Raw genomic sequence first — 576,716 nt, forward strand, 5'->3', positions numbered from 1 at the left:
TCATGGCAGACTCAATACGGGGTGGTTTGCCAGTGCGTTCCCCAGTCATGACCGTTTACCCCCCAGCAGCAAGCTGGGTACTCATTTTACCGACCTCGGAAGGATGGAAGGCTGAGTCAACCTTGAGCCGGCTGCTGGGATCGAACTCCCAACCTTATGGGCAAAGCTTTCAGGCAGCTGCCTTACCACTCTGCACCACAAGAGGCTCTTCCTAGGCACATAGGAAACTATATTATAGTTGAAATAGCCCTCGGAACATTTGCACCATGGGATGATGCATTTCCAGCAGGCCTGCTGCAGGTCCCTTCCCTGAAGTGTGAAAGTACAGGGAATGGAAAAGAAATGATGTCATTCTTGTTTCTATGTACAACTAACGCAGGAAGACTCTGAGCCACTATCACTGCTTCAACCTGTTTTGATGTCCAAGTACATAGGTGATGTTTATGCTGTTTGAACCAAGTGTTCTTGATGTGAAACCAATTTTCATCACCAAATTGTGCCAGAGAATCACCTGCATCATTCTTTTCTCCAAGTTCAAAGTTGTCAGTAATGCCTCTATTTGCTTGTGTGCCAAGTTTTGCGTTACAGTCACCCATTATGTAAATGACATCCTTCTTGGGGACTTGTTTTAAAGTGTCTTGAATGGAGGTATAGAAGTGTATCCTTGGACAGCTGTGATAAGTTGCTGTACTTATGCTTGTTTTAATTGTACCTGGGATTTTAACTGCATTTTGGGGTTTAAATCTGTAACGGCTGCGAGTCAACATTGCCATGAAGCGAAATTAATTCAAATATATATATATATATATATATATTTAAAAATCTCCTTTGGGAGCTCATTCCACCAGGTGTGTGCCAAGACATAGAACGACCTGGTTCTGGATGTAACCAACCTTGTTTCTTTGTAGCCAGGGATCACCACCCAGCTAGATTTGTCTGAGCACAATGCTTTTGGGGGGGCATAGGTAGAAAGGCCATTTCTCATGTACGCTGGGCCCAAACCACTTGTGGCCGTAAGGCAATTAACTACCGGAACCTTAAGCTTGATCTGGGATTCAACTGGAAGGGTGGCATCAAAACTCGCAAACAGTAGTAATTTATTTCACTGTTTGAAACTAACAGATCTTTCTCCCTTCAGGGCAGTAATATTAATGAAAATGTAGGTCTAGCACAAGTAGTAAGTACTTAACTCATGTATCCGGGTTGCCAGGACTCCTGCCAGTTGGAAAGTTGGTTGCCTGCCTGAAGCTCTGGTGGGATAACAGGGGGGGAGGGGAATCTATGAAGATGGAGAAGTGACATCACTTCGGGTTAAAACCAGAAGTGACATCATGGGATTATGTAGGATCTGGCAAACTGTGCTTGGCATTATGCCAGCATGCCAGTCACTGTCTCCCAAATACTCCTGGGGATTGCTGGCCTGGTAAACCTTTGCCATGTTTTGTTTCCTGGGCCATTGTGTCCAGTTGATTCTTTGGATCTCCTTGTCCTTTCTGACTGCATATTCATTCATTCAATACCGAATGGAAACTTCTTATCCTTCTCTTCTTTTCCCAGATAGGTCAACAACTAGCATAATAGCAAGAATAGAGGAAAGAAGCTGTTGCTATCACCCCAGAATATTGACCCCATAATGGCTCTGATAGGACCAAGAGGGGGGCCATCCTTTTTTTGCTGAACCCAGTAGCCGTAAGATCCAGCATGCACTAAAAATGGCAGGATCGCATTTGTTAAACGAGAGCTGTAGTTTGCAGGGGAATTCAGCAGTGTTGTTGGGATTTTGTTTCTTTGTTTGCTAGTTATTAAAACATAAACTCTTTCCATAATGTTGCATTAAATTCTGATGTTAAAGAAAATGGTATGCAGTTTTAAAAACCCTCTGAAGCCATCACAGGGTACACAGAGAAGAAAAATTCACCCAAATCAGCATTTAAGCCTTCCAGTTTCTCAGAGTTTTGAAAAGAGCCTAGTTCTCTCCTGAGTGTCTCTAATGAGCACTTTGACACTGTGCAGGTTTCCATACTTGCACTATCTGAAAGATATATCAACACAGCCTTGCCTTTTAGGGCAACGGTGGCCAAATGCATTTAGGATTACTGGAGTCATTGCCACTAGATTAGAGGAATCAGGGCAAGTGGGGGGGATTTCCACAACACAAATCAAAATAGAAACCATGATTTACTTCTGTGGGTTTTTTAAAGCTGCAATTTCCCCACTGCCAAGAGGCAACTTCTTTGTTCTCTAAACTTTTTGATTTTATCTCTAAATTGTACAAATCAGCTGCAATCTAAATATGAGACTCAACTGGGAAGCAGCTGGACTGGCAAATAAATAATAAGGGTGGGGTTTAATCCGCAGGCAAAGAAAGGCTATAGCTTCAGTGAACAGCTGGTAACTTTATTCTTATGTCTAGATGTGCAGAACACGTCTGGCAATCAGATGTTAAAAATCAGAATAAGATCAGGCCTGCCGTATTTTTTTCCTTGTGCAAATCCAAGTTATGTCATTACATCAGTCCAAGTGTTCCAGTCGGCAATAGTTTGCAGGTACAGTTGTAGGTTACAAAGCCTTGCACAAGTCAGAGGTGAGCAGCGAGGGAGCAAAGTGTGAGCAAGACAAAAAATCAGGGGCAGGTTACACCGAACGCCACCTCAGACCAGAAGCATCTTTGGCGCCCTCTCTCCATCTGTTCAACTTTTGAAGCTTTCTCTTTTATTGCATTTCACAACCATAATGCACAATTTGCGTGCATGATTTATCCATGTCGTATAGGATGATAAATGTGCATGCTAGGACCAGTGAATCTGAATCTTTTTTTCATGCCCTGTAGAAGCAAATAAAAACAAATGTGTTTGAATTTGGTGTTTGCCAACCTCATGATGTTCCATTACTTTATATCATCAATGAAATCACAGTCCTTCTCCCAAATATGCACTATTTGTTGAATTACTAATGTAATATGTCCACAAATAATTTTCTAAAACCTACCATACTACTCAAGCAGGTCAGTGGTGCCAGTTTTATATGAAGATGAATGAACCGTTGGCATTATTTGTTTCTCCTACTGAGCCCATAGCAGGAGCCACACACAAACACACACACACACACAAAGCTGCCAGTACTGTCTGCCTCTAAATCCCATGGTCCCATGAAGGCAGATCCATCCCCATAAAAAAATGTGGTTGATTCGCTGTAACAATCACTCCCAGAGGATATAGTAATGGCCACCAGCACAGATAGCTTTAAAAGAGAATGGACAAATTCATGGAGGAGAGGTCCATCAGTGGCTACAAGCCCTAGTGACTAAAGGGCATCTCCACATACAGAGTCAATACATTTCTGAAACTCAATGCTAGGATGCCACACTGAAGAATGACTTTGGTCTGTATCCGGGCTATCTTAACAGCATTATATGCCCCTGGGCAAAGCAATGCACCAGGGTCCTACTTTCTTACATTATTCTTCAGTATTTATACTTAATCCAAACTCTCCACTGCATATGGATTCACAACATGGTGAGGTCTAGAGACATTTATGTCTAGGTTTACATTCTACAGTTTTCATATCTTATATAAATTTGTTGTTCCTCTATATATTTGTGAAACAGCCTAGGGGGTGGGACGTGTCTAGCTGCCCAAGTTGGAATATGGCCAATCAGAGTGCAGCCAGCTTTGCCCTGATTGGCTCTGCCCCTGCAGTTCCTGCCCTCCATCCCTGGGCTCTAGCCTCTTTGATCTCAATGCATCAGTGCCAGGAGCCAGTAGCAGGTAAGGGGACAGGCCCTGGGCAAAGAGTTGTGGTGGAGGGCCTCCTAACGAGGGCCTCTTGGCCTGCTAGGCTGGGCCTACTGACGAGGGCCTGCCAGCCTGCTGACTGCTTGCTAAGGAGCTCTGTCTCCCCTGCTAATGAGCTGCCCAGCCCCTGCCTGCCCCACTTGATTTGGCTGTGAGCTACGGCCCAAAGCCACCTTAAGCTGCCTGGCCAGGGGCCAGGGGAGGGGAGCTTTTCAAGGCCCATTCTTAGGAATGGGCTTTGAACCTAGTCTTATATAAACAGCTTGTCCATTCACATAGCAATACACATATTGATACAATACAATACACATATAGATTAACATAAGGCTTCTATGCTTGTAGGGCTTCTGGGCAACTGCCCTATTTGCTGGCCCTGTGTATTAACTGGTTGGACATTGTATGAGACAGGATGCTGGTTCTTATATGCCACTTTTCTCTACCCGAAGGAGGCTCAAAGCGGCTTACAGTTACATTCCCTTTCCTCTCCTCACAACAGACACCCTGTGAGGTGGGTGAGGCTGAGAGAGCCCTGATATCACTGCTTGGTCAGAACAGCTTTATCAGTACCATGGCGAGCCCAAGGTCACCCAGCTGGCTGCATGTGGGGAACTGCAGAATCGAACCTGGCATGCCAGATTAGAAGTCCGCACTCCTAACCATTACACCAAACCACTACACCAAACATACAATTCATTTCTCTGTCTGTCTTGTACCCATACAATATCCTTCTAAAGAATTAAGATGTTACTGTTCCAAAGCTCAGTAGCCCAAATATGGGATACCACATAGTAATCAATACCAAATAACTAGCATCTGTGCAATACTTACAGCAGCACACCCATGGTATCCTTGGCCAGGACATTTCAGCTCTAACTGTCTGAATCAAACTTCCATAAAGATTCAAAACTACCTAAGCTCAAATAGTCTCTGCTGAGAAGTGGGTCTAATTGCCCTTCAGAATTAATGAGTTATTGTTTGGGAAGCTCTGAAACTCTGCAAATTAGTGGCATTAAGTAGTGCAATTATTCTCAAGTAATTATTGATGAAGTTATAATGGAACAGATTGATTCCTGGCGCAATGAAAAGGGAGATGCCTGTTATTAGGCAAGGGTGTCTCTTGAAAAAGAGTTGCATTCATCAAAGCAGGCCTTTCACCAACTTGGCGAGGCCTTCCAATTTAGATGCAACTGTCCAAAAGACCCACAGAAAGTCCAGGATGTAATGGCTCACTTTAAGCCTCTGTGGCTTTTGTAGTCTCTTTTTTTTCTTTTTGCATACTCAATTATCGCAATGTCTTTTAAAGCCCCATATGGGTAATTCCTGCTGATTACAACACTGCCTACTGCTGAGAGCAAAGCTGACTCGGTGTTCTTAATCTTTGCTTGCATGCTAGCTCCCAACGTTTTTGTGCTTTCAGGTGAAAAGGGAAATAAGACATTCATGAAGGACTTTTATTAAGTCCTGTTGGTGAATCTCTTGGAAATGATGAATGAGGGATTCAGGAGGAGATTTTGTTTATTCGTTTGTTCGTTTGTTCGCTTTTGCTGTTCATTAGCTGTAAATGACTGTTGTTCTATGCCTGTAATCAGATTATCTGAAAAGGAACTCATAGAAATGGTTTCCAATTAAATAAAATTAAATAGCTCCACATTTGTATAATAATCAACTCACTAAGTAAAATGCCACAGGAGGAAGAAACTTTTTTTTTTCCTCGTGCACTGTACCTGCATCCAAAAATTCAGGTTTCGGGGGAAGTCGTTGGAAGGGTAATAAGCATGGTTTATAATAATAGCTGGAAGGGTAATAAGATGGCTCAAGCAGAGTCATTTGAAACTCAACCCTTCAAAGATGGAGGCACTGTGGATGGGTAAAATGGTACCTGGTGAAGAAGTGCACTTCTTGCCTGGATTGGGGACAGCTGTCAGTTTACAGTGGCCACCCAACCTTTTTCAGGCCAGGGATGGGGGAGAGAGGGAGAGCGGAGCACCTGTGCATTTCTGCCTGCACCTCCCCCTGGTTTGAGCAACTCAGACGCCGGAGTAGCCGATTGCTCCTGGCGCACTGAGCGGTGGACTGTGAGGGGGAGGGAGGTGTGCCCATTGGAGTGCTGGCGCCAGCGCCTCCCTCCCCCTCTGCTGCAGCCCAGTACCACGGGCTCCAAAGCCCTATAACGGGCTGTGGCCCAGGGGTTGGGGAACACTTGAGTTACACTATCAGTCAGGACTCTGGGCATGATTTTTGATGCCTCCTAATCTATGCAGGCACAAGTCACAAAGGTAGGCCAGCTGGCATTTTTCCATCTTCACCAAGCCAAGCTACTCATGCTCTCAGGACAGCTAGCGACAGTTATTAGAGCAATGATCACCTCTAGACTGGACTTCTGTAACTCACTCTATATAGGCCTACCCTCATTCTTGCTCTGGATACAGCAACTGGTCCAGAATGCTGTGGCCAGAGTCTTCACGGGACCATCTTGGATGTCTCATATTTAGCTATGCTCTGGCAGTTGCACTGGTTCTTGATTGAATCCCGGATCAAGTTTATAAATTTTTGTTACTTTCCTATAAAGCCATTCACAATCTGGGTCCTGTGTACCTGAGAGACCATCTTTCTATCTATAACCCCCAAAAGGCACTTTGGTCTTCACCTTATAACCAGTTTGAGATCCCTAGCCCAAGGAAGTATATTTGGCCTCAACCAGGGCATTCTACATCATGACCCCCACCTGGTGAAATGAGCTCTTAGAGCTTCACAGGGTGTGCAAGAAAGAGCTTTTCCTCCAGGCTTTTGGTTGAGGCCAGTGAAATTCCAAATAACTACTGCTCACTGCCTCAAAGTCATCCCATTGGGGTCTAGCAACAGGTAATCAGAGTACAGCACACTACCCATTGTAAGGTAAAGGTAAAGGTATCCCCTGTGCAAGCACCGAGTCATGTCTGACCCTTGGGGTGACGCCCTCTAGCGTTTTCATGGCAGACTCAATACGGGGTGGTTTGCCAGTGCCTTCCCCAGTCATTACCATTTACCCCCCAGCAAGCTGGGTACTCATTTTACCGACCTCGGAAAGATGGAAGGCTGAGTCAACCTTGAGCCGGCTGCTGGGATTGAACTCCCAGCCTCATGATCAGAGCTTCAGACAGCATGTCGGCTGCCTTACCACTCTGTGCCACAAGAGGCTCCTCTATCCATTGTAGATGCTGACATTGTTTTTGATGCTGTTCCATGCTGCTTAATATTATTTAACATATGCTTAGTTGTAACGTTGATTTGTTTGAATTTGATTGTTTTTTTAAAAAACTTTTACTGTTGTATTTATTATTGTACACTGCCCTGAGTTGGTCTTCTGGATTTGATCGTATATAAAGTTTATTATTATTATTATTATTATTATTATTATTATTATTATTATTATTTAAAAGTTCCATTACTCATTTCTTTTGAAAGCTGTTTATGGAGTCACCCTGGTTTCTATAAGTTCCTCCCAGTTTTCTTTCTCAAGGGAATTGTCTGTGATTGTGCCTTTCCCAACCTTCTTAGCCTTTTATCTCAAGTTTTTCTGACCATGGGATTCTACCCAACATAACCTTAAGTTTGTTAAAATTTGCTCTCCTGGTGTCCAGCTTATATGTGTGACTACGTACAGGTTTTCTCTTTCCCAGGATCAAAATCACATGGTAACTACTATGAAGTTTTCCCACAACATTTACTTAATCTACCAGTTCTTCTCTCCTGGCGAGAATCATGTCTAAAATAGGGGTCCCCCTCGTTGCCCATCCCACTTATTGGTAAATGCAATTGTCAGTTAGACAGGTCAGGAATTTATTGGACTTTTCATTTTTAGAAGACTGGGTCTTCCTATAGATTAGGTAATTAAAATCTCCCATGACCACAAGGTCCTGTCTCTCTAAGAACTTTGTAATCTGGTCAAGGAACATCTCATCCAATCCTCTGCCTGGCCTGGTGGTATATAACAGATCACCACCATAATACCACTATTATTTCCGACTTCTTTTTTTTTGCCCAAGCTGAACTTTTGTGCTGAGACATGTTCTTCATCACAAGTATATATTTTCTTAACATATGATGCAACTCTTCCCCCTTCTTTATTTGTCTGTCCCTTTTCATAGAATCATAGAATAGAGTTGGAAGGGACCTCATGGGTCATCAAGTCCAACCCCCTGCATTATGCAGGACACTCACAACCCTATCACTCATCCACTGTAACCTGCCACCCCCTTAAGCCTTCACAGAATCAGCCTCTCTGTCAGATGGTTATCCAGCCTCTGTTTAAAAATTTCCATAGATGGAGAACCCACCATCTCCCAAGGAAGCCTGTTCCACTGAGAAACCGCTCAAACTTTCATGACCTTCTTCCAGATGTTTACATGGAGTTTGTTTTGAATTACTTTCATCTCATTGGTTCTGGTTCATCCCTCCAGGTCAAGAGAGAACAACTCTGCTCCATCCTCTATCTGGCTGCCTTTTAAATACTTGGATGGTTGTCAGATCCCCTCTCAGTCGTCTCTTCTCTTCCAGGCTCCCCTAACCTTTCTTCATGTGTCTTGTTCACCAAAACCCTCACCATCTTTGTTGCCCTCCTCTAGACATGCTCCAGTTTGTCTACATCCCTCTTCCACTGGGGTGCACAAAACTGAACACAGTACTCCAAGTGAGGCTGGACCAGAGCAGAGTAAAGTGGTACCATCACTTAAATAAATTGTACCCTTCAATGCTATTATACCAATTGTGAGAGTTATCCCACCAGGTTTCTATAATGCCTATTAGATCATAGCCCCCTTTCTTTATTATTCTTCCTGATTGTTTTCCTGCAAATTAGTGCAGAGATATCAAAATCTTTCATATGAGTATACCAGGCATTTAGTTTTTGACTAAGCACCTGGCCCTTTTGCCCTTTAAGGACCCCCTTTGTGCTGGATAGATTGTATGCTTTTCTTGCTCCCAAATTAACTCCTCCATCTTGGATGTTACAATCTTTATTTTTTTCGAATGCTAGTGTGTTGTCATGGAACTAAGAGACTGCCCTCCTCCCCGAATATTCAGAGGTGGCATGGCCTCAGGAGAGAGGAGAGGAGGTAAGAAGGTGAGAAAAGGGGCCTTGGGCTTATCCAGAGGGGGAGACCAGGAGCTCTAGCAGGAAGCCCTAGGATGGCTTGACCCAGAATGGGATGACATTGGAAAAAGCAGCTGGTAAGGGATCTAGGCAGGCCTAACCAGGAGGATGGGGAAGCACCATTGTCCTACTGTTCTATTATATTGTTCTATTTGTCACTTTAAATATAAATCTTTATACAGCTGCTGCTCTATAAACATAAAAGGCTAAGGCCTAAGTGGGCAGAGAGTGGGCAGGGCCAGTCCAGGTGAGGGTTCAATCGGAAGGTGCGAAGGTGTAGATCTCTGTCTGCCTCAAGTCCTGGACTGATACTAATTACACATCCCTCTCCCTTATGACAATTCAGTTACATTCTGCCCTCCCCTGAATAGGGAAGCAATGGCCAAGTACTACACAAGGCCACAAAGACATAATTTGGAACAAGCGTGCACAACAGGGCTATTGGGGGATGGCTTTTGTTGTCAGTGATAGCATTACAGCAACACAACCATGGCAATGCACAAGAGCTTTGGTGGCAGAAGTACTGGGAGAAGAAGCTGCATTTCACTTCAGTATGTGATTTGAGCATCTGGTTCTCATCAAACAGCAGTGCAACCTGGAGGGAAGAAAGTCAAACAGTTATGTAATGCCATATAAGAAGATGACATATTAAAAATGTATAAGAGCACCTGTTAATGTTGGATGTTAAGGAAAACAGCAATTTCACACACATCATTTCCATCTCATGAGCAGCTAAAGACTGTGAAGTTGTTCAGTACATTCCCTCTCTGCCCACATGGAGGCACAGGTGGCTCCTTCTGTAAACATATCACATGCCTTCAGGGCATGTTTCCAACCATCCTTTGTAAGTTATTATCCATCTAAAAGGTAGACCAGCTATAAAATGAGTTTAAGAGTGCTGTGGAAGCTTTGAGAACTAACTTTTGAAACTGCAGAAGGGTCAGCTTCTATTAAATCCACGGGATCTACTGCTTAGCCTTCTGCTGACTCATTTCTCATTTAACAATGCAGGAAATACACCCATTCCTTAACTGCTTTTTCTTCTGCAGATGCTGCCAGTGCTTATTGTCAGTTAGATCATACATTTACTACTTTTGGTTGCTACTCAGTTGTGAGAAATACAAAAGCAGTCCTAACTGAATGTGTATTTGGCTAGAACATACAAAGAGCCCTTGTGGATCAAACCTGTGATCTATTTGGTTAAGCATCTTGTCTCATACAGTAGCTAACAGTTGCCCTGGAGGGCTAACACAGAGAATATAGAGAGGCCAAGGCTCCTCCTCTGATGTTGCCTCCTAGCACTAGGATTCTGAGGTTTACTGTCGCTGTACATAGAAGTTTCCTGTAGTCCCCATGACTAGTAGCCATTGATGGACCAGTTCTCCATAAATCTGCCCAACTCCCTTTTATAGCGATCTATGCTCTTGGCCATCGCAATCTCCACAACTTAATTCTTCATTGAGTAAAGTACTTCCTTCTGCCTGTCAACTTCATTGGGTGCCTCAAGTTCTATTTTTATGAGGGAGAGAGAAAATGGTCCCTCTGTCTACTTTTTCCACTCAAGCATAATTGTATAAACTTGTCTCAAGATCGTGATATGTGAGAAAAAAATGTAAAGACAATTTTGAATATAGTGGAATTTTTGAATTGATTGATGGCAAGGCAGGGAGGCTGCTTTACAATCATGTTTCACATTCCCTGCACTCTACGGTGCACATGTGATTTCCTTAATGTGAAATCACATCAGTCACTTCTGTAGCTTACCCCGATTCTCAAGGTGAGCAATTACACCATGGCCTTTGATTTTACATAGCCAGACTCATCCATATTTAAATAAACAATGGTTATATGCATTTAAGGAAAGTGTGTGAAATAGTTATGTGGGTGAGCACCATTACTGCTTGGCAGCTCGCTCATTACTAACTCTAGGTATCAAGACTTCCCCCTCGAAGAAACCCTTTCTTGACAGTGGGAGCTAATTAATTTGTTATATATTTTTAAAAATTTGTTAAACATTTATCAGGTGATATGACCATGTATGGTAATGTCATCCCCCCTCCCCAAAAGGTCAATGATTGGCCTGGAGGGGATGGAAAGGGGTCATCTACACCAGGGGTAGTCAACCAGTGGTCCTCCAGATGTCCATGGACTACAATTCCCATGAGCCCCTGCCAGCAAATGCTGGCAGGGGCTCATGGGAATTGTAGTCCATGGACATCTGGAGGACCACAGGTTGACTACCCCTGATCTACACAGCTATGTTTCCCAACTATATTTTGCACCCCTTCTGGAGTTTCTCAAAGCTTTAAGAATGTTTCAGGGGGTTCTCAATGGTAAAAAAGTTGAGAAAGGCTGGTCTAAGATTTTGAGTTTGTGGACATTAAGAGACCAGGAGCTTTGGAGTTGAGCCTGAGGTCCAAGACTCTTGCCAAGCAGTCACCAGTTCCTGGTTCACAGCCAATCAGAGAACAGACTTAAGGCCAATCACGGGCCAGTCACGCATCTTGGCAGGAGTCATGAATGCATGTATAAGTTCCACACTTCTGATTCTTGTTGTTAATATTTCTGATTCCTAGGCCTGTCCTCAGTGACCACATCTTCTCTCCTTCTTCCTGTTCAACTGCTAGCAGCTATAATTACATGCATCTTCCAGATCTTCATGAATAGGGGTCAAAATGTTCAAAACATAATTAAATAAAAAATAAAAATAAAGACATGTTTTCTAACTATGCCAAACAACTTACAATTCCCTGGAAGAAGTCAGTGTAGTATACAAAGCAAGCCAATATTTTATTAGTGATATTTCTGCAGCCCAGATGCTTAAAAAAAAAAACAACCCAAACCTTACTTTTCTGAATTCTTGGGCCAAAAAGCATTAGAAGAGTAGGGACACAGAGTGTCATTGCATTCATCATTTATGAGGCTAATTCATCACCAATGCAGGAACAAAACCAGGCAATGTGGGAATCTTCTGATTGCCCCTATGTCAATATGATTGACATATCATCAGCTCAGAAAAAGGCTGTTTTCTCCTGCATTGTTCTAATGAATGATGGGGCAAGATGTTAAGAAGTTACCAATGAGGATGCAAATGAAGATGGGTTACATTATGGATTAAGGTACATGATAGAAATCTAGCAGCAACTGTTCTTGGAATGCATAATTATCAGCAACATGGCTGCAGGCCCAGATTTGCCATACAAACAGGAAGTCTGAGACAGCTAAAACCATGATAGCTAACACATCATGGGTTTATGTTGTTGGGGAAGACTTGCAAAACAGTGCGTTGTTTGCAAAAGCAAGAAGAGTATGCATGCTTGAGCTGCAGACATGTGTCAATGTGGATGTGAGTGTGTTGGTAGTTCAGGGGAACTTCAGCCTGGGACGAAACCCACTGTGTTGTCCTAGATTGCAGGCACAAGAGTAGAGCTACCCCTAGAATACATGTGCTCAGACAATTTGGACACTGCTTCAGACATAGAGAAACGGGTAGCATCACCTCTTTTGACTGGCAGGCAGTATGAAATCTCTGCATTGAACAAGATATAAACTGGGTTGCACTTACCTGCAACCATTGTTCATTGATGTCTTGTGTTAGTTAGTTTATAACTAATACTAGAGCCTCTTGTGGTGCAGAGTGGTAAGGCAGCAGAAATGCTGTCTGAAGCTGTCTGCCCATGAGGCTAAGAGTTCAATCCCAGCAGCCGGCTCAAGGTTGACTCAGCCTTCCATCCTTCCAAGGTCGGTAAAATGAGTACCCAGCTTGCTGGGGGGTAAACGGTAATGACTGGGGAAGGCACTGGCAAACCACCCCGTATTGAGTCTGCCATGAAAACGCTAGAGTGCGTCACCCCAAGGGTCAGACATGACCCGGTGCTTGCACAGGGGATACCTTTACCTTTACCTTTAACTAATACCAGGAGCCACACTGATTCTTGTGTGTCTTTCCTATGGGTTCTGTAGGTTACAGTTCCTTTTTCCTGAAGAAAAAAAATACTAAGGGACCTCATAAGCAATTGGAAGTGTTGCTTTCATTCCTGCAGATGTGAGATATCTATGCCATGAATCTTCTCTAAGAGATAAGGGCTGGTTTCACATGTGGAACATTCCCCATTGTGCATTGAGTGCTGTTCTGATGTAGAGATACAGTGGAACTTCCATACAGGGGTATACTCCATCTTTTCCTCAGTGCACCCTCACACTGGTCATCCCCTCTCCCATGGTTGAGGACTGGTAGAACCTATTTTGGCATGGGGTTATAGCAATATAGCAACTCCTTTTGTAGAGGCCTCTTGGTGTGATGAATAACAGACGAGGGGGATAAGGAGGGTATATAGTGCCATTATAGGCTGGGAAATTCCATCCAAACAAAAGTGCACATTGGTTGTGATACTCCATGAAGTATCATGATAAAGTAAATTTGGAAAAAATCATACTGAAGAAGAAGAGTTGGGTTTTATATGCTACTTTTCTCTACCAGAAGGAATCTCAAAGCTGCTTACAATCACCTTCCCAGCCTCTGCCCACAACAGACACCCTGTGAAGTAGGTGGAACTGAGAGAGCTCTGAGAGAACTGATCTGTGATCACAGCCCTAAGAGAACTGTGACTAGCCCAAGGTCACCCAGATGGTTGCATGTGACAGAGTGGAGAATCAAACCTGGTTCTCCAGATTAGAGTCCACCACTCTTAACCTCTACACCATCTGGCAGTCAATATTAGTCATGTTTGGGCCATGTTTGGGCACAGTATGCTACTAAATAACAGTTTTAGGGGTGTCACTGGACCTTTGTTTCATTTTTCTATAACAGCAACTCATTTCTGACAGTGTTAGTCCCATTGGCTTCCTTCCCCACCTGTGAGCTTTTGGGAGGCACCTGGTTAACCATGGTGGACTAAAGCTGGACTAGAAGAAGAAGAAGAAGAAGAAGAAGAAGAAGAAGAAGAAGAAGAAGAAGAAGAAGAAGAAGAAGAAGAAGAAGAAGAAGAAGAGTTGGTTCTTATATGCCGCTTTTCTCTACCCAAAGGAGTCTCAAAGTAGCTTACAGTCGCCTTCCCTTTCCTCTCCCCACAACAGACACCCTGTGAGGTGGGTGAGGCTGAGGGAGCCCTGATATCACTGCTCAGTCAGAACAGCTTTATCAGTGCCGTGGCAAGCCCAAGGTCACCCAGCTGGTTATATGTGGGGGAGTGCAGAATCGAACCCGGCATCCCAGATTAGAAATCCGCACTCCTAGCCACTACACCAAACTGGTTAGAGGATCCTTTGCCAAGATTACTTTACCTTCTTAATGCAGATCTTTGTGACATCCATGATATGGATAAGCTAGAAGATGATGTCACTGTCTCTGAGCAGCTGTGTAATATGCAGCTGTGTGCCAAAGCCAAAAGAAGTCATCTGTCTTTACCTGTGAACTCCCTCTCCTGCTTTATAAACCACTTATATTCAAGAACATGTTAATTAATGCTAGGATAAAAGCCCCTGTCGCTTCTTTTCTTCCCCCCACCCCTCTTGTCAGCAGCTGTGAGCTATTTTTTTTCTGCTGAAGCCCTAATAAGTTTAATTAAAAACTAAGACTAAGATCAAATTAAAATTACTTTCCTTATTATCAAGCATCCTCCTATCCAGCTGTTCACAGGATTAGCATTAATCTGATTCATATCTGAAGAAAACCATCATGTTATTCGTAGGTCGTCTCTGTCCCCTTGTTAATCGCTCGTGTCATGGCGTCATGTCAGTTACGCTTCCTATTTGCTGCTGTTCCTTCCACTTTCAGAAAGCCTGGGGTAAAGAAATCACCCACAAACCCACAAATCATAATTGGTTCTCATGTCTCCTCCAGTTTGGTGTAGTGGTTAGGAATGCGGACTTCTAATCTGGCATGCCGGGTTTGATTCTGCACTCCCCCACATGCAGCCAGCTGGGTGACCTTGGGCTCACCACGGCACTGATAAAGCTGTTCTGACTGAGCAGTGATATCAGGGCTCTTTCAGCTTCGCTCACCTCACAGGGTGTCCGTGGTGGGGAGAGGAAAGGGAAGGCGACTGTAAACTGCTTTGAGACTCCTTCGGGTGAGAAAAGCAGCATATAAGAACCAACTCTTCTTCTTCTTCTTCTTCTTCTTCTTCTTCTTCTTCTTCTTCTTCTTCTTCTTCTCCCACCCTTGCTGGTCACTTTTCTCAGGAAATGCTGCTGTGATTCCAAGCAGCTGTTCTCAAAAGAAGCAGAGGCATACACAAGCTGGCAGAACAACCAGGATAGTTTCACAATTTTTTTTTACACCTCTCAGCCTTGCATCCCACTGATCATCAAAAAGTTTTGATACTGATTATAGGAGTTTGAGAGATCTGCACACCATTAGCCCATGCTCAAGATACCTTCTGTGTGTGTGTAAGGGGGAAGGGAGATACCCACTAGTTTCTGTATTATGTTAAAAAAGTGTATTCACCAGTATATAGAGCTATGGAAAGCTGGTCTAGGAAGGTGGGTGGGCTATCAATAGATGGAAGTGAGGCTGTGGCTCAATGGCAGAGTATCTGCCTGGCACAGAGAAATTTCCTGGCATCTCCCCTTAAAAGGATCAGGTGATATGTGATGCTGAAGAAAGCTCCAAGAAGACAATACTAACCAATACAATACATGATACCTTCATTGGCATAAAGCAGATTAGCAAGATAAGCAGAGATAGTCAGGATACATCAGTCAGTTTGAATTTAAAAACTGAATACAGGAATTCAGCCATAATAACGGTGACATGGGCATCCTTATCACTCAATAAAAACTGGCAGATCAGGTCTTTTGAATGGTTTTTCCATTTTGGTATAAAAGGTATAATAAGCCTTCACTGGACAATAAACAAGGGACAATCCAGTAAGATATGTTGAATAGTGTCAGGAGAATTTGATTCACAAGGGCATAGTCTATTTTCGAAAGGAATCTTGGAACATCTCCCTTGTAATACTTTGGATGGAAAGGCGTTGAGCTGAACAAGCGAAAACGCTCTGCGATGAAGGGGATTTGGCAAGTTGTAGAAATACTAACCTTGATCAGCATGCACTACATAATGTTTATACCAGATGGGGAAATGGATTTATTAATAATTCTACCAAGCAATGAAATGCTATGATTCTCCCCCCTCCCCCGCATATAGAGGTATAGTTCATGAAGGAGTCCACGAGTTGTCTTGTGCTTCATTTGGTCAGAGGTCTCAAAGAGATTGTAAAAGGTTTCTACAGTTGCCTACAAAGGGGCTCACCTCTCAATACCAATATCCAATGATTTCTCTTCCAGAAGTACTTGATTTCTCTGTTTGCAATAGCTGAAACTGGCAAGCTGCAGGGAAAAGAATACCTGCAGTGACTTTCTTGTTCTTTTGGCTGCTGCCAAGAAAGCCAGGTACTGTCAGAAAGTATAAAGATGACCGGTGGTGATGCTAGCTAACATTATGACAGGGCTGGAATGAAGCTATTCTCAGATGCAAGAAATGTTCTTATCAGAGGCATTCATGGGATCCTGTTGAACGCTCCCCATAAAAGTCAGAACAGTGGAATTGTTCTCTTAGTTTTTAAAGTTAACAGTGGGATTTTGGAGTGTGCTCTGTAAGTGGGTGGTACGGCTGTTCTGCAAACCAGAGCCAATTCCAACTCATTTCACGCAGACCATGATTAAACGTGGTCCATCAAAACTGGATATAGGGTTAGTTCTGCTAGCTCTGGTTGAGGAAAAACCTGGAGATTTTGAAGGTTGAGCCTGCAGAGGGTTTGTGGAGGGGAAGGACTTGAATGGGGGTATAAAACCATGCTGTACACATTCTAAGTGGCCATTCCCACAGGGGAACTGATCTCTGTTGCCTGGAGATTAATTCCACAGGATTCCCAGGTGCCCCATACATACCCTTCTTCCCTACTCCTTTCCTCCATGTCTCGTACCTGCCTGTGTATCCTTCCCCTGCCTACTTCTGAGCCTTCCCACTGCCCATGTTCATCACTGCCTGCAACTCTTTCCCCAGTGGCGCCGGGCAGTGAATGAAGCTGAGAGCATGGTAGAGTGCTAGGAAAGGAGTGGGGTCCTAGCAGGAGTCCTGTAACCCCACCACAAGTTACGCTGACACTGGCCATGTTGCCGGCAGTCTTACATATACCTTTGATGTAATAAGCCTGTGTTCTTTGTTGTACTCCCAGTAGGGAGGTACAGTGGTCATTAGTCAATGCACAAGCCCCCAGCAGGGCAAGTAGTTCTCCTGGAAGACATTCCTCTCCCTTTTCTAACAAAGACTGGGTGACACTCTGATCCTTCTGTCCCCAGATCTTAGTGATGGAGCATGTTCTGTTGGATTTGGCCTAAATATTCTCTTAACAGATTGTTTTAAATGTATTTTACATGTTTCTAAACTGCCGCAAGCCAGTTCATTGAGAGTGGCAGTCTTATAAATCCAAAGAATGAATGAATGAATGAATGAATGAATGAATGAATGAATGAATTATATGGTTTTATCTTGGATGAAGTTTTAACAGTTGCGAACTGCTCTGAGATTTTCACTAGAGAGGGGTAGCCTAGAAATAAAAAACATCATTATTATGGGCTGGGAGAGAAGCACAGAGAAAGATCCCACTGGTTTCTCACCTGGGTTCAATGTCCTGATATGGATCAGGACCCTGTGTGCTTGGAAATTGAATTCCCCAACAACTGACATGTCTGAGTCAAAGACAGTATGTGGTTCTCACATATATATGTTTAAAATGGCAACATGTTATTTGGGGCCCATTTCCATTTCAGGTTGGCATCTCTATCTCATGTTAGTTTCCAATCTGGGCTTTAGAATATGGCTGGGGAAGAACAATAAAAACCAGCAATTGGGGTTGGGGAATGGTTAAAGTATTTACTGTTTCCCCTCCTCTATATTCATACAGGAAATAAACAACCTGAATGTCGCTGACAGCTTCACACCCATTAACAAAGCACAGCCACAGTGGATAACAATGAAAACCCAGCCAGTGAAAACCCATGCAAACTCAGAGTTATCAATGGCCAGGAAGCAATCATTGTGTGGGTCGAAGGGCAAATTACTACTCTTGCCAGATGGTCCACTCAGCTGTGCCAGCAATAGAATTGGAGGAAGAAGCTTTATGAGGCAGTGGTGGCTTGCCAAAAATCCCAGTCATTCAAAGGAAGCAAGCTATTCAACAATTGAGGAGGAAAAGGCAAGAATGGTGCAAGCTAAGCTAAAAGCTCAAGACTTCTGGGTGAGAGGAATGAAAAAGCATAGAGGGGGCTGCAAATTCCACTCCAGCCAATGCTTAGTCACTGGAACACCTGTATCTACAAGTAATAGGAAACTTTTTTTTTCAGATTTCTCACTCCCATAGAGAATGTACACCGGTGTATTTGCAGGAATTGTATTTGTATTCCAATGACCAGGGTCAGATTAAGACATGCTGAGGACCTAAACTATATCCTCATAGCATCACTTTGCTGCAGTGATTTTGATAAGCGGTTTGTGGATCGAATTGCTTGCATCTGTTCTGACTTGGACACTACATTAGCAGCTCCGGGACTGGAAGGTCCCAGGTATTTGTGCAATGCAGATGGTATTTATGCAACAGGAGACATATGAGAATGCACTCAAACTAAGAGAATGTAAGAATAAGGGTGGAACTTTGGAAAATAAATATTGTGCTCAGGCAGCTCCTAGAGAGAGATAACTTGAGACATTTTATACCAGCAGGAGCCACTTCCTTGAATTCCTTTTACCGTCTTACAGTCCCTAGTGCAGGGGTAGTCAAAGTGCGGCCCTCCAGATGGGCTACAATTCCCAGGAAAATCTACTTCTATTTCTAATGCATTGACAGTGCATTATCTATTGTGTGCAGAATAGGCCCAGAAAGCAGCCACTGCACTGTCAATTCTAATGCATTGACAGTGCATTATCTATTGTGTGCAGAATAGGCCCAGGAAGGAGCCAAAAGTTAGGCCTGCTGATTCAGCCCTATTTATGCTATATGTCTTATAGAAACTGAATGGCTAAAAGGGACATATTGGTGGCCAGCTCCATCACTGGCATCTGAGCATTCCATTGAAGGTGTGCAATGGCCCAGGCTAGCCCGATCTCATCAGATCTCAGAAGCTAAGCCTGGTTGGCCCTGGTTAGGATGTGGATGGGAGATGACATGCAAACTACTGCTGAATGTCTCTTGTCTTTAAAGCCTTATTGGGTCACCATAAGTCAGCTTAACAGCACTTTCTACCCCCAAAGAAGAAGAAGAAGAAGAGTTGGTTATTATATGCCGCTTTTCCCTACCTGAAGGAGGCTCAAAGCGGCTTACAGTCGCCTTCCCTTTCCTCTCCCCACAACAGACACCCTGTGGTGTGGGTGAGGCTGAGAGAGCCCTGATATCACTGCCCGGTCAGAACAGTTTTATCAGTGCTGTGGCAAGCCCAAGGTCACCCAGCTGGTTGCATGTGGGGGAGCGCAGAATCGAACCTGGCATGCCAGATTAGAAGTCCACGCTCCTAACCACTACACCAAACTGGCTCTCTGATCCTATGCATTTACAAGTGTATGAACATGATTCTCACCTTCTGATCAGGAACCCAGTTTTTCTTTGCCTTACCACGCAGAACCTATATAAACTTTTGAACCAGCCTTATACCGAATCAGATATTACATTCCCCGCCAGGCCCAAAGACACCTCTGAAATTGTTCCCAAATATTCAAGTAGAGTTAACGGTATCATCCACTGCTATTCTTTCCTACTTCACAGGAATGTTGGGAAAGTAAAATGAGAAGAGTAAAGAATATTTTGTGTATAAAGTACTATACAAATGGTGGGGAAGCATTTTAATCGTTTGTTCTATGTGCTCATGCTAGGGAATAAAAAAATGATAGGTTGGAGTTCTAGTTCTTTTTAGTGCCAAATGATCATAATTGGATCATAATTGCTTAGAAATGTATTTTCCTAAACTGTGGTTGTTTCTCAACACTCCCACCACTCTGGAGTTTCATTTTAAAGTGTTACTTCACTGCAACTTAGCCAGATGGAGACCTGACACTAACTTTTGGTTCAACACCTCCGTGGTTTTTAAAATAGGCTTCGTAGCATCTTCCATAACCTTGTGAACCCCCTATGTGCTGAGGTGCTGGTGCTGGTGGTGGAAACATTACAGTTAGATGAAAACAATTTAACATAAACAGCAAAATACTATGTAAGAAGCTGGTCTAGTGCGAAATTTGAATTTCTGCTAGGATATAAAACTTTACATAGGAGGGATTTTGAGATAACAGTTATGAGTTACTTAAAAGGTAATTGATTGCTCTCTGCTTTGGGACTGCTTTTTTCATGCACAAGGTTCAGCATTTGCATGTCCATATGGCAAAAACAATATGTTTAGGGGGAAACGGCAGGGCCCAGGACAAGGCTTAAGCAATCCAAATCATAAATTCACTGTACGTAAGTACAGGTTGGGAAGCACATAAATTTAAGCAGATAGTATTGTGCCTGATGGGATAAAATGCCATGATTTTTATGGCTTGAAGGCTCTGCCTCTTCACTTTCACCATTGGCTTGTTCTCCCGCCCCACAGCTGCTCTCAAGCTGCTGCCTTCAAGTACCTGTGTCTCGAGGGTATCAGCACTAACTCTGATTTAAATATATGGAGCCAGGCAGTGAGTGCCACCAATCACTTAAGCCAACATCATATTTTTATCTGCTTTCTGTCAATGATAATGGCTCATGCTTGAGAATACTCCATTGAAAACGTCACCTTGTTTGTTGTCACCTCCCCCCCCCCAAAAAAAAACTCTCCTAAGAGGCTCCCTCTGACAAAGTCATATTAATCACTGTTTGCTCCATGCAAGACACTCACAATAACTTGATTAGCTCAGTTATTTGATGTGCAAAACTGGAAAGCAGCTAATAAATGAAGCATCACCTCTCAGCATCTGTGCTACCAGATAGGTTTGTGATTGGATTAATTGTCAAGATGCATACCATTTCTCAGCAATGATATTTGTCAAAGCAGAGAAAATGGCCTAATAGAATAATGGCTCTTGCAAATAAACTGTGGCACACTCTACATCAATAGTCAGTCCACTGATGTTGTGCAGTTTATGAAGATCACTTTTTGGGGGAGGGAGGGGGGTATTAGCTCTTTGGTCTATATTTGGTAGGGGTAAGGTGTCCAAATCTACACCCAGAAAGTGTGTTTTCCAGCTCAGGGTCCCTAAGGTCTGGAACTGATGACTGGAGTTTGTAGTACAGAATTCAGAAGATGCTGTTTGGTTGTCCAGACAATGAAAAAGTTTCAGACCCAGTATGTTAATTCAGCCACATGTGTTCAAAAAATGTGCATTAAATAGCAGCCAGTGTTTTAGGGCTGGCTCACATCTCTGCAGCTCAACCTCAGCCATTAAGGGGAGATTCTGAGGAGCCAAGCCAAAGTTAGTAGTTGTATAAGGTCTAATGAAACCCTGTTGGCACATCAGTCCAACTGATCCCCATTCCAATGTTTTCTTTTTGTTTCAAAAGGGACACAAGGGTTGACCATGTAGAAGAAGAAGAAGAAGTTGTCCTGTCATTTCTGGTGACCCCAACTATGGGCTCAAGGGAGGCATGAGGCAGAGGAGGTCTGCTATTGTCTTCTGCAGCAGAGTCTTCCTTGCTGGTGTCCCATCCAAGTATGGACTCTGCTTAGTTTCAAATATCGAAAGAGATTGGACTAAACCATGCAAGTCCTTTCAAACTGCAGGATACAGTTATTGGGATGCCATTCAGACTCTAGGGCAGTGTTTGTCAATCCTTTTACCATGGAGGACCCCTGAAATATTCTTCAGGCTTTGAAGACCCCCGGAAGTGATGTCAGCTGGCTGCACCCCAAAAACCATGTGCCACCAGAAGTGACATAGAACATAGAACAATCAACAACAACAACAACAAGCCTTTAATAGTATATAAAATACAATATAAGAAGGGAAAGTGAAAAAGGATCCATTGCTAGTGAAAACAAAGGCAAAGATCATGCTTTAGAGTAAGACATAATACATTCACGATTTTTCATGGCAAGATATAAAAACTTTGCAGCTGGTTCAATTATATCAGGATTCTGGGATGTCAAAAGAAACTGCATCTTACGTTCATCTGAATGCAGTTCTCTTTTACACAGCAGTGTGTTAAGAAATTTAGCTCGGATCGAGGAATAAAATGGACAATGGAAGAAAACGTGTGTAATTGATTCTATACAGCATTGTCCACAGGGGCACAACCTAGCTGAATGTGGGATCTGTTGAAATCTCCCATATAGAACAACAGAAGGTAGAGCATTAGTTCTAGCTAACATGAATGCTATATGCTGCAATATAACAGATAACAATCATGACATAACATGCCAACCAGAACAGTATTTTAACAGAACATAACATTGACAATCCCTGGGTAGGTTCAGTTTTTTAGTCTAAGGGGAGGGGACCTGTAGATGTTTTAAGTTGGTCGACCTCAAGTAAATGACAGGCCCTGTGGAATTGTGGAAGTTCGGGCAGGGCCCTGATCTCTTCAGGGAGCTCCTTCCACCAGGTGGGGGTCAGGACCGAGAAGGCTCTGGCTCTTGTTGAGGTCTAATGTGCTTCTTTGGGGCCAGGGATCCGCAGCCAGTTGGACATGGAAAAGAGTCTTTGGATGATGCAGCAGTCCTCTGATTGGCTCTTATTGGGGGGATGGGAGGGGAAGGCCCGGAGGGCCCACCCAGTGAGAGCCAGTCAGAGGTGCATCCTGATGGTGCACCAGCTCCATATCATCAAAAGAACTCTGCACATTTTATTAGATATGATGAACGGTAACTGATAAGTATTTTGATATATATTTGTTATCATTAAAACCAGAAGCCTTTTCTTGCTACGTCCTTTCTTTTCTCTTTTTCTCTCCTCCTTTATTATCTTGTATTATCTATTACCTATTCTTAGTAGTTCAGTTTTATATTGTTATGTTTTGCTTTAAAATCTTTAACAAAAGTTATTGGTGGGGTGTTGCTAACTTCTGACAAAGAATCAAAAACAAAAATCCACTATATATGTAAGGCCAATAATGTATTCACAGATGCTAACAGATGCCAATGGAAAATTTATATATCAAAAGAAATCAGTTCATATTCAACATACAAATTCCGTGAATTCTGTGTAAGATTAAAAACTTATGTAGCTTTGTGTCTAAACAAATCTATTCATTCTAAATGTCCACTGTTCTTTTAAGAATCTGTAAAGTTCATGTAAATGAGTTGAAATATGGAGAGGCTTTAACTAGATAGAATGTAATTCTTTGGTCTAGCTGGAGCATGCAGCAAACAAGGATGGTTTGCTGGCCATCGAATTATTACTATGTTTATCAAGCTATTGTGATATATAGTTGTATATAGTTCTTATGATTTTATATCATTTTTTTTACATTGGGCAAAGTATTTTTGGACATTTTGGACTTGTCAGTGAAATAGGAAATATCCAGAATGCCTGGCATGTCCTTCAAGTATTTGCAAGACTAAGAATGTTTGTCAAGGATTTGCAAATCTAATATCTAGCATTTGCAAGTTTGTAAAAGCCAGTGAAGCTATGTCTTATAAGTTGGGCATGTAACATATACACTGTGCCAGAAAAAGCTGCTTGAATTGTTATTTGAACCTCTCATTTTGATCAGTGATATAATTTGTATGTTGAATATGAATTGATAGCTTTTGATATATAAATTTGCACTGATATTGGCTTTACATACATAGTAGATTTTTGTCTTAAGTTCTGACAAAGGCCTGGAGTGATGCAAGGACTAACTTCATAGTGAGCCTGTTGCTAGGACCTGAACTCTGAAATATAAGGCTTACAAATACCATATGCTCAAAAGTTGTTCCCATGCTGGGATTACAGTGATTAACATCATGGGCAAAAAACATGCAGTATCCATGATTATTACCTCCCAATACCTGTATTTCCTTATGAGGCAAATAGTGGTTTGGGGAGATATTTTATATGAGAAACTGGTATGTGGGGAATTTCACCTCTTCACTGTCACTGCTGTTTCCCTCGACTGCTTTGCTGTGTAAAAAAGCTAATGGGGTAGATTCTGATTGTGGATGCATCACAGCACACATAGACAGTTTATGCACTGGAGGTTTCATGCTGGGCTGCAGGCTGGACTTTTAGTCATGGCAGGTTGCCCCACCTCTTCCTGCTCCCACACGGGGGAGCATTTGGCCTGGTGTGCCCCATCCGCCCCCAATTTGTGCTCCTGCATGGGAGCTGGGGCAGTGAACTTCCCAGTGCATAAACGGTCTTAGTGTAGCCCCAAGAAGGAGAAAGTTCCCTGGATCATTTTATTATTTGGTGAGGTTTTTAATCACCATATTGGATCAGTAATACTTGTTGCAAGCAAAGGACTTTTCAAACCTGTACTTGTGGCACTAAGGACAAAGGCTAAGATTTATAGCAAGGTGTTGCATGCATTTGTGTGTATATGTACAATAAGGATATGCACTGGAGTTTCATTTTCATATTCGGCTTCATTTCAAAGCCTTCCTTTGTTATATCCATTATTTCATGTGTTTGTTTTTGTTAATACTTTAGTTTCCATGGTGAACATCTCTGGCTGTAGCTTCTTTGTTTCTAATCCAAATTAAATGTTTAGGGATCGTATTGCACAGCCAACACATTTTCAGACTGAGAAGTAAGAGTGGCCCATATTTATTTGCCATTAAAGGCAAAAAACATTTCAGTTAAAGTCAAGATATACATACAAAAAATAAATAGCATTCATTTTTTTCATTTGTTGTTATTCTTTTCTTTTAGCTTATCAGAGTGCTTCTGCAATGGACAACACTTTGAGAATCAGCTTCCAGTTGCTGAACTAACAATAGCAATAAGTGAAGTGGTAAAAACCTTCACTAGGCAGAGGAAGCCAGAGTGATAGGCTACTCTGAGCACTCTGATAGGTCATCAGCAGCTGAGAGGGAGTTGATATTCTAGCTGTGTGCAGAGAGTCACTGTATTATGAGTCTGATTTTGACAGAACAAGCATGTCTGTGCTTCGCTGACCATGCACTCTGAGGAGACACTTCAGAGAACTGAGCTTTCTACTGACAGCTAATCCACACAGTGTCTGGACAACTAAGTCAGATATTTCACAGTGGGAATCGAGACAATTGGGTGTTAACTCCAATTCAGGCCAAGTTGGAAGGAGAATTCATCTAAGGAGTGAAGGAGGATCCCTGTCAAGTTAGAAAGGGGAGATCGGGAGTGTGTATTTCCTCAGTTTCGTGTGTGTGAGAAAATGCTTCAGACTTCTCAGTAGGCAATAGGATACCAGTACTTTTAGGAAATGGTAGTAATAGGAAAGGGTTCCAGTTTCTAGGAGCCAGGGGAGTCCAGGGGAATATAACAGATAAAATCTAAAAGAAGAAAAACAGATGTCTTTTAGGATAAACTTCTGTTTAAAAAAAATCTCAACATCTGAAAGAAAAGCCTATGAATCTCAAAGTCTGTACCTAAAAACGTCTAAATCATAAAATATCTGATTTTTATAGAAAAAGCTTAATCTCCTCATTCTAACTTATCTATTCCTCTTTGTAAAATAAAGTATTTTGTTTGTTGTTAAAAACGTATCAGTACAGCTTTTTATTGGGACAGATTCTTTATACAAAGGGAATTTGCAATCCAACTCTCTCCTTTGCCACCCAGTTACATAGTTCTCCCAAATCTTTTCTGTTGATAGTGTAATTAACACAGCAAAGGTGCACAGTCTGATTAAAGTGTTGATAAAGTGTTATTCAAGAACTAAACTACTTGATAGTAAAGAAGAGAGACAGGGTCCTATCTAATAGAAGTGTACATTCAGCTAATCTGAACTGAAAAAATACCACTCCACCTCTATCTCTGCCAAATCAGTTGAAATAACATTGCTTGATGCTGATGGTTGCTGTTGTACTGCTCACCTGGAGAGGAAGCCGAGTACGAACTTTCATACTTCTTTCCAAGCTCCAACTCAGTTTCCCCAGCTTGGAAAAAAGAGAATCTCAGCCTAGTTTACAGTCTGCTGTGGGTTAATTTAAGGAACCAGGCCCTCCCTGCGAAGATGCAGGGGTGGTGATGTTAGAACTTATTGTTAACTTTAAGTTTATTGGAACTTATTGTTAACTTATTGTTATCTTATGGTTTTTAGGGGATGGGGTTATGTAAGCCGCCTCGAGCTTTCGGGGGGAGGGGGGATGTAAATACAATAATAATAATAAATAATAATAATATAGAATCCTGTGGTTTCTGCCATCATTTAGGACTGGGGTAGTCAAACTGCGGCCCTCCAGATGTCCATGGACTACAATTCCCAGGAGCCCTGGGAATTGTAGTCCATGGACATCCGAAGGGCCGCAGTTTGACTACCCCTGATTTAGGATGTTTATGTAAGTAGGATATGTAGAGTTTCATCCCTGTGTAGGAGATGGGGGCAGCATATCTCCTTGAGTTTATGAACTTGATGTTCTTTCTTGCATCTCTGTCTCCCCTCCCTTCTCACCTCTAAGCAACCCATTTGCTCTGTTCCTTTTCCCTTTCAATCAGTTCAGCTAACGGTTGCCATCTTGAGAAATTCCTTTAGATTTTGTGGTGGAAACCCCGATGGGCAGGCTTTGGGAAGGCGAAAGGAGGGTATAATGCCATAAATTCTACCATCCCAAACAGTCATTTTCCTCAGGGAATGAGGGAAACGCAGTCTGGGGATCAGCAGCAATTCTGGCAGTTTAACTGAGAGCCAGAACCCAGTACATTGACTTGTGAGGAAGCTTTCAGAATGTTGCTATTCACTCCTGCCTCTCCACCCAATTCTAAGCTTCTGTTCTCCCTTCTCAGCCTTTTTATTCCCAATCTCTCCTGTCCTGCTACAACCTTGTCAGCAAATGTTAAATCCCTCCAACCCCAGTCTCTTGCGCTCTACTTACCAACCACCTTCCTCTATTCTGAAGATGCAGGCTCTGTAAAGACCTATGCTCTAGCCAGCCTTCACCTTCCCATGTCCTCTTTCAGGTTCTGAACTCATAAACCAAAGTCAGTAAGAATGGCACCTTTATATAATTTTGAGGGGACTGCAATATCAGTTTTGCTTGCACTTGATTGTAGCACTCTACCAGCTTCATGGGCTCTTAAGCTTACTTTTGCCTACATTTTTGTCTCCACAGTCCTCCTCTTGGTAGCCATGCAGAGTTGATATACAGAAATTAGCAGCTGCTACCATTTCAAGTGATTGCATTTAATCAATAAACCATACAAAAGCCATAAAAGAAGCCATCTTTACACATTGTTTGCTAGATATTGACTCTGTTTGTTTGTGTCAAGTTCTGGTCACTAATATTTCTATTCCAGTGCATATCTAATTAGATTTTGTTTTAGCAATGCATTTTTTGATATAAAAATATGAAATAGGTTATTGGACTAGGAAGCATAAAACTGTATTTTTTTAATGACATTGAACGTTGTGATTAGCATTCGGGGTCCATGTTTTGCTCTTCTCTGGTCATGAATAATTGAAGATTAATTCAGTGAAAACTCAGAAAATCTGATGAGTATGAAATATACAACTACTTCAGGAGGTAAGAAATGGGCATGGATTTATCATTTATTTAGGTGATCATAAAGGTCTTTCAAAACCCATCGTGGAAAATGCCAGACCAAAGGGCTTTAGATCTGCATTTATTCTGAATTAAAGGGACCAGTGCATTGAGGACTGAACATTATGTTTACATTTTCATAAGCAAAATGAACGTCCATATAATGGTTTTAAAAGTTATCCTTTGTCTCCTTTCCATCTCCAAATACTGTGCTGGATCCCACTAACACATTTTCTGTGGACCAAATGGCATTTCGGCCAGCAAAGAAAGAGTGGAATCTTTGACCAGTTTCCATTCCCATTGCAAATATCCACACTGCACTGTTTCTTTTGCTGTCTTGGATAAAATCACCACCTCCTGCTTGGGGAATTCCAGGATATTTGGAGATTGAAGTGGGGAGGATTTGAATAGGATTACCAGATCCCCTCGGGCTTTGATGGGGGTGGGGGTAGGGTTGCCAGATTCATAATGGGGAAACCCTGGAGATTTGGGGATGGAGCCTGGGGAGAAAAGAAACCTCAGTAGGTGGATTGCCAGATTCCACAGTCCAAAGTATCCATTTTCTCCAGGAGAATAGAACAGAACTGTCTAGTATGGATATGAAGTATAATTATCGGGCATCTCCTGATACCACTTAGAGGCGAGCATTTGTAGGTTTGGGAAGAGAAGGTATTTCAGTGTCACACAATGCTGCTGAATCTACCTTCCAAAGCAGCCATTTTCTCCAGGGGAACTGATCTCTGTGGTGTGGGAGATCTTCAGGCTTCACATGGTGCATAGGGCATAGAAGACTATAGTGGGAAGAGGTTTTGGGATAAAATTCCATTTGTTAGTGGCCAGACTCGCAAACACCCTTCTCCAAGATTGCCTTCATGTTGTCCTGCTTTCATTTTGCCTGGATGAAAAGTACAAATAGATGTTAGTTACCTCCAAATTGACCAAATTGTGCTGTCTGCTCCCCCTCAAAATTAATATTGTTCACAACCACCTGATACTTTCAGGGGCTGCATGGAATATTCAGATAAGTCGACTGTGAGTCCACAGGGAGCTGTGAACTGCTGACTCTTTCTTTCCCATTCAAAATTGCAATGAATATCTGCAAGACAATGGGAATCCTATTAATGTTATTGTGTGTGAATCTTCTATTCTAAATAAGCAAAGCTTCATGAATAAAAGATTCTTTATTAGAAAAGCAAGCTGCTACACCAGAAACGTAGTTAGGACTGACATACAGAATACAGGACAAGAGTTATAGGGTCAAGGAGGATGCCCCTGTTCCTGAGAACACAAACCAAATACATCATAAAGGAGTCTCAACATGGTGATAACAAACCTAGGTGAGAATGGGATGGGAAGGATGAGAACAGTGGAACTGAAATGGGACAGGAGGGGAGGAAGGGAGAGATGTGGCATGTTCAGAACACAACAAAGCCAAATGACCTTGGGCGACAGAACAGAATGCTTCTGGGTTACATCAAGGCATGACAGCAAAAGCATGAAGGGAATACTAATGCATGGTAGAAAGACATTGGTGGTTCTGACATAATGTCATCAGTTCTAAAAGACCCTTCCCTTTCACCTTTCAAAATTCAGTTAGGGAGATCACTAACTGCCACACCTAGTCAACATCCTGTCCCATAATCTCAGGATTGTCAAGGAATGAGTTTTCATCTCATAGGCCCATTATGCACGGCTGCCGAAACGGCGATTTCGGGTCACATGGAAAACGCGGAGGGGGAAGACGCGATGCATACCGGTTATGCACGGGGCGAGGCGCGACGGCGGCAAAACCCAGAGTAACCGATTATGCACGCGCCGATCCGGGCGCCGCTTCTGGTTGCGCCCCGCTCACCCGGAAGCTGCGCTTTCTTCCGCGTTTCACTGACGCGGCTTTTTCGGCGGCATGCACCGAAGCTGCAGCCGGTTGCAGCCGGCTCCGTGCATTATCCGTGATTTTAGTCGCCGCCATTCCACCCCGAATGTGCGCTAAAACCCCCGTGCATAATGGGTCATACAGGTAATGCAATAACGATTCTGTTTCCTTTCCTGAAAAATTAATTAAGGATCCATCCAAGACAATCATAGGTATTGTTCCCACTCTGGGAAAGATCTGGAATTCCACCCAAGTTTTTGTCTCAAACTGGACAAGACCATCATCTGCTTTCTAGTTTCTATATCGTACACACATAATCACTTCAAGTTAATCGTTTAAGGGTCTAGAACACCTGTTCTTAGCCTGAAGATGCAAATCATGCTACTTAAGGTGCCCATCAGAACCCCTCTATATGTGTGTGTTCTTCGATCCAACATACAAATCCCTACATGCTTGTAGGCTTCACCTTTTTCTGGAGATGCTTGTTATTTCTACTGGAGATTTCATGTCAGGACGGTAGCTATATTTTATATTTTCCCCATTATATACCCCTATTGCACCCTCAGTCCTGTTTTTCTCATCTTGTATGTATGTTTACTTTAACCTCATGTGAAAGTTTGTTCATTACCTTGAAAGTCTTCTTGTAATAAAAATCACTTTTGCTTATTTTGGGTCTGGTTCATTGAGGGTTTCTAAGGGAACAACTCTGGTCTAGACAGATACCTTTGTTACCCCTCTTGAGAGGTAGCGAGAGAGTTATTGACCCATGCTGAACGGGGGAATGGCTGGTATTTTATTGTTTGCCATCTTGTTATGCTATTACTTTGCTATGCTACTTTGTATTAAGGGGTATTATAGAGGATTTTATTGTATTTAATTGACCTGTAAACTGCTGTGAGATATTCGGGAGTGGCGGTATATACATTTAAACACAAATGAGTGAGTGAGTGAGTGAGTGAATTAATTAATTGCCCCAACTCAATCTAATTTGAATAACAAATCCCATAAACTTGTGGTAATACTTTGGATCTAACTACCTGCAACGTACCAAGTTAAGCTTCCTATAATGTATGCCAGGGGTAGTAAAACTGCAGCCCTCCAGATGTCCATGGACTACAATTCCCATGAGCCCTGCCAGCATTCACTAGCAGGGGCTCATGGGAATTGTAGTTTAGGGACATCTGGAGAGCCGTAGTTTGACTGATGTATGTGTTTACCTTGGAGAAAGTCCTATTGAATACAGTGTGTTGAATTTCCAGTCATAGGACCTTACATTAACTTCTTATAAGAAGTTGCTACTATGATTTTTTAAAAATTCTATATAGAGGATATCAACCTGGCTTCTAAGTTACAAAGAAAAATTATCTGTAGAAATCAATAAGATTCACAGAATTTGCTTTGGATTGTTTGCTTTTTAAAGTTTCCTGTTAAGTTTTTTTTTCCCCTTTTAACTTTATCAGAAATTACCTGGGGCAAGAATCTTTTGAAATTTTAAGTGTGACAGAAAAGGAGAAAAACAGGCTGAGGGGGGGCATGGTTTGGGGAGAGGAGGTACCTCAGCAGGGTCTAATGCTATACAGTCCACCCTCCAAAAACAGCCACTTTCAACAGGGGAACTGATCTTGGTTGCCTGAAGAACAGTTGTAATTCTGGGAGATCTCCAGGTCATACCTTGAGGCTGGCAACCACAGTACCAAAACATACACCAATAACAGGATAACAAAATATGTACTATCTCACCATCATGGAGATAGAGAAATCAGAGGTGTGTGAAAGTGCCACCAGGTTAGGTCTGTTGTGACAAAGAGGGAATAAATTTAATTTGGCAAAGAAATACAGTAATAATGAATGTGGTGAAAATCTGTATGCTCATCCCATTCAAATGGTACAATATAATACCCTCCTCCCTTGAACAATTTTTCTTTGCTGAAAGAAACAAAACAAAACATCCCACATTAGATCAGACTCGACTCTATCTGTCATTGGTAAAGTATGTAAGAGTGCTTTTTCATTTTCCAAAGTATTGAATGGTATGTAAAACTTGTGAAGTGATCTACAAAGAATGTGATCGCATTTCTTAACAATTTAGTAGCTAACAACAAAGGCTGTTACTGGCACCAATAAGTTAATGCTCCAGAAGAAATTCCACACATCTTTTGTGAATGGATTTCCTCTAGAATAACTGGGGGACTTTTGAGTTTGCTTTGTGAAAACAGCATTGCTACTAGGATGAAAGCAGCAGCAGTGGCTGGGGGGGGGGGAGAAGTGGGGGCAGAGGGCCCCCACTGCAGGATGGTAGGGAGCAGCATGCTGCTCTCCTACCATGGCAGGGAGTCGCCCTGTTAGCTCTGTGGAGCCGCAGAGCCGCAGAGGCTAGAGGCATCCTGCAGGGACAACGTAGGCCGGGGAGGAGCTGGAACGAAACCCCGGCTCCTCCAATTATGCACAGGGTTTGGGAAGCCTGGCCCTCGCCTGTGCCCTCAGGAGTCCTGGGACTCTGTAAGAACCGTGTTTCATTAATGCAGGTCTTCCAAGGGCCTGGGCCGGGACATGCCCATGCCCATGCTGGCGGTGGCATGCATTATTGGTGGATTTTCCCCTGGCCCATGCATAATGGGTCATAGAGAGTTGGATGCAATAGACAAGGTCATATTTTGGAAGAAATAAGAATACATAAGGGAGTGAGACAAGGGTGCCTACTGGCCCCCCTGTTGTCCATCTACTATATACAACATAATAAGCGACCTGCACAAAGCTGAACAGCATCCACCAAAGCTAGTCAATCATCATTATTCTGTCCTTAGGATGACAAAGCCCCTGAAATGTTTAGCTCAGTATTGTGATAATGAACACATCGAAGCCCCATAATGGTAACTATACACAGGCTGAGGTCGGGGGGTGGCAGTAGAAAGATACACATTAGGACCTCAACCATTTGACAGAACCAACCAGTTAGCCTGATTCACCCTTAATGGGGCCTTATGATTGGTCAGTAACTAAGGTCCATGACTGGATCCAGCAGACAACAATATAGGCATCTTATTGGTTATTCTACAACCCCTGAATTTGAGTTTATATTGTCTACAGACACTACAGTATCCTACAGGGGTCATCAGAAGAGATGTGCAGTTAGCATATTTAGATCAAGAATTTGAGCAAATTTCTTCCCTCCAGATGAAGGATGAAGAACAGTTAATTAGACTGCTAGGATTCCCTTCCCCTCTCTCTTTACAAAGTTGTTTCAATTCACAATAAAGCTGTATATTCTTTAAGCAGCCAACCTTTGCATATGTAAACTCTGCCAACAAAAAGATCCTACCATTACGGGCCTTGCTGTGGTTTTACAACTGAAAACCAAGGCATCTTCCACCATCTTCCTCTTTTCTTGTTGCCTTCAACTTTTTCTAGTATCGTTGACTTGTTCAATGAGTCTTGTCTTTTCAAGATGCGACAAATGTTCAATAGCTTCAGCTTATTCATTTTATTTTTTATTCCCTATCCCTTTTCTCAACAGTATTTTTGTTGTTGAATTTTTTTGCGTACAAAATGCTTAATGGCTAATAAACAAGAAATAGATTTTACTGTTTGGAATGCTGTTGGTAAATAGGCTGCATTAACCGTTTTTATTGTAAACATTTTTAAAAGTGTTTCATGGCAGCAATTTTAATATAATTTGAGTTTGAGTACTTAAACACAAAAGTGCTGTGACTAGGAGAGTGAGAAGGCTGCTTGGTCCCCTTTCCAAAATGTCAAGGAGATGGTGTTCAGCCCACTGCATTTGTTTTAAGTGAGCCAATTAAATTCCAAATTTAATTATTAGAAGCAGCTGTACATTCCCACTTAGCCTTGCATGTTTGCACAAATGGTAAAGTTTGTTTGGAGTCTAAAATTTCAACTAATTCATAAGCAGCTGAATAAACACAAACCCCTCCTCCCAATAAACACGTTTAATTTAATTGGGAACAGAGATGCTGCACCAGCTGTTTCCCAAAACTGGGAAGTGTGTGTGATTGTTTGTTTACACACACACACACACACACACACTCCATGGATTAACCCCTTAGCTATTTATGTATTGGTGTGGTATAGTCCTCTCAGCTGTACGTTGATTTAGTGAGTATTAACATTTGAAGTGAACTATGAATCCAGGCAAAAAAATTAGCCCAAGGATTTTGATGTAGGGCTTATATGGTATGTTTGTAGAAAATGGCTGCGAGAGGGGGAAAATTACTTCTCTCTAGAATCAGAGACAAAGTAAACACGTGTCCATTGTATATTTAAGCTGACAGGCAAACAAGGTACTTATTTTGTATGCATTGTAACACATTCTTCACTTCCCCAGGGGTAGAAGTAAAAAGGGCAAAATTACCTCTGTGTGGATTTCTCCACTGATAGAGGATAGAAGACTTAGAGCATCTTGTAAAATCTGATTTATTTACAATCGTTCAAGTCTCAGAGAGGTAAAGAGTGGGGGCAGTGGGGGGGAGCGATCTTTCTTTCTCTAAAGTTATTTGCCTTTCTCCCATTTACAGATGCTCTCTTTCTCTCTCTTCCAAGCTCAGACTTTGCACCTGTCTGTCTCTCTCTCATACAAACACCTTCATCATCTGTGTGGGGTTACCTTTTCCAAGTTCTCATGAATACTTATGCAGACTGCAGCACACTCAGGACAAAGTTAGCACACATAGTAGAAATATTTGCTTATAGGTCCATCTAGTTCAGCATGACCTGGGGTCTCAGACTCTAAGGGACTGAAGAAGAAGAGTTGGTTCTTATGTGCTGGTTCTTATATGCTGCTTTTTCATACCCAAAGGAGGCTCAAAGCGGCTTACAGTCACCTGCCCATTCCTCTCCCCACAACAGCCACCCTGTGGGGTGGGTGAGGCCGAGAGAGCCCTGATATCACTGCTTGGTCAGAACAGTTTTATCAGTGCTATGGCGAGCCCAAGGTCACCCAGCTGGCTGCATGTGGGGGAGTGCAGAATCAAACCTAGATCGTCAGATTAGAAGTCTGCACTCCTAACCACTGCATCAAGTTGAGCCAGCCAGCCAGCCAGCCAGAAAACTGGGCCAAGAGGACAAATTTAAAAAAAATAGTTTCCAGTGTTCAGAGGCAGAAGACATAACCATTGGCAAAGAATCAAGTCCACAGCAGCAGAAGGGTCAAGTCAAGTCTTTTATTATTACGGTACTAGACCAGTAGTCAAATTACAAGGTACATAAAAACATCTGGCATTAACAAGATAAAATAATAATTGATAACTTAAATATTATAAAAGATAAAAACATTCCAGCTATAAGAATCATTCTGGTTTTAAAACTCACAAGCATTATCTCAAGCAATTGAGACTATCTCTACCTACATTGCTCCAAATCCAACCAGCTCTTCCTTGTTTTGATTGCTCTCCAAGCAAATCTGGCCACAACAGAAGTTATTTCTGTGCTTTTGTCTGACAACATGTCTGTGATTGCCTCTGAGTTGGGCGTATTCTGTAGGGAAGATATAAGTTCTCCCCTGAATTGATCGTATAGCCTACATTGGAGTAATACATGTTCAGATGTCTCAATGCAGAAGGGTCAAAAATGTTGGTAAAGGATCAAAGCACCAGCCTACCTGAAATAATAAAATAATTTTATTAAGAGGAGAAACAAACTTTGTAAAGAAAGAGAAGACAGATTTCTATCTAACTGTTCTGTTGTCTTCAGCCAGTGTGTACTGGAGGTAAACGGGGGAAGTGAGCTCAAAGGAGCAAGAAGTCTCCAGATAAGTCAAACAGGATACTAAAAGAAATTATTTGAAAAATAGCAGGACGTTCCTTATCTAATTATGCTAAGTACATATCTCCTCCAATGCCCCCTGTAGGACAGTCTTCATATGCTTTGGAATCATGCAACACTACAGATCTTGCGTGTTCTAATACCTCTCCATCTCTCTTCATCCCAAATTTGATGATGTAAATCGCTGAAAGACCTATCGGGGAGTGGTGGTATACAAATCTAAAAATAAATAAATAAATAAATAAATAAATTATGCATGGCGGTGGCTGCACCGGGCCACTGCCTGTTTCTTTTGGCGGGGTAGCATGCCCCACCACTTCCCAAGAACGCATGGAGGAAGGAATCCCCTAGTGCACGTGGACTGCCCCGATGTTGTGTGTGTGCATGCACAATGCCGGAGCTGGAAAAGCCCATCGTGCTGTGCAGTGTCAGTGGGAGCAGGGGGCCCCAAAGCACAATGGCAGGAGAGTGGTGTGCCAGTAACACACCATCATGGGGGGTGGGACAATGCTCATTTCAGCTCCACAGTGCCACGTAGCTAACTGGGGCATTTGGTGTCCCTGGAGGGGCACCATAGGTTGCATGGGGCTGGACTGGCAGGGTTTGCGGCCATGGCAGCATGGGGAACATGAAAGTATCCGCATTCCCTTACCATGGGCCATTCAAGGCTCTGAGTCGGGCAAGAGCTGGGAGGTGGCCAGGATGGCGGCAACATCATGCAGAATTGTCGCTGCCAGCCCGGCCTTTCCACCCCGTGCATAATCAGTCCATATGATTATTTTGAATCACACATACAAAAAGTGTTTCTTCCAGGCAAGCAACCACTGAGGGCTATGCAAGGTTTGCTATCAAACATCCACTTTGAAACGATCTGAAATCCAGGGTTCTGAAAATGCATTTAAAAATTGTACTGACATTTCCTGTGTATTGCCAAACTTCTGTACAGAGTTGTATTCTCTCCTCTGAAATGACACAAAGGTATATAAACAGAGAGGTATTACTCTAACCTTGCATTTTTATTTTATTTTTTGCAAGAAGCTGGTGCTGGCTTTGTCCCTTTCAAAGCTCAACAGACTTTCATTTCAGAGTCCCTCTAGCAGAGAGCGTGTTCGCTTCCATTTGTGCTTTATATTCTTCTGTTCTTTTGGATAAGTTTCATGTCAAGTATCTGTATGGCTGTCAATAGACACCCAAAGTGAAAAGGCCTGAAATGACTTTGAACCATCTCTGGGGAAAGATCTTTAAAACAGAAAGATAAATAAGCTGTCAATGGCTTATTTCAACGTGGTTAATAGCCTCGTTTCTGTTAAGTACATCAATGCTGAATGCAGTCTTCTTGAAGTAAGGGATACAGGTTTGTTCATGATCCCTTGTGGCTCTGAATGCTTAAGAATATATATATATATATATTTGCTTCTAGAAATCAGGTAGTCTAATACAACAAAAGAAATGCAACTGATGAAAGAGAATGCTAAATAAAATTTTAATGAATCTACTGGTAGTGCCTTTATAGACTGTAATTGGAGCTCCTAGCCTACAATCTGTATTAGTATTAAATTCTCCTCCACTCAATCTTCCCCATGTTCAAAGCTTTATCTAGGCAGATTACAATCCAAACAACTGATTGGAATATTACTGAGGACTGGGAGAAGGAACATGACTGTAGAAGCCAACCAATAGACAAACTATAGACAAACTATAGTGTTAATCCTGATCTGGGTGGCCCACACTTAACCTGATCTGAGCTGTCACATCTCAGAAGCTAAACTGGAATGACCATGCAGTATTGGACAGAAGACTACCAAGGAAGTCTGGAGTTGTGAGGAAGAAAATAGCAAACCATCTCTGAATGTCCCTTGCCTTGAAAACCCTACAACAGGGGTGGGCAAACTGTGGCCCTCCAGATGTCCATGGACTACAACAGGGGTAGTCAACCTGTGGTCCTCCAGATGTTCATGGATTACAATTCCCATGAGCCCCTGCCAGCAAATGCTGGTAGGAGCTCATGGAAATTGTAGTCCATGGCCATCTGGAGGGCTACAGTTTGCCCACCTCTGCCCTACAAGTTTGCTGTAAGCCACCTATGACTTGATATAATTTCTCCCCACCACTACCATGACTTTAATGTACCACATCACAAATTCTTCATAATAGAGATCCTCCACAAGATCAATCTTCTTTTTTATTAGTCGTTGACTCATTTAGGTCTCAGAAAAGGCAATTGTCATTTAGATTTAATATAAATCCCACCCAGACTGTTTCCACACTAGGGATAACGTTCAGATTTCCATTTTTAAAGGGTCGATGATTTTGTTCATCTTCACATTGAAATTCGCCTCTTTGGGCGCAGACCCGAATTGCTCCCTCACTTGCCCCACAGTAAAGGAATCCCCAGAAAAATGGTTTTCATTTTTTAAATTGGGGACTAATGGGATCTAATTTGGGGCTGCCAAATAAAGAAATAATTGCAATTTGGGTTTGTCCCATGCCCCGCCATATTGACTTGTTTGGGAATGCCCCTTTCCTTGTTGCTGTCTTCCCTCCCCCCTCCCTTCCCCTCCCCCATTCTGAAAAATGAGTGATCACATTTCAATGCTGTTTCTAAGTTTAAAAAGAAGTCTTGTAGACTTACACAGCAGTGTTATGATGTTATAACATTATAATGTTATAACTCAGAGTCCTTTAAAAAGTACATATGAGATACTTTGGGGCAAGATTTTGAATCTAACCATAATTTCTTGGAAAACTCCAAACAAGTACTTTATTTAATCCTGAGCTTGTTAAACTGTAATCTAAAATCCAGGTCTGTGGGTAAGAAACAAACCCCAGTGTGTTTAAGAGCCCAGTTTGGATGTCACAACAAAGAGGGATTCCATGTTCCTGCTGGGGACAAGGTATTTCCTGCCTCAGCTCCTGTTTCTTGCTACCATGGTTGTAGCCAGTGGAAGAAAAACAATGTTTAAAAATTGCTGTCTGTGATAGGGTGATGTTGCTCCCAGGTAAAACCAGGGTTTGACATTAGTCTTCTCTAGAGAAGCTTGATGTCATTTCTTGATTTCCACCCCAAGTGATAATATGTCATCATTGATGTCCCCCCTAAAAGCAGTCTTCCTAGACCAGGATGCTGGTAGAGCATATGAGGAGAGGAGGGAAGGGAAGGAGAAATGGAATATATGAATTTTATTCATGTCACAAACAAATTGGAATCTACTTGTGATGTCTGAATTCAGCTGGAGAAATAATTGGCATAACAAAATGGCTCATTTGCTATAAACCACTGCCATATGTACAAGGGATTTTTGCGGCTTTGGTGGAGGGGATATTTAATATTCATGTACTGATAAGAAATTTATTTATAAATAAATGATCTTACAAGGCACTTGATTTTTGAACTGCTACTATAAAATGGAAATTGCCTTCATGGCTGCTAGAGACTGCACCATTAATAACTACATACATATCTGGTCCAAACTCCAGATTACTGGCTAAATTCACTTACGTTATGCATGACCTACTGCTCTATATGGAAATTAATTTCACAATCCATTTAAGAGGTTTGTTGCTAATTGAGCATCATAGTTTTCATTTCATCTTATGAAGCTTTGAGAAATTTACACACTTTAAAAATATATATATTTAAGAACCCATCTTCTAGGCCATGAAACAAATCACACAAGCGCACAAAACGTTGTTAGGACACAAACACAGCTTTTGTTCCCAGAAATAATTTTGCACTTTGTCATCAAAATTCCCATTGCTTAAACAAGCGGAGTCCCAGGCCAGCCGAGATGACTCATAAGCAGCTTGCTAGCTCTATTTAGCAATAGAAAAGCCTGTCCATTAGCTCAGCTTTAGCAATAACCTGTTGGCCTTGCCTTGTAAAGTGACAGGGGACCGGCCCAATTATAAAGGTCAGGTTCAAACAAGCATTTGCCAAATTCTGCCCAGCTCACTTTCAGAATAAGACTGTTTGCTACTTTTCCAAAGGCAAACCCACAGCTGACATTAATTGACTGGGTTATCATCTTGTTTATAATGCTAGCTAATCTCACCTAGAGATAATAATCCACCAAGTTAAGAGCAGGGATTTATTTAGAAAATTACTCATCAAACAGAGTTGCCACTTGCTATTTCATTAATTCCTTCACGCTCAGCTGTTTAATTCTCTGCTTTATGAATAAAATACTCTAATGTAGCAATAGATAATCACTCAGTGGCTTTTCCATGACTTGAGGGTTTATTCCCTAAACCAGGTACTAAAGTATGCATCTCTGCAGGGGGTGGGAGGCGGGGGGGGGCAGAATTCCATCTCAGTAGAATTCTTATCACAGGATTATTTTTTAAATCATCAAACCACAATTTAGGGGCTCCCCTCCCCGTATACCAATTCCATATATATACACTATTTAAATCATGGTTTAGGCAGACAGTTTACACCTAATCTCCAATCCATGTTTACAAAGCAGTATTTGAAAGTTAGTTCTGTGCATAAATGGGTTAATTCGGACAGTTAGAGCAACCCGGAAATGGGGAAGGACCTTGGCACATACAGATGCTAGTCTCTAGGTGGGGCCGAGGAATCCCCTGGAATTATAGCTCATCTCCAGGCAACAGAGAACAGTTCCCCTAGAACAAGGGTAGTCAACCTGTGGTCCTCCAGATGTCTATGGACTACAATTCCCATGAGCCTCTGCCAGTGTTTGCTGGCAGGGGCTCATTGGAGTTGTAGTCCATGCACATCTGGAGGATCACAGGTTGACTACCCCTGCCCTAGAGAAAATGGCCACTTAACAGGTGGACGTTATAGCATTAAAGTCCACTGAAGTCCCCCCTCCCCATTCTCAAACCCTGCCTCCTGCAGGATCCATGCCCTAAAGTCAGGTTTCCCCCAACTTGGTGCTGGCATACCTATTGGCACATGACAGGAAGCAGGAAAAGAAGAGAGTACACAATCCCACAGGACATTCTTTAACATGATCATTCAGATTGTGCTAGTATGTGGCAGTAACCCATGATAAAGCAGTGTTAGGGTAAAGGTAAAGGTATCCCCTGTGTAAGCACCAGGTCATGTCGGACCCTTGGGGTGACGCCCTCCAGCGTTTTCATGGCAGACTCAATACAGGGTGGTTTGCCAGTGCCTTCCCCAGTCATTACCGTTTATCCCCCAGCAAGCTGGGTAGCCAGCCTCAAAGATAGGCTCTATCTGGAAGATAGGCTCTATGGCATTATATCCCATCAATATATTTGTTGTTGTTGTTGTTAGGTGCAAAGTCATCTCCCTCCCATCGTGACAACGATCCTCCAGGCCTTCCTGCCCTCTACCATTCCCCGGAGTCCATTTAAGTTTGCACCGACTGCTTCAGTGACTCCATCCAGCCACCTCATTCTCTGTCGTCCCCTTCTTCTTTTGCCCTCAATTGCTCCCAGCATTGGGCTCTTCTCCAGGGAGTCCTTCCTTCTCATGAGGTGGCCAATGTATACCCTTCCCCAAATCCCTTCAGGCTCCACCCCCAAAATCTCTTGGTATTTCCCAACCCATCTGCTCAGGATTGGCCCAATTTTCATCAAGCATCCACCAGAATATGGTTCTTGGATTTTTAAAATTTCTGTTTCTGTCACTTCTTTATGTTTCCACCCTTACAAGCCTGTTTATGCCTTGGGCAGCTGATAGAGATCAGAAGATTCTGGCCTTAGCTCTTTCTGTGTACCTCCCTCCTCCAAACAGGCACACAACTGTTTCCTTTACAAGACATGTATATTGACAGGGGCGGATTTACCATTAGGCTAACTAGGCTGAAGCCTAGGGCCTCCAGCCAAGGTGTATAATATTTTTGACACTGTCATAGGCTTTGCTTACACATGCTGTCATAATGCACTGCTTTAAACAACCTGTTAAGTCTGCAGGTTTGGTGAATACCGACTCAGATATTCTTCAAAAACAGCACTCTTTTATGAGCAGCGCAGGTTCTTGCTTATGTTGGAATATGCAAGATCTGCAGTGGTGCATAACTAAGCTGCCCATCCATCCCGACTCCCGCGGGACACACACGCTTTCCTAGTCTTCATCCCGGGTTCCACTCGGGTCCTCAAAAGTCCCGCCAGCTGGAGCCCCCTCCCTTTTTAAAAATTAATTAATTAATTAATTAAAATTGTATTTATATACAGCCTTCCCCGATTTATATCCCTGCCTCCCTCCCTCCCTACCCCCCAGCTAGCATGATGGCCGGCAGCAGTACTCTGTCCTGGCTGGCCTGCACAGGCGTGCCAGGCAGAGGCCCGCCCTCGGCCCCCACCTGACCTGCACCGATGCCGCACAGGCGCACAAGACAGGCTCGCAGGAGAGGCGCGCGGGAGACGAGGTGAGCCCAGTCGAAGGGAGGAAGGCCGCCGCCACGCTGCTGCCTCACTGTCGCCGTTGCAGCACGTCCAGCCTTACGGTCCCTTAATTCTGGTCACCTTGTGCATAACTGAGCAGAATATAAAGGGTGTCCTGCAGGGAGCATCAGAGGAGATGTATATTTCCAAACTTCCTGATGATTTTCGGATTATCTCCTCCAGTGTCCTGATTGGTTCAACAGGAGATATAATTTTGAGCATACTTCCTCTTTCTTTGCCTCCAGAATAGTTGTTGAACAGAAGAATGATTGCAGCTAGTCAGGTCTCTAGCTTTCTTTTTCTATATACAGCAGTTTGTCTTCTGAGTAGAATTATTCTTTAATCAGCCTGGTGCTCTGTCAACAGTTTAATAGTAGGGTTCTGTAGTAAGATTTGCCCTCTACAAGTTCAAAACTCAAAGATAATACTACGTATGTTACTGGGCTGGGCCTGACACTGAATGTAGGTGATGAGACCAGAATCAGATTAAATCTTGCTGCTTTGATATCCCTTCAGCGACAGGCACCTAGCACCGCCCAACAAGCCCCAATTAGATTAGCCCCATTACAGCTCCATGTTTGAAGATTCACTTTGCTGCAGGTCTGACTGCTTTGAACATAGTGCAGGGGGCTGGATTAAATCAGGGGTAGTCAACCTGTGGTCCTCCAGATGTTCATGGACTACAACTCCCATGAGCCCCTGCCAGAAAACGCTGGCAGGGACTCATAGGAATTGTAGTCCATGGATATCTGGAGGATCACAGGTTGACTACCCCTGGACTAGATGACCCATGAGGTCCCTTCCAACTCTATTATTCTATGATTCTAACAATAAGAAAAGAAGAAAAAAACGGGGTAATAAGACTCTGCTGAGTTTATAGGCAAGGTGAGCCTTAAATACCTGCCCTGCCCTTACCCTTCTGTGCAGGCACTGTGCCAGTACTGTGCCAGATGAACTGGCTTAGCTCCTGGACACGAAGTCACTGTGAGCTCTTGGCTGGATTTAGCTAAAGTATTTCAAGGGTTTATAGGATCAGCAAAAGTGCTCGGCCCATAACAGGGCTCTGTGTATAAGCATTGCTGTAATTAATAATAATAGCATTTCAATAGCTCATTCAGTGAGTACAGTGCTGGGTACACATTATCTTGTAACCTTTACAACAGCCCTAGCAAATAAATTGAGATGTACAACTTTCAGAAATGTTGATTTGTTTAAAAAAATAATTTCATTAATTATAAAACAAAATATATCCTCCACCTCCCCCCCCCCTCAAAATTTCTCAATTTGGTCATGGGAAAAACCTGAAAAGGTATTGGAAAAAAATTGAGAGGAACATCTCTCTTCTCCCCTCACTCCCCAATGAAATCTTGTTCTTTCTTGGGCTTTTGCATCTGTGAATGCAGTGTTATTATCTCTATTGAAGATGGAAGGGTTTGTGTGTATGCGTGTGTGTATAAAACCTCTTACTTAAGATCACTTTTTCTACTTAGAGAAATACAGTGAATTTAGTGTGTGGATATTTTTAAACAAATCATACAGTAAGAGGCAGGTACCACAGCAAACACAAGGATATGTTTTTTTTGGGGGGGTAGAGATTTCCTAGTAATACTCTAGGGCCGATTCTGCATGAGTGGAAAAGGCCAGGATGGCGACCATATGGAAGCAGGGCTATTCCCTCCTTCCAGAGGATGTTGCTGCCGGGGTGGGCTTCTCCTGGGCCTGGCACACATTAGGCCCCCATTGCCCTGTTTTAAGGGAACAGGGATATCTTCTTCTGTGTTCCCTTAGGTGCTTCGGGGGCCAACAGGACCTAGCCCCGGGGGAGAACCAGAGGGGACTGATAATACCTCATTTGGCACTGTGGGGCTGAATGGAGCATTTTTTTTGCAGGAAGATGGGATTGTGTGATAATGTCCTGCAACCCACCACACACTGCCCCCCTGGCACAGTGGATCCATTCCACCCCTGCTTTGTCCATCGGGATGCCGTAATCTGGGGTGGATCAGGTCCACTCGCAAAATGTGTCCCACACAGGAAGTGGTGAACCATGCTGCTCTGCCGCAATATAAAAGCTGTGGCCTGGTGTGGCTGCCGCCATGTGGAATGGGCCTAGGTTACATATTCTCTATGGTTTTTACCACAGAGACTAGGGGAAATACTTAGAGTGCCACTTGTGTGGAGGTCATTTTCCTCCTGGTCCTCAGTTCTTGAGGAGTAGGAAAACAAAAAAAGTGTTCAGATACAATGAAAGACAAGGATAGGGGGAGACAGATGCATCTCTTGGAGGAGAGTTCCCAAATATCATTGCCACAACCTAGAAGGCCCTTTCTTGGGTTGCTACTTGTTTAGTCTCAGATTGTGAAAGCATCTGAAACAGGGCCTCTGAAGACAACTGGAATGGTTGAGCAGGTCCTATGGAAATAGGCAGTTCTTAATGTATACTGGCCTCGATGTATAGGCTTTTGTATATGGTTTTGTTCAGAATATATGGACACAAATAAAATATAGCAAGGCCTGCATGAGTCTGACCCAATATCTTGTTTAGAGACAGTCCGTGGTGCTTTTGGGAAAGCATGGTTTGGACTTGCTCCAGATTGTGTTATCCTGAAACTGTAATAAAGCATAGAATACATGGAGGAACTGGACTAGTATCATTCAGGAAAACACTCATCCACTTTTCTCTGTACTTCTGTAATGCTCGTTCAACTTGTACATTGATTGCTGAACAAAATATTAGGAACACATTTCTCCCATAGAAAATCAACATTATAGAGATTGCTACTGCCTTGAACTTTGGAAGGGGACTATGAAAAATGTATTGCTTTGTATTGCACCACCTATTCATACATTTAATACATGATGTTTTAGGTTCACGGTCTCACAGGCATACATGGGCCAACTCTGCCTGTAACCATGGCAGGTAGGGAGAGTGTTCAGCTTTTCCCATCATGCCATGGGAAAAACAGCAGTTCTCTAAGGGCATTTCAGGTCAGGAAAATGGCACAGAGGGTGAAGGCTGAAGTGCTATGTATTGCAGACCTGATTTAAATCAAGCCCATACATGCTAAACAGAACATTTCTCTGTAAAGTTTGGTTTGTGGAGGGATATCACTATAATGTTTAGTTTCCATGGATTAAGGTGCTTTTTGGCGTGTGCTTGCGGCCTGAATCCCAACAAGTTTTTGAGGGCCAAACTTGAATTTTATGTTGCCTAGACAGCGGTCCCCAACCTTTTTATCACCAGGGACCACTCAACGCTGGGGACCACTTACCAGGGACCACTCAACGCCTTTTACTGAGGCCCGATGGGGGGGGTAGTTTACTCCTCTACTCTCAACCACTGCCCTAGCGCTCTCTGATCGCTATGGTAATGTTTAAACATCCCTTCAAAATAAGATATAAACACGCCACAACAATGAACATAAGGAACATTTTATTTTCATGGAAATTTTAACTCATGACAATGATAAATCAATGGGAACCCTGAGCTTGTTTCTCTGCAACAAGATAGTCCCATCTGGGAGTGATGGGAGACAATGACACCCGAAGTGTGTTGTAAATGGCCGGGGGGGATGAAGTAAAGGGCCGGGGGGGGAGAAGGTGTCCTTCGGGGCCCACCTCCAATTAGTTGAAGGACCACATGTGGTCTGCAACCCACAGGTTGGGGATCGCTAGCCTAGAGGAACAATCAGCAACCGGTTACAGCAGGGCCAATCCATTTCACTGAAGGATACTTTCTGGGAAGGGTTACCAACCTCCAAGTGTGGCCTTGAGATCTCCTGCTTTTAGATCCAAAATTCAGACTATAGATATCAGTCCCTTTGCAGAAAATGGCTGGCTCGGAGATTGGGCTCCATGTCATGGCATCATGCTGATATCCTTGCCCTCCACAAATTTTGCTCTCTGCAAACTCCACCTCCAAAAATCTGCAGGTATTCCCCAAGAGTTGGCAACCCTATTTTCTGGCCTACTAACTGCCAAGTCAATGTCAAAAGGCATGTGTGGATGATGTGACAATGAAATTCATGAGAACATCATTCCAACCTCTCTCACCTCAACATGGCAAAAATAGTTCCAGGTGAAAGCTCTAAAACAGCAATTCTCAAGCTTGATTTGACCGTGGCCCTTTTAGGAGCTGCTCTCCGGTTCCAGGGCCTCCTGTTAAACAAGGCAAACAGAAAATTTATTATTGAACACCAAGAAAACTTGAACGTTCTGACATACTGGATAAACTTCTTAAAAGACTGTATGAAATTAAAGTTCAGACATCTATTAGGCCTAATGCTTGGTGCTTTTCTGCAAGTTTCATGATATCAGGCTCCAAATTAGACAATGACAGAGTCAGAGGTTGTGATATCAATTATCTCCCTTGTCAAACAGCTTTGCTAAATCTGCACTCAACCAAATATGTTGAGGGAAAGCCACTAAAAAAATCTTTGGACTTTCCCTCCCGTGTTGGAAATTTATTCAGCAGATCACTTTTGATCCACGTCTAAAAAAAGACCTAAGCTCAGAATGAACTAACAATACACAATATACCTGACCTTATATATGCACAAGATAAATTTCTAGAACATTTGACCAAAACAAGCATGTGTGTTTATTTTTTTTTCTTGAATGCATTAATTCAAGCACACACAAAGGATTGGGTTACATGATTTATTTTTCTTTCCCTTGATGAGTGTGGAACTTTCTATCAATTAATGATGTCATGCATGGCAAAAAGGGTATGTCATTGGATCATTTACCAGGGCCCCCTATACACAATTTGGGCTCCCATCACATTCTTTGAATATGGTGGGCGTCCTAGGAAGTCATATGGCCCCTGCTGAGAATGGAAGCTCTAGAACAGTGGTTCTCAACCTTGGGGTCACAACCCCATTTGGGGTCGCGTTGCCCCTTCTGTGGGGTCCCCAAGTTGCTTACCGCCACTGCGCCAGATCTAGGGATGCCAGCATCCAGCTGGAATGTGTGGATCCCCCAGAATTGTACCCATCTCCAGACTAGAGAGATCAGTTCCTCTGGAGAAAATGGAGTCTTTGGATGGTTAACTCTATGGCCTTGTACTCTGCTGAGGTCCATGTCTTCCCCAGGCTCCATCGCTAAATCTTCAGGAATTCCCCAGCCTGGATACGGCAACCTGTACCTCCCCATCACTTGCTGGTGGCAAAGGGGAACCTGGCAACCCTAACCAGTTCTCTTCAGCCAACTTTCCCCCCCCCCCCCCCTTATCTGACAACATTTGGGTCCCATTCTTTGGCTAGGTAAAGCAGATGAGCAAACTCAACTTTATTGGTTAAATCTTTCCTTCAAACTGTTAGAGATCAAGCCTTGTCAGCCCCCCCTCCCCACGTTGTGACAATCCGATCCAACAAAATATACATGCCTTGTGTTTGGAATCTTAGTTATGATGAGATTATTTGGAGGACAATCAAGGGCTGTGGGCTTGGCTTGGCTTTGTTTCATACACGGAACGAGTATCTTTGGAGAAAACTTAACATCATGGTTGTACCTGGGGACAATCTAACTGCATAAGAATTGAGGGGCGGCAGCTTAAAATATTATGCCACAGATACTTGAGGTGTGCATAACTGTCAGCTCAGAGAAGCGTTAAGACAGAAATTGGTGGCAGAGTTGTTTGCTGTCCCTGCAAAAACTCAAGGGGACTCTGTTAATCAACAGAATTAGCTGGCAACCTTTTAGTAGATTGCTGCAGTAAAAAAGAGGGGGGAAAGACCCTTCATTTTATGCACTGCATAGTTAATAAAAATGAACATTAAGTACTACAGCTTTATGACTGTTGTAACAAGACTGGTATGTTGCCAGTCCCATTACCTAGTATTAAAATTAGGAGTGTTAGCAACCACAGTTTACAGCTATAAATAGCAGTGGTAGTAGCTATTGTTGCACACAGTAGAACTCTTAAGTTTGCTATACATCTGGCTGGCCGAACTCTCTGAGCAAAGAAGTTGAGGTTCAAACTAGTGATAAATGAGGGGAAGTGAACAGTAAAATAAGGCTAAAACATTAGCCAGCTGCCTGGAAGCAGTGACGAGATGGCTCAAGCAGAGTCATCTGAAGCTCAATCCTTCAAAGATGGAGAACCTGTGGCTGGGTAGGAAGGGTCCATGTGAGGAAACACGCCTACCCATCCTGGATGGTGTGCAGCTCTCAACACGCACTCCACCAGGATTCTGGGTGTGATCCTGGATGCTTCCCTCACAATGGAAGCCCATGTCACGAAGGCGTTTTACTATCTCCACCAAGCTGAACTACTAGTGCCCTACCTGGCCCTGGAACACCTATCTACAGTGATCCACGTGACAGTCACCTCTAGACTGGACTTCTGTAACTCGCTATACACAGGCTTGCCCTTAGCCTTGATCTGGAAACTACAGCTGGTCCAAAATGCAGTGGCCAGGGTCCTCACAGAAACACCATGGATGTCCCACATTTGGCCCATTCTCCATCAACTACAGTGGCTGCCAGATGAATTCTGGAGCAGGCTAAAGGTTCTGGTAATTACCTTTAAGGCAATTAACCTGCTGAAATTATTTTTTCCCACCTTTAAAGTCTATGGGGAATGGTGTTAGCCTCTTTGGGAGCCATCCCCTTGATCCAATCTTCTTGAAACTTGCAGGGGAGCTCAGGGAGGGCCATCCTTGAGTCCCCTGAAAGTTTCAGGAAGATTGCACCAGGGGGTCCTGCTCCCAAAGAGGGTCCCACAATTCCCTCTTTGGGAGCCCCTAGTATGGGATCCCTTGGTCCAATACTCTTGAAACTTGCAGGGAAACTCAGGGAGGGTCATGCCTGAGTCCCCAGCAAGTTTCAGGAAGATTGCAGCAGGGGGTCCCATCCTAGAGGCTCCCAAAGACCTTTTCCCATAGATTTCCGAACCTCCATTCTATCCAAAGGAGCGGATGGGGTGCCCTCTTTGGGAGCCCCTAGGATTGGACCCCTTGGTCCAATCTTCTTGAAACTTGCAGGGGAGTCAGGGAAGACCCTCCCTGAGCTCCCAAGATGTTTCAGGGGTGCAACTTACACCCCCTCCCCCCGGTGGCCATTTTAGACGCCGAAAAAAAAGAAAAAAAAAGCCAGCTAGGACGCTGCAGCTGCCACGAGGCTGCAAACTGCTGGCTAATCGATCCAAATCAAATCTATTCTGAATTGATTTGGCCGAATCTCATGGATTCGGCCTTTTAATGATGGAGGACGGTCCGTTTTGGACCGTTTTAGGCTCAGAAACGCCCAAAATGGCCCCGATTCGGCCGATTCGGGTGTTTCCGAGCCGAATATGCACATGCCTATGGAACCTCCACATTCAGAGGCAATACAATATCTCAAACAACATCAGGGGAGGGCCTCAGCCTCTATGCCCTTCCGTTAGTGCTCCAAAGCCATGGTTGGTTACCGTGTGATACAGGATGCTGAAAAAGATAAACCACTTTTCTGATCCTAACCAACACCCACATATTTCAGTTATTCTTACACTAAATTAGGAGTCCAAGGGCATCTTAAAACAACAAACAAAAGTTAGTAATCCATATATTTTTATTGAGAGCTCACTTCATGAGATAAATGAGGATCCATCAGACTAATTTGACATAAACGGGTGTGGGAGTGGGGAATATTACAAAAGAAGTCTGCTTAAATCACGATCTGGCCCAAGATGAATCAGTTCATGCAGAGTGCATGGGAGATACTCCACTTGTTCTTAGATGTTGAAAAGGTAAAAATATACCCTGAATGAAATTAAATATGCAAATACAATAGGGAATTACAGAGATTTAGCTGAAACAATTAACCTCTATAACTAATGAGAAACACTGGATTAAAATGGTACTAAATGTGAGGGACTCAACAACAATTATAAAAGTAGCAAAGTTTTTGCTGGCAATTTTAAATGAAAATCTTTTTACGATGGATTTTACATCTGGAACTGTTTGAAATTTTCATTTTATGCTTTGAAATTTTATGCCAATAAAGGTACCCTGAAAACCTCTATAAATGGTGCTATATGCAAGGTATTAGCACCTATAATAAGAAAATGACAGTTCCACCCTTAAAGATGTTAATTATTTTAGCTGTACCTGTATGACTTCCTGTTGCATTGTTTCATCCTTCACTGAGTTTAATGTCTTGCCCATCTAAGAACTGTTGACAGTTTTGCACACCCATGCTGAGAGAACTGATGAGTGTTTTATTTGGGTTTTGTTTTGAACCAGAGTTTCTGTAACATCCCCACTAACATGGCCATGTAACTGGTGAAGGAGTTTCTCTCTCCTACAATTGCCCACTCTCACTCTGGCAGAAAGAGAATCCTGGCACCGGAATGGCATCATCGTGATGTGCCTTATGAATCTACCCAATAGCAATAATAACTTTCTAAGACCCTGCTTCTAAGGTCCTCCTAAAATCCTTCTGAAATAAGGCAAGTTGAAGTCTACAAGAGGGCCTTCTTGGTCATGGCTCCAAAATCTTCTATCTCCAGAGAAACTTATTGGTCTTGTTTTGTTACTATCTTCTGAAGACTTTTGAGGTTTGATTGGCATTTCCTCAGTGATCCTGCATTTCTGCCCATTTCTGTTTTAATTGTTTTTCTGTTTTTGTATGAATATTTTAGCTTGGTATTAATGGTTTTTATTGTGTTTTTGTTTGGGTTTAATAGTCTTGATATGTTTTTTAATTTGCTAGTTGTTTCAGTGGCCCTGATTTAAATAACTAATACATTTATGGCCACATAACCAGACGCTGTATCACTGCATTACAGGATGCATTAGCATGGAAGTCTGAGAATGCTATCGCTACAGCAGTCATTTCTGGCCTATATGTCTTCGGAAAAAGAGATCTTGACTACAAGCAGGGACTTTACACGCATCTGCAGGACTCCCAGGAGTACATTAGCATTGAGGTTTCTGCACACGTTTTCCAGTTGCTCTCAGATCTCATTTCCTGTTGCTACTCTTGTAAAGAAAAATCATCATCAGGTGCCAGTGTGATGGCACTTCCAGGGAAAACCTAGAAGTTACATCAGTCCACTCTGAAAATTACTAGCTGCATTAAATGGGAGAGCAAGCTTGATGTAGTGGTTAGGAACAGCAGCTTCTAGTCTGGCAAGATGGGTTTGATTCCTTACTCCTCCATATGGGTGAACTTGGGCTCATCACAGCACTGATAGAGCTGTTCCGAACAAGCAGTAAACTCAGGGCTCTCTCATCCTCACCTACCTCACAGGGTGTCTGTTGTGGGGAGAGGAAAGGGAAGGCGAATGTAAGCTGCTTTGAGACTCCTTCAGATTGAGAAAAACGGCATATAGAACCAACTCTTCTTAGCATTGCCTCTCACAAGTTGACAACTGTGGGGTGTGCCATTTGAGTGATGGTGGTTGGTGGCAGGACATCATTGCACAACTGGTAGATGTTGGTGGGATTGCTTTGGGCCCTGATGTGATAAATTGATTCTGTGTGCTTGGGTGTGGGTTATTTCTGTCATTAGTTATCCTCCTGGGAAGCAGCAAAGGGATGTTGACTAGACATACAAGCATGAAGTGTTCAGTGTAGTGTAGGTTATATTTTAATCGTTCAGCAATATTTTATATTCATGTTTGTTTAGGAGATCAATTTATACATACATGCATACATATATCCCTGGGTGATTTGAATTCTGTTGAAATCCAGGGAGTTGCTTCTGAACCTCGAGGTTTTAATCCAAACATTTTTAGATGTTATCTGGTTCACTTCCCAAGACTTGCTGCTGATTTCCCCATTCCAATTATCTGCCACATGCTGTCCCTCCTCTAGGCTGTAAATTTCTCTGGAGAATCATTGTTTTTCCCCACTAACAATCACAAGTCTTTCTCTTGAAGCACAAACTGCATGGTTTGTGAGACCTTTACAGCTCATCAAAGCATTGCCCTCTGGAATCTATTCTCACTGCTGCACCTCTCCTTGTAAGATGCATGAGGCATGTGCAGAATGCCTTTTTCTCATCCATGAGTAACCACAGCCAGATAGCATATTAGTTAGAATGAGGCTAGCCTGATCTCACCAGATCTCAGAGGCTAAGCATTGGTTAGCTGTGACTAGTATTTGGATGGGAGACCAGCACGGAATACCAAGGTTGTGATGTGGAGGTAGGTAATGGCAAACCACCTCTGAACCTCTCTTGCCTTGAAAACCCCTTAGGTTGACATAATTTGGCTGTGACTTAGCACTTTCCACCACCAGAGGAAACAGATTGCAGCAAAGTGCTTGATTTGCAGATATTAGTGGGTACTTGCAATGTTAATATTTATTTAGATTTTTATACTGCCCTTCCCTACGGCTCTGGGCAGTTTACAGAAAACATTTTGGAACATTTACATGGAACAGTATAAGTATCAATATAACAATATAACAACAATAACATACCAACTAGAACTACAATAGTATTTCGACAACAATAACTTTGACACTCCCTTGTTATGAGTCAGTTGGCCTCAAGCAAATGCCTGGTGGAAGAGCTCCTTTTTGCAGGCCCTGCAGAATTGTGGAAGTTCCGGCAGGGCCCTGATCTCTTTGGGGAGCTCATTCCACCAGGTGGGGGCCAGGACTGAAAAGGCCCTGGCCCTTGTTGAGGTCCGACATGCCTCTTTAGGGCCAGGGATCCACAGCCAGTTGGAGGTGGTGGAGCGTAGAGCTCTTCTGGGGGCATAGATATATTAATATATTAATAGATGTATTCTAAATTATATTCCGATGATTGAAGAACAGTTAGGATTTTACATAGCTCAAACTTCTGGGCAAGATGCATATATGCTCCTGTAGATCATTATGGACCACCCATACTGAATAGAGCTGTGAAAATCCCACAGTCAAGTTCCTACACAAAGTACATTAAAACAATCAGAAGTCTTGTGGTGCCTTAAAAATTAACTGACCTACAGTCCTAAGCAGATGTCCTAAGCAGAGTTACACCTTTCTAAAAACATGGTTGGCTAAAATAGCCTGATCTTATCAGACATTGGGAGCTAATTAGGGTTGGCACTAGGTTGGATGGGAAACCACCAAGAAAGTTCATGGTTACTTAGAGGGCAAAGGTAAGCCACTTCTCTTGCCTTGAAAACTCAATGAGGTCACCATAAATGAACTGTGACTTGATCATAGTTTTCAACACCAAAAACACTGAAGTCAAGTTGGCTTAGATGAGTGTAATTCTGTTTAGAAGAAGAGTTGGTTCTTACATGCCACTTTTATCTACTAGAAGGAATCTCATAGTGGCTTACAATCACCTTCCTTTTCCTCTCCTCACAACAGACACCCTTTGAGGTTAAGTGAGGGTGAGAGAGCCTTGATATTACTGCTCGGTCAGAACAGCTCTATCAAGAGTCTCAAAGCAGCTTACAATCGCCTTTCCTTTCTTCTCCCCACAACAGATGCCCCATGAGGTAGGTGAGGCTGAGAGAGCCCTGATATTACTGCTCAGTCAGAACAACTCTATCAGTGCTGTGATGAGCCCAAGGTCACCTAGCTGGCTGCATGGGGGGGGGGAGTGGAGAGTCAAACCCAGCTCACCAGATTAGAAGTTGGCGCTCCTAAGCACTTCACCAAGTTGGCTCCCAAGCGAAATGCAGTCGTGAGCAGTTAACCCTTTTAAACCCATTGGCTTCAGGGAACTTAGAAAGGTATAACTCCGATTCAAATTGGACAAATACACACAGGGTGAACTAGCAAATCAAAACCCTGAAAGCAAACGGGGCAAAAAGATCATGTAATGCAGAAGGAGCAGTCTGTCACAATTATATACAACCGTGCTATCCATGAGAGCATTCAAGGAAGAACAGGAAGCGGGTCAGCCGGTTGTGCCTAGATCCTCTAGGCTAAGAATTAAATCCCCAAAGAACACGTACATGAAATATTGTTTAAATTTATTGTAAGTCAATTTGGAAACTAGTTTGGGCTGAAAAAAAATTAAAATATAATAATTATATAAATAAAGGTAGTGTGGCTTAGTTACCTTCTTTTTCTTTTGCAGGGCCTTTGGTGACGGGTAGTAATTTAACTGGTAGAACTCCCTACTTCCAGGAAAGGCACTGATGAGATGTTCTGCTTATTGAATTTCAGCCTGGAGTTAAAAGCATAAGGCACAGGCTACCAGAGGAATGTGGTGTATATAACTTTCAAAATACATAATAAAATTTCAAAAAAACACTCCCAATTTGTACCCCATTGTCTGTTGTTGGATGTGTTCTTAAAGTTAGTCAAAAATAATTTCAAAAGGATAGAAAAATGCTTATTTGCACACTGAATACTTTCATGTTGTGTAGAGGAGAGGCAGGTTGATGAGGGAATTAGACTGAACATTTCGATCTTACTTGGTCCTTGGCTGACAGATGGCATTTGCTAGATGCGGCACATGTCAAAAAGAAAAAGTTGTGAAAACAATAACAGCAGCCCATACTAACAAATAAAGACAGCAGGTAATAATATGCATATTTATTCAAAGTATTTTGTACATATTCTCTGTTAGGACAGTTGACTTAACTCAGCATTGCCTGTCACTTGAGGATATGCATCCCTGCTTGGGTAGAGTTGGATGGGGCTAGTCAGTTTCAGTTGCTCTGCTCTACACCTGGGAATACATTTGCACTTGCCCTTAATCACAAGTCCTGACGTTTCCATCCCTTCTACTACGTCTTTTGAACTGGAGCTGAACCGATAACCTTATAAACTCAGCTTGTTATTCCAGCGAGTCTCTTGCATCTGCCAAACATCTTCATAGTGCTTACAGTGCATAATATCTGTTGGATATTTTCATGATGCTGTTTACAGCTAATTTCCTGTTTCCTTATATTGGTAATCTGGTGATTTCCATTTCATCGTCCGAAGAAGCACACTTGCACACGAAAGCTTAGACCTTGAACAACACTTTGCTGGTCTTAGAGGTGCCCTTGGACTCAAACTTTTTTTTTTCTGTATCTGTATCTGTATCTGGTTGTGACACAGATGTAACAGAACTGATTTTTGCTATATATTCCCTGTCATGTAAGAAGATCATAGTCTGATGAAGAGCGCTTGCACTCGAAAGCTCACACCTTGAATAAATCTTTGTTGGTCTTAAAGGTGCCAATGGACTCTGATTTTTTTTTCATGCCTGCTTCCTCCACAGCGCCGTTTGGCAGATGCTCTCCCCTTCCTTCCCTTGTCGCCTCTTCTTCCTCATCAGTTCCTTCTATCCCTTCTTAGTAATCCATGCATCCGGGCCACTGCCTTCCTACAGGCTTTTCTTCTATTGAAACAAAAAAACAAAAAAAAGAAAGAAAAAAATTGCAGCTTGTCCTAATTATTGTCCCATTTGGCCTCTTCCGGGCTTTCCCAACTAGTAAGGACAACATCACGCTCTTGCGGCTTCAGCGTGCGAAGCTAGTTCTCCCCCCTCCTCCTCCTTCCCTTTCGCTGACGCACGCGCAGAAGCTCTTCCGTGCCCCCCCACCCCGCCCTTTCCCCTATTTCCATCGCGGAAGCAAGAGGGGGGGGGGAGAAGAACATGCGCAGACGGGCAAGCTCACGCGCCGACTGTACCTGTCAGGAGAGGCGGTGACCAAAACAAAAAGAAAAAGAAGGGAAGGAAGGGAGGGAGGCGACCGAGGCGCTTTGCCGGCTCGCTCCTGCCGGGCACCCTTCGCGGGGCGGGGCCCGACCGGGCCACCCCTTGACCGACCCGCCCTTCGCCTTAATCGGCGCGGCGCCTATGGGGGCCTGAGAGGCATGGAGAACCAGGGAGCCGGTGGCGGCGAGGAAGAGCTGGCCAAGATGAACCCCAAGCGGGCCGGCAGCGCGCGCCTCCCCGACGAGGAGAATAAGAACAAGCCCAAGCTGGTGAGAGGAGGCGCGGAGGGGAGGCGGCCAGGGTGGGGAGCCTGGCTTTCTCCTGGGGATTGCTGGGCCGGGGAAGAGCCTGCCTTCCGCCGGGGGTCGGAGGCCTGCGCGGGGTTGCCAGCTGCTGCTGCTGCTGCTGGCTCCTGCTCGTGTGCAATTCATGCCTGAGCCCTGCAGCACTTGGAGCCGCTTAAGGCAGATGGGCAGCTCTCCCTGGGCCCGCCCGCTTCTTTGGCCGCCCCCGTGCCCTGCAACTGACACGCATTCAGTGGCTATGCTCAGGATCGGCTTGTTAGTTTCTCCTCTCGGGCTGTCAAACTCTCCCCAAACTCTGCAGGCTGCAGCATGCGGTGGTCGAAGCGAAAGAGATCTTATTGTGGCTGGGAAGTGGGTGGGCGGAAGGGAAGGTGTCTGAGCTTGGCTCTTGGAGCCCTTCCTTGCGTGCCCAGGGAAATGCCAATGGGCACTTTGTGACCAGGGACTCTTTTTTTTGGGGGGGGGGGGCATCATCTGGACTTGATATTAAGGTCACTGGGGGTGGGCAGGTAGTTGTGAATTTCCTGCATTATGCAGGGGGTGGACTGTCAGGGGTAGTCAACCTGTGGACCTCCAGATGTCCATGGACTACAATTCCCGTGAGCCCCTGCCAGCAAATGCTTGACAGGCCACTCCTCACGGGAATTGTAGTCCATGGACATCTGGAGGACCACAGGTTGACTACCCCTGGACTAGATGACCCTGGAGAACCCCTTCAACTCTGATTCTATGATTGCCTGGTTCTGTCTCAGGTTGGCGTCTTGGCTAGTAGTTCAGGAAGACGTTGGAAGTGAGCAGCACTTGTTTTGTTGTTGTGATACCTTTAAGATTTGTCAGATTCTTTGTTTTCTTGTCTTTTGTTTATTATTGCCCCAGCTCCTGTTTGCAGAGCACATGCAAACTTGGCAGCAGTGTGAGTTATTATCTCTTTAATCTGCCAAATCTTATTGTGGCTGCCAGTTTCTTTCACTTGATCCTGTGTTTTGCACATTAGCCTACAGAAAGGAGCCCATAGCAGCAGCATGATTTGCTCATCTTTTTCTAAAGATGCTCCATCCGAGGACACTTATTGTGGTTGCCAGCTTTGCATTGACCCTGCTCCTGTGATTTGAACAGGCCTCTGAACAGGGACTGAAGTAAAGAACAGTCATCTTGCAATGCTTGGTTCTTCAGGTGCTTTTGGAATAGACGATCTTGTAGATTGTACAGGAAAATAGCAAAGTTATTGCACACCTTTGAAAAGGATGACAAATCTTTCCCGTAGGTAAGAATCTACTTTGTAACAATGAACAGGTTGGTCTGCTTAAAGTGACCTGCCAAGCTTCTTTTTACAGTTGGTGACCTTCCCTGCAATAGGCACTTCTCTGGAAATTGAGTTTGTTTGTTTATATTAATTCTCATCCATTCCAGAAAAACCAAACAAAACCTTAAACAAAACTGTTCTGCATGTTCGGTTACTGGGGGTAAAAGTGGGAATGATATGATTTTACATTGAATTAATGATTTTAGTATAGAAACAAAAAAAATCACCATTATATGAGACCATATCTTAGTCTATAGCTGCCTTCTGTGCTTTTTTTATTGTTGAGAAACACCTGAAACATTCCTGAGTTTTTAAGAAATCTCCAAAGTGGTGCAGTTGTGCAGAATATGGTTGGGAAGCATCGCTATGGCCCATTATGCACGGAGTGGAAGGTCCGCATTCCGGGTGGAATGGCGGTGGCTAAAATCACCAATTATGCATGCTGCAGGTGGCAACCGGGTACAGAGTCAACATATGCTGTCAAAAAAGCCACATTAGCGAGATGCGGAAGGAAGTGGAGCTTCCCAGGATCAGGGCGCAACCAGAAGCTGGTCCGGAGTAGCTGCGTGCATAATTGGATACTCTGGGTTTTGCCACCATTGCGTTCCATCCCGTGCGTAAGCGGTTTGCTTCGCTTCTTCCTCCTCTGCGTTCTCCATGCCGCCGTTTCAGTGGCTGTGCATAATAGGCCATTGTAGATGCCCACACCTCCGGGCCTGTCACTGGCCATTCTGGGAAGGGAAAATGTATTTATGTATTTTATAAATATATAAAACACCCACCCATTCATGATACCCTTCTAGGGCCATTAAGAACCTCCAGGGTTTCATGAAACCCTGGTTGAGAAAGCCTGGTCTATAGTCATCATTACCATAATCATGCATCCACTACATCATGGGACTACAATGGCACAAAAATGTAATTGAAATACATGCTTCCTCATAGATCCTCAAGATTTTTACGAAGGGCATCCCAGTGTCACTTTCAGATAAGATCAGATCATCTATAACAGGGGTAGTCAAACTGCGGCCCTCCAGATGTCCATGGACTACAATTCCCAGGAGCCCCTGCCAGCGTTTGCTGGCAGGGGCTCCTGGGAAATGTAGTCCATGGATATCTGGGGGGCCGCAGTTTGACTACCCCTGATCTATAATGTCAATAGCCACAGATTGCATAGCAATCACAGATCTGCTTCTTCATGTAAGGATCATAGTACAAATAAATAGTGTGATTCCAGTGCATGGATCCTCATAGTTTTGGCATTGGGTCACCTAAACACACCATCAAATCACATATCCTGTCGTTGGCCACAGCTTGCACCACAAAAATCATGGATCTACATCTTCATGGTGATACCATGGAGCAAAAACATGTTTCTGAAGTATGGATTCTGATGATGGATCAGGGGTTTTGCATTGTGTCACCCCCAACTCACCATGAAATCACATATCATTACCTTAACCATAAGCTGAATTACGCCAGGTTAGTTTGCAAGGCAGGAAGTAGACCTTGCATGCCTAACCAAAACCTGGGCGCGAGAGGGCGAAACACTCACCCTGAAAAGTCTTGCGCCACCTAGGTTTTCTGTCCTTCACCACATGCTGTTTGTGTGGGAGGGTGGTGATCCTTATTCAGGAGACTTTCTCCTACAGGGCTCTCCCAGTACCCTATATCTTGGGAGTGGAGTGTGTCGGCATAGAGTTGGGAACAGTGGAGAGCCTGGCTATCTGGGTGGTGTACTGACTGCCTAGCACTCCTCTTGCTGTCCTGTCGAGCCTCTTGGAGGCAGCGATGACCAGAGAATTGCAGTACCCAACATTTATAATCTTGGGGGACTTCAACATCCCCAGCGGTTCACTGACCTCCAGATCGGGTTCAGACCTGGTGGCACCATGGTGACATGGGGCTCTCCCACTTTGTTATTGGCCCTACCCACGAGGCTGGCTGCACTGTTGATTTGATCTTGGGTGCCAGAGTTGAAGTAGATCTGATGGCAACAGATGTCCTGTGGTCAGACCGCTATGCCATGAAGGCCTGGCTTAGGGTATCACCCCATGCCTGCTTGTGTGACGGGTGCATTTTTGCCTGCCTGCAGAGACTTATGGATCTGACTGGATTCCTGAAAGCTCTGCGGAAACTGATGCCTCCTGTTGGTGGAGGACTGGCAGTTCTGCCTGGTGGCAGCCATTGACCAAATTGCTCCTCAACGCCCTCTCTGCCCCTGCCTCAGTCTTGTTCTGTGGGAGAGGAAGAGGGATGTGACGCAGCTACAGCGAGTGTGGAGGAAGACTTGTGACAAAGTGACAAGAGCCTCTTATCACATGCTTATGAAGGCATATGAAATGCCATAAAGGCAGCTAAATGGGAGTTTAAGATGCCTCTATTGTGGCCACAAGCTGTCACCTGGCACAATTATTTCGGGTAGTTTGGTCGCTTATCACCCTCAAGGAAAGGTGCCAAGATTTTTGTTAATTGGACTTAGGCTGTGAGGCACTAACAAGCTATTTTTGTGAATTAAGTTGTGTCACTCTGCTTGGACCTACCTGCCACACTTAATGCAGAAATGGAACTGGAGGCTTCTTGGCTATCTTGGGGAAAACATTTGATGGATTCAGGCAGCTTTCGGAAAACAAAGTGGACAAGTTGCTGGGATCAGTGAGGGTGACCACTTGCTCCCTGTCCATCTCAGCCGCTACAGACAAGCAGCCAGTGAATAGGAGGCCCTTTGCGGGATATTGTCAGAGGGCCTGAAGGAGGCAGTGGTTTGCCCTCTACTGAAGAAACTGTCGATGAACCCATGGACCTTGCCAGCCACCACCCAGTCTCGTATCTTGTGCTTCTGGATAAGGTGATTGAAAGGATTGCTGCAGATCAGATCCTGGCATTCTTGGAGGAAATGTTAGTGCTTGATCCATATCAGTTGGGCTTCAGTCCTGGCCATGGAGTGGAGACAGTGCTGGTCGCTTTGACAGATAATCTCTGGCGCCAGCTGGATAAGAGCAGTTCATCTATCCTCATGATGTTATCCCTGTTGGATGTGTTTGACATGGTCGACCACAATTTATTAGCCCACCGCCTCGCCAGGGCTGGGATTTTGAGGACAGCCTTACAGTGGTTGAGCTACTTTCTCTGTAAGCGAACACAAAGGGTGGTTGTGGGAGGGAGGGGGAGATGTTGCATCCCTATCAACTCCCTTGTGGAGTTTTGCAGGGAGCAGTTCTCTCCTGCATCCTGTTCAACATCTTTATGTGACCTCTGGCACAGCTGGTCTGCAGTTAATGGCTGAGTTATCACTAGTATATGGATGCCATCTGGTTCTATGATTTGATGGACAGCTGCCTGGACTTCCCTTGGTTTCATTTGCCAGATGTCTGGAAGCTGCAGATGGATAATTACAGCAGATTAGCCTGAAACTCAACCCCTCCAAGACCGAGGACCTGTGGCTGGGCAGGAAGGCAACAGATCAGGAAGCACACCTACCCACACTGGCTGAGGTGCAGTTTAACCTCTAGCCCTTGGCCAGAAATCTGGGTGTGATCCTGGATGCATCCCTTTCAGTGAAGGCCCAGGTCACACAAGTAGCCCACATGGCATTTTCCATCTCCACCAGGCAAGGCTACTAGCGCCCTATCTGTCCTCAGATTGCTTGGCTACAGTCATCCATGCAACGGTTACCTCCAGATTGGACTTCTGTCTCGCTCTACATGGCTTACCCTTGTCCCTGACCTAGAAATCACAGCTGGTACAGAATACAGCTTCTAGGATCATCAGGAACATCTTGGAGGACCCATATCTGGCCTGTGCTGAGGTAGCTGCATTTGCTGCCAATTTTGGTGTTAATCTTTAAGGCCATCTGTGGTCTGGGTTTACCATATTTCCAGGACCGCCTGTGTCCTTATGCCCCCCACAGGGTGCAAATCTGTTGGGGGGTTCCTGGCCAGAGGGAAGTGTGCCTGACCTCAACACGGAAAAGGGCCTTTTTTGGTCCTGGCCCCAGCCTGGCGGAATGGGCTCCCGGGATAGCTGAAGGCCCTGACAAAACTTTCTCAGTTTCACAAGGCCTGTAAAACAGAGCTCTTCCACCAGGTCTTTGGTTGAGGCAAATGCAGTTAAGATCTGGGCCATCCGTGAGCCAGCCAGGTCATTGGGCTACCTACTAATACACCTTCTTGAAGCCAGAAGAGTTTTATTTATTGCTGCCAAGAGTGGGTTTTATTGTTTTAGGGGGATTTTTTGGTGAGCTATTGTTGTTACCTGCCATGAGCCACAGTGTGGGAGTGGAGGACCATAAATAGAATAATAAATAAAATTCACATATCTGTAGCTTTGTGGTATCCCCACAGAGCAAAAACATGGTTTTGAAGCATGGATCCTCATGGAACCCTAGGACTCTTGTGTTGTCTTCCCAGTGTTACCATTGAGTCCCATATCATGTCTGTGGGAACAGCTTGCACTAAAAAAATCGTGAACATCTATCTTGGTGGCAACAACTTGGTACAAAAACATAGTTCTCTAGTACAGATCATCATAAATTCTCAGGGTCACCATACAATCATATATTATCTTGATGGATACAGCTTGCACCAATCACAGAATGAACCACAAAAACCACAGAGCACTAGCAAGGTACAAACACTGTATTAATACTTTTATCCTGATGAATCCTTGTGATTGTTATATGGGTTCCACCAAAATACATTGTAAGGTCACAGCAATATCCATGGAATGACAGTTGTGAAACGGTTCTACATTAGTATGAACAGTGTATTAAAATGAGAAATCGCATTCATGTCCACAGCTTACACTATAAAGAATTGTGCCTGGAACTTCCTGGTGTCAACAAACTGCAAAAATATTGAAGGCAGAGATTGTCAGCATCTTCTGTGCATGTAAAATATCAAACCCACTAGAAGGAGATCACCAAATTAATCATGAAAAGCTATCTCACATTGATTTAGATCTACCTCACGTTGATTCAACTATAAATGGAAAAAAGTTGGTAGAGGAGAGGGGGTAATTATGAATGGAGATTTAACTCCAAGTGGTTTGGGTCAATGGATTTTGACACTACAAACTTCTAAATCAGGAGCCTCCAGTATGGTGCTCACGGTCACCATGGTACCTGCTGATGCTTGCCTTCCAAGTGTTTTTAGAACATGGGCAGGATCAGGTGGTAAACTGTATTGTTTATGTGGATCTGCTGAGGATTGTGTTTGAGGTCTGAGGCAAGATCTAAGCAGATCTGCAGTTGACCAATGCACAGCAAGGACCCTGTCTGTTGGAGTTTAAATCAGTCTAATCTGAGCTAACCAATTGTGCACACTGGTGGGGAGAACTATTGTCTGCTATGTATATATATGCTGGGGTTTTCTGGGGGGGGGGGTTCTTTGGTCTTGTTTTTACTTGCTAGGACTTGCACTCAAGCTGAGATCACAATAAAAGAGGTAAAACTCTATGCTGGGTACTGTATAAAGTGTGATTATCCACATGGATAGAGTTCAGAATGCTGCTGTCATGTTTACATGCACCTTGCACTAAGGAGTGCAGAAAGGAGAATCCATTCACATAGCCTTTCATTTATATGTAGAGCTAGAATTAAAGCCCGTTGTAGCTGATACAATGGACACTAGAATGGGGGGAGGGGGAAAAAACCACCAAGAGAGAGGGAGGTAGAAAGGAAGAGAGTGATGAAGGTAGAGAGATACAAAGAGAGAGGGGAAGAGATTAGGGAAAGAGAAGATAAGAGAGAGGGAAAAGAGAGTATTAGCCAGAAACATAGCTGGAAGGGAAGAAATTAAGGAGGAGAGATATATAGAAGAGACAGAGAGAAATATAGAAAGAAAGAGAGCGAGAAGAAGAGAGAGCCACACCCCCTCCCTGTCAGGCCACCTGTTGGGTCGGGAAGGAAAGGCATTCCCCTCCCCCTGGGATCCTGTTGGGCTGGAGGGCTTCCCGGCAGGCACCTCTCCCCCTCCCCTCCAACCAGCAAGGGCTGCACCATGCAGGCCCTTCACCCCCCTTCCCTCCGACCAGCAAGGGCCTGCTGCAGCCCACCAAAGCACAAGCGGCCCTCGGAGGCCTGGGCAGGCTGCACCAGGCATTCCCCTCCCCCGGGAGCCCCACTTGGTCATCTCCGTTTCCCCGTCAGTGGCCAGGGGCAAACTGTGCCTATGAACAGTATATATGATTTGATTTGATGGTGAATTTGGAGTGGCCCAGAACAAAAAACCTGAGAAGCCATGAGGGTCCATGCTCTGGAACGACATTTTTGTGTCATTTTGTTACCATGAAAGTGTGGATATATGATTTTTGTGATGCAGTCTGTTGTTATGGCCATGGTATGTGATCTGATGCTGAGTGTGAAGCAATGTAATACAAAACTCCTTATGATTCATATGGATCCATGCTTCAGAACAGCATTTTCACGACATGGCTATGTCATGTCATTGTGCATCCATGCATTTTTTTTGTCAAAATTTGTGGTTACTGACATGTTTTGATATTTAATAGTGAATCTGGGGTGGGGCGCGTTGATACTTTTTATATTAACAGTAAAGAAACAGGATTAGGGCTGTTAGAAAAAAAGTTGCCAAAAACAGATAAATACAGGAAGTTACTTTTAGGAGTGAGACTGAAACTTAACTAGGAATAGTTGCTACCTGTTTTTCTTCCATGGCTTGGCTCCTGTGTTTTTGACAGGTGCTTGCTAAGTATATATTTAAAAGTTGTTTCTTTCTGGAGGTGTAAAAACTTTGCCGTGCTTTCCATGCAGAGTTCATATGTCTCAGCATGTCTAAAGCAAAATATGATGACAACTTTGTCCAGATAACCATTTTCCTTCTAGCTTATTACCTAGATCTGATAGTAGTTTAGCGATTGCAGAATTTGCAGAATTTATTGCCAAAAAACACGTTATCTGTCAGCTGTCTGTTAAAATCTAGGCATGCAACTGTTAAAGGCACATGAGCCTTGTCTGGGAAAAAAGTGGCAGTCTTGTTTTCAGTATCACATAAGGAAACGTATTAGGAGAAGAAAGTTTTGTCATCCAAAGTAGGTGGTTTTTGGGTGGCATTAGGATGAATTGTGTGATGTCAGATAAGTTGGTTTGGAGGTATTAATTTTCTAAAAATATTTCTAAATCACCTTTCTCCTCAAACACATGGCTCAAGATGGTGCACATCCTTACCATTGGTAGCTCTTATATTTTAGAAGCAGCCATGTAGGCAGCCTGTCCAGGTCACAAAGAGCCACCCTGTCCGGGTGGTGTCTGGGTCAGCAAAGCTGGGCACGTCCAGATTGGGACGGCCCCTGGAGCGGCCGCCTGCAGCGCACGTTCCTCCTCGCCGAGGCCCTTCCCCACCGTGCTTCCCTCCCCTACCATCCCAAGAATGCCCTCCAAGGCCTCTTTGGGCCTCAGCTGGGCTCCCTGGGGCTGGGGGGGGGGCTCTAGTGCCTGTTGTATTTTGAAATACAACGGGCTTTTTTGCTATTTGTTCTATGTGGACCTACCCATACAGTCTGAGAGGCCCTGCTTCGGTTACCCCCATTATCTGAAGCTAGGCAGGTGGCTACCCAAGAAATGTCCATGTCAGTAATGGCCCCCAAAACTTTGAAACTTCCTCTCCAGGGAAATTCATCTGTCTCCCTCTATCTGTGTCTTTTGCCAGCAGGTGAAGGCATTTTATGTTTTGTTTGGCATACGCTCAATAATTGTTACTTGCCCTCCTTCTGGTGTTGTTTGTTTATATGTTTTTAATTATTTTAATTGTTTGCTTAATTTTTTAAAAATGTTCTCCGCCTTAGGTGAAAAGGTAGTATAAAATGTTTGAAATAAATCCGCACAGGTTTTTATGAGGATAAAATGGAAGGGAAGAAAATGCTGTAAGTTGCTTTGGGTCCCTAGTGGGTACAAGGGGAGTCTATAATAAGTCATTAAATAAAAGGGTATTATTGAGTACCCCAAGGACATGTGGTGGCTGAACCTGGCACCACACATGCACTTTCCTTCTTGCTTATCTCTTAGATGCACTTTGAACTTGACTTAAGGGTAGTTTCATGTATTGCATTGCGAGTAGTACCGTCAATATTTATTTATTTATTTATTTATTTATTAGTATCAAAGCAGGAGGGTGTGAGAGGGTGGCCACGGTTCCCTTTGGCACAGCAAGCACTCTTGCTGCAGCGAGAGCAGTTCCTGGGTTAAAGGGAGTAGAAACCCCCCCCCCCACTGGTGGTGACAGGGTTTTGCGGGCTGCAAAGCCCTATTGCTGCCTCTGTCCTCGTGGGCAACAATGGAGGCCGCAGCCACAAGGCTTCTAGCAGGCAAAGAGGGAGGGTGGGAGCTGGAGGGGGAGGGCCAATCAGGGTGGACCTGGACAGACGGGGCCCTGGACAGTCTCCTCCCAAGGGGCTGTTTCCCAAATATATAAGGGAGTGAAATAGTGTTAAGGATATACAGCCCTCCCCGAAGGCTCAGGGCAGTTCACAGGGAATAGGAAAGATGATACAGATAACATATGACAACAACAGGAGATAATAACAATAACATTATAACAACAACATTAACAAGATAATAACATGAGAGAATCCCAGGGGGTTGTGCAGGTTTGTAGCAGAAAACCTGTCTTGCAATCTAAAATTTGAAACCAAGAAGACAGCAGTGAGGAGAGAGTGAATTAGAGGTAACACTCTATGCTGGGTATTGCATAAAGTGCGATTACCCATGTGGATAGTGTTCAGGATGCTGTCGTGTTTACATGTGCCTTGCAGTCGGGAGTCTAAGGCTTAATACCAAATATTATGATTGAAATTTTTTTTTGAAAGATGCAAGGTGAGAAGCCCAAATAATGTGCTTCCTGCAGGGAAGGGAATACAGGGTGTAAACTGCATGGAGCTTTTATTCCAACCCCAGATCGATTCAGTCCCTGGCCTCTACACAGAATGCGATTTCCGTTTGGATTTTGGGCGATTTAAATTTTCCTTCTGCAGCAAGAAGGATTGATCCGGAGTGACCCTACCTTTATTGTGCAATATCTTGGAGTGCTTTTAATGCTCAATATATTTTCAAATCCGGATTGGGAAACCAAGCTCTGTGGTAGAGAACCTCTGATAGGCCACACCTGGTCATGTGACAAACTGGCCTTAAAGGAGAAGCCCCTAATTTCTCTCAACTTCTGTCGGTCCTGGATTTTTCCTCCCTTCCCTGCCTTTTTCGATCTTCTCCCCCTCCCCTCCAAGAAAAGAAAGAGGCTCCCTGCCTGACTCCTCTCCCCCCACCCCTTCAAGAAAAGAAAGAAAGAGGCTTGGCTCCCCCCCCCCTTCTGAACTACCCTAACCACGTGCAGAAGACTTTCCTGTTTCAATGGGGAGGAGGGGGGGAGAGGAAGACCCGAGTTCAAAGTGATATGAATTCAACAGGATTGACAATGGAATAAAGAAAGTAAGTGCAGACTCTGCTCTGAATAGGTTTCTCAAAGTCTGAAACCAATAAAATCAGAGTCCAGTCGCACCTTTAAGACCAACACCTTTAAAACGCCTTGAATAAATATTTGTTGGTCTTAAAGGTGCGACTGGACTCTGATTTTATTGTGCTACTCCAGACCAACACGGCTACCCATTTGAATCCACTGAAACCAATGAGCTTAACACACCTTGTTCTGAAGAGGCCATCACTGCCCAGAGAAAAAGTGGGGCAGACTGAGATGGCAACCCTAAATTGTAATCGGTCCAAGAGAGATGCACTAAGAGTGTCTTAGGATAGTCTTCCGTGTTTCGATACTATTGCCAAATGACTTGAGACGATTAAGAGCTTTTAAAAAATACCCTGTTGTTTACTTCCAAAAGGAAATCCAAAACAAACACCTTCCCCTTCCCCTCCTCACAACAGACCCCCTCAAGGGAGGTGGGGCCGAGAGAGCTCTAAAATAACCGCTCTGTGATAGATTCAAATGGGTAGTCGTGTTGGTCCGAAATAGCACAATGAACTCGGAGTCCAGTAGCATCTTTAAGACCAACAAAGATTTATTCAGGGCGTGAGCTTTCGAGTGCAAGCACTCTTCCTCAGACTATGAACTCCTTACATGACAGGGAATATATAGCAAAAATCAATTCTGCTACATCAGTAGATTGTGTCACACAACAGGAATTTGTAGTCTGGGGAAGAGTGTTTGCACTCGAAAGCTCACGCCCTGAATAAATCTTTGTTGGTCTTAAGGTGCTAGTGGACTCTGAGTTTATTGTGCTCTGTGATAACATCTCTAAGAGAACTGTGACTGTCCCAATGTCACACAGGTGGCTGCATGTGGAGGAGTAGGGAATCAAACCCAGTTTTCCAAATTAGAGACTGTCGCTGGTTAACCACTACAACTCGCAGGGCACCCTAGCTTAGCCTTGTAATAGCTTAGTGTGTTTAATCACAACATCTTGTGCTCCAGAATACTTGCATAGGACAACAAGTAGAAAACAGTCTCAGCAAACTCTCAGTGTGGCAGTATTAAGGGGAAGGAATGATACACGAGGTTTGGGGCTGGTGCAATTTAAGTTTTTAACTTTGTTGCATTTGCAATGCTCTGGTTTCCTGCCTGTGACTCTCTGTGAGAGGCTGCCTTTTCAAGCAGTTGCTTAAAGCTAAAAGTAACCACCCGTGGGTCACCATTTACTACAGGAAATCTTATATACATTTTAAACAATGTAACCCTATTTGGAAAGAGATATACAGCTGCTTTGAATACCCAGGTGTTTACTAAGCTAGTTCTTCTGGAATTGAGTGGCCATCATGGTGCTGCCGACCAAGATGAGTCATAGTTTCCTTTCTCCTAGACACTGCAGCACAACACCACATACTTGAATAAAGGGTGGGGCTGCATTTTGTTAGTTGCCAGTCTCTCTCTTGTTGATACCCATTTTGTGGAAGCATGTTCTAGAAGTGTGAGTGACTGTTAGTTTCCTCTTCCTGTTCTTAAATGTCTGTTGTTCTTCCAAGGCTAGAATCAAGGTGTCTTGTGCAAAGCTGCCAAAGCTATTTACTATGCGCGCTGCCTATTGAACATAGCAGTTGTGGGCCAAGTACTGTTTGTTGTTCACATAGAACCACTTCTGTAACAGTTCTGCTGGGCTTGCAAAAAAGGAGCTCTTCCACCAGGAATTTGGCCAAGGCCAGGCACAATCAACATTTGCAGGGCCCCTGCCCCCCCTCCCCTGCTAGAAATCCACCAAGACTCCTGGACCTGTTTGTATTACTATTGTTTAATGTTATACTGTTACCTTGTTATTATCAGTTAATAATATTAATATGAGTTATTATATTTATGATTTTATGTATAGTTTTTAGTTCTATGTAAACCACCCTGAAGGATGGTATAAATGAATGAATGAATGAATGAATGAATGAATTAATTAATTAATTCAAAGGCTTACCTTTTCCTCTGTTAACTATGTAGTATTTGAACTAGTTTTATAAACCTCTTGGATAGGGACCTAGTTATAGTTAACCATCCATATAAAGCTAAAATAGTATATCTTTCTTTACTCTTGGGATGCTTAAACCCAGCAAACCAATATGAACTTGCTCTGATTTTGAAATATGCTATATTTCAGGTCAAGGTTGACTCAGCCTTCCATCCTTCCGAGGTCGGTAAAATGAGTACCCAGCTTGCTGGGGGGTAAACACTAATGACTGGGGAAGGCACTGGCAAACCACCCCGTATTGAGTCTGCCAAGAAAACGCTAGAGGGTGTCACCCCAAGGGTCAGACATGACCCGGTGCTTGCACAGGGGATACCTTTACCTTTACCTATATTTCAGGTAATAGAAAATTTGATAGGTGACATCTTGTCGTATGAACACTGTCTGACTTGGTCTTTTTCATCTTACAACAGAATAGTTATTAATTTGGCAGTGGTATGGTTCAGTGCTGCTCCATATTTTTTGGGGGGTAGAGTTTAGAATTAAAACAATATTAGGCAAAGTCAAAATGTGAACTACTTTAAAGACATCTCCATGAACCATTCTTAAGATCTAAAGTTCAGGTCCATTTGTAGGTGTTCAAGGACTGTGTTTCTGAAGAGAAAGTTTATTTTTGGCCCTTAAAGAAGTTGTCTTGGCAATCGTCTAGCACAGAACTTATCAAATTCAGACCACTTAATAGCCACATCTTGACTTAGAAGTGTGACTACCCAGTTGCAATTTGGAAATGAGCACTTTCACATCTCCTGCTTCTGCATCAGTCCTCGTAAAAGGAAGTGAATTTATAAATTTAGTAAGAATGGTGATCTCTTCTAGTTTTTTAAAATGTTGCTAAATAAATGGAGCTTGTCAGTGTGTTTAGGTTAGTCTAATGCAGGGGTAGTCAAACTGCGGCCCTCCAGATGTCTATGGACTACAATTCCCAGAAGCCAGCGAATGCTGGCAGGAGCTCATGGGAATTGTAGTCCATGGACATCTGGAGGGCCGCAGTTTGACTACCCCTGGTCTAATGCATATTAAAGTTTCAAAAAGTGGAGTCCTTAGAATTGTACCCTTTTAAATCCTTTGACACTTAGAAGAGTGTAAATCTGTTTAGGACAGCACTGTACTTCTAGTTTACAGCAGTTTAGGACTGTACTTCTAGAGTTTACAGCAGTTTGCCTTTATATCTGTATTACGCTATATTAGCCATATGCGGTAAGTTCTCATTTAATGTTTCTTTCAGTATTAGGTGTAAAAGTTTAACTTTTCTGTTCAAATTTCAGAAAAATGGAAACAAGAATAAACCAAGAAAAAGAAAACTTTGGGGATTCATTATTTTTGTTTACTGTATGTTACCATAATCTTAAATCATTCACAGAACCCTAGGGGGTCATGATAAGAGTGATCCTTATCATCCTCATTGTGTATTCTAATAGTCAAACGGATCATATCTGAGAATACTTAAATCCAGTGATTGGAGCTATGAATAAGCAAGACATTTCTACAAACCTGATTTAAAAATAACCATAACAACCAAATGATGAAAGGAGTTCCTATAGCTTAAGAAATTGCCTCCTTCGATGGTCATTTCTAGGCAGCCACATCATTCTAGGGTTGTTTTCTCTCAATAAAAGCCCTTTTAAAGGGCTTTTTTGGCCTTTGAGGGAGGAGACACCAGAGCCAGGCATGGATCTGGCAGCAGTGATGGAATGACTCAATACTACTTGAATTGCATGACTCACCTCAGCCTTGCTTCTTGCTACTGGTCAACGGCAACCACCTTAGGAAAGCCAGAGGGGTGTAGCAGTTAGAACTTCAGAGCACAGTTTGGGAGACCCAGCTTCGAATCTCCATCTTTTTGTGGAAGCTCACAGGGTGATTGTGGAGCAGTAACATACTTTAAGCCTAATCAACCTCACATTGCTTTTAGAAGGATAAAAGAGGATAGAGTAAGCGGCTTTAGTCCCACTGTGGAGAAAAGTAGGGGTATAAATTAAGTAAATAAATCAATATAGCTAAGGGGGGAAGGCAGAGAAAAGGTAGTTTGGTGAATGGCTGAGAAGGAGAGAGGCAGGAAAAGTGGGAAGGATATGGTGGTTTTGAGGAGGAGGGAAAGAGGAAATAGTGAGGAGAGGGGAATACAGGAGAAAGTGAGATACCCCCCATAAATTCTTGAGGGTTCCCCATCATGCATGTGTGCCTGGCCCAATGGTCAGCACTGCACTAATGTGTTATAGTTTTTGTGGGTAGAGACAATGAGGAAGGGGTATCTGAAGATACACATAAACGTAGGTTTGCTGTTGGGTTGGAAAGTGAGAATGAAGCAGGAAAAGGGGACAGGCTGTGGAGTCTTTCAAGGAGGAAAACAGGAAATAGCCCCAAGATGCCTAGCACAGGAATCAGAGCCAAATACTAAAATTACTGCCTCAGGAGAAAGAGAAAAAATGCAATACTTCCCTCTTCATTTTGCAGCCATGGGAGCAATTTCCTTTGAATGGGGGGAGCCAACTAGAAGTTGTGTATTACATGGGCTCCACCCACATTTCTGGAAACCTTGATGTGCATAATGCAGCTCATGGACATCATGTTGGGGAACTTTGATCTAAACAGTATCAAGCTTGCAATCTGTTTAATAATCTTTTGGCCGTTTATTTTGTTACTGTACTGTACTGTATTGACATGTTACTGTACTCTATACTAATTAAGACCAGGATTAGCAAACAGTGGACTTGTAATGCATAGGTAGCCTTTGATCAGTTCCCCAAGCTTTTGAAAGAGCCAAGGAGGGAATACAGCAGAGAAGGAGCTGTTTGAAAGAAGGCTGGGGAACTGTGGGGAAGACAGGCATGGAGCACAAATATCACCTGAAGGTTGAGGACTTTCAGGCTAGGCACCTTGGCATCCTTCTCCAGAATCTTCAGCAAACAGTACTGAGAAGTGGGGAATTGCTAGTTTCATGCATATTTCAGTACTTTTAAGATACAGGATAAGCCAAAGAAGGGCCTGACTATAAGGAAGCCTTCAGAGCAGTGCAAACAAATTTTTGTGAATGCTAGCTTGGAGTAGAGGTTAAAGAAAATGGTTGAACAACCATTTTCCATATTGGGTAAAGAACTAGCAAAGCAATTGCCACATCTACCGTATTTGCCGGCGTATAAGACGACTGGGCGTATAAGACGGCCCCCTCAACATTTCCACTCAAAATATAGAGTTTGTTACATTACATTACAGTACTATGGGCCACTATGGGCAACTATGTCTATCCCAACTGAAGTGCACCTGGCATATAGGACGACCCCCCCACTTGGAGGCATGTTTTTCAGGGGGAAAAAGTAGTCTTATACCAGCAAATACTGTAGTTATGGTAGAAAACTGTGGAAAACAAGAATATGGACCTATATAATGATTACTGGTTTAAATATTCATACGTTCTTTTAAAGTACTTAATTTCTTAATAGATGCAGGTGAATAGCTGTAAAACAAAGTTTGAGTCCAGTGGAATCTTTAAGACCAATGTAGATGTTGTACTATTGTGGGTGAGGTGTTGTTTGAGATTGGGAAATTGTCTGTATACTAATTCAGGATCCACCCTCTGCCTGTGTGTGTAGACATGCAATTCCTCTTTCATTGTGTCTGAGGAAATGTGCTGTGAACATGAAAAGTTATACCCTGAATAAAATGTTGTTTGTCTTAAAGGTGCCACTGGACTCAAACTTTGTTTTAATTTCTTAATGTATACCTTTAGATTTGTCTTACTGTTACCCTCGGTCTCTATGTCTGCCTATCTTCTGCCAATTATAAATAAAAAGTGGATTACCTTTTATGATAAATGTTGGCGATAGAAAACAAAGTAATTCTTCAGAACACACAAAGTCCCATTTTCTGCTTCGTTGTAGTGTGATTGAGGGGTGGGGTAAAGAAAACTTAAAAAGAAAAATACCTCTCTGTGTCTCTCCACCTTCCCCATCTCCACAGTGCAGTAGTAAAATCAGGTCTAGCGTGCAGAAGCACTGAGAGTCCAAATAGGAGGGAGGGAAATGCGTGGGCTTTGTTTAAACTTTTCATTAGAAATCTAGTTTGTTCTGAATTGTATTGTTTTGTCAATTGGTATATCAGTTTCAAATGTAAAATAGAAGAGGGCAAAAGACCTATGTTTGAGTTTGAGATTTCAAATAATCCTGTTTAATCATAGGAAAGCTGAATTGTGTGCAGAGGCTTTCTCCAATGGAAATGTTTAAGGGAGATTTGACCATGGTCTGTTTGGAAGGTGTGCAAATGATTTGGTTTAAAATGTTTTAAATGCAATTATATACTGGCATTTTGTCAGGACACTTGGAATAGTCTGTAATTAAAAACATGAAGAAGAGTTGGTTTTTCTTGACCAAAAGGTGTCTCAAAGCACCTTACAATCACCTTCCCTTTTATCTCCCCACAACAGACACCCTGTGAGGTAGGTGGGGCTGAGAGAGACCTGACATCACTGCTCAGTCAGAACAGCTCTATCAGGAGTCTCAAAGTGGCTTACAATTGCCTTCCTCTCCCCACCACAGACACCCTGTGAGGTGGGTGAGGCTGACAGAGCCCTGATATCACTGCTTGGTCAGAACAGCTTTATCAGTGCTGTGGTGAGCCCAAGGTTACACAGCTGACTGCATAAGGGGGAGTGCAGAATCAAACCCGGCATGCCAGATTAGAAGTCCGCACTCCGCACAGTACACCAAGAGCAAAAATCAACAGCAGAGATTCTCAGATTGTTGGTGATCCTGTCTGGAGCTAATTATCTGAACTCCCTGACTTGAATTCTTCTTTTCCTCATCACTCTCAAAAGCCTATATTTCTTTGGTTTAATGCCCCCTCCCTATGGACTTCATGTGTGCTGACGGGACAGTTCTCCAACAGTGGGGCTGATGTAATTTGGAATGTGATTGGAATGTTTCTTCATCCAACATCACCCAATGGGTTCAAACACTGCATTATCAAGGCCTATGAAGTCCAGAGCAAGATTGCTTCAGTGAAGATAACGGCACACTCCACATGCCCCACAGCGTCATCTGTGGCCTTCTCCATCAGTGCACTTGTGGTGGACATCTGCCATGTGGCTACATGGTCCTTTTGTCCACCTTCATGAGACACTACCACTTAGACCAACTGGTCTCTCTTTGGCCGTTATGTCCTGCAACAAATAACTCTAGAGTGAATGCAACATGTAGTCTCCCACCCTCAGCACAGTTTGGTTTCTGCTAACCACTCTGGATGACTTTGGCCCCACTGTAGGAGAACAAAACATTGGACTCACCTGAAGGTTTCTTCTCTCCAGTGGGGCGAAGTCATCCACAACCCACCCAAGGGATAGAGTGTGCATTCACACAAGCAAATAAATTACATTAAAATAAAATATTGGCAAAGGAAGTATAAACAGCAAAGAACGAACAGCCTGACATTATATGAGAATGCAGTAGGGCTTGGGAACCAACTAGGTGGCCACAAGAAATTAGCATTACAATTGCCCTACCTAGGCGAACAAAGGCATGATTTAACCACTCTGGATGACTTCGCCCTACTGGAGAGAAGAAACCTCCAGGTGAATCTGATGTTTCATTCCATACTGTCCTGTCAAAAGGAACCTTCAGAGTTTCAGTTAATTGTGTATTATAGCAAACTAGTATTATCAAAGCTCATTTAAAAAATGGAATTTGAAAGGGGAGGCAGGCAGGAGGGGGTGAGAGGGTGGCCGTGGCTCCCTTTGGCCCGCAAAGCGGGCTAAAGGGAGTGTAAAGCCCCCCCCCCCACCGACAGCGACAGGGCTTTGTGGCCCACAGGGAGGTTCCAAACTCCTCCACAGGCTCCCTCCCAGCAGGAGTCTGCGGGCAAAGTCCTGTCGCTGCCTCTTTCCTATTGGGTGACAATGGAGGCCAGAGCTCATAAGGTGCTGCTGGGTGTATGGAGTGGTAAGTGGCCTAAATTATTTCTGATTCCTTCTGGTTCTAATTCTATATAGCAGTGGTCCTCAACCTTTTTATCACCGGGGACCGGTCAACGCTTGACAATTTTACTGAGGCCCGGGGCAGTAGTGTTTTGCCGAGGGATGTCGCCACCGCCACCTGAGCCCCTGCTCCACTTGCTTTCCCGCCGGCGCCCCTGACATCCCGCCACTCACTGGGGAGTGCTGCCAGCAGCAGCTGCGCAGTGCCACGCCGAGATGGAGCCCCAGCCATGGCAGCTGCTGGAGAGCACCAAAGTGGCAGGGCAGCCCCCAAGGCAGCAGCTGGGGAGGAGGACGAGGAGGAGCCGCAGCCCGGTACCGACTGATCCACGGACCGGTCCCCGGACCGGGGTTGGGGACCACTGCTATATAGTATAGCAGACAATCCCTATCCAATTTGGTGTCTTAACAATATATGTTGACACCATTATCTTAGCAACATATCCCATTGCTACAGAGAGTAGAATGTAGAACACTGATGCATAAATATTTTCTACCTTGCAAGAATCAGTGGAGAAGGATCAGACAATGTCAGTTGGCTAACTTTAAATGAATATGGCATGCTAATCACTATGGCAGTTGTTGTGTGGTATATGAGTTGACTGGAACATGCCAGTGTCTTTAGGTTTTCCATGGAAGTATTTCACCCAGTAACTGAAAACTGGAGAAATTGCTGTAAGAGTGTTTCAGCTCTACATGGAATACAAATGTCTGAACTCTCTCTTCAGTTTTAGGAAATGAAGCTAAGGTGGTATGAATATCTCATGCTGTGAACACAGATGGTTGAAGCTCAATAATCTCATAGCACTGAAACTAATTATGCTGCCCTAACCAGATTTGGGAGGATGACGGCAAACACCTGTAAGATTAGTAAAGTTCTAGGAATACAGATTCATTATATGGCACCTTATTTCATGGTTGCTATGTGATTCGTGACTTTAGGTATTTGGTTGTAGTTTTATGCTCTGTTTGGATGACTGAACTGGTCATTCTTTTTCCAGTCCAGGAACAAGGTTTATAAGTCTTTGTGCTTGCCGATTCATTCCCCATACAAAGATCAGCCACTTTCTATTTTTGAAAAAGATTAAAACAGACAGTTTTCTATTCTTGCCTGTTCGGCCTGTTGGTTGTTTAGTCCAGTTTGGAGGACTGGACAAACTGTAGTTTATTCCAAATCGGGGGGAAAGGGGGAGGAATCAATTTCTGCTCTGGGTATATGGTAGAAAAGTGTATACCACCGAGATGGTTGCCTAAACTTCTTTTAAGCTTAAAGAAAAAATGGTTTGTTTAATCGTCTGAATGTAATCCAGCTCATCGATGTTCTGATTTTGATGCTGCCACACCTTGACTTTAATACAAGTGCCACTAAACGTAAAAAAGCAAAGAAAATAAAGCTGGCATCTGTTTATAGTAAAAATTAGCTTGGTAAATTAGGCAAGAAAATGGCGCAGAATAATTTTGTTTCAGGTCATTTAGTGATGTTGATTTTTAGTGCACTGCCTTTAATGAATAATTTTATTTTTAAAACAAGCAGATTTCTCTAATTTTGCCTTTTGAAAAACAATTTGTGGAGGTTACCTGCATTTGTTCTGTAATGCTCTTAAAGGAGTTTGTATTTAATTCCTCAGATGTTTACACTGACATCTGTGAGTCTGAATCCTATAAGCCTGGATCTGGTCTCCACAGCCATGTGGGGGAAAATACTGTATAGAAGACACATCTTATTTTTGTATTCTCTTCATTACTAGAAGTGTTGAAAGTTGTAAACCTAGACAAAATAGTATATATTCTTGAAGCTGGCTATTTTAGTTCCGAGATTTTTAAACTGATCTTCAGCTACAATCACTGGTGGAGCCTTGGAACACCTTGGTGTAGCTGCTGTTGAATGTCTCAGAGTCATATTCATAAAAACTAGTAGAGGAAATTGGAAGCTTGGTGGCTGCATCCAAAGGCCTTGTTGTTTGCATTTGAGACAATACAAATAATCTGTGGTCAACGGTAGATTTCAAAGATGCAGTCCTTGTTGTCTTGCCTGGAATAAATAATGTTGAACTTGAGACTTATAAGTGAACAAGTGTATGTGATGCATCAGCTGACATCTTTACTTGATGTATGCTTAATACTCATATTTGTTTCTCATCAAATGATATTAATGTCCTCTAGAACTCCACCTGTATGTGAATTTCAGAAAGAAAATATAACTCAACCAAAGTGCCACTGGTACACATTGAAGGACACGTGGTTGAAAGGCTTATTTTGGTTTTTTTATTTATGCCCTACTTTTCCTACAATAGAAACCGAATGGATTTACTGCACCATTCTCCGAGTCAGGAGGACATCTTGATTGTGTGCCTCCCACCACTTTTTATGGAAGGCAGGAATAAAATTCTTCCTCTTCCTGTCTCCTTGGTGGACGTAACGTATCTTTCAGTTCTTTTCCCGCCTTGACAGGAAATGTCTTCTGCTTATCTTTTGCTTATCTGTCTTCTGCTTATCTGTTCCTTAGTTCCTCGTTCCCTTCTGCCTTATACCTTCTATACTACATCCTTTTCCTACACTTTCTTTTCCCATGCCTTGCTCTGTGCTAGTTTTAGGCTCGGGGAAGAGAGTAAAAGACTCCTTTCCCATAGCAGCCATTTTCTCTACCCCAACTATTCAGTCATTTGGGATGGCTGCGAAGGAGCATGATAATGATGGTTCTTTTTGTGAGACCAATACTGCAGGCTCTTTTAATCCCTGGGAATGCACTCTCAGAACTACCCCGACTGAGGATCAATCTGCATGGAGCAGACAATGCTGGTGGCCGTGCCCTCTGGGCCATCTTAACCTAGGAACAGGCTGCTGAGACCTTGTTGGTCGTAGTGCCCAATAGGGTCACCCTGATCAAAACCACATGGACCAAACTTCAGAGCTTAACAACAGCACATCAAAAAACACACGGCAACTACCCTGGACAACCAGCAGAACAACACACAGTCCTTTTATGTTGCCTTTCAGCTCTGGTATTCAGCTCAGCTTCGGTATGTGACTTCAGTCACAATGGGTAGTAGCCATTGATAGATTTATCCACCATAATCTGTCTAATTCTCTCTTAAAGCCATCTGTAGTTATAGCCATCACTATATCCACTAGCTGTGAATTCTATAATTTGATTACTCATTGAGTAACGAAATATTTATTTTTTTCTGTCCCATATTCCACATTTACCTCATTGGTTAACTCTTGAGTTCTAGGAGAAAACACTGTATCTACTTTTTCCACTTCATGTATAATTGTATAAACTTCTGTTATGCCATTTTTTCCCATTTTTTCTTCACTAAAAATTCCAAGATGCTTTAAACTTTCTTAATGGAAAATGTGTTTCTTGATAATTTTGGTTAATAAATTAATAGCAATTATAAATTGCATAAATCTTTTTATAGTCTTTCCCCTCCTGAAAAGGTAGTCATATCCTTAGGACCAATTTTAGGCTTTAATCACATAATGAAGAAAGACGTAGTATAATAGATTATTAATCTACTTCAGATTACAGGTAGAACATTACATGCTGGAATACCTTCCTCCCCATCCCTCACATACGGAGTTAGTTTGACAGAGGAAAGGAGTCTAGCCTAGTTTCCATGTTAAAACTTTTATATGTGGAGGAGTGCGCAAACCTATGACTCAGACGCCTCATACCCCAGCCAGAAAAAGGCAACATAGTCTAGATCAGTGGTCCCCAACCTTTCTGAGGTTGGGGACCGGCAAGGCATTGGGGCCCGGCCTGTGGCCGCGCGGGCCACGCCCACGCATCGCCCGCGCCCGCGCCCGCGGGCTGTGCCCGCGCATCGGGCCGCACCCGCGGTCCGCGCCCATGCATCGGGCCGTATCTGTGGGCAATGCCCGCGCATCGAGCTGCGCCCGCATGGGCGCGGCCCGGCCCTGATTCCCTCTCCCCGCCCTCCTGCAGTAAGAAGCTTCCCGGGCCACAAGCTTGCGGCCTGGGAAGTTTTTTACTGCAGGGGGGCGGGGAGAGGGAGCCGCGGCCCAGCGCCATGGCCTTCGCGGCCCGCAGGTTGGGGACCACTGGTCTAGATCAGTAGTTCTCAACCTTGCTAATACCTCGACCCTTTAATACATTTCCTCATGTTATGGTGACCCCCAACTATAAAATTATGTAAGTGTTCTTTCACAGAAATTAAACTGAAACTGACCAAGGGCATGAAGATCCATTGTTCATGATTGTATATAAATTGTTTTTTTTTCCCGGGGTTCCTCAGTTCAGTTCTGTCACTTGTTCCACCATGTTGATCTCGCTCTTTTGTGCTGCTCCAGATAATGTTCTACCCCACAAGGCTGTTGTGTAGATGGCGCCTCCTGGCCAAGCTGCTTGCCCTGCCGCGACCCCTGTGAAAGGGTTGTTCAACCCCCAAAGGCGTCCCGACCCCCAGATTGAGAACCACTGGTCTAAAGAGAAGGGAACAGCAGAGTTCTTCTGACTCTGACTCCAACAGAAAAGCTGAGACTGAGTTAAGAATTGGATGTTAACTGAGACTGATTAAGAATTAGAAGTTGACATTGAATAACCTGAACCCTTTAAAATCGGAGTCCAGTAGCACCTTTAAGACCAACAAAGATTTATTCAAGGCGTGAGCTTTCGAGTGAAAGCACTCTTCGTCAGACTATGAACTACCATCGTGACAGTGGGAATATATAAGCAAAAGTTAATCCTCTTACATTCGTAAACTATGTCACAGCATCCAAATACAGCCATATCATTTAATCATTTAGTGCATTTATATCCCACTTTTCTCCCCAGAGGAGATTCAAAGTGGCTTACAATATAACTCCCCCACACACATATTTTATATGATAATTCTTTGCTAAACCAGCTGATCAGACCCCTGGAATTCATTTGTAGTCCACAAGAACATATGAGAATTAAAACTGTCAATGCCAGTGATCAGCGGCTTCCACCCCACCATTTATTGCTGCCCCATCTGTCTCCATACTAGTGTGAAACATTCCTGTAAGTAGAAGCTGAGCTGGCAGCTAACTTGTCCTGGGACCAGAGTTTTGAATTCAAAATTACGTTACATATTACTAATAGTCACATAATCCCAATTAAAATAAATTGTGAAGAATGTGGATACACAAGTTAAACAAGGTTAGCATGCATAGTGAGATAAAAAACCTTTGTCCTTGTTGAGTCCAGGGTATGACATAGTATAGAGTTTTGTAATAACTTTCATTTCTGCAATCTCCCTTTCTAGCCCGTTCTTGAAGTTCCTTTGCAATAAAACAGCTGTAATTTTGAATTCAACTGTTTCAAGCTAATGTCCAGTTGGCTATTATTAATCGGACTAACCTGAATAATTGTGCTGGGCGTGAGTTCGCAGACGCGATGCTAGTTGAGTAAAAATTACATTTCACTGACTTCACCGCCATCTCATAGGCTGTTAACTGCATTCTATAAGATGTTCTTGATTCTTCATTGCGAGTCTTCCTCCAAACTCACTCTAGTCGTCTCAGTTCCTGTTTCTTCCTGCGGAGCTCTTCAGTATACCAGGGAGCCCACTTGAGATGGAACGTTTGGGCAGTCAAATTTATTTATTTGTTTGTTTGCTTGTTTATATATATACTGCCCTCCCCGAGGGCTCAGCGCAGTTTACAGGAAACAGGAAAAGATACAAATAACATATAGTAACAGGTGATAACAGTAATAACATGATCATAACAATAACATTAGAAAATAGTAATTGCAAGAGCCTCAGCTCAACTCTTACTGGGACCCAGTGGAGCTCCTTTTTGCAGGCCTTGTGGAACTGTTTAGGTTCTGTCACGGCCCTGATCTCCTCACCAGGTGGGGGCCAGAATGGAGAAAGCTCTGGCCCTGGTTGAGGTTAAGTGGGCTTCCTTGGGGCCAGGGACCACCAGGAGGTGGGAAGTAGTAGAGCGCAACTAGTAGAGCGCAAGGCTCTTTGGGGAGTGTAGGTGGAGAGGCGGTCCCTCAGGTATACTGGGCCCAGACCGGTTTCAGCTCAGCCCAGCTAAGGAGGGGGTGGCAGCCTTAGCCGGGCCTTCAGGACATAGTGGTCTGACCATGGCACGGCCATGGCTGAAATCAGATCCACATTCAGCCCTGCACCGAAAATAAGGTTCAGGTGTGGCCTGCTTGATGGCTGGGGCCAACAACAAACTGCAAGAGCCCTAGACCGTTTATGCACTGGAGGTTTCATGCCAGGCTGCAGGGTGGAGTTTTAGTCTTGGCAGGTTGCTCTATCTCTTCCTGCACCCACACGGGAGAGCATTTGGCCTGGTGCACCTTATCCAGCCCCGATTTGTGCTCCTGCACGGGAGCTGGGGCAGTAAAGTTCCCAGTGCATAATCGGTCCTAGTGTTGCCATGGCTGACACTAGATCCAGCCCATTCCAAGAGGGTGGCAGGTCAGCATGGACGTTAAAGTCGACCAGAATTAAGAGTCTGGGGAACTGTAGCGCCCAGGCCACTGCCTCCTTCAGTAGGGCTGGCAGGGCACCTGGAGGTGCATTGGGTATGCTGTACACCAACCAGACAACCACACTCTCAGTTGAGTCCTATCCAAGGCCAACACATTCAAATAATAACAAAAGGTCAAAAACTGAGGCAGCGAGGGTGAAAATCAAAATGCCCCATATTGATCCGATAAAATGCATGTTAAATGTGTTGCTGCAGGCATGACCAGTGACAGAAATCAAAGCCTAGAAATACACAGAAGAGCAATATTTATTTAGATTTAGATTTACACAATAACATAATGGCATATACCATGGATATCTGGAGGGTCACAGTTTGACTACCCCTGTACCATGGCATAAGTAACATGGTGAAAACATGATGTAGCATAACATGAGAATAGCACCAGTATTACATGGGAAAAACAAAATGATTTTGACACCAGCATCATCTTGCCCAAGTTACAAACCTGTGTAGTATTTTGAAAGTATAATTGGACAATTTGAGGTCTTACCCATTACATGGGTAGTGGCTATACTAAATATGATGTTTGGTGCTGTGTATACAGTTGTTTCCTCCCACAAACAGATTCTTGTGGCTTGGTGTGAGTGAATTCTTAAAAGTTGTGGGTGTGGTTGGCTTAGAAATACTGCCCTGCTTTTAGCATTGCCCTATTTTTCAAGGTGCATTACACAGTTGTTAGTCCTTTGGAGACTCCTAGTGGGCAGTTGGAGTTAATTCCACATGTCAGAATCCACTGCCACCAATTTTAAAATGATTAAAGCGTTTTTAAAAAGGCTCTTGTGTGTGCATGTGAGTCGATATTCAACAGTTTATTGGTTAGTGATGCAGCATTGTCCGTTTTTAATATATTTGTTACAGGCTAATTTTGTGCGTACAAGAAACGTTAGAATAATGCCTTTCAAAACTGAAACAGAAAATCTAGTTGGAAAAATGAGAATTTCTACATGGCTGTGCTCTTCTCTCCTCTACACTTTTATTTCAAAATGGGGTGGAGGGGATTCCGGGAAATGTGCAAGTTTCTATTGGTAAGATTTTTCCCCACAAGACCGACCACTGCTGAAATTGTTATTCCTTTCAATTGCAATTTTAAGATTTCGTGGTATGTGTGCTCCACAGAGAAATGGACTATGTCTTGCATATTAATATCTTAAGTATCCTGAAGTCTTGAGTTTAAACGGTAGCATAGTATGTTTTCTTTCAGTCTTTTAAAAGTGAATTTGAGACAAAGATCTGCATCAGTATTACAATTAGAGCAAGATTAGAGTTCAGGCTGTTAATGGAGCTCCACTTCAGTAAAAGTCATACTTCAGGGATACTAGCTACAATAATTGACTGGTTACAGCTTGAATTATGTATGCTTTCACATGGCAACATTGATTGAACACTAAAGACTTTGTGTTCTCTGGTTACTTGAGAAGTTAATCAGTCATAGTTGAAAGAAAGGAAATGCAAGTTGTATTGTAACAGCTTTTTCTCTTGTTTGCTATGGGCTTAAAAGTAAAATATCAGTTTACTTATACTTTAAAGCAGTATGAAAAACATACTGTTTGTTTAGGTGGCTCGGGCAATCCTAAATCTGTATACTCAAAGGTAAATCTGACTTCAGCGGATGTGACCTCCTGGTAAAAGTGCCCAAAACTGTAGCTTTAGTATCAGTAGTGCAATTAAGTAGATTTCTAGTTCAAATGCAGAGCTACAGTTTTTGATTTATTTATTTATTTGGATTTTTATACCGCCCATTCTTTACAGCTCTGGGCGGTTTACATGGAACATTATGTAATTTTTCATGGAACATTATAATAATCTATAACATACAAGTTTCAATACAACATCACAACAACCAAGTAACAATTTATAACACAACATAAATAGCAACAACACTGGGGAGATCAAATATGTTCAGTCATGGAAGGACGTCTGAGGGTGGGCCCAGCAGATGTTCTCAGTCTGCAGATCCCCATGTTGAACAGCTAGAGTTGCAACTCTAGTCTTCTGTCCAAAGTCTGGCTGTCAGACACAACTGCTTAGAATAAACCAACCATTTCCGCACTGGTGACTTAGTTGTCCAGGATCCCGTGAAGGAGTACAGATCCAGGGTCGATGAGGTGCACTGGGGCAAATGCTCCCCCTTGGGGAAGTAGGAAGAGGTGAGGCAACCTGCCCCAACTCAAACTGTAGCTTGCAGCCTGGCATGAAGCCTCCAGTGCAGAAATGAGGTTTCATTCAGAAAGTAACTGACATAGGGATGTGGGAAAATTGGATATGGAAGTCCTTGATATCTTTTGGAGGGCTAGGATTCAAGAATTTGTTCCTTTGTGGATTTTATTTTTCGCCTTGATTTTTCTTAACAGTAACTCTTTATGCTTTATGACAAATTACTTTTGGAATTGAAGGTTTTATTTTTTTTTAAAGAAAGACACATTTGTCCTATGGCATAGAGGTACTACAGACATCAGCTATTCTCAATGAGTTCTTTGGTGATTAAGTACATCCGATGTGTTAAATTTAAAATACTTAACCTCTCAGTCCACAGTGGCATTTCAAGGTAAATGTTTCCACTAGCAATATAATGTGACAGTTACTTAAGCAACAATTGCCCATTTATGCATAAATGCCTGGGATGTATGCATAAATACAGTATTGCATCATGTTGTAAAGGGATTAAATGTATCAAGTATCAGGTAAGTAGTAATAGGAATCAGGTGCTAATATTCCTTATCTTGTAAAGTCAACTGGTCATCCAGAACACTTCTGTGGCATTTTGAGCTGGACCAGCTGTCAAATTATAAAATACGGTTCTAGCAATAAGGGGTGAAGACTAAGAGTGAGAAGAGAATGAAAGCTAACCCTCTTCTTCAATCGTCTTTCTCTGCTAAGCCAAACAATCAGGAAGTTCCTTTGTTGAAGCTTTTAAGGTCCAATAATGGTAGAACACGTTCTGTTCCTTTAAAAAATGCTGGTAATGATGGTGAAGGAAGGGACCCAATTTTGGATCAAGCTGCCGTGTGGGAGTACACTTAAAAGAACAACAAACTCTTATCCCGTGTATAGGTTTTCTACTGTGATTGACTCACATTGATAGTGCTGTTTGCTCCATTGGCAAGTACACAAGTGCACACCTGGGAACTATTTCCTCCTGGGGCAAATTGCTGCTCTGAGGGGCACTATGAGTATTGGGAAGCCCCCTTGGTTGTGATGCAAATCAGTGCCCCCCTCTAGCACCTCCTTATTTTTTAAAATGTGGGATTATGTCTCTTTTGGTCCGGTCAAAATGAATTTTGACTACCTACCTACCTACCTACCTACCTAGCTACCTACCTATCACACCCTCCCATGAGGTATAGGGCGGTTTACATAAACTGTAGGGATAATACAGCACAATTCAACAACAGCAATAATAGTGGGTTCCATAACTGAAGACATTTTGGTTTTGAAATTTTCTTCATTGTTTAGGCTACAAAGCAACAGAAATTGTTTATTTTCTCAAAGCCTGTTTCTTTGTCAGAATCATTTTGGAATGATTTTACATTACAGCCTATTTAATATATTCTTTGTTCTCTGATTGGTTTGTATTCTTTCTCCCATATGCCCAAGCTCTTACCTTCTTTGTTTTTTTTCTGTGCAAGCCACTATTGATTGATAATGGCAATATGAAGGATGGTGAAATATCCTGGCAAAAGGTGGTCAGGAAGCAAATGTGGAAATATTACATGTATGATGTCTAACGAGACTGGTGGTTATTTCATCATTGAGAAAAGAATTGTAAAAAGCCTTAAAATTGTGTGAGAAAAGCACTTTGTTTTCTTCAAGTGCTGAGTAACATGCTTTTTCTTTTCTTGATTTGAATAGAACCTTCAGATAAAAACCTTGGCAGATGATGTGGTAAGATTCTCATGTGCTTGGGTTTGTATTTATCTCTAGTGCATGCTGCTTGTATTGTCTGTAAAGAAACTGGGCAGTGAAACATGGCGAGCATGAAATACGCCACTCACTGATTCTTAGCTTTCAAGTATTAAAAACACTGATTCCCTTTTTGTTCTCCCCCCCTCTCCCCCCCCGGGCTCCACTTAAAAGACCTCTTTCCCCTATTTCTCACTCTTCTTCAGTGTAGCCAAACAGTTAAAGACAGAAATTTGGGATACATAAAAAAAGTCTTTTTTAAAATGTAATATTAGCTGTAGCCCTAAATGGTAGGAAGCAGAGGTAGACCTTTTTTGCAAGTCTATGACCGTTTATGCACTGGAGGTTTCATGCCAGGCTGCAGGCTGGAGTTTTAGTCATGGCAGGTTGCCCCACCTCTTCCTTCATTCACATGGGGAAGCATTTGGCCCGGTGCACCTCATCCGACCCCGATTTGTGTTCCTGCATGGAAGCTGGGGCAGTGAAGTTCCCAGTGTATAAACGGTCTATCACAGGCCAAGTCCAAACTAAAGAAGAATATGAGCCTTCCATGCTTTGATGATATATTACTTCTGGACTTCTAGGCTGGAAGAAAGGGAGGCAAGAGTACACTGTGATTTCTGTGCTACATTTTGGCCATGAGCGTTCTAGTTCCCTTCAAGGTCTGTCACTGGACTCTGTATGCCAAAAACTGGATACCTGTACTCTAAAGTCACTGGAAGTACATTTCGTCTCTAAGCACAACTTTTAAAGATGCAGACAGGTTTTTGGATTTGGTTTAATGGCTGTTAAGATTTTTCATTTTAAGAAGCTAGACATACTTCCAATTCTGTACTCTCAGTGGGTGGGCTGTAGTGGATGGAACAATTCTTGTGGAACTCCTGCATAAGCTCCCGTAACTGGTTATGTTACTGTTACACCAGATGATAGGCAGTTCATGTTCCCTCTGGCCCTTCTGTACAGAATCTAGTAGCAGTGGACTGTTCTTTTCTACTAATATGCAAGCATGCATGCATTACTGGGAGATACAGAACTGACTAGATAATGCTACTTACAGTACTGACCTTAATATTATCTTCAACTAATGCCTGTTAATCTTGCAAGAGGGTTGTTTGGATGCCATATAATGCTAATTGTGTATGAAAATAACAACTAATTAAGAGACTGTACTTAATTGTAGGTTTGAATTTTTTTAGTTCTGTGATCCAAGCCACTCCTAAAGAATGTCATCTAATCCATGGCTCTGCCACTTTGCATATAACTAGCTGACATCTAGTTGAACAGTCTGTAGCCCAGAGGAGAATCAACTGATGCCTCTAATTTATGAAGTATATATAGTCAGGACTATGTGCACATTTAAAGTTTGTGAACATACATGGTATTTTGTACCAAGAGCAAACTGAGCATCCATCTATAATCCCAATTTTTATTTTATTTGTTAAAAATAAGGTATTCTTGAAAGAATACAGACAGCAATCTATGAAATCTGTAGTGTTCTTTTTAATGACACTGCAAAAAGTAAATACAAAGTAAGCATACTTTCTGTAATTCATACAAGATTGCAGAACTTTGCTTTTCTTGGTTTAAGACATAATTTAGTACATATGGAGTACACAAAGTCCCAGTCACAGGTAATGTTTGTTAATTGGGCATCTAACTTAGGGTATGGTTTGTAAAATGTATTTTTGTGTTTTACGCTTACTGTATTAATTGGGTCAAATACCATGCCTGGGCCAAATGAAGAACTTGCAGTACAGTCTCAGAATTGTAGTGGAATGGCTTATTTACCTTTATGGCATGATTAATATGTCATTGCCACGTGGTGTATGAGCATGTGTGTTCCCTTCAATGCTAACTCATAAAATATTCTGTCTTCTTTTCCACAGCGTGATAGAATAACCAGTTTTAGGAAATCAGGTGTCAAAAAGGAGAAACTTCTCATTCAGCATCCCATTGACACACCAGTCTCTATCAACGAATTGCCAGTGGTTCAGCCAGTGTTTGATGAGCGTTGCATGAATTTATCGGAGAAAGAAGTTATGGATTTGTTTGAAAAGATGATGGTAAGTTTTTTTTGGGGGGGGGGGTATCTAAAGTATTTTACTGACATTTTTGCATTAGTTTATCACCCTCTAGAACTGTGGTTCTCAACCTGGGGGTCAAACAACCCTTTCACAGGGGACGTGACAGGGTGAGCAGTTTGGCCGGGAGGGGGGGCACTGTTGACACTCCTCCTGAAGGCACCTGCCAATTTATAACCAATTTATAACCAATTTATATACGATCATGAACAATAGATCTTCACGCCATTGGTCAGTTTCGGTTTAATTTCTGTGAAAGAAAAGCTGCATAATGTTATGGTTGGGGGTCACCACAACATGAGGAACTACTCTTGCTATTGAGTCATGGGTTATAGGGTAGGTGGGAAATGTCCTGACTGAATAAAACCTTTTGTACATTAAAAGGCATCCCTGTAAATTAATGGCTTAATCTAATGAATTAAAATAACTTTCTGGAGTAAACAATTCATCTTCCTTTCTCTTAAATGTCGAGGAATTCTTCTCATTTTTAGCTATGGACATTATCTAAAACAATGGTGATAATTCAATCATGGAAACGTTGGGCCTATCTATTTATAGGAAGACATGAACCTGAATGAAGAACGGAAAGCTCCTTTGCGAAATAAGGACTTGACTACAAAGCGTGAGATGGTTGTCCAATACATTTCTGCAACTGCCAAATCTGTAAGTAGAAAACCTTCCTGCCCCCTAAGTCGGGTCAGCTAATATGCTCAGCATCATCTGCAGTTTTCAACTCGAATTTTCAGGCTACTACTTCAATTTGCCCTTCCTGGAGTGCTTACAAAGCTTCCTTCATAAAATCCTTTAAAATGCCTTCAAAGATGGCTAAAAACCTTAATTAGCATGTATTACATACCTCACAACTGCTTGGTAATCTGAAACATGATGCTGTCTTTACTGTAAACCAATAAGTATCTTAAATCCTCTGCTCTAGAATAATCATCAGAGCTTTTCAGTGTCTCTTGCACAGTTAATAGCGCAAGCGTGGAGGGGCTGATGCCACTCTTAAACAAGGCGTAAAAATATTCCAATTCTTCGTATTATTCCATCTGATACCCTAGGCTCAGTAGGGTTGCAAATAAAGGCTAGGGAGGGGGGGGGGAGTGCAGAAAAACCCTGTCTCCTAAAAGCCACCCTATGACTTCATAAATAATTTCATCTCCATTCTGCCTGACAAGGTGTTCCTAGAATTTAAGATTACTTCACAAAATCCTTTGTTGCAGTAATCAGTTGCTATGTAAGCAGAAGCTATGTTGCCCTTCCACAGGTTGAAAAGGCCCTTTGAATCCTGGGCAATGAATCTGAGCTGCAGAGATAATTGCAAGTGACAAATACCTTAAGTTCTAGACTTTAACAGCTTAAAACAAGTGATGTGGCTGCCTGGAGTTATGGCATTGTCTTCTACTTCACAAACTCACAAAGTAATGGGGCCTTGCAGCAACTTAGATAGTACCTGGATTATATAATCTGGGTACCTAAATTCAAGACTTTAGAATAAATAAGCAATCCTAGACAGTTATTCAGATGTCCCTGCACACCCAAGCATACTGACTCTTCTACCTTTTAAATACCATTACTTAAAAGTGAGTGATATAAATGCTAGTACTGCCCAATGCTTAGAAAACAGATTTCAGCTTTACCCTTGTTTGCTTTTTAAAAGAAGCAACAAGGGGAGTTTTATAAATTATCCTTTTTAATAATGGAAAATATAAACTGTTTGGAGTTATTTTAGTGATGGGTGGGAAAAAATATCCCATGCAGTTTACTTTCAATACCTTTGCACTTTTGGCAATTACAGCGGCCACGTACAAACTACCGTTGAATGTCAAAATAAGCTGTATATAGTATCACGCTCAGAAAAGTTGCGGTATATTTCGAACTTGTCTTAGTGTCCAAGGGCAGAAGTATGTTCCAAGAGATAAGTCAAATTTGTCACCAACTCAGTTTTAGTAGAATTACATGAAGCACAATGTTTTACTTTGAAATTCTAACAAACCTTTACTCAGTTCTTGTACCCAAGTTATTGTTCATAACAAAATACTTTGGGAAACACAAGATAATACATTGAGAACAATTTTTCAGAGTACTTAATGGCAGAAACATCATCATCATCATCATCATCATCATCGTCATCATCATTCTGCATATAATAAAATCTGGGTCGAAAAAATAAAATCTGAGTGGAAAAGGCAGATAACAGTACTTGAATAGTAAATAAGATTGTTAGCAGTTTTTGAGTTTGTTTATAAATGTGGAGTGGAGGAGAGATCACAGAGAATAAAAACTAAATTATATAGAATAAATCCTAAATGCATACAGTAGTTCAGAACACGAAAACAGTGCAGATTGTCATTCTTAAAAGGCATATGACTACTTGTATGTGTTTCATTTGTTGAGCATTGTCACATTAGCAAGAGTGCTGACTGTGCTTTATTAAATAGACACCAATATCTTTTAAAAAGAGATGAAGCATTGTATCCTGATCACTGTAATGCAATACAGGTGTTCATAAAGTTAACTGATTTATTACTTTGCTGGGTTCAGCAGTATTGATTAATGTAAAGCTTTCCTCTTTCATTGTTTTTAGAAAGCTATTGTTTTGGGGGAAAATAAACTTTTAATTAAAATGGTGCAATATGCTTTGAAGTTTATAGGACAGCTGTGTTGAAAAGGAAGTTTGTTATTTTAAACTGATTTACAAATCATAACTATAGCTGTAGGAATAAATATCAGTAATGTACAGCCTTGCTTTATTACACTCAATACAATAGAGCTTTGCCATTCACAGTGCTTCTGTTCTTGGGATGACCATGAATGGCAAAATGGTCATCTACCTCCCAGAAACAAAACAGCAACATTTCATGAAAATAATGTAATTATTGTCATGTAGGCATGGGGAAGTAAAAAGAGGCTGGAGACCTCATCATGATATCTGACTGTGAATGTGTGAAATCACAATTCACACATGGGTGTATGGTACTCTAATGTAGCCATGCATATTTTGATGCAATAGTCAATAATAAGGGGGACCCACAAGAAACATACAGGGCAGCTATTTCATTTCCCTCACCTTTATCGGCACATGAATCTTGTGAGGTAGGTTAGGTTGAAAGTATGGAACTAGTTCGAAATTACCCAGTCAGCATCCACAGCAAGATGGGGATCTAAATCTGGGACTTGCAATCTCTACTTTGAAGCTCCTTCTGCTGCATCACACTGGCTTTCATAGGATGGCTGCTTTTGAACAGTAGCAGCCAGGCCTAGTTGAGTCATGCAAGTCAGGTGTTATCAAGTTAACCAGAGGATGTGGGCAGGCTCCTCCAGATGGAACTTGTAGATTCTCAGAATTACAACTCTAGACAGCAAAAACCTGTTTCCTTGAAGGAAATGGGTGCTTTTGAGGGTGGAGTCTGGAGTGATATCCTGCTGAGATTTCTCAATTCCCCAAACCCAGCCCTTCTTGGATTCCACCACACAATCTCTATTAATTCCACAACCTGGCATTGGCAAACCTTATCAAGCTGGTCTCCAAAATCATTCCCTAATAGGCCCAGTAAGTGCCCTAATCCATTCACCTTGCCTTTAACTGATAGAACCAAGTTTGGAATACAATGGCTGCCTAACAACAGCTACTTGGGTACCTTTTAAATCTATAGTGTGCCACTTATCATTTTCAGCCTTTTAAAGCTTCCCAGTTCCTTATTTTTCCAGGTTTGTAGGAAGATCTTTCTTTCCTATTCACAGGTTGGGTCACTGGATTTAAATTTATATCTCTGTTAGGATATAAAATATCTGTTCCAAATCTGGGCATTCCAGGCTAGCCTAATCTCATTAGATCTTGGAAGCTCAGCAGGATAAGCCCTAGCTAATATCTGATTGGGAGACCACCAAAGAAGACCTGGGTCATGATGTGGAGGCAGTGGCAAACCGTTTCTGAACAACTCTTGCCTTGAAAACCCTATAGGGTTGCCATGTGTCAGCTGCCACAGCACATTCCACCACCAATTAAAATGCAAGCAGATGTGACAACAACACATTGAGTTAATGGATGCACTGGTTTGAATTACTGGTCAAGACGCCTTCTCAGTGGCCTTTGCCAAATAACAATTCACTAACAGTTTTATTGTAGAGAATCATCATCTGTTCCAATTAATATTTCTGGTAAGGCCTAGGAGGAGGAACGTGTCTTATGGCTTAAGTGCCACTCAGCGCTGTCCCGCCCCAGAGAGCCTCCTCCTCCAATTGGCTTGCCTGTCTGTCCAGCAGCCAGCTAATCGCCTTCCATCCCCCACCCCTGACCACCCCCTCCTCCTTCTCTCTGAGGCTCAGAGGCTGCAGATCCCTTCTGTTAGAGTACCCTGTCCAGGGGCCTGCAGCCTTTGCAGGTTGGGGGGCAGGGAGAGGCCATCTGCAGAGTTCTTCCACCCCCCCCCCCCCAATCTAGCGCTCGTTGTATTCCTGAATGCAGTGGGCTTTGTCTATAGTCATTAGTATAAAACACGATAAAGACTTCAGAGGAAGTCTAGGATATAGCTGTGATAAATACACTTGGGTAAGTTAATCACATGTTGTAATGTTCATGTGGTATATTGTTAACCAAAAGCTTCTGCTTAGTGTTTTGTGTAGGTAGATTTGACCTGATATAACGACTAAATGTACTAATTTTAACATAAAGTTTACCCGGAGACCTCAATATTTTCTTTCCCTTTAGCTGTGAAAGTGTTCCTTGTTACTTAAAAGGCTGCATGTAAATAAAACAATAACCTGCCGAACTTACCACGGAATGCTCCTTGCTCTGCAGTAATTCTTAGATAGGGAGAAAAGGAAGCTGGGAAGAATCTGCACCAACAGCAGAAATATATCCGATCATGTGTCAAGACAAATCAGAGCTGTTTCTTGAACTACCGTGCCTTGTGCAAGGATTTCAGCGGTCATGTAGCTATAGTAGGGAGAAAAGAATAGTTTAATTGGCACACAGCAAAAGCATTTGTATACTAGGCATGCATTAACAAGAAAATGAGTTGTAGAAGGTCTTAACAAGAAAATGAAATGTAGAAGACATTTGCGTGTCTTCTAGCTAACTAATGTTAGAATGTAGGTAGGTGTCCAGTTGGTTGGGGAGGATGAAACCTCGGTGTTCCAAGGTGAAAAATAAAGTTTTCCAAGAAGCAGCGTGCTGTGAGTTAAGCTGTTAAAGACCTCAAACATCAAATGCTGAAGTTTTCGAAGTCTCCTAGTGCTGTTGGTTGCTGTTGTAAGCCTGAGAATAACAAGAGGATGAAATCGCCATGACTAACAGGCCAATAAATATCTGTTGTCTCTGTTGCCACAGCTTTGTGCTTGAATGCTCATCTTGATACCTAATTCCAAGGCTTCTAGTGCTGCTCTGCTTGCATGATCGTATTAATTACTTAATTGACTTATATTCCTCTCTTCCCAGCCAGCCGACTAGGGGCGGGTCACAGCAACAGTCAAGTCTACACTTGATCTTAGCCAAAAGGCTGAGAAATGATGGGTCACAGCAATTAAAAATACATCTAAAACCGACCCAAAAGAACAAACAACCCCAACCAACTGCCCCCCTCTTCTGCCATGCAGTGGCTTGAAATGCCATCTCCTACCAAATATGCAGTGGTTTGAGGGGGGAACCCAATCAATGTTCTGCCACTCAGCCCCAAGAAAAACCCATGGAAGCAGAAAATCCCCATGGAAGTCCCAGATTTTTTTTTAATGAAAAGAATACGGAGTCCCCCTTTGAGCAATATCCATCTGCATGTTTCATGCTCTCTTCACCTCCCTTTTTTCTTACTTTGTAAGTCTGCATTTTTTTGTAGGTACATGGATCATCTTTGCCTTTTCCTGTTATACATTGACATGGCTCCATTTCATGTATTTTAGAATTGCCTTCGGGTATTGGCTCTATTGCCACAGCTTTGTGGGGGAAATAGTGTACTAATAGCTGGGTTGCTTTTCTTGGTGCCAGTTTGCAAATTGTCCTGCTTATATGATTTTTCTCCCTTAAAAAGAGAAATTGCATTAGCAGGGCTTTGAGGGGATTAGTCATCAGTGTGGACACACTGGCTTGTATGTTAATTCCCTGCCTGGTTTGGCGACAGGGCTGCTTCATATGGGAGATTTTAAATCCCGAGATAGGCTAAACCTATGCAAGAGCTCAGTGTAATTATTAAGGTGATTTTTGTTTAGTGGGCAAAAGGTCTGGAATTAAAGCTACCAGTGCTGATGCAGTGTTATATTTCTATGCCGGAGCATCAGAGCCAATATATGGCATTGTATTATGTAGTGAAGTGCTGGGGGATGTGGCGAGCATGAAGGATCTTGTTATACATGGACATGGCTCCATTTCATTATATTTTAGAATTACCTTCGGGTATTGGATGGGTGGGTGGAAGGACAGAAGGAAGGAAGAAAGACAGACAGAGGCAGAAGATCTACAGATCTTTTTTTTGTATGTGTGTTGTCTTACCTGTTGCCAGTGTTTCAAATGCATATTAGCAATGCTGATTAGGAGCATGAAAACTGGCAAGGCTTATTCACCCAGTGTGCTGCTAAAGGTGTTCTGGCATCAACAGATGGTTCTTTCATTAGAGACCCATTATGCACGGGGGAATAACGCACATTCGGGGTGGAATGGCGGCGACTAAAATCACCGATAACTAATGGTGCCGGCTGCAACCGACCGCAGCTTCGGTGCATTCCGCCAAAAAAGCCGCGTTAGCGAAACACGGAAGAAAGCGCAGCTTCCAGGTGACCGGGGCACAACCAGAAGCGGCGCCGGGATCGCTGCATGCATAATCAGTTACTCTGGGTTTTGCCGCCGTTGCGCCCCGTCCCGTGCATAACCGGTGTGCTTCGCGTCTTCCCACTCCGCGTTTTCCATGTGACCCGAAATCGCCATTTCGGCGGCCGTGCATAGTGGGCCATAGGCACGCCCTGAACAATTTTAAGCTGCCTATCTCTGGTTGCTCTCCAGTTCCCCACCCATTTCCTATTGTAATTTTTTTTTCTGTATGGTGCCCTGGATTTAAGATGCTTTAAATAAATTATTATTATTTAATTTTATTCTATACAGCTTCTCTTATCAGTTGCTGTCTCAGGGCAATAAACATGACCAGCATTAAATACACTAAAATTCATAAACAGTTAACAATAAAATTAATAGTTAAATTAACAGTTACAGCAACAGGACTGTTTCAAGAGCCAGCAGCCAGCAACTACATAGTGTCAGCGCCCCTCCATGAATACCGAGTTTAAGGGGGCGGGGGAAGAAGAGGTCTTTGGTTGCCGATGTAAAGGAGAACAATGAGGAGATATACCCCCTTTTCAGTATTGTTATTGGATTAAAAACAGATTCCTAGTTTGAAAGGATATGGGATTATTAGAGGGTGAGAGAACTAGAACTGGACCGTGTTACTTTTATAGTCACATTTAATTCAGCATTCAGATTTATTTCATCCATCTAAATTTTAAGGCAGAACTTTAAAATATAGTTCCAAATCTTTGCTTCTAAAGCTTACTGAGGTGCTTGCATTTATGGACATTTTATATGTCTTTAATACAAAAGATCCTTAATAGTTACTAACTACTAAGCACTTAGCTGGATGTGTGAAATGCTTCAATTTAACTAATTCTTGCTTCTTCTTCTCTCTTTTTTTGTAATCTCACTACTCTCCATTGATCACTGCATGCAGATTGTTGGAAGTAAAGTTCAGGTGAGTATACATGTAGCCTGCACTTGTAGATGCATGTTATAACAATATAAGGGGAAAATCTGTAGGTTGCATGTGATTGCAGTGCCTCTTGCATGTCCCTATTTAATCTGATAAAATTGGTTCTTTTACTGTAATTTAGGGCAATGGAGTAGCTTTAAGAAACCAAGGAGGGAAGAAAAATGGCCAGTAGTTCTGTTCTGCAAGCTCTTTTCATGTAAAATTTAGTGTATCAACTTCTGTAGTAATTCTCATAATGCTGCCCGTTCATGTGAAAGAATGTCTGGTTTTTCTTATATTTCTCCAGTAGCAGGTGTTTTAGCCTTTCTATGAACCAAAGTGGTGTTTTTTTAATATAGAAGGATATTGCAGGATTTCAGCCACGTAAAATAAAGGAAAAACTCAAGTTTTTATTCCAAACTTTAGAAAAGAAAACCAACCAATTAGATTTAGATAAAATCTTTGACAAAAATGCTGGTTCAATAGTGATGTCAATAGGGTAAGCATAATAGTTTGAAGCTAATATGCATGTTATTAAGCACTACTGAATTGTAAGTCATTGTCATAGGTATGTTGTTATGGTGGAGTGTAGAGATCCAAAGGTCACCAATTTTTAGGCTGAACTTTGTAGCCATTAGAGCCTCTTGTGGCGCAGAGTGGTAAGGCAGCCGTCTGAAAGCTTTGCCCATGAGGCTGGGAGTTCAATCACAGCAGCCGGCTCAAGGTTGACTCAGCCTTCCATCCTTCCGAGGTTGGTAAAATGAGTACCCAGCTTGTGTGCTGGGGGGTAAAACAGTAATGACTGGGGAAGGCACTGGCAAACCACCCCGTATTGAGTCTGCCATGAAAACGCTAGAGGGCGTCACCCCAAGGGTCAGACATGACCCGGTGCTTGCACAGGGGATATCTTTCCCTTTACCTTGTAGCCATTTGGCTTTTTTTTTTTAAGCCAGTGAGGTTCATCTTTCTTGCATCTTGATCCACATACTGAAAATAAGCGCATCCTTTTTGTACAGGCAACAAAAAATGAGACTATGTTTGGATGAGTACGTGGAACAAAAGCATCTGTAATATAACTAAAAGTTATTTAAATCTTTTCTAACCCAGTGTTTCCCTTCTAACCCATGACAGTGTAGCTTTATCCCAAGACAAACATCCTAGCAGTGCATGAGGCACTCTGTCTCCTTTTGTTGATGCTGGCTTTAAAAGAAGAAAAAAAAAAGTTTGGTGATTGAGATGCTAAAAGCTTTGTGTTGTGATTGCCAGAAATAAACTTGATGTGGTGACCATATTAGATGACCCTGAGGGATTTCAAGGGATGCAATAGGCTCAGACTATTAGCATAATTGGATGGTGTTTTTTTGTTTGTTCTTGTCGTTATGTTGAGTTGCTTCAGATGTTGACCCTGACAGTGCAGTGCCTCTGCTAAGATTTCTCGTATTAAGTCCTTAAAAAGGAAAGCAAAGAGTCCTGCAATTCCAGGAAGAAGTATGCCATTTCAGCTATCCCTGCAGGATTGTCAGAACCAGGGATTTCCTCCATAGTGTGTCAGGATAAGAGCAAATTCTAAAAGTACTTTTGACTGTGATTTCAGTTCTCTACAGGGTGTCAGTGCTTTTACAGCTTAGAAGGTAAATCTTCCATGGTATAGTTATTAGTTAGGTAATAAAATGTATTGAAAACAGTTGGCTCTGATGCTTATTCAAAGAGGAAAATGGGAATTGATTGTGTGACTGAGGGATTTTGATGAAAAGTGAGCATATACAAAAGTTTACTGCACAAAAATCAAGCTTCAGGTAGGCTGGGGCAGTTATTTAGTAGATCAACCTTTTTTTACTGTTGAGAGACCCCTGAAATATTCTTTAGGCTTTGTGAAGCCCCAGAAGCTGTGTTTTGTGCTGAAAATGGTTGGGAAGCATAGCTGTGCACACTCCCTATCCCACCTTATCTATGAGCTCCCCGAAGACCTAAGGGCCCTGTTGGAAATGACTCATTTCTGCAGGGATTTGTAAGATGGAGCTCTTCTGCCAGGCTTTTGGTTGAGGCTGGGTGAACAGAAGATCTTGCTCTCCTTTGGAATAGTCTGTCATCTGTAACATCACCCCCAGGTGGATCTGACAGACTGGAGTGAGAAGGGGAGGGTGAGAGTTTGAAGACGTTATGGGATTACAGTGTATGGCAGGTCTGGGAGTGATAGCATACAAATTAAACAGACAAACATGCAGGCAAGCCAACAAAGAAACAGATGATCACATCACTCAATAAATGCTTATCAATTTAAAAGAATAATTATCCACCTATTTGGGAAACCTTCCAGGGTTCTCAAGAACCCCCAGCATTTCATGACACCCTGGTTGAGAAAGCCTGCAGTAGATAAATGTAGCTGCAACCTTCCTCTAGCAAGAAAGCCTGGCCTCACCTCCAGCAGATCGGCTATATCACTTATTTGGTGTCAGGCTTATTGTTTCCTGCATTTATATTTCTGCATATTTCTTCCTGGCACTGCAAGATGCCTATTTAAACACAGTAGTAAATTGAACCCTTCATTGAGGGCTTCAGCACACCACAAAGTAGAATACCAATGACTTCATGCCAGCTCTTTTGTATCATTTAAAACAGCCAGGTACTTGGTTCAGAAAATCAACTATATTTCCTGATCTAGATGAAAAGGAAGAGTGGAGCCGGGTGCTATGATTCTTTTTAGAGGGGTGTGGGAGGAACTGGTTATATGCCGTGTTTGTTGTACCCGAGAGATACTGTTTACATGGATGTCGTGTCCCTGACACGTTGTACCATATACTTCTGGTGTGTCCGAACTTTTATGTATATCATCACCCGTTTGCTAATTATCTGAAGAAATTGAAATTCAGCTGTGTTAATGAGAAACACTGGATTAAAATGATAGTAAATGTGGGGGACTCAGCAACTATTATAAAAGTAGCAAAGTTTTTACTGGCAATTTTAAATGAAAATCTTTTACAATAGATTTTACATCAGGAACTGTTTGAAATTTTCGCTTGATACTTTGCAATTTTATGCCAATAAAGGTACTCTGAATCTGAATCTACCTGAAAAGGTACTTGTCGGGTTCACCTGCTTGCTTCAAAATAAATGCAACCTTTTGCACCAAGTCAATGGCTATGTTTTATGAACAGGTGAAGAAATTTGACAGATTGTTGGAACACACACTACTTGGGGTCATATTCCTCACTTGGCCAACATGCCTTTGGAAAGTGACTCAAGTTTCAATTTCAAACCTGAACTCTGCCTTGACATCAGCCCCGAGTAGGGTATGGTAGAGGCCTCCCTCTGGGTCAATGAAGTGAGCTCAAAGACTCACTGCATTGTCAGCACCCCAAACTGGAAGCATGGGGGTGTTGTGGCTGAGGTGGAGATGTACATGACTGATTGTCAGGGACTCCGGATGTCCATGTTCTACAATTGCAACCTCACTGACTGGAAGGAGCATGTGGGTTGCAACCAGCTGAGAATGATTGGGGAGCGAGAGGTAGCTGTGCGATGGGAGATGGTAGAGATGCGAGCCAAATTCAGCACACAGCTAGGCAAGATCATGGGTGCACTGGCAGGGCTTTTCTGTGACAACAAGAATTTGGCCTTGGTGTTTGCTGAGCTATTTCACAGCTATTTCCACAAAACCGAGGACAACCATTTTCATGGCTGCAGGGTGCACCATGGAGACTTTGACCACCATCACTGTGGCAGTCACTTTGATGGCGACCACTTTGTCCTAGCAGGCTCTGTTAGGTGACACGGGTGCACCCCCCATTTCGGTACCTGGTATTCTAGCAAAGGCATGGAAACCACAAACCTATTTTGACAGGATGTCTAGGAAGCTGTCGTTTTTCCTGGTGCAGGTTCAGGTCTACATGTATGATTGTGGGGCCGCTTTCCCACATGGGGCCTCCCAAATACACTTCCTAGAGAAAGATGTGTCTGATTGGTATGTGAGCCTCTGTGACTTCGATGTTCCAGAGCTACAGGACTGTGACCTGTTGTTGCAAACTCTGTGGAGGCACTTTGATTACCCATTCCATACCAAACTGGTCCGGGAGCAGCTGCATTGCCTTCATTGGAGAACAAAGATGGTCTTCCAGTACCTTCTGGAATACCGTCGCCTGGCAATGAGGTGACTAAGATCCAGTTCTTCTGGGAAGGTTTGCATCTTGATGTCCTCTGCCAGTGCATGGAACAGCTGAATCCCACGATCCTCATGGTCTGGGTACGCCTAGCTGGAGACATGGAGACCTGCTTCTGAGTGGTCAAGATGGTGGAGCTGCCATGCCAGCAAGATGGCCAAGAAGAGCACCAGGGCAGCCCAAATTGAACCTGAAGTAAGCATCTTATAGAGTGAAAGTCAAAAACGGTCAAGAGTAACTTAAGCATTTAACATTCCCTATCTATGTAGATGAACACACTCACGATGAAGTCAACAAGATCTTGGGACTCTGGAATGCATTGGAGAAAGCTCCAGTACCTAGTTGACTGGAATGAATTCCCTGTGGGTGACCAGGAGTCAATGGACACTTCTCATGTGTGGGCCCCCAAGTTGGTTCATAGAGTTTCTCTATGCATACCCTCTAAAACTCCATGACTTGGTGGGGGGAGGATAAATTTAGAGGTGTAGGATATCAGAATGCTATGCTTCTGCCATTTGTTTTGATTCTGTTTGATGTGTAGGTCTAGTTTGATGTGTATTCGCAGAGGGTTATTGCGCCCAACTTTCTTCACACCTTCCCCACCCCCAATCCATCCTCCCTATCTCCAGAATGCTACAACACAACCTCAAACACCTCATTATCAGCCTGGTCGGTTCCCTTTGAAGAACTCCCACGTTTTTTGGGTTCGCACGGGACAGGGTGTGGGGAAAGTGTTTATATGCTGTGCTTCTTCTATTATACCCCAGTATTGACTAGATACTTTTTGGAGTCACTTGTTTGCTTCAAAATAAATACAATCTTTTGCACTAAGCCTTAGCAACTGAAAAAAAACTTGACAGAAAGCTTATACCTTGAATAAAACTTTGTTGGATTTAAGGGTGCAAATGGACTCAGAAAACTGCTTATAGCCTTGTATTTATAACATTGGGAGGTATTTGGGGGTTTGATATTTTTCATTTTAACTGAAAAGGTTGTTCACTGTTTTTGGAAGCTGCCTTGAGCCATCATGAGAAGCAGATATAAATGTTTAATAGGTAAATAACATAATAAATACTTGCATTTGTTCACTGGAGCCCTTTATAGTATTATAAATAGTGCATGTATAGAGAGAGCTGGAGTGGGAAGGAGGGAGAATTGACTGTTTCATAATGTTTAACTTCAAGTTTTCTCTCTTATATTAGCATTGCACAGGTCTACTAGTCAAAAGATAACTTTTAGTTCTCAGCTCCCAAACTCAAAGGAAGTTTTCCAGGACTGAGAAAACTGAGTGCTTTAATCTGCCACCTCACAATTTTGATTAATTTAGGTAATATAACTATTTTCCAGACTTTACCAAGTCAAAATTTGACATTCAAATACTCATTATTTTTCCAGCTTCATGTAATCAACATTTTGGCAGCAGAGATGAAGTCGAGTATCATGGACAGGTGTTCTTATTAACCCAAGTAATAGACCTTTTGATGTTAGTGGCCACATCCCTTCTTACTTTGAGGGGAGGTTTGCTCACAAACACCCATCTCTGCCATTGCTATGCAAGCATTTTCCTTGACTGAAATGTAAAAATTGTTGTCAGTTTTGCCCAGTCTGTTGTGTGTTTTACAAATCCCAAGGAGAAATGGGAAGTGGACCCTTCACTTGGATGCCATGCTTCTAGGAGCTGACAGGACTTTTGGGGTGAGGTTATGGTGAACCCGCAGTTTGCTGTTAACTGCTGACTCTTTCTTCCCATTCAAAATACCAATGTATATCTGCAACACAATGGATCTCCTAATGGTGTAATTAATTACTTCAGTGCTACAACCTTATTCCATCCCTTTACCTGGCAGAATTCAATTAGAGAAATCATTGATGGCCTGCCATACCTAGTCCTCATCTTGTCCTACAATTTAGGAGTCGTCAAGAAACCGATTATGCTTTCAGTCTCACTCCAGTAATGCAATCATAGATTTGTGTCTTTCATGGGAAATCCCATGGGGCAATCCTCTCAAGGCAATCACAGTTATTGTTCCCACTTTGGGAAACCTCTGGAGTTCCACTGAACTTTTTGTCTCTGAACAGATAAGACCATCACCTGCCTTCTAGTTCTTTATCCTACATGCATAATCACTTCAAGTGCATTGTTTTATGGGCTGCAATGCTCAACTTTAGCTTCAAGATGTAAATCTTGCTATCTAAGGCTCATTGTATGAGTGTGTTCTCTGCATACCCCCATTATGAGTGGGCCCACCACCATCCTTGACATGTGTCTTTGGATCTGGCATGCACAGACATATATATTTGCAGGCTTTACCTTTATTCAAAGACATTAGTAGTTTCTCATGCAGACTTCTTCACATCGAGATGGTAGCTATGCTTATACTTTCCCCCATATATTTCATTGTTGAACTATCTCAGCTCTGCTTTTCTGATCTTATGTCTCTGTGTTAGTTTTAATTTTGAGTGCTGGTTTGATTGCTTAGATTATGTTCTTAAATAAAAACCTATTTCAGTTTCAATTTTGTCTGGTTCATTTTCAGAGTTTCTAAGGGGAGAACTCTGTTATATGCTGGTGGATATCCTGTTGTTACCCCTCTTGCTTGTTAAATCCCCCAACTTAATAATTAATGTGGGTACCATTGAAGCTACTAGAAGTCTAATTAAATCATCATACAAATTTCCAAAACCTTGATTACATAAACAAAACATACAATGTAACAAAGAGTCAACAAAGTGGATCTTTGTCCTGTCAAAGACCACCTATTAATGTTCAGCCAGGATACTGTTCCAACATAATCTAAGGAGGGAGTAATAGAATCCTCCTTCTAGTAGAAGTTTTTATGTGAGTTGGGGTCTTTAGAAGCCTGTGACAACATCTTGAAGTGGGCTCAGAAATTTATTACTGGTTGGCATATCAGTTTCTGCATTGTATTGATTTAGCATGTGCTTTTTGAACCATTTTTGTGGGCAGCACCATATAGCATAGCCAATAATAAATAGTACTTAAATATAGAGGTGGCCAAGAGTAAGTTCAACAGTTGCTAGCTTTCTACTCTTCTAGAAGATGCAGCCTATGATTTGGCCAAAACTAGAGCTTGGAATCATAGGTCAGAACCAACACTTGAGATTCATGCTGAATCCCGCATTAACATCAAGTTGAAAATGTAATCATTCAGAGAGCATAATGCCATCCAAGACATGTCAGTCCACAGAGTCTTTCTATTTTGTCTGGGATGCATATGAATTTATTCACCTATTACAGAGCTTTAATAACTCGTATTGCAAGTTTTTCATTTTAATAGTTTTCCGCAGACTTACGTATTTGTATTCCAAATGCAGTGATTGGATTGCTAGTTACTTTAACCAGCCTTCTAAATCTAAGAACTTAAATATTGGTATGTAACACATTAAAAAATGAGATTATTTTACTCTGGTATAAATATTCTCCTTATATGAAATGAGTACTAGTATATGCATTTTTGTACAGTTCATTACAGATAAGCAACGAGATAATAAAATGGGGAATATGAATGGTGATTCAGCTGTCAAGTCCTGTCTGAATTTTGTGTTAAAAGAAACAGGACCAAACTTTAGCACTTCAAATTAGCATGTCTACAGCAAAGGAAGATGAGCAGAGCAATGCTGATAGTTTGCTGCAAGCAGAAAGAAAATTGGGAGACAGTAATCCTGTTAAGAATTATCCACTATGAACTAGAGCTAGGAATTGGAATATGCAGGTAAAAGCTTTAAAAATGGATTTTGAAAGCCATAATTCAAGAATCAGTTTAAAAATAATTGAAATGGAAGATCTGCTTGAATTACTACTGCACATTTACAAATAAAGAATGTACAGGTATAGCTGTTATTGGAAAAAAGTGATAGAGTTTTTGGTGGAGGCTGTTTGTTTTTTGAATATAGCTTTCCAGGGCTCCTTCACACAGTTGCACATACATGCATGACTGGAGAAAGTGTTTTTTCAGACAGTGCTATATGCCACTGTCTCAATTAATCTGCATATTTCACATGACTGTGTTTAAATGCCTTGTGGGAGGAAAAACAATTCTTGCTCTGAAATGAAATCCTCTCTTAGCTTTTGGCAATATATGATAATGCTACCGGGAGGATTTAGATGCTGAATATCTATAGCGATAAGTCCAAAACAAACTCCAGAAATCATTGGATAGTGAACACGTTTTATTCAAATATATGCCCTCCCTTTTTTTGGGGGGGGGGAGGGTTGCTTTCCAAGGGGATGCAATGCAGAGTAAAATGCGGATACCCTGAAAATTACATCTGGACCTGACATCACGATGTTGCCCTCTTGTTTAACAGTTTTCGTTTACAAATCATTAGGCTACACTATATAATTTTCAGTTTTAGTATTCAGCTTCCTACGTTAATTATGTGGGATGGTGGATCTGTGTTGTGGAGGGTACCACAAGTCAGATTCTTAAACTACACATGTACAGTGGAGAGGTAAACGGTGTGGGTTGCTTCTCCCAGCTCTTCTTTTCTGCAGTTGCTGTTAGGAAGTGGCATATTTGCACCTGCTGTGGCCTAGTCTGGCAGTGGCAATGCTGAGTCTCCCAAATCCAAGTTAGTAGAGGAAGCAGACTGCAAGGGAGTTGTTCTGCTGCCTAACTCAGAAACTTCTCCCTGTTGGTCTAAATCAGGGTTAGTCAAACTGGGGTAGTAAAACTAAAGCCCTCCAGATGTCCATGGACTACAGAGAATGCTGGCAGGGGCTCATGGGAATTGTAGTCCATGGACATCTGGAGAGCCGCAGTTTGACTACCCGTGGTCTAAATCCATGTGCAACACTGCAGTGACTGCTTTTAGACTGGGAGTGGGACTAAATCATGGGGAAGAAAATCACTTGTAGCTTAGAATAACTTCAAGGTGAAGGGAAGTCACACTGGGCAGCTTCCCGCCCTCTGTTTGTTCCAAAGCACTAACACAGGCTTGGAATTAGAACGTGCAGAATTAGCAACTGTGCTGCTCACTTAGAATCATAGAATCATAGAGTTGGAAGGGCCCATAGAGGCCATCTAGTCCAACCCCCTGCTCAATGCAGGATCAGCCCTAAGCATCCTAAAGCATCCAAGAAAAGTGTGTATCCAACCTTTGCTTGAAGACTGCCAGTGAGGGGGAGTTCACCACCTCCTTAGGCAGCCTATTCCACTGCTGAACTACTCTGACTGTGAAAATTTTTTCTTGATATCTATATCTATATCTATACACACACACACACTCTTGGTGCAGTTAGATAACTTTCTCAAAGCTGGGTTTCCATTTGGTGAAATGCGGTGGACTCAAAATCAGTATATTCCAAGTCTTTAAAATTGAATTTCAGAAGTGTCTGACTTAATTTGACTGTTTTGTAAATTATCACTGTCTTGGTGATGGAGGCAGACTATCTTGCCCAAGCATGTCTAACTGCTTGGAGATGCACAAAAAGGATTAAAGAGCCTGGTGTGATCCCTGATATAATTAATTACCAAACACATCTAAATCCTGTTAGAGATGCTACGGGTGAAAAGAGACACGAAGAATTCCTGACCTATCTTCATTGAATGCAGTCATACAAAGCTAAGGAGCTGCCTATTAATAACCAGGGGCATTTCCCACGGCTTAAAAATAGCACAATGGTTGCTGATTGAAAACGCTACTAATTTGCCATAACGCACGACGTCGTAAACAATCTGCAACAATCCTGAAACCGACCCGCAAAAAGCGCTTCGTTGTAGCGCTTCTAGGGGAATCCAGAAAACTGGATTCACCCTCCGGATAGCGATACACTCCTGCAACCAATCTGCAACAGTAGCGCTAAAGACCTGTGCGTTACCATTGTTGCGGGTTCTTCAAAGTCCCTCCTCCCGAGCCTGTCCTCCAAACTTCCGGCGAACTGTTCGCCATTTTTTTTTTCTCCGAGCGAGCGGGGATCTACGAGGCAACGGGACAGCGACTGGCTTTCAAGCACGATCACTTTCGGAAATTCTGCCCGGACACCACAAGAGTTTTTCACAAGCACAGTGGCACACACCGTCACGTTCCCAAAATTTGCCCAAAGCTTAAAACCCCGTCTACCATCGGCCAGTCCTAGCGGAGTCAACGTACAGGGAGCATTTTAAAAAATTTTCCTCTGAGCGTGCCAACGAACATTCGCCGTTCGCAGTCTCCTGCTTAGCTTAGAGGGGTTCAATAGACATGATTCGTGGTGATTTCATGAGGGGCGGCTTATGTGTAGTGGGTCTTTGTGTGGTTCCCAGTGCGTGCTTGTGCTTGGGTGCGGACAACCCCTTCCATTGGCGGCTAGACCTCCGGCAAGCGGAGTTGCCGTCCCCCGTTCATTTTAAAAAATTTTCCTCTGAGCGTGCCAACGAACGGTCGCCGCTCGCAGTCTCCTGCTTAGCTTACAGGGGTTCAATAGACATGATTCGAGGTGATATCATGAGGGGCGGCTTATGTGTAGTGGGTCTTTGTGTGGTTCCCGGTGCGTGCTTGTGCTTGGGTGCGGACAACCCCTTCCATTGGCGGCTAGACATCCGGCAAGCGGAGTCGCCGTCCCCCGTTCATTTTAAAAAACATTCCTCTGAGCGTGCCAACGAACGTACGCCAGTTACATGTCATGTTTGGTTGATTTATGCTGTGGCTGGTGAATATTATTGGGGAACTGCCGAGTACTGCCGCACTTGCTCTCGGTTGAACACCGGCATGCGTTTGTGTAATGGCGGACATTTTCCTAAAATGGCTCCCGCTGCATGTTCAAACTGCTCTTCTCGCGTGTAAACGAATACGCGCATGCGTTAAGTCAAACAACAAGGGCGCCAATCTGGCCATTAGGAGCAGATCCTGTTCCCGCGCGAGGAGTTTTGAACGTGACATGTGACCTGATGTGGCCAATGTGCGTGTCCCCTGCTGCCCTCCACCAATCAGGAGCCGGCTAGTCCCTTTGTCTTTGTGTGCGGGAAGGTATATGATCCGTTGCACCCTGCACCTCCCACCACCATTTTGCTCAGCTACTAGCAAAAGCAACATGGAATCGTCTTCTCAAGCCTCGTCCGTCCCTGCAACCGGCCGTGGCCCAACTTGGAGGGACGCGGAGATCAGGGACCTGATCGGGATTTTCTCGGAGGAGAAAATCCAGGACGCGTTCCAGTCCTCCCACAGGAATAGGGAGGTTTTTGAACAAGTGGCTATTAAGATGCGCGCCCTGGGCCACAACAGGACCGGCCTTGAATGCCGGTCGAAGACGAAGACAATGAGGGCAGAGTACATGAGAGCCGTGAACCATAACAAGGGTTCCGGCAACGAAAAGGTGACCTGCCCCTACTTCGAGGAGCAGCGCCAGCTGTACGGGGACGGGGAAGGATCCGGCAGGCCGAAGCGCGTCGGCCGGAGCCTTAAGGTGGTTCGGAAGCCGGCTGCCCCGGTCGAGGAACCACCCGCTGAGGAGGATCCCGGCGAGGGAACCTCCTCCAGCTTTCGCCCTCCACCCCCCGTCCAGCAACGAGCCGCGGAATCGGTAACGCTGGACCTGATCGCCATCGTTCCTGGGGAGCCAGAGGAGGCTCCTGAGCAAACGCCCCTTGCCTCCGGTAAGTGATTTTCTTTTTATTTTATATTTCCTTTTAAGCAAATGTGTGTTCTGACGTTTGGGCATCGTTTTCTCGTGTGTTCGTTGCAACGCATAATACGGTAGGCTGTGGAGAGCTTGCTGTGGTTACTATTTGAAACGGTTTTAATTTTATAATTTTATAATTTAATTTTTAAAAGATTTTAAAAGAAGGTAGGCTGTGGAGTGCTTGCTGTGGTTACTATTTGAAACGGTTTTAATTTTATAATTTTATAATTTAATTTTTAAAAGATTTTAAAAGAAGGTAGGCTGTGGAGTGCTTGCTGTGGTTACTATTTGAAACGGTTTTAATTTTATAATTTAATTTTAATTTTTAAAAGATTTATTAAGATGGTTGGCTGTGGAGTGCTTGATGTGGTTAGTATTTGAAACGGTCATGTTTAACCAACAGCCCCAAAATATTTGCAGCATGCCTCGCCCATAGGCCTTCTGCAGTACTTTGGCTCACAACTTTGGGAGCTTGCTTTGTGGTTCATGGTGTATGCTTGCTCGTTTTTCACTATTTTCTGCTCTTGTCCACAGAGACACAGTTGCCAGGGACGGGGCCCCTAGAGTCTCCAGCAGCACCTGACGTGGATAGTGATTCGGGGGCATCAACTAACATTGGTAGGTATTAGTAAAAATAGGGGGGGGGGCTGTTTTAACTGCTTTGTGCTTTTCTGTTTGTGCAGGGCAGCAGCACTGCTAAGAGAAAGAAGAGAGTCCCTCTGCGTTGCTGGTGTAGGCTTTGAAGCTGGCTTTGCCACCCTTTGGTCCTAGATCTGTTTTTTTTCCTTTTTTTGCAGATTTCATACCCGGAACACAGGAGGAGGAACAGCCTAGGGTGCTTGGACCTCCTGCCCGGCGCAGGCGGATACAGATTCAAGATGGTGAGCGTGCATGACCTGTTCCTTTCGAGCCATAGCTGCAGGACAATGTCGCTAGGCACTAACCATGTGCTCCCTTTTAATTGTTGAGAGTCCTGCTGTGCAAGTAGGCAAAAGTAAAAGCACACCATGGGCAAACAAACAATAGCCATGTGCTCGCCGGGGATTGTTTAAATTCTTGGCAGGAAAACACGGGGACAAAAAAGAACACCATGTCCACCATGGTGTGTTTTGACTTTTTGGATGTTACTAACAGTTTTGTTTCTCATTTTTTGCCAACAGAGGTTCTTTCAGATGAGGAGGAGGAACCACCCCTGGCTCCAGGCAGCCCACCACCTAGAGGTGCGCTCCCAGCAGAGGAGAGGCTTACGAGGGAACGCGGCAGGCTGAGGCGCGTCTCCGTCTTGACAAGCGTGGGAGAGAGGCTCCTTGAGCACTGCTATGAGGAGTCACGGCGTGCCGCGGCCGCTGACCAAGCCATGCTCACACTCATTGCCCAGGAGGGGAGAAAATTGAGGGCAGTCCTTAGAGAGACAAACCAAATCCTACGCGAAGGCGTGGAGGAGGTGCGTCTGATAAGGAGACTCATGGAGAGGGCTGTAGCGGTCATGGAAAGGGCCTACCCTCCACAAATCGCCCCCCCACCACCACCCACACCAACACCACCACTTCCAGCACCCACCCCACCGACTCCCTCTCAGAATGCCTCCACCCAAACAAGAAGGAGGACTATTCTCGGAAAGAGAAAAATAAAACCAGCAGACAAGTACTCCCCCTCCTAGTTTTGCCCACTTTTTCTATTTCATGTTATCTGTGTTTTGTTGTTTGTTGAATAAAGTTTATATTTTTGACTCTGTCTCTGTGTACCCTACTGTAGAATCTGCAAGGCTGAAAGCGGCCTCTCTAGTGATTGTGTATATTGTGGTTCTGCTGTGTGGGTTGGAGGTTGGAGGGGTGTTAGTTCAAGGAGTTTTAGGAGTGTGGTGTGGGGTTAAATATGTGCGAGTTTAAGAAGTCACACTGGAGTCTTGTTATAAAATTTGCAATAACATTTTATTTTAAAAAACATTTTAACAGGGGAAAAACATTAGGGAATGAAACTTGGAGCCCCACCAGCACCACCACCCCCCACCCCCCTGGAAAACCAATTTTTTTTAACAAAAGTATACATTTAACAGGGGAAAAACATTAGGGAATGAAACTTGGAGCCCCACCAGCACCACCACCCCCCACCCCCCTGGAAAACCAATTTTTTTTAACAAAAGTATACATTTAACAGGGGAAAAACATTGGGGAATGAAACTTGGAGCCCCCCCCCCCCAACCCCTACCCCAAAACACAAACAGGAAACAAAACTCAGGTCCCACCGCTCCCCTCCCCAGCCCCTTCCATCGCCCTAACTCTCCTGCACAGCCGTCCCACGGTCCCCCTAACTTTGCGCCGGAAGAGCTCTTCGTCCTCCTTCTTCTTAACTGTGGGGAGGGAGAAAAAGTACACATTAGTACCACACATATTTTCAAATTTCTTTAGTTTACATGCATACACTTTTAAGTGGCCTTAGCCACAGTGTGAGAAGAGTTGGGCAGTGGGGAACATAACCTACGCTCTTCCGCCTCCCTCTGTTGCCTGTGCTGCTCAATCTCCCCTTTCAGCTCCGCCACTTGAGCCTCCAGGGAAGTAACTCTGGCCTCCATGGCACGCAGCCTTGCCTCCACAGTTTCAGCTATAGAAATCAAACAAAGAATTTGATCACACTCCAAAAGGAAGCATCACATCAGGCTCCCATATGGCTCCGTGTGGGTACACACACATGGGTCTCCCTCACAGACATAAAACTCTCACCTGCAGCCTGTCCCGAGGTGGAAGGTCCCTCTTCCTCCCCCTCCTCACGCTCAGGTGCTGTTGCCAGCTTGGATGGTGATTGTGTGGCTGGGCAAAGAAAAAGACAAATCATAATTAAAAGCACACAAAACAGAGATGAAACACAGCTGGTGGACACACCACAGTTAGAGTCTAAGCGCATAACCAAAGTGGTTCTACAGTACTGGCTGGCTAAGTCTGAGGGGGTTGACAGCATCTAAATACTTTCTCGAATTTCATTGGGGACAGTAGGGGAAAGAGGCAGCTAGTCATTCCATGCATGTTTAAGGGCAAAACACAACGAGGGCAGCACTCACCCATATGCCTCCTCATGTCCAGGGGGGGCTTCCCAGCCTTCTCCCATATTTTCACCATCTGGTCGTGGAAGACCGTCCTCCCACTTGGCTGCGGGATCCCCCCCCACTGTTCCAGACTGTTTAGGAAGTCCAGCTTAAGGCGCTTGAATTTTGTCCGGACCTGCTCCCAGGTCCGGACATAGCCCCTCTCCCTCAGCTTTGAAGCCAACACCAGGTAGGCACCCTTGGTGTGGCAATGGGTGCTGGCCATTAGGCGGCCAACACTTTTTGATTGTAGCACCAGCTCCAGAAGTGCCTCAGCCTCGGCGCGCTGCCAGAAGGAGCCCTTCCGTGGCTTCGGCATCTTCGGAATGACGGTTAGGGAACGAACGTGCGTTGCTCCGATCGACCACCCCGTTTTTTAAATGTATCAAAGCTGCCCACCAATAAAATTATTCCTTGGAACATGAGTGGATTGATCCTCCGGTTTGACAGGGGTCGCCAATACTTCCTGGCTACCCGCCTCCCCGAACTTTCCCCATTCAGCGCTTCCGTATTGTGTTTGTCAATTTCAGTGGGGAGTTAGCATTTAGGGCTGTCAAAGTGCTTTTGGACCAGAGAATCCCCGTTTTTTTGCTGGCAAAGTACACAAACCGCACAAGACAAGGTTAAACAAAGAACACAAAACTTTATTCAACAACAGAGTAGGAAAAACAATTAAACACGCCTCCTGTTTCTGTAGATGTGGGTGGCTATGGCGTCCCGAACCTTGCACCCCTCAGCATATATCCTTTTTCTCCTTGCTTCAGGGATGTCCTGTGTATCCTGAAGGACTACAGGTTCAGGTTCGTCCTCAGGGAAGGGGATGTTATGTCCCTTGTCCTCGCATATGTTGTGCAAAATCACACATGCGATTATCAGCGGAGTCACATTGTCAATATGTACATGGAGTCGTGACATTAAACAACGGAACCGTGACTTCAAACGTCCAAAGGCACGCTCCACTACATTCCTTGCCCGGGAGTGACTGAGGTTGTAGTGGCTCTGCACGTCCGTCCTTGGCCGCTTGTAGGGAGTCATGAGCCAGCGTCGTAATGGGTAGGCTCCGTCCCCGAGGACCAACGCCGGCACACGCACGCCCTCAATGGTGGCGGTGGGGTTTCCTGGAACAAAGACCCCTTCGTCCATGGCTTTCCTGAGGTTGGATTCCCTGAAAACAAGGGCATCATGCCTCCTGCCACTCCACCCCACCTCGGCATCGATAAACCGGCCGGAGAAGTCCACTGTTCCTTGCAGGAGAACAGAGCAAAAGTCCTTCCTGTTCCCGTACTCTTTTATGCTTCCCCCGGGGGCACGGATAGGGATGTGGCTTCCATCGACGGCCGCAAAACAATGCGGGAATCCAAGCCTGGCAAACCCGTCCATACTCTGGAATAAGGGAAAGAAAAGAATATAAGCCATGGCATGTCAGCGTGGGGTGTATCGCGTCTTCGTTGCTGACCTGTCAAACAAGAAAAAAAATTTAAAGGGCAAAGGGGATGGAATGACACTCACCGCTCCAAGCCGGTCTCCGAGGCACACGACTTTGCTGAACAATTCCGCCTCCATGGCGAGGCAGAACTCCTTAAGGATATCGCCAACCGTAGTGACTCCGAGTCCGAATTGCTGGGCTACTGTCCGGAAGTACTGAGGGGTGGCCAAGTACCACAATGCGGCAGCCACCCTTTTTTCAACTGGAACGGGGCGCCGCATGCCAGTGACTTGCCTCTCCATGCGTCCACGTAGAGCCTCCACGAGTTCAAAAAATGTCCCCCTCGACATCCTGAAGTTGGCAATCCAGTGGTCATCATCCCAGCGAGTCCACACAAAATTCTCCCACCAGTCAGAGGATCGTTCGTCCACCCAGAACCGGGGGGGGAACCGGACCTCTGCCAGAGCTTGCCAGCGTTTCTTGGCCGCCATGGTTACCCTTACAGAACGTCTTCTGCTGCTGGTCAGCGTTCCGGCCACCCGTTCTCGGTACTCCGCGATAGCATACGTCCGACGCGACAAGGCGGTATTCATGCGCTGGACCACCGCGAGCATGTAAGCCAGCAATTGAAAAATAAGCCTCTCCATTGCAACGTTGACCTGTGCTGCGGGCAGTAGGCTACGCAAACAAAAGAGTGAGGCCGACCGCGTGTCTGCCCAGGTGCATATAAGCAGGTAACCTGTGGGCGTGTACTGTGGGCGGGGATTAACCAATCAAACATGTCAATGCATCTGGTTCCTAGAAAACAATAGAAAACACGTTCCAAGGGCGCCAATGATCGGACGATAACGCGTTGCTACGGGGTTTCCTGGGTTTTTTAAAAAAAAAGGGAACCCCGACAAGTTCGGCTTCAGGGTCGAGGTCAAAGGTGTGCCTGCAGTTTGATTGACGGGCACGGGAGGCCAGAAGCGCTAAAAAGGGACCTCCTTTGTAGCGATAAGACGGAGAACCGGAAGCCTGTGGGTTACGAAAGTGGCGAGAAGTGAAAGTGCCAAATTCCGCAAAAACCGCAGCTGTGCGTTACGGGCACGGCTAGTTACATTTCGCTACTTGAAGTAGCGCTTTCACAAACGGCAACCAAATAGCAACTTTGAGCTCTGTGCGAAATGGCCCCCAGTCTTCCAAGATAAACCAGCTTCTTGCCACTTACCAAACTACAGAGATAATTCATTCTCTTTGGAAAAGATGTTTTCTTATTCTTCGCAGTCTTAAGACTTACAGGCTAATTTGCTGATGCTTCAACACCATGCTGACTCCTTGAATTATATAGCTCGGCTGCGATTTTTCTGCAATGCCACCTCCTCAACAGGAAGATGAAATCTATCTCATGGTTCCATTGCACCGGGAACAGGATGTTAGGAACTTGACAAAAGAACCGTAAAGCAGCAGACAATTATTAAATCATACAGTAGTATTTTAAATTTCTTCTTTGACGGCTGCAAATGCAACTTTCTTCAATTGGTGTCCTTTGTTTTGGAGAAGGAAGATTAATTATTTTAGGGCCAGAGTTCATCATAATGATGTATTGTGGTATTCTAATGAAGGTCTACAGTTATAAATTGAAAATTAATTTTGTATATTCTATGCCAAGGCATGCTAGTATTTCTTCAAGTAAGTCATACCACCGTATGCATCCAATACTGTGTAGCCTCCAGGGGAGGAAGATCATTCACTCTTGATTGTTCTTGTGGCCCCAATGGCTCCTTGACATTCTCCATAGGGAGGGGGTGAGAATGCTGTCTACAAGACAAAGAGGACTAAACACAATGCTGCCAACTGGACAAAAAGGAAGATGAGCAGAGTAATGAACAGCTGTAGCCCAACTGTAGAATAAACATGCTTGTTTGTTCACTAGGGTGTAAGCCTGCTTTAAAAGCAGGCTAGGAGTTGGAAGGAATGCCCCTCCATGCCAGCAGTGGTGGCTACCACTGCCACCCTCTCCCTGAGCCCCGCCGGGGGGGGGCAGGCTGGCAGTTCATAGTCTACTTTAAAACTGGGCATGGTTGTGGGGGCTCCTGCTCCTCCTCCTGGATGCCAGGGATGGAAAGCTGGGGGCTGGCAGCAACCCCTCACCATCTGATTGTAGCAGGGGAGGCTTCAAGCCAGGTGGGAGTGAGTGGCAGCCTTCTTGCATGACAGCTATAAGAGTGCAGAACTGGGAGGCAGCAGCGTGTCTGCTGCCATGGCAGCACAGTTCCTTGCCCACTGGGAAAGCAAGTGGGCTGGCAGTGCAGAGGGTTGTGGCAGGCCAGGCCCCATGCAGAAGCAGGAGGGGGCATGGCAGCCGCCACTGACCTGTGTGGCAGCTGTGAGAATGCAGGGATGGGTGGTGACAGCATCCTGTCAGGAATGCCAGGCCCACACCTGGCCTCATGTGGAGGCAGGGGGCCAGTGGCCATGGAGGGTGTTGCCGGGCATGGCCCCAAATATGCACTTGGGCCCCTTGAACTTGGGCCAAGGTCTTGAGGGCCACATGAGGGGGTAAAGTGTAAAGAGAGGGGGTAGACTTCCGGGGACCACCTTAGAAGTAAGGCAGGTCGGGAGCGTGTCGGGGCTGTTGTGGAACATGGGGGTGGCCACCCGCTGGCTGACCCAGAAGGGCAGAAGTCCTTGGGGTTGCTGGAATGGCAGGGAGGAGATGGGTTATGCTGTAGGTTGGGCCCCAGTAGGCATGAGAGTGCAGATGGTGGAGGCAGGTGAGTGGCTGGGGCCCTGGTAGCACTGAGGGGGATAGGTGGAGGAAGGAGGTGGGATTCCAGGAATCCAGTAGCAGCAAGGGGGTTGGAAGCAGGGTACAGCCTCAGCAGGGAAGGCAGGTAGGTTTTTGAATCTGTAGCCACTGCAAGGAAGCGGGCATGGTATTGTCAGTGTGCCCTATGCTGATTTTCTTAACGTTTACTAATTACCTGGGAAAAGAAATGTTAATAAATAATAAATAATAATAATAAATACATGTTAATAAATATTAATAAGCATCTGTTGGTATATTGTCTAAACTGTATTATAATAATTATTATTATTCCAATTGATCTTATAGCCAAGAAAGGGGAATATAATTTGCAAATATTGTCTCGTATGTTGCAGTATGTATTTGTTGCTGTGTGCATTATTATCCTACTATTTAATACTATATAATTTCTTCATGCTTCACCCTTTTGAGACTCCACCTCCTAACCACAGGGGTAGCCAACTTCCAGGTGGGGCTTGGAGATCTAATGGAATTACATATCTGCAGACTACAAAGATCAGTAGTAGACTGCTTTTTTTCCTGCTCTCTTGCACTTTTTCAACCATTTCCAGAGAACATCCCTCCTGTTTGATGGGTGGCCAAGAGGCCCAGCTGTTCCCACCCAGCCTCTCTCTCCTAACTGTGCGGCCATCTCAGAACTATGCCTGAAAAATGCAGGAAGGTGGCTTGGGCTGGCGAGTCTTTGAGCTGAGGCTGACAGTGTCTCCAAGGGATCAGATGGCTGGCTTGATCTGGTTGAGAATGCATGTGGGGAAGGCTATTGGGTGTGACCTGCCTCACTGCAGTACATAGAAGCATTGGGGCTGAAGGTGAGCAGACAGCCCTGTGAGTTCACAGGTGTATGGTTTAGGCAGGGCTGGGCCATGGGAGTCTTCTCCACTAGTGATCTTCTTTGTTCTGCTCTGCGGGAAGAGGCCAGGGTTCATGGGCGACGTTTGCCCTTGAATATTTTGTGCAGAGACCATAGGAGGGCCTGAGCTCGAAACTCAAAGAAAGTCAAGCTGTGTGGGAGGAGGGGGGCACTTGTTGGGTTAATGAATGGCTCATTGTGCCATGCCTGACTTGCAGGTGGTACACATTTGCTCCCATCTTCTTGTTTCTCCCAACCTGCATCCTCTAGCCTCGTTCTACAGATAGGGAAATGGCAATTGGTGGGCAGATTACTTGAATCACCTTCTCCCTATTGGTTGAATATTCCCCAATCAGGGCCAATCACTTCCTATTTTAAGAAGTGTGTCTTTGGCCACCATGGTACATGTCTTATTATATTAAAAATTGATGTCCCACCATATTAATAACATTGACATGTGCTGTGCAATCACCTTGAGTGTGAGTGGGAAAAGAAGAATATAAATAATGCAGAAATAAAGTATGTGAATTAGGAATGTTGAAGGAGGAAAGAGTTGCCTGATCTTGATCTAATGTGGTATATATTTGGCAACTGTCCCCTTTCTTGTCAGAGGTTGACATGTGTCTAGTAAATTCACTGCCTGTTTTTGGGCTGTGGTCAAATACTGTCAAATATTGCATGATTCCAAGATTATATCTTCATAGCTGGCAGCTTAATTTTTGTAAAGAAAAAGTCAGAATAGGCAGCTATGTGGTGACTCTTCTCATTTACCCCTTCAGTGTTCTGAAGGAGAATTACTGGCATAGCAAATCTCTTCCTACAGGCTAAGAATTACTGGCATAGCAAATCTCTTCCTACAGGCTAAATTCCAGCGATTTCCGAATAGTAAATGGAGTTCAGGTAGTCTTCAGGGGTAAAGGACACAAAAGAGGTTTGCTCTTTGGTTTCTTCACTGTTTTACTATTGTAAGCTAAATGTGTTTTGTTTTTAGTATAAGCAAATATCAGACTTGTTGATGGTTAACGTTTTGTTCTTGTGTGTCATGAAAATTGATATTTTACAAATACATAATCATACTTTGACAAATATTTGACCCATCAGTTGACCAACCCATTCATCAAACATTCAAGTATGAATTAAAAACAAAAACTGAAGCCTGTCTTGTAGTACAATCCTACATGGAATGTCAGACTGGGATCTGAGAGACCCAGGTTTGAATTTTGACTCTTCCATGAATGCTTGTTGGGTGAATGTGGCAAGGCTACCTCACAAGTTTGTTGCGAGTTTAAAACAGGAAAGAAGAATAATGTAAGATGCTTGAGTTCCCCTTGGGGAGAAATATGAGATATAAATGTACTAATGTACAAAAAACAAACCCCCCAGAAAAACAAAACTTGAAATTAACTTCAGTGGATTTAGGTGAAACTTTGCTTAGAATTTCATTATATCATTGATTATTTTAAATTAGTTTCCTTATAAGATACCAGGATTCCTAAATCCTTGGAATTTTTTCAAAGGCTTGGAATGAATTGATTTGCAGCTGATATCCATTTTGGTTTACTAATGTAACTGTGCATGTACAATATGTGACAAACTCCAAGGCATTAAAAATCCATTATCATAAATTTTGGTGTACTGAAAAACACAATTTGGAGGAAATAAGTGATCCATAACGTATGACATTTTAAAACCTTATATGTTTAAGTGACCAGCACAGAAGCAAAACAAGGTGAATTAAAGTTCTGTGTTTGCCAGAGCATAAAGCAGTTAACAGTAATCCAAACAGAATAGAGCAACTGATTTTCATTGGAAAGGAGTTATAATAAGCTGTATTGACTGCATAGTTTGTATGTGTCATGGAATAACTTTTATTGTTATAGCTACTGTTTGGCAAGATTAAATTTCAAGGTACTTGAATATTTCAGTATAGTTATTGCTTGCTGCTATCAGCAAAGCTGTCTAGCGGTGGGTTACATGCGATTAAATTCTACAATATAAGATTAAAAAATTAAATAACAATCAGGCAGCAAGGTTCCAACTCTAACCTCCCCAAATCCAATAGCTCCCCTCTGTGCCTGACCAGAGAACTAAGGAGATGCCAACAATCCAGATATATAGGTGAATAAGCTTGCTTGGCCTGGAAGGGGCCCTTTTGATCTTCCTTGCGGAAGAGTTCCGTTTTGCAGGCCCTGTGGGAGTTCCTGCACATCCCTCAGTTCTGGGAGCCCATTCCATCAGGTCAGGGCAAGGATAAAAACGGCCCTGGCCCATGTCAAGGCATTCTAATCTATGGCAGCCAGTAGGCAGTACTGCCATTCTTCAACCAGCACTATCAACGAGTTGACAGGAAGAATTGTGTCTTGCGGAACATTTCGGAATTCAAGTGCATTGATAAGTCTCCACAGGTGGGCTAAAAGGCGCCTGTTGCCCAAACGGGGGGGGGGGGCAATATCTGAAGCCAGGACTGCAGGGCATGGTGTTCTGACCATGGGATGATTGAAGTCACCATCACATACCCATCTATCCCAGTGCCGAAGATCAGATCAAGTATTTCTGCCATGATTTTCTTCTGTTCTATGCTGTTGACTGTGATGGTATTTAACTAGCTTAGCCTTTTGGCCTAATGTAACACAGATGCTTGTGCTTGACATCCCAAGGTCAATTTGCTAGCACTATGTTTTATGCCTCTTTACCTCCCATCCACTTTCCTTCCTTCTCTTTCCTTTGTACTCTGTAGTTCCCACACTTTCCTGTTCCTTGATGGCCAAATGGTTATCTCTACATTTTGACTCCTTTGAATTGTGCCTGATTCGAGTTCCTAAGGGCAGGGGGGGGGGAGAATCCCTATATTGATCACCCTATGATTTGTTGTATCAGTTCTGACTATGCCTTTAAAGTAGATGTGTACATTTTCTTAAATTAAGAAACTGTAGTTCCAAGATGTTATGTATTTAGAAACTGAAGTCTTTCACAGCACATGGCAGGCTCGCACTTGCCCAGGCTGCGTAGCCTGCCAAGTATGTGGCTTGGAGGTGGGCTACAGCCATGAGCGGGTGGGTATGTGGCATGGATGGCTGGCTTTGCTGCCTCCCCAGGTCTCCCTCCTCATTGCATGCAGGCCGCCATGCAGAGCCGAGGCCAGGTCTCACCTCCCCCCCCCCCATCCATAATATTGCCAGATGTCTAACCTCCATGCTGCAGGGCAGCACCCTTGGCTAGGAGGGGGGTTTGGCAGGCAGGGTGCAGGGAAGGTTGGTACTGTGGCCCCCTGCAAGTCCCCCCACCTCCGCCATCATCCGGCTGCCCCCTTGCACAGTCCCCATCTGGCAGCTGTCTACTGTCTTGGTTGCAGGCCAGTACCCATATGAGCTGTGCAGACACTGAGTGTGTAGCTGGGGCCTCGGGCAGGCACATGTTGGGGATGGCTGGCTTTGCAGTCACCCCTGACCCCCCTCCTCGCTACCCATGGAACCTGATCTGCATCCCTATCCTGAGGTCAGGGCTCACCTCTTCTGGTGAAGGCCCAGTACCAGCCTATCAGCTGGCCAATGTCCGCACAGAAGGCCTGCACCTTCCTGCACTGCGCAGCTAGCCATACATCCCACTCAGAGGCAACCTGGGCATACAGGTGGGGAGGCAGCAGTGAGGGCTGTCATCACAGTTCCCCCATCCTCTCTTGCTTTCGCTGGCAGCCACCCCCCCCCCCCCACACACACACACATCAAGGCCAGGCCCGACAGTTTGCCAGACGATGTGACACCTTGGTTGATGTTGATCCTTTCCCCTTCCAGGGCTAGTCCCTTCTCTTTCCCAGGCCCCTGCCACTGTGCAGCTGCCCTCTCCCTGCACATTGTCCCAGGCCCCCCACCTCTTCCTTCCAGTTCGTTCATCTGCTGGCTCACTCTGTGTCAGCACAGTAGAGACTGATACTTTTTCAATATTGAAGAAGTTTGAGCAGGATACGGCTAGGGGCAGGCAGCCTACCTGATTGGCCAATCAGGTACATGATGAGTCCGAACTCCCACCATCCGTCTCTGGCTTTATGGTACAGATTTTACTATTAAAATCGTCAAATGTATGCCAGTTCAGCAGTTCTGCTGACTGTGCTTTATTCCCAGGACAGTCAAATAAAATGTGATTTTGCATTATTTTAACGAGAATTTCCATTCATGAATTCTTGGAGCAAAATCCATTTTTTAATTCTATGTGATTAATTCAGTCTGTGAGTGACTCTATTCATTTCCCCGGCTTTGAACATTTTTTTTTGGGGGGGGGGGGAGGGATATAAGCTGAAAATATTCTCCGATGGAATTCAGACCCATGCGTCCGGCATTTCTTCCTCGGGCCCTGATACAAACTCATAATATGGACTTTCTTCCTTAAACACTATTTTATACACTTAATAATCTTATATGAGGAAAAAAAGTATGTTTTATTTTCAAAATGGTATTTCTAGATATTGTCATGTTAGAGTTTGTGGATTAGGATGAGTCTCTGGTAAAGAGGGAGGGCTAAACTGCTGTTTTTGTCCTTTTCAAAACCATAATGTTTATTTATGTATTTTCAGGTTTGTATGTTGCCCTTCCCTGAAGGTTCAGTGTGGCTCACAGTATTCCATATATACTATAGTAATACATATAAAACACATTAAAATAACTTTAAAACCAGTCCAATTAATTTGTTAATAACTATATCAAAAGGATATATTTTAAAAATCCTGATGCTAAAATTGGTGTTTGTTTCATAATTTGAAGTTGTCAGATGTTTTTGGTAGACAAGAAATTGTCAGATTCAATTTTAGGTCTCAACAATAGGCCTGGTGGAATAGCTCTGTTTTATGTTCTCTGCAGAACTGTTTAAGATCCTGGAGGACCCTAATCTTATTTGGAAGAGTGTTTTATTATGCTGGGCCCAGGGATGAGAAATCCATGGCTCTGGTTGAGGCCAATTTGACATCTCTGGGGCTGGGTATCTTGAGCAAATTTTGTGTTTCTGATCTTAAAGTAGTGGAGGTCCTTCAGGTATTAAGGTCCCAGATTGTTTGGTGCTTTAAAGGTGAGAACCAAAAACTTGAACCTGATTTGGTCCTCAATCTGGAGCCAGCGCAGTCGGGAAAACACTGATGAAATGTGTGCTCTCCATCAGGTCCCTATAGGGACCTGGACAATCAAATTCTGAACTGGTTGAAGCTTTTGGATCAGATTCAAGATCAGCCTCATGAAGAGCAAGTTACAGTAGTCTAGTCTGGAGGTAACCGTTTCATGGATCACAGTGGCAATATAAGATGATGACTGGTAAGGTGTAAGCTGCTGCACCTGGCAAAGATAGTAGAAAGCCTGGCGGGCAGTGTTTGTGACTTCAGCCTACATCAATGAGCAGGATTCCAGGGTCACACCCAGGCTCCTGACGGTGGCCAAAGTTGTTAATTGAACTCCATCAAGAGCTGGAAGATGTGCTGTCTCACATGGCCTGCTGACCAAACCAGAAGCCCTTCACCTTAGTTGGATTTAACTTCAGCCAACTCTACTTGAGCCAGTCCACCACAGTGAATTTGGGGATGTAGATGGATGGATGGGTGTCATCAGCATATAGATGACACCCCAGCTGGATGAGGGGGTGCTTATAGATGCTAAACTGCATGATAAGCCTGTAGAATTAATAAACTGCAATATGTAAGACTAGTAAGGCTTGCAACTATTCCTGGAGAAGATTAACTTGGTTTTTACTTCTGGATGTTGGACTCAAGACATAGAACTATTGCCTCTCAAGTCTTCTGTTTTTTGTTTGTTTCTTTTGTTATCGCTTAGACTGAGTATTGGAAATGCCTTGTGTGTCCCCGTCCCCCCAGTGTTTTGACGCTTGCTCTTACATTCCTTTTCTGGCTCTGAGTTTAAAAAAATTGTTTGTCGAATCCTTCAGCCATAATTTCAACTTGTTTTCTGATGTTTTCTATCGCTGTGTGCCATTTTGTGCAGGTTTTATTTGTTGTGCCTTCTCTTCTCAGGCCCTGGAAGCCTGAATGTTTTTTTAGTGTACTTATTTTCTTTTTTTAAAACCTCCTTGTGTTAGATTTTCACTTTGACCTTGCCTCTTAAACTGCTCTCTGAGATGATATGATGCTACTTCAGCAGTGCAAAGCAGGGAGGAAGAGAGGAATTTTGGTATAGATATAATATAGGGATAAAAATGACAGTAAAGTAGTATGGAAAGATAACAGTACTTGGAGATTAGAGGCAAAAATTAGAGGCCAATCCAAGTCTCCTGTTGCTGTTGCTGTTAAGATGTTTTCACTGAACATACATTTTAAGTTTATTGCACTAGGTGTTGGGGAAATGAATACCGGAAAGTATACCCATAAAATCATTTCTGAGAGGTCCTTTATTCGGTGTACCCGTTCTATCATACGCAGTGGGTGAGTTTCTTTGGACAAGACCTTGTTTGCAGTAGTAATGAAAAAGCATACCTCTTTGCTGAAGGTCTTTCCTGATCCCTTGCCAATGTAGCTATGCTTTGGTGAGTGTGGTAGGATGTTGTGAATACTTTGAAGAGCTGCTCTTTTTTTTTTGGTTCTGGTTTGCATGACCTCTGCTACTTTTTTAAATTGCTTTTTGCGATGTTAGTATGTACTTTGCTTCTCTATGGGCTGTTTGTTGACCGTTTGGAAGAGTGGAAAGGGAAGGACTACATATTTGAGATATGCAAAGAATTATGTGGTAATTTAGTAATGGGTTTAAACTACAAGTACAACGATATAGGCTAGATATCAGGAAAACGTTTTTCACAGTCAGAGTAGTTCAGCAGTCGAATAGGCTGCCTAAGGAGGTGGTGAGCTCCCCCTCACTGGCAGTCTTCAAGCAAAGGTTGGATACACACTTTTCTTGGATGCTTTAGGATGCTCTGGGCTGATCCTGCGTTGAGTAGGGGGTTGGACTAGATGGCCTCTATGGCCCCTTCCAACTCTATGATTCTATGATTCTATGTATTTAGAAGACGATTCATAACCCTTTATTATTTTTTCAGTGTTCCGGTCCTGTGATCGTAGCCAGAAAGGCAGTCATTGTAGTATAGCTTATTCTCCCACTTACGCTGATAATAGACACATTTTTAAACTGCAATGTTCCCTTTCTGTTCCAGTAGTCAAGAAGATACAATTGTTAAGAGATAGGCATGAAAACAATAATTTATACACACACACACACACACACACACACACACACACAGATTACATTTGTCTATTGACAAATTTTAGGTATTAGATACTTTTTCAAGGTATTTTTTCCACATAGAGTTAAGCATATTTTAATAATTGTGCATTTTTTATAAGCCCATCACTGCACTAACTGTGTTTGGCTAGACATCTGCCAGTAGTACTTTTCTCAGATACAATTTGGAATTGAGTAGCTGTTAAAATATTACATGTCCTATGTGCTGCTGCATGTAGTATAGAAACTAACACGGTAAGATGTTAAACTTCATTGGTCTTAAAAGAAACTTGTATATCGATTTGTGGGCAAGCACATGACTACCTTGTATTGATTACATTAATAGATCTTAGAAGATAGATACTAATTATTCCAAGAGATACAATAAAAGAAAACAGTGGTCATTTATATTGGCATTAGGGGTGAAGTCCACTATAAAAGCAGGCCAAGAACCAGCAGCAAGCTGCCCACCAGCTCTCTGTGTGGGAGGCTGGGAGCTGACAGCAGGCACCTACCCATCTCACCAGCTCTTGCTGTGGGAGGCCAGAAGCCAGTGACAAGCCCCCCTGCCAGTTGGGTGATGGCAGAAGCTGTCCCCCCCCCTCCCGAGCAGCTCTGGAGGCATGCACCCATGCAAAAGCTGGTGGCAGTCCTTGCCCCATGTGGAGGCTGACTAGAATGGCAGGTGTCTGTGGCAGGGGTTGGTGTTCATCCTTGCCCCCACATGGAGGCGGGGAGGCCAGCCAGAACAGTGGGTGGCCATTATGGGGGCTGGTAGTGCTCACCCAACACAGAGGTGGGGAAGAGACTCTGATTGTCACCCAGTGGAGGAGGATCCTCCCAGTGAGGGCCAATCAGAGTGGTTCCCAATGGCATGCCAGCTCCTCTAAGTGTCCCTGAGGGGGAGGGCAAATCACCAGCACATAATTGGAAGGACCCTGCATATATCATGTGCTATGATGAAAAACATGTTACTCCTTCAGCCCTAATTTGTGCAGCTTGCTGATTTTTGTGTCTTATAGTATATTTGCAGCATTTTTACCCTTTTGATCAATAAAGGTAAAATATATTAAGAGAGGTTGAATGTGTACATGAGACTGCACATGAAACAAGTACTTTTGAGGTTTTCTTGTTTTTTTGTTGTAATAGAGAACCAGTATTGTAGAGGATGCTTTTACTGTATGATGTATCTCACAATGAAAGAAGCAGAAGGAGCAAGTGCTTGCATTTATGTGCAGGTAGGTCATAACAGTGTTGCAACTAATCCTGGTTGCTCATTGTTATGTCCCATTCAGTGCCCATTCACATTTCATTCTCTTTTCCCTTCTGTCCTTTTCATTGTAAGCTGTATCAGTGGGGGGTGAAGCAGTACTTCTTGCTCTTGTATTTACACCCCGCATTTTCATGGGACCACTGTTAACTAATTTGAAAAAATGTACATGGCATCAATGGTGGCTTTCCTTGTTTTCATAGTAATCTGGGTTTCTAAATTAACATACATCTCTTACTGTTTCTGAAGATTCTGGCTCTCCTGATACATTATATGTGGCTTAAGAAGAAAATCAGTATTTCAAAACTCATTAGTTTCTCCCCCCAACATTTTAACTTGTCTAACAATTGATGTGTGCTATTGAACAAATTGATACTCATTTAACATTTGTGACAGTTTCATGAGCTTAAACCTCCCTTATCATGTTATAAAATTCTAAATTGTGACTTTCCGTTTCATTCATACTCATCCAAATTATAATTGGTCTGAGATTACAGAAGGGGCCATAAAGGAAGCCAATATCTTCCGAGTAAATTTGAGAGATGTATATTGATCGAAGTAGGTAAACATGATTCGAAGCATTTATAGGATAAATTAGAAACAAAACAAAAATCACACTTTCCAATTGATTTATGATTGCAACTCGAAGTGGAAAATTTATTATTACAGCAGATAGTGGTAGGCATTTGTAGTTGCTGATAGATCGAACAGCTTTGATTATGAATTTAAGCATGTCACAGCTTGCAGTTTTCTTACATGCAAATACAGATTCTAAGTATGCTCCTGTTATTTCCAGTTAATTATGTGTAAACATAATGAAAGCTTAGAAATGAAATTCTGCTGTTTTGGTAAATGGATTCAAGACACTGAGATAGTGGACCAAAATCCATTATAAAGTTAAGTTCACTCACTGACGTTGGCATGCTTAACTGTTGGATTTTGGCCTCTGTTCTTCTGAATAATTACGTTCTATGTAAACGTTCTAAAATGTTTTATGTAAACCGCCTAGAGCAGTGGTCCCCAACCTGCGGGCCGCGGCCCGGTGCCGAAATCGCGCATGCACAGCGCCTTTGCGCATGAGCGCATGCGCGAAAGTGCAGCGCATGTGCGATTTCAGCCGTGCATGCGCGATGCACGGGCGGGGCAGTTACCCTGCCGGTCCCCAGCCTCAGAAAGGTTGGGGACCACTGGCCTAGAGTTCTAGGGAAGGGCGGTATAAAAATATAAATAAATTAATAAATAACAAATAACAAATAAATACACAGGGAAGATGTACAATTATAGTGGTTTTATCTTTAATGGACATGCATGTACCATCTGATACGAGGGGCACATTGGATATGAAAGGGGAAAAGTCTAGCCTTTATTTTAATGTGTTAATCAAATGAGTGACTTGTGGTTTTGTTCTTGAATTTCAAGAAGTAAGATATTCCTTTTTTTTCCCCCTGTTAAGGGAGGACTGAAAAACAGTAAACATGAGTGTACTCTGTCATCCCAAGAATACGTCCATGAATTACGCTCAGGTATCTCAGAGGAAAAGCTTCTCAATTGCTTAGAGTCCTTGAGAGTGTCTCTAACAAGCAACCCAGTCAGGTGAGTTGGAAATCGTTATTCAAAGAAATTTTATCTGATGATTTGTGGCAATACAGAATTATCATATCCAAGTCAAAAGACCATACTCATAACAAAAAATGGCCTCCCTCTCTTATCTTGGACTATTAATGACATGGAATACTGTAAGTTAATATGTCTTTAAAAACAAAGGTTCATCATCCGTCTTGTTGTGCATCCCCATGTTGAGATTGTACATGCTCGGGCTTCCTGCTCAGAACATTCCCTAGCTAAAAGGCCTGAAAGTGGGCACCTGTCCTCCCGACAGCAAAAAAGTTTTTCCTGCTGGTTGAGTCACCTGACTAGGTGGTAGAGTGCCCCCCCCTCCTCAGTTTTATGTTTGCTGGCGTGATTAGTTTAAGTTCTAGTTTGTGCTTCATCGTTTGATTTTTTTCTCAACAGTGATTTTTCTATCTTTGCGTCAGCAATGTTGTCTTAAGGCAAGCTTTAAGAAGTGCAGTAGTGTAATACTAAGATGACTATGACCAATGAGCCTGACTGATGCCTATTTTGTCTTGGCAAAGCCCATGCAGTGGGCATATGCAGAGGAACTAGTGATCAAATTGCCAACATACGCTGGATCATGGGCTGATCGTGCATTGAGCAGGGGGTTGGACTAGATGGCCTGTATGGTCAAGAAGCAACAGTGAGAACCGGGCATGGAATCACTGATTGGTTCAAAGTTGAGAAAGGAGTTCGGCAAGGCTGTATACTGTCGCCTTGCCTATTTAACTTGTATGCGGAGCACACCATGAGAAAGGCAGGGTTAGATGAGTCACAAATTGGGATCAGGGAGAAATATCAACAACCTCAGATATGCAGATGATACCACTCTAATGGCAGAAAGTGAAGAGGAACTAAAGAGCCTGTTGATGCGGGTGAAGGAGGAGAGTGCAAAAGTTGGCTTGAAACTCAACATCAAGAAAACGAAGATAGTGGCATCCGGCCCTCTCAATTCCTGACAGATTTTATTTTCCTTGCCTCCAAGATCACTGCAGATGGGGACTGCAGCAAAGACATTAAAAGACACATGATCCTGGGGAGGAAAGCTATGGCAAATCTAGACAGCATCCTAAAAATCAGAGACATCACCCTGCCAACAAAAGTGCGTTTAGTCAAAGCTATGGTCTTCCCAGTTGCAATGTATGCCTGTGAAAGTTGGACCATAAGGAAGGTTGAACGTCAAATAACTGAGGCTTTTGAACTCTGGTGCTGGAGAAGACTCTTGCGAGTCCCTTGGACTGCAAGGCGAACAAACCGGTCAGTCCTAGAGGAGATCAGCCCTGACTGCTCCTTAGAAGGCCAGATCCTGAAGATGAAACTCAAATACTTTGGCCACCTCATGAGAAGGAAGGACTCCTTGGAGAAGAGCCTAATGCTGGGAGTGGTTGAGGGCAAAAGAAGAAGGGGACGACAGAGAATGAGGTGGCTGGATGGAGTCACTGAAGCAGTCAATACAAACTTAAATGGACTTCGAGAAATGGTAGAGGACCAGAAGGCCTGGAGGATCATTGTCCATAGGGTCATGATGGGTTGGACATGACTTTGCACCTAACAATAACAACAATAATAATCACATTAAGTCTGATTCTGCAGAGTACCTATTGGTGTACCCTTCGTTTGACTTGTCTATCATTGAGGATATGCAGCTCAAAAGGAAGCCTGGACAGCATTCTTCTCCTGGACAGCAGGAGACTTGGCACTCTGGACAGGAAAGTCTACTTGTCAGTCTACAAGTCTACTTGTCAGAATAGCTAAGTATCAAGTTGTTATTGGGGCATTTCAGCTTCGTCTTTTGGAAAGCTTATAGAAATATATTGACCTTTTGCCAGAGGAACCAAGTGGACTGGTACTTATGGTTCAGAATGAGTCCGTTCAGATCTCAAAATGGTATTAATATGGGCAGACATGCTGTGGATGTGGCAGCTAGATCAGTGGCTTTTGCAGTGGTTCTTCAATGACATACTTGGTCGAGGAACACATTTTTTTTTCTTTTGGTGGATATTCTTGTGACTAGAGCAATTGTGTAAAAAAATCTCCTATTGTTAAAGGTCTGGATGGATGTTTTTGACCTCTGAGGAGAAACGATTGACCAAATTACTTATCTTGATGCTTTGTAAGATATAGAATTGAAAAACTGAGAACTGCTGATGAGTAAACTGTGAGAAGGTTTCTATACATACACTTATTATCTTGGTCCTGCAAATGAGTTTAGGTGAATTGCAAACATTTCTTCTTCCTACTTGTAACTTCTGAGTTGGAATGCATTGAGGATTACCAAATACGTTTTTCTGGTACCTTCTGTTATAGATGAATGAATATGATATTAGAATGTCATGGTCTTTCTTATCTGTCCAAATTTGGCATTAAGATGGCAATCTACATTCCAAGAAGGAGTGTTGACATTTTAACTGGATGGGCAGAGAAGCCAGGAGAATCAACATACCAATTTTGTCCATTTGTCCGTCCTACCCTTTCTTTATAAAGTATTCCTGAACTTCATTCAGTACTTCAGTTGTACATAGGAGTAATTTTGGTAGAGAGTTTTAACCTCTTCTGTTGAAGTGATTGGACAAAAAACTTGCCTTGTGGGGAAATTTTGAAGTTGTACCTATGTTCTGATTAGCTTATGTTCTTATTAGGGAAGTTTGGCACATATTTATTTATTATATTTATATACCACCCTCCCCTGAGGCTCTGTGTTATGTCTCCAACAACTTAGTAGGCTTTCCATTGTGTTGGGGAGTTGCCTTGAACTTATTCCTAGCGAGAGAGATGTTCTGACATTGTAAGTATATCTACTTAACCTTCTTAACCTCTGCATTTTCTTTTGTTTTACTAGTCTTCAGCATTCTTCTACCTGACTATCGATTATTCTCAAGTAACTGTTTTCTAGAATATATGTCCCGTCAGTAAAGCTTTTAAAAACCTGATCTCTGGATATTGAAACTAGACCTTTTGGACTGCAATCTACCTGTTAGCCTCCTGCTTGAGTTTCATACCTATGCAAGTGCCATGGTGCTGAACTGGACAGATCTGTCAAAGAGAAAGGTGGCTTCTGTATGCAGGAATATTACAGTAAGTCAGTAGAAGGGCTGGCCATGGACAGCAAGAATTCGTAGTGGGATCAGTCTAAGGGGACATTTGGTTCAGAAGTGAAACTGTCCTAATATTGATCAGCCTCAAGGAAGATTCGAGGGTGGCAGACTAGCTAATTTTATGTTGAGGGAAGCGATATGTTTTTGAAAATAAAACTTGCTGCAGGCAGCCCCAGTGTGCAGTGCTTGGAACCCAGCGGTCAGTCGGTACCAGGCTGCGGCTCCTCCTTGTCCTCCTCCCCAGCTGCTGCCTTGGGGGCTGCCCTGCCACTCTGCCGCCGGCTCACCTTTGGTGCTGTCCAGCGGCTGCCATGGCTGGGGATCCCCCTTGGCGCCGGTGGGAAAGCAAGTGGAGCAGGGGCTCAGGCGGCGGCGATGTCCCTCAGCAAAAGACTACCCCCCCGGGCCTCAGTAAAATTGTCAAGCGTTGACTGGCCCCCGGTGATAAAAAGTTTGGGGACCACTTCCCTAGAACATCTAGGGAATCCAGGAATATGAGTATGCTCACACATTTCCTCTCTGACAGTTATTTAAACAAAAGGCAGGCTGTGCTTTCTTGATATAAGGATAAGGAGATGCAAGTTGACACCTCTCTTAAACTTTCTCTGGCAATATAATACAGTATGATGCCAAATGGTTGTGGGGCATTATCTTTCTGCCCTTTTTGGCCAATCAGTTCCTTAATACATGCTTAGTAAAAATAGCTTTATGTTGTCAACCTGAAAAGGCAATTCTTGCAAATATTCAAAAATTGGGATTTCTTCATGCCAATTTCCTATAGCTCTTAACATATGGTTAGCATGAGCTTTCTCGACCAGGGTTTTATGAAACTCTGGGGTTTCTTGATGGCCCTGGAAGGGTTTCCTTAATGTTTTTAAAACTACCTAAAAATTTATTGGGTGATATGACCATATATGGTCATATTAAACTGCCCCGCCCTCCAAAAATGGCCAGTGATGGGCCTGGAAGGGGGTGGGAAGGGAAGAGGCCCTAGATGGGCATGTACTCAGCTATGCTTCTCAACAATATTCTGCACAATCACACTACTTTGGGGGTTTCTCAAAGCCTAAAGAATGTTTCAGGAGTTTCTCAACAGTAAAATAGTTGACAAAGGCTTGGTTAGCATTATCTGAATATGGTCATGCTGTGTATGGGAAACATCTTTATATACTTAGTTGATATTGACCTGAGCTCTTTCCGTGACTAAGCATCTTTTTTGGCTGCTCTGTAGATAAGAACCTCCCATTTATCTCAGCTTTTCATAAAATTGTGAAATTTGTATTCAATGCAGGGTTTCTTGGGGCTGGCTTTGTGTTGAATGCTATTAATCCCTCAATGACACTGGCATGAAAAAGGTATTTCTAGCCTATACTGCTGATAACAGGCCCGATCATATGGAGTATAGGTAGAGAAAATACTTTAAATCCTGCACACTTTGTGGTCATCTGGTGGAAAATAGAACAATACTTCCTTCTGCAGAAGGTTCAGTAACTTGCCAGTAAAAAGGCAAAGGAATATGAACAGAGTTCTCCGAAACAGGGTTTTGGGAAATCCAAATTGTCCAAGTGGTTCAGACTGCACCATTACTTCTTTGTCTTTTATGCATTCTTCATTAACTGTTCTTGCATTCTCTTCATGAATAAACGTTATCTATTCTGTAGCTCGTTTTGTCTAAAAGTTTCCCCACAGTTTCATTTTTTGTTGTCATCCAAGTCTTAATTGTCTTCTGAGTGAAATGGCTATGCTTGGGCTTATCTTTCTCTTCTTGTACTCACATTTGCTGTTACAGTTTCAGCTGCTGTCTTTGTTCAGATGACTTTCAAATCTTCCTTTTAACCGGTATTTGAATTCTGCATTGTTGAGCTCTATCAGGGAAGTATCATTGCTACTACATTTTGTGTCCTCAGATTGTTGGGTTCAGACAGACAAGGAGAAATTAGCCAGACCAGTCATCTGCTTTGATTGTGACTAGAATTGTGTTATCCTTTAATGCAGGAGAATAAGGACAGAATCTTAGTCATATTTTTTTTTCTTGGTCATATTTTTCTATGGTCTATTTGGGCTATTTCTTAAGTTTTTCATAAGGCAGGAAAACTTCCTGTTGTTTAACTCTGCATCACAAAGTATTATCTCACTGTTTTTGTCTATTTTAAATTAATCAATCTGTCAGTGGGTATGATGCAAAGCAAAAAAAGGGGAAGGGAAAGTTAGGTGTTTTGTAGAAATGTTTACTCATTGATGTAATTCTAACCAGTGTTAAGTTTAGAGTTGGCAGGTGGGGAAAGTAGGTATGACTAAGAGAATGTTAAATTTCTGCTCATTTTAGGAACTTGAACTAGTGTTGCACAGTTTAGGCTAGCATGTTTGTAGGCCAGTTTGTACGGGCCCCTTGGGCTCCTCACTGGCTGGACTAACCAGAAAGTATTGATCATTCTCATTGGGCTTTCCAGCTTTTGCTTCCAGAGTGTATATTCTGCGAACTAGAGCATCTCAAAAAACCATTCTGGATCTTGATGGCTCTGCAGAGCCATCTAGTGATAGAGTGTTGTATACACCCAGCCAGAACCAGTATATAGAATCATTCCCTTCCCCCCACTCCCATTAGCAGCCACGGTATACTGCTGATTTTGTATCCTGGCAGATTTGAATTGGGTATGTCTGGCCCACAGCTCATTATTCTGGATCACTGGCCCAGCCTGTGACTCACCTGGCTATTTCCTGGCATTACTCATGTCGTAGTCTTCTCACTGCTTGCCTGCACCCAGTGGAATAGCGGTTTTGGATCCCTGAGTGTATTATTCTAGGTCTAGGATTTGTTTATTGTAAGGATTAAATTGTCCTTATTTCTTTCTGTAACAGAGCATTAAACATTACTAACAAACTAGAATATAATGTGCAAGCTGAAAGAAAACATATACACATTCTGTACAGTCACGCATGGCTCTGCGTCTTTGCAGGCCCGCCATGGAGAAGAGCTAGCAAATTTAAAACAAGTTTCTGGAAGCTCCCAAGAATGCTTACCACTCCTCTCTCAGAGGGTGACTTTCCTGCCCAAAGTCACGTTATGTGGGACAGATAAGCACCATTAGACTGGGGGTCATCAACCCCTGGTCCATGGCCCGGTACTGGGCCACAAAGGGCTTGGTACCAGGCCGTGAAGGCCTCAGTACCGGGCCACTGGCCTGCCTCTCCCCCCTTCCCACAGTGAGAAGCTCACCAGGCCATGAGCAAAGCGGCCACCAAAGCGGATCTGCTGCACATGCACATTTGCGTCCTCTGCTGGCGAAAACGCGCATGCACGGCGGTTCTGTGCATGCACATTTGCACCCCCTGCTGGCAAAAATGTGCATGTGCAGCAACTGCGCATGCTCAACCTCTGGGCTGCCGGCTCTCCCCCACCCTCCGGAGGCGGTCCTCAACTGCAAAATGGTTGGGGACCACTGCATTAGACCATAGCTTTTGTATTATGCTTTTGGTACATTGGTACAGGCTTGCAGTTTCAAAGCAGCTGCAAAGATCTTTTTTACTGTGAAACTATGTGCTTCCAATTATCAGCGACTGGGCCTTTAGTTATTACACTTGCGACCTTGGACACTAGTAGCAGAGAGTCTCTAATGAGATAAGGTAATGAGCTACAAATGTGTGCAGTTAAGTGTTTTGAGAAAGAAGCCTTTTTGCTAGTTGAACCTTATGATGTCAACATTCCAATTTATGCCTTTTGATTGGTTCTCCCTCAGGTCTTCTGCCCTAGTGTTAGGGACCCTATTGCTTTATTAATTAATTGGCAAATTAATATTATTGACCTGTGTTGGGAATCTCACGTGGGATTCATCCATTAAATGAATTCAGGGTGGAATATGTTTTTGTCACACTATCTTGTTATACTTGTATTTGCACCGTGTCTGCTGGGACTGGTTTGACTATTCTGAAACGTTGGATTCTGAACTTTGAATACTATACGAGTGAACTTTGCATTTCATCCGTGCTTAAGGGAATATAAAAGTGTTAGTAATATTTTACAATGTTGTTATTTTCTGCACTGCTGAAATGCTAAAAAACCTTTGTGCGCCTTAAATAAAACATTTTTTTTAATGTTGTCTATTTCTTGAACAAGTTTAGTAGTAACCCTGTGACATTCTTTTGCCAACCTACCATTTAATCTCTGGTGACGTCATAGCTCTGGACTGAGTTAAGATGCCTGTTTAAGACCCTGATAGACCCCAAAATGACCTTTGGGTTTTGAATACCTAGGGAACCATTTAGAAGTGGCAGTAGCCAGGGAGGTTGGAATATCCATTTCCCTGGGTTTCATCACTGGACTCTCCCCCAGCTAGGGTTTATAGATTTAACCTGCCTGGGTGGAGTGTGACCACAAGCACTCTCCCCCTCAGTTTCATAATTTTAAAAGTTACCACCTAAAGTTAATAATTCATAATATTGTGTCTTGGCAGTAATTTTCTACCCAAGATAGATCTGTCTGCAGGGAGGCACATGTTTTCCAGGTTATCGGAAAGTATTCCTCAGGTTGTCAGAGGGGTCCATAGCTTTTAAAATAAGTTTTAAAAATGCTTCCCTGGATCAGTACTTTTGATCAATAATCCATGAGATTATTTTGTATTTCAATTCGTTATATGAGCTGTGGTTAAAAATAAAGAAGAAAAAAAAAGCATCCCAGAAGTTAAAAACAATCAGATTTGGGGGTTGTTTTGACTCCAAGGTGACTCTTTTTTATGGAAAGAAAACTATAAATTTGTAGCCTTACACTGCTGACGTTATTTACTAAGGTGCAGGTGATAATGTCCTACAAAGAAAGGTTGTAGACACACTTCTTTCTGCATTCTGCCAAAAAACGTGCAGAAAATTCACCCTGAGGTTGTCTCTAGCTAATCTGTTTTTATATTTTTCCTCATTTCCCTAATGATCTACTTAATAACTTGTCTGATGTGAAATTGATGCTCTTGAGTATGGCTGAGTTTTACTTATTTGGTTGTGTGTGTTGAATATTATCACTTGGAAGGGGAAAGTGGTGTGGAAGATGATATCCATATAAAACTGTTAATGGTTGTATTGCATGTATTTTTGCTTTCTGAATGATAATTCCTATAATCATATGATACTAACATGACACAGTTCCTGGTAAATGTCTTTTCTCTCATATCAATAACATCACTTTGGGTCTTTCTGAGTAGTCTTTACTCAGATTACAATTGATTAAGCTCTTTGATGATAGAGATACCAGAGAGTACTGCGTTGGGATTGTGTGTCATGCTTTCTTTGGTTTGTGCCTAACATAAGCAGAAGTCCTTGGCCTCAGGTTATCTCCTTTCCTCCTCCCTTTATGTGCAATGCCGAAATTTCAAACAAGTATTCTGAAAACATCCAACTCTGGCACTTGAATGAACTGTTATTGGTTTCTTTGTTTATAGATCAGAATCCTAAACCAGAATTATACTGTATTTTATAGTGTCTGATGCACATGACAAATGGAGGAAAAAACAGTCTTGCATTTTCCATGCTGTACAGAGGAGAGGAGAGGATATGATCCCTAGATTTTTGGTTCATCTTCATGGCTCCTGCACATTCCCCCATGGGATCTGGAGTTCACAGAGCCTGCCACGGAAAGGAGCTAGCGAACTTATTCAAGAGTTTAACATTTCCAGTAGTGCTGCCTCCTCCGAAAAGTCACATGACTTGGGGTTAGCACTCCTCCCTCAGTTCTCTTCTTGCTACTCTAAGGAGCAGACATCTTTGTGAGTTCAGTCATTACCTTCTTGCTACTCTAAGGAGCAGACATCTTTGTGAGTTCAGTCATCACCTCAGGCTGTCTGAGGTAAAATATTTTTTTTTAAAGAAATTAGAAGAAGATGAACCTTTTCCACCCTGATTCATTATCACCAAGTGGCATTATTTATAAAATGCCTAGAGTGCAGGGCCAAGATGGCCCAAAATGATGGACGTGAGTACTGTTTACTCTGCCTGGGCGAAGGTCAAGTTACTGGCTCATGCTCAGCTTGTTGTAAAATGACCCAAAACCAAGAGAAAGCAGAGTGGCTGCTCTTTCAGCTGCTAGAGTCGAGCTTGTAGGTGAAGGATTGAGCACAAAATTACTTAAAACGCCATCAAGCTATGCCACCTCATAGGGTGGAGGAGAAGGAGAATGCCCAGCAGGAAAAAAGGGCTACCTCGGAGCCTCTGGAGAAAAAGGCAAAGAAATGTCAAAAAATCACTGCAAGAGCCACACCAGAGTTTCTCCCGATACCTTGGAAACTGGTTGGCACCGTACATCTCCATCCCAAATGCCCACCACATGATCATCACCAACAGCTCATTCAGTCTGCTTGACTCAGACCCATAGATGACGACAATAGATTTTGCTGGTATGCCGTCGTTGCCAAAGCCCTTGGCACTGAACTCCACTGATGTACAGAAAAGAGGACGAGCTCCTTATTGTGTTGGCACCATTGTCGACCGCTACAGTACACTGCTGTCACTGAAGGAGACTGCTCGACTATCCAGGTCCCCATTGATACAAGGACCTGGTGGGTTCTTGGAATTAGAGGATGACCTGGTTGTGGCGCCAAGGCAGTTGTCATGCAGAGCCCATTCATTTGATTCATCTGACTTAAGATCTATGTCCTTGGTAGATGTGCCTCTCATGATGCCAATGTCACATCATTCATCTCACTCTTGAAGATGAGCACCAGAGAAAGGTTATTGTCATTGATAAGTTTCTGACCACAGTAGAGACAGCTCCCGATCTCGACTCGATGCTGAGGATGATACTAATTTTTCTGAGGTCGACCAGCGTAAAGGTCAAGAATTGTTCAGGACTTGGAATCCTTCTCTCAGTACGTACTATCAGATATGGTTGAGGATCTGGCATCTGCTTCCAAACATATTATTTAAGACTGTTCTTTGAACAGCTTATCAGAATTGCAAAGTATCTGAAATTGGCCTACTTATTTATAGATCCTGACTCTGATGACCTGATTGTGGATGTGTAAAATAACCCAAATTTGATTCTAGTAGCTCAGCCCTTTATTAAGGGGATATATATATGTTCTAATCCAGCCTCAGCACCAGCTTCATCCAGGAAGCTAGAGTGTCTGCATGACTCAGGATACTGATTGTGAATTTCTCTCTAAGAATCCTTGCTTCTAATTTACCGGGTAGAGAACAAACTGGATTTATGCCACGTTATTCCACTCTGGTTCACTGCTCAATTTTGGCCTTTCTAGCTGAAAAATGCACCCATCAGGGACGGGGGAAATTATATACAGCTTTTATTGACTTACATAAGGCCTTTGATTCTGTCAAGTGCCCATTATTAAGGGAGAAATTAAAGAAGTTAGGAATAGATTACCGCCTCCTTTTTTTTTTACTTCAAAAAGTATACTCTTTTAATTCTTGCCAAATTAGATTAGACAGCTCGGGCCCTTTATCTCATAAAATCCCTATGTCAAAAGGGGTTATGCAGGGTTGTGTACTATCCCTGAGCCTGTTCAATTTGTTCTTTGCTGACCTCCCTCTATATCTGGCTCCAGTTGATAGACATTCTCTTAAATTAAAGTCATCTGCGGTTCCTATATTATTATATCCTGATGCTGTAGCGGGTCTCTCAGTCACAGAGATTGGTCTTAAACACTCTCTATGCAAATTTATCGCCTTTTGTGACCTGAATTCTCTTTATATCAATTTTGACAAGATCAAAATATTAGTCTTTTCTAAATCCTGGAAGTACTCCACTTGGAGAATTACAGACAGAGAAACTGAACAGGTTAAGTCCTTAAGATATTTGGGGCTTCTTTTTCATTACAACTTAAAATGATCTACTCATTGTAATATTAGCCTTAGCCTGGCCAAGAAAAATCACAGGCCATCAGTCATTTATAATTCCAGAAGGTCAATCAATATATGCCATTGGCTCTTTGGGTTTTTCAAGCATCCATGATACCTTGAGTGCTCTATGGAATCCCTTTATGGATCCAGTCTTTTAGTAAGGAGGCTGACTGTATTTGGCTTAGGGTCAGCCCCAAGAGTATTTACCCAGTGTGCAGCACTCATTGTAGCACTCTTGCAAACAAGAGGCTGCATGATTTACCCCTAACTTGATGACTGGTTGCTGGTAGAAGGCACTCCACATAAATTACAAGAGGATATATCCAACCTCTCTCAACACTGCAATCCTTGATCATCATTGTTAATACTGATAAATCAATTTTGACACGTTCAATCTATTGAATTTATCGTAGTTTCTCTAGACTCTCAATTGGAATTAGCTTCTTTGGCTCATCCCAGAGTGGGAAAACTAAGGACTATGACATTGACCTTTTAATCCAAACACTTCCAAACTGCACAGTACATTGAGAGGTTGCTGGGTCACATAGCCTCTACAATGATAGTCACCCCATTTGGTTGGTTACATTTGCAAGGTTACATATGACCACTTCAGATTTTGTTTTTACAGTATTTTGATCACCATAGGAGGTCCTGTTGGACTAAACTTTCTATTCCAGGGTAGCTTTTTGGTCCTTAGAGAGGTGGATTTCCTTTCTACGTTTGGTTTATGATGTACACTTTGGCCAGAGTCATACAGAGGTCCAAGTGCTCACTGGCACTTCAATGTTGTGATGGAGGGCACACTGCCATAATAGACTAGTTCCTGTTACCCCCCATTTATACAGTTTTATAAAGATAAGGTGATGCTTAGACCATCTCTTGGAATTCTACCTAAAGTTGTATCTCGATTCCATCTTGTGCAATCAATTATGCTTCTAACTTTCTTCCTGATGCCTACCTCAGAGGTAGGCAGATATATACGTTATATTTTGATTCTTGAGTTACAGTTTCAGCATTTAACATTTAACCATGATTTAGAGCTTCATTTGCATATACTGAATATTTATATATTCTGCACTGTCTATGGACAAGAGTGAATATACATTTAATATGCACTTCATTTTTCCACAGTTGGGTTAACAATTTTGGACATGAAGGTCTTGGGCTTCTGTTGGATGTTCTTGAGAAACTCCTGGACAAAAGACAGTAAGTTCTGAAATTACAAGGAAGAGAAGGGATTAAGTTTAGCATGTTATTAAATGCCTTTGTTTAACATATGTTTTCTCCTTGAAGGCAAGAAACTATTGACAAGAAGAATCAGTATAAACTTATACAGTGCCTCAAAGCATTTATGAATAATAAGGTAAGATTTTCAGTTCCTTCTGGTTTTTACATGGGTCGAGCTCAGTGTATTCATTCATGACTGGCTTGGTCTTTAAAATAATTTCAACAAGGAAATGGAAATTGGATCTACTTACCCTATTCTGTGTGGTTTATTGCTCTGCTAAAAGAGACAAATTAAAAATAATGAACAATTACTTTGGCGGTTAGTTCACTGAACAGAGGAGTATAACAGTCAGAAGAATTATTTTGTATGTTTTGAGTTTTCAGTATTCCACAAGTTATGAAAGGTTATAGTTCCTTACTGAAAACTATATTTTGCCTACAAAAAAATCAGTATTTAAAACAAAATTGAAAGTAGTTGCTCTGTGTTCAACAAAAAGCTTAACAACAAAAGTATCATTCTGCTAATTTGAATTTGAAATAGGGAGTATCAATATCAACCAAAGTGAGTTGTAGACCAAGGCACTTGTTTGAAGTGTTGATAGAAAAAGGGCCTTTTAGAATAATAAATCTCTAAACTAATATTACTGGAAATACTTTTGCAACAAGAACAGCATCCATAATGGAATTTGAGCTTGAGTTCTGTAGACTATATCAAGCAAACAAGGTTTCTGATGAACAATTCCCAAAATAAAGGGCTTTGATCCACGGGAGCATTGTTACAGACAGAATAGCCTATTATGCACGGCTGCTGAAACGGCGGCATGGAGAACGCGGAGGAGGAAGAAGCGAAGCAAACTGCTTACGCACTGGATGGAACGCAATGGCGGCAAAACCCAGAGTATCCAATTATGCACGCGGCTACTCTGGAGCCGCTTCTGGATGCACACTGGTCCCGGGAAGCTCCACTTTCTTCCGCATCTTGCTAACGCGGCTTTTTCGGCGGGATAGGTTGACATTGCGCCCGGTTGCCGCCTGCAGCGTGCATAATGGGTGATTTTAGCTGCCGCCATTCCACCCTGAATGCGGACCTTCCACTCCGTGCATAATGGGCCAATGACTTTTCTTCTGTGAAAATGCTGCGATGGATCCAGGCCTGTGTATGTGAATATGAAAGTACTTTGTTGTCTAAAATATTAAGGATAAGTAAATATAGTGAGATTCCAACTATCACAGGGGATGTGGAACACATACCTTTTCTGAGACTACTTGGTCCTGGACCTCTTCATTTCTGTCACAGACACACACACACACACACACACACACATGCAAAAACACACAGACTCCTTCCCCCAATCCCATATTTAATTACTATGTCACTGACTTTTTCAGTATATTAGTTATTTTGAAAAAGTTTCCTGTTTGGTAACAGAAAGTATTTTGTTTTTGTTGTCGCACAGATCAATTATTTGATTTGAGTATTGCCTGAAAGTTGCTTTTAGTACAAATCTGTGAAGCTACTAAATCATTTTGAACTTTTTACATGTCTAAAACTAGCTTGTGCCAAGGTCTTCTTACTTGCTTTTAAAATAGTAATGATTTAAGATTGCCATACTAAATTCACTTTCTCCAGTCTTGAATACTTTCATGGGAAGTGTCCTTTGGCAAGTTAACCATATTTGTTTGTTTGTTTTAAAGTATGGACTGCAAAGGATTCTAGGAGATGAAAGAAGCCTTTTGTTATTAGCCAGAGCAATTGACCCAAAGCAACCAAACATGATGATTGAAACTGTAAAAATACTTTCTGCCATTTGTATCATTGGAGAAGAAAATATGTAAGTAAAACAGCATCTTAGATGATGAGATGGTCAGGCTGAAGAACACACGGAAATGAATTATTTTTTCCATCTGGATGTGTGTTTTGTCTCCTTTTTCTTCTTATTGTATTTCATCGTTAGGGTAACGTCAGGTGCTTTTCTGTGATGATTCATCATCCCTATTCCTTTTCTTGTTTGTTTGTTTGTTTGTCCATCCCTCCCTCCCTCCCTCCCCTGTGGCTCATCTGTCTCTTGTGTTTCATTGAGGAGGTTATCATTGTCTCAGTGCATATGATGAAAGGGTGGAGAATGAGCAGAGTTGTCATAGGATAGGCATAAATTGCACCCCAAGACAGAAGCTTGTTGGGGAAGATGAACTGTGAAAAGGAGTTGTGCATATGGAGATATGAAGCAGAAGATTCAGCAGTGAGTCATATGCTGGAGTTACTTATATAATTGGCCTGTTGAATATATGTTTTCAATCTGTGTTGTGTCTTTGTCACCTGTTTACATCCTTCCTCTTGACCTCTGAACAGGCAAAATATCAAATAGAAAAGGACAAAATTGTAGTTCCTAGTACAACTGTGAATCATCTCATAGATTGTGAACCTTAAGTTATTAAACATTCAAAATTTCTGTTTCAGCCTAGATAAAATTTTAGGAGCCATAACTATCGCAGCAGAGAGAAACAATGGAGAACGTTTCGCTAATATTGTGGAGGGGCTTGAAAATCATGAAGCTTTGCAGTTACAGGTGAGGTTCTTCAGGTTTTTCACTTGAAATTGTGGCTCTTTGCTTTTTAATTCACAATATTCTTCATATTGTATAATAATTGTGTTGTATAATAAATAATTGCAGACAGTTATTTGGTGTTTATAGTAGTGGTGTGTATGTGTTAATTAAGTTGCAGGACATGCTAAAGGACTAGAGCCTTAGCATTCTTTTTTGCAGAACAGTATATCTTCCTGGACATTTAAGTTATTTTATTTGAAAATAATATAAATGCAAAAAAGAAATTATGAATGTTTTTTTTCTGTCCTATCCAGAAAAAAAATTTGGGAGAATAATTTGATGTTCAGTGACATGATTGTTGGTTCACCATAAAAATAGGGATTTTTAGCTTTGTAGTACCCTTAATGAGGCTCTTGTGGCGCAGAGTGGTAAGGCAGCGACATGCTATCTGAAGCTCTGTCCATGAGGCTGGGAGTTTGATCCCAGCAGCCGGCTCAAGGTTGACTCAGCCTTCCATCCTTCCGAGGTCGATAAAATGAGTACCCAGCTTGCTGGGGGGTAAACGGTAATGACTGGGGAAGGCACTGGCAAACCACCCCGTATTGAGTCTGCCATGAAAACGCTGGAGGGCGTCACCTCAAGGGTCAGACATGACCCGGTGCTTGCACAGGGGATACCTTTACCTTTACCTTTAGTACCCTTAATCATGGAAAACATAAATCCTTTCATTTTGTCGTACATGACAATGTACTTAGGAATACGTTTTTTCCCTTCAGTGGTGATTATTTCATTGCAGCAATTGTACCACATGTGAATCAGCTTTCAGTGTCTCTGAAATCTGTATTGTATGTATACAACTGTCAGTTCCCAAATATATATATGGCACTCCCACACAAATTTTGTGTGCATTGCAACCCCTAGGTCTGTATGATCCAAATTGCATCTGCTGAAGTTCACTAAAGAAGTGTTTTGTCAGTGGTATAGTTTACTTCAAGATTTTGTTGTGCCAAAAGTTTATTTTTCAGCTGAATAACCTACATTTGGAGCCTCGTGGAGTGCAAACAAGAATCCTCTGATAGTTAGCACATCTATCTACTGTGTGAGGTCGCTCCCCCCATTGTGTATTTGCTCTGAATCATGACAGGGATCAAAACACCTTGGAATAACACCTTGTGGATGAGATAATGATTGAGTTCATGACTTCTGCTCTGTAAGGTTAAGGCCATAAATCAGGAATCGTTTCTGTAATCTGGACATGACAAAATGAAAACTTTGCACTATAAAAGAGCCAAAAGAAAAGAACAAAGTTATGCTGCAGTGATATACCTCGCTGGATGAATGCAAGCAATGTTCTGGACATTGTAATTGCCAGGTCTGTTTTCTATCGACCATGAGGATCTAAAACAAAACTTACTTCTATCACAGCCTGATGCTAAATGATCTAGGTAAATAGAAGTGATGAATGAAAAACATGGATAGATCAGAAATAAATTTAAGAAATTTCCTGAGAAATAAATACAGTAAAATGGTATTCTAATATTTGGTGATTTGATCTATAGTAGAAACTACACATTACAACATTGGATCTCCCAGTACCTGAAAACAGTCATTAGTCAGTCTGAATTGGATTCGTGTGATGATTCTGGGGAAAGAGCATATATGATCCATTCCCCTGTCACATTTTTCTCAACTAAATTTTGCCACTCTTTACCCTTTCTTCACCCTTCTCCAGCAATGCTATTTCTCCTATTATGAAAAAAAAGGTAAAATTGACACATTTGTGTACAACTCTTGGGCTGAGTTGCTAAATTTCTAATTGTTATTTGGAGGATACAGGAAGATGTTTCCTGTATCATCCTGGTTCTTTTCTGCACTGGTGGTTTTCTCTTTGAATTCCCCATACGACCTCACTTTCTGAATGGATGTCTGTTTACTGATATCGGCTAGCTATCAGGAGAAAAAATTTAATAGTCAGTGGAATCAACTGCCAATGGAAGTGGTGAGCTCCCCCTCCCCCTCACTGACAGACTTCATGCAGCAGGACAGATACTTAATGCTGAATGCTTTAGACTGATCCTGCATTGAGCAGGGGGTTGAACTAGATGGCCCGGATGTTCCCTTCCAACTCTATGATTCTGTGATTCTATTTTTCTTACATCTGTATTGTTTCTCCCACTTTACAATCCAGTCCACTCCCAGTGTGATTGTGTAGGGTATCTGCCTTCGGAAGGGGGTGGGGTGGGGGGAACTTGGAGGCCATAATAAAATTTCTACACCGCCCTTCCAAGACCGGCTCAGGGCAGTGTACGTAATAATAATAATACATAGAATTAAAACAAAACACTATAGCATTAAATATAAAAACATCATTAATTAAACCAGTTAACAAATTAGAGCATCAATAAGTATTGATGTATCTAGTTAGCTAGGAGGTTCATCCCTGTTGAAGGTTTATCCCAGCCAGGATATTACTAAAGGGGTGTTTTTTGTTGGGGGTGGGGCATAGATGTTACTCCATGTTACAGGCCTTGCGGAACTGTGCTAGCTCCGATAAGGCCCTGATCTCCCCTGAGAACTCATTTATTTATTTATTTATTTATTTATTTATTTATTTATTTATTTATTTATTTATTTATTTATTTATTTATTTATGTTTATATTTTTATACCGCCCTTCCCTACAGCTCTGGGCGGTTTACATAAAACATTTTTGAACATTCACATAGAACACTATCAAAAATCAATATAACAATATATCAATATCAAAAATCAATATAACAATATAACAATAACAACAAAATATCAACTGGAACAATTAGAACGGCACTTCAACAATAACTTGACAATCCCTCAGTCGGTTCATTCCCTCAGTCTGGGGGGCACCTGTAGGTGTTATGGCTCAGTCGGCCCCACCAAATGCCTGGTGGAAGAGCTCCTTTTTGCAGGCCCTGTGGAATTGTGGAAGTTCAGGCAGGGCCCTGATCTCTTCGGGGAGCTCGTTCCACCAGGTGGGGGCCAGGACTGAAAAGGCCCTGGCCCTTGTTGAGGCCCGACATGCCTCATTCCACTGAAAACTTCCTGGCCCTGGTTGAAGCCAAACTTACTTTGTAGTTAGTAACACCATCATAAATCTTTTCTTCACTGTTCAAGCAGCAACAAATGTTCCTTCTTTAAATCTTTTGCTTCATAGAAGTTGGACCTAGTTGGGACTACGTTTATGGTTATATAGACTTTTGATAAGTACCCCATTGCCTTCTGGAAAATAATTAAGTTGGATTATGTATTTTCTTGTTTAATAAGAATTTTTTTTGCAGTGTTTATTGCTTCTGTGCATTGAGAATGCTGATTCTAATAAGCTTCTTTTACCATAATTTCTAATTACAGGCAGCCTGCATGCAATTCATAAATGCCCTTGTCACGTCTCCTGAAGATCTTGATTTTAGGATACACTTGAGAAATGAATTCTTGCGCTGTGGGCTAAAGAAAATATTGCCAGTAAGTTATATACAGAACCTGCTAATGTGCTGAGTGCCCTGATCGATTGCCTTTTTGATTATAAAATTTCAGCAAGTTGTGCATGTTGTGACCAAGTTTAACTTAGTTTTTAAAAATAATCTTTAATAACTGTAAAATGAGATCAAAACGTGCAAGAGTTTTAGATATACATAACGGAATTCTGTATTTCTTTACTAATTGTTAGTTAAAGTCATTAGTGTTTAGCATTTAGAACATTTATTTTTATGAGCCAGCAATGTTTGTAGGGTTCTGGACTTGTGACATGAATGAATTGCAAAGGCCCATTATGCACGGAGTGGAAAGTCTGCATTCGGGGTGGAATGGCGGCGGCTAAAATCACCAATTATGCACGCTGCAGGCGGCAACCGGGTGCAGAGTCAACTTATGCCGCCGAAAAAGCCTCATTAGCGAGATGTGGAAGAAAGTGGAGCTTCCTGGGACCAGGGCGCAACCAGAAGCGGATCCGGAGTAGCCCTGTGCATAATCGGATACTCTGGGTTTTGCTGCCGTTGTGTTCCGTCCCGTGCATAATCGGTTTGCTTCGCTTCTTCCTCCTCCTCGTTCTCCATGCCACCGTTTCAGCAGCCGTGCATAATAGGCCTAAGAAGCCCCATGAATTTGCTGCTCAAAGTCATTGTCTTTCAGTCTGAACTCCCCACGTTAAAATGAACTACCGGGTATGATAAAGTACCCCAGCATTTTACAAAAATTATAAATACATTTCTTTTGTTACTCAGCAACTTTTTATCCAGAATGCTCAGTTAACTAGGGGATGAGTTCCTCCCTATCACCCACCATAGTCTTTTGTCTTCAGTCATGGCTACACCCCACAGCTGCCTCTCCACATGGCCAGCTTGATGTGCTTGGCTATTTCTGGGCTTCTGACCTCTCTAATAACTGTAGCTTGGTTATTGAGGAACATTTGATGCTGTATAACACAGGAGCAAAACTGACTTATCACATGAAAGTGCTTATTGCAGCATGCACCTTTTGCATTTTTACATGTGACTATAATTTTCGACAGCAGACTCCCACAACTCTAAGCGTTCGTCATTTGATCAAGCAAACGCAGTAACCATAATATGTTGCAGTTGGGAGTTCTGAAACTTTATCACCCTTTTTCTTAGAAGCTCTAGTGTGTTAAAATATTATGGCCACAATTCCGTGGTGAATTATTTCACTCTCAAGCTAAGAAATACATTATTTCTTGATTTAAATGGCATGCTCCTCTTGAAGAGTTATTTGTTCAGATATAATGCTACACATGAACGTGGAAGTAAAATAATTCTGCAAGGCGACAGTATTATTATTTCTGAAAACAGAGCTGCTGTGGCTTATTTTTGTGGGCCATCGGTGGTTAGCCTCACCAGTCATCAATTAGCCTCATAAAACAGGCCACTGTACCCTTGAAAACGTTGTAGGTACAGTCCCATGAGGGGTATGATCTGTCTGCTTCATATTTTTTCCTTAGTTTTTTATGTATATAGTTGCCATATTTCCATCAAATCTATGCTTTGATCTTTAGCTTCTCTAATTATACTGGTCAGACAGTGTTATATGTACTAAAATGTTTAGCACACGATTGTGTGATGTGAAAATATTTCATTCTTTGCAGACTTTTTTTTTTGTCTCTCTCAATGTGTTTGGCTGTTGTCTCGGTATATAACTTTGTGTTCCCAAAAAGACATCCTGCCCTGTTGCCCTAAGAGATTTGTGATGCTTCAGGCAATAAGAAGAATTTTCTTTTTAGTTCATTATAGTCACAGCAAATCAGAATTGAGAACTAAACCTGTCGTTTTTAGACAAAAAAAAAATCATTTGCTCACTTTTCCAGCTTATACTTTTCCAGCTGTGCCACATATTTATATGAATGACAGTGTAGGGGGAAAAGGAATCACCTGAAAATGTAGCACTAAAATTTGACTAAAATATGACACATTAAACCAGGGATGGTCAAACTGTGGCCCTCCAGATGTCCGTGGACAACAATTCCCATGAGCCCCTGCCAGCAAATGCTGGCAGGGGCTCATGGGAATTGTAGTCCACGGACATCTGGAGGGCCACAGTTTGACCACAGCTGCATTAAACTCCCAGTTTCTCCCCAGAAATTATGATTGAAAAGTGGGAATTATATTGTCCAGGACAGAATAAGCTGCCTTCCTTCCATTCAGGAAAAAAAATAAAAAACTTATGTTGAATATGTGGTACAATTCCTTCCACTTAGCGTTCAGTTGCATGCCTTTATTGGTTAATATGAAATCCAATCAGGATAACAAATTAATAGTCAAGATTACTTCCTAACCTTTGGCATAATTTAGTTTTTAATTTGAATGTTCAGCTAAGGATTCCCACTTTAATAAAGGAATATAGAAGTGTAAAGGGGAGGGTGGTAGGTGAGTGTGGATAATCACTGGCTTACTCATTTAATAAAGCAGGGAATGAGTAGGTCTGATCAATTACACAGTGATAGCTGGGGACAATTATTGCACAGCAAGCCTTATAGTGAAGTGTCATGACCAAGAGAGGTTCACCCTTAATTAAATCTTTTATTAAACCACTGTAGAAGGGCCCTTTTATTTTGTATACTTCAGATAACTTCAAATGAGTATCACTAGGTTTTCTGTAAAAGTGTAAGAGATGTTGAAGTAAACCCTTTTATAATAAAGTCATAATGCATACTGCATATGCATAATGCATAATGCATTACTAAACATACTCAGCTTTTCTCAACATAAAACTAAATCCAGTTCATAGAGTTATCATTGGATTAACGTATGTTTTTGTGGAAGTGGCAGAATGATGCTCTTGTCTTCTAAAGTGAGGCCCAGTCAACGTATCTTGCCAAACCATGTTTAATTCAACTAGATTTGAGAATTGCCCCCTTAGACACTAGCAAGACTCATGATTGCAGAAATCAGGTTCTTTATTAGGTAGCATGAAGTGGCAACAAATGCACGCTTTGCTTGAATTGAGAAGGGATTTTTGGATCATCAACCTTCACTCCCCCCACAGGGTAACACTTTGCCTTGAGATGCAGATGATCAGCATGGCAACAGTGGGGGCTGGTAACTTAGCCAAAGGTGGTCGGGATGGCCCAGGTGCCACACTTTGAATTACAAAGGTGTGGAATGTAGGGGGCCCAGGACAGAGGCTAGGTAACAGACTGGGGGATATGAAAATGGGCTGAATGTGGGACCTCCGAGATGAGGATCCTGGCAGCTGCACTCTGGACCAGGTGTAGTTTCCTGATCAAGAATAAGAGCAGGCCAGTGTAGATCGAGTTGCAGAAGTCCAGTCTAGAGGTAACCATTGCGTGGATCACTGTGGCTAGTAGGGCACTAGTAGTTTGGCTTGGCAAAAGTGGTAAAATGCCAGCCATGCTACCATTATGATCTGAGCCCCCATTGAGAGGGAGGCATCAAGAATTACCCCCAGCTTCCTGGTGGAGTGGGGCACTGATAGCTGCACTCCATCCAGGTTGGGTAGGCATGCTTCCTCGTTTAGACCTTTCCTGCCCAGCCACAGGACCTCTGTCTTTGAAGGGTTGACAATTTCAGACAACTCTGCTTGAGCCACCTTGCCACTGGTTTCAGGCAGCTGGGTAATGTTTCTGGGGGAGAGTCAGAGCGGCCAGGAGGAAGAGCTGAGTGTCATTGGGATATTGGTGTCAATCCAGCCCAGACCCCCACATCAGTTGAGCAAGGGGGTTGATAAAGATATGGAATAGGATTGGAGAGAGTCTGCTTGGTGTCCAACTGAGGGGTGGTGGTGGCAACCTTAGCTGGGCTCTCAGGGCATACTGGTCTAACCATGTTTTTTAATTTTTAATGCTGATTTGCATAGAGGGTATAAAACTAGTTTTACTCCATAAACTAACATATTCATCTCACTTAAAATTTGTTTCCTAAAACAACAGGATCTCAAAGAAAAGGAAAATGAAGAGCTTGATATTCAGTTAAAAGTGTTTGATGAAAACAAAGAAGAAGACTTAATTGAATTGGCCCATCGGCTCAGTGATATCAAAGTTGAAATGGAATATCCTTTTGAAAAATGACACTCTCCAGGAAATACTGGCATTAACAGAAAATTGGATATTTTGGAGCTCAAGATATGTTTATGGAAAATGAGTTAGATGAGGTGTGTTAAAATGGCAAGAAAGATAAGATTTTTTAAAGAATACTTGAAAGGCTAAAACCAAACTATGAAATGTGCATGAATGTCAGGATAGACAGCTAATTTAGTATTTTTGACAGTATTTTTAAAACTTGATATAGATCAATTTGGATTTTTTTAAAAAAATTGTATGCTTTTCTTTGACAACAGTACACAACAAAATTATATAATACTTGTGAAAAAGCCCACTGCATGGCTAAATGCAGTGGGTGCTAGCTGGGCATTATTTGGAGGAGGAGAGGCGGAGGGAGGTACTGTACCTGCGTAATGCGGGGTGGGGAGGTGGCTCTCGTGTGGGCTGGCAGCGGTGGTGTCACTGCGGGGAGGTGACAGGTGGCTTGGGGCTGCCGGCAGCTCATAGGTGTGGGAGGCTGCTTGTTTACGGAGCTGGTGGCACCCCATAGGGGCTGCTGGCTCCTCTTGGCCTCCGCCAGCTCCCTGGTTTACCTCATCTTCCTCATGGCAAGTGCCGGGAAGCAGCATGGAGGAGGGATATCGGGGCAGGGAAGAGCTTCTGATTGGCTCTCATTGGACAAGTGGCCTGACACTGTTAGTGGCATATCCCCCAGTGGGGGCTAATCAGAGGCTCAGCACATAAGCAGAAATCTTATGCACTATGATACTTTGCATAGTCATGGCTGGGCAACCTTTATTTCACGATGGTTAACCACTTGAAGGCATTAGAAACAGGTGTTGAAATTAGAAGTTTTAAGAGTGTTTCTCTTTTAAGGTGATTTTTTTAAAGATGGAAAGCATAGGGAGGCTTAGAAAACTTGAGTAGTTCAAATGAGTATGTGATGTTCAGTCCCATTCTTCTAACAATTTCTCCTTGTGTACTTTGGCTAGTCACAATACTTCAGTGACTGATGAAACCACAACTGGCAAATTTTACTTGTAATTTGAAATAATTAAAATTTGTCACTATAATTACTATAAGTAGATATGAAATCTTTCCATTATGTAATTTTTGTATTGCTGATGTTCACATTATTTTGCCTTGTTGAAATATTTCATGACCGTAACATTGTTACCTTTGGGAGAGTCCAATAAAATTCTGACAACCAATTGCATCAAGAATTACTAAATTCCATCTTTACTAACTTAAGGGCTGCTTCAAGACAAGCCACATTAAAGGAACTCCTTTCGGATAAAAATAAGAATTTATCCTATATTATTGCCAAATATGCAAGACTAGAAAATAAGCCCGCTGTAGAAGAAATACAGCGGGCCCTAGCAGAGGAGGAAGAACAGACGGTGGGGAAGGAAGGAAGAAGAGGAAAGGAGGAAGGGGAGGGAGAAAAAAGGGCAAGGGGTGGTTGAAGGGATGGGTAGAAGGGAGAAAAAGAAAGTAAAAAAGAGAGACAGGAAGCAAGTGAGAGGGAAATACAGAGAGACAGGAAGGAGATGGAGAAATAAAGGAAGTCAGGAAGTAAGAAGGAAGAAAGGAAGGCAGGCAGAGAGGTAGGTGAAAGGGGAGGGGACAGGGGGGATGAAAGTTGTGGGGAATTGCGGGGGGGGGGTGAATCAGGAGGGGGAGGTGGGGAAGAAAGAGGGGGTAGAGAGGAGTGTGTGCCTGGATGTGTGGGGTGGGGAAATAAGAAGGAAGAAAGGAAGGCAGGCAGAGAGGTAGGTGAAAGGAGAGGGGCCAGGGGGTGTGTGAAGGTAGGGGGGATTGCGGGGAAGAATGGGGGGTGAACCGGGAGTACTCACCGTCGGGGAAGGCTGCTTCTCCTTGTGTGCGGTGAGTCTCCGGCCGGGCAAGGCAAGGCTGGGCCAAGCAGCCAATGGGGAGCTGTGCCTCATTGGCTGCTTGGCCCTGGAGTGACACTCGCGGCTCCTGATTGGGCCTTCTGAGTTTTTATCCCGGACAGAGCCCGCTCTTTCTCCTCCCCCTTAGGGCGGGGAGTAACCTTTATTTATTCCGCTTCGCAATTAAATGTAGAAGTGCCTGGCTAAATATATACAAGGGTCAGGACGGATCTATCGATCGCATTAATTATTTTGGAATTTTTAGTCTATCTTATATAGTGTTTTACTGTTTTGTATTTTGTACTGGTCATTGATCAAAATAAATGTGTCTGTCTGTCTGACAACATAGGAAGTGATGTGTGTATATGGGGTGGGGGATCAGTGTAACCTTGATTTCAAAGAGAGGTTTCTAGCTGTCTTGGATAAAGATACGTTGCTAATTTTGTTTATTCTTCAGTAATGAGTACATTTATTTTTCAGAATAAAATATTATTTCAATAGCACCTTTTAGATCAACAATGCTTTATTCAAGGTATAAGCTTTTGTGTGTATGTACACTTCTTCAGGAGAAACAGTAATATCATATATCCAAATTTAAACCTGATCACATGTGAATGTACTGCTTTTTGCTCTGATGCTATAGCTGCTTTCTCATGAGCCAACTGGCAGAATGAACAGGAAAGGGAGGATGGCACCCCCAAGCAAATCATGTGCGCCTTCTACTTGTCACATACCCAGTTCTGCAATTTGTTCTACCATGCAGATGAAAAAAAAATGCACAATGGGATCTCCTGTGGGTAAAGAAGACTTTCCCGTAAATCCAAGGGAACTTGCATATTTACCAAAATATTTATTTATTTTTAAATAAAGCATATGGAGTTAACATACCCACCCAGGTAAATGGTGACATCTATGCATCTGCAGAAGATCATGTCAAAAAGCTGTGGAAATATGATGAAAATAAATAAAAAAATGGGTGAGGAGAGAGGAAAACTTGTGAGAAGAGAACTACTTGTAAGGAAGGATGGAGGTAGGGCATTTGGACAGTGAGGGTGGAGGGTTATTTCTCCTCCATATTAGGTCCCTTGTTTGTTTTCATTGAGTAAACTTTGAATCCAAAAACTCTATGCAATGCAGATTCAGTGTGGTATTCTGATATTTAAGTCTAAATTGGCCTGTTACATTGAATGTATTCTTTAGACTCTGACCCTCAAAAATCTATTCCTGTGAATACTTGTTGATATTTTTGTCATTTCCTTGACAATCCTTGAACTGATGTGAATGAGGTCTACCACCTACTATATAACATGTTGAAAGACACAGCATCTGAAAATTATTTCTTATCCATTTTGCAACACTTTCTACTGATCAGGAATGATTATTATGTCCGGTAAGTCAGTTATGCGTTCAGAGGCAAACAAAATATGCTTATATTTCCTTGAATACAAAGATTTCTTTGTTCTGGCCCCCACCTGGTGGAATGAGCTCCCCGAAGAGATCAGGGCCCTGCCTGAACTTCCGCAGATCCCGCAAAAGGCAGCTCTTCCATCAGGTATTTGGTTGAGGCCAACTGATCAAACAACATTTGTTGAGCCCCCAAGAAAACCCTCCCCACAATCAGAACCCCAAACCAATCAACTTAGGGGATCATGGATAGCAAGTTAAGGTTGTCAGGGGAAATCCTGTAGTGCTTGTTGTCTTCACTTACGTAATCCAGTGTTGTTGTTTTCCTGACGTTATGAATTGTACTGTACTATCCCTACATTTTGTGTAAACCGCCCTGAGCCACAAGTGAAGGTGGTGTAGAAATAAAATCAATAAATAACATGGAATTATAATATTTCAAGGAAAAGATTTGTAGCTGTTTCTGAAGTGGTAGTAGTCTGTGAAGATTGTGTGCTGCTTCTGAATATTCAACTATTTCAATGTAAAATAATTAACATTTTTAAATGGCATCTCCGCAACCCAAGAAATGATATAGCAGCATAGGACTCAATATAATTCTAATTTTTAGCACATCTTCTCATACATTTACCAATGCAAGCCCCCTCCCCTCCCCCAGTCTTTTAAATTAAGGCATTAATCTTTTTAAAATGGTTTTTGCAGTCATCTTTTAGCATGAGAACTTTTGGTGCTCTTGCTGGATTTTTATTGTTAATTACTTGTGTTTTTATATATTTATGTTCTATGTGAGCTGCTTAAAGCAGGTTCTTGGGAAAAGTATCATAGAAATGCTCTAGAAGTGACATAGAAATTTTCTAAACCAATTTAATATTTAATTCTGTTTTTAGAATTTTTCAATCATTGGGAAAGCTTCTAATATAATCAAAGATGAAATTAACAATTTGTAAACTACTTAATTGTAGCATTTGCACTTGATTTATAGCCTTAGAACTTGGTCTTATGGATTTGTAAAGCCTCAGTAACAGAAATCTTTTTTGTACCCTATTCAGAATTATGCTGAACTTGGGTTCTGTGCTTCCCCCTCTAGCTTTCTCTTTCTGCATTCTGCAAGTTTAAAAAAATATATTCTGGTGTGTGAATAATGTGTATTGCATAAAAGAGCAGGTTGGGTGGAGCTCTAGGAAGCGTGCATATAATTCTTGTCCATATGATTAAGCTGTCAGAGCATATGTATTCAAAGACAAAGATGGGGGATTCTCTGTGTACCAAAAACACCAATTCTGAATGTCCTGGATAAGCATATTAAAACATATTTAATCTTAAATGGAATTCCTTATTTATTATTAATTAAAATTAAATAACTGGGAATTGTGTGTCCGTGTGTGTGTTTACCTTCAGCCCCCAGTACTACAAGATAGTAGAAGAATGTGTTTCTCAGATAGTATTGCACTGTAGTGGTATGGATCCCGATTTCAAGTGCAGAGGAAGGTTGGATGTGGATTTCACTCACCTTGTTGGTATGTGCATTTTATTACTACACAGCTATGAACTAGATGATTCTCATTCATTAAATGTTTGCATTCTTGTTTAAATTATGTCATTCTATATTCCACTGATTTCACAAAAACAGTGAAGCATGTCCCTCTTGTATTTAAATAAATGGATTTTGGCAATGGGCATAATGAAGGAGAAAACAAACCTGTATACTTATTTTATAAGTATACTTATACTTATTTTATACTTACTGTATACTTAAGAGCCTCTTGTGGCGCAGAGTGCTAAGGCAGCCGTCTGAAAGCTCTGCCCATGAGGCTGGGAGTTCAATCCCAGCAGCCGGCTCAAGGTTGACTCAGCCTTCCATCCTTCCGAGGTCGGTAAAATGAGTACCCAGCTTGCTGGGGGGTAAACGGTAATGACTGGGGAAGGCACTGGCAAACCACCCCGTATTGAGTCTGCCATGAAAACGCTGGAGGGCGTCACCCCAAGGGTCAGACATGACTCGGTGCTTGCACAGGGGATACCTTTACCTTTACCTTTATAGTTATTTTGCACCCAACTGTTATTGAGATCCATTATGGTATAATGCTTAGAGGGTTGGATTAGGAACTGGAAGCCCCATGCTTGAATTCAGCTCCCCCTCGGATATTTGGGCTAGCCATTTTCAGCCCAGTCCCTCAGTTCGTTAAGAGTATAAAATAAAGGACATCACAGTGATGTTCTAAGATGTATTCTATCCTCATTAGGGAGAAAAGTGGAGTATACATATCTGAATAAATATGCATACTCCATATACTGAATAAATAAAATACTTAAATCTCTGCTAAGATCAGTATGGTTTCACTAGGAAATATCAGGCTTAATTATGAGTTGTAAATATTCGGGGAAAGAAGGATTCCTCCTTGAGTGAGGCTTTAATACGGTAAAGACATGTTTCTAACCCAGAAAGAATCTAGCTGGAATTCAAACTACAAAGTTGTTGTAGAAGCTTAGTTGAACATTGAAATATAGAACATTTTAAAATGTTTGTTTTAGTAAAGAGGAGTGTTTGCTTCGTATAACTCTGTATAACATATGTATTACATATTAGTATTTTAATGTGGATTTCAAATTTGTTCTTAATCCTTTAGATAGCTGTGTGGACAAAGCAAAACTCGAGGAAAGTGAGCAAAAAGCATCTGAATTTTCCAAAAAGGTAGGCTCAGAGTTATCTTTGGATTGAATTTTTTTTCACTTCCTATTCAGACATTAGTCATAGATTCTCTTTTATATTTAAGAATGGTGAGTGTGTTGTGCCCCATTCCTTTGTCTAAGACCCCAATAAAGACAGATGAGGCAGAGGTTGAAAAGTGAAAACAATTTATTTGGTCAAACAAAAAGTCAGGCTAAGTCTTTTGAAGGAGAAATTTCAGAGGGTAGCAATACATCTGAAGCTTTGCCCATTTTCATTGACTTCATTCCATCATTTCATGGACATATGTCTTTTGATTTAATATATAATGGTGTTCAATCAAAATTTTTGTAAGGGGATCTCTTTTAAATATTTAAATAAAAATAATTGTTATTCTTTTCTGATTGATACAGATTTTGAAAAAAGTTTTAAAAAACACTTGAATCTCCTCAGTATGACATTCCACTCCATTAATCTTCATACACAAAAAGTTTTTTTTCCACATTCTTTTCATAGTCTATAAGCCAACCATTTCCTTGGTTTATCTGCAAACTCAACATACTTTCAAATTTCTCATCTGCTGAGTTTCTTAATCCCTTCAGGTCTGCAAGATTCTGTTGATTTTTTTGCACCTTCACATGAGTTTCTTCTATGCAGTTGGAATTTGAGTCTTCTGATTTTGTTGTCTATTCTGGTAGACAGCTCTTTCTTCAAATCCACTACCTCTTCTTTGACATCAGCTATTTTTTTTTCTTACACCTTCTATTTCTTTTTTTCATACCTTCAGTTAGAGCTCAGATTTTTTTGGTGTGCTTGTCAAAACCACATATAATCTGTGTAGTATCAGTTTGTTCCTCTTTTTCTGTTTCTTCTTTGCCAAGCTTTTTAAAAATTGTTTTATTGCAAGCCATATCATTCCTTCCCCTTCCGTGAGAAGCTCAGTCTGCCAGCCTTTTCTTTTTTGGAGATTTAGCAACATGCCTGAGTTTAACTGAAATACCATCATGTCATAATATAAATATAGATAAACACTCAGCCTAGTAGCTGAATAAATTATCAATATACCATTTAGAATTTCATTAGAGAATCAATTATTTAATTTCATTCAGATAATGACTTAAAGAGTAAATGCATATATTAAATATTCTATGAATTATGAATTAATAAGGGTAAGAATTAGAAGGGATGACAATACTAAAGATGCAAAGTGGAATATACTTAGGTCCAAATACAATAGAAACAGAATACTGCTGGATATTAACTTTTAAAATAATCTCATGGCAGGTTACTATTAAAAAGTAAAAACCTCAATACATAAACATTAACACTTAAAAACATAGTTAACAACATGCTCTGGCAGGGAAAAAGTAAAAATCCACCCTCTCAGATTTCCTCCCCTCCTCTCAGTCCAGTGCCTCAGTGCTCTGATTCCCAGGGTTGCCAACTGACCATAATATAGTTCTTGATGTAGTTCTTAGTTGTTAGTTTTGGAGGAGCCCCCTCAATCCTCCGTGGCCTGGCCTCACCCAAAGATCTTGCAGAAGAGCTCTGTTTTATAGGCCCTCATCCCAGTGCTGTTCAAATCCACCTCCAGTTTCCTAAGGACCACTTCTTCTTTCCTTCGTCTAAGCTAAGATTCTCAATAGGTCACCGGGGAGGGCCCATATCCAGTCTGTGCTGAGTCAGCTGCATTGGTTACTGATTAGCTTCCAGATCAAGTTTAAGATTCTGGTTCTTGCCTTCAAGACCATCTGTGACCTGGACCTTGCATATCTGAGGGACCACTTGTCTCCTTATGCTCCCTGTAGAGCTCTTTGCTCTGTGGGTTTGAATCTGTTGATTGTTCCCAGCCCCCAGGAGGTATGCCTGGCCTCGACCAGAGCCCAGGCCTTCTCAATCCTGGCCCCAACCTGGTGGAATATGCTCCCAGAAGAGCTAAAGACCCTGACAGAAGTATCACAGTTCTTCAGGGCCTGTAAGATGGAACTCTTCTGCCAGGCATTTGGTTGAGGCCAGACCAGGAAGATCAGGATCCCTCCCTTTATAGGCCCTATGTGCCGGACATATAAGCAGTAGTTACCTCTCCGGGACGCTGGGCATGGGAGTGGTGACAGAGGTGATGTAAATGGGTCTTTGCTACCAGTATCTATATTGTTTTTCTATGTATTTTCAGGTTTTTATGATTGAATGCAAACTGCCACTAGTCTGATACGACTGGGAGTGGCAGTGAATAAAAGCTAATATAAACAAACAAACAAATAACACCATCCAGATCCACAAATAATAAACACAAGGTGGAAAAAGCTGAGGGTGGAGTAAGGAGTCTCCACACCTCAGAACAAGAGGGATTGTGGCAAACAACAATCACTTCTTCACCATTCACTCACCACAAACACTCACCCCCCACCCTTTCCTTTCATTTCTAAGGGTTCTTACCAAGACAGTCTTGATACGAATCCCTTGTCATATTCTGCCTCCCGGTTTGGTCAGCAGAGTTGTTCTCTGAACTTAGGCCATTTGCCTAAATCACAGGATTCTTGGGCTCTCTTTCATTTTGTGGTTATAACCGGCCATCTGGTAGTTTCGTTCCCCCCCCCTCCCACACACACACACTGGGAATTATGTGGGCATTCTGCACTTCTAAAAAAATTGCCTGAAGCTAGAGCAATTGCATAATGCTGTTAAAAATCATGCCCCCACCATTTCTCACCTCCTTGCTCTCTCACATTCTTCTCCCGCTTTCCCACATTTCCAGGCACTCCGCACAGCTAAAATGGCTGCGGAGAGGGACTCGCAATACCAGCGAGTCTCACCCTGCCTGTCAATCATGGCAACTAGGCAACCAGCCAATCAGCTTTCTCCTGGCGTTAAATGGAAAGATATCTTTTTTTTTAAAGTAGAAATTCTCTGTTGCTATGCCTATGCATCTAATCATAAATACATAGTGCATAGTTTAATGCCACCCAAAATGTCATTTTGGAATTATGAGGTTCGAAGATCCACATAAGTAATTTTTTCCCGATTTTGTGGGGAGGGGTTTGAGAGGCATGCCTTATGTGGCATCTGGTAGGTGGAATTTTTTTTTACTCTGTCTGGCTTAAAAACGTGTATTTGTTGCTCCAGGCAGCTTGCTACAAAAACAAAAACAAAAGCCCCATTCCAGGGAGAAGGGAGAAGGAGGCGGCATGAGTTTGGACACTGGAGACTTATGGCCACTTTGGTTACTCACAACCATTTAGCTTGTAGTTGCTCTCCTCCCGCTTGTGCTACAAGGCTTGGGAATCCAGTTTCATGGATTTTAAAATAGCTCATTAAAATGGAGGATATAGCTGCCAGTTTGCTGCTGGAACATCGGATGCTGATGACATCATGTAAAATGTTTTTAAAAAGTGTCTGCACGAGGTAACCTTCTCACTACATTTTCTGGGTGCAGAATAGCCCTGTCTTATCTACTACTGTCCTTGATTCACAAGAGAGTGTCTAACACCCAGCTGCAAGTGAAGTCTGCACCTGGAAGTAAGACAGGATGTCACCTATGTTTTGCACCTAAGATCAAAGGCCCCTCTCTGTGAACTAGTATTATTCCCGCTGAAGCCCCTAACCTATAAAAGATTAGGGAGATCATGGTTCTTTGTCTCTGTCATTGATTCCTGTTCATATTGTTCTATGTTCTGTACTGCTTAGTGGGCCTTATCAATAAAGACTGAAAGCTTTTTTCTACTCTACGGACTTGTTTGGATTTTTCATCTCACGCGCACCAGAGACCTGATACGTGACATCCCTCCCCTGCAATCTCCATAATGGGTGTTTGGGTTGGCACAATCAGAAACCTCCAGCACAGTAGCCTCAACATTTCCCTGGTCCAAAACAGCTGGGACAATGAAGTTCCTGCACCAGTTTTCTCTGGGGCTACCTACCGAAAGCTGGAAGGACCTTAACTGGAAAACATCACTATGTTCTGATTTCATCCCATCAATACTTGATTTCTTTTGAGTTTTGCCATCATTCTCCTAGCCTTATCCTGTATTAGCCCACATAGCCCTGTGAAAGGTGTAGCTGCAAATCTGGTGTTATTTTCTGGGGATCCATATATTTGACTAGTAAGTTACAGTTGATACAAGCCTAGACACTAAATTGAAATGTGGGTGGGTAAATCTGTCATTCTCCAGAAAATTTTACCTGTTAGAACACTCACAGATTTGAAAGTAATTCTGACAGAGTGAGCTGCCCTCTGTGTTAATTCAGCTTTATCTTGAGTACACTGTCTCCACATTTGACACAAATTCTACTGAGTAAATGAACATGCTGATGGATTTCTTACTGTAAATAGTGCTGCAAAATACAGTACATGTATTAGCTATAACCTATCACATGTTTGCTTAAGTCCATTGAAATCTGCTTAAATTTATCGGATGTCATGATTGGAGATATGTCTTTCTTCTTTAGGATTCCTTTAACATTGCACAAGCTACAAGGCTGTTAATTTATCCTGGAATTGCTCTTCTTACTTCAGGCATGCTAGTATGCTAGAGGCTGTTGTTGCTGTCATGCTAGGCAACTTTGAATGGAAGTATAACATCTTTAAAGGCAATGCAATCTATAGAAACAACTCCTGTTAGGAATGGAATATTTATACACTCGGGAGAGTGCTGTGCTATTATTGCATAAGAGTCACCAAACTCATTTCACCATTATGAAATTTAATACTTGCTATACCCGTCTATAATGGCAACAATATATTTATTTATTCATTGAGCTTTCAATTTTTATAGGCATTTCTATAATGCTTTAAGACTGAGTGGGTGGAAGTACAGGTTTTCTTTTTAAAAAGTGTGGAAAGAATAGTTATGTTATTGAGAAGGTTGGATAAAGGGGGACAATAGATCTCTATGGAATTATTTGGAATAAACTGGGGAAGGCATGGGGAAATTTGAAACACATAGAACTTGGTTGAAAATGGGTTAAAATCTATATAAATTATATTGTGGGTTTACAGTTTACATTTGAATTACATGGAAGTAATATTTGTAAGTAGAAATTCAAATTCAAAATTTTATTTTGTTCCTTTATTTGGATGAATGCATATATTGCCTTTCTACTTTTGTTTAAAAAAATTACAAAAGACAAAAACCCAAGACAATGAGAGGAAACACGAATCACAGCAATTTAAACCTGTACTCGTATAGAACATTGAAACAAGCCATTAAGAACAGTCAAATGTATTGCAAGCACAAAAAACCCCAACCAACCAATCCAAACTGTGTTGCCTGGGATTTATAGCCCATACTGAAATCCCAGAATAAAAATAAATAAATGGGTATCTCCAGCAATAGTAGGGTTGGGCACTTTGGTGCCTGAAGCGGCCGTTCGCTCCCAGCGCCAGCCGCGGGGAGGAGGGGAAGTGCGGGCATCAGCATAGTGGACTGTCCTGGTACCTGAGGTTTGGAAAATTACAACCAGATACTTGCAAATTTGCACCCAGCTTATGTGTAATTTAGAGCAACCCATATTTCCCTGGCCCAGTGTCCTCAACATCTAAGGATACAGGAATTCCTTCTTTATAAATGCATCCTTTAGGTTCGAAGGTGGTCCATGATGTTAGCCTTCCTGTAGCAGGTTTCACTAACCAACATGAGCAAGGTTTGAACAAATAGGCTGTGGGCCTTAACACATCTGTTTTCATTCTGTGGTTGAACTATTAAAATATGAGTGTCACAAACAGTAGATGCAAGAATGGTTAAGTTTCTTGGGTTAAAAATTCCAGCAGATAGACAGCAAAAGTTTATTTTATCTGTATATATAAATAAGACATATGTATACAGAATTTCCCACATTATTTAAAGATACAAACACAATCCCAAACTTTGTGGAAAGCTCAGCACCAATTATTTACCTTCAAACAGTTGCATCTTTGGATAAGATTGTAGCACAGATAACGGTGAAGTCTTCTATGATGGAAGGCTTTTTAACTGGAAACTTTTTTTAAGCACATAGTCTTCTGCATTGTTTCCCAAATGTTTCTGAGCTAAGCATGAGCTAATATACCCTCTGTACAATTTTAAAATGTTAGATGTTGAATGTACATTTTATCTATGAAAAAGATCCTTAAAACAGTGGTCCCCAACCTTTTTGAGTCTGGGGACCGGCAGGGCAACTGCCCGCCTGCGCATGCCGCTCATGCACTGGCCCGCGAATGTGCACATGCGCCATGCACAGCCGGAATCGTGCATGCGTGGCACTTTTGTGCATGCGCGCATGCACAAAAGTGCCGCACATGCGCAATTTCGGCCGTGCATGCGCAATGTGCGGGCATGGCCCTGATTCCCTCTCCCCCCCTCCTGCAGTAAGAAGCTCCCCGGGCCGCAAGCTTGCGGCCTGGGAAGTTTTTTACTGCGGGGGGACGGGGAGAGGAAGCCGCGGCCCGGCGCCATGGCCTTCGCGGCCCGACACCGGGCTGCGGCCCGCAGGTTGGGGACCACTGCCTTTCAAAGGCTTTAGCATAGTCAATGAAGCAGAAGTAGACGTTCTTCTGGTACTCCCTAGCTTTCTCCATGATCCAGCGTATGTTGGCAATTTGATCTCTAGTTCCTCTGCCTCTTCGAAATCCTGCCTGTACTTCTGGAAGTTCTCGGTCCACATATTGCTGGAGCCTAGCTTGTAGGATTTTGAGCATAACTTTGCTAGCATGAGAAATTAGTGCGATGGTGCGGTAGTTTGAACATTCTTTGGCATTGCCCTTCTTTGGGACTGGAATGTAAACTGACCTTTTCCAATCCTGTGGCCATTGTTGAGTTTTCCAAATTTGCTGGCATATTGAGTGTAGCACTTTTACTGCATCGTCCTTTAAGATTTTGAATAGTTCAACTGGAATGCTGTCACTACCACTAGCTTTATTGTTGCTCAGACTTCCTAAGGCCCATTTGACTTCACATTCCAGGATGTCTGGCTCCAGGTCAGTAACTACCCCATTGTGGTCATCAGGGATGTTAAGCTCGCTCTTGTATAGTTCTTCTGTATAATTTTGCCACCTTTGTTTGATCTCTTCTGCTTCTGTGAGGTCCCTACCATTTTGGTCCCTTATCATACCCATCTTTGCATGAAACGTTCTCTTCATATCTCCAATTTTCTTGAAAAGATCTCTGGTCCTCCCCATTCTATTGTTTTCTTCTATTTGTTTGCACTGTTCATTTAAGAAGGCATTCTTATCTCTTCTAGCTTTTCTCTGGAATTCTGCATTCAATTGGGTGTATCTTTCTCTTTCTCCCTTGCCTTTCACTTCCCTTCTCTCCTTAGCTATTTGTAAAGCTTCCTCAGACAGCCATTTTGATTTCTTGCATTTCTTTTTCTTTGGGATGGTTTTAGTTGCTACCTCTTGTACAATGTTGCGAACCTCCGTCCATAGTTCTTCAGGCACTCTGTCTATCAGATCTAATTCCTTAAATCTATTTGTCACCTCCACTGTGTATTCGTCAGGGATATGATTTAGTTCATACCTGAGTGGCCTAGTGCTTTTCCCTACTTTCTTCAATTTAAGCCTAAATTTTGCAACAAGAAGCTCATGATCTGAACCACAATCAGCTCCTGGTCTTGTTTTTATTGACTGGATAGAACTTTTCCATCTTTGGCTGCAGAGCACATAGTCAATCTGATTTCTGTGTTGACCGTCTGGTGATGTCCATGTGTAGAGTCGTCTCTTGGGTTGCTGGAAAAGAGTGTTTGCTATGACCATTGTATTCTCTTGACAAAATTCTACCAGCCTGTGCCCTGCTTCATTTTGTACTCCAAGGCCAAACTTGCCTGTTATCCCAGTTATCTTTTGGCTTCCTACTTTAGCATTCCAATCCCCCATGATGATAAGCACATCATTTTTGGGTGTTGCTTCTAGAAGGTGTTGTAGGGCTTCATAGAACTGATCAACTTCATCCTCTTCAGCAGCAGTGGTTGGGGCGTAGACCTGGATCACTGTGATGTTGAATGGTTTGCCTTGGATTCGAACTGAGATCATTCTGTCACTTTGGGGATTGTATCCCAAGACTGCTTTTCCTACTCTCTTATTGATTATGAATGCTACTCCATTTCTTCTGCGAGATTCTTGTCCACAGTAGTATACCTGATGGTCATCTGAATTAAATTCACCCATTCCTGTCCATTTTAGTTCACTGATTCCTAAAATGTCAATGTTCAGTCTTCTCATTTCTTGTTTAACCACGTCCAGCTTGCCTTGATTCATGGATCTGACGTTCCAGGTTCCTATGGAATAAAAATCTTTACAGCATCGGACTGTCTTTTCGCCACCAGTTACTTCCACAACTGAGCGTCCTTTCGGCTTTGGCCCAGCCCCTTCATTCATTCTGGCGCTACTCGTACTAGCCGTCTGCTCATCTCCAGTAGCATATTGGACACCTTCCGACCTGAGGGGCTCATCTTCCAGCGTCATATCGTTATGCCTATTGGAACTGTCCATAGAGTTTTCATGGCAAAGATACTGGAGTGGTTTGCCATTGCCTTCTCCAGTGGATCACCTTTTGTCAGAGCTCTCAGCTATGACCTGTCCGTCTTGGGTGGCCCTGCACGGCATAGCTCATAGCTTCACTGAACTACGCAAGCCCCCTTGCCACAACAAGGCAGCGATCCTTGAAGGGGGAACCACTGCCTTAAAAGACTGCAATTCTGAAAAAAAGTTGTACACCAGCATGTTTACAGGAATGTGACAGTAACTGATTCTAGGCGGTTGTAAATGTTCATAGTTCAGGAAAAAAATGAAGAAAAAACATTATTTGATTAGTCTAGGAAGTGTAACAGGTTTCTATTACTTTATTCAATCTCTGTACCACCCCTGTGAAAGTTGGTTTGCAGTCTGGACAAAGATGGATGAATGTTTCTATGTTGGTGATCATTGCAGTTTGATGAAGAGTTCACAGCTCGACAGGAGGCACAAGTTGAGCTCCAAAAACGAGAAGAGAAAATTAAAGAGCTTGAAACTGTAATCCAACAGCTACGAAGCCAGGTAAAGTTAACAAAATGGACTTTTTGCCTTCTCAAAATTAGTTCTGTTTGCTTGGTGGGTGACTGGCCGGTGGGGATTAAGGCATTTTGTTGGAATGAAAAGGGAACGTGCCAACCCTGCATGAGGGATGTGTGGCAGGAGAGATATTATTTTAGTGTTTCATGAGGCATGCTGCTTCTCTCTCACACACTCGCTGTTGCACAACATGCTAAGCTAAAGGCTTATCACTGCCATCTTTTTTTGCATAGTATACACCAGGATTGGCAAAAATATATAGTCAGACTTTGCATTAAAACATAACCCTAGCTTCACAGTAAAGGTACAGAAGTAATGAAGTGCACATGGATCTTGTTCTGTAAGAGGTGACAGTTTCAATAGAGGTAGAAGATTTTTTGATAATGGATTCCTGAGCACATGTATAAAGAGTTCAGATTCTTGAGCACTTGGTCATCTGTCTTTTCTGTGTAAATCAAATGGGGCAAGATGTGTAGGGGGGCATGCTCTTCAGGAGTATTAAGGGCCTCTGATTCAGAGTGATTACTGGAAAGGGAAAAATTCATGCAGATCTGTTTATTTGGGTTTATGGGTTTGAGCTGCTTTCCAGTGCCTTGGCACACCGAATTACCACGTCTGTGTTAGTTTAGTGCCCAAACTGATGATTTGGGTAATATGGCACCCAGATAAAACTGAAGCATAAAATTACACTGCTACTTTGAAGATATTCCGTTAGCAGCTGTCAAAAACACTATATATATACACTTAATCTGAAAACATTCATGTTTGTACTGCATATACTTTTAATATGCATGTTAGATTGCTTAGTTTGAAAGGGGCACTGCTTGAAAGAATATTGTATTGTATTAACTATAAATTATCAGTCTGCATATGGTTCAATATCTCTAAAAGGCTCCCGTAAGAATTCTATGATCCCGGATTATATTAGTTTCACTATTAGCTAGCATTTATTTGCACTGTGCAGAGAGTTGGACTAGATGACCCTGCTAAGTCCCTTCCAGCTCTGTGATTTTGGTGACAATAAAAAGTTACTTATTGTACAGGATTTAGAAGAGAGACTGCCACCTGGCCATAATTCTGTGTTGGGTTGGTGGTGGTAAAGTTAGTTATTAGGGATGGGCTTGAGCTGGCTCACAATCCAAAATTCAGACTGAACTTAGCCTGGTTCAGAGTTTAGAAACTGATGTTCAGGAAGGCACATTCTTCAAACATTTACTGGATATTTTGCCAATACAATTTGGTTGTTTGGAGACAGCCATTTAAACCTAGCAGCTGAGCTGAGTTAGCAGTCTGCTGCTCATCTGTTTAATGGCAGCCATTTAACCCTTAACTTTTGCTCCCTCCTTTTAAATAAAGCCCCTTCTTGGGTAATCCCATCTCCTTTCTCACAGCTGCAGCAAGTCATGGCCAGGAGAAAGTGAGAAAAGAAGTCATTTCCCAGGCAATCCACCCTTTCTCCCAGCCGTGGCAAGCTAAGGTCAGAAGAAAGGTGGGAATCCTTTCCAAGCTGATTCCCACACCTTGACCACAGCCATGAGAGAGTGAGAACTGATCTTACTGGAATGATTCAGTTTAGGTGTGACCCATTAGGTTTATTGTTTGGTTTGAGGGCCACCTTGAGCTGAACTGCCTTTTTTAGGTTTGTGCCCATCCCTATTAGTCATAACAACAGCAAAATAACAAAAAAAGAGTCTTCATGCATTAAAGATTAATCTATTATGGTGCATTGAACTGATGAAAAAAATGAAAGTCTATGCCACAATAAATTGGCCATGGTTAAGAATGCTATGCTATAAACTGGATGGGGTTCTCTGTTAAAAAGAAGAAAACAGTAGAGTGAACTTTTTCTGTTTTGTTGTTTAAAATTAACTTCTTTGAAATTAAATCTTAAAAGTTTAGGCAAGCTCTTTTCATTCTGGAATGTATGAGTTTTATGCCAGTGTTGACACATTTTAATGTATGAAATATATGCTGATACTTTGTCCAGAGCTCTAAAAGTTTTTGTATGGTTCTTCCAAAACTTTCCTAGTGTTCTCTTGTTAACAGGAGCGAGCCTTATTAAGAAATACAGCCAAGATCCCAGTCTTCATCCTAATTTCCTAGCCCGTACAGTTAACGTCATTTAGAAGATGGATTTTGTGCAGTAGTTAATTTTTAAATATAGCAAACTTATATGGTGATAATTTTGTTTCAGCCAGTTGGGTTCCTTTTTAAAAGTTCTATGAATATCACATAGATAAAAATATCTTAAACCCCTGGAATGTATTTTGTTAATGGACCTCTTTTCTTGTTTTCAAATGTCACTTCATTAATTGTCCTGGTCTATTTTAATGTGAAGAAATTTGTATGGAAGCTACATAGGGTACTAGCTGAGTCTCACTGTAATGCAGTGCCAAAAATATAACCCATTCCTGTTAAATGACCCATACTAATTTGAAAATGGATTTTTACCCATGGTATGAGGCCATATTCTCTCATTATGGATTATATCTTGGTGAAATCCTTCTGTGATGTGTAATAGAACGCTGTTCAATGATTTTGCTTCCTTGGATGAATAGGGAGATATCTGAAATGCGTAGCCTACCATTTTTCTTTGGATCTTTGTTTTTAAAATATAGCTTTCTTTTTCAGGCTCCTGTGTCTTCAAGTGGCCCATTGCCTGCAGGGATACCACCTCCCCCACCTCCTCCACCTCCACTTCCAGGTGGTGCATGCCCAGTTCCACCTCCACCTCCTCCACCTCCTTTGCCTGGAGGAGGTTCAGATCCTCCTCCTCCACCACCACCTCCACCACCTATATTTGGACATCTACCACCACCACCTCCTTTTGGTGGCATTCCTCCTCCACCAGCAGCTGCACCAGCATTGCCTTTTGGAATGAAGCAGAAGAAAAAGTACACTCCTGAAGTGTCGATGAAGAGAATTAACTGGGCAAAGGTATAAACATGTTAAGCACATTTTTATTCGATTCCGAACAGAGCGGGAGTAAGGATTTTGATCTGATTATGAAAATGTCAAAATTAAATATGTGCTGTTTTATTAAGGCTTACAACTTGGATAACTTAGATCACTTGAGCCTTTTGTGGCGCAGGGTCATAAGGGAGCCAACATGCAGTCTGAAGCTCTGCCCATGAGGCTGGGAGTTCGATCCCAGCAGCCGGCTCAAGTTTGACTCAGCCTTCCATCTTTCCGAGGTCGGTAAAATGAGTACCCAGCTTGCTGGTGGGTAAAATGGCAATGTCTGGGGAAGGCACTGGCAAACCACCCCCTATTGAGTCTGCCAACACCCCAAGGGTCAGACATGACTCGGTAATTGCACAGAGGATACCTTTATCTTTACCTTTTTAACTTAGATAATCTAGTTTTGTGTGTGTGTGTGTGTGTATGTATGTATGTGTATATATATGCACACACACATTCATACTATCTGGATTTATTACAATACAAAGTGATGTAAATGTAAACTGGGATCAACCATGTGACGGAATCATTACAATAAGAGACTACTTACAAAATGAAATGAACATGTCTAGTAAGCCAGCTGTCTTCTTGGCACATCACAGTGTGTGTGTTTGAACAGTGGTGTGTGTTCTTGGTTTTACTAACTTTGATTTCATCTAAGAACCCGTTTCACACACATTTTGTCTCTGAAATATGCTATGCAGAAATTTTCCTCTTTGGGTATTATAAAGCACCTGTTCTTGCGAGTTTTGTATGAATAAGTTTGCTGTTCTGAGCTTCACTTCACTGATTTAGATTCCCATTTATGAATAGGTTTATTACTATTCATTCTACTTTGGTAGCTGAGCGGTGGGAAACTCATTTTATGTGCATGATTTTATATAAGTTCAGGATAGGAATTTCATCTAATGAAAGTTTTGAAGATAATCTTTTCTGAGGTTGAGGCACATTACAGATGCACAGCATAATATAGTACACTTAACATTTTGTCAGAATTACAATTCTGATGTATAAACACCATTTATTATTACCTTATTGGACATGACCGGAGGAAGTACATCTGAATAGATCTTCATTTTATCTACACATGTTATTATTGTACAATATTGCAGCACGAATTCAGTGTGCTGAACTAGATTCCGAAGTGCAAACAAGGCAAATAAGTGCTTTAGGATGCTTAGGGCTAATCCTGCATTGAGCAGGGGGTTGGACTAGATGGCCTGTATAGCCCCTTCCAACTCTATGATTCTATGATTCAAAGAATAGTAATGAGGATGTTTTGGACAGGTTTTCTCCCAGTTTAGTGTACTTTGGTGGAAAAAAGTAATTCTTTTTAGAAGAAGACGAAGAAGAAAAGCTGTTTTTGTACCCTTCTTTTTAGTACACAAAGGAGTCTCAAAGTAGCTAACATTTGCCTTTCCTTCCTCTCCTCACAATAAGCACCCTGTTAGTAGGGCTGAGAGGGCCCTGATATTACCGCTCAGTCAGAACAGCTCTACCAGGAATCTCAAAGCAGCTGACAATCGCTTTCCCTTCCTCTCCCCACAACACACACCCTGTGAGGTAGGTGAGGTTGAGAGACCCCTGATATTACAGCTTAGTCAGAACAGCTCTATCAGGAGTATCAAAGCAGCTTACATTTGCCTTTCCTTCCTCTCCTCACAATAGACATCTTGTTAGGTAGGTAGGGCTGAGAGCTCTGAGAGAACTGTGATTGACTCAAGATCACCCAACTGACTAGATGTGGAGAACTGGGGAATCAAATCTGGTTCTCCAGATTAGAGGCTGCTGCACGTTACCACTACACCAATCTGACTCTCATGCCAAACTGCCTTTTTAACATAGTCTTTATTTCCCTTTCCCTTTAAATTGAAAACAGGAAATATTTGCTTTGTGTTCCTAATGTGAAAATTCCTTGACATAATTAGGGGATACCGATTTAATAATCCCTACTCTGTTCACTTATTGAAATCCATCAATTGACCCATCACTGCATGTCTAGTTTGCTGGCACAGCATAAGGTGAGGTACTTCAGATATAATTAACTTTCATTTTCATTTCAGATTGAGCCACTGGATATATCAGAAAACTGTTTTTGGCTGAAAGCTAAGGAAGAAAAATTTGAAAATCCAGATCTGTTTGCAAAACTGGCACTCACTTTTGCCACTCAGATGAAGGGTAATTATTATTATTTTTTGTTTTTTTAACCACCTATCTGATGGATGTGTGAGTTGTTTACAGTATGCCACTATCAGTGTGTACAATACTTAAGGCAGGGGTAGTCAAACTGCGGCCCTCCAGATGTCCATGGACTACAATTCCCAGGAGCCCCTGCCAGCATTTGCTGGCAGGGGCTCCTGGGAATTGTAGTCCATGGACATCTGGAGGGCCGCAGTTTTGACTACCCCTGACTTAAGGGGTTAGTGCCTTAAGGACCTTGCAATGTAACATTTGACAGAGGGCAAGATAGCAGAGAGAATAGTAGCTCTTGTGTTCCCCAGTGTAGGAAGAGATGGGTGCTGGTAATTGAGGATTCCTTACTGAGTGCGGTGGAGTCCAAACTATGTCAGCTGAACATGTTGTCTCAAGAGGAATGCTGTCTACCTGATGCACTCATCAAGGATGTCGCAGAAAGATTAGAAAGGCTTGGAAAACCCACAGATCATTATCCCTTCCTCCTCATTCACATGGGAACAAATGATACTGCAAATTATGCTGATTAGAATCCAATGGTTGGAAAAACTTAAGGAGATGGCAGTTAAAAAGGGATGGTAGTTCCTTAAAAGTTAAATACTAGAACATATTAAAAGAGACTTTGTGGCTCTGAGATAAAAGGTGATGGACCTGGGAGCGCAGGTTGTGTTTTTGTCAGTTCTCCCTGTCAATAGCCATGGCTTAGGAAAGGAAAGAAAAATAATGCTAATAAATGACTGGCTAGGTCATTGGCGTTGTCATGAAAGGTGTGGATTTTGGGGCTGTGACATGCCAATTTTTCCCCAGGGGTCCATGGACATATTGGTAAGGGGTCCCTGGCATTTTCCCCCGCTGCCTTAGCTAGGCTTAGGAATTAACCATTTCCCTTGATTCCGTTTCATCTCAACCATCACTGATGGTTTTCCCAGCTGGGAGGAGGTGGAGCCTACATACTTATTCCCACACCATAATCCTCTCCCAGTAGCAATGAAGAAGGCAGAGAGATAGTTGGGGGTTGGGTTGTGTGCGGTGGCATCCGGATTGGCCATTCCAGGCCGACGCAGCCAGTGCCACGCCGTTGTGGGAGGGAGGGGAGGCACAGAAACCAGTGCGTAACTCGGTGCACACACGCAGGCTTCAGAAGTGCAAATTTTAACAAACTTAAAATTGTGCTGATTAGAATCTAATGATTGGAAAAACTTAAGGAGATGGCAGTTCAAAAGGAATGGTAGTTCCTTAAAAGTTAAGTACTGTAGGCACAAGAACAAACAATTTCCTTGAGAAGGAAAAAAGGGAGGATGAACTTGGCAATGCCAAGGTTCCTCTATAAACAGCTTTCAAAATATTTGAGTAATAAAGAAGTTTCATTTAGGAAATGGAAGTAGGACCTTATTATGAAGGATCAATATAAACAAATAGCCAATGCTTGTAGGGAGAGTGTTAGAAAATCACGCTGTAGGACCATTGCTGGGATAATAAAGTTAAATAATAGCAGGTGATGAAGAGAGAGCTGAACTGCTCAATTCTTACTTCTCAATTTTCTCTTGCTGATTGCTGCAAAATCATATCACATGATGAGATTGGAAATTACAGCCTGGAATCAGTCCATAAACATTTAGTTTCTTTAAATGAAATTAAATACTCTTGGCCAAATGAATTATATCTGAGGGTAATAAAAGAACTTGCAGATGCAATTTCTGAACCTCTGTCCATTATTTTTGATGATTGTTGGAGAACAGATGAAGCACCAGAAGAGTAGAATTGGGCAAATGTTATCCCCATCTTCAAGAAGTGGTAATAAGTGGATCCGGATAACTATTGACCTATCATTTTGACATCTAATGCTGGAAATTTTTTAGAAAAAATATTAAACAGTTGGTCCTTGAGTAGCTAGAGCAGTTGACTGTGATTACTAAAAGTTAGCATGGATTTCTGAAGAAGAAGACATGTTAGACTTACTTTTTGTTTTTTTTAGAAAGTCACTACTTTGCTGGATCAGGGGAATGCTGTGGATATAGTTTATCTCCATTTCAATAAGCCTTTTGATAAGGTGCCACATGATATTCTTGTTCACAAATTGGTAAAATATGGTATGGATTCTGTTTCTGTTAGTTGGATTGATAACTTGTTGGCGTATCACACCGAAAGGATGATTGCAAATCGTTAATCATCCTCTTGGGGAGGAATAACAAGTGGAATGCCTCAGGGATCTGTACTGGGCCCTGTGTTGTTCAACATATTCATAAACAATTTGGATAAAGAAATAGAGGGTCTGCAGAAGACACTAAACTGGGAGAGGTATCAAAAACAGCAGAAGACAGAATCCAGATATAGGATGATCTTGACAGGCTGGTAAACTAGTCTAAAATGAATTAAATTGAATTCCAGTAGTGAGAAATGTACATTTCTGCATTTGGGTAGCAAAAATCAAAAGCATTATTATACAATGGGGGAGACCTGTCTTGGCAGTAGTATGTGCAAAAGGATGTAGGGGTCTTAGATGACTACACTGAACATGAATCAGCAGTGTGACTCGGTGGCTAAAAAGGCAAGTGGGATTTGGGGCTGTATTAAAGGAAGTAAAGTGTCCAGATCATACAAGGTGATGTTACCGTTTTATTCCACACTGGTGAGACCTCACTCAGAAGACTGTGTTTAGTTTTGGGCACCAAATTTGAAGAAGGATGCGTACAAACTGGAGCGAGTCCAGAAGTGAGCAAGAAAAATGGTGAGGAGTTTGGAGACCAAGACCAAGGTCTATATTGAGGACCAAGTTGCTGCTTTACACATCTTTTTGACAGTGGCATGTCTTGAGAAAACTGCATTTGTCACTTGGTTCCTCAATGAATGTACAGTGATGTCTGCAGCATCTGCGCTTTGTAGGTCTCTATAATGTATGCTTTCTAACATTTGCTGATGGATGACTTGAACAATTTATGGATCATGTTGGAAGGAAAAACTGCTATAAAAAGATTATCTGTCTTTCCAATGCTTTCTGTTCTAATTATGAAGGTCTTTAAGGTTCTCCTGACATCTAGAGTGTGCCATAGTTTGTCCTTAGGGTGTCTAGGATTAGGACAAAACGATGGCAGATTGATTTCCTATGAATTATGAAGAAAGAATTCACATTGGCATGAGAGGATAAGTTCTGAGTACCTCCTTGTCCTTATGTAAGGTGCAAAGTTCAAAATTAATAGAGAATGCCTCAGTCTCTGACATTCTCCGAGCAGATGTGATCGCCACAAGGAACATCTTAATTCTCAGGAATTTTAGAGAAATGTCCTTTATTAGAGGCAAAGTTCCTTGAGAGCTGTAATCCTTCCAGTGGCTGGTGGTAGAGATAGAATAGCTAAGTTTTCAGGTGGTGGGAATGGAGAGATTTTTGGGGAGGTGTAGGGAGGGAAAGCAAGGACTAATTTTGAAGGAAAGGAGCAAACATAGCCTGACCTACCACATAGCATATCTCTTTGGGGAGAGGATGGGAAGTTTACTGTAAGCCACTTTGAGACTCCTTCGGGCAGGGAAAAGCAGACTATAAAAACAATTCTTCTATAATATTACATGCAGTTTACTAGCAGATACATATTCTTGGAAAAGATGCCTTTCAGACAGTTTTGTACCATCCTAGTAGGCTTAATAAGAGCCTCTTGTGGCACAGAGTGGTAAGGCAGCTGTCTGAAAGCTTTGCCCATGAGGCTGGGAGTTCAATCCCAGCAGCCGGCTCAAGGTTGACTCAGCCTTCCATCCTTCCGAGGTCGGTAAAATGAGTACCCAGCTTGCTGGGGGGTAAACGGTAATGACTGGGGAAGGCACTGGCAAACCACCCCTTATTGAGTCTGCCATGAAAACGCTGGGGGGCGTCACCCCAAGGGTCAGACATGACCCGGTGCTTGCACAGGGGATACCTTTACCTTTAGTAGGCTTAAATTGGAGCAAATCTGTATAGGATTGAACTGTAAGTTTCTTCATTTTAGTTTAAAATTGGATTTCCCAGATATTAATCTGATACCAGAAAATGGTTTTAATAGGCTTTGCTAAGTGCCATATGATACAAAGTTCAACACTTTCAAATTTGCTTATTCTAGCCTTTGGACATGAGACACATTTTTTTTGTGTAAATTGAATGACAGCATAATAATTGATCTCGTGGAGTATACTAGGCATGAATTTTCTCTATTTTGCTAAGGCAAACAATTGTCAAATGTTGTTAGGTCTGCCACAGCATTGCCTTTTCAGTCAAATTCATTTTCACAATCTGAAAAATGTAACAGGAATATAACAGGCTCGAATATAGACCTAGATGTTGCTTCAGCCTCCCTTCTTTTAATTGTTTATGATGCTTTTCTCTCTCTTTGAACCTTTTACATTATGTATGTAACATTCCATTGCAAGTAGTAAGGTAAAGGTATCCCCTGTGCAAGCACTGGGTCATGTCTGACCCTTGGGGTGACGCCCTCTAGCGTTTTCATGGCAGACTCAATACGGGGTGGTTTGCCAGTACCTTCCCCAGTCATGACCGTTTACCCCCCAGCAAGCTGGGTACTCATTTGACCGACCTCGGAAGGATGGAAGGCTGAGTCAACCTTGAGCCGGCTGCTGGGATTGAACTCCCAGCCTCATGGGCAAAGCTTTCAGACAGCTGCCTTACCACTCTGCGCCACAAGAGGCTCTTGCAAGTAGACACCTCACTTAATCAAAATTTGGAAGTTCTGATTTATTGGCTGAGTTGTGAAGGAACAAACAATGATCATAAATTAGAGGTAATCTTGAACAAATAAATTCAGTTTGGCAATAAGAAATTATGAAGATTTAAGTTTTAGGCGGTCGAATAAACTGATGCCAACAAAGAGAATTAGCTTAATTAATAAAACATCAGTGAAGGGTAAAGAAAAAAAAATGTATGAGAGCAAAAGTGTTACCTTATATTATTAGTGGTACAATGTTAATTATGGCAGATTATCTGTAGATGGCTGGTGAAGTTCATGCTAGGGAACTTACATGGATTTCCCTTGGTGTTCACATCTGCCTTTACTACTGGTATAACCTTGTTTTAACTTTTCTTAATTGGGGTACATAACTAGTTCATCATTATTCATTGACTGTTAATTATTTGTGGATTACGTTTAGGGGAATGAGAAATGTATATAAAACAGAAACCTGCTTATCTGCAAGCTTAATTTTTGTTGTTGTTTACATTACTAGAGAATCAAAGATTATGAATATTCATATTCCGGTAATATTTCCATCGGAATAGTCATATTCATTTGTTGCAACAAAAATAAATAGGAGGCTTACTGGCATTTTAAAGACTAGGAAGTTGTATTCTAACATGTTTTTGAGCACTAGAGCTCACTTAATCAGATGCATTCTCACTAGGCATGTGTATATATGTGTGTATGCATGTATCTATGTATCTTTTTATCTATCTCTATCTGAATTTAAGATGAAGAACAATATAAATGTAGGATCAAAGTCATGACAGAGTATTAAATCCATGAGAGTTAGATTTAGAAGGAGATTGAGATATGGACATGCTCAGTCCCCTTCTTATCTCCTTCCCATTCCAAATAATGTGCAGACCCAGACTTCTTTGCCCTCTTCTTTAAGCTTGTGTTATTCAATGTTCAGATTGATTATGAATAAGACTGCCTCCCTTGAAGAATTTATTAGGAAAGGCAGTTTCTATCTGGCTTGCCTGGCTGGGAGATGGGTTGATGGGAATTAAGTGGTGTCTCTCACTCAGCTGACTCCCCCAGGATACTCAGTCCCTCATTATCCGGAAGGAAGCAGGAAGACAGAGTTGGGAGTGGCAATTCTTTTTTCTTCTTGGAATGGCATCCTGCTCTAAATGTTGCTGGCATTGAATGTGTAGGCCTGGCATGGAGTCCATTGTGTGCATAATTGAACCCTTTTTTTGGAGTCTTCAGTTCACTGACCCAGGTGCTATCAGCTGTGCAACCTACTACCTGCTTCTTGGATCCCTGCTATTCCTGGTTAGTGAAAGTCTCTAGAAAAGTGATAGGCGGAGCCTTGGGAGCCATTTTAAATGTGTCACTCTCCTAGCGCTCTTCCTCATGTCACCTCAAGGAGGCAGTGGTGAAACCCTTACAAAAAAAGTCATTAGATGAAAGGGATCTAGCCAATTACAGCTCAGGGTCCTGACGGAGCTAAAACAGTTCCACAGGGCCTGCAAAAGGGAGCTCTTCCACCAGGCATTTGGTTGAGACTGAGCGAAACCAGCAACATCTACAGGGCCCCTGCTCCCTCCTTTCCAGAAATCCATTCATACAGTCTGCCCTCAGACCAGCTTGGAGTGATATTCCGTTCCATTTCCGAGAAAGGTGATATAGTAAGCTGTGGCCAAATAGCTCCAAGAATTCCTGCATAATACATCTGCCCTTGATCTCTTCCAATCTGGCTTCCACACAGATTTCATTACTGAGACTGCTCCTGTTACAATTTGACACAGGCAGGATGGCACTGCTGATCCTGTTGGCTCTGTCTGCTGCTTTTGACACAGTACAGGATTTGGTCCTGGTCAACCACCTAGTCTCCCTAGTTGTGAGCGGTGCAGCCTTGAGCTGGTTCTCCTCATTCCTCCATGGCTGGTCCCAAAGGGTAATCAAGGCTAGAGTGAGGTTGTCACCACAGGCTTTATCTAATTTGTGTAATTACACAGGGGTTCTCTCCTCAATATTATTTAACATATCTGTGTACCCTCTTGCAGAGACTGTCAGGAGGTTTAGAGTGGGGTGCAGTTGATACTCAGTTGTACTTCTAATTTAAGGAGTGATTGGTAGCCAAAATTTTAGTTTTGACCTCTTACCTGAATTCAGTGGTGGAATGGCTAGATGAGAGTTGGTTGAAGCTAAATCATCTAAAATAGAGATAATGTGGCTATGGAAGCTCAGACTGGGATGTCCATTTTTTACTGCCCCTTGATGGGGATCTGCCTTTCTATAGTTGACTCAGTTGACTCAGTCAGGAATTTGGGAGCATAGCTTGACTCTTCACTCTCTGTGGACAAACATGTGTCCTTGCTGACAAAAACTGGATTTTATCATCTACATTGGGCCTGCTGCATGACTTTATATCTGTTTTGGGAGGAGCTTGCCGTAGCAATTCACTAAAGAGCCACCTTGAGACTGGGCTACTGTAACACAGTTTTTGAAGACACTTACTAAACTACAAGTGATCCAGAACACAATTGCCAGATTACTGATAGGAGTGCCCTGGTCAATGCATGTAACACATATCCTCTGGCTTCCAATTATTTTATTTTATTTATATTTATATACCGCCCTCCCCGGAGGCTCAGGGCAGTTTACAGGAAACAGGAAAAAGATACAGATAACATATGGTAACAACAGGTGATAACAACAATAACCTTAACATGATAACAACAATAACATTCAAGAATGGTGGAACTGTAAAAGAGCTTCAGCTCAACTTTTATTGGGACCCAGTGGGTTAGATAGATTGGTAGATTAATTTCTAGTACCAATTCAACATTTTGGTGCTTACATTTAAACTTTAAAGGGCGTGAGACTTTCATAACATTGGGACCACCTCTCCTGACATCTTCAAATGTATTTATTTATCATGGTTCATGAACTGCCTACCTTGTGTCAACAAGGGCAAGGACCTTCTCAGCAGTGGCCCTGTCTTGTGGAACCCACTTCCCAAACAGGTGAGTGCCTCGTGGGACCGTTCTGGGTTTCACAGGGCAATCAAGATGGGTCATTTCCAGGTGGACTTTGAGTGGTTGTGACCCATCAGCCAGCAGGTATACATCAGAGGTGTCTTCAACATGCATGCATCTTACCCTATTAGTCAGTGAATAGTTTTTAATGGGGAAAGATCTTAAATGTTTTATATTTTAAAAGCTATTTCTCATATTTTTGTATTGTTTTTATTGGTGGGCTTTAAATGCTGTTAGCTGGCCCAGGTACTGTTCGGGGAGAGGGAGCAGGATAAAAAGGTAAAGGTATCCCCTGTACAAGCACCGGGTCATGTCTGATCCTTGGGGTGAGGCCCTCTAGTGTTTTCATGGCAGACTCAATACGGGGTGGTTTGCCAGTGCCTTCCCCAGTCATTACCGTTTACCCCCCAGCAAGCTGGGTACTCATCTTACCAACCTCGGAAGGATGGAAGGCTGAGTCAACCCTGAGCCGGCTGCTGGGATCGAACTCCCAGCCTCATGGGCAGAACTTTCAGACTGCATGTCTGCTGCCTTACCACTCTGCGCCGCAAGAGGCTCGTGGGAGCAGGATATCAGTGTGATAAACAAATAAATAAATGGCATGCATGGAGTACAGGATGAGATGTTAAATGTAATTCAGCTGTAATGAAGGAATGCACACAGACTTCACAAAACAATAATGGGTGATGTGTCTGTGTTTCTTGTTTGAAGTACTGTGTATATCCCCAAGAGTTATGTGCGTCTTAAAGGAAATCAGTACTGTCACCATATCAGGCAGAGTTTTATGTTGCTTTCAGCTGACTTATTTGAAGGTGCTACTCTATGAATATAGAGGCCCATTTATAGCTTGGTGAATGAGGGAGGGGGGAAAGGAACTAAATTATGTCAAAAGACTCGCCTTTCACCCCTAAGGCAGTCAGCATGTTTGAGAACTAGATCTAGCTTCCATTGCTGCCTCAGTTATTTTGAAGGTTCATGTGTAGTTCCATGGAGCTGAGATAATGATTGATGGGCACCATTAGTTGTAACATTGCCTCTTGAAAACTCTGAAATCTAGTAGAAAAAAATGCTCCTGTAGACTTTTTTGTTTTGTTTTGTTATATGCAGTAGGGCAAAAATCATGCCCTTAAGAGGGAATGTAAGCTTCCTCAGTTTTCTTTATGATACTGCTTCATGTGGCATCCAAATGAATGTTGTATTATCAAGATAATTGCAGGGCAAACCCATTAAAATTTCAGTTACTTGATCTGAACTCTGTAGTTGGATGATAGGAATAGGAGTTAAAAGGTGAAGGCCATACTTGATATTTTTAGTTCATTAACATTTCCTGAAACTTTATTTTTGGTTAAAACCAGTACAGAGGAACATATATGTTTGTGTGAAATAAACATATCAGTGTGAATTACTGTTTGGTCTCATTTCTGAAACTTGAGATACACTATTTGAGTGCTCGTTTATCTTTCTATTGGCCAGCCTTAAGCTTTCTGAACTGCCTACTACAGGGGTAGTCAAACTGCGGCCCTCCAGATTCGTTCGCTGGCAGGGGGCTCCTGGGAATTGTAGTCCATGGACATCTGGAGGGCCGCAGTTTGACTACCCCTGGCTTACTACATGCATAAAATGGATGTAAATGTTAATCTTCAGATCCAGTGAAAATTTGAACAGCAAATGTCTAGTCTTTTTTTTTTAATGGAGCTGTCCAAGTGGGGACACAGTTGTGTGGTGGCTTGTTAAGTCTGCTGTTTATTTATATTTAAGAACCATCAACTGCCACTGGTTATGAATGAATATGCAAAATAATAAGAAATGAGACACTTCTTTTCTCCTTACCATTTTACTCCTTCCTGTGCACATATTAGATAGCATTCTGCCCAAACATTTATTAATTCTACAATGATTGTCATATAAATGTCCTCTGAACTCAAAGTTTTATGGAGAACCAAATTCAAAATGCTCTTAAAGACAGAGATTTACTTAGTAGTGACTACTGATCTTGACTTTTCTGGACGATCAATACAAAGGACTATTTTGAATCTGCCCAAGGTCTAACATACCATGGCATTTCTGTTTTGTTTCTATGGCAGACTCCTTCCATTCCATACATGGCTATAAAAGTGCTGTGGTCTTTGGCATAGAAAACAATATGTTTGTTCAAAACTATATAGCCAGTCATCAAATATTGTTGTTGCATGAAGTTTAAGTAATGCTTAACAATTTATTGAATATGTCTAGGATCTTTAATGTAATTTATATCTGCCATGAGTCATCAGACTCAGGAATTTTCTGTTTTGAAAATCTCATTAGAAAACTTGATACTGTTAAAGCTTTCTCTGCTCCCCCAAATATATTAAGTCTTTAATTGTCACCTTAGATGTCATTTAATTGTCACCTTAATTGTTATTTGGGGGGATTCATTGTTACTTTTGGATCAGTCAAAATGTATGAATAAGGCTGGAGGCTAAATGACAGTAATTGTTATAACAACACCTTCTTTGATGCATGGAAAGATATTTTATGATCCAAACATGCTCTTTATTATCTGCTGAGAAATCAGGAACATTACATATGTAATTACCACCCTAATGTATGACAGTGGTACTGATTAGTATGGATGGTCATGAACTGGAAAATTCTGGTTTGATTCAGGTTATTCTCAAATGGAATACCAGAACCAAACCTAACCCCAAATCCTGAAATGTTTGAACCGGTCCATTTCATTAACCCATTCTAAGACGGATTATGCACTGGAGGTTTCATGCCGGGCTGCAGGCTGGAGTTTTAGTCATGGCAGGTTGCCCCACCTCTTCCTGCACCCATGTGGGGGAGCATTTGATCCGGTGCACCTCATCCACCCCCGATCTGTGCTCCTGCACGGGAGGTGGGGCAGTGAAGTTCCCAGTGCATAAACGGTCTAAGTGAAGGAAAATGGAGGGGATTGCCAGAGTGGCTGCTAGCTGTTTCAGGCTGACAGCAGATGGATACACCTCCCCTGCTGTCAGGCTAGAATGGCTGCAATCCCTTTCAGTGAACTATTTCACTCCCTTCTGTTTAGAAGCCGGGGGAAGCGACGTAGATTACTAAAATGACTGTCAGCCATTTTAGGCTGACAGTAGAAGGACGTGCCTGTCAGCTGTTTGGTTTAAATGATTGGCAGCCATTTAAACACTCCATTTTTGCTTCCCCTCTTTGATCGCTGAAATGGTAATTCTGGATTTGTTTCAGCACATAGGCAACACGGCAACCAATGAAAGAAAGATACCTTTCAAAAAAGCATATAGTAAGAAGACACTTGGGAGCCGCTGTTAAACTTCCTAATCTTGTATATATACTTTTTTTCAGACATGTCTCTCCTCAACCTTGTCATTAAACTTCTTGTTGAGAAATGGGGAGGGGCCTGTAGCTCAGTGGTAGGGCATGTGCTTTGCATGCCATAGGTCCAAGTTGTAATCCCAGGAATCATTAGTTAAAAGAATCAGGAAATAGCTACTGTTAAAAATCTCTGTATGAGACTCTTGATGCCTGCTACCCAGTTAGAGTAGATAATTACTGACCCTGACAAACAGCATGATTCATTGTAAGTTAGCGTTACGTAATTGTGAACTGATCAGATGGGATTTCATCTATTCCATAACCTATGAAATGACATTTTAACAACCCAAGCTTATCAAATTTAGATACTTGGCGGGAGGGGGGGAGCTTTTAAATATGTATTACTTATATATAAAAACAGGCTGTTTTCGATAGTTCTTGAGGGAAAAGGGGGACCAGAATTATATTTGACCTTATTAGTTTTAATTATGAAGAATTTAATAAAATCAACATTATGACTTTACAGGCTAAAATAGTCTTTATCCTTTTTAGTAATGACCTTGTGAAATGTCACACTCTAGTATTCTGCTGTGTTGAAAGAGTTCTTGATGTATTTAAACTCTTATTTGAAGGTCAGTAGCTTTATTAGACCTTTTTTGTTATGAACGTGTTGATAAGACATTAGCTGTGCAGCCAGATTTTAGCAGACATTGTCACTCGTCTTTTGAAGACTTGTCTAGCAGTTTTGTTACCTTAATTGAATCCCTCAAAGGGAATTGTGGGGAATCATGAATATAGCAAGAAGCTGGGTAACACAAGATCTTTTCTACCAGTTTTTACGGGGTCCATTCCCTGGGAGAAGCCCTTCTTAAAGATGACAACCTTATATTCAAGGGGATTTATTTGGAGAAAGTATTGGGGTACATTCAAAACACGCACAAGCAAAAACATACATACACTAACTTCTACAGGGGAAAGGTTAGAGAATGCTGCACCTATCTTGGATCCAAGCAGTGCAGATATGGGGATGATGATGACATGGGTAGATAGGTCTCTGTGGGTGGGTATGTAGTTGTGAGTTCCTGCATTGTACAGGGGGTTGGACTAGATGACCCTGGAAGTTTTTTTTCAACTCTTTTTATAGCTACCTATTTAGTAAAGTACTCTGTTATTTAAGTCAAATTGTTCATGTCTGTTATCTTTTTATTCTGGGATGGAGATGCTGAATCCCGCAGTTAAACTTCGGGTTAATTAATAAAATGTAATCAATAAAACGATATTCCAGTGTTGAACTATACCAGTAGTCCTTAGGTGATGGCTTGTGATCACAGCAGGCCTGAAGCTGAACTGATGATAATGTATGCCAATGATATTCCATAGGTTTCTTTTTGTGAGTGTATTTCAGATATGGTAAAAGAGAAAGGGCAGATGCATGTAGGGAAGAGTGTCCAGAGACAGTCTGATATTGGGGATATTTATGAGAGAGATAAGAAATAATATGAGAGAGATCATTTTTGTTCCAGATTGTGTTTTAAGGGCTGATGGACTATTATGGCATGGAATGTAGAGAAACGTTTATGTGATATGTATGAGCAAAATAAATAATATAACTTGATTGCAATGATAATGAACCTAGGGTCCTCTCCAGGTTAAATTAGAGGGCCCATATCTAACCTGTGCTGCGGAAGCTGCATTGGTTGACAGTTGTATTCCAGATCAAGGTCAAAGTTTTGGTGTTAACCTTTAAGGCCGTCCATGGTCTGGACCCTGCATGTCTTAGGAACTGCCTCTTTCTTTATGTACCCCGCAGGGCTTTTCACATTGTGGGTCTGAATCTGCTGGTAGTTCCCAGACTGGCTGGCAATGGGTGCTGGGCTGGTGAGGGGGGGGGGGAGTAAGATGGGATTATGCTGCCTGGGAATTTTGTAGTTTTCTCAATGTTTTTATCGGGGTTTTTACTGTAAACCACCACGAGCTGGCTTGGTCCAGGAGTGGCTGTCTATATTTCTTTAAAAATAAATAAATATGAAAATAGTCAAGGTTTTACCCCCCACCCTGTGATTTATCACTTCCCTTTGCCGGCCAGCATCAAGGACCAGCACAGCTTGACATAACATGGCTCATCAGAGGTTTGGGCTATATAAACTGATGTATGGGGTACCTGGAGGATTGATCTATATGTCTATTTAGGGCTCCAAACCATAATTTAATAACATTAAGGTATTTTATTTTGTTTATTTTACTTATACCCCCACCTTCCTTCCTGATAGGGTCCTAAAACAGCTGACATTATTCTCCTTTCTTCCATTTTTTCCTCACAATATCCCTGTGATTGTGTCCTTCAGATGTTTGCAAATAGCTTCCTTTAAAATCTGCTCCATGATCTTCCCTGCAACTGTGGTGAGACTCACTGGCCTGGCCATCTGTCCTCTCCTTCCTGAAGATTGGGATAACATTCACTCTCCTCCAGTCTTCTGTCACCTTTCCAGTCCTCCAATAGGTCCTAAAAATGAGGTACAAAGATTTTGCAAGCTTTCCAAAAAGTTATTTGATCACTCTCAGGTGCACGCCATTCAGCCTAGGGGATTTGAACTCATCTAGTGCAGCCAGGTGCCTCTCAGTCACCATTCTGTCCTTGTCAGCCCACCAACCAGACACTGCACCTTGCCTACTGCCATCCCTAGATGTTTCCATAGTCTTCTTGGAAAACACAGAGGCAAAATAGGTACTGAGCCTTTCTGTTTTCTCTCTGTCCTCTCTCAGTGTCTCTCCATCTTCCCTGAACAGTGGACCCGTTGCCTCTTTCACTTTACGTTTGTTCCTCACGTATCTGATAAAGCCTTTCTTATTATAATCTGGATATTATTATGATCTAGATCAGGGGTAGTCAAACTGTGGCCCTCCAGATGTCCATGGACTACAATTCCCAGGAGCCCCTGCCAGCAAATGCTGGCAGGGGCTTCTGGGAATTGTAGTCCATGGACATCTGGAGGGCCGCAGCTTGACTACCCCTGATCTAGATACTCCTTAAGGATCCAGTGGACTTGCTGCCTTGATAAGCAATACATTTTGTGCTTGTGAACTGGCTGAATTTTTTTTTTATTAGCAAAATTAAAAATGATGCCGTCTGCTCACAATAAATGTCTTTTTTATGATGGTGGTGATTTGCATCTCTAAAGAAATATGTCAAAATGTGTCACACAGGGTTCTTAGAAACTTATTTATATTTCTGTTATGAGTAGGGTGTTTAGGATTCATATTTAGTAGGTTTGGGACTAAGTCTTTACACACAGGACATTTTATAACGTTCACATGCTATTCTGGCTGACAAGAAGGACATCTGTGTTCTCATTTCTGTGGTGCAAATGATGGGTATAATAACTGATTTATAATTTGCAGTCTGGTTGCTGGAGGTTCTTGATCGCTAAATAGAAACATCTATATTGGAAAATCTTGAGCCACTTTGTACAAAGTAACTTTGTAGCACATATTTCTTAGGAAGTAGAATTTGGAACCACCTGTGATTTCTTAGCAAACTAGACTTTCTTTCTTTGGAGTTTTTACGGTTATTCTTACAATCCAATTACCAAGGTTGATAAAGCAACTTAAATCCTTCTCCCTAAAGGATTGTGTTAATTTCTGGCTCTTGTAATTTAGATTGTGTATTTTGCCAGTGAAGAATGATAGTGGCACTTTGAAGAAATTAATTGTGTGTACTGTAGATCAGTAAAGGTAGTAATTGGTTCATAATAGCCTTTAATAACTGTGATTCTACAAACTCAGTTTCTTTGCCACTTCTTAAAGGAGCAAAGACACTATTTCATTAAACCTTTATGTTTTTTATTGTTGTAGAGAAGTTGAGCTTTCATCTGTTTTCAAAATCTGGAAAATAACATACAATTATTTTAATGTACTGTGTATGATGCACATTACATTCATTTATTTCATGTAATCCTAATAAACTCTGAAACACATTGCAGAACAATTTTTTTCACATTTAAACTGCTAATATTTGCTTAAGTTTTTTTTAAAAAATTATTATTAGATTTTATTCGATTTTGGTCTTGTAGGACCTTGGGAATACATGACCTTGGGAGTATACCTTCCACAAAAATATGCAACACAACCTTTAAAGGGGATGGGTAGCTTGAGATTTAGTTTGTTGCGATTAGAATTTGGATTTGGTTCAAGGAACCCATCTTCAAATTCTCTTTAGCCTTAACGTTCACTGGGTGACAGTGGGGCAGTCACACATTCTTAGTCTGACCTACCTTTAATAAGTATTTTAGGAATTAAAAAAGACATATATACTGCTTACATTCCTTAGCGGAATGTCATAACTTGGCAGAGTAACCATTCCCTGTTTTGGTGGAGGTAACTAGAAAGAAGCTTACCTACTTGATGTCCATTCATAGTTGAGAACAGCCAATGAAAATGAATCGGTGAGTTTCTATTATTTTTCAGAGACGTGCAAATAACAATAAACTAATTCCATTAACTTTTAAGCTTGCCTTTAGAAACTTTTGTGCGCAGGATCTTTTGTTTAAAATTTCTGGAGATTTCAGAGTGAATTGCTGACATTTAATGCTAGAAACCTTTCTACAGAAAGAAAGTATCTGAGTATCTTGATCTGACAAAAAACACAGCAGTGGAAAACATGGGTGGGGGTTATTCTGCCCTTTCCTGTTCATATAACATGCCTTCTTTTTTTAAACAAAAGCCACAAGAGGGCACAGCTGAGAGCAAGGCTTGCTCTAAAGATGCAAGTAGATATTAATCGCAAGGACGATGCACTTGCTGTGATCAAGTAAAGAGTGTGGGGATCACCAGTCTCTAAACATGATTAATAGGGATGAAAGAACAAATAACCCTCCTTTGACGTCTTCTGGGTTTCAAACTGCAGGTGGCTCTCTTGATCTTCGGGTATATCCAGCCTGGATTCCCCCCCCCCCATCCCTCCCCACACCCCATTAAGAGTTTGATTGCCAGGCAGAGGATAGTGGATAATAGAAAAGTGAAGAACTAATTTTCAACTGGGGAATAGGGGGCTACAGCAAAACAGATCGGCATCCCAGGAGATGCAGCTGTAACTAGATGTATATCCTAGATTGTCAGTGTCAGTCGAGAAGCTGAAAGATGATCAAGTTGCCTGTTCTCGTGAGTTCAGCTCTGTTGTTCATTTTCCAGGAGGAATCTGAAGATCGCTGTAGTTTGGTGGGCACAATTAAAAACGGAAAGACTTGGCTTGCCACGATAGACTGTTCCCCACCCCTATCCCAAATTGTTGTGGATGTGACATGCTCATTCTTATTGAGCTTTCAAAATTAGTTTTGCTGTAGAGCGCTGTGGATTGCCAATTAACCTTAAGGATGATACATGTGGCTTTGCTGCAGCTGGACCATTGTTTAAAAGAGTCACTCTGTGGGTCCTTCTGGAATTGCCTATGCGTCCCCCCTTTTGTGTGAACTTTCTGTCTGAGAACACTAGCCGTTCGATAGCACCTGCTTCTGTTTGTAGGGCACGCAAGTCCTCTTTTATTGAGAGCGCATCAGTAGCCATTTCATTCACCACTATACAAAAGGTCTCCATAAGGAGCAGCATTCCAGTGACGCCAGGACACACCAGTGCTTCCAGCAACAGTGACGCTTGTAAACATTGAGCTCGCTCCGGTCCATCTTTTGTTCATCAGACAATTGCACTTGGACCTGTTTTCAAAGCAAAACGGATACCTTAGGAGAGTAGATTTATTCTCAGGGAAGACCAAGAACTAATATATTTGCTTTGTACGGCACATGTGCAGCCTTTGAGTCAAACTGACTTTTAAAAAAAATGTTTTTTTTTCCCCCTTTTAAATTTAATACCTATGAAACTTTAGGTTTTTAAGAGAAGCTTTTAAAGACATTTGCTTGGAAGGCTTGAGTGAAAGGACTGTGCAGAATCCTGTTAATTCTACAAGAACATTAAGTTAACATTAAAAGAGTTCAGTAACCTTTGCAGAATTCTAGGAATTCAGGACAAATGCTATTCTTGTCAATTTGATTGCAGGGAGAAAGGCACAGGAAAAAAAAAAGTTTAACATTTCCTATATTATGTGGTAGGAAGGACTATTTTTTAGCACAACAACTGCCCAGTGCAGGTTAGATTTAGACTTGTCTTTGTTATTTCCTATTTATGTCTAGATTACATTACTGCAATGCTTTCTAATAGAGCTGCTCTGGAGAAGAGGATGGAAACTTCAATTGCTGTCGAATGCTGACAGTGTTTCAGTAGCTGATCTCCTTCCTCCAGGGTTTTCCTTGGGGTGGAGGGCCATCCTGACTCACCCCCAGACTCATTAGCCAGATGTTTGGAAGTAGCAATGTGCTGGCTCAAGCAGAGCCATCAGAAGCGAAATCCTTCAAAGGTGGAGGTCCTGTGGTGTGATAGGAAAGGTCAAGGCAAGGAAGTGCGATTACCCTACCTGGATGGGGTGCAGCTGTCAGTTGCACACTCGGCCAGGAACCTGAACATGAACTTTGGAACCTCCCTTTCCATGGAGGAGCAGATCACAAGAGTAGCTCGGCTAGCATTCTTCCACCTGCATCAAGCCAAGCTACTAGGGCCCTATCTGGCCCCAGAACACCTTGCCATAGTGATCTAAGTGACAATCACTTTGAGGCTAGAATTCTGTAACTCGCTTTACACAGGGCTACCCTTAACCCTGATCTGGGATCTTCAACTGGTGAAAAATCGAGCAGCCAGGGTTTTTACAGGAACACCTTGGAGGGCCCACATCCGGCCTGTACTCCAACAGCTGCACTGGCTATCAGTTGACTATCAAATCAGTCTTGTTTCTGGTAATCACCTTCCACATGCGGTCTGGGCCCTGAGTACCTAAGAAATCTCTCCAACTACTACTACTACTACTACTACTACTACTACTACTACTGTTGTTGTTGTTGTTGTTGTTGTTGTTGTTGTTGTTATTAACCCTTCACTCTACTCCCAAGCAGGCTCCCACCAAGAGTACTATGTTCCAGTAACATCAACCTCTTGTGCCTCTTGTGGCGCAGAGTGGTTAAGGCAGCAGACCTGCAGTCTGAAAGCTCTGCCCATGAGGGTGGGAGTTCAATCCCAGCAGCCGGCTCAAGGCTGACTCAGCCTTCCATCCTTCCGAGGTCGGTAAAATGAGTACCCAGCTTGCTGGAGGGTCAACGGTAATGACTGGGGAAGGGAATGGCAAACCACCCCGTATTGAGTCTGCCATGAAAACGCTAGAGGGCGTCACCCCAAGGGTCAGACATGACCCGGTGCTTGCACCGGGGATACCTTTACCTTTAACATCAACAAATTGGTGATCCCTGGCCCCAAGGTAGCTAGTCTATCATCAATCAGAGCCAGGGCTTTCTTAGTCCTGGCCCCCACCTGGTAGAATGAGCTCCCAGATGACATCAGGGCCCTGCTGGATCTAAAACAATTCTTGGGCTTGTAAACTGGAGCTCTTCCACCAGGCCTTCAGTCTAGGCAAGTAAGCAAATACACCAACTAGAGCCCAGAGGTTCCTCCCATGAGCAATCTGTACTCATAGAAAAGAACAGAAACCACAGTGCAGAAAAATGGAGAACTGTCCTATTGTTAAATATTGAGTTTGGAAATAATTTCTATTATTCTTCTATTTGACACAAGTTCCTATTATCAAATTGTTATATATGTTCAAAGTAATACTTATTTACAATGTACTGTTTCATGAAAGTTCCATGTAAACCGCCCTGAGCCATAACGACGGGTGTCATATAAAATAGAGAGATAGATAGGAGGTTGAATGGCTTATAGGAACGATGTCACTTCAGCCTTTGTCTACACTGCCCCCCCTCCCCAGGAACATCTACATTGGCTCCCAATTTGTATATGACCTTTCTGTTCATATAATGGTTTAGAAAACACAAGATATAGATGGCCTCACGGTGCAGACCTTGTTTTGGGAGTAACCTTGTTGACAGAAATGTGCCTATATTCCTAGATTGGCATGGTATCAACTGCAAAGGAAGTGTCTGTCATACCACAATGAAACATGTAAAGCTTGATCCATAAGCCTAACTAAAACTTAACTAAAAATAGAACAAACAAGGAACACGTTTGTGTTGATACTATTAATAATGTATAGTGGACCAGCTCCTGGCATTTTGGGAGGAAATCTCGGTGCTTGACCCATACCAGTTGAGTTTCTGTCTTGGCCACGGGGTGGAGATGGTGCTGATTGCCTTAATGTATGATTTCTGGCTCCTGCTGGAAAGGGGCAGTTTGTTTATTCTTGTTAGCTCTGTTGGTGTTTGGCTGGCTCAAGTAGCGTCACCTGAAACTCAATCCTTCCAAGACAGAGGTCCTGTGGCTGTAAAGGAAGGGAATAGGCCAGGAAGCCCAACCCAGCTAGGGTGCAACTTAACATCACACCCTGTGCCGGGAATCTGGGGGTGATCCTTGATGCCTCCATTTCTATGGAGGTGCAGGTCATCAGAATAGCCTGTTAGGCATTTTCCATCTACTAGTGCACTGCCTATCCCTGGAACACCTGGCCATAGTGATCCATGTGACGGTGACCTCCAGAATTGAGTTCTGTAAGTCGCTCTATCTGGGCCTTCCCTTGTCCTTGTCCCGGAAATTGCAGCTGGTACAGAATGCAGCTGCTAGGGTCCTCACTGGAATACCTTGGAGGGTCCACATTCGGCTTGTGCTGAGGCGGTTGCATTAGTTGCCGGACTGACTGACTGACTGACTGACTGACTGAGTGGTTGCATGTCAGTATCATTATTGTTGTTGTTTTTTAACTGTATTTTTAGACTTAATTGTAAAAAATACTGTGCATTGGTCTTTGAAGGTCAGTCATCCAGATCTGGCACAGGGGGGGGGGGGAGGCAAAAGGGATTAGAAGAAAAGCACAACTATTAAATGAATTCATCTAACGCCCTTGAGATTTCACTGCCCAGCGTCCATTCTTCTTAACCACCTTTTGATAACCAGTAAAAAATTAATTTGCTAGTGATCCAGGCCACATGGGAATGTTAGCATAGCAACTAAGGAACACCCTCTGTTTAATATTCTCCATGTTAAAATTAAGTAGTTTCTGAGGTGAGGGGGAATGAGTGATTTTGGGATTTATAATCATTGAAGAAGAGTCTCAGCATAACAGCGAGCTCTGTATCTTTCTCAACATTGTTGGTCTCCAAGGCCCCCATTAAACAGAATAAGGATTGCTGCATCTCAGAACTTGTCAGATTCGGAGCATACAACCTGCATGCACAATTGAAGTGCTAAGGACAGTGGTCTACCTTTGTGATAACCTTGTTTATACATTTAGAGAGCACATTGACTACTATATGCATTATTTCTACAGCAGCACGAGAACTTGTAAAATTTTTGTAAGAAATACACAGGAGAAGGAAAGCAAGAGCCTTCTGATTCTAAAAGTCTGATTCAGTCACAATGATACAGTGCTCAAATGAACTGTGGCAAATTTAATGAGCAATCGAGGACAGAGACACATGTACTGGACACACTAGGGAAAGAGATTACGTGTACAGGGACTAATTAGCATGAAATATGAATACATTTGTATAAGTAGTCTTGATCTATGGGTCTCCTATATTATAGAGAATGATTTTTGCATGAGTCTAATGAAGGAAAATTCAGAACTTGGACTGCTCAAGAAATTGCCTTTCATATTCCAGGAAACTTATCTTTTTGGATACAGTTATGCTAGTGGTGATCCAAAGAAAGATCAAATATAAAGAACTCTTTTCTTTCCCCTTAAATCCAAATCAAGAAAATATATTTATGAAATTTTAATCAGTTGTGATTACAGCAGCGTGACATTCTGGTTTACATACATTTAATTATATAGTTCAGGAAGAGAGAGAGAATATAGTATTTAGACTAGAGCATTATCTTTCTGTCTAGGAGCAGGCTCTCTATCACTGTGTTGGGTAACTGGCAGTCCCACCCATCTGTCACCTTTGATGAGATCGCCTCCCCAATGTCCTCTTGCCCTTGCCTCATACTAGCTCCCTGGTATACCAGGGAGTTTCAAGGGAGGAAGAACAAAGTGAGACAGCTAGAGTGATTGTGGAGGAAGATTTGCAATCATGCTTCAAGAACATCTTATTGCAAGCTCATGAAGGCATATGAGATGGCGGTGAAGGTGGTGAAACAGGAGTTTTATGCCACCTCCATCACATCTAGAAGTTTTTGCCTGGAACGTTCGTTTGTTCGTTCGTTCGTTCGTTCGTTCGTTCGTTCCTTCCTTCCTTCCTTCCTTCCTTCCTTCCTTCCTTCCTTCCTTCCTTCCTTCCTTCCTTCCTTCCTTCCTTCCTTCCTTCCTTCCTTCTATATACCACCCTCCCCCATGGCTCAGATCGGTTTACATGGAGCATGGGGGAAAAGGAAGTCCAATAGCACCTTTGAAGTCCAATAGCACCTTTAAGACTAACAAAGATTTATTCAAGGCATGAGCTTTCATGTGCATGCGCTATTCTTCAGGCTAATGAACAACCATCATAACAGTGGAAATATAAGACAAAAGCTAATTATCGTAAATTAGCAAACTCTGCCACAACATCCAAATTCAGCCATATGATGCCATATGATAATTCTTTGCTAAAACAGACAATCAGTCCCCTTAAGTTCAGTTGTAGTTCACAAAAACATTGGAGAAATAAAGTTACATTAGTAATTAATGGCTGTCACTTACCATGTGTTGCTGCTCCATCTATCTCCATCCAAGTGTGACACCATCCCTACAATGGATAAGGCAGTATAGAAAGAGTTAATTTTTGTACCCCACTTTTTACTACCCAAAGGAGTCACAAAGACCGTTTATGCACTGGGAACTTCACTGCCCCAGTTTCCATGCAGGACCAAAAATCGGGGGCGGATGAGGTACACTGGGCCAAATGCTCCCCCATGTGAGTGCAGGAAGAGGTGGGGCAACCTGCCATGACTACAACTTCAGCCTGCAGCCAGGTATGAAACCTCCAGTGCATAAACAGTCAAAGTGGCTTACAATCTCCTAGTCTTCTCCTTGTAACAGACAACCTGTTAGGTACGTGAGTCTGACACAGCTCTGAGAGAAATGTGACTGGCTCCAGTTGATTGTATTGGAAGAGTGGGAAATCAACCTTGGCTAAAGAAGATGGCAGAAATGGATGTTCTTTTCATACCTCTTGGAGGTGACTACCACCAAAGTGCATAGTGCTGGTCTGAACTAGTGGAACAAATAACTGATCAAGTATGCATGCACATGGAAACCTATGCCCAGAATAAAACTGGACTCAAAATGCATTTACATGGATAGGGTTATCAATATGGGTGGGGTAGAAGGGGGATTAGGTTGGGAGTTATAGTTGTAGGATGCTTTAAATCTTGATTGTGAATATTTTAATTATTTTGTAAACTTTCCAAGCCTGTTCGCGGAGAGGGGTGCTCTATAAATCTAATAATCATAATAATATTTGATTCTACCTTCAAACTGGTTATGATCCAGCAATTTTTACCTATGAAAATTATCTGAATTTATATTGCTAAGAATGAGCCTATTTATTGAACAACTGGAAACAGTTATTAGAACTGAGGCTTTTTGATTGGGCAATAGTATGTAAGATCATATGAGGGATTAAAGTAAATAATCACAGTCCATTTATACTGTAAACGTGGGGAGCAAATAAAAGATTCTGGGATTTGAAAGAATTAATAATGTTGAGACATTGTGGAAAGCTGATAATCCTGGTAGAATAGATGTTCTTATGTTTATTATTATTAATGATAACCTTTGTCCATATTCATATATGTGGAATGGTCTTTTGTTACTGTTTTCTCCCACATTTATAGACAATAACGGAAACTTCTGGCAAACTATAATGCCACTAATCAGCCTAACATTATGTTCCCATTTCTGCCTGCATATGAGTGAACATTCACCTTCAGAATCCTAATTTTAGAATCATTGGCCAAAGCTGAATAAAATACAGTTAGCAGACATTTTCCAGAGCCTAAAAATATGTTGATTAGACAATTTGGGATAATGCTATGATGTTCGTGGCTTGGAAAAATACTCTCGCTCCGCGTATAAATGATTAAGCATAAGACAACCATTCATAAAATATGCTTTATCCTCTGCAGTCATAATTGTATGTAGTTGTCAGGTTCCCCCCCCCCCAGCCATTAAACTAAAGCTGGTTTTAATCATCATTTGTGAAGTATGGAATGCTTGATTAATCATTTAGTGAATTATTGTTCCATTGCCAAATTTATATGTATCTATAACAGTGACTCCTCTGTGCTTGCATTAACGTAGTCACTGGGTATTCTTGCCTCCAAATCACTCTTTAAATAAAGTGGCAGTTGTTAATGAAGATCACAGTTAGCATATTGAATCTATATCAAAATGAAATGCTGTTCTGATCTTGTTCAGATAAAGTTATCAAAATGGAAGTTGGTGAAATGAACTTTTTCTTATTGAGCGATATCTGTAGATGCAATGATTTATTCTTTACACCACCCTCATCTCTGAGTTGTTTTCTTCTTCAGTATGGTAGAAAGAAACAGAAGATAAGAATTCCTACAAGGATTTATTAGAAGAATTTCTGTGCAATAGCTGTCAATGGCAAAATATGTATATCCTAGGGGGTAAAGCCTGCTTTTAAAGCGGGCTAGAAGCAAGCATGTCCCCCCACCAGCAGTCATGACAGGAGGCCAGGGTGAAGGGCAGGGGAGCCAAAACTGGCAACCAGTACAGCTGCCTCAGCACTGGCTGGGTATGTGTCCTCCAGTTTAAACCAGTGAGGACCCTAGCAGCTACATACTGCACCAGCTGGAATTTCCAGGACTATGATTCTAAAAACAAGACTGGGCCATGATGAAATACCATCCACGCTACCCCTGTGACCTTTGCCTCCATTGTAAAGGAGGCATCCACAATCATTCCCAAGTTCCTTGCTGTGGGTGAAATGTTAAGTTGTGTCCCTGCAACTTTTATTATCTTTAAACAGCCCGTGGCGCCACGGACTAAATAATTCGTTAAGCCCCCTAGAGGTGGGCTTTGTCCGTGATGAGGAAGGGTCCGGGTTGGACCCTTCCTCACGACAATCGGAGGGACCAATCGGAAGGCGCGAAGCGCCTGCCGATTGGTCCCTCCGATTCCCAGCCTGAGCAACTACGAGCCGCGCGCAGCGCGGCTCGCAGTTGCTCCCGGACTGACCCGGCGAGAGGCGCGAAGCGCCTCTCGCAGCGTCAGACCGCCGCCCGAGGGAACCCCCAGCAGTCGCGCGAAGCACGGCTGCTGGGGGTTCCCTCCCTGCTGGACTCACGCGCCTTCTCCCCTTTCAAAACCCCTTTTTATAAAGGGGCTTTGAAACTAGTATATTATATAACATTTAGTGCATCCCTTGTTAAATGACTGTGGGAGGTAGGAGGGACATGGCGATCTTGGTACCTTGGGAGTTATACAGGTTAAGGATTTCTATGGGATTTTCTGGAATTTATATTTTATGTAACCCGCCTTGAGTCTTCGGAGGCAGGCTAGAAATTAAACTACTAATAATAATTGTGTGTGTGTGTGTGTGTACACACACATATATATACACACACATATATATATATTAAACATTAGTGGCTCTGATATTTTGGTAAAGCCACTAAGGTTGGAGCAGTGTGTCAGGGACACATCTGGGTGTCCGGACACTGCTTCTGGTTGTATGGGCCAATCTGGGTGCATCTGGATTGGGCCGGCCCGTGGAGAGCCCGCCCCCAGGAGCCAGCCACAAGACATGCGGATGGCAACATTAATTAAGAATGCAACATTAATTAAAATTATGATCATTGCCAGAACTCAGCAGCAGTAGAACACAAGAATGTAGACTGGGTGTCATTTGAAGGTGAGAGCCAATGTGGTTCTGGTGGTTAGAAAGGCCTTTGGGGGACCAGGTGCAGTGAAAGTAGATTTGTGGTACAACAGCACAGATTTCTCAGCTTTGTTTACACATAATTATGGAGAAAAGTTCCATTAGTTGCTATTAGCTGCAAGCTACAGATGGAACACTATTTCAGGGGCAATGATTCTCTGTACTCATGGTGCTGCAGGAACAACACCGGGAGGGCTTCTGGAGTTCTGGATGATGGATCTCCTGATAGCACCTGTGTTTTGGCCACAGAACAAAATAGATCTAATCCAAAGTGTCATATTTCTATTTTATCTTGGGCAAATTAAATTTATATACTTTGTCTTCATAAAGCTCAGTCACATTTATTTCAGCTCAAAAAACATTAATAGTTTTTATACATCATCCAGAAGCCGTTCTAAATATAGGAAATTCAGGCAAGATTTTTAAATGGTTGCATGCGTAAAGTTTTACTTTCACTCAAACATTATACTGTCTCTTTTTTAGGGATACAATTTTTATGCTCACAAAAATGGAACACTCACTCTTCTTTATATTTCTGCTCAAATGTCCGTCATAATCAATATAGATTGAAAGAAAGAAAAAAAAACTTGAATTTGGGGATAAGGAGAGAAGTCTTAATTCAGTGGTAACCTTACAGGATTCAAATCAAGCTTAGAACTTGATTGAACCTTGAGTCACTGGATTGCAAATATACCTATTCTTCCCTCCTTGTTTTTGAATACGATGAGCTTTAACAATGATGACCTCAATAGTACATTTCATTCATATACCTAAAGAGAATGTCTTGTTGGTAGCTGCCACACTTTAGGTAGCTGTATCACTTTTTAAAACCCTGAAATTGATATACATCAAAGACTTTACACAGTACTGTGCAACTAATTCATTTCTATTAGGATTTGGAAGTTTGTTATGAGCTGGATGCAAGCAATATATATTGTCTGATTTTTGTGGGTAAGTGCAGGTTTAACATCAAGTGAATATGCTGTGCTTATTTCCTTATCTGAATAAACGGCTGATTAATATGTATTTTTGTATTGGCACATTTGGCAAAAAAGAGAAATTCTCCAAAAAAAAGAAGTTGAAGGATATTATTTGTGGCACTTTGAAGTTTCAGATAAATAGCTGAACTATATGAAAATACTTATCTTTCCTCCCTTCTAATATTTATTCTGTGTGAAGTATGTATTTTAATTAAAATGAATAAGGATATTCACAGGTGTTCTAGTATTATGTTAATTTAAAATCAAGGTGAAGCTAGAATTATTCATATGCGTTCAGAATAGAATGCTCCTGGCTGAAACTTATCTCTGTAATAAGGAGTTGTTTGGACTGTGAATTGTTTTGATATGTTCATAGTTTTTTTTTTTTTTTTGCAACATCAATATTTGGAATGCTAGTTAAAGAAAACTGGGTCCTAACTGTCTGGGATTATGTTTTATATATATCATGTTTTATGTATTTGGTGTTGTGTGTTATAGTGTTACTAGGGGCAAAGCCCGTTGTATCCAAGAATACAATGGACGCTAGAGCTTGGCAGTGGGAAGAGGAAGGGGAGGAGCTGTCTAGTCTGTAAGGGCATGGAGTTGAATGTGTGTGTTGTGTGGGAGGTTGTGGTGGCGTGGTGGCAAATGAGGGCATGGGTGTGGAGATATGGGTGTCCATAACCTGTGGTTTGGAATGTTCATTGAGTGTGGGAGAGGACTGACCTTTGGGAATTGTGGCATAGTGGTTACAGATGAGCCTTTCAAAGCCATGTCTTCAGATATGTGAAGGGAAAATCAGACTGGAGATTCTTCTTAGGGTTAGGGTTAGTTGCTATTGGGAATAGTTGTTAACCTCCCAAGAATTTTGGTGTATAGGATATGTAATATAGTGGTGTATAGGATATGAGAGCCAGTTTGGTGTAGTGGTTAGGAGTGCAGACTTCTAATCTGGCATGCCAGGTTCGATTCTGCGCTCCCCCAAATGCAACCAGCTGGGTGACCTTGGGCTCGCCATGGCACTGATAAAACTGTTCTGACCAAGCAGTGATATCAGGGCTCTCTCAGCCTCACCCACCTCACAGGGTGTCTGTTGTGGGGAGAGGAAAGGGAAGGTGACTTCAAAGCCACTTTGAACCTCCTTTGGGTAGGGAAAAGTGGCATATAAGAACCAACTCTTCTTCTTCTTCTAATGTTCCTTGGTATCTAGTCCTAGTCAAACATTCCAAAAAGAAATAAATGTAATTTTGCCTAGACATCTCCTTTTGTACATCATGGTAAATTGGAACTGTAGAATTGTGAAATGAAGGGGATTTCAGTCATGCCCTGAATTTTCCTTCCTCACCCGCACATCCTGTTTCAAACCGGGAGAGGTTGGGTAAGATATTATAAAACATCAGATAACATATACAGTCTTACGGTAGTTTAGCTTCTAGAAGTTATTCAGGAGAGCAGAAACCTTTCGCGTTCGCTGGCAGGGGCTTATGGGAATTGTTGTCCATGGACATCTGGAGGGCCGTAGTTTGACTACCCCTGATTTATACAGATAAGCAAATAAAACCATCCAAGATCCCCCTGCCCCTCTACTGGCAATATAATATTGAGCAGGTCTTAGAGGAAAGTGGCCTTTACACATGCTTTTGAGGGACTCGTTTTGCATTCCCATTTCCTTGAGACTTGAACAACTGCAGAGGCTTGGTTTTGCTGGGTAGGGGTTGGACAGCACAAAAGATATACAGACAAGTATAATAATAATAATAATAATAATAATAATTTGATTTATTACCTGCTACTCCCAATAACCTTCAGCTTGGCATGATTGAGACCACAACTTTTATTGTTATACAAATGAGCATAGGTAAATCAAGTGTGAGGCGGAGGATCCAACAAACTTCTCCTCCCCATGCTGCAGCCAGCTGACCACAGTCCCTTGGGGAGGAGAACCCACCGGCAGGCCTGCCCGTGGGGTCTGAGCAACACGCTGTCAAGTTCCCCCTACCCATCAAGCCTGCCAGACCACCAGGAATGTGAAACTAAGGAGAAACCACAAGCATCAGTCTCTGTTGGGGTTCCCTTCAGCCACCTCGCCATGTAGAGCAGCCATCTCCCTGTCTAAGAAGACACTGCTGCAGATGCATATGTGCATCCTCATAAGGAGGCTCCCAAAGTCACAGGCTCAGGCCCAAAGAATCCGGCCTCAAACATGCACCGCTGCTGTGATGGAGAAAGTAAACAGCAAAAATTCAAAAATACACTGAAACAGGGTGGGAGCAACAATCCTGGACAGCACAGCCACAATTGTTCATGGCTGGCTGGATAACTTCCTGTGTGACCTAGCCTGCGTCAGAAGAGATTTTCTACCCACCTTTGTCCCACCCTCCCAACCACCAGCAATGATGACCATATGCCACTGGTAAATGGGGCCACGGCCGGATTTGTTCTTAGTACTTTGTAAAGTATTTTTTTTTTCAAATTAGTGACCTTGGTGAATTGGGAAGTTATTGGAATGTGTCTTCTTTTAGTAAGCACATAGACACCCATTTATGCAGTGCTACTTAACTTATCCTTGAGATGCATTTAGATACAAATACAATTAAAGAAAAATTAGCAGATTTTATCCAAAGAGTGATGCTAATTTTCTTCTGTTGGCTCTTTTTTTCTCTCTCTCTCCCTCTCTCTCGCAATCAAACAGCAGTTGGTTGTAGCAGTATTTGTGCTTTTGTTCAGGCACACATGAATAATCTGACAATGTGTCCATCAAGCTAGCTGATGAGGCAAAGTCATCTGGCAGATTCATAGATTTGTTCTTTGGAAACAGTACCAGTACTGAGAAACAGATGCAACTTCACATCATTTTTTTTAAATGGAGTTTTTGTATCTGGCTGGCTTTGATTTAAGTTGATATCACAGTTTGGAAATTAATCTACAATGAGTATTTTTTAAAAGAAATCTTTTGTTTTTGTTCTTAACTTTCTTCCTTGTACTTGCCTTTTAGCATTTTATCAGGAATGTTGACTTTTATGATGACAGGGAAAATTGGAATGCAGTGGAGACACTTTATTTTCACTGTAGGAATTGATAAATGTGCCATTTGCATACCTTCCAGGTGGCATCATATGTATATATTTAGACCACACAGCTGTTGACTTAATTGGACAAATGGGTGTGGCTGGCAGGTGCTTTGAAAGGCTGGGATGAAAAGCTATTGTAGATTTGTCCTGTATTGTATTGCCTCCAGCATACTGGGAAACATGGACAATGTTGGCGGCTTCTATGAATAATATTGACAGTTTTGATTTCCCCTCAATCCCCCATTGCTACCTTGGGAGCAAGACTGACTCTATTGCTGAAGGTTGTGATGTTGAGCCTCTGATTAGAGGGTCGATGCTATAAAATGCAAGTGATAACTTTCCATTATAACTGAAATGACCTGTTTATAAATGTCCTGTTTGTAACGTTAAGGATTATATAAGGTGTGCTGTAATTCTCTTAGGAAAAAAAAACCTAACTCAAGTCAGTTATCTACCAGGAGCTGTAAACCAGGATGACTGGAGTATTATTAAATCCCTAACTGCCAAACAAGGAGGTTAGAATAATACAGCAATTTTTATTCATAGTCTAGACATTCTGTTTGGAGACTCAGTAATCCAGACAACACTTCATATAAATGATTTTGGGATATGATCTTGCAGGACCCTGAATGGTCTTTTGTGTTATTGAGATTTAGCAACATCAAATACATCTGGTGAGAAATCAGGTGTGGTGATATAGTTGATGTCCCCCCTCCCTGGAAACAAGTTGGTCTCATTATATTGGAAGACATGTCGATAAGTGTTCTCCATTAAAGAAGAAGAAGAAGTTGGTTCTTATATGCCACTTTTCCCTACCCGAAGGAGGCTCAAAGCAGCTTACAGTCACCTTCCCTTTCCTCTCCCCACAACAGACACCCTGTGGGGTGGGTGAGGTTGAGAGAGCCCTGATATTCCTGCTCGGTCAGAACAGTTTTATCAGTGCCGTGTTGAGCCCAAGGTCACCCAGCTGGCTGCATGTGGGGGAGTGCAGAATCGAACCTGGCATGCCAGATTATAAGTCCACACTCCTAACCACTACACCAAAGTGGTCATTCTGGTGTAAAAAGGGTCCCTTGCTTGTGAATGTTGAACTGTGAGTAGAAGAGAGTGCAATACATTTGTGGTGTAACTTCAGATGGTGCATAGTGGGCTTGGCCACAAGTCAGCAGTCTGAAGAAATCTGTTTTAAAGTGCTGTCTGTGTTCAAATTAAATGTGAATTATTTTAGTTGCTGGGAATAGATACTGCTAAATTAATCAGTCAATGCCAAATGCTTAAGGGGAGAGTATTGTCTTAGAAGTTTCTGGTCATTTTTGTTGAATTGAGGACATGGGACGGAAAACACAGTATATGACTCTCGACATGTGGATGACTTGCTGCTATTGAAAGGCAATTAACATTTCAGTTTAACCAAGGCATTGCTCATAGTAACAGGTGTTTGGCAGCTTAGACTCAAGCAATTGTTCACTCAGGTCTAATTGCATTGCTTCAGGGGTCATAACATGTATTTTTGCTTCTATGTTTCCTGTTCATTTGTGTCTTGTCATATTTCACCTTTCTCCCCTTTCAAGGTTTAATTCTGATCAATACTTGCAATTTCCTTATTCCTGCCTTCTCCTGTATTGGACAGCATTTGAACCACGTATCTAAAATGTTCCATAGAATTATTAACTTCATCCAAATACTCTGAAAGATCATGTTTTTTTATTATATAACTTAGCAAAAGGAAAAGACATTATTATTATTATTATTATTATTAGATTTATTTCCCGCCTCTCCTGATAGGCTTGAGGCGGGTCACAACAACTAATCCCATTAAAATTCCCATTAAAATATCAATCTACTAACTAACATGGCAGCTAAAAATCCCATCCCTCCCCCAATTATTAAGAGGTGAAGAGGAAAGGATAGGGGAGTAGCGTACACTCCAACTCCTAGGGGGGGAGCGATGTCCCTGATTTGCTGACCCCAGCCTCAACCATAGACCTGGTGGAAGAGCTCCGTTTTACAGGCCCTGCGGAAAGTTGACAAATCCCGCAGGGCCCGCAGATCACCCGGGAGCTCATTCCACCAGGTAGGGGCCAGGACTGAAAAAGCCCTGGCCCTGGTCGAGGCTAGGCGCGCTTCCTTCGGGCCGGGAATGACCAACAGGTTCTCACCCGCAGAGCGTAAGGCCCTGCGGGGGACATAGAGCGGTAGGCGGTCCCTCAGGTATGTGGGTCCCAACCCGCCTATGGCCTTGAAGGTTAAAACCAAAACCTTGAACCGGATCCGGGCAGCAATTGGCAGCCAATGCAGCTGCCTCAGCACCGGCTGGATGTGGGCCCTCCAAGATGTTCCAGTGAGGACCCTAGCGGCTGCATTTTGTACCAGCTGTAGTTTCCGGATCAGGGACAAGGGTAGGCCTGCGTAGAGCGAGTTACAGAAATCTATTCTGGAGGTGACTGTCGCATGGATCACTGTGGCCAAGTGGTCAGAGGACAGGTAGGGCGCTAGTAGCCGGGCCTGGCGAAGGTAGAAAAATGCCTGGCCCGCTACTCTCTTGACCTGAGCCTCCATAGTCAGGGAGGCATCAATGGTCACACCCAAATTCCTAGCTTGGGGCACGATGGTAAGTTGCACCCCTGCTAGGGTGGGTAAACGCGTTACCTGTTCCCACCCCCTTCCCCCCAGCCACAGGACCTCCGTCTTGGAGGGGTTGAGTTTCAGGCGACTCTGTTCGAACCATTCTGTCACCGCTTCCAAACATCTGGCAAATGGTTCCGGGAGGGAGTTCGGGTGACCGTCCATTAGGAGATAGAGCTGGGTGTCATCCGCATACTGATGGCAACCCAGCCCAAAGCTCCGTACCAGCTGGGCCAGAGGGCGCATAAAGATGTTAAACAATGTGGGGGAGAGGACCGCACCCTGAGGGACCCCGCAAGGGAGTCTATAGGGCCGCGAGAGCTCATCCCCCACAGCAACCCTCTGGGACCGGTTCTGGAGGAAGGAGCGTATCCAGCACAAGGCTGTGCCCCGTATCCCCGTGCCGGCCAGGCGATGGACCAACAGTTCGTGGTCCACGATGTCAAAGGCCACCGATAGGTCTAAAAGGACCAACACGGCTGACCCACCTCTATCCAGCTGGCGACGGAGGTCATCCAGCAGAGCGACCAAAACCGTCTCCACCCCGTGGCCAGGGCGGAAGCCAGACTGATATGGATCGAATGCTGAAGTTTCCTCCAAGAATGCCAGGAGCTGGTCCGCTGCCGCCCTCTCCACTACCTTGCCCAGGAACGCTAAATGCGACACTGGGCGGTAGTTAACAGGGTCCAGCGGGTCCAGCGATGGTTTCTTCAGGAGAGGGCGGACCACTGCCTCCTTGAGCCGCTCAGGAAACTCTCCCGTACTCAGGGAGGAGTTGATGATGTCTCTGAGCTGGCCCCCTATCTTCTGGCCACCTCCCTTGAGGAGCCAAGAAGGACAGGGGTCGAGGGGGCAGGTGGTCGCCCTGACCGAACCTAGCAACTTGTCCACTTCAGAAGAAGAGAGACATATGTGGATGGTAGTTATTTGGGATGTTTATTCATAAGTTGTGACTAAACAATCCTTAAGAAACTTGGAAGCCGGTTCTTCTGCTATTAAGTTTCTGTGCTTAGCTTTCCCATAGCATTGCATTATTTCATAGAGACCCATTATGCACGGCAGTAGCTACGCTGCGCTGCTGCCATGCCATTGCGGCAGAGCTAAAAGCCCTGCCATCCCCCATGTATGCATGGGGGTGGAGCTCTGCCAGCTGTGCTGGTGCAACGGTCCCACACATGCAATGGGGGGCCGGAAGCGCTGGGAGCGCTGGTAAGCATTGGCAGCAGCTGGGGGAACTGGGGGCAGGGGGCCCTCACTGTAAGATAGTGGGGAGCAGCATGCTGCTCTCCCACCATGGTGGGGGCAGGGGTCTCGCCTATCGGCCACAGAGCAGGCAGGGGCGAGAGGCGTCCCTGCAGGGATGCTGTAGTTCGGGCCTGAAAGTCCAGCTCCTCCAGTTATGCATGGGGCTCAGTCAGGGTGGCCCTCGCCTGTGCCCTCGGGAGTGCCAGGACTCCGCAAAACCCGCATTTTGTTAACGCGGGTCTTCCAAGGGCCTAGGCTGGGATACGCCCACACTGTCCGCATACATAATTGGGAATTTCCCCCGATGCCCTGCCGCCTCATTTCGGGCGTTCTGGCCCATGCGTAATGGATCAGAGTGATGACTTTTCACTGAATACATGTTTTTGCCTCCCAGGAACGAAACTTTTATTCCCTTTCCTATAAGCTATGAAAACAGCCAGCACTGTGCTCCAAGCAAAAGTAGACAGGGCACTGTTCTGATATCTTATGCTGGAGGAAAACACCAAAATTAGTCTTGTCATTTATTAAGCTCTTGATAAGTTCATAAGAACGAATTTCAGAGTTGATGGGGCAGCGCTAATCTCTTTTCATATTGTCTGCCTTCTTGCCTAGTTGCACTGTGATTTCATCATTCACTCTCTGAATGTTGTCTATGACTATGTGCATTCAGAAAAAGATGTGTCATGCTTAGTAAAGATGTTCCCTTGATCCTTAGACACACTTGTATTTTAACAGCTAAAACAAGCTTGCTTGCTTGAAACAGTGGCGTGATGAGCCTTTGTTTATGGTAAGGGTAGATATGTTTTGTTTGTAGCTATTGTACAGTTCTGCACAAGAGTCTAATAGCGGAAATGCTCAGGGGTAGTCAAACTGCGGCCCTCCAGATGTCCATGGACTACAATTCCCATGAGCCCCTGCCAGCACTGGCAGGGGCTCATGGGAATTGTAGTCCATGGACATCTGGAGGGCTGCATTTTGACTACCCCTGAGCTAGATCAATAAGTATCTGGCAATTAACAGTGAGGCAGAGTTAGTTCATAGTAACCTGGGCTGCTGTCCAAAAGACATCAAACTATGTGTTGACTGGGTATAACATCTTGTGTTAAACATTAGCAAATGTTTGATAAAAATCACACATCCCCTGGTCTGTTTCACACAGCTGTCTGATTTGGCAGCTTACTTCCAAGTCAGCAAAGTAGCTGCTAACAGCAGTTCATATCAATTCCTTGATTGTAGTTCACTAATAACACTGGCTCAATCTGCCATGTCTGAAGAGTTTAACACAATCCAAAAATGCATCCTACAACTATTTAGCCAGTTATCTCCATAGTGTCAATAGTGCAGTATCCTTTGGGTAGTGTCATCAGGCACCTCTGCCCTGTCTCAGCAGCAGAAGGCAGATTTTTTGGGGTGATTTTCTGTTAAAAGATCCCTTGGGTAATGCAGAGTATTATGGAAGTTATTCACTGCCCTTCTAATGACCTTTGTTGGACCTGATGTAAATGTGCTGCTAGCAAAGCAAAAAGCCTTCCTTATCTGACTTTGCATTTGCTCAGCATCACATTTAAACTATTCTGCAACCTTGGCAGAGCACCTGCACATGCTTAATTTTGTGACTATTACAGTAGCATGGTTACTAATTACATGCGGCAACATCCCAAAGGCTGACATTTGATATGAATGATAGATAGAAGGCTTGAAAAGTTACACAAGGACCAATTATGCATGGGGAGGAAAGGCTGGGCTGTTGCCACTATGTCAACCCCCTCCCAGCCCCAACCCACTGTAGGGCTTTTTTGTCATGGCTGCCATCGGAGTCTAGGCCAGGGCAGGCCTGTGTACACAGGAAGAGCCTAGCCTGGAAGGCCTAGTTCCTCCCTGTGCTACAGTGGCTTGGGGGGGGGGGACCAAATATGCCCAACCTGTCTCCATGGCAATGTGCGATGCTGCTGGGTTGACTGGGGCTTTGCGCTCTATTTTGCAGAAAAGTGGGATTGCAGTCTCAGACAATCCTGCCTTCATGAAAAATGAACCCCCACTCCGCCGCCCTGCATTGGAACATTCTGCTGCAATGGCATTCCTTGGGGAAAGTATCTTGGCACTGAGTTGGCCTTTCACTCCGTGGTGGAGGAGTTCCATTTTGCAGGCCCTGTGGAACCCTAAAAGAGCCCGCAGGGCCTGCAGCTCACCCAACAACAACAAGCCTTTAGTAGCATATAAAAGTACAATATAAGAAGGGAAAGTGCAAAAGGATCCACTGCTAGTGAGAACAAAGGCAAAGATCATGCTTTAGACATAATACATTCACGATTTCTCATGGCAAGATATAAAAAACTTTGCTACTGGTTCAATTATATCAGGGTTCTGGGATGTCACCCGGGAGCTCACCCGGGAGCTCATTCCTCCAGGTTGGGGCCAGGACCAAAAAGTCCCTGGCCCGGGTTGAGGCTAGTGTGCTTCTTCTTTATCAACCGCAGAGGGTAAGGCTCTGTGGGGGGCAGAGGGCGATAAGCAATCCCTCAGGTATATGGGTCCTAACCCCCGTAAGGCCTTAAAGGTTAATATCAAAACCTTATACCAAATCCAGACAGCAACTGGCAACCAATGCAGCTGCCTCAGAACAGGCTGGATGTGGGCCCTCCATGGTGTTCCTATGAGGACCCTAGCAGCTGCATTTTGTACCAGCTGGAGTCTCCAGATCAAAGATAAGGGCAGTACCACATAGAGCGAGTTACAGAAATCTATTCTGGAGGTGACTGTCACATGGATCACTGTGGCCAAGTGCTCAGGGGACAGGTAAGGCACTAGTAGCTGAGCTTGGTGAAGGTGGTAAAATGCCTGACCGGCTACCTTCTTGACCTGCACCTCCATAGTTAAGGAGGTGTCAATAGTCACACCCAAGTTCCTGGCCTGGGACGCGGTTGTAAGTTGCGTCCCTGCCAAGGTTGGTAATTGCATTTCCTGGCCCACCGCCTGCCTCCCAGCCACAGGACCTTCATCTTGTAGGGGTTGAGTTTTAGACAACTATTTTGAAGCCATTCAGTCACTGCTTCCAAACATCTGGCAGATGGTTCCGGGGGGGAGTCCAGGTGGCTATCCATGTGGAGCTTGGTGCCATCTGCATATTGATGACAATGTAGCCCGAATCCACATACCAGCTGGGCCAGAGGACGCATAAAGATGTTAAATAACATGGGGGAGAGGACCGTGCCCTGAGGGACCCCCACAAGGGAGTCTATAGGAGCCCAAGAACTCATCCCCCACTCCTACCCTCTGGGTCCGGTTATGGAGGAAACATGCACAGGAAATGAGCATCCCTTTCCAGTTCAATGTCTTCAAAGCTAGTTCTATTGAGTGTCCATTTAGCAGCTTGATTCCTTTAATACTCTATGGAGGGATCTATCCTGAATCAGCTAGAAACATTGCATCAGAGAGCATATTGTCAAGAGAGAGGTCATAGAATGCCATGATGCATTTGATTTGCATTCAGGAACCAGTCCAAAAATATAGGAGCGAAATTCATTTATCAGCTACCAGGATTTTATATTCAATGGTCAACATTTCTTTTTCACCAGAGGGAAGATTGAAACCAACCTTTCATATTTGCACTAAGAATTTCCAAGAAAATAAGAGATGCCACAATGAAAGTTATAGAAACTGTGGCAACCTGATGCCTATGGCTTGTCAAACCTGTGGATGTTCTCTCATTTTGCTACAGAGGAATACCTTTATTGATTGATTGATTGATTTATATTTATATAACACCCTCCCCGAAGGCTCAGGGCGGTTTACAGGAAACAGGAAAAAAGATACGGATAACATATGGTAACATGTGATAACAACAATAGCATTATAACAACAATAACAATTAACACGATAATAACAATACCATGAGAGAATAACTGCAAAGAGTCTCAGCTTAACTCTTACTGAGACCCAGTGGGTTGTGTAGATTCACAGCAGTCATAGTTGGAGGGGGGGGGCTTGGGGGTCAATTGGAAGCGATGGCTTGGGTCAACCTCAACCAAATGTCTGGCGGAGGAGCTCCATTTTGCAGGCCCTGTGGAACTGTTTAGTTTCCGTCAGGGCCCTAATCTCCCCTGGGAGCTCATTCCACCAGGTGGGTGCCAGAATGGAGAAAGCTCTGGCCCTGGTTGAGGTCAAGCGTGCTTCCTTGGGGCCAGGGACCACTAGGAGGTTGGAGGTAGTAGAGTGCAAGGCTCTTTGAGGGGTGTAGGTGGAGAGTCGATCCCTTAGGTATACTGGGCCCAGACCGTGTATGGCCTTAAAGGTGATAACCAAAACCTTAAGCCTGATCCAGAATTTACTTGGGTTTGACAATGCATATCAGATGAGTTCAAGTTTTGATGCCTCGGGTCAATGTTTTCCCTAGTGTATGATGGACAATTCCAATTTTTTTATGCTTTTCAAGTTGTACACATTGACATTGATTTTTGTTGGTATCATTTCACAGGCTTTCTGTTTTGTCATAAAACTGTGGGGAAAAGTAATTTTTTTTGCAGTGGTTAAGTCTGAACTGTGTAGTAGAGGGGATTTCAGCAGGTGCTGCAGGAGTGAGAAGGGAACCTTCTGAAATTCCTTATTCTTGGTAACACTATGTTTAGGAAACCTCTCAGCTAACTGTGTGATAGACCCAAGAGTACAATATTTTGCTTTATGATCTTAGTCTGTCTTAACATTAAAATGCTTAAATCTTGCCAAGGTAATGTTTAATGGTATTCAGTAATTGAGTTAATGATTAGGTGTGAGAGTACATTAGGTGATGTGCAGCTGTTAATTTTCAAAACCCATGTGTTTCCAGATTCTGAGATGAGCTAATAGTGAAGTTTTTCTTAATTAAGTCTCTGAACCATTGCAATCTTCTTATGGGCTTTCCTTTTCACCTGAACAATTGGCTTTGTTTTAATATTCCTGTATTTCTGGCTCACTGGCAAATGCCATTTCTACTTCTGCAGGTACCAAGCAGGTGTCAGAATAAAATTATAATTTCAGTGGTATTCATTAGTTTACAGGTGTAGTCAATGCGTCTACCTCTCAGCTGCACAAGTAGTACATAACACGAGGCTTCAATGGAAAACAATCTCTTTCAGCATGTTGCATCAGCTTTTCCTCCCCAGCTTTGATAAACAAATACGTTATTGCTCACAAAATAGATCACCGTATTAAATCAAAACAAAATCTCGGTTGCTTACCAACAGGTTTAATTTAGATCTCTTTTTTGATTTGTTTTGCTAAGCATTTCACTCACCTTTCCTAACACCTGAACCTTTTCCATTTCCCTAGGCTATGCATTAAATTAACTTGTGTGTGCAGAGAATAAATAAAATAATAGCGCTGCACAGCTGCATCCTGTAGGAGGCCTCAGTGTGCTGAAGGCAGAAGTTGTGGCAACCCATTTGCTCCCTCGGAAACAATCAGAGATGGTTAAAGTAAATGAGGAAGGGCAACAGGAGCTGTGCAACACCGCCAAACTGGACAGAAAACAATTCATTGTATAATTTGATCTTGTTTTAGCAAACAAGGCTGTTCATTGAAGAGAAAAGTTTAAATTTGCTTTTATTAGCCTACACTTCTTCACACATGCAATTGCCTGATCTTGGCTCTATGATGAAAGTTCTTAAGCTCAATACAAGGGCAAGCATTGTAAGTGTTTAAAAAACGGACATTTCTTTTACTGAATCCGAAGATACTCATGCATACCTTTGGTTTGCAGTCAAAAAGGCACTAGAGGATAAAGAAGAAAAGAAGATAGTTGTGCTGAAGAAAAGAGTGAAGGAGTTAAGAATACTGGATGGGAAGACAGCACAGAATTTGTGTACGTAATACATTCTTTCATTTGGCACGTTGCTTGTCTGAGCACAAATTTTCAGGCCTTTCAGAAACATTGGCAGATTTTTCTGATGTCAAGCATTTGGTTACAAGGAAAAAATAAGTTTGTCTGATGTATGTCTTTACTTGGCATTGGCTGAATGGTTAAGCATCTGCCTGATAAACAGAAGGCCCTAGGTCCAATCACTGGCACATCCAGCTTAACAAAAAAGGTGGGGTTTGCATGAGACTCTAGAGCAGGGGTGGGCAAACTGTGGCCCTCCTGATGTCCAAATGCTGGCAGGAGCTCATGGGAATTGTAGTCCATGGACATCTGGAGGCCCACAGTTTGCCTACCCCTGCTCTAGAGAACTGTTGTCAGTCTGGGTAGACAATAATGACCTTGCCTCAATATGGTCCATTCTGCACACAATGGATAATGCACTTTCAATGTGCTTTTGCAGTTGGATTTTCCTGTGCAGAACAGGATAATCTACTTCTAAAGTGCATTGAAAGTGCATTATCTAACGTGTACATAGAATTCCAATAACTGTGGGTGCTCTTTATCTGACTGTGCAGATCCAAATACTCTAAAGGCATCTAACTTTTCTTAGGAGAGGAATGGTGATTTCTTCTGATTCTCCCTTTTGCAGTTCATTGGTTTCCTAGAATAGGGAAGAGCGGACTTGGGGGAGTCTGCAAGGAGAATCAGTAGATATTGCTGCTTGCTAATGTATGTTTAAGTGCCTCAAGTTTTCATAATATGTTACTTGCAGGTTAGAAGAATCCGGTTAACCCCTGTTTGGAAATAGAATGCTGGACTAGTTGGACATTTGATCCAATCTGATTGTTATATTTGTTGTGAAATGTGCTAACAGTGTATTGTTGTAGAAGCTCAGAAACCAATAGGAAGCTAAAGATGGACTCCACATTTTGTTTGCATTAGGTTTTTTTTTTTTTTAGGAACTTGGGTTATGCTTAAATTACAGAGGTCCATAGTTCATCCCATTGTGATAAAATGAAGTGTGATTCCTTTTTTTTTTTTTTGGTGGTAGTGTCCTTGTGCACTGTAAGGAATTACATGAATATTGTAAAAATCACACTTGTTAAATCCAGTTTAGCTGCATTCCCTGACTTACATGGATTCTGAGCTTGGGTTTAGACTCAGTATCTTAAACTTCAGTGAATGTTTGATCCTCAGTAAATGAATGATCCTCAGTCCAATCAATATTTGTATTACTGTTCATCATATTTGTGAAGAAATACAAAATCACGTGTGTTTTACATTTGACAATGTTGTCTTCTTAAATTATGATGGGTTCATATCATTTCAGCTATTTTTCTCGGATCTTTCCGTATGCCTTATGAGGAAATAAGAAATATCATTTTAGAAGTAGATGAAGAAAAACTGAGTGAAGCGTTGATTCAGGTAAGCTAGTATGACATCCACTGGAATCAACATTTTTATCACAATGAATATACTGTGAGTATACTGTGGGACAGTGCAATCCCATACCTATCTCCGTAAGTGGATTCTGAACTTGAGTTGCTTGACAGTTTTAAATGCTGTAGAACTGAGAGAGGTACTTTTTTTTTCCTGTGGAGCTATTCTCATTTCAAATATTCATATTGTTTCATTAATCTATATTTTTACCTCATCCCCTCTAGGAAGTTGAGAGCTGCATATAACATTTATAGAATAACAGATGTGCCACTCATTCTCTCCTCCTCCCTTTTGTAATGCAATTGGAGACAAAAGTGTTGCTGAAATTTGGCTCTGTGGTGATAAAGCCAACTATGCTTGCACCTGAGTGTGAAGTACTTCCATATTTCAGGTGGCAATAAAAAAACACCAGTTTGGGATTGAGGCTGAAGTTGCGAAGCACATTTTTATGTCCATTATAAAATTTCATATCTTTAAATTATCTTTCTTACAGTGGTAAAAATAATTAAGAACTTGTAGTGGTAAGAGTACAAGTGTTATGGTTAAATAAGTTAGTTTTCTCCAATATGTAGGGGCTGCTTTGTATGGTCAGGAAGGTATGTATGCACTTGATATATAGCTGTGCTCCTCCACCCAATTTGGTTTCATCTGCAAATTTAATGAGGAGTCCCTCTACTCCCTCACCCAGATCACTGATAAAAATGTTGAAAAGCACTAGACCCATACCAAGCTAGACCCATTACCCATTACTGTGGTACCCCACTGTTCACCTCCTCCCAATCTGATGAAATACCACTGACAACCACTCTTTGAGTACAGTTTTCTACCCACTTCCCTACACACCTAAACATCCAAAAATCCAGTCTACAGTCCTCCAGTTTACCCATCAGAACGTAATGGGGATTGTTAAGATCCAGGTAAACAACATCAACTGAGTTTCAATGACCTTTAAGCCCATCACTAAGTCAAAGAAGAAAACCAGGGTAGCCTGGCAGGACCTGTTGGAGACAATCCAGGCTGACTTCCCTGGATCAACAAATTGCCTTTCATATGTTTGCACTTACCTCCTTTAAAATCTGGTACATTATCTTCTTTGCAACTGTGGTCAGACTTACTGGCCTGTAGTTTCGTGGGTCATTTCTCCTCCCTTTTTCGAAGACTGGGGTAACATTCGCTCTCCTCTTCTGGCACGTTTCCAGTCTTCCTAGAGGTTCAAAAGATAGAATCATATTGTTGGAAGGTACCTCCAGGGTCATCCAATCCAACCCCTTGAAGGATGTAGGAAGTTCACAACTACCTGTCCACCCACAGTAACCCCAATTCCATGTCCAGATGATACCCCCCCCCATTAAAAAAACCCACAGAATCCCTGGCTGGTCTGGTCAGCACAATAGGTGTCTAGCCTTTTTGCTTTCTCTCTACCAAAGTGTCTCCATCTTCACCCAACAGCAGGTGTATCGCCTCATTTACCTTATATTTGCTCCTCACATATCTGAATTTTTTCATGTTATAGACCGATTATGCACGGTGGTGGCTACACCAGGCTCCTGCTGTTTTCTTGCGGAGGTGCAGCTTGCCCTGCTGCTTCCCGTATACACACATGGGACAAAATCCCGTGGTGCACACAGTTTGCCCCTGAGTTGTGCATGTGCACACACAACTCTGGGGCTGGAAGGGCCTGTGAGGCTCTAAAGGGGGCCAGGGCTGGGAGGGAGCCTGGACGGTGCTGATGTCATGCAGGTGCCAGCCTTCCTTTCCCTGCCCAAGCATAATCTGTCATAATGGGTTTCCCTTGCCAGTTTTAGCAGTCTCCCAACTTTGACCACTTTGATAGCTGACCTATAATGTGTAGTAACCTGCAGATATTATTCTTTACAGGACTGTCCTTCCCTCCATTTCTTGAGCCTTTCCTTTTTGTTTTGTAGCTTCTTCTGAAGTTCTTTGTTCATCCAAATAAGCTTTTTAGATACACTACCATGTTTTTGTCTTGCTGGAATAGTCACGTCTTGAGCATGCACTAGCTCTTGATCAAGGAAAGCCTACCCATCACTTGGTCCTTTCTTTTCCAGCATTCTTGTCCACATGATGACTCTCTACCCACATGATGACTCTCATCATGTCTCTGAGTTTATTAAAGGAAGCCCGACAAAAGTCTAACAATTTGTAACTAAGAACTTCCTTGACCTTCCCCCCCCCCCCCCCCCGCAATCTCAAAAGGAATTCTAGGAGAGTATGGTCACACGCACACCCCCAGGTCCCCACCCCCTTCACTCCATCCACTGTGTTCAGAAACACGCCTTATATTTTTGGGCTTTTTAAAGAAAAGCCTTCTAGGGGAAGAAATTAACACATAAAGGTGCTTTATGCTGCCTTTGGTCCACCAAGATCAGTATTGTTTTTGCAAACTGGAACAGCTTTCTAGAGCAGGAATTTCCAACCAGAGATCTGTAGCGGCCTTTCCCCTCCTGCCTTAATGGATTCAGCCACAAGCACTTCCATTGCTTCTCTCTTCTCCCCCTCTTGAGTGTGATTAAGTTCTCTTATGGTTTCTGTACCTGGGAAGAGGTGGAGCCTGCATATCTACTTCTTGCTTAAACCACCTCCTGTCTCTCCCCCCGGTCCTCCATGAATTTGCCTGTTACCATGGTTGATGATATAACTTCCAGTGATCTATCTCTTCTGTGGTTTATGGCAGGGAGACATGGCTAGCTGACATCAGTGTGTAGGGCTTCTCACAGCCTGAAAGGTTGAAAAAGCCTGCTCTAGAGCAGGGGGAGTCAAACTGCGGCCTTCCAGATGTCCATGGATTACAATTCCCATGAGCCCCTGCCAGCGTTCCCTGCGGGAGCTTCTGGCGTTTCGCAGGGTCTGCGAGATGGAGCTCTTCGGAAGACCACGCGGAAGAAGATCTGGACCCCCCTCTCTTGCCATTAAGCCCTATTGGGGCAATTAAGGGAGGATTAAAGGGAAAGATCAGCCCTACTGTCCACCCTGAGGTTTTTTTTAAAATAATGATTAGTATGGGTTTTTGGCTGCCGAATGAATGGATGATTTTTAGTTGATTGGCTAGTTTGATTGAAATTGTTATTTATTTTATTGGTTTTTTAATGTATTGGGGTTTTATCTTGTTAGCTGCCATGAGCCCTTGTGGGAGTGGCGGGATATAAATGGAACAAACAAGCAAACAAACAAACAAACAAATAAATAAATAAAATTATTAAATGGGAATTGTAGTTCATGGACATCTGGAGGGCCGCAGTTTGACTACCCCTTTCCTCTATTAGACTCTATTAGACTACCCTTGCGCTAGAGTCTCAGGGAAAGGTTTTTCACATCACACCTGCTATCTGCTTTTTAACTAGAAATGCCAGGAATTGAACCTGGAATTTCTCCATGCGAAGCAAATATTCTGCCACTGAAGCACCACCCGTCCCTGTACCTGGGCTAAACTACATAATCTCCCTTGTAGGCTTGGTTTCTGTGTAGGGGGACTGTTTTTTGTATGCAGAAGCATTTCATAATATGCATCTCACCACTGGCCTCTGGCATAGGTTTACTATCTCATGAAAACTTCTACTTAGTTTTGGATTAAACTTTTTTTGAGTTGATGTTGCATGAATAGAGAGAGGGGAATTATCAAAACAAGTAAATGATGAATCCTAAAGAAAATATGGAAACTATGGTTTCAGATAGCCGCACATAGCTTAATTACAGAGTTCTGTGACTTTTTAGAGCATTTTTTTTCAAGCTCTATTATTGTCCGTATACCGGCATAAGAGCACTATGAGAATTTTTTTTTATAATCATAGAATCATAGAATAATAGAGTTGGAAGGGACCTCATGGGTCATCTAGTCCAACCCCCTGCACTATGCAGGACACTCACATCCCAATCGCTCATCCACTGTAACCTGCCACCCCCTTGACCCTTCACAGAATCAGCCTCTTCGTCAGATGGCTATCTAGCCTCTGTTTAAAAATTTCCAAAGATGGAGAATCCACCACCTCCCGAAGAAGCCTGTTCCACTGAGAAACCACTCCAACTGTCAGGAACTTCTTCCGGATGTTTAGATGGAATTTCTTTTGCATTAATTTATCCCATTCATCCTGGTGTGTCCCTCTCGGGCAAGAGAGAACAATTCTGCTCCATGGCACCCTTTTAAATACTTGAAGAATGTTATATGTATTTTATACAACTCAACCAATTCATAGTTACTAGGTAGAGATAGCTTTTAGAGATGAAATGGTAAGCAAAGCTTCAGATAACAAGGTCACAGTTTTATTGTTATTTTTTAAAATGTCAGTAACATATATAAGAACATAAGAGCCCTTTTGGATCTGACCACTAATTCATTTATCCAGCATCCTGTCTCACATACTCACTTTGTGTGTGTGTGTGTATAAACAAACCTATAAGAGCACGCAAGAAAACAATAAGGGAAAATGCATCTAGCTAAGTCTAACTAGACCCTTCCCCATCCTGAAAAAAAAAAACATCTTGTTAGCTTCCACATGAGCATCTTCTACATGGGCAGAAAAGAGCGGAGTAGTGTCAGAATGGACCAGGGGCTAATCCCCGTGTCCATATGACATCACTGCCAGGCCTGGCGCGGATTGGCTACCAGAAACCCAAGAAAAAAGTTTAGTTTCCTGATAATGTTATAAATGTATTGACAAAAATGTGTATTTTTCTCCCTGCTGTGAGAGGATAGAAATACATATTTCAGCAGGAAATAGATAATTCTGTAGTATCACACTGAGTTGCATATTTGTTATCCTTTATTGCCTTTTGTATTTTTTCTTTTAATTTCTCACTTCTGATTAGAATTGTATTCCTGTACCTTTTTCATTGTTTATCTTTGGTTTCCTTACAAATTGTGGTTCCCCACTAAAAAAAAACATGACAATAAATATTGGCAGCAGTCCAGCCATTGATTTAAACAGATCTTTAGAACAAGTATAAATTGGATTGCTGTTATTTTTATATACAAATCTTTTCTGTTTGCCACGTTGAAGCATCTCTTGGTCTGTGCTTTCAAGGGAATTAAGGAGAATATGAGAAAACTCTTTCCAGTAAGGACTTATTCCATGAATTGACCTCACGTTCTATGAACATATTAAAAAGAAGAATATAGTACTTGTAGAACTCCTTCAGGAAAGTTATTTTTTAAAACCAAAGTTGTGTTAAATTCCTACAGCATCGAACTTAGTAATATGGGAAGGAAACTCTTCTCACTGTGAAATCAGAGTCCAGGAGCACCTTTAAGACCAACGAAGATTTATTCAGCACTTTTCTACTTCAGACCAACACAGCTACCCATTTGAATCTCTCCTCGCTGTGGGTTAGGACCCTGAGAGCTTGTCTAGCCTCATAAATTCCTCATTTGGTAAAACTGGAAAGCCTGTAGAAACTGTTCATTGCACATTGTGATAAGTAAGCATAGATATGTTTTCCTATGTTTTTAGTATAGTTGTGCATCTTAATCAGAACAAGACTATGCACATATAAAAGGGATGGCAAAATGACATGCACATAATGCATAGTGATTTATATTGATAGCATGATGCTGTTTCACAGAAGAACTGTGAGACCTCTTTGTCCCTGGGGGAGGGAGGCTTGCCCTCTGTGGTTTTCCCAGGAGAAAGAGGGATGAGGAAAAGACCATCACTCCATCCTCAGAATTGAGAAGGAAAGGAAGTTCTGGAATTCTGATCCTCATCCTTCCTTGGACTGGCTCATTCTGGCCTTCCCTCTCTCCTTGGATTTTAGTCCCTTGCTGACTCCTTGGCCAGGTGTAGGGCTTCTAAGTTCTTCACCTGTGTGGCCTGAATCCAGTCCCTTCTACTTAGGAGGCTATATATTTTTTTAAATAAAAAGAAGTTTCCCCCACGTCTTTCCCTAGTGGCCTGATTTCCTGACTCCCTTGTGGCTGAGGCTTGCCTTCTTCAAGGCTAGGCTCAGCCTTGCCTTCTGGCTTTGTCCCTCTCCACTGCTGCTTGGCCACCGACCTTGTTCTTGACTGGGTCAAAGCACTTTTCCTTGGTCCCAGCTGCCTCCCTCTCCCGACCCTCCTCATGTGGGAGGGTCGGGATCTCTGTCAACTGTGGCTCAAGACAGTCAGGACAGGTTGTGTTAGGGCCAAGTGGCAACTCCTAAGAAAAATTTATGATTAAAAAAATTGAATGTTTTTATGGTCTGTTTTTCAGCTGGAATTTGCCCTATTCTTTCCCCATCTTTATTATGGCCCTTTCCGTAGAATAATATATTGCTGTGAACAGTCATAGAATGAAAACTGCGGCTGCTTTTATATTGTCATTTCTCAAAAAACAAGCCCAAATACAATAAAGCGACCATTCATCAAATTACCTTCATTTGCTCAGGACTTTACATATGTTGATCATACTTTGCAAACTGGCATTTGCAAAGTTAATGCACATTGCTTTAATTAGATATCCAAACAGAAAGCATATTGGCGACATACTACACTAGTCTGTGGAATATATGACAATATATGAATTTGACACTACACTTGATCTTAGCCAAAAGGCCGAGGAGGGTTCAGTCTGTATTCAGAGTAATGGACTTCATAACAGAGAACCATAATATGGCCTAGACTTGAGTGACTTAATGAGATGTTTTCAGAAAAAAAAGAAAGGTTATGTTTTGGCATGCAAGAAAGGGCAACATGGTTCGATATCTTCACTTAACTAACCTTTAAGTGTGCAATTAACATTTAAAGAAAATAAAGTTTGTGGAATGCTGTTGAATAATTGCAGAAATGTGGAAGGTACTTAAATGTCTCAGTTCTGTTTAACAGGCAGTTTTTTTTTTAAAACATCACAGTGCTGACATACCATAAAATTAGAGCTATGAGGCATGAAAGATTGAATACAAAGTGTGTTTCGGCACTGTCACAAATACTTTCTTTGACTTTCCCATCTACAACAGGATCAATAAGGTGCCACTTGAATTGTGATTTTATGCAAAATATTGAACTGAACTACCTGTTATGCTGTGAATGTATTGAGTTAATGAGTGCCATGTACGGAATATATTCATATTAGACTATGGACAATCATCATCGATTCACTATCACGAAGGTTGCTTTTCAATCCAAGGGCTGCAGCAATTGTTTGCTTTCTTCTCTGCATTTTTAAGAACTAGTCTGCAATCTAATGGAATTTTCCTATGCAAGTTTCATATGGAAACAGACTGAGGAATGCCTCCAAACATTGAGAAGCATAGGTTTGAAGCTAAATGGATTAAGATAGGTACGGTAGTGAAATGTGTCACCAAGTCACAGCTGTCTTATGGCCCATTTATACACTGGAGGTGTCATGCCGGGCTGCAGGCTGGAGTTGCAGTCATGGCAGGTAGTCCCACCTATTCCAGCACCCATACGGGGGAGCATTTGGCCCGATGCACCTTATTCGCCCCTGTTTTGTGCTCCTGCACCGGAGCTGGGGCAGTGAAGTTCCCAGTGCGTAAATGGTCATTTTGGAATGACCATAGAGCAGGGGGTAGTCAACCTATAGTCCTCCAGATGTCCATGGACTACAATTACAATTGCAGGGGCTCAAAGGAATTGTAGTCCATGAACATCTGGAGCACCACAGGTTGACTACCCCTACCATAGAGTTTTCAAGGCAAGAGATGTTCTAAAGTTGCTTGGCATTGCCTGCTTCCATGTCATTGCCTAGGTCAGGGGTAGTCAAACTGCGGCCCTCCAGATGTCCATGGACTACAATTCCCAGGAGCCCCCTGCCAGCATTCGCTGGCAGGGGGCTCCTGGGAATTGTAGTCCATGGACATCTGGAGGGCCGCAGTTTGACTACCCTTGGCTAGGTATTCCTTGGAGGTTTTCCAGCCAAACACTAGCTGGGATCAAGCCTGCTTAGCTTCTGAGATCTGACAAGATCAGGAAGCCTGAGTGTAGATATATTTAATCTGCTGTATGCTTGATTCCAAATTTGCCTTCATGGTGGTATGAAAGCGAGATGAAAGTAGAGTAGGAATAGAAATTGGTGAAATGATGCTGTAATAGGTGACCTTTTTGTTTTTGTTTTTTCCTTACAGCTCTGATCTGGCAAAATATTTTCTTATTACAATATATGGTAATCTTGCCAAGCATTGGAGCATTTAGAATCCTTTTTCACTCTGTCTGAATTTCAAGGGAGACATACATGTACATACATACAAGTGGTTCACAAATATAAAGTAGTCATTAGATATCCACTGTGGTGTATATCCTGATATATGCAAAATATAAAAGGAAAAAAGAGGCCACAGTATAAACATGGAACTAAATATGCTGAGTTGTACAAAGGAAATCAAAGAAAAGGCTGAAAAATTATGCTCAGTAGGAAAACCCAAAGAAATCTATGCATATTTAAGAATACTATTTTGTGTTACAGCTTACTAGAGACTCTTTACAGCTTACTAGAGACACTGGGATGCATTGCTTCATTGAATGCACTGACACAATACTTCTCTCCCAAAGCATAAAAAAAAAAAAACATTTGTTGTTGTCGTTGCAAGAATGGTGCCGGTTTAAGGGCTGGATGTACAAAGAAATGTTCCAAGGATTACATATTTTAAAGATTTTATTTGAGTTTAGTGGCACCTTTAAGACCAGTGAAATTTTATTCTCTATATAAGAGAATATATGCAGGCTTCTTCTATAATTGCATAATTTTAGTCTGATAAAATCAAATCTAAAAGATATATGTAAAGTATTTTCAAAAGTATTGGAACTAAATGGTTTTACTATTTCTGGGGGGGGGACTGTGAATATTCTTATGAGGATCAGTAAACACCATTTGTAGAAATTTGAAAGAAAACGTCAATTAACTTAGTTGTCATATCTCACTCCTATTAGCTTAACTAATTGCTGTAAACACTGTAAATGCTCTGCAGATTTACCATGCCAAATGGTAGAAAAATTCTAGAATAGTGTTATCATGGAAATAAATAATATGTTAAAATAATAGTTTTAGGGAATTTTAGAGTCTTAAGTTTCTGTTGTTGTTGTTGTTGTTGTTATGTGCGAAGTCGTGTCCGACCCATCGCGACCCCATGGACAATGATCCTCCAGGCCTTCCTGTCCTCTACCATTCCCTGGAGTCCTTTTAAGTTTGCACCTACTGCTTCAGTGACTCCATCCATCCACCTCATTCTCTGTCGTCCACTTCTTCTTTTGCCCTCGATCACTCCCAGCATTAGGCTCTTCTCCAGGGAGTCCTTCCTTCTCATGAGGTGGCCAAAGTATTTGAGTTTCATCTTCAGGATCTGGCCTTCTAAAGAGCAGTCAGGGCTGATCTCCTCTAGGACTGACCGGTTTGTTCGCCTTGCAGTCCAAGGGACTCGCAAGAGTCTTCTCCAGCACCAGAGTTCAAAAGCCTCAATTCTTTGACGCTCGGCCTTCCTTATGGTCCAACTTTCGCAGCCATACATTGCAACTGGGAATACCATAGCCTTGACTAAACGCACTTTTGTTGGTAGGGTGATGTCTCTGCTTTTTAGGATGCTGTCTAGATTTGCCATAGCTTTCCTCCCTAGGAGCAAGCGTCTTTTAATTTCTTTGCTGCAGTCCCCATCTGCAGTGATCTTGGAGCCGAGGAAAATAAAATCTGTCACTATCTCCATTTCTTCCCCATCTATTTGCCAGGAATTGAGAGGGCCGGCTGCCATGATCTTTGTTTTCTTGATGTTGAGTTTCAAGCCAACTTTTGCACTCTCCTCCTTCACCCGCATCAACAGGCTCTTTAGTTCCTCTTCACTTTCTGCCATTAGAGTGGTATCATCTGCATATCTGAGGTTGTTGATATTTCTCCCTGCAATCTTGATCCCAATTTGTGACTCCTCTAATCCCGCCTTTCTCATGATGTGCTCCGCATACAAGTTAAATAGGCAAGGCGACAGTATACAGCCTTGCCGAACTCCTTTCTCAATTTTGAACCAATCCGTGATTCCATGTTCAGTTCTCACTGTTGCTTCTTGACCTGCATATAAATTTCTCAAGAGACAAATAAGATGCTCTGGTATTCCCATCTCTTTAAGAACTTGCCACAATTTGTTGTGCTCCACACAATCAAAGGCTTTAGCATAGTCAATGAAGCAGAAGTAGATGTTCTTCTGGAACTCCCTAGCTTTTTCCATGATCCAGCGTATGTTGGCAATTTGATCTCTAGTTCCTCTACCTCTTCGAAATCCTGCCTGTACTTCTGGAAGTTCTCGGTCCACATATTGCTGGAGCCTAGCTTGTAGGATTTTGAGCATAACTTTGCTAGCATGAGAAATGAGTGCAATGGTGCGGTAGTTTGAACATTCTTTGGCATTGCCCTTCTTTGGGATTGGAATGTAAACTGACCTTTTCCAATCCTGTGGCCATTGCTGAGTTTTCCAAATTTGCTGGCATATTGAGTGTAGCACTTTTACTGCATCGTCCTTTAAGATTTTGAATAGTTCAACTGGAATGCTGTCACCACCACTAGCTTTATTGTTGCTCAGACTTCCTAAGGCCCATTTGACTTCACATTCCAGGATGTCTGGCTCCAGGTCAGTAACTACCCCACTGTGGTCATCAGGGATGTTAAGCTCGCTCTTGTATAGTTCTTCTGTATAATTTTGCCACCTTTGCTTAATCTCTTCTGCTTCTGTGAGGTCCCTACCATTTTGGTCCCTTATCATACCCATCTTTGCATGAAACGTTCTCTTCATATCTCCAATTTTCTTGAAAAGATCTCTGGTCCTCTCCATTCTATTGTTTTCTTCTATTTGTTTGCACTGTTCATTTAAGAAGGCATTCTTATCTCTTCTAGCTTTTCTCTGGAATTCTGCATTCAATTGGGTGTATCTTTCTCTTTCTCCCTTGCCTTTCACTTCCCTTCTCTCCTTAGCTATTTGTAAAGCTTCCTCAGACAGCCATTTTGATTTCTTGCATTTCTTTTTCTTTGGGATGGTTTTAGTTGCTACCTCTTGTACAATGTCGCGAACCTCCGTCCATAGTTCTTCAGGCACTCTGTCTATCAGATCTAATTCCTTAAATCTATTTGTCACCTCTACTGTATATTCGTCGGGGATATGATTTAGTTCGTACCTGAGTGGCCTAGTGCTTTTCCCTACTTTCTTCAATTTAAGCCTAAATTTTGCAACAAGAAGCTCATGATCTGAACCACAATCAGCTCCTGGTCTTGTTTTTATTGCCTGTATAGAACTTTTCCATCTTTGGCTGCAGAGTACATAGTCAATCTGATTTCTGTGTTGACCGTCTGGTGATGTCCATGTGTAGAGTCGTCTCTTGGGTTGTTGGAAAAGAGTGTTTGCTATGACCATTGTATTCTCTTGACAAAATTCTACCAGCCTGTGCCCTGCTTCATTTTGTACTCCAAGGCCAAACTTGCCTGTTATCCCAGTTATCATTTGGCTTCCTACTTTAGCATTCCAATCCCCCATGATGATAAGCACATCATTTTTTGGCGTTGCTTCTATAAGGTGTTGTAGGGCTTCATAGAACTGATCAACTTCATCCTCTTCAGCAGCAGTGGTTGGGGCATAGACCTGGATCACTGTGATGTTGAATGGTTTGCCTTGGATTCGAACTGAGATCATTCTGTCATTTTGGGGATTGTATCCCAAGACTGCTTTTCCTACTCTCTTATTGATTATGAAGGCTACTCCATTTCTTCTGCGAGATTCTTGTCCACAGTAGTATACCTGATGGTCATCTGAATTAAATTCACCCATTCCTGTCCATTTTAGTTCACTGATTCCTAAAATGTCGATGTTCAGTCTTCTCATTTCTTGTTTAACCACGTCCAGCTTGCCTTGATTCATGGATCTGACGTTCCAGGTTCCTATGGAATAAAAATCTTTACAGCATCGGACTGTCTTTTCGCCACCAGTTACTTCCACAATTGAGCGTCCTTTCGGCTTTGGCCCAGCCGCTTCATTCATTCTGGCGCTACTCGTACTAGCCGTCTGCTCATCCCCAGTAGCATATTGGACACCTTCCGACCTGAGGGGCTCATCTTCCAGCGTCATATCGTTATGCCTATTGGAACTGTCCATAGAGTTTTCATGGCAAAGATACTGGAGTGGTTTGCCATTTCCTTCTCCAGTGGATCACCTTTTGTCAGAGCTCTCAGCTATGACCTGTCCGTCTTGGGTGGCCCTGCACGGTATAGCTCATAGCTTCACTGAACTACGCAAGCCCCCTTGCCACAACAAGGCAGCGATCCTTGAAGGGGGTCTAGTCTTACTCAAAAGCATGTCAAGAAATAATATTTAAATATGGCCAAAATATTGATAGTGAAAAAATTAGAATTTGTTGAAAATTTAAATATTAAGACACAGAGTTTGGCAAAGTTTTGATTATCTAAATCAGGCTTTCTCAACCAGGCTTTTGTGAAACCTTGGGGTTCTTAGTTGCCCTGGAAGGGTTTCCCAAATGGGTTATTTTTAATATTATTTTAAATATATCTTTTATGTTTCTTAAACATTTATCAGGTGATATGACCATATAAGGGCAACGATGGGCGTGCAGGTGGTGGGAGGGGGAAGGGCCTGGGTGGGTGTGTCCACAGCTATGCTTCCCAACAATATATTCTGTATGATTGCACTACTTCTGTGGTTTCTCAAAGCCTGAAGAATGTTTCAGGGGTTTCTTAATGGTAAAAAAGTTGAGAAAGGCTGATCTAGATAAACGATAACAGTTCAAGTTTACAGCCTTATCAAATTGGCAATCTGTTCTTGAATTATAGCATCAAAAGCTGAAGATCTCCTTAAATACACTTAACCATTACATTTCGTTCTGATATGTTTTTTTTTTATAATTACTTGTATACTTTTGTTTCTGTATTTACCTGCAAAGGCACATTCACACTCCTTTCTTAAAATATTATTTTTTAGCTAAAGTAGTATTGTATACATATGGACCTATTTATATTAAGGGCTACATTAATAAATATTGAAAATATTCATTTTTAAAACATATCTTCTACTAGAATCTGGTTAAGAACCTTCCTGAACAGAAGGAGCTCAATGCCTTAGCCGAGCTGAAGAGTGAATACTATGATCTCTGCGAGCCAGAACAATTTGGAGTTGTGGTATGTGCTTTTTTCTGCATGTTTTTATTATATGCATATCTTCATTAAAGTTAGATTGGTGTGAACTTTAAGAATATCAAGCTAGGAACAGAAAGACCTGAGTTTAAATCTTCATTTAGCTGTGAGACTTTATAGAAGTCATTCAGATGGCTAACCTATTTGGTTTTACAATGAAATGCCTCAGTTAAAATTTCATTGCACTGAATAACTTTGGACAATTGCTTTCTTTTATTATTTATCTTTTCTAGAAGGAAATTAAATCAAACATTCTGGCCTCATGGATGCTACTTTGAGTTCCTTATAAAGAGCACTCGATCTAGCTGTGACAAATAAAATGGGGATTTGAGTATTTATTTATTATTATATTTATATACCGCCCTCCCCGAAGGCTCAGTGTGGTATATTGGTTGAGTGTGTCAGGCTAGTATCTGGAAGACCCAGGTTTGAACCGATAGTGCTGTTCTCACAGAGCAGTGAAACCGAAGCACTGCCACCGCCAGTGCAGGCATTATGGCCTGTGCATAATGGGCCAATTAGGTTTCTTAAGATTACCTAGATATTCCACAATGTCAGCATTTTTGTTTGCTCTATGTAAATTTCTCATACACATAATTGTTAATTCATTGTGATTTTATAATGCAAGCTTATGTAGTGGATACGATTGCTGGTTGTCCAAAATAATATTCTAAATGGTTCGATAATTCAGTTGTCCAAATAATAGTCCACTTTAGTAGCCATGTTGTTAACATTGGGACAGCATTTGGGCTCCCAGAAGGTCCTACGTATGCAAACTATATTCTGAGAAAGATTTAAGGGCTTTTTTTGTGCTCTGTTTTCACATATCTATAATTCAGACCACTTGAATGAATTGTGTTGCAGTATTCTTGCATAAATCAAGAGTAATGTAGTGAATAAAGATTACCTGTCTTGTAAACCATGGAGTGCAGACTTCAGTATAAAGTTATTGTGCACAAAATGTCATGCTTGGCACTGTGTGTTTGTGTTTGTTTTCAGTATCCATTCTGACTTCTCAGTCTTTTGTATTATAATATAATCTGTTTGCTTTGTGTTACACTTCATTCTAATACTGTTTTTCAAGAAGTGATGAAGCTTCCTATCAAAAGCCATTTTCAAACCCTTTTTCTATCTGCTATAGATAAATGTCTGTGCGCTCATATGCAGACTTTTGAAATGTATTCAAGGAAACTAAGCCTTCCAGAATGTATTTTTTTCCCTTTTAGTATTAAAAAAGAGAAGTAAATAAGAAACTGATCTTAGCATGACAGATTATTTTGTCTCACAATGTTATGCACTTTAAAGAAGAATTAACTTGGTTTAAGCAATTCCTTTCCCCCCCCCCCCTCTCTTTCTCTCTGTACTGGAGAAGAAAGCCCACCAGAGTTTATGTGTTATAGTCACATAAATTAATATTACATTCCTAATGCTTAAAGGGGGGTGAAGGTAGTAATATCAAAGAGGGTGATTATGAGAATGAGGGAGAACTTAACCCTTTCTCCTTTTTCTATATATTCATTGTAATTATGGTCCCACCCCACCCAGGTTTAAAAGTCCTCTGTGGAGGCTATGTGAATTTGTTATAATGAGTGTGTGTATATTATGTGCACATACTGAGAACTTTTCAGCCTATTGTGGCTTCCAAAACCAAGCAGATTTTCAAAATTAGTAGGTATTGACTTCACATGACTCTGTAGTATTCAAATCAATGGACTATTTTACAAACTGCTATTGTGTAGTAGTGCTTCTAAAATTTTGGTCTAAATGACCGTAGATAAATGATTTGATTTGATTTGACTTCACATGACTGTGTATATGAATGGATCTGGTAGTGCTCCAGAAGAATCAAATAGCAGTTGTGCTGTCAAAAGTTGTTACAAAGTTATGATTTTTACTGGTAGAAATATTATAAGTTCACATAAGTTCTCCAACTGATAAAATGTTAGAAGAAGAAGAAGAAGAGTTGGTTCTTATATGCCGGTTTTCTCTACCCGAAGGAGGCTCAAAGTGGTTTACAGTCGCCTTCCCGTTCCTCTCCCCACAATAGACACCCTGTGGGGTAGGTGAGGCTGTAATTGGCCTGGTTATCACTGCTTGGTCAGAACAGTTTTATCAGTGCCGTGGCGAGCCCAAGGTCACCCAGCTGGCTGCATGTGGGGGAGCGCAGAATTGAACCCGGCATGCCAGATTAGATATCCGCACTCCTAACCACTACACTAAACTGGCTCTCAAGTTTACAATCATAATGTTCACTGTATTGTATGATTAATATTCATTGTAAACCACCCTGAGCCACAAGGGATCATGGCATATAAATGCAATTAAATAAATAAAAATAAATATACACCTATTCCCATATACAAGTTATATAGCTTGTAAGGGGCAACAGTACAGAGGTGTTTAACACTAATTTGTTTCTGATTTTAAACGTCTGTTAAAACTGGCTGTTTATGGAAATTTACTCACTCTCCATAAGGCAACTACTAATAGTGTCTTGGCTGGCAAGACTCTTGTTAATAATATGGATACTTATATTAGAAATAACTGGTTAAGAAACCGGTTTCAGCTGGACAGCCATGTTGGTCTGCAGTAGACAAATAAGATTCAAGTCCAGCAGTTTCTTAAAGGCCAACAGGATCTCCACAGTACATACCTAGGTTCAGAAACTAGTACAGAATGATTGAAAGACTCCTTCTATTTGAAATTTGTCTTTCAGACTGTATACTCCTATTTGCATATACAAATTAGGTAAGTTAATTATTAATATAAGGTTTTAATTAGATAATCAATATACTCATCAACCCTAATAAAGGTCAGAATTAGACGTTTAAAATTCATTTAGAAAAGTCACACTTTGTAATTAGGTTACTTATTATAACAGACTAATTAGCTTAATATTCTTATTTGTGCATGAAAATTGGAGCATCACATTTTCATTTAGATGAAGCATTAAGATGAATGATATATTCACAAATTAAACACAGCTTTTTTTTTTAGTTATACCCAAGATCAAATGAAGTTTCACATCTAATGTAAAGGAGATGAAATTTAATGATGGATAGCAAAGATAATATACTTGCTGCCACTGTGTATTTTCACAAGTATTGGAGACCTGGGTGCAGTGGGGTTTGGACACTGACATGTTCTTGTAACAAAATTATTTTTCTGGCGATTCATCAGAAGATATTTAGAGCTAGTGCTAGAGATGTTTCCTAATCATATTTCTAAACATTTCTTATTTAATGTTGTTGTTGCTACCACTATTACATTTTATTTATTTATATTTATTTATGTTTACATTTATATTCCGCTGCTCTCAAATGTTTTGCAGTGGTTTACAAAATCAATAAAATACAATAAAATCCCCTAAAATACCCCTTAATACAAAATATAATATAGCATAGCAAGATAGTGAACAATAAAATACCAAACCTCTCCCCTGTTCAGCAAGAATTTCTAGATAATTTCTGTTTTCAGTGACTTCTTCAGTGGTTGAGTCCTCCAATATAAGTTTGTTGTAACAATAGTGGAAAAATCCTACAGCCTTTCCTTATATTAGTGTTTTAATATCAATGGGCCATTGGCTCAAAGGTACCAGGGAATGTTAGCCAAAGACCATTCTACAAGACGTACGCCACCATGTTGTGGAAGAATTGGCACCTATAATTAATATTATTAAAAGTGTTTTCTGTGTATGGGGAAGTAATGTTGTTCTTCATTGCATGGAAAGTATTTTAGCACCCTCTCCCTTAGACATTTTCTTATCTTTCAGATGAGCTCAGTGAAAATGTTGCGGCCTCGCCTCAATGGCATCCTTTTCAAGCTGACGTTTGAAGAGCACATAAACAATATCAAGCCTGGCATCATGGCAGTCACGATAGCCTGTGAGGAGGTGAAGAAGAGCGAGAGCTTTAGCAAGCTGTTGGAACTCGTGCTGCTGATTGGAAACTACATGAATTCAGGCTCCAGGAATGCCCAGTCTCTGGGCTTTAACATTAGCTTTCTCTGCAAGGTAATACTAACATTATTTACAACTAGTAATAAAGCCCGCTGTATGCTGAATACAGCGGGCGCTAGAAGCTTACCTTGTTGGGCTGCGGGGCTCACGGCGATGGCGGCTCTCTTGAGCGGCGGCTCTCTGTGTTGGCGGCCTGACCTGAGGCCAGCGGGCAGGGAGCCCCCGGCAGCCGCGCTCCGCGCGACTGCCGGGGGTTCCCTCGGGCGGCGGCCTGATGTGGCTTGCAGTTGCAGTTGGTCCCTCCGATTGTCTGTCCTGAGGAAGGGTCCAATCTGGACCCTTCCTCATCCCGGACACATCCCGCCCCAGAAGCCCTTATCGCTTTATTTAGTCCGTGGCGCCCGCGACGCCACGGGCAGTGTTCAGATAATGGTGAATCCTTATGGGCCCATTTCAGGTCAGTTTTGTTGCAAAGAAATCCTTCAATGTTATGTATTCATTCTGCATATAGTGTCTATTCAATGCTGCCTTTGGGTTGATGTTAACTCAGAATACTTTTGAAGCTGTTGGCATGCCACTTACCTCTTTTTTTCAGTCCTGCTTGCTTTCGTGGTGTGATATGAGACAGGGGCTTGTAGATTTCAACAACAAAATCTTTACTTGTTATTTAACACATGGGGTGGATAATTTTTTTAACACCCTCCTCTATTTTTTCTTGCCCTCAAATTACAGTTGACCTATAGCAATCCTGTAGGGATTTCAAGGCAAGAGAGATTTGCCTGCCTCCACATTGGCCCTGCTTAGGTTGGGAGATCTGATGTGTTCAGACTCGGCTGGGCTATCCAACTCGGGGATCCTCATCTATGCAACAAAATTATTATTTTCAGTAATAATCATGAAATTAAATTAGTAATAATAACAGCCAGAAAATAAGTGCCGTTAGGTAGCCATGTTGGTCTGAAACAATAGAACAAAGTTTGGTGTTAGCTACAAGGCTAAAGTCTTTATGTTGATTGCAAATCCTTAAAAATGCATTATCTTTCTGGATATTACATTGCAGTGTGCGGCAGTGTGTGCTGAAGAAAGCGATTTGTAAACAACCCTCGGCAGAGAGCACAGAACTTAATTTTGCTTAAATAAAGGAGACTGCCATTAGAATTCATGTACTGTATCGAGGCTGGCAAGCTGGAACAATAGTTTTGATATATGCACTGAAGCATTCATGACTGCCAATTCACTGAACAGTTAATATTTATAGAAATATAATACAGCAAAAAATAATATAAAACCCAAAACATGTTAGGATGAAAGCAGAAAACTGATTAACATTTTGTTGGAAACTTTGAAAGTTTTGCCTCATTATATTGGCTGGATACTGTGTAGCTGCCCTTCTGTGACTGATAATGTCATTTATTGACATGTACCAACAATAGCAGTTATGTTATAACTGGAAAACAGTCCATCAAGGTTGAATGACAAAGAAGAGTTTCTCACTTGATGCTGCAGAGCACCTTAGCATTCATTAGTCTCATCAAGAAACTGTGTCTCACTGCAGTTGTAAGCTAAGAAACTGTGTTTCACTGCAGATGTAAGGCCATGCATGGTCTGGGCCAGTGTATCTGAGAGACCGCCTCCCTACCTGTACCCCCAAAAGAGCCTTACGCTCTGCCACCTCCAACTGGCTGCGGATCCCTGGCCCCAAAGAAGCACATCGGGCCTCAACAAGGGCCAGAGCCTTTTCAGTCCTGGCCCCCACCTGGTGGAATGAGCTCCCTGAAGAGATCAGGGCCCTGCCGGAACTTCCACAATTCTGCAGGGCCTGCAAAAGGGAGCTCCTCCACCAGGCATTTCTGTGAGGCTGACCGACTCAAACATCTGCTGCCCCCCCTCAGATTCCCCTCCATGACTGACAAATCTGACCTGCCCAGGGATTGTCATTGTTGCTCTGTTAAAAATCACTTTCAACTGTTAAAAACACTGTTCTGTTTTTCATGTTATGATTATGTTATGCCATGTTATGTTATGGTTGTTATTTATTGTAATATTATAATATTCTATTTAAGTATCCCATAACGTTTAATGTAAACCACCCAGAGCCATAGGGAAGGGCAGTATAGAACTCTATAAATAACTGGGTTAGGTCAAGAGTATGATCCAGATACATACATTCCCTCCCTCTTGTTGCTTGAGGTGTTAAATCACCATGATTTCTGGCAACTCCCTAGGCTTTTTAAGGCACATTCAGAGGTGGTTTGCCACTTCCTGCCTCTGCATCATGACCCTGGTATTCCTTGGTGATCACCCATCCAGATACTAGCCAGGACTAACTCAACTTAGCTTCTTCCTTTTGCAGAATGAACCATGGTATGGCACCAGATCTTCACTAACTAAACTGTTAAGAATAACTAGTTTTAATTAAATTGGTTTAACCAAAGCTACTGAGACAGCTGCATTAGTATTGTGGCATCTTATCAACATTAATAAATTTTCAGTATTTTGAAGTTTTGATTTTGCAACTTAATGTTACTAACATCAGTGATTTGGAGATAGGCAACATAATTGCTTCCCTGGATTTATATGCTGCATAAATGTCCATTAAATTGATTCACTTTAATACACAAGTTTCTGTGTGCTGGAGTTTTATATGGTCCTTCTGTGCTTCGTATTTTGCTGTAGGAATTAGGATTATGTTCTGTATAAGACCTGGTAGCAATAAATTAGGCACACCCTTTTAAATCATTTTTCTAAGAGAAACTTTCATCTGAATAGTGTAGGCCAGTGATTACTCACACAGTGCTTTGGAGGCACATATAGATATTTGGCATGCCACCTATGGCTCTTCTGAATATTGTAACACCTATTCAGTGATTCAGGGATGTGGGCAAAGTTATTGATCTGTAATCAATGGTAAGCTCTGTATAACTTAGTTATACTATAACTTAGTATAACTTATAACTTAGAAGGCCTGGAGGATCATTGTTCATGAGGTCGCGATGGGCTGGACACTACTTCACACCTAACAACAACAACAACAACAACAACAACAAATAACTTAGATCAGCTTTTTTTCAATTTTACTGTTGAGAAACCCCTGAAACATTCTTCAGGCTTTGAGAAGCCTCAAAAGTGATGTGAGTGTGCAGAATATGGGTCTCTCCCCTTCCCACCACCTCCAGGCCCATCATTAGCCATTTCATGAGGGGTGGGTGGACATAACCAATTATGATCATATTAAAAGAATACCAGTCTCAGAAAGATTGTGCACTTGTCCACCAATGGACGTGGAATCTATGGGACACATCTTCTTCAATTGCCCCCCAGCTAGTAACAGGCTTAACTGTCCCCTTTTGGATGGCAGGTTACACCAAACAGAAGCAGATTGGTCCCAAAGAGCTTCTCATGGGTGACATACCCCAGTTCTCTCTACAGACAACAAACTTTTGTGCTTACGTGATTCAAGACCGCCATGAGAAAACCAAACTCCTTTAACTTTTTTTTTTATAATTACTAATTTTATTCTCTGCACCCCAACATACTTTAAAATATTTTTGTCTAAGTTTTCTGTCCTGGTCTGCGATCGTATAAACAAACAAACATACAGTCACATCACACTATAAGCAGAGGGAAAATGCTTACAAAATTAGCATAGGGACATAGGATTTTTATTTTCCTGTAGATGGTAATTTCCTGCTGGAAGTATTTCCCCTCTGCTCTAATCAGGCTGATTACATCATGCATTGTATCTTTGCAACCTTTACAAGCATTCTTTACAACACCTCTCCTACCTTCTGATTAGTATAAAAGGACTCAGATATCCATATCTATTATGCTGTTGAATGGAGCTTTGACTATTCAAAATTTATACCCTGAAGTTCTTTGTCTAAGGTGCTGCTAGTCTCAAATTTAACTGTTCTGCTCTGGTTTGATGCCACTATATTCCAAAACAGCATCTATTATCACTAAGAAGCCACAGGGGACATTTTTTTTTACATCTACTGAAGTACTAGAACAGATTGACATAACTAATACTGAGAGTGAATAATGAACATGTTAATTTCCTTTTTTGCCCCTTCATAGATTGTATAGTTATGGGAAAAGAAACCTGCTTTGATAAAAGCAACTGTATATTTGACGTGGAAGGGAAGAATTCCTGCTTTTGTTATTTCTTCTATGATCAGTATTCTTTTACAAAATACAGTAAACCTAACCAGACAATTCAGCCTTGAGTATTTGTTTAATTTCCAGCAGATTTGCTGCATAGAATGCTTTAAAATGTTTTGTTTGTATCCTTCCTTTCTGTTCTTATAAGGGATTTGGATTATCGGAATTTTTTCTACTAACATTCTGATGAAGAGGAAATTTGCCTTTGTGTTCTTGTTTATTGATTTTAAAGTGAGAAAATGGAAATGTAATTATTACAATGAAACTTTTTATAACAATGAAAGTACCGTATATACTCGCATATAAGCCGAGGCACCTAATTTGACCACAAAATCTGGGCAAATGTATTGATTCACGTATAAGCCGATTGTGGGAAATGCAGCAGCTACTTTACATTAGTTGAGGCATCAGCAGGTTAAATGTTTCTGAATATTTATTTCAAAGTAAAACAGTAAACTAGCTTTGTAAGTGCAAAAGTGAACTTTGCTTTATCGATAGATGGGTGGCAAATTTAATACTGGTGATGCTAGTATTCTATAAAGACTCAGACAGTTAAACTTACGTTGTATATAGTATGGCTAACCAATTTGTTATGATAAAGTAGAACTGTTGGGTTTTAAGCCCTGATTTTCTCTATCCTGAGCAGTATCAAAGTGGCTTAAAATTACCTTCCCTACCTCTTCCCGTAACCTTGTGAGGTGGAACTGAGGGAGTCCAGAGAGGACTGTGATTGGCTCAAAATCTCCCAGCAGGCTTCATGTGAAAGAATGAAAAATCAAGCTCAGTTCTCTAGATTAGAGTCTGCTACTCTTAACCACAAAACCACACTAGCTCTCATTTGTCCACAGCAATAGACAGGGATGTCCAGAATTCTGCGTTGTGAAGTGTCTTCCGTACTTTGCTTTGATCCTTTTCCTTGTCCTCACTAATTGGTTCAATTTCTGTGAGTCTTACTTGTCATATCATTGGAAACAACTGGCTTAGCTGCTTGTTAATATATATCGACTCTTTGTGGATTTTTGGTCTAGTGATTGCCATCTTTTCTGTAAACCGCTTGATTGTATTTGATTCTTCATTTATGTTGAAGTACCTTGAATCAGGAAATCATGCATGTTTTTGATTTTGCTAAATGTTTTTCAGTGTTTCAAATATGGAATTATGGTTGTGCACATCAAACATTTTTTGACTAATTTAGGATCCAGATTTGAGATGAGCATGCTTTTAGCTGGGCAGATTTTTTGAGATTCTTGTTATCATTTGGGGATATTTTTCCTTGGGTCAACTTTTGAGACTTTTTAAACAATCCTCCCCCTTCCCCCCTCCCAGCAACAAGAGATAAGGATAAAAGATTCTGGTCTTATCAGCTATTGGCTTTTTCTCCCATTTAAATGTTAGACTAGGGTAGGTAACCTATCAGCTGTTAGTCCCTTTACATTTTAAACAGTGGTCCTTTCAAGTATAAAGGGTGGGAGATGGTGTCAAACAATTGTTTGGAGTGACCAGCTTCTTCTCTCCCCCTCTTGCCTCCTGGAAACCCAAAATGTCATGAGATTCCAGGATATACATTTTTGTTACCACTAGAATTTGTGAGTCTTTGGGGTCATTTTGGGTTTACCTAACCCAACCCAAACCAGCTAATTTCTGGTTTATTTTTGGCTCAAGTATTTCAGAGAGCATACTTGTACATGGAACATTTTGTATGGGGAATTAGCAGTATGAATTCTCCCTTATTTATTGAATCTGTATATTATAAGAATAAATGTAAAATCACTTTTAATGCTCCTTGTTATCTTGATGTGTGTTTTATTTCCAGAGGCAGATTTTAAAAACATGGATTGCAAAACATATTCCTACAAGAGAGGATTTCTCAGTGACAAATAATGAATCTCTTTTTTTGCCTTTGTAGGTTAGAGATACCAAATCATCAGATCAAAAATCAACACTATTGCATTTCCTGGCTGAAATTTGTGAAGAGAATCATCGAGACATCCTAAAATTCCCAGATGAACTGGAACATGTAGAGAGTGCAAGTAAAGGTATGCAAAGAGATAAGGCCCTTTTAAATACCATCTACATGTGTTTTTAGATCATGCAGCATGCAGACATTAATAATCATCTTGGATATAAAGATCTAGATGCTTGATGACAATGGAATACAAAAACATTGCCTTGAAATCCAGTGCAGTAATAATTCAGCATGTAAATGAATGAGAAATGTTTCTGCTCATGGTGTCATTCACTGTCTTGCAATTTTTATTATTATGCTTAGGTTGGGTGCTTTGGTGGCCGAAGCGGCCAATCGCTCTCAACGCAGCCAGTGCCACACTGCGCGGGGGGGGAGGTGCGGACATTGGTGCACCGGCAGGGCGCACACACGTAGACACAGAGCTCTGCGGCTGCGTATGTGCGCCCGCCGGAGCTCTGACACCCCCGGCTTCCCCCCGCAGCGTGGCACTGGCTGCGTCGGGCGCCAAAGCGCCCAACCTCACTATGCATGTGTGCTGATCAATGTTTAACGATCTCTATTACTTATACAGTTCACCAATATGAACTGTGTGGTTGATTGTATTGGAGACCTGGGCTTCGTCTTGTCTCCTTTTTCTTCCCCATGCTGGGGCTCTAGTGCCACCATACTGGGAGGTGGTTTGCCGTCTCAGCAGTTGCAATGTTTTATTAAAATACCTAATCAGTCCTACCAACAATTTGGTGTATTTAGATAAGTGTAGGCCAATTTATCCAAATAAACCAAATAGTACAGTGAAGTATATAACATGTTCTGTTAAAACACAATAAAAAAAAATAAAACAATTTAAAAAGAAACAACACTAAACCAACATAGCAGCTAGATGAAGACATTTATCTATCACTGTCTTGCCTCCTCTACAGTTTTACCAGATCATATTCATTCCAAATGTTAATTCCTCCTGTGCAAACTTGCTGTGGTATAGTTATAATAAAAACAATTATAAATGCAAGAAGAAATATAAAAAGCTAGGGGGTTGTAGTGGCATAAGAATAGTTTTGATACATCCTTGTTAACTTATGTTTCTACTTACCAATTTTTGATTATCTTGTGTTTGCTTCATTTTTATTTTTTACTTATAAAAACATTCTCTTTACAGAGTCTTAGCTGTTTACCAGACATGTTTGATAAATCCTTTATTGGTTATCTCCTGTAGCTACCACTTTAAGTTTCAGCTTTGAGATTTCTTTTCTTTTCCTTTCTTTGGGGAGTTTGGCTTAAAACCTCTAGTGTGATAGGTCAGCTCAAGGGATTCAACCAAAAGTGTTGGTAAAAATAATTAAAACAATTTCACCATTAGGATTGGGAAAGATTTATTAATGGAGCTTAATTATGTTAATTCCAAGATTTTGCATAAATCTGAAGTAAATTTTGTTTCAGTTAAATTTATTCAGTTCTGTAAGATAAAAGCTAGTTAAATATTCTATAAATAGCATCAACTGATAAGCAATGTAAATTGCTGAATATTTTAATGACTAAATGCAAGGCTTAAAGTTTTCTGTGCAGTGATCTATAAATGGCGGTGGCCTAATGCATGCATTCATCTTGTTTGATATTCTAAATGTAATATTGATAGGGTTAATAGCACAACACTGAAACCAAGGGAAGATTCACTCAGTTCAGGCTGGAGGGGCCTCACTGTTGATGTATGGACATTGGTACTCCCACAAAGACATCTCTTCTAGGGCAACTGCAAATGGTGTCATTGTGTTGCCTATTGACATTCTTACATGCTTGATTTATCCATGATGCAGTGTTGGCATAACTTTTGGTTGCCATAGAAGGGACATCATTCTGCCTCAATAACATCAATAGCCAGATTCCCCCCTCATTTTTCTCACACCACTAAGCTGAAGAGTGCAGAGAGCAGGCAGTGAAACAACCCTTAATGCTTTAAAGAGAATATATCCCAAATCTTCATATTTATTTATTTATTAGATTTCTATACCATCCTCCCATACAGCTCAGGGTGGTTCACATACAACATTGCAGGGGTAGTACATAGAACAGTCTGAACATATAACAGTTCACAAAATAACACATCAGCAACAATCCATTACTGGATCTAAATCAGAACTCCAGTGGCTTTGGCCAGCAATAATATAGCAACAATGACAACTTAGATAAGCCCCAGGGAGGTCAGGCTGGTTCAGGTCATGGAGGGAGTGTCTGAGGGGGGACCTGTGGATGTTGTTCGGACCAGCGAATGCCTGGTGGAGGAGATCCCTTTTGCAGGCCCTGAAGAATTATGGAAATTCAGGCAGGAGCATGATTGTATCTCAAGCCCCTTTTTTTCCCAACCTCCTCTGCCTTTGCCTCTACCCCTAATTATTGGGATCCCTGTCCCCCTTTGGTTTCCCCCCTTGTTGTTGCTTCACCCTTAATTATGCCCAGTGACTGAAGTCTGTCCATGTCTGGTGTTTTATTTCTGTTTGCCATAGGGGACTCTCTCTTGGGGTTATCAATTGTCCTGAATCTTGGTTTCTTGCTTAAATTACTTGGGGTTGTAAGATTTGGGCTTAGTTTGGATGTTCTGGTTTGGTGTTTGATTCCAGAGGGATGTCCCTATATATTTAAGTGTTTCTCACAATAATTTCTTGTGGCAATTCAACACACGTGATATATGGAGGTGTTCTCACTATGTGTAACCCACTGGTGGGAAGATATATTTCAGTGCTTACATACTTCTTATAGCATAATATCTACTTATACTCGTAACAGGCATTGGTCTTTGGACTTTCCTTTGTTGTGGACTTTATGAAGTATTAGTTATAAAATTGTGGAGAAATGTACTTGTAGAGAAACATTGTTTTGATTAATATTAACTGCATATTTATGCTTAATACAGTATTAATCACACACTTTGCAGAAGAGCATACAGGACCAGAAGTGTTTACATGAGGGCAACATTTTAACAAGTCACTTCGGTTCATGTTGGAACTTTCTCCGTTTCACAGGGCCTGTACGACAACTCTTCCACTAAGTCTTTGGGTGAGACCAGGGTTATTACATCTACCCCCTGCCCCGGATTGCCTAGAACAGCAGCCAGTCCCCTATAACAATCTGTAACCATATATTCTCCGAGTCAGTGGGTTGGGATGTTGCAGAGTAGGGGAGGGTGTATTTTTTTTGTTGCCTGGGAGGGATATGGTATTTTACTGAGGGTTTTATTGTGGGCTTTTAAAGCTGTAACCTGCCATGAGCCAGCTTGGCTGGGAGTGGCAGGGTATGATGATGATGATGATAATAACAATAATAATAAATAATTATCATTATTACATATTAGATAATGGTTAAGAGCTTGAGTATCCTATACGGACAGAATAGAAATTAGACTTTAATATGAAAAGGTCAGATGGATTAGGAGATTCAATAATACATTTCTTTGAATCTTCAATAATATGTTCTTTATTGATAGCAAATCTTGCATGTTAATAAAAAAGGACCTATACACTTACACAAGTGAAACATGAGCAGGATAATTATTTTAGCTCTCTTCAAAAATGATATGAAAATTTAAAAGAAAAGCAAGTTAAAAAAAATGAGGGCAGGTGATTAGAGTAGAAAACTAACAATATAACCCCACATTTTGCCTCGCTGTAGATATTTATTTATTTATTTATTATTTAGAACCTCTTGTGGCACAGAGTGGTAAGGCAGCTGACATGGTGTCTGAAGCTCTGTCCATGAGGCTGGGAGTTCAATCCCAGCAGCCGGCTCAAGGTTGACTCAGCCTTCCATCCTTCTGAGGTCGGTACAATGAGTACCCAGCTTGTTGGGGGGTAAACGGTAATGACTGGGGAAGGTGCTGGCAAACCACCCCATATTGAGTCTGCCATGAAAACGCTAGAGGGGCGTCACCCCAAGGGTCAGACATGCACAGGGGATACCTTTACCTTTATCGTATTTATTATTTATTATTATATATTATAGTTTATACTTCTGCCATAATCCAGAGAGATGTTACAAGTCCTGTATATATTTCATTGGTTTTTCACAGATAGACAATACATGCTAAATAGAGTATGATATCCCTTTGGAGTGTTTGACATTGTTTGTGGTATTAAAATTTGTGTTAGTTTTTGATGCCTTTTCTGTTTGCCAATATTTGGCATCTAGAGTTGCCAGTGGCTGGCAACTGACAAGACAGCCATAAAATTTCTAGTGATTTCTAGGGTGAGATTACATCATTTACAGTTTTCCTCCAGATATAATATGTCACCATTGTGTTAATATTCTGGTTTCCCTTCAGTAAACTAAAAAAAAAAAAACCCAACATTTAAACATAGAATCATAGATTCATAGAATATTAGTTGGAAGGGACCTCTTGGCTCATCTAGTCCAACTCCCTGCACTATGCAGGACACTCACAACCCTATTGTCATCCACTGTAACCTGACACCCCCTTGAAAATTCACAGAATCAGCCTCCAACAGATTGCTTGGTCTCCAAACCCCTCACCATCTTTGTTGCCTTCCTCTGGACAAGCTACAGTTTGTCTACATCCCTCTTCAACTGTGGTGACCAAAAATGAACATAGTACTCCTAGTGAGGCTGAACCAGAGAAGAGAAAAGTGATACCATCACCCCCTGTGATCTGGACACAATACTCCATTTGATGCAGCCCAAAATCCCATTTGCCTTTTTAGCCACTGAGTCACACTGCTGACTCATGTTCAATGTATGTTCTATTAAGACTCCTAGATCCTTTACACAAGTCTCCCCCACCCTATATTGGTGTAGACGGTTTTTCCTACCTAAATGCAGAACTTTACATTTGTCCCTATTGAATTTCATTTTTTTCAGTTTAGCCTATTTCTCGAGATTATCAAGATCATCCTGTATTCTGATTCTGTCTTCTGTTGTGTTTGCTACCCCTTTCAGTTTAGTATCATCTGCAAATTTAATAAGTGCCCCCGTCTAATCCCTCATCTAAAGCATTTATAAATATGTAATCCCTGGGGCACTCCACTTGTCACTCTTCTCCAAGAGGATGCTGAACCATAAACAAGTACCCTTTGGGTATGATCTGTCAACCAGTTATCAATCTACCTGACAGAATTAGGATCCAAACCACAATTTATGAATTTTTCAACAAGAATATCATGTGGAACCTTATCAAAAGCTTTACTGAAATCCAGATAAACTGTTTCCACAACATTCCCCTGATCCAACAAGATAGTCACTTTCAATTGAACAACTGGCATAAAGAACAGAAATATGTTGGTTATCAGCAGGGATATGGCACTATTGATAGCTGAATGAATTCATTTGGAACACATCGGTTTGGTGAGAATGGATATAAAAGATGTTCCTTTAATAATGATGGGAATTTGCCTCATAGGTAGATTAATCCATACCATTGTTTATTCAGTTTTCTGTAAAGTCATTAATAACACATTTCAGGCTTTGAAAAAAAACATCTTGGTTTTTTCCATTTCTGATTTTTGAATGTTTTTTAGTTTTGATTTTTTATATAGTTAATTATTTTAAAATTATACCAATATGCTTTCATCATCCATGAATTTGTGAGTTTGATTTGTTCCTCTCGGTTTTGTTAGAAAATTGATGACTGAGCAAGCTGTTAGAATGGAATTCCATTTAATGTATACAAAATTTTCAGTGCATTGCATGATTTGGCTTGCTGGGAGACCATGGAGCAATATAGATTTTATATACATACTAGTTGTGTTTCATTTTAATTTCTGGGCAACATGACAGCTTTAAATATAATTTTTTTTCTGAAATCAGAAATCATTTTTCATTAAAACTATGAATTTAACTACCTTTTAAAGGCAGCTGTCATAGGGTAGCTGTCTTTTATCTGGGACTAAGCCCATTTAACTTACTTCTGAACAGACATGTCTAGGATGGGACTGTAAATTGGTAAGGCCTGTTGATTCTATCAATTTACTGAGCCATGTCTTTACAATCAAGATTAGGTTCTTTCTGCTCTCTTTTTTTTGTTAGCTTTAATCGTGTTGAAGTGCCACCTCATATCTCCTGTTTATGGTATTTACTAGGAACAAAGCCTGCTGCATTCAGGAATACAACAGGCGCTAGATTGGGGTGGTGGTAGAAGAACTATATGGATAGTCTTTCCTTCCCTCCAGGACCTGGAAAGGCTGCAGGCTGGAGGCCCCTGGGCAGGGTAGTCACCGGCAGGGGCAGCTGTCACGCAGCCGGGATCTTCAGCCTTGGAGGGAAGTGGAAGGAGGAGGAGGTGGTCAGGGGTGGGGGATTGAAGGTGATTGGCTGGCCACTGGACAGACAGGCAAGTCGGTTGAAGGAGGCTGCTGTGAGTGGGCGTTAAGCACTGAGTGGCACTTAAGCCATGAGACCAGCTCCTCCTCTTAGGCCTTACCGGAAATATTAAGTGGAACAGATAAGAACAGCCAGAAATTTCATTAACTCGTGATCTTCTAATACCCATCATTTCAGAGACTAAGAAACTGACGAAAATGAAGAAAAATGAACTCAGGTGGGGTATGCATTCAGCTATACTTGGACATGGTTTACCTTGATTTCACTAAGGGTTTTATATGATTCCACATGGAATTTTTATTGGCATAGGTCAAATGTTGTATGGATCCTATTACTCTTAGGTGGATTGAGAACTGGTTGACTGATTGCACCCAAAGGGTGCTTGTAAATGGTTCTTCTTGGTTTGCATCAGTTTGATCAAATGCACTGGCACCCCCAAATTTTGCAGGGCTTCTCACAATTTGTTGTGATCTACACAATCTTGTCTTCAATAAAGGGGATGTAGACATCTTTCTGATATTCCCGTGACTTTTCCAAAATATCTAGCTCAGTATTTTGAACATTGTTAGCCAAATTCATTGCCATCTGAATTTACCTACCCCAGTTAGCATCAATTTACCCTTTTAAGTCTTTTTCTTCATATTGTGCAGTCTGTGTTCTTAAGGACAGGGGTGGTCAACCTGTGGTCCTCCAGATGTTCATGGACTACAATTCCCATGAGCCCTTGCCAGCAAATGCTGGCAGGGGCTCATGGGAATTGTAGTCCATGGACATCTGGAGGACCACAGGTTGACTACCCCTGCTTAAGGATATAAATGCAAGAGAGACCCACTATTAAACATAACCCACCCACTGGAATCCCAAGATATCTATGAATATTTAATATCGTTATTTATATTGCCCTCTGTAACAAATATATCACCATTAACTTTTTTTTTTAAGTTTGAAACAGCTTTAGTCTCTCTTCTCATGGGCAACGAAATGCTGGTTTTCCATTTTCATCTGCTATATGGGCTGAAATGTTAATGTGATGGGGAATGACAGACAGATGAAATTATTTGTAGTCCTACTGTCAGGCATTGTCCTAAGTAGCTGTTAATTAACACCCTGGGATTAAAATGCTGTAGCTTTTGAATTCAGTAGTATGCCTGGCTCTTTCCACTAGTGGCTTTCCCTAGTTTAGTGAATTAGATGCAACAGCCTGTGATTACCATTAGGACAGCTAGTAGCTGCAGGCTTGCACTGGAAAGTTCATTTTAAGCGTTTGAGAGGGATGAGGAGATTAGTTCCAGCTGAATTGAAAATAATCTTTGACTGGAAGTCAGGCATTCTTAAAGGCAGGTAGTTTTAAGCAAGGAGAAACGGGGTTTTAATGCAATGTAAATTACATGACAGAGTGCCTGGTGTTCATTTGTACATTGTACTTTGGCACATGGAACTCTCAGCGCTACCATCCATCAAAAGAATATGCAGAAAATGTCACACTGCAAGGTGCCGGCAGCAGGCCTTCAAGTCGCCTGTTTCTGATTTATAGAAGGCCTGTTTATCACTGTAGATGTCAGGAGGAGAGAAAACCAGCTACTTGTATCGTTTTATGTGTTTTGAGCAGCGCCAGGCTAATTCACAGGATCAGTTCAAGTGGATGAAGCTTATCGTATCATAGCTTGCCATGTTTTTTTGTCATCCTGATAAGAAAGCAGCCGATCCTTGATAGCAGTTTCACATGATTGGGCACTCAGTGATTAGTTGCCCTTATCACTCGGGAACCACGTTGTGAATGCATCAAAGTTGTAGGATTCATTCACTTTTGAAAAAATAATTCCTATACTGCCTTTCTGTAATTTGAACCCCCCTCCCCTGCCACGTGGTGCTTGGCAGTAAACACCACAACTACAGTGCCAGATTATCGGCACAAAATAAAACTAGATAGGATCGGACCCCAGAAAAAGTCCACAGGAAATGTTGGAGAGATGGATCTTTCCACACTCGCCTCCTCGCCCTAAACAGTTTGTTGTGTGTCCCAAAAATTACCTCTGAGAGTCCGGATCATTATAAACAAAAAGCACCACAGTGTGAAGGGCTGCAGTGAGGAGGGAGCCTCAGGTGAATGTGTCTTGTTCCAGCGGAAGAGATTTCCCATGGGTAATTTTTTTGTTTGTTTCTCTCTCACTTTTTTTTACAGTGGGGTTTATTTGAATCTTTTGACATCTTCTATACAGTTTGTTGTTTGTGTGTTTTGTTGTAAATTAAAGGTAAAGGTAAAGGTATCCCCTGTGCAAGCACCGAGTCATGTCTGACCCTTGGGGTGACGCCCTCCAGCGTTTTCATGGCAGACTCAATACGGGGTGGTTTGCCAGTGCCTTCCCCAGTCATTACCGTTTACCCCCCAGCAAGCTGGGTACTCATTTCACCGACCTCGGAAGGATGGAAGGCTGAGTCAACCTTGAGCCGGCTGCTGGGATTGAACTCCCAGCCTCATGGGCAAAGCTTTCAGACGGCTGCCTTACCACTCTGCGCCACAAGAGGCTCTGTTGTAAATTATGCAGTAGTAATTTGGAATGAAAGCTAGAAGACTACTTCCAAGCCTTTCACTTGTGTCAGAGGCAGACAGACTAACAACGATGCTTCTGGGTTAATAGAAAGCTTTATTGCTGGCAGTTCTGATCACTCCAACAATCATAGTCGATTCTGATCGATACATAGACAGCAAACACTTTTAGTGGCTCTTTCCCACCCAAACTCGTACCATTCCCAGACAGTGAAATCCCCCCTCCCATGGGTGCCATCCTGGGCGCTCTTCCAGGCCCTCGCCAGGCTGTCTGGCCTTGGGTGTCAGACAGGCTCTCCCTTCCTGATAACATAGTGCAGAGAAACATTTGTAACAACAAAGCACAGCAATAGCGGCCAAAGCAGGGCAGTGACAAATAGCTCAGGGTTATAAAAAGGGTTATAAAAGGTTCTTCAAACAGCACACATCAAACCAAGATGGAGTCTCTCAGGTCAATCACAAATCATGGCAGAGATCAGAGGCCTGATCCTGACAACTTGGAGCAGTAGTAGAACTTAGGGGGAATTTCTAGGTGGTTGTTTCTACCTCCCTAGTCCATACAATATGAGATATTACCTATTCAGTTTCCTGTGTGTATCAAAATAGTATGATACTTTCTTCACTACTGTATTAGAGATGAGATGAAATGACTTTTAGGCCAAATACTGTCAAAACTACCGGGACTCCTCATGTATCACCTATGCAGTCTGAGTCTAAGAAGCAACTTCCTGTTTATTTTGTAGCATATCTGTTTCTCCTAGATTTCATTCTAAACCTGTTTATTTCTGCAGAGAATGTGTAACTAAAGTTAATAGTACATTTTGGCCTGTTTGTTAACTACAATCAGCACCATTGTACATGAAAAATAGTGTGTTACTTGGTCTCCTAGAGATTTTGAAAGCAGTTAAAAAAAAAAAAAACTAAATGGAGCTGCTTGAGATATTTTCTTGAACACTGCATTTATTGTGGAAACAGTGCTCAATCTCAATATTACAGATTACTGTGAAATGTGAATACTGTTATTCTGTTTTAAGATATCATTTTTTAAAAGTTGAATACCCATTAAGTATATGTTTCGTTGACAATGAAACCAGGCAAAAAATGAAAACAGGCACCGTAAAAATTCTCTTTTGACTTCAGAGAGTTAGTGTTTCTATATTTATTGGAACTTTTAAATTATTATAGATAATAACTCTTGCTGAGTAGTCAAGTTTGATAAACAGTATGGTATAAGGATGCCAGGAGTTCTGTAACTATAATGCAGATGCAATGAATATTTGGAAGACTTTTTCTGGAATGCATTGACATTATTCCAGACTAATTTCAGATCTACTTTTTTTCTAAAAAAGCAGTTTGTAACTCTATGAGCCTCTTGTGGCACAGAGTGGTAAGGCAGCAGAAATGCAGTCTGAATCTCTGCCCATGAGGCTGGGAGTTTGATCCCAGCAGCCGGCTCAAGGTTGACTCAGCCTTCCATCCTTCCGAGGTCGGTAAAATGAGTACCCAGCTTGCTGGGGGGTAAATGGTAATGACTGGGGAAGGCACTGGCAAACCACCCCATATTGAGTCTGCCATGAAAATGCTGGAGGGCGTCACCCCAGGGATCAGATATGACCCAGTGCTTGCACAGGGGATACCTTTACCTTTACCTTAACTCTGAAATGATGATTTTTGCAAAAAACAGGGAGGGGTAGATTCTATATAGATAGTGTGGAATCCATAACTCTTGGTAACAACTTCCTGTTATGAGAGCTTAGATAGTGAGACTTTGCAGGCTGAACTTGACTGAACCCCCCCCCCCCCTCCCCTTTATGGTTTTCTTGCAAGCCAAGTGAAACCACATACCGTGTGACTTCAAGAGCCTTCAACTGAAAAAGGGATTTTTTTAACCCTCTCAACTGCTATATTTGCCACAAGTAGGAACTAGAGGTAGCATTGTTGATGGGGGTCTTCTGGTGTGCCTCCTAAAATGGAAATGTAGATAGATGTGGTGTTTGTAGTCCTCTCCCCAAAGCATGCCAGAAGAACCCAGCCAGCAGCTGCACCGGCCCCTGGGGCCTAGGTAGCTGCTGAGCAACCTGCAGGGTCTGAGGCAGTGGCTGCCCCATCCCCGAGGCCTTCGCAGTGGCTGTGCTGGCCCCAAGAGCCTAGGCAGCCACTATGCAACCTGTGGGGACCGAGGCAGTGACTGCCCTGACCCCAGGCCTTCGCAGGGGCCACACAGGCCCCTGCAGCTTAGGCAGCTATTGCACAACCTGAAGGGACCAAAGCAGCAGAGGAGGGGTAGGTAAGCAGGCTGGGGGAGGGGGGAAGGGAGTGTGTGTGATTGCGAGAGAGGGAGGGGGGAGGAACCAAGGAGGAAGTTTGGAAATCAACAGGTAAGGGGAGGGAGTCTCTGTGTGTGTTTATGTGTATGTGTGTTTGCGAGTGTGAGAGGGAGGCCCTGACATGGTAGCTCCATAGCAGGCCTGTGTCCCATATATCCTCTGAGAGTCAAACTTTTAGTTTTTAACTATTCATCCCATGGTCTGAAGACAGAGCAGTAGAGCAAGAAGAAAGAACTCAGATATATTACTGCTGCAAGACAAGTAGTAAACAGAGAAGTTGTGCTTCTTCCTTGTCCTAATGTCGATTTAATTTGCTGCACAAGCATATTGTACAGTTGAAGTACTGCAAAAGTACTTAAAGTTTTTTCTGCGAGCTTCACAATATATTTGGCTTGCTGTCTCCTCTCCCTGCTCCGCCACCTTTCTTCCCATTCAGGGCTACAAAGGCAGCTAATAATTATGTGTAGAACATGCATAGTATAAAACCAAAATATGTATGTATTTATGTGTGTGTGTGTTTGTGGCAATTAAAACACTGGCAAGGAGCAAAGTCCACTGAGATAATGCCATAACAACAACAAAAAAGTCTTCACCCACTGGTGGAAGGAACTGATAAAAATAGGCTATGTTACATTTACCTACCTTATTCAGTATGCATGCTGTGTTATTTGTGGTGTGATCACTGTTGTTATGCACGAAGGAAACTGAAACTCCGGATTTCCCTTTTCCTCTTGAATTTATGCTCAATACTTGACTGAAAATACTAAACTGTGATAATTCACTTCTCTTCAGATTGGGTTATTCAAGGGTAAAAATGGATTGCTACTTGCTGTGTTTTTGAGGCTGCCTTGGAAGGAATCCAGAAGTAATGTGAGCCTTGTCATATTCTATAAACCTCTAGAGAGCTGTAGCATTTCTTTGTATTTCTGTGTGTTTTACAAGAGCATGAAAGACACTAATGAAGTAGAATTCTAACATTTTTATTGAGTTTACTACGATGAATGCAAGAACCTAGCCTATTAAGAGATGACTGAGACTCACACCCGGTTGCACTTATTTGGAGAAATTGAAAAATAGTTGTAGCAAATATGTTGCTATTACACCATCTGCATGGGCATGTTTTGAGTAATGCCACAAATGGTCATCCCTCCTTACCGTGTATTTTAACATGGTACTACTTCCATATTTTCATAGTGCCATCCTAAGCACAGTTGCACCTTTCTTAGCCAGTGGATGTTTCTGAATTTGGAAGGGTTTATAACTGCTTAGGTTCACAGTGACCGATTCCACACCTGGAATTTGGCTCAGGCCAGCGCTCATCCAGTTGCGGGGCTAATTCCCGCTTCCAGATGACGTTGGCACCAGTCCATGGCAGTCCCAGCCTGGCACGACTCAGACTCTCAGTCCATGGCAGGGGATCGCAGATATATCTGGAAGGGTAAAAATAAGATATATCTGTGATCCATTTTCAGCTGTGGGCCTCATTCAGGTGTATGTCAGGTCTGGCCTGTCTGGAAGGGTAAAACTCAGGCAATCCTGGCCTGGCTTCTACCCTCCCCTCAAGTGCTGTTTTCCTAAAAATAAAAATAAATACTTATGGTGGCTCTGCCATGCTGCGCAGTGTGGCACAGCCATCTGTAGCATTTTTTGTTTAATTTTTAGGAATGCAGTACTGTGTCATGACAATTTTTTAAAATTGTTCATGCCACCTCACAGTGAGGAAGAACCTCGTCACCACCGCTGCCTCATGCGGGAGCACAAATGCAGGGTGGAAAGGGTGCAGTAACCGAAATGCAGTCTTGTGGTGGGAGTGGGAAGACTCGCCAACATGCCCCAAGACAGAAACTAAGAGGCAATGCAATGTGACACCTCCTGTGTAGTAACGGGAGGTGTACGTTACTTTGTGTTAGGCTGGCATTCTGACATATAGATGGATAATAGACAATTATTTGGAGTTGAGTATTGTATGAGCTTAATTTATGTTTGTGAAACAAGTTGTTTGCTCTGTGAATCTAAGCCAGTCTGTTGATTTATAGGATGCCCTAAATGTTGAAAGAATGTTTCTCTCTCTGTAGATTTTGGCTGCTAGCAAGCAGAATTGTGTTTGGGGAGCAGTTGTATTGGGATAATTGTATTTAGCAAGACACATCTTCTGGTGCATTCCCTGGGAGAGAAATGGGTATGGATGTGATGTCTGTAATCCTGCCCCAGGCAGCGCACCAGAAGAGGCCAGGACAGTTGTTTCGGTCAGTGCCATTATATCCTGAGGCAGCTGGGATAGTTGTGGAGTGTCATGGCAGAAGGCCCAGCCAATGCCACCACTGCCCAAGGTGGCTGAGGTAATTGCAGGGCAGAGCAGCAGCAGGCGGGGCCAGCACTGCCAAAAGAGGTAAGGAGATGTGGAGGGGAGGTGGGAGGGAGTCTGGAGTCTGGGTGGGTTTCTAGGGAGTGGGCTGGGAATAGGGAGGAGGTCAGGGAAGCAAGAGGTATGGGGGAAGGTAGGGAGGAATGGGGAAAGGAGTTTGTATATGTGTGTTTTTGTGTATATGTGTGAGAGAGAAGGGGGAAGGGATGAGGGAGTTAAGGGGGTGATGACAGCAGGGATTGGGGGAGAAGGTGTGTGTGTGTATCTGAGACAGGGGAAGGGGTAAAGTATCATGGAGGAGGTCAGGGAAACGAGGTAAAGGGGGGCGAGGCCAAGGGGAAATTGGAGGAAGGGGAAGTTTAGAGAAGTGAGAGGTAAGAGCAGGAGGGAATGTGGGGAAGGTGTTTGTGTGCGTTGTCTCACTCTCTCTGTGAAAGAGGGGGAGGAGGAAGCCCCAGAGCAGGTATGTGTACCACATACTTTGTGAGACTTGGACCCATTATGCACGGGGGGAATAACGCACATTGGGGGTGGAATGGCGGCGACTAAAATCACCGATAACACACGGTGCCGGCTGCAACCAGCCGCAGCTTTGGTGCATGCTGCCGAAAAAGCCGCGTTAGCGAAACACGGAAGAAAGCGCAGCTTCCGGGTGACTGGGGCACAACCAGAAGCGGCGCCGGGATCGCCGCGTGCATAATCGGTTACTCTGGGTTTTGCCGCTGTCGCGCCCCGTCCCGTGCATAACCGGTGTGCTTCGCGTCTTCCCCATTCGCGTTTTCCATGTGACCCGAAATCACCGTTTCGGCGGCCGTGCATAATGGGCCATAGAGTCCAGGTAGACTGCTGTTGACCTGTTTTGTTATACTACCTGAACCCTGCTGTGCTGATAGTGACAATACCACTTTCTGACACTGTCTGTGGTTAAACTGAAGTCCAGAATAGAACATCTGGTTTGAGATTGCTGCTGGCTTATACTTGGTACCGAAGTTCCCAGTATTATTCATCTATAAAAATAAAACCTTACCAGGACAAGTTTTTCAGTCCTGGGTTAATGAACAGTATTCTATTTTTGAATGCACATTAATAGTGTCGATTCTCATTTTCTTTTCTCTTCTTCTCTGCCATCTCGTGCTCTACATGGTGCAGTGCCTTTGTAGCACACTATTGCTTTCAATATGCAGTTAAATTAAGTTGTCAACCTCTTTTTTAATTATTAGCCTGTCTCTCACTTTATTAAGCTAAATTAGGAGTGCTTTTGTCTTGCCGGAAAGGAAAGGTCTAGTGTCTTCAGTAACTTTAACTCATAAGCAGTGTTATTTTAATAAAGTTGCTCACCCCTACTGGGCTGTTTTCACTTGATTGGTTGGGCCTAGCTATGCAACTGCATGCGGACTTGAAAATATAAAAAGCTATGAGGGAGACATTTTATTTGATGAATCTCTTACTCATCTGGTTCATGAGACTATCTTTGAGGGTAAGGAAAAGGAAGGTCCTCACAAGAGGGGGTTCTAAGGAGGGACAGATCAGAACCAGTGGGATGAAATTAATTCAAAAGTTCCTGACAGAGCGATTTCCCAATGGAACAGGCTTCCTCAGGAGGTGGTGGGTTCCCCATCTTTGGAGATTTTTTAACAGAGGCTGGATAGCCATCTGACTGATTCTGATAGCCATCTGATCTGGCTGATTCTGTGAAGGCTCAAGCGGGTGGCAGGTTACAGTGGATGAGTGATAGGGATTTGTGTGTCCTGCATAGTGCAGAGGGTTGGATGAGATGACCCAGGAGGTCCATTCCAACTCTATGATTTTGTGATTCTAAGTGTGCTATGGAGACAAGTCCAGCATGTTTTTTCTGATTTCCTTTTTCTCATTGTCTGATTTTACTTACAGTTTTGTAAAATCATCCTCATTTAAAGAAATCATCCTTTGTGTTACCCTCCCTGACTTATTTTGTGTAAATACAAGCATAACCTCACCAAGCATGTAAAAAGGTAAAGGTAAAGGTATCCCCTGTGCAAGCACCGAGTCATGTCTGACCCTTGGGGTGACGCCCTCTAGCGTTTTCATGGCAGACTCAATACGGGGTGGTTTGCCAGTGCCTTCCCCAGTCATTACCGTTTACCCCCCAGCAAGCTGGGTGCTCATTTTACCGACCTCGGAAGGATGGAAAGCTGAGTCAACCTTGAGCCGGCTGCTGGGATTGAACTCCCAGCCTCATGGGCAAAGCTTTCAGATGGCTTCCTTACCACTCTGCACCACAAGAGGCTCTTACCAAGCATGTAGGATACTTTTAATTTTTATTTTATCTGTTATGTGCCACAAGATGGCTTGCCAGGAATGGCGGGATATAAATCTAATAAATAAATAGATAATAGCATTTAAAGATTATACTGCTGTTACCACACCTTAAAACAAGTAATGTTTCTACAGATTTGGCCTGTGCTGACAAGAAGTTGGGAGTAATAATAAGGGTATATAATTCCTTGTGCCTGGTTTGCTCTCAATCTGTCCACTTTGCCTCCATTTGCTCTCATCTGAGAACTAACAGCAATTCTAGGCCCAGTAGTTAAAATCTCTAGGCTCCAGTGACAGCTGTAAGCCTCTCTTGCAATCTAAACTAGTTTACTTGTAAACATTTTCTTGATTTCGAATAATAGCAGCCTTTTCTCTGCTCCCCTCCTCCCTCTGGCCATACCCATCAAGCATATGACAAGCAATGGTTGATAAAGCGCTCAGTGTTCCAAAGAGAACAAACCATGAGTGGCCAAGCTTACTTGTAAATAATAATTACAAACAACATTAACATGTGTTATTTAAAAGTTTGTTTGTGACAGTCTGCACGTTGCTAGAGGATGCCCTATTTTGTTGCTGTTTCTAATGGAAAGCTGCAATATTTTCTAAATAACTGTGACAGATTTTTTGTACCAACGTTGGCATGGTGTTGAAGATCAGGCCTTCTGCTATGTTAAATTTAATGCCTGCATCTGTGACCGTCCTCTCCAACAGAGCATCTGAAAACTGTTGTTCTGCCTTAAAACCAAGAGCCGCCTTCCTGCTGCATAGTGACGCCCATCATTCTGGCATGCTGGTAAATCACCGCCATTCTGTGCCCATAGTAATCTGTGTGAGCTCATCTATACAAGGAAATTAGAAACATCAGATTCAACGTTAATCACTTGTGTGTTTTGCATGCCATAGCATCACTGGCAGAGATCCAAATATTGATCAATGTAATGTTTGTTCATACAAGACCATTTATTACTCTCAATTCCAAAGCTCAGAACATTGAATCGAATTATGTAAACGGTGGTTTTCCTATAGATGTACTCTGAGGAGGCATTTGGCTATTTCCCTAATATTTTTGCTGACTCTACCTCTCTGTGTGTATGTCACCTTTACCCAGCTCAATGATCTGGTGTGCTCTGCATATTTTAGATTAAGTTTATGGGATCTTTTATATAATTAATGTTCAGAGTGTCTTGATATTTTCAGCTTTTCTATTCCTTGCTGGACAACTATGTTTTAAATTCCCAATGTATGAAATATGCAGTATGTGGGTCAGCGGGTTCCCTTTGGTAACCATGGAGTGGCCTTCTTTTTAAAAAAATCCTTTCCCTTAAAAAAATGGCTTTTTTGATTTAGCTAGGAAATCAAATGAAACCGAGTAATGTTTTCTTTTAAAGGGCTGCCCATTTTGCATAGTAACTCAGGTATGTCCTTAATTTTTAGAAGAATGGATTGTAAAACATGCAGGCATAAATAAGCTTCTGTCTTCCATCCAAGCTGCTTGACTCTTTAAATTATTAAAAAGAGCTTTGGATGTTGAAGTATTTAGTGTAATAAGAGTATTAATTTTTACAAGGTGAATTAAAATTGTGCTAAAGTCATCACATTTTTAAGTAGCTTAATCCACAATAGTACCTTCTGCAGTTTAAAAAGGGAAAGTGAATTAAACAAAAGATTTTGTCGTATTTTTTGGGGGGGTATGCAGAGGAATCTTCTGAGTTTGGGATAATGGGCATCACAAAAGGGAAAACTGTTGTTGACCTAGATTCCTTGGTGATACTTTTAGATGAGTGCAACCACTGCACTGATATAATAATAATAATAATAATAATAATAATAATAATAATAATAATAATAATAATAATAATAATAATAATAATAATAATAATACTTTTATTGGCATAACACAAGTTAGGAACAAGGGAAACAGAACTAGTCACAATGCACCAGTCATTTTGAATTTAAAAACTGAAGACAGAAATTCAGCCATAATAAAAGTGACATCAGCATCCTTATGACTCAATAGAAATTGGCAGATCAGGTATTTTGGATAAGTTCTCCATTTAGATGTAAGAGGTATAACATGCCTTCACTGGATGATGAACAAGGGACAATCTAGTAAAATATGTTGGATAGTTCCAGAAACATTTTATTCATAAGGACATAGCCTATTTCCGAAAGGAATCTTAGCAAATCTCCCTTGTAATACTTTGGATGGAAAAGCATTGAGCCCAGCAAGCATATATGATCTGCGATAAAGGGGGTTTGCCAAGTTATAGTAATAAGCTGGCATTCTCCCATGCTGCACTTGGAGACTAAGAGCACGGGAAGAACAAGTTGCTGGAACACTTGGATGGATTTTTTGAAATTCTTGATCAAGAAGCCTTTGTTTAATTTGACACATTATGGAAGACTCATTCAAAGATAAGATATAATCTTAGCCAGTGCCAGTTTGTTTGAGTGTAGTCAGGATGGAAGAGTACCATTTAAATTTAAAAGAGTCCCTAAATAAACAGGCCATTAGGCTATCTGGTCAAACCCTAAAATGCAATTTTAGCAAATATTTAAAGGTGGAAATCCAGGCCTTAGTTTTGAGAAGATTATGGCAGATTTAAAGACATAGACCCATTATGCATGGGGCAGAACGCCAGTGCTGGTGGCGGCAGTGCTTCGGTGAAAATCCCCTATAATGCTCACCGCTGCCACCAGTGCGGCCATATCCCGGCTCAGGACTACAAAAGGCCCATGTTATGCAAACGCCGGAATTTCCACAGCTTCCTGGATATGCCAGGTGGTGGCAGGGGCTGAGGTGGGCCGGCACTGTGCATAATGGACAGCACCAGGCCTTCCGCAGAGCCGGCAGGGGCAATCCCCTGCACCTGTCATAGCGTATGGAGGGGGCCCAGTCCCCCCACTCGCCCCGGCCCCTCCCCACCTCCCTCCCATGGTCACTGCTGCTTACCGTGGCCGGCAGCGTCATGGGCCTCCTGGCTCCGGCGCTGGGGCAGCCCTGCAAGCCTTGCCCCCGTGCGTACACGGGGAACGGCAGGGCAAGATGCCCCGCTGCAATGCACGGCGGCAGCACAGAGTAGCTGCCACCGTGCATAATGGGCCATAGAGAGGAATAAGGACCAAAGTTTCGAGCTCCCAGAATCTGCTGAAAAAATGGCACTAATATATAATTTACACTCTGCTGGTCCATGACTCTAATGAACTATTGATTCATTGATTATTAGAGCAGTGCAAAAATGTCTTCCCCATCATGTCATATTAGGATGCATGCTGGCCCTACAATGATTTGAGCATCTTGTTTACAAGTAGCTTCATGGGTAGATTATTTATTTCTAGGCTCTATTGAAGACATTGTCTTTGAAGTTCTTCACAGCCCACGGCCTCCCTAGTTATCTGAAGAAGTCTCTCTTTCGCCTTATATGGATTTGTGCCATTTGTACTTTTCTTGATAGAATATGTTTACTGTGCTCATAGGGGCAGTCACTCCTTTTAATTTCAAACTCAAGATTTCTCAAGTAGTACCTAGGTAGTTTTTTTTATCATATTATAAAATTAGCTGCTTGACCAGAAACGTATCTTGTTACTACTGATCTATTGTGTATTACTGCTTTGGTCTCCTGTTTAGAGGCGCTTTCTGACATCACTTTTTCAGTTCCTTCTAACCATTTGATAGCCTGATTTCAGTTGCCATCCATTTGGCCTGGCATATTCATTTGCCTTTCTGACATTTGGCAAAGTATACTCATGGTAGACTTGGTATATTCGACTATCTGTAAAATTCACATCAACAGCCACACATGCCCCACCAATAGGAGATTAAAATGTGCTGCAGGGCAATGCTGAATGTACTTTCCTCCCTTCTTCTGTATAAGGTAGCAACTGATGCCATTATAATTTGTTTGGTGTAGTGGTTAGCAGTGCGGACTTCTAATCTTGCATGTCGAGTTCGATTCTGCACTCCCCCACATGCAGCCAGCTGGGTGACCTTGGGCTTGCCATGGCAATGATAAAACTATTCTGACTGAGCAGTGATATCAGGGCTCTTTCAGCCTCACCCACCTCACAGGGTGTCTGTTGTGGGGAGAGAAAAGGGAAGGTGAAGGTAAGCCACTTTGAGCCTCCTTCGGGTTGAGAAAAGCGCCATATAAGAACCAACTCTTCTTCTTTATTATAATTCATGTCCACGAACTCTTTTGCTGTGTCAAGAAAAATAAAAGTGGAGAAGGATTCTTCTGCTGGCCATGGACACGGCTGTAAACTTCTAAAGTTCACGATTTTCTATTCCTCAGAGAGCCATTCTGTCCCTCACCATTGATAAGACTTCTCTTTTGTTCTCCATAGATTGTACAGCTATTGCAGTAGAGACCTTTTGCACATACCCGCTTCATTAAACATGATCCTACTGGGTCAGTTAATTTATTTCTTAGATTGAATGTCTCATTAAAGTCTGACGGTGCCCAAAGCCTCCCTCCCTGAACTGGTTATGAAACACTCTTACCTTGGGAGGGGGGATGTTGTGCCCTCCTGGTAAAGTAAATTAAGAGGGCAGCGAAAATGGGTGCTTATTTTCCCGCTTTGAAAGTTTGATTATTTTGTCAAGGTAAACTAGGCTAGTAAGAGTAGCACTCATACAAAGGCAAAATCAGCATTTTGCCTGTGTTTTGAGGATGTCTCCTTTCACTATTTATGTCATTTAATAATAATCTGAGGGGTTTTAAAATCCATACATGCAAAATTAAAAAGCACTAAATTGAGTTGACAGCAATTTAACTGTATGTTATTCCAGAACTAGGTAAGGATAATTCCATATTCAGATAGACTCTATAATCATGTCAAAAACAGAATTGATTCTGTGGATCAATTTTTTAATTACCCCTGATTTTCAGATCTAAGAGTTGAATTGATCTTTCCATTATTTAATCTGCATTATGTATGTGCATTCAGTTGACAAAAGCTGAAAAAATTAATGGAAATACAATTTACCAGTTTGGGGAGCATTTTAAGCAAAGTATAGATTAGGGAACCTGTTTCAGCTACCAGTTTAGCTGACCCAAATAAAAGCTGTTTTTCTCCCCTGGATTTTATTTAGGAATATTCAGCCGTACCCCCCTCCAAGTTAGCAACAGCTGTGAGGTTTAAATGGCTGCCAGTCATTTAAACCCTTTGTTTTGTTTCCCCCATCCAAAGCGTGTGTGTGTGTGGGAAACTGTGCTGAAATGGCTGCCGCCCATTTTAGCCTCACATGCCCTGCTGAAAGTGACCCATTTCGATCTACTTGCTTCCAAGAAGGAGGGAACAAAAGTGAGTCAGCCCTGAATTGGCTTGGGTGGTGGGAGCTGTCAGATCAGCACCACTTGGACTGGGATTAGCTTCCATTGCAGCTCAGTTTAAACTGGAATCTAAGGAGATCCAACCCAGAATTGGTCCCTGTAGTGGAAGCTGGCAGCCCCGTCCTGCCTGGGCTGGGGATGGCTCCCATTGCATTTCAGTTTAAACTGAGCTTTAAGGGGGAAGGATGCCTGAGATCAGCCCCAGTGTAAGGAGCTGACAGCTCCATCCTGCTGGGGTGTGTGCGCTGCCTTTCTTTGCAGCTTAGACTGAGCTTTAATGGGAGACAGCATGGAATTAGCCATGGCAGCGTGGAGCTCTCAGCTTCTGTCCCCCAGCTAATCCTGGTTTCTAAAATTGTATTTTGTTCACAGGAATACTGAACCCAAGCAATTCAGGATTTTTTTTTAATTCTGGATTTTTGGGTAATATGAAAATTATTTTGAGTCCAAGCAAGGAAGTGCACCTACCCAACCTAGACGGAATGCATCTAGCAGTAGACCACTCCGCCAGAAACCTGTGTTTGATTCTCGACGCCTCCCTCTCCATGGAGGCGCAGGTCACGAGAATAGCGCGACAGACCTTCTATTGTCTATGCCAAGCCTTACAACTAGCACCCTACATGGCACCAGAACACCTAGCCAGAACACCAGAACACCTATCCATGTGACAGTCACCTCTGTACTGGATTTCTGCAACTTGCTGTACGCAGGTCTACCCTTATCTTTGACCTGGAAACTGCAATTGGTTCAGAAAGCAGTGGCCAGGATTCTCACAAATACACCATGGAGATCTCATATCTGGCCTATACTTCAACAACTCAGCTGGCTCCCAGTTGAATTCCGGATCAGGCTTAAGGTTTTGGTTCTTTCTTTCAAAGCCATAGACGGTCTGGGCTCAGTGTACCTGAGAGACCATCTCTCCACCTATACCCACCACTGCCAACTGGTTGCTGATCCCTGGCCCCAAACAAGCATGTTGGTCCTCAACAAGGGCCAGGGATTTTTTTGTCCTGGCCCCCACCTAGTGGAACAAGCTCCCTGAAGAGATACGGGCCTTGCCTGAACTCCCACAATTTTTCAGGGTCTGCAAAAGGGAGCTCCTCCACCAGGCATTTGCTTGAAACTGACCAAACCCAAATTATATCCACAGGTCCCCCTTTTACATTTCCTCCATAGTCTGAATCAGTCTGACCTCTCTAGGGGCCTTAGCCAAGCTGCCATTAATGTTTTATTGTTCTTGTTTAAGAACATTGAAATTGTGTTATTCAGAACTACTGTTGGATTATTCTTGATGTAATGACTATGTTATATGTTAGGTCATTCCATGCCCCCCCCCCCATGATGTTATATGTAAACCGCCCTTAGCCATATGGAAGGGCGGTATAAAAATCTAATAAATAAATAAATACATTAATTAATTGATTAATTAATTAATTAATAGTATCTCAACATTTTGGAAAGATAACCTCTTAATTTGCTCTAAAAATCAAACAAAGGGAAAGCAGTATCATCACAAACCCTGTCTCGGTGGACAACAACTGCAATAAAGAGGTCATACAGTAGAACAGGTTTTTAATGTCTGTTTTCCCTAAAAGTGCATTCAACAAAGGCTTAAGCTTCTTCAATGCCTTTTTGATTGAGCCTCAACATCAAGAAGATTTGTAGAGCAGTGACTTGGTCTTCTCTATTGACATTCATCAAATACTACTTCATCAACGTAAATTCTAGGACAGATGCAGATGCTGGAAAAGTAATGTTACAGCGTATATTTCATTATCCAGCCCACACCCATCTCAGTAGAATATTACTGATCCCCTATATGGGACTATACAGAGGAAACAAAAATGTAAACATAATTGCACTTACCTGTAATTGTTCATTAAGTCCATTCTGGAATAATTTTATTTAGTCATTAAGTGCCTTCTGTGCAGGCACACATCCCTCCCTCCTTTCCTACTGTGATCCAAGCACTTCCTTCTCAATTTCTACCATGGTGAGAAGTATGCTTCCTCAGCCTTTCATCATGTGATAATTTGGGTAGGAACGGAGCTTGAAGCTCTGCTGTGGTGGGGGGAGCACCCGGTTGTAGATTCTCGAAATTTGTAGAAAATTCCTCCATGGGAGGCCTGTGTTGAAGCAGTCCCATGTGTGCCCATGTGTGTCCCATGTGTGCCCGCACAGAACACATTAGATGAACATCAATCACAGATCAGTGAAAACATGTTTTCTAGTAGTTGGATCCAGGCCACCAGGTAATATTTGAGCTGCTTCTGTCACGAGAAAGACCCTGGAAAGTGGATTATTTCCAAATGCCTGGAGCCCAGAGATGCCCACTTCAGCTATCTCAAATTATATCTTTCTTTAACTCTTATAGTCATTATCTACTTATCAACCTTTTGGGGAACATTTTTATATGCAGTGAAAACCATCAAGATGAAAACATTAGTTGTGTTCTGTAGTGCAGTATCTTCCTAGCCAGTTCTGGGTAGCTTCTTAGACTCTATTCCTCACAGTGTTACCCTATATGTGTTTTCCAAAAATCTGAGCTATGGTGCTTTGCATCACCTCTTTGAAATCTACTGTACATCCTAATTAGTGGGATTTTCTTCAGAAAAATGTGCAGCTATATTTTTGTTTATGTATTTAAAAGTTCAGGTTTATAATTGGCACAGATGTTAGACTAGCCAGAAGTTATACTCAATGAAAATAACTTTTGGTTCATGTTTACATATTACAAGATTTATTTTAAACATGGAAGCAGGAAAAGCAATTAGTGTTTATTACAGTTATAAGGCTACTTGATTTGAGAATCAACCTACACTAAAGTGTGTATTTGGAGCTACAGATGAACAGTAATGGGCTTGAATATTTATTTTTTGTTATTTCCTTACTGGTAGTAGGAATTTAATGTGCTTTATCAGCATTGTGGTCTGTAATTTTAACCATTATCTGACCATAAGATGCAGTAAGGATGGCTTTCTGGTAAAAGAGGAAAATCTTCCAGAAAGAAGTATCTGATGTCCCATATACAGTTCAGATTAAGCAAGTTTACTTTGACATGTTTAATGATTTTTTTACAGTATGTTGTGTCCCAGTAGCAACAGCTATCTGATTTGGAAAAGCAAATAAAATAAGGTGTCCAGAAAGCGGGACACCATTGACCGGGGGGCGGGGGGGTTCTTGATTAAACATTTCTTGATTAAACATTTGATTAAACATGGAGCAACAAATATTTTCATAGAATGCATAGAACACAAAAATAGTATATATATATATATATGTATATATATATATATATATATATATATATATATATATATATATATATATATATATATATATATGTATGTATATGTATATGTATATGTGTATATATATATATATATATGTATATGTATATGTGTATATATATATATATATATATATATATATATATATATATATATATATATATATATATATATATATATATATATATATATATATATATATATATATATATATATATATATATATATATATATATATATATATATATATAATTTCAACATAGGTACAATTTGCCAGGTGTCCCCAGATATCCCTCCAAATTCTCATTCTTAGTGGGCCAATACTTTCTATGCTTAATCCAAGATTACTTTTCTATTAATCTGATATATAGGGATTCATTTGATGAGAATATATCTAATTAAAGAGCTTTTTTACATAAAGAACATTAAGGTGAACAGCCCCATGTATTTTAACTAAGTTCAGTAGTTCATCAAATGTTAAAAGATATGCTTGGGGCTAAATGAATGTAGATGTCTTGACCACTCTGTTTATAATTGGTCTGTGTTCTGAAGAAGGATTTGATCATTCAGTGTAAGTTTGATGCCCTGTCAGGCATTAGCATCTAGCTCTATTTGGTGTAAGATAGTGGTATTTTACTGCTTTTGAAGATGTCTTGGCATTTATTTATTTATTTATTACACTTATATACCACCCTCCCCTGAGAGGGACAGGAACATAGGAACAATACAGTATAACTTGGTAACCATGTCAGATGAATAACAATAGTAACAGCAATAACAAAGAGAACAGTGATTAACAATCCAGACATTTTCACAGTCCCATGGTTGGTTGGTTCAGGGCTTTGATTCACGGGGGCCCAATTTTGAAACTTCATACATGTATCAGGTCAAGTCAGAATATTTTTATAATAATTTAATGTGTTTATTACACTGCTGTGCCTTAGGGTTTTTCATGATAATGCTTCCTACCTATGTCACACTTTGTTCATCTAGGGTTGTGCACTGCGTCCCCTGAATCAGCTGCTCCAGGCCACCGCAGCCAGCACCTCACCGTGGGGGGGGGGGTGAGGCACTGGCTGCGGCGGCCTACAGCGACCAATTCAGAGGACGCCGTGCACAACCCTAGTTCATACTATCAAGCTGCCCCCCCTCCCATGCCAGTAATTTGGCTCTTTTTGGAAACAATGTACTAGTGTCCTTAGTCTTTGGTATCCAAAACAATGGTGGTTTATGGACAGCTTTCAAAGGAAGAAGGCGAATGTAAAAATACTGAAAAGTGATTGAGACAATGCTAAATGACATTAGAGGATACATTATATTAACAAAGGTTGTGTGTCATTTGCATTTTGTTTTGCTTAAATTTGCAATTTGTAATGTTTTTTCAAAATGTATAAAATAGGAAGGAATGAAGCTCCAATAGATGGAAGTTTATACAGGTCTTGGTACTGCAGGAAAAGAAAACTTATTTGAGCTCTTATACTGCCTCTTTTTAAAATCATTTATATACCCAACTATATGCATTACTAAGATAGAATCTCTTTGAACCTTAGTTCCTGTTTAATCTACAAATTAGATTTAAAGGAATGAAATATTTGCATTTTTATCAGTAAATTTAAATAGAAATAAATTAATTTGAGCTAATGGCAGAATAATGGCAGAATAAAATGGTGACATTCCCACATTAAGTATGATGATTTGGTATATATTCTCATACATTTCACAAAGAGTAGAACTTTTATGAGCAGTAATTCAGGGGGGAAAATGAGAGCCCATTTTAATGGAATTATTCTCCTTGCTTTCAAGAGTATTATTTCTGACAGTGCTTTTCACCCCCACACATGAATTTGGCTTCATCAGGTATCGTATTTCTCCACAGTTTCAGCTCAAACTATTAAGAGCAACCTGGATTCCATAGAACATCAGATACAGCGTTTGGAAAACGATATCAAGAAGTTCCCTAAAACAGAGGATCCACACGATAAATTTGTTGAGAAGATGATTATATCCTTTGTGTGTTGTGGGTTCACAGTGTAAGAGCTCTTTGCTTGTGCTGTGATATAAATGCATACATGATTCATTTTTTTCCCGTTGTGGGCACATCTTCTTATAATGCTGAAAGTACCTGATATTTCAAAAAAAAAAAAAAGAAAGAATGCTAAGGAGACAATCATATTGACCATAGCAAACCAATTAAAAAACAAACCTATAAAATATTCTAACATTAACCCCTACACCAGGGGTAGTCAAACTGTGGCCCTCCAGATGTCCATGGACTACAATTCCCAGGAGCCCCTGCCAGCATTTGCTGGCAGGGGCTCCTGGGAATTGCAGTCCATGGACATCTGGAGGGCCACAGTTTGACTACCCCTGCTCTACACTATGTATATTTTGCTGCCTGTGTGATACTTGAATATTGTATTATATTTCCAACATTAAGTAACAGTTTTAATTTTTTCTCCCAGTTCCCCCCCCCCCAAAAAAAAAACCCACTCTGAAAGAATGATAATTATAACAAATTATTCTGGACAGGTCTTTGATCAGGTAAAATTCTGTCAACTCTGGTGGATTTGGAATTGTTTTGCAGTTGTGCATTTCTTAAATATGTCCCATGGTCTATGGGTGGTTGTGGGTGAAAGTGGCTTTCTAATGTGTCTTATTAATACCAGTGGTGCCCATCTTTCTGTTATATATATCTTATATATTTTGTTTATTGTATCTACCAAGGGTGGCCAAGTTGGAGGTTTCTGTTTTAAATGTACAGACCGATCTGCAGGATACCCACATTTCAGTATTTTCAATATTTTCCGGGGGGGGGGGGGGGTGATATTGGCTGCAGTGATGGAATAAGTTGGCAGAAATGGAAGGCTGAGCAAGAACTGAGATGTAGAAATGTAAATTACAGATTTTAGCAAATGATTTGAGCTTCGTGAAATCTTCAAATAGAACGGTTAATTTTGTTTCCCCCTTCACTACTGAATTAGGGGGTTTATCTTATCAGCTTTGTAATCGTCTGCATCCAGTCTGAGTTCTGTTTTTTACGAATTTCTCCAAGAGACTGGCAGGTGGCTGATTTCCCTCTCATCTTTTGCTGCTTGTGCTCTAAATCAAGAATAAAAGAATGAATGTAATAAAGGTTGGGTTGCCAAGGTCTTAAGTTGCCAACCTCCAGGTAAGACCTAGTGCAGCACTAACAAGCAAATGAATGGGAGTTGCAGGTGGCAGTAGGACCTCACAAAAAAACCCTAGTCCCTTGCAGCAACCCCAGGGTTAAACCAGCCCTGACCCAGCCCCTTCAAAGAAGCAAGGCTGCTCTGCTCTCTGCATTGGATGTGACTGTTCCATTCCCCATTTTTTTAAAAAGAGAGATTTGAGGAAATTAAAGGCAAATCACACCATTGAGTAGATGCCTTTAGATGTTACCTAGTAAATTAAATGTATAAACACATAGGTGGAATTTTGCTTTGATCAAAAGTGAGCAAGCAGCTTTTAAAAACATATATGTGATTTGCCTTTAATTTGTTCATATTGGGGGAAGGGTAGATGCGAGCAAGTGCTAGCTCTCAAAAATGTCCACATGTCCACAGAGGTGCTGGGGCTGAGCCAGCCACTTTCCTGTAGTCCTCAGGGGCAAAATAAATAAATAAAGGTTCGTCCTTCACTGTCAACAGTTCCTGAGATCCATCCAACTCCATCGTTCCAGCTCCCTCTCAATCTGCAAGGTTTCTTTATGGAAGGGAAGAAGGTGAAGGTGACTCAGTCCTTCCCAGAGTATATACTGAAGAAGCCAGGTAGGCTCTGGCCAGCAAAAGTGAGGTGGTCACAATGTTTGAGTGAGCTGGTGCATTCTAGCTCAGGCTGCTGCCTGCATCTGGCTACTCTCTTTGGGGTGGGTGGGTGCACGTGCTCCCAATCCCACTTTTTCCTGCTCAGAAATGGAGGCAGTGAAGAACATGCACACATTTCCCTTCCCCCCCCCCCCCTGAGTGTGGAGACAGAAGCAGCAGGAACAATAAGCACTTGCATATTCCTCCTTTCTTGGAGGCAGACAGAGCAGGGAGGAAGCCTCTTCTCGGGGGGGGGGGGTGTCTGAAAATAGCACACAATTGCAGCAGGGTGAAAATTGAAAACACAAAATTTAAAGCAAGCTCTAGGACTCAGGAGAAGAAAGGAAGGCACAGGGAAGAGTCGCAGGAGGGTGCATGCTGAAAAAATGCAAATTCACAGGGGGAGGCAAGATAGGTTTGAGGAGCAAGAGAAGGTACGGAGCACAGCCATGATTTTAAAAGGGGGGGGGAGGGAAGGCACTGGGCACAGTTGCGGAGCTGAAAATTCAAAAGAAAAGGGACAAAAAGTACTCCCTCCCTACCCGTTCTCATAATGTTTCAGGAGCTGCAAACAGCCTCATGCTACTCGTGAGCTGTGGCTTGGCCATCCGTGGTATATATCCTGTATTTAACAGTTTTTCCAGGGATTTACATAATGAACTTGGGAGATTTTCAGCTATGTAGCAGGAGTGAGTGGCTGAGAACACTGAAAATGCCAACTTCTGGTTACTTCATGGCTCACCGTGATAGGACCACCCATTTGGACATCTGTTCCACCTATCAGTTCTGAAGCTGTTCTGCAAAGAGAAATGATAAGGTAAGAGACTTCGGCTGCTTCACCACTGCTTCCATTCTTATCAGATTTCAAAATTAGATCCTTTTTGGATGTCAGTCAAACTTGGAAACCAACTTCACAGCATTGTATTTCTGTGCAACTCTTTCACAAAAGATAAATGCTAGGCATGGCTCTCTATTACTAAAGAACATGGACACAAAATCTGCCTTTGTTTATATCTACATGAAAACTTTGATCAGGCCATAACACTGAAACAAATCTGGCAGTTTGACAACAGCGATGAGTGTATTCAAAATACATTGTTCTTTGTGGATTCTGTGCAGTTTCACAGCAGTTACAGGTAACTGCAACCCTGCTTTTTCTTGAGTTCAAGAATGTGAAATTAAATTAATTGGGCTGTTTGGAAGTTCAGTTTGAATGACACGAAACTGTAATACATAATTTAGTTTGCTGTTTACTGTCATACATGACATGGATTTCATTCTAGTAACAATATCTTTTCTTTATTATTTCCCTGGTGTGTATATATCAGTGTCTGTGTGTAAACATTACCAAGTTTTAGGGAAAGGGAACCAAACTTGTTATTAGAGTATGAGAGGAGAAATGAAGAAAATGATAGAATATGTTACTCTGGAATATACTCTCATTCTCCATTTGTATGAAAAGCTTGTTTGACAAATCTCACATTCTAGGTTTCCAAACATATAAATATAGAGCTTGAAATGAGTCCCAGAAACATCTAGTCCAGTCCTCTGCATAACACAACAAATTTCAGCTGTCCCCCTCTCCCAGTGACTTCTGCTCTATTTCCAGAGTGGCACCTAATATTTTTGACAGGTGCAAACTTCTCTTATTGTCTCTTATCTTGACTACTGCTATTCCCAACACTTTTTGTTGATTCCCACTCCCCTCCCTGTGTGTAATCAGAGGGAAACTTGGCTAGCTTTAGAAATGTGCACTCCAACACAATAGTTATAAAGGTAAAGGTATCCCCTGTGCAAGCACTGAGTCATGTCTGACCCTTGGGGTGACGCCCTCCAGCGTTTTCGTGGCAGACTCAATACGGGGTGGTTTGCCAGTGCCTTCCCCAGTCATTACCGTTTACCCCCCAGCAAGCTGGGTGCTCATTTTACCAACCTCGGAAGGATGGAAGGCTGAGTCAACCTTGAGCCGGCTGCTGGGATCGAACTCCCAGCCTCGTGGACAGAGCTTTCAGGCTGCATGTCTGCTTCCTTACCACTCTGCACCACAAGAGGCTCTTTAAAGGTAAAGGTGTCCCCTGTGCAAGCTCAGGTTAGTGCTAATATCCATAATATGAAAAGGCATAATATAACATTCATATTGCTGTAGTTCCCTTTGAGTAACAGAAATTGGAGTTTTGAACATGAATACCTTCATGGAGATCCTAACAAACCCTTGGGCATGTTTCTACATTTAGCAGCATAGTATATATCTGGCTCAGTAGCATGAGAACTAGAGCTACTTCTACATGCATATGTGACAGCACTTTTGTCATAGCATTAATATAATTATGAGAAAATGTGAAAACAGGGTAGTGTTAGGTTTTGTCATACCATTGGAATATGAGGCCCTAAAGGCTGAAAAATTAATCTGGCCCTTTCCTTTTCTTGGTGGTTCCATGATGGAAATAATGTAACTCAAGGCCTGACATAGTCTACCTAATAGTGTGCATATTTTATCCAGAGAGAGAGAGAGAGAGAACTTAAACTATGGGGTGAGTTTCTAAATATATTTGTATATATTGCAAAATCACTGTTCCCCGTTGAGAAGCGAGTTTTGAAGGGGGAATGAAATAGCCCCCTTTTACATTCATAATAAAGAAGGATGTAATGATGGATTGGAGAACAGAAAGAAATCTAAAAAGGAAATAGATGTTTGAGAGGGATGTACTGTTATATTTCACTGAACACAACACACTAACCATATATTGTGTCCTGCCAGGTACTTGAGAGGCCTCCTGCTTTTACAGTTTTCAGGTAGGCAACAAGATAAGGTACTTTCTTGAACCATTAGGCTGCATCTGGATAGGCAATAGCTTGTGTGTGTTTACTATATGACTTGGATCTAGCAATCCAGAAAGATTAACAGACTTAATGCAGTTCTGCATAATAAAGTCCAGGGTGATATCTATGTTCCTCTCTATATATTATAGTGCTCAGAAATTGGTTGAACGAGTGGAACCACAAATAGAGATACAATACATTTGAATTTGTGCAAGTGGCTGCCACATTGTTTTCTTCTGTTTCTTCTTGTGCAAGAACTCTAGCACAAGTGGAGGTATAATGCCAGATCAAGCTAAATATGTTTCTGCAAACAGTGTATTTTGCTTAATGTGTCTCCCATATAAAGTAATAGTACAAAATGTGAGAAATGATGCCTCAAGTAAATCTTGCAGTGCCAAGTCATCCAATCATAGTAATTAGCAATAGGTTAGAAGCAGACACGAAGTAAGTTATGTACTCGGCATACATTAACTTGTTTACTTAATAATAACTTGATCAGTAACATAATACGGTGGCATCAACAGAGGCACCATTTATAAGCGCTCTGCCCTTGTAATGAATTTAACAATTGGGAATTGCTCAGTTTCTGTTTAAGTCCTTAAGATGGGAGAAGAGAGGGGATTTTACAGCAAGCAGAAATGCTCTGGACTCCTTGTCCAAGTAAGGTTCAGACTTTGTTCAGCAGCTTCCAAAGGAAGAAGCAGCGGGGAGGCTGCTTGGAGCCCATGAGCTCACCTAGGAGATGCAGCTGGGCATGGAGCTTGGAAGTTACCAACATGTCCAGACTTATTCACACAAGGACCAGTGTGCCATCAATGGGTAAAGTTAACTGACTGGACGTTGACAGAAACAATCAACGGCTGCAACATTGAGAAAACAAGCGGCATCCCTGTCATCTGTAATTCCAAAAGTCCAAGGAAATACTTTATTAAGACATTATCATATAGTAAGGTTCCTGAAAGGAGTGGCAGCGACATCTGCATTTGTGAAGTATTGCAGGACTAGAAGGGCTGATTAAGCCATCCTGTGAACCGTTGGAAGTCAGTGAAATTAAAATGGCTCAGAATGAAAGTGATATGTTTGGTGGCAATAATGTCTGTGAGAATAATATCAGAACTGACATCCTTGCCAGTACGGAAGGAATTGTGCATAATACACAAGGAGAAGGTAGTTCTGCATTTGGATAGGCCACAAGCAATTATTTTACGTATTTTCTATAGAAATCCGAAAGCTGAGAGAAAAAGAATGTTATGGCACTCTCTGCATGTGTGCAGGGCACACAAGGCGTTTATAAAAAAGACAAACTATTAGGAAGTCAAGAGTTCATTTATAGTGATAGCACAGCTGAACAAAGGAGCAAAAATGTCCTCGGCAGCAGTGAGCAGGTGCTTACGAGACTGTTTACAAGAAGCATATAAAGCTCAATGATTAAAGATTCTGGAGGTTATTGCAGCATGTTCTCTCAGAAGTGCAGCCACAAATGTGGCATTGCCAAACAGAGCCTCAGTGGAAGAAATTTGTGAAGCAGTGACATGGGCCTCAGTATCAACATTCTTCAGGCATTACAAGATCAGTGCCTACAGCGCTTCACAGGGAGCCTCAAGATAAAGAGTGTTAGACCATATAATGCAAGATCAGGAACGATGATCCCACCCAGTAATGGGACACTCCTTGGGAAGGCAGAAGATGACCTCGCACCATAGAGGGGGAATGGCCATTAGATACTTACTTGTGAAGGGTCCTTCTAAAGGTAAAGGTAAAGGTATCCCCTGTGCAAGCACCGAGTCATGTCTGACCCTTGGGGTGACGCCCTCTAGCGTTTTCATGGCAGACTCAATACGGGGTGGTTTGCCAGTGCCTTCCCCAGTCATGACCGTTTACCCCCCAGCAGCAAGCTGGGGACTCATTTTACCGACCTCGGAAGGATGGAAGGCTGAGTCAACCTTGAGCCGGCTGCTGGGATTGAACTCCCAGCCTTATGGGCAAAGCTTTCAGACGGCTGCCTTACCACTCTGCGCCACAAGAGGCTCTTGAAGGGTCCTTCTGCTCTAGGGGAAAAAGAGGACATTTTCATCCCTCCAACATCATAGTTGTTAAAAAAGAATAGAATGAATAGGTCTTCCAATTGATGATTTTTTGCTTTTCTATTGTTATCCTGATTTATCCTATGGTTCATCTTATTATTATTATTAATGTTAATATTAGTTGAATTTATAGTAAGGAGTTAAAAGCTGGTGGAGTGGCCAAATTGATCTTTGGACAACTTCCACCTGATAACCGCAGGAAGAATAATAAGTCCTGCCTCCCAGATGGAACGGTGGAAATCACCCAATAGATGTCCTCTTCTTCCCCCAGAGGAGAAGGATCCTTTAAAAGTACTACTTGTGCTACTTCAGATCAACACGGCTACTCTTTTGAATCCTTCAAAAGTAAGTATTTAATGGTGATTTTTTTGGGGTCCTGGAGTTGTCTGTTGACTTCCAAGGTTGGATTGTTGACATATATGGCTGCTCCTTTCTTTTTTTATTTTTTGCAGATGAAGCATAATACTTTTTCATGTACCTTAATGTATATACAAACAAAATCCAAGTGTTTTTATATGATTGGTTAAAAAATGTATGTTTTGTCAGTGGGTTCAGTCCTTTCAAATTAACTGATGATTATTAAATCTATCATAATTACCATTCCTTTTTCTTCTCTTTCCCTCTTATTTTTAGTATTGCTCCTTTTGCTCATGACTTTTGGTTCTTCAGAGCTATCGAGATCAGACTTTTTTTCTCTTTTTCTTTTGCAGGGACATCTCCTGATTTTGAACTTAGGTTTTTGTATGTGTTATATTTATTTTAGGTGAATTGAAGCTTGGTCTTTTGTCATTTTTTTAAAAATGCTGGATAGCTGCAGACTTTATTAAGTTTAATAAAGGAAATAACAGAAAGGAAAAAGAACAAAAGATTATAATTCCTTGACAAGTCAGTTTACCCTACTATGAGAAGTACCCACAATGTTCTTCAAATTCTTCTGCTGGTCTACTATTAACTAGATTGGTAAGCTTTGCCATTTTGGTCAGCTCTCCCAGCTGGTCTTTTGTCATTATTGTTCTCTTTCCTTTATCCAGAAAAATCTCTAATTCACAAGGCATTTTCTAGTGCTACCTTATTTGTTTTGCTATCAAAGCACATGTTAAGTCTTTGAATTCATTTCTTTTTTTTTTTTTGTCAGAGGGAAAACCTTGAAATATTTGTAGTTTTTTTTGCATCCACCTGTCTGTGTTTCCTGTCTGTGTAAACTAAGGGTTGTCTCTTTTAAAAAAAATATGCAAAGGAGACTAAAATATCCAATAGTAATTTATAGCATTTTAAGAAAGTAGATCTTGTGTTTATCTTATAAAGTGGATCTGTTTCTAGGAAGAATCCTTGTACTTTCACAAATGTTTGTTAGTAAATCTCTGAAGTTCATTTCCAGGTCTTGATTTGAATCTAGATGTTCTTCTGGAATTCCTCTGACTCTTTAATGGTTCTTAATTTTGTTTCAAGAATTTCAATTTTGAAACTTGCTCTTACAATCCACTTTTGAGCCAATCTGACTCTTGTTTTTTCCCTTGTTTATGCAATCCAGATTTCTTAGTTCTGCATTACAGGTGCTAAATTGTGTCTCCAACTCATGTGCAATCTTAGTGATAGGCATCTCCAAAATCAAAGCTAAAATTTCCTTTGCCTCTATTTCCTTACTGCTCAAGGCACACTGTGCTACTGAAGGGTTACTACTGGTACTTCTCTGTGACAATTTTAAATCTCAATGGCTACAAGTAACTGAAAAGAGAATAGAAAGTTTGGACTTCTCTCCTTTGATGCTACTATATCCTTGATCAAACAAAGGATCAAGGATATATAGAGAAATAAAAGGACACCTTGTGCTCACCATAGTATTTAACTCCTCTAAGTCTGAGATATATTCAAGCCTTAGCTGGATACCTTTCTTACTTGGAAACAAACAAACAAAAAATCACAGAAAGGCATTCATACCGAGATGTTTGGCTCTCCCTTCTATTTAAAATTGCTAGATCTGAAAGAATCTGCTCCTACGGTTCAGGAGAGTTGGGGATTGTAGAACATGTGTTATTGCGATGTCCATTATATATGCCAGCTAGAGCTTGTCTTATCTCCCCTTTACTCAGCAAGACTGGTGCTTCTTCAGAAAGAACTAAGTGTACTTTCAGGCAGGTCACTAAATTTTGTGTCTTTGTTTACACAAAATGCCCAAAGATAATTAGCAATCAAAAATGGGATTCCATTATCTGAAACTTAACTTTAATGTATCAACATTATTTTAATACTTTTAAAAATCTGTTAATTTTTACAAAATAATCTATGCATGTAAATTATGTTCTAGCTAAATGCAATATTAAATACATTCTTCTGATTCTTCTTCTGAACTTGCTTCTTGTATTTCTTTCTTTCTTTGATTCTGAATCTTTTCAAAGTCTTTTTGTTTTACCTTAATTTCTGTGTGATCCATCTTCAATTGAAGTATGTCTTTTAGGCTTTCTTGAATTGTTTTAGTTAGGTCTTGTAAGCCAAGAGCAATTTCTTCTATCTTTGTTGCTGCTTGCTTGATGCTGTCTTGAGTTTTTTTGGTCTGCCTGATCTTTTACGTAGCTGAGTTTATACACTTTGGCTTTCCCGTTTGAATTCTGTTGACAAGGAACTAATTACTTTAAAAATAATCTTAGAAAGTTTTTTTTCCATCATTATATCAAAGCCATCTTGTGAACCAAAAATATTTGAGTGGAAGGTATCCAAAAGCCAATTAAATTAAAGATATATAATGTCCCAGATTATTATATTCAAAGTCATCTACCCATTGTTTATCTTTAAAAGATTTGTAAAGATGCCAGGAACCAATTATTTTTAAGATATGAGAAATGCCAGCAGAAAATGCCAGAAAGGGAAACAGAAAGTGCTTTAACTCTTTTATAACTGTAGTTATACTTGAAGGAAATATGAAGAGGCTTATATATATTTTCCTGGTAATATTATTATTATTTGTAATCAAAAGTCAGTAAAGAGAAAAATGACGATAGCAGTGGGTTAGCAATAAAGGACTTACTATCAGCTGTATACCTGTGGATGTCTGTGATGATGCTTTTTAGTAAATTGGGAGTGAGAGATTAAAGAACAACCTCTCATCAGTTTGTACTGCACACTGCTGCTGTTGATTTCTCCAGCAGGAGAGCTGGTGGTTGAATGCACCTCTGCCTCATTGCAGTCTAGCTATAGCCCAGAGTACAAAGAGCTGATAGGAAAAGCTCCTCTCTCCTTGCCCCCATTGCCGAGTCAGTCTCATAAGTCTGTTTTGAACTTCCCAGTAGAATCTGGTGGTCTCTCTATTTTTTTTTCTGACTTCAATAATATTATGAAAACAGAGTAGCTTTATTTGTTTTTTTTAATTATAAATTACCTGTCCCCTCTTAGGTACCACTAAGGTTGCATATAGTTAATCCTGTTCACTCAAGTATCTTACTTATTATTTATTGAGAAATTTATTTGCCTTCTCTCTAGAGCCGTCTGAGGTGCTTCACAAGATCAAACATGATAAAATCACAAAGCTTCCTAAGAATACTATTAAATATTTAATGAGAGGGAGTATAAAACATCTAGCAGCCTAAAATGATCCTCGTGTAACAGTCCTTGAACTAGAAGCAGCCTGTAAGATCAGATCTCACTGGCACCCCAAACAACAACTTCTTGCTGTAAAAGCAGTGACTCTTAATCTAGAGCAGTGGTCCCCAACCTTTTTATCACCAGGGACCACTCAACGCTTGACAATTTTACTGAGGCCCGGTGTGGGGGGGTAGTTTACTCCTCTACTCTCAACACTGCCCTAACGCTCTCTGATCGCTATGGTAATGTTTAAACATCCCTTCAAAATAAGATACAGACACGCCACAACAATGAACATAAGGAACATTTTATTTTCATGGAAATTTTAACTCATGACAATGACAAATCAATGGGAACCCTGAGCTTGTTTCTCTGCAATGAGATAGTCCCATCTGGGAGTGATGGGAGACAATGACACCCAAAGTGTGTTGTAAAGGGTCGGAGGGGATGAAGTAAAGGGCTGTGGGGGAGGGGGAGAAGGCGTCCTTCAGGGCCCACCTCCAATTAGTCGACGGACCACATGTGGTCCGCAGCCCACAGGTTCGGGATCGCTAATCTAGAGAGCTGGGTTATATTTGCTATTCCTCCACATGCAGCATAGCTGTGTGACCTTGGGCTAGTCACAGTTCTCTTAGAACTGTTATCACAGATGCCTACCTTGCAGAGTGTCTGTTTTGGGGAGTGGAAAGGAGTGTAAGCCACTTGTAGACTCCTTCAGATAGTGAAAAGCGGGGCATAAAAAAACAGCTCTTCTTCAGGAAAAATGCAACTCACTCAGGAACAGGCTGACCCTAAATGCTTCTAGCAGCTTCTTTGTCGATCAGCAGTATCTCAGTCTTGTCTTTATTGACATTCGGTGTATTGAACATTATCCACTATCCTGAGTAGTTAAGGAGAATCAGAATAAGACATCATCCATATATTAGTGATACCTCACTCTAGAATCCTAGTGATTTCTCCCAGCTTGTGGATGTTAAACTGCATGGAAGACAAGATGAATCCTTGCAGGTGCCCATAACATAAATCAGCTCAAGAATCATTAGTGCACCAGTTCTGCATTCTGTAGTCACCTAGACAAGTAACATTAAAACCACTATAGTATGATTCCTTTTATTTCTAACCCAGACAACTTCTTCAGAAAAGGTACCATGATATCAAAAGCCACTGAGATCCAAAAGAATCAGCAGGAACACACTCCCTTATTATATCACAGTCCTGGTGAAAATCATCAGTCAAAATGACCAAGGCCTGTCTCTTTTGACCATCTGAACCTTTGTAGCTACCACCTGCTATGTTTCCTTACCCAAGAAAGAAATGTTTGCCACCAGGCACCAGTTATTTACATCACTGGAGGCATCTCATGACCATGTGTCAAAGCAGTCAAAATTACTCCCTTGGGCAGAGAGGCATTTGCAACCTCTTTGACACACTCAACATACTTGGATTGACCTTGTCAGCCACAAATGACAAGGATGTTATGACCCACAGATTTCTAAATAACCTGTCCGCTTCATCAGTGCTTACTAACTGAAAAAAATAATAATATGATGAGTACTAGACTGTTCTCCAACAGCATACTAATGCTGAACTGGAACAATGAAGCATCTAAGTTATGATGGATGTGAGCGATTTCCATTGAGTATGTTGGCACACACACCAACCTTTAGGCTGGGTTTATTTGCAGTGCATCTAGCAGTTCTTATAATGATGGCATTCACTAGTGTTCCTGGCTAAGCAAGATATTGAATATAACAAAGAAAATATTTCTTCTCCACTGGGAAAATGTATTCCTCTTCCACCGTCACTTGGATAGTTGAGGTTTCTGAAGATAGCGGTAGTATCAGTGATGGGAGTTAGCTAGTCTGGTTTTGGGAAATCTATGGGGTTTTTCCCCCTTCAAGGATCGCTGCCTTGTTGTGGCAAGGGGGCTTGCGTAGTTCAGTGAAGCTATGAGCTATGCCGTGCAGGGCTACCCAAGACGGACAGGTCATAGCTGAGAGCTCTGACAAAAGGTGATCCACTGGAGAAGGCAATGGCAAACCACTCCAGTATCTTTGCCATGAAAACTCTATGGACAGTTCCAATAGGCATAACGATATGACGCTGGAAGATGAGCCCCTCAGGTCGGAAGGTGTCCAATATGCTACTGGGGATGAGCAGACGGCTAGTACGAGTAGCGCCAGAATGAATGAAGCGGCTGGGCCAAAGCCGAAAGGACGCTCAGTTGTGGAAGTAACTGGTGGCGAAAAGACAGTCCGATGCTGTAAAGATTTTTATTCCATAGGAACCTGGAACGTCAGATCCATGAATCAAGGCAAGCTGGACGTGGTTAAACAAGAAATGAGAAGACTGAACATCGACATTTTAGGAATCAGTGAACTAAAATGGACAGGAATGGGTGAATTTAATTCAGATGACCATCAGGTATACTACTGTGGACAAGAATCTCGCAGAAGAAATGGAGTAGCATTCATAATCAATAAGAGAGTAGGAAAAGCAGTCTTGGGATACAATCCCCAAAATGACAGAATGATCTCAGTTCGAATCCAAGGCAAACCATTCAACATCACAGTGATCCAGGTCTACGCCCCAACCACTGCTGCTGAAGAGGATGAAGTTGATCAGTTCTATGAAGCCCTACAACACCTTCTAGAAGCAACGCCCAAAAATGATGTGCTTATCATCATGGGGGATTGGAATGCTAAAGTAGGAAGCCAAAAGATAACCGGGATAACAGGCAAGTTTGGCCTTGGAGTACAAAATGAAGCAGGGCACAGGCTGGTAGAATTTTGTCAAGAGAATACAATGGTCATAGCAAACACTCTTTTCCAGCAACCCAAGAGACGACTCTACACATGGACATCACCAGACGGTCAACACAGAAATCAGATTGACTATGTGCTCTGCAGCCAAAGATGGAAAAGTTCTATCCAGTCAATAAAAACAAGACCAGGAGCTGATTGTGGTTCAGATCATGAGCTTCTTGTTGCAAAATTTAGGCTTAAATTGAAGAAAGTAGGGAAAAGCACTAGGCCACTCAGGTATGAACTAAATCATATCCCTGACGAATACACAGTGGAGGTGACAAATAGATTTAAGGAATTAGATCTGATAGACAGAGTGCCTGAAGAACTATGGACCGAGGTTCGCAACATTGTACAAGAGGTAGCAACTAAAACCATCCCAAAGAAAAAGAAATGCAAGAAATCAAAATGGCTGTCTGAGGAAGCTTTACAAATAGCTAAGGAGAGAAGGGAAGTGAAAGGCAAGGGAGAAAGAGAAAGATACACCCAATTGAATGCAGAATTCCAGAGAAAAGCTAGAAGAGATAAGAATGCCTTCTTAAATGAACAGTGCAAACAAATAGAAGAAAACAATAGAATGGGGAGGACCAGAGATCTTTTCAAGAAAATTGGAGATATGAAGAGAACGTTTCATGCAAAGATGGGTATGATAAGGGACCAAAATGGTAGGGACCTCACAGAAGCAGAAGAGATCAAACAAAGGTGGCAAAATTATACAGAAAAACTATACAAGAGCGAGCTTAACATCCCTGATGACCACAATGGGGTAGTTACTGACCTGGAGCCAGACATCCTGGAATGTGAAGTCAAATGGGCCTTAGGAAGTCTGAGCAACAATAAAGCTAGTGGTAGTGACAGCATTCCAGTTGAACTATTCAAAATCTTAAAGGACGATGCAGTAAAAGTGCTACACTCAATATGCCAGCAAATTTGGAAAACTCAACAATGGCCACAGGATTGGAAAAGGTCAGTTTACATTCCAATCCCAAAGAAGGGCAATGCCAAAGAATGTTCAAACTACCGCACCATCGCACTAATTTCTCATGCTAGCAAAGTTATGCTCAAAATCCTACAAGCTAGGCTCCAGCAATATGTGGACCGAGAACTTCCAGAAGTACAGGCAGGATTTCGAAGAGGCAGAGGAACTAGAGATCAAATTGCCAACATACGCTGGATCATGGAGAAAGCTAGGGAGTACCAGAAGAACGTCTACTTCTGCTTCATTGACTATGCTAAAGCCTTTGATTGTGTGGAGCACAACAAATTGTGGCAAGTTCTTAAAGAGATGGGAATACCAGAGCATCTTATTTGTCTCTTGAGAAATTTATATGCAGGTCAAGAAGCAACAGTGAGAACTGAACATGGAATCACTGACTGGTTCAAAATTGAGAAAGGAGTTCGGCAAGGCTGTATACTGTCGCCTTGCCTATTTAACTTGTATGCAGAGCACATCATGAGAAATGCGGGATTAGAGGAGTCACAAATTGGGATCAAGATTGCAGGGAGAAATATCAACAACCTCAGATATGCAGATGATACCACTCTAATGGCAGAAAGTGAAGAGGAACTAAAGAGCCTGTTGATGCGGGTGAAGGAGGAGAGTGCCAAAGTTGGCTTGAAACTCAACATCAAGAAAACAAAGATCATGGCATCCGGCCCTCTCAATTCCTGGCAAATAGAAGGGGAAGAAATGGAGATAGTGACAGATTTTATTTTCCTGGGCTCCAAGATCACTGCAGATGGGGACTGCAGCAAAGAAATTAAAAGACGCTTGCTCCTGGGGAGGAAAGCTATGGCAAATCTAGACAGCATCCTAAAAAGCAGAGACATCACCCTGCCAACAAAAGTGCGTTTAGTCAAGGCTATGGTCTTCCCAGTTGCAATGTATGGCTGCGAAAGTTGGACCATAAGGAAGGCCGAGCGTCAAAGAATTAAGGCTTTTGAACTCTGGTGCTGGAGAAGACTCTTGCGAGTCCCTTGGACTGCAAGGCGAACAAACCAGTCAGTCCTAGAGGAGATCAGCCCTGACTGCTCTTTAGAAGGCCAGATCCTGAAGATGAAACTCAAATATTTTGGCCACCTCATGAGAAGGAAGGACTCCCTGGAGAAGAGCCTAATGCTGGGAGCGATCGAGGGCAAAAGAAGAAGGGGACGACAGAGAATGAAGTGGATGGATGGAGTCACTGAAGCAGTAGGTGCAAACTTAAATGGACTCCGGGGAATGGTAGAGGACAGGAAGGCCTGGAGGATCATTGTCCATGGGGTCGCGATGGGTCGGACACGACTTCGCACATAACAACAAATGGGGTTTTTTCTGGGCAGGTTTGAGAAAATCCCAAGATTTTGTCAGTGTAACAAAGCAACTCCCAAAATCATTTTATTTAAACAAACTGATTTCAGGTGGCCGCAGATTTGTAACAGTTGCATGAACTACAAAATGTAAGTGATTTTATTTTTATACAGCATTTTTTTTTAGAATGTGGTTCCTGTGGCACTCATTTAGCAAGGACTTCAGTCATTTTGAGCCAGCAAATACTGCATGCTTAGTTCTATTGGGAATTATTGACTCTTGGAGTATTCCTTGGGCTAATTCTCACAAACTGGTAAACCTGTGCCTGGATGTGATGTGCACATCATCATTTAATATTAATAACTAACCTTATCCTCTCCTCTGATGTGCTTTTGTTTTTTGTGTGTGAAAGATTTTTGTGTGTTTGAAGGGATTTGTTTATCTTTTTGTTTTTGATGGAGCGTGAGCCAGGTGAATCCGGTGGTGCAGCTGGGAGTGGTACTCAGATCCTTTTAAGAAACTCACTTGTAATACTAAACTACAAATTGTTGTTGGCAGGAATTATGTATAAATGCATCAGGTTGCTACAGCTGTTCTAGCTCATTCTTGCTTTAGGTTAGGAGAACAGACGGGAAAGAAAATGGTTCCCAGGATGTCATGTTTCCCTTCAGTGAATCTTTGTTGACGTTTGGGTCACCTCACCATTTTCCTGTTTAATTTTGTAACTGTTCTGAGATGTACTGTGGAGGTACACTCCTGCACTGTGAATGGAAGCTCAATTATGAATTACCACCAGGATCTTGGCAATTTCTTCCTGCTTTTCTGCTTGAGCAATCCCTTCCTTTAATAAGGCTCCTGCTAAAATCAGCCTGGAAGCATTCAGCACTGAGAAGCCTTAGCTTTGATGATTTAGAAAAAGAAAAGCAATTTCAGAGTCTCATGAACTTGGCTTTGACTCCTCATATTGTTTCTCTCTTTCTGCAGGTAATTAAGGCATTTTAAAATGAAAGCCCTCTGCATTTTATATCTGCAGGTTACAGATGGCTGGTTATTCTTCATTATTCTTACCAAAGTGTGGCTATTTGTCCACCTGAGATTGGGAACTTTATTAAACTGTAAGGGATTAAAAAAAAAACCTTTGCATTATAAAATAAATAAAAAACCACTTTATGACTTAATGGAATTTGGCACAGTTTGGCTTCATATAACCTAATCATCGTTGTTTAATATCAGTGTATGTAACACATGTGTGTATTAATATATCTAAACCGCTAATCTATGCATTGCATTTATTTTCCCATTTACCATTTGTATGCTAACCCCTGTCTATGCTTAGGGGAGGGCTCACCTGAAGGAAATAGGCCCATGTTATAGGGAGACCATAAGGGTGGAGGCCCTGGTCCCTTCTCTTTGTTGCCCACAATTGTAGTAAAGGAATGTGCTTCTTTCTTACCACCCAGTAGTGAGCCTGAACAAGAATAGAGGACCTTGGTTGGAATAGGCTAAAAGGAGAGGTAGGCTGCAAGAGTCCAGCAGTAGTCACAGCAAGAAACTCCTGATACTTTGGAAAGAATGAGTTACAGTGGCATGGTGAGTCAGTCTTCTGGTCCCCAAGGAATTTACAAATTGCCTGTTCACCAGCCAGGACATCAGAGTGGGGTTTTTCCTCTCAGACTGATTTATATCAATAAGCTGTGTCAGAATAAAGATATCTGCCATTGCATAGCAGGGTGGGTCAGGAATGGGCTGAAAGATCACTTGGGCATGCCAATTGGGTAAACAAGGCCACAACTTTATTATAAGCAGGAGCAGGTCGTAGCATGGAGGGAGCTGTCTTCCAGTGGTCAGTGGATTGGCGGCAACTCTGCTCCCAGAGACTCTGCTCCCTTGCAGCTGAAGCGCACACTCATTCAGCAAGTAGCACATTTCACTCTAGCAATCTGGGAACAACCCTGGGGGATGTCAGATATTGCGTACCAGTGGGTGTGAGCCTCTAAATGGCAACCCTCTGCCACACTCAACATATGTCCAGATTCTTAAGGAGGCCCCCATGCCAGGCAAGTCTGTAGTGCAGACTCAGACTGCCCATAAAACACCTCTGGCAATGCCCAAAGTGCTACACTGCTTCTAAGCCCGCATCCAGATCAGCAGACTCTCATGCTGTTCAACCAAATGTTGCAGCCCCAATCCAAGAGATGAACTCCATTAATCCTATACAGAATATCTTGACACCCAGGTGTCACGATGTGAAAGGAGTCCAAAGAGGCTGGGTCAGAAACAACAGTTACCATAAGAGGCAATCTGTAAGGCCAAAAATACAGTAATATTTTGCTACCCCTGGTTGGTCTACCTGTGCCTTGGCACAGACCACCAGAACACTCCAAGAGGATCCTTGTGAGGTGGCCGAAGCAAGGTCTGCTAAAAACAGGCAGGAGCGATCTAGTTGTGATCCCCTGCATTGCACAGGGGGTTGGACTAGAGGCCATGTGGAGGAATGTTGTGGAGGGAAGGGGCCAGCGAAGCAAGCAACATTGCCAACCACCAGGAAGAGGGAGCTGAGTGTGCAGGTTGCCATTTAAATAGAGGGCCCTCCTTGGCCCACCCCAGCACAGGCCCAGCCATGTGGGCCTGTGCCTGTGCCTGTGTTGGACCTAACTGCAGTCAGTCACTTTGTCCTCTTCTGGCCCCGCCCTGCTTTGTCTGCCACTTTGCGGCCAGCAGTGAGTACAAGGTCTCCTTTGCCACAGTTTTCACTAGGAGGGTCTCAGAATTGGGGACCTTATCAATATATAAGGAACTCTGCAACTTCAACTAGGTTATGATAGTAGTTACCACTGATAACTTATTTTACTCCAAATGTAGACTATTTTGCAAGTTAACCATTGGAACTTCTAGGTATTTTTGCTTCAATCCCCTCTTGGCAAGTGTTTTGTTGGTTGTTCAGAGAGTTATATATGCATAACAATGACAAAACATTTTTATTGTCACATTATTTGTTTGTACCACAGGGTACATTTTACTGGAGCGGTAAAGTCTTCAAACCCTTTTGTTAGTTTGGTTATATAACCAGTTTTGAAGGACTTCCCATACTGAAGGAGAACAAAGCAAAGGACTTACCCGAAGGTTTCTTCTCTTCAGCAGGGTGAAGTCCTTCGATTATTCCACCTATTTTTTTTTTTTTGTATTCTGGTGAGTTTTGTTTATCAGTTGATGTGTATGAGGTGGAGGTTGATTATAGGGTTACTATTATATTTATTGTTAATGTTAATAAAATAATGTGATTGAAGTTATACCATGTTGTTTTTCTGGAGAGCTTGGCTCCGCAGAAAATTGGAACAGCCAATTCTTATCCTGGAGATATTAGTTTGTATAGCCCTGATTAGAGCGAGTGGAGGTATGGCAACACATTTTGGAGGGCTTCGGCCCACTGAAGAAAAGAAACCTTCAGGTAAATCCAATATTTTGTTCTTAAGTAATACTTTATCCTGTAAACATTGCAATTAAAAAAGCAGACGCGAGCTGCAACTTACTACCAAGGCACAACTTGACCTGGTAGCACAAGAAGCAACTATATAGGCACTAAGTTCTCAACCCAGAGCTTGTAATGAATTTCAACATAAAAGAATGAGGAGATAATTTCCCAGGCGGAAATTCACCATAGGTTTTCTGCATCTGATTTGGGAGGAGGCAGCCTCCCATCCTGCCTTGCTCCCTTCCCCTTTCCCCTCTTTTGCTTATTTCTAGGAAGTCGATAATTCAGATCATGTTCAGATTTTAATTCCGACAATAATGCAGCAATGGGAACATCATCTCATTTAGACCTGACTACTGAGGGAAATGTGCTGTGCAAAAATGGCATCTCAACACATTTTAAGTAAATTATTTCTCCATAATGAGCTTTGAGGAAATCCCAGGTGTTGATAGCTGATGGGGTGTTAATGTCATTAACATTCTGTCAGCACTCCTTGTCAGTGTGTTAATGATGCCCTGCTGATCAGATACATTGAGCCCTCCTCCAGGAATAAAGCCTTCACTACCAGTCAGTCAGGATAAGGAGGGCTCCCACAGTACTTATTTTTTTCTTCCTCGCTGATAAGCAGAAGAATGAAAAAAAGAAAATGTGGAATCTTTCTGGAAAAAGAAGTGAAGATGTTCAATATCAAGAGGACAGAACAAATTCCATAAATCTGCCATTAACTGTTGCCATTCCGAATCTCTTCATGGATCAGTGATAAGCTTTAAATGTTCAGGTTCCTTACTGTGCATTATAAAGATGCCAAATGAGAATGCTGTATTATGTCTGATATCCTTAGAATTCATTTTTATTTGTCCTACAACAATTATATTGCTGTCTACCTACGGGACCGCTTGGTTGCTTATGCCCCCCCCCCCCGCAGGGCCCTTCGCTCTGTAGGTGCAAACCTACTGGTGGTTCCGAGCCCTCGGGATGTTCGCCTGGCCTCGACCCGGGACAGGGCTTTTTCAGCCCTGGCCCCAACCTGGTGAAATAAGCTCCCGGAAGAGCTAAGGGCCCTGCTGGAGTTAACAGCTTTCTGCAGGGCCCGCAAGACGGAGCTCTTCCGCCAGGCATATGGTTGTGGCCAGGGTGGGCGGTCCCAATATTAGATCTGGCCTCCCTGGGTTCATCTGAATGATCTGATTGCCTCACTCCCATATTAGCAAACTGATGTCCCTCGGCTTACGTGGGGTGATTTGGGGGGGGGGGGATTAGCGGGGTTAGTTAGTGTTCGCCTGTTGCCTAATGTTGATAACGTTGATAGTGTGGATTGATTTTAATGGTTTTAAATATGGGTTTTATTGCAATTTTTATCTTGTAAACCGCCGTGAGACTAAGGGAACGGCAGTATAAAAGTTCATTAAATAAATAAATAAACAAACAAACAAATAAATATACAGAGAAAAATCTTGTATTTAATTAATTAATACCCCATACCCTCTCCTTATGGAAGACTTGCAGCATCTTACATTTAAAATTCAATAAATACAAATGCAATGCAAATAAATATATTAAGTTTAAAACAAAAAATCAACTAAAATATCAATGTGAACAATTAATTTATCTAAACTATTAAAATAACTGACCAGTTCCCCAGGATTAGTGCAACACTAATCAACAGTTGCACAAAATAAGGCAGCCTTGTATGTCTTCCAGAATGCTGGAAGGTCCCTGTAGTGATTGTTGGCCATGACCTGTACATTAAGTGGGCATATAGGATGGAGATATGACTACAATAACATGTTAAGCCTCTCATTCCATCTAATTTTAACAGTATCAATCTTTTAAAATACATATACTTATTATGCAGGAACAAAATTTAAACCTCCCTCCTAAATATGATTTTCTTCCCTTGCAACAAAAGCTATCATAGGCATCATTTCTCCAAGAAAAGTAAAAAAAGAAATACAATATTAGAACAAATTCAAAAATAATATGATGTGACCAATATTAATGTGGCAATACACATCTCAGTTTATTTATCTAATCTGGCTGTATAATTTCATTTTAGTTCTTCAGATAAGTAATAGAGAAGCAGAACAGGTGGCCATTGGAAATGAAATGGCTTGGAAAGTTACACTTTTCTCTTGAGTTCTCTATGGTTATTCTGATTTTACGGCTTATGAAAAAGAAGACTACCTACCAGAGTTGCAAGAGTAGGGTCAGCAAGGCAAAGTGGAAACTATTGGAATACCAGCAAGCGGAAATAAGCTATCTGCTTATGGTGGTTAAAAGAAGAACATAGACAGTGCTGATGTTCAAAATAATAATATTTGGATACAAGGAACTACACACATACAGCATACCATGTGTCTCTTTCTTTAGCAGAGTATTCATGTCATACAGTAAACTAGGAACTAGTGCTCACAGGGACATCTTGGAGAGCCCCCATTTAGCCTGCACTGTGGCAGCTGCATTGGTTGCCAGTTGAACTGCCACAATTCAAAAGGCCTCTCCTCGGATTGTCATTTTCTCACTTATTAAGGTATAAAGAACTTGGAAACAAATAAACCTCTTAATAAAAATCTTAATACAACAAAATTTAAGTCCAATGGCACCTTTCAGACCAACAAAGATTTATTCATGGTGTGAGCTTTCGTGTGCATGAATACTTCCTCAGACAATAGAACAGGGATAATCAGAATATAGATATGAGGAGAAGGTAAATTAATAGTAAATTGGATTCAAGTGGGTAGCCATGTTGGTCTGAAGCACTGCAACAAAAATTGAGTCCAATACCACCTTTAAAACCAACAAAGATTTATTCAAGGTGTGAGGTTTCGTGTGCATACATACTTCCTCAGACAATGGAACAGGGATAATCAGAAGATAGATATGAGGAGAAAGTAAGTTAATAGTAAATTGGATTCCAGTGGGTAGCCAAGTTGGTCTGAAGCAGCACAACAAAAATTGAGTCCAGTAGCACCTTTAAGACCAACAAAGATTTATTCAAGGTGTAAGATTTTGAGTACATGCAGTCTTCCTCAGACTAAATAAGAGTGCATGCACTCGAAAGCTCACACCTTGAATCTGTTGGCTGCAAGCTCTAGTACTTGAAGTTACTATTGGACTCAAATTTTGTTGTGCTATTTCAGACAAACACGTTTCTACTTGAAACATCTTAATACATAGGCATGCACATAAGGAAGTAGACAGTCTTTTTTATCCTATGATCTTAAATATGATCAATTATTATTTGCCTCATCTTGTTTAGGCCAATGTACAACCTCTACTGAACCATGTTTCTGCCTGTTCTGATTATTTGAGCCTCACTAAGCATTTTGAACGCAACAGAAACACTTATTTCCCAAAACTCCTTTAAAAATCTGCACATCTGTCACAGAAATAGAAGAGTGAGGAAGATGAGATGACTTTCCTACTACCATTTCTTTACTTAACGGTAAAGGTATCCCCTGTGCAAGCACCGGGTCATGTCTGACCCTTGGGGTGACACCCTCCAGCGTTTTCATGGCAGACTCAATACGGGGTGGTTTGCCAGTGCCTTCCCCAGTCATATTTCCTTACTTATGGGTACACAAATTCTACAATCTCTAACCAGGTTTCATATATTCTTTGGTGGTCTTTCTCGCTTGTTTGTGTTTTGTTTGTTTGTGAGAAAGACATCAATATGCATTTCCTCATTTATTTATTTATTTTTTACAATTTCAGACTGCTTTGAAAGCATATGTTAACAGATGTAGATATATTCAACTGGGATCTCACTTCTTTTTTCTTGTAGTTCTTTTCATTTTTATCACTTAAAATAGGGCTGCAAGTTTTAACACAATACAATGTCTATTCTGTGTTATGAAGTCTAGCACCCTCTGCCATTTATCATATAGAAGTACACCGGCATACAAAAATGTATTTATAGCAAGTTTAATCTCTCCCTGTGTGTATCAGTTGCTAGCAATATTTTATATTAAATCAGCTCTGTAAATTCTTTTAAGAATAGGTGCTGTATGCTACCACAGACAAATAATACATTAGCAAAAGACATACCAATATTCAATATATAATGCACCATTTTTAATTACTGCTTTATTTCTAAGCCTTTAGGGTTGTCTCTTCCCATCATGCGTAAACCTTAACAACCTGGAAGGAGGGGAAGGGCTTCTCTCTCAGATTTCTCTCTCTCTGTCATGAGGCACAGCAGGTCAGGTGAGGCAGTGAAAAAGCCAGGTTCCCTGGAGGAGGGAAAACTGGCTAAGGAAAAAAGGGTACTACTGAACTGTGGCTAATTTAGTCTTTTCCTTTCTGGCTGCCATGGCAGTGGTGGTCATACTCTCTTTTTTCTGGGGGCATCTTGTTATCTTCCTGACTGCTGCCCAAGCTGTGGAGTGAGAGTTCAGATACTACGAAGATAGGAGGGGGGTGAATGGATGTTCAAGAGGATGGGCATGAGGCATACAGCTTATCTGTCTGAAGTGGTTGCTGTTTCAAGGTGAGAACTTGGTTCCAACCCAGAAAAAACTGCACACACGCACACACTGTGTGCGTGCGTGTGTGCTTGTGTATTATATCTCACTAATTCATATAGATAAGTTAAAATAACCATGTGCATGTTTGCTGCACACAATTAGCTGCAGCCCAATTCCCCATACACAATTAATTATACCTGTAAAATTAGTCTTGTGTGAAGTGGGCCTTAAGTGTTAACTTTGAAAATTAGAATCATTTACCTAATAGGCTATGATTTTCCATGAGGCTTTCAGTTGCTAACCTTTAAAAAAAAACACTGTATCTAAGGGAAAATACACACCAGTTCATTCTAGAAATGAAAGAGATCATTGTGATCAATTTCTTGTCTCCTTTCACATGTATGTGTTTTGATTATTCATGCATTTCTACTGTTGCACTTTGCTCTTCTGTCTCGTCGTCACCATCCAGCAGATATGCATTGTTATCCAGTGAGCTGAATGTAGATTACCAACCCACTAAGGCAGGGGTAGTCAAACTGCGGCCCTCCAGATGTCCATGGACTACAATTCCCAGGAGACCCTGCCAGCATTCGCTGGCAGGGGCTCCTGGGAATTGTAGTCCATGGACATCTGGAGGGCCGCAGTTTGACTACCCCTGCACTAAGGACTTGGTAGTGCCTGCATCTGATACCTTCTAGGCCTGGGGCGGGATACTGGGGGGGGGGGGAACTAAAACAAGACAATCACCTGCATATCACAGGAAACATTTTGTGGGCTTTGTTTGGCTGAGGACCCTCCCATCATCAGCTGCACCCACAGAAAAGAACTAAACCACAGTGCAGTGTACTGAGATAAATGTTCTATCGTTGAATGTCAATTTGTAAATTGTTAATTTTCTGGTGCAAGTTTCGGTTGCTGAGAATGTTATGTATTCAAATCAAGATGGCTATTATACTGTCTTGTTTTATCAGAGTTCCAATGTAAACTACACTAAGCCACAAGGGAAGGCAGTATATAAATATAATTTAATAAAACAAATAAAAATAAATATACTAGTCTCCAGATGAACATAGATGTCTTCAAATCTACCTAAAGAAGCACAGGAGCACAAGGGCAGTTGTTATGTAACACACCCTATGATTATGTTATGCCTCCATGCCATGTCTGGAACACATCTGTAAACAGCCCGTGGCGCCACGGGCGCCACGGACTGTATAAAGGAGTAAGGGGTAGTGGGGAGGAGTTAGGGCGGGACCGGTCCGGGATAAAAACTCAGGGGGGGCCAATCAGGAGCCGCGAAGCGGCTCCTGATTGGCCCCTCCGAGTGTCAATCCTGCCCCAAGCAGACAATGGGGAGCCACGCGAAGCGCAGCTCCCCATTGCCTGCTTCACTCGCTCGGAAAATGGCGGCCCGCCTGGTGAGAGCCTCGGCTGGGGGGTGGGCCGGGAAGCCTTCTCTCGGACGGCCGAGAGAAGGCTCCAGAGAGCCTCGGGAGGGTGGATGGGGGGGGGGAAGGGAAGCCTTCTGCCGCCGGCCGCAGCGGCCTCACAGCGTCGTAGACAGAAAAAACCCTGTAGGAGCCTTTCGCAGATCCAAGCAGCAGAAAACAAAACCCTGAAGGAGCCTTTCCCAGCTCCAAGCAGCAGAAAACAAAACCCTGAAGGAGCCTTTCCCAGCTCCAAGCAGCAGAAAACAAAACCCCTGTAGGAGCTCCAAGCCAGCACGCCCACGAGAGGCAGCAGAAAAAAAAAACCCTGTAGGAGCCTTTCCCAGCTCCAAGCAGCAGAAAACAAAACCCTGTAGGAGCCTTTCCCAGCTCCAAGCAGCAGAAAAAAAAAACCCTGTAGGAGCTCCAAGCCAGCACGCCCACGAGAGGCAGCAGAAAAAAAAAACCCTGTAGGAGCCTTTCACAGCTCCACGCAGCAGAAAAAAAAACCACCTCCTGGTGTCCCCTGGGTCCTAGCGCCCATTGCATTCCTGGTTGCAATGGGCTTTCTTGCTAGTTAGCCATATTGTAAAAGATATAGAAGGGAAGATACAGATATCTTCTTGCTGGACATGGAAGGGGGTAGTGTATGGGCATGAGGAAAAAGAGATAATGAACGGCAATCTATTTTTACACTAAGGTGTTTGGAGTAGCACTGTAGGGATTTGTTCTGGGTCTGACTTTATTTAAGGCTTCTACTAGAGAAATGCAGGAAAAGCTAAAGAGAACTTTAATTAAATTCACAGATAATAAATTTGTAGGTAATGCAAACATTAAGGTGGCTGGAGCAATAATATGCATCCTAGGGAGAGTTGAAACATGGGCAGAAAATAATAAAATATGAGATTGAATTGAAACATTGTGCATGCAAACCCCAGAGCAAATATTAAGGAACACATAAATTTAATGAGGATATACTTAAGTGAGAGACAATGACAAACTTGGTAAAAGCTTATGGTGGTGTAGCAGCAGTGGAAATGATCTAAGTGGTCAGGAAGTTTAATAACTTGAAAGTTTTCACAATGGCCAAACATTACTCTGTTCCCATTCTTTTTTTTTCTGTATTGTACCAAAGAGTAGTGATAACTGAAAAATAGGATGTCATATAAATTAAGAACAATTTTTGCAAGGTGTAAATTCTATTGCATAGAAATCTTTGTAATCATGGCAAATTATTTAACGCCATACCAGAAAGGCTTGGGGAAGTACTAAAATGATTTAAATCAGATTCTACTAGAAATATAATCTGTGTCCTTCAGCAAAATTCCACCAAAGCATTACTCTCTATTGCAATTAAGTTTATTTGGGGGAGGGATTTATTTTATTTTATTCTGGTATACCAATGGGAAGTGTGCACTTCAGGAGCAGAGTCTTGTATTTTACCTGCTTCAGTGTAAAACTGTAGGAGAGAGTTTAGAAAATACATTTGAATAAAAGAAACTAAAAAGGCTTGGTAGGTTCAACTATTCTAGCATAATCCTAGCATAATTACTTTCTCCATTGAGTTGGATTGCATGATATGGCCAAAGTAAGTGAGCTGGAGATTTTTTGGTTTTGCCTACCAATGATATATCAGTGCTGTAGTATTAGTGTGAATTATTTTAACTTGTTGTTAACCCCCCTGAGTCAACCAGAATATTTATTTATTTAGAACTAATTTTTTTTGTCCTGCCCAGATTTACCATCTTAGAGTGAAAAGGCCATCTGACTCTGTCATCATATACACATTTTAAAAACAAACATAAATAAAACTTCTCGGGTGGGTTGAATCATGGTATATAAAATTGTAATTTATGGTCATGCTCAATTAATTATGTGGCCACTTAGTAATTGATATTCTTGATGTGTAGGTAATCTGGAGGGGGGAAAAGAAAGAATAGACAGCTTTCATTACACATATTGGTCATGTAAATTGGCCTTTAATCTCACACAAAGCAACTCATCATGAATTGCCTGAAAATACTGACTTTATTTTGCACATTTCTTCTGCAATCTTATCTTGCAAGAAAGTCTGCTTAAATCATTTCTTGACCATTTGTCTTGAGGTAAAATTTACTTGAACAGAAAAGGATTATTGTTCCCATGGTAATCTTGTTCATATGAAACTCTTGTTCTGTGGTACATAATGGAATTGCTCTGCAGGAATCCTGGTTTTGATTGTATAATGTAAATATCTACTCAAGGTATATTCTTCAATCTATATTGTGTTCACTATGCAGTAGATACGGCAGGGGGAGTTCACTTTACAGAAAATGCCAAGCTGGTCTTTCAATCACATCTTTATTGTATCCTTTCTCCGTTGGAGCTCAAGATGGCATATATGACTATCTCTTCCTCAGTTTTGTCCACAAGAGCTCTGTGAGGTTTGTAGGTGTAAGAGGCAGTAACTGGACATTGACCCCTCAATGAACTTCATGGTTGATTGGAGGTTTGAACTCAGGTCTTCTGAATCTTGATGATGATGATAATGTTAGCCATTCAGACCAGTCCAACTCTTGGTGATCCTAAGGTTCAGCTGTCACCATGATGTTCAATCTTAGTTTTGTAATATTCTGGCCAGTGTCCATTTTGATTGTATCTAACCACTGTGTTCTTTGTCAGCCTGGTTTCCTTGTCCCACTGACCAATCCTAGAATAATTGCTTTTTCCATTGAGCTGGATCACATGATATGGCCAAAGAAAGTAAGCCAGAGTTCTGTGATTTTGCCTTCAAGTGGCATATTGATCTTTATGTGCTATAGTATTTCTTTGTTTGTGACTTTTGCTGTCCTTGGAATCCACCGAAGCCTTCTCCAACACCAGAGTTCAAATGAATCGATTCAGCTCTTCTCCATTTTTTTTAATCGTCCAACTTTCAAAGCAATAAGTGGCTATTGGAAATATTTATTTATTATATTTATAGCCTAGCACTCCCATAACCAGCTCGTGGTGAGTAATACAAGAAACAAACCCTACAATAAAATCCCTATAAACCTTAAAACAAATTCAACAATAAAATCAGCAGTCGATTAAAAAACGCATCCCGTCCCTGCTCACAGAAGAACACCAAAATGCTTTGGGGGATGATAGGGAGTAGCAAGACCACTTTGCTGTATGGATTGCTGCACTCAGTACCAAGTTGGAAAGCCAACAATTTTCCTTCTTTAGAAGGTAGTTGAGTATAACGTTACACGTGGCAGAGCCTAGTCAGCAAACACTTGAAACGAAAGCCTGGCTAAACCTTTAAATATTGGGTACTTTCATGCAGCAAATTCCCTACTTTGCAACCTTTTAGATGACCCCTATTTTTATTTTTACTTTTGGAAGCTGAAAAGTATTTTCAGCTACTATTTTCAGATACACACTTTTCTTGGATGCTTTAGGACAGTGGTCCCCAACCTGCGGGCTGCGGCCCGGTGCCGGGCCGCGGCTCCCTCTCCCCGCCCCCCCGCAGTAAAAAAACTTCCCAGGCCACAAGCTTGCGGCCCGGGAAGCTTCTTACTGCGGGGAGGGAGAGGGAATCAGGGCTGCGCCCACGCATTGTGCACGCGTGGCCGAAATCGCGCATGCGCGGCACTTCTGCACATGCGCGCATGGACGAAAGTGCTGCGCATGTGCGATTTCTGCCGTGCATGGCACGTGCACATGCACAGCCTGGCGCACATGCACAATGTGCGGGCGCGCATGTGCGGCATGCGCGGGCGGGCAGTTGCCCTGCCGGTCCCCAGCCTCAAAAAGGTTGGGGACCACTGCTTTAGGATGCTTAGGGCTGATCCTGCATTGAGCAGGGGGTTGGACTAGATGGCCTGTATGGCCCCTTCCAACTCTATGATTCTATGATTCTATAGGATTTTTAGGAAACTGCAGCACATTGACCTGGATATCCATCTACTAGGTACCCAAGATGAAAGAACAATCATGAGGCAAAAAACACAGAAAATGAAAGACATAGATGTACAGATACTGAGTTCAGCATCAAACAGCATTTACTCCCCTTGACTCTGGGGAATCTTCCTTGTGTATAGATCCTTTCCTACATATTTGGGGACACTAGATAGCAGTTTGCTAAGAAGAGTCTTTCTTTTAGCGCACCTAAATATCCTCCTCTCCGATGTATCCAGAAGCCGTCTTTTGGATACTCCTTTTGCTGAAAGGTCTTTATGAGGATGAACTGTAATTCCAGGAGCTCTCCAGGCTCTGCCTGGATGTTGGCTACCCCTGGGTTGGAAATTTTCCTTGATTTTTGAAAGTAGGGCCTCTAAAGGGTATAATGCCTCCACAGCCACCCAACTAGCCACATAACACTCCTTGACCTATTTCAAGTCAAGAAAACATTGCAGAGAGGAGCTAAGGCTGTCTGTTAGGTGTAGGTTCATGTTCTGGAATTCCACATTTCCTAGGTGTACTTGAACCTGACTTGAGTCAGTACTGTTGTGCCCCGAGAGACCTCCTCTTAGATCTATAGCATGCAATGGACTTTACTACTAGTCCCTGAATAAAATCCAAAACTTTGACATTTTAAATTGTGCTCAGGTGTATCTGTAGCTGATTAGATCAGCTGATCTGTAATTGGCTTAAATAATGACCCCCCTCAAATATATATATATATTGGTAAGTATTTTTCTGGGAGTTTTTTGGCTTGGTTCATGCCAAGTGTACACCTCTAGTGACTATCAGTAAAGTGGGATCTACTGCTAAAAGAGCCTGTTCAGCACTTGGACCCAGCCTGGCTTCAATTGACATCTTGGAGGTTGAGTGAGCAGAATTGAAAAATTAGGTTTTCCAAAGAAAATAGGGGGTATTATGATACAGTCTGGAAGTCAGTGACCAGACATATATATAACCATATTTGGACTGTGTTCAAAAATAGGTTAATAACAAAAAGCTGGATCCATTAAATCCATCACATAAAGACTTAGTTCTCTTTTTGCATGAAGGCTGGAAGCAAGGTTTAAGGCTTTTCCCCCTTGCCCTATGTGGGTGACAATGCTGTTGGTGAATTGGTGCTAGGCAGATTTTCTGCTAGAGCTTGACTTAGCTTCTGCCTTACTCTCCCTATGTCTCTGGAAATCATGAATAAATATTTGGTTTGCTCACACTGCCTGTGTTTCATTTGATATCAGTTTTCCGGGTTTTTTAAGCCTAATTTGCTCTCCAGGGAAGGTACACCAGAGATCTGTTGTTCTTACAATATTCTCTTATGGAGTTTTATGCTGCCATATCCTTGTATTGTCTACCAATTTGTGTATGAATAGATTACTGCTAATTGTGGCCACCATTAGAAGTGAGTAAAATTTGAATTTCAATGGTTGCCTTAACTTCATGGGTTTTTTTTAGTGCTATATCAGAGAATCTAATTTAAAAAAAAAAGATTCTGAACAAGATGTAACAATACATGGTGCATATTTATTGTGACAGGTGCTCTTTGAAATTCTTGATTGATTTTGCCCAGGGGGAAAAATGTACCTTAAGATATGCCTTGTTGTGTTCCACATAGACTATTCCTAAAAATGAATGAGCTGATACTTTAATTTAAAAAGATGTAATTAACATTGCAGTATAAATGTGTTATCCACTCCAAAATGTTATTTACATATTTTGAGGAATTGGGGGAAATAGTATTGCCATCTCATCTGCATGATGGAATGGCTAAAAGAGTTGCACTTAGTATTTTTCTTTTCTTTTTCCCCCCAGTGATTCAAAACAGCCCTTTTGACACTGCTGGCTGGTTGGGGCTCTGCAGGTGTCCAGCTAATAGCCCTTCCTGACCCTGCTACCTTAGAAATGTTCAGCACTGAACCTTGGGGGGTTTCATAAATGTCAACAATGAATTTTGTTGCAGTTCTTGAACATTTTGACAAGGTCAGAGAATGACAACATATGTCTGTTCTTTTAAACCAAAGTTGTATACATACAAATAGAAAGTGCTTCGGCAAAGAAAAATGCAATGTTCATTTCACCTGTTACTTACTCTGAAGTTCTTGAAATATATCTTTTTTATAGCACTAGATTGTACTTAGTGTGTGTGTTTTATACAAAGGCCTATTTAAAACCCTTGAGGGGGAAATCACACAAAATGTTTTCTTGTCAAGTCTGTGCTTAGACCTTTATAGTGTAAATTCTGCAGAATACAAGTGTTAAAGGTGATACTTAATTTTTGTTTCTTCTCTGAATTGTGCTGCATTACCATAATATGCATCATCATTATAGGGAAACAGCAAAATGCCTCTAGAGATCAAAAAATATTTCTAAACTAAACACAACCCAAGTTTTCATGATCAATCTTCATTCTTTCATATTTTAGTTGTGAAACTTAAAAGGTCACCAGCCTCTTAAAGTATTTCATACAATTCTGTTGTTGAAACTTCAGATATTGGAGATGTAATTCATTGTTTAATGTGTTTTAAAACTCTGCAGACTTCTTTTCAAACTTGTCCCTGCTACTAATGGGTGACAAAGTAAACATAATCTATCTAGTACTTTGTCCTGTCATCCTGTAATATTCACAATGATGGTCAACTATATATGCAAAGACAGAAAATGAGAGAACATTATAATGGACAAATACATGGAACCAAAATGTCTCTGATCGCCCTTTCTTCTACCTTACACAGAAATCTGCTGCTTCAAGGTACCTGATTAAAAATGTTTATCCAGCTCAGTAGCAATGGGATAAATACTCAAAGACAGAAGGAGTGTTTAAAGATGGTTTAGGAAGATGTACAAAACTGTTCAGGAACAATAATATTAATCATGAAAAAGAAAAGACCAGTTCCAGCCTTTGCAATCTAATCCCTCACCAAAAATCACACTGGGAAGCAGTGATATGCGTGAACTGGGGCATAATCATTTTGATTTTCATTTTCCACTGTTTTGTCAACAGATTGTATGGAATATATAATATTTGAATTGGCTTTTTTGGGTAGGAATTAATGTGCAATATGGCTCAGTGCTCCTTTTTCATCAACAAGATTCTCCCTTATTTGTCAGGAGGCTTACGGTATGTCATAATGACTCTTAAGGGCTTTGGTTTTCACACATTCAACTGTACAATGTTCCAGCATTTGTACATAATGTATTTCATTGTGTATATAATTTGTTGCTTTTTAGCTTCATGTGTGCAATTAGGTTAATAATGACTTATACTGCAATTGTAGAGGCTCATTTCAGGCCAGATAGTTGCTGGGTATACCCTTATTTCAGTGACTGGATGAGCAGGCAGGTTCCCTGGCATATTTTGAATCTTCAGTCCACCATAGTCATGCTGTCCAGGTTGTTGTTCTTCATCATTCGTGAGTAATCTTTGCTCATTCCCTATTAAAATGTGGAATTCACGGATCTGTATGGGTTCCACCACAATTTTTGCAGTGTTTCCCACTGAAAGGACTACTGGGGTTATCCCTTTGGAAAACCTTTTTCCCCCCCTGGAAAAAAAAGTACTAGAATCCTTAAGGGATCACCTTCTGGTGAAACTCACTATTCCCATGACACTCCAAAGATTTCTTAACATAGCGATCTTCCACTTTCTCCTCACAACAACTCTTTGTGGTAGGACAGATTGGGGATTTGAAATAGGGTCTAACTGTATCACTACACCACATCTAATCTCTGGAAATATACCTCTACTCTGTCCCCCATGACTTTGAAATCTTTACTGATGCCCTATTATATGGCTGCAGAATAGATAGTGCTAATATTATCAAACAGAGTACCTAGTCAGGACATGACTTTAGACTACAAATAAGACTGTCAGAATTCAGAGCTCAACCTATACAGCTTAGAGTTTTAGCTGTCTGTGCCTCTGATGAGACCAAGTATTCTGAAAGAATTTGTGGCATTGTATCCTCCTGTTATAAGCTGGTTATTCAGTGATGTGATTTATTTCCTTCAGTATATGTTAAGGGAAGTTTTACATAGTATATCCTTTCTGAAATGCAGTTAATTCAGCCTGAAGGGTGGGGAAACTTGCACCTTATCCAATGGCCCTCTCTTTTCTATGATTTTATCAGGATGGGTAGTATTAAAAACAAACATGAGTTTTCTTCCCCAAGTGATGTCTTCAGTAACTCCAAGGTCAAGAGGTCTTCTTACCTGACACCAAGCTCAGAAGCAGAGAAGGCTCTGCATACAAAAAATGCTCTTAGGTTCCTATTTTTGTTTAATTTTATGGAGTGTGTTGATCCTGGCAATACAGAATCACCTTATTGACATGGGAAACTGTAGAAGGGCTTCACGACTGACATTATCATGATTAATGATGTTGTCCATTAAACTGACTTAATCTCTGCCTGAGGCAGATGGCCCTATTGATAACTCTTTGCATTTCACATGTGCTCAGCTTTCATGGCTGGATTGCTTCTGATAGGCATCTGCAGTGGTATGACCTGGTCAAATGAGCCACTATGTCATAGATATCAACTCCTAGAGAGGTTAATGTGGGTAGAGCAGCTCTTCAATCTATTTTATTTATTTATTTATTTATTTATTTATTTATTTATTTATTTATTTATTTATTTATCATACTTATATACCGCCCTCCCCGGAGGCTCACCTCCGTATAAGCTTCCCACCGTATAAGCTTTCCTACCGTATAAGCTTACACCTTTCTCCACAGTGAGTGATCTTTCTGTTCTCCCATGTGGGACTGCACAGTAACCATGCAGATAAAAACAATGTTGCATTTACTAACCACTGTTCATCAGGTGGTCTTTTGTGCAGTCGCATAGCCCTCCCTCCTTCTCCACTGAGTTCCACTGGTGATAGATTGGCTTACGTGTTCTGGCAGTGGGAAGGAAAACTGAGGGGAGAGTCCTAATCCCTCCCACATCAGGTGACTTTGGGTGGGAAAGTCACCCTCTGTCAAAGGAAGGATGAGTATTTTGGGGAGCTTCTTCCAAACTATTCTTTTGGTTTCTGTGAGTGGGGTGTGGTGGGTTTTGGGGTTGTTTTGGGATTTACTGTTTCTTTCTCCTAGTGTTTCTTCGTTTATCTGAGTGGCAGCAGAGCAGTTCTGTCAGAGCTCTCTCAGGGTGTCTGACATCAAGAGAGGAAGGGATGGCAATTGTAAGCCACTTTGAGACTCCTTTGGTTAGTATAAAAACCAGCAGCTATTCATCCTTTTGAATTTTCTGTATTTGTTGGTGGGGGGGGGGGCTGAATGGGAGAGCCTGTGATGATGGAGCATTTCCCACCCTCATCTTATATGCAAATCAATAAGTTTGCCCAGATTTTGTGGTAAAATGAGGTGCCTCGGCTTATATGCAGGTCGGCTTATATGTGGGTATATAATAAAATTACATTAGACTTATTCAGTTAGTGTTCTTTCTCTGTGCTGTACACCTTTTAGGAAACACACTCCTAGTTTGTTTTTTAAATAATACCTCCCGTGCACTAGTATTGGTGATTTCATCTTACAATTATCTCAGGAAACTATAGTCTTCTTTTCGATTAACTAAATTTGAATGTCCCTGATGTAGCATCTGGTAGAAATCCTGCTTTAAGAACAACAGTGTTATAATGACATTCCATGATATGTTAGAAGGGACATGTCTCTCCGCAACATTAAAAATTCATTGTTTATTTTTATTTTCTCTATTACTATCTATAATTTCTAGGCCATCTTGAAAATTGATAGAATTTAGATACACCATCATATATAATTAAGATAAGAAAGAGTTATTTATACGCATTAGTATCTTTTCAGGACAATTCAATGACAGTGGTTCATTAGTAGCATAAACTTTAGAAAGTATGCCAGAAGGTTTCTCCAAGCCATCTGTTCTAGCTGCCTTGTGTAAAAAGTTACCAGCCTGTCTTCCCACAGCTATGTGGATAGTTTTGGCATGCTGTTTCCCCAGCAACAATTGTTCCTTATTCAGTGTCAATAGTGACCAATTGGCTAGTTTCAACAAATGCCACGTTGAGTGGCCTGATATATGTATGATGTGGGCCATGCAGGAATCAGTAAGCCTTCCATGCATTTATTTATTTTCAACTCTAGGCATTCTTGGATCCACTTATAAAGTAGGCTAAAATAGGAAATTATAACAGAGTCAAAAACCCATACTAGGAACAGCAATTATCTTTAAGCAAAGGAACAAAGAGGTCTTTAAAATAATAAACTGGGAAGTGGTACTCTGTAACTTGAGCACCTCCACCCCCCTAAGAAGATACTGGGGATATTGTTAGGGTTGGGGTGAGTTTCCACTGTGTCTTATGGGGTTTTAGTAATGTAATTTGATTTTACATCTGTTTTTAAGGGGATTTTATTGGGGTTTTATTCAGATGATGATTGTAACCCGCCACGAGCCTCTGGGGAGCGGCAGGCAATAAATTAGAGGGGAAAAATGCCCATTCAAGAGAGGCCTGCCAGCCTTTCATGAAACAGCAAATTACCTCCCAGAAGAGTTCAGACATTCCTGGGTATATGGCCAGTGCATTATATGAGACTTATTTCTGAATTAACCTGTTCAGGATTGTTACTTCAGCTCTAGATCTATCTGTGTACCAATTCAAAGCACCTATAATTTAGCTGGAAAAATATGATAAATTTATTATTCCAGAACTAATGCTCTATATATGTTTATTTAAAATTTATTTCAAACATTTTTAGTCTGAATTTGAATTTATTGTTGAAGCTGAAGTAAAAAAAAAAGTCATTCAAGTTGGCAGGTATATATTTTTAAAAAATTACTGCTGTTTTCTAGACCAGTTGCAATTTCTAAACAACCTTGATGGACAAACCCAAGTATATTGCATTACAGTAACACAAACAAGAGGTTACTAGGGTACAAGTGGCAGGCCTTTTGGTATAAGAAGGGGCATAGCCGGTGATCTACAAAGAGTACTGTCAGATGTTCTAGATCAGGGGTGGCCAGACTGTGGCTCTCCAAATGTCTATTGACTACAGTTCCCATCAGCCCCTACCAACATGTGCTGTCAGAGGCTTATGGGAATTGTAGTTTATGCCCTAGATGAATTAAGACAAGGAAGAGATATTAGGGATCACTGGTAAATTGGCAATGGTTACTGGAGCATACTAGAGAATTTCAGAAGAAAATTAGCTTTTGTTCCATATAGTATATCAAGTCTTTTGACTATGTGGTTCAGGAAAAGCTAGAGCTGTTAAAAAAAAAAAAAGTATGCCACAGCATCTCATTGTTTTAATGCAGAACTGGAATATATCGAAGCGGAATGGTTTCTAGTTGGCAGTGATGTCATACAAGGGTGCATTTTATTTCCATTTTTCCACACTCTGTATACAAAACATATGGGCAAACTTATTGACTTGCATATAAGCCGAGGGTGGGAAATACAGCAGGCTACTGGTAAATTTACAGGGTGGCCTAAGTGCTTAATCCATGCTCCATCACAGGCTTTCCCATCCAGCCTCCCCCCCAACAAATACAGAAAAGTCAAGAGGATGAATAGCTGCTGGTTTTTGTACCCCATTTTCACTAACCAAAGGAGTCTGAAAGTGGCTTACAATTGCCTTCCCTTCCTCTCTTGATGCCAGACACCCTGAGAGAGCACTGACAGAACTGCTCTCTGAGAACAGCTCTGCCAGGAGAACCAAACAGTGCCCCCTAGGCCAGCCAACCAGAGCAGAACAATAGTACCCAAAGTTGGCAACCTACTACAAGTACAACAGCTACCAAACTGGAGGCTACAGTGCCCCCAGAACAAAACACTGAGATAAAGAACTGTAAAACTGAAAACTGAAAGAAAGAACTATAAAAATCAACTTTTAAAAGAAACACAACCCCAAGAAGAAAAGGCAAACAATGCTGCCCCTCAGATAAAAGAAGAAACACTGAAAAAACAGTAAATCCCAAAGGACCACCAAACCCCACCCCCCCACAGAAACCAAAAGAATAGTTTGGAAGAAGTGATTAGGAAAAGAAGGGGGAAAATATCAGAACCCCTCAGTCAAACCATTGATGTCCTACAAGCTGCCGGAGTAATCTTTCAAGATATTTGCAGAAGGCAATGCTTAGCTGGAAGCAATTAGCTCACTTCCAAAGAGCTTAGTTTTTAAAATCTTTGCAGAAGGCAAAGGTTAACTGGAGACCATTAGCTCACTTGTAAAGAGCTCAGGTTGTAGATGCAATACTGCGATTGCCTGGCTGGGGGCAGGCTGTTAATCAATTACCCACATATATAAATGCTTAAAAGTGTGCTGAAAAACTTGGCTTATATGCAAGTATATACGGTAGATTTAGATGTGAAAATTGGTAGAAGGAAATTTATAATTTAAGCTGTGCAGATTGCACCACATTACTGGAAGAAAAAAGGGAAGGATTGAAATGACTACTCTTGAAGTTTAAACCCAGAAATGCTAAAGCAAGATTATACCTGAACATCAAGAATACAAAAGTACTGACTACTGGAGACTTACAAAACATTTAGGCTGATGATAAAAAAAAAATTGTTGAAGATTTTGTTTTTCTTTGCTCAATCATCAACTAAGAGAAAGACTGCAGCCAAGAAATCAGAAGATAATTTGAATTTGGAAAGGCAGAAAATACTAAGTGTAAGATCATGTTAATTCATGCTAATAGTGTTCCCTGTTACTATGTATGGATGAGAAATTTGGGCAGTGAAGAAAACTGACAGAAGAAAGTTGATTCAATCAGAATGTGGTGTTGGAGGAGAGTTTTACAGGCCCTGTGGACTGATAACAAGTCAAAACAAGAACATTCTGGATCAAATCATGTGTGAACTCTTCCTAAAAGCTAAAATGACTAAACAGGTATTATTTTCGTCACATTATGAGAAAACAAAAATTATTGAAAAGGCAATATAATGCCGGGAAGAGTTGAAGTCAGCCAGAAAAGAGGAAGACGCAATGTGCGATGGTTTGACTCTATCAAGGAAACCATGGCCCTCAGTTTGTAAGACCTGTATAAGGCTGTTAACAAAAGCATGTTTTGGAGGACTTTAATTCATAGAGTCACCAGAAGTTGAAAGCAGCTTGATTGCATTTAGCACATACACTTTGGATTTGAATTTCCCAAATAGTTTGTAAACCCTCACAGCATTCATTCATTTCACCCGAAAAATAGTTTTCATTTGTAGTTATGTTTAGAAATCACTTAAATCTGTGAAAGTATGTTGTAGGATTGGATGGATAAAATGGATTTAACTGACTCTTTGTTCCTGAATATTATTAAGTATACTGTTTGAACAAGTTTTTTTGGTATATGTCAGTGTCTAACTTTTTGTTGCTAAGGCATTAGGGCTTGTAGTTGTCATCAGTAATGTTCATGTTATGTTATTTAGAAGAAAATGAAAATGTTTTGCATTTGGACAAACAGCTCTAGCACTGTTGTGGCAGGTGTAAGACTTTTCTTCCAAATTGATTCCAGTTCTTGTGGATTGAATCCCGAGTGAGTCGAGCATGTGTAAAAACCAATAGAAATGAAGTCCCCAAGGAACACAGGGCTAGTTGTTGTCTCAGTTGACTTGCTAGCTATCCTTAACTGTGGTGATTTGTCTGAATTATTAAGTGTGCAAACTTGACTTCTTGTCAAGGTCAGAAAAGCCAAAAACTTTAATGGCATTATAAATGCACAAGCTATTAATGCCCCCATTTTTTAACCTGCGGAATATACTATCATCTGTGGAATGATTTCCAGTTTAAGTAGACAGTATAACTCCATTGTACTCAACGGCTCAAGAAATACATTTGGCTCTTTGATACGCCATATGTAGCTCTTCTGAGCACCATGTGTTTCAAAAAAAGTGTTCAAGGTCCTTGCCCAGTGAGGCTTGTGGTTAGAAAGTGGTTCTCACCTTGAAACAGTTGCAGCTGGATGAAGGGTAAACTGTGAACCCCCTTGAGATGCAGGTCTTATGCCAGGAATGGAAGTAAATGTGGTCCTTTGACTGATGGCAGCTGGGAATGTGGACTTCTGTGAGTGCCACTGGTTTAGCAGCAGATTTCCTGTGTTTCATAGTCCTCTAAGCATTTGAACATCATGGGGAGCTCCTATGAAAGGTTTCAGGTTGTGCATTCTTCACAAATAGCAAAAATGCTGAGCAGCAGACTAGATCATGTGGCATTCATTGTAAAAAACAAAAACAAAACACCCCCCAAAAAACTTCATATATATATATTCTGCAACTGCTGCACATTGCAGACTAGATGAAATTCCTTCTCCCAGCTTCACTGAACCTGTTGGCAGCTCTCCAGTTTAGCATGACAGTATTTTGACATTGAGTTCTAATATTAGGAGTGTTTACTATGACCTATGGACTTTTCTGTGTTATTCAGTCAATGAGCCATATGTGCAAATAGATGCCTTCCAAGTAATGTCAGTTGCTATCAAAGTAATAACTCACCTGCTAATGAAAAGCTTCTGGGTTGCAAAGTCATTCTGTTCTTAATTTATTAGCACTATGGTAATACTTGGTTAGTTTGATCTCCAGTTGCCTTGTTGTGCAAATGGTTTCTTGGGGCAAGGTTGCTTTTTTGGGTACATGATAAGCGGAATGCCTGAGAGTAGTGTGTAGAAATTTTCCAGTTTAAATCAGAAGGCACTTTTTGAGAGCACGAATTATTATTTATCTTTTATTGTAAGAAGTTATTTCTTTTTAATGTAAAAAAATATATTCTCAGATGAGAGCTATCTTCCTTATCCTTGGAAATGGAAGTGAACTAAGGCCTTGGCCCTAAAGGTACTCATGTGGATGCAAGATCCAGTGAAACAGATAGACTTACTTAAAAGTAATGGCAAGCGAGCCCAAACTATAAACAAAGTAACTTTAATGTATATACAGTTCTATGTTTTCTCAGTTTCCACCTTTTTGCAAGTCTTTGAATCACAAATACTGCTTAGTAAGGCTTCAGTTTGGCATACTGCAGCTGTGGAGTAAGAAGGGGGTGGGGGAAACAGTATTAACATGAATCTGGGAATCTTCCCTGTCAGAGAAGGTTGCCATCTCCTGCTTGGGAAATCCCTGGATATTCTTGTCCTCTTCCCTGGAAGGCTTTGGGGGGGGGCATACAAAGACCTCTTAACATGGAGGGGTGCTAAGGAAGGAGCCACCGGTCTCTCCTTGCAGGCACCTTTAGACGGTCAATGATGGGGGGGAAGGGAAGGGGCCTTGGTCATAAACTTCTGTGTTGATGGAGGCTCGTTGCATGTGTAGTGACTAAATTCCAAAGGGGTAAGTTCTTTTATTTACTCACTCTTAACTGTTTGATTGAGGCAGGGGTTGGAGGGAAGATGGAGAAGCAGCTGCCTTCTCCAGTCCTGTTTTGGCCCTTAGAGGGGGATGTGCTAAAAAGAATGACAAGAATACCCATTGGAAACCATGGGAGATGCTGGAATACCCATTGGAAATAATGAGAGGCACAGATGCCAGTTGACTTATATGGGCTCCTGAGATAACAGTTGCAAAGAAAATGTGGAATGGATTTTCCATTAGACTACTCTGGACCTGGAATGACAGTCTCCAAAGTGCAGTGAAGGTCCCTGGGAGTAGTAGAGCATTTTTGGACTTGGAATTGCAGACTCCAGAGTGGAATGAGGCCTGCTGGGTGTATCAGGGGAATTTGGGGTCTTGAAATGCTCTCCTACTCCCAGGAACCATCATTGCACTTTTGGGGCTGTGATTCCAGGCCCAGAACTGGGGTAAGGAAGGTGTTGGGAGATGTAACTCCCTTCTTCAGCCAAAGCATTTTAAAACTAGGGGTGGGCACAAACCAGGAAAAAATGCAGTTCATGTTGTTTTGTTGTCCAAAACACAACATGAATTGAACTGGGAGGTTCATTCACAAACTGCATGGGTTTGTGGCCCTGCAAGCCATGTTGGAAAAGACAGCTATCCCTTTAAATGGGGTTTGCAGAAAGCCTGAAAAACAGCTGTCATGAGGAACACCTTGCTCCTCACCACTCAGCTATTTCTAGGGTTTCGGTGGGGAACAGAAAGTAGGGATTTAAAGGGCTTATAGTCCTTTTAAGCCCCTGTTTTCTTTACTGTCCACAAACCACTTAAAAGTTTGTTGAAGTTTGTGATGGTAGACTTGTCACAAACTTCTGTTTGAAAGCCATGAACAGGTCAAAATCCATGTTGAATTTTGCTTCATGATTCCATTTGCATCCGTCTCTAATGGCAACCCAGAAATAACATTTAGAAAGTATTGGAGAAAGTTAAGACATGGTAACAGTTTTGAATCAATTGATTCTAACAGTATAATGTGAGCTGATATGGTGCATTTTCAGGCAAGAGATCAATGGCATGTTCATTGAAGTTAATCATTTGCATTCTTGCTTCACTGTTTAATCTGCACAGTCTGTGAGACTGCTTTTCTGTTAACATTCAGCAGCTATCAGAACCTCAATAAGTACGCATGCATTTCAGGTGCTGCACGAGAAAAAAAACGTTTTTCCAATTTCAGTATTTGTATTTGAATACATCTTGTGTTCAAGAACCAGGTTTTAACCACACTACCAAACTCATCTGTCCCTCACTACTCTATTTTGAAACCTAGATTAATTCCCCAAAATTCTTCAAATACAGAGTGTCTCTTGAAAATCTGGTGCCTTAACAGAAGTTGAGCATTTGATGAGAAAGTGTTCCTGGTATGAAAGCTCATATCTTAAATAAAACTTGGTTGGTATTAAAGGTATCACTAAATATGTTTTTTAAATACATCAACTTTGCAATTTAGGAGCAATTACAGTCTTGAAGGCATTCCCCCCTTTTTTTCTTTTCAACACACTTCTTTTCTTTTAACACACTTAAATTATTAATCCATGTGATCACCACGCCCCCCCCCATACTTTAGGACTCCCCCCCTTGCATTGTATTATCATATGTATATGTAAGCATGTTTATGTCAATTTAAATGCAATCAGGATTCCTTTATGCATGGATTACACTTTGGAATGCTGTACCTTAATACAGCTTAGCCTGCAATCATAGGTGTAGTGATTTGAGACCAAGGCTAATTGAATTAAGGAAGACTTTGTAGGGTTGGGTGCATTGGCGCCCGAAGCAGCCTTTCGCTCCTGACGCAGCCGGCACCATGGGGGGGAAGGGGAGGCGGGGTTGTCAGAGTTATAATAGCAAGAAACTCTAGTCATCACAATAGTCAAAGAACAGCAATCACAAGTTCATGACTACCACCACTGCTTAAAATGCAGTCAATACACTTAGAATTCTGTCACTACACAGTTAATATAATGCTCTGGATCCATTACCCTATTACAGTCTGTGCTAATTAGAAGAGCTTAGAGTACCCATTATACAAATCGCAAACAACTAGGGACCAGTAGCATGCTCAATCATGTAATTAATACTTTCTTGAAAGGAATTGTGAACAAAACGTATAGAGTAGTAGTGTTGATTTGAAATTCAGTCGTCTCTTCATCACCATGTAACCTGTGTTTTCTTTTATTTGTTTTTGTTTTGCTACGTTAAAGAAAGAGGGAAAACTCTCTGTTCTTTTTCCTCCGCGACTTCGTTTTCATGTTTATTTTTTGTTCTTGTAAATAGCAAATGGTTCATTGTGCTCTGCAAGTCTTTGGGGTTCTTCTCTGATCTGATAGCTGCTGTGCAAAAATGTGTCAACCTTTCTCCACCACAGGCAGTGGTCCATCGGCATTCAGTTGTGCAGCGTTGTTTACTGCCAAATACAGAGTAAAAATGAAGGAAATTAACAAAACGTACCTGCTAGTTGACTATAAAGGGACATTTTCAGATCTGATTCTGTAGCAGAATTTCTATATAGAGGTTTTTCCTTATATGTGCTGTTTCCAGTTGAAGGAATTATGCTGTCCAGCTGCTCTTTTCATTGAGTTTTCTTTTTCCATCATTGTTCCCTCCAGCAACAAAAGCCAACTGCTGGAAATTTGCAGGGCTTCTGTGGGTTTAAATTGATAGTTTACTCAAAGCACAACCTTTAGAGAGAGATATTATAGAGTGATGTTTTCCGTGTTTAATAATAGTACTGTGTTGTCCTACATCTATTCCAAAATGTGCTCAATTCATATTGGGATCAGAAAAAAAAAACATTCAAAATCAGCGGCTTCCATAGGACATCATGAATTACCTAAAGGGAAAGTTCTTTCATTATTCTTTCACATGTCCTCTTTTACTTAGTCATATTGGCTGTTCTCTGGAAGCTGTTCATTTGTCACTTCCCTCTCCATTTGAGTATTGGTGCTAATTTATTCCATCAGGTTGGTCTTTTTTGCTTTGTGTTCTCTGCTCACAATGGTTGGCTGCCCGCTAGGAAGTATATACTCTCTTACCTCCCCTGTATTCCATTCATGCCTTCATTGTACACAAGCTTTGTAGAGTATCGATTGCTTGCCTTCTCTTTTACCACTTAACACAGGAATCAGGAGGACTTTTACTGGTTTCCTAAGGTAGGTATAGTAGTTTTTATACCCTTTTCATCCTCCAAGGGACAGTCTTCAGCTCTTCTGCTATGAGTCATGGACTTACAGGCTATGGGTTCATTATGATTTCTGTTTTCCAGGGTTTCTGGCCCTGTGACTTTTCTAGGGTGCCCAGGCAACTTCTTTTGCATTTGGATTTGTTCTCGAGGTGATACTGTAACATAAGGATTCCTCACCAGGGGGCCATGGACCTCTGGAAGTCCACAGGAGCTCTGAAGAAGGTCCACAGCCTTTACCTTCCTGCCTTAATGGCGTTGGCCACAAGATAGGGAACCAGCTGCTTCCATTGCTCCTCTTCTCCCCCCCCCCCCCCGAATGAGTCTCTCTTGTGGTTTCTGCGCCTGGGAGGGTGTGATGCCTGCACACCTACTCCCCTCTAAAACTGCTGCCGGTCTCTCCCCCCGCCCCTTAGTCCTCCTTGAGCCTGCATGTTAATGTGGGTGACATGACACTTCTGAGGTGTGTGATAGAGACATCACTTCCTAGACGCCTTGAATCTTGAAAAATAATTTCAGAGTCTCCTCCGCTGTCAAAAGGTTGAACATGGCTGTTGTAACCGCAATGAAAAAAGGGGATAAAGTTTCTTGAAAATTTGTAGAAACCTCTTCCCCAAGTACTCTGCACATTACCTGGAGTTGTTCAACAAAGTACTAGCTGTGTGTCAGATGTGGATGAACTCCTTCAACTGCCCAGGAACCCGGCCCAGGGCTTCCAGGCTGCGGGGGGAAGACTGAGGATGGGACAGAGAAACAGCTGGCTGCCCAGCTGTGTAAGTCCTCTGAAGCAGGGATAGTCAACCTGTGGTCCTCCAGATATCCATGGACTACTGGAACCCATGGACATCTGGAGTACCACAGGTTGACTACCCCTGCTTTGAAGCACCAGGGGCAGGTTTTTCTGCTACCTTGTTGGATTTTGGAGAACCCATGCACTAAAAACCTTCTATGGGGCCAATGTGCCCTTCCAGTGAGATCTGCCCTCTTTTCGGGGGACTCACTTTTGACATCTTTGGGGGGGTGCTTCTGATACTGAGGAAGAGGGGGAGTGGTATAAATCATAAAGCCTTGGTCAAGATGAGGCCTCAGACTGGGGGCAGCTCGCCAGATTAAAAGGTCACCCTCCTAGAAGAAGAAGAAGAGTTGGTTCTTATATGCCGCTTTTCCCTACCCGAAGGAGGCTCAAAGCGGTTTACAGTCACCTTCCCATTCCTCTCCCCACAACAGACACTCTGTGGAGTGGGTGAGGCTGAGAGAGCCCTGATATCACTGCCCGGTCAGAACAGTTTTATCAGTGCCGTGGCGAGCCCAAGGTCACCCAGCTGGCTGCATGTGGGGGAGCGCAAAATCGAACCTGGCATGCCAGATTAGAAGTCCGCACTCCTAACCACTACACCAAACTGGCTCTCAATTCTGGCTCTTAATTCTGTCTGTCTGTCTGTCTGTTTGTTTGTTTTTGGGGGGCTCAATTTGGGTTGAGAAAATGAAGCCTATTATTTTTCTTTGTATTCATTTTGGGGGGGGGGATTGATCAGTAAAAGGTAAATATATTTGTTGTCTCAATTTTAATCACATGTAACATTATATAATGCTTATTTTTGAGGGATTTCTTCATCATTCAAATGGCACCATGTATTACCTTGGTAATTTGTACAGGAAATATAACCCATAAGACTGTCCTGCTGTGTTGTTACAAGATGTCAAATGATACTTCTTCCTTTATAAATAAAACATATAGTCCAAGCTCATCAAAATTAATGGCTGGTGGATTTAGAGTACTGGAGCAGTACAGTGGTAATATTATGGATGTGTGTGTTTGTGAACAACCTGTTTGAAGTCTAATTATTCTAAACCAATCTGGGAATCAATGTTATGTGAATATTAATGCTGCCCACTCTCTACTCATATTTGGAAAGGCCACTTGGATAGCTTGTTCTTGTACATTCAATTCCGTCTTCACAATTTTTTTTTTACATCCTTCCTTTTCAGAACATTTTGCTAACTTGCTCACCTGCTTGGTAGTTTTTTAACGAGATAAGCAGACAATAGCTTTAAGGTAGAAGTAGGACTGATGGGCGGGGGGGGGGGGGAGTGAGCAAGCAGGATACCCCCTGCAGGTCCTCCACAGGGAAAACACTAATGCAGGAGACACATGGTGTTTGGAAATGAAAGTTCCTTGGCAGGTGACCGATAATGAAAGCCTTGCTTATTTGTGCCCTTGCAGTTAAGAGACAGCATCATTACATGCTGGTAATGAATTACTGAATCTGTAAAACAAGAGAGACAAGGTGCACACACAACATAGGCTTCTTTGAGCCTCTAATGCTAACTAAATGAATTTTTAACTGTACTTCTGAGATACTATTATGCCACGTCACAATGAATTAGGACCTCTCCTGTTACAAACTTTGCCATATGCATGTGCGCAGGAAGAAATGATGTTTGAGGAAGCAAACTCCCTTGTTTATTGGCTCTTTAAAAAAATACATGATAATTCGATTGTTGCAGATAATATGCCACAATCTGATTCTTGCAGGGGCAGCTGGCCAGGCCCAGCACAGGGCATTCTCACACCGCCACTGTCCATCTTCCATTCCTGGCTCTGCCCCCAGCTCTTTGTTCTTGGTGTGAAGCCAAGAGAAGGATACTGAGGCCTTAAGAAATTAATTCCTTGGAAATTTTGCATGAATCCAAGATATTTACTTATTTATTTAGATTTTTATACTGTAGTAGCTTGGCTTAGCGGAGGTGGCGAAATGCTAGGCGTGCTCCCTTTGTGACCTAGACCTCCATTGTAAGGGAAGCAATCAGGATCACGCCTAGGTTCCTTCAGCATCATGGATGACTTGTACTGTATGGGCTCCATCTCCAAGGCTTGGCTAGCCTGCACCATCACCGTGGTTATCCTGGACTCAGCAGGCTACGCCTCCACAGCTTGGCTGGCTTCCTCGGCCACTGCTAACACTGCTGGTGGCCTCTGTGCCAGCTACCTCCCAGAGTCTTCCGGTGTGCTCGGGGGAGGGGGGGAACAGAAGGACCTCCATTTCACCCAGCGTGGCAGATAAAAAATCTGTAAAATCTAACTTTTTCTTGTTCACAGCATATGAAACCTGATGTTTATTTTTTAATATATTTTTTAGAATTAGTAATATAACAACCAGGAAATTCTGCTACAATTTTTGGCAAAGTATGGGAGAATGGGTGTGTATGTATGAAATTATATGTACATTGAGCATGAAGAAAGATCATAAGCCTTTGAATTCTTTTACAGAGAATCCTGGCAGCATTGTGTTTTAGGAGTGTGTCCTACTGACATTGAAAACAGAGTGGTGTGCAGTGAATGACAAACCAAGTTACTTTAGTCTCTGGCACCTCCAACGCTATTATGTGCTCTGTTGTCTGTTAAGGAACTTAAGTTACCAGTTTTGTTTTTTGTTTGTTTGTTTAGTTAGTCATATCAGTTTAATTAAATGAAACTTTTGTTTAATTTGGAACAAAAGAATGGAAAACGAATGACTTAATTCTTCCCTTAATAAAATGTTAACATTTATTTGCATTCCCATTGTTCTAAAAGTTAATTTCTGTATAGAATTGCTTCCTTCCACTTCAGATGACAATTATGCAATTTTTAACTAAACTGTTATGAAGGTCAAGTAGATTGTGCGTTGATTTCCAGTCTTTTCTACTTATTAATAAAAAGGTACAGTGCACTTACTGTAATAGAACAGTGGCACTTGTGGACAATGTTAGGAACTCCATGCTTAATTTAGTTCATTACAATGAAGCCATGGTAGTTATTAAACGAACACCACTGGAAGAGTTGCATGTGCTCAAACAGCAGTTGCGGTTTGATTCTACCCCCATCGCTGCTTTTGCTACTTGCTTCTTGAAAAACCACAGCTTCCATTCTGACTTTGTATATAGGATTTAGCCCTTTTAATAGTATTTTATTTCATAATTACATTGCTGTAACTTCAACTATGTTTTCTTACCTGCCTTGTGAAACCAAAATGTATTGAAACAAATTATGATCATACATTGGACCATCACAGTGTTACAAAGATGCTTATCTGCAGTTTTATCCTCCCTCTCCCCTTTCCCCCTGGCACCTGATTTCAATCCTTTAATGTTGTTGTTGTTAGCTGTGAAGTCGTGTCTGACCCATCGCGACCCCATGGGCAATGATCGTCCAGGCCTTCCTGTCCTCTACCATTCCCTGGAGTCCATTTAAGTTTGCACCGACTGCTTCAGTGACTCCATCCAGCCACCTCATTCTCTGTCGTCCCCTTCTTTTGCCCTCATTCACTCCCAGCATTAGGCTCTTCTCCTGGGAGTCCTTCCTTCTCATGAGATGGCCAAAGTATTTGAGTTTCATCTTCAGGACCTGGCCTTCTAAAGAGCAGTCAGGGCTGATCAAAGCTGGAAGTGGCCCTATATTGTAATACTGAATGCTATTTGAATAGTTGGATCTAGTTGCAAGTTGTCAAATTGTGTTCTGAAATTCTGTGGTAATACAGTATGATTTTGCTGTCCAGCGAAGACCTTTGCCTATTGCATACAAGCCAGACTGTTTCTAACCTGAAAGTTCAGTGTACAATGCCTGGTTTAAACTGAACCTAGGAAGCCCCACTGGGCATACGTAAGCAGGCCTTTCAGATGTCCAATGTTTTTAACTATCTCTGGCCATATTGCTGACAGAATTACTCTTTGGCAATTCTTATTAATAGATTAATCAATTCAATTGTTTTACAGTCAGTTTTATAAAATCGAAAAAAAAATCTTAGTAACTTTTGTTAATGCCTATTTAAAATAATTTTTAATTAATTTATTTTATATATTTATTTAGATTTTTATACCGCCCTTCCCTATGGCTCTGGGCGGATTACATGAAACATTTTAGAACATTTGCATAGAACAATATCAATATAACAATAACAATAACATAACAACTAGAACTAGAACAACATTTCAACAACAATAACTTTGACACTCCCTCGGCAGGTTCGACCTCTCAAACTGTTTCAGTTGCAACTCTATAGTTGGAGAAAATAATATTGACTGGTTTTAGCCTGCCCTTCCCTGGGACTCAGGGTGGGATACAATAACAAGAGTATACAATTTAATTATCCATGGAATTTACATATTATATCTTACATCATTAATCTACATATTTGAAAAGCACCCTGTAATTTGTTTGTCATTCAGTCATTAAAAGAATTTGCAGTCTTATCTGCATGTTAATGCAAAAAAGATTTAATCCTTTCTGCATTTTTTAGGAGTGTTACATTTTGGAGGCTACAGATTTATTCCGGTGGTCTTTCTACTTCTATTTAAATAACTTCCTATTTCTCTGACAAAGGGTGACAAATCTTGGAATCTTATATTGCAGAAATCTTGCTGTTCACTAAGGTTCTACTGAGCTTGAATCTAGCTTTTCTCCCTTACCTTGTCTCTTCATTAATTCATCTTTATGACAACTACAGAAACAGTTTGGTGGCTCATTAGACAATAGACTTATTTTGGTATATAATTTCATATACAGTAGATCATTTTACTGTCATGGCACATCTAAAAACATGTTGCTGTTCTCTTATACATGCATTTTCATAATGGCTAATATGTACATTGGGGACCCCAATGTGGTGCCAGGGTGTACCATGTCACTCACAGGCACCATTCCTGGTGTTTGCTGAGGTTTTTTGTTTTACTTTGTTTGTTTGTTTAGAAAATAGGTAGCATTGTGTGGAGATTAATGCTTGTCTGTTTCATTATAGGTGCAATTTCCCTTTTTCAGAGATGACCGTATTGACATATTCTAAGGACCCGTGTTCTACCCTTTCTCACTTCTGTTAAGATCAGCTTGAAGACAAAAGAATGCTCTACAGAACCAATCATAAATTTTGTGGAGGATAAAATGCGATGCACACAAGAAATAATCCATCTTTAGGAGGTCATGATGTGCACAAGTGGCACAAACTTAAGCAGAATTTCACATCCCAGAGACTATAGACTTCAATTAACAAAGGTGTAGCTCTGTTTAGGATTACACTAGAATTCAGATAAAACTTGAAAACTTTTAGACCAGAGGTAGTCAACCTGTGGTCCTCCAGATGTTCATGAACTACAAAACATGAGCCCCTGTCATGGGAATTTTAGTCCATGAACATCTGGAGGACCACTGGTTGACTACCCCAGTTTTAGACAATATAAAATTTTAAAATTTTCTATAAAATTAGCTAAATGGACATGGTGGTGGTGGTTGTGTTAGTTTTTCTGAGACAGACCAGTCTTTCTTTATTGCATGCTGAGTTGCTACTCATTTCATTCCAACTTCCTTAACTATAAGACCACAGCTTTGCAAAAAGTGCCAGAGAACAATATGAAAAATTATCCAACATGCACAACAACATGATAAAATTATACGACAGTCTGGGAGACTACTTCTGTTTCGATTCCAAGGCTCTGTCCGTTGAGGAATTCTTTGGAGATCTGAGCACATTCAGAACATTGTTTTTGGTGAGTAGAGATGACCGCTTCCCTTAAACTGATTTTTTAAAAATTAAAATGTATTTATGTTTACTTTAATATTTTTCTATACTGCTATATACGCCATATCATCTGATCTATAATATACTAGATTTAAAGCCCATTTCACATTCAAGTTAAATGGGCACTAGCAGGCATATCGGAACCCCCCCAACCCCCAAAGGCTCCCGTGTGGGCAGCGAGGCGTGGTGCAGCATCCGTGGGGCCACAGCAGCTGCTGGCCCATCCGTGGTCGGTAAGGCTTCCGCGTGGCCAGGGTAGTGAGGGTTAAAGGTGGCCTACCTTTTGTCTCCCCGCGCGGTTCCCGCGCGGGTGGGAGCTGCGGGGACGGCAGATGTCGGCGTGTCCAAGTCGGGCGGCGATGTTTGTTCAGTGATTTCCGTGAAAATTGCTTTATATCTTTCTGTTCATTTGTACAGGGTAAGACATGCATGTCCATGTGTGGTATTTATTAGTGTGGTTGAAACATTCATGCATATCTGCTTGGACGAAATATGCACAAGGCATTCTTAATTATTGTGGAGGGGAGTTTATCACTTCTGTAATGTGATTTTGGTTGTTTGGATGAAAATGCAAAGAGAATCTTGTTGATGCTGTTACTTGGATGGCCCAGGGTAGCCCAATCTTGTTAGATATTGGGAGATAAACCGGATTAGCCCAGATTAATATTTGAATGGGGAACCACAAAGGAATTTCAGCCAGTGGAAATAATCTCTGAATGTATCTTGCATCGAAAATCCTATGGGATTGCCATAAATTGTCTGCAACTTGATAGCACTTTTCACTATCACTTTTTCACTTTCTCTTGCTGTCTGATGAAAGTGTAGGTGATAGAACATAAAAGGAGGCAGCTGGTCCAGAGAGTACAGAGAATCATAGATTCAAGTGGGTGGCCGCATTGGTCCGAAGCAGCACAACAAAACAAAATCAGAGGCCAGTGGCACCTTTAAGGCCAACCAAGATTCATTCAAGGCGTGAGCTTTTGAGTGCAAACACTCGAAAGTCTGAGGAAGAGTGCTTGCACTCAAAAACTCACACCTTGAATAAATCTTGTTGGTCATAAAAGTGACACTGGACTCTTAACCTTTATAAACATTAGCATGATATTCCAACAAAGGGAAGTTATAACAAATTGTGGTTGGGGAAAAGAGGAAACATACAACCCAAAAAATCAGACTCCGGAGAAAGATGGTTGGAGCAAGAAACTTCTCGCAAAAATCCACAGGGAATTTACTTTTATATTCAGGACATGAACTATGTAAGATAAACGTGTAAAGTGACTCCTGTTATAAAAAGTCTAATATATAATTTACCAGTGCATGATGCATGAAGTCTGGACCATGACTCTGAATATATCTCATTAACATTGGACCATCATATCCATTATAAACTTTTCATTGTTTCAGCCTTGAAGCACATGGATGGTGTTCATATTCAGCATGCAGGAATAGTGCTCCAAAAACATTGTGGTTTCCTGTTGCTCATGGATACTAATACTTTTTAAAAGTTCTAGTTTTCTTCCATGGCTCCTTGATACATGTATATAAACTATCTATGACAGAAAGGCTCTGTCAATCTCTAAATTGGGTTCTTGCTGATGTCTCTCCCAGTGGATGCCTGTAGGTTGTTGTAATTAATTGCATCCTGGTGAATGGGCGAAGAAGAACCATATGGCCAGGATATGAAGCTTGCCTTCAGGGAGCCTTCAAATCGCCTAGAATTATCAATACTGCTCAGCCATTTGCCATATAATTCGTTGTATGCAGATCCATATTGCCAGCAGCAAGCCTTAATCTGTTGAGTATCAGCAGTTTGTGTGCCAAGGCTGCAAACTGTTCTAAGGAGAGAAAGTTTACTAACTGCAATTTATTTTATTGTGAATTGCTGGTAAGGGGAGGGACTTAACTCACACGCAAAGGATACACAGTCACAAACTTGTTTTGGCAAAAATGAGGCTACAACATTTACTGTTACACAAAACTAGTGAAGGCAAAATACCATTGGGGCTGATCCAGTGGCCAGTCCCCTCCCATCCTGCAGTCAGCAAACCACATTCCCATGGGAGGAGAAACCCCCCAGCAGGCCTTCCCATGGGGTCCGTCAGGCTCTCCAAGAGGCCTGCAAGTGCACTGGCAAGAAGAAGAAGAAGAAGAGTTGGTTCTTATATGCCGCTTTTCCCTACCCGAAGGAGGCTCAAAGCGGCTTACAGTTGCCTTTCCTTTCCTCTCCCCACCACAGACACCCTGTGGGATGGGTGAGGCTGAGAGAGCCCTGATATCACTGCTTGGTCAGAACAATTTTATCAGTGCCGTGGCGAGCCCAAGGTCACCCAGCTGGTTGCATGTGGAGGAGTGCAGAATCGAACCTGGCATGCCAGATTAGAAGTCCACACTCCTAACCACTTCACCAAACTGCCAAGGTGAAGCTTAGGAGAAGCCCACAGGCATCAGTCTCTATAAGGGTCCTCCTTAGCCTCCTCACCATGTGTGGCGGCTGTCTCCTGATCTGGGAAGATGCTGCTGCTTAGGCACATGCACATCCTCGTAGGGAGGCTCCCGAGATCTTGTGAACTCTGGGTGAGCGGGGATCCCACCAATCCTACACTTTGCAGAAGCAAGAAATGCCAGTTGAGTGGACCTTCAGCATCCTAGTCGAATAACCCTCAGCTTGCAGCTGGGCTAAATAACGCAACACGCTCTTGTCCAAGGGATATGGGGGGGGGGGCGACCGGCCAACCTCAGGAATAAGTAAGGTAATGCTTGACAGCCACCTCATTACATGCATTGCATGGCTTGTGACAGAAAACCTGACCAAAAAAAAAAAAAACTCTAGGATGAGCAGCTTCCAAATTACTTCTGGGAAATCCATGGGGGAAGATTCCATGTCCAGTTCCATAATCCTGAAAACAGGATAAAACATCAGTTATGAGTTTGCCTCTGCCTGCAATGTGCATAGATGTAAAACAGATATTAAGCTCCAAGCAGGGTCAGCACCAGCCTATGGACTAACCGCATGACTCGCTTGGGATGAGATCATTGCCTACTAACCCCCTGGACTACTGCCACACCAGAAAACCACTTTCTTTTTTGTAAATGCATCCTTCCAAATCACTAATGCTACCAGTACAGGAAATAGCCGTATGGTCCCTAAGCATACCTGCTTTCTCCCACCCCATCAGCCAGCGCTAAGCACATTATTGGTTTCGATAAAATAAACTCCAAAACCCAGATTCCCCAGGTATCAGATTGAGGCTTCAACTCTTCCCCTAACAAGAGGGGATTGCATGAAGGTGCTATCATAGATCAGTGCCACCGTATTCCCCACTAAAGACTTATTATCCAAAATATTAGAAAGTTGATGACCTAAATGCCAAGCACACTCTGAGAACACTGCTGACACTAGGCATATATACTCCATGTAGCCACCAAGCCAAGCTCAGAATGACTTATCCCTCTCATAACTGGGCCAAGAGTCTGCCAAGAAAACACTAAGGGTCACCCCAAGGGTCAGACATGACTTGGTGCTTGCATAGGGGATACCTTTACCTTATCTCTCTGGAACAATAAAAGTCCAACAAAGAGTCTTTAAGACCAACAAAGATTTGTTGAAGGCGTGACCTTTCGAGTGCAAGCACTCTTCCTCAGACTAAGAACTGACCATCATAACAGTAGGAATATATAAGCAAAAGCTAATCCTGTTACATTAGCAAACTGTGTCACAGCATCCACACACAGCCACTTGATAATTCCCTGCCAAACCAGCCAATCAGACCCCTCGAACCAATTTGTAGTTCACAAAGACATATATCAGAAATAAAACTCTCAAAGCCAGTGATCCACGGCTCACAGCCTACTATTTACTGCCGGCCCCATCTGTCTCCATATCAGTGTGAAACTTTCATACAAGTAGAAGCTAAGCTGGCAGCTGGAACCAGAAAGTAGAATTCAAAATTACATTATATATAATGTATATAATTAATCCCAATTAAAATAAATTGTGAGAAATGTGGATACACAAGTTACATAAGGTTAGCATGTATAGTGAGATAAAAAAACCTTTGTCCTTGTTGAGTCCAGGGTATGTCAAAGTATTGAGTGTTGTAATAACTTGCATTTCTGCAAACTCTGGAACAGTTAGTCTCACACTAAGGGCCTGTATGTGTTTTTACAGTCTTTCTGTTACACCATAGGGAAAATTTTCACTGAATTTGTAGAAACAGTCATGGTGAACCTCTTCAGAATATTATTCTAATAAATAAATGGAAGTGTTAGATTGATTATGTGGCAAATTGAACTTTATTTTGGAATCAGGAAGTTTTGCTCTGAATCCAGTCATCCTTTCTTTGAATTTTTTTTTTATGCACATGGTTTTATTCAGCAGAAAAAGTGTATGCATACTAATTGTTGTCTGTGGATATGTGCCCGCCCCATAACACCATAACACCTATACTAATTATAGCCGCAGTAGCTAAGACCAACCTGCACCTTCATTCTCACTTCCCATTAGTTGGGAATGGGGGGGGGGTTAGTTTAGGTTTATATGTTTTGCTGCATCTTGGTTTACTGTGTTTATTATGTTTTGTTGTTGTGATTTTAATGTATGGGGTGTTTTATTAGGGGTTTTTGTTGTTGTAACTTGCCTCGAGCCTCCAGGGAGAGGCGAGTAACAAGTTTTTTTTTTTATCATCACCATCATCACCACCATCATCATCATAATCATTTCCTCCTTTAAAGTGAATAGGTCCTGAGGTTCCAAGTTTATAGTTGAATGTACATAGATACTTTGATTATGGTTAGACCATTTCAATTATCAACCCTTTTTTGTATTGGAAGTGAGACAAGTTTCCCTTCTTAATTGGGTAAAGCTTGGTAACATTATGCTAGCTGTGTTTACTCATCTGTGATCTGGTCAAACGTTGCAAGTTCAAAAGTCAACAGATTAAATATTCATTAAATCATCTTTAATTGGGCATTCATGTGTATCCCTTTCTGCTTCTCCTAATGAGAGTTCATCTAGGTAACCATACTTTCTAGTCATCACATGCCATGTTGTAAAATTTCAAAGATGCCTGAAATTTAGAACATGTATCGTGACAGAGAAGTTAATAATGCCTGCATAGATCTTCTGGGGAAGGACATATAAAAAGACTCATAGGAATCATTTGCGCATCTCCCAGATCTGAAGTTTCCCTTGCATTTCTCAAAAACCACATTGCAATGGGACAGTGTTCTGATTATACTGTACTTCACCTTTCAGTAGATTTAATGAAATCCAGGATATTGAATATTTTATTATTCCTGGGTGTAGGTTGTGAAATCCCTTTGAGAATGTAACCCTAATTATTTATGTTTTACCTTTTTGATAATGTATAAAATAGCATCAAAAATAGTGAAAGAATCATCATATTTTTGAGAGGGGGGGGTCACAACTTTTTTGTATTTCTATATATATTAGTTTAAATACCAGGAAATTAGAAGGTGTTATTGCTGGCAGGTAATATCAGAATGCATTAGTATTGTAGCTAAAATAAGAATGGAGAAGTGAGAATTGTATCATTTCACATATCTAAAAGTGTCTAAGCATCAAACCTGCTGAATTGTGTATCTGCTGGTAGAGCAACACCATGAAAGTGACAACGTGGAACTTTTATTTGATTGGGTCTCTTCTTTTTATTTTTTAAAAGAATGAACTAAAGTAGAACATTATAGAATCAGTCTTTTTGCCCATTTCTGCGTAGAATTAACAGTCTGTGGGCCAGATCAGGCTTTCATTACTCTTTCCCCATCAACTGTGTCCTCAATTACACAAGTAGACTTTGAGTTTCTACTTTTCTGTAGTTATTGACTAAAGTAATTTAGCTTGCTGTTCTGTAGATATTGGTCCAGGTGACTATCAGGAGACCCATTGCTTTATTAACTGCAAATGAGTAAAATCAACAGGCCATACGACCTAATAATTCTGTTTTTAGAGTTCTCATTGGTTCTACATCCCTAATTCCTCCTTTGTTCATTGAATGCCTGATCCTGTTGATTGTATTGACTCACTGTATTGTCATCTGCTTTGAATCCAAGAAAGGCAGGCTATGTAAATAAAATAAATGCATATAATTAAGGTATGATAGACAAAATTAACTCTACTTTGGAAATATTGGTTTATTTGCCCGGCTGTTGCAATAGTGCCACTGGCATATTCCTTCTCTTTTTATATGACCAGCTGCAAACTCAATAGTATTTTGCAATCAAGTAGTAGTAGCAGTACAGGGTTAGGTCAATATAGATGCTTTTCCCCATATCCTTATCCATTACTGATCCTCTATATATTTGTGAAACAGCCTGGAGGGTGGGATGTGTCTGGCTGTCCAAGTTGAAATAGGGTTGGCTGCACCCTGATTGGCCCTGCCCCTGCAGCTCCCGCCCTCTGTCCCTGGACTCTAACCTCTTTGCTCTCAGACGTGCCTCAATGCCTGGAGCCAGCAGCAGGTAAGGGGAGAGGGCCCTTGGCAAAGGGTTGTGGTGGAGGGCTTGCTAATGAGGGCCTCCCGGCCTGCTGACTGCCTGCTAAGGAGCTCTGTCCTGGCCCTGCTAATGAGCTGCCAAGCCCCCGCTCGCCCCACTCGCCAGGGGTCAGGGGAGGGGGCCCGTTCTTAGGAACGGGCTTTGAAGCTAGTAAATGTCTAAAGTCAATTTTTAAGTAAATATGAAACAATATCTAATTATAGTGCTATTTTTTGGTTGGGGAGCTAATTTTTATCACTTCAATGAAGATATATGGCAAGGTCTCAGAGAAATGCCTGCTTTGTTTCTCTAATTGCTGTTTCCAACAAAAAAGATATGCATTAATCACTAACTAGAACAGTCCTACAAATGTATGTTAGTTTAAACATTAGTCTTAATGAAATACAGGTAAGGAGTTAATTAAACAGAAAATACTAGTAAAAAAATAGCTAAATAGACAGTCTTCTTTATGCAGCAGCTGCCTGTTTCGCTAAAAATAAAATGTGTCAAAAATCTGACTTCTTTCCCAGTGGAATGGTCTAGGTTTTCAAAAGTTATAATGATGAATGAAAGAGCGTATAGTTTGTTTCTTTTAAAAATATATCCTGAACAATCAATGTTAGAAGAAAAACTAACTTCTTTTCCTTTGATCAAAGCATTATCGGTGACTTCAAAAATGAGAAAAATCCCTTTGGGTCTTGCAGGCCCTCTTCACATATGATTTTCCAGCAAAATGTTCCCTATAAATAAGTAATGATCACATTATCTGTAAGCATTCAAAAAGGACTTTATAAAGAAAGCTGTGCGGATGGTAGAGGCTTTGACCTTTTTCAGTTGCTTTGTGAGCTACTACAGGTATAGATTACCATCAAACTGGCTTTCTTCCTTCAGGACAGAAAGACTTGCTGCTTTGGAAAAGGGCAAACTCTGAACCTGACTAGTTTGCTTTCTTATTCCCCCCTCCCTTGTCATTTTGCAGTTTGTCTTTAAATTGTCGTTTCCCATATCCATTTCTCAGTTAAGCACCAAATAACTTCTTACGTCTCTTGCTCGGATTTTAGGACCACAGGCTGGTGCCCTGAGTTGTACTCAGGTGGGTGATGCATCTGTTGAGAAATAATGCTGTTCTTCAGAACAGGGTGTCATTTGTGTTTCTGCACCAAGTTAAATACATCCAATCAGATAATGTTCCATTGTTATTTTTGCTTTTGTTGACCGTACGTCATCTTGTGTTTCATTACAATGTCCCTTTGCACCCCAGAGTTCCGTATGCAGTAGACATTTAAGAAAAAATAGCGAGTTTATCCATTTACAGCGCAGGCAGATTCACTTCTGTGAAACATGTTCCAAAACTGGGCTGCTGTTTTATGTCAATGACATAGGTCAATATATGGTGGATTTACTTTAGGTTTATTGTGTAGGGCTGTTTGTGCAACTGAAGAATAAAATGGTGACATTTTAATGATCTTTTTTTTCTTTTAATCCAAGTCAGTCCAGTGTGATTGCTTGAGTTATAATGCAGCATCATGGCTTCTCTTCTTCAAAATGTCATCATTTAATTGTAGAATTTTGTACAGACCTTATGGCATGCACCTTGTTTAGTATGTTTATCTCACCGCATGCTACTTGGAGTTTACTGCAAGCTCTTATTGTTATTCCTGAAATCACCTCTCTTCTATGGGGACTCTCCTGTATCTTTGGTCTGTTCTTGCAGATGTCACATCCTTGTTCTCTCTGCATGGTTTTGTCCACTTCATATGCCTTGAATGTGAATTTCTTTGCCTTGTCCTTTGTGAAGGACAAGTATGAACAAACTCTTAGAGCAAAATCACCATGCCACATTAAAACAATACCCATTGTAATGGATGTGCTGAACTCCTGTGGAGAAGTTTTAGAATATTTACAGACAGTTTAAAGTTTGGGGAGAAAATATGCTAAGATTTATGCGGTGCAACCCTTAATTTCATTTCAGAAGGACATGCATAATAATTCTATGCTAGCTCTGATAAAATGAGTAGAAATGGACGCTAGCAGTGCATATTGTTAGTAGTAGAAGATTGGGACAATAGTCTTCAATTTAAAGTATTTCATGCCTGTTCTTACTTTGTCTTGGATGAAATACCATCAGTTTACTGTCATCAGATACAAATTCAGTCAAAGATAAAACCCACTTTTGAAAAGCCATAATCCTTCCAAGTAGAAAACAAGTTTGTAGTTGTTTGAGATTTTTTAAATGCAGAATAATCAATGGCAAGCTAAGCACTGAAGGTAAAGATGGACAAAGTCATAGTTGTTTTTGTTGTTATTCTATTTTTAGCTAACCTTCCTCAAAGTCTCAGGGCGGCTTTCAAAGTTAATTAAAATGAAGTAAAATACATCATTAATAAATTGGTAAAATATTCAAAATCATCATTAAAATACATAAACTACATAAAAACTATACATAACTGCCAATTTTATCTCTGTTTCAGGGGGAGAGGAGGAGAAATGTGCCAGTGCAGTGGGTGTTCTAATTGGGTGGATTCTCAGTAGGTTCTCATTAGTTATGATGGACCCTTTCGGCCTCAACAAATCTATGCATACTGGGTCTGTAACCTACCCATTGTGACAGCTTAGAGTAGACATCCCGAACCTTTTTGAGCCAGTGGACACCTTTGGTATTCTGATACAGTATGGTGGGCGGAGCCATAAAATGACTACACATCTTACTTTCAGTCATACAGTCAAGATCCTTGTGCAGTGGTGGCAGCTACTGCCAAAGCAACTAAAAGTCCTTCTCATGAAGCCTGATGGGTAACCTGGGCCAATCCTCATCTCCACCTACGTCACAAGGTGCTTGTTGGGAGAGGAAAGGAATGTAAAGCACTTGGAGACTCCTTAAGGTAGAAATAAGCAAGGTATGAAAGTGTACTATTCTTACTTTTATTCTTTCCATAGACTGGAGCCCAAGGATATACAAACCTGAGAAAAACATCAGGGTGCAGAAAATTCTGAAATCTTAAAAAAATACATTGAGGGTTTGAAAAATAATTATATTTATTACATTTAAAAAACCCTGAAAATGATAGTATTCCCTGTACTGTTAAGAAAGTATTTGTTTGTTTTATTTGCATTTATATACCAGCATCCCTTGCAGATCAGCCTAAAGCAGCCTAAATCTGTTCAGTTCCTACTTGAAGAATGCCAGTGAGGGGGAGCTCATCACCTTGTTAGGCAACGTATTCCACTGCTGAACTACTATGACTGTGGTTTTTCCCTCCCTGATATCTAGCTGGTACCATTCTATGTGTATTTTAAACCAATTATTACAGGTTCTATCCTCTGCTGCCAACAGGAACTTTCCCCTGCCCTCCTCTGTGACAGACTTTCAAATGCTTAAAGAATTCTTCGTCCTATCCTCATAGGGCTTGGTCACTAGGTCTCGGATCATCGCTCTCCTCTGAACCCTCTCAATTTTGTTCACATCCTTCTTGAAGTGAAATGTTTTGCTAAACAATATGGTCAGAAACAGCATAAATTGGAGATAGTAGTATCGTTGAGGATAGAGAGAGACCTTTTAATATAAGTATTTTTGAAATAACAGTTTCTCTTGGGTATGCCATATGGTTGAAAAACAGTGAAAATCAAATTTTCTCATTTTTTTACCATCTTTGCAGGTCTTTGTAGGTGTTGTTTGCTTTATGAAACAGAACACTATTCCTTGCTTCCCACACAGAGTCTTTAATAAGTGAGGAGACATTTATTGAACAAACATAGAATCGGATATTTAAGACAAAGCATTATAACACAGATGTTCAGAAATGTGTCTGCATTTCAGGCTTGAGTATACAGTACTGTGAATTCACTTGCCTTTGTATTTCCATCTTTTTAGCTGTGGATATTTGCATATTGGTACTTGTCTCAGATGTGACTTCTGACTTTTAAGGCAGTGCCAAACAGTCTTGATTGGTAGATTAATGTAAAGTCAGGGTTTCATGAAAACCTGGGGTTTTTGACAGCCCTGAAGAGGTTTCCTCAATGGTAAAAGGTAAAGGTATCCCTTGTGCAAGCACCAGGTCATGACTGGCCCTTGGGGTGTCGCCCTCTAGCGTTTTCATGGCAGACTGAATATGGGGTGGTTTGCCAGTGCCTTCCCCAGTCACTACCGTTTACCCCCCAGCAAGCTGGGTACTCATTTTACCGACCTCGAGAGGATGGAAGGCTGAGTCAACCTTGAGCCGGCTGCTGGGATCGAACTCCCAGCCTCATGGGCAGAGCTTTCAGACTGCATGTCTGCTGCCTTACCACTCTGCACCACAAGAGGCTCATTCATCAATGGGTACGAGTTAATTAATTTTTATACATATTTTTTAAAAATTGTGAAACTTTTATCAAGTGATATGACCCTATGTGGTCATATTGATCCACCACCCCCTTCTAAAGTGGCCAATTATGGGTCCAGAGGGGGAGGGAAGGACAGATCCCCCCATCCTGGGGGCATGTACACAGCTATGCTTCCTATCCATATTCTGCATGAACATGTCACCTCTGAGGTTTTGCGAAGCCTCAAGAATGTTTCAGGGGTTTCTCAATGGTAAAAAGGTTGAGAAAGGCTGTATTAAGTTACAGAGACAGTAGAAAGCAGTTATTAGATTGGTCCATCCCACTTTGATTCATTGGATTTTATTTGCACTTGATAACAGGGATGAAAGGTTCAGGGAAATGATTTGATAGGAAGGTTACCTAGAATAAATAGTCATCTATGACAAAAATAAAAATAGAATGATTAAAGTTGTGAAACATATTCAATCAAAGTGTCCCTTTGGAGATATCAATTCAGAAATATTGCCTTTATGAAAAACAACAACAAAGGCAACAATCCAATGTATTTTTATGCTTCCTAAATCTCTTGTTAGTAAAGCTTGCCTTGCTTATCAAAGTTAATGTTAAAATATCTTCAGTGGCAATTCTCAAAAAAAAAGGTTCAGGAGAAGGGCAAGAGAATTATACATACATACATACATACATACATACATACATACATACATACATACATACATACATACATACATACATACATACATACATACATACAGAGAGAGAGAGAGAGAGAGAGAGAGAGAGAGAGAGAGAGAGAGAGAGAGAGAGAGAGAGAGATGATATCCAAAGGTTAAATAGGAGTGAAAGACAGCATGGTTCCTCTGTTTGTATAACTTGATCCCCCCCACACCTTTACAGGCATGCAAAGTAGTACTTCTATATCTTTATAAACATACACAAACATGCACGCACACTACATATATATAAAACAACAATAAGAAGAACCCAATTGTATTGCAGGGAAGGAGACATCTCTCAGGAATGTATAAGTTATTAGACTGCTCATGGTGAAGTGAGTCAGTCTTGCTGTTGTGTAATAGGAATGCATACATATTAACAAGGGTTTCTTGGTATACACACTAATTAGATTAGCCATGAAGAACCAGAAGAAGAAGAAGAATTGGTTCTTAGAGGCCACTTTTCTCTACCCGAAGCAGCTTCCAATTGCCATCCCTTCTCTCTCCTGACAACAGACACCCTGTGAGGTGGGTGAGGCTGAGAGAGCCCTGATATCACTGCTCGGTCAGAACAGCTTTATCAGTGCTGTGGCGAGCCCAAGGTCACCCGGCTGGTTGCACTTGGGGGAGCGCAGAATCAAACCCTGCTCGCCAGATTAGAAGTCCAGATTAGAAGGAGGGCTTCCGGTAGCCAAGGACACCAAAGCCATATAGAGACTATTTGCATTACAGTACAAGGCTTCAGTTGGCTCACTGGCCCAGTAGGTTAAAAACTGTCAAGCAACTATGAAATGCTGTAGCTAATTTTTTAGGAGCATCATTCTGTTTATTCATTTATATTTATTCATTTATATTTCAATTTCTGTACTGCCACTTCCTAAATGGCTCATGGTGGTTAACAAAATTATCTCAACAATAAAGTTCCATAAAATAATCATTTTAAAACCCTATTACAACCACCCACTTGACAGCAAAAAACTCCCTCCTTGCCCCCCATCTCCTCATACCTTCCAATGCAAGTGCCTCAGCAGGACCATCCCAGCGGGAGCCTAATGGCCTTGCAACTCAGTGAGTGACCCAGGTCTTCCTTGCCCTGGCCTCAACAAAAACCTATTGAAAAGCTCCATTTTGCAAGCCCTGCAGAACTGGGATAGTTCAGACAGGGCCCACAGCTCTTTGGGGAACTGATTCAACCAGGTAGGGGCCAGGACCAAAAAGGCCCTGGCCCTGTTTGAGGCCAGGTGAACCTCCCTCAGGCTGGGAACTTCAAACAGATTCATACCCACAGAGCTCAATGCCCTGTGCCGGGCACAAGAAGATAGGCAGATTTGAGGGGTCCAGACATCAGATGGACGTAAAAGTTAATGCCAAAACAAATTTGATAAACACACCAGAAGACAGAATCGGAATACAGAAGGATCTTGGCAGGCTAGAACGATGGGCTAAAATGAATAAAATTAATTTCTATAGTGATACATGTAAAGTTCTTGGTTTAGGTAGGAAAAATCATATGCATTATTATAGGAGGGCGAGATTTGTCTTGGTAGTAGTACATGTGAAAAAGGGTCTTAGTACACCATACAGTGAACATGAGTCAGCAGTGTGTCTCCGTAGCTAAAAAGGCAAATGGAATTTTGGCTTTATTAAAAGAAGTGTAGTTTCCAGATCATTGAAGACTTTACTCCACTCTAGTTAGACCTCACTTGGAGTACTGTGTTCAGTTGTGGGCACCACAACTGAAGAAGGGTGTAGACAAACTAGAGCGTATTCAGAGGAGGGCAACGAAGATGGTGAAGGGTTTGGAGACCAAGTCATATGAGGAAAGGTTAAGGAAGCATTGTCTGTTTAGGCTGGAGAGAAGACAACTAAGAGCTGATATGATAACCATCTTCAAATACTGGGCACTCAAATAGAAGATGGAGCCAAGCTGTTTTCTGACACATCAGAGGGTCGAATCAGAAACAAAGTGTTGAAATTAATTCAAAAGAATGTTCAATTAAATATCCAGAAGTTCCTGACATTTAGAGTGGTTCCTCGGTGGAACAGGCTTCCTCAGGAGGTGGTAGGTTCTCCTTCTGTGGAAGTTCTTAAGCAGATGTTAGATAGTCATCTGACAGAAATGCTGATTTCATGAACATAGACAGAGTGGGTGGGCAGGAAGGGATATGTCAGTGTTTGTCTCTTGTGGTCCTACACAATGCAAGAACTACCTGCCCACCCAGAGTGACCCCAATTTCATGCCCAAGTGATCCCCCACCAAAAATCTCCAGAATCCAGCCTGGCCTGGAGGAAATTCACCTACCATTCCATAGTGGTGATAAGTAGAATCCGTAGGCGCCCAAGGTTTGCTTTGTCTGTGTATGGTCCATACCACTCTCAGACTTTTCTTTATTTCGTTTTAATCCCCAGACTCTTTCTCCCTCCTCCCCTAGACTTTCCTTTTTTTAATCCCTATTCTGCTGTTACTTTGCAAAACAATGAGGAAGGCATTGCTCCACTTCCTTCAGCAGCCATTTTGTATTTGTCTCTACCTCTCATGGCAACCATTTTGGGATGGTGCTCACCACTCCTTTTCAAAATTGGAAATGTGTCCGCAGTCTCAAAAATGTTGAGGGCCCATATCTGCTGTGGTGTTGTGCTGTATGACTTGCAGAAGTATACAAACTCTGAGGACATGGCATTACTATATTATTTATTTTTAAGCCTTTATTTAGCTCTTGGATGGATGGAACATTTCTGACACATTGTTCTGCCAGATAGTTGCTTCTATAACATTGATATGTTAGTTAGCAGATCTCATTCCCCCCACAATAGCCTGGCTTGCCAAAAATCATAAACCTTCATGACATCTCTCAGAAGTTCCGTGTCAAACATGATGTGTCTGCGTAAGCTGTTCCTCCACTCCATCCATGGAACACAAACACGGTCTTTCACTTATTTTACACCCACGTACTAGAAATCATGCTGCCTTCTGTTTTGGTTACCAGTTTGTGTGGGTCTGTTTGTTTTGTTTTATTGGTTTCTTGTTGTAAGAACAACTGTAAGAACAATAAATTATTTAAATTTGTTATTCAGTCCAATATGTTGTCATACACAAGATATAATATTCTATTACATATAGAGAAAAAAGTTGCTATTCTCCCCCCCCCCCCCCCCGTTCTAGTCAGTGGTAGAAAAGCTAGTTAGAAATGTTACATCCTTGCTGTTGCTCTACTTTAACTCCCTGTTAATCAGCAGCTGATCCTACTAATGGGCTGGAATGGGAAATATATTTCCCCCCTCAGAACTTCAACTAACTCCCCCCTCCTGTAGTTAGGCAAATTTAAAGGAAGGTCTTTGGATTTCCAGCCAGTCTTCATTATCAGTGCATGACCACATTGTAACTAACTGCATCTTTAATAGCCAAGGAGATTTGCACTGTTTCTTCTCATTTTCAAAAAAAAAATTACCTCCAAGATTCAATTTTATTTTATTATATATTTTATTACATTTACTAGCAGCAAAGTCCGCTTCAGTGCTAAATGCATCAGGTGCTAGCAGTCTCTCAGACTCTGTGGCAGCCTGGGCCCAGCGACCCCCCCCCTGGCCACCTCCCAGCTGGGGTCTGGGTGTCGTGGGCAGCAGCCATTCTACCTGGGAAGTGGCGACGGGCCCCCAGCGGCCTCAACGATGGCTCCTGTTGTTCTACTGAGCATGTACTATCCATGGAGGGCATTTGACGGTGGCTGCCCTTCGCGGACCTTGTGGGAGCAGTGGCCATGTTGGCCACAGCCGCCACCCTCTGAGGGCCCTCCGCAGGCAGCAGCAGTGGAGTACGCATGTCGGTAGTGGCGGGTCTCCGGGAGTAGTGTTGCCTGCAAGTGGGTGCGCCAGGCAGGTCAGCAAACAGTTTGGCCCCTCTGAGGGCCCTGTGCAATTGCAGGTGGTGGGCCGGAGTGTGTGTGGCGGCGATGCCTCATGGACATGCTGGGCAGGTCGGCCTGTGCTGCCACTGCCACCTCATGTCCAGTGACAGTGGCTACTGTCGTTGGCTCAGCCGGCCGCTGCATGGGTGGAGCAGCAGACCATGGGAGATATGCCAGCCATGGCAGCCAGGCACAACTGCGAGGTGAGCGGCAAGCGGATGGCAACAGAATGCAGGAGCTCTAGGGGCTGGCCCCGCTGATTGGCCTGTATTCGAACTCGGACACCTAGGACACTTTAGGATGCTTTGGGCTGATCCTGCGTTGAGCAGGGTTTGGACTGAATGGCCTGTATGGCCCATTCCAACTCTATGGTTCTATGATTCTATGACACGCTCCACCCCCAGCCAGTTTTCCAAATATTAAGCGGACCGATGGATGGATAACAATATACTGCCCTCCCCTGAGGTTCAGGGCAGTTCACTTGGAATGTGAAGTAACTGTACATCAAACTCAATTTTACATGTTGAATAGAATCAAATAACAACAATGTTAATGATAATAATAATGATATATCTATTTAACAAAATAATAATCAAACAGGACCATGGTTGTCCAATGCATGGATTCCTGGAAGTGAGGTTTAGGAGGTCCAGAAGGTGTTTTTGGTTTCAGTCAATCTCCACCAAATGCTTGGTGGAGGAGTTCCCTTTTGCAGGCTCTGCAGTACTTTTTAATTCCATTAGAGCTCTGATTTGCCGTGCAGGGGAATACTTTTCGCCAAATGAACCAACAGACACTTAATGGCAGTAAATAGGCCACAACTTTTATTAACGATAGAGCGTTGACCAGCATGGGGGAGAATCGAACCAGCCCTCTTGTGGTCCCCTGACCACAAGGCAGCCACACGCAACATCATCAGGTATGCACGGGGCCCTCCAACATCCCCTTGGGCTCCCCGTGCCCCCAATGCCCTGATGGATGAAAAGGGGAGGTGACCACCTCTTGGGAACCCGTTGAGGCGTGAACCCCTGCCGGGTTCCGGGCCACCCGGAAATGCGGATCTGCCGCCCGAGCTCATCCTCCATGAGTGATGGCCTTTCGGCACCGCTTACCCACAACCTCTTACGGAGGTCCCCCACAAAAGCATGCCAGCACGCAGGCTGGGCTTGCTTGCCAATGGTTCCTCCCCCATGCCCAAAACCCGCCCGTTGTGACAAAAAGATGTTAGCAATATAGCAAACATAATATGAGAATATAGTAACATATGCATTCTTAACAATTTCTATTCATCTTAAATTTTACAAAGCTGAAATATGGAATTAATACAATCCACTGTAAATAGGGAGGGAGGGTGGGCAACCTCGCTGGCAGAGAAGCGGGAAAGAGGCAGAAGCCTCTCCGACGCTTCCCTATATGGAGCGGGCAAAGGAGGCTGGGAAGAGCCGACCTGGCCCCCTCCTTCCCCAGCCGTCCTTTTGCCGCGCTCCCGAACGCCGCCGCAGGGATCGCTGGGACTTGTAGTCCCCTACCCTGCGTTCCTTCGGCGAGGGCTTCCCCGCAGCGGCAAACGCGCCCGGGGTAAGTCCCATTCGCCCTTCTTCCAGGAGCTCGTTCCACTTGGTGGGGGCCAGGACAGAGAAGACTTTAATCCTGGTTGTGGTAAAGCAGGCTTCGTTGAGACGAGGGATCTCTAGCCAGTTTGAGGTAGTGGAGCACAACACTTTTTGAGGGGCATAGACCTAAAGACAGTCCCTCGGGTACACTGGGCCCAGACCACATATGGCCTTGGAGGTGATTACCAGAACCTTTGACTTGTAATTCAACTGGTAGCCACTGCAGTTGTTGGAGGATGGGCCGGATGTGGGACCCCCACAGTGTTGTTGTGAGGACCCTAGCCATTGCGTTTTGGACCAGCTGTAGTTTCCAGATCAAGGCTAAAGGCAGGCCTACATAAAGCGAGTTGCAAAAGTCCATTCTAGAGGTGACCATCACATGTATCACTGTGGCTGTTCCGGAACTATGTAGGGCCCTAGTAGTTTGGCTTGGCAAAGGTAGTAGAATGCCAGTCGCAATACTCTCGTGAATTGAGCCTCCATTGATTGGGAACCATCTAGGATCACGCCCAGGTTCCTGGCGGAGTGAGCCATTCAAGCTGCGCAGGCGTGCTTCTTTGCACGGTCCCTTCCTGCCTAGCCACAGTCTTCGAATGATTGAGCCGCAGATGATTCTGCTGGAGCCATTTCATCACTGCTTCCAGGCAGCTGGCTAATGCTTCTGGCGGAGAGTCAGGGCGGTCATCCATCAGGAGGAAAAGCTGGGTTTCATCTGCCTATCAATGACATCTCAGCCCGAACTTTTGTACCAATTGGGCAAGAGGGCGTATGAAGATATTAAACAGGATTGGAGAGAGGACTGCTTGTTGTGGGACTCCACATAAGAGTTGTTTTATACAGTGGTCTGTAAAGATCTTTTTGTCAAACCTCAAGATGTATGTGAGAAGCTCATTAATTTTGTATTTCCTCCTTGGGGAAACTTAGCTGTTAGTCAGCCGCATGAAAGAGATCTACTTCTGTGAATATAATAGAAACATGATGGGAGTACCAGAATCTTGTTGTTCAACTGGCTCTTTCAGTAGCAGATAATTTGCTTGTTCCCCAACAATCTTTTATTCAGCTAAGTGATAACATTTCAGCTGGTTTATATTTAAACAACTAAAGCTTATTAGTTTCTGTTTTCAGTTTCTGCTATGATCTCCTTAATTTTAATCATTAAGGCTTTTTCATACCTTTGATTTAGCAAGCCAATAAAGTTATAATATTTTAGCAGATACTATTTTGCAGTTGCCGCCTTACACAAGAATGCTTTCTCCTTAGGTAACAAATGCTTCCCTTTTTCCACTCTATTCCATCCCTAGTATCAGTTTTTCAATCATTTTAATCCCTCCTTATCCCTATGCCGTGTTATATTGTTGTTGTAGTTTACTTTGCTGTTCTGGTTTTCTTTTTCCTACTTAGAAACCATTTTCTAACAACTGCTTTAAAATTAATTTTTATTAACTTTTATTAACTTTGTATACTTTGCTTGCTTTTGCTTTTAATTTTGTAGTAGAAGCTTTTACATGACCCTTGGCCTATTACATCTTTCCTCTCTGATCTGTATACTCCATGACCTTTATTTAAAAACATGAATGATGGTATTTACCAAAGGAAAGCATCTTTACAAAAGAAAATAATTTTGCTGTAGAAAAAGGCAATGAAAAAAAAATGTTTGATCAACTAGTTTTTCCACTGGTGAAAAGGGAGGAGGGGAATGCCTTTGCAAGTACTATCAAGTTACAACTGACTTTTAGAATAGAACCACTATATGACTGTACAAAAAAAGTCAATCTTCTCAAGTTTTTTATCACTTTATTATTTAACAATTGTGTCAACCAAGTCAAAATGGCAAAACAAGGTTCCAGATTAAAATGGAACCTTTTTCAAACAGCTTCATCAGTGGTGTTTCCTAGATACAAATATGTTTTATGATTGTGAAAGAAATTTCCATCTAAACAATTGCATACCTTCCATATAACGTCATACTTTCACAAAGTAGAATCCACTTTTCTATGATCACCTTGTAAAGAAATGAAACAATATATCAGTTTGTTCAAAACAACATCAATTGGAGCCTAATAAATTATAGGATATTAATTAATTATATAATACTAATACAGCATGCCTTCTTGAATCCCATCAGCCACTGGCTCATCACACTAGTAGAGATCCCCGGGGATATTCCTATCACTCAAATGGGACCTAAGCAAAATGGACAATGTGCCCCTATAAGAACGTTCTGAGTTAGTAGCAGCTGCATCTCATTAATAACTGCTAAAGGCCTAATTAAAAGATCAGAAAGCATTCCCTTTGTAACAGTTTACATTGAATGGCTATCCTTTGGTGTGGTTTTGTTGAAATCTGCTCTAATCCAAAAAATATCGTCACCCAAAGAGTGTCCGGTTGTTTCCAAAGGACTAGTGAGAGGGGTCTCGATATTATGGTTTTTAATACACTTTCAGAGGATGTGTTGAAATGCTGACATAAAGAAATTGATATGAGGACTTAATTGTGTATATGACATTTTTTATAACTAGTTTATGAACGCCGCAATCTGAATTTGATAATTATTAGTATGAACATAAGTTCTTATTTCCAACATCAATTTACAGACAGCACTATTGCCCGCATCTAAAGTTGCCAGCTGGAAGATCCCTTAAAATTACATCATTCCTAGTCATTCTTGGCATCATTAACTCACCTATGGTGTAATTCCAACGCCATGCTAAAATTGGTTTCTGTTCACATCCCAGAATGTGGGAAATCTAATGCCAGTATTTTTGAATAATACCCTTAAGATAATTTGCAAATTGAAAAAATTCAAAAGAAACAGGTAGAACGGTTAGCAGATTTTATGTCCCTGCATGCCAATAAGCTTGGCCAATTTGTCAGTTTAGCACATTGTCTTGCTCGGGCTATAGTCCACTCCAGATAGCCCTTATTTTGGAGAGCAGAACTCAGCTTCTCACTAGCAGCTTCAGGGTGTTTACCCAACACATTCATTTGTCTCAGTCTCAAAAACTGTCCCACAAGTAAGTTGTCTTTCAAATGCGCCAGGTTCCTTATAGGTAGATGCCTTTCGAGCCCCATTCTGACCTATCATATTTTCCATATCAAGGAAAGAAATCTTTGTAGTATCCTGTTGTGCTACAGATTTAATTGTCTGAAGTTATTGATTCGCCCATTCTACAAATTCCTGAAACTTAGAGGAATCTTTAAGAATTAAAAAGTTATTGTCCAAGAACTGCACCAAGTATATGATTAAAAAAGGGTTCTTAAGATTATAAAGCCAAGTATCTTCTATCCAAAGCATAAATAAGTTAGCCCCTAAAGGGGTGATTGCTGTGCCCATACTTAAACCACTGATTTGTAAAACTAGTTGGTCCCCATATTCACAGGAATTGTTCTCCAGGACAATATCAGACAATTCTAACAAAAAGTGCATTGGGAGATGCAATTCATGATGTTGATTAAGACATTTTCCCACCACCAACCTTGCTTCTTCTTAAGGAATAATTGTATATAGAGAGACTATGTCTAAGGTAGCCAAAATCACCCTTGAAGGATGCAAACCTTCCCTAAGAGATTCAGGAAATGTATAGTATATTTTAGTAAGGAATTAGAAACAGGTGAAAGCTTCTGAAGGCAAGAGGCAAGAACAGGTAATTTTCAACTCATCATGCAGAACTCTGTCTACCTGAAAGCAGCATAAAAAACAAGGGCTTAGGATTTGTACCTTCATATGAATATCATTTCATTAAACGAAGCCCAATTTTTGGAAGACTCATCTATCCCAAAAATATATATTTATTGCTGAAAATTCATAAAGGTTTTATTCCACTGCACAGGAGACCAATTGTGGCTCATTTTTGGAGCTCCTCTCAAAGTCCTTGGATTGCCACCTTCAAAAGTTCTCACCTTCCCACAATTGTTAAATAATAAAGTGAAATGAAACTTGAGAAGGTTGACTTTTGTTGTACAGCCACATATGGGTTCTTTTCTTCTTTGTTGTGCCTTTATAGGACCAGTTGGAACTCATTTGGGACTTATGGAATAGGGCAAGCTTTTTCAACCAGGGTTTATGAAACCCTGGGGTTTCTTGACAGCTCTGGAAGGGTTTTTGAATGAGTGAGAATTTTTAAAATTTGTTACACATTTATCAGGTGGTATGACTATATATAAGAGCCTTTTGTGGCACAAAGTGGTAAGGCAGCCATCTGAAAGCTTTGCCCATGAGGCTGGGAGTTCAATCCCAGCAACCGGCTCAAGGTTGACTCAGCCTTCCATCCTTCTGAGGTCGGTAAAATGAGTACCCAGCTTGCTGGGGGGTAAACGGTAACGACTGGGGAAGGCACTGGCAAACCACCCCGTATTGAGTCTGCCAGGAAAACGCTAGAGGGCGTCACCCCAAGGGTCAGACATGACTCGGTGCTTGCACAGGGGATACCTTTACCTTTACCTTTTATGACTATATATGGCCATATTGAACTGTCCCCCCTTCCCAAAATGGGCAGTAATGAGCCTGTAAGGGGTGGGAAGTAGAGGGGCCCTCAGTGGCATGTACACAGCTAAGCATCACAACCATATTCTGCACGATCGTGCCACTTCAGGGGTCCCTTGAAGTGTGAAGAATGTTTCAAGGGTTTCTCAATTGTAAAAAAGTTGAGAAAGACTGGAATAGGGTTTTCAAGGCAAGAGATGTTCATGATGGTTTGCCATTGCCTGCCTCTGTCTTGCTACTTTGTAGTTTCTTGTTGGTCTCCCATCCAAATACTCACCAGAAGAACCCTACTTAGCTTCTGAGATCTGAGAAGATCAGGCTACCATGGGCTATTCATTTCAGGAAATTATATAATTTACCTTATTTTAGAGATCATATTTAAAACAGAGATCAAATCAAATTTTAGAGATCAGATTTCACAGTCAGAGTAGTTCAGCAGTGGAATAGGCTGCCTAAGGAGGTGGTGAGCTCCCCCTCACTGGCAGTCTTCAAGCAAAGGTTGGATACACACTTTTCTTGGATGCTTTAGGATGCTTAGGGCTGATCCTGCATTGAGCAGGGGGTTGGACTAGATGGCCTGTATGGCCTCTTCCAACTCTATGATTCTGTGATTCTGTGAAAAATATATTTTCAGGGGTTTGGGTGATTTAGGTCCCCCCCCCCATCACCTGCTAAGTGCCCCTTGAGGCTATCTTATCAATTTAATTTGTTCTAATTATTTTGCTATTTTTTACTCGTTCGTGTTTTATTGCATTTGGTAAGTGAAGCATTGCATTTTGCTGTTAGGTTATTTATTGCTCATTGTATTTTGTCCTGTTTTCTCGTATTCTAAGAAGTCTCGTGTATAACTATTTAAATGAAAGCTGCGTTGTATAAGACATTTAAATGTATTTTACTGGACGTTTGTCAGATGTTTGTTAGATGTTTGTCAGAGGAACTAAACAAATGATCTATTCTCAACCAAAGCTGTACATCTACTGCAGTTTCTAGTTTGGCTCTTCAAAGTAGATCGTTAAAGAATGTTTTAGACTTGGAGTGGGCTGAAGGTCACTTAAGAGTGCCCAGTCAATTTCCAAACAATTAAAAATAGCTTTGTATACCTACTTTACTGCTGCTGTAATCATGTTATTATCTTTCCCTTACAACTACTGTAGCAGCTTCTCTCCTCGTACTTTTTCTTGTGAAGTAGAAGGAGGGTACACATATATACCCATTTTTGCTTTGGATAGGAAAATGGCAGCACCTGTAGACTTTACTCTCTGCCTCTGATCCTTCACATATAAACCCATTTGTTGAACAAAGGAAGGGAAATTATAAAATTAGGCTTTTCCTCACTTTCACTACTTGGGTTAGGTTATGATCAGGCAAAAATTGTAGTGAAACAAAGGATTGAGGACACAGAGGGTCAACCTGATCTTTCTCGCTCCCCTAGGTATGGTGCACCACTGTGTTCCAGATATATTCAAGCCTCAGCAGACTCTCTCTCCTGTTTGGAAACAAAATACTCTAGGAGAGCATTCACACTAGCTAGATGTTCTGTATTACCTTCTGCCATGCTGGTGGGCCGCTTCAAGAAAACCCCAGTTGCTGAAAGACTCTGCCCCTGTAATTCTGGGGAGATAGAGTCAATTGAACACGTCCTCTTAAGGTGCCCTACCTTCAACTCTGTAAGAAATAAATTCATTCTACCATTACTCATGGATTCCTCCAATAGCTCAAACAAAGAAAAAGTTAAATTCCCTCCTTCGTCACCGTTTTGGAATCGTCCATTTTTTTCGTGTACCAGCTCAATGCCCAGCAGCAGCCCTGCATGGCCGCCGCCGTGCATAAAGGGTCAAAGAGAGGTAATGTGTAAGACTTCTTTTCAGTAAATGTAGCTGATATACATAGGTATGTATAGCATTCCGTAACTTCTGAAATTGTGAGTTGCTTGTGATGTTACATATTGTGTTCATGCTGATTAGATAGTATGTCTGTTCTGTTTGATTTTAGGATTGTTTTCACAATACAGCAGTCATCAATAACTAGTTTCCACCTTGATATTGATTAAGATGTTATTGTGGCTGTCTTTGTTTTCTGCCAGCAGGTGGGCCACTGAATGCACATTCATATATATATATATATATTTTTAATCTGCAGAGGAGTGCTAGTCATGAACAGTCTGTCATTGTGAAATAATCACATTAGCAACAGCATTCAAACATACTAGGTTTGCTATGTCTTTTTAGCAGTAAGTTCAGTTGTTATACATTTCATTTCAGTTTACCGAAATTTCAGCTTACAGTTTACAGAAGGCCTTGTTTTAATGCCTCATTGGCATTGTCCAGTTGTTTTAAAGAACATTCAAACTAATAAAAACTGCTTATCCATAGAGAAAAATCATTTGAATGAAATAGGCAGATAAAGAATAATCTGGATTTCTTTTTAAGTAAAAGCTAAGTACTTTTATTGGTTTTATGAGTACCTTCTGAATCCAACATTAGCCTTCAACCCCTCTAAATTTGACTTCCTAGCCTTTTCATCAAGTGAGATTTATGGGGGTCGGCAAAAGAAATTCTCAGTTTACAGAACGGATTGACCAAGTCCTTGAAGGCATTTTACTATTTATGTTTACTATTGCCTAGTTGCTAATAGACAGGTGATCCCAAATGTTTGACCTGTTTTATTAAAACAGGAAGATTGCTTACATTATTTTTATTGCTTTAATAGTAATGGTAAAGGTATCCCCTGTGCAAGCACCGGGTCATGTCTGACCCTTGGGGTGACGCCCTCCAGCGTTTTCATGGCAGACTCAATACGGGGTGGTTTGCCAGTGCCTTCCCCAGTCATTACTGTTAACCCCCCAGCAAGCTGGGTACTCATTTTACCGACCTCGGAGGGATGGAAGGCTGAGTCAACCTTGAGCCGGCTGCTGGGATTGAACTCCCAGCCTTATGGGCAGAGCTTTCAGACAACATTTCTGCTGCCTTACCACTCTGCGCCACAAGAGGCTCTTTATTGCTTTACTTCCTAGTTTATAGTTTTCCTTGTATTGTCCTCTATTCTTCTTTGGGAGACAGCCTCCCCCCCCCCTTCCTCGTATCAGGCTGGCTATAGTCAGATCAGCTACAGCAGAAGCAAAAAAAAACAACAATAAAAACCCTGTACTTTTTTTGAGTTGTGTGGATTGAGACAATCCAAAACCTCTTTGACAAAATGAGCAGACATGGCCAGCTGTTCTTGCGGCATCTCTCCCCCCCCCCCAATACACATTCCATCTTGCTTCAAAGTAAGCTTTCCAACATAATAGTAGCCTATAGCAGTTTGGAAATATAAAAATTTGCAAAGATGTGAAGCAGCCGTGAAAAGGCACTAAAGGTTCTTACCAAAAGAAAAAGTGAAATGACAAGATAGTTGAGATAGGTAGTTATAACTAGGTAAAAAAAAAGCAGTGACACCAGTTCACAGAGCTCAGAGTAAGAGTAGCTTGAATAGTTAAAGCAGGGGTAGTCAAACTGCGGCCCTCCAGATGTCCATGAACTACAATACCCATGATCCCTTGCCAGAGAATGCTGGGAATTGTAGTCCATGGACATCTGAAGGGTCACTGTTTGACTACCCCTGAGTTAAAGTGTCAGACAGCTGCGCTGTTTGTGCTGTAGCAGTTCCTAAGATCAAGAGCAGTTGCAGTGATTGAGTCTCCTAACCAGGCCTTACTGCACCGAGGGAGTTCCTCCATGGATAGACTGTCCAGCTCAGAAAGTTGGAAGAGGTAGACCTAGGCCTATTATTCAAGGCTGCCGAAACAGCGATTTCGGGTCACATGGAAAACGCGGAGGGGGAAGATGCGAAGCAAACTGCTTACGCATGGGATGGGATGCAACGGCAGCAAAACCCAGAGTAACCAGTTATGCACGCAGCGACTCTAGCGCCGCTTCTGGTTTCCCCCTGGTCGCCCGGAAGCTCTACTTTTTTCCATGTTTCGCTAACGCGGCTTTTTCGGCGGCGTGCACCGAATTTGCGACGGTTGCGGACGGTTGTAGCTAGCGCCGTGCGTTATCAGTGATTTTAGGCGACGCCATTCCAACCCGAATGCAGACATTCCCCTCCGTGGATAATGGGCCTTATTGAAGCATTCCATGGAGTGTATGTGTAAATTTACTCTTGAAGGTATGTGTGAAGGACAAGGCTCAACAATTTGCACTATGAGCCTTAGCCATTCTATGATGGGATCTAGTATTTTAGCAATGATTTTGTTGTCATATCTCACAGCGAATGTGTGGGAGAGTTGGATCTGACCAGTCTTTCTGCTGGCAATAAAAGGAGTCCCCCTTGATCCTTCTAGAAAAGGAAAATGTAGAACCAGGGCTGTGATAAGGAGGGGATCTGGTCAAAATTGAATGTGGAAGTTAGTTGGATCCACCTCAGTGTTTATCATTGTGCATCAGAATGTTTTATTGTATGACCAGTAAAAGTAGTTGAAGTTCTTGCCATTTCTTGTTGTTGACGTTTTTATCGTTTCCTTTTTATATATACATTTAATTTCATATCATTCAGTGGTGGGGGGAAAATTCGTTTCTTAACCAGCTGCTTTCTGTACTTGCTCCACTATTCAAATAAAGGCTTTTAAAGCTGTAATGGAATTATGAGAAAGGCTACGCTTAGAAGTTAGCCTTTTCTTATGATGATAAAGAAGGTTTCACCTTTGTTGTTTATGTCCTGTAACACTTCTGTTATAAAGTTTTGTGGTAACAATTGTTAGATAATTTGTCCAGTAAAATGCAAAACCCCTGGCAGCTAAAAAAAAAAGGAGTTAGCTGCTTACATTTTGGGGATAGCGTCTAGAGTCAAAGAAGATATGTCAAGGCTTGAATTCATTCACCTGACTACTTATGCACACACACACACACAGAGAAAAGGAGACAAGTATTTGCTCTGGTAATAAATATACAGTATTGATTGAAAGCTGTATGCTGTGTTTCCTGCTGTACTGCATGGGCAGTTTTGTTTCAGCTTTTTGGTGTCATGAGATATCTGAAAGCATGTGAAGCATCAGTTGATGGGCTTGGAGAACTGGAGCATCATTTTATTATTCTGTCCGGTAGAATTCAGATTGATTTGCGTCAGCGATACAGTTTTGAGCCATAGCTTATTAACCAAGCAGAATTACAGCTGTATCCTGCTAGTTTTCCCACTTCAGTATAGACAAGCAATTAATGTCATACAAGCAAAGCCTAATGAGAGGGGACTGTAATTGGCCTAGTGTTGAGCAGAATGAGTTTAGTGACGTCTACGTTGCTGTTACTACTACTACTACTACTACTACTACTACTACTACTACTACTACTACTACAAATCCAGGATATATTTAGTGCCAAATGAACCTCAAATGCTTCACAAACCTACATTTCACTGTGTACAATTGGCTACTTACAATTCATGAATATATTAAGCAAACTCTATTCTACCTCAGTGACACACTACTTCCTTGCCAGTATTATGATGTGTTTTTGGATGCTACAAATTATCGTCATTATGTTTCACTGACTTGATTATCCAGGCTAAATAAACAGTACCTCTGTAAATAATATTCAGTATTAATTGTTTATTAAATGTGGAATTATCTGATTAAGCTGTGATGTATGCCTCTCTATACATGTACTTGTGAATATTAACTCTGCCAATTATTAAGCATTTACAAGATAGAATATGGTTCAATTGTTTTTTATAATTGATTTATTTGCTCCATTTTCAATATTCAGTTGAAATCTGGAGTCAGAAATAATAAGGGTAACTTCTAACTGAAGAAGAAACGAGATCAAGAGGTGAAGAGTACCAAAGCACCTGAAGTACACATTATAGAGTGAATGGTCCAGATGTCCCACTCTGTGTTCTATGTAACAGGCATATGAGTTGTGGGTTTCTCCTCAGTTCCATAACATGTAAATCCAGATTTAGCAGGTGACTGTAGAACAGGGGTAGTCAACCTGTGGTCCTCCAAATGTCCATGGACTACAATTCCCATGAACCCCTGCCAGCAAACACTGGCAGGGGCTCATGGGAATTGTAGTCCATAGACATCTGGATGACCACAGGTTGACTACCCCTGCTGTAGAACATGTGGAGAGGAAGCTTCAGCCTTCACCCTCCATCTCCTTGGTATTTGTCCCATTCAAGAAACCCATGGGTTTACACAGGGCCTTCGCCTTGTACAACACAATCATAACCCAAATTGGGCATGACTCACATAGGGTTTAAGGAGACCCTACAAGTCACACATAGCTGTTACACAGGACACATAACGGACCCTGTACCCAACCTGTTTAAAATGTATAAGACGGGGATTTGTTAGTTTTGTTATGTTTGTTTATTTGCCACCCTCCCTTGTGGCTCAGGGCAGATTACATTTGAATATGTGATACAATACGAGGAAATATCATTTGTGATCCAGCACAAGGAAAAATAACATTACTAAAGGCATAACATTGAACAGTATTTCTTTCTTTCTTCAGTTTATAGACTACCACTCTCAGCCCAGCTGAGAACATTTAACATTTTAATGATTAACACTGCAATTCCTTCCAAAAATAATATTTTGAAGAAGAACCTGTAGTTTTAGAAAGCAAAATGAAAGCTACACTCAAAGCAATAGGGAAAACAAATCATCACGAGTAGATGAGGTATCAGTAATGCTATACCAAGCCACAAAAATAGAATCCATCAACATCTTAACAAGAACCCCTAATACTTATTGGCTCTCTTATATATAAAAGTGTAGAGCCATAGGGGAAGGAGCATGTCCAGCCTCCATTTCCAGCCGGACATGCTCCACTGGCTAATCAGGGTACGCCGCACTCTGATTCGACCGGCCCCTAGAGGGCCTACCCTTGTGAGGCAGCCACATGGCACTTGGGAAGTCTTGCAGCCAGACACAGCCTGGCCACTGAAGCGAGCGGACAACAACTGGGTCACCCACTATGCAGAGATGCCTCCCAAGTCCATAGGGGCCAGGCAGTTGCGTGGCCCCTTGCTAGCTGCATTGTGCATCTGGAAAGCTGTGGCCCCTCTGCCCTCCAATCTCTCCACCTTCACAGTCCACCCAGCACAGGTAGGGCACTCCAGGCACACAGCTGAGGGCTTCTCCCAGACTTGCTCCTTTCCCCAGTCTCAAAAGCAGGAAGGGCAGCCACTGGCTGTGGAACCGTACTGCGACAAACGCCCTGGCAGGGACATGTTCTGCCAGACATCCCCCCCCCAATCCGGCGCTGCTCAACTTGCTTGCCCACCACTACTGTTGCCCCAGAGTCTCCAAACCCCACTCGCTGGGTGAGCCGTGCACCATGCCCTGCGCATTCCAAAAACTCCCCCCATTAACCTGTCAGCCTTCCTGGTCACCCTTGTCTCTGGGGTGTCCTTAGGGGACTGCCTACGTTGTGCAACTCTGAGTCACTGGCTATTTCTCTAATTGTGGGTCCTCCTGCTTCTCTGTCATTCACGCTGCCAAACCAGAGTGCTGGGGCAGCTGGCCAGTAAGCTTCCAAATGCATTCTCACTCTTTATCAGGGTGGTCCATGCACTTGCCATCCTCTAGCCAGGAGCCTGAAACCTTCTGGAATGACAGCTCATCCACAGACCACGTGGATCACTTTTATGTTTATTGATTGCCCATGTTTCACCTGGAGGGAATGCCTGTCTTGCAGAAGAGCTAGGTTTTTGGAGCCCTACTTTTCACAACTTGCAGGAGTCCCAAAGCCTTTCCCTTCTCCTCACTAAAGACACCTTCTGAGGTATGTGGGACTGAGAGTTCTGAGAGAGCTGTGACTGACCCAAGATCACCCAGCATGTGGAGGACTGGCTAATCCAACCCAGCTCCCCAGATTAAATGCCACCACTCTTAGCCACCACTCCATACTGGATTGGAAGGTGGACCATATGCTATGACTCCGCGCCAACACTTCTATGGTTCCTTAAACCCTACTCTACCAGGCTGCAGCCCCCCACACATACCTCCAGGGCTTTGCAAACTCATAGTTTCCAACCCTGGGATATTGAGTGCTCCCCCAAATAAAGGAGGGAGGGAGCAAAACAGAGCACAGCAGACCTTTACCACCTGAAAATTTATTTTGAGTGGTCACCAAAATGCAGCGCCCACTAAAGCCAACCTAGGTGCACACTCTTACCCTGCTCTACCTCACAAGGCTGTTGGATCGATAAGATGGGGAAGGGAGATAAGAATTAACATATCAAGGTGCCTTCCTGAATCGGAACCTTGGTCCAGCATGCTCAGTCCAGCTGCAGCTCTCTAGAGTCTCAAGCTGAGGTCCAACTGACCTTAGACTGCCCTTATGCTGAGTCTACAGGACCTAGCCAGCCTGCAAGCCCCTTCACCCACCCCAGAACGGCACCCTACCACCCACCAATAGCACCACGGCCACCCTGCCACTTCTCACAGGCTCCCCAATGGGTACAGGCCTGTCCACCACCTCTACCCCATGCCATTACCCCACCAGGTAATGGCCTTCACTGGCCTTCTGCAGCTTCACCATGAGGTGGCCTGCCCACCATCCCCTTCCCCCACCCCACAAATCCACCGTATTCTAGTATAACTATAAATATGGAAAACAAAATAATGACCCACAGGCTGGAAACAATCTACATTCTAGTTTGGGGGGGGAGATGCCAAAGACTTGGAGATGTCAAATACAATTGATTTCTCACATGAATAAAGCAATGCTCAAAATCTTACAACAAAGATTATAATGATACATTGAACAAGAAACTGCAGTTGTTCAAGCTAGATTCAGAAAAGCAGAGCCACTAGAGATTATAATGGCCAATTTACATTGGTTGGTGAAGCATACCAGAGAATTTCTGAAGAAAAATACAGCAATCACAGCAAAGCTTTTGACTGTGTGGATTAGGAAATGTTCTAAAAGAAATAGGTGTGCTCAATTTTTTGATGCACAACATGAACTGTTTTTTTTTAATTATTTTATTTATTATATTTCTATACCGTCTTCACATCAGGCTCAGGACTGTGTACACAAAACAATGCAATTCAATGCATCAACAAGAATAATAGTGGGTTCCATAACTGAATGCAACAAGTATTGTAAAATGTCTTGTAGCAATAACTTTCTAACCATGATCGGGTAGGTTGGTCAGTTTAGGTTCAGATTGTGAGGGGGTTTCTGGGGGCCCAGTGGATGTTGAATCAGTTGGCTTCAACCAAATGCCTAGTGGAAGAGTTCCCTTTTGCAGGTTTTGCAGAACTGTGGGAGGGCCCTGATATCTTCAGGGAGCTCTTTCCTCCAGGTGGGAGCCAAAACAGAAGAAGCTTTGGCCCTCGTTGAGGCCCAATGCACATCTTTAGGGCCAGGGATCACTAGCCAGTTGGAAGTGGTGGAGCATAGAGATCTTTGGGGGATGCAGGCAGAGAGGCAGTCTGTCAGGTACACTGGGCCCAGACTACGTATGGTTATGATTACTAAGACCTTAAGTCTGATCCAGAATTCAACTGAGAGCCAGTGCAGTTGTTGGAGAGCAGGCCAGATATGGGAACTCCATAGTGTACCTGTGAGTATCCTGGCTGCGGCATTCTAGACCAGTTGCAGTTTTTGGATCAAGGTTAAGAGTAGGCCTGTGTACAGCGAGTTACAGAAGTCTAGTCTAGAGGTGACCGTCACATGGCTAATCTGAATTCTGGACTACTGTTAGGACAGAATATCAAGAAATAATTGTTTCCAATGGACAAAGGTCTCAGATACAGATGTACTTTATTTCCTCATATCTTCAATGTACATGTATGAAAGCTGGATTAGATTGTGATGGAGATGGAATGAAAATCATTGGAAGGCACATTAATACTTTGCGTAAGCAAATAATACTATGTTACAGACAGAAAGTAGTGAAGACATGAAATGTCAAGATGAAGGTTAAAGCACAAAGAGCTAAAACAGGATTAAAGCTGACTATCAAAACCAAAGTAATTACTACTGGGGACTACACAACTACACAAGGTTGTTGATGAAAAAATGGAAATGGTTGGAAATATTCTATTCCTTAGCTCCATCATCTATTCCTTGGCTCCATCATCAGCCAAGAGAGAGAAACCAAGAAATTAGAAGTAATTGAGACTGGGAGAGGCAGCCATGAAGGCGCTAGAAAAGATTCTTAAGGATAAGGATGTGTCTCTGGCAAAGACCAGTGGGTTCTAGTTGTCTCTCTAGAAGCTAAACTGCCTAAATGGAGGCTATTGTGTTTTGGTCACATTATGACCATTTATGCACTGGAGGGATGCAGGCTGGAGTTTTAGATGTGGCAGGTTGCCCCACCTCTTCCTGCACCCACACGGGTGAGCATTTGGCCCGGTACATCAACCCCTGATTTGTACTCCTGCATGAGAGCTGGTGCAGTGAAGTTCCCAGTGCATAAACAGTCTATGAGAAGACAGGAGTGCCTGAAAAAGGCAATAATGTTACGAAAAGTTCAAGCCAGCAGGAAAAGTCCCAACATGAGATGGATTGGCTCAGTAAAAGAAGCCTCAGCCATAGATTTGCAAAATCTGATAGGACCTTTTGGAGATCATTAATTCATAAGGTCACCTTAAGTCAGAAGTATTTTGATGACACTTAAAGCACAAGCACACACAGAGAACTCAACAACCTGCCTGCCTTAGTGTAAATGATCCAACTGTATTATGGAAGTTTTTGTGGAGGGTTTTGGTCCTTGCAAGGAAGTTTGTTTTATTTATTTATAGAAGACTTGTATCCAGCATGTTACAATTATGTGTTAAATCCCTGCTGTGTTACCATGGGTTACCCATGTAAGAAATGTTCTGTCAAAGCTTCCTGCTGCTTTATTTACCACCTTCAATGTGTATTACTTGTCAAATTTGTTAACAGTTAACATGTATGTTAACAGAGAGGAAAGTTAGTTTAAATCTTCCTGTTATCAGGTCAGGATGCTTAATCCATAAAATGTAATGTTATGCTTTAATTTTATGATTAAATGATACATCTTGAAACATTTTAAAACCATACTATAAAAATGAATTTCTAAAGAACCAGAAGTCACCCCATCTCAAGTTTAAATATCTTTAGGGGATGTTTAGTCTTAGCCGTGACTATTTTCAACTGATAATAGTGATTGGTGTAGTCCCATGTGTATTGTCCTTATTACAAAACTTTTTTTTTAAACTGTCTATCTATGGAGGCTACAAAAAGAAAAGGTGTTTCCTTTAGGTTGATGTTACACTGAGTAAGTTAATTTGTTCTTCTGCATGTTCATAGAATTTTCATTCTGATTGACTGCATTTTGCATTGATATATTTAGGTTAGCTGGATGATAACTTTCCATGCCAACTGGTATATCTACCATTATCATTTAAAAACACATGTCAAGTGAGATCGTTCATACAGTAATCAAGGTGATCTACCCCTAAGTTTGCAAATATATGAATGTGTGTAGCCAGTGTCTCTCAGGAAGGAGACCTGCAGAAGGTGATGTCAATGGAATGGGGAAAGGTGCTTCTAATGAACAAGTGGAAGTGCTGAGCATTCTAAGACTCCATGCTGACTCATTAAGAGAAGCTGGAGTCACGTGCTGCCCTAGCCGGCTGCACCCAATTGAAGTCCTGACTAATACACCCTCAGCCAGTAAGCCAAACCCAAGTCATCAGCTGAATTGCAAAGTTCAGTCCGTGTCTTAGCACTAACCAGGCAAGTCTGAATCCAGAGGTAAGCCGAGGGGAATGGTTGTACAGCAAGTTGAGGTCAAGAACCAGAGACATAGAGTTCAGAAGCCAAGTCAGGCCAGATACCAAAACTGTAGTCCAAGAGTCAGGAGTCACGAAACCAGGAGTCAGTCAAGCAGAGTTTCACTGATGCAAGGGTGCAACAGCCACCGAAGTTAATGTGATGGGTAGGCTCAGCGCACAGGTTGCACCCACAAGGAAACACCGTTTCAGCCTTGCTTAATTGCAACCTCCCTGAACGCCCCCCCCCCCAAAGCTTCAGGCATCTTCTGCTGAAGTGCCCTCACCTGAGCCCCATTAACTTAGACAGCACTCTCATGGCTCTCCAGATTTGAAGCTACCACTCTTAACCACTACACAAAGCTGGCTCTAATAAGCATTGGAATAGACTACAGTCCTGTTGTCTATATCAATAACCTTCCATCTGAACCATTCTATTATACTGCAGCCCTGTTCTCTTTATAAAACTGTTCTCTTGAACATTTCCAGTTTACATAGTATTCTTGGCTTGATTCTGGTTCAGCTGATTGACCTGCCTGCATCTCCTCTGCATGGCCAAACATGAATGACCACTGGTCTTAGATCATTCTCATTCCTTCTGCCTTATCTTAATGTTCTAATCTTAATGTTCTAATTTAGCTGCAGTGAAATCAATTAAAAATTGGCACAATCCAGAAGTCATTTTTTAGCATGCGATTTGTGTGAAGTAGGGAGTAGAGAGAGAGACAGAAGTGTTTGAAAGATGCTGAAGAGAAGGTAGTTGTGGTTGCCAAGTAGGTTTCCAAATATTGAGGCCTTTTTCTTTCTAAAATTGTGTTTTCAAGTGATATTTATGTTGGGGTAATGATAGACATTCTAGATGGAGAAAAGTTTCATTAACACAGCATTTCATTTGAAAAGACAATAAATATTTATGTTCTATTTTCACCAAATGCTAATTGGGCACCTCGTATTTTCAAGAATTTCCAAATTCCTGACATATTAGAAATTGCAGTTACCTCTTTTTAATGCTTATATAAATTGAAACTTATTCTTTCTAGTTTTTTTTTGGAAATATGACACAGTATATGTTTATTGTTTAACTGGAATACCACTCAGTTCCCTCTCCTGTAAAGATGAACCAAACAAGGGAGCCAGTGGGCATGGCCATGCCCATTTGGCTGCATGTGTGACATGAGGGTACCCTAGAAGGAGGCTATATAAGGCACTATCATACCATTCCCCATACATAGTCTTTGTATCTTTTCCAGAGGCATGCAATAGTAGATTAATACTGAATTTCAGTTGATTTAATGACTATAGTTTATTTCTAAACTTCACTGGTGATTTTATCCATATACTATAGGACTTGTTCAGCCTTTCGCCCTATATCCCCCGCAGGGCTTTACGCTCGACAGGGACCAACTTGTTGGTTATCCCCGGCCCCAAGGAAGCCCGCCTGGCCTCTACCAGGGCCAGGGCCTTTTCGGTATTGGCCTCGACCTGGTGGAATGAGCTCCCGGAAGAGCTGAGGGCCCTGCAGGAATTACCAGCATTCCGCAGGGCCTTTAAAATGGAGCTCTTCCGCCAGGCCTACGGTGAGGCTGGGCGGTGAGGAGGATCAGGCCCCCCCATGAAATCTGGCGGTAGTGAGTGAGCACTAGTTCCCTCCACCTCCCTGTAGCTGAGGTGGCGAAGACTCGATGATTAGTATTGCCATCTATTGCTGTTATTGTTTAATGGGTTATTGTAATTTTATGTGATTGTTATGGATTTTAAGGGAGGGGCTTTTATGTGAGCCACCTCGAGCCTTCGGGGGGAGGCGGGATATAAATATAATAATAATAATAATAATAATAATAATAATAATAATAATAATAATAATAATAATAATAATAATAATAAAAATAAAAATAATAAAAATAATTTTAACCTAGATTTTTTTCAAAAAAAATCAGTACCTGTATTTACTGTTCTATACTGTTTTGTTTGTACCTGAAGATTTCCAGTTGAACAAAAAGCAGGATACTATTTTTGATTTTTGTTTTGTTTTTGTTAGAAAATGTTATTCACCTGGCACTTCCGAAGGTGACATGATTTTTTCTTCAGTCTGATAAAAAATGTCCGTTTCATACACATCTAGGTTTTCTTCAATTTGCTGTGCATAACTAATGGGAGAACTCTGTGTTCTGCGTTCCTGATGCAGGAGGCACTGAAGGAAAACAACAAGAGAAGAGAAATGGAGGAGAAGATCAAGAGGGCCAAACTGGCCAAAGAAAAAGCCGAACGTGAGAGGCTGGAGCGGCAGCAGAAAAAGAAGCAACTAATTGACATGAATAAAGGTAAAACAGCATTTGTAGCAGAGGCATTGATGGATATAAGATGTATCATTCCAAGTCGAGACCAATACCAGTTAGTACTGTTCAACTGTTGTGTTAAATATAGAGAACTGAAGCTATATTTTCCAGCATCTGTACCATACTATCTTCTTCTGTCACTGATGTGTTATATGTCAGCTCTTTTGAGATGTTTTCTGTTATTGCAATATTTTCATTTGGTATATAGTCCAATGGTTTTAAAAAGTGGTTTTTTACCTGTGAGTATGTGAGTTGTAAGCACGTTGTTCGTACTATTTTAATTGTCATTCTGCAAATATAATAATATGGCAATTGAAATCTTTGTTCTGCAGCTTTTAACTGTAATTTTAAGAAGTTTAAAGTGATTCCCTATTCTAGGCTGACAGTTGGACACAATAAAAAGATGTATCTTGAGCTTTCTGGTTAGCTGGAATAACATCATATTACCTGTGATGCCATTTCATTTTTTTTTTGTGAGAGGGCACAAGAAGGAGAGGGAGGAAGAATCAATAGGCCCCTAATACCTGAGCTTGAAAAGTTCCAGAAGATTGTTAAAATGCATTGTTTGTACCCTCTATCTCTTTGAATTCATCATTCTGAGAAGAGAGATGACACCAGTATGTATTAGATCGAATGAGAGATTACTTTACCCTGCACTTGGCTGTTCTCCCCCCTGTGATCATGTCAGTTCTATTGCAAAGCAAAGCGTTAATCCTTCACAATCATAAGACACATGGGAAAAAAAAGAAGAAGAAGAAAGCTCGGTGTGTTACTGTGGCTTGTCTTTTCTACCCAGTGAGCAAATCTGACATGATTCAGTCCTGGCAAAAATAATAGTATTTCTCTCTTGACAAATCTTATGTAAGACGCCAAGGTGCATTAGTTCGTACCCGAACAAGCCTTATAATTAGGGTGAGTTGAGGTAGCAGAACTGCTCAGGACTTCAAACCAATTAGGAGAAGGAGAGTCTGCAAGTGAAAGCGTTAACACGTCCCAGTAACCTTTCCTTATTTTTAGAGAATGGTAGTAAGTTGCAAAGACAAGGTGGGATTCACATGCCACTGTAGTACAGAATAGCACATGGTGGTATTTGACCGGAGAATCAGTTCAGCTTCTTAAATCATGACTGAATGTCTGAGTGCTCATGTTTGTACCCTTGTGGACCGAGTTTGGCTCCTTCAGGGACTGCAGAAAAACATGGATGACCTCCTGCTTGTCCCCTCTCTTCACAGTTCTAAAAACATCCGCTCCTCATTTTTTTCCCTGTGCTTCTCCTTGACCATTCATGCACTGGGAACTTCAGTGTCCCAGCTCCCGTGCAGGAGCACAAATAGGGGGTGGATGAGGTGCACCAGGCCAAATGCTCCCCCATGTGGGTGCAGGAAGAGGTGGGGCAACCTGCCACAACTAAAACTCCAACCTGCAGCCCACCATGAAACCTCCAGTGCATAAAAGGTCCTTGAGCTCTCCAGCAGAAGGCAGTGGACATTTAGACGGCTCTGCTATAAAGTATTTCTCCCCTGTAAAGTGTCATTTCAACTCATGTGAAACATGTACCCAAAAGCAGTTTGTCATGGTTACTCACTTATAATACCATATAGGCAAAATCATAACACTCTTCTGTCAGATATGAAATTTTCATTTTAGATTGTGATGTTCATCATAGTAAGTGTTTTAGATATCCTCCTACATTTTTGACAGTGATGAATTAGCTTTTTCAGAATAATGTACTTTTTGTTTCAGATCATTGTATCTGCTAGATTGTTTTTTTTCTCTTTTTCTTTAGATGTATATTGTGACAATACCTTTCACATGCTACTATATATTATTGTTTTAGTTAGCTTACTGAAATGTTAGATTTATTTTCTTAGGACACAGAGCACATGATTTTGTCATTTGGAATTGCATTTTGTTTCTGTCTTACTTTGTTTTCCGTTGGTGAGTCAAGTTATGTTACTGCTTCTAAAGTTCGCCTCACAGTCAATTCATTGGTGGATTGTATCATGCGACCTAATTGTACAAGGCTGCCCATCAGAAATCATAAGGCTGCACAACAAAACTCAGCCTGAGTTAAAGTGTGCTGCCAAAGAAATCTACAGAGGCCAGAAGAAGTGGGGGTACAAATGTATCTGTATAATAGCAACAGTTGTGTTCTGTACTCACCTCCAGGATAGATTTCTATTGCTTGCTCTACATGGACCTGCCCTTGTCCTTGATCCGGAAATTACAACTGGTACAAAATGCAGCTGTGAGGGTCCTCACAGGAACATCCATCCTGTGCTGAGACGGCTGAACTGGCTGCCGGTTGTGACCCGGATCCAGTTCAAGGTTTTGGTTTGAACCTTTAAGGCCATTCACAGTCTTGGACCCACATATTTGAGGGACTGCCTATCACCCCGCAGGGCTTTGCGCTTTGCAGGTACCAACTTGTTGGTCATTTTCAGCCCCAAAGAAGGTCACCTGGCCTCAACCTGGGCCAGGGAGCTTTCGGCATTCAGCAGGGCCTGAAAGAGAGAGATCTTCCACCAGGTTTGCAGTTGAGGCCAAGGTGGAGAGAAGATCAGTTGGGCCCCCCTTGCTAAGAAGCAGTTACATCTATTGGACATCTATGGCATTTGGCTATGGCTCCCTCTCACCTCCCCTGTTGGGTGTTATGTTAGGGGGAAGGATAGACGAGTTACACCACCATGTTTTTATGTTTTATTTCTTATTTTTTCTGTATTTCTATGTCCTCTATTTAATGTCCTTAATGGGATTGTATTTTAGTGTTGATGGACTATCATTGTAACCTGCCACAAGACGGTTCCCGGGAGTGGCAGGAAATAAAAATCCAAATAATAACAATAAACATACATATAAATTTTGATATGCCCTTTTATGGGGCATATAGGTACATACTGAAAGAAACAAAGGTATACAGACAAAGCTCCTTTTTTATGAACAGAAAAATCTACAGAAGCAATTCTGATGCAAATATTTAATCAGAACACTTTCAGTCATCATTGTATTTGATTATCTTGGCAATTAAAATCACCTGATAACTACCACTACAAGGATAAAGGGAAAAAAGAGCTGCCTCAGTCACAATTAGTACGGAATTAATTGTTTTGAAAGGTATATTAACATTCTCCCTTAACACAGATGAAGATAATGGAGTGGAGTTCATTACTGGAGGTTGACGGCTATCTGGGATGTCAAGGTATTCCTCTTCTGAAAATACATTAGCATCCCAATAGCTGATTCATAAGTAATTTAATAAGCTCATATCTATTAATATTCACAATTACATTTTGCTAATAGCACCATTAGGCTTCACACAATGGATTTAATGCTGTCATAACTGTTCAACACTCCAATACAAAGAGACCCCAGTATCTGTTACACTTGAATGCTGGTATTACCTTCCATTTACAGAAGTATAAAGCTGAATCAAAGTGCTCTTTTAGCATGGTAATAAGGTACAGTATGTATTGAGAACACAGTTTTGGTGTTGTCATCAAGTTGGCTTCACCCAGTATCTAACTTACATAGCATATCATGAAGTAGTTCATACATGCATAGGCATCTCTTGATAACAAAACCATTTTTTTTAAATCTCAGGAAAGTAGGAATAAAATAAGCAATTTGATGAATAAACATTGAAGTATTACTGTTTTGTATTCTCTGCATCTTCTTGATGGTTTTTGTACCAAATAATAATAATAATAATAATAATGATGATAATGATGATGATGATGATGATGATGATGATGATAATCTTTAACCGCCCCTGCGGTTAAATAAAGCCCTAAGGGCTATTGGGGAGGAGTTAGGGAGGGCTCTGTCCATGATAAAAACTCAGAGGGGCAAATCAGAAGCCGCAAAGCGGATCCTGATTCGCCCCTCCAAGTGCCACTCACAGGCCTCTCAAGGGCCAAGCGGCCAATGGGGAGGTGCGCGAAGTGCCTTCCCCATTGGCCCCTCACCAGGACAGCCCAAAATTCCATTCACCCACTCCAGTCCGGCTGCCATTCTGCTCCTGACCACTGCAGGGAGAGGAGGTCAGCAGGGCTGCCAAGGGGGATGAGAACAGAGACTGCGCCAGCCCTTTTTGCCCCAAGGCTGTCCTAACTGTCATGTCTAACAGCAAATTGCCTCAGAACCGTGACAGAGCTGGCCGGAGGCTGCAGAGTGCTCACCTTCCCCCCCTTCAGGCATGCTGCGAAGGAGCCTCTGACAGGCCCTAACTGAGGGGAGGGAGGCATTTTCCTTTAGAGAGCAATGCAGGGGAGCCTGGGGGCCTTCCTTTTGAGGGGGGGGGACTTTCCCCTTCTGCCAAACAGTTGCCTGACAGGAAGGCCACAGAAAAGCCCCTTCTCACTTATAATACTGCTCTGCCTGGAGGTTAGACACAGCCAAGACATGTGTCTTTCTTCTTTGCAACTCTCTGTAGATTTGAAGTCACTGCACAGCATTATTCTGCAGAAGAAACTGGCTCTTTTGTCTCCTGTTTCATCTGCACAACAACCCTGTGCAGTAGACCTCAAGTCTTTCAATTCAACAACAACCTGTGTGGGAGGCCTTAAATATTTCTTCTCTACCACAACCCTGTCCAAAGTAGTCCTTTCTGCCTGGGAAGCTGATCTTTATACTCTGCAGGTGAGCTGTAATTCCAGGAGCTTCCAGGCCCCACCTGGAGGTTGGCTACCCCTGGGTTGGAAATATTCCTGGAGGTTTGGAGGCGGGACTTCAAAATCGGACAATGCCTCAGAGTCCAGCCTTCAGAGGAGACATTTTTGCCAGCAGTTGGGAGGGAGTGGTGCAGGAGTGTCCCTCCTGGCCTATGGGTTATGGCCAGCCCTTACCAGTAACTGTTTGTATTCTGGGGCACAGACAGGCAGACCAGCATCAGTCCTATGAGCTTGGAAAGTGCAGGAAGTTCTAAATAAATATTTACAGCCTGAAATTGTAAATAGAGAACAAGTAAATGTCTGGAGATACATGGTAACTGTAATGTCTTATTGGCCTGGCAAATAACCTTGGCCTGGCAAATAAAAAAACAGTATAAAAAAACCTTACTGAGGTCAAGACTGCTGTGCACAGAGAGTCTTCCTCTTAGGGTTGCCAGCTTCCCTGTGAGGCTCGCTACCCCACCTCCCTAATGGGGAGTCTGCTATGGGTAGAGAAAGGACAGACGATTGGAAAATGCTTTGAGACACCTGAGGCCTGCTGAGTCACTGCGGCCCATTCCCAGTTCTCTCAGATCTCTCACAACCCCACACACATAATTGGTTAATTGGTTAATTGGTTAATTGGTTAATTGGTTAATTGGTTAATTGGTTAATTGGTTAAATGGTTAATTGGATAATTGGTTACTTGGATAATTTGTTAACTGGGTAACTGGTTGATTGGTTGATTGGTTAATTGGTTAATTGGTTAATTGGTTAATTGATACTTATAAGTGGTCCCTATTGAGCCTGTCTTCTTGGGCTGGCATACAACATCTGTAACTGCTCTGTGGAGGCATTATAAATAAAATGCTAAGGGCCCTTGGGGTGGAACCTGTCTGTGATAGGGGAAGGGAGCCCATTGGCCCCTTCCCCCCTAGAATGACAAGCAGAGAGCTCAATTGGCAGGCACATTGCACCTGCTGATTGAGCCCTCCGCTTATCATTCCAGGGAGAAGGCACCAATCACCAGCTGAGCACAGCATAGTTGGTGATTGGCCCCTTGGCCCCGGCCTGATGAGTCAGGAGGCATGAAGAACCTCCTGACCCGCCCACCCCCCCACATCTATCACCTTCCCCCATGCAGCCATGACCAGGCTGCCTACCGCGAGGACACGCAGGCGCCCGGCCCAACCTGCTAGAGGTGGCGGGGGGGCTTTGCCCCCCACCAAGGGGACAGGCCTGACGTGTCGCTGACGTTGCGGCCCTGTCCCGTTCCTACCCTGAACCCCTGCAGCTGCCTGGCAGCAGCCCGTCCCTGCCCGCATTCGGCCCCGCCAGAGGGACAGCCCTGCCACATCACTGACATAGCAGCCCTGTCTCTTTGCATACCCCAAACCCCCGCAGGTGCCCGCCAGCCAGCTGCAAGACTCACCACTGACCCCAAACAACACACAAACGTGGGAGTCGATGACGACACTGGTAGGCAGCCACCCCTCTTGACCCCACATGCTTCCCCCTGCCCCACAACTCACCCCTGCACTCTCCTGCTGGTTCCCCACCCCCAAACACCTTGCCCCCACCCTTCTCTACCCCTAGCTCTTCCCCCCTCACTACTCACCCCCACACCTGCCCAGCAGCCCCTTCTTTCCACTCCTGCCGCGTCCCCTTCCATTGCACCTATCTGCCTGCCTGCCTCCCTCCCTCTCCCTTCTTCCTTCCTTCCTTCCTTCCTTCCTTCCTTCCTTCCTTCCTTCCTTCCTTCCTTCCTTCCTTCCTTCCTTCTGTTCTCTCTCTCTCTGCCTCTTTTCTCCCTCTCCATTTCTTTCTTTCTTTCTTTCTTTCTTTCTTTCTTTCTTTCTTTCTTTCTTTCTTTCTTTTCCTCCCTTCTACCCATCTATCCATCCAACCCTTAATCTCCTTTCTGCATCTCTCCTGCTCAATTCTTATTCATCCACCACATGTTAGACACCTGCAGGGACATCTTTGAAGTAGTTTTTTCTTTGTGGAACTACATTCATACATTAAAGAAAACAGAAACTATTGAATGAATGGATTAATTTATTACAGTAATTGACCGGAATATCAAATAGCATATACAGTATAGGTATTAACACAAAAAAAAACATAATTAATCCCTGAGAGTCTGAGTATTATTATCCCAAACACTTTAATGGATTTAGAAGTGGGTAACTTGGCTTAGTATTTCACACTCTTGGTCTGTGCAGAAGGTGGTACAAATCATCATTTCTGCTAGGGGCTCGATAGACTTCCTTTCTTGCTGACTCTAGAACTACTAAAGTAGGGAAGGACCTCCATCTCTTATTCCTATTAAAGAGTCTACACTCTGATAATTTCTGCCAAATAAAATACTCTTCTCAAGATAACCTAACTAATAAAATCCCTATAGAGATCAGTGTTAAGCAGTATTGTATTCTACTTCGACACCTCATAGAATCATAAAATCATAGAATAATAGAGTTGGAAATAGAGTTTTATGCATCTGTATGTAACCCACCATGAGCCATTAGGGAGTGATGGATAATAAGTCGAATGATAATAATAATAATTTATTATTATTAAGCTTAATAATAGAGCCAGTTTGGTGTAGTGGTTAGGAGTACGGACTTCTAATCTGGCATACCGGGTTCGATTCTGCACTCCCGCACATGCAACCAGCTGGGTGACCCTGGGCTCGCCATGGCACTGATAAAACTGTTCTGACTGAGCAGTGATATCAGGGCTCTCTCAGCCTCACCCACCCCACAGGGTGTCTGTTGTGCGGAGAGGAATGGGAAGGCGACTGTAAGCCGCTTTGAGCCTCCTTCGGGTAGGGAAAAGCAGCATATAAGAACCAACTCTTCTTCTTATACCCCGCCCCTCTTGACAAGTTGGCTCTGGACAGCTTAAAATAAGGCAAATAGCCTTTACAATAGTACAGTAAAACCACTAAAACACCCTCCCCCCCCAATTAAAACATAGTAATCAAACCCCATAAATAACCAAACAAGGCTGATGGCGGACAAAAGCCAAACAATTCCCTTGTTCCCATGCCGCCACCCATATCATGTCATTAATATGATGGAAAACAGCCAGTCAAATGTCATAGGGTGGGACCCCTATCATCATCATCATCATCATCATCATCATCATCATCATCATCTCCAGAATGAGAATTGGCCTGAAGCACTATCTGAATAAATTAATTGTGCGGCAAATCATTAAAAAATTTAGTTTGAACAGACAAATATAATGGTCCGCCAAAAAGCTTCATAAATACTCTTGGAAAATTGATGGAAATAACATTGAACAAGACTATCAATACAAGTACTTAGGCATTACCTTAAACATTCATAACAATTGTTTGGCATACAAGACGATTAGGAGCTCTATGGAAAGGCCTTTGGCCCTTTTAACAAAATTTTATTTTCATAAGGGTAACCAAGATCTAAACAGAGTGTTGAAAATATATAACATTAAAATGGTTCCATACCTGCTCTATGGTATACTGATCTGGATTGAAGCTTTTAAACATTAGAAAGACTTCATGCCAATTCTCATTCTGGAGATGATAATGATGATGATAATGATGATGATTATGAGAACTAGCAGCTCCCTATGTGGTCCCAGAACACCTAGCCACAGTGATCCATGCAGTGGTCACATTGACTTCTGTAACTTGCTCTATCCAGGCCTCCCGTAACCTTGATCCGGAAACTGCACCTGGTCTAGAACACTGCAGCCAGGGTCCTTACAGCAAAACCATGGAGGTCACATTCGGCCCATCTTTCAACAACTTCAGTGGCTTCCAGTCAAATTCTGAATCAGGTTTAAGGTTCTGGTAATCATCTTTAAGGCCATCCATAGTTGGGGTCCAGTGTATCTAAAGGATCACCTCTCTGCCTACACCCCTCAGTAGCTCTGCTACTACCAATTGCCTGGTGATCGGTGGCCCCAACGAGGCTTGTATTACCTCAACCAGGGCCAGAGTTTTTTTTCCATCCCAGCCCCCACCTGGTGGAACACTCTCCCAGAGGAGATCAGAGCCCTAGCAGAGCTTAAACAGTTCTGCAGGGCCTGGAAAAGGGAGCTCTTCTGCCATGCATTTGGTTGAGGTTGACCTGAATTCAGTCACCTTCCATTGGCCCTGAGCCCCTTCCCATGAAAACCACCACCAATATGTCCAACCCACGGGGCCATAAATATGTTACAGTTATATGGATGAGGTTGTGCTTTCATGGTTGCAAGGTTCCAGATCTTCTTCCTCATATTATTTTGATCTGTCCCAAATTCTCCCCTTATCACTTTCTGATTAATGATATATTACCTACTCTCCTACTTAAACTGGATGAAATAACAATTGTTTATGGACTGCTTCATGGCTCTGTTTCTACATCAACCTCCTGTTTCTTGCAACATTTTTTAGGTAATGTTTTTAGAATTAATTCTATGTTCTTAATGAATCTGAGAAACTGTTGTACCATAGCTATATCATTTTTATTCCATATATTTTGTTTTTAATTGCCAATAAAGGCTTCTGTACTGAAGTAGGGAATGAAACTGCTTTTACCCCCCACTCAACAGTATTCAGCTGGGAAGTTACATTCAGCTTGCTGAATCACAATTCATAAAGGTAATAGGTAGAAGATGGTAATGTAACCTGAGACATAAAATCTCGAGCTGTTCTCCATTTTTAAAACAGTGTTAACCGGCAAAATGATTTGCAGTCAGTCCAGTGAAAAATAATTCTTGCCTCTGTTGACTATAGCTCCCATTGTGAGGTTTTGGTGTGAGAATCAGATTCTCCCATATAATATATATGTGAAAGATCTTACGCAGCAGCCCTGGTTCACCTCCTGGCCTATCATGGCCCCCCATCAACCTCCCCCCCCCAAAAAAACTGTATAGTCCGAGTCTCTTCAATCTTCCCCCTTGATCATCTTGGGTGCTCTCTTTTGTCCTGTTACCAACTCTGTGATGTCCTTTTGGACACATCCAGTTCTAGGCTGCCAATTCTGGTTGGGAAATCTAGAGATTGGAGAGGGGGGGGGATGTCAGTGGGATCCAGTGCCATAGAGTCCATCTTCTCCAGGGGAACTGACCTCTGCTGTATGGAGATCAGCTGCAGATCTCCTGAACCTGGAGGGCAGCTCAGCAGCATTTCCTTCCTCCTCCTGTTCGCCTCTGCCAGCAGGCCACTGCAGCCGGGCTCCTTTTTATGCCTGGCTTTATACCTCTCCAGCAACTTCCTCATCCTCCTTCCTCTTCACTCTTTGGCTCAGGTACATGGGGAGGGGTGGTGGGGATTGTGGAGAACAGAGGAGGCAGCCGGCACGGTTCAGTGGCTGAGGGTGCGCACTGCAATAGCTTCCCCAGAGTTCATTTAGGCCCGCCCCTTCCGTAGTCTATTTCCATTTCACTTTGCTGTCCCTATGCTTCTATAAATATCTCACTTCAATAAAAAGGATAACTGTGATGAGCAATATCAGAGAGATTCAAGTGCAGGGATTTCAAGTGCAGAAGTTTCTTTTAATTAAAGCTCTGAAGCTCTGACTCTGGTTGAAGTCTTCAATTTAATATTATACTGTAAATGATTTATTGGCGACATAACAGTTTCCCATCTTCAGTTTAGCAATTCCCCCTTTTTTTTTAATGTTAATACAATTCTATGTTTTCTCAAGCAGCAAGTCCTCAAATGCTAAATTACATCTTACAGGAATGCATTATCAGTTCTTTTTAGAGCAATGGATGAAGAATACTGGCTCCACAAATACATTTCTGTGTTCTCATTCCTCTTTCATCATATGCTCATCATTTTCAACTTAAAAAAATACTTGCAATATCATATTCTACCTGTAGAGGAAAACAGTAGGCTTGATGTCTCTTTCTGACTTTACTAGAAGGAAAATCAGTCAAGCACACTCAGGAAAAACACAGCTAGTATTTTAGGACACATTCAGATTATTATTCCTAATCACAGGATTGTTGTGAGTATAAAACCGAATACCTTGAAGAACTGGTAGTATTAAAAAATGAATAGGGAATTATTATCCTTAATTTGAAATAAACAAATTCTAAGCAAAATTACAGAAGAGTCTCATGGCACTTTGAAGACTAACAAACTCATGATGTTACACATGTTCATGACAATGCAAAAAAGAGAGAAAGGATCAAAAGAAAGGTATAAAGGAGTATTGTAGATGAATAGCAGAAAAACAGAATCTGTGTAGTAAATATCATGTTATAGAAACATTATGGAACATGCTGGATGATGTACTCATTTAAAAATTTGCTCAGATTTTTTTTAGAACTCTCCTATTATGTAAACACTTCACCACAAGAAATAAATTGTTAAATGATGCGGCAGAATTCTAGCTCAAATCCATATTCTGAACTGGGTGTCTACCTATGGAAAAATTAAACCCAGTACTACTGTCATTGAATCAGTTGGAATGGTCCTCCACGGTCATCTAGTCCAACCCCCTGCAGAATGCAGGAAATGCACAACTACCTGCCAACCCACAGTGACGCCAATTCCATGTGCACATGATGCCCCCACTAAAAAAAACCCTAAAGTTTCTGTGATGGAAATTTAATGTACTGGACCCATTGTAAATTTCTGCTGGCATAAGGAGATGTGGTTTTTACTAGTTCCCAGAAGACCTTCAGCTTCCCCTGGGATCTCCAGGAGTAGCATTTCAGCTAGGCTACGAGAAAAGGGGAGAGTAGAGGTAGTCCTGCTAGGCTGACACAAATATTAAAAAAATACAGCTGTCAGAGATCAGAATATAGTGAAGATTTCCTCTTATGATATTAGGAAGGTCTTCATATGCAAGGCTGATGAAGGTTCAAAATGAGTATATAGGCTTGTGTTTCATTGTGTACAGAGGAGAGCGACGAAGATGATCTGGGGCCAAGGGACCAAGCCCTATGAAGATAGGTTGAGGGACTTGGGAATGTTCAGCCAGGAGAAAAGGAGGTTGAGAGGGGACATGATAGCCCTCTTTAAGTATTTGAAAGGTTGTCACTTGGAGGAGGGCAGGATGCTGTTTCTGCTGGCTGCAGAGTAGAGGACACGCAGTAATGGGTTTAAACTTCAAGTACAACGATATAGGCTAGATATCAGGAAAAAGTTTTTCACAGTCAGAGTAGTTCAGCAGTGGAATAGGCTGCCTAAGGAGGTGGTGAGCTCCCCCTCACTGGAAGTCTTCAAGCAAAGGTTGGATACACACTTTTCTTGGATGCTTTAGGATGCTTAGGGCTAATCCTGTGTTGAGCAGGGGGTTGGACTAGATGGCCTGTATGGCCCCTTCCAACTCTATGATTCTATGATTCTATGATTCATTATGGTTTTTAAATTGTCTTTCTGCACATAGTATTGACAGAATGTTTATATTTCTGATATTCACAGGCAGTCATATTTATATGTTTTTTTAGTCAACTTTCTCTTTTTTTGGCCTATATTGTGGAACTCCTGGGGAAGGGGGGTAAAGCTTTCATAATCCAGACCTCAATTGGTCAGATTGTTTCTGACATGGTGACCTTGGATCCACAAACGCCATAATACATTTGTGTACAAAATACTAATTAATTAAAAGCCAAAGAAGTGTAAAAAGCTGTAAGTTGGACAAGACATGCTTCCCTTTAATTTCCTCTTAGCTTCTGGTGGCGTGCATTGAAATAATTACTTAATGAGGCGGGAATACTACAAGCTACGGGGAATCCACTTGCCCTGAGACCCTTCAGGATATAAGCCTACTGTTTCTCATGCACCCTCATTAAAATGCTTGACCACAACAGCCTCATTTGAGCATGGATCTCTCATACGGTAGAAATATTGTCTACAATGTGAAAGAATTTAGGATTAGTCATCTTATCTGTGTATGTGTGTTTGAGAGAGGGAGAGAGCGTGAATGTGCTCACAGCAGTCAGAGTCTTACTGCTTCCAAGTTTCTTTAAACTGGCTGTTTCTCCACTATGTTCTTGCTGAGTTAAAAGAGAATGAGCTCCCCGAATCTGAACAAATCAAGATCACATGAAAGACAGTATTCCTAAAGCCAGAAGACAAAATAATTGGCAAAGATATCTGAACACACATCGGTTACAGTAGTCAGTGTCACGCTAACCAATATGAAAGTGACGTCTGTTCTCTGTAACTCAAAAGGTAAAGGGGTGCAACAGAAGAATTCCCTTTTTGTGTTGTTGTAAGTATAGTGATGGAATTATATGTAGAAAAGCAGGCACGGCAGCCCAGTGTGAGTTCCAGTACTGAATCCTTTTCCAAAACTTCTCTAAGTGAAAAAAAAAATAGCCTTTGAAGGAAGATAGGTTCAGGTGAGTAGCTGTGTTGATCTGAAGTATTGAAACAAAATTTGAGATCAGCCAAGACATCCTAGAAGGATTCAAATGCTGAGATGATTTGCTTGTTCCAATTAGTTAGGTTGGACAGTGTTGTCTTTGTGCTAAACAAAGAGGGGAGCCTTTATCTAGTTTAAGGACAATTTGTCGTTCTCTCACTTGTATCAGGATATGAAAACAAGTTTGCATCAACTAAGACTTGCTTCAGATGCCTTCAATCATTGAAAGGAAAAGAAAGCATTCTGAATTTAAAGGCTCTTACTCATTAATCAGTGATTTCTCAAGGAAATAATATTATTTAGCTTAGTTTTATAGATAGGATCAGCATTACAGTGTACCGGAGGGGGGGGTCATCTTGGGTCAATTGGACCCAGAAAAAAATTCAATATTTCCAAAAAATCCTACATCCCAAAAACAGTATAGTATTCAGAAGTGGAATGTGTGTTTTGTTTCTTCGTTTGTTTATTTGTTTATTTGTTTTTTAATCCCAAAGTTTTTAGAGTCCAATTGACCCAAGAAGAAAAATGCTGATTTTACAGTAGTCAGTCCAATCCTGGGGCTTGCTTGGCTTCTCCCACACTCCAGGAGAAGCTGACCCCAGGATCTCTCCCCACCACACAAAGAGTTGGCTGGGAGCTCTCAACTCCCTACACCCCAGCTGATCAAGTGCTGGCTCCTCTTGCAGCCCAGATTAAACTGAGCTGCAAGAAGAGCCATCCCCAGCTGAGATAGCACAGAGCTGTCAGCTCCCACTATCCTGCTGCAAGAGAGGATCAGTTGGTATGACAGGAGCTGACTCCTCTTGCAGCTTTGAATAAACAGCTGCAACAGGATCCAGCCCCAGCCAAGGTTGCCCAGGGCTCTCAACTGATCATACTTCTGAATATCCCTGAATAAAAGTGGGGGAAAGTTGCTTTTATTCTGTCTCAGCTATATTGATAGCTGATCTGATTCTCTGATCTGTAATCTTCATCATCATCATCTTTAAACCGCCCGTGGCGCCACGGACTAAATAAATGGTTAAGGGGCCTTGAGGTGGGATTTGTCCGTGATCAGGAAGGGTCCGGATTGGACCCTTCCTCACGACAGACAATCGGAGGGACCAATCAGCAGGCGCAAAGCGCCTGCCAATTGGTCCCTCCGATTCCCAGCCCCAGCAACTGCGAGCCGCGCGCAGCGCGGCTCGCAGTTGCTCCCGGCCTGACGCAGCGAGAGGCACGAAGTGCCTCTTGCCACGTCAGGCCGCCGCCGCCGAGAGAACGCCGACCAAGCCAGCCACCGCCCATCGGACCGCCGCCGCTGAAACAGCGACACTGAAGAAACACAGCCACTCACAGTAAGTGCCTAGCGCCCGCTGCATTTAGCTGCAGCGGGCTTGATTACTAGTCTTAAATAATACCCCAAAACACCCCTAGATAAGCACAATTGTTCCCCCTTGCTGCCCAGAGTAAAATGACATATAAAAGGGTAAAAGGTAAAGGTATCCCCTGTGCAAGCACCGGGTCATGTCTGACCCTTGGGGTGACGCCCTCTAGCGTTTTCATGGCAGACTCAATACGGGGTGGTTTGCCAGTGCCTTCCACAGTCATCGCCATTTACCCCCCAGTCAAAAACGCTAGAGGGCGTCACCCCAAGGGTCAGACATGACTTGGTGCTTGCACAGGGGATACCTTTACCTTTACCTTATATTTTTGTTAATTTATAGGAAGATAGGTGTCACTCATACAGCATTATTATTTTTTCTCTGATAGAAAGGTATGGTAAGAAGTTTAAATGAGTTAAAACTAATGCTCAAATGTCTGATCTTCCTGGGGACTTTCAAATCTTTTGTTCCGAGTTTTACAAAAGTTTTTTTTTCCCCAATTGCTATCAGCATCTATTAAAAAATTAAATATAATAGAGAATGTTACTTTCATTGTTAATTTTTTAACACTTGTCAATTGGGTTATCTCATCATTACATAGTAATGTTTCTAGAAGACTTTTAACCCATATATACTGAAACAAGGGATTTGCCCATTGCTTAAAGTAGATATTTTGCAAAAGTGACAACTGTTTGCCCACCAGAGACTAAGGATTTATAACCTTCAGTTTTCCCCTGATTTTAAAATGTCCTTCTTTTACAGCTTTGTGAAACTCTTTAGTTTTTATAACAGAAACCACTAGTAATATTCCAGGAGTTAATTTTTGTCTGACCTTTATCAGGCATTGTCTAAAACATTGATAACAAAACCATAATTGGCATCATAACTATTTTATCTCTTCTAGTAAACTAAATCCAGACTCTCAAAGGTTTTGACACAAAAAATTGCTTCACGAGAGTCTGTGTTGTGTCTTTATCTTCTTTTATCCATTTCACTACCCATCATATTCTATCTGAATAGTAATACTTCTGAACACTGTTAATTATCTAGCCCCCTCTTTTGATCTTATCCTGGACATCATGAAAATTTATCCTAGGTCTCTTATAATCCCAGATATATTAGATAAACATTTTACTTTTACACTCCCAGAAAATTTAGTTTAGGTAGTATTGGCTAAAGATGGGCATGAGCCAGCCCATGGGTTTCTTCAAACCCACAGAATGGACTAGTTTGTGGGACGTAAACTGGGATTCATATGGCCATGGCCCTGACAATCATGCATGTCCACATTCAACGGCACTTGAGGGATCCCTGTGTTGCTTTCCTGCTAGGGGTGGTTTGTGACTTATAAGAGGATCCCTGCTGTATTTACCCTCTCTCCCCAAAAGATTTATAGATCTCACGCCAACACACACCTATCTGCCAGGTTTGATTTTAGAGTTGGTGAGTGACTGCTCTCTCAATTGGCCAAAGTCCTCCTGTTTTCCCCCCAACAAGATGGGTGGTAGGGCGCAAACGCGGGGTGCAGCTTGAATGAGAGGTAGGGTACACATGAACGGCTCACATTGTGGGGTGGGGAGGCCCATCCCTTCTATTATGATGCAGGGACCCATGCCAGTGGAGGCCAGCCTGCCACCAGAAGAAGAGGTAACCCCCGCTGTTCAGTCTTCCCCCAACAATCCCATAAATCCCAAAGAGCAGCAGTTGATTATGCTCTTTCTGGAGGAAGAACCTGAGTCTGTAGAATTGGGGGCTGGGGAGAACATCTAGCCCCTTCACATCACAAGCCACTCTGTCTGCATCTACCTCAAGTACGCCCTTGGACCCATCCTTGAGGACTATTGGTGTCCTTCATTCACAGCCTGTTAAACCAGCTCAGTCCAAGATTTCATCCAGAGTTGTGGAACTACTTCCAAACAATTCCTGGTAACCCCTGTGTCACAGAGTGTGGGATTTGCAAGACCCACATGCACCATGGGACCAACCTGAGCTACCTTTCTTCTTCCACTCTCCACTGGCACCTGCAGTTAATTCACCCTACTGTTTTGCCTGTGGAGGAGAGAGAGTTTCACAGGCATCACCTTGCAGCATGATATTCCATCCCATAGGATTTTTGTCACTGGGTGGTTCCTTCCATGTACCAGTCTATGGTAAACATGGTGAAGGCTGAGCTATCGAGAGCCAAAGGATGCACCGTGCATCTCACTGCCAACTTGTGGAGCAGCCAGCAGCATGGCTACCTTTCCCTTATTGCCCACTGGTGGCAGCCCAAGGATTTCTTGGCTGGCATTGCCAGTGGGGGTGATATCTTTCCTCTGGGATATAATATGTTCCTTTGGCACACACAATTTTGTAACCAAAAATATTTCCAAATTCTTCTGTCAAATCTACTCATATCTCACATGAGGATATAATTTTAGTTTGTAAGCCTAAATAGCATTTAGGGTTATTCCCTTTATATGAGGCAAGGCTTTTCTCTGAGTATATTGGGAGAGCTGCATTTGAGCATGTAGAGGCTAGACAGATGGTAAGTCTGGAAGTTATGAAATCTTTGAATACCTTTTAAGTCTGCCTACTGTTGAAAAGCAATGAGATAGTGGAAAATATCCTAATACCATTTTATTAGTGTTTGTAGTTCTTTGGTACATTTCCAGGAGGGGTGGGGACAGCCATTAAATAAACATAGGACAAATGTGAGCCTAAGAATCTCAAAGTTCATTCATTTAAATAACAGCCAAATATTTTAATCTAGATATTCGATGGCGATAATAAACCTCAGTGTACATTTAAGACTTTAAAAACATTATTTTCCTATTACTTACAGTGGGGAGATAAGCAAAGATTTCTATTGTGGGCATGCATAGATTTTTTTTCTCTCTCTCCCAGATTCTGGAGAGAAGCTTGGGAACTACATAAAAACTGGAACTTATAAAATAATCTTTTTTATGTAGTCTGACTTTAACAGTTACTGCTCCTCCTGACTGCATAACTCAATGACAGTGCCTTTTTTCATTTATCACTATGTCAAATGGCAATCATAATACCAACTGCATTAACTGCAAAGGGAATCAAAATGCCTTTTTATTAAGCTCAGGATACTAGCTGACATTTCTGTGAAGATATTTGTCAGGGAGGCATTTATAAAGGTGTTGTGTGAACTAAATCACAAGGTTTGGATTAGCAAGTAGATTTGCAGAGGATTGTTTGAAGTAGTATTAGAATGCGGGGGGAGGGGGCCTTCTCCCCTCCAGCTGAATAGTGAGCCCACAGACCAGACCATTTTTCACCTATCACCAGTCATACAATTGCTACTTACTCCTTTTTTCCTCGTATCTCTTGCTCTGATTAAATTAATGTTTCTTGGCAAAAGAGAGAAATGGGGTGGGCTCAAGCAGAGTTGCCTGAAACTCAACCCTTCAAACATGGAGTCTCTGTGGCTAGTTAGAAAAGGACCAAACGAGGAAGCATGTTTACCCTGCCTGGACAGGGTTCAACTCTATGTTGTTCCCTCAGTCGGGAATCTGGGTGTGATCCTTGACACCTCGTTATCTATAGAGGTGCAGGACTCGAGAGCTGCCAGTCTTCCACTTTCAACAAGCCAACTACTAGAACCCTACGTGACCCCGGAACACCTAGCCACAGTTGCCCATGCATTGGTCACCTCTAGGCTGGACTTCAGTAACTTGCCCTACTTGTGCCTACCCTTATCCTTACTCCAGAAATGGCAACTGGGCCAGAATGCAGTGGCCATTGTTTTTACAAGAACCCCGTAGAGGGCACACATTCAACTTGTGCTACAGCAGCCACACAGGTACCTAGTTGAATTCCAGATCAAGTGTAAGGTACTGGTTCTTACTCGTAAGGCCATCCACAGTCCAGGTCCTGCATATCTGAGAAACTACTTTTCTGTCTAAACCCCCAAAGAGTGCTACACTCTTCAAATACCAACCAGCTGATGGTCGCTGGCCCCAAAGAGATACATCTGGTCTCAACCAGGGCCAGGATATTTTCCATCCTGTCCCCTACCTGATAGGATGAGCTTCTGGATCACATCTGGTCCTTTCCAGAGATAGCACAATTCTGCATGGCCTGGAAGACAGAGCTGTTCCACCAGGTTTTTGGTTGAGGCTGGTGATATATTAACATCTAATGGGCCCCACCTATTTGTTCTTTCAATCTACATACCATCCACCTAGTCTGGCCTGAGCTAACCAGAAGGGTTCTGGGAACTGGGCAGATATTGTAAACTTAAAAGCCATTACTTGTTTTTTTTATTGTTTTACCTTGCAATTTAATCTAAATTTTAGATCATAATTTCAATGGCATATATGTTGTTATACACCACCGGGCCACCAGGGGAGCGGTAGAAAAATCAAATAAATAAAACCAAACTGACAGTACATCATCTCTGGAGAGAACAGGGGTTTTCTGCAGAAGAACAGAAAATAAGGCATTCAGACATTGCAATCCTATGCCTTTATACTCAGAAGTAAGTCCTCCTACTAACTTACTCATAGATAAGGCTGAGCTCTTAGACTGCAGTTATAAAAACACTTTCCTGGAAGTAAGCCCCGGTGAATAGACCTGAGTAGACCTTTTTAGGATTGTTCTTTTAATCTCTTAATTCTACCGCCTTACCGAGAATGCCTAGAAGCTGAAAAATGAGTTTTCCCTCCTAGGCATTAAAAGCAAGTACCATCAATGCTCGAAACAGAATAATTCTTTGGTTGAAATGTTGCTAGAACATCCTTTATCATCCACCACTTACTCACAGGCATTGAGCTTCTGTCCTTGTAAGGTATTCCTTAAGGTTAATTTAGCAATCTGTGAGTTATGCTGCAATCATTTGATTCCCAACTTTTACAAATACTTCAGAACACCTGCTGCATAATGTAAGCGCTGACTTGTTTCAGTGAATTTTAGCTATTAAAAAGGGAAGCCAGTTTAATCCCTTTGCACTGCTTCTGGGATGGATTAGTCGTTAGATCTCATACAACTATTCATGTTGGTCCGGAAGTCTAGTGCGCCTGATGAGTGTAATGCCCAATCACTGCCATTAACAGCTTGTTTGGTTCCGGCCCAAATTGGTATAAACCAGGGGTAGTCAAACCGCAGTCCTCCAGATGTCCATGGTCTACAATTCCCATGAGCCCCTGCCAGCATTTGCTGGCAGGGGCTCGTGGGAATTGTAGTCCATGGACATCTGGAGAGCCACGGTTTGACTACCCCTGGTATAAACCATCGGCAGGTGCACAGGAGTGCAGAGAGTATTGCATCTGGCTGTGTTGCATAGCACAATTGGAAAATGCTACTTCAAGAGAACAAGGCTTAGGGTAGTAGAGTGGAACAGCTTTAGTGGTGACGCGGCTGATTTATCAAAGTGCTTTCAGCATTTAGCCTTCAGTCCATTTTTCCCCCTTTTGCTTTTTAAATTATACTGAAAGAAATCTGCATTAAATAGAAAATCACTTTGCAGAGAACTGATAGGATAAAAAGTATACTTATATGAATATTACATTTGCATGTAATTTTTTTAAAAGATAGAATGGAGTAGTTCAGCGTTATTCCATTCCCAACTACCATTTTGCAACAAGTATAAATTATAAGCACAGATTTGAAGAACGGATTATAAAAAACCAAGCATGCTATAATTCAGACCAGCAGCTCTTTCGGCTCATAGCTTCAGCATACAGTGGCCAGGGGACCAAACGGGAGGATGTTTTGAGATGTGGTGAATATGGACAGCCATTTACCGAGAGGTGATCCATCTTAGTGCTCCTTATAACCACTTAGTGCATTGGTCATTTTCTCCTCCTGCACAGTGCCAGATATCATCACCCGTTTTGTATATCCCATATCTGACAAAACAGAAGGAGTCTTGTGGCCCCTTGAAGAACAGCCATTCAGGGGGTAGAGCCCATTTTGTCCAGTCCATGAAGGGTCACCGTTATGTAACTGACTAGTATCAAAGCCCGTTTTAAAAATGAGTTTTCAAAGGGGCGGCAGGGCAGGAGGGTGTGAGAGGTTGGCCACAGCTCCCTTTGGCCCACAAAGCAGGCTAAAAGGAGTGGGAAGCTCCCTCCCCCCATGGTGGCGCTGCTGCGGGAGGCTCCCTTTGGGCTGGCAAGCGGTGAGAGCACTTCCCGGGCTACAGGGAGTGGAAAGCCAGCGGCGACAGGGCTTTGCGGCCCACAGAGAGGCTGCAAACTCCCCCTTCCGGCTACCTCCAAGCAGGAACGTACCTGCAGGCCACAAAGCCCTGTCGCTGCCTCTCACCTCATGGGCGACAATGGAGGTTGCAGCCACAAATCTTCTAGCAGGCAAGGAGGGAAGGTGGGAGCTGGAGGGGGAGGGCCAATCAGGGTGGACCTGGATGGACAGGGCCCCAGACAGTCTCCTCCCAGGAGGCTGTTTCCCAAATATATAAGGGAGCAAAATAGTGTTACGGATGAAGTGGGCCTCTGGTCTATAAAAGTTTCTGCTTTTTGCTTGTGCTGTGACAAACGAACAAAGCTAACCCTCTAGAATAGGCAACCCTGATCCAACAAAGGTCTGTGATAAAATCCTCCTTGTTTGGCCGAAGGATGCAAAGAGCCACTTATCAGCTGGCTGTGTGCACATCATAGTAAGGTAACAATCAATAAATGGTTGTCTTTGTTTACCCACAATAATTTTCAAAAGTGAAGATATGCCTAAGGTATGAGACATTCTGTTCTAAACTTAAATATGTGGCAGGGAAGAACAGTTTGAAGTGATGGGTTTAAAATAGCACAAATGAATACCTGTCAAAAGGCTACCCTTTCTGGAGTGCAGAAAGATGCAAAAAGTAGCACAGTGTACACAATTGTTTACGATAGCTAATGATACGTATTGTTTCACTTCCTCCATTCCCTGTGAGTTTTATATGACACTCTGCTCTGCTTCAAGCTTCACTGATCAGAGGAATATACCTAATTTGAAAAAGGAATTCATAATTTAGCTGTGCTGGATTTCTTCTTTAGAGAACTAGGAGTTCAGCAAGGAAGCAGCACTCACAGTTAGGGTATACAATGCTGAATTTCTGAGAGAGTCACATTTCCAGCCCGTTCCTGAGCTTTGTATTGTATTGTCTGCAAGTCCTTGGCCAATGAAGATTTGTAGTATAAGATGATATTTGTACAGTTTTAACAATAAGCCTGCCAGTGGTCCTGTTGGATTATGGTCAGAAACATCCCCTGTACATATAATGCAGTCATAACTGAGTTCACCTTTTTGATCCAAATCTATCTTTTATTAGTTTTGCAGTAGTTCAAACAGAGTTATGATCTGATTGAACATCCTAGGGTTTATCTTTCTTCTGTTTTACATGCAGGGGAGGCATAGGATGCTGGTCCATGTTTACATTTTCCTCTAGTTGCATTGATTTTCAGCTTTGCTAACTTCTGATGCTTGCTGAAACTCAAGGAAACACACATACAAAAAAAATCCTGTGGTGTAGTATTAAAAAGGCTGTACTGGTTGAGGTGTGTGATCATATATTTGAATTTTTTCTATGTCATAAAATCCCTGCCTGTAAAAAGCCAAAATGTCAGAGATAAGGATTTTAGATCAGAATACTCCATGATGTATTAAGTTTTGGTTTTCAGGGAGGGAACATTCAAGTAGATCTCCCCAATATTCTGAAATAATAATATAATTAATAATAATTTCATTTTTATAGCCTGTCCTTCTCGGTTGGTTCAGGGTGGTTAACAACAAGCATGTACGTGCAATGAAGTTACCTTAATAACAGTTGATAACAATTTAACTTTACTAATGTATTAATTAAATTATATTATTAACATATTTTAAAAAGGTAAAGGTATCCCCTGTGCAAGCACCGAATCATGTCTCACCCTTGGGGTGACGCCCTCTAGCGTTTTCATGGCAGACTCAATACGGGGTGGTTTGCCAGTGCCTTCCCCAGTCATTACCGTTTACCCCCCAGCAAGCTGGATACTCATTTTACCGACCTCGGAAGGATGGAAGGCTGAGTCAACCTTGAGCCGGCTGCTGGGATCGAACTCCCAGCCTCATGAGCAGACAGCTTCAGACAGCATGTCGCTGCCTTACCACTCTGCGCCACAAGAAGCTCATTATTAACATATTAGACCCCCTCTTTTAGGGTTTTGTGAAAGGGGTTCGATTTGCCAATGAAATATGTGGGAGGGAGGTCCCTTCTGAAAACAGATTAGCTTTTAGTTTCTAGTTGGGACTTTCTGACATGGAGTGTGGTCACCTTAGTATGTCATGATAAGGAATAAACAATTTGTAAGGACTGGATGTAGAGAGCATTAGCCCTTCAGCAAGTGGTCCCCCCAAGGAGGTTGCTGACAGCCTCCTCCCACTATATTCCCCAGTACTTCATTCCATGTCATTCCATAGAGTCTCCTGGCCATCAGAAGAAGCTGGAAATAGGAAAAAGCAAAGCTGTATTTTCAGGTGTTAGCTCCAACCATGGTAACTTAGATATGTATGTATTGAGTGTCTTTAAACAACTCCACATTTTGTATTTGAAATATTTGGAAGGACATATTGCCATTTTCATGCATGCTTAATTTCCCTTGAAATCAGTGGATCTTAAGTATGTATAATAGAGCAGTCTTCATAACAGTGTTTAATATGCAATTGTTCTATGAAATGGATTACAACATACTAAGGAGAATAATAAAGCATGTTGTCATATTAAAAGAAATGTGAAGCTGCATAAGCTGCTCTTTGTTGTGACAGTGTGTTTGAAAACAGACAACCCACTGATACGAGCAGAATAAAACTCAGCTTTGTGTTACTTGCTTACAAGGTGCGATGTTAGCCTGTAATATGGATATGGACAAAATAAGCAGCATGGCTCCTTGGTCTTCAGATAACTTACAGGTGTTTTTGTCCCGCAGTTCTTGCGTTATTGAATGCTGCTTCAAGCTCTTATTAAAAGACTAAATTAAAACACAACGTTGAAACATGCTAACAGATAACCAACAAATAATTAAATAAATCAACTTCACCAACTTTCCATAACACACAAAGATGGGAGCAATTTCTAAAGCCTACACTGCTTTGAATTGAGAATGGGTGTTCTGCTTGTTGATTTCTGAAGTGTTATGGTAGTGATAAATCTCCATATAAGTTCTCCATCTGTACAGACAAGGTTTACCATAACTGTGGCTGTCTGAAAACTTAAAATGCTAATTATAGGGAACAGAATGGGATTAAAGAAGTAAGTTGAGTCAAATACAATATTAGTACCTGAGTCTGAAAGAAGATGAATTCTTTATGTATATGAAGTGTATCCTTAGAGTAAGAGTCTTCCCCCAATCGTTTATGCTTTTTTCACTTGATTAAGTTGATCTACATTCTCATACTACTGTGGATTCACCCCTTTTTTGAAATGAATGGAGAAGCCCATTCATACAGTAGTTTTCTGGGGGCCCTGAATAGTAGTGGGGCCGTTGCTCTTCTTCAGTATTAACACTAATGGTACTTAACCTGATGTTGATGAGCTTATGCTATCAAATTGTTTTATGTGCATTGATTCTGCTAAAGAGGCCTGCCAGGTTCTTGCTTAGGGAGCTTTCATAAGGACCTTAAAAGTCAAACGGCAATTGCTGATCAACACCTGTTTATTTGCATACGGAGCATGCCATCAATAATACACGAGACAAGGTCTTGGAAGTTAGAAGAGCAGTATGTGAGCTTGACATCAATTTTGCTTAATAGAACCTCATAAGCAATCTAGTCAATGGTACTGCATGAAAACTGACAGCTTTCATTACAGTGAAATATATGTCTTTAATTTAGTGGTTTTATGTAAATGTGACCCTATTTTTACTTTCCACATTTTTTTTCCTTGTGTTATAACCTTAATTGCAAAGAGATTAATTTTACTTCCTCTGCTATTCACAGAGGGAGACGAGACAGGAGTGATGGATAATCTTCTCGAGGCACTGCAATCTGGGGCAGCGTTCAGGGATCGCAGGAAACGAACGCCAAGAACTCAGGGTAGGACACGCATTGTTCAACTTTGTGGGGAGCAACTGTATATTGTTCAGAGTTGGGGAGTGGAAATTGCTTGTTCAGGGAAGCTTTTTAGCAGTTTCGGTGGGAGCATGTTGTGGCTCAGGTGTGAAATCTAGGGCCATGGTTTCACCATCACAAGCTTTAATATGATGACTGTATCTGCCAATAATTGTAGAGCACAAAGCAGCACAAGGTGGTCTCATTTCATCTGATGCAGTATTAAATAAAACCAAATCTATGCACCATAGTTCATAGTACATAAAACCATCTGTATACTTAAATTGATTAAATTGAAGTTCTTAAACTCTGGGAATTGTGTATTCTCATTTTGATTGTTCTTTTTGCTATTTTTGCGGGTTGCAATATGACAGAATTTCCAAGGTAGCTTGTTCTCACCAACTCTGTACAATGTTGAGTAGGTTGTATGTCCCCTAGCTATGCCCCTTGTTAAGCTACTGTCAATCATGCCAACATCTTCTTCTCCTTCAAATCCTTTCGCTTCCCAAGGAGTACTGCTCCATTCCCCCCCCCCAATGAACTTGAACATAGATATTCAAATGGGAAATCTACCTTATGATTCTGAGGCTCTCCACTACATAATAGGTTTGTTCTGGAAAGAATCATCAAATTTATAAAGCAAGATATACATTTTAGAATAATACAAAAAATAGTTCTCCTGGCTCAAAATGAAGGGTAGAAAAATTATAAACTAGGTAATAAGAGTATAGAAAGGACCAGTACTAGGAGAGTTTTCTACATATGTACCATATCTATAGACTACGTTGGTTATAAGCTACAAGAAACATTTCCTTCATGCAGAAAGTTGAATTATCTCCATGTAAGGTCAAAACTTGACATGACTTGAGACATTTTTGAAAAATCTCAGATTCTAATACCAGTATGGCATTTAGATCCGGGATTTTTCAGAACTCCCAGTTTTGGGGAGTCTAACAGATCCAAGAACAATAATACCAGGGGAAAAAAGCCAGCCTGATCCTGGAGCCTCAGGATCTGGATGTCATGCGGAGGTCTTTCCCTACCGCTCACAGACCCGGCGGGGATGGCTTCTCCTGCCGCACAGTTTAAACCACACTGCAGGAGGAGCTGGCCCCAGAATCTTCTGTGTCACAGCTAGCAAATAGTTCCCTACAGCAGCGGTAGGGAACAATTTGCCAAGGGGTGGCGGGAGAGGGCGACCCGGGGCCCCGCGCAAACGTGCATGCATGGACCCGCCGCACATGCGCATCTGCGCATGGTGGTGGCGCAAATGTGCATGTGATCACCAGCTTGTTTTTATTTGTTCCCTATCCATGACAGAAAAGCTGGTCCGATATAATCTTAATATATCTTTTCAGGTATATATTTGCATTTATTTTCATAAGTAACAAATTATGCATTTCAAAGATCCATATCATTTTGTAGATGCAGCCAAGATTACTGTTAGGGGGATTAAATGTATGAATTACAATTAAATATTGTGGAGCAAATTTCTACTTGTGCAGCCTGTAAAAATAAAATAAAATGCATCCTTAAATATGCATTGGTATTTAACTGTGACAATGTATTTTAATGAATTGCATGTGATTGAAATATTAACTCTTTCAGAAACTGCATGTTGGAACTAAATTCATTTTATATCCCATTAGCACTACAAGAGAAAAAAATAACCTTTAAATGTAGTGTCTGCATCTGTTGAATTATGGTTATGGTTAATGTTAGTTGTATGGATATTGTGGGTTTTAATATTTTATGAAGTTTGATGGGGTATATTGTTTTATAGTTTTATTGTAAGCAGCCTCGAGATGACTCAGTCAAAAGAGGCGGGATATAAATCAAATTATAAATTAAATAAATAAATCTGTTGATCTCCTCTCTTAAAATAGTTTACTAATTCAGTGATGTATGTACAGAGATGCCTTTTTCTCTAACAAATCTGCCAATGTATTGTCATAACAAAACTGTTAAAAAGATATAGTTTGGATGTCATTCATCATTCTTTCACCAGTTATCCATGACTTTTTATCATACTGTTAGGCTATGAGGTTATAAAAGAAGACCAGTTCTGAAATACATTCCCTCTAATATTAGTTTAAGTTATTCACCCACCCCACATAGTTAACTGTTCTGCGAGGATTTTAGGGGAAAAACAACTTTGTGCTAAGCTGATAAATCATTTGCTATAGAATTAAATTTCTTGAAATGTTAATAACAGCTGCCCTTTTTAGGAGTGTCCTACTTCAGAAATATTGGATCTGCAATGGCATTACGTGCTATCATTTTTTACTGCAGAGACACTACAGATTTGAGGTATATGTATAGTTTATGATACAGATTTAGGCAATACAGCATGTGATTCAAGTGGCTGACCTGGACCCGGAGTCATCCTTTAATTCAGCAGTCCGCAACCTTTTTTCTGTTGCAGACCGCTACCAGGGGGTAGGGGGAGGGCACGGGGGGTGGGGGGGCAGGTCCGTGCATGTGTGTTTGCGCTGCCACCATGCCAGCGGCCGTGTTTCCCTCTCCCCACCTCCCGCAGAAAGAAGCTTGCCGGGCCACACGCTAATCGGTCGCTTTGGCGGCCTGACGAGCTTCTCACTGTAGGGGGGGCGGGGAGAGGGAGCCGTGGCCCGGTGCCGAGGACTTCGCGGCCCAGCATCAGGCCATGGTCCGGTGGTTGCGGACCACTGTTTTAATTCACTTTATTGTGTTGGAACCAAATATCAGGCTGGATAACAGAGAGAAGTTCTATTAATGGAATGGAGGCAAATTTTGAATGTGCCAGACCTGTATGTACACACTTAGTAAATGGTCATACCTCTTTTGTGGCTCGGAAGATCCAAATTCTTTCTGTCCTCTTATAGGACTGGCAAATAAACTTAGGATAATCAATCCACTCTGTTATTCTGGGCTAGTTTTGTTTTTTGATTTAAAGATTTTTCTTAATTTCAAAAAGCTTAAATTGTGAGAAGCTGGAAAGCAGTCAACTTTATATGCATATTAGTATGACATTTGTAAGGTGCTGAGTTTCGAGGTGGGATTTACACTGATTTGTATTCTGTTAAAACAGATGATTCTACAGTCCGGTAAAATTTAACACTTGTGGTGGCAAAATTATATGGGGTGAGCCCATTTGTTCATCTGCTATTTATATTTGCTATTTATAATTTTCGTAATTGCTTTAAATCCAGTCATCTCAATTAATTCATTTTACGTCTTCTGCAGTTTATTTAATCACTTTCATATATTACAAGGAGGAAAACAAAATGTCGGTGGAAGTGTGCATGCACACGGAAGCTCATATCTTGACTAAAACTTTGAGTCCAATAGCATCTTTAAAACCAACAAAGATTTAGTCAAGGGCAGGCATGAGCTTTCGAGTGCATGCACTCTCCCTTATACAGAATGGAACAAGGATCATAAGAGTACAGACATAAGGCAAAAGTAAATTAGTGGCAAATTAGTAAACTTTGTCATAATATCCAAATTATGCAGTATGATAATTCTTTGCTAAAACAACTCCTTTTGAGTTCAGTTATAGGTCACAGAGACATTGGAGAAATAAAAATGTCAAGGTGACTAATTAATGGCAGATACTTTCCCAGTTGTGAAAAGAAATACCGTATTTCCTGGCATATAAGACGACTGGGCGTATAAGATGACCCCCCCCCCCAACATTTCCACTCAAAATATAGAGTTTGTTATATACCCAGCCCGCCCCTGCATCTCCCTGTGACCGGCACTAGTGCGCATGTGCGAGCTCTGCATAGACAAGGGGTGGGATGGAGCGCCGCTGCTTCCCGCCGAGCAGAACGGGCCGGTCACGCCGAGAAGGCTAGCACTCCTGTCTCGCTGCTGATGCTTTCCGCAGCCATGCTGATGACCCGCTGCAGCCACACTGGATACCACACGATACTGGATGGTATGTAGAATGAGGTGGGCGGGCATTGGGAGGCCACTATGTACACCGGGCAGGCATTGGGAGGCCACTATGAGCAGCTATGTCTATCCCAACTGAAGTACACCCGGCATATAGGACGACCCTCCCACTTGGAGGCATGTCTTTCGGGGGGGGGGGAAGTAGTCTTATACGCCAGCAAATACAGTAATTAAAAGAGACTAGTTTCTTGCCCCATCCGTCTCCACTCAAGCATGGAAGCATCCCCACAAGTGAAAAGGTGCTCAGTTTGTTATTTTGTCCTGAGACCAGAGAGTTAGATTCTGAATTCCATTACATACTACTTATATCACATTACAATCACATTGTCCCAAATAAAATCAAGAGAAGAGAGGATTGTAAGGAATGTGAATGTAAGAGTTGAATTAAAATAGCATGGTGAGATTAAAAAAAACAAAAACTATGCCCTTGTTGAGTCCAGGGTATTCCACTGTTTTGAGTGTTGTAATAACTTGCACTTCTGCAGTCTCCAGTTCTAGTGTGTTCTTGAAGTTCCTTTGCAATAAAACAGCTACTTTGAGGTCCCTTACTGAATGTCCTAGAAGGCTGAAGTGGTCCCCTACAGGTTTTTCAGACCCGTGATTTTTTATGTCAGACTTATTTCCATTAATTCTTTGGCGAGGGTTTGACCTGTTTGCAGAGAACAGAGGGACATTGTTGGCATTTAATGGCATATCCAGTGTTAGAAGTTGAGTATGTGAATAAGCCTTTGATGGTGTAGGTCAGGGGTAGTCAAACTGCGGCCCTCCTGATGTCCATGGACTACAATTCCCAGAAGCCCCTGCCAGCGAATGCTGGCAGGGGCATCTGGGAATTGTAGTCCATGGACATCTGGAGGGCCGCAGTTTGACTACCCCTGGTGTAGGTGATGTTGTTAGGTCCAGTGATTGTGTTATTAGAGTGTATGTGGCAGCAAAGTTGGGATCTGTGTTTATTGCAAGTTTTGGTATCAGTGTCCATGTTTAAATTAGATGTTGCATGGTTGTGGGCGAGGAGTTGTTTGAGATTGGGGGGTTGTCTTTGCTCAAGGAAAGGTTTGTGCCCTAGTACTTGGGAAAGAGAACTATCATTATCCAATACAAGTTGTAAGTCACTAATGATGTGTCACTGTTTTGAGTTGAGAGCTATATGTAACCACTAATTGTGTTCCGTTCTTGTCTCTTTTGGGCCTGCCTTCCAACAGGTTTTCTCTTGGTATCCTTCTGGTTTTGTTAATTGTTTCTTGACCTCATTGGGTGGGTACTTTAGTTCCAAGAAGGTTTGCTGTAGATCCTTCTGATGAGATCTCTGTCTGTGGGATTGGAGCAGATGAAGCTAACATGAAGCCTGGCTGTATACACTGTATTGTTCGGTATGTTTAGGATGATAGCTAAAGGCATGCAAGTATGTTTGTCAGTAGATTTTTGGTATAAGGTAGTGTCTAGGCATCCATTGTTTATTTTTACAGTAGTGTTCAGAAAATGTGTTTCTTGCTTCACTGTCAGGTTAATGGTGAGTTGAAAATCATTGTATGCCTGGTGGAAACTATCCAGGGCTTCTTTACCATGTGTCCAAATGATAAAAATGTCATCAAGTGAATCAGAGGTATAAGAGAGCAGTGAGCAAATGGGGGTTTAGGAAGCATTGCTCCAAGTCTGCCATAAAGATGTTGCCATATTGACCCATTATGCACGGGGGTTTTAGCGCACATTCGGGGTGGAATGGCGGCGACTAAAATCACGGATAACGCACTGAGCCGGCTGCAACTGGCCGCAGCTTCGGTGCATGCCGCCGAAAATGCCGCGTCAGTGAAACGCGGAAGAAAGCGCAGCTTCCGGGTGACAGGGGCGCAACCAGAAGCGGTGCCCGGATCGCTGCGTGCATAATCGGTTACTCTGGGTTTTGCCGCCGTCGCGCCCCGCCCCGTGCATAACCGGTGTGTCTTCCCCCTCCGCGTTTTCCATGTGACCCGAAATCGCCGTTTCGGCGGCCGTGCATAATGGGCCTTTGAGGGGCCATATGGGTGCCCATGGCTGTACCATTGATCTGAGGGAACAAGTTGTCATCGAGACTGAAATGGTTGGGGGTGACAACAAAATGGCACAGTTTGGTTGCTGAGTCAGCTGTTTTGCTAGAAATTGTATTCCTAATGGCTTGTAATCCATCTTTGTTGGTCTTAAAGGTGCCTTTGGACTCACAGTTTGTTCTGCTACTTTAGACCAACAAGGATACCCACCTGAGCAGGAAAGTGAGGTTGCAGTTCTAAGAAGTTTCTGTGGAGTAAGCACAATGGAAAAAAATTTCTCCTGAGTAGACCATTTTAGACATACTCTCTCAACATTATATCCTCAAAGAGATGACTGTGAGCAGCCATCTTGGCACAAAAATATTTCTGATACCTGTGAAATAATCATCATCCTGAAGGAGAGAAACCTAAAAATAGTCTTGCTTTAAAGAACCTTGAATAACATTCTGTGCTAAGGATTTGTCTGAGGAAGTTTCATAATTATTATTGACTTGAGAAAAATGTTGCTGAGTCATCTTTCTGGGAAAACTCTTGAAAATGGTTCTTGGTATAAGCGAGAAACAAAGCCATGTTACTGCCTTGTATTAAGACCAACCAAAATACAATCCTTGCTTTTTGGTTTTGAATTTTTATTTATTTATTTTTTAGTGGTCTTCCTTAAAAACAAAGGTTTAGACCAGGCTTTCTCAACCAGGGTTCCATGCATCCCTGGGGCTTCCTGACGACCCTGGAATGGTTTCCCTAATGGGTGGGAGTTAACTAATTAATTAATTAATCACTGTCCCCTACCTCCCTCACTGCTCCATGTACATCCCCTCCCAAAGCTGTGCACTCGGTGGAAGGGGACAGTCATCCCAGACAGGAGTGTATCATTCTTCAATCAAGGAAGTTATGAACATATATGGTCATGTCAAACCCCCCCCCTCCAAATGGCCAATGATGGGCCTGGAGGTGGTGGGAAAGGGGAGGGTCCCTGGGTGGGCATGTACATAGCTATGCTTCCCACCCATATTCTGTACAGTCAACCCACTTCTGGGGTTACTCGAAGCCTGAAGAATGTTTTAGGGGTATGTCAGCGGTAAAAAAGTAGGAAAAGGCTGGTTTACACTGCTCTTGGTGGTCTTATTTATTTGCTTCATTTATACTGAACCTTTCTCCTCAATGGGGGCTCCCCTCCATCTTCAGAACAACCCTGCAAGAGAGGCTAGGTATGTGACTGATGCAAACCAGGGTCTGCCAGACTCTGCTCCAACATAATGACCAGGGAAGTGGAGGACAAAAGGAAATCCAGTTGTGGCTTATAGAAAATAAAGGTGCCAAGTAATTTCAGAGTTTTCTTGGAAGGTATACTTAAAATTTTAGTTGCTCATCTGGTTTCATCTTAAAGACCCAAGAGGCTGTTTTGTTGTTTAGTGAAATTTAAGACAACTCCCTCACCCCTCAAAAAAACCAATCTGTTTGGCAGGTGTAAATGGTAATGGAGAGGCACAATTGTTTCCTTTTAAATACATGTTATGATACAGATGCTAAATATTATGCAAACTGCTTTCAGCTATATTTTCAGCGTTGAGGACCCTGGAGCACAATGCACATTAATTAGAAGTAGGAAAGGTATTTGGCAAGTTTTTCTCAGTATAATCTATGTTAGGAAAGGATTATGTCATGCAGACTAACTTATCTTCCAAACCACTTGTTTTTATTACTGATTTCAGTTCCACAGTTCTCCACTCACACTATGTGTTATCAATTCCCCCAAATGGTATTTAAAAGGAACTGAAATACATACTGCAAGCAACATTTCTCCCCAAACACCTTAACCAATAAAATTTCTCGTCTTGTTTTCATAATTACAAGTGGAATGTAGACAAAACAGAATATTATAGCCATAGCACACTATTTCAAATGTGGCAGCCCTGAAAATGGAAGTTTACTGAATGATAGCTTTAACAAGTAAGAGAGGGCTGTGGCTCAGTAATAAAGCACATGTTTTATATGCAAAAGCTCTCAGGTTTTATATGCAAACGGTCTCCTCTCTAGATAACAGGTGTTATTACATAACATAGGCCCTGACTGTTTTATGGGGAAAGGGGGAAAAGCCAGCACGGCATAATGGTTAAAGTATCCAACTAGAATTTGGGAAACTCTGGTTCAAATCCCCACTTGTGCCATGGAAGTTTGCTGGGTAACCTCACACCAACCGCCTAACCAACCTCACAGGTTTGTGCAGGTAAAATGGAGGAGTGGAGAACAATGTAAAAGATAGCAGAAGTTACAGGAATCTGTGAAATGCCTCAGGAACAAGCCGGTGACACCAAACTCACAGGGAAAATTCAAATGCCAAGGGTGCAAGCTGCAGGCCAGATCACCCACAGTGGAAGAGGAATGGAGAGATATGCAGGAGGAACAACAGGAGGCCTGGATCTTTTCTTGTGGGATACAGAGAGGGGTAGTTGAACAGGGGGTGGCTGACATTGAAGAAGGCCAATTCCTCCATCCTGGCTAGGTCTGGGCAGCAGAGGTGGAGGTGAGAATATCTTACAGGTAGAAGAATACCTACTCACTGATTCTGTGAAATAATCTCTTAACAGTGAGTAAGGTTGTCTTAACAAATGCTACTCGGAGCTTCTGGCATTCCCGACGCATCTGGAAAAAGAGCTAAAGAGCGAAACGCATTGGGACTTGTTGAATATCAAAGAATAAAGAACAATGGAAGTTTGAAGGCTCCATAGAAGTCTACTCTGTATATTTAATTTGCCATATGCCATATTGGTATCCCAGTTCCTCATAACTTGCCCTGTATTTGGTCCTCCACTGCGTTCTACCCGTCCTATATTATTTTTGCTATCCCTAGATATAGCACTGTTGCCTAGTATTCCTTACTGTAGGAATTTCTCTGTTCTCTTGTCGGTGACCTTGCCAGTTTGAAAGCAGTCCTACTGCAAGGAGACATCCTCTTTTCTCTGTGTTTGCGTTGCCAAATGTCAGCATTGGGTCCTTTATTGATTAGCCAAACACACTTCTTTGTTTTGCAGGATTCATCATCTTTGAATGTTTTGCCTGTTTGAAAAAATATCCTGGAGTGATTAATTATCATAAGCTATAGCAAATCCTATTTCATGATCTCCTCAGGGTTGTTGTTGCTGTTTTCCTCTTAGTCAGCCAAGATTTTATACACACAGACATACATATACATTATATTTTTGACCCAAACATGTCCATTATGACCCATTTTGACCCAAACATGACCCAAACATGTCCATTATACATGTCTACATGTATTCTGTTAATCAGACCTACCTAAAAGGCCTTCTCATTCTCCCCCACTCCCCAAATTTACTTTACCAAATGGGAAAAGGAAATAAATGAAGGGTCAGAGCCACCATTACGGGTCATCATCTTCACTTCCTGTAGAATGGCTCGACAAGGAGGAAGAACTAGTTTACATGACATCAGGCAATGCGCTGAGAGCCCTGCCAGGCTACAGTTCTGCAGATTTTCTTGGGAACAGATTGACTGAGCTTGCTTTTAATTAGGATTTTCAAGAAGTGGGCTCTCCTAATCAGATTAATTTACTGCAATTCGTATTATTATACCACCAAATTTTTGTAATGGGCAAGTGTCCTGATTTCCATAACTATTTGCAGTCTTCCCTTCAAGCTTCACTTGTAACTCCTTTAGTGGCTCCCTTAGTTCTCAGAACTAGTACAGAGAAACAATTTTTACTCAACATTGGCAAAAATTATTTCCCGGTGTTAATCTTCAAAGCGTATTTTCCCCTATTGCAACCTTTTAAAAACTTTTGACCATGGTGGAGCACCTGAAATAATTTTTCAAGCTTCGAGGAGCCCCAGAAGTGATGTCAACTGGCCACACCACCCCCATCCCCAAAGTGTCTTGTCACTGGAAGTGACTTCACCATCTGGATTAATAAAGAGGCTTGAAGAGGGCTGAAGGAGAAGAGACAACACATGGTTTAAGGGTGGTTTAATAGGTGTGCAGGCTCTGCTCCCTCCCAGACACAGAAACCACAAGAGAACTCACTCTCAGGACGCGGAACAATGGAAGCAGCCAGTTTCCTTGTTTGTGGCTGAGTCCATTAAGGCAGGAAGGGAAAGTCCGGACCCCTGGCTGGGAATCCCTGCTCTATTGGCTTGATAGTTATAGTCATAGAATCATAGAGTTGCTGGGTAACCCCCTTGATCAGAAGGAGGCAGGGTGTTACAACATGCTGCACCAAGTCCATGGATGGGCTCCATGTGAGTGTTGGTGGGAGCGCAAGGGAGGGAAAGGCTCTCCTTTGTGCTCTGTAGCACATATGGAGTCTGGGGCAGATCCATTTGGGAGGAGATCAAGCCTGCATGCTGGACTCTCTACTTTGGGGAGCCTCCATAAAGAGACCATGTGGATGCATAGCCAGGTACCTTTCCCTCATTGAGAGGAAAAAGAGGCTTGGCGGCTGACACACATTTCTGGGTGGCATGGGAACCCACCAGAGGCTAATGCCCAATGCTGCCTCCCAGGGGCACAGCAGGCCAGATGGGGGTCAGGAGATCCAGGCGGGCTTACTGAGGGATCCCCAGGGCAGTGGCATGCTTACAGAAGGGCTGCCTTGCAGTCATCTGACCACAAGAGGACAGGATCCTTCCCCATGCTGCACTATGCTCTGTATAAATAAAAGCTGTGGCTAAGTTATGCCAAAAGAAATGTGTCTGCCTGTGTCATTATTAGACATGGCGAATGACCCCCTGTGAGACAACAGGTATTTGCATTCTTATTTTTCTTTACCTCAGTTGTTTCTAAGCTTCTGTTCATCATAATGGTCCCCCAAATAATCCTGAAAAGATTTATCTCATTCTCTCTCCTTTTCTGTCTCTCTTATAATGCAGTGTTTTATGAGGTTGTCAAATGGAGAATTCCATATAAAATGGAAATATTGTACAGTACTTCACATTCATAAAATATTTTTTTCAAATTGTGTATCATTTATAGAGGATGTGAAATAGCCACTTATCTAGCTATATAAAAGCAACAATAAAGTGATGTTTTCTTCAAATTAACAACATTCAGGTTTATTAGATTAATCAAACTTGATATATATGTGTGTGTGCATTCGGTACACTAGTTTTCCAGCTTGACATTTATCAGCTGGAAGCAATAAAGAGTATGTTTGAACACTGTGAATCAGTTTTGTTTTATGCATTTTTCTTTCAAATTTAAGAGGTACCTCTTAACCTGCAAACACTTTACCTCAGAGAAGTAGCAAACAGGGGAAACATTCTGTGCCGTTATAATACTTGAATGGGAATGGAAGTGTTGCATAGGTGGGATTTCTGTAAAAGGCCCAAGGCCAACAATCCTTTATTAGAAACATAAATACAATTGCTATCATGATGATTTTCATGACACCGGGGAACATCATATTATGCCACATATATCATTCAGTGATGAGAAGCATCAACAAAAGTGAAAAACAGTGCATTCCACAGCAAACTCAGAATTCCCATTTATTCAGTTGTTCTTGTTATATGTTGGCAGTTCAAGGTTGTACAGACAGATTTTGTTATCAGATGCCCAGAATATCATACTCCTGCACATTGGGGGGGACAGATGGACGGGCCTCGTATTTGGACCTTGTATTTCCAAGAAAGCAATGCTAACTATGGTTTAGTCCAGATTCAAATGGGTAGCCGTGTTGCTCTGAAGTAGCACTATAAAATCAGAGTCCATTAGCTCCTTTAAGACCAACAAAGATTTATTCAAGGCGTGAGCAAGTAAAAGCACTCTTCCTCAGACACAAAAGCTCAGGCCTTGAATAAATCTTTGTTGGTCTTAAAGGTGCTAAGGTAAAGGTAAAGGTATCCCCTGTGCAAGCACCGAGTCATGTCTGACCCTTGGGGTGACGCCCTCCAGCGTTTTCATGGCAGACTCAATACGGGGTGGTTTGCCAGTGCCTTCCCCAGTCATGACCGTTTACCCCCCAGCAAGCTGGGTACTCATTTTACCGACCTCGGAAGGATGGAAGGCTGAGTCAACCTTGAGCCAGCTGCTGGGATCGAACTCCCAGCCTCATGGGCAAAGCTTTCAGACGGCTGCCTTACCACTCTGCGCCACAAGAGGCTCCTGATAAAGGTGCTACTGGACTCTAATTTCATTGTGCTACTTCAGACCAACATGGCTACCCATTTGAATCTTTTTTTTAGGGAGGTAGGAGTAACTTCTTTCAGTGTTCTGGTATGAGATATTGAGCCTAGAATTCTCCTATACCTGATCACTTGAGAATCCGTTGATGATATGCTGTGGTTTGTCTGTGACATGTCAGAGCATTCAAACTGTGACATGCCAACAATAAGAAAATATAATCCTACCCTTGCTTTCAAGCCTCTCCCGTTCAGCTGAACCCATCTCAAATGACACTTTCAGATTTTTTTCTTAAAAGGTTAAGTAACTTACAGTTGCCATTAAAAACTTAGATATCTAATGCTAAATACCTCTTTCTCTGTGCCCACCAATCATTTCAGATCTATTTTCACCACGGAATATTAGAATCTGAAAGTTGAGAGACATTTTTGTGTTACATAAAATATCCCTTCTGATATATATTGATTGAGAATGCACAAGTGAGGCATCTGACAGAGAAAATAACCCAGGATTTCTTTTCTGGTTAGGGGGACATAATCCTATTATCACCAATAGGAAGTAAAGATTTCTAGCTGTGATTCAGAATCGGTTCTTCCTTCTTTCCTTCCTTCCTTCCCTTCCTTCCTTCCTTCCTTCCTTCCAGTTCCAGGAATTTTTTTAGAGGAGTAACTGAGAAACATTATGACCAAACCTCTTTCTCAACTGACTGAACCTAAGGTGACCCTCTATTTAAGATATAAACCATTCTAGGACTAAATTTCTAATAATGTCACATGATTGCACTTCTAATGTTGTTTCTGTACCGATTTCCATATTGTTCAGATGCAAGAGTCCATTACTGATGAAAAATAAATGTTCAGAAATCCTCAGATTAGTGTGTCTGCATCTATCTCTGCCTGGTGAGGAGAAGCAATGCAAAATTAATGTTTTAGTTCTATGTTTGCTTTCATGAAACATATAATCACAAGCTATCAGTGTCCTGTTGCCATCAGAAAATTATATATTTAGCTTTCTTTTAGAATAGATGCTTTTATCTGAAATTCTTGGGACATTTTGGGGTAGATTTTCCTGATTTAAAACAAGAAGAATGAATAGAGATATTAAATATATTAAATGCTATAAAACAATAGGTTTGAGGAAATTGGTATTCGTTTTTTACGGAGTGATGTTATACAATAAGTCATTGTGCAACATCAACAGTTGCGTAACTTTTTGGCAGAGGGTAATTCTGCAGATAATCACAGATAATGTACTCCTAGGAATGAAATTATTTCTTAATTTTGACAACTAATTTGGAATCCTACAAGGCCCAGGAGTTTATCAACAAGTACTCTCAAATATGCAATTAAAAATACCAATTGTTCCACACTAATTATAACAGTAAATTACTAATTTTATACAGTTCCACTCTGCTGCGGGGACCACTGCTGTTGTTTTTCTTTTTTTTTCCCCTATTTTTTATTTCCATTTATTTATTTGTTTGTTTGTTTGTTTTGCCTATACTCCATATATAGGAAGCCTGAATAGCTTTCTCTGTGGGGAAGAATCCTTCTCTGTCCAACCATTTTCTCTATCTGATCTGAAATAATTAAACTCCAAATGCCGAATATCTGTACTTTCAAAATCCCAGGAGGAAGCATCAGTTTATTTTTTTTTCAGAAAAGAAACAATATCTGAATTTTCCAGCAGTAATTTGATTCCAAAATACTGTGGGCCAAGTATGAATTCCATGATGCCAGTAAGGCCATACGCGTCTGGGTCCTGATTACCTGTGGGACCGTTTGGTTGCTTATGCCCCCCTCAGGGACCTTCGCTATGCGGGTATGAATCTACTGGTTGGCCCAGGCACCTAGGATGTTCACCTGGCCTCAACCCGGGCCAGGGCCTTTTCAGTCCTGGCCCCAACCTGGTGGAATGAGCTCCCGGAGGAGCTAAGGGCCCTGCTGGAATTACCACCTTTCCACAGGGCCCGCAAGACGGAGCTCTTCCACCAGGCATATGGTTGAGGCCAGGGCAGAGGCCAGGTTCCATCTTGGATCCCGTGGATCCATCGGCCAGCTCTCTCTCTCGTGAGACCAATGTTAAGACCTCTGACTGAACAGGTGGGGGTTATAGGATTAGAATGCCATGATTGTTGTTATTGCGTAACATATAATGGGAACTTTGGGGGGGTTTATTGTGAACTGCTGTCAGACCTCCTGGCGAATGGTGGTATACAAGTTTAAATAATAAATAAATAAACAAACAAATAAATAATGCCAGACCTAGGAAGAACTGTGTATTCAGATACTTACAGATATGTTTTAGCCATTCTGTGTACCAGAGCATGAATGTGAATTAAATATAGATATCACATGAAAACTTGATGTGTAGAATCATCTGTCAGTCACCTTTATTTTTAACTATCTCTGGCAAACATTCAGCAATTTGAACAGATTTGGTAAGCAATAATGATCTGCATTCACCTACCATATGATATCTGCCTTTATTGGGTTAAATTTGAGTACTCACTCACTTGAACAGTTTGTTCCACTATTTTAAGTTCTCCATGTGTTCCTTGGATGCATTTGGTCTGATTTAGATTTCACAGAATGCTTATGCGGGGACTATTTGTTTGTTTTGTTTTGTTTAAGGTAAATAAGAACTCCAAGTTGAGCCCCATTTTCTTGTCTGACTGGTATAATAAAGACTTCCTGTCAATCTCCTGCATACATAATACACTCCTACATCATACATGATGGTCTCAAGCCAATAATATCACTCAGTAAAAACCTACCATCTGTTCAGTTCGATGCTTTTTAAAGATAGCATCTTCTTCTAGTGTGGCACTTTTTTGGTGGTAGCCCCACAATTATAAAATAACCTGGCCCTCACTGTTAATTTTCAGGAGGCAGTTGAAGACAATTTAAGACTTCGTTTAACAAATTTTGTTTTTTTTATTTATTGCTAGCCTCTTAATTGGAGGTTTTAAATTGTGACTTTTTATGGGTTTTTATAATAGCTTTATTCCTATTGTTTTTATAATTTATTTTGTAAGCTGACTTTATTTCCTCAATGGAGGAAGGAAGCTAATAAATGTTTTTTAGTAAATAAATGAACACCTTTCATGTACATATATCTTATAGTGATTGTTCAAAATCCATTGAATGCTGCCTTTAACATATACAAGTGATCCTGTGGATATTGACATTCCAATAAGATAACAAAAACAACAACAAAATTTATTTACTGTCTTTCAGGCTGAAGTAAAGATACATTTAAAATATCAGTAAATGCTGAAAAATGTGTCTACAGAAACATATTGAAATTAACAGTATAAAACCTAAAACATAATTAAAACTAATTAAAAATATCCCAATAAGATGTGGTTGCCAACATTGACTAAACATATACCCCAAAGTGGGAAACATTTTAAATATCTGAAAGTTGATGTAAAAATGTATATCAATGTTAATGATTGCACATTTTTAACACACAAAGCGTATAAACACATAAAATAAAATGTCACATTCAGATAAGTCATATTGTAGTTTTGAGACATTTCTGAAGTGAAAGATTTTTTAAAAACAAAACAAAACAAAACAGGCCTTGACTGGGGAGCTGCACAGTAACTCGTCATAACAAGTGAAGGGAATATCTTCAGGCACATGGTGACTTTATTCCTGTATTGTTTCAGCATAGTCTGTGCTGTTTAGCGTTCAGAGTTCCCCAGCCTCTCAAATTGTCAAAACAAATAATAGTTTGTGAAGCTTCTCTGGCAGCAGGCTGATTGCAGAGTCTTAGTTCTTTGAGGACATTTACTATGCAATAATGGCTAATTTTCTTTAAATAACATCTAAAATATTTAGGGTTGATTTTTAATACTGCTGCAGTGGGATTTGTACTGTCTAGTAGTTTGTTGCAGCACATTTGGTTCCTGATTTCTAAATCTTGGTTGCACTGAAAGCCAGTGGAACTTAGATATGCTCCTCGGGGCATACATTCCTATATACTTTCCTCTCACATTGCAAAAGGACATAATCAATTAGGAGTGGCTTCCTGTATGTTGACAAGGGTTTGTCTGTTTGCCTTTTGTTTTGACAGCCATGTTGGTCCAAAAGTAAAAGCCAAAAAGTCAAGCAAATCATCAAATTTTTTTTTTAGAAATGTAATGGGGGGAGCCTGGAAAGAAGGATTTACACTTTTTTTAGGGACAACCCTGGGACACATAACAATGCCCAAACATAACCTGTATCTCTGGCTTTGTGAAGAGTTCTGGTGAGCTCAAAAGCTTGTTGTGTCCTTGTGTTGGTCCTAATAAAAGGCATTTCATGGATTCTCTCTCTGTATGTGTTTGCCATTCACTTTAGGTCTACTCTTTTGCTCCATCAAAAAGGCAGCTTAGAATATTCTGAAAATGGTGATTTCCAACTCCCGTTGTTTGTTCTCTCTCCCCTCCGCAAGCATGGTTCATGTCTATGTTCAGAGAGATTCTTTCATTACCCTAGCAATTACCCTAGCACCATCCCTCCCTCTTGGTTTGGCACTGTAGGACTACATTTGGATATCACAAACAAACTGCCTGAGGGAGACACAGATTATTCCATGCATATGATCACTAAGCCTTGTCTATCAGGAGCTTGTCACAAGCACCATTTACTCCCTCCTTGCTCACCCTTCCTTGCACACATGTGCAAGAGAGAGACAGAGAGCATGCATGTGCGGCAGGTCAACAACTGGCTAGTGTGTACCCTGAAAGGGGCTGAGAGAGCATAGTGCTTGGACCTAGCAAAGCTTTTCTCTGTTTGAATGGAGCAGACAGACAGAGCTGGGCATAACCTGCTGAGGCAGCCAGAACAATGCAAGGTGACAGACAGAGGGGGTTGGGGTTGGCTGTAGTCTGGGTGATGCATTTACTTAGTTCCCCTGCTTTCTTAAACCCCTGAAGCGGGGGTGGGGGGAGGTGCCAAAACAGGGGATATCCAGGCCCTAACAGGGGTCTGGCAACCCTATTTGCACCAATTTGTCACAATGCCTTATCAAACTGAAGTCTATTTGTATCCTAATTGGCAGTCACAATAAATGGGAATTGGGTAAAGATGTCACTTGACAGAGTACACAGAATGTAGCAAATAAACACCTTAGGAATCCATGCATGCTGTGGTTCAATGCAGAACATGTCAGAATTTACTTGGTATGAGCACAAATTGAATTAATGTTTGGACACACATACACCATCCTCTTCTTTTCTCTTGCATGACATTGATGAGTAAGTAAGCACCAAATGTACCCATGCAGGCTCAATAAACCATTTAATGAGGGAACCTCCTAACAGGAATATGCCAATTTCCAGCAGAATAACAAATAAACCCCAAAGAATTACCCTTGTTTCAGCAAACTTTGTCAGTGTATAATGCAACCTTTCTCAACTTTTTTTTAACTTTGAGGAATTCTTCAGGTGTTGAGAAACCCCAGAAGGGGTATGATTGTTTAGAATATGGTTGGAAGCACAGCTGGTACCTGCCCACCTAGGGCCCCTCCCCTTCCTACCTCCTCCAGGCTCATCAGTGGCTATTTTGGTAGGGATGGGTGGGTTGACATCAACATATATGGTCATAACACCCAATTAACTTAACAAAATTTAAAAATATATACAAAAATTAATTAACTCCCACCCATTGGTGAAGCCCTTCCAGGGCTGTCAAGAAGCCCCAGGGTTTCACAAAACACGGGCTAAGAAAGCCTAGTATAATGTAACAATCAATGGATGAAATTAGATTCAATGGCAAATGCTCTGTGTTCTCTGCCTGCCATTTCCTGTTCCTGGAGAACACAGAGTGTTTGCCATTGTATCTCATTTCATCCACTGATTGTTATATTAAAAAGGTATCCCCTGTGCAAGCACCGAGTCATGTCTGACCCCATGCATTTTCATGGTAGACTCAATACATGGTGGCCTTGCCAGTGCCTTCCCCAGTCATTACCGTTTTACCCCCCAGCAAGCTGGGTACTCATTTTACCGACCTCGGAAGGATGGAAGGCTGAGTCAACCTTGAGCCGGCTGCTGGGATTGAACTCCCAACCTCATGGACAGACAGCTTCAGACAGCATTTCTGCCACTTACCACTCTGCGCCACAAGAGGCTCAAGATCGTTATATTACACACTGACAGTTTACTGAAACAAGGGTAATTCACTGGAACTTGTTTGTTATTCAATTGGAAATTGGTACACCCCTGTTAGGAAGTTCCCTCCTTAAGCAGTTCATTGAGCCTACCTGGATTCATTTGGTGTTTACTTACTCATTAATGTTATGCAAGAGAAAAGGATATGATGGGGAGAGTGGTGCCCAACAATGAACTAAATTTGTGCTCATCCCAAGTAAATTATGAGATTTTCTGAATTGAATCTCAGCATTCTTATAATGTCTGATAGGTATATATAAACATGTATGTGACCACTCAGGATTAGGTTCAGTGAGGAGGCTTTTTTTCTCATGCTTTCATGTAGACTGTTTCAGAAACAGTTGTGTAAATTTCAGTGGAATATATAGAAAATAGCATTAGTGAATGTGTTGTCAAGACAGCCTCATTTATCTTAATAATTGTCTTTATTGCTGACAAAATTAAATGCATGGCAATGAAATAGATGATACCACTGTGCTAGTTTCTAAAACTATTTTTAAAAACCTTACTTTCAAATGCAGCAATAAGGAGCTGCCTACCTTCTGGGAGGGGTGCTTTGAACCACAAGTTAGCTCTTAGTTCAACAGTTTTTGTGCTAATTTATTCCTGTACTTGTACATTAACAGGTTGGTTTTAAAATATATATATATATGAGAGGGAAGAGCAGCTCGAGCTGTTGTATAAATGTTTGTGTAGGGATTTGTGCTAGAATTTACATGAGCTTTTGCACAAAGAAGAAGAAGAAGAAGAAGAAGAAGAGTTGGTTCTTATATGCCACTTTTCTCTACCTGAAGGAGGCTCAAAGTGGCTTACAGTCGCTTTCCCATTCCTCTCCCCACAACAGACACCCTGTGAGGGAGGCAAGGCTGAGAGAGCCCTGATATCACTGCCCGGTCAGAACAGTTTTATCAATGCCGTGGTGAGCCCAAGGTCACCCAGCTGGCTTCATGTGGAGGAGCGCAGAATCAAACCTGGCATGCCAGATTAGAAGTCCGCACTCCTAACCACTGCACCAAACTGGCTCTCAAAAGGAAGAACATCTTTAGATTTCTCTGTCCCGGCCCCCACCTGGGGGAATGAGCTCCTGGAGGAGATCAGGGCCCTGACGTAGCTGAAACATTTCCACAAGGCCTGCAAGAGGGAGCTCTTCCACCAGGCGTTTGGTTGAGGCCGACTGGAATCAATAACATCTACAGGGTCCCTGAACCTCCCTTCCAAGAACCCATATACTTGAACCATGGACCTGTTGAACTGTTATGAATTAGACTGTTACTTTCAATTATAGTTGCTATTGTTATTGTTATAGTCCACTTAGTTATAGTCCACTTATGTTATGTTATGAAGTTCCATATATTGTTTATGCTTATGTTCCATGTGAACCACTCTGAGCCTCAGGGGAGGGTGGTATACAGCAACTGTTCTGTGAGTGGAAGACCCTTTCTACATGAAGAGTGGCATATTTATACCAGAGTCTAGATGTTCAGTAGCTTGCTTAATCCATGAACCTCTGTAAACCATAACACAGATACAAAACAATATACCCTATATACTCGCATATAAGCCTAGTTTTTCAGTACCTTTTAAGAAAAGAAAAAGTGTAAGATATTGTTATAACCCCCCTCCCTTGAGATGACTGGTCCATGAGTGACGAGTTATACATGTAAATATAAAATATAAAAAGTAAATGAAATATTATATCTGAGAAGTGGTAGAGGGGAAAATTAAAATAAGGTCAGCAGATTATTTCTTAAATTAGAGTTAAGAGGTTGTGCTTTATAAAAGATCTTTTGAGTTTACCCACTGAGGCAGACAGAAGTTTTATGGCATGTTCTTACCTCGTTTCTACACTCATAGGCATGGCTTGAAAATGCAAAGCTCTAAAATGCCTATAACTAAGATAAGAAACATAACTTTCGTAACTGTGAGTAGATTTCACATTCCGTAGCAAGAGAGAAAATATAAAACCATTAATAGCTGCTTAATCCTACTGCTTAGGAACATCTTGAATTATTTTTGAAAGATTGTGCATTACAATTTGGAGCACTGATTTATTTTTTTAATGAAGACTGAACTGCGGGGAAGCTATCGAAACTTTTTACTGTTTCTGGAAGTTCTTCTGCTAAGTAAGAATTTGGCAAACAAGTTGACTGGCAGGTGGGCATTGTTGTTGTTAGGTGCGAAGTCCTGTTCGACCGATCACGACCCCATGGACAATGATCCTCCAGGCCAAAATATATTGGCCAAAATAAGACACATGGGATTAATATGGCCACAACCTTTTATTAACAACTCCCAAACACTTAGATGATTGGCCCTGGAGCAACACCTAGAGCCTGACACCATTGCTGTCTTGCTGCAACAAATATGGATTCCATAGGCACCCTGGGACCCACCCTTCTCCCAACTGGGAAAGATGGCCCCTTGCCTTCTGGAATCGCCTTGGCGGGAGACAACTTACCCAGGGGACGGTGGATGCTCACCTCTTTTTGGCAGTCCCAGCCACTTGGCCACGAGGCCCTGGCCACTCATCCAGCTAAGCCATGCTCATTATAGGCCGATCTCTTACAGAGACCTCCATGTTCCAGGGTACTCCAGAATGCAAACTGGAGCTCCCTGGCCAACAGTCTTGGTGTCATTCCCCCTTAAACTGTCATTGAATGGGGTCCTAATGGCCCAGTTCCCACTAACCCTCTGGAAGCCACCAACCAATCCAATAATGCAGACCCTTCTGCTGCTGCTTCTTGCATCAGGCTTCCTCGCCACATCCTCAAGGGTGGTCACCATAGACTCTGCATTCTCACCCTTCCTGGGACAATTGGATGAACTCAGGCTGCTAACCAAGATCCTGGTGTCCATGTTCCCAGTAAGCTGTGCCACCGCTTGGGAATACCCCTTCCAAAAAGCTGACCTTTGGGGCCCACCAAGGCCATGCTTGCAGGCCATCTGGCCTGCCCAAGTGCCCCCCACCCCAGAGTCCATCCTGACTGCCCTCCTAGGTTTGGACTCCACCATAGACACCCTGTGGGAGCCTGGTTGTTCAGGTGCAGCTTGTCCTTCTGACCCTCCTTCACAGCCTAGATGAAGTTGGCGATTGCAACCTCTTTGCCCCCTTTCTACATGAGGCCAGCTCACTCCCCTCACTAGATGATGTAGGAGCACTCAGATGCAGAGGAGGAGCTTCTGCTGGGCTGGGCCTGTTGGGCCCATGATCTCCAAGTACTGTGGTCCTGGCCTGCCTGCCCACTGTCAGCTGCCATTACCTGTGGTTTGCCATTACCTGTCTAGCAACTTTGGTATTTCTGGTATTTCCTATCCAAAAATTGACTAGGGCCAACCCTGGTTAGCTTCTGATATCTGACCAGAATAGCCTAGGTAGCCTGGGTATCCACATCAGAGATTAAACCAATATCATGTTGAATATGCTTCCTTTAGTTATGGAGATTTTTGAATGATGGCTAAATTGTGTTGTATAAATCTATATCCATCTCATACATTTATGGAGAGGAAGAGAAGGTGATCATAAGCTGCTTTGAGAGTCCTTTGCGTAGTTAAAGTGGGGTATAAAAACCTACTCTTTTTCTTCTTGATTATTTATAGCTAGAGCTATTATCTACTTCTTGTGGCTAATAACTTTCATTGAATGTCTTGTCTGCTATGTATTCATACATGATACCTTGATTATATAATTTCAGAAGATAGCCGTGTGGATCTGCAGTAGAACAATCACATAAAATAGAGTAAATAAGACAGCTCACACCACACTCCGATGCAAAAAATAAAAGCCACATTAAATTATAATATATTACTACTATTACTAGCCTCTGATTATTCATGTGATAGTGGTTCTAAGGGAAAATTCAGGTTTTAACTTTGGAAGTTTCACAATTTGAGGGCAACACTCATACATTTCTGTCTTCTTATTTTGGGTGTCGAAATGAAAAGGTGTAGAAATAAACTTAACCCAAACCAAACTGACTTTTTGGGCCTATTTATTTTTTTAAAAAATCTTAATCTTTGGGTATTTAATTCAGGTACATCTGGTGATATCAATAGGGTTCCCTTGGCATGAGAATTGTCTCCAAGGTGTTCTTATTCTTCTCTACATCCCCACTGCACATTGCCTTTTCCAAAATCTTATTACAGTGTACACTGCTGGAGGAAATATATAGCTAGGGTAAAGGATACTGCATTAGCTCTTCAACTAAATAAAGAACATGATGTTACAGTGAGTTGTGTACTTTGTTTTGGTCAGTACAGATTTGTGATATACCTGCAGGCATCTTAGCACTCACAACTAATCTTTTATAATTATTGTAGGAAAGATCATTTCCCAGATGTGGCACAAATCACCGAAGACTTGGGGAGCTGAAATTCTAAATAGTCAGAATTTGATTTAGAAGGAACGAGCAAGGAGATTCAGCTGTATACGAAATAACAAATGGCATAGAAAAGGAAATTGGAAATGTCATCTTATACTTTCTTATGTTAGGAGAATACAAAGATGTTCCTTTTTGAAAAGGCTTCAGATTCATAGCAGAAATAGGAAATATGGTTGTGCTATGCAATTCACACATAGAAATTAAGAGAATGCAGTATGTTTTTACGCCGTGGAGGCTAGAGACAATGCAGAGATGGAAAGAGTAGAATCTGATTTTATGAGGGTATTGGTGATAGGAGAGTTCACCTGGATCACTAGTTAATAGAGAAGCATTGGAAACACCTCTCATGCATCTAGGCCTCAACCAGCTGGCCGGCCTTCCTCATTGCTGCTCATCTCCCAAATGCAACAGTCAGTTTGTTTGAGAAAGGCAAGAGACAATCTTTGTTGAACCCCAACAATTCCAGCTTGTTTAATATGTTTCTTAAAGAGCATATGCCAGTCCATTAAGTACTACTAAAGTCCATTAAGTACTACTAAATGGTACAAAATCATTAAATATAAGTCATTTAGAAGCTTCTTGATGGGACACTACAGTCAACAAATGTTATTTACGGTCTTTCACACCAAAATTTAAACATGTTAGAAAGATACAGAAAAAATATTGGTATACAAAATTTAAAAAAAATCAAATATAAAACCGAATTATGATTAAAATTCAACATTAAAATAGCATTTTCAAAGCATCAAATCATTACAAAGTATCTCAAGTGAGATACTTTCTGTCCTGTAAACTATTCAGTGAAACACTATAATTGTCACGATTTCAGACTTGTAAATAAAACACCACTCTGAAAGATGGCTGTTTATTCAAGCAGATCTCCCTGGACTCACGTAGACAAATCTGGCAAACACAAATCAAACCCCTGCTCTTATCCCCCCAGTTTCCCACCTTTCCCAGACCCGTTAAGATTCACATAACAAACAGACATAATAGAGATGCAGGTGCATGGCCCGGGAGGCCAGCCAGACGAGATAACTAGGTGGCAAGCAGTGATCTTGGAGAAAGGCGCCTAACTCCAAGAAGCAGAAAGAAGGAAAAAACGGGAGTACATTTCAAAATGGTTACAGACAGGTTCAAAGTACATTCACAAATCATGGCAGAAAACCGAGGATTCTGACAATAATAATTATTTTATTTTATAGCCTGCCCTTTCCGATTGGCTCAGGACCAGGAGTCTCCAATAATGTATCTGTAGGCACCACGGTGCCTATCAAAACACCTTTCCTGGTGCCCACCAAGTGCTTTTAGTAAATAACTGTGACTTTTGCCCGACAGGGGTTCTGAAAGGCTATGCAGATTAAAAGGCATTTTGTTAAACCGAGCTTCTTGCTTCTTTGTTAAAGTCAAATTTTATTTATGGTCATTCGGACAAAAGTTTAAATACACAATTAAAATATCACAAGAATACAAAAAGTGAAATATTTAAATCTATGAAATGTGTTTAAGATCACAAATATAAAATGTGAACCTTCGGGGAGGGCAGGATATAAATATAATAAATAGATCTCATTGTTGAAACAGCATTGGCTAAATATCAAGTAATTGTAGTATTTGCTTAAATCAAGGAGGAAACTTCTGTCCTACATATATATCACACAGTTTAATGGCAGCAGCACAACATTTAGGAGTGCAAAGAGTTGTTTGATTCTAAAGAGATACTGTTAGCAATAGATCCAGATGGATAGCCATGATAATGAAGCTCAAGGCAATGCATTGTCCTGGATCTAGGGCCAAGTCTGCACACAGTAGATAATGCACTTTCAATGCACTTTAGAAGTAGATTATCCTGTTCTGCACAAGAAAATCCAGCTGCCAAAGCACATTGAAAGTGCATTATCATATGTGTGCAGACTAGGCCTAGGTTTCCTGTCTTATTACCACTGGTGATTTCCCTATGTTTACTAGCTTGTGCAAATCACGCCTAATCCAGTCACTCCTGCTATTGTTATTTACCTGCTGGTGTCATTCAACATCTGAAATCACTCCACTCTTCAGTATGTCCGTTTATGCACCGGGAATTTCACTGCCCCAGCTCCCGTGCAGGAGTACAAATCAGGGGCGGATGAGGTGCACCGGGCCAAATGCTCCCCTGTGTGGGTACAGGAAGGGGTGGGGCAATCTGCCACGAATAAAACTCCAGCCTGCAGGCCGGCATGAAACCTCCAGTGCATAAACGGTCTATGAAAGGGCAGATGGACTAGCATTCTAGTATCTGAAGAAGTGAGCAGTGACTCATGAAAGCTCATATCCTTCCACAAATTTTGTTAATCCTAAAATGCTACTGAACCGTCGGTCCTTTCAGATACTATTAGAGTTTATATTTAACCTTGCTACCTGATATTTTGTGGTTGGCTTTGTATCCTACAGTAGCCACTCTGTGATTGTGCCCAGTGCCTTTTGTGAGTATAGCCACTGCCATTTGTCAGAATTCCAATAGTGCCTGCAGGTTTAAAAATTTTGGCAACCCCGCTTATAAAATTTGTAAAAATATTTGCACAACAGCCGATGTTCTGCTTCCATGTGCCTATGCACTCCATATGCAATGTAACATTATTTATAAATATAATAATTATTAATTATTATAAATATAATAAATAAATAAACAATGTTATTTATAATGTTATTTATAATTATTTCTTATTTTACATTGAATAACTGTGTTGAATTTGTTAGTTTGGATTAGGAAACTGTTCCAACTCTCTTGAAAACTGTTAGTTGAAATTTGTTCTGCTCATGTGCCACCATATGGCGTTTTCATAGAAGTACACTATATGATTTATTTAAAAATTAAAGCTTTGCATGTAAAACTAAACAACAGGCATTGTATTGGGATATAATTAAGTAATGGTATGCCATGGTTTCCAGCTGTCATCTTTAGCATTTGAAGAAACGTACATAATAGTTAAAGCTAAGGATATGCAAAACTTATTGAGCATTTAACGAAAAACATGTTGAGATGTTACAAAGAGAACATGTTGCAGAAAAATCAGTTCTACAGCATGCCTTCAGGGATTGGCCTTCAGCAAATCTTTATAGTATCTCATAGAGCCCTTTGTCACTGCCCATCATATGCCTTGGGGCTTGAGAAATAATGCCCATGGCAGAACCTCAGTTCATCAATAATCGAAGGGATGCATGAAGACTTTAGGAATGAAAGGAACATTAAGTCTGTTTGTAAATGCTGTCAATCAGCCTGCTTCAGCAAGAGCAATGGGGGCACAAAGTGGAACCTGTGGTGTTTAAAGCTCATCTTTCTCAGCTGTTTCATTCTCCAGTGGTCCTCAGTGGGGCTGACTCTTGGGATTCCTCTCCTCCTTGTGGGCAAGGTTGCAAATCTTGTGACTCCACTTGTGGGAGGTGCTCTCCTGACTGCCCCAGTCTTCAGCCCTGCTGAAGAGCAGGATGCAGATCGTCAGCGCTGGGCAGCACTGCAACTCCACACACACAAAGAATAGTTTGGACTGCAGCTGCAGACGTATCCCCACTGGAGGGCAGTCTTGGAGACAGAGACAGTTGGTCTCTTCAGCCATGGGGACATTCCAGCCTTCGGGCTTGGTCCCCCCCCCCCCGGCCTATTTACTCTTGGTCAGAGAGTTTTTCAGCAGCCTGTCATTACTGGAGTGCCCTGAGGGATCTTGAGCCTCCTGCCATTTGTTATCTACAGCAAGGCCAGAGCCTACTAAGATTAGGGCCTTGTGGCACAAGGAAGCAGGGTGTGACCTTTGCTTTCTCTTGGCATGAAGAATTTTTGGCAGCAAAATCACTATGGCAGCAAGGGCAGGTCCCCTCGGTAGTATGGCCAAAAACCTGGATCTCTCTCCCTAACCTAGACAGACTTCCTGGATTTTTGGGGTTGGATTCCCAAACGTAGGTTCCTGATCTCTTGGGGACTAATGTTCAGGTCTCTCAGGTGAAGGGAGCAGAATTCCCAAAGAATTGAAGTATGAACTAAAAAAGACAATTGTCTGCTAGGGCCATGACATCTAATGTGGTAGCAAGGTGGAATACTTGGCTCCGAAATTCAGAAATTGATCCATCTGTCGAGGCTAGGGTAGTTAGGGTACCATTCAAAGGGAGTTTGCTCTTCGGAGAAGGCATGGACAAGTTGGGAATCAGGATAAGAAAAAGGGTTTTGTCATCTAAGAAAAAAGGTGCCAAAACGAGGAAGCGTTTTCAGTCCTTTTGAGACTCAAGATGATCTTCTGGTTGTGGAAGGACAGTGTGCCAGCCTGTGAGGCAGGGGTCCTGCCATACATAACAATTTCGGGCCTAGAAATCTGTAGGAATCGAGCCTCCTGTGGGGGTGACCCGCTAATTCAGTGCACTTGTTCATGAAGTGCTGCAGAATAGACTGCACAGTCTGAGTTTGGCAGAACAGTTTTGCAATGAGCTACCTCGACTGGTCTTACCCGCCCAGGGACTTATTGCTCCGGTATGCCTCAAGAGTCAGGAGTCTCAGGACTGCCTCTCTGAGGACCACTGGAGCATGGAAGATTTGGTTAACTTACTGTGAATCTTCCTTTTCAGTGGTCCGAAAGCAGGCCAGTCCATTTTTTCCCACCCTGACTCACCTGCTGGATGCTGGCCTCTCAGTCTGAGAGAGTGTAAAATATAAGAATGGTAGAGATTTACTCTGCTGCTGTAGTTTTTCTTTCTTGGTTTGGTTTATGGTAATTCTGTTTTTGCCTTCTTTGTTAACGGACACCAGCGCTTTCCTTGGTGTGAATCTTTTTGTCGTTTGGGTAGGGGGAATTGTGGTTTTCTTTGACTGTTTTTTGGCCCAGGCTGGGGCAGTCAGGGGAGCACCTCCCCCAAGTGGAGTCACCAGATTTGTGACCCTGCCCACAAGGAAGAGAAGCTGAATCCAAAGAGTCAGGGTTGCCCCGCTTTTAGACCATCAAGAAGGAAAATGAACAGTAAGTGAAACAAATCTTCCATTCTCAGGTGTTTTAATTTTTTTTTTCAAGAATTGTGGACTATCTGTAAATTGGAGTTTTAGGAGCATTTCTTAGTCTCTAATTTTGATTACAAAACTTGCATTTAAACATTGCATAAATATTCTATAAACTCAAATTTGTGCCTTTATAGTAAAAAAGGTAAAGGTACTCCTGTGCAAGCACCGAGTCATGTCTGACCCTTGGGGTGACGCCCTCTAGCGTTTTCATGGCAGACTCAATACGGGGTGGTTTGCCAGTGCCTTCCCCAGTCATTACTCTTTACCCCCCAGCAAGCTGGGTACTCATTTTACTGACCTCGGAAGGATGGAAGGCTGAGTTGACCTTGAGCCGGCTGCTGGGATTGAACTCCCAGCCTCATGGGCAGAGCTTTCAGACTGCATGTCTGCTGCCTTACCACTCTGCGCCACAAGAGGCTCACGCCTTTATAGTACTGACAAGTTTTATAATTAGTAGAATGATGATAATTTAAAAGCATTTATTTGAATCCAGTCACACTGGCGTTGGTCTCTTTAGCAATCATAAATAGCATTGAGTGGGCAACTGTTGTTTATTCCATTAAAATTATCAGATATCTTGAAGATAGTTTCTTTCCTCTTTGTCCATGATCATGTCTCAAAATATGCCATTTAAAACAGCCCCTTTCATTATGCACAAATCTGTTTTGTCTCCAACTGTCATCCATTACAATAAACATCTTGAAAAGGACACTGACCAAAATGTTCATTCCCTGCCCTGTTCGGTGACACCTGGAAGTAAAATAAGCTCATGTTTTATGGAACAGATGAGCTCAGCCTCCTGTTTGTGAACAGAATATGGCAGTATTTATATTTATCCACTGTTGAAAGAAGGGGCCTCTGCATCATAGGAAATAAACATTCACTTGCTTGGGATAGTTTGCTTGAGTAGTTTGAAACAAAAAGTCTGACAAGTAGAGTAAGATGAAGAATTCCTGTGAACCCGTTTTTATTTGTTTCTTTGGGGGGGGGGGTTGCTTCTTGTTTTATTTTGTTTTTGAACTGTGTGGGTCCCAAACTGCAGGAGAGTATGAAGACTTAAAAAAACAAAAAAAAACTGTCTCAAGTATACATGACAGGGACAGAACAAGAAATATGTGTCCAGCTTGTTTGGAAAGATGCCTGTGGAGATGGGGGCACCACTGCCTGCCTACACCAGTTTTATAGAAGGGTTGTTGCTGTTTTTGTTTTTAATTATAGCCATATGGGGCATGATGTACAATGGGAGACGGTTTTCTTTGTTTGACAGCAGCCAAGAGACTCCAATTCAAAGATTGTCTCCATCCTGCTGCTCCTGTATCTGTCAGCCCTTCAGCCCTTCTCGCCACGTTTGTTCTTTGGTTTTGTTGAAAGTTGCTGCAAAGATGCACGAGGAGTAAAAATGGCAAGAAAGTTGGAAGGCTGCCAGAGGCTCTGGCAGAAACTTGTGGACGTCTCCCTGTTTGGCATTGTGAAAAGCTGGCAGCTATGAAGAACAGCCTCAAGCTCTCTCTGGTGGAACCCTTGACACCTCAGCCCCACCTTCTCCTCCCTTACACACACACACACACACTGTCCATAACCATTGCTGCCAATAACTGTCAGGTATAGTTGAGGGAGAAGCAGCAGCCCTAAACATCTGTTTGGCTTCTGGGCATGTCTGTCGAAGATTCTGGAGAAGCATTTGCGCCAGCAATTGTTAATTGCTCAATTTCCAAGTGCGCGATACAGAACTGAGACTTGGATGTATGTGCGTATGACACTAAATAGGCTAATTTAGCCAGGACTTCCAGGAACCAAACAAGATGCAGTGATCAAAATGGCAAAGAATAGTGCTTCAACAGAAACTAGCAAGCAAAACTGAAAGCTAGTCATCCTGTTAGGGAAGGGATGGGCAGTGTGGCAGAAACTGTAGCAGAGGGCCTAGGGGAACAAGGGGAAGACCTTGTCAGCTGTGATTAAGGCCAAACATTTGCAGATTGTACCTGTATGCTTAAAGAGCCACTGAAACATTTATCTTTTAACATATGGCCAGAAAATGATGAGCTTGTGCAGATTTTTTGCTAGTGGCTTTGACCTTCTCCAAGTGAGCAGCATTAGCATTTTATTTTCCCTAGTGCACTTCTTAGTATTACAGGATTATTTATATATTTATTACATTTGTATACTGTCCTCTAATAAATGCTGCTTCACAGTGATTGACCATGGACAATTAACATCGCAGAAAAAAGACACTCACAAATTTGGGGTCATTGTCTCAGTTGGTTTCAAATCCTGAGTGAAGGGGAACCCTGGTTTGCCTTAACTGTGCTTTACATTGGTAGCAATATAAAACCAATGTTGTTAAGCCAAGTGAAGGAAGATTGGATGAAATATGTTCTCCAGAAGATAAGCCAACATGATGTAGTGGATAGAATGTCAGATAAAAAATTAAAAAGGAACAGAAACCCAACCAGATAAAACAAGTCAGGAACCTGAAATGTTGAGCAACAAAACATTAAACTTAAAATGCAAATATTTGTTATGAAGTGCACATTAAGAAGATTAAAAATGACAAAATTGAAGAATCAGTGTGTGCAATATTACACATACAATCTCAATGGTTGGATATGGTATAATCATTGACCAAATATGTTTGTTTGTTTGTTTGGATTTTTATACCGCCCATTCGTTACGGCTCTGGGCGGTTTACATGGAACATTGCATAAATTTCAATCCAGAGAGCCTTCATCAAATAAAATATATGCACACACATATGATACAGTATTAAAATAAGACCTGGTTGGTGGCTCCCCCTCATGCAGCCAGCTGGGTGACATTGGGCTCTCCAAAACACTGATAAAGCTGTTCTGACCGAGCAGTAATATCAGGGCTCTTTCAGCCCCACCTCCCTCACAGGGTGTCTGTTGTGGGGAGAGGAAAGGGTAGGCAACTGTAAGCCGCTTTGAGACTCCTTCGGGTAGAGAAAAGCGGCATATAAGAACCAACTCTTCTTCCTAAGAATAATAAAATGTAAAACTCCCAACAATATTATAACTAAAACTATGTCCATGTTTCTGATGACATGCTGGCCGTCTGATTGGCCCTTGAGGGGGCCTCCCCCCCACGTGAGGGCCACTCAGAAGAGCTGCCTTCCTGTCCAGAAGCACTGCTGGGCCTCTGTTTGGCCCTCACTGGGAGGTCCCTCCCCTCCACACTGAAGGCCAATCAGAGGTTCTCCCCTGTCACTCTCTGCCACAGGCAACACGCCTCTTCACCGCCACTGCATGCAGTGAATGTGGAAGCCTCCACCATAGCAGCCCTCTAGTCTTGCCAGCCTCCCTGTGGAGCAAGGAGCACTGGCAGCCTCCTCCACCAGAGCTGTTAGGGAAGGTTGTCGTAAGTTCCCATCCCTGCCTCTGGGAGGACTATGCTTGAATCCTCACTGTGCCATGGAGGATTGGTGATTTGGGGCCAAGCACCTGCTTTCTGCATCACCCACTTCACAGGACTATGGTTCTGAGGATAGAAGACGACAAAGAGTTGGTTTTTATGCCCTTTTCACGACCTATAGGAGGCTCAAAGTGGTATAGTCTCGCCTTCGTTTCCTCTCTCCCTATTAAGTAAGTGATGCTGAGAGAGCTCTGAGAGGACTGCTCTATGACAAAGGGAGGGGGGTGTTGTTAGCAGCTTTGGGATCCCACTGGGAAGAAAAGAAGCTTGCAACTACAAATACAGAAGGAGGGCTTACAGTATCCTCCCAGTCATATAAACATGGTTAAACCGCTGAGACTGTTGTGTGTGCATTGCCATATATGTATCTGTACCTCTGATTCATGGGTCTACGACTTAATTCTTTAGAGGTTTTTGTTGTGTTTTTTGGGGGCATGGACTTTTCAAAGTTTTAGCATTTCCTAATAAATAATAAATTAGATATTTTGATTTGTTTATGTGCTCCTACTATCTGAAGCTCTTTTTATCTGTTGGTGCTACAATCTTTTTCTTCTTTTCTGGATGGCATTAACCATGCTAATATATGCAGTTTCGTAACGTTTGGAGGTCTTGTTTCCCTTATGTTGTGATCACTGCTTAATGCAGCTTTGAAAATTGTGCCTTTCTAGTAAATTGGTATGATTTATTTAAATTGCAAGGTAGTAAACTTTATCTGATATCGGTCCATTGCTTTTCTCTTTTATATTTCAGGTGGCAGGGTATAATACATGGGACACTTTGAAAGCAGCGTGCTTTCTTGTGCTGAGAAGATGAAATTTGTAAAGATCCTTTGAATATCTCATATGAACACCACTTGCATTTTTTTAGAAATTTTAATTTCTCTCTGAATGAATTCGGTGATTTTCCCTAAGCAGAGGAGATCTGACATGAAAACATTAGCCTGTTAGTCTTCATTATTCTTTGACAAGATCAAGTTTTGGTTTTTAAGTGTTGAGCAACATATATCTGACTATTATGGTCTGGAGATGTTTGCTCGACTGGTATCTCGTTTGCTCCAGGCTTCTTGTCCATTGTTAAGCTGATTTCCATTGGCATAGAAGAAAAGCATTCTACAAAGAGCTTATTTTGGTGTAGTGCTTTGGAGGACCGACTTTGGTGTAGTGGTTAGGAGTGCCGACTTCTAATCTGGCAAGCCGGGTTTGATTCCCCGCTCCTCCTCCCGCTCCAGCTGGGTGACCTTGGGCTCACTACAGCATTGATAAAGCTGTTCTGACCAAGCAGTGATATCAGGGCTCTCTCAGCCTCACCTCCCTCACAGGGTGTCTGTTGTGGGGAGAGGAAAGGGAAGGCCACTGTAAGCCGCTTTGAGCCTCCTTCAGGTAGTGAAAAGTGATATATAAGAACCAACTCTTCTTCTTCTTCTTCTTCTTCTTCTTCTTCTTCTTTATTAGTAGGAGTGGAAACCCACATTCCAGTTATTAATTCAGTGTGGTGACTTGAAGAGTTGCCTAGCCAAGGTCACACCTGTTGTCTCCAGAAGGGGGTTGAAATCAAGGGGATGGGGGTGGTCCTAAAGACTTGACTCTGTTTCAATCAGAAAGTCATAATTTTGGCAATGTCCTGTGTAGTAATGTTGATAATGTTATATAAAATTATCATTGCAGTCACTGTCCGATATTTTACTGATAGATGGTGTTCTGCAGTTCAAGATCTAGTATTTTTGCAAGATTCTTGCTGTTCCAAGCAACACTGTCTAGAGCTAAGATGGTGTTATTTGCTTAATGCCCAGAATGTCCAGGTGTTTCTTGAGATTTTTAGGCACTGCTCCAGTGACAACAGATACAATGATAACCTTCCGCTCCCACATAGGTCAAGATGGGGAGCCATGTCAGTATATCTGTAACAGTAGAAAATAGCAAGAATCCGGTGACAACTTAAAGACTGACAAACTATTATGAACTTTCATGAGCCATTGGTCAATTATTCATGCAGCAACAAATTCTGTTAGTCTATAAAGTGTTACTAGACTCCTGCCCTTTTCATCTTCTCACAGAGACACTCTAATTCTATTTGTCGGTCTTGGTATTTTTGTGACCTTCCCCTGCTCTTTCTTTTCTATTCTGCAGTCTCCTAGGATTGCAATATCCAAACTCTTTCTCCCCTCCCCTCCCCCCCTCCCCCCTTTTTTTTTTACAATTGTGATATCAGGAGTGTTATGCTCCAGGTTTTTGCCTGTGATCAGAAGTCCCAAAGAATCTTTGTTTCACTATTCTCCATGCTCTTGCTTGGTTTGTGCTTCCATGAATTTGTGCCTGATGGTAGCCATACTTCTTGCAAAGATTCCAGTGCAACATAGCTGCAATTCTGTTGTAACATTCCTTATAGTCAGTTTGAGCAATTGTACTACAGGCACTGAAAATGTGGTTGACTTTGTTTTTCAAACTGAACATTTGTTGTTTTCAGTGATTTTCTGAATCTTGGCTTTCATGCTACTTGTTTCTTGTTTCTTTCTTCAAATGTGTATTTTGGAACCCCTTCCAGGTATTTTTGGTATCAACTCTGTTTTCTGTGTCTTTTAAATATTGTCTATGCAGTTGCTTTTCCTTCCAGTTGTCAAAGTGAGTTTTGATTACAGTCTTTTGCAATCTTCTTTAGTTTCTTAACCTTCAATAAATGTGCCTTGTACACAATTATCATCATCATTATTATGTAAAGCTATTAGCTTTTAAAAAGAGGAGGAATACTTGGTTTTATACCCCGCTTGTACACAGTTATCATCATCATTATTATGTAAAGCTATTAGCTTTTAAAAAGAGGAGGAATACTTGGTTTTATACCCCGCTTTTCACTACCTAAGGAGTCTCAAAGCAACGTTGGCCATTTCCGCATGGAGAGGTAAAATCCGAGTGACTTACTGCTCGGAAACGCAGGATGGTAAATTTGCATTTGTAGCCCTCCTCAAGGGGAGACCCCTCCCACATTTTCTCTCTGCCCTGTCAAGGCTTTTTGCCTCCTGATAAGGCTGCAAGGGAAAACAAGTCAAACTTCTACCTCCGCTACTTGACTTGTGAATTACAGCAAGCCACCAATCACAACACAACAGTTCTTTCATGGTCGGGAACTTTCTTTCCCCTCTCCCAGCCCTGAAATTATTTTTGTAAATGCATTTCCACATTTATATAGAGGATGGACACTTGAGGTGAATCATAGAATCATAGAGTTGGAAGGGGCCATGCAGGCCATCTAGTCCAACCCCCTGCTCAACGCAGGATCAGCCCTAAGCATCCTAAAGCATCCAAGAAAAGTGTGTATCCAATTAATGTAACTGAAAAGAGAGTTAGCATGTATTCCAAGATAAATTTCTGTTATAAAAACCCCTGTCAGCTTTTGTTGTTATCTTTTTCAGATGAGGAGCGTCATACTTAACAAGTGGCTCATTTGACCTGTGGCCCAAACCTTTCTGCTCCTTTGTCAGCCAATAAGTGTGTAGATTTGAGTGTAACTACAGAATCAAGTTTTTTTGTACAGCCATAGGCCATTACAAAGTAAAAAGATTGGGTGTAACTGCCGTTGCATCATCTCAGTCTTTTGACTTTTGTAGAATACTGTTCTGCCATTAGGGTAAGGTGGCCTTTGGCGGGACAGTCCCACATTTTGGGGCATTTGTCCCGCGTCTTGCCACGTTTTCTAGATGTCCTGCAGCGTTCACCAATTTTTTATTTATTTATTTATTTATTTATTGCAGCACAAGCAGGCAGTCCAACAGGCAGGCCGGGCTCAGGAGGCCCCTTTGCAGGCGCCTGGGCTCCGGGGCGGGGCTTGCACAGCGCCGCCATTCCCGCCAGGGCCCACCGCTCTGCTGCCGCCTGCTCATGCTTTCCTGCCCCCATGGATACGTACACCGGGCTCTTCCTGGGCCGCCACCACCACCCTTCTTGAAGCCAGTCGGGGAGAAAAGGGGGGCCCGCCACCGCTGCCCTTCTTGATCCCAGTCGTGGGGGAGGGGGCCCGGCGGCAGCTCGTCCCGCCTTAGGTTCCCTTTATTCTGGTCACTTTACATTAGGGTGCATGCTAATGTTAATCTGTAAATTGAGTTATACAACAGTTGTGGAGCTCAGGATTTGATCAAGTGAGTTTGGCATGGCAGCCCTTCGACCTTGCAGATTTTTCAAGATAGCTAAGCAGCTACGTCTACTGAACTCCCTGCACTTATCATCCTCAAATATGACATGTTAGAATCTAGCATAGATGGAAATCACAAAATGTGTCTAATCTCAATGGGAACACTGTAATATTGGGAGCACTGGTACAGAGTAGGAAGTACATTGCCCCCTCACCCACCAAAAATGTTCATTGTATTCACTGTATGGTTTGCAAATGAAATCTTTTCAATTTACCAAACAATTATCAAAAATGTTGATACTGTGTACCTTTACCCAAAAGCTTGGATGTGTTAGAAGCCTCACGTACAGAAGAGAATACAATCGTAGCCACGCGTTCATTTATGTCATATATAAACAGTCGGCTCTAGAGAATGTATTTTTGTTAAATACATTAGTGAGGGTGGGAATGTCTCACTACTTTCAACCCTAGCATACTAAATTCACACGCAAAGCAAGAACATAAAAAGGACTTAAGAAAATTTATATTCTAAGCCATGTTCACAGTAAGAAATTACTAGCTGTAGAGTTGGAATTATTTCAGCAGAACAGGGCAGTACAGCCTTTCCTTGCATGATACCTGGATTCTGTATTTTTGGCACTGTTCGTAAAACAGAATTTTATGAAGTGAATTAACTCCAGAGCTTTCAGAATGTGCATCTCAGACTCGTAGCAACTTCCATTTATGATGCTGCATTATGTAATTTATTCTCTTCAAGGTATTTCTGTGAATCTTCAAGCTTATCCACATGCAATACCATGTCTTCCATTCTTTGAAGCACTGATGTCAGGGAGAGAAATATAAGAGTAGAGTAGAAAATCTCTCTTCATATAGTTAACCTATAAATTTTACTGAAGCACCGAACTAAAGTGCTGCGCATACGGGATTTTGGCAGTGCAGCGTGCATGTGCACATGCGCGGCCAGGCTGCGCATGCGCAATGCGCGGCCCTGATTCCCTCTCCCCCCCCTCCCGCAGTAAGAAGCTTCCCGGGCTGCAAGCTTGCGGCCTGGGAAGTTTTTTACTGCAGGGGGGGCGGGGAGAGGGAACCGCGGCCCGGCGCCCTGGCCTTCGCAGCCCGACACCGGGCTGCGGACCGCAGGTTGGGGACCACTGTTTTATTGCATCCAATGTGGCCTCAGCTGGGGGCGTTCCTGTCTGCCCTGAAGGCCCTCCCAGGCCAGGCTCTGGGAAACTGTAGTGGCAATGGCTGTCACCCTGCCTCCCTGCCCCAGGACCCACTCCCAGGAACTCAGGGCTGCTGCACAGGGAGGTGCTGAGGACAGCCCTCTGGCCTGGTCACACCTCCCTTAGGCCAGGGTAGGGTCAGTTCCAAGGTCTACCATGGTCCAGCCAGGGCTTCTTCTGCATGCCTGGAGACCTGTGCAAGCTTCCCCAGCAGGTAGCTGTGCATCTCCTGTCCTCTTCAGGAAGCCACAACCATCTCCAGGGACCAGCCAGCTGGCAACCCAGATGGTTTTTTCCAGCCTAGACAGGCACCTGCAGGGAAAGAGAAAAGAGTGGCAGGAGTGGAAGTGGGTTGCCCAGAGTAGGACACTGTGCAGATCTGATGTGCCACTGCTTTCCACAAGAAGCAATGGGAGTAGGGGCTGAGGGGGTACAGGTTGCAGCCATGTTGAGGGTTTGGAGGTGGATGCTGTTGATGCAGGCCCAAAACTGGGAAAGGGACAGTTCATGTCTACTGAAAGTTGCTCATGGAGTCAGAGAGCCATGGGAAGTAATGGGAACATGTTGCTTTGAATGTGCCTCTTGGGCCTTTCTTTACCAGTTCACTCTGGGGGTGAAAAAAAGGAGAGCGAAGCCTTAATTCAAATGTTCCCAGCTCTCTTGGACCGTTTATGCACTGGAGGTTTCATGCCGGGCTGCAGGCTGGAGTTTTAGTCATGGCAGGTTGCCCCACCTCATACTGCACTCATATGGGGGCATCTCATCCACCCCCAATTTGTGTTCTTGCATGGAAGCTGGGGCAGTGAAGTTCCCAGTGCATAAATGGTCTTGCTCATTCATTCATTCATTCATTCATTCATTCATTCATTCATTCTATTTGTAGCCTGTCACGCTCACACAGTGGCTCATAGCAGGTAACAACATATAATGCTCACAATAAAATTCCCCTAAAAATAAACCCAAATAAACCTCACCCATAGTGGCAATAAATTAACCCTCCCTCCGCTTCACAAGCTTTAATCCAGTGTCTCAAAGGTAAGCCAATGTCCTGGCTACTTCAGGGAGGGGCCTGGATCTAATTGCCCTGGGCTCAACCAAGGACTTGGAGGAAGAAGTAAGTAAGTTCCGTCAAGGATTTGAGCTCTCCCAGGACCTCAATCCATCAGGTCGAGGCCAGAACTGAAAAGTCCCCATCCAATATTTTCTTGTTGTTGTGCTTTCTCTTTAAGGTTTGTGAAAGCTTTAAAAACTAATTGGCCTTCAAAAGGCAAAACGGGTTTAAAAGATCCCTTATGAAAGGGACTCAGTTTTCCCTTAATGAATGGGCTCAGGCTTTTGGGCCTTAGATGAATGCATGAATGTGGAGTAACAGAGCCTGCACTTTACTGCTGAAATGATAGGATTGTTTCACTGTCCTTTTCCATGTATGCCCAGTGTTAAATGGTGCAATGGGTTATCCTGGGTGCTTTTCTCAGGGGGAGGCTTGTGTCCTTCACTCGGAACAGCTTGCTATTGCACAGGAGCGGTTTAGTTTCTGCCCCTTGAAAACAGCCAATATGTGCTGCTCTATACTTATATGAAGAAGGGCAGGAGAGAGCAGTACCATAGAGAATACACCCCTTTGTAAATGTCATTGAAGCTGATGGGCCTTCCTTCAAAACTTTGAGGGATCTTGCATTTAATAAACCACATACTTCTGTGGACCCAAATCTGCTTGTTCCAGATGTTCTCTTACATGGTTGATATCATCATTCCACACTGCTCATACTTGGACCGGTGACATGGAGAGGTGGGTGGCTTACCACCTCCCAGAGGCAAAGGGGAGGGGATGGCTGACCTCCAGAAACCAAGTTGATGATGTGGTGATGTATTCAGGGTGCTCAACAGTGAATTCCATATCTCTAGCATGCTGTGAGACAGCTTACTCCATAACGAACCCAACAATCTGAACTGGTCCACGAACATGACTGTCTTTGTATATGGTCAGGATTCAAGGTTTGTTATGTCCCCTGACTACAGTTTTAAGGTTCGTACCCACCTCTATATATGATTAGTAATCAGTATGATAATAGTTCAAGACACACCCCCCCCCCATAATTTATCTCTGTTTGTAATATCCTGAAACAAGTTAAAAACTTGAAACACCTCTGCAAAAACATCCTTTCATAGTAGAATGTTTTGGTCAAAGTTAACAAGCATCCTAAAGTCAGAAGGGTTTTCTATTCCAACAGTTGCTTACTTCAGGAAATCCAAATTTAGGACATTACTGGCCGATGTCTGACTAAAGGTAAAGGTATCCCTTGGGCAAGCACTGAGTCATGTCTGACCCTTGGGGCGACGCCCTCTAGCATTTTCATGGCATTTTCATGGACTCAATACGGGGTGGTTTGCCAGTGCCTTCCCCAGCTGGGTACTCATTTTACCGACCTCAGAAGGATGGAAGGCTGAGTTGACCTTGAGCTGGCTGCTGGGATCGAACTCCCAGCCTCATGGGCAGAGCTTTCAGACAACATTTCTGCTGCCTTACCACTCTGCGCCACAAGAGGCTCTAATGTCTAACTAGGCCTTTGCTCAAAGACCTCCAACGACTGAGGGCCTAGGTATTTTTCCCCCTTTGTTGAACTGCTCTCATCATTAGGAAGTTTTGAAAATTAGAAAACAAAACTATGTTTTCTAGATAGATTAGGATTTTAATAGTGTTTTTTTTCCCTTTCCAGGGCTGCTGACTTTAATTAAAACACATATTATACTGTCTAGAACATTTAATATTTTGAGGATATTTATGTATTTCCCTTGCCTCCCTATTTAATTCCAACTTGTTAACTCATCCATGATGCAGCAAAGATTACTTGCAAAATTGGGACTAGCCATTAAAAAGTGAATTTTGATAAGCATCCCATCAACAAGAACAGCTCCATGTTTTGTATATAAGGATAAACTATTTAAAAGAACTATTTGCAACACCAAATAACTGTTATTTAAAAAAAAAAAAGAAGAGAAGAATATTTCATTTAACCAGGATCTTTTGTGATGTGACCGGTGCAAAACAATAGATTTCTTCAATAACAGAAAGGAGTAAAAAAAATACTAAATAGAGCCGGTGAGTTCTGTAGCTTTACTGCAGTGTTTCCTCTGAGGCCAAAGCAATCCAGGGAGCAGGTCAACAGGACATGCCCACGGAGCTATAATGGTTCTCTGTACCATTTTTCGGCGGTGACTTTGGCTCTGGAAAGGTGAAGCTTTTTTTTATCTCTGCATCTTATACAGTACAGCTGCAGACAGCAGGGGGAAGAGTTTGGCCGGATTACCAGCCTCTGAGACACATCTTTAAAACAAAAAAAAGGGGGGGGAAATTACATTGCCAATGACAAATCAAAGCTGAAAGTTTGTGTTGCCTGTTGTCATTCATTGCCATTCATATTTAGAAAGCAGACTGCTGTGATAATTGATTTGATGGTCCAGTTTGAGTGGAAGCACTTCTGGGCATAGCAGGCCTCAGAGATGCCAAAAAAGAAGAAAAGGTGGGAATGAAATAATGCACTACTTTCTCCTCAGAGGCATGTGGCCCAGTTTTGAGAGAAGAAAAACATGCTTTAGAGGAGGGGAAAATCCTTAAGATCTTCTTAGTAATAAAATACAAAAATGACCATATACCCTCAGTTGGATAAAAATAGGCATTCAAACAGAGACAATGAGGCTACATATTTTACTGGCAGGTGAATAACAGGAGAATGCTGTGGAAATAATCTGATTTTTAACGGACCTAGTCCACAGGAGTACTTTTTTTTTTTTTGGCTCTTTGTCTAAGAACAAAAGCGGTTCCTTTTGTAGAAGCTTTCAACGTTTAAAAAAGGCTATTCTGAATGGAATTAAGAGCTAAAAAGCCAAGAAGAGGGGGGGCTAAAACAATAATTGAGTTTGAAAGGTGGTACATATGCTCAGGATTATATGTGTACCTACTGAGTTTATTTACTCTGAACAATATTCGGTAATGAAGCTTGTCTTTATTTGCGACTGGAGGGTGGTATCCACCCATCGCCTCCTGCTGATATGAATAACTTAGAAGGCTAAAGTGCCAGATGAGGGAGAAAAATAGATAAGATAGGTACTGAATTCAGTGGCCTGACCTCTTAATTGCGAATGCAATCGTTTGCCCTGTCATCAGTAAAAAAAACAAAAATTAAAGGAAGCCAGATTTAAAAAAGTGAGCTGTAATCAGAACATGTTTGTCTTCCATAATAAAGGTATTTATTTTCTGGAAGGAGTTTTTTTGGCCAGATTTTAGTCATTGGGGAAGGCACTGGCAAACCACCCCACATTGAGTCTGCCATGAAAACGCTCGAGGGCATCACCCCAAGGGTCAGACATGACCCGATGCTTGCACAGGGGATACCTTTACCTTTTTACCAGGTAGGGCAGTTGTGCTTCCTTGCTGGGTACCTTCCTACCAAACCACAAGACCTCCGTCTCTGAAGGATTGAGTTTCAAATGACTCTGTTTGAGCCAACCTTAAATTCTGTTCTTGTAAAAAAAATAATCTCTGCAACGCCCCCCAAAAAGCTGCATTGGTCTATGAATAAATGGGACAAGACAAGATTGTTTATTTTTGCATAATTCTGTTTCTGCTAGTCCTAGGAGAGGAATATCTGTGTGTGTGTGTGTGTGTATGTGCCCGTGTGTGCGCTCATGCACAAGCGCATGGCAATGCTAAATCTGTGGTCCTTGGGAAGTTTTCCTTGGCTTCTTTCTGGATATCACTTTGTGTTCCTTTTTTTCATATGTGAAGGAATTCATATTAAAAGCAAGAAGAAACAAGGTAACTATTGGGAGCTGCAATACGCTTCACTCTCCCAGCCACCCCACAAAGGACTCAGAAAAAAAATTCACAGAATCAGTATTTCTGTCAGATGGCTGTCTAGCCTTTTGCTTAAAATCTTCCAATGAAGGCTTCCAATTGAATTCCGGATCAGGCTTAAGGTTTTGGTTCTTACCTTCAAGGACATGCGCGGTCTGGGCCCAGTGTACCTAAGAGACCATCTCTCCGCCTATACCCCCAAAAGAGTATTACACTCTGCCAATGCCAACTGGCTGCGGATCCCTGGCCCCAATGAAGTACATCGGTTTTCAACGAAGGCCAGAACCTTTTCTGTCCTGGCCCGCACCTGGGGGAATGAGCTCCCTGAAGAGATCAGGGCCCTGTCCGAACTCCCAAAATTCTGCAGGGCCTGCAAAAGGGAGCTCCTCCACCAGGCATTTGCCTGAGACCAACAACAGGTCCCCCCTCAGACATCCCTCCATGGCCTGAACCAGCCTGTCCTCTTGGGGGCCTTGGCTGGGTTCCGTTCCTGTTGTATTGTTTATCACTGAAATTACGTTATTGGGTTGTCGTTGTTGTTGTATTTGTTTATGTTATGAATTAATTCATTCCATGTATCCTCCATGTTGTATGTAAACAGCCCTGAGCCATATGGAAGTATGGTATAGAAATCAAATAAATAAACAAACAAATAAATAAATAAGGAGAACCTAACACCTCCAGAGGATGCCTGTTCCACTGAGGAACAGCTCTAACTGTCAGGAACGTCTTCAGATGTTAAGCGGAAAATCATATTGAATTAATTTCATCCCATTCTGGTCCAACCCTCTGGGGCAACAGAAAATAACTGCTCCATCTTCTATATCAGTGGTCCCCAACCACCGGGCCGCGGCTCCCTCTCCCTGCCCCCAGAGCGAGAAACTCGCCAGGCCGTGAGCAAAGCAGCTGCCAAAGCGGCCGATTAGCTTGTGGCCCAGCAAGCTTCTTTCTCGGGGGGGAGGGAAGCGCAGCTGCCAGCGGTGGAAAACGTGTATGCGCGGAAGGTCCATGCATGTGCATTTGTGCAGGGGCTGCCACACATGCATGGCGCCCGGATCGCCCTCCCCCCCCAGTCCGCAACCCCAAAAAGGTTACGGACCACTGTTCTATATGACAGCCCTTCAAGTACATGAAGATGGCAATCAAATAACATCTTAGTCATCTTCTCTCCAGGTTGAACAGACCAAGCTCCCTCAACCTTTCCTTCTTTGAACATGCTCCTGTTTCTCTACGTCTTTCTTCAGTTGTGGGGCCTAAAACTGAACGGGGTCCTCCAAGTGAGGTCTTACCAGAGCGGAGTAAAGTAGTAATATCACCTTGCGTGATCTGGACATGACACTCCAGACATGATACAGCCGAAAATCCTGAGTCATACTGCTGACTCATGTTCAGAGTATGGTCTTGAAAGACCCTTAGATCCTTTTTGCACATAGTACTGCCAAGACAAGAGCCTCTTGTGGCGCAGAGTGGTAAGGCAGCCGTCTGAAAGCTTTGCCCATGAGGTTGGGAGTTCAATCCCAGCAGCCGGCTCAAGGTTGACTCAGCCTTCCATCCTTCCGAGGTTGGTAAAATGAGTACCCAGCTTGCTGGGGGGTAAACGGTAATGACTGGGGAAGGCACTGGCAAACCACCCCGTATTGAGTCTGCCATGAAAACGCTAGAGGGCGTCACCCCAAGGGTCAGACATGACTCGGTGCTTGCACAGGGGATACCTTTACCTTTACTGCCAAGACAGGTCTTCCCCATCCTATAATGATGCATTTGACTTTTCCTACCTAAATGCAGAACTTTACGATTTTGACTATTGTAATTCATTTTAGCCCAGTTTTCCAACCTGTCATCATCCTGTATCCTGGTTCTGTGTGCTGCTATGTTTGCTATCCATCCCAGTTTAGTATCATCTGCAAATTTAATAAGCACCCCCTCTATTTCTTCATTCAAATCATTTATGAATATGTTGAAAAAAACAGGTCCCAGGACAGATTCCTGTGGCACTCCAATTGTCACTCCTCTCCAAGAGGATTATGAACCATTAACAAGCACCCTTTGGGTACAATCTGTCAACTGGTTATTGATCCAAGTAACAGTAATAGGATACATACCACATTTTACCAACTTGTCAACAAGAATATCATGTGGAATCTTATCAAAAACTTTACTGAAATTCATTTTGTATCAATGGCAAGACTGACAAGCATGTTATGCAAAGAACCTTCAGAGAAATTTAAATACCGCTGGAAATGTTTTCTGGGTTATCAAGAGACATAATTATCTACAAAAACACATAATCACTGTAATTAACTAGCTAATAGACTGAATGTTAAGATGAGATTTGAAAAACTGACTTTTCCCCCCTCTCCCTCCTCCCCTGCACTGCATATCAACCCCTCCCTGGAAGTTCTCCAGGAAACTCCAGTCCACCTACCCCTAAACTAGTTTGATACTATATGGCTCCATTTTGGAGTCACAATGCACATACTATGACCTATGAGTCACTCCCGAGGAGGTAAGTGAGCATCTCTTTCCCCTTTTTCACTCCCAAGTGCCCCCCCCCCCAGCACAAGAGCAGCATTGGTTAACTCCAGGGCTATTCTTTTCCAATAGAAATGCCCTTTAGCTACCAAAATTGGTGTCTGCTTCCCACATTGATCAGTGGCTTCTCTCTCTTTCTGATTCCATCATAATCTTTTCAACAGTGTCATATTGACTGTACTGTCTATGCATCAACCCACCCCCAATTTTAAGTTCAGAAACAAATCTCTCCAAAGTTAACTAAAATATATTTAGAAGTCATTCTAATCTCTAACATGATGGGAACTCACCTGATCTGATTTAGAAGTTGTCTATGCACAAAAGAAGTAAGGCCATCTTGAAGAAAGGTTCTTCATCCAGTTGTCAGCTTGCATATTGATGTGGAACATCTACTGGCGCAGTCCCCTCAACGGAAGTCTATGAACATGATGTTCATCATCCCGCCCCCAGGGACCCCGCTAGTAGATGGGCAGTGGTGCCAAAGCACTGGGGGGAATTCAGTGCTCTGGCATCATCACCGCCAGTCTTCCAAGGCTGCTCCCACCCTCCAGAGAGCAGGGGCAGCCTCAAGAAACTATCAGGGGTGGGGCCAGCCCAGTAAGACAGTGCTTTGTCATGCTGGGCTGGCCCCACCCCTGCTATCCCTCCCAGGCTGCTGCCACCCTCTGGTGAGTGTGGCCAGCCTCAGGAGACTGGCAGGGGCAGGACCAGCCCAGTGTGACACAGCACTTTGTTGCACTAAGCTGGCCCCGCCCCTGCTATGCCTCCCAGTCTGCTCCTGACCTCCAGAGAGCGGGGCCAGCCCCAGGAGACTGGTGGAGGCAGGGACAGCCCAGCGAGAGACAGCGCCGTGTCACACTGTTCTGGCCCCACCCCTGCTATGCCTCCCATGCTGCTCTCGCCCTCTGGAGACAGCCTCAGGAGACATGTGGGGGCCAGGCTAGCCCAACGTGACCGGCCACCAGGTAAGAAGAGGGGTGGGGGCGAGAATCTTTGTTGGTAGATGTATTAATGCCGACAACCAGTGTTAATTCTGAAAATAATTTTCTGACATGCCCCAAGTCATTGCTTGATTCTTTATCCTTTTTTTGTATATTACTGATTTAGAAGTTGTCATGTAGTTGGAAGAATGTTTTAATCTTACATGTCATAAAAAGGAGGCGGTTTGGGCTATGCCATCAGATGATGTGTACCATTGGCCACAGTATTGCATATTGCTTTTAACCTCAAAGTAATTTGTCTTGAAAAAGCTTGGATACTTTGAACTTGTCTTGCTACCATGAAACAATAGACCTGTGATGCCCAAACTGTGGTTCTCCAGATGTCCAAAAATACAGTTACCACGATCCTCTGCCAGCATGGAAATGCCTGTAAGTGCTGATGGCAATTGTAGTCCATGGAGCCAAAATTTGGCTACTCTGCCAAACACTCATTCTCCCACTTTTATGTTTTTTTTTTTTTAAGTCTAAGGAATTCTTGGGCTTTGTTTGGTTTCTGAGACTTTTGAACCATCCTGTTTTCAGACGTTTCTGTACAAGGTTGAGAGTGGGAAAATCATTGCTAGGCCTCTATATTTGGATGATGTTTTCATGTTGCCATGTCTGCATCAGAAGTGGCCTTGCGTGACTCAAAGGGCGGTTCTGAAACTGGCATCAGTTTTAAAAAAAACAGTACATCTGATTAATTATTTAACCAGAAGGAACTGATTTTAAGATTTCAGTACTTGTTCTCTCCTTAATAAATTATATGCACTCTATCTTCTGAACCCTGGAATTCTGTGCTTTAAGCAAGATTACATGGCATGACAGACAATTTTTGATTTTCTGTAACTTTCAGGTATCATTAGAAACACTGAAAAATGCAAAACAAAACAACAGGAGTACATTTTGAATGTATCCTAAGTATTGTCTGCAGTACACTTTCCCCACCTGCCTTGTAATCTTTTGTACCAAGGAAGTGTCTGTAAGGAAAGAGCCTTGTGTGAGAGGGGTTGAGAGTTGTTCTGCAATATTTCCATGGCTCTTTTATAAATAAAAGGAAAGGGGTTGTGGAATTTTTTGTTCACTTTATTAATCATATTATTCTGGGAGAGGAATAAGGTTGTTGCTTTTAATTGAATATACCTGATCTTCCTTATAGTGAAATATATGTCACCACATGATTGCTGAATTTGATTTGAAGGAACCCTGTTTAGACAGAAACTCACTTGTGCCCTCAAGAAAGTCTTTGCTGTCTAACTAAAGTGGGAGGGTAGTGAGGAGGGTCAGTGTCCTGGGACAAAAAAAGAAAAATAAGGGCTTGCTTACTTACAGAAAATGATGAGCATAAATTTTCAGTTGCCCAGAAATGACAAGGAGATACCAGGAACTATATGATCAACACTTCCTGTGTTTGGAAGCAGTGTCTGGATGGCTCAGGAAAAGTTGCCTGAAACTCAGCCCCTGCAAAATGGAGGTCCTTTGGCTGCATAGAAGGGGACAGGACCAGGAAGCGCATCTTCCCTGCCTGGATGGGGTACAGCTTATGGCTGTACCTATGGTCAGGAACTTAGGGGTGATCTTTGATGCCTCCCTATCTACAGAGGCTCAGATCACAAATGTAGCCCAATTGGTGTTTTTCCACCTACTACTAGCGCCCTACCTATCCATGGACCACCTGGCCATGGTGATCCATGCAACAGTTACTGCCAGGCTAGACTTCTGTAACTCACTCTACATGGGCCTTCCTTTGTCTCTGACCCGTAAATTTCAGCTGATGCAAAGGGCAGCTACTAGGGTTCTCATGAGGTCATCTTGGAGGGCGCATGTCCAGCGTATGCTGAGGCAGCTGCATTGGTTGTTGATTGGCTTCCAGATCAGGTTCATGGTTTTGGTACTTACCTTTAAGGCCATCCATAGCCTGGGCCCTGCTATTCTGAGGGGCCACTTGTCTTCTTATGCCCCTCGCAGGACTTTTCACTCTGTGGGTAGGAATTTTCTGGTTGTCCCCAGCCCCTGGGAGGTGTGCCTGGCCTCGACCAGGGCCCAGCATGGTCAAAAGAGCTCCCATAATAGCTAAGTGCCCTGTTGGTGCTTTCAGCGTTCCGCAGAGCCTGTAAGATGGATCTCTTCTGCCAAGTGTTCAGTTGAGGCCGGGCTAGGAAGCACTGCTCCCTCCCTGTATGGGCCCGTAAAGCCACCAGGACATATCTGCAGCTGCACCCTGGGGGATTTGTGACTGTTAGATGTGGGGGCCAGGGGTGGGTATGGTTTAGTGGTTTCATTGTGTTGTGTTTTTACTGCCATCTTGGGTTTATATTGGGATCTTCTTGTTTTACTAGGGGTAAAGCCCATTGTATCCGAGAATACAATGGGTGTTAGAGCTTGGTGGTAGGAAGAGGAAGGGGAGGGTTGTCCTGCATGCAAGGGCTAGACTTTTTCTCTCAAGACATCATTAGATATGGAGCTAAAATTCCAGAGATGGAAAGCTAATTGTGTTTGCCTTGTCATGATCCTCCCGTATTCATTAAATGATACCAGCTCAAAGCCCCACCATTTCAGCACAGCATTTTCTTTCCCTTTGGTTGTAAATCATCACTATGTGGAAAGTTCCTGTAAAAACACATTTTGTGTAATAAGCTATGTTTGCAAAGTGAGCAATCCATATAATATTGGTAGATATAAACCTTTAAAACTTTATGAGCTTGACTGCTTGTATCACACTATGTTAAATCTTCGGTAGTTGAAAAGAGAAAATGAATAGCACTTAGAACTAAATTTGTTAATTTTAGTCCAGTGTAAACAAATCCCACTCTTCTCCCCCTCCCTGGATAGCCTCTTTCTACTGTGCCCATTGCAGCATGATCTTTGCTGAAAGACCTGAGTGATCCTAGTTATTTAGCACTCACAATGCTAACTGTGTACAAGAAGCTTGTGAAAGTATTATGTGGTGAATGGTATCATGGAAATATAGGCCATTTCCACACAAGGAAAATGTTCATGGACAGCCTTCATATGTTGGAGGCATAGAGAGCCCCCTACACATGACATCAACAACATCCCGAGGCTCTCCAGTAGCCGGGTCACGATTTGGCCATTTTTAACTCATAATTTCAGGAATCCAGAAAACTGGATTTACCACCCTAAATTGTGCGAACCACCAGTGAGCCACCAGCGAGCAACCAGGGATAAGACCGTATGGAGGCTCAATAGTCTCAGCAGCTTTGTCCCGCCCTTGGACCCATCAAAGGTGAAATAAATTTTCTTTAAAGTGTCCACAGTCTGTTTCAGATCAGGCAGGCAAAACACAAGCCCTTTTCTGTTTTCTGGAGGTGGGGAATGAGCTGGGAAAGGGGGAGGGGCGGGTGCTCCAGCAGCATTCTCCTGATCTTACAGGGGTCTGAGAACCTTGTTTTAAAGCCAACCATTAGCACAAAATGTCTTTTTGGGCTCCAGTTATAATTTTCAGGGCCTCAGAAATCCACCTATACAGAAATATAGTGAAAAAGAACATGAATTCCAAAAGGGGGGGGGGAGGGAGTGCTGTATCATTCTGGCATTTCTCCATAGCAACGGGGCAGTGTTGATTTCTATTAAAAATATATCTGTGTTGTCGCATTACCACATAGCAACGTGGAACTGCCTTTTAAAAATACATGCATATTAATTTTAGGGATGGGGGGGAGAAAGTTTCAGTCCACAGAGAACTGTGTTGTGATTCGTGGCTTGCTGTGATTGACAAGCCAAGGAGCAGAAGGAGAAGTTTGCGTTGCTTTCCCTTTTTTGTCCAGTGGCACTTAACTACAGGGTTAAGAATGCAAAGGTTTTCAACATGGATCAATGAGTAACTTTTTGTTTTTCCATTGGCTTTTTCCCCCTGATTAAACTGATGTGATGTTTTCCTATTACTTGGTTAGTAAAGATCCATGTTATTATGTTTAAACAGCACACTTAAAAAAACACAGCTGCAAAACTGTATTCCAGCTTCACTAGTGTGAGAGAAAAGCCAGTATCTAAAGACTGTCTTTGTATATGTCTAAGTGTGTGTGTGTTTGGGGGGGGGGTGTAAACAGAAGATTCTCCCATGTCACTACTGTAACCCCATTTTGAAAATCCATTTACTTTTATGCAATGTCTGCTGTGTGACATAACAAGGATCTATCTTCTGAAAAGTTAAATCTATCCCACCTCTTTTGCTCACGCACAATTTGGCAGCTTCTGGATCTTGCTCTGAAGTTTCCAATTGTATACATTCAAACTGAAGATTTACATCAAGGTACAAATCTTACCTTAATATCTTTATCTTGCCCATCCTTATCCATCCATGGTTCCTCTATATATTTGTGAAACAGCCTGGGGGGTGGAACGTGTCCGGCTGTCCGAGTTGGAATGGGGCCAATCTGGCTGCACCCTGATTGGCCCTGCCCCTACAGCTCCCTTCCTGGATGCTAGCCATGTTCCTCTCAGACACACCAGAGACAGAGAGACACACACAGAACCCTGCCAGACTGAACACGAGCCCTCATTCCCACCTATCGCTCCTGCTGCGAGGGAGACAGAGAGAGACAGAGAGAGCAGCCCCAAAATGTTCACCAGCCCTCCTTCCCTCCTACAAACCAGCCCTAATTACTGCTATGCCTCCTACTGCAAGGCACAGCGAGAGGGAGAAAGACACAGAGAGAGATCTGCCCCTCCCGGTGTCCCATGGGTCTTAGCGCCTGTTGCATTCTTGCTTGCATTGGGCTTTCTTGCTAATTCATAATAATTCTTATAACTGTGGTGCATAGCAAATCCCCAGTGCTAGAGGCACTACGATCAGTCTAGCCGAGTCTCAGAAGCTAAGAAGGTTCAGTCCTTATTAGAACTTGGATGTGAGACCACCAAGGAATGCTAGGCTTGCTGCACAAGAGGTGGACAATGTCAAACCACCTCTGTAAAGCTCTTGCCTAGAAAAAAAAGTGCACGTGGAAAGCCTGTATCTTTCAGTGGATATTTTGCATGTGCATTTATTTATTTCATTTGTACCCCATTCTTGCTTCATGCTTGGAGTTGGATTACTTGTCCTTGGTGACTGAATGGAAATCTGAACAGAGGCCCCCAAGTCTATGGCCAAACACTTTTTTTTTCCAGCTGTTAATACCATCCTGGACATTTTATCTCTCTACATATTCCCAGCTTCCACTCCTTCGTAAATTCTTTTTAAGCTGAGATGAAGCTGTTCACCCATGCACTTATTCAAGAAGCAGTAAAAAATGCTATTCTCTCCTCCTCTAAAGGGGCTTCCATTAATGGAGAAGGGAGCTCTGCGGCACATTTACACATGGAAATTCTCCACCTCAGTTGAAGCAGTTGAGGGGAAAACCACACTAAAAGGAGCTTCATGTGATACAAAGAGTATACATGAGGCTCTAGGCAGAAATGAATGACTCAGCATTAACTTTATCCTAGGATAATGCCAGAATTTAATGTATTATTAAATTTAATCCGGAGTTTGACTCTTGAAAAATAATATATTGTTTCTTTTCTACAGGGTTTTTTTCCGCTTTACAACTTCACAGTTTATTAGTCATAGCAAAGCAGTGATTTTCCTAACTGTCTAACTATAACATGGTTTCATGAAGATTATGTTTGGAATTTACAGGTTATTTTGTTTTCAACGCCTTTGCAAATTCATAGCGGACTTGTTATAAGCAAGCAGAGGTGCCAAAAGGGTGCCAAAATGCTGTTAAAATATTACTTGAAAGTATGTGCAAATACATTTCTTGAGGGATTATACAGTGTATTCTGAACATTAAGTTTGAAATGTGCTTTCTTTCTTTTTTTGACTGATCACTTTTTACAACACATCTCCTGTGTTGTTGTTTTTTTCCCCCTTGGTGTTTTGTTTGAGTGTTTTATTTTGTTTTGTAACCCTAGGATATTTATATCAGATCCAGTTTTGTGCTTTTTCAAAAAGGAAAAAAGCCCTTCCCGTGCAGCTCCAATGACTTTCTGCTAAATTCTTATATTTAAGATTCTTATCTGCTTTTCATCTCTTTTGGTTAATCTGATGTCTGTAAAATGTTCAGCATCTTGTGAGTTTTGCAACATGCAGCGGTAAAAAGTGTTATGCAATTAAAAAATGCATTAAGCACTTGAAATTCTTGTAGGCCTATAAAATAAAAGCCCATTAGTTAGCAAGTCCTCTTAATTGGCTTCACCAGGTTTGACTGCTGCTGAAAATAAGCAGTTAGTTTAGCCAGATTGCTCTGTTTCCTCCCTCCCTTCTGCACCTTCATCAGGGTCCTCAAACTTTGGCATAACAAGCCTTTCCAGATTTACACACAATACTTTGGTAGTTCCTAAATTGTGACTAAGGAGGAAAAATGGATCTTCAATAAATGTTAAATCTGTTAAAGGGGCAGTGAAAGCATATGAAAAGGTAGCAAGTTGGATTACTCGGACTGAGACTTCCTTGAAGTTCCTGGTGTTGAGTCTTCAAGAGGAAGTTACACCCATAGATTCTCCCTTAGTATTTTCTCTAAGGGAATATTGAGTATGTGGTAAGCATACATCGTAACTGAGGAACAGGATTATCAAAGGTTCCTAGAAGTATATCCTTACCTGTCCAAAAGAATTATAAGCTATTTATATATATATATATATAATAATAATATCAGTTAATTATTTTCCACATCTGTCTGCTGAAAAGGCCTAGATCTTACTGAATTAATGTATACTGCAGAAATATATTGTTTGAGACACCAGTTGGATTAGGAAGACAGGACTTAACCTAGACCTCTCCAGGGTTTCAGCTTTGTTAGGTGTAAAGGTAGAGGTATTCCTTGTGCAAGCACCGAGTCATGTCTGACCCTTGGGGTGACGCCCTCTAGCATTTTCTTGGCAGACTCAATACAGGGTGGTTTACCATTCCCTTCCCCAGTCATTATCGTTTTACCCCCCGGCAAGCTGGGTACTCATTTTACCGACCTCGGAAGGATGGAAGGCTGAGTCAACCTTGAGCCGGCTGTTGGGATCAAACTCCCAGCCTCATGGTCAGAGCTTCAGACAGCATGCCGGCTGCTTTACCACTCTGCGCCACAAGAGGCTCTTTGTTAGGTGTAGGGTTGGTCTTTTTGGGTGGTGGTTGGGGGGGCAGTCACTTGGGTGCCCCCCCCCCAGTTGTAATCTGTAAAAGTGAGACCTAAATTTACTACCACACTGAGAAATGGGCCAATTTCCAGGTGGTAACTAGAGATCTCCTGGAATTACAGCTAGTTTCCAGGTTACTGTTTGTTACCAAAACTGGACCTAAAGAAGTGGGAAATAGCTTTAAAAGGCTTCCAGAAAGGAATAATGCAGGACCTTGTAGGTCTGTGTATACCAGCGTGGATTTCAGTGATGAAATTTGGATAGGATACCGGGCCTCAGGGGTGGCCCATGCAGCTGCACTAGTCTCAGTGCCATCTTCTCTCCTCCACTTGAGGCTTATCGTTATGGCCCTCTCTGGCAACCAGGCCTTCTTTCCATCAGGAGTGGGGAGAAGAACTTCCCTTTGACAGTTTGCATCTTTGCCCCATCCAGGGCATCGGGGGTGGGGAGAGTCCTACCCCCCACCCACAGTCTTGCCCTGCTGGGCCGCCACTGCCTTTTCTTTGAATTAGGGAATAATGGGGCGGGATGATGCAAATCATCTAGTCCACCCCCACCCTACTCTGCTTGTCAGGGTATCTGCTTGGCGCACAGATGGTCTTTGTTTCAGTTCTCAGTTTTTACAGTTGTGAGATCTGGTAATGCAGGATCTGATAGAGCTGGACTTGCCTCCAAACGGGTTCAGCCCTTACTCATTCCTTACCAAGGCTGCTAGTCAGGTTGTGCTCAATGGGATGGGACTGTGAATGTGGAAATTCTCCTGTGCTTCACCTCCCAGGGTTGCAGCAGTGGTATGGGAAGCTTGACTTGGGTGTTGCTCAGTCCCCATATGCAGGCCTGCTGACAGATTTATCTCTGGTTTCCCCACAGTTGGCTGCCCATGGGATGGGGGAGCATGTTGTTGTTCCACAACAATAAAAAGCTGTGGCCTTTTAAAGTCAAGAAATAAAACTATGTTTCATCTTCTTCTGTATGCCTGGTATTGTCCTCCCCTGCCCAGCAAGAGGCTGTAGAGGTGCCAGGCAGCAGCATCTTTGCAGCTGGGGAGACAGCTGACTCACACAAGGTCGCTGGGGGGACCTCCAATAGAGGCTGGCATACATGGGCTTCCCCTATGCTTCCCCTTCCCAGGGGCACAGTAGGCTTGAGGGATAGGGGGAGCTTGATAGGTGTGTCGTTCAGACCCCGCAGGTGAGCCCACGGATCAGTGGCCTGCAGTATGGGGAGGGACAATTTGGCTAAGATCAAGTGTAGTACATAAATTGATATACCGGCACTCATTTATATAACAATAAAGCTGTGGCCTTATTTATTCCAAAAGAAAAACATGTTGCGATGCGTGTTTTTTATGCACTGGAACCTAGTAATTACTTTCAGATGTCATATCACCGCCTTAATTTGCTCAGGCTGTTGTGGCTGTATTACTGGTAGCAAAGTTGCTGACGAGTGGAAAAACATTTGATCCTCCAGTATTTTAGAGGCCATTTAACAATGTTTAAGTTCCCTACCAGACATTAACTACTGAAAGCTAATTTGAGGATATAAACAATTTAATGTGCGATCATCTAAATTAATTTTTCCCACCTATACTTCTAAGTAAATTACTGTTGCCATATCCACTGTTTCATGTGATCAAGAAATCTTTAAAAAATACAGGATGAGAGAAAGAGGGGGCAGTAATATCAGGCAGTCTCTTGTTACAGAAAAATAAAGTCTTCAGGAGCAGCTAAATAAATTTAATCTTAGACAAGAATAATTTCTAGGCAGGTGTAAATTGGGTATCTCCCACTATTGTAATTCTAAGAGCTTTTCTGAGTAGGCTTATATAGAATCCTACTCTGATCTATTCAGTGGCCCTTTGACCTCAGAAAATATTCTCAGGGTTGTACTGTAAAGTGGGGGTCATCAACCCCCGGTCCGCAGCCCAATACTGGGCCGCGAAGGCCACTGTACCAGGCCGCCGGCAGCCGTGCCTGCCTCCTCCCCCCCGCAGCGAGAGGGAGAGGCAGGCGCGGCCACCGGCATCCCAGTGATACAAACGTGCACATGCAGAGCTGCTGTGCGTGCACATTTGCACCCCCTGCTGGCAACTCTGTGCACGTGTGGCAACTCTGTGCATGCGTGTTAGCGCCCCTGCTGGTGAAAATGTGCATGTGTGGCAACTGCGCATGCGCATTTTCGCTCAGCTGCCGCGCGTGCTTGGTTCCCGGGCCATCGTCTCTCCCTCACCCCCGGAGGTGGTCCCCGACCACAGAAAGGTTGGGGACCGCTGCTGTAAAGCATTGATGAATCACCATCTCCCTTACCTTTCAACTCTTGATTATAAACAGTATGAAAATATTTGTATCCTAGGTAGCTGATAGCTTCTTCTAAGACTTCTAGACGTGCTTTCTTGTGGTAACAGCTGCACATGTAAACTAGCGTGAGAGGCAATAATATGCCTCTACTGACTAAACTGCAGTTTGCATGTAGCACTTTAAGTGTTTTTAAAATAGTTCAGCCTGCTAAATAGTCTCTTCAAAATTGTATGGAAGTTCTACCAGCTATGCCCCCTTCCCATTTCTGGCTATGGTAATGCTTTTCCTTTCACTCTTTCCCTTTTTCCTTTACCAGAAAATGATAGTGAATTTATTTTTAATAGATGGGTTTCAAAATGAGCTGAATCTCCTGTTGATATTGTCTTATGGATATTCTTTGTCGTATTGGATCGTGAAATATTTTAGCAAACTTTGGTCAAGCAGAGGTAGAAAATCATAAGATCGTTCTACATATTTAAAAATATGCCAGTTGCTAAAGTGCATTAATTTATGATGCAAAATAAGGTCATAGCAATTGGCGGTAAATACAGGGTGGCCATCACCTGTGGTGGGAAGTGCTTAGAAGACAGATTTTGCACAGTTGGAATAATCATAACCTAATCAGAGTTATCATCTTCCTCTTTTGCACATCTCTAAAGCAGCGTTCCGCAAGCTTTCGGCCGCTGCAAACCGCTGTGGCGGAGTGCGGGGAGAAGGCCGCCCAGTGGCCCGCGCACGCAAGGCAGCCCCAGTGCAAACGTGCATGCGCGGACTGCCGTGCACGTGCATTTGCGCCCGGCAGGGGCGCAAATGCATGTGTGTGGCAGTCCGTGCATGCGCATTTGCGCTGCCGCCATGCCGGCGGCCATGGCCCCCCCTCCCAGCCCCTCCGGGCCGCCAGCAAATCGGCCGCTAATCGGCCGCCAGCAAGTCGGCCGCTTCTCTTCCCTCCCCTCTCGAAACAAGAAGCTTGCCGGGCCGCGAGCTAATCGGCCGCTTTGGCAGCCGATTTGCTCACGGCCTGGCGAGCTTCTCGCTTCGGGGAGGGGGCGGGAAGAGGGAGCTGCAGCCTGGCACCAAGGCCTTCGTGGCCCGGCACCAGGCCGTGGCCCGCGGGTTGGGGACCACTGGCTTAGAAGACAGATTTTGCGCTGTTGGAATAATTATAACCTAATCAGAGTTATCATTTTCCTCTTTTGCACATCTCTAAAGTAGCAGTGGCAGGTGAGGCATGAAAAATCAGAACAAAATTGACCTGTGAAAAGCGATTTGGAAGTGTTTGTTTGTGACTTAGCATATTGGTAAGTCTTATAGCCCAGAGCCGTATGGAAGGGTGGTATACAAATCCAAATAAATAAAATAAAATAAACCCTGTAAAAAGGCAACCGTTCACTCCATGAATAGTGTTAAATAAGTAAATGTTTCTTGCACGTGAAGTAGCCTAGTCGAATTTTCAAATATCAAATACATGATTCACCTGAGTATTTTATTCACAGAAATAGTAACACATAGTCAGAAAATAATGACCAGGATAGAAAACAAGTGATGTGAATGGTTCTTTCTTAAATGCGTATAACCACTTTCATTGTTTCTTGGCTGTTTATTGAATACATTTTTAGGGGGGAAATTATTATATTTTATTGCTTCATCATCATTTGGAACAGCGGTTGCTATGGTGTAATTAACCGTCCAACGTAATGAATTCTAAATTGCATTTTCAATTACTAAAATTATCTCAAACTTTTAAAAAATCATTTTGGTCTCAGCTTCACTGCTTTATCCCTGTTGTTCTACTAAAGCTTTAGATTAGGGTAACTTCATTTTTAAATTCAGTGTCAAATATAATTTGCTAGTGGAAACCTGAAGTGTAACCAGCTGTATTTGGAGGCGGGAAACGCCAGCTCAGCATCCCTTAGTATTGATATATACATAAAATCAGCTTTCCACCCTGTTAGATCATATTTGGCAGAATGTGAAATGTAGTTTAATATACACAGGCACGCATACTCTGCTTATAAATGGAGAAAATAAACTGTACCCAAGGCTAAGGTTGGTCACAGTTGTCAGAGGAGTAATGGATTCCATAATTTTAATTTTTATTAAATATGAATGTGGCTTGACATTTGTGGGATTTTTTTCTTTACTATGGTATTTGACATTATGGAAATTCCGCATATAGAAATACCTATATGATGAGCGGTGCTGTGTAAAGGCAAGCTCAGCAAAGGAGCTTCGGAAATGGATTTATCAGATGGATGCAATAATAGGTAATGATAGAATTGCCCATTCTAGAGCTGCCCCTCTATTTAAATATTTTTAGAGATCCCATCATCATAGATCAGGGGTAGTCAAACTGCGGCCCTCCAGATGTCCATGGACTACAATTCCCATGAGCCCCTGTCAGTGCTCGCTGGCAGGGGCTCATGGGAATTGTAGTCCATGGACAACTGGAGGGCCACAGTTTGACTACCCCTGTCATAGAACCTCATATTTTAAGATCTTGCTCTCTTTAATAATTAGGATGGCATTTACCCATTTATGTTGTCAGTCTTTATCCATAGCAGTGTACAATGGATGGTTCTCCCGTCTTCCTACATCTGAATGTACCTTTATATGCAATAGGGAAGTGCTTGAGGACCTTAAGCACGATGTAATGGATTGCCCCCTTTATAATGAATCACAAGGCAAGTTTGTCCAAAGAATACTTCCCATTACCTCAAATCTTTCCAAAATTGAAAATCTGATTTTTTTTTTCATTGTCAAATAATGATGCCTATGTCATTAATAGAGTTGTACTATTGGCCCTTGCTGCCAGGAAACTAAGATCTAAATTGTTTGACTAGACTTAAGATTTTAACTATTATAACTTTTATATTGTATGATTAATTTTACGTATTTGACAGTGTTTAAATCTTTATTGTTTTATCCATTCTATATTCAAATCTTGATCTAATTTGTATCTTAATCTGTTTGGAATGTCCTGTGGCAAATCAATAAATTGAACTGAATTGGCAAGCAATTTTATTTTACTGTTTCGGAATCTAGGAAGGACTACAATCCAAACATAGATAGCAAGGAAAATTAGAAAATCCGGAAATCCGAGATATTGTATTAGACTCCCAATTGAATCCATTTAAGTTCTATTTCTCAAAATCTTCATAAGTCCTGCCTACTTGGAAGACCTGAATATGTATTTTGCATTAATGTGCACAATGTGAGAAAATCATGAACATTTCTTGGTGGCAATGGGACAATTCTAGTGCTAACCCCTCCCCCCAAAAAAGTTTCTGTGTATCAATAATCACGATTACTCGTCTCACAGTCCAGTAACCTGTATTTGGATCATGACCAAAATGACCCATGAAATGATAAGTCATGGCCCTAAAAGATAACTATGTAATAAGTTAACTGCTTTGCTAAATGAAAGTTGTGTGCCACTTTTGGTTGCTAAATTAAAGTTGTATGTCACTTTCTCATCCTCTTATTTATAGCTGTGAGAAGCAGAATGCCTGTGTACATTTGTTTACCTTGATCCTGAAGGATATTAAGCATTGGTAAAGTGTTAATATCCAGAAAGTTAGCAGAGTGCCTTGGTATGGCAATTAGTGCAGTGTGTGAGCAGAGTGTATGTGAGTCAGAGAAAACAACAAAGAAAGACGTGTTCACAAATGTGATACCTAACTAATATAAGAACTATTTAATAAAGAACTTAATATTACATACATCGTGGTAAAGATGAGGTTCCTATTCTAATCTTAATAGTATTCTAATCTAAATAGCTGGATGGAGAGAGATGCTTGAGGCATCTCCCTTCTATCATGTTGCAGGCTTGAGATATGGAGGTGAAAGAGGGGAAGGAGACTGGGGAAACAGGAAATTACCCTCTAGGGACAGGTCAGTGAGATCAAAGGTGAGCGGTCAGTGTGTTAACCAAATTGCATGTCCGCATATCCTCACACGGGTGTACTTGTTGTGGGAAGTGCAGCAAGAGGGGGATATGGATATGTAGTGTATATGGATCAAAATGCCTAGGTATACAAATAGCATTTGGTGAAGTTCTTACTGTGTTGGCAGTGATGTCTAAGCCAATACTTTCTTAACTTTTTAGTTCTTGTGTTGATCATGTCATGCAGCCCTTTATCAACAGTGTATCTTTTTGTCTCCAAGTTCTGTATATCAGTGGTCCCCAACCTTTTTGAGGCTGGGGACCGGCGGCAGCAGGGAGGGCAATTGCCCAGCCGCGCATGCACATTGTGCATGTGTGGCCAAAACCGAGCATGCACAATTTCGGCCATGCATGGCGCATACACACGTGCACGGCCCGGCCGCACATCCGTAATGCGCGTGTGCAGCCCTGCTTCCCTCTCCCCCCCTCCCACAGTATGAAGCTTCCCGGGCCACAAGCTTGCGGCCTGGGAAGTTTTTTACTGCGGGGGGGGGGGGGGGAGAGGGAGCCGCGGCCCGGTTTCAGGGCCTTCGCAGCCCGGCACCGGGCTGCGGCCCGGTGGTTGGGGACTGCTACTGTATATTACTTCCAGGCATCCAGATAATTGATTATGCTATAATTAAGGAGAAGCTTGGAAGCCAAGGAAACATAATACCAACTGACTTCACAATCCTCAAGTCACCTGTGAGCCTTTATGTTCGCATTGACCCCCATGAGATTTCTAGTGGCAGGAGTGTGAAAAGCAAAAATAGAATGCACACACAAATATACACCCCCCCCCCCAAAATGAGTTTAATGCCTCTATAACTACAGGATTTTTAATCTGGCTATTTTTGTCAGTTCAAAGTACTAGATGTTTAACCTTATGTGAATTAGCATGCTCTCTAGCACAGATTTATTCCTTAAGGTGGTAAGGCAGGGAGGAATCTTTCCCCCACTATGATTGTTCATCCAGTGAAATTTCATTGTTTTCAGTTACCTAAAATGATGTTTATATAAGGATGCCGAATATTTCTAAACAGCAATCCTCACCCATCTCATCTGCTACAGGCAATATTTTCTACAGCTAATAAATATGGAATTTTAATGTACCATTTCTTAATGCAGAGTTGTCCCCTTCTTCCCGGCCAAACTTTATAATAAATGATGATGCTTGGCCATATGGACCATCTTACAATCACAGAGGCTCACCATAACCTACTGAAGAACCCACTGACTCTTTACTCCATTGAAGAAGAAAGGGAAAAAAGAGTTGGTTCTTATATGCCGCTTTTCTCTACCCGAAGGAGTCTCAAAGCGGCTTATAATCACCTTCCCTTTCCTCTCCCCACAACTGACACCCTGTGAGGGAGGAGAGGCTAAGAGAGCGCTGATATTCCTGCTTGGTCAGAACAGCTCTATCAGGAGTCTCAAAGTGGCTTCCAGTCGCCTTCCCTTTCCTATCCACTTTGATGTTGGTGAGGCTGAGAGTGCCCTGATATTACTGCTTGGTCAGAACAGCTTTATCATTGCTGTGGCAAGCCCAAGGTCACTCAGCTGGCTACATGTGGGGGAGCACAGAATCAAACCCAGCTCGCAAGTCAGCACTCCTAACCACTACACCAAGCTGGCTCTCTTTCTGGTAATGAAATTCTTCTAATCAAGCCTTGTCAGTGTAATGTGAATTGTAAGACCTTCCAAGGTTCCTGTGATTTGAGTGTTCAGGGCGGCACCTAACATTCTAAATTAAATAAGTGTATTTGCAAATTTGTCATCATTCCCATTCGGTAAATCATATCTAATTCGTCATTATTTTAAAAAGTGATTTGCATATTCCATTTCTCACCAGTGAATAATTCTGTACTTGTCTGTTATTTTGTAATTTCCCTTGTAATTTTTTTTCCAGACTCTGCTTACTTATTCCATTTTCCTTTCTCACTCCATTCTTTTCTGACTGGCCATTTAGTTTGATCAGTTTCTGTCCACTACAGGGGACATAAAACTGAAATACAGCCAACAGGATATTCATAAGGATAAAATATTCCAGAAGGTTAGTAAATCTACCAGTTTGATTTGAGCAATGTGCCATAAATGGAAATTCTATTCACAATTGCAACAACTATCCCTATTTTGACTGCTGATATTGTCCATAAATAATGAAAACCTCCCTGATTTAGGGAGAATAGGCTTTAAAGTTATCACCTTTTCATCACCAGTGTAGAGTATGTGATGGGATTTCTACTTGGATCTAGAGGTGTATATCACTCGAGTCTGTATATCTAAAATATATCTACAATAAAATCTCCTTCCATGCCTTGATTGGAATAATTACCATTGGTATTCTATGCAATCTTATTCAGACAAACTAAGCTTTCAGCTGTTTCATCAATGAGAATCCCCAACCATGTTTCTATATGGCATTTTTCTGTTTCAACCTGTTCTGAAATTCATAAGTATTCCTTGCTCACAATCTGAGGAATGGTGACATTACATGAATGATCTTTTAACTGCAGAAGATTTCAAGGATGACAATATAATGGGATTGTGTGGCATGCTTCACATGCACAGGGACACATCAGTAAATTTGGGTTTGTCTTTGTCCATCGTTCTGAGTGTCAGCAGGTGACACGTTGTGTCTGATGTGGTGTTCCAAACAATGGATTCTCATAAGGCTAATGTACCCTTTAGCGTAAGCGTGTTCTATACAATGTGAGATTTTTCTGGGGGAGAGAGATGAATATGAAAGTGTCACAAGGATTTTTCTGGACTACTCCGAATTCTAAAATGTTAAGCAAGTCAAGGTTTTGAGTAGAAGTCTCCATGGTATTCTGAATTATATGCTTGTGGTATAGCCAGTGATCCTAGCCATCACTGAAGAACAATATTTCCAAACAAAAAAGATGAGCCATCTTATACATGAGCATCTGAATGTGAAATTAAAACTTCCTCTTGAACTTGTTTCAGCCTGTATGTGTAATGTTAAATTATGCTGAACAGCAACTGATAAGAAAATGCATTTACTATATGTCATATGGGAAAAGGATTGGCAGTAGACAACTGCTAAAAGAATGTGCATTCCGATATCCCTTGCATCCTTGGGGAGAGGACTCCAGTTAAAATAATTGCTTTATGCTGCATGGAATACACGAGCAAGCAAAAACATTCTAGTGGAAGCTATAAAAAGTGTAGTGTTAGGACATGGGAGCTGGGAAAAGAAATGGAAAGAATGCATAAACAATTGAAATGCCTCTTCACAAGTAAATATGTATCAGCCAGTTTATCTGACATGGCATGATCATGGAGAATAATCTGATATTGCTTGCCATCTGCAGATATATGCTTGTTAGATACTTTACTGTGTAGCTTGTTGCTTTTGCCCTCTGGTTTTGACATATTTGTGGTATGGATTTCATGAGTTGATTGGTAACCTTGTGGGATATGGTGAAGGGTTTGACATAATACCCTTTTTATTAGGGGTCCTAGATGACTGTGGATGATGAGTGGATATAGATACCACAGACTAAACATTACAGCAATGTTGCATGGAGTAAAAGTGGATAAAAGTGCATACTGTAAACGTGGCCATATATCATCCATTGAATTAAACACATTTCACAGTTCTTAATTTTCCGTTGTGCTTGTTAATTAGAATCCTATGCAATTAACATCTTTCCCTGATTACCTGAAGGTAGTATAGCTGTCATGACTTCTCACAACATGCTGGTGTTTTATTCGTTTTTTATGTTTTATTTTTAATTAACAATAAGAAAACATTATAAATTAATGAAAAAGTATTGCACTCCTCGTGGCTCTTTTGTCAAGTAACGGAACAGGAGCAATGCCATTTATACATTGCACAAAGGATTAAAACAGCATATGTAGAAAACATGCCTGCTCAAATGAAGGGCTAAGTATTTATCCAAAGTTAGTTTCTCAGTGCCATGCTGATGGAAGTTTCTTCAACCGGACAAAAATAACATGAAAAATGATTATAGATTAAGGGATTTCCTCACATCCTAGATTTCTTCCTGTATCTGTACTCTGCTAAGTGAGGTTATCCAATGTGACCTCCATCAGTTCTTTACCTGGCCAGGGATAAGCAATCTTATTGTAGCCTGGATGGCCAAAGAAATGTAATGTCTGCCTTTGAAGATGTTGGTTTGCCAGCAAAGCAGTGGTCGCGGGGTGGAGGGTTGTATTTGGTCAGATATCCTTGGAGCAAGCCAAGACCTGGTGGCACTAGCAGCATCTAAGTAATTCGTTGTGGACTTGGTTAGTGGCTGTGCAAGTTTGGGAGGCTATTATGGGTGCATGTCTCACTTGCCTGTTGCCTTCCCCCCCCCTTGGATTGCTTGGATGGAGGCTTGACCGTGGATGCCAAGGAAAGTAGTTGTCTGAACCACTGTCGGCATGTTTGCCAGTAGTTGCCTATGTCTTGAGTGAGTTCATTAAATTAAGCTCCAGTATTGATCTAGGCCTTTTAAGCGAACTGTGCATTTTCTTTGGTGCCAGAGGGTCACTGGATTAACCTGTTTTTAAATAGGTACTATGAGACTGTCATTGTTCCCACTGTCTTGAAACCAGCTTGAGACACAAACCTCTCAGGATAATACAGAAGGGGGAAAGAACAGCACTGTCAGCCATGACAAAGAGAAGCCAAGTGCAGCCTTTAAATAGAGGGGCTAGCTTGGCCTTCTTCGCCCCACCCCAGCTCAGTACAGGACTGGCCAGACCAGACATGTGGCCCCTGGCTGGCTCCTGCCCACACCACACCTTTCCACAGCCAACCTGCCTTGTCCACTTCCAACCCTGCCACACGTCTACAATATTGTGGCCAGTGGTGAAGCTGCCTTTGTTGGATCCATGGATAAATCAGCATTCATTTTCTTGCCCTGGGTGAGAACATTTTGCCTGTTATATCCTCATATGGCATCTCGGAAGGGACAAAAAATGTCCCAGGTGGCTCTGTCATACTGCCCAGCATGTCAGAGCCATCTAGGGCATTTTTTGCTTATTTGTTTAGGAATGCAGTATTATGTCCCAATGCAATCTTGCATTCCTAAATACCAAAAACAGGCCCCAGCCTCCCCACAGCACAGTGGAACCTTGCTGACCCGGTTCATGTACGGGAGCTCAAATCTAGGGTGGACGAGGTGCAACAGGCAAAATGCTTCCCTGTGCAAGAATGGGAAGAGCCAGGGCAACCTGTCCTGGCTCAAACATTAGGTGACAGCCCAGTGCAGAGCCCCCCGTGCAGTAAAGGTCCATCAGGAGAAGCCTAATGACTTTAAGATTATGGTCTGGAACTACCCCCACCCCTTCATTATTTTTTTTGTTGATCCAGCCTGCTAATCAGTTTTAGAGTCCCTAAACCTTGGCACACTGTTCTGTGTAAATTGTGTTAGTATTAACAAAGGATATTCCTTTAGGAAGTGCAAAGAGTTCCTGTTCTCCCTGTTGGCTCTTGTATCAGGAATGGAGATGATGCCAACCCAAGAGGAGATGGTTGAGCATTTCATAAAATTTAAACTGTTCACTGGAATCAGTGTACAATAAACACTGATGAAAATTCCTACATGGAAATATATTGCCCACCTTGCACACTGAAGAATGAGAGCTAATTTGGGATTGGAGATGACTTGGTGTGTAGTGTATGCCTGTTTGCAAAGGAAGGCGAAAATAAGTAAATAATCTTAGCTGATTAAAGGTAAAGGTAAAGGTATCCCCTGTGCAAGCACCGAGTCATGTCTGACCCTTGGGGTGACGCCCTCCAGCTTTTTCATGGCAGACTCAATACAGGGTGGTTTGCCAGTGCCTTCCCCAGTCATTACCGTTTACCCCCCAGCAAGCTGGGTACTCATTTTACCGACCTCAGAAGGATGGAAGGCTGAGTCAACCTTGAGCCGGCTGCTGGGATTGAACTCCCAGCCTCATGGGCAAAGCTTTCAGATGGCTGCCTTACCACTCTGCCCCACAAGAGGTTCTAGCTGATTAATCTTAGCTGATTACACGAGACATTATCTAACTGTTCAAGAACAAGTAGAGCACGGTGCCCTCTAAATTCAACCCCCCTAAGTATGCTTATAAGTTTTATTTAAACCGCACGTATACAGAGTCTGGCTTATAGTCAATAAAATGACATAGCTTAAGTGATTTTATGTACGTTTTTAGCTTCTATACTCCATGGGGAAATGCATCAAAACTAAAGATGGTGTGGGAAATGGAGATGCAGAAATTGTACAACTTGTGCATTGATTTTTCCTTCAGTCCTGTCTTTTCTAGGAGAAATATTTTACAACAGTCTGAGCACAATCTACTTCTATCCTAGCAACTTGAACCTCCGGTTGATCTGTAAAAAGAGCAAACTGCAGAGCAATGCACCAGAGCAATTACATCAGAATCCAATAATAGTTTTTTGTATGGCAGTTGAGACTGGCAGTTGTATGGCAGTTGAGTCTGGTTTCCCACGCAAGGATTTCCTCGTTTATTAACTGTAATGCAAATAGAATTTTGTCAAAGTATTTGTTTGATAGGGGGGAAATTCCATGCGTATCTCACTTTGGCCTACATTACTCTGCAAGATTAAAAGTGATAGGGTTGTTGTGAACTTTGACCTTAAGGTTTTAGATCCTGAAAACATAGGAAGCACTGAGAGTAGGGCTAGCTGGCACACTTGGTCTTGTAAGAAGATACTTCCTATTGACATTGCTGTTCAGCATTGCTTGATGATGGCCAGAGGGCAATCATGTATCCCTGATTCTGACTGACCCTGATGTAATGGTTTGCAGTACAAACAGAACACACTTCTAATGATCCCAATTAATTTTTTGCTATCTTTTGAGATCTTATTTACTGATGTGAAAGTCAAGGGTGGAGACAGAGCTATTTCCAAGGCTTTTTTGGCCTTCGTGGGAAGACCATGAGGTCAGGCCCAGAGCAACTGCTGGACAATTTGCTACCATGGCCTAGTCTGCACACATAGGATAATGCACTTTCAATGTGCTTTGGCAGCTGGATTTTCCTGTGCAGAACAGGAAAATCCACTTCTAAAGTGCACTGAAAGTGCATTATCTATTGTGTGCAGACTAGGCCACACCTGGCTGCCTTTCACAGAAACCAATGTGGAATAATGGTCAGTGAATCTGGGAGACCCAGGTTCAGAATCCCACTCTGCTGGGGGAATTCGCTGGGTGTTCATAGACCACTGCCACATTCTCAATAGATTACTACATTACAGTAGTAGTAGTAGGAGAACAGAAGCTGCTTTCAGTTCCCATTGTGGAAGAAGGCAGGGTCTAACCAAAATAAATACGTAATAAATATAGCTGAAGAGGAGAGGCTGCTAAAAGATGCCTGGGAAAGACCGTTTATGCACTGGGAACTTCACTGCCCCACCCCCCTGTAAGGAGCACAGATCGGGGGATGATGAGGTGCACCAGGCCAAATGCTCCCCCATGTGGGTGCAGGAAGAGGTGGGGCAACCTGCCATGACTAAAACTCCAGCCTGCAGCCCAGCATGAAACCTCCAGTGCATAAACGGTCAAAGAGAAGAAAGCAGGAAAGGGGGGAAAGCTATGGGAGCTTTCATGGAAGGAAAAGAGTAAATAGTGGAGGAAATGTAGGTCAAGTCTTTCTGGGTCTCCCACTTGTAAATAACCTAAAACCAAACACAAGAATAAACCTTTGTGTACCATATATATTTAATTGAAACATGGAAGTTTTCGCCTTGCATTTAATCAACATTTTCAGACAAAAAAATTAGTCACTTTTTCACAAGGGAATTCACTGCTTATTCATTATTCCATGTTTCTTAAATACATTTCTAAATGTAAAGTATTACAACCACGTTGTTTTGTCTGTGCTATCATTTACACTTACCTTGTAATTCCTAAAGGCTATCAACTGTTCATTAAATCTTGATTTTCTGTCATGGGGAATTAATATTATGGTCTTCAAAGCTTATTTAAAAGCAAGGAGGGACTGAGCTCAGTTATTTGCACCCCACATATCTGGCCTTTGGCAATTATAACTGAGAAATACAAAAGCCCTTCTGCCCGTTTATTCTTTTATGTTTTAAGATTGATGGATTAGATTTTTAGCCCACCACTCCGAAACGTCTCATGGCGGGTTACAACCATGTATTACAACCCCCAGTAAAATCCCACATAAAATCCAGCATACAATACAAACAACCGCCAGCCAATGTTAACCTTTCCCTGCCCCAGTTTCCTACTCCTCAGAGTAGTACAGTGTATAAATCCCATGATTCCTCATTTCAGTTGTATGAATACTGAAAATGCAATAAAATCAAAACAAATTTAACAAAGTACTGCAGATATTGATTTGTTGGGGTAGTTTTGTTTGGTTTGGTTTTTTGTCATATACTTAAAACTGGAGGCAATTTCCTCCCACCCCATTTTCCTGCCCCCAACCCAATACTATTCCGCTACTGATTGGCACTCACTTATAGAATGTTGGCTCTAAAGACATTACCAGTTATTGTTTTAGAGTTTGTTTCTGCAGCCACTTTTATTAGTTTTATTCATTTTGTTTTGTTACATCTCAGTAATTGTGTCTCTGATGGGGAAAATCAATTAAAATAGCAAGATCAGATGTGCACAGAATTTTTTACACTCCTTCAATGTTTTCCTGATCTTGATGTGATCAGCCTAGATTCAGATATCTCTATTATAAGTTTACTACTATCATACTATACCAGCCTTTTTCAACCTTTTGACCATAGAGGAGCCCCTGAAAATAATTTCAGACTTTGAGGACCACCAGAAGTGATATCAGCTGGCCCCATACCCCTGCCATGCCACCACTACCCACACCCTTAGCCCTCTTTTTCTTCCCTCACCCACCTTTACTATTACTATGGGGGCTCTGCCTCATGCAGATCGGAAAGGAGAGGAGAAGTTGAGAAGGCAACCACTTAAGAACTCCCACAGACCCCCTTCAGAGCTCCCGCAGTCCCCCAGAAGTCCAAACTGGTGTAGGAACAAAACTTAGCTCCACACTCTCCTAGCATCTCTTTTAGTGGCATGGATGAAAAGCCTCATTATTCTACTTCCCCAGCATGATGACAGCTCATCCTTGTTCAGCATAAAGTGTAGATGGATGAACAGGGAGGAAACAGGAAGTTGTCCATACTGGCTCTCACTGATTGACTAAACCTAACCTGCTTATGAATAGTCACTGGGAAATTGGGTGCTCTTGCTTCTGTTTCACTCTCATACCCCCAATACTCCTTTCCCAGGACTCCATAATTGGGCTTGGTTTGAATGTTTCAAATCTAATTCTCTCAGTTTCATATTTGCCTTTTTAGTGGCTTTCAGAGTTACACCGTTCTAAACCCATTGGCTTAGAAGGATGTTAAGACTTTGTGTTTAATTAATTCAGATCAAGTATATGGGATGGCTTGACTTTTGTCCACAGGTTGCCCTCCCATCAACATGTTGGGCTGCCTGTCTTTTGACAATGGAGAAATTCAACATTGCTTGTTTACATTTGATGGTGCTTCTCTCGCCCTCTGGGGCAGAGAGGTGAGTTCCAGAATCCAGTAATGAGCCCTTTGTGGTCTGGACCTGAAAATGCTTGTTGTAGCTTTTCTTTTTTTATAGATTCAACTTCATAGCTGAGCAACTGGACCTCATATATCACTACCACCGTAGTTCAGTCCAGCTAAGAGCTCACTGTGCAGAACTAATTGCAGTGAACAGTACTGATTGTCTTATCAAAAGACTGGTGACACTTGTGTTTCAAATCTCAGATAACATCAAGAAAGATGCAGAAACAAAAAAAAATACTGTATGCGACTTGCTGTGCAGACAGTGCATGGGATTTTGTGTCTTTATTAGAAAACATTCTCCATAAGAAGCATTTACCACCTTGAGGCTAGTACCTTTCCTTTATAATTGTGTCACCTCTTTTCTTTGAAAGACAGCCTAACTGGGCTGTGTGCTATTTTATGTACGACTAAAACCATGTGAAATTTCCTTTGGAACTGTTCTGATTGAGGAGAAATGCCTTCTGAGTGTACCTTTGTTGTAGTAGGCTAATTGCAGAAGCCCTTTGTTGTAGTAGGCTAATTGCAGAAGCAGTCCAGCTTATCAGCATCTCATTTCCTATCCCTGCCACATTAATTTCAGGCTCTTCTTGCTTCTCTTCTGGCCACTTCAATCTCTCTGAGTTTGGTAAACTACAATTAGCAGGAAACATTTGACTTGCAGGGAGGGAGTCCCGGGCTAAGAATAGAGGCACACACCGTGTTGGCAGTAATAAGGCCACAGCTTTATTAACCCAAACATCTTAAAAGTATTGGCATGGCAGAAGGTTAGGAGGTGTTTGCAGTGGCTTGCCACAACCTGCCCAGTTCTCAGCCAGGAACACAAGCTGCTATCATCCCTAACCCAGGAAAGTGTCCACTTCTTCCAGCCTCAGGCCACCCGGCCCTGTGAAGCTTGTACCTCCCCCAGCTGGGTTTGGCACCTGCTCGCAGACGTGCTTCCTCTTTAAAGGGGCCCCTTGTTTGAGGAGTTTGCCATGCAAGATGTACTCCTCAACAAACCAGCTCCACCCCCTACCAACCCGCCACCAGAACGATATATGCCTATATCATTCCCGCCAACACCTTGCATAGCCAACCATTCGGCCAACCTGGCCCTAACTTGGGGCAGCCGCGTATCAAGGCCCCACTCAGATAGATGAACCACATCTGCCCAGTAAAGCGCCTCCAGATTTTATCTATTTCTGGGTGACTCATCGCCATCCCCCCAACCTGCTTGGTGTAGTGGTTAGGAGTGCGGACTTCTAATCTGGCATGCCGGGTTCGATTCTGCACTCCCCCACATGCAGCCAGCTGAGTGACCTTGGGCTCGCCCAGCACTGATAAAACTGTTCTGACCCAGCAGGAATATCAGGGCTCTCTCAGCCTCACTTACCCCACAGAGTGTCTGTTGTGGAGAGAGGAAAGGGAAGGCGACTGTAAGTCGCTTCGAGCCTCCTTGAGGTAGAGAAAAGCGGCATATAAGAACAAACTCTTCTTCTTCTTCTTCTTCTTCTTCTTCTTCTTCTTCTTCTTCTTCTTCTTCTTCTTCTTCTCCTGCTCTGCTATTCTGGCGGCAGCCTTAATAACCTTTCTAATTGTTAACTTTCTTCATCCACTTGGTGTTCCTCCATACCCGATGCTCGATTATATTAGACCATATTAACTGCGTCTCCAGTAGCCTGAGCTTTAACAAAGAAAAGACCCATGTGATCATATTCGTCAGTTGCACACCCTTGATTACCAGTAGGTCATTGCCACCCAAGTGTATGATGATTACTGCAGGGGAGCCAGACTGCTGCACCGCTCTGGCAATGGTGTCCACAAGAGCTGGCCACGCAGGCCACAATATCCCAACCCGGAGACCCACACATGCTTTTGCAGGATAAAGTCCTTTCCCCAGCCAGATAGTTCCACATATCGGCTTCCCAAATACACATAACTGTGACCGACCACAAGCACCACCAACGACGTTGACCTTTGCCCCGGAAGGATTAAAAAATTAGTTCCTGGCCTCAACTCTTTTCAGCCCCTGAGTGCCACCACCCCAGCTGCATGATTTGTTGTGGTGATGACCCTTCCTGAAATGCCTGTGTTGTGTCTCCTATCCTAAGTGAGTGTGTGCCGTAACATTCTGGCTTCCAACCCCCTCTCCTCAAGCAGGCTCTCAGCACAGCCATAAACGGGTATTGGGAAAACAATTGCCATCCCCATGGATGAACAAGCAACCTGGCATCCTTGGTCTCAAATGAGACCCTTCAGCATGGCTAGCTTGTCCCCTGGTAGCCTGTACACACCCTGGATCTAATCCAGTGAAATGCCCAGGAACATGAGGCACCTGGCCAGTCCTTCTGTCTTCTCCTTCACTAGCAGGACCACAAACTCTGCGGACATCTCCTGAAAAGCCTTTAGCTGGCCGTCACAGTCAGTGGTGCCGCTCAGTCCCATGGCTAAAAAATGTTCAAGGTAATACGTCACCTTGGTGAAACCCAACCTGTCCTTTATGGTCCACTCAAAGAAGGTGCTGAAGTTCTCAAAAGCTGTGCAAGCAATCGAGCACCCCATAGGCATTGACTTGTCTACATAGCATTGTTCCTTGAATTTAGATCCCCACAGAAGTTCGCTGGGGCAACTGGCAGAAGGTGAAAGGCCAACTGCATATCACAGTTAGCCATGAGAGCCCCCTGTCTACAGGAACGCACTATAGCTAGCGCTTTGTCAAAGGAGACATACCTCACTGGAGAGGTTTTCCATTTACAGTAGGTTTTCTTCTATCTTCAACTTTTCTTAATATTCTGCAGGATTTAGGATTATCTGGGAACATAAAACTTATTAGGATTTTGTGCCCATGGCAATTTCAGTATGAGCTCTACCATCCCAGGAGATAGACCATATGAATTTGGGATTTCTCTGTTGTCTGCAGCAGTAGGATTAGAGAAAAACAAGTTTCTATTTTACAGCCAAGTCTTGGAGAATATGCTCAAGCAATGCAGCATGAGATGAGAGAAAATGCCATGTTTTTTTCAGTTACTAGCCATTTTTGAGAGGTGCATCTCTCCAAAGAACCTTACATTTCCTTGAAATAAATTTAGCTCACAAAATTTGTACTGAAATGCCAAGCATGTTAGAAGGCAGTTGTATGCCATTAAGGTTTTCTGAATTCTAAACCTTCAGCCATTATACTCTGTTAAAACTTAATGTTGGAGCTGGTAATCAAGCTCTGGTACCCCTTGTTGGGAGTGGACCAGTCTTCGGCTTCCATTTATCAGAAATTCTGCTACCAGCTTTCTTGAACTCCTTTCCACTTACGTGATGGAGGAACAAAACACAAAAAGAATGAAAAGAGGGAGTTGCCTTGCCCCATGCACAAGATTCTACCTTTAGCACAGGTTGAGAGAGTGCAGTGCAAAGTATTACCTTAAATCCAGAAAGGGAACTTAAGGAGATGGTGGAACACGATTAGGCTTTAAAAGTAAAATAAAGTTTACTTTCTCATATTTGCACAAAACATATACAATGCTCACCAGTCTTGTCTCTCTCACCGGATTAGGGTCCTAAAGTTTACGAAATTACAGAGCAGTTCAATCCTTACATCCTGCTATAATGAAGCTATTGCATTGCAGAGTAAACTGCAATGGAGGCAAAGTGATGTGACTCTGAATCAGGCCATCATTTTCTCTCTGTCAGTGAAAAGGAAAAGTAACACTGAGCACACAGGTCCAGCTCCTCTTTGACTGAAGAGGAAGTGGGCGGTCCCACTTGGAACAAAGCTCCCCTGAGCTTCTGAAGCCAAACCAGTTTAAACTGGTTTCCAGGTAGTCTGCAATTCCTGACCTGCAGCCAGGCGGCTCTCCTGAGGATATGACCAGAATCTTGCAGTGTAGAAATGCCAGCCCTGCAGAATAGGCCTTGGACCAACTAACTCACTGATTGCCTTTCAACAGTTAGCCATTACGACACAATAAGCTAGGGTGTGTTCTGTTATATGGGAACAGGTTTCAACATAAGATAGGATTACTACCATTGCTTCCACACACCCACCCCTGGCCTAAATATTCCTTTTAATTATATCTATCAGTGTAATTCACAGTAGGGATCCAAAGAGGCACTTGAGTTATACTCAAGGCTTATGTATACCCATTGTTGCTTCTTGATCTGCAGATCCGAGTGTAGCATATAATGCTATTTTTGTTGTACTGGGCCCAATGAAGGCAATTATTTTGTCAGATATAATTTTCATCTGTCAAACCTATACATTTTTACCAATACACATGACCCTCTTCACCTGCTGAGATGGTTTTAAAATATTTCATTTCCATGAGCGTTACCTTCCATGTGGGCGACCTAGCTGCTTACTGTGAAGAAGAATTGAAAATCAACTACCAAAAGAACAAGTATTGGCCTTTGGCACCATTCAGAAATCCATAAAGTGGTACATACAAAACCATAATATGGAGAGGTGAAAAGCTTTAAATACCTAGAGATGTTTTTTGCAAGCTGATGTTTAGAAATTAGCCCATAGCAGTTGCCTAACAAACTACTGAAGTTTAGGGTTGCCAGCATCCAAGTGGGATCTGAGGATCTCTTGGATGTGCATCTCATCTCCAAGCAGTTAGGCTGAACTGGAAAACTCTCCCCCCTCGTATGCAGTCCTTGAAAAGCTGCATTACATGGCAACCATTTTTTTTCTGTTTTAATAGTCACCTGATCTATAGCAGCATGTGAAGTTTTAGACTTCAGGGAGATGAATCTGTAACTTTGGTTGATGGTTGCACATCAAGTTATGATTTAAGCCTGACAGAGCCCATGTGAGAAGTTTACCTCCAAGTAAACAAGCAACCCCCCCCCCCAAAAAAAAACCCAACATTTTCCCACCTATGCCAGGCAAGGCTACTAGTACCCTACCTTTCCTTAGAACACCTAGCCACAGTGATCCATGCAACAGTCACTTCCAGATTAGACTTCTGTAACTCGCTCTACGCAGGCCTACACTTGGCTTTGACTCAAAAATTATAACGGGTTCACAATGCAGCTGCTCAGGTCCTCACTAAATCATCTTGGAGTGATGCTGAAGCAGCTGCACTGGTTACCAGTCTGTTTCCAGATCAAGTTCAAGGTTCCCGCCTGGTGGAATGAGCTCCCAGAAGAACTGCATGCCCTGTCGGGACTCTCTGGTTTCCTCAGGGCCTGCATGACAGAGCTCTTCCCCCAGGTGTTTGGTGGAGGCCAGGCACTATGCGTACCGGGGAGTGAGATCAGTCCCTCCCCTCCCCTGGCTGCAGGCTTAGGTATTAGACCGGCCTGGATCGGCTGATTGATCCACCCTCAGTATTCTAGTATTCTAGTTTTCTTTTTATCTCCAGTTCCCAGCCTATACTGGTTCAGCTGCACATGAAGTTGGGACAAGTTTTTGTATTAATCCAAATAATTTTGGATTAATTTTGGAGACTTACTGTTAATGTTGGGATATTTTATATAGTTGTGTTCTATAGAGGGATGTTTTATTGTGTGTTGTGAAATTCCGTTAGCCGGCAGGCCTGGGAGCGGCAGTATACAAATTTAATTATAAATAAATGAATAAACTATCCATAGAGTCAAGGCTTTGGTCTTCCCAGTTGCAATGTATGGCTGTGAAAGGTGGATCATAAGGAAGGCCGAGTGTCAAAGAATTGAGGCTTTTGAACTGTGGTGCTGGAGAAGACTCTTGTGAGTCCCTTGGACTGCAAGGCGAACAAACAGGTCAGTCCCAGAGGAGATCAGCCCTGACTGTTCCTTAGAAGACCAGATCCTGAAGATGAAACTCAAATACTTTGGCCACCTCATAAGAAGGAAGGAATCCCTGGAGAAGAACCTTATGCTGGGAGCAATTGAAGGCAAAAGAAGAAGGGGACGACAGAGATTGAGGTGGCTGGAAGGAGTCACTGATGCAGTCTGTGTGAGCTTACATGGACTCCAGGGAATGGTAGAGGACAGGAAGGCCTGGAAGATCATTGTCCCTGGGGTCCTCATGGGTCGGACATGACTTTGCACCTAACAACAACAAATTAATAAAACAATTGCTTCCAGAGCATACAAAGGTGGAAACTGGCTCTCTCCTATTGTTTTTTCTATGTCAGAAAACTGATCCTTGAGTGAATAATTTCCAAGCCCACAATATGCCCCTTTAAACTCATAAAGAACAAAAGTTTGCATATAATACATTGCATGTAGTAAGCAATCTTCAGGCATTTCCTTCAAATATTTATGACCCTGTTCATGCTCTCGCTGATGTTATTGGTTGCTGTTATGTCATTTCTGAAGGCTGAAAATTTTTGAGTAAAAAAAATGGTTGCATGTTTTGGTATACTGTCCTTTAGTTCTTTATCAAAATCTGGTTTGAAAGGCTGGCTCCACAGGATGCTATACTGTTCATACTTTTGATGATATTCTTCCTGAGATTCTGAATTCTAAAGCAGAGCATTGTGGTCTCTCGAAACCTTTAGATCATGGATATTCCCTTCATGCTTTTTGATCCAGGTGCTGAGATCTCTTATATTATGGTTTCTACAGTATCATTTAAGATATGTGGGAAGTTTATTTGCAAGGGCTGTACAATACCCCTTTCTCTGTCAGTCACAAATGGTATGTTCTTCATGTTATCTGGACCCAGTTTTCTAAGTATTTCACAAAGGAACTATTGATGATATGACATACATTTCTTCTTATGAAGCTGGAAAGCCAACAGGAATAGTGGATCACCTTTCAATGTGACATTTCTATCATGATAGGAAACAAATAGAATCCCCAAGTTTAAAGGTGGTATCGTATGAGACCAGCTGGGGCAAGCTATCATTCTCATTTGATGAAGAAAGAAGAGCACATGCCTGTTTTATGATTTCTGGGTGTCCAAATGAGATAGTGAGGTCAGGCAGCATCGTAAATATGGTTATGTGTCAATCTGGACAGAGGGTTCCACAATGTTAAACACTTCATTGCTGATACATTTTCTCTGTTTATGCTTGTATGCCACATTTTGTACCTGTTTGAGATATACTGGATGGTCAACAGGCATATACTTGATGGAAACATCCTGAGATTTCATGCTTTGTAAATGTCTGTGCACCTTCATTGGCTGCTTGTGGAACTCGGGCCCACTTTCCACCTCCTCAAACTCCTGTTTCATGGTACCCACAAAAGGTTTGTTGGAAGATTCCCAATTTCCATGACATAAAGGCTGATATAAACTTACAGCAACTAGATAAGGGATGACATACAGTAGCTTAGAATCTCTTGGCTCTTCTTAAAACCAAGCAATGAGTCTTTCCTTGACCCATTTGGGTCTTTCAGATAATAATATCTTCTAAGTACACATGGTGGATGCTAACATCCACAATGGAAGATTGACCCATTTGGTATCTATCTGTACAGATGAAAGCAAAAATCAAACTGGTGTTTTGATTCAGGGGAGCCAGGATAATAAACGTAGACCTAACTTCTCCCTAGTAGCACTGGTGGCATTCTGATGATCCTATTTTCATCACAAGGGCCCATTATGCACGGCCGCCGAAACGGCGATTTCGGGTCACATGGAAAACGCGGAGGGGGAAGACGCGACGCATACCGGTTATACACGGGGCGGGGCGCGATGGCGGCAAAACCCAGAGTAACCGATTATGCACGCGCCGATCCGGACGCCGCTTCTGGTTGCGCCCCGCTCACCCGGAAGCTGCGCTTTCTTCCGCGTTTCACTGACGCGGCTTTTTCGGCGGCATGCACCGAAGCTGCAGCCGGTTGCAGCCGGCTCAGTGCGTTATCCGTGATTTTAGTCGCCGCCATTCCACCCCGAATGTGCGCTAAAACCCCCGTGCATAATGGGTCAAACTTATTTTCTTAAAATCAGAAGCACTTCATCCATAGTAAGCTCATCCTCAGATCAGTAATGTATGGGGTGTAATAAAAGGGGCACATCCATCTGTGCCCTTGTAGCCATTCCAGTAGAACAGATGTAAAGCAACCTCAGAGCAACAATCTGTACTGTGAAACACTATTGAATAGTTGCTCCCAAAGAGCCACTCCTCTCCAGATGATATTTGCCACTGTGTTGTGACTAATAACAACATTGATTCTACAGAACCTCAAAGCAATACATGAGTAGAGCAGGCTGCTTTTGCCATGAAATTTCAACTGGATGCCAGAGTTTATAAATTCTCAAGCAAACATATTTCATTTTTGCTGGAAAGTTTAAAGGTATCTTCTAATACAGTTCACCAAAAATTTAGACTGCATGTAGTATGATTAGCCAAGAGCCTCTTGTGGCGCAGAGTGGTAAGGCAGCAACATGCTGTCTGAAGCTGTTTGCCCATGAGGTTGGGAGTTCGATCCCAGCAGCCGGCTCAAGGTTGACTCAGCCTTCCATCCTTCCGAGGTAAAACGAGTACCCAGCTTGCTGCTGGGGGGTAAACGGTAATGACTGGGGAAGGCACTGGCAAACCACCCCGTATTGAATCTGCCATGAAAATGCTAGAGGGCGTCACCCCAAGGGTCAGACATGACCCGGTGCTTGCACAGGGGATACCTTTACCTTTACCTTTAGTATGATTAGCCAGTCAGTTCACTGGATGTTAAAAGGCTCGCAGCCATTTAAACTTAACAGTTGATGGACAGACCTGCTCAGCTCAGTTGTTAGGTTTAAATATTCTGAACAGCCAAACTGGTTTGTCTCATGAACTGGCTGATACCCATCTATTTTCTGAAATACAAATATCTTATGATTATTCTTTTGCTAGTTCCATAATCCTTGATCATATAATGAAGATTTGGATGTGGTTGTCCAACAGTGATTTAATTATAACAAACTGTGAGAATTATAACAAGCTCGCCTGTTTTTTTTTTTTTGGGGGGGGGGGTTGGTTTGGTTTGGTTGTTTGGTTTGGGTTTTTTTTTGGGGGGGGGGCAACTTTATATTAATAATCTATGTCTTCTGCCCTTAAATTAGAATTGCAAATATTGTGGCCAAATCATTGCCTCATTACATCATTTTGCTTTACTTAAGGCTACATTTCCTTCCATGTGTAATTTGAAATTAGTGCTAAAATGTACAACAATTCTGAATAGTAACAAGCCAATCAGCCACAATTATTTATGCTGGAAAGTTTATTTATTTATGCTGGCCAACTTAATTATATATTTGCATTAGATCTTTCTGTAATGCTCTTCAAAATCGCTGATACACAGCCACCATTTGAATGACAGATATAAATAGAACATATTCATCTAAACTGCCCTGGGCCGTATGGAAAGGGCGGTATAAAAATGTAAATAAATAAATAAATGATCTACCTTTAGCATTCAATAATCTTTACCTTGTCAACCTGGATATATTGGCCATCCTTTGGATCATATCAGTTTTTGTTTGTTTATTTTGCAAATGTTCACAGAATTGCAGGAAAACTCCGATTATCCCGTGATGTTTTTTTTTCCCCCCATGTCATGGTTTTCTCAGCCCCATTGTTTTCAGCGGAGGTAGCTTGAACCTGTAGCGTATAAAGAAAAATGTATTGCATGACTGCAATTGTGTTTAGCCGTCTAGTCTGGTAGCTAATAGATTGCTCTTCTTGAAATTGCATTTCTTATTATTGTTGTTAACAATTTTCTATCCCAACAACCTTTCCAAATATGTGCAATTTCAAATAACACATGTAGAGTAGGAATATTGGTTTTTGTGAAAGTGCATATGTTAAGACTGGGCTGTAAACATATATTTTATTGTTAACCAACCTAGTATTGAATAGATGAAAAAATTCCCCTTTCCTATTCTTTATGAGAAAGGTATACTTTTGTGCAATTCAAAGTATTAAATACCCTTTCAGCATTAAGACTTGGTTTAGAAAAAAGTTTAGAAAAAGCCTTTTTTTCTTTTCCTTTTTTTTCTCATCATTTTGCAGCTGACTTATAGCAACCCCTTAGGGTTTTCATGGCAAGAGACATTTAAAAATGGTTTGCCATTCCCAGACTCAGCATAGTGATCCTGGTATTACTTGTTAATCTCTCCCATCCAAATACTGACTGAGGCCCTCTCTACTTAGCTTCCTAGATTAGACTAACCAAGTAGGCTGAACCAATTTTCTACAGAGTGTTGCTGGAATTAATATTGTTATGATAAAAAAATAACATTATTATGTTTAACTGTCCTTTTACGGGCCTTCCCTTTGTGAAGAGGAGCAGCTTTTTCTAATGTTCAAGTTCTATGGGCAAAGTAAATGTAACTTGCCACATCTCAGCCTTTGTCTTTTAAGATGTTCCCTGTACCACATTTCTCAGGACAACACAGGAATATGAATAACTGCTTTATGTTTCATGGGTATACTAGTATCAAAGCCCATTTTAAAAGTGGACTTTGAAAGGGGTGGCAGGCAGGAAGGTGTGAGAGGGTGGCCGCGGCTCCCTTTGGCCCACAAAGGAGGCTAAAGGGAGTGGGAACCCCCCCCCCGCCGGCGGCAACAGGGCTTTGCAGCCCACAGGCAGGCTGCAAACTTCCCCCCCAGCTCCATCCCAGCAGGAGCGTACCTGCAGGCCGCACAGCCCTGTCGCTGCCTCTCTCTTTGTGGGCGACAATGGAGGCTGCAGCCACAAGGCTTCTAGCAGGCAAGGAGGGAGGGTGGGAGCTGGAGGGGGAGGGCCAATCAGGGTGGACCCGGACAGACAGGGCCCTGGACAGTCTCCTCCCAGGAGGCTGTTTCCCAAAAATATAAGGGAGCGAAATAGTGTTAAGGATAATGAATATGTAATCAAATAGCCAGTATCGTATTTTTTCTTGAATTTCTATACCGCCCTACCATAAGGCTCATGAATATAGCTTAACTTAATTTGAGTCCAATGGCACCTTTAAGACCAACAAAGATTCTGCTCTGTTGTGTTTGTTCTCTTGTTCAAAGACTTCTGGGCAGATCTTGTTATTTTAGCAAGGAGCCAGCCAATCTTCGTCATCATATTGCATATTTGTTGTGATGTTGTTTACTAATTTTCCCTCTCCTTATATCTGTACTCTTAGGATTTTTGTTCCATTGTCCAAATCTTTACTGATCTTGAAGGTGCCATTGGACTCAGATTTTGTTGTGCTACCTCAGACCAGCACAGCTGTCCATTTGACTATAGCTCAACTTCTTCAAGATGTTGAAAAGAAAATCATTAATGCCATTCAGAGTTTTCCTGCCATTAACCTATTTAATGTAAATAATTACTTCCATTTGGAAGTTTGTAGATACCCAAGAAAAAGTGAGAGGTAACTTAATTATTTGTATCTGCGTGGAAAACAAAGGACTCTTCAAGAGGCCCTGGAAAGTTCACAAAGACAATTTTTAGATGGCCTTTTTGGATGGATGATGAGTGGCATTGAACTTAATCTTATTGCATTTATAAATGACCTTTCAGTTTGCTCATTATTAGAAGTGAGTTGTTTTGGTCTCCAACAACATTTTCATAAGCCACCTGCTGATCTATTTGGTTCATGTCTTCAGTCATTTCCTGCCTCAAGATTTTATGGTGTTCTGATGTATAATGATATTTTCTTAAAGCCTCCCGCTGGATTTCAGAGCTATTTGTTAGAACCTTTGCATCATTTTAAACCAACTTAGAAAAATTAAATCATAATGTTCTGTTGATTTCTGTAATCCATGTCATAGACAAATGTGTAGATACCAATTTACTGCATTAAAAAAGAAAAAGAAAATCTGGAATTCTGTAGCCATTTCCCATCCCCGAGCCTCTTGTGGCGCAGAGTGGTAAGGCAGCCGTCTGAAAGCTTTGCCCATGAGGCTGGGAGTTCAATCCCAGCAGCCGGCTCAAGGTTGACTCAGCCTTCCATCCTTCCGAGGTTGGTAAAATGAGTACCCAGCTTGCTGCTGGGGGGTAAACGGTAATGACTGGGGAAGGCACTGGCAAACCACCCCGTATTGAGTCTGCCATGAAAACGCTAGAGGGTGTCACCCCAAGGGTCAGACATGACTCGGTGCTTGCACAGGGGATACCTTTACCTTTACCTTTACCTTCCCATCCCCAGCCTTACAACTATTATTATCCCACCCCCTACTCAGCATTTATAAGGAGACTAGTAAAAAAGCCCATTGTATGAAGAAGACAATGGGCGCTAGCAGGTGGGGACCAGAGCGAGCGGCAGGCGAGGGACAGAGCGAGGGACAGGCTACCTGAAAGAGGAGGCGGGCGGCGGCTCCTCGGCGTCTCGTAGTTTTTGCCGAGGAGCACCAGGTGTGGTGCGCTGGGCTGCGGCGGCTCCTCTGCATTTTTTTGTTCTTCTGCGGCTTTCCCGGCGGCTCCATTGTGTTCTGGGGCCATGAGGGCAGGGAGCCGCCAGCAGCAGCGCTGTGGGCGGCTGCCGGGGCTCCCAGGGCGCCGGCTTGAAGCGGCGACAGGCTCCTCCAGGGTTTTTTTTTTTTCTGCTGCCTCTCGTGGGCGCGCCGGCTTGGAGCTGCGAAAGGCTCCTACAGGGTTAATTTTTTTCTGCTGCTTGGAGTTGCGAAAGGCTCCTACAGGGTTTTTTTTCTTTCTGCTAGCTCTCGTGGGAGCGCCGGCTTGGAGCTGCGAAAGGCTCCTACAGGGTTAATTTTTTTCTGCTGCTTGGAGCTGGGAAAGGCTCCTAAAGGTTTTTTTTTTTCTGCTGCTTGGAGCTGTGAAAGGCTCCTACAGGGTTTGTTTTTTTTTCTGCTAGCTCTCGTGGGCGTGCCGGCTTGGAGCTGCGAATGGCTCCTACAGGGTTTTTTTCCCCTGCTGCTTGGAGCTGCGAAAGGCTCCTACAGGGTTAATTTTTTTCTTCTGCTTGGAGCTGCGAAAGGCTCCTACAGGGTTAATTTTTTTCTGCTAGCTCTCGTGGGCGTGCCGGCTTGGAGCTCCTACAGGGTTTTTTTTTTTTTTTCTGCTGGGAGCTGCGAAAGGCTCCTACAGGGTTTTTTTTCCTGCTGCTTGGAGCTGCGAAAGGCTCCTACAGGGTTAATTTTTTTCTGCTGCCTCTCGTGGGCGTGCTGGCTTGGAGCTCCTACAGGGTTTTTTTTTTCTGCTGCTTGGAGCTGGGAAAGGCTCCTTCAGGGTTTTGTTTTCTGCTGCTTGGAGCTGGGAAAGGCTCCTTCTGGGTTTTGTTTTCTGCTGCTTGGATCTGCGAAAGGCTCCTACAGGGTTTTTTTTTCTGCTGCTTGGAGCTGGGAAAGGCTCCTTCAGGGTTTTGTTTTCTGCTGCTTGGAGCTGGGAAACGCTCCTACAGGGTTTTTTTTTCTGCTGCTTGGAGCTGTGAAAGGCTCCTACAGGGTTTTTTTTTTCTGCTGCCTCTCGTGGGCGTGCCGGCTTGGAGCTCCTTCAGGGTTTTTTTTTTCTGCTGCCTGGAGCTGGGAAAGGCTCCTACAGGGTTTTGTTTTCTGCTGCCTCTCGTGGGCGTGCCGGCTTGGAGCTCCTACAGGGTTTTTTTTTTCTGCTGCTTGGAGCTGGGAAAGGCTCCTTCAGGGTTTTGTTTTCTGCTGCTTGGAGCTGGGAAAGGCTCCTACAGGGTTTTTTTTTTTCTGCTGCCTCTCGTGGGCGTGCTGGCTTGGAGCTCCTACAGGGGTTTTGTTTTCTGCTGCTTGGAGCTGGGAAAGGCTCCTTCAGGGTTTTGTTTTCTGCTGCTTGGATCTGGGAAAGGCTCCTACAGGGTTTTTTTTTCTGTCTACGACGCTGTGAGCCCGCTGCGGCCGGCGGCAGAAGGCTTCCCTTCCCCCCCCCCACCCATCCACCCCCCCGAGGCTCTCTGGAGCCTTCTCTCGGCCGGCGGAGCGGGCTCGCAGCGTCCACAACGCTGCGAGGCCGCTCCGCCGGCCGAGAGAAGGCTTCCCGGCCCACCCCCCAGCCGAGGCTCTCACCAGGCGGGCCGCCATTTTCCGAGCGAGTGAAGCAGGCAATGGGGAGCCGCGCTTCGCGCGGCTCCCCATTGTCTGCTTGGGGCGGGATTGACACTCGGAGGGGCCAATCAGGAGCCGCTTCGCGGCTCCTGATTGGCCCCCCCCGAGTTTTTATCCCGGACCGGTCCCGCCCTAACTCCTCCCCACTACCCCTTACTCCTTTATACAGTCCGTGGCGCCCGTGGCGCCACGGGCTGTTTACAGATGAGCAACCAGGAATAGAGTTGAAAGCATTTCTTAATGCTATGCATTCAAGAAAATGCTCATAGTCTGTACATAATTTATGGAAGAAGTTATATAGCAGATTGAGCATATTATACCATTTTTCAAAGTTCTCTAGTCACATTTGTCTGTTTCTTTGCTGCTTGATTTTGAAATGCCAACAAAATGCATTTCAGTAAGTGGGGGAAATGCAAAGGAATCTATATTGAATGTGGAAGTTTCAAGCAAACTCTATTTACCATAATTTAAAATTGCAACTCTAGTGTATTCTGCCACATATAGGCTATCAACGCAATATACAATTAACTGTCTTTTGGTTAAAAAAAAAACTCTTGTTGCTTTCCTATTAAAATGTTAGGTCAGCAAGAAAATGAGAATGCTGCTAATTGATTTTAGGGGTGGTTTTAGTTGTGATAAACAATAACCAAAATAATTGAAATATGCCAAAGAGGGAAAGAAAGCTACTTTATCTTAAGACAAACACAGTTTGTTAAAACTAGAACTAGAAAATTGCATCAACATAACTGAAAGATGTAACAAAGTATTAACTGTACTATAATCCCCATTCTGGAGTTGGACCAAACATTGGTGTGATGCAGGGGTAGTCAACCTGTGGTCCTCCAGATGTCCATGGACTGCAATTCCCATGAGCCCCTGCCAGCACGCTGGCAGGGGCTCATGGGAATTGCAGTCCATGGACATCTGGAGGACCACAGGTTGACTACCCCTGGTGTAATGTATTGCTTGGTGATGGAAACGAAACTGAAGGTGTGTTGTATGTGGATAAATGAAACTAAAAGAGTTACTGTTGCCTAGGGCTGGGATTTCAATGTACGGTGGCCCAGTTGTGGGTGTTAAATAAGCAGAGTTGCAGAGACAGAGAAGATGGCTTCATCTCAGTAAACAGCAATGGTGACAAGGATCAGATGGTGACCCATGGGCATCTAAAGGAGTTTGATCTGAGTGATTCCAGCTGCTGGGAGAATGACACTGTGCGTTTTCAGTTCTATGCCACAGCCAATAGCACTGCAGACCCTGACAGAAAGAGGGCTGTTTTCCTGAGTGTGTGCGGTTCTGGGATGTTCAACTTGGTCAAAATATTGCTGGCCCATTGAAAACTACACCCATTGCCAACATTTTGGCTGCACTGATAAATCATTTTGCACCAAAACCCTCCAAAATAGAGTGTCAGCATGCATTTAACATTCGAAGCCAGAATTCGGACGAGAGTGTCACAACATATGTAGCTGTGCTATGCCAAATGGCACAGCAGTGTACCATCCTGAATTTGGAAGATATGCTGAATCAATAAGTATGTGGCCTGCAGGATGAGTCCATGCAGAAAAGCTTGTTTGGCCAGGAGCCACTTAACTTTGCAATCGCGCTGAAGGCCTTGGCAGCAGAGGCGACAGAGCCAAGCACAAGGGCTCTGTGGCAGTCGAGGGGACTGCCCGGCACTCGGAGGGGGCACAGAGATGTTTGGCAGTAATATTCCTTGACTGCACAACACTTGTTTGCCAAGTTGGACCTGGCACAGGCCTATCAATTGGCCGTGGATGAGGCAACCGGATAGGCACAGGCAAATGTGGCTCACGAGGGGGTGCTTAAGGTTCACAGGTTGCATTTTAAGGTAAATGTAGCCTCTGGACTATTTCAGAGTTCCTTTTTGAGTGTGTATGTGGTTGTGCCATAGTTTAATGATGTGCTGGTGATGGGGGAGTGTATGGCACAGTTGGCACACAGGCTCAAAGCCATACTGAGTCAAGAAATAAAAATGTATGTTTGGGGTGCCACAGGTGGAGTTCTTAAGTTTCCTTGTTGATGTGGCAGAGATCCATTCAACTTCCAAGAAGTTAAGGTTAATACGGGCTGCACCAGCCCCAAACGCTCAACAGGAGCTCCAGGCCTTCCTGGGGCTTCTCAATTTCTGTCACTCCTTTTCCCCCACAGAAGTTCAAAGTAGCAGAGCCACTGCATAGACAATGCCTGGGGGGTGGATCATGACTGCGCTTTTGCATCAGTAAAACAACTTTTGTATTTGCAGACTGTTCTAGTATACTATGATGAATATCAACCTGTGGTATTGGCCTGCGATGCATCCCCAGTGGGGTTGGGAACTGTTCCGAAACATGTGCTTCTTGATGGCCATGAGGTGCTGATCACGTAGTACTAATGTGCCTTCTCATCCATTTAACAATATTATGCACAGGTGGTCAGGGAAGCGTTGGCAGTCGTAGCTGCCATAAAGAAATTTCATTTATACGGCCGGCAGTTTGCGATTGTGGCTGACAAAAAGCCCATGCTGGGTTTGTTTGCTCCTGAATGGCAAAATGGCACATTTTGTTGCCCAGGGTCCCCTGCTGACCTATTTTCTTGAATGCATAAGAATACTGGCTAGTCCATCAGCCAGGGAAGGCTTTAGGACATGCTGATGCCTTGAGCCGGTTGCCCCAGGCTACCCCAGGGTGTGATCCCTCCCTGGTGCTAGATATTATGTTACTGGGTAACGTTCTGGATCCACCTCTGCATGCTGCAGGGGTCACCAGTTGTCATCAGACCCTGTCCTGGAGGACACGGGCCGGGAGCTCAGGGCCCCAGTGAATGGCAGGTCATTGTGAGAGGCAGGGCGGTGCAGTGATCGCAACCCTGCCTGTGTGGGCAAGCACCCCTCAGGCCTCGTGCATGCTCCTCTGCTCATGCATGGGACCGAAGTGGTGGGCTGAAGGCTAGGCGGCTGAAGGGAGGCAAGGGTTGATGGGGAGGGAGGGAGGGAGGCACAGGAGGTGAGGAACAGGCAGGGTTTTCTGACCTGCAGCAGCAGCCTCTCCTCCTCGTCTTCGGCATTGCGGCACTAGGCCTTGCACTGCATGGCAGGCCACTCGGGCCACCGCTGGAGTGTGGACTGTGGCCAGGCATTTTCATGAGGCAGCAGGGTGAGGGTATGCTGGGTAGGTGGCAGGCATGGGGGGGGGGACAGCCTGTGCAGCGAGGGAGGGAAGGAGGCACAGGAGGCAAGCTCCAGGCAGGGCTTGTGTAGCTGCGGTGGCAGGTGCCCCTCCCACTCTCCAGTTCTTCACCACTCGGGCAAAGCAAAGGGCCAGCTAGGGCTCCTCAGGTCCGGCTGCTTCGGCGCCCAGGCCATGTGTGGCCATGAGGCTCTTTGAGCGCTGTGCAGCTGCCTATTGGGGGCGGGCCATCTAGGAGCCAGCCCAATAAGGGTGTAGTCAGCTTTGCTGTCCATACCCTGATTGGGCCACAGAGCATGTCCAGCCAGAAACAGAGGCTGTACATTGGAAAGAGAACCCGGACACCGTCTGGACACACTCCACCCTGGAAGGCTCTTCACAAATATTAGATCTGCTAAGTCGTCGAGATAAAAATATCATAGTTTAGACTAAACTTATTTAGTATGCATGGAGTTCATATGATAAGGAGATTCAGATATTTAAATTCCTGTGGACAAGCTGAAATGATTCCGTTTGAAGAAAAGCTTTACTTCTTAATTCTTTGATTATAATGTTGTACGAAAGGGAACAGAAAAACCCTGGAAATGTAAACAGTATGCAGGAGCAGCATTAGACATTTTAGGGATCTTGTAATTTAAAGGCAAAGAAGCCATTCATGTTCTGGCAATTCAGCTAAAGGACAAACATTTAATAACTTAATAATAAAGAATTGAATATTAAACCCTATGAGTGCACATTATGTGCACTGAAATACTGTGTCATCCATGCTCCATGTGCTTCTGTTGACCATAACAGGTGGTTCATCTAAAGTCGGAAGAAAAGCTGATAATCTATAAGTTTATTTTAAAACAGGATTCTTATTTAACACACCTAACTGCCTGCAGTTAAAAAATTAACTTATCACTGAAGTCCATTACTGTGGAGGTGGAAAAAATGATGCTGTAAAGATTCTGTGGAATGTTTAAACTCAAAACTAATTTTCAGGCAAGTAGCCAGAAGGGTCTGACGAACAGCAACAGCAAAGTTAACCTTGGCTTGGACTATTCAGGAACTCTTTCCATTAGTTGGCAATGCATCTTGTAAGAGTTTTCGGTTTCAAAAAGCTGGAAGTTTTTGGTGTCAAGGGACTTCAAGCTGCTACACAGTTTTCTACATGCCTCTTACCCAGGCACTTGTAGCAGCACTTAACAGGTTTGTGAAGCTTTGATATCCATTATATGTAAGGCCCCTGGGTCCAATCATACTAGCAGAGGACACTTTGCCCTAGTGTTAGTCATCTTGCTGGTCAAATGCAAATAGACAAATGGGTGGTGTTTGTTTGCTGGAATCAGTTGAATGGAATATGGTGGGGGAGAGAAACAATTTGCAAAAGCATACGAGAGGAAAGGGAAGGTGACTGGAAGCCACTTTGAGCCTCCTTTGGGGGAGAAAAGTGGCATATAAGAACCGACTCTTCTTCTTCTGCCTCTTTCAGAGTAGTATGGGTGCTTTATTTTCTTTGAAGAGGTATATATTGGGAAATGTTGAGAACATATGTTGCTGACCTCACAGAAAACTTATTAAATAACATATGTTCAAGTGTTTTTTACCAGAAGATGTTGCACTCCTGTGAAAAAAGGTGTTGAGAAAATTACTGAAACGCATACAATTCACCCAGAAACATACAATGAGTCATTTGGAATTAATCTATTTTTGAATGCCTTGGCAAGGAAATTATGGATGGTTTTCAATCTAGTAATGACTAGCTGGAAAGTGCATTATTATTACATGCATTTCCATGTTTTTCCTCTCTTATCCTGATCAGATGACAAATAGAGGGTACAGCTCCAGTGAATCCTGCTGAAAAGATTATTCCATGCACTGGTTCAGATTGACTTTCAAGATGCTGCTTCATTCCAAAGGGGAGAAAAATACATTAGCTGCTGACGTAGAACATATGTATTGGGTTTATTCAGAATTGTTCTGGACAGCCATTTCCACAAAAAGCTCACTGTGCCTGAAATTCTTGAATATATCAGCCTTCTTTGCAGACCTTCTTTATTTTTTTCAATGGAGAGTGCTTTCAGATAGACTTGCCATGTTTCAAGCTCTGCTTCCAGATTTGAAGGCTGATTGGCAGAGTGGCCTATCAGCTAACCCACATTTATGTGTTTGTTTATATTTGAGTTTATTTACCGCCACTGCTGAACCCAGCCAGCTTCTGGCGATTTACAATAAAACGATAAACCCCCCATAAGTGGTGGGTAAAACAAATCTATTTCCCTCCCCCTACTTGACCACAGCTAATAACACCAGGCCACACCGGTCCCCAATAATCCACCATTGTCCTCAGGAGAGGTGCCCATGCCCAGCTTATCAAGGGCAACGCTTCTACAGGGCCTATACAGGGGCCTGTTTGATGGCTTTTTCAATGGCCAGTACATGTGGTCAGAAGGCCAAAAATTGGCCCATAACTACATTGTACATATAACACCCAATTTCAGTGGCTTTGTACCATTAGCCAGAAGGTGCAGATTATTTCTCCTCCCACTGTAGACTTGCAGTTCACCTCCCCGTTGAGTGTCCATTTACCCCCCCCCCAAAAAAAACAACAACAACAACAACAACAACAACAGAATAATGGTCTACAGTAGTAGGAGGAGGAGGCAGGAAAGTCGCACTACACAAATTTCACTTTGCTAGCCATGCTTTGGATTCAGTTCCTTTTTTAAAAAAGAAAAGTGTTAGCATGGTAAAAAAAGAAGTCTACCCCTGCAAAGTCATGGAATTCATACACTCACAAATACCATGTGGTGTAATGGAAGTAGTGTCATTAGCACTGTTGTTCAGTGTGACTTCAGCATCCCTTCCATGACAAGAACATGCCCCATGAATCTCAGGTTTTAGGATGCTAGGGACCTAGCCAACCCTATGTTCAGAACATTCTATAGGACACAGTACTCCCACATAAAGCCAGAGACCAACTGGGCCATTTGAGGGTCTAAGCAACATGGTGTAGTGGTTAAAGCAATTGATTGGGAATGGGGAGATCTGGATTCAAATCTCCACCAACACCTGTCTCTTACTGTCTGCCTAACTACCTCATGAGGGTCATCAAATTGCAACCGACTTTATCCTGACCCTAGCAAGGAACTATCAAGGCAAGGGAGAAGCAAAAGTGGTTTGCTATTATCGTCTTCTGCAAAATCTTCTTTGATCATCTATACGAGTAGTGACCCTGTTTAATATCTAAGTTCTGATGAGGTCGGGCTATACCATCCATTCAAATGTTAATTAACTCATACTGACAGTAAAGCAAAGGAGAAATCCTGTCCTGAGGTTATTGGAGGACAAGTGGGATAAAAGTATAAATGTATAATGTGTGGACGTCATCTGCAAAAAAAAAAAAATGATGGAGTGATCTTTAACACTTTGGGGCTATGAAATGATAACTTAGGAGGACATTGTGTTCTCAACGTCAACCTTTCCCCATTCTATTGAAACCAGCAGTACAGGGATTTAGAGATTTGCCAGGGAAAACAGTCAAGAGGGGAGAAATCTGCAGAGAGTCGTCATGCTTTCTGAATGGGCCCTCAATTGGTAAAAGTGTTTCATGTTCTACTACAAAACAGTAACACAAGGATTGTGTTTATTTATATCAGCCTCTGAAATGCATGTTTGTATGGGGGGGGGGTTCAAATGATTTTTTGTCCAATCCTTTAAAGCAGAGGTAGTCAACCTGTGGTCCTCCAGATGTTCATGGACTACAATTCCTATGAGCCCCTGCCAGCATTTGCTGGCAGGGGCTCGTGGGAATTGTAGTCCATGAACATCTGGAGGACCACAGGTTGATTACCCCTGCTTTAAAGCAACTAGCAGCTTCACATTTTGCAATTTGTACAGGCTCTCTTTTGCAAATAATTTATAACTATACAATATTCAGTCTTTCCCAGTAGGTAGGCATGAGGGGAGAGGCACAGGTAAGTGACACGATCAACTCGGAAGCCCGAGACAAGATCTCTTCTTTAATGCTAGCTGATTTACACCCACCATTAGCTCACGAAAGATGCAGTCTTCCGTGTTCTCATAGCGTATTCAACTCCATTTAAATATTGCAAGCTGCTGACTTGCAAATGTTAACTTAGGTATGAATAAAAAATGTTGATATTTCATTCTAAAAATAATAATTAAGGATAGGCTGCCTTTATTGTATTATTTAAGATATTTTAAATGGGGACTACAGGCTATTGCAAAGTTGCCACTGGGTTGTTTTTATATATATATCTGGGACATTAAAAATACAAGAGGGAGGCTACTGCAGGAAATAAGTTATTTGCTTTTGACAGGGACTGTCAGTAATTGTGGGCTAGAAAGGAAAGTGCTGTAGCTAGTTTCTGTGAAATGGTAGAAAAACTCAGAAGAGCGCCATGCCTCTTTCATCTTCATACATACATACATACATACATACATACATACATACATACATACATACATACATACATACATACATACATACATACATACATACATACATGATAGATTCAAATGGGTAGCCGTGTTGGTCAGAAGTAGCACAATAAAACCAGAGTCCAGATTGCTGCTGGACTCTGATTTTATTATACAGACAGGCAGACAGGGTTACAGAGCTATCCTTCCTCCACACACACACACACACACACACACACACACACAAACACACAAAATCCATTGCTGTATATAAAGAATAGAACATCTGTGCACGGATGACTAACTTTTTGTCTTTAAGCTGCCAACGGCTCAAAGTTTGAACCAGAAGAATCAGGCAAGAGCCCCACTGAGCCAAATGCATTTTTATGAATACCTTTAATAAAATATTGTAAGGAATAACTAGAAAGCTTTTTGGACTTTCATCTAGCAGCTTCTCTCCCCCTTGCCTTTTATTGCAGCCTTGTGAAGGAATCTGTATTGACTCCTGTCAGGCAGCTTTGGATAAGGGGTGAAGAGCCTCCTCTCATGGCTTCCTGTGTGTTTTGTCAAATCTGGTCCTTTCAGCCGGAGTGGGAAGTGAAAGCTGATGTCAGGAAATGCCTTCAAGCATGAGCTGGTGCTGGTCTCCTGTGACTTACTTTTAAAAAGAAAGAAAGGGGAGAACACAGAGGATCTGATTGGGTAGTAAATGATGGCAATCTAACTGGACGTAAACACATTTATTGCCGGCTCAGCAGCTGTTACGTCTCATTAGTGGAAGGAGGCAAGGGGGAAGAGGACTACTCTGATGTCAGATTTTATTCTTTTAAGGACAAATGCTTCTAGATGAGAGGATATTAACTTGATAGCTGCCTGTTTACTTAGGATTCGGAATTCATTTATGTATGTTTTCCTCCTCTCCGTGTTCTTGAACTAAAACCATCTGTTTGTTCCTCGTCTAACGGCTAACAGAGGAGAATAATGCAGAAGCTGCAGATACTGACGGACTGGTCAAACTTTAAAAAGTTGGTTCAACTTGTATTATATACCAAAAGTGCAGTTCATGGAGAAACATGAGCCATGATTAAAAGGTCGTGTCACTTCTTTGTGCCATTTTTAACAGCTTAAAAGAGCAATTAAATATGTCAGTGTTCTTAAAAGAATTGCTTCTAGCCATAAGGTTTCCATCCACTGATAAATACAGTTTTATCATAGATTAAGTCCTGGGAGGTATGTTTACGGGCAAAGGAAGACTTTTGTATATGCTTTATTGTCAAAATCTGAATTCATTTTCCCTCTGAATGCTTTATATAGATCTTGAATATTTCACAGGCTAAGACATGGAGCCTCTTGTGGCGCAGAGTGGTAAGACAGCAGACATGCAGTCTGAAAGCTCTGCCCATGAGGCTAGGAGTTCAATCCCAGCAGCCGGCTCAAGGTTGACTCAGCCTTCCATCCTTCCGAGGTCGGTAAAATGAGTACCCAGCTTCCTGGGGGGTAAACGGTAATGACTGGGGAAGGCACTGGCAAACCACCCCGTATTGAGTCTGCCATGAAAACGCTAGAGGGCATCACCTCAAAGGTCAGACATGACTCGGTGCTTGCACAGGGGATACCTTTACCTTTTAAGACATGGAATCCCTTTAGGATAAACCCTCAGAACAAGTCATGGACTTCGATTTAGCCTTTTACCAATGCCAGGCTGCCTCTAGTGAAACACATTTTGTGTAGTTCTATATATAAGATTGCAGAATAAAACTTGGGCATATTCCACAAGCAGCTTGAAGGTTATAATGTTTAATATGAAAGGCCCTCTTTTCTTCCCCCATATTCCAGCCCTTTGAAGAAAGCCCCCCATGACTATGTTCTGGGTTTTTAGTTATTTAAAAGAATTTCCTGTGCTTGTACATAGTTCAGATTTTTTTTTAATTAATTTTTCCTTGAGGGAGAAGTAATGTTGAGCAGCGAATAAATTCTCAATCCATTTTTACGTTAAGATTTATCTCCTTGTTGTGGGGGGGGCAGAAAGAGATAATCATGGTTATCCAGCGACCACCCCAATCTCATTGCCTTAAAGGCTGTGTTCAGTTACATGTATTTGACTTGCTGTAGATTCAGGGAGATTTCTTTGTATCACAGCTTATTATTACGAAAGATCATAATTTCCAATCCTGTTCCTCTGAAACTCACACTTTCATGAATAAATTCATTGGACAATTAATGTTCCCAGTTGAAATGGCCTCCAGCACATTTCTGCTCCCCGTTCCCCATCCAGCAAAAACCAAATATCCTTCCTGGATTCTTATATCCTATCTCCATCCCACTACCATATCATTAAAAAAAAAAACGTTTGCCTTTTTCTGGCCCATATGCTATCACATCAAACTTGTTACTATCCCTGAAACTATAGCAAAGATTTAAATTTCACTTCCAAGTGTCTTCTGAAGCCAGCCAGAGAGGAAATACCTAGATACTGATCTTATATTAAGTCACCTGCAGGGACCTTCCACAGTAGCTGTTGCTCTTTGTGCAAATGACATTGGACTGCCATGCTGGTTGCATATTTCAGTCTAAACTGAGAGAATTTCAGTGCAGCACCGTATACAAAATATCATAACAGGAAATGTTATTGTAGACCAGACCTCTGTTTCCAAGCTCTCCCCCTTTGTATTCTTTTTTAAATGGAGTGCTTTTGGTTGTCCCATTTGGATTCAAACCAATCAGAAATTCAAGTCCTAAACATTACACTAGTCAGAATAATTAAGTTGATCAGGTCTGGGAGTACTGAAAGGAAAATAATGGGGTCACTGAAGCATTGAAGCTCTAATGGCAACCTGAATTCATTCAGATACCAAATCTAATAATTGCTCTACACCTGTATACACAGTCCCATTGAGCAAATTCACATTAAAGGTTTAGAGGAACAGTTTCAGTACTGCGCTCTAAAGGGATTTGATTTTTCTTTTCCAAAAAAGCTTTGTAATTTTTTTCCCCAACTCTTATTTGTGGAGGTTTTTTTGTATTTTAAAGAAATAGTCACTCTTCATTCACAGATATGCAAACATTAGGGGGGGGGGATAATGCACTGCTTTAGTAATAAGGGTTGTTTTTATCCTGCCTTCAGAGTGGAAGACAGGGGGCTAACACAGTTGGTTATCCAGATTTCACTACCAAGGAATAGTATTTCTTAACTCTTCCACTGTCTCAAAACACAGAGAATGGATTTATTTATTTATTTATTATATTTATATACCGCCCTCCCCGGGGGCTCAGGGCGGTTTACATAATAACACAAGAACAATACATGGAACAGTCTTATAAAACATTTGGGTGACGGTGCAATAATAATATAATTGTAAACATATAACATTATAATTGTGTAACCAATAAACAATACAACGTTGCAACCTACAAACAGGTCCAGAGTGTATAGGTGGTGTTCTGAGGGGGGCGGGGAGCAGGGGCCCTTTGGTCACTGTTGGTTATATATATCTAGTCTCAACCGAATGCCTGGCGGAAGAGCTCCTCCTTGCAGGCCCTGCGGAACTGTTTAAGCTCCGTCAGGCCCTGATGGAATGCAAATGCCTAATTTAGCTCTTGATACATTGAGGAGGTCTGGTCGTGGAACACTAAGGAAAAACTTCTTAAGTGGATGGTAGTCATCAGTGACTGAGTTTGACATTCATAGTAAGACCTGGAGAGTCTACAGGGCTTTCTCCAGTGACCAAACAGGCTCTTTGAACTAATAAGATGTTTTGCGCACTGTGTCGTGGATATGACATAGCCTGTACTCATGGTACTGACAGGTGGGAAAAGGTGTATTCTGTTTTGAAGGACTGGAAAAGAGTAGTAAAGGCAAGAAACAGGAGAACTTGGCTTTAAAGGAGCACAAAAGGCAAAGCTAGGGTAGTTTAGGAAAGTCTTCTTGACTAGGCAAAGAAATATGGGGAATGACATCACCGAGTACACAAGCATGAAAGTAGCTGAAACTGGTTCAGAAGACAAGTTACATGGGTGTAAAGGCAGAAGACAAGTTCAATAAGACATTATCCAACTGGACATAAAGTAAAAGCATAAAGAAATATGTGCAAAGACAAGTTCATGGGGAAAATGCATGTCAACCTGATCAATAAGTTGTCAAAACTAAAGAACAATAGCAAAAGCAAGCTTATATCTCTTCCCCCCCCCCCATGTCCGGCCCCCTAGCTCCACTTTTCAGCAGGAACCAGACTCTGCAAGATGAAAGACATAACCGTTCTCTGTAAATCAAAACAAACTCTGAGGAAGAGCAAAATCAAGAATATGGGATATGGCCCTTAGTGATACTTAGGAGAACAAATGGGAACCGGTGTCAGGTTAGAACAAAGAGCATGGCATACCTAAAGTGGAAGGTTTGTCAGGCTGGGGGCAATAAACAGGAAAGAGGTTGCCAAAAGAAAAAGCTTGTCAGGTGAAAGACTGAACTGGTTACACAATGAGATACAGAGATACCTAGATGCATGGCGGAATGAACCATTTCTGCCACACAGATATCCGGTGTGGTGGCCATAGGCACCACAGTGCCTACCAAGTGTTTTTAAAAAGTGACCCTGAACATCTCTTGCCTAGAAAGAGCTATGGGACCTCCATTAGTTAAAAAAGAAAAACAAAAGCTCATGTTGTATTCCAAAGAACCATGGTATTTAATGCAAAATTCAGGGACTCCTGTAGGTTCCTGAAAATATAAGGCACAATTTGTTTTAAGACGTTACAGGTAGAAAGAAAACAGGGTGTTTGATTGATACAAAGAATACTTTTTGATTGATAACAAAGAATACTTTACTGGAGAACTGACTGGAACAAGTGATATATTGATCAGCAGAGGTTGATATCCCTGCGCATAAGCTTCTCTGCCATTACCAGCCTTTTGCCGACCCCAATCCCAATATCTGACCTACCAACTCAACTATTTTTAAAAGTTTTTTTTTAATTCATAATAAATCAAAATAAATAAACATAAAACCTCTAGTGAAATGCACTAGCATAAATTACTTTTCTAATCTGGGCATGTTTGTGTTAAATCAAAACCTGTCTCTCTCCGATTGCTAAGTATGTGCAAAGGGGAACATATCCCCTGGTCATAACTGCTTGCTGTTGGATTCAGAAGGAAAACTCGGAAGAGAATTGTTGTGCCATTATGTTCAATGAAATTGTTATGGAATAACCAGAATATAAAAAGAGAAGGTACTCTTTCACTGTTGAAATAAAAAGTAATAAAGATGATGTGGTTGGATTGTAACTTCATACTATCCTCGCTACACTCCTTATTCCCGGAATTGCCCTATGTACTTCCTGTCCGATATAGCAGCTTTTTCATCATGCTTTCTACCCTATCTCCCCATTTTCATCTGGGAGTTGAAACTCAGAATGAGTGGTCGTATATGACTCTTGCTTGTGTTGGCAAACAGGCCTATTTTCCTGTGTGATTTTAAAGGCCAATTACCCTTGGAGGAAGAGACAAATGAGATTGATTTGTCTTGTAACCCTTGAGGCAAGCATGTGTTAGTGTTTCAAAACGAGGCTTACTGTGAGCTACAGTCAGAAATGGAACAGCATTCAGCAATTTCACAAGCAGTTGTTTGGGGTGGTGGAGTTTTAGAGGGAGCAAAGTTCTGCTTAATATTTGAAAACAAAAATTTTAAACCTCTTTTGCAAAAGATGTATTTTAAACAACTTGCTTAGGACCTTGACTTCAAGGTAAAATAAGAAGTGAAATTGCTTATAAAAATGCTCTTGAGAATAATGTAAAATTATCTAAAGAGGGCCAGTCTTTAGAGTTTTGTTTGTTTGTTTGTTTTGAATTTCTATTCTGCCTTGGCAATTGATGTTAGGTGCTGGGGAGAACATGGGGAGAGATGGCAGAACTTTTTTCTCCCACCCCAAAATACTATCTCCAAGATAACTAAGTTTGTTGGAATTTGCTCTCCTGAATTCCAGCCTGTAAATGTAACTATACATTTTCCTGTCCCCAAGATCATAAAGTCAAAAATCTCATGATCACTTACTACCAAGAGCATCAAGAACTTCTACCTCATCAGCTAGTTCTTCCCTGTTGGTGAGAATAAAGTCTAAAATAGCGAATCCCCTGGTTGCCCTTCCACTTTCTTGGAAATGAAGTTGTCAGCATGATAAGAATTTATTGGACTTTTAATTTTTACTGAAGCTGGTCTTCCAACAGATACCTGGGTAATTGAAATCTCCCATGACCACTAGGTCCCGTCTATCTGAGAACTTTGTAATCTGGTCTAGGAGTATTTCACCCAACATAACCTGTCTCACAGGGATGTGTTTTTAATATTTATCACAATGGTGGTTTTGTTTTTAATGAGAATTATCAGGACTCCCTAAAAGATATTTCTTGTATCCTTGAACTCTACCTTATTGTTTGTGGTCTTTATTGCCCAGTCTCTTTATGGTTAACATGTATAGTCTATATACAACTATGATTTTTTGAAAGAATTTAGAGTAGTTAATGTATTTTTCTTCAGACCATAAATGGTTGAAGGACCCCTGACTAGTCCTCCACAAATTATACATTCTTAATCATCATGTTAAAAACATATTTTCACATGGTTCATTGTTTAGTTGCAAACAGGTTCATCTTTCACTCAGGAGATTTTACTTATCAATTCTTGTCAACATTGTTGTCGTCTGAAACAGAGAAATGATGTTTATTTACACATTAACATTTGTACCCCAACCCAATTCCAAACATTTGAGGTATTAAACTAAAGCAAAAAGTCACCAGCAAAGCAGAATAATGTTGAATCCAGTTCACAGAAATTTCCCTCCATTTTTTATAAAACTTGAATTTGTGTTACCAACCACTATCACAACTTCACTAAGATTGATCTTCTAGAAGGCAGTGTAGCAGAGATTGGTGTTGCTTGGTTTTTTTCAGAGTTCTGATTACAAGGGAAACTAATCCCAATAAATGTCACCTTAAGTCAGTTCTAAAAGGTCACATTCAGATTTATTTCACTGTACATTTTTAGGAGGCCTTATTGAAACTGTTGTACTTTTTTTGGGGGGGGTAGTTCCTGTTTTAAATACTAATTAGGCACAAAAGACAGGATGCCAGTGTTTCAAACCACAAGGTGAATGCATTCAGGAGTCTCTTTTCAGTTTCACAGTCTGTTAGAAATTTAATAGATCATCAAGATACAATTCTGGGGTCTGTTGTATTGATCTGGAAGTTCAGAAGAGATAATGAGAAAAGTGGTTGCAAGTCCAAAGGAATGGAGTATGGATTATTTGTCTTGGAATGTTTTCTGATCTTAGTTTACCCACAGATGGTTTTCACGCTCTCCCCCCCTCCAAAAAAAAAGCCCACCTCAAATCCAGCTTCTCAACCATCTCTTCCCTTGTCACTATTTTTCCAGCACCACTCCCAAAATTCATTTCAAGCAGTGGTTCTCAACCTTCCTAATGCTGCAACCCTTTAATACATTTCCTCATGTTGTGGTGACCCCCAACCATAAAATTATGCAGCTGTTCTTTCACAGAAATTAAACCGAAACTGACCAATGGCATGAAGATCCATTGTTCATGATTGTATATAAATGAGAAAACATTTACCTGTCAGCAGCAGTTTAAAATTTACTACAGAAATCATCTGAGCAAAGAGTAGTTTTTGCATACAGGGAAAGCAATCAGTTCCTTCCAGCTTGTTTCAGTTCTGATAATATCTCAAATGATTGTTGCGTATTTGCCAGCTTATGACAAGAATGTTTTGAAATCACTCATTAATGAGGCCAAGAGCTAACATCTCTGTAGTGTTTAAGCTGGAGAAGTAAGGTAGTAAAATTCCTGCCTAGCCACAGACTAGTGTATTGGCTTGGTCAAGAAAGACTTCTATCTGTTATCCCAGTTGGGAAAGGATCTGTTGCTGTTAATCACAGTTTGGTTTTATTGCGGTTTGTTCTGATGACTAAATTCCCATCCCCCAAATGACTGAGTAATGCAAATAGTGATGGTGGTATAAGAAAACTATGCTTTTCTTTGGAGGGTGGAGATAAGTCAAAAAGCAGACAAATGAGAGTTTACATATAAACTGTGATTTGGTGCTTCGGAAAACCAGAGTTTGTTGTGCACTGTAAAATAAAATTTTATAAATAAAATTTTTGGCGAAACCAACTGAAATTTGCAGACCGAAGTAAGCTGATATTAGTTCTGCTCAGATAGATTCTATTCAGCTATGGTTGTCAGCCCTGCACTGGCAACCTCCAGGAGTTTGGGGTTGGGCAGAGCATGTGGAGGGAAAATGTTACTGTTGCAGTGACATCACTTCTGAATGATCACCTGGAAGTGACCATGCATACGTACTTGCATTGCTGTAGGAATTTCCCAAGTATCTACATTAAAGACCATAGAAATTTGGAGAAATCCTAGAGCATTGCAAATGTGGTCACCAGAAGTGACATCACCATATCCACCGCGAGAGTGGGGGGGGGGAGCCATTGGAAGTTGGAATTTGTCTGCCACAGTGGGCCACCTGGTAAACTAGTTTGGGCTGAGAAACGGAGAGCTGCCACTACACTTATGCTATGTACTGTTCTGGTGTTGCTTTTTTTTCTTTGGGTCTTTAGCAATTTTAATCCCTTAATAAAGCCATTAAGCAGAAAATGAAATGCAGTTGTGTGTATTCTCTTCCATCTGTGGTGTTTAGGTTTTGTATTGCTTACATTGTGCTAAAGTTCACTGGAATTGTATGAATATTGTCCCCGGAGTCGTTCATAAAAACTAGATGCATATCTCATTAGGCTTTTCCAGTGAGCAAAGTTTTAAATGAAGGAACAAATAAATATTTCATGCAGATGCTTTCATTGGCTCCCAAAGGGTACAGGCCATACAAATGCCTTTTACAAGGGTGTTTTCTATCCTTCATCTGCTGCTTCAAGTGAAATTACTCTAATAAGGTAGAGCTTTTGCAATGTGTTTTTATTGCTAAAGAAGCATCAGCTTCTTTTATTTGCCCATTTACATTCCCTCTCCTTTTCGTTTTTAATTTAAAGTCCAGATACTGTTCTATCATGATTGTATTGTAAATGGATTTTCATCAGAAGCATGGGGAACAAAGTTAAAGCAAAATAAAGGGACACTTAATTGTATGTATTGATAAAAAAAACATGACACTGTAAACTACTATTGCATCCCACTCACATCTCCTATCCAGGTAAGAAGAACATGCCCTTGTTTTCTTCTTCTGTATGGCTCATTCCACATGCGTTTGATAATGCATTTTCAGTGTGCTTTTGCAGCTGGACTTTCCCATGCAAAATAGGAAAATCTACTTCTAAAATGCTTTGTCCGGCATGTGCAGAATAGTGTCAAGTTAAGCCATCTAAGGCCAGGACCAGCCAGCCAAGGCTTTTTCTCTGGGTCTCTATCAGTAAGGTTCCTTGATGCTTCACGGCAATTTTCCACTTTCCCCAACAGGCTTTACTTCTTACTATGGTGGCTCAATCTCTCCCTGAGCTGTACCATTCCAACTGTGGGGAGAGGTGTCCGATAATGGTATGCCTTCTTGTGCATTTTTTTAAATCCTTCTGTGATCCACTTTTGTCCTCTCTTTGATAGGATTGGCAAGGGGATGGATGAGAGAGTGAGCCATTGTGAGTTAGGCTACCAAGCTCATCTTTAATATAATATACAGCCTTTCTCAACTTTTTTTTAGTTGAGAGACTCCTGAAACATTCTTCAGGCGTCAAGAAACCCTGAAGTTGTACAATTAAATAGAATAAGGCTAGGAAGCATAGATGAGTACACATCCCCCCAGCCCCCCGTTTCTGACACCTTCAAGGTCCGCCATTGGCCGTATATGGTCATATCACCTGAAAAATGTTTCACACATTCTAGAAGTATATATAAGAATTAATTAACTTCCACCCATTCAGGAAAACCTTTCAGACCCATTAAGAAACCCCAGGGTTTTACAAAACCCTGGTTGAGAAAGCCTAACGCCATGTTGAACATTTGAAAGCCTCCAGAACAAGCCCCACCTGTCAGGAGGCTTTGGAATGTTCAGCATATGCAGAAGCATGGGAGCATACACATTACAGCTGAGGATGACAGCCCACCCCTCACGAAGCTGTCAGAATCAACTGTAATGCAAGGAAGTGGCGGCCTTTAAAGGCTCCCCATCAAGGCTGAGAGCCTTTAAAGGGACCACACACACACATGTGTTTCAGCTGATCATGACAGTGCCACAACTCTCGTGTTCAGCTGTTAGGCACCCACAGTCCATTTCAATACTACCTCTCTACCACAGGCTGGGAGGGAGGACTGAATGAATTAGCATATCCATCTTCCAGGTTTCTGAAGTCAATTGAACTCATTGCTGAAACCCATATGTCATCGAGGAGACTTAATGGTAAATTCCCACACTTCTCCCCCTTTCATTCTCTTTTCATTCTCTCATGATGCCCAAAATTGCTGTTAACAGTGTTTCCACAAGTGATTCCAAGAATTCCATTTAGCTTAAGGTGACCAGATTTTAACATTGGTAAAGCGGGACACCATTGACCGGGGAGGAGGTCTTGATTAAAAATTTGGTCAATATGGAGCAACAAAAAGTTTCATAGAACACATAGAATGCAAAAATAGTATTGTAATATATATATATTTTTATTTGCAACATGAGTACAATTTGCCAGGTGCGCCCAGATGTCCCTCCAAAAGTGGGACAATCTGATCACCTTAATTTAGCTTCCAGTACACCACTGCTAAATATTGTTAATGCAGTATTAAAAACAAAGAGAGAGAGAAAGATTTGGTCAGTGGATTAACCGACATGGAAAATTCAAGTACCATTATATGTCGCTTGTGAAAGTGTCCTTAGTTTCTAAGGCTAGAGAGTGACGTATGAAATGTTTGTAATAGAAATGAAAGCAAGCAGACTCTTGAACAATGCAAATGGCAAACAGATGCAATTGTGGCCATGCCAGAATGTGAAGACCTGAATTCTATAAATTAAAAAGTTCTAACTACCTGAACGACCCAAATCTGAGAATCCTAGAGGTCCCCCCACACATAGACATGCACACAGAGGAGCAATTATAGATGAAGTAAATCTGTGTTTGCAAGCATCCATTAAGCTAGAAATACACCCTATGATCTTGATGTCTTTTGGCTTTTGCAAGAACAACAGTCATCCCTGACAAAACTTGCAAATAAATGAAGGCAGTTACATTATATTTGCATATTGGATGTAACGTATTCATTGCATTTCTGTCTCGGCACATTTTATTACTATATCAATATGAGTTCAAAGTGGTTTTTACAATTAAAATGAAAGTCAGCATTTAGTTTGGTGCACTGCACTGTTTTCTGGTACTTAGGGGCAAAACTTCCATTTTTAGAGAATAATTTTTTCAATTAATCCAAAACGATAGAAGTAGTACATTCAGTGACCACATCAGTTTATGTGCATTCTTGAATATTTAAGCTACAAGGTTTAAAATATTTTAAAATACTTTTTTCTAGATAACATATATATTGTGTGTAAAGTGCCATCAAGTTGCAGCCAACTGGTGGTGACCCCAGCATGGGACTTTGGCGACGAGTGTTATTTGCTATTGCCTTCCTGCAGAGTCTTCCTCAGTGGCCTCCATTCCATTCCACCCCGAATGCGGACCTTCCACTCCGTGCATAATGGGCCATGGTCAGCCCACTGTGCCCTGAAGTCCCAGCTGAGGGTACCACCCCCTCTGTGCTTGGGTGGTGGGCATATTTTAGCCCACCTGCAGAGACTTATGTATCCATCTGGATTCCTGACTGCTCTGTGGGACTCAATGCCTCCCGGCAACTTGTTGAAGGCACTGGTGGAGGACTGGCAGTCCCACTTGGTGGCCACTATTGACAAGATCATTCCACAACAACCTCTCTGACCTCCCTTCAAACTAGCTCTGTGATATATGGGAGATGAAGAGGGCAGTGAGATGACTAGGGCCAAGTATGGAGGAATACTGGCAGCGAGGCGGCAAGAACATCTTACTGCACGCTTATGAAGGCGTATGAGATGGCAGTGAAAGTGGCTAATTTTTTAGGGTAGTTCGGTCTCTTACTGCCCGAAGGGTGCCAAAACTCTAGTCAGTTGGAACTTGGCTGTGAAGCATTAGCAAGTTTTTTTGCAGATAAAATCCTGTTGCTCTGCCAAGACCTTCCTGCCATGATTTATGTAGAAAATGAACTGGAGGCCCCTTGGCTGTCTTGGGTGCTCAAGACAAGCAACCAGCAAATAGGAGGCCCTCTGGAAGATATTGTCAACCTCTCCCTTACTACTGGGGAGTTCTGAAAGACATTGAATTGGGTGGTGGTTTGCTCTTTACTGTGGGACCCAGCAAACTACTGCCCAGTTGTGTATTTCTCATTTCTAGGAAACATTCATATTTCTATTCTGCCTGCCTTTTTTTCATTGTGCGCCTGTCCTTCCAAATGTTTGCACTAAAGGTCTGTGCGCCCTGGATGAATTTGATTTTTATCACATTATTTATCACAACAGTTGATGTAATATAATTGTTCATACTTAAGTGGCTATTAGCATTGCATGTTCAGGGTATACATAGGTGAGGGAGCTGGAAGCAGATGATACAGTGTACTAAATTAAAGGTTTTATATGCTTGTATTGGGGGAGAGAGAGAGAGAGAGAGAGAGAGAGAGAGAGAGAGAGAGAGAGAGAGAGAGAGAGAGAGAGAGAGAGAGAGGGGTCTCTCTATAATGACCTGTGAATTTTCAGCACATCAAAACAGTGACTTTCCTATCTCCATCCCAAAGCCTACTGGGCATAAAGGATTCTTTATATAGTAACGTTTCCCCCTGCATTTTAGTTATCATCTGCTATTTCCAAAGGGAGAGTGCTTCAGGATTCTTCCAATGCTTTTATCACCCCAGCTTTTCTGATCAGGAAAGTAATTTATTGCTGATTGCAGAACTCTTGAACTCCGCCTTGCAGCTGTATTCTGAAACTTCTCTGATCCAGCCTCCTCCTGATATATTTATATATTCATATGAAATTATTTCCGGGACTGCTTAAGAACCTCTTGACATTGCAATATCCATGTTTTAGAATCTTACGCTGTTTTGTTTTCTGTCCCCCCCCCTTCTTTCTTTCCTCTTCTCCCTTTGTATTCCAGACAACAGACGCATACCATTGGAAAGGTCACGTTCCCGCCACAATGGATCTGTCACTGCGGTATGAATCCCCCAATGCCAAAAAACTGAAGAGGTGTTTTATTTACTTTAAATTGAGACATTATGAAAGAGCTTAAATGCACGAAGAGCAACGATGTCCAGAAATAAAACAAATGAATTCCAGGGCACAACGATGAGAAGAATAAATATGTATTTTACAAAAGTTATTTTTTAAAATCCACTTATTGTACCCTATTACGACAATTCTCAAGGACTCCAAGCAGTGTTAAAAAGTAAGGTTCTGTATCTTCTTTAGTATTACAGGCTGTTTTTAAAGCTAGCAACTACGGCCACAATCTACTGTGCTCATGTGCCGTTCCTGTTCATTTCAGTTGGGTTTGCACAGAGGAACTTGGATTGTTGCTCAAAGTGTAGGAAAATGTTGTGTATAAATTTAAGGTGAAAGATGGCCTGCAGAAGAGAGCAGCGTCAAAAGATCAGGTCAGCTAAGAGTCCATTTATAGCTCTTATTTAGACATGAAAGGAAAAAAGAAGGAAATTTGCATATTAATAAATTCAGATATGAGCTGATTTAGCACACATGAGAGACCTCTTTGTAAGCTTGAGAAAGCACTGTATAGTCCCCATCAATTTCCTTAGAATCTTATCTCAAGTTTTAAGCCTGATGGATTCAGCTATTTTTGGTTCAACTTTATCACAAATCTACAGCCTCAGTGGTAAAAAAATATATAGCTTATCACTGCTAAAAAAAATAAATAATAAGAGAATGCCAACATAGGATTATACCAAAGTTAAATCATATCATTTTCAGAATATGTTTTTAACTATATTTAAAGATGTATTTTTAATTATGCACTTATATAAACTTTATACAAATATTTTGAGGGTAACTTACCTGACCTATTTTGATAATTCTAAAATTCATTTGCTTTTATTTAAGCTTTCAAAGATCTAGTATACTAATATGAACTTATTCAAAATTTATTCTCAAGGAACATTCAAATAATTCTAGAAAAGCTGTGATAGCCCAGGTCAAGGTGTCACAAGGTATGTTCTGAAATTGTATGTGTACACAATGTGCGACATCACACGAAATGCCATTTTGACCATAAGACTGCTGGATGGAAGGCCAAAAGGCCAGTGATTTTGTTGTCTTATAACAAAACATTGCAATGATGTTTTAAAATTGTTCTTTCCATAATTGTAGTGTTATGCTACATCCAAGGCTGCCACAGCTTTTCCAAAATATACATGAAGTATAGGGGGGGGGGGGTATCTGTTTCTCAGGATTAAAATACCTTTGCTTACTGCTAATTATCAGAGAAGCTCACTTTAACCGTTTACGCACTGGAGGTTTCATGTTGGGCTGCAGGCTGGAGATTTAGTCGTTGCAGGTTGCCCCACCTCTTCCTGCGCCCACACGGGGGAGCATTTGGCCTAGTGTGTCTCATCCACTCCCGATTTGTGCTCCTGCACAGGAGCTGGGACAGTGAAGTTCCCAGTGCGTAAACGGTCTTTGATGTATAAATGCCCTGTGACAAATATATTCCCACCTAGTGGTTAACAGAAGCCATATGGGAGGAGAGGATGAGGATCAAAACTCAGGCAATGTTAAGAATCCAATCTCAGCTTCCACTGCAAAAGGGTTAGGTAACCACTGCCAAAAGCATAAAGAACCAAAATGCTTATACCAGCCTTCTTCCTAGGGGTATCTTTGCTTCTATTGTTGTCTTTTCCGTAGCAAATATTTCTGTGCCTCACAAGATAAATAATGTAAAGCTGGAAAGCAACAATAAAAGCCTCATTTCCCCAACTCACAGCACATATGCTATTATGTTGTTTCCCAACACCTGATTTCCCCCCCTCATTTTATCCTCACAATAGCCTCCTATATTAAATTAGGCTGAGGCGTGATAAACAAACCAAGGTGAATGTTGTGGATTACTTGGGACGTGAACCCAGGCCTTCTAATCCAATGTTATGGCCCCTGTATTACACTTTTTTTCAGTGCAATAAGAGACGGCAAGTAAATTAATTGTTTACATAAGGATTTGCACCCATTACCCTTACATTTCTCCATCCATTGCCCATCAACTAAATTTTCAGTGCTGCATTAAAACAAAGGCTGTCCATAAATAGTTGTTCTTAACTGCTGAATAAATTATATTTCAGTAGAATGAGTTCCATATTCATGCTATCACCTGTAGTCTGCTCCATGCTTCACTGGGGTCTCAAGAGAGAATGAAACCAACCTATTTGGATAAATAGAGCATCTGAGTCCAGAGTCGGTGTCCTTACAGATTATTTGCAGACAAGATTATTTATGTGACTTGGTTTGCACTGCATTTTTAAGTTCAAATTGGTGAAAAGAAAAATGCTAACACTTAATTATTATGCCTGCATGGGGCAAAGAATAGAAAAAACATGCTAACTTCAACAGGACTGGATGTAAGGTCTGTTACGACCTTTTGACCATTGAAGAACCCATGAAATATTTTTCAGGCTTTGAGGAACACTGGAACTGGGCTGGAAGTATGGCCAAGTCCATTAAGATAGGGTATTATTATTTATTCAGTTTTTATACCACCCTCCCGAGGAGGGCCATGGAGCCCCTGAGGAGGTCTCCTCGAAGCCCTGCTTGGGAATCCCTTGTCTATTATTTTGTTTCATTAATTGAATATTTTACATATTACCACAAAGTAGATATCTTTGATTTCTAATAACAAATACACTGGCAGTCTTCAAGCAGTGGCTAGACAGATATCATGGATGCTTGAGGCTGATCTTGCATTGAGCAAGGGGGTTGGATAACTTGGCCTGTAGGTTCCTTCCAACTCAATCATTCTGTTTTATGATTCTGTATTTGTAGTTTACAAGATGCTTTTCAGGTTGTCCCACAGTATAAGAATTTATTGTATAAGGCAGGGGTAGTCAAACTGCGGCCCTCCAGATGTCCATGGACTACAATTCCATGGACTACATTCGCTGGCAGGGATTCCTGGGAATTGTAGTCTATAGACATCTGGAGGGCCGCAGTTTGACTACCCCTGGTATAAGGTAATAAGCATAAGGTGAACAACATTTTCTAACTCAGGAGTTTAGAGTTCAAGATACATTAACACACAAAGCCAAAATGTAACACATCTGGGTGAACAAAATCTATATTTTCTAATGTGTAATATTTTGAAACAATGTATTGCAGCTCAGAGATGACATAAGTAATTTAGAAGCCAGAATGCTGAAGCAATTATCGAAGCATTTGTGAACATAGCCCCCAAATATACCACAGCTTTCTTTTTTTTTACTATAACGTTAATTATTATGACTACAGCATTTTTCATTTCCTGACATGTTTTTAAGCAGTTTGCCTGATGGCTGGAGGCAGGAGAGTTTAAAGAAGCAAATTCCAGCAAAGATCAAATCCAGAAAAGAGTCCTAATGGTTTCCTGATCTTTTAGTTTCGGTATCCCAGTCTGCATTTGAAACACTGAGATAATTTAATAACGTATTTTATGGAAGCAGAAAGGGTCTTTCAAAATAAAAAAGGTAGATGATGATATATGTAAATACAGAATGCTTGTATTTATAAAGTTAAAAAGTATTTTCTGAATTTTATGTTGGGTCACTGAGTTTTTGATAGCTATTTGTTCTATTTGACAAATGCAGGTTTAAGGGGGGGAACCTTTTGGGGTACTTACTAGGATTACACCACTTGTCATGTTTCTTCGGTGAGCAAGTTGATATATCGCTGGGGAGGGGGTGTCATAGCACCTTTTGCAGAACTGCACTTGCCTTATTTTCTAACTTGGGGGGGGGATATCCAGTTGTATTTGTAATTAAAGGAAACAATCTGTCAGGCCCTTCAAATCAAAGGCTTGCTGGATTGAGCCTCTGGATATTCACGCGCACAAGAAAAATCACCGAAGCTTTTTGCAGCCATTTAAACACCATTTAGGAACCTAACACGTATTTTTAACAGAAAATATATTTCTAGTATAGCAGAACATCAGTGATCGTTCACATTTTAAAGTGTCAGGCGACTATAATTCTTATACATTTCATCATTTACATTTCTTAATGTGTTAAAACAGTTTTTTAAAAATTCTTAAATGCACATAATGGAGCTAAATTTTTGATATTAAATATTCAAAGATGCATATTACGCACTCACACACACAAGCAGCTGTGCCTCAAAAACAATGTTGAGGTCATCAAGAGGGTATTGCTTGGTGCTACTAATTACTTAAGGCACGATTCCGGCTGCTTGCTCAGAAGGAAGTGTAGTACACTTCATGTAATATGGAATCGGCAATGATCCTGCAAGTACTTTTCCCCTCCTAGGAGTGACATTTTAAATGTTTAGCCACTAATTTGTGTACAGTTTACTTTGCCAGAAGGAAAGCCCTTTTATGCAACGCTGCTTACTTTTAAATTAAACCACTATGAAGAATTTCAGAATAAGCTGCTTCTAAATGCAAGCCCCAAAATGTGTTCATGTGTAGCTAGGCTTAGTGTATACCTTTTTATGCTGATCCTGGTCAGTGAAACTTGCTTGTTCCTACTAAGCACTGTTTACAAGGTTATAACATTATCGTATACACTTTAATGTTTAGCCTTTCTTTCTGCATATTTAAGAATATGGACTACCTCAGAGTACAGTTAAGCAAATGCAGATTCCCTTGGCCTCTTCCCCTCCACAAAATGTAACTTAGTGGAGACTCAGGAACTTCAAATGTGTCTTTTGGATTACAACCTTACCTTTAACATGACCTGAGTTTGATCATTAGCTCTAAAACCATCATGCAACTTGGAGGCCAGTTCATAAAATGCTTTATCAGGCACATAATTCCTCCCAAATGTCCTCTCTATATGCCCTCTTATGACCATCCATAATATTTGAACCTGATGCCTCAACTTCTGTTGTCTTGCGAGCACATTTGCTGCCAGCAAATTATCCAGTTCACAACCTTGCCTGGGGATGTCCACATTCATGGCATATGCAGCCAGAAAAGCCATCTTCCAAACCTGTCCTGGGTAGAGTTTTGGAGTTAAATAGTATAAGAAAACTGAAATAGCAGGTTTTGTTACCTTCATAATTGCTTAGTTCTGTGTAACTAGAAAAATGCCAGTTTTAGTGGAAATGTGTGTGGCACCTTTTTTAAAGAAAGAAAGTGATTGTAAATCCATGTAGACACCATGTTAGGGCAGATACCAGCATCTTCAAACAGCACCTTTGTCTACAGCTTAAGCATTTTCTGTCTTGCAGGCAAGTCAGTTAACCAGCCCACCCAGCTGCACTGATTCCATTCTTTTTTCAGTCAGATCACCTTCCTTCAAATGAAATGGCAAGTCTATTGACACACCACTATATGGTTAACTATTTAAGGAAGCCGTAGAAAGTTATCCTTACCTCTCGTGTGTTAAAATATCCTTTTTTCCCTTTAGAGCTCAAATAACTATATTGCATGATAACTTATATTGCCTTTCAGAACTCCATTTCCTCTGGTAGTCTTACTCATTCTGCACCTTCACTTCGCATCTACAGAGAAGATAATACTCTTTGAATGCAGATTAGTCAGTGAGGAAATATAAATGGGTGCCAGTCGGATGTTGCCTCCTTTATAGGCATCTGTCCAGCCATGCAGCTCCTCCAACATAATGGACCTTCCAGGTACAGAAAATAATCCCACCCCTTCCACTGCAGATTTCCACTCTGCCCCTTATGCTGATTCCTGAGTGTCTGCTCAGTTCCAGGAGGCTCAGTAGGAAATCCATGGAGAGTCCTGCTCCATGAAGTCTCTGACAAGTCAGGGGCATTCTTCACTATTTGAAAACGGTGTTAAAACATCATTCTGCTGTGCATTACACCTGGCACCTGGTTAGAGCTCCTTCACCAAGCATCTTCTCCTTGTTTATGTACACAGAGCCACCAATAGCATTTACAAACACACAAGGAAGAAGAGAGAGGCCTCATGGAGAGGCAGTATGGAAACAGTCAAAGCGAACTAAGGTGTGTAATTAATTCTATGTAGGGAAGCTTTTGTGCAGCTGAGATCAGCTTACATGGCATTCCCTCAGCCTGTTACCTCTTAAGCACTACAGTTGCAGGTGACCAGTTATTTTTTTTGACTTTAGTCTTCTGAGGTGCTTGAACTTCCTAAGATCTTAGTAACTACTCAAGTTTTAAAGAAATCACTAGCACTTTAGAGAGAATCCCTTGTTTAATAAAATTCGGATATTCTCTATGACCCTCATTGCAACCCCCAATTCCTAACACATTAAAAATGCAAAAAAATACAAGCTGGATACATTTAAGTCCCTTTTTTTGCCAGCACGGAGTAACCTTATAACTTAGCACTCATTAATTTGGAATAATATAGATTCCTATCTCAAAAGTACATTATAAGCATCAGGTATTCAAAAGGGTAGAACTTCTTACTTGATAATGCCAACCTTCCTTTTGTAATTACAATGATTTCAGATCTACATTGTTAACTAATTGCAAATTTTGTAAAAAAAATATATCATTTTTGGGCAATCCTGTGTAACTGTGTGTGTTTATTTAATACCTCATGAACAGCATCGCTTTGAAGTACCTGTGTGCAACAAAGTTCTGTTTTTTGGGAAGGTGGGGTCAGGTGTTTTCTTTTTACTTTGAAGTGTCAAATATATTTGCAATGATAAGGGGGAAATGCCTTCTGTACTGGCTGATTTTTTTTAAGAAACCTGAGAAATTATCTTTTTGAACTCTGTCAACCTGGTGATGAAAGTTTAAAATGTAACATTATAATACAGTAATTGCGCACATTACAATATGTCTCTGTTTTTATTTCTGTTTATTTTTTTTTATTGAGGTATTTGTGATAATGTAAATCAGCGAAACAGATAGTTCATTGCACTTAAATGAATGGGTTTTTTAGAACTTCATAGGAAACAGTTGTCAGGTTACACCAGATTCAGTTTGGCAATTCACAAATCCATCATAGCAAGTGAAAGACAGTCATAGGAAAACACAGCTTCCTAATACCAGTGGAATCCAGATGAGGGTTTTGACTCTAAAGACCAGTCATGCAGTGCCATTCATTGCCACCTGGGGCAGCCCCGGCTAGTTTCCCAGAATGTCACAGCCAGTTGGCCATATCTAGAGATGAAGTGGCCCTTTTGTTGCTTAAGGTTTAGGAAAGCTGACACTCACTGGTTGTCCTGGTTTTTTTTTTTAAGGAATTGTATTCTTTTAAAGCTATTCTCAGGTTTGACTGAGAAAAGAGAGAAATTCAAGCCCCAAGTTGAGAGTGGAATGGTAGAACAAGTGTCTCCATTCTGGTTCTTCAAGACTTCTAACTGCAGAAGGAAGGAGGAAGAGATTCTAATAGTATGTCAGACTTTCTCAGGCTGCAAAAGACCAAGAGAGTGATCATATGGAGGCGGAGCTAATCCCCACTTCCACATGGTTCCTTCCCAGGCTTGGCGTAGATCAGGCCCTCAGTTGCCCTGCGCTAAGGGAATATGGAAGAATCCACATTCCCTTTTTTTTTGCTGTGAGGGCCAATGGGATCTAGCCCAGCAGAGGCCCATGTGGAGGCCAGGAGGGGACCAAAAATGCCCCAGTCGACTTCATGGCACCACAGGGTAAACTGGGGCATTTTTTTTTTGTTTTTGCAGGAAAGTGGAATGGCATTCTCATGCCATCCCACCTTCCTGCCAACACCCTCTTGCTTCCCCCCCACACACACACTGAATGGCAGAACCTTTCTGCTGCGGCGGCATCCCCCCCCCCCACAGGGGCACATTTCAGCAGCTGCCCTGGTGCACCGCTGAAATGTGTCCCCCATGGGGACAAAGAAAACAGTGGAGCATGCTGCTCCACCACAACACACCAATCAGCCTCAGTGGTAGAAAGTCTCTTCAAGTCATAACCAATTTACAGCAATCGTATAGATTTTTCAAGGCAAGAGATGTTCAGAGATGCTATTGCTTGCCTCAGTCTAGTGACCCTGAACTTCCTTGGTGGTTTCTCATCCAAACACTGACCAGGACCGTTCTTGCTTAGCTTCCAAGATTTTATGAAACTGGACTTGTCTGGGTCATCCAGGCCAGCCCTTCTCACCCCAGGACAATTTCTGTACTGCTCCTAATCCAATAGTTGCAACAGAAAACAGAACCTATCCCGGGCTATTTTAAACAATTTCACAATGAATACAAATAAACATTTCTTATCTCTTCTTTTTTATATATGTATATGTATATAAGCACTTTTTTTCGTGGTGTACTCCTAATCCAATAGTGACAGGTGCAACAAGGATTGCAAGTCTTCAAGGGGACAGGAACCTACCCTGTACAGCAGGGGTAGTCAACTTGTGGTCCTCCAGATGTCCATGAACTACAATTCCCATGAACCTCTGCCAGCACAGGTTGACTACCCCTGCTGTACAGTACTTACCCTGCTGATGATATTATCACAATTGCAAAATTGTACTCATTACAGCATTAACAATAACAGTCATCAATCCATTTATACTATGTGCACAATCATAATGGGTGGCCAAGCTAGCAACACCTGTAATGACCACACAGAAGAATTTGTTCTGTGCTGTAACAGTAGCCAGAAAACCTTATATTTTTCAATCATTCTTTAATGCACACATCAGCCAGTCTTTAGTTCATCCATGCCTTGATGCGCTACAGTTTTTGTTCCTTCAACAGCTATGAAATCTGGCATTTTATCTTGACAAGAAATCTACAAGAACAGTGCATGTGAAATATTTCCAAGTTGCCTGATGTGCCTGCAGTCATCTCCCCATATTTCACACCCATGTAAAAGTGATGATCAGTTTTGTTGACAGCTGAGAGTGCTGGTGAAGTATACTTGTGGCAAAATATTTCAAAAGCCCAGCTTTCCTTTTGTATTCCTTTGATGTCTCTCAAGCCAAAGACCTGTCATTGGAGATGGGACTGCCAAGGTTGATAAAATCTCACATGTTCTTCATCTTTGAACTGTCCCATGCTGATAATCATCACAACACTAGAAGTTGATGAGTCTCAACTGGTAGGTGACATGCTTAATACTTAAAGTTGTTTATCTGCTCCTGGTCTCTGGAGTGTCACTGCATTAGGGCTCAGTAGGGCTTTGGGATGGTTTACAGTAATGGGATGGTTTACAGTAATAAGAACACAGTTAAAACCAATCCCCTGCCCCCGCCCTTTAAATACCCTCCACACTAACCGGACTGGGATAGCCGAAAATAAGGGAGGGAGCAATGGAAAAGGAGGGAGACCTGTGTAGTTTTCAGACAGCCATGGCCTCAACCGTAAGCCTTGCAGAAGGGGGTCATTTCGCTGGCCCTGTAGACCTTTGGCAGCTCTGCCATTTCAAATGGCAATCTACTTCATCAGGTTGGAGCCAGAGTGTGGACACTGAGGTCCCGCAGAATAAGTAACCTGGAGTACTGCCAGGGGAAGACAGACTAACAACGCTGCTTCTGGGTTAATAGAAAGCTTTATTGCTAGCAGTTCTGATCACTCCAACGATCATAGTCGATTCTGGTCAATACATGGACAGCAAACACTTTTAAGGGTTCTTTCCCGCCCAAACTTGCCTCATTCCCAGGGAGAGAAATCCCCCCTCCCACGGGTGCCATCCTGGGGGCTCTTCCAGGCCCTCGCCAGGCTGTCTGGCCTTGGGTGTCAGACAGGCTCACCCTTCCTGATAACAAAGTACAGAGAAGCATTTGTAACAACAAAGTGCAGCATGAGCAGCCAAAGCAGGGCAGTGACAAATAGCTCAGGGTTATAAAAAGGGTTATAAAAGGTTCTTCAAACAACACACATCAACCAAGATGGAGTTCCTCAGGTCAACCACAATTCATGGCAGAGATCAGATGGCCTGATCCTGACACCTTCCCGATAACACAGAACAGAACAGCAATTGCTAGTATAAAGTACAGCTTGAAGCGGGCAGCTCAGGGTTACGTAAACAGAGTTACACAGAAATCCTTAAAACTACACACAGTAAACCAAAATGGTGTTACACAGGTACTTGATCACAAATCATGGCAGAAATCATATGCCTGATCCTGACAGGTACAACAGTTCTCAGGAGATTCCTGCCTCTGGTAGATTCAGCAAGGCATCTGTGGGTATATTAGGTGGCCAGTACACCAGCCAGACAACCAATTTATCAACTGTGTCCCAACCCAGGCCCAAAAATTCAATGCCTAGGATAATTGGAATGGGGAATGCCCTGTAGGAGACAGACTCCCAGACAATCATAGCTACCCCTTTCCCCACAGACCCATGGTTTGGGTCTCGTGGAGGACTAAGTAACCTGGTGGGACCTGTTCTTCCAGAGCAACAGTTTCACCCTTCTTCTTTTAGGCCTTGGTCCCGCGTCCCAGGTATACATTATGCTCTGCAAAATATGCTTGCAGAGTCATAGTTTCATTATAGATAGGCCTAACATTAGCCTTACCTGAGCCTCACCCTGTGTTTCTCTCAGGATGGGGCAGAGGTTAGAAGGGATCTGAGCATTCTTGTATCTCATACTCCTTCCAATACCCCTTGCCCTACTGCCATACCTCTCATACCCCAGATTATTAGAATCCCTAGCCCTTCCAGGCCTCCCCCAATCCTTTATGCTCCCACCCCATCCCTGTCCACACCAGTTCCTGCCTAATTAATCCCAACTCCGCCACACAGAAAAAGCCCCCCTATTTTCTCTCACCCCCTCCTGATCCAATTATTAAATGGCTTCTCCAGTCTTTGATATCAATAGTGTGGAGGAGAAGATGTTTGGCAATGACCACTCTCCACCTCTGGTCCCTCACCAAATTCCTGAGGGCCGTCAAGGCTTTTCCTTGTCAATGCCCCTCTCTCCTTTGATGCTCCCATTTCAAACCCCACTTCTTCTGTTATCCCAGCCTGCTGCAGTTCATTGAGAGCATGCAGGCTGAGGTTCATACAAATTGTTAAAAGGGTTAAAAGCAGTGTTTCTTCTAACACCGGGTTCTCAACCTTCCTAATTCCACGACCCTTTAATACAGTTCCTCATCTTGTGGTGACCCCCAATCATAAAATTATGCAAGTATTCTTTCACAGACATTAAACCAAAACTGACCAATGGCGTGAAGATCCATTGTTCATGATGGTATATACACCCCCCCCCGGGGTTTCTCAATTCAGTTCTGCCTTTTGTCCCACCATGCCGATCTTGCTCTCGTCCGCTGCTCCAGACAGACGAATACTCTATTTCAATCTACCCCACAAGGCTGTAGTGTGGATGGTGCCCCCCCTGGCCAAGCTGCTTGTCCTGCCGCGACCTCTGTGGAAGGGTTGTTCGACCACCAAAGGGGTCTGGGCCCCAAGGTTGATAACCACTGCTCTAACATGTGCATGAGAATAGCTTCTCATGAAGAAGATAAGTTGGTGTTTTTGTACCCTGCTTTAAACTATCCAAAGGAGTGTCAAAGCAGTCTACAATTCCCTTCCTCTTCTCACTTCTATCTTTGAGGTAGATAAGGTGGAGAGATCTGTGAGTGACTTAAGGTCACCCAGGGGGCTGCATGTGGAGGCGTGGGGAGATTAGAAGCCACTGCTGTTAACCACTACACCAAGCTGCCCATGCACTAACTAATATGCATTTGAAGATTACAGCAGTTCTGTTCAGCTCAGGATGTGAAGTGCTGTATTTGGGGAGGGGGGGAGAACCAAGAGAACATTGGTTTAAGACTGGTTTTGCTGGATTAAGCCCATCTGTGAAGGAAGACAGATTTCAGAACCAGGGTACAAATATATTAGAGTGAGATGATTCATTTGGTTGTAATGTACCACAAATTCACCCACTATGTATGTAACATTTCAAAAATGTCACTGTTTATACCTAAGCCACTAAAAAGGTACCTTTCTATTAGATTTATTTCTGAATGTATATTGTGCCTTCTCCTATGTTCACGGCAGCTTACAGAAAAACAAACAGAAGTCAAATATCCATTAGCTCCTTTCATAGTTTTATTAAATTAAAAGCAGATTTGAAAAAATCTAGAGGCTCAGTAAAAAATAAATAAAACAGCTAAAAACCAAGAAAAGTTATGTAACAAAGAAGTCATGTAAATCAGGGGTAGTCAACCTGTGGTCCTCCAGATGTTCATGGACTACAATTCCCATAAGCTCCTGCCAGCATTTTCTGTCAGGGGGCTCATGGGAATTGTAGTCCATGGACCTCTGGAGGACCACAGGTTGACTACCCCTGATGTAAATAGTTCAGCACAGCCCCTCAAAATGCCAGAAAGTGCCTACTGTATGTGCTTTAGCAGGCCATCCCATAGCACCACAGCTACAGCCATTGTTCAGTGATTGAGTCGCTGCTTTGCATCCCCTGCTAAAATAATCAGGTAGGTGGTCTGAGCCATCATCAGGCAGCCAGCTATATATGTTCATATGTACCAAGAAGACAGAGCCTCTTGTGGCGCAGAGTGGTAAGGCAGCAGACATACAGTCTGAAATCTCTGCCCATGAGACTGGGAGTTCAATCCCAGCAGCCGGCTCAAGGTTGACTCAGCCTTCCATCCTTCCGAGGTCGGTAAAATGAGTACCCAGCTTGCTGGGGGGTAAACGGTAATGACTGGGGAAGGCACTGGCAAACCACCCTGAATTGAGTCTGCCAAGAAAATGCTTGAGGGCGTCTCCCCAAGGGTCAGACATGACTCGGTGCTTGCACAGGGGATACCTTTCCCTTTCCCTTACCAAGAAGGCACATGCCCTTGGTCTGAATTTGTACATCAGCCAAAAAGAGAGCAAAGTCAGTATAACTTGATGTGCCACATGTAGAGATACATGCTGTATTTCATCTGGTAAAATGGCCTCCCTTGTCTACATTCCCTAATGAGAGCAGCAAAGATCAAAAGGGATATCATTTTAAAAGGGAATCATGTCCACTGAGTGTCTGTTGCCTCAATTTTTGCAGAAATCATCATTGTCCCAGCAGGGGGCTTCAGGCAAGGCCCATGTGCCTTGCTTCTGAACAAAGTGATACATTAAGGGTGAATGTGGGCCATGGTCAACTGTGTTGTACTGCTACCACTAATAACGAACCTAATTGGTAACTGACAGCAGGATGCTGTGGCGAGCATAATGCACCAAAATGAATTGTTAATGTAACGTGTAAGAGCCGCCAATCAGGTTGAAAATTGCAGCCTCTCTAATTACTGGTTTGTTTCCAGATTTCAGCAAAGGCTGGCAAAAGAGACTGCTCTTTCAATGAACCGCCTGTAGTAACACAAGTTCCTGTTGCATTTGATCCCCTCCGGCTAACATATTGGCCAATTGCCATCATTAAGCAATCTGCATATTTTCATTCTCACAATGTCATCTGTTTGAGCACCATTCCAAGCCCTGGAACAAAATGGAGAGCGAGAAACTGGTACCAGAAATGTGTTTCATGGGGAAAGTCTAAGAAAAATGGTCTGTTGCAAGGATTTGCATTTGCAATTTGCAAGGAAAACGCCTCCAAGGATCCTATTACTGTATTAATTCACATCAGATGTGTAAACTCTCCAGAGATACAATCAGAGCCCGAACTATATGCGAGGAGACTGTTGCGCATGATACTCCGTGCAATCGTAATGCCTTTTTATATTGATTGACTCATATCCTCGCCGCTTGGAAACAGCAGCCCGTCTTAAAGAGCTGTAGCAGCTGCTGGGATGTGATTTCTGTATGATGGAGTGAAGCTTATTCAGCAATCTTGTGATGATTAGGGTAATAAGGGTAATTTATTGCCTCTTCCATCTTAGCAATACCTCAAGCCAAAACACGGAACCATTGCTGGGAAAAAACTGAGAGCTTGAGGAAAGGTTCGGAGAAAGCTGGAGAGCACCGAGGCTGTTGTGAGTGATGCACAAGTTGATCTCTAATTTACAAAACGACTTTAATTGAATATAGAAAAAGAAAGAAGAGCTGCTGGTGGTGTTTGTTTGTTTTTTTGTACCCCCTTGCAAACACCTTTCCTTTCCTCTTCCCGCAACAGACACCATGTGAGGTAGGTGAGGCTGAGAGACCTCTAACAGAAGAAGAAGAAGAAGAAGAAGAAGAAGAAGAAGAAGAAGAAGAAGAAGAAGAAGAAGAAGAAGAAGAAGAAGAAGAAGAAGAATTGGTTCTTATATGCCGCTTTTCCATACCCGAAGTAGGCTCAAAGCGGCTTACAGTCGCCTTCCCATTCCTCTCCCCACAACAGAGACCCTGTGCCATGCGTGAGGCTGAGAGAGCGCTGATATCACTGCTTGGTCAGAACAGTTTTATCAGTGCCGTGGGAAGCCCAAGGTCACAGAGAACTTCTCTGTGAGAACAGCCCTAAGCAAATTAGTCCAAGGTCACCCAACTGGCTGCATGTGGAAGAGTTGGGACTCAAACCTGGTTCTCCAAATTAGAGGCAGCTGCTCTTAACCACTATATCATGCTGACCAACATGATATATTCCTGAATGAAGTGTATTGTTTGGATCCATTCCATTTTCTCCTGAACATATTGGCAGCTTTGTTACAAGTAATCATGGTATCCTTTCAGGGTTAGGACTGGGAGGCAGTGTTCTGATTCTGGTGCTACCTCAAAGGGGTTGCCTTTAACTTCTGGCCTATGGGATCCTACAAGATTCTCTCTTGTCCTCCACACTTTTCAACATCTACATAAAGCTGCTTTAGGACCAAGTAGCCTCCACTATTCAGTTCTATCTTGTGTTTCCAGCAGAACCCAGGGAGGCATTAGAAACTGTGTGCAGGTGCCAGGAGATGGATTTTTTGGATGGATGAGCTTCTCCCCTAAAGGAGCAGGGTCATAGCTTGAGGATGCTGCTGAACGAGGGCCTCCTGTTTGATAAACAGTTGGCCGTGGTAGCCAGGGGGAAGCATTTGCTTTCCTGGGGAAGAAAGCTCTCGCCACTATGATGCATGCCCTGGTAACATCTGAATTAGCTTGTTGCAATGTGGCTGCCCTTGAAGATTGTCTGGAACCTACATTGGTATGGAATCCTGCTGCCAGAATGTTGGCTGCTGTGGGTTTCAGGGACCACATAACTCCAGTTTTGTTCCATCTACACTGACTCTCAATTTGCTTATGGGTCTGATCACAGTTCCTGTAAAAAAAGGTAAAGGTACACCCTGGGCAAGCACTGGGTCATGTCTGACCCTTGGGGTGACGCCCTCTAGCGTTTTTATGACAGACTCAATACGGGGTCGTTTGCCATTCCCTTCCCCAGTCATTACCGTTTTACCCACCAGCAAGCTGGGTACTCATTTTACCGACCTCGGAAGGATGGAAGGCTGAGTCAACCTTGAGCCGGCTGCGGGGATTGAACTCCCAGCCTCATGGGCAGAGCTTCAGACTGCATGTCTGCTGCCTTACCACTCTGCGCCACAAGAGGCTCATCACAGTTCCAGTATTGAACTTCAAATCCTTATATGGGTTGGGATCAACATACCTTACACAGCTTTCTCCAGTATGGACCTTCCTATCCAATCCAGTATTCTCCAAGGGGTTCTGTGCTTCAGCTACCCCAACCATCTGCCACCAGGCAGGTAGCAAAACAAGAAAGGGGCCTTCCAGTTGCATGGTCAAGATTTTGGAACTCTCTCTTCAGGGAGATCCATCTGTTTCCATCTATTATTCTTTCCCACCAGTAAGACCGTTTATGCACTGGGAACTTCACTGCCCCACCCCCCTGTCAGGAGCACAGATCGGGGGCTGATGAGGTGCACCAGGCCAAATGCTCCCCCCGTGTGGGTGCAGGAAGAGGTGGGGCAACCTGCCACTACTAAAACTCCAGCCTGCAGCCCGGCATGAAACCTCCAGTGCCTAAACGGTCTAAGTGAAGCCTTTTTGTTTTGCTTGGCATAGCCTCAATAATTGTTATTGGCCCTCCTTCCTCGTTGGTGGTATTATAAATGTTTATATATTTTATTGAATTGTATATGTGCTGTTTTATTTTTTTAATTTATAATGTGTTTTATTCGTAATGCTATTTTAATGTTGAATTTTTAAAATGTTTTTATGTTTGCTACCTTGGGGGGGGGGGTGGATCCTGTTTGGGTAGAATGAAAGCACAGCAATGTTATATCATTAAATAAAAATATGGCAGAAGCATATCTTGTGGCTCCTTATCATAGAAAGACTTCCAGGGAGTCAGAAGCTAGGCAGAGAAAGAAAGAGGAAAGAACAGCTAGAGCAGGGGTGGTCAAAATGGGGCTCTCCAGCATGTGCTTGCATGGACTTATGGGGATTGTAGTCCATGGACATCTGGAGAGCTACAGTTTGGCCACCCCCAAGCTAGAGCATCCATGGACTATGGAGGGGGGGGGGCTCTTTACCAAGCATATTAAGCCTCTTTAAAGGTAAAGATAAAGGTATCCCCTGTGCTAAGCACTGTGTCATGTCTGACCCTTGGGATGACGCCCTCCAGCGTTTTCATGGCAGACTCAATACGGGGTGGTTTGCCAGTGCCTTCCTCAGTCATTGCCGTTTACCCCCCAGCAAGCTGGGTACTCATTTTACCGACCTCGGAAGGATGGAAGGCTGAGTCAACCTTGAGCCGGCTGCTGGGATCGAACTCCCAGCCTCATGGGCAGAGCTTTCAGACTACATGTCTGCTGCCTTACTACTCTGCGCCAAGAGGCTCATTAAGCTTCTTTAGACTGAAGCAAAAGTGTCCACAATGGCCTAGTTGCACCTCCAGTGTATACACCATCTATCTGCTGAAATATATCCCAGCTATGTCCTGCCACACAATTCTGCATCTAGTATCACAATATAAAATGCAGTGGTGTTACAAGAAACTTTTACATTAACTAGTGCAGGAAGCTGCTTCATTACTGTGAGATTAAGCAGAGGTCTTATTATGGGATGTTTCAATTGAAAATGGCCATCCTTGAACCTGAACTCTTTAACACATCCAAAGTGTGCCCTATGACATGGCATCGACCCCTTATTATTAATGAAATGTTATCCGGAATTGATTTGCTAGCAAGTAAATTGAAATGACTGCACAATATCCTCATGAGGCCAGATTATGGGAAATTGCACCAACGAGCTCTCCTCTTCAACTGTAAGTTTCCACATTTTGATACTTAACGGTGAACATATGGGATATGGAAGTTTAATCAAACACAATGACTGTCCTCAGAGTCACTTCATAAATATTTATTCTTAGAACATATTGCCTCATTACGTAATACAAATTTCATAATTACTTCATTAAAGAGAACTTAAGCTCTGGGATACTTTAACCTTTATTTGGGGAGAAGCAGTGAGAGACATGGATTTTTGATTTGGCTGGGATCAGAGTGTTTTAAAAGATACATAACCACAATCCTAAAATGCATCCTCTTCTGGAGCTCTCCAGTGGGAACCCATTGGCTAGATGTACTAAACGCTATCATATCAAAGAGCATAATGGTCACTTTAAAAAAGGACGCTAAGCATCTAATGTCAACATTAAAGATGGGCATATGGCCATGTAAACAATGTATATATTCTTGAGTATCCAATCTCTGTATGGAAAATTATAAGGTTAATGTATTTTTTTTAAAGAGATAATGTTAGCCATGTAACAAAGAACTACTGTTGAAGAAGAAGAAGAGTTGGTTCTTATATGCTGCTTTCCTCTACCCGAAGGAGTCTCAAAGCAGCTTACAGTCGCCTTCCCTTTCCTCCCTCTACAACAGACACCCTGTGAGGTGGGTGAGGCTGAGAGAGCCCTGATATTACTGAAGAAGAAGAGTTGGCTTTTATATGCCGCTTTCCTCTACCTGAAGGAGTCTCAAAGCGGTTTACAATTGCCTTCCCTTTCCTCTCCCCACAACAGACACCCTGTGAGGGAGGGGAGGCTGAGAGAGCCCCAATATCGCTGCTCGGTCAGAACAGCTTTTTCAGTGCTGTAGCGAGCCCAAGGTCACCCAGCTGGCTGCATGTGAGGGAGTGCAGAATTGAACCCGGCTCACCAGATTAGAAGTCCATATTCCTAACCACTACACCAAACTGGCTCTCAGGCCCATATTCTTGTTGTTACATGATTTATATCTTCTCCTTCCTATGAGGAGCACTGTTCATAAAGTCATCCGAATTTATCTTCACAATAACCCTGTGAGGTAATTGTGGCCGAGAGAACATGACTGGCTACCAATGAGGTTGGTAAAAATTCAAATCCAGATGTTTCTTGATCATAAGCCCCATATTGGGATTTCTTTAAATCCCCCCCCCCTGGAAGTTTCAGGCTTGTTTTTAAAATCTGCTTCAAAGAACCAGAAATTCACTCACATAGCCCTTTCCAATCGCTATTATCCCTGACAGAAATATTTTTCTTCTTGAAAGACACTGGGACATTATATAGCATATTTTATGCATTTTCTTTTTCCCGTTTTGCTCCTAGATATAAATTTTTGTTCCGTTCTAAACATAAGAAACTATCAACACATTCATATGAACCAAAGACAAAATATTTTAATAACTGTGGTATGGAAAGTTTCGATAAGAAAGTGCTTTATAACTTCGAGATTACCAGACAGTTCTTCATTCCAACACAGCATTTTGTGGGTGAAGAACACGTTTGATGTATACAAACCAAAACTGAACATTTTTTAAGAGACTGAATATTATGTCTCTCTTTCGAACTTAGTTTACTAACTTCTTAACAAAACTCACAACTTCAATCCATTAGAATATCAGCATTATTCTCAGGGGAAATATGCCTCCATGAGCCCTAGCTAGCACACAAATGTGGGATATCTTACTTCTGTGTAAGCCAGTATGATGATCCATACCTTGGGCAAATTTTGCCATTATCACCATTATTCAGCAGAAAGGTGGGATGTTGGGGACTGGACAACTGGACTGCGCCAAGGAAGATCCATCAGAGAAGGTGACTGATCCAGGAGCGGCAATCTACCCAGCACTGGTCAACGCACTGCTCCTAGCTGCCACGCATTCCCCACCTAAACATCCATCGAGGGACCCCCACTGCTTTCAGGCATCTGGCTGAGGATGCTGGGGGAGGATATGGCCTGCATATGGGATATTTCATTGGCTTACAACATAGCTTCATGATTTAAAGGGTGTTGACATTTCTCATGTAGACATGATGCCTATGGTTGTTTTCAGAACCAGAAATGTTGGGAATTCCTAATGAACTGTGCTATGTCTGTCAGTTATGTAGCCAGTCGGATGTATACAAGGATGGGCACAAACTGGCTCATGAACTAAAGTTTGTGTTAAAATTTGGCTGAAATGAAGTTAATGGAAGGTCAACCAGCATGAACTTTCCAAGAGCCCCACTGTGGCCATGGATGCCACCAGGTCCAGGCCCAATCCAGAGTCTGGAAACTCCACATGGACATTAAAATGTCATAGGACAAGAAACCTGTGATATTGCAATGCCCATGAGGATACTGCCTCTAGCAGGCCTGACAGGGCATCTGCTGGGGCATTCAGTGGCCAAGCTCTCAATCAAGTTCCACCCGAGGCTGACACAATTCCTGGAGTTGTTGGTTTGGAGAGCAGCCTGAAAGAGGAATCTTTCCAAACCAGGATAGCTACCCCCCCCGCCCCATGGTCCATGATTGATGTAGGACTGAGAACCCTGGGGGTGCAAGCTCCTTGAGGGCAACTGTTTCACCTCTTTCATCCACCATGCATGCCAGATCCACCTTATGTTCTACAATATATGACTGCAGGATCAAAGTTTTGTTATTGATGGATCTAGCATCAAAGCTGGAGGTGGGTTCAAACCTTTGGCCTCTCCCAGTGAGTTTCTAGGCATAAAACGGAGATTAGAAAGATAGCAAGTTTGTCCATATTTTGGGCAGGTCTGGGAAGCCTAGAAACATCTGCTGTTAGAACGTGTATATCTCACTTTCTTTCTATTATCTAATCACCTCCCACTGCCACATTTGTATGGCATCCCTGGTCCTTCCAGGACCCCCTTTATCCTCATGCCATTTACAGTCTGTGTGATATCATTGTTCCTGATCATTGTTCTAATTGCTACTTTGTATGCTTATCTGGTATCGTATTTGCCAATTTTAATAACTGAATCTTTGAATTTGTTGGCCGAAATCTGTCTAATGTCTTTGGCCTTCTGTTGTCTATCTGCTATTCTCAACCTTCTGCCAAATAATCTTCAACTTTACCCCTTACTGAACTCTCCCTATCAATCCCACTGATTTCTTCTATTTCTATCTCTTAATCCTAACTCGCTGTTATATATATTATTCCTCCAACCTTTTACACTTGCTCAGCCCAATACCCCCTATCTCCAATCAATAATTCTATATGTTTAGCTAACAAATTCTCCCCTCATCCAATCTAATAATCTAATCTAGGAATTGATTGATTGTTAATTAAACCCTCTGTTTATAAATGAAATTAATACATCCTCTGAATAACAATTCCTAAAAATTAATTTGTAGAGTTAATGAACTTTGATCTGTGTCTCAGGGTGTCCCAGAGCCACATTCCTCTGTTAATGTTGACTATTTTCTCATTTTGGAGATGGTTAAGTTTCCAAAGTCGGTCCTCCTTATTCCAGTTTTGGTAGTTTTTAATTCTCTCCTGACTGCTAATGGTTGTTGACTTGTTATCATCCAAGAAAGAATGTGGTCATTGAATGGGGGGGGGATAATGTGGAGCAGAAAGAAGATGGAAGTGAGACCCTCCCACTTCCACTTGTAACTGATTTTAATATTACATTAGGTCTGATGTAGCCAGTGTGAGAATACTCAAACATTATTCTTTGTGTGTCCACCATGGTCCCAATTTGTCCACTCCACAATTCTCCTGGTACTGTTCACAATGCATGTTCACCGATCTTCTTGGTTGTGATGATGCTCGGCATTTGAGTGTTTAATTGCTAGTTGATGTTTGCTCTTTCTCTTTGGGACCAGCCTTCCAGCCACTTGTCCCAGTAAACATCCACTTGTCCCCAGGGGGTCTACAGTTCTACAGGACTGAGGTTGGCTGACAGTCAAAGTCCCGTCATTCTCTGTTGCCATCCCCTGTAGTGGTCAGGAAGGCTGGGCAGCATGGGTCTGCTCTCTGTCTTGCTTCTGTGGAGTTCTCCACTCAATCATTCTTTGAGAACTCCAGAGTTGGTAAGGTCTAGTGAGGGCATTGTTTGGTAGCATAAGTGTGGGAATGATGGTCTTTCTCTCATGGTGGCAGGACTAAAGAAGTCCTTTAGTCTCCAGACGTGGATAGATAATTTTCCTCAGCCACAGTGTCCCTCACATAGGCACAACATGCAATTTGGCTTCCTTTATTATTATTATTATTATTATTATTATTATTATTATTATTATTATTATTATTATTATTATTATTATTATTATTATTATAACTTTTATATCACCGTGAGCCTAAGGGATAAAAATTACACGATAAAAATTACAATAAAAACCATAGTTAAAACCATTAAAACCAATCCACACCACCAATGTTAGGCAACAGGCGAGCACTAACTAATCCAACTAACCCCCCCCCCCCAAACCGCCCCATGTTAGCCGGGCGACATCAGGTTGCTAATATGGGAGTGAGGCAATCAGATCATTCAGATGAACCCAGGGAGCCCAGATGTAATGTCGGGACCGACCGCCCTGGCCTCAACCATGTGCCTGGTGGAAGAGCTCCATCTTGCAGGCCCCGCGGAAAGCTGTTAACTCCGTCAGGGCCCTTAGCTCTTCTGGGAGCTCATTCCATGGATGTTGAATACACTGCTTTACCAAGTGGTAGCTCAGAGTAATGCCAATTATCTGGATGTTCTGAATAGCTGTGTTGCCCTTAATATCTGTGTATGTGTGGGGGGGGGGCATTGTAATAAAAGTGCTGAGCTCTGTAGTAGCTGCAGCATTCTAACTTGCATTTGCCAGTGGCAGTCAATGAAATTCAGCTAGATATAACTCTGGGATTTGCAGATTCATGCTCTGTTCTCATGACTCACCTCTATCTTTTATGATCCTCCAGGCCTTCCTGTCCTCTACCATTCCCCGGAGTCCATTTAAGTTTGCACCGACTGCTCCAGCCACCTCATTCTCTGTCGTCCCCTTCTTCTTTTGCCCTCAAACGCTCCCAGCATCAGGCTCTTCTCCAGGGAGTCCTTCCTTCTCACGAGGTGTATTTTCCTACAGTATGTCATTTTTAAAGATAATCGGACTTGATTATGAAAGTAAAGCCCTTGTGATACCCACTGATAGATACGCCTTTCGTCTCTTTGTAGTCACATTTAAATATGTGCCAAAGTGAGATGGCTGGTGGAATTAATTGAAATGCGGAGTCCTTTCCTTAACTGGCATTCTTCCAAGATATCATATTCCTAATATTTATCATGCACTCGAGTGCCCATGACGTGGGAAAAGGTTGCAGTTAAGCTATTCTGCAAAAATTCAGGTGCTTTCAAAGCTCTTTGCAATTGCCCTTCTGCTCAGCACCTAAATCGTTCCTCTCTCAAAGCATTATTTATAGAGCCATGGCCACTTAAAGGAGCACCAAATCACAAGAGGCATAATCCCTTTCACATAAAGAAAAAAGACTGCTCTGAAGGATAAACTTCCCCCAATTCAGTGGCTTTCAGCCAACCGCATGATGAAAACCTCTTCAGCTTCTTGTCTTTGGTTTTGCATTGGCAGAGGTTGGGTGGGTAGTGAATCTTGCTGTGGCCGCAGTCATGCACAGTATTCATAAAAGGATGAAATATACATATAGGGATGTGGGTATTCTTGAAACACTAAGCTTTCTTCTCTTTCTTCACAGAAGCAGATTCATTCAGATTTGATTAGAATTTTCCATTTAGAGGAACACCATTAGCGTGATTTCTACAGGAATTCTCTATATTGTAGAAGAAGAAGAAGAGTTGGTTCTTATATGCCGCTTTTCTCTCCCTGAAGGAGTCTCAAAACAGCTTATATTAGCCTTCCCTTTCCTCTCCCCACCACAGACACCATGTGAGGGAGGTGAGGCTGAGAGCCCTGATATTATTGAAAAATAAGAGTTGGCTCTTATATGCCGCTTTTCTCTCCCCGAAGGAGTCTCAAAACAGCTTATATTCGCCTTCCCTTTCCTCTCCCCACCACAGACACCATGTGAGGGAGGTGAGGCTGAGAGCCCTGATATTATTGAAAAATAAGAGTTGGCTCTTATATGCCGCTTTTCTCTCCCCGAAGGAGTCTCAAAACAGCTTATATTCGCCTTCCCTTTCCTCTCCCCACAACAGACACCCTGTGAGGCAGGTGAGGCTGAGAGAGCCCTGATATTGTTGCTCAGTCATAACAGTTTTATCAGTGCTGTGATGAGCCCAAGGCTGCCTGTGGGGGAGCGTGGAATCAAACCCGGCTCACCAGATTACAAATCAGCACTCCTAACCACTACATCAAGCTGGCTGAACTGAACCAGGGCAACCAGAGTGAATTGTGCACGCCGACTTGGGCAGAAGGCATGGTCTGAATCTAGCTGTGAAAAACAGATCGGTTTTTAGATTTTGCTCATGCTATTGCAGAGTCCTGACCCGGAGAAACTAGCTAGCCCAATCTTTATAGACCTCAGAAGCTAAGCATTATCTGTGAGACTCCAGCTGATAGCTCCCAATAAGCAGATGTTGTTGAAGAAAATCTCTTTATTGAAGCTGCTAACTACCCAGAATCCATTACTATGTTTTAACCTCCAACTCCCTGACTCCCCCTGCTTGTCCATTTGGGTGCAGAACCCTTCAGATGCTACCCCTTCAGCCAGGCTAGAAAGATGCAACTGGCCCCCCCTGCCCCAAAATCAGGAAAAGAGATAGCATTTTCCCACAGATTAGGGGCAGAATTCCTGGTGCTAGCTGAATTACTCTAAATCGGCTACAATTCACACCTAGGATAATCAGTTATACAAGACAAAAAGCAGAGTAAAATAACCAACGATGGAAGCAAAAATACATGGTCTTGGCATTATTTGGATGGAGGAGCACCAAGGATTACCAGGAGCGTGACATGGAGGCAGGCAATGGAAAACCACCTCTGTTATGTGTGGCAGGCCCCTGCTCTATGGATTGGCATACTGTCCTCAACAACCAGTGGCACCCCTCAACCGTCCAGGCTTATGCCCAAGCCAGATGCTGCTAAAGGCTTCCAAGACCCAGTTGGGCCAGACTCCATCTTCTCTCCTAGGTTGTTCCAAGCCAAAGATTCGACATGACAGCTCATTAATTTACTATAACTGCCTGTAGTCTGTATTGAGTTCTAAAGGGTGTAATCTCCTTGAAAATATTGGCAAAGGATCAATACGCTAAGGCAGGGGTAGTCAACCGGTGGTCCTCCAGAGGTTCATGGCCTACAATTCCCATGAGCCCCTGCCAGCAAATGCTGGCAGGAGCTCATGGGAATTGTAGGCCATGAACCTCTGGAGGACCACAGGTTGACTACCCCTGCGCTAAGGAACCAACCCCTCACAAAGAAATTCCCCACTGCTGTTAGACACATGTCTTAGACATGTGTGTTTGTTTCTGGTAATACCTCTGAATGTTTCTTACCTTGAAAAACATACAGGGCTGTTAGAAGTGACTTGGTGGCAACAGCAACAAATTATAGCGCTATTATTAATGCCCATGGCTTCAGTGTTTGTTTGAGGTCTTTTTATTGTTCTTGTAAATGTTGCATGACATCAGGTTTCAAGGTCATTCTCTTGCTATGATTATTTTCCAGATCATTTGAGAATCTTTTAAAAAACCCATTAAGTGTGAAATTAGCTCGGATGGACACTGCTTGCATCTGGTCTGTTCTTTAGAGACAGGAAATCTCGCCATCATTAGGTGCCATCTTCAGCTGGTCAAATCCATTTTGTCATAAAACCAAAGGCTTTTCTTATTAGCCAACTGCTGTATGAGAAAACCTGATTATTGAAATGTGGATATTGAAATTCTTATATCCTACATTCTCAGCAGCCATGCCAGTAAAATGGTAGTTCCGCAGGAAGGATTTTCATGTCCTTGATAGGTATTAATGGCTCATCTGCTCACAGGTCTGTGGCTTCGAGTTATCTTCCTGAACTTGAATCCTCATTATTGGCGCTCCTATACCCTAATTTCATTGGCTCATTGGAAGCCCAGCTGACTAAGGTTTAAGGTGCTGTTGTAGCTTAAATAGATGTACAGCCAGCATGGTTAAACCTCTTGCTTCTTCTTTTGTTTAAAAGATATTACAAGGTAATTCACTAACAGGATTGTTATAATGAGATACGGGAATTAATTATGGAACTGTCTGTGAATCACAGACTGAGTCTAAAATCACAGCCAATTTATGGTGATCCCATAGAATTTTCAAGACAAGGCGTATTTGGGTAAGGTGACCAGATTTTAACATTGGTAAAGTGGGACACCATTGACCGGGGGGTGGGGGTGGAGTTCTTGATTAAAAATTTGGTCTATATGGAGCAATAAAAGTTTCATAGAACACATAGAACGCAAAAGTATTGAAATATATATATATATATATGTACATTGTATGATAGATCCAGGAAAATCCCAGGGGGTCTTTGTCTCTGTCAACTCATGGCAGATCGGTGGTGTTGCCTTTGCAGTGATGACAGATGATGTTCCTTTGTTGTTGTTTCCAGGATCTTTATAGTTCTGGGACCGGGTCATCCGCAGTGTCTGGAAAATGGGAAAGGTTTGGGTGATGTCTTTGTGGCAGCATGCCTTTCTCTGGTCAGGGGTGGCTCATTACTACTGCAGCCTCCATTGTCTCGTGCCATCTTACTCTCCCAGCTCTGGTGTTACTGAGCCCTTGTGTGCCCATTGAGCGAGTCTGCTGGTCCTGGCAGGACCTCCTGACCTCCATCCCTGTCTTCCTCTGGTCACTGGCTGTAACTCAGTTTCAATCTCAGTGTACCTGAGGGACCGCCTCCCTGCCTATGCCCCCAAAAGAGCTCTGCGCTCCACTGCCACCAACCGGCTAACAGTCCCTAGCCCTAAAGAAGTCATCCTGGCCTCAACCAGGGCGAGAGCATTCTCTGTCCTGGCCCCCACCTGGTGGAATGAGCTCCCAGAGGAGATCAGGGCCCTGATGGAACAAACAGTTCTGCAGGGCCTGCAAAAAGGAGCTCTTCCACCAGGCATTTGGTTGCGACCAGGCATAGCCAACAGCCAATGAAGGGCCCCTGCTCCCCCCGCCCCAGACCTCCACCGGAGCACTCTGGACCTGTTGTGCCATTGCACTGTTGCACTGTTGTGCTGTTATATTGTATTGTGTGCTGTTACAACTGTATTTGTTGTATTATTTAATTGTTACAACCACTGTTGTTAATATTATTGTATGATTATTAGTGCAGATTGTTTCATGTATGGTTCATAAGTTCAATGTAAACCACCATGAGCCTCCGGGGAGGGCGGTATATAAATATAACAATCAAACAAACAAACAAATAAATAAATAAAATCTGAGTAAAGGGGAGTTATGGTCCCATTCTACCATAACATGCCCCAGATAGTATTAGGGCTAAAAATGATGTTCTAGGTGACTATGTCACCCCAAAACACCCCCCCCCCCACAAAAGAAACCCAACCACACCCAGGTGTTCATATTCACCGCCATTATCCTATTTTGTTCCTTTCCATTGTCTTCCCCAATGATGTTCCCTTTCAGAGAAGCTTTCATTCGTCTTGAAAGAGAGCCCTACCTGTTTTGGCAGAATTCCCTGCATCCGAAGCCTCCACAGTAGGGAGCAAATCTCATTTCCAGCATGTCATCTGTGCACAGTATTTGAAAACAGTATTTTGTTTAAAGTACCAGCATTTTAAAAGCCTAGTATAGGTGTTAGGCATTTTGCTGAAGACTGGCAGTCTCTGTAACACATCATCTCACAGTCAAGGAACCACCAAAATTCTTAATAAGACACTTTTTTGAAGTACTAACAGCTTTGCATAAATGCTGCTACTGTAAGCAAGGATTAAAAGAAATATTAACGAGAGCAACCCCAAAATCAGCCAGTCAAGGATGCTCAGCTGCTTCTTTTTAAAGTTTACAGAGGGCACACCATTTATGTGATGCGGAGAACAAGTTGAGCAAGTTGAAAAGTCAAGCTGTGCCAACTGCCCTGCTCTATTAGGATCTTCCCATTCAGATCTGAGGTTTCTTGACAGATGAAGCTGACCCAAGAAAGAATCCTGGAAACCTGAAATGTTTATCAAGCCAGTTTTAATTGGAACCATCACAGTTAGAGCAATGGTCAGTATGACCTTCAGTCTTCTGATATTTATTTACTTATTTATTTATTGTATGGCATGTGTGTAATGAAGCCAGAAGATCCTAACAGTGATTCGCTGCCAGGCAAGAGTTATTTGGAGGTTGTTTTGCCATTACCTGTCCCCATATCATGACCCTGCTATTTTTTGGAGGTCACCCAGAAGAAGAAGAGTTGGTTCTTATGTGCCACTTTTCTCTACCCAAAGGAGTCTCAAAGCAGCTTACAGTCGCCTTCCCTTTACCCTTCCCACAACAGACACCCTGTGAGGTGGGTGAGGCTGAGAGAGCCCTGATATTCCTGCTCGGTCAGAGCAGTTTTCTCAGTGCTATCGTAAGCCCAAGGTCACCCAGCTGGCTGCTTGTGGGGGAGTGCATAATCGAACCTGACATGCCAGATTAGAAGTCCGCACTCCTAACCACTACATCAAGCTGGCTCTCTATCCAAGTGCTAGCCAGGGTCCATTCTGCTTAGCTTCTAGGATCTGACAAGATGGGCCTGCCTGGGCTATCCTGGTCAGGTTCTTCAGACATAGATTACTAATTTATTTATTTATTTATTCGATTTAAATTCCATTCCACTCCCACAACGCAGGGCTCAGGGTGGCTCACAACATTTTAAAAGACAATCAACGGAACCATAAGGTTCTTAATTAAAGCAATTAAAGTCTGGACATTTTCCTGGTACCTAGAAATATTCCAAAGAGAATATGGCAGACCAGAAACCTCTTATCATCCTTTTGAGTTTACTATGTCGTGGGAGGTGGGGGCGATAAAACTTTATATAAAGGAAGCAAATAATTCAGGTGAACTGAGTTGAATTGCTTCACAGTTTGAAGTCCATCAGCACTATGTAGAGATCACGCTAGTCCAATGTGATCCATCTCTGGACTGAGTCCTTCCGGATGCAGGTGTATGAATGCTTGCATCGCTGCCTCAATTAACCTGGAGCTATTTTGTCCATGTAACAGTGCCTGAACATATTGTTTGCCTTCATGTACTATCACAGTTGCGTAGCTGATGCCCCTGGGCACCAGCTGCCAGCAGCAATCCTCTTACCTTGGTGGAAATTTGTATCAAAAGTTGGCGGGCACCCACCTAATATGGTATATACTTGGGATGTGGTGGTTTATTTACTTGGACTTTCACATGTTATTGTTACGAAGTTTTTAAATGATATTTGGTTCTGTCGATTGCCTCAGAGAGGTAGAGAGGATGGATAATTGTTTTTAATAAGCAAATGGCTACTAATTAACAAGCAGCAAGGCTCTTGTTTTTTATGTGACCATGTTAATAATCCTACAGAGCTTGAGGTCCAAAGTAGGGTCAAAGTAAGTGTGTTATTGACCGATGCACAACAAGGAACCATACCTCATGATCCAATCAGTTTGAATCAATCAACAAGTTTGAGCCAATGGTGCACATCTATTATTCACAGTTGTGTATGAGTTGGGGTTTGTCGGTTCAGTTCTGACTCTTGTACCACCATGCCGAGATCACAGTAAAGAGACGAATGAACTCCCAGTGTGCCTGGCTTCCTTCGAACCCATGGATTTAAGAGCCCTGCTCATGTCTATTTATGCTCTTTTCTCTGCATGCAATAGGAAATTCAAAAAGATAAGAGGTTTCTTGAAAAGATTACTTTCTGTGATTTGGCCCCAGATCACTAAGGAGCAGGAATGAATGAAATGACCTCAATGGGAGAACTTTTCTACCTGTCTCTCTACCCATCTTTATTCCACCCTTTCTTAAAGGACATCTAGTTCTAAAGTGCACTGAAAGTGCATATTCCAACGTATGTTGTTTTCCACCGTCATTTTGTCTTTTCAACAATTCTGTGAAGAGGATGACTGAGCCAGTGAACTTCCATGAGTGAGCAGGGGTTGAAATCCCAATCTTGCCCAATATTCTAACACAGTCTTTCTTAATCCTTTTACCATTGAGAACCCCCTGAAACATTCTTCAGGCTTTGAGAATCCCCATAAATGGTGTGATTGTGCAGAATATAGTTAGGAAGCATAGTTGTGTAGATGCATACCTGGGCCTCTCCCTCCCACCCTCCCTCCCACCCTTCCTCCCAGAAACACTCAAGGCATTCTGCTCCTGGGCCTGTTTGTACTATTATACTGTTTGTAATGTTGTACTGTAATTATCAGTTAGTAATATGAATGTTATAGTTATTTATATGTATGGATTTTTTCTTGTATAGTTTCTAAGTTCTATGTAGTTTAATGGCAGCTATGAATGATAGACTTTTTAATATAATAATATTTATTTATGATGGATTTATACAATTTGTGACTGATCTGGGAATGTCTGTTTAAATAATTGCCTACCAAGCACAGTGGTGATGCAGCAAGAACTGGAATGGATTAGTCTATTGGGTTGTGTGAGAACATCTATGTGTGTGCCGTACAGCAGGGGTAGTCAACCTGTGGTCTTCCAGATGTCCATGGACTACAATTCCCATGAGCCCCTGCCAACATTTTCTGGCTGGGGCTCATGGGAATTGTAGTCCACGAACATCTGGAGGACCACAGGTTGACTAGTCCTGCCGTACAGCACTTTTAGGGAGAAGCGCATTGAAGGAAGCTGCTGTATAACCAATAGTGGGTTGATAAACAGATGAGCAAGCTGTTGAAACATCAGCTTCCTGATCAAGATGGGCACAGAGGATGGGAGCCAAATAAGCAGATGCTTGAGCATCCGTTGCCAAAAGCTTATGAAGTATAAGTCAGAAACTGTAAATTCCTAGGTATTGCCCAAATGCATAATGATTAGAAAATGTTTCCACTGTTCTTAAGTGGAACCAAAGGTTAATTCCCATCCATATTACAGAATTTGTGAAGAGAATCTACTATAGTGTGTTTTAAGACTGGAATTAGGGAGAAATTTATGTTCAGGTTCCCTTTCTGATGTTCTTGTCCTGCGTATCCTCAGGAACTATATTTAGGTTAATCTGTTATCATGAAGTTTGTTGAGAATGAATTGGGACAGTCCCATGTGTCACACTTGAAACTTCTGGTAACAGGATACAAATAATAATGTAAAAATTAATGAATTTCTTTTGACCTAAGTGCATTTGGTAAAAGCATCTGAATTAGAGCATGACCTCAGCTCTCTGAACCATATAAATAAAATGGTAAGGGGGCGGTGGGAGGAGTTGGGCCTCACCATCTACTAGCCAATCAGGTTGTCTGTATGGCCCCTGGATGTGTCCTCCTCCAGCCTGATTGCCCAGCAGCTGCCCAATCAGTGTACATGTCCTGCTCCTGACCGTCTCCTCACAGTTCTTTCACCTCACAGTTCTTTCAGTTCTTTGAAGTCTGTTGCCCGGTGAGTTAGCTGCCCCTGGCAGCTAATCCCCCCCCCCTTTAGGCCTGCTGTGAAGGAAGCCTCTAACAGCCCCTGACTGAGGTGAGGGAGATGTTTCCAAGAGCAACGCTGAGGAATCTGTGGGTGTACTTGTGCTCTCCTTTTGAGGGGGGAAAGCAAACATTTGGCAAACAATTTGGGAATTTTACTATTTCTGCAATTAGTGATTAACCTTATCTTAATGTTCTTTATGATGCCCTACCATTTCTGGTTCTGCAATAAGAGTACGTATTTACTTCATGCTTTTGAAGAAAAGCAGAGGAATATTAGTATAGCCCCTTTTTAGCCTCTATGGCAAGCCAAGTGAAAGCAAACAGACCTAAAATGACAAATTACGCCACCTCCCCATTTCCCAATCTCCAAGTCATCGTTGCATTAAATCTTACTAAATCATCACATGCCCATGTGCTTGATGAATTGTGTGCTATCTACTTTCATTGTCTGTGTAGCAGTGACAGTAATTGCCTAAAATGAATGCATGACCTCAGTTTTTGTCCTGCTCAGCCTACCAAAGAAGTATCAGATGTGTTTTCAGATCAGTCACTGAAATGTATGGCCATTTCATTCCTCAGATGAGAACAAGGATTCAGAAACCAAGATAAAGAGATGTCAATAATGAACATCCATCATTTGCAGTGCAAATCAGTTTTTGAGTGCCAAACTAGACTTGCTTGTTTTAAAGGAAATGATATAGAACTTTGCCAGAGTTCCATGAGAATTCATATGAAAAGCCATGTGACCTAATGAATCAAGAATGGAACATTCAGGCACTGCTTGCAGAAGTATGTAGATTGATTACTTTGAACTGAAACTATGGCTAGATGTCTTCAGAAAGATCTGTGCTTCACATCCATGCATTTCCCAGATATTCTTTGGTGGTCTCTCATCCAAATACTGACCAAGGCTGATCCTTCTAAACTTCTGAAATGTGATAAGATAGAGCTAGTCTGGGCTACCCAGGTCAGGGTGCCATTCACTTTTACCCAGTCATAATACAACACACATCCTCAGCCCTTATTCAAGAAGATCAGCAAAAGACTTACCACTTTCTTATAGGTGGGCAGATGGTTATCACTTTCCTATTTCCAGTTTGGTGTAGTGGTTAGGAGTGCGGACTTCTAATCTGGCATGCTGGGTTCGATTCTGCACTCCCCCACATGCAACCAGCTGGGTGACCTTGGGCTCGCCACAGCACTGATAAAACTGTTCTGACCGGGCAGTGATATCAGGGCTCTCTCAGCCTCACCCACCCCACAGGGTGTTTGTTGTGGGGAGAGGAATGGGAAGGTGACTGTAAGCCGCTTTGAGCCTCCTTCAGGTAGGGAAAAGCGGCATATAAGAACCAACTCTTCTTCTTCTTCTTCTTCTTCTTCTTCTTCTTCTTCTTCTTCTTCTTCTTCTTCTTCTTCTTCTTCTTCTTCTTCTTCTTCTTCTTCTTCTTCTTCTTCTTCTATCTTTTTGTACTCCTAAAATGGGATCCTTTTACTCCCTGCCTTTAACCACAGGATTTTTATTTATTTATTTACCCTATATACTCGCATATAAGCCTAGTTTTTCAGTACCTTTTTCACACCGAAAAGGTCCTCCTCGTCTTATACACGGGTATATATGGTAATTGAAATAAAAGCCTGCTCCAACCAACCAATCGTTGCATTACCTTTTGCAAATGTGTACTGAAAGCTGAGCTTGTTCTGGCAGCTTGTAAGACATCAACGGTTTGACCGAGGGACCCATAATAAGTAAAAATTCGTTTCTATTAAAAAGATGTTCTGATTTCTCTCTATACTAGTTTCCAAATTCCTGAATATATATGCTCCAGTAATGGTGCTGGTGATAAGGGAGGAGGGAGGGAGGCCTATGTGCACCATGATTTGTTTCAACCAAATGCCTGGTGGAAGTGTGATTTTTGGCCTGATTCTCTGGGTAGTGTGTGATTTATCTGGACTCAGGGCCTCTTGCATAGAAATTAGGACCTCATACATTCTTCCATTGTAATAGGGAAAACCATCAGAATCAAAATACTGTCGCATATGTACATAAATGTGGATATTGGTGACTCAGTAATAGCCCTAGCCACACTAAGTTTTATAGCATTTCTTTTGCCATAGCATCCTATGGTATATTGGGATGTATCAAATGGAGTATCGGGTCCTTATCACAGGAGATGATGGTACCACTTTACTCTGCTCTGGTTTGGCCTCACTTGGAGTACTGTATTCAGTTTTGGGCACCCCAGTTGAAAAGGGATGTAGACAAACTGGAGCATGTCCAGAGGAGGGCAACAAAGATGGTGAGGGGTTTGGAGATCAAGACTTATGAAGAAAAGTTGCAGGAGCTTCGTCTGTTTAGCCTGGAGAGGAAACGACTGAGAGGGGATCTGATAACCATCTTCAAGTATCTAAAAGGGTACCATATAGACGATGGAGCAGAGTTGTTCTCTCTTGCTCTGGAGATCCAATGGGATGAAATTAATTCAAAAGAAATTCCATCTAAACATCCGGAAGAGGCTCCTGACAGTAGGAGTGGTTTCTCAGTGGAACAGGCTTCCTCGGGAGGGGGTGGGTTCTCCATTTTTGGAAATGTTTAAACTGAGGCTAGATAGCCATCTGACGGAGAGGATGATTCTGTGAAGGTTCAAGAGGGTGTCAGGTTACAGTGGATGAGCGATAGGGTTGTGAGTGTCCTGCATAGTGCATGGGGTTGGACTAGATGACCCAGGAGACCCATTCCAACTCTATGATTCTGTGACACTGAAGAGAAGCTGAGAGTTTTATACAGTTCTACCTCATAGATCTGGTGTTACTAGAAAAGGAATAACTGTGAATCTGGTTGCAGTCTGCACTGTGGATTTGCCCATAGTTTCTTCAGGAATATTGGCTCCAATCTCAGAAGATCAACATGTGCATGCCTCAAAATAATGGATGATGGAGAGCTGGTGTCTTGTACCCTGCTTTTGACTACCACTTTGAGGAATCTCAAAGCGGCTTCCAATAGTCTACCCTTCCTCTCTCCACAGCAGATACACTATGAGGTAGGTGAGACTGCATGTGGTGAAGTGTTTTTCAGCCTGGTTTTCCAGATTAGAGGCTGTCACTGCACCAAGCTGGTTTTCAAAGGACAAAGAAAGTTAAGAACATTAGAGAGAAACAGTCATGCAAACTCTCAAGAAGTGCTCCAAACGGGCCATCAAATATGGAGAAAATATTAAACAACTTGCTGGCAGGCTGAATTTGAGCATGCAAATTCCATCTTGCACAGCAGTGGAGAAAAGCTGTTTCTATAATAATTTCTCATAATGCATCCTGCAGTTTATCAGTTAGTTCTTTGAGTGCTTGTAAAATTGGTATTTGGAATTTCTGGTAGGGAGTTTGTCACATACCTAAGTTTGTCACTTGGCTGAGAAATACCTAGATGTTTGGGGAGTGGAGCCTGAGAAAGGCAGGGTGTGGGGAGGACAGGGACTTCAGTGGGGTAGAGTCCACCTTCTAAAGTGGCCGTTCCCCTGGAAATGTCCAGCCACCACCTGCCCATAACTTCATTTATCCCCTGTTCTGGATTCATGCAAGTATTAAAAAAAAAAGAAAAGGTAGGTAAAGTAGACTGACAGGTAAACCTAAGATAATGTATTACAAAAATTGGTAAACAAAACTAATTGGTTTCTATCAAGTGTTTCCCCTCAATTTGGGTCATCTTCCTTCCTTGCTACAGCTCCTGCCTGTCCTGGATTTCATACATACAGATCCTGTGATCCCCAGGGGATCCTTTCTGGGGGTGAAAGAGGATGTCTGAATATAATCAAGGGAATAGTCTAATTGCTCCAATAAACCTTATAGGTTTCTATTTGTATTATATCATTCCTGTTATTTTTTGCCCATGCAATAATTAGCTTCCTCGCATGTTTTGAGGGTGGATTTCTTGTTTCAGGCCTTTTGAAGATCAAGAAAATAAACATGGCATCGGAAGGGGATATTTTTATACAATTAATGCACCCATTTTTAACTTGCAATCCTTTCCTTGGAGTCTTTCTTCCCTGGGTTTAGGGCAAGCAAAAAATGAGTTGTATGCAAATGTCAGGGCACTCGTATCATTTGGTCCTCATGCGGAAGCAAATATTTTGTGCTCTGCTTTTTCTGTACTGCAACAGGCCTCCTCCCACCGAGAGACAAACAAATAAAAATCAAATCAGGCAGAGATTTAAGAGAGTCATACAAGAAACCCAATCAAATCATTGCAGAAAGCAGGACTCAGGGGGATTGCCTGAGAGTTACTCTCACTTCTGATTGAGTTAGCTCATCCACAAACAAAATAAATATGGAATTGCATTTGTTGTGGCAGAATACAGGTGAAATGCTCATTGACAAGTGATGTTTAATTTAGAGGGAAGAGATTCAGACTCCACTACCTCAAGCAAGTATTTGGTCTTTCAAGTCAGGCAGCTCTTTTAAAAAGAAGACACCAAACAATTTCCTTTCCCAGATTCTGAGGCTTAACTTCTTTGCATTCTGGAAAGGCGGGCGGGGAGCCCAACTGAGTTTCTGCCTGAGAAATTCAACCAGGTTGATCCCTTTGTAACTAGAAGCATCAGCCTGTTTACAAATATTCAGAAGTTGGGTTTTTGGCAACTTTTAGGCCCACATATAGACCTTACGGTATTCACAGGTTCGTACATGGTTAGGGATTCATGTTCCCACCTAATTGTAGAAAGATCATGATGGGACAATACCGCATCCCACAAGTGAGTATTTTTTTAATTTGAACCAAGCTGAATTTATTCATTTATTATATTTATATACCACCCTCCCCAAAGGCTCAGAGTGGTTCACATAAAATAGAAGAGAAAAGATAGAGATAATGGGTCATTTTGGTCAAAATGTTTTCCCCTTTCAGCTATTTTTCAGGGACTGGGACAGAGGGTGACAACCCCTTTTCTGCTCACAGTCCCTCCTCCACCAATGAGATCCAAAAAAAATGAGAGCTCGAGGCACCTGCTGCTGATTGTCGGTCTGTCTGTCTGTCTGTCTGTCTGTCTGTCTGTCTGTCTGTCTGTCTGTCTGTCTGTCTGTCTGTCTGTCTGTCATCATCTCCCACCGCTCCCAACAATGGCTCGTTCAATCATGTGAACTGCAATTTATTTCATCTTCCTTGCAACTGAGCCAACTGATTGCCATGTAAATGAGGAGGATCACTCCTCTGGTATGTGTGGCATTTCCTGCTACAACAAATGTTCCTGAGACTACAAAGCTCTGCCTCTGATCAGTGACTATGGAAGGAAGTGGCAGGGAGGGCATGTTGTTTGTATTTTATCAGGCTGGTGAAGCATAGGGGTCTTTCCTGTGCCACCTTGTGTTGGCTCAGTGGCTGTTTGAAATGCTGGTTCCATCTTATGGGAGAAATGAGGAAGTAGAGCTGCTTTAGGCTATGGGCGGAGGCTCCTGTTTTGGGCTCCCCCATGATTAAAAATTCATGGGGGAGGGGAGGGGATGATGGGGGCTTTAAGTTTGCATAGGGACCTGTGTTCTGCTGTGGTCCATCTGGCCCATTCTCTATGAAGGAACAATATACCTCAGAGGGGGAGGGGGAAGATGTTAATTTTGCTTTCAAAAGCCAGTGTGCCCCCATGCAAATTTTTTGTTTTAAAGTCTGGAAGCCCATGAACTACAATTCCCATGAGGCCCTGCTAGCAGCATGTTCCAGAATGGCGGTCAGGTGACAATTGCAGCCCAATGGAGGAAATTTCCCCTTTCAAATGCATATTCAGTGTCCAAAAAAAGCAATGCATTATCAGAGCACATGCATAAATTAGAATGTTTTAACAATGTTTTTTTAAGGATGGTTTAAAAGAGTTGCCAAACTGACTGTGGAAAAAAAACTAGTACATGCATAATAGCCCCAGGTTGGGAAACTCGTGGGTATTTGGGGGTGGAACCTGGAGAGGACAGGAACAACACTGGGGTATAATGTCACAGAGTCCCTCCTCCAATTATCCAGAGGAACTGATTCTGTAGTATGGAAAGGAGCTGTAATTCCAGGGCATCCCCATTTCCCACCATTTTCTGAGTACTCTGGATTATAAAATTCCTGGAGGGGTAGATGTGGAGCCTGTGGGGACAGTACTTCAATAGCATATAATGCCATAAAGTCCACTCTCCAAAGCACGAATTTTCTTCAGGGGATCTGACCTCTGTGATTTGGAAACCACCTGTAATTCCAGGAGATCTTCAGGCCCCACCTGGAGGCTGGCAATCCTAGAAGATAACTCAGCCTTGTTAATCTAACTCTTGATGCCAGGATATAATTGCAAAATAAGGGCTGCATCAGGAAAGTGATACAATGCAGATAAAAGCCTGATGCAGCTGGAACTGCAACTCCAGATGCACACAGCCTGCCTCTCCACAGCTATTCCATTGCAGGGAAAGGAGCATATGGCCCACTCTATCTGCAGGACTTATTTTGCTCATTGTTGAAATGCAGCTACCTGTGGGAAGGAGCACAGCAGCTGTTTGCTATTACTCTGCACTGCAGTTTAGAGCAGGATATGAAAAACACCCTCTCTGGAGCTCACTAAAGTGCTTCTTGCGGCCCACCAGTGGCTCTTTAAAATGAAAGCTTAGCGTCTGAAGGATCTGAACCTATGATGAAATTCTCCAAAATGTTTCGGAAAGTACACTCAAGTTTCTATCTCTGGAGAGGAAAAGGCAGCATTCTGAGCAACAGCAGAAAGGGCAAAATAGCAAAGAATCTTTCCATTTGTGAAGCCGAGTTGCTACCTCTGAAGTTTTGTCAGTTTTCTGCAGATGTGTGATGGCGATTCCCAAAAGCAAGAAGTGGCTTTGCCTGTGGGAGGTGCTAGCAGTCACAAGTGTGTGCTAGAGATATTAAATGTCTCCTGATATTGAACACTGTATTTTAATAATTAATTTAAATTGCTAGAGGGGCGTGCTTGACTGCTGTTTAAAATCTCTCTTTAAGGTTTAGTGGGGCTTGGTTAGAAACAATGATCCCAATCAATGCTTGTTTAAAAAAATGCTAATTTCTGAAATTATAGTTTATTCTGTGTAACAATTCACTGGTGAATTGTTCTTTGTTGGGAGGCATTGCATGAAAGGGCAACTGGCTGAGGGTTGTCAAAGTGCACCGGCATCGGTCCGAGGTGACCCCAGATGCAGGGCATTTTTTTTATCCTGGAGCTGATGCAAGAGATCTGCAATGGTGGCCTTGTTAGGCAAGAAGGAATGATAGACGTTCAAAAGGCCCAGGAAGGCTTGCAGATTGTGCTTAGACGTAGGTGGTGGGGCATTCAGGTTGGCCATCACCTTGTCTGTGGTTGGGTGGAACCCAAGAAGCTCCACTGATGGAACACAAAGATGAGATTTCTCTCATTTCACTCTCAGGCCAGCTGTGTTGATCCAGTGCAGGACATCTTGGAAACAGACAGCGAGTCGGGGACTGTACTCCCCATACGCAACACAGCGAGTCAGGGACTGTGCTCCCCGCACACAACACATTGTCAAAATAGGCAATCACCCCAGAAATCCCTTGAGGACATCTTCCATCAGGTTCTGAAAGAGAGCTGGTACCATACTGTCACTGATTTGCAGGTGCTTGACACATGGTGTGGTTGGTGTGGAGGCATGTGATTGTGGCCCCCATGTCAGGCCAGCGGGAGGAATAGCCTATCATCTGGTGTGCCCCAGGGTCTATAAGAGGGGGAAGGTGGCAGTTGGAGTGGTGTTGAGGTGGGCACACCCCCTCACAGAAGATACAGGTTGGCTTCCCTAAGCTCTGTAGACAAGAGGTTGGTGCTGAAGAGCCTCAATGCACAACTGGCATTGGAGAGGTATCTGAGGGGCTAGAGACTGTGAAGAAGTGGCAAAATTGTGGGAAGACACTTAGGGGTGGGAGTTCTAATCTGATAGGGCAGCATACCCAAGGATTATTGCTCAAGAGCCCTGTATGTACAAAGTGCTGAAGGCTCTATCATGGTTGGAGAATACACAAATGGCCCTTCATGGGGTATTCAAGGGAAGAGACTTTAGAGATGTTATGGCATCACCTGCCTCTCTGTCTTGACCCTGGTATTCCTTGGTGGTCTCCTATCCGAATACTAACAAGGCCTGCTGCTGCTTTGACTTCCAAGACCTGACAAGATCAGGCTAGCATGGGCCATCTAAGTAAGGACTGTAAACTGGCATTCCTTGAACTGTGCAGGAGCCAGGCCTACATGTATAGAATGTTCTAGAATGTTTTCCTCCAACTTTTAGTACAGAGGTTCTTGCACTTGAGCTGTGATGGTGACATGCTGTGCCCTAGATCAGGGGTAGTCAACCTGTGGTCCTCCAGATGTTCATGGACTACAATTCTCATGAGTCCCTGCCAGCAAATACTGGCAGAGGCTCATAGGAATTGTTATCCATAGACATCTGGAGGACCACAGGTTGACTGCCTCTGCCCTAGATCACTAGATCAATGACATTATTGATCATCAGTAGATCAATGAAATTACTGTTATTAAAATGCTTTCAAGATCAACATTCTAATATCAAGTTTCCTGTCTATGATTTGTAAGGGTTCTTTGTCTTTGTAAAAGAGAGAGAGAGACAGATAGAGAGAGACAGAGAGAGACAGAGAGAGAGACAGAGAGAGTATATTTCCTTTCAGTGGGCAGAAATTCTAAGCATTCAGCTTACCACCCCCAACCCCCCAGAAATCTATTGATGTACAAAAGCTGCATGAAAAATAAATACAAAGTAAATGCACAAGCACATTCTGGCATGAATATTCACCTCTTTAATGTCAAAGGGTGACACTGCAAAGTGCCAGAAGATAGTAAAGTGAGTAAACACCAAATGAAAAAAAAACTACCAAGATGTGTATAAGCAAATTTATTTGGAAGGCATTGAAAGACAGCAGCAATATGCACAAGTCTCTTTAAAAAAAAACAACTAGAAAAACAAATCCCAATTTTATTGCTAGAAAGGATTTATGGAGTCTTCCCTACAGGCAATGCATAGCTTTATCATGGATTTGCAATTCTGCCACACTTATCCAGCCATGCATTTTTTATTCCCTCATTGCTAGAATTCTCCAGAATTTAGATGCACAGTTTGTCTGTATTGCATGTGATTTGCTTTGACCTCTAGGCATCTCTGCTACATTATTAACTGAGCGTCTCATTGTGTGGAATTCTACAGCTTGAGCACCATCAGCTGCTCCTTTAAGACAGACAGAGGAATCTTCCAAATTAGCTTTACATCTCTTCATAATCTATAACCTTGTTTGGAAATTAGGCTAATGAACAGCCTTGTATGGAAATGAGGCTAGTTACAGGATGGAATGGAATTGTCATTGGCACATGCAAGCTGAAACCAGTTTGCTATTTACTAGCATTGCAATAAAGTAAAGAATGACATTTGTGTGGACATTATAATTTAATCTATAATTTATTTAATCTATGAAAAGAACTTGTAGATCTCTTGCAAAAAGACTGGCTGGAACCAATGACTTTCTGCCATTGTGGGGTGAGTGTTTCTCTGATAAAGAAATATTTATTTTGGTAGCAGTACAACAGCACCTAGGTTACTGGAAAGGTTGTTTTCCTTATGAAGAACCTTAAAAAAAATTATTTCCTATCAGGGGCCACAGTTCACTGGGTTCTTCGGGAAGAAGAATAGAGACCTGGCTGAAAATAAATTAAATAGTTTTTTTTAATGTATTTAATCTATTTGTATGGTGCATACATGTTGGTTAGAATACAGCCTTTGATTTGCTAATATTTGCAGAGCATGAATCCAGGAGCAAAAGTTGTATTAGTTCAGCCATGACACTGGCATGTGAGTTATATCCATGATTTAATGAAAGTTTTAATGACTCTTTAGTATGAACATACAAACCTGGGAAGAAACTGATTACACAAGGTAAACAATGCAGTTTGGTGTCGGTTGACTGTAGGCAAGTGCAAAAAAACCCTGACATTTTTCAGATTTGGGTCTTTTGGACCACCAAATATTTCTTGATATTCTCAATTCATAAAATATTTAGAGAAGTTGAATATTTTTGGCTCTGAGGCTGAGGGACTGAGCACTATTTAAATATCCGTCAAACAGCTGATCCAGTAGAAAGAACTTTCTCCACAGGATGGTCTGCTGGTCTGCTGGGGCCCCCAGTTAGAACAGGGCCCTCTCTCAGAGTCCACCAAGCAGCTGATCTTGTGGAGAGAAGTCTCTTTGCAAAATCCATTTTTGGGTCTGTGGGGAGGCACAAGATTGTCTTGTTAGGGACTTCAGATTGAACCGATCAAACAGCTGATCCTACAGAAAGAACTCTTTACCCAGGATTGGCTTGGGCTGTGCTTTGAACCCCCACCCGGGTCCATCAGCTAGCAGCGATTCTACCAGTTGCTTCTCTCTCTTTGGGGTAGGGGGCGAGTGAAAGGTTTAAATGGCTGTCAGCCATTAACAGCTGATGGACCAGTCAAGCTGTTAAGTTTAAATGGATGGCAGCATTTCAGGATTCCCTTTTGCATCCCTCCCTTTGGAAGGGGAGGAAGTGAAAGTGAGGGTTTAAATGATTAATGGCCATTTAAACTTAACAGCTGGTTGGAAAACTGGTCAAGCTCTTAAGTTTAAAAATCCAGCAGCCATTTCAGCAGTATGGCTCTTGAATATGCCCAAATAGAAGCCAAAAACTTTGGCTTTAATTCAGGTCAGCTATACCAGTAGCTGAAGCAGATTAGAGAATGTGTACTCAGCTTTGAAATACCAGGAACATACCAGTACTTTTTTTTTTTCAGTTTGGAAGAACTGAATGCACATGCCTATTGACTACATCTAATACACCCTCTTAAATTTGTCACCAATACTGTTTTGTTTTTGTTTTCTGCCATCAAGCCTGATTTATGGCAACTGCATGGAGTTTTCAAGGCAAGAGATGATCAAATTTGCTTTTGCTTAGGAATTCTGGACTTCCTTAACGGTCTCCCATCCAATTACTGACCAGGGCTGACCCTGCTTAGCTTCTGAGATCTGACTATCCATGTCAGATCACAATACAAAAACCACCAAATGCTTCCTTCTGCTCTTCACCTTAAAAGAGAACTGTGCGCCTTGCTTGGGTTCTTGAGTGACATTTATCTTTCCATGAGGTAGCCTTCTACTGTTCCCAGGATGCAAGTGTTGTAGTCTAAACAAAAAGCAATTCAAAAACTTCAAGTGATCACAGCTCCTCTTGCATGGAGGCTTTAACACCAGGCGTATGTCTGAGGCCATGTAGTGGCCCGGGGACTAAGATCAGGGCCCCCATCTCCCCTAGGGATAGAGGCCAGTATTAGCATGGCCAGGTTTCCCAGATCGATCCATCCTATGCCCAATTATTCATCTGCCTGCGTTTTCAACCATCTAATGGGCCTGTGTGGGAAACAGTTTGTTAATTATTGTATCACCATCGTTGTGAGTTTTATTGTTTTATGGGGTTTTTAATGGGGAATTCTTAATGTTAATGTATTGATTTGTACATGAAATATTGTAAACCGCCACAAGCTGTTTCTCTGAGAGCAGCGGTCATACAAATCTAATATAATAATAATTATTATTATTATTATTAATAATAAATATTATTTTTATAAATATAATAATAATAATAATTATTATTATTATTAACATGAAAGTTAAAAAATGAGGGGAAGGGGAAATGCAGTTTTTAAGTTCAACTGTTGTAACATCTTGCATGATGAACAATGTTGATGATCTCAAAAGCATGCACAGTACTTTGAATTATTTTCATTAGCGCTAATAAAAAGGTATATTATTTTGAAGAAGGAGAAGAAGAAGAAGAGTTGGTTCTTATATGCCGCTTTTCCCTACCCAAAGGAGGCTCAAAGCGGCTTACAGTTGCCTTCCCTTTCCTCTCCCCACAACAGACACCCTGTGAGGTGGGTGAGGCTGAGAGAGCCCTGATAGCACTGCTCGGTCAGAACAGCTTTATCAGTGCTGTTTCGAGCTGGCTGCATGTGGGGGAGCGCAGAATCGAACCTGGCATGCCAGATTAGAAGTCCACACTCCTAACCACTACACCAAACTGGCTCTCTTTTTGGATTTTGGATTTTTCATGGGCCAATATAATTGTTGACAGCTCTTACCAAGTCTATGGCTGCTTACATAAGTAGGTCCTCTTAGGCATGTCCTGCTTGTATAAGTAGGGCCTGTAAAGATGGGCTGCATTGTGAGAAAGGGGTTTGTTTGTATGTGGTGGATCATGAGTGGAAAGGCTATTCAAATGCAAAATTACATTAATAAGTTTCAGTTTGAATGACATATTCTGTGCATGCCCATGGCCCATTCCCAAACCACACCATTTGACATTTTGTGTACATGCTTTTTCCCCACTTCTAAATAAACCTCCACATGTGATTTGAGTTGATCTTGCATGCTGCACTCTTTCTTGCAGTATGGAGGGAGAAGAGGCAAGCTTGGGAGAAAGACCCTGCTTTACCTCTACATGAGTGTTGAATAGGAAAGAAACAGCATCTGTCCTTATGATAGCTGCTACTTTCAGCAAGCTTGTCCCAACATTTCCCCCCCTGTTCTTGGAATAGAAGGGGCAATCGGACTAGATATGTGAGAACCTACTTGACTTTATTCCAGAAAATCTCAAGAAAAGGAGGTGTTCTGGCCTGGCAAACATCTGAGCAGTTTCTTGGTGCAACCTAACAGCATTCTCCAGACATTCCCTCATATGTGGTTTTCAGAACAGTCTTGGAAGAGTTTCAGTTCAGAGACTGGAGCAGTGATACAGCAATCTTGATGAAGGTAAGTGGATCGGGATGCCATGATTCCTATAATGGATGAAAGGCAGGTGTTGAACTCGAGATTATGACTGAACTTCTTTTCCTATTCTAGAACAGTTGCTTGTTTCTCAAGGGATCCAGGACTCATCAGTTCAACCAAGAGAATTCTTGGGTCTATTCCGCACAACTTAAATGTAGCTGAATTGTAACACTTTGTAAATGCTACATTTTTGACATTATGCACGACGTCGTACACAACCCGCAGAACTCCAGCAACACTCCCGCAACATTCGCTTTTTTATAGCGCTTCGGGGGGAATCATAAAAAGTGGATTCCCCCTAAAAAAAACGCTTGACTTCTGAGAACAACCTGTAACACATCAGCAAAAGACATGTGCATTGTCAAAATAGCATTAGGAAGAAGGTCCCTCCTTCACTCCCGCACCCAAGCTTCTGGGAGACAGGAAAGCCTTTTTTCCCTATAAATCGTATAAAGCAACAAACAAGCGAGCATGTTTTTTGTTCGACAGAAGGTTTTAAACTTTCAAAGTGAGCATCACAACATCACAGAATCCCTTGCTCACCATGTGCCCAAATGTTGCCCTGCCTGCACTCACATGCATTGTATGTTATTTTTTTTCTTGTAGACGTGTGTCAATGATTACTTGCATGTCCGCTAGCAGGCTGTATTAATTAGTGTGGACAGAGGAATTGTGAAAGCTCCCTCAGCGGACTTTTTTCCATCTGCAAGGAATACTCCCCCCCTGGTTTAGCTTTGTGTAAAAAGCCATTTTTTGGGGGGGGATTACAACAAAATACAGTTCCTTGTGAAGCGTTTTTCGTTGCGTTTTTGGATTTTTAAAAAATTTAAAGGGAAAGCGGCATTTTGGAGCCACAGGGGCGATCTGTTTGATTGGCTCTTCAGTTTGATTGACGGGCTGAGGCAGGCAGAAGCGCCACAAATTTAGAGCACCTTGTTTGCGATTCCTGCAAAACTGGCAACATGTGTGTTACCAAAAAAGGACTACGGGTGCATTAATATTGTGCTACAATTTGCACTGTGTGAAATTTCAAAATTCCACTACAAATTGTAGCGGTTCGGGCTGCCACGGACATCCAGCAACATTGGCAGATGTGTGGAATGGACCTAGATGTGACTTTTCACTCAAATTCAGAGCATTTGAGAATATGCCTGTGATTCATTCTCATGGCAATAATCTCATATGCTGAACAGTTGTAAATGTGTGCAGATTTTCTTTTATCTTAATCCAGAACATTTCTTTATTGCTGGCCTTGGGAAATGTAATAATTGATCAGATATACTTCTTGGAGGCTACAAAGCCTAGAAAATGAAGTGGCTATATGCAAGCCCTCCTTTTTATTGTGTCCAAGAGAAACCTTTCACAGCTACCTTTTTATCTTCTCCCATCACCGTGCATGAGAGAAAGTGGCTTCCTAGATATAGTTATGTAGCACCAAGGCTTTCTTCCATGCTTTTACTGGAAATGTTAACAATTTTTGTGCCTTCAGAGAAGTCCCCTAAATTAAAATGTGATTACAAGAGAGAGGGTGGGATGGAAGATCAAATTTTAATTACTAAGCCATAATAAAGGGGTGCTTTAATAGTAAACAAGAAAAAAAAAATTACCACCTACTGTAGTAAAGTAAGTAATAGGGAATAAATGATAGCTCATCATAAAAGAGTTTTGTATAGATGTGAAATTAGTTTTTGCTTTATGAGATAGCAGAAATACTACAATGGGATTGTTTTATTTTTCGAAAGACAAGTTTTTCTTATTGCAGTGGCTCTAAAAAGTCTCTATGATTATTACAGCATGCATTACATAATAAGAAAATTATTTATCTTTTGTAAACCTGTTCTTTTTAGGGTGAACCTTGGAGCAGGGAACATGATTAGAAAAGAATGTAGAACATGCTCAGATTTTTTTTTACCCCCTGAAGAAAAGCTCCCCCTCCCCCTCCCCCTTGAGTTCTTGAAAGTCTGATATAAAACCAGCTGAAAATAGGCTGCAGGAGAATCACCTGCATCCTTTGATTGTCTCAGGTCATAGATATGATTCTCTAAGGTTTATTGCAGTCTGTGTGCCTAAACCTTGATGTACTGATGGTACCAGGAGTGTGACTAGAGAACAAGCATTTATGATGCCAGTGCTAAAAATTGCTGATGAGGGGGGGAAATGTTAATGACTAGGAGGTGCCACCTCTAACCTTCTGCCAAAAGACCAAAAGGGATAATGAACACTTCAAAGATTTGCACTTTCTGTATAAAGGTAAAGGTATCCCCTGTGCAAGCACCGGGTCATATCTGACCCTTGGGGTGACGCCGTCTAGCATTTTCATGGCAGACTCAATATGGAGTGGTTTGCCAGTGCCTTCCCCAGTCATTACCGTTTTACCCCCCCAGCAAGCTGGGTATTCATTTTTCTGACCTCGGAAGGATGGAAGGCTGAGTCAACCTTGAACCAGCTGCTGGGATTGAACTCCCAGCCTCATGGTCAGAGCTTCAGACAGTATTTCTGCTGCCTTTACCACCCTGCGCCACAAGAAGCTCTTTTACTTTCTGTATATCAGCCCTTATAACAGAACATACAAAAAGCTGTTTGGGTTCTTGCCACAGCATTGCAGTACCTTCATATGCAAACATAGCACCTGTCTAAACTCAAGACAACAGTGTGAAATCCAGTGCTGTGTTTAAGACACCATAATTAGATGAAACACTGGTTGATCCATGCTTAGATCTTTCCATAATAGAAATAGCTGTGGGGGGAGTCCAAGTCCAAGGGAAGCTTTGCTTCTTGATTTGCCAGTATTTATAGGGAAGTGTTGCTGAGAAACGGCATTGTACAATCATTCCCAAAAGCCTTCTACTTTGAGTTTCATGCTACTATAGCAAGCAAACTAATCTTGGCAATGTATTTACACAGCTCAGGACCTAAATGCAGGGAAGGGGACATGCAGCTGCTGCTGCTTCTTCTTCTTCTTCTTCTTTTTTTGTCCTTTCCTCTTGTTCTTTGCTAAGTCAACATAAGACTTAAATATGAAATGCATGGATCATTGCACAGATAGAGAGAAAGGAACTGCCAAGTTTTCATCCTTGTATGGTTTGTTTCCAGACTCCCAAGTAGAGCTTCCGTTGGTTTTACTTATCACAATTGTATCCTTCACCTCCAGGGAGCTCAGGCTGCTGTACATGGCATTATTCCATTTTATCTTCAAAGCCTGTAAGGTAGCTTTACCCAGAGTGAATGACTTGTCCCAGGCCATCCTGTGAGCTCCATGACTGAGCTGGGAATTTAATCTAGCCTCCCTGGTTGAAGTCTATCTTCTATAGCAGACGTTATCTGTATTTTTAAAGATATGTCCCAGCCAATCCATGACATAGGAGTGCAAGGGATTTAGACTGAATTCCATTGGCATACTCTGAATGATAGCACAGCATCTGAGCCATAATTCCTTGGTTTTTATTAGGAGAGTGCTATGGGGATTTTGTATTTATGAAGTTGATACCTTTGGAACTGGCTATGGAATGAATGATCCTTAGATAAGACCCATTAATTCATCTTCACTTTATTTACACTTGGTCTGTTGAATTTGAGGAGGTTTCATCCATTGTTTTATGAGTTGACTTTTGAGTGGGTATATCCACTGTATGTACACATAAGTCTTGTGTTGATGTAAAGATTAATGAATGTCTTTTGGTGTAAAGTCAGAACACACTTTCTCAAATGCATGAAGTGTTACATTCACTCTGTAGAGAGAGAGATACCCAGGGCCACAAACTGGAGAAGAATGAGAGTTAATACAAAAGAGGTAAAAAAGTACAGTTTTCCAGGGCAGCGCACAAGGTCCAATTAAAAGAATACATGATATGCTCCAAGTGGGAGTAGACCACTCCCAACTGTTGATAAATTGATAAAGTAGCCTCCATCTTACTAATGACTCTCTGGAGTCCAAGTATGATACTATCAGATCTTCTGGTGCATTCCAATTCAGTGGCTTCTTGTTGGAATTTGAAACTTTTCTGCTGAAATGTTAACACCATACAGTTTATTACTGAAAGTCCTTTTAATGTTCCCATGCTGGTCTCTGAATGTTTCCATTTTCATTGTCTCATTTGTGTTCCTGAATTTCCTTATTAAAACTGTATAGTTTGACCAATGCAAATGGCTGAATGTGTTGCAGAATGGATTTTTTCTCACATGAGAGCACTTATCACCTTAAAGGATGAGCAGATGAATGAACCTTGTCCGTGATGTAATGACAAGTATAATTAGGTGTAATGCCTGGACCTGGATCTTTGTTGTGTGGACCATTGTTAGTTGCTTCAAGTTGAAGGCTGTCTGCAAGAGAAATTTGGTTTATCTTGCAAGACCAGCCAGAAGCCCCTCATCACAATGACCTCTTCAGGGAATGTGAAGGCCAGCAGAACCATCCGGATTTTCAAATAGGGCCCCAGCAATATATTCAGCTGTATGTCAGCTGGGAAAGGAAACATTAAGGGTCAGAAGAGCATGACTGTACTCCCCTATCGCAGCTCTATCTTCTGTCTGTCTTGGAATTATGGCAGAACACTTGCTGTTTCCCATGGGTCCCATGTGCTGTCTCCCTTTTGTTTCTTTGAGCCTTGGCTTCAGCCAAGGGAAATAATGGAAAATGGTTGGAGATGAAAATGGTTGGAGATCCTTACAGGAGATTTGCTTTATTGCCAAGCCAATGTCAGCTGTCAGTGACTTATCAAGACCCCTAGTGGGGACACATTGTGACATGCCATAGAAGTCTGTTACACTTTGGGTGCAAGATTCCAAAGTCTAGCATATTGAATGTTAGCATTGTTAAAGATAAGCTTCTTTCTTGTTCTTACACATTCTAAAACTGAAGATTGGGCTATATCCCCAATTTTTTTACAGTCACAGAAAAGTGCCTTCTTCTTCTCTGGCTGCAATTAGAAAATAAATAGATACTCAAGGTTTATTCTGCCCAAGGCAAAAACTGCAAATAAACAGCTCCATATAAGCGTCTTGAATAAAGCAACATGTTTCTCGAGTGTTATCACAGATCTGTAAGGAACTGATAATTTATTGCAAAAAGAAGTGAGTTTTACAAATGCAGAAGACTGTACGCTGGGCTTTTGTAAAACATTTCAGACCAATGTGCAATAGCATACCAGGCAATATGGTAGAATGTGATTGAACTATCTAGAAATCCCCTGTTCTGTCCACCATCCCCGCAATGTGATAGTTCTGTATGGTACTGTGTCTTCAGGTTTGTGTATGCATGTGTTCATAGAGGAACATTTAAAAAATTTTTGTTGGTTTTTTTTTCTTCCACAGACATGCATATCGTCTATGTCTAACTAACTTACCCATTAGCAAGAGAGCAAATTATCCATATGGCTCCCCGTGTTATACGGCCTTACATGTTCATTTCCTCCCTCCCCCAGTTTTGGCTGCTTCTTAATTAGATTTTCTACTACCTCCTGTCCTAAATACCATCCAGCGCATTATAATTCAACATCCTGCTTTGTACAATCTACTCTTCTCCTCCCCACTGTCATATCCTACCAGGCACCATCTTGATGAATAAATTATCAAGATTGTTCTACAAGAAATCTGTCGTGTGGTAGGTGACCTCTTTTAAGTCTGGGATTTAGTCATGAATTCCATATTAGTACTAAATGAGCTGTTCTTGTGCTCAGTGATTGTATTAGGAGATCCCTCTGATCACGTGTCATTTTCTTTCACTCATTTCTTGTTTCATCCTTGTCGGAATACCAGCAGTGGCCAAAAAATGAGGCCCAGATTGAAGATTTAAATTACTCCGGCTTTTCACTGAACCCAAATCTAGGATCAGTGATTCCTAGGCCCTGGTGTGAGTGGTAGCTGGAGCCTGATATTGGAGTGGGGTAAGGCTGTGGCCTGGACTCATTCCTGGCCAGCTGCCCTGTTGTTTAGACCAGAGGTAGTCAACCTGTGGTCCTCCAGATGTTCATGGATTACAGTTCCCATGAGCCCCTGCCAGCAAGTGCTAGAAGGGGCTCCTGGGAATTGTAGTCCATGGACATCTGGAGGACCACAGGTTGACTACGCCTGGTTTAGACTATCCCCAGGGAGGGTAAACAAGCGCAGTGCTTGAAAGTAATGTCTAAAATAGACAGGTAATTGACCCGGACCACCTGCGGAGTTTCCTGGCTGAAGGGAAATGTAAATTCAGGTTCATTATGCTTACCACTGTAGCACAGTCCTTTTTTCAATTCATCAATGGCTTTCAAGTCTATCAGTATTCCAAGGATTATTACAACATGCAAAACGTATTATTTATATCGGCAATGCTTGTGGCTCTTAACAGCAATTCAGTTCACAAACCGCTCCCTGTGCCCACGTGAGGCTTCCATTTTAAATAAGCTAGAGGATGGCCTTTTCTTTTTCACTGTGCAATGCACAGGTTTCCTTTCCAGTTCAAGCAGTATGTCTGTGTGTGATGGGGTGAGGGGTAGGATTGCAGGATGATAGATCTGTCTGAACTACCCTATTCTGATCTGTTTTGCTTTATACTGTCAGTACTTTCAGTTCTCCACTTTTTTCTGTTGGTTTTCTAGATTCAGTTGCAAGGTTGTAGGGTTGTCATACGTGTACAATACATCCCATTTATACTTACAGTATAAAGGAGATCTATTAATGCAGCCATAATGTTGGAGAATGCATACACGTATACGGGAAAGATCAGTGTGATGGAAATGGTGCAAAATGAAAGAAGATTTTCAATTAACGCAAAAGAGAGGCCCATCCCCATGGAGATTCTGAGGTTGAAACAGCAAGGGTGAAAATTTTTAGATCCTTCTGAATTTCTGTCCTTGCCTTGTCTGACAATGCAGATATCACCCCCAGGTGTACACGTGCAGAGAGGGATAGCATGTGTGATTTGCTGGGCAAGATTGGATACTGCAAAGCCACCGGTCTGGATGCATTTTATTTTTGCTGGATCTGTTAAAGAGCTATGATAAAAACACCTGCTGTATTGGAGGAATCCAAATCATTCAAGCATTTTTTTTTTTTGCCTATAAACATCTCATAACTGAAACTGAATTTACTTCCCCCTTATCCAAAGCAACACATTCTGCTGTATAAAAAGCTTGACAAAGAGTCAGGAAATATCGATTCAGTTCAAAGACAAAGCTTCAATAGTTGTTGGCATTTTGAGCCAATTACTGCTAAAATAATGTTAGGGAAAGGTACTTTGAGCTATCCTTCTCTCAAAGAAAGAGGTGTGGGGGTAAACAAGTGAAGGACAAGAGAGGAGAAACAGAAAGACTCGGAGTGTTTGGCGGGAAAGAATGAAGGGAAAGAGTTATTCATAGAGAATCAGAAGAGGCCATAGGCTTTAATTGTCTTGAGATGCAGCATTCCATTATGCCTTTCCACAGATATATATTGTATAGGCTGCAAAATTAGCTTTGTGTCAATGGAATTTTATCTGTGTCACTGAATGAAAAAGTAATTCAACCCTCACTTCAGCATGCACCTGTCACCCTGCTTCAGATGATCTTGCTGAATACAAAGACTGCCTTTCATATCTCTTTCTACTATTGACTTCAGACCCCTAACAGACGGCTGCCTGAGGAGGATACCAGGAAACTCAGCCTCCAAACAGGGCAAGACCCAATGGAAGGCAGAGATGCAAAGGATATGGCGGGGGGGGGGGGGGTTCAAAAGAACATGAACATTTTTTTTGCCCACATTTTATTCTTGTTCTATGCACAGACTCAGCAAACATGCTAATGCTTATTTGAAAACATATGTAAGGCCATAATTCCCATACCATACAATACTGGTTCATAACAGTGAACTCATGCTATCTTTTAATTCGAGGAAATAAAGTTGCCACCTCCAGGTCAGGAAATACCTGGGGATTGGGGAGAGTGGAGCCTGAGGAAAGTGGATCTTAGGGATGAAAAGGACTTCAATGGGGCATCATTCAGTGGACCATAGAGTCCACCTTCCAAAGCTGCCGTTTTTGTTAGCAGTCAGACCCCCCCCCCTTCCTTTCAGAGGAAATTTATTTGCACCTTCCATCAATGTTACGTGCATCATATTGTTATATTGTTCTGCAATCACTTTGCTTGACTGAAATCAACAAACAGGAAGTGTCCTCTCAAGTCAGATGCCGTGCTTTCCAGAAGAGGCATGGATTCCTCAGATTACATCATCAGGGGCTTGCAGGGGTACTCAATTGCTGGCTTTTCTCTCCCCACTCTGGAAACAATGCTAATTTTACCACTTTAATAGGTGCTCAAAGGTGTCAAGCGAGACAGCACTCAGAGCCATTGAGCTGAGGAATAGATTTCAGATCCTTGTGGAGGAGTCGGAAGTAGTAACAAGGGCAGAAGAGGGACCAAAACAGAGTGAAGAAGGTATGGGGACAGGAGGAAATGGCATTTGAAAGAAAAGGAAAGTGAAGGAGGGAATGGAGGGAAGGTGACTAGAATCATAGAATCATAGAATCATAGAGTTGGAAGGGGCCATGCAGGCCATCTAGTCCAACCCCCTGCTCTACGCAGGATCAGCCCTAAGCATCCTAAAGCATCCAAGAAAAGTGTGTATCCAACCTTTGCTTGAAGACTGCCAGTGAGGGGGAGCTCACCACCTCCTTAGGCAGCCTATTCCACTGCTGAACTACTCTGACTGTGAAAATTTATTTTCTGATATCTAGCCTATATCGTTGTACTTGTAGTTTAAACCCATTACTGCGTGTCCTCTCTGCAGCCAATGGAAACAGCATCCTGCCCTCCTCCAAGTGACAACCTTTCAAATACTTAAAAAGGGCCATCATGTCTCCTCTCAACCTCCTTTTCTCCAGGCTGAACATTCCCAAGTCCTTCATAGGGCTTGATCACTTGGCCCCAGATCATCTTCGTCGCTCTCCTCTGTACCCTTTCAATTTTATCCAAGTCCTTCTTGAAGTGAGGCCTCCAGAACTGCACACAGTACTCCAGGTGTGGTCTGACCAGTGCCATATAGAATGGGACTATGACATCTTGTGATTTTGATGTGATGCCCCTGTTGATACAGCCCAAAATGGCATTCGCCTTTTTTACTGCTGCATCACACTGCCTGCTCATGTTTAGTTTACAATCCACAAGTACCCCAAGGTCTCATTCACACAGTGTTACCTAGAAGTGTATCCCCCATCCAGTAGGCATGCTTTTCATTTTTCTGACCCAGATGCAGAACTTTACACTTATCTTTATTAAATTGCATCTTGTACTCATTTGCCCATCTTTCCATTGTGTTCAGATCTCGTTGAACTCTGTCTCTATTTTCCGGAGTATTTGCCAGTCCTCCCAATTTGGTGTCATCTGCAAACTTGATGAGTAGTCCCTCCACCCCCTCATCTAGATCATTAATAAATATGTTAAAAAGTACCGGGCCAAGCACCGAGCTCTGAGGTACCCCACTACTCACCTCCCTCCAGTCTGATGAAACACCATTGACAACAACTCTGAGTGTGGTTCTCTAATCAATTCCCTATCTGAAAATCCAAATTGCAGTCCTTCAATTTATCCATCAGAACATCATGGGGAACCTTATCAAAAGCTTTACTAAAATTCAAGTAAACGACATCAACCGAATTTCCATGATCCAGCAAACCTGTTACTTGGTCAAAAAAGGAAACCAGGTTGGTCTGACAGGACCTGTTGGAGACAAATCCATGCTGACTTCCTTGGATCACCAAATTGTCCTCCAGATGTTTGCAGATCGCTCCCTTTAATATCTGCTCCATTATCTTCCCCACAACAGAGGTCAGACTCACTGGTCTGTAGTTTCCCGGGTCATCCTTCCTCCCTTTTTTGAAGATTGGAATAACATTTTCTCTCTTCCAGTCCTCCGGGACATCTCCAGTCCTTAAAGAGGTCCTGAGGATGACGGACAAGGGTTCTGCAAGTTCTCCGGAAAGTTCTTTCTCTGCTCTCTGCTAAGGAGCACGAAGTGGCACGTGGCTAGCCTGAGAAGTTCTTCCCTCATTCCTTCCCTCAGGTTCCTGAGCTGACTATGACAGGGTGGGACAGTCAAAATTCTTCAGGAAAGGAGAAAACAGATAACTAGGATAGCTCAGTCAAAGAATGAAAAGCAAAATTAAAGGAAACTCTTCCCTTTGAGAGAAGGAAGTAGATAGGGGCCATCATATTTAAACATTCTTATATAATAGTCATTGGCATTTTCTTTGTAAGAAATTACTTTATTCCATGGTTTAATGAGATTGACAATTGACCCTGCTTAAAGGCTATTAAGGTAATGTATTGGAATACCTTAGGTTTACAACCCAAAATTGATAATTTCAGCTATTTTAAGTACAAAAGACCAATACCATCAATTCCCCCGGTTTTAAGCACTAAGAAATGCTTTAAAACACAAAAAGCATAGCACCACTTGGTGATTAAATTAGATACAGGATTAAATTCCTTACATATACTGCAGAAGACTCCTTGAGGAAAAAACCTGATATCCCCTATCAGTTATCAAAATCACTGGCTTCATAGCAATGAAAATATTGGCACAGATATACCAATAGAGGTTTTATTTTAGTTCCTGGATAGAAATGCTAATAAGATGAATAAATGGAAAGGAATTCCAAAATCAAGCAATGAATTTTGTCTGTTTACCAGCCTACAGGAAGTAGAAGGTGTGATGATGTAGAGTGGTTCCTTATGATGGTTTTAAGCATCCATCCCAGGCTACTAGTAGAGAAAGGATGTTCCAACACAAGCAGGAAAATGGCAGAAAAATGAAAGGATACCAAAGGGCCAGGACAATATGTTCTGGGCTCTTGCTCATGTTCTCCGGATCTACCTGTATCTACTCACACAAAAGAGAACAGGGCAGCTCCTGCATGTGCAGCATTCCATATATGCACTGGAGCAGACAGATTGTGGCAAATACCTTTTTGAACTCATTGTTCTAATAAGTTTATTGGTCTAATAAGAACCACTGGTCTAATAAGATCCATATTGTATACTGTCACTGGCAGTGCTCTCCAGGTTCTCAGCAGAGGTCTTTCCAACCACATATTACTTGATTCTTTTAACTGGAAATGTTGGGACTGCACTTGGACTCTTCTGCCCACAAAGCACATGTTCTACCTTTGAGCCATGGCTCCTCCCCTTTCATTTAAAAAAAGTGTTTATGTTTGAAAATGGCGGCTGGAAAAAGACCCTCATATTATCTACATGTCCACATGTTCCCCTTACTTCAAGATATCCTGTATCTTTTGTCTTTATGGTTTCTATATACATTCAAGATGGACTGTCTCTTCTTCTTTAGGATCTTGAGAATCTTCTTTAGGATCTTGAGCATTAACAAATTAGTTTGAAACTATAGCAGAAGTGTTGAGAATAGGCAAAGCTTCTCTTAAGACAGCGGCTGTGCAGTTCCAAGAATATCTAAAGGAAGAGCAGGAGGAAAATATTAGAAAGAAATATCCCATGATACTTAGGTTTTTATAGGGTTTTATGTTTTGATGTATTGGGGTTTTATTCTATGGGTTCTGAGAGAAGGAGGAGCTTTCGGCATTCCACAGGGCCTGCAAAATGGAGCTCTTGCATCGGAGTTATGGTTGTGGCTGGGGTTGGCGAGGTAGATCAGTATCCCCCTGCCCTGGATATAAGTAGTACTTCGTCAACCTCCTTCCTCACTCTTCATGTATTAAGGGATGGGTGGGGGGGGGTTCCGCCATGTTGGAATCTTTTTGCCTTTTAATGGGGCTTTTAATGGGGGGTTTATCGTAACTCACCATGAACTGATTCGGAAGTGGCGGGGAATAAATTGAAATAACAACAACAACAATAATAATAGTAGCGATTTGATTCAACTTGCCAACATTCTTAATATGACATTGTGCTAAAGTCTAGTGAACAGAGGAATTATCTTTCTTGATTATTCTAATATTATTTCTGGTCCTAGAACATTTTGAAACCACCTATAATCTAATTAATACTGGATTGATAGGACCCAGATCAGGGTTCTTATTTTATCCATCAATGGGCATTTTATTGTTCCTTATGCTCTCTTTTGCCTCTTGTGGCACAGAGTGGTAAGGCAGCAGATATGCAGTCTGAAAGCTCTGCCCATGAGGCTGGGAGTTCAATCCCAGCAGCCAGCTCAAGGTTGACTCAGCCTTCCATCCTTCTGAGGTCGGTAAAATGAGTACCCAGCTTGCTGCTGGGAGGGGGGTAAACGGTAATGACTGGAGAAGGCACTGGCAAACCGCCCCGTATTGAGTCTGCCATGAAAACGCTAGAAGGCGTCACCCCAAGGGTCAGACATGACCCGGTGCTTGCACAGGGGATACCTTTACCTTTTTATGCTGTCTTTTAACTATTTTAATGCTAGAAATAATTTTAGTATTTTAACGTATTATTGCTGACTGCTTTCATCATTTGTTATTTTAACATGACCATGGATAACTGCCCTGGGAGCCAGTCTTGCTGAAAATGTAAGGTGTAATGTTTTAAATCACTAAGGAACATACAAGTCAGGAGTGGCCAGTGTCTGTATTCTCAGGAGACACTCTGTTCTGTAGTTCAAAAACAGATGGATAGCCTCATTGATAGTCTCCCAACAGAAATCTGCTGGCTTTGCAGAAAAACAGTTCATAAATGGAAAGAACAAATAAACCATCCAGCACTAAAAATACATAATGAATATGGACTGCGTGTATTCAATTCATGGAAACACAGAGAGAGAGAGAGAGAGAGACTTAGAGCTGGCACGAACAAGACTCTGGAAAGGTGGCATTTACATAAATAGAGGATATGAAGTCATCAAATGTTGAAAAATATGATTCCTGAAAAATGTTCTCATGAAGGATGTGGGCAGCAGTTTCTTGCTTTTCTGGAGAAGCCATAAATCCATTAACAGTGTCGTGGAACGCACATACACAAAGTTGTTGCATCTTTTCCTGAAAATTTTATCTTTAATTAAGGGCTGTAGGGAATGGTTCAAAAAATGATGAGGTTGCCTTGGGCATACCTGGTATAAATGAGCAAATATTACCATTTGTCCTCTGCCTTCCATATGCCAACCTTCTCTCGGAAGGGTGAAAACCCTATAATTTCCTTAGCTTATGACTCCTCCCATGTAATTCTTCAGGCCAGGTTCAAATCATAAATATATATATATATATATATATATATATATATATATATATATATATATATATATATAAATTTTACAATCTGACAGGTTATTAAAGCTCAGCTGAGAACTATTCTCCTCTTGCACTCACGCTTACAAATATCTTCTATTTAATTGTCTCAGAAACTGCTCAACTTAAATATGGATTCTGATGAAAACAATATTTGGATCAGTGAGTTGCACCCGTGCATTTATTCATTTAATATGCTACATTCAAAGCAATATGATTAATCTGTTTCCCTTTGTGTAAAACCAATACTTATTTTTGGAAAGAGACAACTTTAGCTAGAACCAATGCATTTCAAATTCCCTTGCTGTCTGGGACCACCTTGGTTGGTGTTCATTACTTTCACATTACACTTGGAAAGTGACACCAACAAAAATAAGGGACTGGTAAGCTATAAACTAGTTCCTGGCTTGCACAAAAATAATGAGTATTGCTTACCATTTGGTTCTCCCACACTGCCTGGAATGCTTGTCAAAACTTTCTGCCATTGGATCAATCCCACCTCTGTTTTAAATAGCAGCAGTAGATATGACAGTAATGATAACCCAGGGTCCAGCACAGAGAAAGCACAGGGTTAATGGCCAGACCAATAAGGAGCAAAATGGCGGGCACCTAAGTCATGTGAACCCTTGAGGGAAAATGTTGTTGAATTCTACAACTCACTGTAAATTAAGTTTGGCAATTTTATTAATGGTCTGCTATTTATTGTCATGAGAACAGATTTGTCAACAAAATAAACCATATTCCAACACATAAATTATAAAGTTTAAAAATGAAATCATGTACAAATATGCAGAGTGTAGATGGACCAGAATATACACAGGTAACATAGAATGCCATCCTAAACAGAACTTGAATGATCCAGATTGGTAGTTGTGTTAGTCTGTTTGGAACAGTAGGAAAGAGCAAGCATCCACAAAATTTGTGGCAGGGAATGAGCTTTTGTGACTCACTGCTGACTTTTAAAGGTACTGTATCTGGAGAAATGAGTAGTGACTCACAAAAGTACATAAAGGTAAAGGTAAAGGTATCCCCTGTGCAAGCACCGGGTCATGTCTGACCCTTGGGGTGACGCCCTCTAGCATTTTCATAGCAGACTCAATACGGGGTGGTTTGCCAGTGCCTTCCCCAGTCATTACCGTTTACCCCCCAGCAAGCTGGGTACTCATTTTACCAACCTCGGAAGGATGGAAGGTTGAGTCAACCTTGAGCCGGCTGCTGGGATTGAACTCCCAACCTCATGGGCAGACAGCTTCAGACAGAATGTTGCTGCCTTACCACTCTGCACCACAAGAGGCTCTACAAATGTACATACTCTGCCACAAATGTTGCTGGTTTTTAAGGTGGTACTGAATCCTTGCTCTTTTCTAGGGCTTGAATGGACTTTAAAGGGAGTTACTATGCTTAGGATAACCCCAACAGTGATTTTTCACACAAAGTCTTGCTTCTGCTTAGGAAATAGTCAACTCCTAGGTAGAAATTTGACAGTGTGCAGTAGTAGACTGAACTTCAAGCTGTCAGACTAGATTTGACAGGTGTGTGGCAGGAATTCCACAAATATGGTTGTTAAAGTGTTGCTTACTCACCCATCTGTTTCCCTCATATCCTGCTTACAGAAAACAATAATTAGACCTAAACTTTTGACAAATTGTCTGGATGTTCCCTAACCACTTGAACATGCTTGATGGTAGTAAAAAGAATGCCAGAAGTCTGATTACATCAATTTCTTCTTACATCTTCCTCCCCTCCCACCACTGTGGCTGCTGTCACCCTCAACTGCTCAAAAATACACTGTGAAAAGAAACAAAAGTTTTAGATTTCCAAATGAGACTTACTATCTTGGAACCTCGGCGTGCCTTATGACAGCTTCATTTGTGGACTACAATGGCTGCCAAACTGTTTGGATCAAATTGTACATGTGGATCTCCACAAAGCCTTAGGGGAATTGCAGATTCTCCCCTCCCTAAGTCTGCAGAGATCAAACTTCCTACCAAAAGAGATGTTTCCCAGGCCTTTGTCAACAGCACATAGCAAAGAAAAGGCAGCTGAACTGACCTGTTTGAGGACCAATCATTCATTCATGGTAACTCTCACAATACCTCATGGGAGTTGTAGCTACATTGTAAGGAAGCTCTACCAGTGAGGTTTCTATCAATTGCCACAATAACAAACCTTGACTTGGTGCAAAGATCAAATTATTGGATAAATGCAAATAAACCTGATCAATATGTTGCCAAGTCTAAAGAACAACAGCAAAGGCGAGCTTATATTGGTTTCCTCCACCGTCCTTAGCTCCATTCTTCAGTGGGAAACAGGCTCTGCAAGATGAAAGACATAATAACTCTCTATGAAATAAAGCAAATGGCAAAGAGGAGCACAAATCAAGGATACAGGGCCCAGGATGTGGCATCTCTGGCTGTCCAGTAGGTCAGGGGTAGTCCACCTGTGGTCCTCCAGATGTTCATGGGCTACAATTCCCATGAGCCCCTGCCAGCATTTGCTGGCAGGGGCTCATGGGAATTGTAGTCCATAAACATCTGGAGGACCACAGGTGGACTACCACTGCAGTAGGTCATACTTAGTAATGCAAATGGGAACTGGTGTCAGACCTGATCAAAGGGTGGGATATAACCCAAAGGGCTGGGGGGCAATAAACAGGAAAAAAGTTACCATGAGATAGAATGCTTGTCAAATAAAAGACTAAAATGGAGACATCACGGAACACATAGATACATAGATGGATGGCAGAATTAACCATTTGTGACATCACTATCCCCCAAGCAACTTCCTATGTCATTGACTGCCATCCCATGCTGAATATTTTACATGTTTTACTTTAAATACAATTTCAAAGGCATGAATGGGCCAGGAAGATCAAGGAGCTACAGAGCAGATGCAAAACTTCTGGCACAGTGTTTGAATTGAAATTTAAATAGCTATAGGAATGTTGTGTAGTAAGAAAGAGCCTTGCAAAAAAAAAAAGAAATCTACAGAAGTATGGGACTCTGTAACAATTAAAGGAATCTTGTAAAACAGCCCCCTCCTTGCTCTACTAATACAAAGTATTAGCAGAAGTGGGGGAATTAAACAATTTTGCTTCATAATGACCCATTATGCACGGCTGCTGAAACGGCGATTTTGGGTCACATGGAAAACGCAGAGGGGGAAGAAGCAAAGCAAACCGCTTATGCACGGGATGGGACGCAACGGCGGCAAAACCCAGAGTAACCAATTATGCACGCAGCGATCCCGGCACCGCTTCTGGTTGCGCCCCGGTCACCCGGAAGCTGTGCTTTCTTCCGCGTTTCGCTAACACAGTGTTTTCGGCGGTATGCACCGAATCTGCGGCCGGTTGCAGCCGGCACCGTGCGTTATCGGTGATTTTAGTCGCCTCCATTCCACCCTGAATGTGCGCTATTCCCCCCCGTGCATAATGGGCCTTCCCCATGACTCTATAAGGCCCCAAACATTTTGTTGATAAAACAGAGAAATATCTATCAGCTCCTTCCATAATTTTTTTTTAAAAATTTGATCTACCATTCATATTAAAGATCAATGATGTTTTTATAATTCATGAAGTGGATTCCTTGTTCTCCAAGACTGAGTAAACTAGTCTTGATAGGCAATGGGTGAATCAATGAATATGAAAGATGATCCTACTTTCTTCCATAAAAAGATGAAAAGAAATCTTCTTCTGAAGTGATTAGAAGTGCTGTGAAATATGGGGATAGCTTGGGTACCTGGAGATACAGAAATTAGTTTCAGTGTTTCATTACTGACTCCTTATGTACACTCTAGACTTATCCTAGTCCCTTTAGTTCAGAAGACTATGAGCAAAAAGTTAGTCTCCTTCCCCAATATTTAAAGTCTATTTCCTAATCTACATCTGATGGACAGATTTCAATAGCAGTGCTCTTCTTGAGAGGAGCTGGTCCTTCTGAGGAAAATGAATCTATAAAGGGGCCACAAATTCTTTTGGAGAGTTCTGGGATTCTACCCCAGCAGAGAATCATAGACTTGGAAAGAGCCATACAGGCCATCTAGTCCAACCCCCTGCTCAATGCAGGATCAGCCTAAAGCACCCAGGAAAAGTATCTTCCAGCTGCTACTTCAAGACTGCCAGTGAGGAGGAGCTCACCACCTCTTTAGGAAGCTAATTCCACTGCTGAACTACTCTATGAAAAATCTACCCCCCCCCCAGATATTTAGCTGATACCATTCTATACATAGTTTAAAGGAATTACTGGGGATCCTATCCTCTACTGCCAGCAGGAACTACTCCCTGCCCTCCTCCAAATGATAACCTTTCAAATACGTAAAGAGCAACCATGTCTCCTCTCAATCTCTTCTGCAGGCTGCGTATTCCCACATCTCTTGGCCTTCCTTCATAGGGCTTGCTCTCCTCTGCACCTTTTTAATTTTGACCTCACCAGTTCTGAAGTGAGGTCTCTAGAACTGCACACAGCACTTCAGGCATGGTCTGACCCATGCAGTATACAATGGGTCTATGACATCTTATGATTTTGATGTTATGCTTCTGCATTTACCTTCTTTACCACCACACACACTGTCTGCTCTTATTTAGCTTACAACTCACAAGTACCCCAAGATCTTGTCCACAGACCACTATATCTCCCATACATCAGGCCCGGTTTAAGGATGCTTTTATTTGTGTGGAACAAGTACCCGGCAATGAGGCTCATTGCCAGAGTTGGAGCTGATGGGACAGAAGAGCCCCAGAAGTACATGAGTAAGCTCTCTGCACATGTGCTCTCTGACAAACTCTCTGTTACTCACTTCAAGGGCTTTGCTGGCAAGGCAAGGGCAGGGCCACTTGACCTGCTGGACCACTAGCATGTACTACAAGTGCTTCATGGATAAACCGGTACTGCCACACATGCTTTTCATTTTTCTGACCCAGATGTGGAACATCTTGGTCATATATACCAACTTTTCCAGCATGCTCAAAACTTGTTGAGCTCTATCTATTGTTTAATTCTATACTAGATTTGAATTTTAGCATCTTTTGCTCTGCACCGTTCATGGGTCTCATGAATAAAAAGATGGAAGTCATATTGCTTGGCACCATCAATTTAACCAGGCAGCTTTTGAAGGGGACTTACAGGAACAATTAAGTCACTTAGTAAAATTAGCAGTCTTAAGCTATCACATCCGAATTGATTTATCTCTCCTCATCCTCTCCTCCCCTTCTGTAAGCAAGTAAATATACTCTGTAAATATACATCACAACAGTCACTCGGCTACCAAAACAATTTACCAACAAAATCTATCACTCAGATCATTACAGAGTGTTTGACAATAGTAGGTTTGACATGCAAGGAACACAAAGCAATGGGGACTGTTGAACTCTATGATGTGATATGAAGGATCAGAAGGGAGGGAAAAGGTGACCTGAAACGACTCCACCTGCTTAGTTAAATAGGTTCCTGGATAAAGATATTGTACTTTTGCAGGGCTTTCTGCACTTAACAAATTGTGCTCCAACTTAAAAATAGCTTGTGGGCCCAAAGACATAGAGGAGGCATACAGATGAAGATACAACCAGAAGACAGAGATCTGAGTGAAAAATCCCACAGCTTTTATTGATTACGCCACAGGAGCATTGGGACTAGGGTTGAGCACTTTGGTACACTTTGTAGGTTTTGGTGAGCACCAACGCCCAAGGCGGCCAGCACCGTAGAGGGGAGGGGCTGCGCTGCTGGTGGTACCGCCCTTCCCCTCCACACCACGGCACTGGCCACCTCAGGCATCGGTGCTTGCTGAAGCAGATGAAGCGCATAGGAGCGCTCAACCCTGGTAAGTACCTGGTAACTTATAGAGGGGAGAGTTAGACAGCTTAGGTCAATCAGACCATCCACAGCCTGATGTCATGTATCATGCCTGACACATGTCAGTTTGGTTGTTTTCTCCCAAACTTGAGTTGAAATCCTGGGAGATGCCCCTCCCTTCTTGCTGCATCTCTGCATTTCAGAATGTTCTTTGCAGTGCAAATGCATTATATCCTAGAATTGTATGTATAACAATCCCACTCTTTCCTAGTTCCTTAACAGCTGGTTGTTGGTGGGGGGGGGATTGAGCCAGGGGGTATAACTAGTCTGGTTTGTATCTCTACTATTATCTTTGACAATGGCTAGCTTCCTATGACCATCCTGTTACCTTAAGTGATATATTTTAGTATGGCAATGGTAAACTATTTCACTATTTATTGAAAAAAATATCTTCAAAGCCTCTAAAGTATTCTATAAAAGCTCCAAAGTGTTTTATAAATGTAACAATGGTATTTGTTTATGTGGTGAACTGTAACAGGAGAAAAGAATTGTGGATGTAAAGATGCCAAAGTAGTAGTTCTAAGGTGAGGGGTGATGGCTGATTCGGATGATCTGTGATATTCTGTTGTAAGGATTCCAGTGTATGTGCTATTATCTAGTGACCTGCTTTTTATTGCTCATGGCTGTCTTTTTGTACTTTGTAAAGTACAATGAACTTGATTCTGATTCAAGTAGTAGACCAATCTGATTCGAGCACCTGAACATTCCATGGCAGTTGGCACTTGACAGCTGAAGGCCATTGGCTGAAGCAGAAGCTGAGGGAAATGGCAAAGCAGTCATTTTAGTTAATCAGAAAGATATTTAAAGAGTGGTCTGAACAGAGATGACAATACCTATATACTTACAGTGCAGCCTGGCACTGTGATTAGATTTCATTTTCACTGCATGCCCTTTACATACAACTCTATTAAAGACAAGTGTCTTACTTATTTTTAATTGGTTTAACCCTTCAGTTGTTGAAGTGAGTGATTTATTGGAGGGGAGGGGAGAATTCTGTCCCTGTCACATCTAGTCTGCTACTGCTACAAGTATTAAGTAAGTGGAGGGACCAAATACCCATTGTCTAGTATTTTAGGTATAAAAATAGAAAAGTTGCAGGTTTGGTGAATGCCTAAATGCCAAGCTGGAAAAACAGAAGCTCTAATTTGTAGCATATATCAACATAACTGGTGGGAAAAGTTGCATGTTTGCAGCAACAAGAAAAGAGATGCTAGGATATGGTCCTGATACAGCAACCTTTCTGGAACTAAGAATATCTGGATTTGATCAGTCTCTGGTTGGGAGTCCTTCAAGAAACCCTGTGTTTGCCACCTTGATTTGCATAATGGAATAAAGGTGTAACGTGAAATATAAGAAAGAATAAAACGAGGAATGGAAGGGAAATAGTGCTGGTAAAATACAGGAGTCTGAAGGGATCAGAAGAGACAAAAAGGAACCAGAATGTTGTCTTCATAGAAGAATGGTTGAACAAGTTAGAGACAGGAGCAGAGAGGAAAGGAGCAAAATGTTTTCCACCTTCCATTTCCTCACATTTGCTTATCTATCTCTCCTATTCACCCACAATTCTTTGCTCTTTCCATTTGCAAGTTCAAATCCTTACTCTGCCATGGAAGCTTGGTGGGTGACCATGGACAGTCATATGCTGTCAGCCCAGCCTACCTCACAGGGCTGTTCTGATGATAACAGAAATGAGAGGAGAATAAATTGCAGAGAAAGGCAGGATACTGAAGACAACCCAGCCTGAAACTATGCACCAGCTGAGCCAGAGGGTGCATAAAGATGTTGAATAACATGGGAGAGAGAATCATGCCCTGTGGAACCCCACAGGAGAAGTTGTAACTACATGAATGCTCCCCCCTTCCACTGCAGTCCTCTGTGCACAGTTCCAGAGAAAGGAAACTGGCCAGATCACAGGCGTCCAGAGATGATTTCTTCAGTAACGGGCATACCACCACCTCTTTTGAAGCTCTCTGGGAATTCTCCCAATGAAAAGGAGAGTTGACAATCTCCTGGAGGGGCTTTCCTATCCTCCTGTCCCCCACTTTGAGGAGCCAGGGCGGACAGGGATCCAGACGATGTTAGCCCAGGGCCTGGTCTGGGCGTTTTGGGATCGTTTGCCTAGTGTGCAGTACCCAAACAGAGTGACCACTAGACTGGAAAACCTTTTAATAATTTTATTCAACTACAGTAGAACAAAATGACACAGGGGGTTGTCCCAAAAAAAACCTGTGCCCTGAACAATAGAGATACATGAGATTAAATAACTTCCCATTGGAGGTGGGTAAAGGTGATGCCTTACGGGTCAAACCAATAACCTAAAATCTCCACCCTTTGCACATCCCACCTGGACTACCGTTTACCAACTTGTAAAGTCACCAGAAAGACCCAAAAAGGCAATGTTCCGTTCCCCTCAACCCTCCGCCCAACCTCAATGGTTTAATATCAACAATTCTAGTAGCTTCCACTGGCCTTGAAAGTAGGCCAGTCTGGTTCATAAACATTGGCACTATTTGGCAGTAAATACATCCTCCTCACAAGGCCAGAAGCTAAGTGACAGGATTTTACCTGCAAAATAGCTCACAAATGCCTAACTACTGCAAAATAGCTCAGAAATGGCTCACAAATGCCTTACTGAGTGTGGTGTAGTGGTTAGGAGTGTGGACTTCTAATCCGGCATGCCAGGTTCGATTCTGTGCTCCCCCACATGCAGCCAGCTGGGTGACCTTGGGCTTGCCATGGCACTGATAAAACTGTTTTGACCGAGCAGTGATATCAGGGCTCTCTCAGCCTCACCCACCCCACAGAGTGTCTGTTGTGGGGAGAGGAATGGGAAGGCGACTGTAAGCCGCTTTGAGCCTCCTTCGGGTAGGGAAAAGCAGCATATAAGAACCAACTCTTCTTCTTCTTTTTCTTCTTCTACTCAGATCCAATTTACCATTATTTTGGCACACGCCATTGAGGGTGGTGAGAAACTGAACTACCCTAAATAACTGAGCAAGGCATGAGATTGCAGATGCAATGGAGGTATCATAGAACTCCCTCTTCACTGCCATCTTCATATGCCCTCATAAGCATGTGATAAGATGTTCTCGCAGCTTCGTCATATATATTCCTCCACACTTGCTCGAGTCATCTCAATTCACTCTTTCTTTCCCTTAGCTATTCAGAAAACCAAAGATCTAGAGCAGGGGTTGTCGAACTGCGGCCCTGCAGATGTCCATGGACTACAATTCCCATGAGCCCCTGCCAGCATTTGCTGGCAGGGCTCATGAGAATTGTAGTACATGGACATCTGGAGGGCCACAGTTCGACTACCCCTGATCTAGAGCATGTCAGGGAGTGATTTGGTCAATGGCAGTAGATAGATGGAGATGCCAGTCTTCTACCATCTCACCCATGAGTCACAGGGAGGCACTGGGTGCCACAAAACATTCAGGAATCCCACCAGATCCATAAGTATCAGTGGGCAAGCTAGAATACAGTCAGGGGGGGGTGGGACTTGAGGGGGTGGGACTTGAAGTCTGGCCTTCAGGGCATGGTGGTCCAACTATGGAGAAGAAGAGTTGGCTTTTATACACTGTTTTTCACTTCCCAAAGGTTTCTCATCTCCTTCTATACTTCTCCCCACAACAGACACCCAGTGAGGTAGGTGAGGCTGAGAGAGCTCTAACAGGACTCCTCTGTGAAAACAGCATTATCAGAACTGTGTTGAGACAAAGGTCACCCAGCTCTCTGCATGTGGAGCAGAGAATCAAATCCAGATCACCAAATTAGAAGCCGCCGCTCTTCACCACTACACCATGCTGGTGGTAGTATAAGTAATCAGTAGGTAAATAAATAAGTTGACATGTCTTTGTATGTAATACATACAAAACACAGCTATTCATTTGCTATGAATTAAACTACCCAAGAAGATATAAACAAATAAGGGAGAAAACAAAGGGGAGACTTCAAAAGTAACTCTAAAACAATACCAACAAGATTTCCATCATCTAAAAGGTGAATTAAATTTGGTTACAGCTTTCTATAACATCATTTTGTTTCTTTAAAGAGGGATGAAAAATGACTTTAAAATAAAATCAGAAATGCACAGACGATAGAAGGGGGAAACAAAAAGAAGGTCAAAGGTGAGGGAAGAAGCATTGTGCTGGAAAAATCTTTTAATTATTGCTGCTACAATTTTGGATTTTATTTTTCTCAGTCTGGGTCTCCTAGTAGGTGGCCAGTATGAACACTATGTCTAATGTTCACAGAAACCAATAAAGCATCTTGAAGTGCGCAGAACTGCCTTCCTTCTGGCTGTGCAGCAGCTTTTAAACAGTGTTTTATGTAATAATCCTTTGTAGGGATGTGGGGAGAGGAAATTAAGGTGCAAAAACTTAATAAAAATCCAATTTTCCGAAGCATTTTGAGACGATTAAAATGGAGTCCTGTGACTGGTACTCATTATGTTATGAGACGTCCTTTATCATTCCCTTACCCTTCTACATCTACACAAACTATAAAATTGTGCTCCGCACAACCATGGCATTTTCGAGAACGAGACAGCCCTGCAGATATAAAAAGTGGCTGTTCCCTTTGAGTTTCAGTTGCCATTACAGGAAATACTGTTAGATTTTTATTACTTCTGGGTCAGCTGTGGAAGTAAACCTCTGTAATTATAACAATTTTTGTTGTTTTTCCCTCTCTTTCTTGCTAGGATTTTGTACAGGTTGGAATTTTCTCAAATTAAGACAGTTTCCTGCACTTCATCCTATCCTAAATAAGCAGCCTTGTGCAGGACCATTTACCTTAGAGCAGGGGTAGTCAAACTGCGGCCCTCCATTCGCTGGCAGGGGCTTCTGGGAATTGTAGTCCATGGACATCTGGAGGGCCGCAGTTTGACTACCCCTGCCTTAGAGCAAGGATCCTCAACCTGTGGTCCTCCAGATCTTTATGGACTGCAATTCCCATGAGCCCCTGCCAGCAAATGCTGGCAGGGGCTCATTGGAATTGTAGTCCATGAACATCTGGAGGACCACAGGTTGACTACCCCTGCCCTTGAGCATAAAAAGCTACTGAAAAATTCATCCTGGGGAGGTGGGTAGGGTGGGGTGGGGAGTTCTATAAGGAAAACATAGATGTTGGCTTTCCATGACTTACATCCCTTTCTGTCTTCGCCCATCTGCCTGTGTTGGAACAACATGCCATTTTAATTTTTGTCGCAGTGACTTTCCTTACCACTGCTCATTAATTTTAAAATATTTCATTTTAGCTGTGGAGCGCTATTCATTGACAGTTTACGCAAGTCAATACATTTCTTTTTGCCCATTAGCTGAGCTTTTCAATAAAAGATGCAACTCAGTTCAGCTGCTTACACTCTAAGTAAATGACAGTTCCTCTAATCAGATTACAAGTAGGAGGGGGAAGAAAACCCGTAGAGATTATATTGAGTAACAAGCTGTTTTGAGTTTTGATTCCAGTAGGAATAGAAATTAACAGCGCTAATAAAGGTTTATGCTCAGTGGTTACACAGACACACACTTCTGTGTAAATGGAATCTAAAATGAAATTTAGACATTTTTTCCCCCAAAGAAAGGGCTTTTGTGATTTACAGAATTTAGTACAATTATGCCATTTCCATTTATGTGCCGGCAGACTTTACATTGAATTATTGTAAAGGGAATGATTCATAGAGAAGCAAAAGCTTTGCAAACAAAGAAGCATCCTGGAAAATTATCACTTAAATGCAGTGAGAAGTACAACATATTAATTTGCTCCTTCCTTTTGTGTTAGAAAAAATTGCGCTTTGCAGGTTAAAGCTACCTGCCTTTTCCCCCCAGAGCTGTGATCTGGATCACACAAGGGTCTGGCAGGATGCTAGTGACAAATAATGCTTACTTGCATGTTTGTTGAGATGTGGAAATGCTTTCAATCACCACCTTCACAATGTGTTTGCACCTTTAAACAACTCATTTCTTTGTCACTGTAGCTGCAAACTGGTTAGCTCCAGGCACTTACTAGAGTCTATTAGACACCTTTAAAGAAACCAACTTTACAAGAACTTGACAAGGATGTTGCATGGCAATCTTTGTCAAAAGGAAACTTTCAGTCTTAACAAAAATGTCAGTTACACACTGTACAGTGGACAACAGTAAAGGACATTATTCTGTGAAATACCAAGTCTGACTTTTAGCAAACATACAGAGCAAAATTCTTGGAAGAGGATGCCATACTGTAGCCAAGGTCATGAAAAATACTGCTAATTTGCTTAGAGTAATTACAACAATTGACTTTTGGAGGGAAAACCTTTGTTGGCAATTCTGAAAGCAGCTCTCCTTGACCGATTATGCACGGCAGTGACTGTACTGGGCCACTGCCAGTGCCTTGCAGTGGGGTAGCATGCCCCACTGCTTCGCAAGGGGGCATGGGGGAATGATCCCAACTTTTGACATGCCCCAAACTTGTCAGTAAATCTTTATATCTTAGAAATTATGTTATCTTCTTTTGAGACTCAAAAAAGCTTCTACTTCTTAAGATGGCTGGCTTTGAACTTAGTCTTTTGATACTTCAACCATATTTTCATCAACACAGGTCTCCAAGGGTGAGTATCTGTGCTTCTTTTTGATCCTCCCAGGGGCCGCAACAGACTATGAAACCATCGAGGCCCTATGTTTCAAAAACCACGTTCTTTTTAAAGGGATCCATTATCCTGTCAGATAGGCATGTTAAAACAGCAGCATGGTAATAAAGTTTCAATCATGGTACCCCTTGTCCTTCTCTCAGCTTATCATATTGCAAGATTTTATATGCAATTCTTGGCCTCTTATGAAGAAGAAGAAGAAGAAGAAGAAGAAGAGTTGGTTCTTATATGCTACTTTTCTCTACCCGAAGGAGGCTCAAAGTGGCTTACCTTTCCTCTCCCCACAACAGACACCTGGTGAGGTGGGTGAGGCTGAGAGAGCCCTGATATCACTGCTCGGTCAGAACAGTTTTATCAGTGCTGTGGTCACCCAGCTGGCTACATGTGGGGGAGTGCAGAATCGAACCTGGCATGTCAGATTAGAAGTCCACACTCCTAACCACTACGCCAAACTGGCTCTCCAAACTGATACCAAATGAATTTGTTTAAAGAGCTCTGCCATTTTTCCAAAATGTTTCACATATTTATAGCAAAACCTGGAAAAAATTGTTTTTTTGGTAGTACATTAATTTGGATAGTGGATGTACGCACAGATCCGCAAAAGTTCATTTGTGACCATCTTGTACTTTTTTTCAATACCATTTTGGACCTTTGTCTAGGTAGTTAATTTTTTTTCAGGTGTTATTACTTAGGTCTTTGTCTACTTGATCCCATATTATCTTTAAAATTTTTGTTTTTGTTTTATTGATTTCATATCCGGAAACCACTCCAAAGTTTTTTATGCATTTTAGCAGTACAGGAAGGGAAGTTTCAGGCCTAGTAGACATTAGTCAACATTAAAACTATATCATTGGCTTAAATTCTTCACTATTAACCATCTTTAAACCAGGAAGTTCAGACATAGTTCTAATTTTAGTGGCGATAGTTTCCAGTACCAGATTAAATAGTAATGGAGACAGAGGACATCCCTGCCTTGTACCTTTCATAATTTTTATCTTCTCTTCCATAATCATTCTATTAGCCAAGATTCTAGACACCTGTTTGTTGAATAAGTTTTTTAAAAATAGGTCCACAGTCCATCATTTGAAGTTTCATTTGTAAAAATTTCCATTGAACATTATCAAAAGCTTTTTCAAAATCTAGAATAATAAAAGCAATCTGTTGGTGTGTCTTCTGAGAATATTCCATAGCGTTCATGACCAGTCGAATATTGTTTTTCATATATTTCTTGGCATAAAGCCAAGGTTGTCATGGGCTGCATTGGTGCCATTATCCTGGCTTGTCTGTGGACTCAAAATTCTTTTGTTTTAGAAAAATCCAATTTTTCCTTCATCTCTTTTAATTCTCAAGAGTTTAATCTTTTTCCAGATTCATTTGTCCTGGGTACTTTGGTGTTGTTCTAAGTTTTTAAGTTGTGTCAATATGTCCTTTGATTCTTGCCTTCTCCTTTTTCTTAAAGCAGAGTTTTAACTGATTAATTTTCCTCTCACAAAATGTTTCCCATATTATTGAAGTCTTGACAGTGCATGAAATCCTTGGAGAACTGCTTGACACTTTTCCAATCTTTGCCTTAAAAAATCGTAATAACCTATCTAAATGTGCCAAACTCTTATTTTTATTTATTTTATTATATTTATATATTGCCATCCCTCATAGCTCATGGTGAACTGTCTCAGTATAATACAATACAACATCTTGGTTTGTAATAGATAACATTTTTTAGCAGTAAGAACTTGTACAACTTTCATTATGTGATAATATAGAGCAATTTGTTTTGCCACTCCAGGTTGCTGTTAAACAATAGGACTAAGTTTTTCTGAACTGTGGATTCTGGTTTTTCTGTGTGTACATTTTGTAGTGTGGGGGGCTCTGGGTTCTAGTTAGTGATGGCTCACTTACCTGGACTGAAAGCCTGATCAAAGAGCTCCAGTTTACAGGCCCTGCAAAATTGCTTTAGGTCCGGCAGGGCCTTGATGTTGTCTGGATGCTCCTTCCACCAGGTGGAGGCCAGAACAGAGAAAGTCCTGGCTCTGGTCAAGATCAAGTGAGCTTTTCCAGGACCAGGGATCACTGTTTTTTTGATGTTGGTGGAGCGTAGCGCTCTCTGTGGGGTATACATAGAAAGGTAGTTTCTTAAGTACTCAGGGCCTTAACCTTGAAAATGATTACCAGAATCTTAAGCCTAATCTGGTAGTCAACTGGTAGCCAGTGCAACTGTTGGAGTGCAGGCCAGATGTGGGCCCTCCATGGTATTCCTGTAAGAACTCTGGCTGCTACATTCTGCACCACCTGAAGTTTCCAGACCAGGGATAAGGGAAGGCCCATGTAGAGCGAATTATAGAAACCCAGCCTAGAGGTGACCATCACTTGGATCACTGTGGTTAGTTGTTCTGAGGCCAGGTAGGGTGCTAGTAGCCTGGCTTAACGCAGGTAGAAGAATGCCAGCCAAGTTACTCTCATGATCTGTTCCTCCATGGAGAGAGAAGTGTCATGGATCATGCCCAAGTTTGATAGTTGTACCCCATCCAGGTAGGGCAATCACACTTCCTCACTTGGACCTTTCCTACCAAACCACAGGACCTCCATCTTTAAAGAATTAAAGAATTAAGTCTCTGCTTGAGCAAGCCCATCACTGCTTCTGGACAGCTGGCTAGTGAGTCTGGGGGAGATTAAGGATAGCCATCCATCATGAGGAAAAGTTGGGTCTTGAGTCTGGAGAACCACAAATGTTAATGAATTTCATAAATACAGGTGGCAGGTGAAAATATTACACCATTAAAGGCAGCTTAATCTCCAAAGGAAATGACACCCATAATAGATATTCATTACTGCACTGAATTTTAAAGCATTGTCCATTGTTTTTGTGAATGAATTAGGTGCATATTAAGGACATACTATATCCTGGTGATTTCCCAACCATGCATAGACACTCCTTATTTATTCATGTGCATTAATTTCTGCAAAGAAGAATATCTAGAATGAACTCTCTGCTAACTCCTGTGAATCTTGGCCAAGAGATGACTTTGCATGAAAATTTCACTTCCTCATTTGACTGTCCAGCATGGAACATCACTTGTATATATGCAGAAGAATCAGATTTCCTAATCAGCCATTAATGTCACAGTACCTAAAGTGATAATCTTTTCTGGTCTTATCATCACTTCTTGTTCTGTACAAGGATGATATTTGGCTATTAAGTGAATTATACAGTCCTGACCTATGGTGGGCTGGGTGCTCTATAGCAGTGGTCCCCAACCTTTTTATCATCGGGGACTGGTCAACGCTTGACAATTTTACTGAGGCCCGGGGGGGGGGTAGTCTTTTGCCGAGAGACGTCGCCACCACCTGAGCCCCTGCTCCACTTGCTTTCCCGCTGGCGCCCCTGACTTCCTGCCATCGCTGGGGGGCACTGCCAGCAGCAGCTGCGCAGTGCCACACCGAGGGAGAGCCCCAGTCATGGTGGCCACCAGAAAGCACCAAAGATGAGCTGGCGGCAGAGCGGCAGGGCAGCCCCCGAGGCAGCAGCCAGGGAGGAGGACAAGGAGGAGCCACGGCTCGGTACCGACTGATCTACGGACCGGTCATGGTCCCCGGACCGGGGGTTGGGGACCACTGCTCTATAGCATTGTTTCTATCAGTGTTCTACATAAGGCAAATGCTACATACACAACATAAATCTCTACTACTCTCTCCTCCATAGGGAACCCCTGTCCCTAGAATGTTTCAGTGTTCAGTGGAGAGTGTATAAGAATGTACTCTCATATCTTTCCTTAACATTGTTGATCTAAAATACACACTGCTAGAACAAAAGCCTCTGATTTTTGCCAGAGCGAAGTATGGATGTTTCAGAGAAAATAAAGAGAAAAGAATAAAATTTGCAGAGGAATTCTCAATGTGGGAGGACATAGCTGCTCCATCTCTCATCATTAGCTTGAACATGACATGTTCAAAGGTCCATACCAAGAACTTCTTTATAGGGCATATGCTAAGTGACTCGAGAGATGCATAAGGGTAATTTAATATAATTTGATTTACATTTCATCTTTGGTTTCAAATATGGTTATATATGGCAGTCCCTGCCTGCCTTATTTTTAACCTGGCACATAATGTCTTTTTGTTACACAGATGTATAGCTAGTAAAACCACAATGCACTTTGCACAATGCACCTGTTGTTCAATAAGGAAGCTTACTTGGGCCAGTTGTGACCAGGGTGCTGACAATTAAAAAGAAAAAAAGGATGCAAACAACATAGAAGTGTGTAGAAGAAAGCAAATATGAACAGATCCAACACAGTAATAACCAGTTGGCATTCATGAAAAACAGGGGCAGACAAACGACATCCAATTCTCTGTGATAAAAGAAATAAACACTAGTTTATGTGCCTGGAGAGGTTTTATTTCCAAGTTATGCAGCATGTGAAGAGTCTGAACACAAACAACACTATTTTATGCTTGAAGATGCCTTATATCAGGGGTAGTCAAACTGCGGCCCTCCAGATGTCCATGGCCTACAATTCCCAGAAGCCCCTGCCAGCATTTGCTGGCAGGGGCTCCTGGGAATTGTAGGCCATGGACATCTGGAGGGCCGCAGTTTGACTACCCCTGCCTTACATGAGTATAGGAAAGTCCTTCCTCCAGTTCAGTAAACTTCCCCCTGCCCAAGGAATAAACCCCAAACACCAGCAAGGTAAAGTTTTTTTATTAGGAACACTTAAAATGTTGCAAAATAATAAACAGTTTTTGTGGTACATAGCATTCTTTATTGGATGGTGTGTTCTGGCAACGGCTGGATCTGCCACATCTTTTCAGCCCTCCCCATTTTCATCAGACAACAAATGGTGAGGCTTGGCATAGGATCAGAACAAAGTGGTTTGTTAGGGATGGTTGAGATCAGTGTCCGGCCCATTTCTTCTGCACAGCACCTCATACTGTATCTGACAAGTGTGCATGCACATGAAAGCTTATACCTTGATTAAAAGTTGGTTGGTCTTAAATGTCCCACGGACTCAAACTTTGGTCTAATACAGTGGTTGTCAAGATTCCTAATGCCACGACCCGTTAATACAGTTCCTCATGTTGTGGTGACCCCCAACCATAAAATAATGCAAGTGTTCTTTCACAGAAATTAAACCAAAATTGACCAATGGTATGAAGATCCATTGTTAATTATTGGTTTCTTTCCGGGGTTTCTCAGTTCAGTTCTGCCTCTCGTCCCACCATGCCGATCTCATTCTTTTCCGTTGCTCCAGACAGACGAACGCTCTATCTCGATCTACCCCACAAGGCTGTTGTGTAGATGCCACCCCCCCAGCCAATCTGCTTGCCCTGCCATGACCCCGGTGAAAGGGCCATTTGACCCCCAAAGGGGTCCCGACCCCCAGGTTGAGAACTAGTGGTCTAATGCAGTCAGGAGTCCCAGGTAGATTGTATGTACTCAGACTGGACTGAGGACCAGCCCTAAGGACCCTCTATATATTCAGCTCATTATAAAACCTTGCTACAGTGACAGCTTAACCAAATGGCTATGGACCACCATGACACATGGCCAAGATGAGGCAGTATGTACTTGGGTCCACACTGCAAGTGACACTGATACTCCAGTAGCAGGAAATGTTGAGTCAATGTCTACTCGAGGCATATGAAGTCTGACATAGATAAATCCAAGGCATAATCATGGTTGGCTACTTCATGCCAGAACCTGTTCTGCTGTCTTGAAGTCCTTATAAGCTACTAGCAAAAAAGCCCATTGTATGAAACATACCACAGGTGCTAGCTCCCCCCCCCCCCCAACCCAGGCAGTGCCACTGAGGCCTGACAAGGCCATGGCTGGGGCTACTCAAGGAAGGAGAGCATTCATTAAAAAAAATGCATGAAGAAAGAGGAATGTGTAGGAGAATAAAGCTGACTGTGGTGGCAGCTGATGCCAAAACAATATTATTTTAATCTGCACATATCTCCAATGACCAATCAGAAGCCATGCTAGGCAAGAATCCTACCTAGCCACACTCACTTTTGTAATCCACTTGGTGGATACCAGGTAACATGTCAGGTACAATGGCACTCATCGACACCACTCTAGGGACCTACTATAAAGTTCCTTGTTGTTTTTTATATCTTATGGGTTACCTCCTTTTAACAGATACCGTTCTTTTGTCATTCAGTGGCCGATTTGTACATCCAGCTTAATGGTTTCTGTTTGTAAACCTGGCAGTATTTAAGACCTGATTTTACTGCTACATCCTGTGCTGCATTTTCAAAAGCTCCCCAGATCTACATGAAATTAATTGTGTGTGTCTGTTTCAGGAAATGGCATGCAATACCATATTTTACCATATTTTATTCTGAGAGCTTCCTTTAACAAATCATTCCATTGTTGGTAGCTTATCGATCCAAATTCATCTGCAGTGTTGGGATCAGGAAGCCAGACCATCAGAGCTGTCTCTGCATGTTAATGCACAGAAGGAAGCAGAGCACAGGCAATAGCAGTAAATGGGCAATAATAATGAATGATTAGATTTTTAGGCCATCTATAGTTCCTTCCACCTAAGGATCTTGAAGCACTTGGCAGACAGTAATGGGTTATAACTGCAACGATTTTCTGTGTAACAGGCGTCAGCCCCATTTTCATACATTGGACTAAGCTCACCCCTCGGCCCCAAATTCTTTCAGCTTATGCAACTGTATTTTTGTGGGACAAAAATACAAATTTTCCTTTGGATTTATTTATATTTAGTTCTTTACTGATGAAACTGTTTAGGGGGAGGGGAGTTTCAAATTATTTTCTCAATAGTGTTATAGTAAACTAGGTTAAAAGACTCTTGTGGCGCAGAGTGGTAAGGCAGCAGACATGCAGTCAGAAGGCTCTGCCCATGAGGCTGGGAGTTCAATCTCAGCAGCCGGCTCAAGGTTGACTCAGCCTTCCATCCTTCCGAGGTTGGTAAAATGAGTACCCAGCTTGCTGGGGGGTAAACGGTAATGACTGGGGAAGGCACTGGCAAACCACCCCGTATTGAGTCTGCCATGAAAACGCTAGAGGGCGTCACCCCAAGGGTCAGACATGACCCGGTGCTTACACAGGGGAGACCTTTACCTTAAACTAGGGGTTCCCCCCAAAAAAATCTTTACTATATTCCTTATTCTGTTTTGGAAGGCACCGTAATTCAGTGTTTCAGCATCTGCTCTGCATGCAGAAGGTCCAAGGTTCAGTCTTTAGCATCTCTATTTAAAAGTAGTAGGTAGTAGGTCAAGCAAAAGACTCCTCACCAAATATCTTGGATAGATGCTGCCAACCAGAGCTGACAATACTGAGCTTGGTAGAGAAGGTTGACTTAGTATATCACACTGCCATGTGTCCATATACTGTAGACCAGGGGTAGTCAAACTGCGGCCCTCCAGATGTCCATGGACTACAATTCCCAGGAGCCCCTGCCAGCAAATGCTGGCAGGGGCTCCTGGGAATTGTAGTCCATGGACATCTGGAGGGCCGCAGTTTGACTACCCCTGCTGTAGACCAATCCAGCCTTGTTGACTAAAGGGAATCTCTGCATCCAGAAGCAGTAAACCTCTGGATCAAAATCAGGGCTGGCATCAGCATACTGACATATAGCAGCTGCCAAGCCCAGGTATCCTGGCAGGGCCCCTGGCTACAGAGCCCCCTACCACATGTGCAGGTGGCATGCCATGGCAGGACTCCTGAAGTGCACAATGGTAATATTCTTCACATTAACCAGCAACATCAGGTAAAGTACCTACATTCAATGAAGAGGGCACAGAGGCAAGTGGGGTTGTGGGTAGGCTGGAAGGAAGGCATGAGTGGGCGTCCTGGTGGTGGTCAAATGAGGAGAGGAAGCCCTTGGGTATTCTTTAGCTGGTATCCCACAGAAGTTCAAACTAGCCCTGATCCCAGTGCTAGGAGGCAACATCAGAGGGTGGCATTATCTTTTGAGTACTATTTGTTAGATCTCCAGGGCAGTTGCTTAGACACTGTGTCCTACATAATTCTGGACGATGGACCATGGCCATAATCCAACACAGCCTTGTATCCTAATACTACCCTGCATTAGGGTTTTATATGAAGCAGCTCTGCCTGCCAAATTTCAAATGAGTGCCCTGTCAAAACCATGTATCAATGCTTTTGCCATTTGTTCTTTTGCTCCATTTTCTGTTTTCTATAATTGATTATCCGAGGTGTGAATTGTACCTGATTTCCAGCTCTGCAGCTTTGATCTCTGCCAAAGTGTTTCCCTCCTTGACCTTGGGGCAGGAGGTACCTGTTCTGTCTTCCTAACCTGGATAGGGAAGGCATCTGGAGTGTTTTTGCATTCAAAAGGGCAGACAGGGCAAGCCAGAGTAATCTGCTGGACTTCCACGTGCCTATGACAAATGGCAGCCAAAGGATCAAGAAGTGGCATGTTGAGGGCAAAGAAAGGTATGATGGCATAAGCTTTCATAAGCCAAAACCTATTTTGCCAAATACATCATGGGCTCTAGCTCCCAAAAGCGTATAACTTCATTAGCAGTAAATATGATTTAAGGTGTATAATGTTATTTCCTGTTTTTCAGCATTTTATTATCCTCTCAATAGTTAAGTCTTTATGAATATTCCATGGCATCCCAACAGTTACAGTGGAAGTGTTGCTGGAAGAAGCAACAGGTAGAATTCATGGAACTGCATGTGTAAAAGAAATAAAAGTGCATACAAGCTCATTTATATGAATAACAGGAATGTCTGATGGAAGTCATATTCTAAATGGTTAGCTAGCATGCTGGTTTATCATCATTTCCCTAATAGTAAATGACTATTCAAGACAGCCTTTATGAATTTGATGCCAAAAGAGTTCCTGACTTAGAGGTTGTGAGAACTGCAGGAGTCAACAGACTCACTGGTGTCTATGGGACTGCACCATCTTTCAGCTGAAACTCTTTTGATTTATATCCACTGGAGTCATGCACTGTTTGTTTTACCACCCTGAGTGTTCTGAATATTCGAGAAAACATCGGATGCCTGACTTGAAAAGCCTCCCAGATTATTCCCTGCTTTTGCAGGTGCGTTCCTCCGTATATTAACTCAGTTCCATTTTGAAAATCACCCTGTGTGATTTTAAGCCTGGGGCCTTGGTTCCTTCCATTCCTTCCATTCATAGCACATTTGATGAAGTCAAGGATTTGCATAATTTACACTTCTGCCATTGACTGCCAGTCTGGCTCATTTCTGTTGTCCCTTTAAAGACTCACCTACCTCTTTAGAGTCAATCGGGAAGGTTGCTCTGGCTACAGCTAAGTCTGACTGCCTCGCAATAGGAGAATTTCTAAAAGAAATAAATTAGGATTTGTTTTCAACAAGGACCTCCGTCCGACCTTTTTTGTTGTTAGTGCTTGCTATCAACTTATCTTCCTTTGCTGGGGATTTTGTACGTGTGTTGAGAGTAAGTACACAAAGCAGGGTTGGCAAAATTCAATAGGAGGGCAAAATTCAACAGGAGAGCAAAATGTCAGCATTAATGGCATCAGCCTGAAACCAAGTGATCCTAATTAGGAAGACCAGTAATTAAAGAAGTAGTAGAAGAATGCTGCAGAGCATTAATCCCCCAGACTTGTCACCAATCCACACCATTTAGCAGTTTATCATTTAGACAAAGAAGAAAATTCAAAAGTCATTTATTTATAAATAAAAATGATGGGTTTTGAAAAGTTAACCCATGTTCCCAACAATATTTTATGCTTAAGTACAGCAGCCTTTGGGGAGCTGTACAATCAACTACTTATGAAGAAAACATTTCATCTACCATGCAGCTCCATAAGTAGATGCCACAACAGCTACAACCCCAAAAGGAAAAGAGAGCTATCTAAATGGCTTGTTAACAATAAATAAAGTTATTTCCAAACATTCAGTGTCCTTATTCTAAATCTGAATAGGCCTGTTTTCCTTTGGGAGTCATTTTAGACCCTTCTATTTTCAGCTCTTTTTCACCAAAGATACAACAGGAAGTAGGGGAATTCATCTGTAAATCCCTGAACTGAATCACCTGGGAAATGATTTTTTGGCTCAATTCTGGGATGATTGAAAAAGCTGTGGTTATTAGGTTGGAACCACCTACCTTTTTGGTTGGTGAAAAGCAAGAACAGAATCCTCCTTAACTATTTAAAAAGCAGCTAGGCTGGCAATCATGGGACCTGGGTTGACAAAACCATGTAGTATCAGGGATGTAAAGAGGAGAATTGTGTAAAATACATCTCAAAAGCTAGTAAGACCAAACTGTGGTTTATGGTTTAAAATAAACAAAACTAAGTTGGCTATTTGAGTGGTTAGCTTTTCAATCAGCGATTGCTACAGTCACTTTAAAATCAGCTTCATCAGTAGACATTGAAAAGTGAGAACATTTATCATTATGTTGTGAAAAGCTAGTTATGGAAATTGAGCTCCCATTAATATATGAACCTGCAAGAATCTAAAAAGTATCCCATATGGTCTGAAATTAGGTAAAGGTATTCCCTGTGCAACACCGAGTCATGTCTGACCCTCTAGTGTTTTCTTGGCAGACTCAGTACAGGGTGGTTTGCTATTCCCTTCCCCAGTCATTACCATTTTACCCCCCAGCAAGCTGGGTACTCATTTTACCGACCTCGAAAGGATGGAAGGCAGAGTCAACCTTGAGCTGGCTGCTGGGATCGAACTCCCAGCCTCATGGTCAGAGCTTCAGACAGCATGTCAGCTGCCTTACCACCCTGCGCCACAAGAGGCTCTTGCGGTCTGAAATCAAGATGGTGCAAACCGGTTTGGACACCAAATTCAGCATATTCAGTGTTCATGAATAATCACTCATAAGCTGAGTCTTGGTTCTGTTCCACTCATGGCCATCCCAATGGAACAGCTTAATTACTATGCAATAACTGTGATGGTGGAATGTCATTTCCTTGATTTGCTGGTACTTTTGCATCGGCTCAACAGGTGAAATCAATTCCCTTCCAGGGTCATGAATTGTCCAGGCAAGTAATTAAATTATGTGGGAGGGCAACTATGCCTTCCAGAAGGCTGTGCAAAAATTGTGCAAAATAATAGTGAACACTGAATATTTTTTTTATAAAAGAAGCTTGGATCTGCAGTCATATTTCTGTCAGCATAAGTCCTTGTTCCCAACAGATATCAATTTTCCTGCTTCTGCTCTCTTGTGACAGCCCAATATGCCTTCCAAAAGCCTACCCTTGGTGGAGGGGGGCCCCAGAAACAAAATTCGGTTTAGGGCATATCTTACTACTATGGGATGGGGGAGGTAAGGAACATTATGCTTTGTAGAATCTAAGCCAGAGTGTTAATTTATAATTGACTAGATTTTAAGCCCATTTTATATTAGAATAAAATGGGCGCTAGCTACTGTCCCTGGGGACAGCGCTTGGTGGCTGGCAAGGGTGGGAGAAGATGGCAAAGGCTCCTGCGCGCCCTCCCCGGGCGCGCAGAAGCCATTCTCCCCTCCCCAGCCCCCAACTGCAAAGGCTTCTGTGCGCCCGGGAAGGGCGCAGGGCGGGGGCGCAGAAGCCATTCTCCCCTCCCCAGCCCCCAACTGCAAAGGCTTCTGAGCGCCCGGGAAGGGCGCAGGGCGGCTCGGCCGCCCTGCGCCCTGCCCGGGGGCGCAGAAGCCATTCTCCCCTCCCCAGCCCCCAACTGCAAAGGCTTCTGAGCGCCCGGGAAGGGCGCAGGGCGGCTCGGCCGCCCTGCGCCCTGCCCGGGGGCGCAGAAGCCATTCTCCCCTCCCCAGCCCCCAACTGCAAAGGCTTCTGAGCGCCCGGGAAGGGCGCAGGGCGGCTCGGCCGCCCTGCGCCCTGCCCGGGGGCGCAGAAGCCATTCTCCCCTCCCCAGCCCCCAACTGCAAAGGCTTCTGAGCGCCCGGGAAGGGCGCAGGGCGGCTCGGCCGCCCTGCGCCCTGCCCGGGGGCGCAGAAGCCATTCTCCCCTCCCCAGCCCCCAACTGCAAAGGCTTCTGAGCGCCCGGGAAGGGCGCAGGGCGGCTCGGCCGCCCTGCGCTCTCCCCGGGGGCGCAGAAGCCATTCTCCCCTCCCCAGCCCCCAACTGCAAAGGCTTCTGAGCGCCCGGGAAGGGCGCAGGGCGGCTCGGCCGCCCTGCGCCCTCCCCGGGCGCGCAGAAGCCATTCTCCCCTCCCCAGCCCCCAACTGCAAAGGCTTCTGAGCGCCCGGGAAGGGCGCAGGGCGGCTCGGCCGCCCTGCGCCCTCCCCGGGCGCGCAGAAGCCATTCTCCCCTCCCCAGCCCCCAACTGCAAAGGCTTCTGAGCGCCCGGGAAGGGCGCAGGGCGGCTCGGCCGCCCTGCGCCCTCCCCGGGCGCGCAGAAGCCATTCTCCCCTCCCCAGCCCCCAACTGCAAAGGCTTCTGAGCGCCCGGGAAGGGCGCAGGGTGGCTCGGCCGCCCTGCGCCCTCCCCGGGCGCGCAGAAGCCATTCTCCCCTCCTGAGCCCCCAACTGCAAAGGCTTCTGAGCGCCCGGGAAGGGCGCAGGGCGGCTCGGCCGCCCTGCGCCCTCCCCGGGCGCGCAGAAGCCATTCTCCCCTCCCCAGCCCCCAACTGCAAAGGCTTCTGAGCGCCCGGGAAGGGCGCAGGGTGGCTCGGCCGCCCTGCGCCCTCCCCGGGCGCGCAGAAGCCATTCTCCCCTCCCGAGCCCCCAACTGCAAAGGCTTCTGAGCGCCCGGGAAGGGCGCAGGGCGGCTCGGCCGCCCTGCGCCCTGCCCGGGGGCGCAGAAGCCATTCTCCCCTCCCCAGCCCCCAACTGCAAAGGCTTCTGAGCGCCCGGGAAGGGCGCAGGGCGGCTCGGCCGCCCTGCGCTCTCCCCGGGGGCGCAGAAGCCATTCTCCCCTCCCCAGCCCCCAACTGCAAAGGCTTCTGAGCGCCCGGGAAGGGCGCAGGGCGGCTCGGCCGCCCTGCGCCCTCCCCGGGCGCGCAGAAGCCATTCTCCCCTCCTGAGCCCCCAACTGCAAAGGCTTCTGAGCGCCCGGGAAGGGCGCAGGGCGGCTCGGCCGCCCTGCGCCCTCCCCGGGCGCGCAGAAGCCATTCTCCCCTCCCCAGCCCCCAACTGCAAAGGCTTCTGAGCGCCCGGGAAGGGCGCAGGGCGGCTCGGCCGCCCTGCGCCCTCCCCGGGCGCGCAGAAGCCATTCTCCCCTCCCCAGCCCCCAACTGCAAAGGCTTCTGAGCGCCCGGGAAGGGCGCAGGGCGGCTCGGCCGCCCTGCGCCCTCCCCGGGCGCGCAGAAGCCATTCTCCCCTCCCCAGCCCCCAACTGCAAAGGCTTGTGAGCGCCCGGGAAGGGCGCAGGGTGGCTCGGCCGCCCTGCGCCCTCCCCGGGCGCGCAGAAGCCATTCTCCCCTCCCGAGCCCCCAACTGCAAAGGCTTCTGAGCGCCCGGGAAGGGCGCAGGGCGGCTCGGCCGCCCTGCGCCCTCCCCGGGCGCGCAGAAGCCATTCTCCCCTCCCGAGCCCCCAACTGCAAAGGCTTCTGAGCGCCCGGGAAGGGCGCAGGGCGGCTCGGCCGCCCTGCGCCCTGCCCGGGCGCGCAGAAGCCGTTCTCCCCTCCTACCCCCCCAGCGGCTTCTGAGCGCCCGGGAACGGCGCAGGGCGGCTCAGCAAGCCTCCCAGCGCCGTCCCCGGGCCCGCAGAATCCTTTGTAGTCCCCCAGTTGGGGGAAGGCACAGGGAGCCGCAGGCCTACCTTCCCTTTCGGCGGCCAGCAGAGTAATGGCCGCCGTGCAGGGAAGGGTAGCCCTCGTCGGGGATGGGGCGGGTTGGGAGGCGCTTCGCGCCTCCCTATTGGCTGTAGTCCAGGCAAACAGCCAATCAGCAGCCGCGTTGTGCGCGGCTGCTGATTGACAGTTTGGGGCTGGACTGACAAGCGGAGGGCCCAATCGGGAGGCGCTTCGCGCCTCCCGATTGGGCCCTCCGCCTGTCAGTCCAGGGGAAGGGGCCTATTGGCACCCTTCCTCATCCCGGACAGGGCCCGCCCTCGGGGCCCTTACTGTTTTATTTCTTCCGCTCCGCTAGGAGCGGTTAAAGATTTGTCCACCATCTGTATGGAGAAACTGGAACCCTCATTGTGAAATAATTCCAGTTTTGTATTGTACTGTTTAAATATGTGAAAAATATCCTGACACATTGGCTTGAACTGCTTACAAGTGGGTGAACAATGCATGAAAAATCAGCTCCCTGTATGTGGCTGGTGAACAGAAGTTCAGCCAAATGAGTGAGTGTTTGAGCATCTATAGTTTTACTGGGAGGGACTACCAACGGCCTTCACTCAATAGAATTGCTGTTCATCCGCACTTGTTCGAGATGAAAATATTTATTTATTTATTTATTCATTCATTCATTCATTCATTCATTCATTCATTCATTCATTTATTCATTCATTCATTCATTCATCTTCTTTGATTTTTATACCGGCCTCCCATACGGCCCAGGAAATTAGCAGGAAAGAAGACAGGCAAAGATTGGTTGCCATGTGAAGGGCAGGGAGGTAATGGTGAAATTATATTTGGAGAAAGAAACCATCTTCTTTGTCCCATCTCAAAGCTCTAATTCCAGCTGCCAGCAACTTTTTATGATAAAAAGAAAGTCAGTGTAATGGTTCCTAGATGCAGCCTATACCTATTTTTTAAGTATCTATCTGCTATATTTAAACTGTGGGTTCAGTAAAGACATGGCCATTTTAGCTCCAAACAACCAACTCTTTACGAAGCCCAAGAATGCTGAACAACAAGAAAAAACAGGGAACTTATATACATGTTTGGGGTTCCTGCCAAGACTCACAATTGGTCCTTAACTGAGGTCCTGGATAGGTCCATTAAACTGTGTAATGAATGGTTAGAAATGGGGACTCAATGAATCCCAATCAAGATCCCAGGATCCCTGTCCATACCTCCAACCTCACCGCATCAGATTGTCCACATATACAGCATGGTATGATTTTGAACAGTCTCCTGCCATCAATTTTATCCTTACAAGTCATTGAGGTGAATTGGACTGAAAGAAAATGATTGGCAACTTCCATAACAGACGAGGGATCTGAACTTGTATCTCCCAACTGCCTAACCACTTCAACGCACTGATCATAGCTTTTAAAACTTTCTTGGCTGTGTCCAAATGCTGTCAAATGCAAAAGAGCTGTTAGGAGGTTGTTCTAGGCTGGCAGAAAACCCATGTTACTTCAAATATATATATATAGCTCATTCTGCAACCACCAGAAGTCCCTTTGGTTAAAAGAAGCCATGGGTGGTTTTTGTGCCCTCAAGTTATTTCCAACTTATAGCAACCCTTGAAATTAATGACCTTCAAAAACATCCTGTCATTAACTGCCTTTCTCAGTTCTTCTAAACGGAGGGCCACGGCTTCCTTTATTGCATCAATCCATGTTGGATCTTCTTTTCCCACTGCCTTCAGCTTTTCCTGGCACACCACTTCAAATAAAAGGAAACCTGTTACTTTTCAAACATCTACCTGCCTTCTTTCCCCCCACCTTCAGCCCAGTTCAAATTAATGGTCTTCCTAGAATAAAGACCACCACCAGCTCCTCCTTCCTCTCAGATATCACCCTCAGAAAGCATGACAAGGCAGGTTGCCCATAGCAACCAAGCCCTTAACTTCAGATTCTCCACTCCTGAAGACAGGGGTGGCATTCTGAGCTTCTGAGCCGCAAGATTAATGTTTCATTCCTGTTTTGGTCAATAAAGTATATAGCCTCAGAAGGAATTTGTTCATGTCAGAGCTCATCCCAGAGCCCAGAGATGATTTTCTTTCCTAGCCATCCTTCTTTGTTCATAACTCAGAAATTACACAGGTAAAGATTTTCTAACTTAGCCATGCACACATGAGTATGCTTTTCCCAAGCCCGGGTAAATGGGGAGGGTTAAGGAAAGACCTAGCAACCTACCTTGTAAAAAATAAAATTGCCAAGAAAACCCTATGGTACAGCTCTCAAAGGATTTCAATATGGTGCCCAATCGTGAGCCCCTCAGGCCAGAAGGCACCCAACAAGTGACTGGGTTGGGGGGGGGGGGTGGAGCAAGGACCTGCAGCAAGTGGCCCTGGATTTTATGAGATGCTTGGGGCAAATCTAGTAGGAACCCCAGGTGCTGATGGTGCCAGTGGTGAAAGCAAGGGTCTGCACTTTATCAAGATGCACCGAATAGCAATTTGGAATGTCAGAGGACTGGCTCAAGGAAAATTCATTCATTCACTCATTTATATGGCTACAGAGTAGGATTGAGATTTAAGATTTTAAAACATGTTGGGGTGTGTGGAGAATAAAATTAATCATTATAAAAAAAGTTAAAGGTGTCTGGTTTCCTTCTAGCATAGGCACAGCGTTTCACTGTCTGTAGAGACACTTGAAGAGCCTCTTGTGGCACAGAGTGGTAAGACAGCAGACATGCAGTCTGAAAGCTCTGCCAATGAGGCTGGGAGTTCAATCCCAGCAGCCGGCTCAAGGTTGACTCAGCCTTCCATCCTTCTGAGGTCGGTAAAATGAGTACCCAGCTTGCTGGGGGGTAAACGGTAATGACTGGGGAAGGTACTGGCAATCCACCCCGTATTGAGTCTGCCATGAAAACGCTAGAGGGCGTCACCCCAAGGGTCAGACATGACCCGGTGCTTGCACAGGGGATACCTTTACCTTTTATGTTCTTTCAAGAGGGAGCAGATAAGCTTGCTAGGAGCTGTGGTATATAGGGGGCAATGAAAGAAGTTGTGGTCCATAGATTACACCTCCATTAGTGGACAGATCCACAATCTCTCTGAGACCAGTATTCTTTTATGCTGTGGGCATGGCCGAGCAGCTTGCTAATATTAGCACACTCCTATATTTGTTGATGTCAATTGATGAAAGGTTGGCAGTTGGTTTTAATATGTATCTCATTGATGGCATGAGAGAAAGGCAGGAGTGTTTGCTAAGTCAATTTGTCTTTCAATATTGTGCAATTTTTGCCTGAGAACTCACTTTGCCTGATCTTCCCACAGTTTCAGTAGTTCATTTGGGAGAAGCTTGCAAGTTTGGTCTTGGTGGTTTTATGCCAACTAGTCCTGAAGGATGAGAGGAAGAAGCCCTTGGGCTCTGAGATTTATTTTGAGCCACAGACATAAGGACATGAGATGTCACTTATATAATGGGTAACTTTAATGGGTGGGACCCAAGCAGAGAGAGACAACTTTGTTACTGGCAACTTTGGACTTTGGAGAAAGGAATGATGCAGGTGATCATCTGACACAATTCTGTCATGAAAATCAGTTTTGCATCATGAACACTTGGTTCAAACAGCATAAACATACACTTGGACATCACCAAATGGACCACACAGGAACCAAATCGACTGTATCTTCTGTAGCCGATGATGACCCAGCTGTCAAAAAATATCTGGGTGCTGTGTGATCATGAATGCCACACCCCTGTAGAAAGCCAGCTTGAACACCTGGTAATTCTCTTTCAGGGGCCTCTTGTGGCGCAGAGTGGTAAGGCAGCCATCTGAAAGCTTTGCCCATGAGGCTGGGAGTTCAATCCCAGCAGCCGGCTCAAGGTTGACTCAGCCTTCCATCCTTCCAAGGTCGGTAAAATGAGTACCCAGCTTGCTGGGGGGTAAACGGTAACGACTGGGGAAGGCACTGGCAAACCACCCCGTATTGAGTCTGCCATGAAAACGCTTGAGGGCGTCACCCCAAGGGTCAGACATGACTCGGTGCTTGCACAGGGGATACCTTTACCTTTACCTTTAATTCTCTTTCAATGGTTGTTGCTATGCATTGTTGTATGATTTCAAGCAGGATCTTACTAGCATGAGAAATGAGGGCTACTATATAGTAATTGGAATAGTTTTGTAAGTCACCCTTTTTTGGAATTGGAATGAACACAGATTGTTTCCACTGGCTAGTTATTAATTTCTCAGATTTTCTGGCACAGAACTGTCATGGCTTTTATTGGAATATATCTCAGCAGTTCCATGGGTATGAAGTCAATGCCTGGGGCTTTGTTTGGCAGTTGACTGAAGGCGGGTGCAACTTTCTACTCAAGAAGGGCCAGTTCAAGTTCTATTTCTATTTCTTTTTCATTTTGAATGGAGCAAACTTCCACTCTGCATGCATACAATTCTTCTGTGTATTCCTGCTACCTGTTCTTGATTCTCTCACCTGGTGAACAGGATGCAAGCCAAACTGGCAGGTGTTTGAATATCTCTACTGCAACGTTTATTGCCATCCCTGTTAGGGTTGTCCAAACTCCAGGTGGCACCTAGAAGTCTAGAATGACAATTGATATCCATACTAAAGAAATCAATTCCCTGAAGGAAATCACAGCTTTGAAGGTGGGCTACATGGTATCACATCCCTCCCAATCAACTTTTGTTCCTCTACTGAAAAAAAGATCTAAACTGGAATGAGTACAATTTATTTCCTGTTTTTTCCCTGCTTTCACTCCTGTGAAACCACCCACTCACAGACTGTTTCTGCACTAGCAATATCATTCATATATGCATTTTTAAAGGGTCAACTTTTTCATTTGTTTCTGCACTAAAATGTGCTTCTTCAGATGCAGTCCCAAATTGCCCTCTCACTTGCCCTGCAGCAAAGGAATCCCCAGAAAACCAGATCTCATCTTTTCAAGTGCGGTCCAATGGGGTCTAATTTGGGGAAATGTATGCAATCAGGTTTTTCCATGCACCTGCCATTTTGAGTCATTTGGGAATTCCCCTTCACTCATCGCCATCCTTCTTCCCCGTCTCCCCTCCTCCCTCCATTCTGAAAAAGGGAATGATCACATTACAATGCTGTAATTTTCTTTTAAATCAGTCTTGCAGTCTTACACAGCAGCATTATAATGTTTTAACGTTATAACCAGGGTGTTGTTTTTTTAAATTACATTCAGGACAATTTGGGGGGAATGGGGGGAATGGGGGTGAACAAGGGTGCAGAATGGTGGGTATGAGGGACCAATGAGAACAAAGGTGCAAGCAGGGAAAGGTAGCAAAGCATGATGGCTGACTGCCTCAATCAATCTCAGTGCAGAAAGCATGGAATTAATTTCAGCCTGGGAAATAAGGAGAGGAAAGCCCAAATGCAGAAACACTAGCATCAACTAGCATTCAAAGGAACTCCAAAGTGAGGTTAAAACAAGGTATATCTCCTAATGCAGAAATGGTCACACAATCACATATGTATTTAAGACATTTAAAATCTTGCACATCCTTCAAAGAGTTCAGGTTGGTGAACACTATGTATGATTTCAAGTAGGAAAACCCTTGGTTCACTTCCTGGTACCATCCTTCAAAGAATTCAGGTTGGTGAACACTATGTATGATTTCAAGCAGGAAAACCCTTGGTTCACTTCCTGGTACCTCTAGTTAAAAGGACCAAGTAATAGAGAAAATCCTTTATCTGGGCCTCTATAGAAACAATGCCAGTCAGTCAGAGCTGAAACACAGACTTCCATAGACCAAAGTTCTGAGTCAGTATAAGTTCCTTTGAGCGAGGACCTTTGATATTGAAAGTAGAATGCACATTATTGGTCTGATATAAATAAAAATGTATTTACTGCTGAGATCTTTAGGATTGCTGGCTTTTGAACCAATCCCTCCAATATTCCTTTTAACATCTTTCTGATCTGCAGAATTAGCAGGAAATCACATTTAGGGTTATACCATGGTGAGCTTCTTTTGCTGATCTCTGCATAACCCAAGCCCAGTTAAAATGATAGCATGTGACCAGATCAAGTCCCCCCCCCCAGCACATTTCCCAGATCTGAATTTCAGCCCAGAAATAATAGTTTTTGATGTTCACCTAAATGCTTCTGCTCCTAAGCAACAATTGCTCACAGAAACTACACTTGTGATAGCTTGAACTTTTCTCAGAGCTTCACTTGTCAAAATCCCTTCTTCTGTATAATTATTAACAATGCCTTTATCATAGTTTTCCGGCTTTAGGTTTCATTCATACAAGGGCAATGTAATGGTGGGCTTGGAGTTCTGAGGAGCATGAAAAGGAGCTAAGCTTATGGGAAGCTAACTTCCATTTTCAAGGTCTTAAATACCTCCAGTCGATCTGGGAATTCCCACACGTAGCTCTATTACACAGAAATTTTAAAATGTCTGTTGTTATGGAGTCTTTAAGTTCCCCCAGCACCTGTTTCAAGGGCACATTTCCTTGCTGATGAACAACCCAAGTTTCACATAATGATTTGCCATTAATCATTATAAGGAATAAGCCTAACGAGTCATACATTCAATGTACAACTGTTTTACCAGCTTAGTCTTGAGTCTATTAATTTCCACTCTATTTGAGACAAAAGAACACAGGGAAAAGGTTGCGCTTCTGATGGGCTCTTTTCCTGAGGGCTGCTCTGCCATCATATTCAGTTAAGATGCCCTTTTTGCAATGGCCTTTGCTTTCACCAACTTTCAAAGTCAATTTCCTTCTTTGTTTCTCTCTCTCTTTTCCCCTGCAGTGCTTTCCTTTTAGCTCTTCCTGCTTACACATATGACATGGTCTCCAAGGAGAGGGCACACAGCAGTTCCTGAGTTAAGGATGCTGTTAGGGAGGCTTTTCATGTTCTGCTTCTAATTTTAGCATCCTTCAGATAGAGCTGGGATGTTGGTGGGCATCAGAGATCTCCAACCTTACACCATGAAGGGTTATGAGACACATGTCCCTTGCACTTTCAACCAGAGCAAGGACCCACAGTACATCCGTGGATAGTTCTTAGGGCTGCTTGAACCCCTGTGGACAAACAGTCCAATGATGGACATTAAGTACCAGCCATTATTATATCTAATTGTGAAAGGGCTGGTTCCTGTGTGGCTCGCCAAATACACATGATGGGGTCACCCTGAACAAGCATTATTGTCCTTTCCAGTTACTCTTTTCTTCTCATAGTATAACCAAAGTGCTATAGACTTAGTTTAGTCATTTTAGTTTCTAGGGAAAGGTCAGAATTTGATCTAGAATGTACTGATTTGTCTTTTTGGCAGTGCATGGTATCCATAAAACTCTCCTCCAATACAGGGGTAGTCAACCTGTGGTCATCCAGATGTCCATGGACATCTGGAGGACCACAGGTTGACTACCCCTGCTCCAATACACATTTCAAACAAATCTCCTTTCTTTCCATCAGCTTTCTTCATTGTCTAAATTTTACACCCATACATAGTAAAGGGGACTACTGGGCTATCCCATATACTTGGCTAAGAAGCAGAATCACACAGCACTGGATGAGATCACAAAGAACCATCCAGTCCAGCCCCTGCTTTCTCAGAGACATAGAAACCATACACTCCTGACAGATGCTTATCCACTCTTCTCCTAAAAACCTCCAACTAAGGAGACTCTGCGACCCTTCAAGGTAGGGTTTTCCATCTATGAACAGCCTTCACCATCAGAAAATACTTTATAATGTTTAAATGAAGCCTCTTTTTCCATAATTTGAATCCATTGCTTGTAATTCGAATCCGTGTCTCAGCTAAAAAAGTTAAATAGATTTACATATTTAAACACAGCTATCATATCATCCCTGCCCTCATCTTCTCCAAGTTACACATATCCAGCTCTCTCCACCATCCCTTGTAAGGCATGGATTCCAGCCCTTCATCCATCCCAGTTACCCTTCTCTGAACACATTCCACCTTTTCAATATCCTTTTGGAATCGTGGCACCCAGAACTGGACACAATATTTCAAACTAGCAAGAAAGCCCATTGCAAGCAGGAATGCAATGACCACTTGGTCCCAGGGGACACTGGTAGGTGCAGATCTCTCTGTGTGTATCTCCCTCTCGCTGCATGTCTCAGTGTGCCTCGCAGCAGGAGGCATAGCAGGTAATCAGGGCTGGTTTGTAGGAGGGAAGGATTGCTGGTGTGCAGTTTGGGGCAGCTCTCTCAGTCTGTCTCTCCCTCCATTGCAGCAGGGGCAGCTCTCTCTGTGTCTCTGTCAGCAGCTTGGGGCCAGCTCTCACTGTGTCTCTCTCTGCCTCCTTCACAGCAGGAGTGATAGAAGGGAATGAGGGCTTGTGTTCAGTCTTGCAGGGTTCCGTGCATCTCTGTCTGTGGTGTGGCTGAGAGGAACATGGCTAGTGTCCAGGGAGGGAGGGAGGGAGCTGTAGGGGCCGTATTCCAACTCGGACAGCCAGACACCTTCCACCCCCCAGTTTCACAAATATATAGAGGAACCATGGATAAGGATGAGGTCTAACCAATGCAGAAAAGTGTGACATTAGAACCTCCTTTGCTCTAGATTCTGTGCTCCTAACAATGCAGCCCAATATCACATTAGCTTTCTTAGTGCCATGTCTCACTGTTAGTGCCATATCTCACTGCCATATCTTAGTGCCATATCTCACTGTTGGTTCATATTCAACATTGTCTACCATAACCCTTAAGGGCCCTTTCACATGTACTACTATCATGTATTCCTCATTTCATATTTATGCATCACACTTTTATTACCCAAATTTAATACTTTATGCTTCTCACTCGCAGGTACCACCAATATACAAGCAGTGGAAGTGAACTCAGTGGTTAACAGCAACTCTCTTGAAATCCTGTCCTGTTTTGTGGCTGGATAGCTTTGCTTCCTTTCATCTTATGTGTTGCTGTTGTTAGTTGCAAAGTCATGTCCGACCCATTGCAACCCCATGGACAATGATCCTCCAGGCCTTCCTGTCCTCTACCATTCCCCAGAGTCCATTTATGCTCATCTTGTGTAGATATGCCTTTTTCCCCATTGAAATTATGATACCATAATTATTCAAGAAACTTGGTCTGGAAACGTCTTAGAATTAGATGTTTTTCATTCTTACAAATTAGATGCAGTCCTGGGGAAAGGTCCAGGGAGATTAAAGGGTGGACTAGGCATTTTCATCTCAAGATCATTAAAGGCTGGCTGTCAGTTGAAACTGCCTTTGATGTAGCTGGCTATAGCCCCACTATTGGAATGGGACAAAGGTAGTCTGATTATTATAAATATATTTACCTAACCCCTGAGACCAAGAAAACTGAAATTGAGGCAAATTGGCTGGCGCTTGATAAATAAATGACAGACTTCTCCTTAGAACACCCAGAGGTGCAAATATTAATGTCAGGGGACATAAATACATGCCTGGGCCCAGATGATTGCTTTCTATTGGCCAACTTTAGAACAATTATGGAAGAAACCTGAACAAGATCTAGCAAGCCTACTTTTTGAGCGTGTCTCAAAATAGAGGAATGCAAACTACTCAGGCTTATGTCTGGCTAGATTTTCATGCAAGTGAGGTGCAACTCACCCTCCATAACTGCTGCTGGAAATAGTGGAAGAGAGCAAGGTGCTTTATGCGTGACTCTCTTCTGCCAGTCAATCAATCCAGGCAACGAATCCCCTTTCTCCATGCTTTAATGGTCCTGTGATGCCAGCGATTTTTTAAAAAAAATCATACTTCTCTGTTTAAATGCCTATGCATCTAATCATAGATGTATGGTGCTTTTTGAATGCCACCCCTTATGCTTTGTTTTACAACTTTGGGTAAAAAATTATTTCCGGCATCGGCTGCACGCATGTCTGCCTATTCATTGCTCCAGGGTGTTAGCTATTTTTAAAAAGAGATTCCCATCTCTGGGAACAAGGGAGAGGAAGGAAGGTGCAAGGGTGGGATGAGGCAGGTGCCTTTAGTGTGTTTGAGCCTCCATACCTTGACTCTGCTGGTTATCTGCTTATTGCTCTGCCTTTCCTAGTGCTGGATAGGTTTGGGAATCAACTTTATATGATTCCCCAACTAGCACTTTAAAATGGAGGATATAGCCAGCTGGTTACTGCCCAGATGCTGGATGTTGGCGACATCATATGGAGGAGTCGGAATATAATGACTAAACAAGGTAAACATTTCATTACATTTAATGGGTACAGAAATCCCCAGATTATATGCTGATTAAAGTATTGCTACCGATGATAGATGGATTCTCAGTTTTACCTTACTTAGAAGGTGACTATGAACCAGTATGTGCACATGGGTACAGAAATCCCCAGATTATATCCTGATTAAAGTATTGCTACCGATGATAGATGGATTTTCAGTTTTACCTTACTTAGAAGGTGACTATGAACCAGTATGTGCACATGTCTCTCTACCTCCAAGACAGGCCCAACTTATGCCTAGTTATTCACCTTATCCCGATTTCCACCTAGTTATTTAGCACAGCAACAATTTATTGGTAACTGTGTTAGATGGTCTGATAATTTGTGCCTAAAAGTTAGGAAAATACTAAATTATGAAAATACTAGTATCAAAGCCCATTTTAAAAATGGGCTTTGAAAGGGGCGGCAGGCAGGAGGGTGTGAGAGGGTGGCTGTGGCTCCCTTCGGCCCACAAAGTGGGCTAAAGGGTGTAGAAAGCCCTCCCCGGCAGCAACAGGGCTTTGCAGCCCTCAGGAATGCTGAAAACTACCCCCCTGGCTGCCTCCCAGCAGGAACATATCTGCGGGCCGCAAAGCCCTGTCACTGACTCTCTCCTTGTGGGTGACAATGGAGGCTGCAGCCACAAGGCTTCTAGCAGGCAAGGAGGGAGGGTCGGAGCTGGAGGGGGAGGACCAATCAGGGTGGACCTGGATGGACAGGGCCCCGGACAGTCTCCTCCCAGGAGGTTGTTTCCCAAATATATAAGGGAACAAAATAGTGTTAAGGATGGGGAAACAGCATTACTTGCTGGCAGATATGCAAACCAACCAGGATCCGGTAACTGCATATGACTGAAACTGGATAGGTTTTTATGATCAGAGAAAGGGGGAGATACCTGGTAGGTCTCTGCAGCATAAAGTGTTGTAAAATAAGTCTCCCATGTTTAATGCAAAAACCAAAACATATCCTATTTAGGCCAGAGGACAACAGATCATATAACTTGCATAAGTCCTCAAAAATGTGGTTTGATAAGGAACTTACATGACAAAAAGGTCTTATCCAATATATATTTTAATACACTAAACTGTGAAGGTGAGAGGAAGCAAGAACTACAGTTAGAATTACTCTCCTAAAAATGTATAAGCATCCTATTCAGAGGAAAAAGGAGTATACACTAAAATTACGGGACAATCTGATACAAGCAGGCAAACAAAAGAATTCTTCTCTATTCAGGATACTCATATCTGTTAAGAGACATAAAAATATCTCTCCACTAGACTATTGTATTCCCCCAGACAAATGGTTAATCTTCTTTCAGAAATTATATGATGACCACCTACAGGTAGCTCCAGTGATACCAATAGAAAAACTTCAGTTCGTCAAAAATAGGTAAAATCTCATAATGCCCACCAAAAAAAAAAAAAAAAAAAAGGGAAAGCACTAGGCTCCGATGGTATCCGGGTGGAATTATTAAAAGAAAACTCAGACTGGTGGGTAACCTATTTGGCAACCCTGTTTACATATATTGATTTGACAGGCCAGATCCCCAAAGATTGGGGGATAGCCATAGTCATTCCTATTTTCAAAAAATGCAATAAAACAGATCCAGCAAATTATAGATCTATTAGCCTCTTGAGTAGTATTAGCAAATTATACTCAAGACACCCACTGGATAGGTTTGTAACTTGAGCAGGAACTAGAGCAGGAAAATCAAATTGCACTAGAACAAGCAGGTTTCAGAGAAGAAAGGTCCACAACTAAACTCTGGTTCTACAGCATTTGTTAGAAAAATATCCAACAAAGGTTCAAGCTTCCCGGTACACTGCCTTTATTGATTTAAGGGCAGCCTTTGACTTTGTCTCTGGACCCAAATTGTGACAAAACTTGGAATTTTGCATTAAAAGGCTTATATTCCTGATAAAGGCTCTATATGTACAATCCTCATAGAGTGCAATTCCGCACAAGTGGTGGCATTCCAGGATGCTGCTGGTGCATATTCTTGTCTCCACATGGAGGGCACATTTCTGTGGTCTGCCACTTTCTGCATCCCCACCAGAGACACATTTTGGTGGAGGATCCTTAGGGGACCACGTAGCCCTTGTGGAATGGTTCCGCTGTGCAAGAGGGTGGCATTGGTGGGAAGGGGGGTTGCAGCAAGGTGGGATTGAATGCTTATGCAATCCCACCTCCCTACAAAAAAAATATTGTCCCGTTTGGTCCTGTGGCACTGTAGACCTCAGTGGGTCATTTTTTGTCCCCTCTGGGCCTCTGTAGGATGGGCCTATGTAGGATGGGGAGGAGTTGGGTCTCAAAGGCCCAGCTCTTCCCATTCACATTGGTCTCTGGTGGGTTGTGCTCTGTTGGCCCTCAAAGTGTTTAACAGGCCAGTCTGGTGACAATGTCATGTCAAAGTGGGGATTAGCACCACTTTCATATGAGCACCTTCCTAGTCTTTTCCACCCATGTGGAATTGGCCTAACAGTAAGATGCAGTATAAAATGTCATGACACTGAACCAATTAAAACTGATAAAGATGTTCATCAGGGATGTCTCCTAGTCCCTATGCTTTTCAACTATTATAAGTAATATGACAAAGCATATGAAGGGCCCCAAATTTCATCTTCCTCATCTTCTCATCTACCTATACAGTTATACACAGATGATGTGATTATGTTTTCTAGAACACCTATAGGGATGCAGGGAATGCCGAAGAATATTACAGCTTACTGTGAGGAGACTCAATTAATATTTAATCTTGTTAAAAATAAAGTGATGTCATCCGGCAGTTTGGATGTCTGCCAAATGACATCACTTTATTTTTTATCAAGATTGATGTAGTTAGGAGTCACCTAAAGAAAACAGGTTTCTCACCCAGTGACCTTCTGAAGTTAAATTATGAACAAGCCAAAAGCATGGTCAAACCGAGAGTGATTGACATGGAAAGACAGCAAGACCTACCTAAGTCACCCTGTTTTAGCGCCCCAGTGGAAAGAAGACATGTTATGTCATTGGCCTGTTACCTATTGTTTATTGAGCTCCATCCCAATAGAATGGCTTTAAAATTGACTAGATGTGAAGCCCTTCCTACAGCTATAGGGCACATATAAGAGAATTCCTTACTCTGAAAGATGATGTCCATGTACAACAGCATGGCTGTTGGAATCATAAAGAGACAAGGACTAAGTGTGTCCTCCCATTCTATGACTGCTCAGCGGATACTTGCTTAGACAAACTATTAAATGGCGAAAATCTGTCTTTTTCAAGCCAAGTAGCCAAATCTGTGCTTATTGTGTAGAGCTCGAAATAAGATGACTGATGGTAAAAAGTGGCTAAGGAATATTATGATGTTTATTCTTTTATGTGATTTTAGTTAGTTCAGTTGGCTTTTTAAAATTTTTATCAGTATTTGATATTTGATGGTCTCTGACCATAATAATAAAATACTACTACTAACTTCTCCATATTAAAAATCAATTTGGTGGCCATGGATTAATTCCATAATCTATCTAGATCTCCCTTAATAGTAGTGCTTTTCTCTGAGACATTAACCACTACACCTGATTTAGTATCATCTAAAAACTTAGTGGCCCTAAGCATCCTAAAGCATCCAAGAAAAGTGTGTATCCAACCTTTGCTTGAAGACTTCCAGTGAGGGGGAGCTCACCACCTCCTTAGGCAGCCTATTCCACTGCTGAACTACTCTGACTGTGAATTTTTTTTCCTGATATCTAGCCTATATCGTTGTACTTGTAGTTTAAACCCATGACTGCGTGTCCTCTCCTCTGCAGCCAACAGAAACAGCATCCTGCCCTCCTCCAAGTGACAACCTTTCAAATACTTAAAGAGGGCTATCATGTCCCCTCTCAACCTCCTTTTCTCCAGGCTGAACATTCCCAAGTCCCTCAACCTATCTTCATAAGGCTCGGTCCCTTGGCCCCAGATCATCTTTGTCGCTCTCCTCTGTACCCTTTCAATTTTATCTACGTCCTTCTTATGCTAGGATTGGTCAGCGGATAAAGGAAACCAGGCTGACAAAGAGAATGGTGGTTGATCATAATCAGGATAGCCACTGGCTAGAACATTGCATGGCTGAGCGAGGCAGTGCAGAATTGGGGATCATTGGGGATCATGGTGCAGCTGTGCCATGGGATTGCCAAGAGTCAGACAAAACTGAACAATTGTGGCTGCTTATTTACCTCCACACCCTGTCTGCTCAAGTAACAGAACATTTTTCTCAAGGCTTATTGCCAACCTTAGAAGAAAGTCCAGGTTGCAAGGGCAGGAGGGATTTCTTCCCCATTGCCATTCTTTGTGGAAGAAGCCTTCTATAAACCAGTTCACAGCCGAGCCTGTGAACCAGCTTTTGAGTGATTAGAATTCACTGGGTGCCTGTAGTAGCTGTTTGTTCAGACACTCATACAGCCTGGCTTTATAACTAGTTGAGTAACCTTTGTTTCAGGCAGGCTCTAGCTTCTCCAGCAAACCTTTGAACATTGCCCCAGGTGCCTTTCTGCCAGAAGGAACCAGATACTGCCTGAGGGCAAGGGAATAGTAGTGCTGCACTGCTGGTGCTACAGAGAGTAGACTGTGTTGGTGGTTGTATCTACCACAGTCATGCAGAATCTTTTGGCCATGTGAAAGCTCATGCACAACCCTCTTTGTGAACAAATCCTATCAGCATTATTTTTCTATGTCCATGTTAAATGGAAAAATGCATTTCCACAGTTCACCAAATGATTTCCTGCTTTATAATCTATCCTTGCAGCCACTGCTTATTCCTCAGCCTTTGTGGTTTCCAGCCTCTCATTTTATTATTACAGTTTCCTTCTTTTCTCCTGATATGGGTTCAGATTTGCATTGCCAGCTCTGGGATTTTCGGGGTGGAGTCTTAGGAGGACAGGGTTTGGGGAGACGATAGACTTAAATATGGTATGTCACAGTCAACTTTCCAAAACAACCATTTTATCCAAATGAGAGATCTCCAGCCATTGCCTGGCAACCCTAACCCAGATATACCTTGCTACAGCAATAATAAACACCTATTTCTAATGATCCTTGGTAGGACTGCACAATAGAAGTCTGAGCTCCATGAGAGTATTTACGGGAACGCAGGGAGGGAATGGCTACCCTTCATGCTTTGTGGTGGGTTTGGAGCACAGGTGGGTTTGGAGCACAGGGTTTGGAGCACAGGATCCGTTTGGGGGGATTCTGAGGCTGAGTGCCAGCCTCCCCATTTGAAGGCAGCCTCCATAAGAGGCCATGTGCAAGTGTGGCCGGGTGACCCCCCACTCTCATTGGAGGGGTGGCCCCCTTGTGGCCTAGCTCAGCAAGGCCTATCTAGTGTGGTGTGCCAGCCTACCTGACCTCTTTCTCCTCAGGTTGGATTTGGGACTTCCCACACTGCCTCCCTATATTCTGGGCTGTAATGGCTTTCATTTTTTTGTTATTTCATTATTACAAGCTATTGCATTCTTAGATAATTCTGATGTTGTGATCATTCATTTTTTAACTTCCTTACATTTCTTTTGTATCATTGTCACAGATAGCAGTTGTTGTGCACATGGGTGGGTCCTTGCGGGTGTGTGTGTGTGGGGGGGGGGAGACTGAGGCCTGCATGCTAATTTTACACTATTTACACTCTACCAACATGAAAAACCCATGGGGAAAAAAATCATCATTGGTTTCAAATGTCTGCATTACAGTCTAAAATACTGTGGGAGCCAAACCTTCCAAAATTATTTTTCTAAACTGCCAAGATGAAATCTGCAGCTATTGAAAGGCATTCAAAGTTAAGTTAGGGCACACAAGGAAATAATTGCTGAGGCAATTTCTCTAAATATTCTGATTTGAGAGAAATGTGTCATGGGTTTTGAAAGGGAAAGGCCTGCAGGCTGAATTGCCCATGCCTGCAACTAAAATTAATTTCCTTTCCAAACCATTCTGTCAGGAGAGAATATAATAGTTTCACAAGAAATGCTTGTCTTCTCAGCTTGTATAAGGTTTTGTCCTTTGCTAGATTGTGAAACCTATCATGATTTTATCAACCATATGGAGGTATAATGTACATATTTTTAAAATTTCTAAGGTAGCATTTGCCTATTTCTACCCATTTCTTATAAGAAGACTGACATGGAAAGGCTTTTTTTCTGCCTTAAGTCTCAAACCAGCTTATAACGACAACAAGCAGTTTGTAAGGTAGGTGCATCTGAAAGAGTTCTGAGAGAACTGTGACTGGCCCAAGGTCACCCAGCAGGAATCAAACCCACCTTTTTTTCTGGCCAAAAAAAAAATGAAATAACATAGGAATAAGTCTTCGTGAGAGTGTATGCCTTGTATAAATAACTTATCAAGCTCCTATATTCTCGATCAGTCAATTGATCCATTTCATCCAGTACATTCTATTCTTACTAGCAGCAATTTTCAGGGCTCAGAGAGAGTCCCCCCTCCCTCACCCTCACAGACTGAGATCCTTTATCTGAACTTATCAGGAACTGAACCTGGGACTTCTTCAGACACTGAATAAGCCATCATATATATCTAATGCATGAGTCAAAAACCAAAAGAAACCTTTAAAAGGAATGATATAAGCAATGGTTAGACCCCCAAAGAGCCATGTAATAGCATTGCTTTCCCTTAAAAACTGCCTTCTATAACATTTTATTCAAGCTATATAGTGCCACTGAGCTCAAATTTGGTTCTGCTGCTTCAGACTAACACAGCTACTCAGCTGAATCGGCCATCTCCTCTGTAAAGATTCCTGTAGATTCTGGCCATCTTTGGAGGCCCTGTTTTGGCTGCCCCCACCATCTGGAGCTGGATGAGTGGCAACTCAAGAATGAGCCCTCAGTTAGGGTACCAAAATTTCAGAACTTCCTTCCAAAGGAAGCGTCATCTATTGCCTTCTATTAGTATCTTTCACCAGCAAACCTTTCACCGGCAAAAATACCTTTTTGTTCCACTTTACATACCCCTGGTAACAGCTACTAGGCCTCCTTGTCGTTTTGGATTAGGATATAATTCTAATGTATTTTTAATTGCTGAAATGTTTATCTTTTTTTTTTATGTTGTCCACCTTGTGGGCTCTGTCAGGGTGGCAAGGCAGCATAACAATGTTTTAAATAAATATATATTTAAGTCATGCCTTTGCATTATAGACCCTTTGATGCTATGAAATGTTACTCTGAAAGGATTGACTCAACCTTCTGGAGAGGTACTGGATGCAGAAAAACAAATTCCAGATGGAGGGGTGGGGGGGGGGGAAATGCTAGAGCCTTCTGCCTTCTGCTCGCAGAAATGCTTCAGGCATACAGGTGGGCTTTTTGGTTCCCAGCCAATGTTTTTAAATCATGTGAATTTTAGCATTTCTTCTTAAAAAGAAGCCTGCAGAACGTGTCCCATTGTTCCAATTTTCAACACTTGTTTTAGTGATGGGTTGTGTTTCCCCTCCTCCCTATCTGTTTGTTAGGTGCTCTATAAAAAGCTATCACCATGGTACCTAAGCCTTTTCCCATTAAAGAAACACTATTTTCACTGCTTACTTAGCAACACTGACAATAGCCTCCAGCACCAGTGAGGCAAGCTTACTCCGTGGCATTTTACAAGATGAATTCTTCACCACAGTCCCTGTTTTTCCTCTTGCGCTGTTCCTTTGCAAAGAGATGCAGCCTTGGAAAAAAAGATGCTCCCTTGTCAGCTGCTGTTGGTGGTGCCATTGTGCGCACGGCGCGGCTATGGATCAGTAGGTACACTTTGTCCCTTTGCATGTCAAGAAGGGGAAAATCAATTTTCTGCCTTGAAAAGGTGAAGCCAGTGTTGCAGAAGATCTGCACGCAGTTCCCCAGTGCTCTAGGGCACTGGCGACTTGATGAGGGGGATTCAGTAAAATTTGACGTGGGATTGAGACTTTGTGAGAGTGTTAACTGATTTAGATCCAAAGGGATAGCTTTTTAAGTAGAGAACATCCTGAGTTTTTAATTAATTAGTGTATTTTTTTAGCTTCTCATCACTCAAGTGTTATGGCGTTTAAAATACCCTCCTAAAAATTCAGCCTGTGTCCATCCGTGCATTGGTTGCCGCACATGCTAATTTATTTAGTGTATTTATATTCTGACCTATGTTTTAGTGCTTAAGGTGTCTTACAGTAATTTGTCTGTGCTCTCCAAGGGTTTATAATCTGAGGATTATGCTTGGACAGGCTGAGAAAATAAAGCCAGAATGAAGAATAATTGTTTTTGACTTGTTATCAGAAAAGGCCAAAGCTTACTTGCTGGAGAATTTTGGTATTAGGGTCAGAGGGGCAGCATCTCAAGATAAAGAATTTCAGATTGCCAGGCTAGATCCTTGTTTGATTCCATGGAAAGATGATAACAGTAGGCTAGATGGACTAATGGTGTGACTCTGTATAAAGAAGCTTCATACATTTATATGTATATACCACTTGCCTCTGTTTGAAGCCCAGGCCAGAAGCTCCAAGGTGTGCAGCAATCCCAAGAAAACAATATGCAAAATCCAGGCTTGCTTACAAGGAGATTTTAATAAATGATCAAATTTAGAGAAAGCGCTAACTAACTCCTGTTTGCTGGCCTTGAACACACAGCAAAGCTAGCCACACTCAAGACAAACATAGCTAAAACTAAGCATTTTATATCCTAATTGCTGGCTATAAGTCAAGAATATCATCATCAAAGCTACATCCTTAAACACTGAGATATTTCTCTGGTGGCAGAGAAAAACAAGTCAGAATTCTAGATAAGAATTTAGGAGAGTGCTAAAAAAAAAGATTGTTCTCTTGAGAAAGGCCTGCTCTCCCAAGCAACTTGGTAACTATTTTGACCTTTCAGGCAACTTGGTGACTATTTTGGGAGTAAAACAAGAGGGAGAGAGATGATGGGAAAATGAAATCCCCCATTAGTTCTCACAGGTCCCTTAAAACTGTTAGTGTATGTAAGATCTGAAGGGTACATGATTCAGCAGCATGAATGAAGAACACGCAACAGTAGGAACTGGAGATGTGCAGTTAGCATACTTAGATCAAGACTTTTCTGGAATGTTTCAAATTATCTCATCCTGCATCCTGATTGGTTCAATCCAAGACTTGCTGTTTCTTTGAGTACACTTCCTCCTTGTTCCCCTCCAGAAAATAATAGACCATTTCTTTTTAGAAATCAGAGTGGCCATTATTGGGCTAGTTAGAACTAGGGTCTGTATCAATAAAAGGCAGCTCTATGAGTTCATATGGTTTAAATTAACTTAATGTTTAATTTATTCCCAGGGAACAGTATGAAAGATGGCACAGACATTGTGCTGAAGCTAATCACTTCTGGCCCTGGGCCTCTTCTGCATGATGGATAAGCTGATGAAAACTCACAAAATACATTGTTGTTTTTCTGATCTCTGCACAGAAGAGTTAATTTACTCCACAAAACTGATTTTGCTCTGCATGGTGAACTGCCTCTTCGGTGCTTTAAGTGTCTTTTAAGCGTTGTTTCTGAAAGATGCTTTTCACCGAATCATTTCTCTCCTGCCTGCCTGAGACGAACTATTAGTCATGCAGAGAAGCTCCTTAGTTATGCAGATTAGTGACTGCATTAGAGAACAAAGTGGAGTTGGCAAAACTACAGGGGGCTGGGCCGTGAATTGTTTCATGCAGAGAGCATTGCAACATAGTTTTTCAACAGACTATATTCAATGCAGAACAACAATGATTGTAATATAATAAAGCAGTCTAAACTGGTTGTTTTTTAAATTGTATGCTTGGCAGAAGGACCTATAGAAATTATTTTGAGTTCCATAAGAGAAAGGCAAGATGTAAACATTACTAATAAATAAATATTCCAACCTCCATAAAAAGGAGGTTTCATAGCACATGAAAGTATCTGAACATATATCTTCTATCCTGTAGGTATTTCCTTCTTTTCTTGAGCTGTGCATGGCAGAACTGTCTGTGGTACTTAGTGGGGAAAACCACAGCCAATAACAAACTTATGTCATTTTCCCTTTTCAGTTTATACATTAGAATGATTTTTTTTTAAGTTTGAGTGTTTCCAGGACTTATTGTCCCTTCTTTAGCTGGAGGAATATTTGGGTGAGTCAGATATTAATATTTCAAGCTCTTACTGAAGGAAAAAACATGGTGGGAGAAGAACCAAAAATATAGCCCTTTCTCTGAAGGGTTTGAATTAAAAATACATTTTTAAAAAGTTTATGGCAAGTAAAATTTGGAAGAGGATTTTCAGACTTCAGGGTCTAATAGTCTCTTTCAATAAAATAAAGTACAAGTTTCTTTATTTAAAAGTGAAGTCTCATACCTGTAGCCCAATTCTCTGAGTCAGTTGAGCTGAAGTAATGGTTTTCTGAATACTAGTGCCTTAATATTATAGGCTTATGAGGCCATAACAACATAGTACAGGATCATACACACACATATTTTTTTGAATCCTCCACAAGACTTACTGTGCCTGTCTTGCTGCCCCAATCAGCATACTAAATCACAAGGAGGACTAATCTATGCCAGCAAACTCAGCCACCCACAGAAAAGTAAAGGCAACTATATATTCGGCAGGATTCCTATTTCCTGTCAAATTGCAATCGACATGAAATCAAGGAGCTTCTAAGCCAACTGAGATACAGAAATAATTTGCCTTTGCCTTCCTCTGTAACCCTGGTGGGGAAAACTCTAAATCAGTGGTCCCCAACCTTTTTCAGGCCGGGGACTGGTGGGGGGGAGAGGGAGGCCGGGGACCAGGGGGGGAGAGGGAGGCATGGGCGTCGGCATGCCAGTGGGCATGCCTCCCTCCCCCCATGGCATGGTGCTCCTCCCTGCAGCATGGCTAGGCTTGAACACCACACGGTGGGGGGAGCGCCACACAGTGGGGGGAAGCGCACCCATGCCTCCCTCCCCCCCCACGGCCCAGTACCGAGGGCTTTCTCCACCAACCTCCAATTGTTTTCATAAACGGTAGTGACACACTCTTCTTCTGTTTCTCTAGCCTTGATAAGGACTATCTCAGCTATACAATAAACTTTGGTGTTGTGAACTACATTCCAGAGAGTAACAGGCCATTTTCTCTGCCTGGTAAGAACAAAAACTTGAACCAGGACAGAATTAGAATTATAGCCAGTCCCTAAGAGCTGTAGATCGCTCAAAAGGTTGCAATCATTTTCTTTACCATCAGGCCATCACCGTCCCAACACAACACAGAATTTTGCTGGGTCCATCTCTGTTTCTTCACCATAAAATATTCAAGTAAAGCAAACTATGAAGTGGCTATGGAAAAATTGTCCGTAACTTTAAGAGAACTTATGTCATTAAGAGGGCTAAATTAAGTACTGACAGGGTTTGCAGAAATGATCTACTCCAATACAAGGATCATACACCCATTAAATGGCTTGTGCATTTCAATTTTCTTGTCATTCTCATGGCATAAGAATTATTATTACAAAGCACTGGCATCTCATTTCTCATCTACAGGGTTGTAATTTTTTAAAAATTGTTTATTTGAAGAAAGTATAGGAATGTCTAGAGAGAATGACAGGCTACCCAAGGGTTAAGTGTGGTTCATGTATTGCTTGTAAGTTTATGTTTGAAGTTTCTTTTTTTGTGCCTCCAATGAAAGATATGACCATTCCCATTAAGATGTTTATGAATTGTAATTCAACAAATATCATGTATTCCATAAAATATCCATGTGATCTACTTTACATGGGCATTTCTTCAAGACCACTGAAGACACAGATCTTGGAACATGTGTTCAGGATCCATAATGAGGTGGAAAATGCACCATTGGTCATTCATTTCAAAGAAAAGGTACACCAGGATGATCAACTGCATTTTATTGGACTTGAACAGATTCATGATTCTCAATACACCAAAACAGACATGAGGAAATGACTGTTGCACAGAGAAGCAGAGTTAAGTTTTCCATTGGAAACTTTATCTCCAACAGGTCTTAACAGCAATTTGGAATTGTCTTGTTTTCTTTAAAAAAAACATTGTGTTTTGACACTGAAGCCCATTCCTTAATCACAACTTGTTAACACGAAAAAAAAAATCCGTAGATTTCACTTTAAGAGATTGACTAAATTGATGCAGGTCTACAGCATTTAATTCTAGTCCATTTCAAATGCCTTTGGGATGATTGTAGGCTATGTCCACAGTCCCCATACACTACACATGAGTTTGAGACCCTATGAGCTAGGTGATATTTGTAGGCGAGTTTTTGATCATTATTATATTATTATATTTTATTGACACTTAAGACATGTGTGTTAATGGTTATAAGAACAATAGTTTTCCATCTTCAAAGAGGACATCTCTCAATTAATCAAGGTATGCAGTTTTGTATAAACTTTTATTATTGACATGAATCAATGTACAATGCTCATTCTTATACTTGTAGCCACTGAGAAAGAAATTAACCTCCAAAAACGAGTGTTCCACCGGGGCTCATTCTAGCACTGAATCATTAAATACATTTAAGTTTGGAGTCAGCTTGTTTGTCTTCTTGCTGCTTGTTTCGGCTGACTGGTCTTCTTTTGCTTCTTGCCTTCAGTGTCAGATCCCTCTGAAACTGAAAGGGAACCAGTGGATCCAATCCATTACAACAGGGGTAGTCAACCTGTGGTCCTCCAGATGTCCATGGGCTACAATTCCCATGAGCCCCTGCCAGCATTTGCTGGCAGGGGCTCATGAGAATTGTAGTCCATGGACATCTGGAGGACCACAGGTTGACTACCCCTGCATTACAGCATGTGTTTATGCCAGTCTTGTGGATTAGAGATCATACCAGCTTTTTCAATGGTGCAGGTGACAGAAAGGGCTCCTTCTTACCCTTGAAAAGGCTAAGTCAGAGAAAGTGGGATGAAGATAGACAAATGCCATATGATAGAGTGATGAAGTAAGGGAGGAAATTGGACACTATCTGCTCTCCTTTCACTTGCCATCTGAACGACTGATAGGATCCAACCTAACATTTTAATAAAGTCTGTATTTTATGAGTCTGCACATACTTCTGGATTCTCTCTTTCTCTCTAAATGCTCAAGAATCCAAATGCAATCACAATGGTAGGCTTTTTTTTTTGTGAAACACAGAATACCTCATCGTACTATATTCCTTTCAATTTCATTCGGGGAAGCTCTTAAATCCTGTTGAAATCAATCTGGCAATGAATGTATTTGTGTAAGCAGCTGCTTTCTTTGTTTTTGACCATATTTGCTTACAATGGGCATAGCTGTTTGCTTTGGGTTCTCTCTCTCTCTCTCTCTCTCTCTCTCTCTCTCTCTCTCTCTCTCTCTCTCTCTCTCTCTCTCTCTCTCTCTCTCTCTCTCTCTCTCTCTCTCTGGAAAGAATCAAGTCCAGTTTAATGAACTGGAGAAAGCAAAGGATTTCATATCATGCTGATTGTCCCTCCTGTTAGAATGATATGGAATATCAGTGTGGTTAAAATGCAAGTGTTTTCTCAGAATCCTCTCTGTTGCTTTTTCAGATGTCACTTTGCAGCATCCCATTCATTTGTACTATGTCTTTGAAAATTCATCCATGGGAGACCTTGCATATGATCCCAAACTGTTCTCATGCTGTTGAAAGCACAGTTCTGCATATTGATGGCTGTATGGCTATCCATATGTTTCTGAAGGGTTCACTTCACATTAGAAGCTGAAGTGGTTGAAGGAAATTGAAATTAACACATTTTGTTCCAACAGCCCTTTGAGATGAAATTGGTGAAAGGACAGAATTCTCAGGGGTTTTTTGTTTTTGTTTTTGTTTTAATCTAGCATTAAATCTGGGGCAATGTTAAATTACTAGTTCCCCCAGGTACTTATCTGCAGGTGAAGCTGCAAGGCATAATTCCGACTCTGAGGTGATCACTGTGACTGTTACATTGTAGAAGACAGGAGTTATTGAAAAGGCAGTAGTGTTGTGAAAACTTGAAGGCAGCAGGAAAACATAGACCCCACACAGGATGGGTCTCTGAAGGATGTCATGGTTCTCAGTCTGCGAGACCTGAACAAGACTGTTAATGATAGGACATTTTTGGAGGATCTTAATGCAGAGGTTTTTGAACTCTGGTGCTAGAGAAGACTCTTGCGAGTCCCTTGGACTGCAAGGTGAACAAACCGGTCAGTCCTAGAGGAGATCAGCCCTGACTGCTCCTTAGAAGGCCAGATCCTGAAGATGAAACTCAAATACTTTGGCCACCTCATGAGAAGGAAGGACTCACTGGAGAAGAGCCTAATGCTGGGAGCGCTTGAGGGTAAAAGAAGAAGGGGACGACAGAGAATGAGGTAGCTGGATGGAGTCACTGAAGCAGTCGGTGTGAACTTAAATGGACTCCAGGGAATGGTAGAGGACAGGAAGGCCGGGAGGATCATTGTCCATGGGGTCGCGATGGGTCGGACATGACTTCGCAACTAACAACAACAACAATGCATAAGGTAAAGGTAAAGGTATCCCCTGTGCAAGCACCGAGTCATGTCTGACCCTTGGGGTGACGCCCTCTAGCATTTTCATGGCAGACTCAATACGGGGTGGTTTGCCAGTGCCTTCCCCAGTCATTACCGTTTACCCCCCAGCAAGCTGGGTACTCATTTTACCGACCTCGGAAGGATGGAAGGCTGAGTCAACCTTGAGCCGGCTGCTGGGATTGAACTCCCAGCCTCATGGGCAAAGCTTTCAGACGGCTGCCTTACCACTCTGCGCCACAAGAGGCTCATTACAACAATGCATAGGGCTTCCATAAGTCATAGTTACTTAATACCATTTAACACACACAACTTTAGGAGACTGCTTTCACAGATAACAGGGGAAATTCACCTATATTTATGTTTGTCCCTAAATTGACACATTCTATTTCAAAACAACTAATTATATTTATTGCTGGAAAAACCATATCCCTCACTAAAGTAGGTAAGTCTATGGTATGATGGCAA

General features: G+C 42.3%; 2 protein-coding genes, 1 long non-coding RNA gene and 1 pseudogene across 7 annotated transcripts; 2 read left to right on the plus strand and 2 right to left on the minus strand.

Moving 5' to 3' along the window:
- Positions 1-45,138: 45,138 nt before the first annotated feature.
- On the minus strand, positions 45,139-55,256 carry LOC143823119 (uncharacterized). The gene is made up of 3 exons (XR_013226384.1): positions 55,135-55,256; positions 53,570-54,841; positions 45,139-45,733 (listed from the first exon to the last, which is right to left on the minus strand). It is a non-coding gene; the product is annotated as an uncharacterized LOC143823119 (long non-coding RNA).
- Positions 55,257-55,296: 40 nt separating this feature from the next.
- DIAPH2 (diaphanous related formin 2) lies at positions 55,297-475,633 on the plus strand. 5 transcript variants are annotated; one of them, XR_013226383.1, is made up of 30 exons: positions 55,297-55,431; positions 84,546-84,578; positions 86,483-86,659; positions 87,236-87,340; positions 94,387-94,407; positions 124,272-124,411; positions 136,498-136,572; positions 136,660-136,729; positions 138,289-138,425; positions 139,052-139,160; positions 142,523-142,633; positions 146,571-146,689; positions 149,850-149,966; positions 151,379-151,497; positions 152,608-152,672; positions 161,551-161,655; positions 164,302-164,607; positions 166,695-166,809; positions 205,422-205,523; positions 206,851-206,945; positions 219,965-220,066; positions 223,854-224,093; positions 230,107-230,236; positions 256,522-256,646; positions 306,208-306,372; positions 341,853-341,988; positions 366,289-366,384; positions 468,802-468,860; positions 469,813-471,741; positions 471,878-475,633. XR_013226383.1 is itself a non-coding variant. In XM_077309067.1 (30 exons), the coding sequence occupies exons 1-30, from the start codon at positions 55,321-55,323 to the stop codon at positions 472,213-472,215; spliced, it is 3,372 nt and encodes a 1,123-aa protein (XP_077165182.1). In that variant the 5' UTR covers positions 55,297-55,320; the 3' UTR covers positions 472,216-475,633. The 5 variants fall into 5 exon arrangements, 4 of the variants coding, with proteins under 4 accessions (XP_077165182.1, XP_077165186.1, XP_077165184.1 ...); XM_077309067.1 differs by having other exon boundaries at positions 469,813-469,867; positions 472,184-475,633; XM_077309071.1 differs by lacking the exon at positions 469,813-471,741 and having other exon boundaries at positions 472,184-475,633.
- On the plus strand, positions 98,247-108,591 carry LOC143823026 (uncharacterized). The gene is made up of 4 exons (XM_077308825.1): positions 98,247-98,543; positions 106,557-106,800; positions 106,980-107,063; positions 107,343-108,591. The coding sequence occupies exons 1-4, from the start codon at positions 98,247-98,249 to the stop codon at positions 107,840-107,842; spliced, it is 1,125 nt and encodes a 374-aa protein (XP_077164940.1). The 3' UTR covers positions 107,843-108,591.
- Positions 213,349-213,519, minus strand: LOC143823273 (U2 spliceosomal RNA; annotated as a pseudogene).
- Positions 475,634-576,716: the final 101,083 nt, after the last annotated feature.

This window comes from Paroedura picta, chromosome 13 (genome assembly GCF_049243985.1).
Source record: "Paroedura picta isolate Pp20150507F chromosome 13, Ppicta_v3.0, whole genome shotgun sequence".
In the NCBI taxonomy this organism is placed as follows: Eukaryota; Metazoa; Chordata; class Lepidosauria; order Squamata; family Gekkonidae; genus Paroedura; species Paroedura picta.

Excerpts from the sequence above, each read along its gene's own strand:
- DIAPH2 (XM_077309067.1), top strand. The coding sequence starts at position 55,321 with ATGGAGAACCAGGGAGCCGGTGGCGGCGAGGAAGAGCTGGCCAAGATG. Across the intron at positions 124,412-136,497 it reads CTAACAAGCAACCCAGTCAG|TTGGGTTAACAATTTTGGAC; the intron begins GTGAGTTGGAAA and ends ATTTTTCCACAG. Across the intron at positions 230,237-256,521 it reads TGTAGAGAGTGCAAGTAAAG|TTTCAGCTCAAACTATTAAG; the intron begins GTATGCAAAGAG and ends ATTTCTCCACAG.
- LOC143823026 (XM_077308825.1), top strand. The coding sequence starts at position 98,247 with ATGTCTAGGAAGCTGTCGTTTTTCCTGGTGCAGGTTCAGGTCTACATG. Across the intron at positions 98,544-106,556 it reads TTCTGGAATACCGTCGCCTG|TATTTGAAACGGTCATGTTT; the intron begins GCAATGAGGTGA and ends TGATGTGGTTAG. Across the intron at positions 106,801-106,979 it reads GGGGGCATCAACTAACATTG|ATTTCATACCCGGAACACAG; the intron begins GTAGGTATTAGT and ends CTTTTTTTGCAG.